The sequence below is a fragment of the Cervus elaphus genome, chromosome 18, assembly GCF_910594005.1.
Source record: "Cervus elaphus chromosome 18, mCerEla1.1, whole genome shotgun sequence".
In the NCBI taxonomy this organism is placed as follows: Eukaryota; Metazoa; Chordata; class Mammalia; order Artiodactyla; family Cervidae; genus Cervus; species Cervus elaphus.
The window spans coordinates 33,110,740-33,687,455 of record NC_057832.1 but is presented as its reverse complement, the minus strand read 5'-3'; the positions used below and the strand labels follow the sequence as shown (position 1 = coordinate 33,687,455).

Below are 576,716 nucleotides of genomic sequence, written 5' to 3'. Positions count from 1 at the left end.
CACAGAGCCGCCTAAGGCCACTTAGCTATCTCTTTGTCATTAAGAAAGTGTATCTGAGTTCTGATTCTTAAATTTGGCCTCAAATCTTTCACATAGTAGACTCTCTCTTGTCCAGCAATTTAACTTCACATCCAAAACCCCCTTTCTATGGGAGAAGGGATAGATTGGGAGTTTGGAACTGACATGTACACACTGCTATATTTAAAATAGATATCGTTGACAAAGGAGGCAAGGATATACAATGGAAAAAAGACAACCTCTTCAACAAGTGGTGCTGGGAAAACTGGTCAACCACTTGTAAAAGAATGAAACTAGAACACTTTCTAACACCATACACAAAAATAAACTCAAAATGGATTAAAGATCTAAATGTAAGACCAGAAACTATAAAACTCCAGAGGAGAACATAGGCAAAACACTCTCCAACATAAATCACAGCAGGATCCTCTATGACCCACGTCCCAGAATATTGGAAATAAAAGCAAAAATAAACAAATGGGATCTAATGAAACTTAAAAGCTTTTGCACAACAAAAGAAACTATAAGCAAGGTGAAAAGACAGCCCTCAGATTGGGAGAAAATAATAGCAAATGGAGCAACAGACAAAGGATTAATCTCAAAAATATACAAGCAACTCCTGCAGCTCAATTCCAGAAAAATAAATGACCCAATCAAAAAATGGGCCAAAGAACTAAACAGACATTTCTCCAAAGAAGACATACAGATGGCTAACAAACACATGAAAAGATGCTCAACATCACTCATTATCAGAGAAATGCAAATCAAAACCACAATGAGGTACCATTACACGCCACTCAGGATGGCTGCTATCCAAAAGTCTACAAGCAATACATGCTGGAGAGGGTGTGGAGAAAAGGGAACCCTCTTACACTGTTGGTGGGAATGCAAACTAGTACAGCCACTATGGAAAACAGTGTGGAGATTTCTTAAAAAACTGGAAATAGAACTGCCATATGACCCAGCAATCCCATTTCTGGGCATACACACTGAGGAAACCAGATCTGAAAGAGACATGTGCACCCCAGTGTTCATCGCAGCACTGTTTTCAATAGCCAGGACATGGAAGCAACCTAGATGCCCATCAGCAGATGAATGGATAAGGAAGCTGTGGTACATATACACCATGGAATATTACTCAGCTGTTAAAAAGAATTCATTTGAATCAGTTCTAATGAGATGGATGAAACTGGAGCCCCTTATACAGAGTGAAGTAAGCCAGAAAGATAAAGATCATTACAGCATACTAACACATATATATGGAATTTAGAAAGATGGTAATGATAACCCTATATGCAAAACAGAAAAAGAGACACAGATGTACAGAACAGACTTTTGGACTCTGTGGGAGAAGGCGAGGGTGGGATGTTTCAAAAGAACAGCATGTGTATTATCTATAGAGAAACAGATCACCAGCCTGGGTGGGATGCATGAGACAAGTGCTCGGGCCTGGTGCACTGGGAAGACCCAGAGGAATCGGGTGGAGAGGGAGGTGGGAGGGGGGATCGGGATGGGGAATACATGTAACTCCATGGCTGATTCATGTCAATGTATGGCAAAACCCACTGCAATGCTGTGAAGCAATTAGCCTCCAACTAATAAAAATAAATGAAAAAAATAAATAAATAAAATAAAATAGATAACCAACAAGGACCTACTGGATAACACAAAGAACTCCGCTCAATACTTTGTAATAACCTAAATGGGGAAAGAATTTGAAAAGGGATATATGTATATGGATAACTGAATCACTTTGCCATATACCTGCAACTAACACAACATTGCTAATCAAATGTGTCCCAATATAAAATAAAAATCCAAAATAAAAATTAAAAAAGAACTTCTTTTTTAAATAATTTTTTATTCCCTTTGTTTTCTTTATATGGATTTTTCATCCAAAGGGTTTCCAAGAAACTGTTTCATGCACTCTCTTCTACATTCCTGTTTTCAGTACCAGGCACAGCAAATTATTAGCAATTGAAACTCTGGCTCTTTGTCCAATCAGACTTCCAGGCCATTGGTCCCAGAGTATATACCCAGCAAAGTGTTCCCTGATTGCTGAGAGGAAAAGCTGGCCTAAAATATTCTTGTAAAAGTTTTACTGAGCTATATTTTACATATCATACAATTCATCCATTTGAAGTGTATATTTTAAAGATTATTAATATTACTGACTGGTGGAATCATCACCATGGATCATTTTTAGAACATTTTTATTCCTCCAATAAGATTGTTCTTATCTACTTATGGCTAATTCCTGTTCTCAGCTTTAAAGGCAACCATTGATTTATTTCTCTAAAAGTTGATATTTTCTGGATATTTCATATAAATAGAAGTAGACAATATATCCTCTCTTGTGCCTGGCTTCTGTCATTTGGCATAATATTTTAAAGTTCTTCATGTTACAGCAAACGTCAATTCTTTTTACTGCTGAATAGTATTTCATTGTATGGCTATGTCACATTCTGTTGATCCATCTACTCTGTCTATCCAGTTGACTGGCAGATTTTCAGTTTGGGGACATGATGAGTAATTTAACAATAAGCATGTTCCTATGTCCTTTTATACAGTTCATGAGGTTTTCACAGCAAGTAAACTTCGGTGGTTTGTGATTCCCTCCTCAAAAAAAGATCTTAACGAATTGGATTACTATGATGGTGTGGTCAGTCACCCAGAGCTAGACATTCTGGAGTGTGAAGTCAAGTGGGCCTTTGGAAGCACTGCTGTTAATAAAGCTAGTGGATGCAATGGAATTCCAGCAGAGCTATTCAAAACCCTAAAGGATGATGCCATCAAGGTGTTGCATTCAATATGTCAGCAAATCTGAAAGACGCAGCAGTGGCCATAAACTAGAAAAGGTCAATCCTCATCCCAAATCCCAAGAAGGGTAGTATTAAAGAATGTGCTAACCATCAGACAATTTCATTCATCTCTCATGCTAGTAAGGTCATGCTTAAAATCTTGTATGCTAGGCTTCAGCATTATGCAAACTAAGGACTTCCAGATGTCCAAGCTGGGTTTAGAAAAGAAAGAGGAACCAGAGATCAAATTGCTAACATTCACTGGATGATAGAGAAAGCTAGTGAATTCCAGAAGAACATCTACCTCTGCTTCACTGACTATGCTAAAGCCTTTGACTGTATGGATCATAACAAACTGTGGAAAGCTCTTAAAGAGATGGGAATACCAGACCAACTTACTTGTCTCCTGAGAAACCTGTATGAAGGTCAAGAAGCAACAGTTAAAACTCTGTATGGGACAACTAATTGGTTCAAAATTGAAAAAGGACTATGACAAGGCTGTTTGCTATCATCCTGTTTGGTTAACCTATATGCTGAGCATATCATAAGAAATGCTGGGCTGGATGAGTTACAGGCTGGAATCAAGACAGGCGGGAGAAACATCAACAAACTCAGATATGTGGATGATACCACTCTAATGAAAGAAAGCAAAGAGAAACTACAGAGCCTCTTGATGAGTGTGAAGGAGGAGAGTGAAAGAGCTGGCTTAAAACTAAATATTAAAAGAAAAAAAAAACTAAGATAATGGCATCTGGCTCTGTTACTTCATGGCAAACAGAAGGGGAAAAGGTAGTAGTGACAGATTTCCTCTTCACGGGCTCTAAAATCACTGTGGATGGTGAGTGTAGCCACGAAATCAGAAGATGATTGTTTCTTGGCAGGAATGCTATGATAAACCTAGACAGTGTGTTAAAAAGCAGAGACATTACTCTGCTGACAAAGGTCTTTATAGTCAAGACAAAGGTCCATATGGTCTTCCCAGTGGTCACGTACAGTTTTGAGAGCAGGACCTTTAAAGAAGGCAGAGAAAAGAAGCATTGATGCCTTCAAACTGCAGTGCTGGAAAAGACTCCTGAGAGTCCCCTGGACAGCAAGGAGATCAAACCAGTCAATCTTAAGGGAGATCAACCCTGAATACTCAATGGAAGGACTGATGCTGAAGCTGAATCTCCAGTATTTTAGTCATCTGATGTGAACAGCTGACTCACTGAAAAAGTCCCTGATGCTGGGAAAAATTGAGGGCAGAGGGAGAAGAGGGCATCAGAGGATGAGATGGCTGGATGGCATCACCAATGCAATGGACATGAACTTGGGCAAACTTCGGGAGATGGTGAGGGACAGGGAGGCCTGGTGTGCTGCAGTCCACGGGGTCACAAAGAATTGGACATGACTGGGTGAGTGAACAACAATGTTCCTGTGGGGATATATACGCTCAATTCTCTTGTGTAGATACTTTATGTTTAACTTTTTGAGAAATTGACAAACCATTGTCCAAAGTGGCTGTACAAATTTCATTCCCACCAGCATGTTTCTTCACATTCCCATCAACATTTGTTACTGTCGGTCTCATTTATTACAAGCATTCTGGGCGATATGAAATGACATCTTATTGTGGTTTTAAATTGCATTTCTGTGGACAGGGAGATGGGAGTAGGCCAACTTAAACATCAAAGACTCCAGTGTTTTTACTGAAATTTGGTAGTTTTTCTTGAATAACTCCTCTTCAGATTGTTGGAAGCCTTTGGTTAATCTTGAGAGTTCTAAAAGACTTGGTTTTGCTGATACTTGTTGTTTTTGTGGAGAACATTTACCAAACTTCTCACTTCACCACTCCATTAGTTCCACTCAAATCTAAAATGTTACTGCGATAAGTTTTAACTCTACAAAATTCATCTTTATTCAGGATTTCTTAATTCTCCCTCTATATTTTCTCTTTGTTACTTGACTTCTCAACATTTAAAATTTCCTCCATTAGAAATTTATTTTGATAGAAGCTAGCCAATTGTCTAACAACCACAAGATAAATAAATTTTCCCTTTTCTTTTTTGCATGGCTTTATTACTCTTTATCAGTTATGAGCTTTTTTCAAGTTTGTCCTTTTTTAAATGATACATTTATTTATACATTTTTTGAACATAGAAAAGTTAGAAGAAAATAACAGCCCATTGAAACACTGAAATGCCACTTAAATACTACCATCTATAATATATGTTACATTACTTATCTATTTCTCGATCTACTCATGTTTTCTGAAGTTTCACCTGTATGCAAGATCTACATGATCACACTGACCAACGAACGCACTGACATCTAATCATCATGTCAAAACCTCTCCAACCTTCCATTATTTGGAAAACACCATGATGATGATGGAACAGTAATAATAACATTTATACAGTGTCTATTATGTGCCAGCTTCTAAGTACTTATGCTCATTTAATTTTCATATCAACTCCATGAGGTAGTTACTACTATGATCCCCATTTTCCAGATGAAAAAACTGAGGCACAGAAGGGTTACATAATTTGCCAGTGATGATTAAGCTAGAAAGTAGAGCTGGGAATCCCAGTTCCAGAATCTTTTATTTTCAAATTTGGTTGCTCTGCTTGCTTTACATGAGTTAACTAAGGCACACAACGGATAAGAGCCGCTCAGCCGGTAACTGGTAAAGCTAATACTTTGATTCACTCAGACTCCACAGGTTGGCAGAGGGCAACTATTAGGGATCTAACATCCACATTCCTTCAGGTTTAAGATGGGAAGAGAGTTTGGGGAGGAAGAGATTCCCACTGTCTGGATTATGTAACACTTCAGTTATCTTCCAGAGATCCATTCTCTTCCTTCTTGCCTAGATGGGAGTGTGACAGATGGTTCCGATATATCTAGACAGAAGAAAATTGTTGGAGCAAGAAAAGGTTGAATTCCAAAACTGCTGCTAGAACAGTCCACTCCAGCAGCAATCTGTCTATAGCAATATCCCAGCTACAAGGGCAGAATCACTCCAACCCCAACAAAACTGAAAAGTGAAAGTTGCTCAGTCGTGTCTGACTCTTTGTGACTCCATGGACTGTAGCCTGCCAGGCTCCTCTGTCCGTGGAATTCTCCAAGCAAGAATACTGGAGTGGGTAGTTGTTCCCTTCTCCAGAGGATCTTCCCAACTCAGGGATAGAACCCAGGTCTCCCACATTATAGGTGGATTCTTTACCAGCTGAGGCCCAGGGAAGCTCAACAACACTCACATGAGTAGCCTATCCCTTCTCCAGGGGATCTTCCTGACCCAGGAATCAAACTGGGATCTCCTGCATTAAGGGTGGATTCTTTACTAGCTGAGCTACCAGGGAAGTTATAGCCAATCCACCTTACCAACCACCTGCTGGGACATTTGCACCCTTCTGTATAAACTGGCAGCCAAAGCTGACTGATGAGATACTCCAGAATCTAGATACATTGATGGCTCTTACATCCTGACAACTCTGGGCATACTGGCAAAACACACATCTACTGTGCCACATATATTGGCCAGTTCAGAAAAAGAGACCTCTCTAGAGTACCATCCCAGGCAGAAACCCCCTCTCCCTCTTCAGAACTCAGGATGGCTCCCAGCCATCCTACACAGGCAGCAAACAAAGCAGGGAACGGGTCAGTTGAGAGCTCTCCAAATTTTAGTAGACCATCTCCTTTTATCTTCTTTCATCTGCATGATATTTTTATGTTCATTTCCCCAGAATTTTTCTGGGCACGGGTTTCATGTGATTGCTCCAGCCAGTGAAGGAATTCCTGTTAGTTTTAAAATGTTAACACTGACAGGTGACAGTTAGGTAGTGACAGTTTATAAGAATTTTCTATGTTTCTAAGCATCTGCTTACTTTAACTATTGAAAGTAAACTTGGAATTTCTTCAACAGGTAATGTTAAACATATGTCACTGAGTTTGAACTTAATATAATGCAAGAAAGTATTTATAAAAATCACATGCACCTTGGAGTGTCACAGGGAAGTACTTTGGCGGGATCTGTTCATGCTTTGTGTAATATGTATTTAATCAGAGAACATTATATATTATTTTCTCAAGAGTTTTAAAACTGAACTTATTTCGTGGTGACTATGGAATAAATGTTTCATTATATTTACCATAAATACATATGACTAAATTAGATATGATTAACATCACTGATCTGCTAGAATATGTATTATATAACTTTGTTATAGTAGACATAAGTTGTTTTTTTTTCAACTCAGTTATAATAATATTTCATGGGACTTCAGAATCTGGTAGCAAATCTACCAGATGATTTGTGAACAATACAGATAAAGAAATTGTTTCTCTTGGTTCATCAACCATCCTGCCTATAAAAGGCCATACTGCCTGACACACACATCGACTTTGCACCCACATACAGGTTCAGTGATGTGATTCATATCCAGTAACAAGTTCAAATCAGTCTTTTAAGAAAGGATTCAGGCAATCTTTTCCTCCATCTTCTATAAAAACATTAAGTAGATCTTCCCAAGTACATCCTGTTCTAGAATAAATCATTCTCGTATATTTGTGTTCCCAAACCTTCCCCCAAAAGTATTTTCTCTCTTGTGTTATGCAACTGTTGAGAAGCCTATAAACTGTGTGCTGCTGCTGCTGCTGCTAAGTCGCTTCAGTCGTGTCCGACTCTGTGCGACCCCACAGACAGCAGCCCACCAGGCTCTCCCGTCCCTGGGATTCTCCAGGCAAGAACACTGGAGTGGGTTGCCATTTCCTTCTCCAATGCATGAAAATGAAAACTGAAAGGGAAGTTGCTCAGTCGTGTCTAACTCTTAGCGACCCCATGGACTGCAGCCTACCAGGCTCCTCCGTCCATGGGATTTTCCAGGCAAGAGTACTGGAGTGGGGTGCCACTGCCTTCTATAAACTGTGTATTCCCACCTAAACACATTTAAAGGAAAACCACTCTGTTCCGTAACTTTAATATGCAGATCTGAGATGCTCTCTCTATTAGAACAGCCTAGATAAAATCATTTACCTTACCTGTCTGGATTTTTGTCTTTAACACATCTAACAACTTTACACATTAATATCCCCATTTTATGAAATAGTTTTAAAGACTTTATCTGTTTTTTCTTTTTTTAGATTCAACAACCTTTTAAAAATGAAGTATAGTTGATTTACACAATTGTGTTAGTTTTAGGTGTACAGCAGTGATTCAGTTATACATATATATTTATATATACACACACACATATTTTTCAGATTATTTTCCATTATCAGTTATTTAAAAATTATGACTATAGCTCCCTGCACTACACAGCAGGTCCTCATTGCTTTATCTCTTACATGTGTAGCAGTTTACATATGTTAAGCATATACTACAAATTTATCCCTAGCCTCATCCCTTTCTCTTCGGTAGCCTTAAGTTTGCTTTCTACATGTTTGTTTCTGTTTTGTATATCAATTTATTTATATTATTTTTAGATTCGATATGTAAGTGATAATCATATAATTTTTTTATGACTTACTTAATATTCTCTATGTCTATAGTGCTACAAATGGCAGTATTTCATCCTTTTTGTGTAATATTCCATTATATGTACATATAATACATCTTATTTAGCCAAATGTCAGTTCATGGGCACTTGGGTTGCTTCCATATCTTGGCTATTGCAAACAGCGCTGTTATGAACACTGGGGTGCACAAGACTTTGTTATTTTAACTTGTTACAAATTTTTCAACCTGAAGCTTTGACTGATAAATTCATGATATAACAAAAACTATCTGGACATTTAATCATACTATCCCACACCCCAAAGAATCAATCATACTTATTAGTTGCAAGAAGTAAGTTATAATTTTAATGTCAATCTAAATAAATCTATGATATTATAAGAAATATCTATTTTTCAAAATACTATTTATTCTGAGAGCTCCCATGGGAAATTACTATATTAATAAGATTGTTTTTTGATATTTTGTCATTTTTAAAGTTATACATAACTTTGCTTTGTTATTCAATCCAAATCCTAGTACCATCTTGACACAGTCCTAAATAAATGCAAACCAACAAAAAACTAAATAACCTAACTCTAATCACACCTCTTTCAAGATGCTTATAAATGATGCCTCTTGCAATCCTATATTCTAAGAAACACAGACTCTGACAGTAAAATTCAATTACAACCTACCCTTGGCAGTATATAGTCTTCTCACAGAATGTCAAAATGGAAACCTTTCTGTTCCACACTGAGGTGAAATACTGCCTATATCAGACTGGCAAAGAAAACAAATATGAAAACTGTTTTACAAGCCCTAGTTAAATACTCACAAACATTTCAAGGATTAAGAAGCTAAGAAAGGGACTTCCCTGGTGGTCCTGCTCCACTGCAGGGGGCATGGGTTTGATCCCTACTCCGAGAACTAAGATTCTGCATGCCACTTGCCTTAGCCAAAACATAAATAAGTAAAAATTTTTTTAAAAAGAAGAAGCTAAGAGAAAATAACCTTTTTTTCCCCTGGATATAGTTGCTAAACTGCTATGGCATTTTTTTTTTTTTCCTTCCTTCCACTCAAAGTGTCAGAAAAGCGAGGATGGTATTCGATTCTTAACTGAATTCACTAAGAGGGGGGTTAATCTGACCATTTGGAGACCTTGATATATGTGCTCTGGAGTGAAGGAAGAGCCCTCAAGTGCTTGAGAAATATCAGAGGGTGGAGAGACAGAGGTGGAAGAAGTGAGGTAGCTATCACACACATCCCTGCAATAAAATGGGCTGTGCCCTATACCTAGGGTTGTGCCAAACAAGAAAGAGCTGGTGGCCAGTAATGGATTTAAAAAGGACCATCTGCAGGTTTGATACCACCCAACCAAATGAGTACACCTTCAGAAGGCTGAGAGAAGAATCCTGAGCTGAGGGCAAGGGACAAACTAAAAGATACACCACCTGAGTAACCAGAAGTGCAGCAGAACACTCCATAAGGTAAAGAGTTAAATGTTTGTTAAAACAAGATCATGACAGTACTAGGTATTTCCTTCCCCTCTTTTCTTCCAGCATCACTGGAGAGGGCAGAAATGTGGGTGCGCAAGCTGGCAGGCTGTAGGGGGAGGGGTTGGAGAGAAAGAAGCAATGACTTGGGAAAATGCAGAAACTGAAGGCTTATTTCTATTTTAACTAAAGACCCCACACTTGAACAGGTACAAGGGGAAGCAGAGAGAGGAGATCATTGATTCTAAGTGAAATGGGTTTGCCAGTTACATGAGTCTAGACATTTTAATTACCGAAATAAGACTAGACAAGACATGAGGGCTACCCTACATGTAACCGAAGACAGGAAATAACGAGCCCCACGGACAAGTTTGAACAGGCAAAGGGGAAATAGAATACAATTGTTTTCTGCTTGTACCATATGGAGACATTCCTTCTGTGTAAAGTTACAGGAAATTGCTAATGCTTAGCACTATCCAAAATCAGGGTCCATTTAACCATAAAATCCCTTCATGAACATAACCATTAACTTCAAGACACAGTTTAAGTCACACTTTCTAAAATATCAGTAGTAACTGTCCCAGTCTCAATGATGATCAATTCTTGAAACTCTTACAATTCAGATTTCCTCCACTTTCTACTTTGAATTTATTTATTTATTTTTATTTATTTTTTTTTTTTCCAGTGGGTTTTGTCATACATTGATATGAATCAGCCATGGATTTACATGTATTCCCAATCCCGATCCCCCCTCCCACCTCCCTCTCCACCCGATTCCTCTGGGTCTTCCCAGTGCACCAGGCCCGAGCACTTGTCTCATGCATCCCACCTGGGCTGGTGATCTGTTTCACCATAGATAGTATACATGCTGTTCTTTTGAAATATCCCACCCTCACATTCTCCCACAAAGTTCAAAAGTCTGTTCTGTATTTCTGTGTCTCTTTTTCTGTTTTGCATATAGGGTTATGGTTATCACCTTTCTAAATTCCATATATATGTGTTAGTATGCTGTAATGTTCTTTATCTTTCTGGCTTACTTCACTCTGTATAATGGGCTCCAGCTTCATCCATCTCATTAGGACTGGTTCAAATGAATTCTTTTTAATGGCTGAGTAATATTCCATGGTGTATATGTACCACAGCTTCCTTATCCATTCATCTGCTGATGGGCATCTAGGTTGCTTCCATGTCCTGGCTATTATAAACAGTGCTGCGATGAACATTGGGGTGCACGTGTCTCTTTCAATTCTGGTTTCCTCCGTGTGTATGCCCAGAAATGGGATTGCTGGGTCATATGGCAGTTCTATTTCCAGTTTTTTAAGAAATCTCCACACTGTTTTCCATAGTGGCTGTACTAGTTTGCATTCCCACCAACAGTGTAAGAGGGTTCCCTTTTCTCCACACCCTCTCCAGCATGTATTGCTTGTAGATAGGATAGCAGCCATCCTGAGTGGCGTGTAATGGTACCTCATTGTGGTTTTGATTTGCATTTCTCTGATAATGAGTGATGTTGAGCATCTTTTCATGTGTTTGTTAGCCATCTGTATGTCTTCTTTGGAGAAATGTCTGTTTAGTTCTTTGGCCCATTTTTTGATTGGGTCTTTTATTTTTCTGGAATTGAGCTGCAGGAGTTGCTTGTATATTTTTGAGATTAATCCTTTGTCTGTTTCTTCATTTGCTATTATTTTCTCCCAATCTGAGGGCTGTCTTTTCACCTTGCTTATAGTTTCCTTTGTAGTGCAAAAGCTTTTAAGTTTCATTAGGTCCCATTTGTTTAGTTTTGCTTTTATTTCCAATATTCTGGGAGGTGGGTCATAGAGGATCTTGCTGTGATTTATGTCGGAGAGTGTTTTGCCTACGTTCTCCTCTAGGAGTTTTATAGTTTCTGGTCTTACATTTAGATCTTTAATCCATTTTGAGTTTATTTTTGTGTATGGTGTTAGAAAGTGTTCTAGTTTCATTCTTTTACAAGTGGTTGACCAGTTTTCCCAGCACCACTTGTTAAAGAGGTTGTCTTTTTTCCATTGTATATCCTTGCCTCCTTTGTCAAAGATAAGGTGTCCATAGGTTCGTGGATTTATCTCTGGGCTTTCTATTCTGTTCCATTGATCTATATTTCTGTCTTTGTGCCAGTACCATACTGTCTTGATGACTGTGGCTTTGTAGTAGAGTCTGAAGTCAGGCAGGTTGATTCCTCCAGTTCCATTCTTCTTTCTCAAGATTATTTTGGCTATTCGAGGTTTTTTGTATTTCCATACAAATTGTGAAATTCTTTGGTCTAGTTCTGCGAAAAATACCGTTGGTAGCTTGATAGGGATTGCATTGAATCTATAGACTGCTTTGGGTAGAATAGCCATTTTGACAATATTGATTCTTCCAATCCATGAACACGGTATGTTTCTCCATCTGTTTGTGTCCTCTTTGATTTCTTTCATCAGTGTTTTATAGTTTTCTTTGTATAGGTCTTTTGTTTCTTTAGGTAGATATACTCCTAAGTATTTTATTCTTTTTGTTGCAATGGTGAATGGTATTGTTTCCTTAATTTCTCTTTCTGTTTTTTCATTGTTAGTATATAGGAATGCAAGGGATTTCTGTGTGTTAATTTTATATCCTGCAACTTTACTATATTCATTGATTAGCTCTAGTAATTTTCTGGTAGAGTCTTTAGGGTTTTCTATATAGAGGATCATGTCATCTGCAAACAGTGAGAGTTTTACTTCTTCTTTTCCTATCTGGATTCCTTTTACTTCTTTTTCTGCTCTGATTGCTGTGGCCAGAACTTCCAACACTATGTTGAATAGTAGTGGTGAGAGTGGGCACCCTTGTCTTGTTCCTGATTTCAGGGGAAATGCCTTCAATTTTTCACCATTGAGGGTGATGCTTGCTGTGGGTTTGTCATATATAGCTTTTATTATGTTGAGGTATGTTCCTTCTATTCCTGCTTTTTGGAGAGTTTTAATCATAAATGAGTGTTGAATTTTGTCAAAGGCTTTCTCTGCATCTATTGAGATAATCATATGGTTTTTATCTTTCAATTTGTTAATGTGGTGTATTACATTGATTGATTTGCGGATATTAAAGAATCCTTGCATTCCTGGGATAAAGCCCACTTGGTCATGGTGTATGATTTTTTTAATATGTTGTTGGATTCTGTTTGCTAGAATTTTGTTAAGGATTTTTGCATCTATGTTCATCAGTGATATTGGCCTGTAGTTTTCTTTTTTTGTGGCATCTTTGTCTGGTTTTGGAATTAGGGTGATGGTGGCCTCATAGAATGAGTTTGGAAGCTTACCTTCATCTGCAATTTTCTGGAAGAGTTTGAGTAAGATAGGTGTTAGCTCCTCTCTAAATTTTTGGTAGAATTCAGCTGTGAAGCCATCTGGTCCTGGGCTTTTGTTTGCTGGAAGATTTTTGATGACAGTTTCGATTTCCTTGCTTGTGATGGGTCTGTTAAGATCTTCTATTTCTTCCTGGTTCAGTTTTGGAAAGTTATACTTTTCTAAGAATTTGTCCATTTCATCCAAGTTGTCCATTTTATTGGCATAGAGCTGCTGGTAGTAGTCTCTTATGATCCTTTGTATTTCAGTGTTGTCTGTTGTGATCTCTCCATTTTCATTTCTAATTTTGTTAATTTGGTTCTTCTCTCTTTGTTTCTTAATGAGTCTTGCTAATGGTTTGTCAATTTTTTTTATTTTTTCAAAAAACCAGCTTTTAGCTTTGTTGATTTTTGCTATGGTCTCTTTAGTTTCTATTGCATTTATTTCTGCCTTAATTTTTAAGATTTCTTTCCTTCTGCTAACCCTGGGGTTCTTCATTTCTTCCTTCTCTAATTGCTTTAGGTGTAGAGTTAGGTTATTTATTTGGCTTTTTTCTTGTTTCTTGATGTAAGCCTGTAATGCTATGAACCTTCCCCTTAGCACTGCTTTTACAGTGTCCCATAGGTTTTGGGTTGTTGTGTTTTCATTTTCATTCATTTCTATACATATTTTGATTTCTTTTTTGATTTCTTCTATGATTTGTTGGTTATTCAGAAGCGTGTTATTTAGCCTCCAGGTGTTTGAATTTTTAACAATTTTTTTCCTGTAATTGAGATCTAATCTTACTGCACTGTGGTCAGAAAAGATGACTGGAATGATTTCAATTTTTTTGAATTTTCCAAGACTAGATTTATGGCCCAGGATGTGATCTATTCTGGAGAAGGTTCCGTGTGCACTTGAGAAAAAGGTGAAGTTGATTGTTTTGGGGTGAAATGTCCTATAGATATCAAATAGGTCTAGCTGGTCCATTGTGTCATTTAAGGTTTGCGTTTCCTTGTTAATTTTCTGTTTAGTTGATCTATCCATAGTTGTGAGTGGGGTATTAAAGTCTCCCACTATTATTGTGTTACTATTAATTTCCTCTTTCATACTCGTTAGCGTTTGCCGTACATATTGCGGTGCTCCTATGTTGGGTGCATATATATTTATAATTGTTATATCTTCTTCTTTGATTGATCCTTTGATCATTATGTAGTGTCCTTCTTTGTCTCTTTTCACATCCTTTATTTGAAAGTCTATTTTATCTGATATGAGTATTGCGACTCCTGCTTTCTTTTGGTCTCCGTTTGCATGAAATATTTTTTTCCAGCCCTTCACTTTTAGTCTGTATGTGTCTCTTGTTTTGAGGTGGGTCTCTTGTAGACAGCATATATAGGGGTCTTGTTTTTGTATCCATTCAGCCAATCTTTGTCTTTTGGTTGGGGCATTCAACCCATTTACATTTAGGGTAATTATTGATAGGTGTGGTCCCGTTGCCATTTACTTTGTTGTTTTGGGTTCACGTTTATACAACCTTTCTGTATTTCCTGTCTAGAGAAGATCCTTTAGCATTTGTTGAAGAGCTGGTTTGGTGGTGCTGAATTCTCTCAGCTTTTGCTTATCTGTAAAGCTTTTGAATTCTCCTTCATATCTGAATGAGATCCTTGCTGGATACAGTAATCTAGGTTGTAGGTTATTCTCTTTCATTACTTTCAGTACGTCCTGCCATTCCCTTCTGGCCTGGAGGGTTTCTATTGATAGATCAGCTGTTATCCTTATGGGAATCCCTTTGTGTGTTATTTGTTGTTTTTCCCTTGATGCTTTTAATATTTGTTCTTTGTGTTTGATCTTTGTTAATTTGATTAATATGTGTCTTGGGGTGTTTCGCCTTGGGTTTATCCTGTTTGGGACTCTCTGGGTTTCTTGGATTTGGGTGGCTATTTCCTTCCCCATTTTAGGGAACTTTTCAGCTATTATCTCCTCGAGTATTTTCTCATGGCCTTTCTTTTTGTCTTCTTCTTCTGGAACTCCTATGATTCGAATGTTGGGGCGTTTCACAGTGTCCCAGAGGTCCCTGAGGTTGTCCTCATTTCTTTTGATCCTTTTTTCTTTTTTCCTCTCTGCTTCATTTATTTCCACCATTTTATCTTCTACCTCACTTATCCTATCTTCTGCCTCCGTTATTCTACTCTTGGTTCCCTCCAAAGTGTTTTTGATCTCATTCATTGCATTATTCATTTTTAATTGACTCTTTTTTATTTCTTCTAGGTCTTTATTAAACAGTTCTTGAATCTTTTCAATCTTTGTTTCCAGGCTATTTATCTGTAACTCCATTTTGTTTTCAAGATTTTGGATCATTTTTATTATCATTATTCTAAATTCTTTTTCAGGTAGATTCCCTATCTCCTCCTCTTTTGTTTGACTTGGTGGGCATTTTTCATGTTCCTTTACCTGTTGGGTATTTCTTTGCCTTTTCATCTTGTTTAGATTGCTGTATCTGGAGTGGGCTTTCTGTATTCTGGAGGTCTGTGGTTCCTTTTTATTGTGGAGGATTTACCCAGTGGGTGGGGTTAGACGATTGGCTTGTCAAGATTTCCTGGTTAGGGGAGCTTGCGTCAGTGTTCTGGTGCGTGGAACTTGATTTCTTCTCTTTGGAGAGCAATGGAGTGCCCAGTAATGAGTTTTGAGATGGGTCTATGTGTTAGGTGTGTCCTTGGGCAGCCTGTATGTTGATGTTCAGGGCTATGTTCCTGCGTTGCTGGAGAATTTGCGTGGTATGTCTTGCTCTAAAACTTATTGGCTCTTGGGTGGTGGTTGGTTTCAGTGTAGGTATGGAGGCTTTTGGACAGTCACTTATTACTTAAAGTTCCATGTAGTCAGGAGTTTTCTGGTGTTCTCAGGTTTTGGGCTTAAGTCTCCTGCCTCTGGATTTCAGTTTTATTCTTCCTGTAGTCTCAGGACTTCTCCAACTATACAGCCCTGATAAGAAAACTTCTAGCTTAATGGCTAAAAGATTCTCCCCCGTTAGGGACACCCAGAGAGGTTCACAGAGTTACATGAAGAAGAGGAGAGGGAGGAGGGAGATAGAGATGAACAGGAAGAGAAAAAGGGGGACTCAAGAGGAGAGAGACAGATCTACGCAGCTGTCTGTTCCCAGAGTGTTCTCCGTAGCCCAGTCACCTACAAGGATTCACAGAATTGGATTGGGAAGAGAAGGGGAAAGGAGGAAATAGAGGTGTTCTGAGGTAGAAAACAGAGAGTCAAGATTGGGAGAGAATAATCTTCGGTTTAAAAATAGGGCTTCTCTTCTTCTTTTTTTTTTTGTAAGGTTATAGTGTATTGAAAATGAAAATTAAGGAGTAGTAGAGGAGTACTAGAGGACTTTAAAAGAAATAAGAGAAAAAGAAAAATAGAAAATAGAAGAGAAAAAGGAAAGAAAAAAAAGAAAGAAAAAGAAAAAAAAAAAGAAAAAAGAAAAAAAATTTTTTTTTCCCCCTAATTAAAAAATCTTAAAAGTCTGTGGAAATGAAAGTTAAGGAGTAATGGGGGAGTAATAGGGGATTTTAAAGGAAAATAAAAGAGAAGAAAGAAAAAAGAAAAAAAAGAAAAAAAGAAAAAAATTAAAAAAAAAAAAAGAGAGAAAAAAGTAAAATTATATCTAGGAGTTTCTCTGGAGCTGTTGCGGTCAGTGTGGGTTCGGCTCAGTTTCAAATAGCTCCTCATTCCAGCTTACGCTTCTCGATATCTACAGGCCCCTCCGGTGTAGTCAGCGTTTCCTAGAGGGATTTTAATCTGTTGCACCAGTCCCTTCTGAAGCGGTTCCCTTTGTTTATTTGGCTTCTGTTTGCCGGTCTCTTCAGAGCCTCATTTCCGCCCTGACACAGGTGGGCGGAGGTGGACTCTTATTCAGGTAGCTAGTTCCGTCACTCTGCGGGGCAGGGAGGGGCTTGCGCTGTGGGGACAGGCTTGCGCCGCGGGGATGGGCTGGGGCTGCCGGGAGGGGCTGACGCTGCTTTCTCCATCTGTGCTGCTCAGGCTCCCGGCTGTTCTATATGGAGCGCGCCCCGCGCTGCGCGAGGTTCCAGCCCTCGGGTGTTCCACAAAAGCGCGGAAGGAAAAGCTGCGCCTGCTCTCCGTGCCTTCCCCATCAGAGCGGTCCAGGCAGCCAGGGGCTTGGTGGGCGCACTCTACCCAGGTGTGGCGCGCCCCCTCCCTTCCACGGACCCAGACTCAGTTTCCACTGGCGCCAGTCGGGCGCGTGCGCCTTCCGCCCTCCGCGTCCCCAGCCCCAGTCCCCGCCCGCGCCGGTCGGGTGCCTGCGCCCTGTGTCTCGCCGCGACCTTCCCCTCCCCCCTGCCTCCTGCCTCCGGCGGGGCTGGGCCGGTCCGCAGCCTGCGAGCTCCTCTCTGGACCCTCTCGGTCTCTTTGTTCTGCGAACGGCCGGCAGTGTGTTCCGGCCGGTTAATTTACTCTCTCTCTTTTGGTCTCCCACAGTTCAAGTTGGCAACTCACAGAAGTTCCCTCCGATTGTCCTCAGGGCACTCGGGCCCAGACCCTACCCCAAGCAATGCCGCCTAAGAGCTCCCGGGACGGATCTCCGTCCTTAGCTCTTTTGTCTCACTTTTTATCTTTTATAGTTTGTCCTACCTCCTTTCGAAGACAATGGGCTGCTTTTCTGGGCGCCTGATGACCTCAGCTAGCAATCCGAAGTTGTTTTGCGAAGTTTGCTCTGCGTTCAGTTATTCTTTTGATGAATTTGTAGGAGAGAAAGTGGTCTCCCCGTCCTACTCCTCCGCCATCTTGGCTCCTCCCCCTCCTCTACTTTGAATTTAGTATGAAATACCTTGTGTTGATTTTTCTCACTACTTTAATATAGTTGGCTCACAGTATTTAGTGTTTAATATTTATCTATCAATCTATGGATCCATCATCACCATCAAGATGTTAAACTGATCCATCAATTCCAAGTGTTTTCCCATTGGCCTTTGTGTAATTCTTTCCTCTAGCCACTCTGCACCATTCCTGAGCTCTAGGAAATCACTAATCTAGTTTCTCTCACTAGGCTTCCCTGTCCATCACCAACTCCCAGAGCTTGCTCAAAATCAAGTCCATCAATTCAGTGATGTCATCCAATCATCTCATCCTCTGTCCTCCCTTTTTCCTCCCGCCTTCAGTCTTTCCCAGTGTTTGGGTCTTTTCCAATCAATGAGTCAGTTCTTTGCATCAGGTGGCCAAAGTATTGGAGCTTCCGCTTCAGCATCAGTCCTTCCAATGAATATTCAGGACTGATTTCCTTTAGGATGAACTGGTTGGATCTCCTTGCAGTCCAAGGGACTCTCAAGAGCCTTCTCCAATACCACAGTTCAAAAGCATCAATTCTTTGGCGCTCAGCTTTCTTTATAGTCCAACTCTCACATCCATACGTGACTACTGGAAAAACCATAGCTTTGACTATGTGGACCTTTGTTGGTAAAGTAATGTCTCTCCTTTTTAATGTGCTGTCTAGGTTGGTCACGGCATTTCTGCCAAGGAGCAAGTGTCTTTTAATTTCATGGCTGCAGTCACTATCTGCAGTGATTTTGGAGCCCCCCAAAATAGACTCTGTCACTGTTTCCCCATCTACTTGCCATGAAGTGATGGGACTGGATGTCATGATCTTAGTTTTTTGAATGTTGAGTTTCAGCTTCAGCATCCTTAAGAATATCCTTAAGGATACAGAAACCATGGGCGAAATTACCAATCAACATGAACTAATTGATATTTATGAAATTCTCCATTCAACAACAATAGATCACACATTTATTTCAAGTGCACACAGAATATTTCCCAAGAAAGGCTTTATTCAGGGCCGTAAAAGAAGTCTCAATTTAGAAGGTCTCAAATTATATGACGTATGTTCTCGTACCAAAATCGAATTAAATTAGTAACAGTAAAATACTAGGAAAGTCCCCAAATATTTGGAAACTATAAGACCAAATTTTAAATAATCCATAAGTCAAAGAATATATGAAAAAAGAAAGTATTTTGAACAGAAGAAAAATGAAAACACAACCTATCAAAAAGTCTGAGATGCAGCTGAAACGGCACTAAAAGACAAAATCACGGCACTACATATCTATGTTAAAAAAGAAAATTATCAAATCAGAAGTCTATTCTTCTATGGGTTTCCCAGGTGGCTTAGTGGTAAAAAATGCTACCATTGCAGGAGATGCAAGAGATGTGGGTTCAATTCCTGGATTGGGAAGATCCCCTGGAGGAGGAAGAAATGGCAACCAACCCCAGTATTCTTGTCTGAGAAATCCCATGGACAGAGGAGCCTGGTGGGCTACAGTGGGAGGGGGTCACAAAGACTGAGACACAATTGAGCATTTCTTCTATATTCAGAAATTATCAAATCTAACAAAGTTAACCACAATGAAAACAGAAGAAATAAACCAGTAATTGTGAAAAACAGAAATAAATGGAAATAGAAAAGTACAAAATAAATAAAAGTGAAAACTGCTTCTCTGAGAAGACCAATAAAACTGATAAAACTTCTAACCAGATTGATAAGTGAGAAGGTACAAATGACCAAATTTGAAATGAGAGGTGATTTTAAACGTACTGAAAGAATAAAGGAATATAATAAATTCTAAGACAAGAAATTTGACCATTTGCAAGAACTGAAAAACTTCCTTTAAAGACTCAAACCAATAAAGCTCATTCAGAAAGAAACAGGTCATCTGAATAGCCCTAAATGGAATCAAATTACTAGTTAAAAATCTTCCTATAACAAAAATCCCAGATCAAACAGCTTCACTGGAAAATTCTACCAAACATTTAAGGAGAATATAATATCAATTCTATAAAAAATTTTCAAGAAAATTGAAGGAACATTTCCCAATTCTATATGACCATAATGATCCTGACCCAAAACCAAGTAAAAATATTATAACAAAAGAAAGCTAGAGATGAATATCCTTTATGATCACAGATGTAAACATTTCTAAAAAAATTTTAGCAACTCAATCCAACAATATGTAAAAAAAAAAAAAAAAATACATCATGAGCAATATGGTTTATCCCAGGAGTGCCTGTGTAATTTCACTTGAAAATTAACCAATGTGATTCTCCCTGTTAATAGCTTTAAAAGGCAAAACCATGTGATCATCTGGACAGCTGCTGAAAAAAGTGTTTGACAAAATACACTATCAATTCCTGATAAAAACTCTCAGCAAACTAAGAACAGAAGTGAACTTCCAATGATAAGAAGACAATGAGTTGGTTTATTATTGGACTGGAAAGGCTCTTTATCTCACCAGACTGCCTGGGTGCTTGCTTTGTGACTTTAGGACCAGATAAAGGAAGCAGACTATATGATGTGCTGTTTAAAGTCTGAAACTCTTCTGATGATCTTCTCAGTCAGTTTCTTTACTGATGATTGCCACCAGCATATCCACGCTGACAAGCTTGCTTGACAGATTAAATGGCCAATGAAAGCTTCTCAGGGAACTCCCCTGGAGCCAACTATCCGTGCACACATCAGCCAATTCAAGCTGGGGACACAGCATGGTACACATGTGGTACATGCATAGGAAACAGAACTCCCTTGTGGAATTTTGCTCAGATAACGCTGCCTGCCTGCATTTTCTTTTTCATTCTGTACCTTATCCTTTGCCTCTAAACACAACCCTCAAACGTGTGTGCTCTGTGGAGTCTGGTGAATGTTTTCAAATGCAAATAATGATAAAAAGTCTTTGCAATCTGATAAATGACATCTATGAAAAACTACCAGCTTATACTTAATGGTGAAAGACAAAATATTTTCCTTTAAAGTTAGGAACAAAGCGAGATGGTTATAATTTTCATTATTACCAACATTATACTGGAGATTCTAGCTGATGCATTCAGATAGAAAAAAGAAATAAAAGGCAATCATCTGCATATAAAACCCTATAAAATTGACAAAAAAGCTATCAGAACTAGTGAATGAATTTACAAGATTGCAAGGATACAGGATCAATTTACAAAATTAATCATAGTTCTATTATGTTAGCAGTGAGTAACTGGAAACTAAAATTATGAAAATAATGTCATTTTAATAACATCAAATATAAGAAATATATATGTATAAAATTGACAGAAGAGATGTAAGGCCTATACACTGAAAATTACAAAACTTACCTAAGATAAAATGAAGACTAGAGTAAATGGAGAACTATCTTGAATCTGTAACTTGGATGACTCAATATTGCTAAGATATTAATTCTCTGCAAATGTATCTCTCTCTTTTTTTTTTTTTTGGTGGCACTGTGCAGCTTGTAGGACCTTAGTTCCCCAACCAAGGATTGAACCTGGGCCACTGCAGTGAAAACTCCCAGGTCCTAACCAATGGACCACCAAGGAGTTCCCACAGATTTATCTTTAGATTCAATTCAATCCCAGTCAAAATCTCAGTAGACTGTATTTTAGTAATCTACAATTTGTTTCCCAAATTTATGTGGAAATGCTAAACTTTTCCAAATACTAATACTTTTGTTTTTGCATTTCAAAAACAAAAAGGCAATCAAAGGACTAGGATAAAATATTTGTAAGACATGTATGTGAGAAAGAACTTGTGTCTCAAATACACAAAGAATTCCCCTAATTCAATAATTAGAAAATATTACAATTTAAAAATGGGTAAAATACTTTAAGACACTCTTACTTCTGGGTTAATTTTTTTGTGTGTGCGTAAGCATGGCTTAGCCTACATTTCTTTAGACTACCAGTACCAATCATCTTAACAAAGATGTTTTATATGCATCCAAATTTATAGAGAAGGATTTAAATGAAAATCTGCTGCCATAAAATTTGTATTTTTTTTCTTAGCATCTTTATGAAAGTTATAAATGGAATAAACTACTGTGAATATTCAAACTCCTGAACACAGCAGTTCAGCAATGCTCCAGCACTCTTCCTGTTCGATTCTGGTGCCTTTTTTGTTTGGTAGTCTAGACATAGCCTGTTTCTTAGACATGTTTATAAATGGATTGGAAAGGAGGTCTAAATAAAGGCATTACTGAAATACAAAGCGTCTTTTTGTTATACATTGTTGTTATTAAGAAAAGATTCCAAAAGAGGGCTTCTGGCAATGAGTCATGTATTCTGACAGATGTTTTCTACAGATGAGAGTTCAGCTCCACCTTTCCCAAAAATGTAAGTTTTAGAAGGAGAGGTCTGTCTTTTGGAGCCCTTGGGAAATAAGTTACAGTGTAGACTGCATTTCTTAAAACCACTCCTATCCTTGTTTGAAATCCAATGGCAAAGGTCTTTTCTCGTAAATAAATGATTTTGAAACTTTAAAACTTTCAACATACTTTGTTCCTTGATTCAAAACTACAGTCTTGCAAGAGAACTTGGAAAACAAAGGAATGGAGAAACTCTAGGAAAGCTAATTTTACCTCATGAATGTGAAATTAAGTGTGAAGACAGATTCCTTGAATCCTAAAATATGGAAGAAGCTTAAGAAAGCTTCCTGAAGAAGCTTAAGAAGTAGCTTACCTGATCCAATCTTCTCTCACAGATAAGGAAACCGAGGCCCAGAGTGAGTAGGAGAAAGGAGGCAGGAGTGGACACCAACAAGTCAAGATTCTACTTCTAGTTCGGTGTTCTTCCTATTATACCTTCTGGAATGACAGGAGGAAATAATCTCTGACAAAATAATTAAGACCACTTAGAGAGGTCAAATAAACTGTCCAAGGTCATATAGCTAGTAAGTGACAATGCTGGGACAAGACTAAATATCTGAGACTCCAAAGACCATGATTTATACCATACTACTATATTCTTTACGTAGTAATATATATTTGAGTTTCATGAAAGAAACTTGCTGGTTTGACTCACCATTGTACTCTTTCAGTTCAGTTCAGTCGCTCAGTCATGTCTGACTCTTTGCGACCCCATGAATGACAGCATGCCAGGCCTCCCTGTCCATCACAAACTCCCAGAGTTTACTCAAACTCACGCATATCAAGTCGGTGATGCCATCCAGCCATCTCATCCTCTGTCGTCCCCTTCTCCTCCTGCCCCCACTCCCTCCCAGCATCAGGGTCTTTTCCAATGAGTCAACTCTTCACATGAGGTAGCCAAAGTACTGGAGTTTCAGCTTCAGCATCAGTCCTTCCAATGAACACCCAGGACTGATCTCCTTTAGGATGGACTGGTTGGATCTCCTTGCAGTCCAAGGGACTCTCAAGAGTCTTCTCCAACACCACAGTTCAAAAGCATCAATTTTTCGGCGCTCAGCTTTCTTCACAGTCCAACTCTCACATCCATACATGACCACTGGAAAAACCATAGCCTTGACTAGACGGACCTTTGTTGACAAAGCAATGGCTCTGCTTTTTAATATGCTATCTAGGTTGGTCATAACTTTCCTTCCAAGGACTAAGCGTCTTTTAATTTCATGGCTGCAGTCACCATCTGCAGTGATTTTGGATATCATAAATGCACAAGAAATACTGGCTAAATCATTCATATTTATTTTTTAAATTCATTTATTCATTTTATTCATTTATTCAATACTGGATAAATCCACACATATTGATTGATTTTAATGTATATAGTGTTTAAACTGACTGCATACCAACTACATACTTAGGAGACAATGGACATTTGTGCTGGTTATAATTCTCTGAGAGCAAGAATTTCTCTCCTCTGAAATTCTCTTAGAGATGCCTTTTTCATAACCCAAGATCATCTGCAGTGGTGGAGGAAGTTTCCAGTTGATTTAGTCATAGGGAAAAAAATTACAGAAGAATGATATAGATGTCTACTGATATATGGGCATAAACATATATTCAATTCTACCACTGATTTCCTTTTCCTAGAGGAATTAAAAGCGATTGAGCTGAAAGAAAGGTGAGAAAATGAATGAAGGAAAGTTTCCCTAGTCTGATATCTTTATCTTGATTCCCACAGTAATCTGGGACTTGCTCTTTGAGTATCTCTCTCCAGATCCAGAAATGATAATTTCTCATCTTCTATTTCTCTTTCAAGGCCTCAGTCTTCATCTTTTAAAAACACATTCACTGAAATCTCATTGTTGCCTGTAAATCTAGCCCTAAATTGCCACTGTAATCGCTGTTATATTCATAATCAATATGAAGTCATAAACAATACTTTCCAAGGAAATAACATAGTAAATCTGTTTATATGTGGCTCTCACAAATATGCTAAAAACTGGCTGTGCCTTACAAATATAGCATATGAAGAACTGTATATACCACAGTACTTCTGGCAAGCATAATCTCAATTTTTTAATTCTTTGTAAATATTTCAATTACGTCTGCTAAGTAGTTTTAAAATTTCTTTTAACATACTGCCATAATTAAGAGCAGGCTGTACAAGGCTGATATATTTTACATGTTTTTAAAGAGCATGTGCATGTGTTTGAGTTTTTTATTGTTGTATGTCCATTCAGATAAATGAAGTCTATCTCTCCATGTAGTCCTTGCTTAATGCAAAATCCAAAAAAACTAGTGTTGTTACATTAATGCATTTTTAATCATTCTAGGTTTAAAATACAACGTTTTAAACCTTTTTTAAACTTTGTTTAAAATACAAAGTTTAAAATGCTGCACTCAAAAAGAAAAATGTATTTATCTTAATAAATTACACCAAGTAAAAATGCAAATAGCATGTTAATAAAGAGTAGCTCTTGCCTAAGATGTTTAGTAAAATCTGGGAGATAGAACTTAGTAAATAATTTCCAAAACAATTAAATTAGTAAAATTAGTAAAATTCAGTAAACAAGCAAATGAATAAAATAAATGAAGACGCAAATTAATGTCTCAGCAAACATAAAGAGATCCTCATCTTCATTACTTTAATTAAAATATTAGATTTTTTTTACACAACTACCTAACTAAATGAAAACATTGATAGCATTCAATGTTGGCAAGTCTGTGGTATAAGGGCACTCAAATATTTGGTGCACAAAGGAGTTTTAAAGCGTAGTCTGGGAATATGTATGTAATTTTTAAATTTGCCTACTCTTTGCCCCAATAGTTTAGCCTTTAAGAATCTAATCTTCAGTTATATTAGCCTAAGTAGCACACACACACACAATTCACACTCTTACACAGAACAATACTGGTTGCAAACATTACATGCAGTTTCAACATCAGTAAAATAACAACAACAAAAATACAGTACCTTCATTCAAGGAGTACTATAAAATGATTAAATGAAATGAGATATTGACTTGTAAGCTTACATATAATAATTAAGTGCATAAAAATGCCCAAACCTATATACATATCATGATTCTAGTTTTGTAAACAAAGAAACTAATTAATGAATATAATAAATGTATCAGAGAGCATGTGCAGATATGTATAAATGTGCAGAAATCAGAAAAGATTCATTTAGCAAATTCTGTAGTAGTTACATTTGGGAGACAGAATTGGTCAAGTCAAACATAAGAATGACTTTCACTGTGTAAGACAGAAAAGAATTTAAGGTTATTGGTGGTTTCCTTTTTTTGTGACTACAAGTTTAAAAAGAGGAAGGAAACACTGGTACACTGCCTACTAACCTATAGATTATAGCAACACATTATATCTGATCTGTTAATTAAATCAAAGAATTTTGCACCAATGGGAGAACAAAAGTATTTGGACTGTGACCCAAGTAGAATTAGCCCCACTAGAAATAGTTGCTTTCTGGAAACGAGATAGGTATCTATGATATTCAGGCTTATCTAGGAACAGTTACCAAGTTAATATAGTGGATGGTAAGCAAAATACAACATCATGAGATCTGGCATATGAGTCAGTAAGCAAGGATCCAACAATATATAAAGTCAGCACCAAAGAGCTACTGCTGGTTAGAAACTCCAACCACTGTATTGAGCTACAGATCTCCATAACCTTGGATCCTTGTGGGAAACAGAAAAGGATATCAGGGAATACAATAGGAGACTATCCAGCTATTGAAATATGGATCAAGGAGGAAAAATCACAGTCCCAAAGAACAAGACAAAGACCACAGTAAGACCAGCTAAAATACTGGAGTGAGATACTGAGCCCCACACTCAGGAGACTTGTCTAGAACAGAAGAGGAAAACAATTCACCTGAACAAAGAAAGATCTCACATCTTTGCTTGCAATTTGACTGAACAACCAGTAAAATTATTTTTCTTTCCCTCATAGAAAAGAATGGACACTTTCAAATTTTCCTATTGCTCCCCAGGGCACCATAATATTTTAGTCCACTAGACTCAAAATTTAAAATTGTCAATAACTCTTTTTCTCCTTTACCAACTTCCACAAACCTGGACAACCATAACCCAAGCCCATATCTTTGTTTTGTTCTAATGACTGAAATGGTCCTCTGACTTACCTTTTCTTTTCCTGATCAAGTTCCTGAGGCGTGTCAAGACAATCTTTTTTTTCAAATTAAATCTTACAAAGTCTCTATTCATTCCAAGAACACCAGCTGTAGCAAAATATTGTCTCTCAGACAGCCACACTCCCAGCCTCTCCCTTTCGAGACAGTTTGCTTTACCACTACCCTGGACAATGTTCCAACTCAAGAAACTGAGGAAAGTTTTCCTCCAAGTATAAAAGCAGAGTGGTTAAGATCACAGCCTCTTAAACAGACTGAGTTCCTTCAGAATTTGCATAACCACATTCCAGTGATATGACTTTAAACATAGGATTTAATCTAAGCTTAGTTTTGTGGTGTGCTGTGTTTAGTCGCTCCAACTCTTTGTGACCTCAGCTTTACTTAACCATAAAATAGGCATGATATTCATAAAACTTTTATTTAATAAAACTGCTGTTAGAATTCAACATTATCTTCCATATGAAGTTCTTTGTGGTTTTGGCTCAGAGCCTGGCATGTAATTAATAACTGTTATCATCACCATCATCACCACCATTCTTTCAAATGACAGCATTTTTTTCTTTTTTTTTTTATGCATTTCTTAGCAGTGTACCCACACAGCCTTTTTAAAGTATCAAAAAAAAATTTCTATCCATGGAAAAAAATATTATGATGTTTTATACAAGAAAGATCTTACTGATATGAAGTACCAGTAACTTTCAAAATGCCTTTCTCATTTTTCAAGTTCTCCTGCTTTTTCCTCCATCCACAAGCCTGTGGTTCATTCCACTCTGATCTTCTGGTGAAAAACCTTCCTTGAACATTTGTCAATCCAAACCTAATCTTTTTGTGCCAAAAGAAAATCAAAGTACAGATATTTACCTTCTTGAACTCATTATTTTCCTAATTAAGGGCAGTGTTACTTTAATGAACCAAAAGTAGCTGAGGTAAAAATGAATACGGGAATCTCCCGAATTAATTCGAAGGAAACATAGAAGGATTCCCAGCAGCCAAAAAGCCATCAGAAGTCCCAGGAGCGGCTCCAAAAGCTTCTGTTCATTAAGGCTGGCTCATTGAACAGAACATTTTTATTAAGAGCCAAGGATCCAGGAGGACCCTGCCACCGAGGCCTGTGCTTGATGACGTTCCAGAAGCAAGAATCCCAGCAGTCGGGGGTCTGTCCCTTCTCTGCAAGCCTATGAACAAGCCAGCCCTGCAGCTGGAGAGACAAGCGGGCCGTGTATGTGGGACACCTCTCCACCCTGTGGCGCCTAGCTCGTTTACCGTGCTCCGTGGAGTGTGAGAACCAGTAATTCTCCTCGTGGGCGCTGAAGGGGGACGGGGTACTGAACCACAGTACCTGTGGCTGCATGCGCTAGTCCCTCTGAGTGGGAAGAGGACGTGGGAGGAGGCAGCAGAGTTTCCGGTGCCGGCGACGGGCTGCGGGGCCGGCATGGTGGCTGGGAAGAAGAGAGGCTGTTTCAGCTCCGTTGAGGCTCTCTGGAGAGAAGAGACGATGAGAGACAGAGGCTGTGAGGAGGTGGCAAGTGAAAGCTGGCGGCGTTCGACCGGTAAGCAGGTATCCACTTGGGGGCCGCCTGGTGCTCGCCTACTAGCAGGCCCCGCACCGAGCAGGGGGACGTAGGGACGTAGAGACGCAAGATGGCGGCCCGGGCCCGGACGAGGGCGCTCAGGCGCAGAGGCACGAGGGCTGCTTGTGTGCCGTGTAGAGGCCTGGAGAGTGTGGAAGCTCGCGGTTGGGGTTGTGAGCTTGAGGTCGTCGGCCAGGGGGTGCGGGTCCCGGGAAGGCTCGGCAGGGGTGGGGTCCTAGTGCTCAGGCCGATGGGTGAGCATGCCAGTCCCCTTACGCTTCCCCTCTAGTCAAGGGAGAGTTAACACTGGGTGATTTTCTGTCACTCTTTAAGCCAAATATCCAATTCATTGTACATTTAATTTGGAACCACATTTTTTCTGTTTAATGACCAACCTGCACATTGGTGAAATTGGTCATTAGCCCACAGAATGTATATATAACCTTAAGGTTTCAGTGTCCAAAACCCTCCTCATATCTCTGACACCATTAGTATGAGTGATTGGAAGAGAAGCCGGCTGGTCACTAGCCAGTCAATAAAGTGAGTAGCCTTACACCAAATGTCTGTTCTTGTCCAGCCAGCAATGGCCAGAGGTGGGGGTTTCTCCAGGCCCACTGCTCAGTCGACAGATATTATGAGCTACAACAACTTCTCTGAAAAGGAGGCATAGAAAAGACAGGTGAATTGGCTGGTATGTTAGTTGCAGTTGGCTTTGCCTAAATCTCCACTAACACCAGAATTGATATCATCACTGGTTAGGTAGTCATAAGGCACTAGAGTGCTACTATCTCTCTATTTTGCCGCCTTAGTATAGCTCATTGTTCATTTTTCATTAATCTTCCATGTTAATACTGGGCTTCTCTTATGGCTCAAACGGTAAAGAATCTGCCTGCAGTGTGGGAGACCCAGGTTCAATCCCTGGGTTGGGAAGATCCCCTGGCGAAGGGAATGGCAACCTACTCCAGTATTCTTGCCTGGAGAATCCCATGGACTGAGGAGTCTGGAGAGCTGCCTAGGAGCAACATCTTTTTAAACATTTAACATTGCTGTAGGACTTATTCAGGTCACATATTCAATGCAAGGAGTTTAGGGGAATGGGAACTGAGTTTAAAAATATGTAGGAATTGAAAATAAATTAGGGGAAATGGTTCTTTGTTCTGTATTCAGACACTTCTACCACATGCCTCAACTTCCAGGAGAAACTGAGGGGCTTTCCAAAACTAAATCTGTAAAGGATTCCAGTATGTTCTTTCCACGACAAGATCAGACATTGATGGTAGGGAATCCAATGGTTCTTTATCTTCCCATTGGCCCCCATAGACATTACTGACCAGACACATTCCCAAACTGAAACACAAGGACAGAACAGTCTTTTCAAATGCATCATTCTTTCTGCATTTGAATAGTCGTTATATATTGGCATGCATCATCTCCTGCCCCCGGAAGTTGTGTGCAGAAATGTGCAAATCAAATAAAAGGTGAGGCCATTCTGGTATTCCACCTGGAAAAGTCAAGAATGGACTTGGCCAGGCCTAACCACACACTGGAATCAGATAGGAGTTTTGATAACCTATAATTGCCCAAGAGCCACCGCTGAACAATTTCATCACTATCTTTCATTATAGTGTTACCCACTGGTGTTTCTTTTTTTTTAATTACCCTGGTGATTCTCATGTGTAGTCAGGTTTGAGAAGATAGGCTAGCCCTTAGAGGAATAAAAATTATTGAGAACACATGGGAATCAGATTCTGGCCAGCTGACTGTACTTCTCCAAACTTAACAACAACCACCTCAACAAATCACTAGAGGAAGTCAGGAAAACTCAAGTATTCAAGAAACTGTGGAGAAGAGGGCTAAGTGGGCAGCCTAGTTATTTTATAAATAAGGCTGTCACTCAATCATAGCTGCCAAAGCTGTTCTCCACCTTAGGCATGAGGCAGAGATCACTAAATTCAGATTGTTCAGTTCAGTTCAGTTGCTCAGTTGTGTCTGACTCTTTGCAACCCCATGGACTGCAGCACACCAGGCTTCCCTGTCCATCACCAACTCCTGGAGCTTGCTCAAACTCATGTCCATTGAGTTGGTGATGCCATCCAATCATCTCATTTTCTGTCATCCCCTTCTCCTCATGGCTTCAGTCTTTCACAGAATCAGGGTCTTCTGCAAGAGTCAGCTCTTTGTATCAGGTGGCCAAAGTACATAGTTGGTTTAAATACAAAGCAGTTAAAAAACCTAATGTATTATTCTTACTGGCCTATTGTAGCTAAGATTTAGTTATAAACTAATGATATTGATACTTAGATTTTTCTGGTACTGCTATCAAGATATCAGAAGGGGAAGAACACTGCATGATGAATAATAATTGTCATCTGGTAAGTTATAATGCAGTTTTTCCTCAACAAGTTGTCTCAGGCAAGTCTCTAAATCAAGCTGTCTCTCAATTTCCTTGTTTCTAAAGTTATTCAGTTGATCTATTTGTTTATTCATTCATCCATTCATGTTTTCAGTAAACTGTTACTGGTTACCTCTAGCCAGGCCTTGTCCAGTTCTAAGATTACTAAATGGATTAGTATGTTTCTGCCTTTACAATCTTACAGACTCATGAAAACTACTTATGAAGTGGTTACAATACACTTTGAGTAAGTAACCTGGATAGATGAATAGAGAGTTGAAGAGATAAAAAAAATCTCATCAGTTCAGTTCAGTCGGTTAGTCATGTCTGACTCTTTGTGACCCCATGAACCGCAGCATGACAGGCCTTCCTGTCCATCACCAACTCCTGGAGTCCACCCAGACCCGTGTCCATCGAGTCAATGATGCCATCCATCTATCTCATCCTCTGTTATCCCCTTCTCCTCCTGCCGTCAATCTTTCCCAGCAGCAGGGTCTTTTCCAGTGAGTCAGCTCTTTGCATCAGGTGGACAAAGTATTGGAGTTTCAGCTTCAACATCAGTCTGTCCAATGAACACCCAGGACTGATCTCCTTTAGGATGGACTGGTTGGATCTCCTTGCAGTCCAAGGGACTCTCAAGAGTCTTCTCCAACACCACAGTTCAAAAGCATCAATTCTTTGGCACTCAGCCTTCTTTATAGCCCAACTCTCACATCCATACATGACCACTGGAAAAACCATAGCCTTGACTAGATGCACCTTTGTTGGCAAAGTAATGTCTCTGCTTTTTAATATGTTATCTAGGTTGGCCATAAGTTTCCTTCCAAGGAGAAAGCATCTTTTAATTTCATTGCTGCAATCACCATCTGCTGTGATTTTGGAACCCAGAAAAAGTCAGCCACTGTTTCCACTGTTTCCCCATCTATCTGCCATGAAGTGACGGGACTGGATGCCATGATCTTAGTTTTCTGAATGTTAAGCTTTAAGCCAACTTTTTCACTCTCATCTTTCACTTTCATCAAGAGGCTCTTTAGTTCTTCTTCACTTCCTGCCATAAGGTTGATGTCATCTGCATATCTGAGGTTATTGATTGTGAGGCTGCCAGGGTTAATACCATGACGGGCGGCCTGGACCTAAGTTTTAGCTTCCCCCGAAATGGTAAGATTCCCTACCCCCATCAGGTAACCTGGAGCCAGCCAATCAATATGCGCCCAGTAAGAACAAAGGGAGAGCTGAAAAGCCCGCGAAAGTCTGTACCGATAGAATTACTTTGCAAACATGTAACCAATCCGCTTAAGCCAGCTACTAACCGCTTTTGCATATCTTATAAATTTGTGTAACAAGCTTGAGCTCGGCGCTTTCTGACCCTGCACCACTGTGATGTTTGTGGCAGAAAGCCCTGGCTCGAGACAGTAATAAACTTCCCTTTTTGCGAGTTGCATTGTCTTGGAAGCCTTCTCTCTCTTCCCGCTCGGGGATTCGGACATCGGGCATAACATTGATATTTCTCCTGGCAATCTTGATTCCAGCTTGTGCTCTCTCCAGCCCAGCATTTCTAGGCGTGCTGTTTCAGTAGATAGAGGGCAGGGGATTCCAAGTGGTTAGGACTGCTCTTTCACAACCGAGAGCCAGGGTTTGATCCCTAGTAAAGGAATTACCCCTGGTGGCTTAGAGGTTAAAGCATTTGCCTGCAATGCGGGAGACCCAAGTTTGATCCCTGGGCCGGAAAGATCCCCTGGAGAAGGAAATGGCAACCCACTCTAGTAAGAATCCCATGGATGGAGGAGCCTGGTAGGCTCCAGTCCACGGGGTCCCAAAGAGTCAGACACGACTGAACGATGTCACTTTCAAGTTCACTTTTAGGGAATTACTATCCGTCAAGCCACACTGTGTGTAACCCTCCACCCAAAAAAGTAAATAGAATTAGTAAGCATTTAGTAGACTGCTATCCCTCACTAAAATATGAATATGTCCTAAATATATGATATTGGGGTTAGGAGAGAGTGACTGAGAGAGAAAATATATGGCCTCTAAAATAACTGGCATCAGTTCAGTGTGGCTGAATTTCAGATTCGAGATGGAGAAGTGAGGAGCTAAGTCTTAACCTGAGGAACTTCTGTTGAATACTAGTGTGTCTTTTTATGCAGCAGTGGTGGGATATGAAGAAGAGGTGGCAAGAATACACAGAACTATGTAAAAAAGATCTTAATGACACAGGTAAACCCAGTGGTATGATCATTCAGCTAGAGCCAGACATCTTGCAGTGTGAAGTCAAGTGGGCCTTAAGAAGCATCACTATGAACTAAGCTAGTGGAGGTGATGGAATTCCAGATGACCTATTTCAATTCCTAAGAGATGATGCTGTTGAAATGTTGTACCCAATATGCCAACAAATGTGGAAAACTCAGCAGTGGCCACAGGACTGGAAAGGTCAGTTTTCATTCCAATCCCAAAGAAAGGCAATCCCAAAGAATGTTCAAACAGCCACACAGTTGCACTCATCTCACATGCTAGCAAAGTAATGCTCAAAATTCTCCAAGCCAGGCTTCAACTATATGTAAACCGTGAACTTCCAGATGTTCAAGCTAGATTTAGAAAAGGCAGAGGAACCAGAAATTAAATTGCCAACATCCATACGATCATTGAAAAAGCAAGAGAGTTCCAGAAAAACATCTGGTTTATTGACTACACCAAAGCCTTTGTGTGGATCAAAACAAACTGTGGAAAATTCTTAAAGAGTTGGGAATACCAGACCACCTTACCTGCCTCCTGAGAAACATGTAGGCAGGTCAGGAAGCAACAGTTAGAACTGGACATGGAACAACAGACTGGTTCCAAATCGGGAAAGGAGTACATCAAGGCTATGTATTGTCACCCTGCTTATTTAACTTATATGTAGAATACAGTATTCTTGCCTGGAGAATCCTGTGGACGGAGGAGCCTGGTGGGCTACAGTCCATAGGGTCTCACAGAGTCGAACACGACTGAACCAACTTAGCATGCATGCATGCATGCGTTGGAGAAGGAAATGGCAACCCACTCCAGTGTTCTTGCCTGGAGAATCCCAGGGACGGGGGAGCCTGGTGGGCTACCGTCTATGGGCTCACACAGAGTCGGACACGACTGAAGCGACTTAGCAACAGCAGCAGCAGAATACATCATGCGATATTCCAGACTGGATAGAGCACAAACTGGAATCAAGATTGCCAAGAGAAATATAAATAACCTCAGATACACAGATGCTGCTGCTAAGTCACTTCAGTTGTGCCTGACTCTGTGCAACTCCATGGATGGCAGCCCACCAGGCTCCCCTGTCCCTGGGATTCTCCAGGCAAGAACACTGGAGTGGGTTGCCATTTCCTTCCCCAATGCACGCATGCATGCTAAGTCGCTTCAGTCATGTCCAACTCTGTGTGACCAGATGACACCACCCTTGTGGCAGAAAGTGAAGAAGAACTAAAGAGCCTCTTGATGAAAGTGAAAGAAAAGAGTGAAAAAGTTGGCTTAAAACTCAACATTCAGAAAACGAAGATCATGGCATCTGGTCCTATCACTTCATGGCAAATAGATGGGGAAACAATGGAAACAGTGAGAGACTTTATTTTTTGGAGTTCCGAAATCACTGCAGATGGTGACTGCAGTCATGAAATTAAAAGACACTTGCTCTTTTGAAGAAAAGCTATGACCAACCTAGACTGCATGTTAAAAAGCAGAGACTTTACTTTGCTGTCAAAGGTCTGTCTAGTTAAAGTTATGGTTTTTCTAGTAGCCGGGCATGGATGTGAGAGTTGGACTATAAAGAAAGCTGAGCACTGAAGAATTAATGCTTTTGAACTGTGGTGTTGGGGAAGACTCTTGAGAGTCCCATGGACTGCAAGGAGATCCAACCAGTCCATCCTAAATGAAATCAGTCCTGAATGTTCATTGGAAGAACTGATGCTGAAGCTGAAACTCCAATACCTTGGCAACCTGATGCGAAGGGCTGACTCATTGGAAAAGACCCTGATGCTGGGAAAGACTGAAGGTGGGAGGAGAAGGGGACGACAGAGGATGAGATGGTTGGATGGCATCACCGACTTGATAGACATGAGTTTGAGCAAGCTCTGGGAGTTGGTGATGGACAGGGAAGCCTGGCATGCTACAGTCCATGGGGTCTCAAAGAGTCAGAAACAACTGAGCAACTGAACTGAACATGTGGGATAATCACATTAAGAAGATCAGTGTGATAACTGTGGAAGGTTATCTTCAGGAAAACTGAAGAATGTGTGGTTGAAGTTAGGGACACAAGGAGTGAAGCAGTTGTTCAGAGGAGAAGTAATAATGCCCTGAACTAAGAGCTTTTCTGATAATAAAATTTTAATTTTGTGTTAGAATAAAAAAAAATGAACTCCTAACCTCCAAAGTAACACCTACAAAGTATATTTAATGGCATTTTCACAGTACAAATAATGTATACGTATATATTTAGAACTATGAGGCCAAGGTTTCATTATCTACTTCTAATTACCTGTTAATAAGATTATATTAATGTGAGAATGAATAAATCTATAGAGATGTTGGCCAATAGTACTGGGCTTGAAGATAGCACCAGATTTCTAAACAGCTCCGTACATCTTTACTTATCTCATCTCTATTGTAGCCCTGGGGATTATCAGAAAATAAGCATGTAACGTCAACTCTGTACTTAAACTGTAAGAATCAAACCCTTGGGAACTATCAAGTTATCAGTCTTTACTACTGAAAACATAACACGATTTAAGTAGAGCTACTTTAAATGGTTCAGATTACATTTAGGTAATATTTTGAATGAGATGAAGACAGAAAGATTTTCACCCAAACGAGTAGTTTAAATTGCCTACATTTGCGTCCCAGATTGTTTTTTGTGAAGTCAACCAAGTGTATAAAAAAGCTTCCTTTCCAAAAAGGAAAACGCCTTTATATTGCTGAGGTCTGGACAAGTGCTAAGTGAATATTCTTTCTTCCCAAAAGAAAACAATCAGAACATTATTTGTAGTCCTTTAAAATTCTTCATAAAGTTTTTAACAAAGTCAACCAGATAGAACTTTATGATCCAGCAAATGTTCTTTTCATTCATTTCATTTATAATACATAATGGAGATTATGTATGAAAGAAGAAATACTTTGAGGCAATAATGTGTACAACTTTGTACATTTATGCTTATAAGCAAACTGTCTTTTTGAATCTTTAGTATAGATTTAATTGCCAAAGCCAATTCAATTACCCATGGAAGCATTTGTGTTTCATCTTGGAAACTTGCTTACCCTTTAGCCTCACAGTTTGGACTGGTTCTCAGGGTTTACGTAGCCTCTTCTGCTTTTCTAATTGTGTAGTGAAAAGAGAGACTTGTTGGGCCCCAAAAGGACATTTATTTCAAAATGTTCAAATAATTTCCCTGCTTCTGTCAGAAAAGGAGGAGGAGAAAAGGAAGAGGAAGAAAGGGAGGGTAGGAAATGAGAATGAAGCCAATTGAATGTTAGTTTTGGAAAGAAAAGCCTATACCACATGCCCATGAGAGACTTTAATGTCTTTTAACTAAAGCAGTGTTCCAAGGCAAAATTTAGAATAGTGTGCCTCCCATTCTGCAGGCTCTAAACCAAATGGCTATATAAAAATATCTTGTGATAATACTTTAATGATTTAGTAATAAGTTTCATTTCAATTATTTTCAAGTACCACAAGAGAAAAATAAAGGCTAACCTTTAGGTCTTTACATGTAAAGCTCAAGTCTGTACTGGAATAAAAAAATTAGAATTTTTCTGTACCCTGGAATCCCATGAGAAGGCCCCATGAGAAGGCCAGCAATACAGAAAGATATAAAAGGTTTCTCTGCCATGACATACCATCACAGTTAGAAAGACATTGACAAAGTGTGAACACTATATTGTCCTAGAGAAAACACTGGCCCTGATTAAAATTAATTAAACTTTCCCATAGTAATTAGCTTAGGAAGCTGTGTTTTTGTGTGACCCATAAGTCTGGTGTGTAGTGATCCATAGACCGTATGACTACATACTTTTGGGTAACTAGAAACCACCTACATCATTTATTATGAGGCCATATAAAAAGTATAAAATGATGAGTTCAAAATAAAGTGTTTCATATTAGACATAGCTGTATATTACATAGTTTAAGAAAGTGAGTTATTTGTAGACAGAGGCCTTGTTTTACAATCTTTTCTTCCATTGCAGTTTGAACTGCAACTGGTAGATGGCGCTAACAGGGTGTGATTCGTTGCCTGGGGTGAAAAAGTTCTTGTCTTTCCTCAGAATTTCAAAAGCATGTTCCATATTTGCAATATCTGTTAAGGGATGGTTCTTCTGTGTTACACGTATCAAGAATCAGTTTTCCAAGTAATTCTCAGAAATGTCATTATTGTATTTTGTGCAGTGCTTTTGGTTGACTGTTGTTGAAGATAATTAGGATGTCTAAATCTGATGTTTCTGATAGACTTCCACTTCTCCAACACTTAGGCATATTTTCCAATTTTTCTTTTTTTACGGTTTTTTTCTTTTTCTTTTTGTATTCCCCCCCAACATCTGCATCCCAGTAGTGGATCATATAGGCCATAGAGGGTTTTTAGGAAATAAGGTCTTTATTTCTTGTCTGTAGCTATAGCTGTATCCTGTTCCAATTCAACTTTTTTATTCCATAACATCTAAACCTTTAAAATCATGTAGGGCCAAATAATTATAAATTATGTTGTACAATATTCATTTTTATCACCTTTCAGCCACATAACTGGTCTTGTTCATTTGTTTGACAGTTCAATGAAGAATTTTAAAATATAAGAGAAGGGATTATGAAGTTTGTAGGAAAAGCAAGTAATTTGGGGTGGGGGGAAGAAGAACAAAACAAGGAAATACACCTTTCAGGTCCAATTTCCTTAGCAGTAGAGTTTTAGAATCAGCCATTTTCATGGTTCAGTCAACACAAGTTCAAAACATCTGACCGCTGGAAAAATAGGGATTTTCCACATCTACATATTATGGGTTATTTCATAACAACAACAATAACAAAACATTCTTACAAGTTTATTTCCTAGATTTACTGTTACTAGAAATTAAAATGTAGTTATCTGAAGGAGATATTCACTGTTGTTTTATATTCTATATTTAAAATACATATTTTAAAGTAATGTACATATATAATAATTGGCAAAATGTCCTTGTTCAAAGGATTGCAAAGTTAACAGGACTCGCCTGTCACGTAAGGATGTCCATTTCCTAATAGTTACACTAAAAAAAATCCCATAAAGACCATCTTAAATATATAGTTTTTGGCATTCCATATTAAAAGCAGATAAGGAATTTTTTTCTTTCTTTTAAGTTTTGGCTTCAAAGATTTTGTTTTTTGGGGGGGGGTTGAATTTTAATAAAATTGAAGTATAGTTGATTTACAATGTTGTTTGTTTCAGGTATATAGCACAGTGATTTAGTTATATATATGGTGTATATATGTGTATGTGTATATATATATATGGTATATATATCCTTTTTCAGATGCTTTTCCCTTGTAGGTTATTATAAAATATTGAGTACAGATCCCTGTGCTATGCAGTAGGTCCTTGCTGGTTACCTATTTTATATAGATAAGGACTATTCTTCAAGATGACAACTTCTCTTTTCTCTGTGAGGATCACATAGTATTTAATATAGGCCATGTATAAATGGGGCACTCAAGAATCCTTCTAAATTTGGGACATTAAAATATATAATTTTAATATAACATTTTAACATTTTTTATTTTAAAAGTAGGGTTTAACATCTTTTAATTTTTTAATGTTAAAAATTCAATTCCAAGAGATCTCTAAGTATTTATTTTGTGCCAGAAATATGAAAATACAAAAAGGGACAATGCAAAAGTATTTTTATCATCTAAACTAAATAATGTTATTAAAATATTTTCATTCTTTCTATAGATTACCTTTATTTCCAACTTTAACCCAAATGCTCAAAATGTATTATTCCATGTATAGGTGCAACTTAGTTAAATATGTCATCCTTAACATCTGCTACATTGAAAGAAATGTTTTGCAGTGTGAAGTGCTTCATATTCACTCCTAAGAATCATATGAAAGCTAAAATTATGGAAAATACTTATGGAAAAGATAAATGGAAATATGTCACTGAATAAATAAAATTAAAAGGGAAAAATGCAGTCATTTAGAAACTGCAAGTAACTATCATTGTCAAGAAAAGAGCTTGTTATTACTATATGCATGTAGTTACAGTTAGGTTATAGCTAGATTGTTACTTTGAAAATCATAGGCTGGTATATGTTAAATACCTCCAATTTAGAAGATAGTTTTGTACATATGGTTTATTAAAATAAAAGGCTTTTATTTTCACCTAATTGATTCAAGAAAATCTTTTTTGTGATTCAGTGTATGAAACACAATATTAAAATATAAAAATTTTAAAATTTTATGAGAAATGCCAAAATGTCTTTGAAACAAACTTACATACTAAGATATTATATGTTCAGATATTCAAAATTGAAAATCCATACTGTTGGTTAGAATTGAACAAGAAGTAGAAATTCTCCTTAGTATTTCTAACTGCCTGACTCTATACCTTCAACTATATCAATATTGGTAGTACTGGTGGTTTAGTTGCTAAGTCGTGTCTGACTCTCGTGACCCTGTGACTATAGTCTGCCAAGCTCCTCTGTCCATGGGATTTCCCAGGCAAGATTACTGGAGTAGAATGTCCTTTCCTTCTCTAGTGGATCTTCCCAACCCAGGGGTCAAACCCACGTCTCCTGTATCGCAAATGGATTCTTTACCACTGAGCCACTAGGGAAGCCTGTTTTTCCTCATCCATTCATTCCTTCTTAAAATCAACTCAGTCTTTATGAGTGTCTTAACTTAAAATTTTGAGCATTACTTTACTAGTGTGTGATATGAGTGCAATTGTGCAGTAGTTTGAGCATTCTTTGGCATTGTCTTTCTTTGGGATTGGAATGAAAACTGACCTTTTCCAGGCCTGTGGCCACTGCTGAGTTTTCCACATTTGCTGGCATATTGAGTGCAGCACTTTCATAGCATTATCTTTCAAGATTTGAAATAGCTTAACTGGGATTCCATCACCTCCACTAGCTTAGTTCATAGTGATGCTTTTTAAGGCCCACTAGACTTCACATTCCAGGATGTCTGACTCTAGGTGTGTGATCACACCATCGTGATTATCTGGGTCGTGAAGATCTTTTTTGTACAGTTCTTCTGTTTATTCTTGCCACCTCTTCTCAATATCTTCTGCTTCTGTTAGGTCCATACCATTTCTGTCCTTTATCGAGCCCATCTTTGCATGAAATGTTCCCTTGGTATCTCTAATTTTCTTGAAGAGATCTCTAGTCTTTCCCATTCTGTTGTTTTCCTCTATTGCTTTGCATTGATCGCTGAGGAAGGCTTTCTTATCTCTCCTTGCTGTTCTTTGGAACTCTGCATTCAAATGGGAATCTTTGCTTTTCTCTTTTGCTTTTTGCTTCTCTTCTTTTCACAGCTATTTGTAAGACCTCCTCAGACAACCATTTTGCCTTTTTGCATTTCTTTTCCGTGGGGTTGGTCTTGATTCCTGTCTCCTGTACAATGTCACGAACCTCCATCCATAGTTCATCAGGCACTCTGTCTATCAGATCTAGTCCCTTAAATCTATTTCTCACTTCCATTGTATAGTCATAAGGGATTTGATTTAGGTCATACCTGAATGGTCTAGTGGTTTTCCTTACTTTCTTCAATTTAACTCTGAATTTGGCAATAAGGAGTTCATGATATGAGCCACAGTCAGCTCCCAGTCTTGTTTTTGCTGACTGTATAGAGCTTCTCCATCTTTGGCTGCAAAGAATATAATCAGTCTGATTTTGGTGTTGACCATCTGGTGATGTCCATGTGTAGAGTCTTCGCTTGTGTTGTTGGAAGAGGTTGTTTGCTATGACCAGTGCGTTCTCTTGGCAAAACTCTATTAGCCTTTGCCCTGCTTCATTCTGTACTCCAAGGCCAAATTTGCCTGTTACTCCAGGAGTTTCTTGACTTCCTACTTTTGCATTCCAGTCCCCTATAATGAAAAGGACATATTTTTTGGATGTTAGTTCTAAAAGGTCTTGTAGGTCTTCATAGAACCATTCAACTTCAGCTTCTTCAGCGTTACTGGTTGAGGCATAGGCTTAGATTACTGTGATATTGAATGGTTTGCCTTGGAAACGAACAGAGATCATTCTTGTCATTTTTGAGATTGCATCCAAGTACTGCATTTGGGACTCTTTTGTTGACCATGATAGCTACTCCATTTGTTCTAAGGGATTCCTGCCCACAGTAGTAGACATAATGGTTATCTGAGTTAAATTCACCCATTCCAGTCCATTTTAGTTTGCTGATTCCTAGAATGTCGACATTCACTCTTGCCATCTCCTGTTTGACCACTTCCAATTTGCCTTGATTCATGGACCTAACATTCCAGGTTCCTAGGCAATATTGCTCTTTACAGCATCGGACCTTGCTTCTATCACCAGTCACATCCACAACTGGGTATTTTTTTTGCTTTGGATCCATCCCTTCATTTTTTCTGGAGTTATTTCTCCACTGATCTCCAGTAGCATATTGGGCACCTACGGACCTGGGGAGATAAAATTGCCAACATCCGCTGGATCATCAAAAAAGCAAGAGAGTTCCAGAAAAACATCTATTCCTGCTTTATTGACTACGCCAAAGCCTTCGACTGTGTGGATCACAGTAAACTTGTGGAAGATTCTGAAAGAGATGGGAATACCAGACCACCTGACCTGCCTCTTGAGAAACCTATATGCAGGTCAGGAAGCAACAGTTAGAACTGGACATGGAACAACAGACTGGTTCCAAATAGGAAAAGGAGTACATCAAGGCTGTATATTGTCACCCTGCTTTTTTAACTTATATGCAGAGTACATCATGAGAAACGCTGGGCTGGAGGAAGCACAAGCTGGAATCAAGATTGCTGGGAGAAATATCAATAACCTCAGATATGCAGATGACACCACCCTTATGGCAGAAAGTGAAGAGGAACTAAAGAGCCTCTTGATGAAAGTGAAAGAGGAGAGTGAAAAAGTTGGCTTAAAGCTCAACATTCAGAAAACTAACATCATGGCATCTGGTCTCATCACTTCATGGGAAATAGATGGGAAAACAGTGGAAACAGTGTCAGACTTTATCTTTGGGGGCTCTAAAATCACTGCAGATGGTGACTGCAGCCATGAAATTAAAAGATGCTTACTCCTTGGAAGGAAACTTATGGCCAACCTAGATAGCATATTAAAAAGCAGAGACATTACTTTGCCAACAAAGGTCCATCTAGTCAAGGCTATGGTTTTTCCAGTGGTCATGTATGGATGTGAGAGTTGGGCTATAAAGAAGGCTGAGTGCCAAAGAATTGATGCTTTTGAACTGTGGTGTTGGAGAAGACTCTTGAGAGTCCCTTGGACTGCAAGGAGATACAACCAGTCCATCCTAAAGGAGATCAGTCCTGGGTGTTCATTGGAAGGACTGATGCTGAAGCTGAAACTCCAATACTTTGGCCACCTCATACGAAGAGTTGACTCACTGGAAAAGACCCTGATGCTGGGAGGGATTGGGGGCAGGAGGAGAAGGGGACGCCAGAGGATGAGATGGCTGGATGGCATCACTGACTGGATGGACATGAGTTTGAGTAAATTCCGGGAGTTGGTGATGGACAGGGAGGCCTGGCATACTGCGATTCATGGGGTCGCAAAGAGTTGGACACGACTGAGTGACTGAACTGAACTGAACTAACTTAAAATACATACTGATAAAAAATATTAAATAAGGTGATAGTAAATTCGTTGATACTATCCATGCATGCATGCTAAGTCTCCAGTCTTGTCCAACTCTTTGCAGCACCATGGACTGTAGCCCACTAGGCTCCTCTGTCCACAGGATTCCCAGGCAAGAATACTGGAGTGGGTTGCCATGCCCTTCTCCAGGGGATGTTCCCAACCCAGGGATCAAACTTCATCTCTTATGTCTCCTGCATTGGCAAACCAGTTCTTTACCACTAACACCACCTGGGAAGCCCCAGGTGATATTATCTGTGATGATATAGAGATTTTTAAATATCACGTAGTAGTTATTATAGGTATGAAATTGACTTTGTATGATTAGCAATAAAATGCCTCTTATTTCTCTGTACCTGAAACTGGACTTAAAAATATCCTAATTATTAATAAATGAAAGGTTCTCTAGATACTTTTACATGGAAGTTATGACATATATTAGGTATTAGATAAATACTAGATATAGTATAGATATCTATAACTATATACATTTGTCTGTATATAGAGAAAATGCATATCTAAGTGTGTTTATACATATACTCATATATAAAGATCTCTGTATATACATATACATGAAATTAAAAGATGCTTTATCCTTGGGAGAAAAGTTATGACCAACCTAGACAGCATATTAAAAAGCAGAGACATTACTTTGCCAACAAAGGTTCGTTTAGTCAAAGCTATGGTTTTTCCAGTAGTCATGTATGGATTTGAGAGTTGGACTATAAATAAAGCTGAGCATTGAAGAATTGGTGCCTTTGAACTGTGGTGTTGGAGAAGACCCTTGAGAGTCCCTCGGACTGCAAGGAGTTCCAACCAGTCCATCCTAAAGGGAATCAGTCCTGAATATTCATTGCAAGGACTGATGCTGAAGCTGAAACTCCAATCCTTTGGCCACCTGATGTGAAGAACTGACTCATTGGAAAAGACCCTGATGCTGGGAAAGACTGAAGGTGGGAGAATAAGGGGTTGACAGAGGATGAGATGGCTGGATGGCATCACCAACTCAATGGACATGAGTTTGAGTAAACTCCGGGAGTTGGTGATGGACAGGGAGGCCTGGCGTGCTGCTGTCCATGGGGTCGCAGAGTCGGACACAACTGAGCGACTGAACTCAACTGATACACATATCTATTTGTCTATATAGATAGGTAGAAAGACAGAGAGAAGAAGACAATCTTTCATTTCTTTTAAAAATTAGGGTATAAGTTGCCCATGTTTTGAAAGTAAAAAACCTTCCCCTACCTTACCCTAAGACATCTAACTGGAGAAATCATATTAAATCTCTAGTGGTGATTAAGTAATAAAACTTATTCTTTAACATCTTCAAGAAGAGGACAAAAGGAATAACTTCAGCATTCACAGTTTAATCCCACATAATTGCCGATTTAAGAAATTTATAATCCTTATATTCTAATTAGCTTGCAAATTTGAATACATCCTTATAGTGCTTAATGGATATTTGTTGAGCAAATGAATAAAAACCAATGCTGTCAATACTGGTTGCATTTCTAACCTGACCCACAGTATTTGTTTAGTCTATATATTGTACATAAAGAATAACTTTGTACCAAATCACACAAAATATTAAACATAAGGAGAATTCAGTCATAATCCTGTCCTGAGATGCCACGGTCATACCCCAGCCATGCAACTGAAATGTGTGTGTGTGTTAGTCATGTCCAACTCTTTGTGACCCCATGGACTGTAGCCCACCAGGCTCCTCTGTCCATGGAATTCTCCAGGCAAGAATTCTGGAGTGGGTTGCCATAGTTGCAATATTTTGTGTTTCATGAACCATTTGTCTGGGACAGGGGGTCTAGAAAGACCAAGGAAGTGGAAATCTGGCTTGGAAGGAAAGCTGTCTTAGGGGACTATATAAAAGGCTCTCCATTTATGTCTCCTTGTGATTCTTTTCCCTTTTTTACTGTTTGTCTTCCCCATTAACAATGTAGAGATATACAAACACAGAGGAATAATAGTTGTAAAATGTGCAGAAAACTTAAGATGAGATTCCTGTGGAGGATCTTGTGTACTCAGAGCCACTCAAATGGGAGTGAATCTGATCACTTCCTTACAGAGCTTGTAGCATCACCTCTGAAGGAAGAACCTCACAGTAAGCATCACCTCTGAAGTAGAATGACATCTGTATTCTCAGGAGGGGTGGAAAGCAAGGGTATGCTTTCCTCGCCATCATGCTCTTTTCACTGTCAATCCTGACATGTTAAATCCTGCCCTTACTCAGAATTGAGGTGAAGAAATGTAACCAGCCCAGAAATCAGATGAAGTGAGAAATGTGCCTAGCCCAGAATTTATATGAAGTAAGAAACATGTCAAGGGCTAAAGAGAAAACGATACAGTTATTGTAGTTAGTGTGTGTATGTTTGTGTAAGTGTATAGATGTTCTAGGCAACATCAGATTTTGAGGTGATGAAATAGAAAGCAATCAAGTATAATGGGGTAGAAAGATCTGGAAATCCCCTGGAATATCATTTCGGAAGGGGAAAAGATTTTCCAACTCCCAAGGCTGGAAGGAATACTCTTAATTCTTTATGACATTTAGATTTAAGGGACATATTTAAATTGGATTGATGCAAATTGAGAGTGTGTCTCTAATTTTAATTGTACATTTATTTCCTTAAAAATTGCATTCCTTTGTTTTCAGGCACATTAGGTCTTTTCCCAGTATGATCACAGTTTCAAAATAAGCTTCCAAAAATAACACAAAAATTATAACACAACATGTCATCATAACACGATGAATCTACGCATTGGCAGATCCATGATATAACAGTGGTCAAACATCATGACTTGAAAAATCAATGATTTTCCCCATGTGGCACATTTTAGTTTTACTTCTAAAAGTTTCTATTTCCATATTTACTTTTCCACACTTGCAACCCTAGCTTTGCCACCAAATTCCAAAGTGATTTTAGTGAAAAATTTGTCAAATTAATTCTTACAGTTAATCTCAGAAATATAGAATCCCTATATGCACTGAAAGTGTGAGATTTTTTTCCCCTGAAATTCCCCTGGAATTTAAGGAACACATATCCCATATTACCAACTCTTCAATCCATGCCGATTTATATCTAAGAAGTAACACCAGCCCATTCTTATTTTGAAATCATTGCAACCCAGATCTTTGTCAGTGTTGCAACAGTAGTAAATGAAAATTATTTTAAAAGTTATCACCATGTTACAGTGTAAATGAAAGGAATATTAAGATAGCATTATGTGGCTTCAAGTGGAAATTTTTTGCAGATCTACAGTCTTTTTGTTACCATAGTTAATACCATACACTCTGTGTGTGTGTGTGTGTGTGTGTATGTGTGTGTGTGTGTGTGTAGTAAAGGCTGATTCACTGCTTCAAATTTCTCTCATAGTACAATGGCTCCCCTAAGAGGGTTATAATATTCCATTGACCGGTTTGTGGATTCATTTGCTGTGAGTTATTTCTGGCCAGTGGAAAGCACGCAGTTAACTTTTGGGTATTTTTTAAGCAGACACTCTATGATTTTACCAGAGATTGTTTCTGTAGGAATAAATCTGTGTACTATTTGTCTAGTCAAAAACAGACCATGCTGACATGGAATCAGTGGGGGATTGCAAAATGGATCAGAAATTGAGAGGAAAGAGAAAGGGGAAATCTGCTTATTTTAATAACGTACCTAAGAGAGAAAACAAAATATGTTTTTATACCCCCCAAAAGAACAAGTTATTGAAATAGTGTGTGCATGGAGCTATATCCAAGAAAAACTTGATCGATTTAACTTCTTTACACACATATTTAACTCTTTTCTCTATATCACATAAGTTGTCAGTGATTTCTGTTCCCCTCATTTCTGGGCATTTTTCATCACTTTTAACACCATCTTGCTATACATGATTTAGGAAGAGGTGTAAATATGTAATTCTCAAAGTCTTGAAAAAAAATTTTTCTATTTACTTTATCATATACGTGAAAAAATAGCATGCATATGCACATACATACATACACCCACACACCACTGCTTTTGACTTTTCAACAATTGATTTTAACAGTGCACAATAAAAAGGATATTATTTGTCTGTTGAGGAAAAGACATTTGATATTTCACAATAACAGACAATGACTTTTAAAATCCCTTTAAGCCACACTTCTTTTTGTGGTAACTGTGCATTCATTTTCACTATTTGTTAAAGGATGAATAATTAACTTCTAAAGCAAGCTTCTACACTTAGAATATTTTTTAGCAGTAATGCTTGAGGTAGGTATATAGTGGTTGCCATATAAACTGTTGAAATTAGAGGTTGAATGAACATGTTAGATGTTTATCATCCTTGCTTTTCCTTTCTCCCATTATTTATATAAAACAATGATGTAGGTTTTTAAAATAGGAACTATACCAATCCTGTTTACAGACGGCATTTCTTTTGGCTTAGGTTTAACATTATGAATTAGGTTTGGCTTATGAATTAATCTAATAAATGATTTCTATTACTACCCAAGTGGATAGTGAAGTCACTGTTCACTGTTTCTTCAGGAAAATATAATTCTGTAAGATTTAATTTAAAATATAATAAGGAAATGTTTTCAATGTTCCTGCTGATTTCTGTAGAAGTATTACATATTTGTCTCATGCCTTTATAAGGGATTTTCATTTCATAAATGCTGTGCTTATAATTATTTATAATTTTGCCTTAATAGCTACTCCTAAAAGTTAACTTTACAATATATTTGTAAATAAATATAATTAAATATTAAATGATGTTATCACAAATACACAGATCACAATAAAAACATTAAAACCTTAGTACAGCTGAACATCCACATGCAGAAAAATGAATCTAGACATAGACCTTACCTGTTTTGCAAAAAATAGCTCAAAAGTGATTAGAGAACTAAATGTATAACATGTAAATTTATAAAATTCCTGGAAGATAACAGGAGAATATCTCGATGGCCTTGAATATGTTGATGACTTTTTAGTTTCAGTACCAAATGCATGATTCTGGAAACAAAGACTTCAGAAGTTGGACTTCATTATAATTTAAAGAAAAAAAAATCTTCTGCTCTGTGAATGAAAATGTCAAAAGAATATGATAAGACAAACTAAAAAAATATTTGCCAAAGACATATCTGATAAAATAGTGTGATCTGAAATATGCAAAGAACCCTTAAAACTCTCAGAAAGTAAACAAGCCAACTAAAAAAATAGGTCAGAAACCTGAGCCAACATCTCCCCAAAGAAGATACCACTAGTGCCACCTGGGAAATCCAAAGAAGCCTGCAGTTTTCCCAATGGCTCATCAGGTAAAGGAACCCACCTACAACGCAGGAGACACAGAAGATCCAGGTTCAGTCCCTAGGTCAAGAAGATGCCCTGGAGAAGGAAATGGCAACCCACTCCACTGTTCTTGCCTGGAAAATCCCATGGTCAGAGGAGCCTGGCAGGCTGTAGCCCAAAGGATTGCTAAGAGTCAGACACGACTGAGCAACTAAGCATGCATGCATAGCAGGCCCTAACATTTTCTATATAAAGAAGATGGCAAATAAGCATGTGAAAAGACCCTCCACATTATATCATTTGAAATTGAAAGTTAGAACAATGAGTTACAACTATATAACAAAATGGCAAAATCCAAATGCTGCCAACACCAAATACTGACAAGAATGTGAAGCAACCATTGCAAACTGGTATAGCCATTTTGGAAGACTAAACATAGTACCATATGATCCAACAATCACACTAGTTGGTATTTACTGAAATGGGTTGGAAAATTATGTCTACACAAAAACCTGCACACAAATGTTTATAGCAGTTTAATTTATAATTGCCAAAACTCAGAAGTAACCAACATGTCCTTCATTGATGAGTGGATACATAAACTGTGCTATGTCCAGACATTGGAATATTTTTCAGTGCCCAGAAGAAATGAGCTACCAAAACATGAAAAGACATGGAGGAAATTTAAATGCATATTAGGTGGAAGAAGCCAATCTGAAAAGATTATGTGCTCTATAACTTCAACTATATGACATTCTAGAAAGGACAGACTATGAAGACAGAAGAAAGATCAGTGGTTAATTGCCAGAGTTATGTGAAGGGAGGGATGGGCAGGCATAGCACAGAGGATAATTAGGAGAGTGAAACTATTCTAGTGATACTGTAATGGTGTACAGATGTCGTTACACATTTGTAAAAGCCCATACCATGTACAACACCAAGAATGAGTCCTAAGGTAAATTATGGACTTTGGGTGATAATGATGTGTCAATGTAGGTTCACCAGTTATGATAAATGTACCACTCTAGTGGGGCATGTAGATAGTGGGGGAAGCTCCAGGTGTGTGAAAGCAAGGGTTAAATGGGAGTTCTGTAATTTTCTGCTTAATTTTTCTGTGAACCTAAAAAAGTCCATTTAAAAAGCAAAATGAAACCTTAGTGGTATGTTTTCTTTAAGGAACTAAGTAAATTGAAATTATATCAGAAAATGAATGTAACTATAAATTAGCTTCCTTTCCAGGTCTCAAAGTACTTTAAGGACATCACCTCATAACTCTTTTGTCTTTGAAAGCCTCTCAGTACTTCACAGGAATTTTTATTAGTTATCAACATACAATTATTAAAGTAGATTTTAATGTTTAATTTCATTTTATAGATTTTTCATTTTATAGAATTTTATAAAAATTCATTTTATATAAACAAACAATTATCTGGTAGGACTAATTGCTGGTATGAGCAATGGTCAGGAAATGGATAAAAGAAATCTTAGAAATTCACAAAGTATCTGAATTTTTAATTTTATCCACTAATTTTAACCTTCTACTAAAATTATTTTCAGAGCTAATAACCAAGATATGGCCAATCCTATTTGACTCGTAATGCTTTCTTTCTTTGTCCCTTTTCATTTTGGAAACTGCTATTAATAATTAAGAACAAAAAAGCCCAAAAGTAGATAAGAAAATTGGCATAAAAGAAAATCAGTTAGTTTGGATTTCTCAAAACTAGGCAATTTACATGTAGCTGAAATTTACACAAATTTAAATGTTGAAAGTTTAGGCCTCGGAACTGTCTAGTACTGAGATATATGAGATGGATCTGATCTAAACGTGGTTAAGTCTACTTAGCTTTTCATAACAATTTTCCTTGCAGATATTGAATTTTAAAATTCACCATTTGATTTAGTTCCTTGTTATATTCGTTTGTTTTTACAGAAGGGGCATAGAGGGTTATTCAGCATATAAACCCTATGAAGCAACCAATTCTGTTTCGGCAACCTATAATCACTAATGCATCTGTATCTACTCATAGACTTCCAAATAGAATTCAGAATCTACGACTAATACTCATGGAAGTTGGACGGATGACTAGGAAAACCACATCTACTATGAGAAACAGGAACAACTTGTGTTCAGTATATTTCAGTTAAATTACTGTGCAAATATCCTAGTGGATTTATGAATGGACATTGCCAAAAGGTAACCCATAAATTAACCTGAGAATCTTCATTTAATGTGAGGAATCATTTTAACCCATAGGATGGAAAAATAATAATTTTTTCCTTCTTACTAATGATGAAGTTTATGATTGTAAAATTTATATTACTAATACCCAATATGTAATATTTTAGGAACCATTCCATTTGTAATTCTTTAAGAATCCTGTTGCTGAATGAGAAGGGAACTGTTACAACCACAATTTTCCTGCAGCTCTGCAATATGAATGGTCTTTTTCTAAGTGGCATTTCCATCACATGGATTGAATTTTAAACTATTTTTTCAATGGCCAATCAGACATTGTAAAATAGTTCTGCTACTGACTTGGTATGTGTTCAATGTCAAGTCACTTTTTTCCATTGACAGCTTGAGAAGATTGTGAAACCATTAAAAATTTTAAACTTGTGGCTCAAAGGGTTTTCTGCAGTTAGACTGCTTTTAATTTTCACATTCTATTTAGTGAACACCTGCTTTTGCTTGGATATTGAACCAAAGTAAGACTTATTAGAGGGTTTTTTTTTTTTTTTTGGTATATTTATTTTGGAGCTAAGATAAAAATAGAAACATATATATTAAGTATTTAAATAAAGAAAAGTGAAAGGGAACTATTTATAGTTAGTCTTTACATAGTCATATATACTTGTAAGACCTTATTTCTTAAAATTTTGCATTCAGTTACTTTTATTTATTTATTTTCCATTTATTTTTATTAGTTGGAGGCTAATTACTTTACAGTATTGTAGTGGGTTTTGTCATACATTGACATGAATCAGCCATGGATTTACATGTGTTCCCCATCCCGATCCCCTCTCCCGCCTCCCTCTCCATCCCATCCCTCTGGGTCTTCCCAGTGCACCAGCCCTGAGCACTTGTCTCATGCATCCAACCTGGGCTGGTGATCTGTTTCACCCTTGATAGCATACTTGTTTCAATGCTATTCTCTCAGAACATCTCACCCTTGCCTTCTCCCACAGAGTCTAAAAGTCTATTCTGTACGTCTGTGTCTCTTTTTCTGTTTTGCATATAGGGTTATCGTTACCATCTTTTTAAATTCCATATATATGCGTTAGTATACTGTATTGGTCTTTATCTTTCTGGCTTACTTCACTCTGTATAATGGGCTCCAGTTTCATCCATCTCATTAGGACTGATTCAAATGAATTCTTTTTAATGGCTGAGTAATATTCCATTGTGTATATGTACCACAGCTTCCTTATCCATTCGTCTGCTGATGGGCATCTAGGTTGCTTCCATGTCCTGGCTATTATATTATTTATTCAGTTACTTTTAGTAATGAGTATGATTGAAGGAAAGAATGATGTGTTGATGTCATTTGAGATTATTGGTTATTCTTGTGGAGTAATTTAAAAGGCAACTATCAGTGTACTCATTTCTGAGGACCCCTTTGCATTCTGTTTCCCTGCAGGCTGACACTGTAGTGCTTACTTGTGTACACCCACATCTCCAATAGAGTCCAGCACACAGTGGAAGGTTCAGCTAATCCCTGCTAAGTTGAATTGAAATGACTATCTTTAAAAACTCAGCCTTTTTTTCATCAACTGAGTACTGACTTTGTATCAGACACTTCTCAGGTGCTTGAGTTGCAAAGGTGAAAAACTAGTCCTATCTGCAAAAGCTCACAGCCAAGAAGAGAAAAACAAATTTGTAATAATAATCACAGAGGGCAAGTAATATGTTAGAGCAGGATTCTCAACCATAACTTCATATTAGAATCACTGAGAAGTTTTAAAATATTCCCCATGTCCAGGCTCCCTCCCAAACCAACTGAATCAGGATATTTGAGTATTTGAGCGTGGTCTCCAGCCATCACTATTTTGAAATTATCCTCCAGATAATCTCAATGTGCAGGAGATTGTGAAATACTGTGCTGAGGTAATCAAGATCATAAGAAAGGTGTTCTTAAGTCAGCCTGGTAGAATTAGGAAATGTATCCAGAAAAGTTGGGACTTGAGCTAACCTTTAAAGAATGCAAAAGTGGGAAAATGCCTAATGGGAAGGAAGAGCATAACATTTAGGAAACCTGAGGTAGTTTGTTGTGATGAGCATTTAGACTATGTATAGGCAAACTGGGACTATAGCATCTAAAAGTTAGATATGTTATATGAAGAGAATACATGATTGACTCTTTAATATTCATTATTCTCCAGATCGTGATATGTGAAGGCTAAGTTGCTTCAGTCATGTCCAGCTCTTTGTGACCCCATGGACTGTAGCCTGCCAGGCTCCTCTGTCAATGGGATTCTCCAGGCAAGAATACTGGAGTGGGTTGCCATACCCTCCTCCAGGGAATCTTCCCAACCCAGGGATCAAACTCTCTTCTCTTAAGTCAACAGCGTTGGCAGGCAGGTTCTTTACCACTAGTGCCACCTGGGAAGCCCAGATAGTGATACACCTATCAGTAATTTCAGTCTTTCTCTAATAATTGGCCTAGGAGTAATGGGTCTAAACAGGAAATCAAAGAAAAACTTCCTTGCTTCATGGAAAAGAGAAACATTTTTTCTCCAAGCAGGGTGAGACTTCTGTCCTATAGGTACCACTGGAATCTCTCTTGCAAACATGAAAAGAGTCAGATTGAGAATAATTAACTCACACAGGTAGAGCCAAAAAACCTGAGAAGCAGGGCTTGACTTCTGAGGTACTGCTAGCCCAGAGCCCACTCTTTCTCTAAACTCCACGTGATTTGAAATTCAAAATAGCCTTCTTGTTAAGCCACTTGGAGTCTAGCTTTCCAGCAGCAAACTCATTGTATCAGTCAATCAGAGCAAAAGATTTTTTATTTTGAAGACGAGAGGTATTGTGGCAATTTAGGAAGGGGATTTTAAAGAAGAAAATAACACTGTTCTACCTTAAAATGGGATCTTTCTATATGTCAGGCATTCTGTGTGTGCTTTATGTATGTATAAAAAAATCTTATAAACAAATCTGGGTTTTATTCTTCAGGCTATAAGTATGTAGGTTGGTTTGATGATGCCTATACTAGAGTCAAAAGAACATGGAAGTTATTTTACAAAACTGTGCAATAGAGATGATTATGGAAGAAAAGGACTATTTAGAAGACAGGATTTAAGACTGATAAGACTTGACAACTGGTAGAGTTTTATGGCTAAGAGAAATGGAAGATTCTAGAATAAACTATTTCTTAGAAATATTTGACTGTCTAAATGAGAAAGGCTTGAGATGAGTATGAAACACTGCCTGGTTGGTCCTGGTTTTCATCATGAACTTAACTTTGACAGAGCAAATACTATAGGAATAAAGTTATTCAAGTTTTCTAGTTACTCTGTGTATAAAATAAGGATCAACAATTCTAAATTGTAAATCAGAAGATTTCATGCAGCCAATAAAATGCATTGTATAAATCTCGTTGGAATTTCAAGGAGAGTAGACCCTGAAATTTTTCTGTTGAGTGTGTTTGGTAAATAGAAGTGGAATGCCTTTTACCTATTTTTACTTGTTATAAGTATGTGAACTCTGATAGAGAATCCAATTATATAGTTCATCTTAGATAAATTTTTATTTCAAAGGGTGTAAAAATATTGTGTATATTTTTCAATAACCTCAGTCTCCAACTTTTATTTCTCATGCAATTTTCATTTAAATAGGAATTCTCCCTCATAGGAACTTTCATTACCTTTAGTTAATGAAATACAGATAGCATTACTTCATTGGTATATTTCTTCTCATATAAGTTTTCATAGTTTTATATTCTATATCTTTATATTGCACATATATCACACAATTAAATATTTACTTTTATTTAGCATTACCAACACAGTGGAACTAGATGGTATTTTTGAAACCCAGCCCAAGACCTTGTATCTATCATGTTACTACACTTTTGAATTTAATACAGTTTGAGTAGTAGAGCTAAAATTGGTACATCTGGAAGAATGTGCCTAAAAGCCAAGTTTTTTAAAAAAATATTGCAAATTCTGTGTATTTCCATCTCTTCAAGAGCTGTTAATCAGGGACTTCAAATTTACTAAAATAACACTTGGAATATAATATTTCAATTAATTTTCAAGTTAAATTATACACTCAACACTAAGGCAGCTTATAAATCAAATCAGATATTTCAAAGAACTGTTAAAAAGGAGAAAGTATGCAAATGATGCTTATTGCATGCTTAATGCTTAAGGGGCAATAGGAGGTACAGAACAATGGCTGACAATTATTGAGCACTTACTCTCTGCCTGCCTGGTACTTTGTTTACCTGACGAAGAATACCTCATTAAATTCTCACTCCCATAATACTTCTGATACTTTTTCATTTTCCAGATGAAGACTCTGAGATGCAAAGCGATAAAATACCATGCCCAAGGTCATAGAACAGAATTTAGTAAAGCTAGGCTACAATTCTAGGGTCTTAAACCCTGGGCTCCCAAATGTATTAATCTGCTGCTTCTCATAGGAATTTATGGAGATAAGGTTAACTGAAACAACTATTGTGAAATACTTTCAGTCCCATAATATCTACAAAAGCTGGAAGTACTTAGAGAAAGTAGAAAATCAACAAAGACTTCATCATAAATACACAGATTGCAGTTTGAAAGTATTGGACATTAGCATAGTCCTTGTCTCCAAAAACTGCAAACTTGGGCAAAGTATTAACATTTCTGGTAAGCTGCTTGAGAATAAGTATGGCATATTTTGTTTTATTATGCCTTACTTCATTGTACTTTGCTGATACTGTTGTTTTCTACAAATTGAAGACTTGTGGCAACCCTGCATCAAGCAAGTCTGTTGGTGCCATTCTTTCAACAGCATTTTCTCACTTTGTGTCATTGTGTCACATTTTGGTAATTCTCATAATATTTCAAGCTTTTTCATCATTATTATATTGCTTATGGTGATCTGTCACCAATGATCTTTAATGTTGCTATTGTAATTGGGAGTGCCATGAACTATGACCAAATGACTACAAACTTAATAAGTATATGTGCCTGACTGCTTCACCAACTGGCTGTTCCCAGTCTTTCTCCTTCCCCCTTGGGCCTACATATTCCCTGAGACACAACAGTATTGAAATTAGGCCAACTAGTAACCCGAAAATGGCCTCTAAGTGTTCAAGTGAAAGGAAGAGTCATGTCTCTCGCATTAAGTCAAAAGCCAGAAATGATGAAGCTTAGTGAGGAAGATATGTCAAAAGTCATTATAGACTGACAGCTAGACCTCTTGCACCAAACAATTAGCCAGGTTGCAAATGCAAAGGGAAAGTCATTGAAAGAAATGAAGAGTGCTACTCCAATGAACACGTGAATGATGAAGAGAGTGAAACAGCCTTATTGCCTGTTTAGAGAAAGGTTTAGGCTTCTCTGGTGGTTCAGTGGTAGAGAATCTGCCTGCCAATGCATTAGAAGCGAGTTCAATCCCTAGGTTAGGAAGCTCCCCTGGAGTTGGATGGCTACCCACTCCAGTATTCTTTCTTGGGAAATCCTATGGACAGAGAAGCCTGGTGGTCTACAATCCATGGGGTCACAAAGAGTCGGATACGACTTAGCAACTAAACAACAAGAGAAAGTTTTAGTGGTCTGGATAGAAAATAAAACCAGCTAAAACATTCCCTTTAGGCAAAGCCTGATTCAGAGAAGGACTCTCTTCAGTTCTATGAGGGCAGAGAGTAAGCTTCAGAAGAAAAGTGTGAAGCTAGCAGAGGTTCATGAGGTTTAAGGAAAGAAGCCATCTCCATAATCCCAAAGTGCAAGGTGAAACAACACGTGCTGATTTGACGCTGCAGCAAATTAACCAGAAGATCTAACTAAGATAACTAATGAAGGTAGCTACACTAAACAACAGATTTTTCAATGTAGACTAAACAAACAGTCGTTTATTAGAAGACGATGCCCTCTGGGACTTCCATAGCTAGAGAGAAGTCAACACCTGACTCCAAAGTGTCAAACAATAAACTGACTTTCTTATTAGGGCCTAATGCAGTGGGTAACTTTTAAGTAGAAGCCAGTACACATTTACCATTCTGAAAGTCCTAGGACTCTTAAGGATTATGCTAAATCTACTCTCTCTGCCTGTGCTCTATAAATGGAACAACAAAACCTGGACGACAGGATATGTATTTACAACTTGGTTTACTAAATATTTATAAGCCCGCAGTTGAGACCTACTGCTCAGGGGAAAAAAAAAAATTCTTTCAAAATATAGTCAGTATTGTCAGTGTGCCTGGTCACCCAAGAGCTCTAATGGAGATATGTGATGAGATTAATGTTTTTATGCCTGCTAACAACATCCATTCTGCAGCCCATGGATCAATAAGTAATTTTGACTTTCATGTCTTATTATTTAAGTAATGCATTTTTTTTAAGGAATTTCATACATAATTCCTTTCCTCTGATGGATTCTGGCAGAGTAAATTGAAAACCTTCCAGAAAGCATTCACCATTCTAGATGTCATTAAGGCCATTCATGGTTCATGTGAATAGGTCAAAATGTCAACATTAACAGGAGTTTAAAAGAAGCTGATTCCAACCATCATGGATGACTTTGAGTTTAAGACTTCAGTGGAGGAAGTAACTGCAGAACTTGAATTAGAAGTGGAACCTAAAGATGTAACTGAATTTCTGTCTATATTCAATCTATCTGCTTTCAAAAACGTGCTTAACTTAAACCATATATAAAATATAATTTAGAAATATTGCTATTTTCCACTCTCCACTTTTATGGAATGCTTTCATTTGCCATATTAGATTGATTGGTATCCTTCCAAAATTCATGTCATACCTGGTACCTCAGAATATGATCTTATTTGAAAATAGGTTATTTACAGATATTATTAGTTAAAAGAGGTCATACTAGATTAGAGTGAGCTCTGAATCCAATATGACTGGTCTCCTTATAAGAAAAAAAGAGACACAGTGAACAAAGCCACGTAATTATGGAGGCTTGAGTGATGTATCTGCAACCAAAGACCATCAACGGTTGCTGGCTCCTGCCAGAAGGTACGAAGGAGCAACAAAGGATCCTTCCCTAGTGCTTTCAGAGGGCCCGTGACCTCTGATTTCAGTAGTAGATTTCAGACTACTAGTCTTCAGAACTCTGGGAGGATAAATTTCTGCTGTTTTATGTCATTTAATTTGTTGTAGTTTGTTATAACAGCCCTAGGAATGCATTTACACTAATATTTTTGCACTTTTAATATACATTTTGACACCAGTACATTTATACATACAGGGATCACTTTTCAAATCTTTCAAGATAGTTTTGAAAAGTACATGATCCTCACTTTCTATGCTTTTGAGACATAGGACTGTTAAAAACTGCAAAATTGTTTTTCATGAAATTTTGTCTCACTTTCTATGTACTGCAAAATATTTGCAAAATATTAAGACATTATTTTACTTTTCCTAAAAATGTATATTCTTGATCTCACAACTTAATCATTCCCTACTTTTAAGTAATTTTTAAAAGACTTCTTTACCGCAACCTAATTAGATACCTAATACTTGTAATTCTGAGATAATTTCCCAGAAGAAAATTAAATCTGTGTTAAATATCTTTTCCTACTTTTGGGGTAATTTCTGTAAGCATTTAAATTATTATCATTTACTTTATTGTTGATTGAAGTTGTAGATTAATATGTCTTTCAAGAAAGTGGTTTGTAGTTCAAAATAAAGTAAGAGAGAAAGTGACCTATATGTGCTATGCAAGAATTCAAAGATCCAAAATGTGTCTTCCTGTTTCCTCTAAGATAATATTGAGAAAATATGCTAGTTTAAGTTTAAGCAAACAGGAGAGTTGAACTTAAGTTTATTGAACTTAATGGTCAATTCTTGATCATTTCATACAGTGATGAAGTGTAAGTTAAGGTTGACAAAGCAAGTTATAAATTTGTGTGAAAGAATGAATCTTCAGAATTCTGACCTGAAGTCCAAAGTACTTTCTTCTGATACTGTCTAAAAATTGCATGTTTAACGCTTTCTGAGGTCCTAATGAGAGTTATTTAGTTGTCTTTCCTTACAAAGTTCTTATTGGTCAGAATGTTGATACTCATATTTTGACTACATTATTACATATTTTCGTGGTGGTTTAGTTGCTGAATCGTGTCCAGCTCTTTGCAAGCCCATGGACTGTAGCCTCTACCAGGCTCCTCTGTCCGTGGAATTCTTCAGGCAAGAATACTGGAGTGGGTTGCCATTTCCTCCTCCAGGACATCTTCCCCACCTAGGGACTGAATCCACATCTATTGGGCCTCCTGCATTGGCAGGCAGGTTCTTTATCACTAGGGCAACATGGGAAGCCCCATAAGCAGAATACTGTATATCAAATTTTAGCATCCTTAAGCAGTAAGGTTGAAAGAAAAATTTACATGGAAAAGGTAAACTAAGGCCTCCAAGCAATATTTCTTAATATTTATAAAGTTGTATTATTCTTTAATAAATATTCTTTAATATCAAAGTGTTAATTAATTAAAACTCCACAATCCCATCCCAAATTTAGAAAAGATACGACTTTTAAAATATATTTTACAAGTAGCATACTTCTATCTCTCTCTTCATTTAAATAAACTCCTTACTTGTAGTCACCCTCTCTGACTTCCAAGAAGCATTATTTTTTGCTTAATTTTGCCATTTCCAACTAATGCTCAATTACCCACTCAATCAATATTGACATGTAGTGAGTAATGACGACATAATCAGCTTCTTTCCTCCTACTTTAACATCTCAAAAATTGCTTCTTTGTGAGGGGGAAAAAAAAGGCACTGCCACTGCCTTTGCCTGTCTTATAGATAACTGCACTCTTTTCTTTTTTCTGAGTGATTTACAAATTTTTGAAAAATGCTGCATTCCCTTCTTTCCTTTGCATTCCAGATCCAGGGATATTCTGCAGAAACATTCACTGTGCTATTAACTGTATTCTTCTCTGAGTCTTTTCTCAAATATTATCTCCCACAGCAACTCTACTCTATTTGAAACTAGACATCACCCATTCATAAAATTCTTCTTTTCTCTTGGCTTTCCGAATATCTGCTGTGTTTGCTACAAACCTCTGTAATATTTCATCTGGTAAGCCTTCCATGTGGTTTTGAGTTCTTTTCTTTCTCTCTGTGAGACTATTAAGGCTGAATGGGTATTTTTGTATTGTAACCTCCTATACTGTCAAAAACTCATTCATCATCAGAGTATCAGTGATCACTTGGCAACTAAGCTTCACTTTTATACTTATCTTTAATGCATACTCCAGTTCATCTAATAAAGGGATCTATTCAGAAAGCAATAATCAGCTCAAATACCTTGTATTTAATATAAACCTCACCACCTTCCTCTCTAAATGGAATTCTTTTTTGATGTTTCTGATTCTGTCAACTACAACAACATTCTCCTAGTCCCAAAAGGATGGACACCATGACTATTAATAACTACTTTCTTGACCCTAAAAAGTAATCAGTTGACTATTCTTACTGATCTAACTTGCTGTCCAAACAACACATAAGCAAGCATTCCCTTAAATGGAATTTCAAACCTCTCTAAAATTTATGCTGTTTTATCTTCCTATAGAACCTTTGCATAGGCGTCTGTTCAGCAGTGTCCATCTCTTTGCAACCCCATGAACTGTAGTCCGCCAGGCTCCTCTGTCCATGGGATTATCTTGGCAAGAATACTGGGATGGGTTGCCATTTCCTCTTCCAGGGAATCTTGCCAATCCAGGGATCAAACTTGCATCTCCTGTGGCTCCTGCATTGACAGGCGATTTCTTTACCACTGAACCACTAGGGAAATCCATAGAACCTTTGCAGTTCTAATACATAAAGCCTTTTTTTTTTTTTTTTTTACATTCATAAACTATAGAAGAATATCTGTTTTTTATGTATTCTTGTGTTATTATTTAGCTTGCTCCCGTGTATGAATCTTGTCTTACTAAAAATACAACAAATTTCTTAGGACAGGAATCTGATTATACTTGTTAAATATTACCTTTCTGATGAGCACTTCTTTGGAGCTGTTTGGGCTTTTTTCATGTCTGGCTTAACTGAATTATTGAATTGCTAACAATTTTCTAGTAAAGCTAGAGAAGTGTTTAAAACAGAAGTGTTTTAGTTCAGAATGAGCAGTTATTTGCATATAACATATTTAAAATGAAAAGGAGATCAAATGGGAAAAGGTGAAGCAGAAGAAAAACATCTCTAACGTTTTATTTAACCCTAACTGATGGTCACTTATTTCAGTCCAGAATCAAAGCAACCAAATGTGGCAAATGTAAGGATCTTTGCATCCTTTAGTGCCTACTGAAGTAAGCACTAATTCCTGTTTTTAAATGATAGAAATTTATTTTTATTTCAAGTCAGAGCATGAGATGGCTGGATGGCATCACCAATGCAATAGACATGAACTTGGGCAAACTCTGGGATATGGTGAGAGACAGGGAGGCCTGGCGTGCTGCAGTCCACCAGGTTGCAAAGAATCAGACACAGCTGGGCAACTGAACAACAACAACATTTGTTGAGCTTTTATGTATTTGTATATTTTTTAATCTGTATTTTTCCACTATAGAATTAAACTATTAAAATTAAGTGGATGGTTTTCATTTTCACTAAACATAAGGGTAGACTGTATGGGCTTCCCAGGTGAATCAGTGGTAAAGAATCTGCCTTCCAATGCAGGAGACACTGGAGACATCAGTTCAATCCCTGGGTCAGGACAATCCCCTGGAGGAAAATATGGCAGTATTCTTACAAGGAAAATCTCGTGAAGAGAGAAGCCTGGCAGGCTACAGTCCATGGACTCCCAAAGAGTCAGACATGACTGAACGATTGAGCATAGCACAGTGATAGAATCCGCATGCTTTATAAGTACATCCTGTCTCAGTTAAATTAGTAATACTTGTCTTCGTAACATAGAAATGATTTTCTCTTTATTTTGATTATTCTTGCTTAATATTTACATGTTTTGATTAAAGGTGTAGTTTCCTTTTATAGCACATGGTTAATGTTATTTACTGGTTATATCATTGCCAAAGTCTATGATGCTAAGAAAACATTTGTAGCCATCTATAAAAAAAAAAAAAATGGGCTTCCCAGGTGGCACTAGTGGTAAAGAAAATGCCTGCCAATGCAGGAGACATAAGAGATACAGGTTTGATCCCTGGGTTGAGAAGATTCCCTGGAGGAGGGCATGGCAATCCACTCCAGTATCCTTGCGTGAAGAATCCCAAGGACATAGGAGCTTGGTGGACTGCAGTCCCTAGGGTCGCAAAGGGTCGGACAGGACTGACGCAGCTTAGCATGTGTTCATAAAAAACATAAACTTCTAAAAATGCTAGCGTCTTTTCCATCTAATCTGAATTTTGTAGCTCATTCTATGAATGTTCATATTAACATGCATAAAATAGAGGGGAAAATGTTTTTATTAAGAAACACTTTGAAAATCTTGGGTACATTCACATAAGCATGTATACACACGTACTTTTAAGAGTAGAAGTCTTGAAAAATGAGATTTTAAATTAGGTAATTAAATTAGATACACCTGTGAAAATACTGAGTGACTACATGACTATATATGTAACACATCAGTAAAAATCACTCTTTTCACTGTCGTTATTTTGATGACTAAATGTAACTTATAATGATAATATAAAAATAAAGGAAGAGAACTAAAATTTCATGACTGACTAATAAAGTCCAAATATTATACAAATCTTTCCTATGCTCAATCTTTTTTAATCCTAATACAAGTGATCTCTTTAGGAAGGACACTGAAGTTCAGAGGTTAACTTTCAAAGTCATTTGATAGTAAACAGTGGAGCAGACATTGAATTCTTGCTTTGTCTGATTCTGCAGCCCATGTAGAACACGCACTTAAATGTCACACTTGTTTAGGTTTTCAGTAAAGACTTATTATCTGATAGCAACATAATCTTAAGTTTTGAAAAATAAACAAATGGTGTATATTCATATTCTTGACACCTCATTTGGAAATGCTGAGTTGCTGGCAAATTTTATAGTGTAAATTTATTGCACTCACCTTTGGATCCAAGCCATATCTGACCTATTAAAAGTGAAATATATAGACTATTTTAGAGGCAAATATTCCCATCCTTGTGTCAGGTGTATTTTTAAAAATATGCCTATTACCTACAGCTGCAATTGTATAAAATATAATAAAATTTTTTATTAGAACAAAAAAAATAAAAAAGAAATATACTATGAGATTTATCAGATAAAAAATATAAAATGATGTTTTTCTCTAACACACTTTTAAACCAATGGAATCTTGAACTTCTTTTCTTCCTTAAAACTGCAATTTTTGCCATAAATTTCTTGGATTTTTCATTATTTTACAGCAAAATATACATAGAAATCGTGGGTCAAGCTCTCCCTTTTACATAGCAAAATTATTTTATGAGAAAATGGTTGCTTACATATGGTTTATTTTAGTATGAAGATATTCTTTTAAAGTATGATAATGTTGATGCTATAGTAGATGATATGACTTCAAAATGTATTTATCACCAATAGAAATTATTTGCTATTCATTTTCCCTAAAGGTAAATCATAATAGTATCTCGGTAGTATGTATTTTGCAAGAAGAATTTTATGAACAATTGCTTTTAGTTAGCATTTGTTAGACAAAAAAATCTGTAAAAATTTAAGAGGAAAATAAAAAAAAAAAATTTAAGAGGAAAATAAAATAATAGGATTTCTCACATATATTTTTATATGAATTAGGGCAGTCCATTTTTCTCAATCATCAGATTAGTGCTTTCAAGATTGTAAGTATGTGTTAACTGAAACCACTTAGAAATTATGAGTCACATTACAAATAGCCAAATTAACTCTGTAATTTAATCAAACAAAATAAGCACATTTTGCTTTGAATTTTTCTCCAACTGAAAAGCATACTCTTTAAAAATTAGCATTTTAGAGGTAAAATATGCAGTAATAGCATTAGGGAAGAAGACAGTTAGGCATGCTTAAATGCGAAATGCCGGGTTGGATGAAGCACAAACTGGAATCGAGATTGCCATGAGAAATCTCAATAACCTCAGATACGCAGATGACACCACCCTTATTGCAGAAAGTGAAGAACTAAAGAGCCTCTTGATGAAAGTAAAAGAGGAGAGTGAAAACATTGGCTTAAAACTCAACATTAAAAAATCAAAGATCATGGCATTTGGTCCCATCACTTCATGGCAAATAGGGGAAACAATGGAAACAGTGAGAGACTTTATTTTTTTGGGCTCCAGAATCACTGCAGATGGTGACTGCAGCCATGAAATTAAAAGACACTTGCTCCTTGGAAGAAAAGCTCTGACCAACCTAGTTCAGTTCAATTCAGTCACTCAGTCGTGTCTGACTCTTTGCGACCCCATGGACTGCAGCACGCCAGGCCTCCCTGTGACAACATATTAAAAAGCAGAGACATTGCTTTGCCAACAAAGGTCCATCTAGTCAAGGCTATGGTTTTCCCAGTAGTCATGTATGGATGTGAGAGTTTGGCTATAAAGAAAACTGAGCGCCAAAGAATTGATGCTTTTGAACTGTGGTGTTGGAGAAGACTCTTGAGAGTCCCTTGGACTGCAAGGAGATCCAACCAGTCCATCCTAAAGGAAATCAATCCTGAATATTCATTGGAAGGACTGATGCTAAAGCTGAAACTCCAATACTTTGGCTACCTGATGCGAAGAACTGACTCATTGGAAAAGCCCCTGATATTGGGAAAGATTGAGGGCTGGAGGAGAAGGGGACGACAGAGGATGGATGGTTGGATGGCATTGCTGACTTGTAAGCTCCGGGAGTTGGTGATGGACAGGGAAGCCTGGTGTGCTGCAGTCCATGGGCTGGCAAAGAATCAGACACGACTGAACTGAACTGATACCAATGGTAATTAAGCAATACGTTGCATTTGCTTCAGTAATATACTTTCATTATTCCAGATAAAATTCCTTTATACACACATCATATAGCTCATGTTGTTGTATATATGCCCTTGTAAATGAATTTGGCTTCCATGGCAATGGCACATGATATCACAGTTCTTCAGGGACCATGGTCACATTTAAGTCCTCAGCAAATCAAGTGCCAGCAGAGGAATCATGTTGCTTTGACTACCCTTTGTGGCCTGACTGGATGAAGCTCCCATGGGCTCTGGAGAGAATGTCATGATGAGTAATGAACATTTCAATTGATGTTTCTCATTTTTCCATCAGTACATTTAGGGCTAAAGAATGATATTGAAACAATTTTCTCACCAAAATATGTTATTTTCTTTATGTATGTTATATGTCAATAAAAATTTTTGCAAAATATAAAAGCGTGCTATCATTTGTAAAGGAATTTAACCTTAATCTAGCATTTGAGGATTCATATATTTGTTAATATCATGTATATTCATATTTATTCCTCCTCAGTTAAACAAACTATAACTAAAAATGAGATAGACCTCTTCAGATCTTTGCATGTATGAGTGCTTAGTCATGTCCAACTCTTTGAGACCCCACAGACCATATCCTGCCAGGCAACCCTGTCCATGGGATTTTCCAGATAAGAATACTGGAATAAATTGCCATTCTCTTCTCCAGGGGATCTTCTGGACCCAGGGATGAAACCCATGTCTCTTGCATTGGTGGGTGAATTTTTTATCACAGAGCCACCTAGTAAACCCCTATAATGAGAACTGAAAGTTGATAATAATCCAATAATAGCAAACATCAGTGCTGTTTTAAAATGTTGTGTTAGATTTGTTAACTATCTGGGATTTAAATTTTGTCACAGTCCATTAGCAAATTACAACTAATTTAACTTAAGACCTTATGGGTCATTCACAAGTCATCAATACCTTTTGTATTCTTCTTTAAACAAAGAGGATTAAACTAGATGAGTTCTAAATTCTCTTCCAGCCCTAATTTTTGTTGTTCATTTTACATTTCAAAGAAATGTAAACCATCAGAGTTTAAACCGGCATTAAATTTCCAGCCTGGCTTAAACACTGATGATGCCAAGGTTATTATTATTATTTTAATAATAAAGGTACCAGTAACAGTATCTAAGTCATATGCTAGAGATGGAGCAGGTAGGGAGAGGAAGAAGGAGAGGAAAAGGGAGAGAGGGAATGTTTCTTCACTGTACATGGATATTAAGCTGTGTTTTCCTGTGCCATACATTCACTATCAAGTGATGAACGAAAACGCCTTTGGTTACATGTTAGAAATTTGAATGTGCTGTTTTCACAGTTAGTTAAATAACATATTTCCCGAAATGATATCAGCTGGAGAACAGGCAGCAGTTTGAGCTCTACAGTGTGTTTGAAAATCTCAAGACACTGGAGCTCTGTGAACTTCTGCCTTAGCACTGTGGCAGTTCATGCATCTTAGACAATGGGAGGCGTCATGTGATATTCTGAACTTTTCCTCGTCATACCTTAACATGAGAACACCTTCTACTGTTCTGACCCCCACTAAAGATTAAACATTGCCATTGCCAAAAAAAGAAAAAAAAATTCCCTAACTCAATCTCTGTTTTCACACATTGGAGAAGAATCGGTTTCAAATTCACTATAACTTAAACCATTAAGGACTATATTTGTTCAAGACAACACCTTGGCTTATACTCCAGACAAGGCCATGCAGCCAGTGTGAACTCTCTGTCTTTGGTGTAATGCATTCCATATGCTTCACTGTGCTGTAGAGGAAGACAACTGAATCTTTTCACAGTTGAGTTGATTCAGATTAGTAGCTCTAAATTGGAGGTAAAACAGTTTTAGAGTGATGGATGCTATTTTGAAAGAGGAACAGTAGTTTCTAAGGAATGATATAGCAAAGATAATCATTGTATTTGACACAAGCTTCTAGCCAGTCAGTAATTATATAATTATTTCTATGCATTTCTTGAATAAAAAAGTTTATTCAAACCACAGAGACTTTTTCATCATCCCTGGTAGTCTAGTGGTTAGGATTCAGCACTCGCAAACCACAGAGACTTTTTCTACTTCATCAGACATCTTTTACTTGTACAGAAATAATAATGTTTTCTTGATTATAAAAGTGACATACCTTCATTACACAAAATTACTAAACAACTGAGAAACATCTGAAGAAATAATACAAATACCTACCAATCTCACCAACCAAAGATAACATTCATTAAACTGCTGTTGTTTTTTGAGTATACCTATTGATACCAAAGTAGGAAGTCAGATACCTGGAGTAACAGAAAGATTTGGCCATGGAGTACAAAATGAATCAGGGCAAAGGCTAACAGAGTTTTGCCAAGAAAATGCACTGGTTCATAGCAAACACCCTCTTACAACAACACAAGAGAAGAAACTACACATGGACATTACCAGATGGTCAATACCAAAATCAGATTGATTATATTCTTTGCAACCAAAGATGGAGAAACTCTATACAGTCAGCAAAAACAAGACCGGGAGCTGACTGTGGTTCAGATCATGAACTCCTTATTGCCAAATTTAGACTTAAATTGAAGAAAGTAGGGAAAACATCTAGACCATTCAGGTGTGACCTAAATCAAACCCCTTACAATTAAACAGTGGAAGTGACAAACAGATTCAAGGAATTAGATCTGATAGAGTGTCTGAAAAACTATGGACAGAGGTTCTTGACATTGTACAGGAAACAGTGATGAAGACAATCTCCAAGAAAAAGAAATGCCAAAAGGCAAAATGGTTGTCTGAGGAGGCCTTACAAATAGCTGAGAAACGAAATGAAAGGCAAAGGAGAAAAGGAAAGATATACCCATTTTAATGCAGAGTTTCAAAGAATAACAAGGAGAGATAGGAAAGACTTCCTAAGTGATGAATGCAAAGAAATAGAGGAAAACAACAGAATGGGAAAGACTATAGATTTCCAAGAAAATTAGAGATACCAAGGGAACATTTCATGCAAAGAGGTGCACAATAAAGGACAGAAATGGTATGGACCTAACAGAAGCAGAAGATATTAAGAAGAGGTGGCAAGAATACACATAAGAACTATACAAAATTATCTTCATGACCCAGATAACCATGATAGTGTGCTCACTCATCTAGAGCCAGACATCCTGGAATGTGAAGTCAAGTGGCCCTTAGGAAGCATCACTTAAGAACAAAGCTAGTGGAGGTGATGGAATTACAGTTGAGCTATTGAAGATCCTAAAAGATAATGCTGTGAAAGTGCTGCACTCAATATGCCAGCAAATGTGGAAAACTCAGCAGTGGCCACAGGACTGGAAAAGGTCAGTTTTCATTCCAATCCCAAAGAAAGGCAATGCCAAAGAATGTTAAAACTGCTGCACAGTTGCACTCATCTCACACACTAGCAATGTAATGCTCAAAATTCTCCAAGCCAGGCTTCAATAGACTTGAACCATGAACTTCCAGATGTTAAAGCTAGATTTAGAAAAGGCAGAGGAACCAGAGATCAAATTGCCAACCTCCATTGGATCATTGAAAAAGCAAGAGAATTCCAGAAAAATTTCTACTTCTGCTTTGTTGATTACACCAAAGCTTTTGACTGTGTAGAGCACAAGCTATGGAAAATTCTTTAAGAGATAGGAATACCAGACCACCTTACCTGCCTCCTGAGAAATCTGTATGCAGATCAAGAAGCAACAGTTAGAACTGGACATGGAACAACAGACTGGTTCCAAATTGGGAACGGAGTATGTCAAGGCTGTATATTGTCACCCTGCTTATTTAACCTATATGCAGAGTACAACATGCGAAATGCCGTGCTGGATGAAGCACAGCTGGAATTAAGATTGCCAGGAGAAATATCAATAACCTCAGATACGCAGATGACACCACCCTTATGGCAGAAAGCGAAGAAGAACAAAAGAGCCTCTTAATGAAAGTGAAAGAAGAGAGTGAAAAAGTTGGCTTAAAACTCAACATTAAAAAAACGAAGATCATGGCATCCGTTCCCATCACTTCATGGCAAATAGATGGGAAAACAATGGAAATAGTGACAGACTATTTTTTGGGGCTCCAAAAATCACTGCAGATGGTGACTGCCGCCATGAAATTAAAAAACACTTACTCCTTGGAAGGAAAGTTATGACCAACCTAGACAGCATATTAAAAAGCAGAGACATTACTGTGCCAATAAAGGTCCGTCTAGTCAAGGCTATGGTTTTTCCAGTGGTCATGTATGGAAATGAGAGTTGGGCTATAAAGAAAGCTGAGCACTGAAGAATTGAAGCTTTTGAACTGTGGTGTTGGAGAAGACTCTTGAGAGTCCCCTGGACTGCAAGGAGATCCAACCCGCCCATCCTGAAGGAAATCAGTCCTGAATATTCATTGGAAGGACTGATGCTGAAGCTGAAACTCCAATACTTTGGCCACCTGATGCGAAGAACTGACTCCTTGGAAAAATCCCTGATGCTGGGAAAGATTGAAGGCAGGAGAATGGGACGATGGAGGATGAGATGGTTGGATAGCATCACAAGACTCGATGGACATGAGTTTGAGCAAGCTCCAGGAGTTGATGTTGGACAGGGAAGCCTTGCGTGCTGCAGTCCATGGAGTCACAAAGAGTCGGACATGACTGAGCGACTGAACTGATGGCTGACTAAATGATATCATGTATATGTGAATTTATACATAGTGAGTGAAAGAAAATAATATACATAACAAATATATATAATATACAAAAATTGTTGTGATTGTTTTTGGATCATCTTTGTCATATGTTTGTAGCCTGCTCTTTTTCTTAGAATTATAACTGATTTTCTGTATTCTTTCCTGTTATTTTAGAACATGATTTTTAATCGTTGAGCTATAGTTTTCATAATGATTTAATATAAAGCATTTGATCAATTTTATTATTAGATATACATTTTTGATATAATGACTATCACTTCAGATAATTTCACACAAACTTTTTGATATATTTGATTATTTCCTTTGAAATTTTATCTGAAATTTTCAGATATATTTGTCTGAAATTTTTGAATCAAAAGTTAACATTTGATGCCGATTTTGTCTCGGTAATCTGTTTTAATTATACTCTTACCCGTAGTGTAGGAGTCATTATTTTACTAAATCCTTTGTCACAGTAACTTGTTTTTTAAACTTTCTCAATTTGGTAGGAGGAAAATAACATGTCCTTTAACCTGTATTTTGGTTACAAGTAGCTTGCAATATTTTCTATTTCTTGATCACATGTATTTTTTTTTTTTTGATAATTTAAAATTTTGTGTTATTTGCCCCCTTTTCAGTCTGGAAATCTGTTTTTCTGGCACTGAATTCTGTACGGATTAGATCCTTTTTGGATTCTCCTAAATAACATTGTGCTGTTCAGATCTTATGGAAGTATCCCTCATATAGCTTTTTTCTTCTAATTTTGACTCTCGATAAATATAGGGTTATTACTTTAAAATCTTCTTCACTAAAATACCTCTACAGTTGCAAAGTTTGACAATCTAATTTTATATATTTTTTTTTATAGAAAATATGAAGGACTGATTACTAGACACTTGAAGACAAAAATAGAAGAGAATAGTATGACTCAAATATTTACTCCAGGAGGATGCCTATCAAATACATCAGCAGATCGGGAAAACACAGGTATGGCATTTCAGAGGTCATCTTCCCAGGTGGATTGTATACATGAGAGAGATTAGTGGTTTTCAGATTGTGTACCTAGCTCCTTTCATTCTTTGTAGGTGCTACCCATAAACCTGTGGTAGGTCGGTAAGGAGAAGGCAGAACCATAGGCATGTGCTACCAGAGTCCGTTTATCTGAGTCCATCATGACTGCTCTGCTTCTCATTGTTCGCTTCAGATAGTTGGTTCTATAATGAATTTCTTTTGTTAAAAAAAAGATATTTAGGATTCTGAAACAACTGCTCTAGGAAGTTTTCCTTTCTTTGTGTTAAATTATTTTGTTATTATCAAGCTTGATTGTAAATCACCAGTAAACCTTTCTGGAACTACAAAGAGATTCAATTCAAAAATAATAGAAATTGTAGTCATATAATAAAACTAGGTTTGTTTAATATCTAATATAGCTATCTGACATTATTCAGGAATAGATAATATAGAGAGTCCTGATCATTATCTAAGTAATAATTAGCTTACTTTTAGTATACTTTATATACACTTAATATATAAATGAAGCATGTCATACATAAATGTTAAATCTTAAATTCTATAATGTTATTTGTTTGGGGGAGGATTTTGCTTCACTGTTAAAATCTCTTTATTTGGAGTTCAGGGGGTTGCATATTTCAACATATTTGGAGGTAGGATTTGTCCAATTGTTATTATTTCACTAAACATGTACTATTAAAGAGAAATTCATTACCTTTAAAGCAAAGTCTAGATGCAGTAAAATCTAAAATAAAATGTGCCAAGTACTACTATAAGTGTATTCCAAAGTACTATAATTAAGCAATGTTATATAGCTTCTTCCTTAGAACTTAATGGTTCTTTTGGCCATACTGATGAGTTTTTTGTCACTCACCCCAATTTCTAGGTTTTATATGCCAGGAGGTTTTTTAAAATCATATTTTGAAGCAAGTGAAAAGTCAAGTGAAATGCATGCAAACTAAATGTATGATCATTTATGTACAAAATGTTGAGAATAAAGTTACATTTTTTGTTAGTATATCATTTATTCATTCAACAAACATGCATGGAATCTTGTCCTAGGTCAAGATGTTTCAAGATATTAGAGTGTTAATTGAGGGGGAAATGGAATGAATGAATGTATATATATGTATATATATATGTGTGTGTGTGTGTGTGTGTGTGAATACTTTTAAAGATTTTTATAGGGACTTCTTTTTAGACAGAATAAGATCTCTAGGATAGACAATAATAAAAATTATCACTATGATAACAGTATCTTTCACTGATATAGTAGACTTAGTATTATTTAAGTCTAGACTTACATGGACTTGCTAGTTTGCCAACATGAAACTATAGAAATAAACATCTTTCTTTAAAAATGAGAAAACCTAGACACACGAAGTTAATTAACCTGACCACAATCAAAGTTCCAGTAAGTGACAAATATAAGACACAGCCCAGAACGTCATCTTCAAGTCTATGCAATGAACCATTACAGAATGGACAGAACTGATTGAAAATAAAACATAGTATCTGACAGGGAATGACTCTAATTCACATGTAGAGATTGGGGTCCCAGCACAAGTGCAGACACTTGAAGACAAATTCCGCCAAGAATTTGAACCACTCTCTCATTGAGTGTGGTGGACACAACTGTTGTTCTAATTCCCATGACAGTTAGGTGCACTTCTGCTCTGGAACAAAGAAACAGAGCAAGAACTATAAAAACCAGAACACAATTGAAGCTGGGCTGCTCATTTTTATCAGTTAATTTTCTTTGCAGTTAGAGTTGCAACAGTTATACTTTCCTGATTTGATAGCAACTACAGGGGTACGGAAGTCCAAAGATAAAGTGAAACTTACAGATCTAAGCGTTCTGCTGAGTATATTTATTGAGTACTTTGTGTCAGACACTGTACTTGAAAAACAGTACCATAAGATTACAGAAAGTCTCAAGCAATATACAGTTAGTGGTATGAATTAGGCCTGTAAGGAACAAATTTGAAGTCTACCAAAGCCTTATGTGGCAGAAACATTTACTGTTCACCAGTCCACCATGTGCGCCAGAATTTTTTCCAGGCCCCTTGCAGGTCTGTTAGGCTTTGTTCTGGCCTACAAGCTGTAAGTAAAAATGACACGTATCACCTTGCATCCAAGTATATAAGACCAGGTGTGTGACCCTCCACTTCCATCTTCCCCTGCTGTGGTGTTTTGTTTTGGAGGAACATGTTGAGATATCTAATTCATGGTGTCAGTATCTGCCTGGAGAGCCAACCATCTTGCATCAAAACTTGCAGGAATAACTAAACTTTTGCCCAGGGAATAAGATGTAGAGGTTAACTCACCATGATGGCATTGTCTAGCCCATCATCAATAATATACTTGGCTCTTTTTACTTTCCTGCAAAGGCTCTTTCTAAACAAACTCTTTCAAGCATATGAATAGTTAAGTCATGGCGATGCTCCTGATGCACAGAGGAATAATTGAATGTCTTCAAATAGGATGTTTTGCCACTCCAGGAATTTCCTGTGTTTCCTTGAGATCTTGTTCTGGAGATTTCCAGGTGTGGTACCACATTGTGAAGCTCCTAATCATGGGGTCAAGAGGATCAACTTACAGAGAGATTTCAGGTCTTACATCATTTTGACAGATATATGTATATTTATGTAATTTGGTACCTATTTGTGAGAGAGAGAATAAAAGAAAGAAAAAGTTAAATTACATTCTCTAGATCAGCACTGTCCAAGAGAAATCTTACTTAAGCCACATTTGTCATTTTAGATATTCTAGTAGCTATGTTAAAAAAGGAAAAAGAGAATTGATTATAATAATATACTTTATTTAGATCAGTATATCCAGCAAATAACATTTTAACATGTAATTTTGACATGTAATCAGTATGAAAGTTTATTCATTTCATGTGAAATCTTTGAAATCTGATGTGCATTTTATTTTATTTTTTTTACTAATACCTGAATCCATTTGACTTCGGTTTTATTTTTATTTTTATTTTTTTTCATTTATTTTTATTAGTTGGAGGCTAATTACTTCACAACATTGCAGTGGGTTTTGTCATACATTGACATGAATCAGCCATGGAGTTACATGTATTCCCCATCCCGATCCCCCCTCCCACTTTCCTCTCCACCCGATTCCTCTGGGTCTTCCCAGTGCATTTTAATATTGAAGCACATCTTTATTTAGACTAGACACATCTCAGATGCTCAATAACCACAGGAAGCTATATTTAACACTGCAGCTCTAGATTTAGCTTAAATTTATTCCATGTGTATTAAGCTTATGTTAGGCATTGTATTAGGCACACTCACAACACTGTTGAATTCATTCATTGTAGTATTCTTTCGAGTTAACAAATGAATGCACTGACAGAGTCAGAAAATGACAGAGTTAAGATTCAAACCCATTCTGCTTCCAGCTTTTGGAGATATGGCGATGCTCTTGGCAAGTATATTGCAATGGAGAGCTCCATGTCATCCAAGTAAGAAAAGTGAAGCCCCCCAATAAGGTAACAGCATTGGTGATGGAGAGAAGGGTGAAGTTAATGAGTATTAAAGAAGTATAGTCAGACTACTCTACCTGATGACTGATTGCATATAGACGGGTGAAAATGGAGGGGCCTGTCAAGCATGGGTTCCTGCTTCTGATTTGAGAAACTGGATTGGCAATGATCTGTTCAAAGATAGACTGATATGGGACTTGTTAACCTGAAGTTGAAATTTAGCAGTTATGATCACTGCAATTGCTACTACAATGCAAAGAACCTAACCCATTTTTTTTTTTTTGTTTTAGTCATGACTAGGTTATGTTGTTGTTATTTAGTCACTAAGTCATGTCTAGCTCTTTGTGATCCCATAGACTGCAGTATGCCAGATTTCCCTGTCCTTCACTGTCTCCCAGAGTTTGCTCAGATTCATGTCCACTGAGTCGGTGATGTTATTTAACCATCTCATCCTCTGCCATCCCCTTCTCCTTTTGCCTTCAATCTTTCTCAGCATCAGGGTCTTTTCCTATGAGTAGGCTCTTCACATCAGGTGGTCAAAGTATTGGAGCTTCAGCTTCAGCATCAGTCCTTCCAATGAATATTCAAGTTGATTTCCTTTAGGATTGACTGCTTTGATTCCTTGCAGTCGAAGGGTTAGATTTGGTTCTACTTGGTCACAAATGCCCCATGATAGTGATAGCTAACTATATAAGGAAAATAATATCTTCATAATAGAACTATTTACATGGATTGACAAATCTTTAGTATTATTACACAAAGAGGAACACCAACAGCTAATTCAACAACCTCAGATTTATAGCATGTAATGTTTACAAGTCTCTATGTGCTTCTTTATATAATTTTGAAAGATATTCATTCAACTTTGTCACCACACATGCAACAGTGGAGATTTTTGTGGAGTTTCATAGTTATGTGCTTATCTTCAAAACTGGAAGAATAATTCCAAGTGATGCCTCTTGGGGCTGAGCCATCTGCCTTGGCAGGGTCTATTGGATGATGTGTAGGCCATGTACTTTAGAAAATCTGATCTTAATAACCCAAAGCAACTCAGCTTTTTACTCTGATCAAATCACATCATTAACTGCATAATGCAGGATACAGGAGGTGACTAAGAACAAAACTTGGAGGAAACCAAGCATCTCATAAGCAACTGACAGGGACTACTGGCCCACAGATGGTAACTGTTTGGGAAAAAAAAAAGCAACAGTTATCCTAGGAAGTCAGAGTTGAGCTATATTTATTTCTCTATATTTACTATATCAGGGAAATCTTCATAAAGTTGTTTGCAGCAAATGGATGTGTTATTGTATTTGATAATGGGTCACATTTATTTAAATTGACTTTATCTTACTCTAACCTGCACATGGAATCCTCTTAAGTTACTGCAGAAATGCTGCTGCAGATTGCTACAGGTGCTCTAGATTAAAGACAAGAACTGTTCAAGTTTCCCACTGCTCACGCAGCCCACTTTCAAGATCGCTAGTAAGATTTACTGTATTTTATCAGAAAGTTTTCCAAGATTGTTTTGACTTTTTCAATCATGACCATTTTCCTGTCCATTATTACTCATGCCTTCAAGAATTAACCTTTAGAAATTTGACCAAAGCAATACCTGCAATTCTGAGGTTATAAGCCAAGGTTCATGCAAAATGAATTCCAAGCAGGGAGTATTATCTTGTATAGTTGCTCTGTGTTGAAGAGTTTTCAACTGGTACTTAACACACTCGTGCAGTATGCAAAAAGCTTTACTTTGACCACTGGTCTCCTTGCTGGTAAATCAACCGTTAGCTGATGGTAGAAGGAATTCTCCTAACCTGAGCCCTGGGGCTCAGAGATGATATTCCTTCTGAGTTGTAGTTTGTGCTTTATTCTACAGGGTTCCCTTGTACTTTGAAGTGCTTTAGGATGCAGTTAGCCCAATATTTTTTTTTGGCCCCCCTCAGTCACTAAAAGCCGTTGAAAGCCAACTTATGCCCTTCCAATATACTATTACCCCAACTTAGCAAAAATATCATTTTAAAAATAAATAGAATTTAGCAAACGATGGACTACAATGAGTTTCGGGTTACAGATTTGTAAGCTGTGAAGGCACCAATTATTCAGAACCTCAGACATTCAGTAGCTTGCACATTTCTAGGCATTGACTACATTGCTACCAACATTTCACATTATGCTTGTGCAATTACTTGAAACTCTTTCTCAAATGATATTTTGTTATTATCACTTTTGTCAAAACGTAATGTAAACCTTTCTGATTACTCATTTTTAAAATTCCAGTTAAATTAAAACATGCACCTGGGATCCTTTTACCACTATTGTAAGTGTATGTGGCTTATGAATTACAAACATAGCATTATTTTCTGTATATTTAAGCATATCTTATTTCTCCCTCTTTTCCCCTGCTAAATACTATCTCTGGTTTTTCCTTGACTTTGTCCTCCAATCATCCTTCTAATTTCTTAGGTCAACTAAGGCATAAGCAGATAGTCGTCATTTAGTCATTTTCATTCTTGTCTTGATCCATTTTCATATGTTCACTACATTGTATAAAAATACTCCAGGTTGTTTCTCAAAATCTTTTATGAATCTAAACTGAATCAAAGTACTAATATTAAACCCTTAAAAATATTTTGTTGTAAGACATCTTGTATTTGGCCTTCACTTTCCATTTTGTTTGGTAAGCAAAGAATTTTCCCTTTATTCATATAAACAAAAATGTTGATATCAAAGGCAGCTAGTCTTTCCCTGCCAAGTCTGAATTATATAAAATTGGAGTGTGCAGTTAAATATTTTAGGGAAGCTATACCAAAACAACTAAAACACAGAGTTTTTCAGTGATACAAATCATAAACCCAGGCTCACAATGAAAGTGATACTTTAAGAGTAAAACATGCTACAAATTGATGCATGAAAGATGAAAATACATAAGAATAACCTACCATGGCACCAAAATTATATTAGTCATGTTAAACTCTTCAGGTCGGAAAACCTGAAACAGAAAACTAAAGGTTTACCTAAAACTTGCCTCTTTAGTTTCGTTTGAATTTTTGTTCCCCAAGATTTATGAACTTGTTCTAAATTCAGTCCATTTAAAACTATAGCATTGCTTTTTATGACACAGGAGAAATAAATGGTTTATTTTCCTTAAAATGTGGATGGGTAGAGATTTAATGCTTATGAGTTTGATGGTATAGAATATATAATGTAATATATAGCATTTCATTATGGAACTGTCTTGCATTCCTGTGCCTCTACATCATGTAGTTAGGTATGTAAAGGAGGCAGTTTTCAACTATAAAAATCTAAGATGCATACTTTATCAATAAAAATAACGTACAACTTGATTGCAAATGAAAATGTAGGAATGGAATGTAATTATTCCTCATAGGCATCATTTTAAAGTAACTTTGTTGAATAATATTTGATTTAAGGTGGGCAAAAAGAAGTTTTTGAAACTTGAGAGGCAATCATTGTCCCCCCTGCAAATAAGATAATTAGAATGTCATGAAGTGTATATGGAAAGCAACTGGCATTAGGGAAGATTGCATATATTTTGAATTTTTACTCAAATCTTATAAATTTAATATTATCAGTCAATCTGTAGTCCATGCTACTTTTCAGCACATTTTTTACTATGTGATACTTGAAGAAAACCACCAATTTCTAAAAGAAATAATAAATCTAAATGTAGGAAGAGATAGAAAATAGAAAAACAAAATATATTGAATGTTATACTCTCAGAGTAATGAACAAGTACTCATATCTCCTAGTATATGTAGAAACATAACAGATTTTATTGTGAAGTCACTAATTACTGTTGTGTAAAAACAGTAACTTATTTTAAAAATCAGTAAAATATATAGAATCACTAAATAACATGCAGTAGCCAAACTATTCCTTAAATTTTATAGTGCATAATTCCTGGAGAAAGGCAGTTCTTAAGTTTTTAAAAAATGGAGTGCATCATAAATCACATAAATTACCATTGGGTACTTAGCATATTTTAAAAATTCTTTATTTCAAAAGAACCAATCCTTTATTTCTTGGAGAAATATAACAGAAATAATATTTATATTCTCAACAAAACTTTCAGGAGACAAATTCTGGTTTCAATGTAATTTTCCGTACTTAAATGCATATATCATGACTATATGTTACCAAGGTAATTTTATCCAGCAGGTAAAATCCAAAATGAAGTTTTGTAATATCTGTAGCTAAGGATCATTTTTAATTTAAGTTATTTTATTCCTACCATACTTCATGTCACAAACATACAAAAATGGCAACTCAAAAGAATCGTGAATCTCAAAATATAAAAATGAATTTTTCAGATTGCTCAAGTTCTTTCCCCTTATTCTTAATTTAAAAATATCTCTGCGTTTATTACTGAATACCATTTCACTTAGCAGAAGAAATAATAGATACACATTTATGAAATGTAAAGAGCATAGCACGTTTAAGATAATTTTGATCATGTTTCCTGCAAAAGATGAGCAGCTTACATTTTTCATATATTCAACCTCTTGTTGAACGTTTGGTATCAAAATCTTGCATAAAATATTAAACATTTTTCAGAGAAGTTCAAGTATATTGTAATTATAGGATAAATACTATACTGTACATAGTTTTAAATTAAAGCTATTGAAATTCTCTACTAAGTTTGGTGATTTTTACCATTTCCCCTATAAGTAGCCATTAGAGGTAAAAAACATCTTTCAATGTTGGTTTTTATAGATGTAGACACTGCTACAGCTATTATAGGAAATGCTGGGGATTTTTTGTGTTATTATTACATTTAAAAAAATTCTCTATGGCCTAAAAAATAAGTTAATATTTTTTGTTATTCTAAATGTTCTAAGAATGAAAATTTTGGGGAAAAAAGCTTTATGGAATAATTAACATATATTTAGAAATTCAGATAAAACAGACCAGTCATATTTGATTCTGGAATGCATCCAGACCTCCTTTTTCACTTTTTTTTCCCCTTTGAACCACACTTTTTCTCGTCCAAATAACATTTTCCTTATACTTTCTATTAGACATCAGGACTTCATGTTAACTGATAGATGTTTTGAGTCTTCAGTTAAAAAGACCTTTTCTGCTAAGGTTTCTTTTAATTGGGTGCCTTTCAAAGAGACTCCTCTCATTTCTAACCTTTTCTAATTTTTCTTTACCAGACTTTTAGTCCTGCACTCAGCTGACTGACTGAGGCATGTTGTGGAGAAATTTCTGGACATGTTGTTAACATCTGACACAGTGAGTGAGGAAAAAAACCCAGCACCGTCACAGGGCATGTTCAAGAAGTGGCAGCTCCTGGAGATGCAAACTTATGTGTGTTTGCTGATTGCTGTAGACACACTGGTTAAATTCAAATCCATTCATTTCTCAATTGTGTCTCTCCCTCTAAACCACTGTAATGCAAACCAAAAGGACCTTTATGGATGTTTTTTATTGATGTGTGCAGATCAAGTGTATCTTTAGTTAGTCCTGTCTGACATTTTCCACAATACCTTTAGTAGACAGTATTATATAAATATTTCTAGTGACTGGCTATGGAGGTGTTTGCCTAAATTTTTCTTGGATAAAGCCTTTAATGCTTTCACCCAGAATCCAGAGAGGAGCTACCCGAGTTTGGGAAGTTTAGTGTTGCTCTTTGTACTTTAACTTTTAATATCAGAGCACATATTGAAACCATAAACACAATGAAAATTCAAAAAATATTCCGACGATATTAGAATACATCCCCTCCTTTTTTATCCTTAAAGAGCCACGGGCGTGGGGAGTGGCAGGAAGAAACATTCTTAAGATCTAAGCCCTGGACGCCATCCTGCGAGCGCTTAAAACCCTTAGAAACGTGCAACGTGAAGAACACCCCCTTTCGAAGTCTAAAACAATATTAGATTCCCAAAACATATCGGCAAAGAAAGCCTTACCGTCAAACGCTTGCGGCAGGTTCCAGCTCAAACCCAGACTGAAAAGTTGAGCAGCTGGTGAACAAAAGTTTTAACCTTCTTTTTTTTTTTTTTAACGAAGTCTGCAAAACTAATTTCCCTCAAAATAGGGCTCAATTTCCGTTAAAGAAAGCAGTGCTAACAAATCTCAGAATTCCTGATCACTCCCACCCCATCTCACCTCTGAGCATTGGAAAACAATTCGAACTTTCACACGGATGTAAAGGTTTATTGCAAAGCCACTATTCTCCAGGATACTTGAAAGAAAAAGGAGATGGTCAGGCTGAAGCCCAAGGGACAGGGCTAGGGAAAAAGTTCTACCTTGGTGACATTTCTGAAAGATTAATCAATACATTTTCCTAATTCAAACCAGATGCCTGGCCCAGTTTGCTGTCCCCAATAATCCCATTAACAACTTCCAAGACCTGACCCCCGTCCTCTGGACACCTGAGACAATGAAAGTAAGACGGCGACGCTCCTGGTGGCACATTTGGGGTCCCGGGAGGGATAGGTGAGCGCCGATATTCTCCTGATGCGACAAGTCCCAGGCAGGGCTCAACTGTTCCCGCAGCTCATTATGCGCGGCCAGCGTGCGTGCCATGTGTAAACGACTTGGCCCCCAGCAGACAGTGTCGCCCTTCAAGCATGTGGCAGTATCAAAGCCCAGCCGTCGCTCGCATTAATTCACCGGCCGCAAGTTTTGTAAGTCATTTTCTAGGATGCAAAATTGTTACCAGGGAGATCCGAACTTTAAGGGATACCGAAGTGTAATATTTGTTTGGTAAATGGAACCGTGGCGGGGTGGGAGTGAAAGGGGTGAAATTGGCTGGTTGATTTTTTGAGCGGAAGAGAGAAGGATTTCTGGAGGGAAACGAGGTGACAGGGGCTGGCTCCTGAGGGAGAGGACTGGAAATGTACATGCAATATACACATCGCTTGTGACTAGGACGAAATCGCTTTAGAATACTCCTGATGCAGGAAAAGTTTTTCTGGGCGGACAAGTGGCTAGGAAATGGAGTGGGACCCGGAAATCGAGGGCGGTGTTGGGGAGGACATTTGAGGAAAGCAGGGGAAGAGACCCCACCTGGGACCGCAGGTGAGGATGCCAGAAGCAGAACATCTGCGACTGTCGCGGCCCCATGCTTTCTTCCACCCTACCAAGTCTGGTTCCTTGCGGCACAGAGGACGGCCCTTTCTTGCCCGTGGGGAGCTTTCCTGTATCCTCGAATCTGGCGTCTCAGCGCTCTAACAACCCACTCACAGACACCAGCTGTATAAAAAGCGAGAAGCGCCACTGAACCCATGACACGAGTTGATGAGAAGTTGGAAAAGCTTAATCTGATTGCGCGCCAAACTAGCTCAGATTCTTTTCCTTAATTCTACTGCTTTCGTGCTCCTCCACACTTAGGCACACCCTAAGCTTTCCTGCAGGTGACCGTGCCCAAGTGGCACTGACAAGACACGCTTCACGAGAGAAGTGAGCAGATGGGACACTGGGTGCGGGGTTGGAGCTGGCGGGCGCCACGGCACGCCCGGGCCGGCGGAGCGGGAAGGGTAGCCGCTGCCCGCCGGGGCTCGGGTTTAGGCGCCCGCCGCGCCGCTTGCAATCCCGGCTGTTGGCAGCGGCGGGCGGGCGTGGACGCGCTGCCCGCGTCCAGCCGGCGATAGGAAGTGGAACTGGGCGCGCACTGCGCGGACTGAGCGGCAGTTTTGGAGGGAGTTTGCATGTGGTCAGCACTGGGCTCCTAAGCCAGCCCCCAGCTCACATTACACTCTATTTATAACCTCTCAGAGCCGTTTCCCCCTGAAAGCAGTTCTCTGGGACCACCTTCTTTTGGCTTCAACCTCTCCTACTCTTGACATCTGAGTAGCTCAGAGGGAAGCTTCTCCAGGTCCGAGTGTTTATATGTAAAGGAGGCTGGCCGCTAGGGCTCAGGACCGGGATTATCCGAGCTCTGCAGAAACGCGGGCGGCTATTGCTTTGGGAGGGGGACAAGTCACAGGGTTTCCAGTGAAAAGTGACAGAGGGTGGTGGCGTTTGGAACCGTCGTGAAGTCTTCTGCCTGGAACCCGAGACTTGCATGCTATGGAACACCCGCTCTTTGGCTGCCTCCGCAGCCCCCACGCCACCGCGCAAGGCTTGCACCCGTTCTCCCAATCCTCTCTCGCCCTCCATGGAAGATCTGACCACATGTCCTACCCCGAGCTCTCCACGTCTTCCTCGTCTTGCATAATCGCGGGATACCCCAACGAGGAGGGCATGTTTGCCAGCCAGCATCACAGGGGGCACCACCACCATCACCATCACCATCACCACCACCACCAGCAGCAGCAGCACCAGGCTCTGCAGGCCAACTGGCACCTCCCGCAGATGTCCTCCCCGCCGAGCGCGGCTCGGCACAGCCTCTGCCTGCAGCCGGACTCGGGAGGGCCCCCGGAGCTGGGAAGCAGCCCGCCGGTCCTGTGCGCCAACTCCTCCAGCTTGGGCTCCAGCACCCCGACCGGGGCCGCGTGCCCGCCAGGGGACTACGGCCGCCAGGCGCTGTCACCCGCGGAGGCGGAGAAGAGAAGTGGCAGCAAGAGGAAAAGCGATAGCTCAGGTAAGGGCGCGCCGGGCACCGTGGGCGAAAGGGGGCGGAGAGATGACGGGGCAGAGTCTCCTGCTAGAGTGAGGCAGCGGGCGGTATGGGACAGGTCTTTTCCTCGCGGGCTCCTCGCCGCCAAATTCGGCGAGGCTGCTTTGGTCCTTTTATTTGCGGGCACGTGTTTCTCCGAGGGCAGCACAGCAGCCAACTGCGTTTAAGCTCTCCAAGATTCAAACTAGTTTACCAGAGGGTTGAGAAAAAAAGGACAAGTGACAAGTATGTGAAATCGATTGCGAAGCGTGACCTTCCATCTGAGCGATGGGGAGAGGAATGCGCCCTGGGATGCAGCGTCCGCTGGGCGTGCGTGCGGGTGCCTTTCCTTGACTTTTCCCGACTCTGAATGGCTCGATTTTTCCCATCGTTAACTGGATTTCCAAATTATTGCACAACATTTGGAACTTGCAGTGGAACTTGGCAGAGCACATGAGAAAAAGTTTTAGTTTTTTTTTTTTTTTTTTTAATTCTGATTTCAGAGTTCTTTAAATAGCACCCTATTCCAAATGGTAAAATTTGTCTTTCTTGGGGAAAAAGATATTGTCTAGGAATTCAGAGGATTTTAAGGAATGTGTCAGAGAATGGCAACTAAATATACGCTCAGACCCTTGACGAAAGACGATTCTTTATTGTAGTTGTATTCATGTAATGCTAACCAAAAAGAAAATCTGAGTTTCAAAATTGGAAAGTAAAATCCTCCTCCAGTTGAGTACTATCTGAAACAAGGACTGGGAAACTTAACTGCAACCGGGGTAGCGCTGCTACAAGTGGGTGTGCGTAGGAGGCGCTGATCTAAGCGAGGATATCTTGAACCTCGTAGCAAAAGGGGAATCTTAATCAAACGCGAATGCTTGAAGGCACGGGCAGCCAACTAAACTTCAGCAATCCAGAGAAACTAAAGCTTTGCAGTCAACTGTCAAAGCCCTTACTTATCTCTGTCCTAATGAAATTGTTAAAAGATGCTTTATAAGGAGGGTATGAGCTTTCTTCAGTAGCTACGAGGCAACCTGCGTCCCATCTTTTTGTAAGCTGTCGTTTATTTAATATAGTATTTACATATTTTCTTTCTTTGCGGCATTGGTTTTAAGAGCCCTGGAGGATGATTCCGGGTACTGATTTGAAAGACTGGATAATGTCTATCCTTTATAATAATTTAGATTAGATTTCACATGAATGACAGTGATTGAGCCGCATATTTCATGTTCTTTTGCAGCAATGGTATCAGTTATTCTTCACTGTGAGAACGGAATGGGGGAATGGGTTCTTCTATCTCAAACTTAGAATCTCACGTTTACATTCCAAGGTCAGGGTGAACTTCTAACGCCCCATCACAAAATAGTTTATATCCAAAAAGGTTGCCAGCAGTATCACTCATTTTTAATGGTTTTTACTAACCCTAAGTGAGACACTCTTTAGACAGAGTGAAAAAGTTAATTATAGCAAGAAGGCTTCCATCTACATTAGAAAACAAGTCATTTTTAGAATGCAGTCATCCTTTTATAGAATCGGCATTTGATATCAATGTAACTTTTCTGGGATAAGATCTGAGTGCAGGTTAGCCAGGGACACTTTTGCAATTTACCAGAGGCTCTTACTGTTCCTTTTACTTTCTGCAGTGAGAAACCTATATGACGGATTGTTTCATATGCTTCTTCAACTGAACAAACGCACCTAAGTTTCTTAGGACAAACTGTGTTTTCATATAGGCCTGTGTTATTTTGATCAAGGAGAAATCTGGAAAGTGAGATCTAAGAACTGACTCCCTTCAGTTATTTTAATAATGACTTTCTTAAGAAAATTGGTTATATTAATTAATAGTGCTACCGTCCTCTAGTGCAAAATAACCATATAACAGAATAAGTTTATTTTTTCATGTTGAAGTTGATAATTACAGTCCTGGAAAAACAAAAGTTTTCATCAGATACATAAAATATTAATAGATTCCATCTTGAATGGGAAATACAATTAATCATCACCAAGGGTAGAATCATTGGGGAGTTAGAATGAACTTTTTCTTCGATGGGATATTTTGAAAGAACTCTTCACCGTCTAAAAGGAAATATATTTTAAATTTCTTGTTGAATATATGTACAATCTTTGAAAATAAAGTTTAAATAGCCAAATTCACTATTTTAGATAACATTTGTTAGATTCTTTAAGTAAATTTAAATTCAAGGTATCATTTTTTATTGGAATGATGTTGTATTTGGTCTTTTATAATTTATGCTCACAGCTATTTCATTTCATATTATTATAAGGGCACCTTGATCTAGCAGAAGCTAAAGTAAAGTAGAAAGTCAATGTAATTCTGACATATTATTAACACATATATCTCTAATTGTTTACAGCACAGTTTTAATGTTTCAATATTTCCAAAAAAAAATGAATTAACATAATGTTGACACTCTTCAAATTTTAAAATTATATTTGACAAAACTCACACCACGCCTTACAGAGACCATTTTTATTTTGCCAGACTATGTATAATTAGTATATATTTCTAGTTGAGAGTAAATGTAGTGCATAAATCCAGGACAAAATCAGAACCAAAATTCTGTGTGCTTGCATCTCACAGATTGTATGTATATGTGTATGTGTGTATTGACTGTGTGAAATTCTAATGGAATTTTAAGCACTGGAAAATATTGAAAAACAACTCCAATTTTTGTGCATGATAATGATGCTGAAACTATAAAGTTAACATTTTTCAGTGTGCGTTTGTATGCGTTTCACCTCTCAAAAACACATGAACACACACATACACAAACTCAAAAAGCTTAAGGGTCTAGAAACAAATATTTATGGACTTTAGACTTCCACTGCACTTTATCAACAATTGAAAACAACAACTTTTAATAGAAAATCACACTATCTTTTATATATGTTAAGCATATTTGCAATTTTGAACCTGCTATGCTTTCCAGCATTATTATCAAAGCCAACATCTGCCACACCTTCAAAGGAAGTCTTAGAAATCAAAACTTTACAACTGTACTTAAAGCAATCTATACAAAACAGGTGATTCTGAAAAAAAGGTCTGTGAATTACTTCACTTCAGTTACCTTTGATTGTTCACCAAGCAACATAGTAATAAGTATAAACTGCCTACTCCCAGTTAGTAGATCAAAATAAATTAATCTTAGTTTTTAATGCAGGTAATATAAAGTATATGAGTATCTTCTGTTCAAATTTATTGAATGAATATAAGTGCATATTTTATAAAAAATCAAAATTATATCAAAAAGGAGTGATTTGGGGGGGTGTCAATTTTATGACTTTGAATCATATTAGATTCTCATAAAACTGTAAATATTTTATTATAGCTACAAGATCATAAAATATCTGTTGTCAAGTTATGTCTGTCTGGCTCTGCAGATTGATAGGCAAGTATTAGGATAATATGCTGGAAATTAAATACAGAGTAATATCTTACCTGCCCCACCTCTAGTATTATATTGTACTTTTTCTAGATATTTCTATCATGTTTTCTGAAAGAAAAGAAGTTACGTTATTATTCATTTCTGTGTGACTGGATCATGACTTTTCAGCATTTGCTTTAGAGTTTAAAATACAGTCTATTGGATGTGGATGGTTATAGGCCAGTATTTATATTGAACAAATTAAGTGCCTCAAATCTATGAAATTTAAAAAGTAACCATTTTCATTCTTTTTCTTGGAGTGGTAGATTAATTTTAGATGTGAACATTTAAAACGATGACCTGACATAAAAACAATTCTGAGTACCATTGACCTACATGAGTGTTTGCGAAATGATTACACTCAAAAGTCAAGAGCATTAATTCCTTCAGAATTAAGGTGCTTTATTGTGGAAAGTCAGCAATGATGGAAGGAAGAATGCAAATAAATACTGAAAATGTTTCCATTTCTCTGTAAATACCTTTATTTATAGTTATTTGAAAAGGAACAGCATCAAACATAATGCATGGCACTCCTAAAACTTTCATTTGAGTTAAAAACCCTCTATCAAACATTTTAAGTTTTAATCTTTGTTTACGGTAATCATCAATGGAAACCATTATGTTGGTACACTGTAAGCTGATCGCCACTAATAAACCAAAAAATTTATTTTAAGCATTACCTTGTTTGTCTGTGTTTCACAACATAGATCCTTCATCACAGCATTGGAATTTGTCACAATTTATTTATTGTAAGACCTAATTAATTTTAAACAAAAATAAGATAACAAAAGGGACAAGCCCTTACATCAGATTCAGAAAAATTTGGCAAAATATTACTATATTTAGTAAAAGAAATTACTTTTTTAAAAGTAAATAATCTATGGGTGAATTAATAACTGACTTCTGTTAAGAAAAAAAATCTCCACATGTAAACCTATTTATGTATTTGGCCTGGTAATGATGCCAGTTTTATTCATTTACTACATTTAAATATAAATATATATATATTGGGCAATTTCATTAATTTACTGGATTAAAAATGGCAGCCAGAAATGCACAGAAAATGTGATGGCCTTTTAGATTTTCATTTCAAATAAAAAAAAAATCTAATACAATAATATATTGTAGTTTTAGACCATGTTCACTTCAGTAATTTATTCTTAAAATTTCAGACCATATTTTTTTCCAAGAATTGCTATGATTATTACAAACATTTATGAGTGATAAATGATAAGGGTGAAAAATATTACAAAATAAAATACACACAGGAATTCCTTAACTAATATTTGTTGAGTTAATAGTGGTGGATGATTTATTTCTCATTTTCTTGTAATTTTGCCATATTGATTTTTATAGTAAAAATTTTGTGAGGAAAATATATTAGCACATGAAGTAAGACTATCAGGAGTAGAATTTTTCCCCCTTGATTATAATCATCAAATAAAAAGGATTAAGTATTGAGTAACCAGCTGAATTGCATATCCTGGATTATTGCATTGGTGACTGATTCCAATGGTTACATTAGAAAAAATGGTATAAAACACAAACCGAGACCAAAGCGCACAAAGTGGAAATTGTGTTAGACATTTTTATTTTTATTTAAACGGCAAAACACATTTTATTATTGCGGCTTCTCTTATGTGTCTTAGTCATTAATATGATTTACTTATCAATAATAAGCTTTTTGTAAAGGTTGTAAAGAAAATCAAACACTAACACTTTCTATTTTTGTTATGATACTTTTATGATTTTTTTTCTCAGAATAGTTGTATCAAACTGAAACCCTCGTGTAGAGATGAAGTGACACAATAATAAAGAAATACGAATTGCAACACTGCCTTATTCTCCACACTACTTCTAAATCATAGTCATCAGTGAAGTTCAAAATCCAATTGCAAAAAACCTTTTAGAATATTTTATTGCTCTGATGAAGTAAAACTTAAAATAGTAAAGGTCACTTTGGGTCTCAGACTTCAATTTGCATTACCTATGTAGAGGTAGAATTAATTTAAATTGGAGCCCCTTTTCTCTGATGATTTTCTACTTACATTATAGAAGGGTAAGGAATTTGTTTTCTCTTTAAGAAATTGTGTTAGGTAGTATTTTAGGATACAAATAATAAATAATATATCTATTAATAGATCTGTATAAAATTCAGATGCTGCTTTTTGTTCAGATGTTTCAGATGTTTTCATACTTTAGGGTAAATGTTTCTCTTTAAAATCTTTAAAAATATTTTTTTATTCAATTAACTAAAAATTACTTGGTAAAAATATACATTCATTTGGGATTAAATGGGTCAATTACTAATACTCCTGTATATTTGGAATTTGAAATATACAATTAAAATCCGCTTATTCATGAAAACCTTTTTATAATATCACATTTTCCACAGCAATGTAATGTTTCTGAATGTAATACATTATTGTCTGCAAATTTGATACTGTGTATTGGAATATTGATTTTGTAGGGCTCTGAAATTATTGTATGATATGTTTTTTGATCTCTTCCATGCACCTATGAATAAGAAAAATCAGGTAAAATATGTATTAATGTGTATACATTTTTGGAAGGGGTTTATATGAAGAAAACTCTTTCAAAAATAATTAAGTTGCTGTCTATCCTATATAGATTTTAAAATTAATGAATTGGAACGTCAGCTTATCTAATACTATAGTTATGGTACTTTCAAAGTTAGCATTTCCTTAAACATTTTTAATTCTAAAATATTTGTATTTTTTGGTGACTTAGTTCTTACAGCCTTGGAGTTTTTACTTTTACAGCAACTATAAGTTTAGTAGGTAATAACCCGTGGTAGTGAAAAACATTAGGGTTTTGTTTAAAGACTTAAATTCAGAAATCATTGCTCTTCTTAGAATCAATTCAATTAGAATATTTCAAATGGTTTTAAACATCCTAGTGTTGTTGTTGTTGTTTTTTGTATGTCTTCTTTCTAAGATGTTTTAGGTATGTTTCTTGAAGCTGGATAGACTATATTGGTTGAAATTGTAAATATAAGGTGTTTATTTTTTATAGTTTTTAGTCCCTACTATATTTTAGTAGAAAGGTTAATGGTATAAAAGACAGGGAAGATGCTGAACTTGGACATGGCAGCTACACTTAAGGCACACTTTAAAATAATCTATTTATATAAATGTATGTATATACACTAATAGAATCTCAAATTTAATTTCTTCATAACAGATCATCTGAACTAAAGTATCCACATTAAAGACTATAATATGATGTTAAATGTTGCAGTTACAAAATAAAATATTAAACGTGAAGCATATACGGCTATATGGAGAGTCCTAAAGACTGAAGCTGGTAATCAATGATAGTCATAAAATCAAATCTGCTAACTCCCCGCAGTTTTTCCTTTGTCTTTCTCTTCCTCTGGCTCTTTATTCTGCCTACATTTCAAGAGATTTCTGTAATGCTACAAGAAAAAAAAAAAATCCCAGTTATCTTACATGACTGTGGGCAAGAAAATGATTGAGATGAAGTCATCTCTCTCTCAGACTGTGTGGAAACCTAGTGGAGGGTCCAGCTTCGGTTGGTGGATGCCAGTAGAATTTTAAAGGCCGAGAATTTTGCTCTTTGAAAATACAGCTTTAATGCTTTGCCAGAAATGACACCCAAATAAAAACTTATTTTTGCAAATGATAGTTATTTGCAAGTGTACTGGCGAAATATATTCAGTGTCTGTAGAGGCGGCTTCTTACAACTTTCTAGACTGCATAGAAAACTTTTGGATTCTTAGCCTCCTGAAAAAGTAGCAAAGTATACTGAAGTGTATTCTTATTAGTTAAAAAAAAGTGTAAAATGGGCAGTGACTCTCATCAAAGAAATAATGAATACCAAGTAAATTTTACAAATGATTGATTTTATTGTGGTAGTGAGAATACGCAGTTCAGGAAAATAGAATTGTGCCATCAAAAACTTAGTGGGAGCTAAATTGATAAAAAGTAGCTTTGGTTTTTTAGGATGCCAGTAACTTATTGAATGGCTTTCACCTTTTAAGAACTCTGCAAAGAGAGATTTACTCCTAATTGGGTAGATTGACATTAAGAGATATCTATCTTCTTTAATATTTTTCAAAAATAAAATGAATTTTCAGGTATTTTTCTGCCTGACAATGAAAGTCTCCCCAACTACATGCTATGTTTACTTTGGACTTTTTTTTTCTCCTTATTTGTAGTATAAACGGGTGTGGATGTATTAAACTAGAGAGCATCTAGATGTAAATTGCTAAGAAAGACCAAAATGGCATGAAAACCAGCTGTTAGACACCTAAATTTAGGGGCTGCTGCTACATGCATTTCCAAGATTATGATCTTTTGAATGTCTACCTTCAAAACTCAAGGAATCCTGCATGCCTTTTCTTCCCCAACTATTCTTTGTTCCTAGAAGAAGAGCACCACTTTTTTTTCTTGGATACCCAAATGTTTGGAAAAATAAGAAGAAGGAGCAGCACTTTTTTGTTGTTGTTGCAGTTTTAGTCAGTAGTTGATAGATCACAAAGGATTTATCTAATTTCTTTGTCATCCTCTTAGGAAAATTGGTGGCACACTCATAGGGTTGATTGAAGAGAGCTTGATGCTGACTATCTGATGGTGGGCAGTGTGTTGGGAAGCAACAAGATGGATAATACCCAGGGTCTGCCCACAACTGGAAAATATTAGCACCTCTAGACATGATAGGGTGAAGAGAGAGAGCTTTTACACTGGAATCCTGTGAGAGCAGCAGAACAGAAGCCTTCCAGTAAAGTTGGGACCTCAGGTGGAAGTTTGCAGCCCATCTCAACTATCTTGCAATAGCCTCTCTTCATGCTTTCATCCCCTTTTGTTGCATCCCTTTGGCCAGGTGTATTCAGAAGATGGGGCTTCCCTGTTGGCTCAGTCAGTAAAGAATCTGCCTCCAGTGCAGGAGACATGGCTTTGATCCCTGGGTCAGGAAGACCTCCCGGAGAAGGGAATGGCAATTCTCTTCTAGGCAGTTCCAGTATTCCTGCCTGGGAGATTGCATGGACAGAGGAGCCTGGCAGGCTACAGTCAATGGGGTCACAAAAAGGCGGACACAACTGAGCAACTAAACCACCACCACAATCAGAAAATAGAGAAGCAGATCACTCAGGTCTTGGTGGATAAAATCCTTAGATGTCAACCTAAAGGAACGCAGAAGAGAAATATCAAGAGTTGTTTTGCCTTTGCCTCTTCCTAATTATGATTTAACTTCTCTGTAGTGTAGTTTCCTAAAAATTAAAGTGAGTCAATAAACATAAAGTACTTAAAACAGTGTCTGGCTCAGTAAGTATTGTTGTTTTTGTCTTCTGTCAATGTAGGTACAGTTCTGTTGTGGGTATTCACCATCAAAAAACAATCTGTCTTATGTTGCCTGTTTATTTGTGTTTTACTAGTGATATTGCTGTAGAAAATGTTACTGCCTAAAAGATTATTTTAAATAATCCACAACTATCCTTAGAATTGTACATCCATCACATGCCATTTTCCTGAAATGCAGAGTGAGTTTTAAACCAACCTTTATAAGAAACTCAAGTTGCCTTCACTTAATAACCCCTAAGATTCCCATTCTGTTGCCTTCTTTGTTTGTGTATCTCCTAACCTTTCTCAAATGTCTTCTACACTTCTCCATCAAACACTTGTTTTTAAGAGGACGGTACAAAGAGGTATTTAGTTAAGAGGGAACAGAACTTAAACCAAAAGGTTTTTTAAATATGATAATGAAATGTCAGGTGTCTGTTGCCATTGCTAGCTAGGAAGTTGGACTGACCATTTTTCTTCTGTGTTATAAAGTTCACTGCTGAGAGAATTTACATATTATAGCCCATTGTTATTTTGAGTGGTTCCATTTGGAGACCCTCATGAATGACAAATATGCAAATACTTAAAAAAAACAACTATTATATCTCACATTAAATACATAAGGACAGTTTTATAATGGTGGTAAGTTCTTTTTTCAAAGCAAATATTTATTTGTTTGTGAATTTACTTATATTTAATATATTGTTGAGAACTATTGCTTAGGTTGAGGCAATAGAGTGCAAAACTCACCCAAGTTGTAAGTTGTGGGGGATTAGCTAGTTTCACTCTATGCAGCTTACTCATCTCTCCTAGGCCTGCAGTTTAATGTAGGGAGATTCAGAAATATATTTCAGAGAGATTTTATATTATTATATATGATGGTCTGTGGCAGTTGCTTTTGAATAAATAGTGGAATCAGATACTGTATTAAAATTCTAAATGTCAAGAGCGAACTCTTTCAAAGTTCTTAGACTGATGGCAGTTTAATCCCTAAAATAAGAGTTTCAAAGGACTAGTGATTACTTCTAGATCATGGGAGGGCAGAGAGCAGGTACATGGAGAAGAACAAAACATTAAGTGTTCTGTAATACACAGAAGTGACAAGAAAGGGCTGGTTGCATCAGCTATTTCATTCCTCTTGGCTTTCCGGGTAGGCTTGATTTGTCAGTTTTCTTACTGACTTATAATCTATAATGCTTCAACAGATGATTAGAATTATCAAGACACTGGAAGAGACCCGACCCGAGCCACCACCCAGTTCAGTGAGTGGATTTTTTGATGAGAGAGTGCACCCAGAGAAGTGAAGTAATGTCCGTCAGTTCAGCCAAGTAGTGCCAGCTGAACTTCCATGTCCTGACTTCAGCCTAGTGCCCTTAAAAGGAAAATCTCCTATCCTATTTTGAAACCTTAAGTTTTTAGTTTTCCCAATAAAAGTAAATTACAGCACCATTTAAAATGTTGGCTACTGCTTTTGAGTTAATAAAAGTGAATTTGACAAAATGCTTTACCTGGATGTAAGCTACCTCTCTCTGAATCTGAATTTATCATTATCTTGGTCATTTTTCACTGTTTTATGAACATGAACACTGTTATACTTTTTTAGCTTCTTTCTTAGTTTTCTGATGGTGTAGTTCTTGCTGTGGGTTACCATTATCCCTGTATATTTTTGATACCTCATACAATGAACCATAGCATTTTAAAGTTTAATACGTGGTAATGTGCCGATGAACTTTGTTATATGATGTTTATAAGTAATAGGTATTTGTGTAAATGGAGTCATATTTTGGGTAGCCATTTGTGAACTGAAGAATCTGTTTCCGGTTTTAAGATGTTTAATGTGCTACTAATAGATTCTGTTTAGCTGGACTTTACCAATAATATATTTGCATTTTGTATTGAAAGTCATAAATAACTACAAGTAGACACCACACAACTTTCCCTTGTCTCAAGTCTTAAATCTAGCTCCATTTAAAAATAAGTATTGATCTTATTTTTTAATTGAATACAATCTTTTTGCCCAGAATATGCTAAGAAATGTTAATAACTGGCCATTTTTTGTCTTTGCTAAGCAGGCATACCTTCCCTGTTTCTCCTCTGGTTCTGCTGACACTCGTCTTCCCCACAATCTGTAAACACCAGACCCATCTGCTCCTCCCCCGTGCAGAGACCCGCATAACCTCTGGAACACTAACACTGACCTCTCATGGTAATTCCAGATCCTTAGTTCTTACTAGACCCTCAAAAACAAAATTAAACATAAAATACACAGTTGGTTCTTCCAAGAATTTTTTTTACCCTCCTTTGTCTACACACAATTCTATTTCCAAAATAAAAAAAATAATTACTCTTCTACCTAGTTTGATGATTTTCCACTCCTTTTCCAGCAGACTTAAATTCAAAACTCAGTCATGCTGCTTTTTCCTACACAGCTAAGCCCAAATCCATTCTATTGCTTACCATCCCATATTTTCTATTTTTTTTTTTTACTATTCCTACTTTGATGTGTCTTGCACTTAATTTTGTTTTCCCCCCAGGATTTCTGATGCAGCTCTCTCTTCTCAATATCTTTACTTCTGTTCATTCTTCCCTAATGAAATCCTTTATTCAACATATAATAATATTTGGACTTTGTCATTCTGCTTCTTGAAATTCTGCATTAAATTGAAAGTATTCTATACTTACAGTACGAATGTTTAATTATTGGCTTTGATGAGCATGCATGGAGTGGCTAATAGTCGTCAATGATACAACATTAGATTTTACTTACGCTGCTTCTTGTGTGCAGTTACATTTTGTTTAATATATATATCTAATATGTATTATATATTACATACAATTAAATGTATAACATAATCTCATACACATAATATATACATAATCGGATAGATACACTTAGATCTGTTTTCTTCTGTCAAAGTCATCATTCTTTTAGTCTTTGAAATATAGTGTGAAATGTTAGTTTAAGACTATCTTCTGATAATTCCTAATGTGAATACCTAAATACATATAGTCATAGTTTCGTTCAAGAATCTCTCCCACAAGATTTTCTGCACCTTCTATTTGTCAAAACATGCTAATATTACTTACCATCCAATGTGTGTTTTGTTTGCTTAGGATTTATGGATATATGTTAATTGGATTCCATCTACAGTCTCCCAACCCAGTCATTTAAGGCTTTATTGACCAGCTGGGCCAATTGGTCTGATACTGATTTTGCTTTTGTTTTTTTAAAACCAGTATTTCCTCAATAAGCTTGTTTATGTCTACCTCTTTTTAAAAGTTTATTATTTTGAGAAAATTGTATAATCACATATAGTTGTAAGAAATAATAAAGAAGGATCTGAGTGTGCTTTACTTAGTTTTCCCCAAAGTTAATATTATAATACAATAATATAACCAGACATTGATCTTGATAAAATTTGCTAATCTTACTCGGATTTCACTAGTTCTATTGTACTCCTGTGTATAAATATGCATGTGTGTGTATTTAATTCTGTACTGCTTGCCAGATTTATTTTTTATTTTGATCCTGTAGCCTATAACATCTTTTTCCTATATATGTTTATTATTTTCATTAAAATACAGCTTGTGACACCTTCCCAGGTCACTACTATTCTAAGTGAACCATTGCACTTCTCTTACCACATTAATGTCTGTACACTACATAACAACACAGTTAAATTTTGCCTCATGGTTCTCCTTGCTGTTGCTATTCCACATGTCTCTAGTCTGTGATTTGCAGTACATGTATTCCCAAAGAAAAAGCCTGCCCTCTTTTTCTTTTAATGTGGCATTTTGCATTAGGATAGGTGCACAGAAGTGCTTGGTAAATCCTATTTGTGGCATAGAAAATGCTTCACTAATATCGAATGAATTGTCTGTATCAGGGGTTTTCTGAAATTCTCAGTTCCAGGATTCTAGTAGTTGGCAAATTCAGAAGATTGTTGGCCAATCCATAAGGGAGTTGAATGAATACTGACCTTAAGTAATTATCTGTATTTGTTTCTGAATGATTTTTATGGATGCTTTCTAAAGTAAAATACCTTTGATGACATGGCATATATTTGCCGTTTGTGAATTGATCAGGCATAGAAACATGCTTTTGTTAGAAACTTTATAAATCATCAAAAATCGTCCACCTTTTAAGAGGTAAGATGCATTTATTTTTGATAATTCAGTGATTATTAAGCCAATTTCCTGTTAACTAATATATAAGAATGTTTCATTCCATTATTTGGGGGTAAGATGTGAGATTCTCTGAATATTCTGTGCAGCTATGCTATGAATTGTTGAGCTTTTGCACATTACATACAGCCAAGTAATCATAGTACTTAAAATATCTGTTTAACAAAGCCAAAAAATTAAATTGAAATTATCAAGCAACTGGGGAAAATATGGAGTTTTATTCCATATTGTAGTATTGAATAGTGGCACAGATAGTTGGTGATTTTGAAAAAGAAGATAGATTATTTTCTAATTTTTCAAGTAGACTGAATTTTAAAAAAGAAATGTAAGGTCCCTTTTCTGAGCACCCTGATATAGTGATGCTGATTCAATCCATGATGCCTCAGTCTGTGTCATTCTGCTTTGAGTAAAACTGGTTGACCAGATCACACAATGGTATGTGACTAGAGAGTTTGGCTCCAAGACACTGACAAGTGACCACATGTGAGGTGGCCTGGCTATTAAGGAAAAGAGCGGTGACAGAGGAGTGGGCAAGCTAAATAAAAATCCTCTCACTTGTTTTGAGTTTAGTCATGCATCACATGAACTGTCTCATGAAGGGAAAGTTTGCAACAAGACTACTTGGCCAAGTAAATTAGCATTTATTTCTATAGAAAAGTAAAATTAACCCACATTGCAAAATATTTCGATCTTTTTTTTTTTAAGAATCTATTATCCATGACTCTGACACTGATTCTATTTTAATAATTCCTTCAACTCATAAAGAAAAAGAACTCTCAGATTTTACATGCTTCTGAACCTTTTTGATAACTTGGTATCATAAGGTTAATTTAGGGCTTCCCAGGTGGCACAAGTGGTAAAGAATCCACCTGCCAATGCAGGAGATGTAAGAGACGGGTTTAATCCTCGGCTCGGGAAGACCCCCTGCAGGAGGGCTTGGCAACCCGCTCCAGTGTTCTTGCCTGGAGAATCCCGTGGACAGAGAAGCCTGGTGGGCTACAGTCCCTGGGGTCGCAAAGAGTTGGACATGACCAAAGCAACTTAGCACACACGCATGCATAAGGTTAATTTATTCAGACTAGTAACTCTCAGAATTGATGTTACATTGGAGTGGTCTGGAAATTCTCAAAAAATTCTAATACTTCATAGATTATGATTATGTTAATCTAGAGTAGATCTGGAATTAAAAAAATTTTATAATAGAAAATCATAATATAAAAGAGTAGACATGATAATATAATGAACACTCAGGTGCCCGTCATGTTCAATATATGTCAACACGTGGCACATCTTAACTCATTTATACCATTCCACTCCTCCCTTACCTCGTCCCAATTACTTTGAAACAAATCACAGGTAGCTTGTTATTTCATCTGAACATTGATACTTTTAAAAAGCTCTCAAGTGATTCTAAGGTATAGCCAAGAATGAGAACTACCAATAGAACATTCTTGTTTCTAGGTTGAAATTTTATGAGAGGCAGAGACTCTGTATTCTAAACCTTATCCTTTCCTTCACATGGAGAGCATTGTTAGACATGGTCGCTCAATAAAATATTACAAAATTACTAGAAATGCCCATTTGTATATCTGTGTTTATCACCAATAATCATATTACTCCCCTGTGCTGGGTAGTATGGTAGTACTAGCCATATAAGACTATTTAAACTTTGATTAATTAAAATTAATTAAAGTTAAAAACCAGTTCCTTTGTATCAGTAAACACATTCCAAATACTCACTAGCCATATGTGGACACTGGCTAATGTATTGAACAGTGCAGATATAGAACATTTTGATCTGTTAAAAAGTCTAATTGAACAGTGCACCTAGACAGCTTTACTACTCTGTTCAGCTACTGAAAGAGTAACCAATTCAGTTTTTCAGTGGTAAATTAAAATGAAGTAAATGAAGAATTAAAGAAGCAAATTACCACATATGATGAATGTAAATGTAAAAAATAATCGAATTTTGGAAGTGGGAAGACAAACAATGAAAGCATATTCAAAAATGTAAGGTCAACTAGGGAGATTCTTCAGAAGGCCTCTTGAGGAATAGGGAGGAGAACATTTTTCTGGGAAAGGGTGGGGAACATGCCAGGAATTAGGCTAGATTTTCCAGGGGGAAAGTATGAAAACTTAATAGAATCAGACAGTGGCAATTAATGACAAAGAGTTATTGACTTTCAAAGCCTCTCACAAGATCTGATCTTTTACAGTCCCTGGTATGAATTCCAGAATTTCAAGTCAGGTAGCTGACAAACTGCGTATTAAACAAGACTTGTAACTTTGGGGGAAGAAAATGAGGATAAAGTATTCAACTTGGTGTCTGAAAAGAGCAAATGCAAGGAAAAGTGAAGTATAGGGAGACTCACAGATGTCCTGTGAACCATCTGGGTCTGCTTGGCTGCAGCCATACATTACACAATGAAGCTGCCAACCGCAGAGTTCTGAATATGTGGAAAGCAGGACTGTTCATCAGTGAATTCATTTTCAACAGAGATTAACTGGTAACTAATTGATACTTGAACTGCTAGTGATCTGTGGGAGAAAAGGCAATATTAACACTACATATTAAGCCAAGATACCCACGGGGTACTTTCACGTTAGAATTTATGAGTTGAGAGTGTATGCTCATGTAGGAAAGTATAGAAAAACATTTAACAATTGTGTTCAGACCATCTTAGGAACGCAAAAAAAACAAACACACACATTACAGTGCCGGGCCAAGCATATGTAAGTGTCCAGGCAGCTCTCATTGTTTTTTGAGAGGTTTTGGAACAGAATCAGGCCAGACCAAATGTATTTTGTAATAAAGTTTTATTGGCAGTGTAGAAGACGAGTAAGGAAAACATTTTAGTAATTTTCAGTGAGTGAAATTTATGAGTTTGCTTTTATATTGACAATTTGCTCATAAGATGTTGGTGGTCATTGGTGTGTAAATGTGTGGATGTGGTAATCTCTATTACTAATAGTAATTTTTTTTCTTTTTTTACTTTTTTCCCCAGTTTGAAAAACAGTGTGCTTTTGCCATGGACACAGTAATGATGGGTTATATTTTTTATAAAAACCAGTTAGAATAAGTAGTCTGCATAGGCAAAGCATCTCTTTATTTTTTTTTTATAAAACATCTCTAATTAAAGTATGCTAGTTAAATGCAATAAGGTAGTTGAATGGATGTTAGTACACAGTAGAAATAGGTGACTTCCAAGTTGGATGGTTTTACCTTGAAAACTCAAGTTGTGAGAAAGTCAAACTAAACCAATAGAAAATTTAAATATGTTATTCAAAGTGGGTGGAATAAAGAGGTTCCACAATTTAACTGTGACCTAAAGAGGTGCGGAATGAGAGAGAGACTGCCTTATACAAGAGTCACAGGCAGAAAAAGGGACTTTCTTCACGGGGTGGCTGTGCCTCAGTCTGTGTCTCATATCTGTCTCAGGTCAGACATAAATACTTTCATATGTTCTCTACCCTTCTTATAAAACAAAATGCAAAAAATTCTCATTTTACCTTTTCTGATAGAATTACAATTCATTTTCGACTGCCTGTTAAGGAAGCTGTATTAGTATTTTAGATAAAGCTGAATTACTTAAAAAAAAAATGACTCAGAGGATGACTGAATAAATGGTATTGTTGTTGTTTAGTCACTAAGTCATGTCCTACTTTTTTGCCACTCCATGAACTGTAGCCTGCCGGGTTCCTCTGTCCATGGGATTCTCCAGGCAAGAATACTAGAGTGGGTTGCTATTTTCACTTCCAGGGAATCTTCCCGACCCAGGGATAGAACCTGGTTCTTCTGCATTAGCAGGCAGATTCTTTACTGCAGAGCCACCAGGGACCCCAAAAAGGTGAGATGCATCCCTGGGTGGGTTCAGACCACCAATCTTTCAGTTAACAGCTGAACATGATAACCGAGTGCACCACAGAGACACACAATAAGTGGTAATTATTATCAAATTATAGCCTATCCTCCCCCTGGTCCCAGAAATATACAGGACACACACAATGCCTTAGGTATTTCAGTAGCCTCATAATTCACAAACTCAGCCATAATTCGCTAAATGGGTACTCTGTGCTAGGAACTTAGTTCTGTGCTGTGGGTACACTCGGATGCATAGAGCACCTGGAGGTTTCTGGAAGGGTCCACAACATAGCATGGAAGGCAAAGATGGAAACAACCAGATGCAACAATATGATGGAAGAAATGATAGTGTAGCAAAGATGATGAAAATATTTGGAGAAGTCCAGGAAGGTTTCAGAAAATGTATGAACCGGCCTTGTTCCTCTCCCTTCTTCCTTCTCCCTTCTGAAGTTATGAGCACAAGAAAATCTATTAAACAATGACTTGGATCAAATCATCCTGGGAGAAAAATATGAATAATGAGTTGTGAAATGCAGAGCAGGTTTTGGAACCCTGGGATCATGCACAAAATCTGCCCCTAGGGCATTCTTAACCAAATCCTTAATTTTTATGATTCAAGGATTCCTTTGTTTTATGCACCAAGAGGTAGTAATTTATTATAGATAGCTGAATTTTATAATTCAAAAATTTTATTCCCAGGACATTGTTTGATAAAATCACAGTGAAAGGTAAAAGATTTTGCTAGCTGGCTAACTATATATTTGGGAGTATATTTGGCAGGATATTGATGTTACCTTGATAAGGCAAGAAAGGATTAAGTCCAGGGAGGACATTGTGGAGTACATTTTTAGGTAAGACTGTGATGCTGTTAGTTCTCCCATATTTCAAAGGCTCATTTTAGTAGAATATTGTGAACATGTGAAATGCCTTTTAGTCCTTCCTTGGCCTTCTTGGCATTTCTCTCCATCTTTATCTTGAAAGCTCATAAGACTTCCCTGCAGACCGTATTCAAGTAACTTCACAGAATGTTAGACTTGGAAGGGATTATAGAATTTATCAAAATCATCCTTTCAGTCTTCTTGTTGTTTGGTTTCTTAGTTGTGTCTGATTCTTTGTGACCCCATGGACTGCAGCACACCAGGCTTCCTTATCCTTCACCATCACTCAGAGTTTGTTCAGACTCATGTCCATTGAGTCAATGATGCCATCCAACCATCTCATCCTCTGTTGTCACCTTCTTCTGCCCTCAACCTTTCCCAGCATTGGGATCTTTTCCAAAGAGCCAGTTCTTTGCATCAGGTGGCCAAATTATTGCAGTTTCAGCATCAGTCCTTTCAATGAATATTTAGGCTTGATTTCCTTTAAGATTGACTGGTTTGATCTCCTTGCTGTCCAAGAGACTCTCCAAGGTCTCCTCCAGCACCACAGTTTGAAAGCATTGATTCTTCAGCCTTTGTTATGGTCTGACTCTCACATCCATACATGATGACTGGAAAAGCCAGAGTTTTGACTACAGACCTTTGTGAGCAAAGATGAGAAAATTGAGGCTCAGAAAGTGGCACCCCTAAAATAATGTATGCAGAGCTGGGGCTAACAACTTTCAACTTAGTAACTTTTTCTTATTGCTATAATCTTCCCCAGACTGGCAATATTATCATTTAATTACCACTGTCTATTTTTGTTTTGAATAAATACTATGTGTTAGTTAGCTGATTTCTTTTACTTGAATCTAGAAGGAATAGAATTTCCATCAATGGGATCCCAGTATCTGCCTTCCTTGACATTTATTTCCTGGTAAAATTGGTCATTCATGGAAGAGGAACAATTTGGGCCATTCTGAAGTTGATGCCTATTCTTCATATTTACCCTGAAAATTTAAACATTAATATATATTTTATCAATGGTTAATGTAAGAATTAAATCTATAGTGTTATTAATACTTGAATTGACTTCCTGATCTGGGTTTAAGGGTTTCCCAGTGTTTCAAGTACTCTTTCTCAGTTCCAGACATCTTATTTGAATTCTTCTATTTCATCACATTTTGCTTTAATATTCCTTTAGTTATCTTCCAAAACATATTCAGTGTTACCAATTCATCAGGGTGCTTTTTTTTCCTCTTAGTTTAGGGTAATATTAGCTTTCTTTGCTCATTTTCTTTTCTCTAAGTTATTCTGGAAATGTATGTGGAAGAAGTCATATCAGTTCACAAATTTGCCTATTATTGAATCACATGGGTTTGATTTGCCAAAATGTATGACATTGTCTTCAATATTCAGAGTGTACTTAGAAGAAAGCCTGAACTGTAAGAAAAGGATTTTTTGTGTGTGATGTCCACTTAACTAATAAATCTGTCATCACTGACTGGTCTCCATTTCCCCTGAAATAAACAAATCACTATTAAGTTCTTTGAAACAGAAGACTGCCAGGAAACACGAAAGTCACTTTTGCTTCATCCTCCAAGATAAAGTATTTAATAAGTGGAAATGAGATGCAACAGAAGGAGCCATGGGGTCTTCACACCTGCTAGAAAGTCCAGCAGGTCTCCACAGAGCAGGAATTCAAACAAACTTCAGACCTGATGTTCAGCAGAAGTGCAGAGATGAAGCCAAAAATAAACTCTGTAAGGCCCTTGAAAACTTCTTAAGTTGAAAGCCTGAATTGTGGAAACTTAGGAAATTAGAAGAGGAAAATCGAGGAATCTGGAGGCCCATGACCCTTAGCTAAATTAGCCCCATTGTTATTTTTTCTTTAGACTATTTCATTTTCTACTTTAAATCAAATGGCAATTGATCCTTGTGTAAGAATGTATATTAAAAAGGGTCTTGGTTAAAGAGTAAACATCAAGCATCCATCACTGAGGGCTTTTCTGTTTGCTTGCTTGCTTATTTAATTTCAGAGAAATCCAGACCTGTATTTTATTCTTGTTTATCGCAGTCAAAATAAATGGGTTTCTTTAAAGTAAATGCACATGTAGTCTAACAAGGAAGTCACTAGGAAAATATGAAATCAAATGAGAGGCAGAACAAAAGAAGCAAAATTTTAGAGCTCTGTAGAGAGACCAAAAAGTAAATAAAATACAAAGGAGATAAGAAAACCCAAGTGTATTTACAGATTAAATTTGAAAGGGTTCAGTTCAGTTCAGTTCAGTCGCTCAGTCGTGTCCGACTCTTTGCGACCCCATGAATCGCAGCATGCCAGGCCTCCCTGTCCATCACCAACTCCCGGAGTCTACTCAAACTCATGCCCATTGAGTCAGTGATGCCATCCAGCCATCTCATCCTCTGGCGTCCCCTTCTCCTCCTGCCCCCAATCCCTCTCAGCATCAGGGTCTTTTCCAGTGAGTCAACTCTTCGCATGAGGTGGCCAAAGTATTGGAGTTTCAGCTTCAGCATCAGTCCTTCCAATGAACACCCAGGACTGATCTCCTTTAGGATGAAATGGTTATACATTGCTATTTTCCTTATATTTTGTGTTCATTATTTATAATCAAGAAATTTGTTTGTCTCAGGAACAGCAAATTTCTCTCTTTTAAAAAACAGTATTTGTGTATTTGGCTGCATGGGGTCTTAGTTGTATCACGTGTATGTTTGCTGAGTGCTGCCAGGTCTTTGACTGCAGCAGGGGCTCTCTAGCTGTGGCACATGGGCTTAGTACTTAGGACGTGGACTCAGTCGCCCGCGGCATGTGGGATATTAGATCCCCAACTGGGGATCAAACCCTCGTCCTCTGCATGGCAAAGTGAATTCATAACCACTGGACCACCAGGGAAACCCCAGTAACAGCAAATTCCTCTTAACGTGTCATGTATATGTAGCTCTGTGAGCACAAATTGCTGTGGATGATATTTGTTTTTGCAATTATAATACTGAAAAAGAAAAAAAGAAGAAGCAAGACACACTTGATCCAGTTTACATTTTTTTGTTTGAACTAAAAACTTTATCTCAAGGTTGAGAAACCTCTTAACTGAGGTGATAGATAGGTAGATGCATACATATGTATAAATACATACATAGATTTCAAATAGATGATGTTGAAAGGACCAATAGTGTAACTGTGCATATCAAGACAGTGAGTTGTTTTGTGTGTGCCAATAGCCCAGTGACTGAAATTGTGCCATTGCTCAGGCTTCTCACTCTTCTCACTGCCTGCCTTCCACTAATCTGTGACTAATTTAAGGATGCCCACACTGTGTAATTATTTATAATGGCTCTGCCTCCAGAAAACTTGCACATTTATTTTACCTTTTAGAAATAAATTTAGTGCTATGCCAATCAGGTACTTTTAAGGTTACTGTAGAAATTTCTCTTGATTGACATCAAACAGATTTGGCCCCAAGATGAGAGTTCTTCTTTCATTTCATTGTTTTTAAAATTGAATCTTTCTACTTATCACCTTATTATCAATAAATTTAAAGTTACATTGGTTTTCAGAGAGTCCTGATACTTTTAAACAAAATACAGTTTCTAGCTATGAAAAAGTGCCATACCACTGTACTCTGTGCAACCTCAGTCATTGGGAATTGCAATAGGAAAGTTGATTTTCTATCCACAGGTTTAGCTTTGGTTACTTATAAATGTGGAGATGAACACTGTGTGAGTATGTCCAAGGCGTGAGTAATTTATATTTCTCAATTATTTGATAAGAAGGTATAGAGGCCTTTTATTCTAGGGCTTCTACTCCTGCAGTATTGATAATACCTTAGACTTTGACCTCCAGAAGGTGAAGAATTCAGCGTCTGTTAGGATATTACTTTCTAATTATGGGAATCATTGATTAGTTTAATGGAACTGTGTATTTTCATATGCAGGACATTAAATCATAAATCTCTTGGAGTCATTTCATTCTTTATAAATCTCAGGGTGAAATACAAATAAATTAGCAAAAATACTCAGTCCCTGCACTGTGTGGATAATAAAGAGGATGTGGAAAAATGTTGAAGGAATGGGGGCTTGCTCCAATTGTTCTAAGCCAAAAATATCAAAATTTGGCTTATAAGACTATGGAAACTAAAAGTCTGCTTATTCCTATAGGGAATTAATGCATTACTCAACCTTGAAAAATTATATTGCCTGGCAACTACAAAATATGTTTAATTTCCAATCCTATCTTTACTCCTTTATTTTGAATCCAGTATCATTCTCAAGTTCTATTCTGCTGACAGTTAAACTCTCATTGGAATATTGTACAGCTGATATTCTCCTCATGCTATAGGAACCATCTAATATATCCCCTTACCGATTATAGAGTTGATTCAAGATTTCTTTCCATATCTGCTTAATTGCTTTTAATTTAAGAAACTGGAGAACTGAAGAACACTAAAAGTCAAGCCTTTCCTTAAGGAACAAGTATTATGTATTAATATGGCACTCTTCCTTGAAAACCTCAAAGTTGCTAAATATAGAATTTTCTAAATAATAGTCTTTGGTTGACTTTATTTTTCCTTTTCAAAAATAATCCAAAAGGCAAATAGCAGTAGCGGTGTTGATTTTCCATTCCAGATTTACTTAGTCAACACCAAAAAAAAGACTACTGAAGTTTAGTGTGGAGGAGCAGTCATCCTATCCATTTTGATTCCAGGGTGTAAGGATTGTTTTGCCTAAAATAAATATGGAATGGTTAACTATGCAAAGTTCTAACTACAAGATTATTTGATTTTGCCTCATTGAATGTGACTCTTTCCATTGCATAATGCTATCTCGTATTATATGATTAAATATAATTATGGTGGTAGTAGCACCTATATCTGCTACCCCAGTCAGTCATCATCTGTTACTGTAAAATTTGTCAATTAGCTCAAGCAGATAGAGTGCTAATAATGCCAAAACCACAAGCTCAGATTTTGTGACATTAGCTTCTTTTAGAGAACAACTTTTGTGGCAATAGAGCACTGCCCTAATCATTGGCAGCCATATAATAAATGCATTCTGTGTTACACAGGGAACCATGTGTGTTTGCTCAGCCATAAATGGAAAACCCTTTTAAGGAAGCCACTTTGAAATGTTTGATCATATTTTTAGGATGATTGATTCATCTCCCTGAGTTGTTTAGTCGTTTGGTCATTTATAATGTGCATATTGAGTGCCTCCCATTGGCAAAGTGCTATACTTCTTAAAAAAGGGGGGGAGGGGCTTCCAAGGTGGCTCAGTGGTAAACAATCCGCCTGCCGGTGCAGGGGATTCAAGAGACAGGGGTTTGATCCTTGGATCAGGAAGATCCTCTGGAGAAGGAAATGGCAACCCAACCCAGTATTCTTGCCTGGGAAATCCTATGGACAGAGGAACCTGTTGGGCTACAGTCCATGGGGTCACAAAGAGTTGGATACAGCTGAGCAGTTGAGCACGTGGTTGATTTTAAAGGGAAAAGTCTAGAGCCCCAGGTCCCATATATATTATGTAGGTGCCTATTTGACCAAATCAGTTTAATGAATGTGTTAAGGTACTCATCAATTAAGAGTAAAAGTGAAATAATTTGAATATTCCTCTCTCAATTCATGCTAATAGCTTAGCTCCAAGATCTCAGCTAGAGATTATGAAAGTCTGATAAGGAAAGAAGATTAACCACTTACTAGTAGGAAAATCATTCCTGTATTAGTTAACAAAGGCTATCAATTTTACATTGTGAGCAACTGCTTATATTTTCCTTAACCTAATTTCTTAGTTTAAAAATGCTGTTTTTTTCACCTGTATCTAACAAGAATCCCTTTCCAGTTTATCCCAATATTTCCTTACTCATTTTTTACAGGCAAATATGAACACTGACTTAAATATTCTTCAGTGAGCACTGACAATGTATCAGGCATGGTGCTAGAACTTTAAAATAGGATTAGTTGTTTTCAAACCAGGCTCATTTTTGTCCTCAAGGAGTCAGTTGGCAATACAGAGAGAAAAATAGTTGTCACACTTGAAGGAAGGTGAAATGTTATTGGTATCTATTAGCAGCCAAGGATACTACTAAACCATCTCCCAATGCATAGGACAGTGCCCCCAGCAAAGAATTACCTGGTCCAAAGGTCACCAGTGCCTAAATTGAGAAATCCTTGGGGCAAAAGGGTAGGGCCAGAAGGATGAGGAGAATCTAAAGAATAAGGTCAGGTTCTTGCTCACAAGGCACAGGCACCTAATCCTGCCCTGATTACAACCCTCAAGTTAATATAATACACTTCCAGCCCACACTGTCTTGCCAATGTTTTTTCATCATCACTGCAGCAATCTCCATGTGCTAGGCTTCAGTCCCAGAAGAGCATTGCTTTCCGAAAGGAAGGGTATTCTGTGCTTCTTTTTGTTTGTAACCTTTGGCTCCTGCTGTTTTCTTTGTCTGAAATACTCTTATTTCTACATCTACAGAAATTCCACTCATTCTTTAGGACTCACCCTAGAAGTCACTTCCTCCTTCAAGTCATCCTTAACTCAGCCTAGAAGCAGTATTTACTCCCTTCCTCTCAATAGTCTCGTATCTTATTGTGCACCCTTTATTTTTGAATGAATTATTTGCATTAAAATTATGTATTAACCCATATCCCTAACCTTAATGGCAGAGATGGAGCCATGAGCTCCAAGTGTACAGCATAGTGTCTGACACAGAGCTTCTAAGTATTTGATAAAAGAATAAAATAAATACCTGAATCAACTGTAGAAAGAGAATGCAGGACCTAAACTGCACGAAACTTTTAAAAATAAATAAGCTTGATTCGCTTTACTCTGAATTAAAAATTCTGAGCTAGACATTATTCATCCTTTGACAGCTAACAGACGTAAGTATGAAATCTGTATTCCACGCAGGAGAATAAGAGCTCCTTTCCTTTTCTCCTACTGCTAATCCCTATACTTGAAAATAAACACATGGAAATTGCTGGCAGAAAAGACGCAATGTTACGGTTTCTATACCACTCACAATTTAAAATAACATTGCATACATAGTTTCTAAATAAGTTTATAGATTAAATTTGGGGGCTTCTTTCCAGAAAGATATACTGGATGTACTTTTGTCAATTCATTCCATTAAGTACAGCTGAAAATACAGGACTCTAGATAAAAACAAACCTAAGAAGATTCTGAAAGGTAGAGAAAGGAAGGCAGAATGGCAAGAGACTTTGACACCAAGAAATGAGATGGTAGTCAGGTCCCTGAGTTGGCATTTGCCTTCTATGTCCCAGGTATGTAGTTGAAGAGGACAGCAATCTCAAAACACCAGCAAACGCAAACGAAAAAAAAGCTCTGACAAAAGTCTGTTGTTTCTGGGCAAAGGTCCATAAAAGAGGTAACCTCCCTGAGCAAAATATTTCAGTACAGCAACTGCTGTACTCAAGCGGAATAACTTTTGCTCTGTGAAAGCCGCTATTAAAAGGGTGGGCACTTAAAGAGGAGGTATTGATGAATTTCACCTAGTTGGATAAATCTACAGAGAATGATGGTGAATGAAACAGTCAATCCCAAAGGTTATATGTTGTATTATTTCATTTATATAATATACTTGAAAGGCACATTTATAGAAATAGAGCAGATTTGTTGTTTAGTCACTAAGTCATGTCCACCTCTTTGCAATCCCGTGGATTACAGCTCACAAGGCTTCCCTGCCTTTCACCATCTCCTGGAGCTTGCTCAAACCCATATTCATTGAGTTAGTGATGCCGTCTAGCCATCTCCTCCTCTGTCTCCGCTTTCTCCTCCTGCCATCAGTCTTTCTCCTCATCAGGGTCTTTTTCAATAAGTCAGCTCTTTGCAGCAGGTGGCCAGATTTGTGTTTGCTAGAAATAAAGAGGGGATGGAGCCAGAGAGCATTGGGTGTGGCTGCAAAAGAGTAATACGCGAGACGGAAATATTCTGAATCTTGATTGTTTCGGTGCCAACATCCTCATTGTGATTCTGTGCTCTACTTTTGCAAGATTACCATTTGGTAAAACTGGGTAAAGAGTACGTGGAATTTCCTAGTGTTATTTACGCCTGACTGTGAATCAGTAATCTCAAAATTTTTAAGTTAATTTAATAAAACACTACAATGGCTTAGGAGTTTTTCAGGATATCTTATTATATTAAACAATATGTTTATTTAACTTTTTATACAGGCCATGATACAGTTTATACTCACAGTATATATTTTCTTTTCTAAAGAGGAGTTGTCAGTGCTGCCTTCCAAATAGGAGCTACTTCTTTTGGCTGAGAATAGTTCTGCTTACATGACTGGTGTTTACAAAAGATGTCACAACATAAGTTCCATGCTTTTATGCCACATACATTTTGTTGGAAATATTGTAAATTACTTAGTGAGAGTATTTGGGGAACATGAGTAATTCCATAGGAGTTTACAATGAATGGCAAGGTTCTAAAGAGCCATCCTAAGAATACCCTGTTACAACTAGTTTCACCTACCATAGTTTCTTTTAAGCAGTTATAAAGAAAAAAAAAAAGCATAACTGCATTTGAAAACAAATTTTCAGAAAAAGTCAAAAGAAAATGAATCAATTGCTGAGATGCCTCTATATTCAAAGTGAAAGCCCAATATCCTATCATCATACTTCATAGTAAATGCATGCATACATGCACACTTAGTCACTCAGTCATGTCTGACTCTTTGCAACCCTTTGCACTGTAGCCCTCCAGGCTTCTGTCCATGGGATTTCCCAGGCAAGGATACTGGAGTGGGTTGCCATTTCCACCTCCAGAGGATCTATCTTCCTGATCCAGGGATTGAAACATCACACTATTAAACATAGTATTTTGCAACCTGTTTAGGTCCCTTGTTGGCAGAATCTAAGACTGAAAACCTGCTGAGTTTATCAGTGGATGGATTCTAGATCATTCCTTCTTCCCAAGATATGCTTGGTAATGTCTAGTGGCCTTATGTTGGGGCAGCAAAATTACCTAGTAATCATGTCAGTTTATTAATAATGTGGTCCTCTGTAATTGAAAACCTTGAGAATTTTGAAACTGTTTGGCTTTGGAGATTTATATGTGAAAGGAGGTTTACGTCATTAAATGTTGCTCATCTGGTTTTTTTTTTCCTCCTTATTTTGCATTTCTTTCAATAGGACCTCCTTTGATATGGGTTCAAAATGGAGTGTTTGGACATGATTGTCTCGTACAATGGCTAAATGCACAGAATCTGGAGGAAGAATCATCAGGATTAAACCCTAGCTTTGGCCTTGTTGGCCATGTGACCTTGCATGTGTTATTGGAGCTCTCTGTGCCTCAGTTTCTTTGTTCTTGAAAAGAAGGATTAATTAAATCAATAAATGTAGGTGCTTAGAATATAGCCTGGTACTTAATAAGCACAACTTAAGGGTAGCCATTACTGTTATATCAACATCAAGAATGTGTAAAATTACATTATATTCTTAAAGAATTTCTCTTTTTTAGTGATTAGAAATGGTATTGTATTGGAATTTTACCAGAGACGATAACTTACCATCTTTGATCACCAAATTCATGCTAAAATTAATTGATCGGTTTTTGTTCAGTGTCTACCACACACTACCATTAATGGTGGTGTATTAAATCATCCCTGGTTTTAATTGCTCTGAACAGGAGCATGAAGATTTTCATAGATGTGGGCTCAATCCCTGGGTCAGGAAGGTCCCCTGGAGGAGGAAACAGCAATCCACTCCAGTATCCTTGCCTGGAAAATCCTATGGACAGAGGAACCTGGTGGGCTATAGTTCATATGGTTGCAAAGCATCAGACATGACTGAGCGCACATGCATACACACAAAGAGGATGTGCATGTCATATTTCATTCATAAATACCAAAATTAGGCATTCAAAACAAATCTTTTACTCCCATTGTTTTAAAACCGTTAATGGCTTTCATTAAGGGAAAACACTCAGCATGAAAATTAAAGTCTCTCACAGGCCCTGGCCTCAAATCCCCTCTTTCCTCACATACTCATTTCTGGCACTTTGAGGTAGTTGGTGTTCCTGGCACATTCAACGTCCTCCTTCTAGGTCCTTTGTCCACTCTGATCTTAATGAAATGCTCGGTTTCTCTTTAGGCAAACTCCTCCATTTCCAAATTTGGCTCACCTCTGCCTCCTATGGGTTCCCTCTTAACTAACATCAAACAGACTGAATGCTTCTCTTCTCTTTTCAAACCACTGTGGAAATACCTATGCCCTACCCCCTTCACTGTATTGTCTTATTTTTTTCAGAATGATTGATTTTATATTTCAAAGTTTATAACTGCAAGAAAGTACAAAGAAGAGTATATTGGCATCCATGTTGGTTTGTTTTTTTTTTCTCTCCCTCTCTCTCTTCACCCTGTGCGACCCAGCCCTCCCCAATGCTGTGAGCTCCTCAGGGGCAGGGAGAATTTTTACTCATCTTAGTGTCCTCTACTGTGCCCAGCATAATTACTGGCACATAGGAAGCATTCAGCAAACGTCTTATGAATAATTGCATCCACAAGAGATGGAACTAGTTTAAAATGTTCTTGGGATAGAGTACTGAGATCAGTATAATTTGAACATATGATGTATAATTTGAACATATGATCCCTACCTTGACAAAACAGGAACATAGTTTATAGGCAGAGTAAAAGCAAATTCAGATACTTATCCAGTGTGTTAGGCTAATTGATTGTTGTGGTAATCAGTATGAAATGCCAAACCTGACTCAGGTGTTATTTGCCTTCTCAGAGGAAAATTACACAAAGCATGTGACTAGTGGGTTGTGTGGGATGAAGAAAAAACCGAATCACAGTCCTTTAAGGGTTTTGAACCCGGAATTGAGAAAACTGGTGTGTCACTGACAGGTTAGAAAAGATAGCTAGTTTAGTTTTGAAGAACTTAACAGGAAATTTGTTGACTCATGCGTGCTTGCTAAGTCGCTTCAGTTGTGTCTCTTTGCAACCCTGTGGACGGTAGCCCGCCAGACTCCTCTGTCCATGGGATTCTGTAGGCAAGAACACTGGAGTGGGTTGCCATGCCCTCCTCCAGAGGATCTTCCCAACCCACGGGTCGAACCCAAGTGGATTCTTTACTGTCCTAGCTGCCAGGGAAGCCCACAATCTCTATGGTGTTGTCTCAATGTGAGGAGCCTTTTCTTTTACCTTTCCACCACATAGCAGGCTCTCTGCTGAACTAAAGCCCTGCCCTGGGTTCCAGATGGTTCGGCAGCTGCATTGGTGTCCTGCTCTACCCGTCCTTGTCCTGTGAGCCCATGAGCTCGGCACCTGTGCTTCTGCTGTTTCCCCCCTTCTTTCCCACTGTGATAGAAATTTTGTTGTTGTTGTTTCTTTCAAAAACACATTACTTACTCAGCCTGTCATTCAAGGTACCCCATGTCCTCAACCTATTTTCTGAGGGTGATTTTGTCATCTAGTCCACATGTACTGTGTCCTCTGGGTACTTCCTATAGTTTGTACTCACTAGTCAGTTTCCAACCTTACTTTTGACTCAATTTTCCTGGTACCCGGAAAGGTGTCTTCTGCCATCTCCCACTGTAGAAGCCCTGCTGTATTTTAAAATACTAGCATGAATGTAATCTGTTCATGAAACTTGCATGATTCTTCAATTTCATGTGATTTTTTTTTCTTCTTTGATTGACCATGGGTATTTGTATATCTGTTCTGGCACTAAGCCTGTTCTTTGATGTTTTGAATTGTTTTTAAATTTTTAAAAATATCCCTTTTCTTAATATCTTCACCCAACACACACACACACACACACACCACACCCACACACACACACACACACCCCCCCCAAGTGACTGATTCATTTTGAGTGTCTGATTTTGGTATTTATCAATGAAATATGACATATACTTCCTCTATGTGTGCATGTGTGTGCTTAGCTGCTCAGTAACTTAATGAAGTTACATATTACTTACCAGGTAGTACATCTTCAATAAATATTGTTTGAGTGGAATTTATATGGTAATTGACAGCTTGAAGATGGAGAACTGTTAAGATATGAAAATTCACAATGGAAGATAGCAGATTAAGCATAGCCCTTTGGAGAATTCTTCATTTTGGGAGGAGACAATAAGGGGAACAGAGATGAAGAAGCCCAGACAGGGTGACTTGCTTTGGTTACTGAGGGAGTTGTCGGAGGGCCTCTCTAGAACCCAGGTCAGCTGAGGCTTAGCTAGAGAACAACTCGATTTCACGTAAATCAGCTCTTATTAATCATTCCCAGAGTGAGACATTTCTGCTCCTATTTTATAGTTGTCCTAGCAAGTGGGTGCCAGAGGAAAAGGGAATTCCCTGCGTAACTGGACTGCAGTCTCAAACCTCTTCACTTCCTTTGGATGATTAATTACGTTGCAAGCTTCTTAACAAAGGACCCTTGATTCAGATCCCGAAGCACTGGGGTATTAAGGCTACAGCACTTTCTTAGCATCCTAGTTCAGTTAAATTTTTCTCAAAGCTGGTTCCTATTTCTGGCAGTAACTCTTCAGTTCTGGAACTTTAGTTACAGCCAAAATAAACTATTGTCTCAGGTCTGTATTTTTCCTGAAGCACCATGGCATTTTTATGGAATGTGGAGACAGTTTTATGTATGACTTTAATGGTAACAATAAAGGACACAGATCCCCTTCTCTGGCCCGATATCCTTCCTGCTCTAGTACAGCCGTGATTACACAGCCTCCAAAAGAGGGCCATCTTAAACCTTCCAAAGGAAATCTGTCATTTATTTTCTGTGATCTTCACTTTCTTAGTTTTATTTTTTTCCTCACAGAAGCATCAAATTATTTTTTCTTTTTATGTGTAGTTGGTTACATTTTTAAAGAAAAGAAAGAAATCCCCTACTACATTGTATGGTTCATAATTGTCTTGTTATTTAATTAAATAATGCTATTTAAGTCAACTTTTAAAGAAGCTGTACTTTGTAAACATTTATTATTCATGCTGCTAATGATAATTCAGAGAAGAAAATATTACATTAAGTCTTGAAGGCTTTTTAGATATGAAAGACAAAGCTTGCCTAGTCTTGATATTTTTTCCAAATATGTATTAACTTAATTAAAAAACACATGTCATAGGGATGGATTTGAATCCTTTGGGAATATCTCTAGCATGATAGGATCAACATGTTAACATTCAACATTTCCAAGGCCATATTTTCCCACTTCAATGAATGGATAAAGGAAATTCTTCTGAGATTATTATGTTTCCATTATTTGAGTTTGTCTTGTGAACCCTCCAAAACATGATTTGTAAATTGAGGAATTTAAAACTAAAAGAAAGTTCTGAAGTCAAGCCTTTGAAAGAAGATGAGCTAATGCAGGCATACTAATCCTCGAAAAAGTGATTGTTCTTTTCAGCTAACTAAAATTTAAAAGTCTTCTTGTTTTGTTAATGGTCATCTTTTAAAATGAGAAATTACGTTCTAGCCATTTCAGGAAAATAGCAATAATAAACTTTCCATGGTTTGTAGTTCTTATTAGCTATTAAAAGCAATTATAATGTTTAAATCTTGTAGAGTTGCCACTAGAATATAATGACTGTTCACAGCAGCTTTAGTTTCATGTTCCATAAAATTGAGCTTCCTGTCTTTACATTTTAGAAGCTAGATCATGATCCTTGAGCTTTTGCTATGTTAATGCATACAATTGCTGAGGAAAGGAAATAGTGTAACATGAGAAGACAAAGAAATTGAACCATCAAAGTAGACTTTTCCATAATAAGCAGAATCTTGGTGCTTGTTGAACTTAGTGATAGCATTTACTAAAACATATCTTTGAGCCATATGTCTGGAAATGTCTTACCACTTTAATGTGGAAAGCACAGAGACCTCAGCAAGATACTGTTATGATGAGTTCATGAGGCAAATCTGAATTATTGGTAAAAATGAGCAATGAAACTATTCTTCCAAAACTCATTTCATGTATATTCAAGTTATCACAGGTTTCAGGAAATTGTATGATGATTTATTTTTTCTCAACAGAAACCTTAATTCACATTTTTGGAGCATAAACACCATCAGAAAAGACCTTACTTAAGCTAATAAAAACTTTCTTCTTTGTTGAACTATTGTAATACCTAAAATAAGAACTTTTTCGATTAGTCTTATTTATGAAAATTAGACAGTTTTAGCTTTAGCTAGTGTTTGTTTCCAGAGAAGGCAATGGCACCCCACTCCAGTACTCTTGCCTGGAAAATCCCCATGGACAGAGGAGCCTGGTAGGCTGCAGCCTATGGGGTTGCGAAGAGTCAGACATGACTGAGCAACTTCACTTTCACTTTTCACTTGTATGCTTTGGAGAAGGAGATGGCAACCCACTCCAGTGTTACTCCAGTGTTCTTGCCTGGAGAATCCCAGGGATGGGGTCGCGCAGAGTCGGACACGCTTAGCAGTAGCAGTAGCAGTGTTTGTTTCACATAATAAATATATTTGTTACATTTGTTTCTTGGTTGTGTATACCTGTCTATATAAATACAGAGAATGTGTAGTTAATACTGCATGTAAGTTGTATTTAGTGTGGCAAATACATTTTGAGATATACACATCATATTCAGTACAGTTCCTTGAAGATAATGAGCTATTAATAAAGAGAAAACATGTATTAAAATCAATTGTTATCCTAGAAAGGAAGACCAATACAGAGTCAATAAAACATTTACTGATGTTTTACTAAAAGCCACTAATATGAATATTAGGGCTTCCCAGGTGGCACAGTGGTAAAGAATCTGCCAGTGCAGGAGACAGAAGAGATGTAGGTTGGATCCCTGAGTGGGGAAGATCCCCTGGAAGAGGAAACGGCAACCAACTCGGTATTCTTGCTTGGAAAATTCCATGGATGGAGGAGCCTGGCCAGCTACAGTCCAGGGGGGGGTCTCAAAGAGTCGAACATGACTGAGCAGACAGACAGACAGACAATCTGGTTGTTAATTTTAGGTCAGTGTGATTTATTTAAGAGAAAAATGCTAGTGCTTTTCTCAAATTGGTGTTTAAATGTAATTATGAATTATGGAGCGTTCTCTTTTCATTAGAAAAAACTTAGGTTCCATGGAGTATTTTCTTTTAATAAGTCATTGCTTTATAGCTAATTAAGCACACTAGGAGCTCTGTTTGTAATATAATGAGCAATTAAATTATAATCACTTGAGTACAGTATTTCTAACAGCCTAGATCTTTCGTATCATGGGTTTTACTTGACATACTTCAAACTCAAGTGGAAAACTTCTCTGTGTTGCAAAGATAGTCTCTTCTTCAGTTGAGAAATAGTGTATTCCAGAGTTGATGGAAAGAAATGTATAGGTATTTGAATGAGACAATAATAGAAAATTACTATCACTTTTAGTGTCTAGGGAGGAAAAAATACAATTATATTGTAAAAATATATTTTCAAAGTGCTATAGAAATTTTCTCCCAGGTAGAACGTTCTATTTATTTATGGGGATGTTTATAAAGTACTTTCATGTATATTATCTCATGTGTTCATTTAATAAATCTATGAGGCTGGCAGTAAATTGAAAATAAAAGGATTACAACTATTAAGTAACTGAACAGGGTTTCTTTCACACCACTGAGGTTTTCACATCAAATGTACTGCCATTTCCATTTCCAAAGCTATTGCCAGAAAACTTGGTGTTTCAGTGTAGATTAATTGACATTTATTGTGTGGCTACTTACATGGAGCTTAATCATAAGCACATTCTTTTTAATTTCCAGTATTTTGTTAAAAAGCAGTCATGATGGAATGAGTGTAATTTGATGTTGTAATTAAATATAAACTGAAAAATAGGAAAAATTTCCCTTAGTACTGCCGCAAGTACATACTCATAAGCACACACTTAATATATGTGAAACAAAATGCACATGACACAAAAATACACATACCTATTTCTCAGAATACTGCAAAGCTTATATATTTTCCTTCTGTTTGCTATTTGTAAGACAATTCTTTCTAGAAACTAAGTACACTGTATGGTTTACGTACATTTTCTGCTACTTAAAAATAGCATGATAACCAAGAAAGTAGTTAAGAAAAATTTTTTTCTTTCTTTCTTGACAGTCCTGACAGTTTAGGTACTCTGTTGCCTTCCATACAATTGTTTATATTTTTCTTTAAGTCACAAGTTGCTTAAGTAATTTCAATGTGGAAATATCTTCAAGAGAAAATACCAATATCCATCTTAAAATGAAACTATTATTGCAATGGCGGGAAATTTGGAGGTTTTTTAGTTTCCAGCACTTTTAGTTGTCTGTGCTTTTAGTTTCCATTACTCAGATGTTGAAGGTGGTCTTTTTCTTCTTGACATCTTTCATTCTATGCTTTAGATTTGGCACAGCTATTATTTCATTTAAACAACAAAACACCCAGATGTGATGGTCATTGCTGCATACCTCAATAATCTATGATTAGCAACAGCTCAGTGTGTCTTGCACAGGATGAAAAATTTATAGCAACTTCTAGCTCTTTCTCTGTCACAGTGACGTGAGCATAGCCTTTGTGATATATCTGGTTTGATGAAATGTCAGATCAACATAGCCAGAAGGATTATGTTCGATTAGGCTAATCTATTCTTAGCCTATTCTCATTCTAAAAATAGATTAGCCTAGTCTTTCTTTTCTAGAAGGTTCTAACTGTAGATAGTTACCCATGCTCTTATGATAGTTTCTAAATACCAGAATCTAGCTTTATGGAATAGTAAGGTGTGAAAACAGTGTACTAGAGAGCCAGTTAGTGGTAGCTCTAGAAAGGTAATGTTAGGTTTTCAGGAAGTTTGAGAGCTAGTTGACATCACCCTATGGTGAGAATATTTACAACATGAAAGTGGCAAATTGGATAAAATTCATTTGCAGTCATTCAAAAAGAGGATTCAAATATTGCATAAGTAATTGAAAATTTAAAAATCTAGACACTATATATCTGCCAAAATTTGCATATGTGGCCAATGATGACTAAATAAAACAAAATAATTTAAGTATCTAGAGTATAAATATATATGCGTGCACACACACACAAACATATATACAATTTTTGGGGGGCTTTGAAAATAAAAGACAATGGCATTTAATTACACTCAGGAAAAATGTATGCTTTAATTTTGACTACAGTTTTTAGTAGCAAAACTGTAAAAAAAAAGTATGAAAGAAATAAAATCATACAGACTTGCAAAACTCATTTATTTTTAAAAAGGAAACATAATTAAACCTTGTTGATTGGCCAAAGAAATTATGAGCACAGCTGGGTCTTTTAAAATGTGTGCTGGTTGAAAGAGGTAGAAAATATAATTACCTCCTTTTGAAATCAATATCATTTTTAAAAAACAAATCAAGATGTATTTAACTAAAAGCTAGGTGGGAAGTGACAGCTAAGTGATTCAAATAAAAGTAAAAGACTAATAAATGTGATTTAGTAAAAATTTCAGTTAAATCTTACTCATGATACATTTTAAGTTTAATAATGTTATTAATAATAGGTGTATATTATTGGATTCATAATACATCTCAGATATACACACTGTAAATTTGCTCATTTTCCTCTATACAGCAATCATATGTGAATTCTGTAAATGGGGACTCTGAATTTCAAAAGGCTTAAGACCACACAGGTTGTAAGTAGCTATAGTGGATTTCTAACTCAGATTGGCTGGCTTCAAAGCTCCTGCTACTTTCTCTCAGTCATTCTTCCTTTCTAAATATATAAAACTTGTAAATAATATGTAAAGCTGTAAAATGTATGTAGCTTTAATTATAACCACAGTTCTGTTTAATCAATGCAAAAATTTTTTTTTTAATCTTTTTATTAGTTGGAGGCTAATAATCAATGCAAAAATTTTTTAATGTATACTATTAAGACTTTTTTCCACTGATTGAAAATTATTGCAAGAAAGCAAAGGATACACTTTACATGTGTGTGGGTGTTAGAAAATTACATTTTAGGAGTAAATTTTATACTCCTCTTGTACAACACAGGTGTTGACCCACAAGTGTTAAGTACAATAAACATATTTATACTTCAAGCCCCTTTCCCTCCACATAGTAGGAGAATACTGAATGCTATTTAATACCTAACTTTCATTTAAAAAATTATGAGCTCTGCTCTGTGACATGTGAAAAAATTATTAAATTCTGAGTTTTGACAGAATGCCTTAACTCTATGTAAAATTACAAGCCGTGAATTGTCTGCAGGACCCAGATGAAAGCTTTATTTTGTCACAGACTTTACTTTATATCATTTATATGCTATCTTGGTAGACATTCAAAATAAGTGTAGAAGATTTTTCAAATCTAATATAAAAAGTAATTATGATCATTTTTATTTTTCAGACTTCAGTGAAGAGTGAATTTCCTAGTGAAATTCATAACTGTGTTACCTTCAAGTTAGTCTCGAAAATATTCTGAATACATAAACAATAATTGCATTTAAGTTCTTAAGTTTCTATATAAATGTAATTTCATTTAAGATTTCTAAAAAGTATTTTGGGGCTTCCCCAGTGGCTCAACTGGTAAAAAATCTGCCTGTAATGTAGGAAACACAGGAGACGCAAGTTTGATCCCTGTGTCAGGAAGATCCCCTGAACGGGGAAATGGCAACCCACTCCAGTATTTCTTGCTGGAAGAATCCCATGGACAGAGGATCCTGGCAGGCTACAGTCCAAAGGGTCACAAAGAATCAGGTGAGACTAAGCTCACATGCACATACACAAAGTAAAATTTTAGAAGCTTCTTATATAGTTAGCAGTTCTTGAGGCTTGACAAAATGTTTTATGCCACATGTGGGAATAAAGGAAGGCTTCATGGGTAGATGTTTATCACAAGTTAATATACAAATATACATATGTGTCTTTCTAAAATTGCTCCCCCCCTTGAAATGGACAAATAATAATATTATCCAGTTATTTCTCATAAGTTGCTCTAAACAAAAGCACAGGTTATGCCTCCCAAAATATCAAATTTTGACAGCAAACATCAAACTGCCATGATAGTATACCCAAATGATTACTTTTAATTACCTGTGGGCTTATCTTAAGCAGCTTTCATCCCCAACTTGATTGTAATCTGCCTTAGGATAAGCACTACGTCATATTGTTCTATGTCCTAGTACATTACATAATGAACTATTCATGTTTGTGTCTAATAAACCACATTCTCAGCATATAGTATTTGGCTATGGATGCCTGATTCAGAGATGGATTATAGCATAAATTGGTATGCAAATGGCACTTTATTATTGAGCCTCAGAGTTCAACAAGATTATTAATTTCTGTCTTTCTTTTTTTTTTTTTTTTTTACTTCCTGGACTTTCTGTTCATCTTGGGGTAAACCTGAAACTGTTCTAAAACATATGAATTAAAAGTATATGTTTTCCCTGATTTTAAGTTTAGCATTTACTAATTTAAGGATATGAATTATATTTTTGAAAAAGAATGCATTGTTTTGAAACACATACAGTCTATGCATAATATAGTAACCATTAATAAACTATAAAACAAAATGCTTTAAAAAGTGCCACTGCAGTCATGACTTCTAATTCTAAGCTTTTTTAGATTGTTAATTTCTAATACTCCTTTCTCCACAAACCAGCAGATCCCAGAGCTGACCATCATTCCTACCTTCTTTTGTCCAAAAAGGGTAACTCTATAGTCAGTGTCTCTGATGTCAATCTCTTCCTTCATCTCTCAGAATAACATTTATATAGTAAATGGACTCTCATCTTTTTTTCTTATTCATTGCAGCTATTCTGGTTTCACTGGTCTCTGTCAGCAACCAGCTTTGTGTACATATTCTTTATTGCATAACCCAGTAGTTCTTAATATGTTACCATCAGATATTCTTTAAATTATTTCATCTTTTTGGTTAGAGCTCATGTTTCAGATTTTTTTCAAAGTAAATTTCACCACAGGTTTTCCCAGCTCAAAATACATATTAGGTAGTAAATACTAGTAATAATTTCTATTAGCTATTCCCTATTAGAGCTCACGTTCCCTATTAGTGGGTGAACAATCTAACGCTTGGTGAATTCTGCTTCACAATGATAGGAAGAGTTATGGGGAGAAAGATGATGATATATGACTTGTATACATTGGGAACCATCAGCAGCACTTCTTTGTCTTTTTAATATTATTATGCTCAAACATACTTGCATCAGAATTTTTCATCATATTTTGGAAAATTATTAAATCACAAGTTGATTTAATCATAGAGCACTGATTTTATTTTATATTTTATTTTTTTTAGAAAGCAAGTGCTACTCTAGTGTAAACAGAATTCTGCCTGTTGAGAATATATAAGTAATGTTCCTTGAATGTAAGTCCTAAATTCATAGCCTTCTCCCAATTGTGAAAATTCCTTTATGAAAGCAGTCACAAATTGACTTAATACAGATTGGTCACCCTGAGATGGTTTTCCTTCTTGCCAAGACAGCTGCAGTAGAGAAACAGATCAGAAAGCATTGAACTCTACCAGCCACAATCAAAAGGAAACCAACTGCTGCCTGGGGCCTGGGCTAGAATCCTGAGTTGATTGGGATTTTCCAATCTTTGTTATTTGATTACTGTTATCTATTACTTAATATTTTATATCTATTTTTTATACTTGGAAATTAAAGCAAGATCAATTTATAAGTCATTTGCTATTAATATTCCCATATAATTATTTCTACAATTACTATTGTGGTTAAAAAATACCTATGTGATTTACTTCTCAAACTCTCTATATGAAGAAAGTTGTGAGTAGACAATATAATGGGTTCATAATGTTGTTCAGTAAACACTTATGATCTTATTTTTTAACCCATTTAAGAATGTTAGTTAAGGGAACCCTCTTACACTGTTGGTGGGAATGCAAACTAGTACAGCCACTATGGAGAACAGTGTGGAGATTTCCTTAAAAAACTGGAAATAGAACTGCCATATGACCCAGCAATCCCACTCCTGGGCATACGCACCAAGGAAACCAGATCTGAAAGAGACACGTGCACCCCAATGTTCATCGCAGCACTGTTTATAACAGCCAGGACATGGAAGCAACCTAGATGCCCATCAGCAGATGAATGGATAAGGAAGCTGTGGTACATATACACAATGGAATATTACTCAGCCATTAAAAATAATTCATTTGAATCAGTTCTAATGAGATGGATGAAGCTGGAGCCCATTATACAGAGTGAAGTAAGCCAGAAAGAGAAACACCAATACAGTATACTAATGCATATATATGGAATTTAGAAAGATGGTAATGATAACCCTATATGCAAGACAGAAAAAGAGACACAGATGTACAGAACAGACTTTTGGACTCTGTGGGAGAAGGCGAGGGTGGGATGATCTGAGAGAACAGCATTGAAACATGTATATTATCAAGTGTGAAACAGATCGCCAGTCCAGGTTGGATGCATGAGACAAGTGCTCGGGGCTGGTGCACTGGGATGACCCAGAGGGATGGGATGGGGAGGGAAGTGGTAGGGGGGTTCAGGAAGGGGACATATGTAAATCCATGGCTGATTCATGTCAATGTATGGCAAAAACCACTACAATATTGTAAAGTAATTAGCCTCCAACTAATAAAAATAATTGGGGAAAAAAAAAGAATATTAGTTAAACATTTTATGTACTCAGATATCAAGGCAGAATATGACTCTTCTTTACCTAAAACTATATACCTGGCTACTAGGATTCTTTGCAGGAGAAGAAGCACACACAGTTATACACACACAGACACACACACACAATTTGACTCCAGTTTTTAACCTTCAGAGGAGACAAAAATTCATACAGTGATCCCACTGGGCCTTGTGAAGTGTCACCTCAACAGTTTCATTGGAAATATCACAATTAAACCTGCAGCTTTATTTGTAGACTAGCCAAAAATAATACACAGATCCCTTTAAAGATTTGTCCATTTTGCAATGTAAAATAAAACTCTGCTAGTTACTGTGTAAAATCTAAACTTCTAGGTTTTAGGTAGACTTTTGTTTCTAGAACTAAATTTTCATATGCCTGAAAAAAAATGTCTAACTCCTAATTCTATCGAATCTATCATGTTCAGTTGCTGAGGTCCTTAGAGCCCAGTCCCCACTAATAATCGCTAGAGCTTGCAGTTGATTACTGAGTGCCCAGAGTATGCAGTTACCGTGCTAAATGATTTACTTAATTTAATCCTGTTCACTTTAATTCTGTGTTAAATATGAGGAAAAGGCAAGTTCATGGTTGAATAAGCAGACAAATGGCAGAAACTGTGCTCTTAACATCTGCTCATTTGGCATCTTGGGTCATAAATATTCTGTGTCGTTTTCACACCCATATCTGTGCTAAGTGGACTCAGTGGCTCAGTCTTGTCTGACTCTTTGTGACTCTGTAGACTGTAGCCCACCAGGCTTCTCTGTCCATGGGGTCCTCCCGGCAAGAATACTGGAGTGCCTTGTCCTCCTCCAGGGGATCTTCCTGACCCTGGGATCGAACCCGTGTCTCTTACATCTCCTACACTGGCAGGCAGAGACTTTACCACTAGTGCCACCTGGGAAGGGGTAGCTATATTTAACATCACAATTAAATAATGATGTTTCTTGAATCCTTGTTCTTGTGAAGAGGCCATGCGATAGCTAAGGATATTTAGGGATCTGGAAGAATGTTTTCATGTATCTTTCTATAGCTGAATGACACTTGAGCCCTAAAAACATCACCTAATAGTATGTGAACTCTGATGCGCATGTTTAGTCATTCTGAGTCTCTTTATTTCTCTTCCATAACTACAGCAAGTGGAACTAGATGATTTTTGGGATTCTAAGTTCTAAAATTCATGTGTTTTAAATCAAAGTTTATTAATTAAGCCAACTTCATTAATGATGTAAATTTACTAAAATAATGAATTTATCATAGCTCTTATGTGCTTTAATGTATCATTGAAACATGGCATTGAGAAAAACGCTCCCTGAGCAGTCTAGTCATTGGCTGGGAGGAGATAAGCCTTGGCTGTGGTATAAAGGTGGTGTTGTTTATACGTAAGGCATTGACAGTACGTTCTGATTCAAGTTGGTCATTCTTAGAGAGAGTTGCATAACTTGCATTTATTAATGTGTTGTCTCACAGATACGGAGAACATATTGGTGTTTGCCAGAGGGAAGTTATAGGCCTGGGGGCCATGGAATGGGTGAAGGAGATCAACAAGTACAAACTTCTGGTTATAAAATAAATAAGTCCTGGGGCTATAAAATATAGCATGGGAATAAAGTCAATAATATTGTATTAAAATTGTGTGGTTACAGAAAATAACTAGAATTATTGTAGGAATCATTCCACTACATATATATATATATATATATATATATATATATATATATATATATATGTAAATGTTGAATCACTATGTTGTATATCTGAAACTGCTATAATATTATAAGTCTATTTTCCTCAGTAAAAATAAATGTAATAAAAATAAAGTAAAATAGATATCTCAGCAATAACTCATTTCAATTACCTACTTTTTGTGCCTGTCAATATATGAATCCAGTTTTACCTTACAGCTTCTTCTAAATGGAGTCCCTTTGTTTTTAAGTAATGAGATGTGAACAGTTGATTTTATTTTAAATTCACTACCTTGCCTTTTAAAATTATTTATTTACTGTGTAGCCCTTTCTGATCGTAAGGTGCCAATCAAATGGTTCTTCCTTCATGACATAAATACAGAGTGAAATATCGAAGAACTAATAAATTTTGATGACATTAATATCATGATTGATATTGTACAATTCCAAATATATTTAATAAAGACACTATTTTTGCTAAAAATTTAAAAAGAATCCAGACACACTAAATGGAAATATAATGCAACTTATCTTGAGTCAAATTTAGCATAAATTTAGTTCTCACACCAAATTCAAGAGCTTTCCAGGTGGTGCTAGTGGTAAAGAACCCACTTGCAAATGCAAGAGACACAAGAGACATCGGTTCAATACCCCCTGGAGGAGGCCATGGCAACCCGCTCCAGTATTCTTGTCTGGAGAATTCCAGGGATAGAGGAGCCTGGCGGGCTACAGTCCGTGAGGTCGCAAAGAGTCAGACACAACTGAAGTGACTTAGCATGTACCAAATTCAGGTGTTTAACACAAAAACAGAATCAGCACATGTCTTCAGGGTAAATGTAACTATCTCCAATTTTGCTATACACTTCTAGGCTTAGGAACTCATTACAGAAGCCCAGAATTGATTTTGTGCCTCTAGCTACATCCCAGAACAAGGGAGTGCAACAGAATCTGGCTTTTGCACCTACTTGGATTGTACTTGATAGCAATGGCTTTCACAAGAATCAACATTGCACCTCCAATGGGAGTAGGAAGCCTTAGGGAAGAGTTTTTGACATCAGCTTTCCATTATATTTTCCCCCATCTTATTAGTTTAAAAGTGCACCGCTCCTCTGGGATCCCATGAGATGGTCTTGTTTCTTACTTACAATGCTTACCACGTTCTGCCACTATTTATTTCCCCTGAAAGGGAAAGTGAAAGTTGCTCAGTTGTAGCAACTGAGCCAGACTCCTCTGTCCATGGACTTCTCCAGGCAAGAATACTGGAGTGGGTAGCCGTTCCCTTCTCCAGGGGATCTTCCCAACCCAGGGATGGAACCCAAGTTTGCCACACTGCAGGCGGATTCTTTACTGTCTGAGTTAACAGGGAAACCCTTATTTCCCCTGCTAGAATATAAATGTTTGATGTCAACTATTATTCTCATTTATTTAGTAATTGGGGGTGAGCAATTAAAATGGCATTTACATTTACCTTTTAATACACATGGAAGCAATAGTCAAGGGCATGAAGCAGATGCAAACCTCCAGATCCACTCCCCATTCACCTCCTATTCAGCTCTTATGTCCACAAATGACTTAAGAGTTACATGGTGTTACTGTGCCCCTGAGAGGATGAGAAAGGAAAGAAACACTTTTCAGAAATCAGGAATCTAGGTAACTTGACAGTGGCCAGAAGAATTGTGACGTCTTTAATTTACATCTGTCAATGGGGCAAAAAGCCCTGAGATCCCTCTCTATATCAGACAGCACCGTGCAGTTTTTGCAATGAGGGCCTAGAAAATTCAGCACCAATTCTGCTAGCAGCTTGATAAATCCCTCGGACATACAACAACAGAACTTCCATGAAGTTTATTTTACATTACAAGAGACAAGCCTATATACACTTCTAAGAGTGTAAGGGCTTGCACTTAATGCTGTTGTTCCAAGCCCTTTTTTGGCAATTCACTGTATATTTTTTGGCAAGTGACTTTAATATATTTTTATAGCAGTAACTCATAAATTATTGAGCTTTTTATTTATCTTCATGTCTGCTTTGCGCCTCTGGATTCTAGACTCTAGGTAATTTAACAGTAAGATGCTTGCCTTAACTCATCTTCATATTCCCAATGCTAAGTACCTAATTTTGAGTCTCTTCTGGATCTTTGATTTTCATGCTGAAATCATGGATTGTGATTTCCATGATAACCCTAAGGGGTCTTCATCTGTTATAAAAATTTGAATGACCTTCAGCTTAAAAAAAAGAGAAAGTGCCACTAAATATTGCTTTATATTAACTAATTTTTCAAAGCACACATCTATCACGTAATTGATGGCAGATGAAGACAAGTAATATTAAGTCTAATTTATTTCTATAATGCCATGATTATACACATTCAGATAAAAAATTACCAAATCAGTGTTAGGGTTTTAAAATTTAAAACCCAAGAGGTTAAATGGTATACCAAGTGAAGGAACAGATTGCATATAGTTCATAATTCCCACCCTCAGCACCACTGACATTTTGGACTGGATAATTCTTACTATATTTATATACAGGGAAATATGAACCCATTCAAGATAAATGGGTGGTGATGACTGTCCTGGGCATTGTAAGATGTTTAGCAGCATCCCTGACTTCTACTCACTAGATGCTATAGCAAGCCCCAGCTCCACTTTAGTGTTGTCAGATACTGCACAGGACTCCCAGTTCAATTTAAAATCCAGATAAACAATGAATAGCATTTTAGTTTAAGTATACCCCAAGTATTGCATGGGACCAAAAGAAGTAAAAACTGTCACTATTTCAGATGACCTGATACTTTATATAGAAAACCCCCAAGGACTCCACCAAAGTACTGTTGGAACTAACAAATAAATTCAGTGAAGTTGCAGGACACAAAATTAATATACAAAACATATGTTGCATTTCTAAGTTAATTTTTGTGGGAGTATAGTTACTTTACAATGTTGTGTTAGTTCCTGCTCTATGGCAATGTGAATCAGCTATACATATATCGCCTCTTTTTTAGACTTCCTTCTCATTTAGGTTGGGCTTCCCCAGTGGCTCAGCAATAAAGAATCCGCCTACAATGCGGGAGCCGCAGGAGACATGGGTTAGATCGCTGGGCCAGGAAGGTCCCCTGGAGAAGGGCACAACAACCCACTCCAGTAGTCTTGCCTGGAGAATCCCATGAACAGGGGAGCCTGATGGGCTCCGGTCCCTGAGGTCGCCAAGACTCAGACTCGACTCAAGCGACTTAGCACAGCGTGGCACTCGTTTAGGCTACCGCAGAGCAGTGATATGTACTAGTGACAAGTTACCAGAAAGAGAACTCCAGGAGACAGTCTAATTTACAGTCGTATCAAGAAGAACAAAACATTTAAGAATAAATTTAGTCAAAGAGGTAAAAGACCTGTACTTGAAAAATGTTTAAGATATTGATGAGGGAAATTGAAGAAAACACAAATAAATGAAAAGGCATTCTGTGTTCATGGATTAGAAGAAGTAAGACTGTTCAAATGCCCATATCCAATTTAAATTGGCTAGAATTCCTTTAGCTGCTGTCATCTTAAAATTATAGGAAGAAGGAAGCAAAGAGAAGGACTTAGTTGTAGGATCTGCCAGTTTATCCTAGGAGTGCAATGCAATGCCAAGGTAAGATTATTACCTACTGTGAGAAGCCATCTACCTATAAGGTATGGATGACTTTAGAGACCCAAATAACCTATTTTTAAGGAAATTCTGAGATATTTGTTTTCATATTATTTATATCCATATTCATAGCAAGTTATTAAATAGGTAACAATTTAAGAATTATTCTGTGGTATTACCAGTCTCTCTTTTTCTCTCATTCTAAAATGTAATCAAAAAGTGTATAGATTTTATAAAGTATCTCAGGTCTTCATATTCTTTCCCTTTACGTAATTACGTCATGTGATTTTGCATGATTGTGTAATGTTACTAATAGTAATACTTGCTTATGTGGGTAGCTACTGCTGAATATTGACATGGTCATATATACTGAATTTTGATTATTCTCACTTTCAGAATTAGTTGCAAAAAACATGCCCAAATGTATTGGAAAAAAGTCAAATCTGTAAACTAAAATTTACTCTGATATAATAGTAACTAGTCTATTTCATAAAACTTTCAGCTATACATGGTTAATCTTTCAATATCTCCCAGCAAGTAAGAGCCTAAATGCCTTTAAGAGAAATAAATAAGATGTTCTTTATAAATTATCTGTTCAAAACATACAATTGGCAACACAAATATTATAAAAATAAATATATCTTCTGTTTCATAATGTGAGATTTATCTGACTTATTTCATTCCTGAAAACATAACTAGACAATCCCATGAATAATCAAGGAAGCAATGAGCAGGGAGATTGGATGATGAAAGAGTACATCCACCAGTTGATAATCACTGGTCCAGCCCATAGGATGACTTTTGCATGTTAAATACAACTATTACTATTATCAATACTAAACTCTTATTAAAATTATAAATTTCTTCTTTTTTTTTTTTAAATCTTTGATAATTAGGCTTGGTAAAGAGCCACCTACAATGTAGGAGACTTGGGTTTGATCCCTGGGTTGGGAAGATCCCCTGGAGAAGGGAAACGCTACCCACTCCAATATTCTGGCCAGGAGAATTCCTTGGACTATACACAGTTCATGGGGTTATAAAGAGTCTGACATGACTGAGTGACTTTCACTTTCACTTCTTTATAAGTAAAGAGAAACTGTTATAATGGCTACAGATTTTTCATATCAATGCTGTAAGAAATAGTGGATAGTTTCAATGCTAATTTCTATTCTAGATTTGGCACAGTAATTTTCAACCCCCCCCCTTTTCTTTTCACTTACACACCTCAATGTATAAGAGACACATTCATTAGTAATAGAAGCTTAGTATGGCTGTGGTTCTCAGATCTGGAGAGTGGATCAGCTAGAGGATTAAAAAACCCCTGGGGAAGATCGTTTACTCTGAAAAAAAAAAAACCCAGGAAAGTTTGAAATGCCCACTCATTAAAAATCTTGAGTAGCAAGTTGGATAAGTTTCTCATACGACAGGCGATTTCCCGTTTAAATGTGAAAATTACTAGCATCAATAGGATTATTCTATAAAGTTCCTACCTGTATCCACAATTCCTATATCTCTGTAAATATAATCATTAGCTTCCAATATCTGCTATTTGTGGAGCTTTGTTAATAGCAGAGCATCTGTCATTTTGAATAGCCTACAAAACATTAACACAAAAAGTTGCAAAGAACTAAAATTGACTGTGGCTTAGCATTCATTCTTTCTTCAGAATATGAAATAAGTATTCATTTTAGCCTGAGTTATAAGAGCATTCCTTTACATTTTGATATTTTTACAGACATTGGTAAATTATGTTCTTCATTTAGACGAGTTAATAAGTTTATTCAGGGTAGCCAAAAATATATTCAATCAGACTTTATTATTTCTCTTTTGCTAAGAGGTATTCTGTGCCACTAGTGAACAGACCAAGCCCTTACATTACTTGTCTTCCATAAAACATTATTATCTTTTGGCATCCTCTTGCACTAGGGGAAATAAAAAGTCACATGTGGAGAAGTTCTAAATGCTAGACAGAAATGATCCTTGGAGGGCAATTTTTATCCTCCACGGAAGTATTGCAGACTTCTTCCATTAGCATAGTCCCAGGGAGCAAAAGGTTAGGGAACTGGGACTGCCAGCTCTACCTGAACACATAAGTCAACATTTCCTCCAAGCGACGAGGGAGTGTGAGAGTGCATTAAAGTATCTGAGACGAGAAATAACAATTGTAATATTTTACATTGCAACGTACTGTACAGATGGTGACATTTTGTTTGTGGCTGTAGGGAAGAAAGGAAGGCAGTTTCCAGACTCCCCTCCCTCAACACCTACCATTTGGCATAGGATATGGGAGGCTGAAGAAAACGGAGGGAGTTTTGCCTCGGTTGAAACAGCTGCGAAACAGATGGAAGCTAATGTGCCATTTGCCAAAAGCCTCGTCCAAGGCTCCCACCCATTTTCCACCAAAGAAGAGTTAAGTCAGGTGAAGGTAGAAGGAGCTTAAGGGTCAGCAAATGATGGACTTTGGAAAGTGCAGGCAAGAAAAGTCCAAAAACATATTTGAAATCCAAGATTATAGAAGTCCAGAAATGCAATCCCAAGGAGCATGTTTTTAATAGGAAGGAAAAAGTGGGAGCATCATGGGTGGAAACCACAACAGAATCATAGATCCAAGGGTGTAAGTGCCCACAGAATTAATTGACATTGGTGCTATTCTACTTTAATTGCACTGACAGTTTCTTTTAGGTAATGAAGTCAAGATGCACATACCCACTCTTTGTCATGTTAATCACAATATAATTATTCCTGGGTGATCATTGTAAATGTAACTGTGCACAATTCACATGGTTTTAGTCATTGGATTTCACTTTGTGAGCTACTTAGGTTTGGAATTCAGGCGGTTGGTTAAGTTGCTTTTGGATATAAATGTTGAATTATAGCCAGACTTTTGTTCAAATTCAATCACTGGATGTATAAACCATCTTCTTGTATATTTCTAGTTTCAGGGGGCATGCATATAGATAGATACACTGCATGTAACCCTTCTTCCAAGTACTGGCCCAAGTTTTGTATGTTTATGTGTGTCTGTGGTATTTTTGAAGTACTGTTGGATACTGAGGAAGTTAAAAGAAATTGGTTTCAAAAATAAACACCACTTAATAGGCTTTCCTCAATGTGAGTTTGTTCATTCATGCTTATATAAGGGAATGTGTTAACCATGAATCATTCAAATTGAATTGCTCATGAGAAAAAATGCTCTGGCTTTGCTGTCAGTTTTGACTTAATATTACTGAAGGGAGTAAAGCATTGTCCCCTCATAAAGAATAATTAGCCACAGATTTCAAACTGAATGTGGCTCCAAATTGGCGAAAATACTTTTGATTCACGTGAGAACATGCATCCTTGTGAGAGGGACCTATCTGAATATTCTGGGCTATGATTGAGTTTGCCTCTGCCAGAACAGCCCTTGGAAAAGTTAAGGGGAAAAAAAAGAAAGCAATCATCGGAAAGTTTTGTTCACACGTTACCAGAATAGCAAAATGCACCGAAGATGTGGAAGTTTGCAAATCTGTAGCTAAGAGTGGATAATGGACAGCAGCCTCCACTTAGAGCCAGGTAAATTGGCATTGTGTAAACACAGCCGAACTGAGAGTTCGCACATCATGTAATAAGTAACTCATCCGGTCCCAGTGGCTTTCAGTAAAACAGTCAGACTGTGTCTGACATATCGCAAACCACTTTTCACACCGGATAAAGCCTGCCTGCCCTGCTAAGGTAGGGAGCCAGTCAACACGGGGTTATGTGACAAGCCCGGAAATGCGATCTATGAGTCTAAAGAATTTCCGACAGCGCCACCGTACCGTTCAGTGAAACACGCCCATGATCCCTCAGAGAAAAAGTAACGGCCCTGCATGCCAAAATTTTGATGTGAACCTATTGCCACTGCTGCTTACTTGTGTGTGTGTGTGTGTGTGTGTGTGTGTGTGTGTGTTAGTCGGTCAGTCATATCAGACTCTTTGCGACCCCATGGACTGTAGCCTGCCAGACTCCTCTGTCCATGGAATTTTCCAGGCAAGAACACTGGAGTAGGTTGCCATTTCCTTCTCCAGGGGATCTTTCCGACCCAGGGCTGCTACTTAGACCTAGAAAACTTTGCATTTGGCCTGCTTTGATTCTGGTAAGAATCAAATCGAAACTGTTTAGTTTTGGGCACCTTGTCTAGTGGATTTCCATTTTGCAGGCCCCTCTTAACTTCAGTTAGACTTCCCTCAGCCAGACAGGAAAAGAGCACTAAAAAAACCCAACATCTTTGCACATAGCATATTTAAATATCATTAGATGAAGAAACAAAGATTGCTTTAAAAGACCCTTCATAAAGCTGTTCAGTTCAGTTCATCTCAATCACTCAGTCCTGTCCCATTCTTTGCGACCCCATGGACTGCAGCATGCGAGGCCTCCCTGTCCATCACCAGCTCTCGGAGACATGAATTTCAAACTCATATCCATTGAGTCGGTGATGCCATCCAACCATCTCATCCTCTGTCATCCCCTTCTCTTGCTTTCAATCTTTCCCGGCATCAGGATTTTTTCCAGTGAGTCAGTTCTTCGCATTAGGTGGCCAAAATATTATAGTTTCAGCTTCAGCATCAGTCCTTCCAATGAATATTCAGGACTGATTTCCTTTAGGAAATCGTAAAGCTGTACCTTACTACATTTGTCAGTTTAAAAATAAATGTCCCTCTTTAGGTAATCTGATGGTAATCTGATTGATCCATTATTTTTTCTATATCATTTATCTCATTTGGCTTCATAGAAGAGTTCATTGTATCACTATGTGATTAAGGCATTACTATTTATATGTAGATGCTCAAAAATAACTAGAAAACTGAATTTTCGAGAGTATACAAACATGCTAGTTTATCTTGATTATGTTTATATTTCACTGAGGATAAATTTGACGTGAATTATTAGAGCTGGTATGATTATATATTACTTGGTATATGTAGAATTTTTTTCACTATAGATATGCATGAATATTAAGAATGTCTTCTAACCTACATCTCAGGGATATTATATGGACAAGTAAGATTTGCTTTTGTTGTTTAGTCACTTGGTCATGTTCAGCTCTTTTATAACCCCATGAATTGAAGCCTGCCGGGCTTTTCTGACCATGGGGTTTCCCATGCAAGAATACCGCAATGGGTTGCTCCTTCTCCAGGGGATCTTTCTGACCCAGGGATTGAACCCCCATCTTCTGCATTGCAGGAAGATTCTTTACTGCTGAGCCACAGGGGAAGCCTGATTAAAAAAATAGTCTATGTTAATTATATTTTGAACTCTTAGAAGAAAAAATGCCATGATATACTGTATAGGACATTATAAAATGTTGTGTTTGGCTAGCTATGTTAGATGTTATGCATCTTATGTTTATCTCATGCATAGTGAAAAGTCATTTAAAATTCTGTTCATATTTTGAGTTAAATGAGCAAAATTTTATTTATAGATTCCACGCTGCCCTAAGAATTATGCAAGAATAAACAGAGCATTGTTATTGCCTTTAAGGAGACTGCACTTAAATAAAAATTAAAAAGGCAATAAATTCACACACACACACACTCATACACACACACTTAAGTACACACTTAAGTATACACACTTATGTATGTTTAGTCCAAGCTTGAACTGACTTTTGTGGTCTAGTTGCTAAATATTTGAATTTCTCAAATAATCACATACTGAGTCACCACTATTTTTAGGATCCCTCTGTTCAATTAAACTTAGAACTCAAGAATTTATGTTGAAAAACTTATTAGAAGAAATCTTGTATGTGAATAGTTTTAGATAAAAACTTGTTTACTAGAAAGTCTTTGTTTTTTCTTGTTATTAATATTATAATAGCATATTAAGTGAAAGTGTTAGTCACTCAGTCATGTCTGACTCTTTGTGACTCCATTGACCGGGGCCTGCCAGGCTCCTCTGTCCTTGGAATTCTCTAGGCAAGTATTGGAGTGGTTTGTCATTCCCTTCTCCAGTGGATCTTCCCAACCTAGGGACTGAACCAGTGTTTTCTGCATTGAAGGCAGATTCTTTACCATCTATGCCACCAGGGAAGCATATTAAGAACAGTTAAGTGTTTTTGTTTATACTGATATTCCAAGAGAAGAAAACTAGACACAGCCCCAATTAGGCTGTGAGTCACCTCAGGGCACATTGGAAAAAAATGCAATTTATCTCACCCTGTCGAGATAAATCTTACTGTCTTTGGTTTCTCTCTGTTTTTACTGTGTCTAATAGAGTACCTGGAAAAGTAGTTATTCAGTAAATGTTTCTGTTATAAATGAAATGATTGAATGTGTTTGAATGAATGAACTAAATCTAATTCTCTTACTTTTCTTTCCCCTAGACTCCCAGGAAGGAAATTACAAGTCAGAAGTCAACAGCAAACCGAGAAAGGAAAGGACAGCTTTTACCAAAGAGCAAATCAGAGAACTTGAAGCAGAATTTGCCCATCATAATTATCTGACCAGACTGAGGCGATATGAGATAGCAGTGAATCTGGATCTCACTGAAAGACAGGTAATGTTGGACATTGTTATTATGTATTTTTAATTGCTTTGGGTCAACAATCTTCTCTCACCATTTTAAAAATATCTAGATCAGTTCAGTTCAGTTGCTGAGTCGTGTAAGACTCTTCTGGACCCCATGGACTGCAGCACGCTAGGCCTCCCTGTTCATTACCAGCTCCTGGAGTTTACTCAAACTCATGTCCATCCAGTCAGTGATGCCATTCAACCATCCCATCCTCTGTCACCCCCTTTTCCTCCTGCCTTCAGTCTTTCCCAACTTCAGGGTCTTTTCAAATGGGTCAGTTCTTCGCATCAGGTGGCCAAAGTATTGGAATGTCAGCTTCAGCCTCAGTCCTTCCAATGAGTATTCAGGACTGTTTTCCTTTAGGATTGAATAGTTTGATCTCCTTGCAGTCCAAGGGACTCTCAAGAGTCTTCTCCAACTGCTGCTGCTGCTAAGTCGCTTCAGTTGTGTCTGACTCTTAGCGACCCCATGGACTGCAGCCCACCAGGCTCCTCCATCCATGGGATTTTCCAGGCAAGAGTACTGGAGTGGGGTGCAATTGCCTTCTCTGATCTTCTCCAATACCACAGTTCAAAAGCAGCAGTTCTTCCTTACTCAGCTTTCTTTATGGTCCAACTCTAACATCCGTACATGAGTACTGGAAAAACCATACCTTTGACTATGCAGACCTTTGTTGGCAAAGTAATGTCTCTAGGTTGGTCATAGCTTTTCTTCCAAGGAGCAAGCATCTTTTAATTCTATGGCTGCAGTCACCATCTGCAGTGATTTTGGAGCCCAAGAAGATAAAGTCTCTCACTGTCTCCATTGTTTCCCCATCCATTTGTCATGAAGCGATGGGACCGGATACCATGACCTTTGATTTTTGAATGTTGAGTTTTAAGTCCGCTTTTTCACTCTCCCCTTTGACTTTCATCAAGAGGTTCTTTAGTTCCTTTTCGTTTTCTGCCATAAGGGTGGTGTCATCTGCATATCTGAGGTTTTGATATTTCTCCTGGCCATCTTGATTCCAGCTTGTGCTTCATCCAGCCCAGCATTTCTCATGATGTACCCTGCATAGAAGTTAAATAAGCAAGGTAATGATATACAGTCTTGATGTACTCCTTTCCCGTCTTGGAGCCAGTCTGTTGTTCCATGCCCAGTTCTTACTGTTGCTTCTTGACCTGCATACAAATTTCTCAGGAGGCAGGGTCTGGTAGTCCCATCTCTTGAAGAATTTTCCAGGTTGTTGTGATCCATACAGACAAAGGCTTTGGTTTAGTCAATAAAGCAGAAGTGGATGTTTTTCTGGAATTTGATCTAATGGGTGCTGGCAATTTGATAGATCTGGTTCCTCTGCCTTTTCTAAATCCATTTTGAACATCTGGAAGTTCTTGGTTCATGTACTGTTGAAGCCTAGCTTGGAGAATTTTGAGCATTAGTTTGGTAGCGTGTGAGATGAATGCAATTGTGTAGTAGTTTGAACATTCTTTGGCATTGCCTTTCTTTGGGATTGAAATGAAAACTGACCTTTCCCAGGCCTGTGGTCACTGCTGAGTTTTCCAAACTTGCTGGCATATTGATTATAGCACTTTAAGAGCATCATCTTTTAGGATTTGAAATAGCTCAGCTGAAATTCCATCACCTCGACTAGCTTTGTTCATAGTGATGCTTCCTAAGGCCCACTTCACTTCCATTCTAGAATGTCTGGCTCTAGGTGAGTGATCACACCATGGTGTAGTTATCATGATCTGTAATTCTAGATATCTAGATCTGTGATTCTCAAATATCATTGGGAAGACCAATTTTCTCTTTCATGATGAAGTTTTTGCCGAGCATAATGATATAATTAAGGAAGAATAAAATAAAGTGAAGTGAAGTCGCTCAGTCGTGTATGACTCTTTGTGATCCCATGTCCATGGGATTCTCCAGGCAAGAATATTTGAGTGGGTTGCCATTTCCTTCTCCAGAGGATCTTCCCAACACAGGGATCGTACCCAGGCCTCCCGCACTGCAGGCAGCACCACCAGGGACTCCCTGAAGAATAAAAATAGTCATATTTTAAAGAAAACTGTTTATTCAGTTTATGGAATCATCGTTTGTTTTGTGATTGTATCTTTCTTATATTTTTTGTTTTTAAAGTATTATTTCTTTTATATAATGATGGCATATGGAGAGGACTTTTGTTTGTTTTTTATATTCACTTATTTTTAATTGATAATTGCTGAACAATATTGATTTGATTTCTGTCATACATCGCCATAAATTAACTGTAGGTGTAGATAAGTCCCCTCCCTTTTTAACCTCCCTTCCACCTCCCACCCCATCCCACACTCTCGGTTGTTACAGAGCCCCAGTTTGTGTTTCCTGCGTCCTACAGCAAATTCCCATTGGCTATTTATTTACATATGTCAGTGTATATGCTTCCATTTTACTCTCTCCATTCATCTTGTTTGTTTATTTTTAAAATCTCCTTATTTTACCTAATAGAAATTTGGGAACCCCATGTTAGTTTCCTCTGTTGCTCAGGATAGGGTTTATGTCACAGTAATACATTAACCCTTATATCTGAATGACATAAGAATAAAGTTCATTGTTTGTTCACTCTCCATCCTAACTTTGCAAGTCCAGTATTCCAAATAATCACTCAGGACCCAGTCTGACCTTCTGGCATCCTGACATGTGGTGTCCTTGGCAAGAGGTAAGAAAAAGCTGAAGGTTCATGCATTGACCTTTAAATGTTTTCACCTGGAAATGACCCATGTCACTTCCATTTACACTCTAATGTCTGAAAATATTCAATGGTACTACTTAAATTTAAGGGAGCTGAGACATGGTAGGCACAAGGGCACATAGATCATTGGTAAATATCTACCCAACAGCTCAGAATGTTTTTGAAATTGTATTTGTCTCAGGAATTAAAAATTCAGGTACCCACTCATTTAGAGAAACTTTGAAATGATTAGCAATCTGTGAATACCAGTTAATAAGACATAAATAATATTTTAATTAATTACATTTTAGATCCTTTCTTGGATGTTATTTGAATGGCAAATGATTTGCTCTAATAGTGTTCCCTGAGCACTCTTTTATATATAGGTTCTGATTTTCCCTAGAAGAATCTAGCCTACTGATGGTTAATAGTTGCTAATCTTTAGAAAAACATTCCTGAAAGGCAAACGCAAACATCTTTATGGACAGTGCAGTTATGATTGGCACTCTTAGGAGCAGAGTCTCATTTCCTCTTTCCCTGTGTGCACCTCCTCCAGGGATCCCATTGGAACCAAAGAAATATCAACAGGGTGTGGACAAATGAATACTATCTTAGGCGAGCGAGTTATTTTGTCCAACTTCTTAAATCATTTGCTTTCCTTCTGTTAATTTCTATATTTCAGCTTTTAGTAGGATCATTCTGGGTAGTGAAAATATACAGAGGAACACTTTTATGTGGTTCTATTTATTGGCAGTTTATATTTTATTAAATATTATGACTAGTACCTAAGTTATGGAGCACAACATTTTCCTTCCCTTGAACTTCACATACAAAGTTCTCTCCATAAGTGTACAACATTTGGCATGATGGAAAGCAGGATCCAAAATCTACATCATCAGACATCTGTTTTTTTTCTCTCTTTTTTTTTTTTAAACTGGGAACAGAAAAAATATGATGGAGGGATGGAATTACACATTAATGTTTTTGTAAAGAGAATGTGAATTCTAGGAAATGTAACTGTATTTAAAATGATACATAAGGGAAATAAGAAACTAAAGTTTGCTTGTAGTATACAGAAATGTGGGATGTATAACTATGCTCTTAATCAAGAGAAAAGTCAAAATCTGTGCTTTCTTTGCTGGAGATGTCCTATGGTTCCCTGTCATTATCTGATCATAGAGTAGAGGTTTCACTTTTGGCCAAGAAAAATTTCTTTTTAGGAGCAATTCTGTAAATTTTGTTTGGAAATTTTGAAGGCATTTTGAGTATTTCTTCTTTCTTCCTGACTTGCCATTCTTGGGAAAGAATTATAAGCAATTATATGAAAAATTATATTATATGTATATGTACAAACACACTATATACACGGGACTTCCATGGTGACTCAGATGCTAAAGAATCAGCCTGCAATGCAGGAAACCCAGGTTCGATCCCTGTGTGGGGAATATCCCCTGAATATAGGAATGGCTGCCCATTCCAGCATTCTTGCCTGGAGAATTCCATGAACAGAGGAGCCTGGTGGACTACAGTTCATGGGAGTCTCAGAGAGTCGAACATGACTGAATGACTAAAACCTTCACTTCACTTTTCATACTATACACACACACATGCCCAATTTTAATCTTTGTATTTTTTGAGTCCCTTTAAAATTTTGTATCACTTAGGCTTTGCTATGTAACAAACCTCTTGAAAGTCTTAATGGCTTTAAATAATAACCAGCACTTAATTTGCTCAAAGTTTTGAGGATCAAAAATTTTTATCTGAGCTCACTTGGACAGTTCTACTTCTGGCCTTACCTAGAGCCCTGCAACTCTAGGCAGCTGGTGGGTGACTAAGAACTTGTTCTCGGCAGCCTCACCTGGGACAGCTTGTCTCTGTCTCTGTTGCGTGTGTGATTTCATCTTCTATTAGGCTCCCTGACATTCTTCAAATAGTGGTAGAAGTATGCCCAGGAGTATTTAGAGAAAAAAACCTCAGTGTGCGTGGGTGTTCAAAGCCTCTGCTCGCATCATGTTTCCTAATGTCGCATTGTCTAAAGCGAATCATATGACCAGGCTCCGTACCAGAACACCACCTACATGAGTGGATACACGGAAAGAAGGCAAACATTTTTGGAGGTCATTAGGGAAACAATCCAACTATAGCCTCATAAAGGGAAAAATAACAACAACAAAAGTAAATCCTGAGATATTAGGTTTTCAGATTGTTGCAAATTTGGTATTGTTCAGAAGTTTTTTATCCTATAAATCTCTATTAATAGTTTGTCAAGTTAATAAAAGATATAATGGATATATGTGGAATCTAAATTCCAAATCAACATTGTGTCTTTAGTTTTTGTTACTAAGAAAAATTGAATTGTTATGAGAAAAATTCGGAAGAAAAACCCTGGATTTGCCAGGTGGAATTGTGTATTCTTAGGCAAGTAACAATCTCCCCAAGGCATAAAATGGAAATTAAAACTACCTTCTCTTTCTTTTACTCAGGTGTAAATGTCATAATGAATGTGAAAGAACTTTTAGCATAAACTATAAAACAAATCTATTACTCAGAGGGGGAAAACTTCTTTGCTATGAAAGGCATAGTGAGTTAATTCTTTTGTAATACAAATACCTCTCATCCCAGAGAGGTATTTTCAGTTAATTTTCTCATGGTGGGGCTTTTAAAATTATAAACATAGAGTAATCAATCAAAGCCTTTTCATTCATCTTCTTTTAATTGAGATACAGTTATTCCATTTCTTTGATTTTGCATTAATGCCATTCATACTTATCTATGTAATCTATGTCTTGATTTAAAATATTAAATAGCATCCCTTTTATAGGGTTTCTACCTATAAAATATTCTAATTATAGATTTGCAATTTTTAAATTCAATTTTACTGAAAGATTTATTTTTTCCATACTTTAAAATAACATGGGATTTATTAAAGTAACTTAAATATATACACCAAAGAATATTATATCTACTCCCATATTGTTCTACTCCCTATTAAACTTTAATAGGATGTTAAATCTCCTAAAATATTTTTTTCTCGATTTTTAAAAAGCCTTTCAAGATTCAAATACAGAGAAAGAACAGATATGTTCTATATAATGTAAAGGGGAAAAGCAACAAATATTGAATCATTTCCACTAGTAGCAAAACTATTTCACAGAAATAACTTTCTCCTAAATGAAACTTAATTTATAAACAGAAGCAGTTTTAAATGTACTTTTATTTAGAAAACTTACATAGTTGCCTATAAAATATGTATATGTATACTTTGCCGGTCCGTCTAGTCAAGGCTATGGTTTTTCCAGTGGTCATGTATGGATGTGAGAGTTGGACTGTAAGGAAAGCTGAACGCCGAAGAATTGATGCTTTTGAACTGTGGTGTTGGAGAAGACTCTTGAGAGTCCCTTGGACTGCAAGGAGATCCAACCAGTCCATCCTGAAGGAGATCAGTCCTGGGTGTTCATTGGAAGGACTGATGCTGAAGCTGAAACTCCAATACTTTGGCCACCTGATGCAAAGAGTTGACTCATTGGAAAAGACCCTGATGCTGGGAGGGATTGGGGGCAGGAGGAGAAGGGGATGACAGAGGATGAGATGGCTGGATGGCATCACCGACTCGATGGACATGAGTTTGAGTAAACTCCGGGAGTTGGTGATGGACAGGGAGGCCTGGCGTGCTGCAATTCATGGGGTCGCAAAGAGCTGGACATGACTGAGCGACTGAACTGAACTGAACTGATATGTTATTTGTAAATACTGCTCCTTTGTTTATATCACCCAATCAATATCAGTTCAGTCATTCAGTGGTGTCTGACTCTTTGCAACCCCACGCACTACAGCTTGCCAGGCTTCCCTGTCCATCACCAACTCCCGGAGCTTGCTCAAACTCATGTCCCAATCAATTTACCTGCCACATATTCTACAATGGGCTATCCATGTGATTGTAAATATTTGAAATAATGATTAGATTTCCTTTTAGAAAAAAATAATATATGCTAAATCCTTAAATATCACTCAGAACTCAAATTTTCAATTCTGGAGGAACAGCTCTGAAATCTCCAAAAAATTGGACTTTTATGTTTGTGTCTCCCACATGACAATGCCTGTAGAGTAGGGGACAGCTGTTATTCCTGTGGATTCCATCTGGCCAAAGAGGAAGAAGAAGGGTAAAGAGAAAAGAGGCCTATCCTGCAAAGTAATTCCGTATTAGCACGTAGGTATTAAAGAAAATTTTTTATGTTCAATAAAAGTGGAGACACTGGGACAAAGTTAAGCTTTAAATATTTTAATTATGTACTTAGTCACTCAGTTGTATCTGACTCTTTGCGACCCTATGGATTGTAGCCTGTCAGACTCCACTGTCCATGGGGATTCTCCAGGCAAGAATACTGGAGTGGGTTTCCATGCCCTCCTCCAGGGGATCTTCCCAATCCAGGGATTGAACCCAGGTCTCCTGCATTGCAGGTGGATTCTTTTAATGTCTGAGCCACCAGGAAAGCCCAACCCTGTTTTGTGTAACAGTTACCACTGTAGTAACAATCCAGCTTCTAATTCATACCTTCACGTGTACAACATATTGTTCCATACTGTTCTCAATCAACAGCTAATAATCCTTAATTGGCAGGGTCACTTGGAATACTTTGAAGAGTCAGTCAGTCTAAAGACCCTCCTGTCCCAAGGTATTTTTAAGTTTGACAAGCTTATTCTGGCTTTTTCATCCATCCAGACACACTTGGAAAAAACTCATGCCAAAGTTTTAATATCTCACAGTGGGATGAAGAGGGAAGGCTGTTGCATAAAACTATAGGAATGTCAAAAAATGGACATATTTATAGAGTCAAGACCGCCAGATATAGAAAGAATGAGAGCTCCTTCCATGTCACAAAATCATTTTACAAAGCTAATCAAAGGTGCGATGTTGCAGATTTGTAAGCTAACTGATTGGAATAAACAGACTGAATTCATGATTCCACTGCCAAGATAAATGGAAAAATCCCACCTAGCTGGCTCACATTCCGTTAGTGGAAATGAGAGGGATTATGTTTTGTTTGTTACTCACAAATCATTAAATGGCTCATTGCCAAGTGTTTTCCAAATAGACATCATTTTTTTGGATGACTATGAAGGAGAATTTTTCCTGGGCCAAGTAAATAGTGGTTTTGTCTTTTACTCAGCATTTTACACAACCCTTCTCCTTTGTAGGTTAATTTCTATACATTTATATGAGTACTTTTCGTTACTTAGCTAATTAAGTTATGTCTGCAAGATCAGACACATTGTCTATTCAAGGTAACCTTGTGTAGTCAGTGATTTTAAATATTTTCTCATATCTTCAGTTTTTAGCAGTCATCTAGAGTAACAGTTAGATGTTTCTTTTGCTTACACCATGGTATGACTGCTATTTTGAGAGATTAAGTATGATTGGGCTCTGACCAGAAAAACGGGGGGAGAGAATAGGTGGAATATAAAATAAGCTTTAAGTTTGGGACTTTCCTCAATAAGGAAATAATTAATTTATATTTAATCAGCAAATCAACAGTATTTTGAAACATATCATGTGTTGCAACACAGATCATCATTTAAAGTGTAATGTTAAAGAAAAACATCTTCTGCTGTGAAAGATTACTCCTTTTTCACATTATCTTTGCAGTCATATAATTTTTTTTTCATATAGTGTATGGTAAAGTCTTACTAAGAAGTTCCTGAAAATTTTGAGGAGCCGATTCAACTTTTGTGTTGGTATGTTCAACTTTAAAGAGATGTTCTGTTATCTCAATATGTATATACAGCATTATATATGTTCCATGACATCTATAAAAGAATAAACACAAGTCTAATAAAGGACAATTTCTAGGGAATTTGGCTATACGAGACTTTCTACAAGTCAATCTCCCTATTTCTTTGACTCTTCATGAAAACCTCAGAAATATAGTCAATTTAGGATGGATTTTAACTTCATTTCTCTGTAACACTTATAATTTTTATGCGAGAGTTTTTTTCAATTTTTAAAATTTTTCCAGTTATTGAAATTACTGAATACTTTTGTGTCAGTATATATTCTTATGACAGTAGCAATTGCCATTACAAGTTCTTAGAATAATTTTGGAGACAGCCCCTAAATTTGATAAAAGTGCAGTGAGGGCTCACATATATTCTGATATTAAACTTGCTAGTCAAGAAATAATCAGAGTATTTAATTAGATTGAATCTTAATAATTGCTAGTGTTCTACTGTTCTTATAAGAATGATGAGTTTCTGTGTTTCAATCAAATATTTATATTTGATAAATTTCATAAAATTAGACAGTGTCTAGGGAAGAGGTCATTTCTTAAAATAGTATGCACTGGTTGTGATGATATGTTGCTATTGTTAAACCTTAAGCCGGAGATTAGACAAGATGTTGAGAACAAAGGCCGTCATTCTAGTTGATCTTAGTAGTTTAAACCAGGTAAGTACCAGCAGTAGAATTTGGAATACACAAATTCCATGTATTCAAGAACTGCTGTTTAGGAAATTTTTAACGCAGTAATGGAGTAAAGTGCCTAACTTAGTTCTGATATTTCCACTCAGATTTGCTGAAGTCTTTTTTGTTCATGATCTACTGAGGTGGCAGGATTTCACTTAAAATAACTAGAAGATATATCCATTTTTTTAATCTTGTGTAGAAATAGGATTAGGAGTAGTGAAATTTCACTGTAAATTATTATTCATAAATAGGTCATTTGAGTTGAATTCCATCATGTTTGACAGAAAGAGTTATAATTGTTAGCATTTAGTACTGCTGCGGCATTTCTAAAGGGTCAAAATAAAAGTAATCAGTCCTCTAAGAATTTTGCTCATCGTGTGAATTATTACTCTGGCTGCATTTTGGGAAAGGAGAATGTAATACATACAATTGGCTTGTAATAGTACCCATGGCATTACTGTTTATTATGGAAAATTTCATTTGTTTCCTAAAAAAGAGTTTATTTCTTGTTCAACATGTTATTTGCCCATGGCTACCAATGGCTAATGTGTATTGATTCAGTTTGTCCAAAGACATGTGAAATAGTAAATGTTTTATGACTACATTAGTGAGCCTGGTTCTCAGGCATTCTAAGGACAAAAAAAAAAAAAAGAGGCTATGAAACTGAAAATTATAGAGGCCAGGAAGTGATTTCCTGGTCATAAACATTGTTCTAAAATAGAGGAGAAAGGTGAGAGGCAGTCCTCTATGCAGGAATTCAGTCTTAAGTCATGGAATATGTCCTAACCCCCTCCACCCCCCAGTCCCACCCCCCGCCCAAAACACACACACACACGCTTGCACACTACCTCCCAACCCCATGTTGCACTGCTGTAGAAACTGGTGGCTCCCATGAACTTTTTGGAAACAGCCAAGGGATTCCTTCTCTTAATCAGACATAAATCTATTCAGGCAGGAAGAGTAAGGAAGCTTTCTTTTCCCCCATTTTTCATCCCTACCTTAGAGAGCAATCTGAGCTCTAATTCTTCAGTTCATCTCCTGACTTTGCCACTGAATTACTTGGATATATCTTACTAGAGTCTGTTTACATTAGGTTTACTAGATCAGCTGCCATGAGCAATTTAATCACACAGGTGTGATGAAATTTCCAAATTGTATTTATACAATTACTCCTTTGCATGCTTTCACATGTTAAAGATGTGGATAAATATTTGTTAGACAGTGTCTACAGTATTTCAAGTGTTCATATACAAATAGAAACAGTTGGAATATTAAATCTACAAATTCCAGATGTTTAGAGACATCTAGATATGTCACTGAAATATTTATTTTCATCCAGATGTTATGTGTTATGATTGTTTCTTCAAAAGACAGACATTTATGGTATTCTATAAATATGGGTTATAGCATCACGTAGATTCTACTTTCTATCAACATTTTGCCTCAGGCCATTTTAGGAAATTGTATGACAGTCCAGATACATATTTCATGTGTGTTCTCCTGATGTATTGTGAACCCTCAAATGAACTTATACATAGAAGGCCATATGTGAATGACTAAATAAAGAGATAAAATGAATGTTTAACAAAACCAAGAATGATTCTCACTTACATTATTTTTATTAAAGAGAAAAATTAGATTTCTAGATTCTGAAATACATCATTTAAGCAAATTAGTGACAATAATTAAGATTCTCTGAGCTGCTTGCTTTACTAATATGTGAATAAATGTTTTTATATTTATTTATACAGTAGTTTGATCATCCAGGAAATGTGAATACAAAATACTTTGTTAACTAAGGGATAAAAAGTGAGATTTCATAATAATCAGATATTCTGAAAAGTAAGGTTTATAACTGAGCACCTTAAATGTTTACAACTAATATTATAAGCTATTATTTCATTTGTTATTTTTTATTATGAAGATTTTGTTGAAAAAATATTATCTTCATGCAGTCATTAAGAGTCTACAAGTCTAGTTCATATTGCTTTGATTTCATGAAAAATAGTATTTCTTCATTACTCAGATTCTTGTGGGAGAAATTTTTATCTGGGTTGTTCATCATCAGTTCAGTTCAGTTCAGTTTGGTTGCTCATACGTGTCCAACTCTTTGTGACCCCATGAATCGCAGCACACCAGGCCTCCCTGTCCATCACCAACTCCTGGAGTTTACTCAAACCCATGTCCATTGAGGTGGTGATGCCATCCAACCATTTCATCCTCTATCATCCCCTTTTCCTCCTGCCTTCAATCCCTCCCAGCATCAGGGTCTTCTCCAATGAGTCAACTCTTCGCATGAGGTGGCCAAAGTACTGGAGTTTCAGCTTCAGCATCAGTCCACGTATTATGCAACAAAATATGCTTTATATGGAATCTTGCCTTAGAACCAAACTTTAAAAAAGGAAATAATAAAAAATTAACCAGCATTTCCAGAGAAATTGCAGATAGGGATAAATTGACTTTAAGTCCAAATAAAGCAATAAATGTTTGCAAAATTTATATATCATTCTCCAAGATGGGCAGATTTGTTTTATTTATATGCAAAATATTTGATGATACAGTGTCCCAGCTCCTAAGGTACTACTCTAGGTTACTAGGATGAAAAAAGCAGAGGCACACAGGATGCCAGTAGCAATAACATCATGAGATTCCCAGAGGAAGGAAATCATTTTCTGTAATTGTGTGGCAACAAAGCAGTGTGGGACATTGAATGTAGGGGTAGAGTTCATGCCATCTTATGGACCACTGGGGGAGTCTCTTATTAGGGAGTTAGCAATGACACTAACTACAACTGCAAGCAATTTAAGGATATTCTGTAAAAGATGAAACTGATCTCTATGCATCTCAGTATATGCCAAAGGCCTCACATACAGTCAGTAAACTGCCCTTGAGGGCTGGCATTATTTCTTATTTATTTGTATGCATTCCTTGGTCTAACCCCTCTTACCTATTACTAAGCATGCAGTAATACTGAGTGTATGAATGAGTGAATAGAGATTCCAAGTCACAAAGAAAGAATGAGATTAGTTTAACTGTACTTAGTTTATAAATACAGATTTTTGTATGAAACAAACTTGTAAACTTTAATCAAAATAATTTTCTTATTTTAAAAATTGTCAAAGCATTTGAATGATTATTCTTTAGCGGTCTTACAAAAGTATTTTTTCAATCCAGCCAACAAAGCTGGATTATTACGTGATAACAAATTAAACTATAAAGCTTCTTTATTTCTAAAACCATGGTGTTATTATTCTAATGGCAATAATGACATAATTTGAAATTACTTTTATAGATTTGTTTTTAGTACTGTGATGGTTGTGGAAAAATGTATGCTTTCTCCCCAGATCTTCCTCTCCTTATTTTAGTTTGTCCCAATATTTCATAGTATACTTGAAAATACATCTGGACACACTGACTATTGAATTTCTGTACTTTTTCTTCACAATTTATAAGGTATACTCATCATTGCACGTATTGCTGTTTTGTTCCATTACTAAATTCATGGAGTTCCCATATGAAATATGTAGCCTGATCCCTTGAGAAAATACGTAAAGGTGTTAGAATGATTAGATTTATTATATAATCATCAAATGCTTTCACCTACAGGTATATATCTATAAACACATTTATGTATGGATGTGTGTGTGTGCTCAGTCAGTCTTGTTCAACTCTTTTGTGACCCCATGGATTGTAGCCCACCAGGCTCCTCTATACATGGGACTCTCCAGGCAAAAGTACTGGAGTGGATAGCCATTTCCTCCTCCAGGGGATCTTCCAATCCAGAGATTGAACCCATGATTCTTGCATCTCTCACACTGGCAGAATTCTTTACCACTGAGCCACTTGGGAAGCCCATTATGATTGGTTACATAACTACTATTGAAGCTACTAATAAAGTCTTTTGTTAGTCTGTTTAAGAAAATGAAATGGCAAAATTTCACATGGTAGAGACAGGAAACAACACAAAATAGCCTATACTGTTTCTAAAATCCATACCATCTTCTTACATTTTTCTTATGTAGAATTGCACATAACAGGCTTTATACTGGTATTACAGAATTACTGCATCCCTTCTCCTAAAAAAGGAAATAAGTGTAGATTTAACAAAATCTATTCCTCCCATTTTCTGCCAAGATTATTTTGGCTTGATGTTTCACTCTTCAGTGACAATGATGATGATGTGTTTCTTCCATCTGGATTTGTCCATGGAGAAAATGTCTCTATGGAGAATCTTGAAAGGCTCATTATTCCAACAGTACAAATATGAAAATTGAGGCAGAGAGAAGTATAATTTTCTCAAATTCACGCAGAAGTGAAGCCAGAAGTAGCGCCCAATTCATGTGGAAAAGATCTAATGAAACATGCAATGTCAAGCTTACAGTGGTAATTAAATTGAGTAGTATAATTACCTAAATTACAGTACAGGAAGATAGTGTCATATTTACAAACCGAATTATATTGAGTAGGAGAATTACCTGAATGATACTAATCATATGGATGGCATTCACATACTTTATATGCTTTACTTTTCTAACCTGAAGGCTTAAAAAGTATGAGTTTGAAACATAACAGGAACAAAACAATAAAATCAATTTGAAGCCAAACCAACCCCAGGTTTAAATTCTGGCACCACATTTACCTATCTTTGTGTTCTTAGGCAAGTCGTTTAACCTTTAAGTCTCAACATCCTCATCTATAAAAATTCGTGTGTGGAAAATGCATATGTAGCACCTATCGGTATAGTTGCTTAGCCCTAAGTAAATATGTGATTAAAAATCACAACTTATCCTTTGGTTATTAAGTAACAATAATACAAGAATACCAATCCACTAGTTTTTAATCAATCTATTTTAGTACAAATTGTGACTTTCTACATTTTCTTATTTTTTTATAATTAAGTGGATTAATAGATAGCATATTAAAAAGCAGAGACATTACTTTGCCAACAAAGGTCTGTCTAGTCAAGGCTATGGTTTTTCCAGTGGTCATGTATGGATGTGAGAGTTGGACTGTGAAGAAAGCTGAGTGCCGAAGAATTGATGCTTTTGAACTATGGTGTTGGAGAAGACTCTTGAGAGTCCCTTGGACTGCAAGGAGATCCAACCAGTCCATCCTAAAGGAGATCAGTCCTGGGTGTTCATTGGAAGGACTGATGCTGAAGCTGAAACTCCAATACTTTGGCCACCTCATGAGAAGAGTTGACTCATTGGAAAAGACCCTGATGCTGGGAGGGATTGAGGGCAGGAGGAGAAGGGGACGACAGAAGATGAGATGGCTGGATGGCATCACCGACTCGATGGACATGGGTTTGTGTGAACTCCGGGAGTTGGTGATGGACAGGGAGGCCTGGCGTGCTGCGGTCCATGGGGTCTCAAAGAGTCGGACACGACTGAGAGACTGAACTGAACTGAACTGAATGTATAATACAAGATTTCAATTATAGTCTGATAGAACAATGAAAATGCATAGTTGAGAAATGACATAGTTTAAAGATTTTTTTTTATGCCAGCAGCTGAGAAAACTGTACTGATTTTGATGGAGTATTGTGATTTATTGTGATTTGAAGACCACTGAAATAAATACATCTTTAGAAATATAGTATCTTCTCTTTAGCTTCTCTTAGTACTTTGAATTTACAGAAATTGAGATTGTTTATAAAATGAAAATGGAAAATATTCAAAATATTCCTGAAGTAGAATAAAACATAACTATCTGTGTCAAATATGAAGACTTCCTATGTAATTATAACAATTAAGATGATGTTTTTGTCAAAAGGAGAGAACAACTGAGTGCATCAATAAAGCTATGCATGCATGGAAACTTGACATATGACAGAATTGAAAACAATAATTTCTGGGAAAAGGGTGGACTATTTGTTAAATGGTCTTGGAACAACTTATTACACAACTGGAATAAAGTAAATTTAGAAATTTTCTTTGCAGTATATACTAAAATCAGTAGTCTGAGTTAAGCACTTACTTCGATTTGAGATGCAAACCTTAAAACTTTTCAAAAGAAGACATAGAAGAGTATCTTAATGGTCACAGAAGAAAAGTTTTTAATGAAGACATGAAAAAGATAGTCATAACAGAAACAATTGATAAATTTGAATATAATAAATTTTAGAATTTCTGATCATCAAAAGATATCCAAAAGATATCAAAAGATACCCAAGGAAAGGAAAAGCACACACTATAAACTGATAGATTGTAATAACAGCCATATAACCCCAAAGCATTAAATTAGCATCTGGAACATATTTTATGAGTCCATAAGGAATGCAACTGAACAACAAAATAAGCAATGAAATTAAATCAAAAAACATTCACTGCAACCCAAAGATATGGAGGCATTTCACAAAAGAAGAGATACAAATGGATCATAAACACTTAAAGATGCTTTACTTTATTAGTAATCAGGAAACGGAAAATTAGAACATGGTGAGATAACATTTATGGTCATTATATTGGAAAAAAACTACTTATAAATCCAAATAATGACACTAAGATGTGGATCAATAAGAACTCTTACACTCTGGACTCTGAAAATTGATGAAACTTTAGAAAGTAATTTTTCTATATTATCACGTTAAATTCAATGTTCATACACCCTGTGGCCCACTGATGGCAACTCCTGGATGTATACTCAGAGAAGTTCTATCATACGTTTATCACAGCACAACTGCAAGAATATTTATAACAGCATCAATTATAAAAGAAAAAACAAAATCGTTCAAGAGTCTGAACAGGGGAATGGGTGGGTACACAGTGATATATTCACAGAGTGGAATCATACACAATCATAAAAAGAGAATGCCATGCCTTGAATCAACATGGATTAGAAACCTAGAGTTAATGGTATGTATAGAATAGATAAACCACGAGGTCCTACTGTATAGCACAGGGAACTATATTCAACATCATGTGATAAACTATAATGGAAAAGAATATTGAAAAGAATGTGTAAGTGAGTCACTTTGCTATATAGCAGTAAAAACACAACATTGTAAAACAGCTGTACTTCAATAAAGAAAGAGAAACCAAATAAAATGGGACAATATTAAAAAAAAGAAAAAACCATGGCTTATAGTTAAAAGCATTCCATTTTGATAAACCTAAAAGACAAGAAGAATTAAACAGTAATTTTTAGGGTCCACGTGGTGAAAAAAGCTGTTGTCTCTGATTATTTGTTTCAAATACAGGCTTGTGCTCAGCGTGCTCAGTTCTGTCAGACTGTTTACAGCCCTTTTCACTTTTGCCCACCAGGCTCCTCTGTTCCTGGGATTTCCCAGTCAGGGATACTGGAGTGGGTTGCCATTTCCTCCTCCAGGGGATCTTGCTGACCCAGGGATCAAACCCACATTTCTGTGTCTCCTGCATTGCAGGCAGATTCTATACCCACTGAGCCATCAAGGAAGCCCAAATAAAGGCTTAGGGATGATAAACACAAAATTCAGGCTTGTGGTAACTTTGAGTGGTGTAGGGAGAGAAATGCAATGTAAAAGGAACACTTAGCTTACTTAGCTTAATAAGAATATACAAAGATGAGAAGTGCAATAGGAAAGGAACTAATTTCCTCCTAAACAAGAAAATGAAATGATGCCATTATTATGGTTATGGCCATGGATGGTCATTTACTGCATACGTACAATTTTTGTTTTATTATGTGCATGCGTGCTAAATCACTTCTGTCATGTAATAGGTAACTTCAATTAAGATTTTAGAAGGAAAATATATTTCTACAAAGCTGATGTGATTAACATAATATACAAACTCAGTACTAGCATTTAACAAGTATTAGTGAAAATTTTGGATGGCAAGGAGATCAAACCAGTCAATCCTAAAGGAATTCAACCCTGAATATTCATTGGCAGGACGGATGCTGAAGCTGAAACTCTAATACTTTGGCCACCTCATGCAAAGAACTGACTCATTGGAAAAAGACCCTGATGCTGGGCACGATTGAGGGCAGGAGGAGAAGGGGGCAACAGAGGATGAGATGGTTGGGTGGCATCACTGACTCAATGGACATGAGTTTGAGCAAACTTTGGGAGACGTTGAAGGACAAGGAAGCCTGGTGTGCTGCAGTCCATGGGGGTCACAGAGTCAAACAGGACTGAGCGACTGAACAACAATACCAGGGAACATTTTTGATCTTGTTTTGAGGAAATCGGAATCACACATTTGTAATGTAAAATCAAAGTATTAAGGGCAGAGAAAAAGCATAGTTCAAAAGAAGATGGACTCACTCTGAGGTAAAATGGCCAAATAAAGCTCTGTGAGTGCAGCAGTGGACTGCGGGGGCACAGAATGACCTTCCAGACGGAGCTTCATCAGTAGCTCCCTGAGTATATTTTAGGTTGGTCCAGAAATTGATTGCAGGGGGAGGGGGCAAAGTGGGTGTTGTTTGACCAAGACAGTTACTGAATGGTCGTTCTAATTCACAGAAACTTTATAAACTAAATACCTTTGAACAAGCTAAAATGATACAGTACTTTCCCACCTATTTTTTTACATGGTGTGTCCTAAAATGGGCTTCCCAGGTGGGCTAGTGGTAAAGAACCTGCCTGCCAGTGCAGGAGATGTCAATAACGGGGCTTTGATCCCTGAGTCGGGAAGATCTCCTGGGGGAGGAAATGGCAACACCCTCCAGTATTCTTGCCTGGGGGATCCCATGGACAGAGGAGCTTGCAAGGCTACGGTCCTTTGGGTCACACAGAGTTGGACACGACTGAAGCAACTTTGTTATTGTTCAGTCGCCCCGTCGTGTCTGACTCTTTGCGACCCCATAGACTTCAGCTCGCCAGGCTTCCCTGTCCTTCACCATCTCCCGGAGCTTCCTTCACCATCTCCCGGAGCTTGCTCAAACTCATGTCAATTGAATCAGTGATGCCATCCAACCATCTGGTCCTCTGTTGTCCCCTCCTCCTCCTGCCTTCAATCTTTCCCAGCATCAGGGTCTTTTGAAGCGACTTAGCACATGTCATAAAATACAAAATACAGGACTTGGTACCTTCTGAATGTTTTAAAATTATTATGAACATGGGCCCTGATTAAATTCAATGGTGACTTATTTTCATATTCATTCTTTCACAGTGTATTTGTAAAAGCTTTTGCAAAGCCATTTTTTTTTTCATTGATGACCAGAATGAAAGAAAAAAATTTGTCCATTTCACTTTCTTTCTTTCTTTCACTTGTTCCCTTTCTTTGTTAAAGGTGAAAGTGTGGTTCCAGAACAGGCGAATGAAGTGGAAGAGAGTAAAGGGAGGACAGCAAGGCGCTGCCGCTCGAGAAAAGGAACTGGTGAATGTGAAAAAGGGAACACTCCTCCCTTCAGAGCTCTCGGGAATCGGTGCCGCCACCCTCCAGCAAACAGGGGACTCGCTAGCAAACGAAGACAGCCACGACAGTGACCACAGCTCTGAGCATGCACACTTATGATATAGACAGAGGGGATCAGCTATATTCTCAGGAAAGAGATGTTGTGATGGCAAGCCTTACTCAACCATCGTTTACACAGAGAGAGGACTATGACCTTGATTTTTAATATTATTAAATTCAGGCATCCCGAGTCTGTTTTTGATGATTTATAGAGGGTTTACACTAAGTGCCGCTTATGAAAGATTGCTTCCACAGAGAAGATGGAGGTGAACTTGCTTTGAATATTCCAGAGGTGTTGGTCGTGTGTATGACAGTGAGCAGCCTTTGTGTTTGCTTTTGCTTGCACTGAAAATTAAATTGCTATCAAGAGCAAACTATGAAGCATTTGTATTGAAGGTGCCTCCAGAGTGAAGATGCAGAAGATGAATTGGCTTTGAACATTGCAGATGTCCGAGGTCATGTGTGTGACAGTGGGCAGGTATTTGCTCTCGCTTGCACTGACAATTACATTACTATTCAAGAATAAACCATGAAACATTTTTATCCCGAACAGCCACAGTGCCTGAAATCATTCTTAAGTGGGTTAAAAAAAATGTATTTTAACTCTGTATATATTACCCTTAAGTCATTTTCCTGTCTTCACTACGTTTAGCAATGCATTCATATTAGCTGATGAAAATAGCCACTCACGATGACAAACAGAACCAGCTTCTTGTATTTTTATATATTTTGTCATCCCAGAAACAATCAGCACGTGCTTACTTGTGTTCAAGTAGAGAAAAATACATTAGAGTCTGATAGGGAATATTCTTGTACCACAGACAAAACAAATCTTATGTTGCATTTTCTATCAACTGCTGCTAATACATTATTATAAAACTTACCTAGCTCCTCAATTCTTCCTATCTATAGCTTGGAAAAAACAATTTAGGATCATAGGCAAATCAGTTACTTGCAAAAAGAGCTTTTGTATGACAAACATTGTCTGATTTTATTTCTATAAAACGTTAGCTGTTGTGAATATGATTTAATTAACAAGAAAAAGGGTTTCCCCCCGATTGGCGATGGTAATAGACAACTTGCAAAACAAAATTGATTTCTCAAGTTGGTAGAAGGTAAAATTCTGAATGTCTTCAAATTAAGTTCAGTTAAAACATATTTTTTTCATATATGATGTATTCATGCAGAACAAAAAAGTTTGTATTTTGTAAAAAAAATGTTAAATAAATGATCCTTTGTAAATAATTTTGGTCTTCCTACTGTGATTTCCTATATGTTTACAAGCTTTAATGTAAATACTTAAGAAACTCCCCAATTCGTGTGTACTTGTGTAAAAGCAGATGATCATAATTAGTGAATCATCTACATTTTTATTTCTGAAATTTTTTATTATGAAAAAATCATTGTGTAATAAAAAAGCATCTGAGAATAGGCATATGGTAAGCCATTTCCCTGAATTGAAGAATATGCCAAATAGATTTCATTGTGTTTTATGAAATAAAAGGAGAAAAGTAATATTATTCACCAAAATGAGAGAAACCAGTCATACATTTCTAAGCTTATATATAATAGTCATGTTTCATCCAATGATTGTTTTTACACAAACATATCCAGAGTTTTTCATGTGAAAATAAGCTCCATAAGCTAATCCGAATTCTCAGCCCTAGAGGAAATTACCAATATAAGAAGTCCAGGACTATACTGAGTTAATGTGCTTGGTATCATGCAGATTGTGCATACATTGGATACATACATCCTACTTAATAACTTTATGGCACTGTTCTTCATGTGTCCCATATTTTAACCACAAATATATGGAAATATCCAGCAGTTCCTCCTACCCCTTGATTAATTAGAAATAAAAATAAAGAACACTAATCTGTAGAAATTTCCCAAAACCTTATTATTTGATTTCATTTGCTTTAGAAATGTGAGACTGATAAAAAATAGATTTGGTTGATTTTAATTTGCTTAGTCTAGTATGATATATACAGAGCATTCAAGAAATAAAATGGCTTGATTGTTTATATCACATTTTTCCCTTTGCATAATAAATTTTATCATAGCAGTTAACAATATTTCTAAATTAACTGGAGAGGGCAGGGCTCAGATTAATATCTTCCAGGCAGAAAACAGCCACTCTTCTATCAATTACTTAATGAGTACACATTACATTTGTACCGATGACATCTACTTGGGGGGACTGACTTTCTTTTTGTAGGATTTAAATTCAAAGCATCTTGACAAATTGGAGAACTGGAAAGATAAAAATTAAATTGAGTTTTATAGGGACAAAGTGGAGAATAATTCATTTCAGCAGGAAAATAATTTCCAGAAATAAGAGGAAAGTACAGCTTAGGAGTAGCTAAAAGGAGAGTTAAGGACTATGGCCAAATAGAAATTACAATTTAGCATGATAAATGAAGTAGGAAAAAGTAATTCTGCGTTGATATGACATTTAGGAAATGTGAAGCATTTGTATTGTGGGCCATGCCTTTATTAGAGAGTTGTGAGCTGTTCTACAATGATGTAATGAAATTTGACTACAGAGAACATTAAGAATCACCAGGCAGGATAGGCCTCTGGCTGACCAAAAGGGGGCATCATTTTTATTCACAGTGTATTAAAATGATCCACCATATAAGATGCTTGAACACTTTAGCAAAATAACGACACACTGATAGGTAAGCAAGCAAGCTAGATTAATTTTAATTAGAAAAACTCACAGTCTTTTTAGAATATTTTTTGTATTATCTTAAAAGAGGCACCAGTTTGCCAGACAATAACTCAACATCCTTCTAGAATTAAAATCCTATAAGGGAACTTAAGACATTCTCACATAGTATCAGGTTTAATTTATTCCAGAAATGACAGAATTTAAAAGAACTTTACTTGTTTTGATTCTCCACTAGGATCCTGGCTTTCCATGGTATCTTTCCACATAATGCCCTTTCCATATAATTCTGTGTCAAACTTTGTATCACCGTAGGAATTTATAATAGCATGAAAGTACCTTTCTCTGAAAATAGTATGGAGTCATGGTTAGAGTGATTTTTCCCACAGGATTTAGAGGGACGAACACTACAAAGCTTTTCCAAAACCTGATACACACATTTTTACCTCATTATTAATATGATCCCAATTACTTCCTACTTCCCATATTCACCTATGGTTGTTAGCCTATATGTTCCTCTTCAGAGGCTTGAGAACCAAGCTTGCCTTTTTTTTTAAACAAACTAAACTCACTTAAAATAACCCCAACCACAGTTTTAATATACTCCTGAAGGACATTACATAAAGTAAGTGTGGAAATGACTTGTGAAATGTTCAGTTCGACAACAGACCACCACAGGTCAGACTGATGAAATGAAATGGTGCTTAATTGTGACCACACTCTTATCTGGTAGCCTCATGAAGACTCTAGCAGAATCCTTACTTGTTAGCCTGATTACTAAAATGTATTAGTGACATGAAATTGTGCAGGCTTCTTTAACTGGATTTAGGCTTACTTAGCAATGTTTAAATCATCTGTAGATGTTTCCTGAAGAGAAATGCTGTGCATGTGTTCTCAGAATATACATAGGTAGCAGAAACTTTTTATTTATATTACACAAATTTTAAAAGTATTTATCAGTAAAAATGTATATTTTGAGTAATAGTTGAAACATAGCATACATGCTGCTCTGTAAACAGTTTGGTTTGGTTTTAATAATATAAGCATATTTAATACCTAAATAGTATTCCCTTAAGTGGATGCAGTATGCAATATTTAATAAATCCCTTATAGTGAATATTTACTCCTTCCCCCCAAGTATTCCCTACATAATATTGAAATGAACTACTTTTTACATTCCTCTTTGCAAAATCTAATTTTTCCCTTTAAGTGATTTTATAGGAAGTAGGTTATTTGGGACAAGGAAGTGTGCTCGCTGTTACAAATTTTTGTACAGATTGCTGATTTCCCACTTAAAAATATCCACTTACATACCTACTACACTTATTCTACTGTATTTATGATGATAATAACCACCATAGTTCTTATTACTTTTAAGCTGAAGGAAAAGCATGTTTTAATTTGCTTTTAATTTCTAATAATGTTGAACATCTTATTGTGTTTATTGACAATTATATTTTCAAAATCATTGCTTGGATCCTTAGTACTTTTTAATTGGCCTGTTTGTTTTTCTGATGAATTGATAAGGTTTCACATATTAAATGTATTAATTTTGTCATATTTTACATGCCTATAAAATTATGAAATGAAAAATTCTCAATTTTACTATTTCAGTTGCAAAAACAGTAATTAGTATAAGAAAAAAAGCTTCATTTCTTATAAAAAACAATAGACCAAATGAATGTATATTTTATTATATTCACAGTCAATGAAAGTGAAAGTGAAGTCACTCAGTGGTGTCCGACTCTTTGCAATCCCATGGACTGTAGCCTACCAGGCTCCTCCGTCCATGGGATTTTCCAGGCAAGAGTACTGAAATGGGTTGCCATTTTCTTCTGCAGAGGTTCTTTCCGACGCAGGGATTGAACCCAGGTCTCCTACACTGTAGGCAGACACTTTACTGCCTGAACCCCCAGGGAAGTCAAAATTTTCACCTTTATTAAAAATTAAACATTTTAAATTAAAAATTAAACAAACATTTTAATTGAAAACTAAACATTAAAATTTTAATTTAAAATTTTCAACTAAAAATTAAAATTCAGCCAAGTTTTCACCTTTATTAAAGCATCATTCTAAATACAAAATATTTTCACTGTTCCATGTAACAAGAGACCATGCATATGATATCTTGATATTAACAAATGTAATAATTATTAAAAATTTTTAGACTTCTGGTTTAAGGAAAATAGTAGTAACAAAAACTAATCTCAACATTTCCATTAAAAAATTTTCTCCCTCTACTGGCAGTAGTATGCTCATGAAAATATACAATAAACACGTTTTTCTCTCTTAAAAAATAGGAAAATTTAACTCTACATAATGACATGTATTTTCTAATAAGAAATACTTTACAAATGAAAGTTCTTCTAGAAGCTACCAGTCATGTCTTCTAAGCAAGTCACATAGCCACTGATAAAACACTGGATAATACAATTGCAAAGATAGAGAAATACCTTTAAAAAGTATGAATGCAGTAAACTTTCCTTGATTGCAATGAAAACAGGGAGGAGAGGGGAATGTGAATTGAGCCCTTAAGAGGAAGAAACAGTTATTTTAAGAAAAACTTTTTCTTGATCTTTAATTATTTTTTTAAAAAAGCAGTCACAACTGACTTCCAGATATATTAAAGAGCCTGTGTGATTGCCAACATTATTTATGAAATTACTGGTGATAATTAATTGTTATTTTTAATAAATAAAATTATTTATTAAAATTTTTCTAGTGCTTGCAAGGCATTACAGAAGTTGCTATGAGAGCCAAATAGAAATCATTTCTCATTCCTCATTATGTTTTTTTTCTAAAGCATATTAAACCTAATGACAAAATTTAAATTATTAAAGAATACCCTTATGGAACAACCTATGTACCAATCTGATACTGTATAATTGATAAGCCAAGGAACTTATTCAAAATTATTTTGCCTTAAATTTTCTTTATTTTTCCCCAAGGTTTCTTAGTCGATATTTGTGATATTAGTGATATTCAATTCACTCAGTCAACAAATATGTGTATACTAATTACATGTAGTGCTCTGCTCCATCATCATTATATATATTGTTATTGATTTCTGTTCATATATTCCTTCATCTTAAAGCACATTTGAAATGACTGTGTATTTAACACTTCTATATATTTACTCAGTCCACACTCTATATACTTAACTTCAGTTGGTTAATGCAGAAACCCATTTATATCCCTTGAGTGCTGGGTAAGGACAGTCAAGGTGTCTTTAAGAAAGGAAGCACTTGACAAGGGCTGGCTGACATCTATTATTCATCATTTCTATGTATTTTACTATCATTATGGGCTTTCTAGGTGCCCCCGTGGCAAAGAACCCACCTACCAATGCAAGAGATGCTGGTTTGATCCCTGGGTCAAGCAAATCCAAATCCCCTGGAGAAGGAAATGGCAACCCACTCCAGTATTCGTGCCTGGACAGAGGAGCCTGGTGGGCTACAGTCCATGGAATCAGAAAGAGCTGGACATGACCAAGCACATGCACAACAACTATATTTCTGCCAACAGATTTTTCAAGTACTGTAGCAAAACCAATAATGAACATGACCATTAATGCTCCATATATTGAAATTTACTTTGATCATTTTATTCTGCTTCTTAGAAAATATAATTTTTTAAAAAATTTGTTAGACCGTTACATGGAACTTTATTAGAGCACACACAAAATTTGTCCCTTGTACTTCTGAGGGTAGCTAGTTTCCTTTGTCATTCTTTCCAACGAATAATCAAATTATAAAAAATAATTTAAAAGTGACTTTTAAAGATATTCAAACGAATTTTGGTGACCATATTTAAAGTTAAATAAAGTTTACTCACAATTAAAAAAAAATCATTTCACTAATAAATTTCCTATGGAATAGTTACTCTTTTCCAAACAGCATTTGAAGTTACAGGTGTTTCTCTGGGCAGAAAGAAGAATGCAGTGGTCCTACACTGAAGTCAATTACAAACTATTTAGGGAAATTAAACACATGAGAATAGTTGTCCTCCTCATTTGTATTCTTTTGCTATATTCAATTCTCCACACTGCAATCCCTTTAAAATGCAAATAAGATTAATAAGTGGCTCATGGTGACTCTTGCAAATATAAAATTTCAAGTGAAAGCTGCAGTCCATAATGAAACCTTTGCAGATGTTTTAAAAAGGCAAATCAGATCATGTGCCCCTTTTGCATACAATACCAAAACCTCTACCTGGGCTCCAGACAGTCAAATCTGACTACAAACTGGTGACTTGTCTGCCAATACTTTTTCTGCAGGGCCTCAGCTCCAAGCACTTTTGGCTTCCTGCCTACCCTTGACCACGTTGAGTTCATGCTTCTCCCACTCAGGCCTGCATTCCCTAATCCCTCGGCCTGGAATGCTCTGACCACATAAGTCTTGGACTTACTCTCTCACTTCCTTTAGACCTCCACTTCCTTATATAGGCAATCCCTGATCTTAAATAAAATGGCACCACCCATCACATTCTACCCCTTTAAATAGTATTATTTTTTTCTTTATTTTAAAAATATGTATTTATTTATCTGGTTGTGATGGATAGTAGTTGCATCACACGGGCTCTTCCTTGCAACAGGCCAGTTCTTTAGTTCCGGCATGTGAACTCTTAGTTGTAGCATGTGGCTAGCATCTAGCTCCTTGACCAGGGAGCAAACCCGGGCCCTCTGCATTGGGCGTGCACAGTTTTAGCCATTGGACCACCAGGGAAGTCCCCATGTTTGGTTTGGTTTGTTTGTTTTTCGGCTGTTAGGTAAATATCTACTGACTTTTTACCCTCATTGATTACAGGCTTCCTGAGAGCAAGGACTGTTTTTTGGATTCATTACTCTGTCTCCAGCACCTTGAACTGTCCTTGGAAGCCCCGCCACCAGCCCATACCCTGAATCCATGTGAATTAGAAAGGGCACTCCTGCCTCAAATTATTAGAATGTCAACACCTGTGACCAGTGTTCATTGTGAAACTGCTTGGTAACTGTGAAGTCAGTGACATCCTCAGGTGGCAGGCAGCCTGGGAGCATGGTTTGCTCCGTTATATAAACATCGCCCCTGAGCTGACAAGGTTGTTACTGAACTAGTTTCCTCTGCCCTACACGCGACAAGCCAAACGCTGAGAAACCAAGGTTTACAACCGAGAAAGAGTTTATGCACAAGGCAGTCAAACAAGGAAACAGAAAACAAGAGTTAGCTCTGCTTCCCCAAAGCCAAGAGGGTTGGAATGTTTATGGAGTGAGCAGGGATGAGCAGGGTGGTCCTAGATGTGGGGAAAGGTGATTCATGCAGAAAGAGGTGAGGTCGTCTGCGCAGGCGCATTGGGTTACTTGCCTCTGCACATTCTAAATGGAGGTGCCCAGAAGGATCTGAGGGTGGAGTTTTCTAGTCCTCTGCCTTCTAAAGGCCGTTCATGAGACACCACTCAGGTCCATTTTTAGGGTCAGCGGTCCCAACTGGTCTAAGCCAGTTCGCAGTGGAGAAGAGCTGACTCCGAGTTCCTACAGAACAGCTGGGCTACATGAAGCTGAGCAGGTAGGCAATTAAAGAGAGGAAAAGAGAAAGGAAAAATAGCTAACACCAGCTCCTTAAAAGCAGAGGGGTTTTTACGGGCTATTGCTCTATCTGTTGCTCTGCAGGACAAGCTCAAGAATTCCTGTTAACCATCAGCTTCTGTTAAATCTGTGGGGCAGGGTTCAGTTGTAGCAAGAATATTGGTTGAATTAATTCTTGAGTGAAATGACATGATGTCTATTCAAAGATATACCTGTAGATCTAAATTTGTTTAAAATGTCGCTCGGGAACATTTTCTTACTGGGCAGTCTGTGGGTGTCATAATTCAAAACAAAAATTTAGTTATAGTCTTTGAAATTGTACTAAAAATATATGAAGTTGGATGGGAAAAAAACTAGAAAGAAAAGTTAAGGAGAATAGGCTTTAACAGATGTTCATTTGGAGAGAAAAGGGAAAATTTTCCTTTTGCTCAGATGCCTGTCTTGAAATTCTCACAATTTTTTTGCAGACATTTTGGCTGGTTTCCAAACATACATCATTGCTTGTCTGGTATGAGGAATGCCATCTGTGCTCTATGGAAATCCTTTTTTAAAAATGGGCTGCTAATTATACTCCAGGCAGGTGCTGTTAAAGTGAAATCAGGTGTCAAGCTTACAATTGTCTAAAATGACTATGCTATGTTGAAAAAGAATGGCAAAGCATATTGTAAAATGGAATTTAAGCAGAACATGTAAGTGTTCCATTTTTGGGGTGTTGCAAAGGTCAGATTGCAGAGCAAAGCTGTAAAACTTTCAAATTACTTCCACCATCAACAATGGCATAAAGCTTTAATTTAAATAAATGATATAGACTACATCAAAGTTATACATTTCCTCACTGAAACACCTCCCAATTATATTTTTTTATGAAAAGTATATGAAGGAGGAACAGTGAGCTGAAGAGTATGACTACCAATTCCAAAGTAAATACATTTTGGAAAATTAGTTGAAATTAAAATTTTATGGTAATTAAATGGAACTCATTATATTATCAGACTAAATAGACTCAGTGGCATGTTTTAGGCCCCTGCAGGGCAAAATAACCAATTTATTTTTCTTAAATATATTAATTAAATAGAATTATTATAGGCTTTCACAGTTAAGACTACAGATTTACAATGACATACTCATTTGATACTGTGCTAGTTCATATAAAGCAAGATAGAAAAACATCTTAAATTTTGAAGTTTGGGTATAAATGTATCTAATACAAAAAAAAGTCATCACCATTATAAGAATCTAACTTTGTCATTGCTTATGATGTGTGATCTAGTTCCCATTTGTAATATAGTTAGTACATTATATCATTTAATCCTGATAGCAACCCTGTTAGAGTCCAGTGTTGTCCTAGGCTACAGATGAGATCACTGAAGCTTAGCCAGTTAAAGCATCTTGCCTAAACCCACATGCCACTAAGTGGGGTTTATAGTCAAATCTGTTGACCCCCAAAGCTTGTGCTTTGACCACTCCAAAAATAGCCTCTTCCTACAGGACATAGCAACTAAACAACAACAACAAAACAGATATACTAAGTAGAAGGATTTCCCTAATCAGATCAACTAATTGCAGAGGAAATGTCACCTGTACAGCAAAATATTGAAATTTACATACCAAAAGATCTCAGGTGAAATTCCAGCCACAGTCATTATAGCCACATCAAATAGAGATATAAACAGAAAGTTTAGAAGGCACGAATCTTTACCAGGAATCTAGTGGGTCTCTTAAGAGCCTAGAGACTTAAAGCAGGAAGCTTCCTATATATATGCAATTCCAGTTAGCTAAGTTATCTTGTTTTGTTACTGAGTCGAAGCTCCAAGGGCTTCCCCGGTGGATCAGAGATAAAGAATCAGCCTGTAATGCAGGAGATGCAGATTCGACCCTTGGTCAGGAATATCCCCTGGAGGAGGCATGGCAAATCACTCCAGTATTCTTGCCTGGAATATCCCATGGACAGAGGAGCCTGGCAGGCTACAGTCCATGGGGTCCCAAAGAGTCCGACAGGACTGAAGCAACTTAGTATGCATGCATCAAGCTCAAATTGCTCACCACAGGACAGGCTGCTAAATACAGAGACAAGTTGTTTGGATGAAGAATAGCAACTTGAGGACTTCCCAGGTGGTGCTAGTGGTAAAAGAACCCACCTGCCAATGCAGGAGACATAAGAGATGTGGGTTCCATCCCTGGGTTGGGAAGATCCCCTGGAGTAGGAAATGGCAACCCACTCCAGTATTCTTGCCTGGAAAATCTCATGGATAGTGGAGCTTGGCGGATTACAGTCCATGAGGCTGCAAAGAGTCGGACACAACTGAAGCAACTTAGCATGTGGTGTTGGCGAACACTCTTGAGAGTCCCTTGGACTTCAAGGAGATCCAACCAGTCCATCCTAAAATAAATCAGTCCGGAATGTTCATTGGAAAGATTGATGCTGAAGCTGAAACTCCAATACTTTGGCCACCTGATGTGAAGAACTGACTCATTTGAAAAGACCCTGATGCTGGGAAAGATTGAAGGCAGGAGGAGAAGGGGATGACAGAGGATGAGATGGTTGGATGGCCTTACTGACTCAATGGGCATGAGTTTGAGTAAACTCCAGGAGTTGGTGATGGACAGGGAGGCCTGGCGTGCTGCAGTCCATGGGGTTGCAAAGCGTTGGACATGACTGAGCGACTGAACTGAACTGAACTGATCAAAGCTTTATTCAGAAAGTCAGCAGACAAGATGGTAGATTAGTCCCAAAGAAGCATCTTACCCAAGTTAACAGTTCAGGCTTCTTTTATACTGAATGGAGAGACGAGTGGCTGGTCGTTGCAGGCTTCTTGGTGTAGGAATCATTTGTTATGGTGGCTGTCCATGAGGGTCTGGTCACAACAACAATGTTTCTATAAACCTGAAATGAGACAAGTATTATGTTCTGTTCTGGGGATTCTCATAAAGCTCAATGCCCTGGGAATAGGCTATCACGTACATCTTAGGCAGCGGTCTTCTAGAGGCACAGACCACCATAAATGAGTACAGGCCACAGAGACAAGAGTTGGAGCTGAAGGAATAGATCCAATATGGAGTTGGATTTGTTTTTCTCTATTACAGTTTCTCAAGTGGGGCTAGTGGTAAAGAGGCCTGCCAGTGCAAGAGACTTAAGAGATGTGAGTTTGAACCCTGGGTTGGGAAGATCTCCTGAGGAGGGTATGGCAGCCCACTTCAGTATTCTTGCCTGGAGAAGACAGAGAAGCCGGGCAGGTTATGGTCCATAGGGTCACAAAGAGTTGGACATAACTGAAGCGACTCAGCATCCTACAGTGGATTATAATTATCAAATAAGACTTGGAAAGTTGTTACTGCCAGATGCTGGGCTGTGCATAGAATTAGAGGCTTACATGCCACAGGAGAATCCAGAAAAACAATGAAAAGTGATTTGGATCTGCTAAAAGATAAACCAAGGTGCATTAAAACTTTTAAAGAGTTTATTGGAGCAAAATGTGATTCAGTTGGGCAGGGTCAAATCAGAAGTGATTGGGAACACTCTGATGACAGAAGCTTAGGGAGAGACTTACATAGGAAATGTTTGGAAGGAAAGTAAGAAAATTATTGAAAATTATAGCTTACAGCCTAATTGGCTGTTTGGGATTGGTTGTCCTTACCATTTTAATTTCATTCCCTTGAGGCATTTATAGGCTTAGATTTTGGTGTGCCTACATCACTCGCCATTGCTTTAGAGCTACCTCAATGCTAATTACCTTTACATAATAAATCTCTGTATTATAGCAGGATTAAGTTCATTAATATGTGTCAAAAACAGGACAATAGGCCCCAAATTGAGCTTTGCATATGCTAAATCCCATGTCAACACAAGACTTTTAAAATTTATTTTTAATTGGAGGATAATTGCTTTACAGTATTGTGTGGGTTTCTGCCATACATCAACATGAATCAGCCATAGGTATACATATGTCCCCTCCCTCCTGAACTTCCCTCCCACTTCCCACCCCATCCTACCCCTCTAGATGGTCAAAGAGCACTGGATTTGAGCTCCCTGTGTCATATAGCAAATTCCCTCTGGCTATCTGTTTTACATATGGTAGTGTATATGTTTCAGTGCTACTCTCTCAAATCATTCCACCTTCTCCCACCCCTAATGTGTCCACAAGTCTGTTCTCTTTGTCTGTATCTCTATTCCTGCCCTGTAGATAGGTTCATCAATACCATCTTTCTAGATTCCATATATATGCATTAATATAGGATACTTGTTTTTTCTTTCTGACTTACTTCACTCTATATAATAGGCTCTAGATTGATCTGCCTCATTAGAAATGACTCAAATGTGTTCCTTTTAATATCTAAGTAATATTCCATTGTATATATGTACCTATATATATATATTTGCTTCTTTATCCATTATTCTGCCAGTGGACATCTAGGTTATTTCCTTGTTCTAGCTATTGTAAATAGTGCTGTGATTAACACGGGGGCACAGGTGTCTTTTTCAGTTATGGTGTCATCAGGGTATATTAGGATTCCTTTGTAGTTCAGTGGGTAAAGAATCTGCCTGCAATGGAGGAGACCCAGGTTCAATTCCTGGGTGGGAAAGACCCCTGGAAAAGGAAATGGAAACCCACTCCAATATTCTTGCCTGGAGAATCCCATGGACAGAGGAGCCTGGCGGGCTACAGTCCATGGGGTTGCAGGAGTTGGACACGACTTAGTGACTAAACCAACCAGAGTATATGTTCAGTAGCGGGAGTGCTGAGTCATATGGTAGTTTTATTCCTAGTCTTTTAGGGAATCTCCATACTGTCTTCCATAGTGGCTATATCAACTTGTATTCCCACCAACAGTGCGAAAGGAATCCCTTTTCTCCACACCCTCTTCAGCATTTATTGTTTGTATATTTTTGACGATGACCATTCTGATCAGTGTGGGGTGATACCTAACTATAGTTTTGATTTGAAGTTATCTAATGATGAGTGATGTTGAGCCTCTTCTCATGTGTTTATTAGTCATCTGTTTGTCTTCTTTGGAGAAATATCTGTTTAGGTCTTCTGCCCACTTTTTGATTGGGTTGTTTGTTTTTCTGATATTGAGCTGCATGAACTGCTTTATATTTTGGAGATTAACTTTTTTGTCAGTTGGTTCACTTGCTATTATTTTCTCCTATTCTGAGGGTTATCTTTTCAGTATGTTTATAGTTTCCTTTGCTGTGCAAAAGTTTTTAAGTTTAATTAGGTCCCATTTGTTTATTTTTGTTTTTATTTCAGTTACCCTAGGAGGTGGGTCATAGAGGATCTTGCTGTGATTCATTTCAAAGAATGTTCTGCCATGTTCAAACCAAGACTTAACTATAATTTTTGCTTTCCAAGAAATAGAATTGTCAGTCAATCAGGAAGCACCTGATCTGCACTTCTTAGGTAAACAGTTAATTCATCATATGTCTTTGCCATCCCCTTACAGAAAGTAACTTTGTGATAATCGACCCACTTCTTTGTCAATATAACTCCTTTGTTCCTGCTTCTTTCTGCCTAGAAAAGTCTTTCATTTGGCACAAGTCTTCAGAACTTGGATTGGAATTCATTTTTTGTTAAAATAAATGCTTAAGTTTAATATGCCTCAGTTTATCTTTTAAGAGCCCTTGTGTCAGAAGAGGGAACTGAAAGAGACCGCCAGTGGCCCCAGGAGCAAAGAGGAGCAGGTGACGGCGCCTGTCAAGTCCCTTGGGTTTGCTGTTTTCTCTCTGCCTCTGGCGGTGGTGGATAAGCCCCTCTCTGAACGTAACACTGCAGCTTTTACATCATGAGCTTTCAGACTTTATCTGAGCATTTCTGAGTCTAGGGTAGGACTGCGTCTGATGGAGCCAGTGTGAGGTCTCAGGTAAAATTTTGCTTTAAAGCCAAACAAGTAAGTTAACTTTACCAAAGAGCATCTTGAATTAGAGCAGCCACAGCAGAAAACTATTTACCAGGTGCTCCAGAGAAAAAGGCGTGTGTGTGCACGGACATGTTCAGTCACTAAGTCCTGCCTGACTCTACAGCCCCATGGATTGTAGCCCGCCCGGCTCCTCTGTCCATGGGACTTTCCAGGCAAGAATACTGGAGTGGGTTACCATTTCTTACTTCAGGGAATCTTCCCAGCTCAGGGATGACACCCACATCTCCTGCATTGGCAGGTGGATTCTTTACAGCTAAGCCACCTGGAAGCCCAGAGAAAAGGGGGCTGTGGCCAAACATTCACCATATAGGATAGAGGGAAATGATTTTTTTCCTCCTCAACCGTTTCTGGTGAACAGGAAGAGGCTTTCTGGGACACCCTACTTGTTCCAGAGCCTGTAGACAAGATAATGGGAAAACACAGAAGATGGCAGAGGGTAAGAATTATTATCAAAGCTCTCCCAGATCTCTACTCCTGTTGCCTGGCTGAGAGAGGAAGGCAGAATTTTACATTGCCCTTTTATTTCATGTTGGCCAGAAAAAACATTCGTAAAATTGGGTCTCTGAATTGTGACTTGTCAATTGCTTTCAAGTACTCTTCAGTTATTGACCTTTCCTCTCCAGGGACAGCTGTTGCATCCCGTTTGGCTTCTTGGTCTGTGTCCTAAGAATTTGACTTTTTGCCCAACTGGGGCATGCAGGCTTTTGTGTCTTCAGGCACCTTAACTGTCAGGTTGAAGGCCCCCCAAAAATGGCTGAACAGAAATTTGGATTTCACTCCATTTGTGGCTAGGGTCCTACCAACTGTTGGCAACTTTCAGGGAAATTGTCTAAGTCTTTCTTTGGTTTTTTGGGGGAGCGACTCTGCATCTCAGGGAGCTCCCTCATGGCTCAGATGGTAAAGAATCTGCCTACAGTGCAGGAGACCTGGGTTCGATCTCTGGGTTGGGACCATCCCCTGGAAAAGTGAAGGGCTACCCACTCCAGTATTCTTGCCTGGAGAATCTCATGGACAGAGGAGCCTGGTGTGCTACAGTCCATCGGGTTGCAAAGTGTTGGACACAACTGAGTGACTAATACTTTTCACTTCACTGGATCATAGGAAAGTAGTATGTTCTTCACTTTCTTTGGAGATGCTTCTTACATCCATGGGATTGTTCAGTGCTGCCAGGAATATTTACCATTCTCAGATGAAACTTGATAAGTTTTTCTAAAAGATGCTTTTTTTTAATAGCTCTATAGTCAGAAGTTGGTGTGATTGAAAGATGATATTCAGAGCCCAATAGGAATGTTTTTTTAGGTCTTCTTCCCTAAGCTAAGATTCTGAGACTTTTGTGGAAGGATGTACTTAAACATTCCAAAAATACATAGTTCTAAATCTAGAACATAGAAAGTTTTTATTTATATCTTAGTTGAAGGTCTTCTCCTTGATATAAAGAAGCAATGGAAGGTAATGTAGTTGGATGGCTGGGTCGGTCTCTTGATGTAATTCAGGTTGCAACCCAATTGTTTGAGGGATTAGAAACAAATGAGAAAAGAGGAGAAATGCAGCTCTAGAAACAATTCAAAGTCCACCCATCCTTTTGACCAGGCCCTAAACCTCCTTCTGGTATGGACCTAACAGAAGCAGAAGATATTAAGAAGAGGTGGCAAGAATACACAGAAAAACTATACAAAAAAGATCTTCACAACCCAGATAATCATGATGGTGTGATCACTCACCTAGAGCCGGATGTCCTGGAATGTGAAGTCAAGTGGGTCTTAGAAAGCATCACTACGAACAAAGCTAGTGGAGGTGATGGAATTCCAGTTGAGCTATTTCAAATCCTAAAAGATGATGCTGTGAAAGTGCTGCACTCAATATGCCAGCACATTTGGAAAACTCAGCAGTGGCCACAGGACTGGAAAAGGTCAGTTTTTATTCCAATCCCAAAGAAAGGCAATGCCAAAGAATGCTCAAACTACTGCACAATTGCACTCATCTCACACACTAGTAAAGTAATGCTCATAATTCTGCAAGCCAGGCTTCAACAGTACATAAACCATGAGCTTCCACATGGTCAAGCTGGATTTAGAAAAAGCAGAGGAACCAGAAATCAAATAGCCAACATCCGCTGGATCATCGGAAAAGCAAGAGAGTTCCAAAAAAACATCTACTTCTGCTTTATTGACTGCGCCAAAGCTTTTGACTGTGTGGATCACAACAAACTGGAAAATTCTGAAAGAGATGGGAATACCAGACCACCTGACCTGCCTCCTGAAAAATCTGTGTGCAGGTCAGGAAGCAACAGTTAGAGCTGGACATGGGACAACAGACTGGTTCCAAATCGGGAAAGGAGTATGTCAAGGCTGTCTATTGTCACCCTGCTTATTTAACTTATATGCAGAGTACATCATGAGAAACGCTGGGCTTGAAGAAGCACAAGCTGGAATCAAGATTGCTGGGAGAAATATCAATAACCTCAGATATGCAGATGACACCAGCCTTATGGCAGAAAGTGAAGAGGAACTAAAGAGCCTCTTGATGAAAGTGAAAGAGGAGAGTGAAAAACTTGACTTACAGCACAACATTCAGAAAACTAAGATCATGGCATCCGGTCTCATCACTTCATGGCAAATATATGGGGAAACAGTGAAAACAGTGACTGACTTTATATTTTTGGGCTCCAAAATCACTGCAGATGGTGATTGCAGCCATGAAATTAAAAGATGCTTACTCCTTGGAAGGAAAGTTATGACCAACCTAGACAGCATATTAAAAAGCAGAGACATTATTTTGCCAACAAAGGTCCGACTAGTCAAGGCTATGGTTTTTCCAGTAGTCATGTATGGATGTGAGAGTTGAACTATAAAGAAAGCTGAGCATGGAAGAATTGATGCTTTTGAACTGCAGTGTTGGACAAGACTCTTGAAAGTCCCTTGGACTTTCAGCTGAAGCTGAAACTCCAATACTTTGGCCACCTGATGCGAAGAACTGACTCACTTGAAAAGACCCTGATGCTGGGAAAGATTGAACGCAGGAGGAGAAGGGGATGACAGAGGATGAGATGGTTGGATGGCATCATTAACTCAGTGGACATGAGTTTGAGCAAGCTTGGGGAGTTGGTGATGGACAGGGAAGCCTGGAGCGCTGCAGTCCATGGGGTCGCAAAGAGTTGGACACGACTGAGTGACTGAGTTGAACTGAACTTAAACTGACTGGCCAAAGGATTGGAGTTTCAGCTTCAGCATCAGTGCTTCCAATGAATATTCAGGACTGATTTCCTTTAGGATGGACTGGTTGGATCTCCTTGCAGTCCAAGGGACTCTCAAGAGTCTTCTCCAACACCACAGTTCAAAAGCATCAATTTTTTGGTGCTCAGCTTTCTTTATAGTCCAACTCTCACATCCATACATGACTACTGGAAAAACCATAGCTTTGACTAGATGGACCCTTGTTGGAAAAATAATATCTCTGCTTTTTAATATGCTGTCTAGGTTGGTCATAACTTTTCTTCCAAGGAGCAAGCCTCTTTCAATTTCATGGCTGCAGTCACCCTCTGCAGTGATTTTGGAGCCCTAGAAAATAAAGTCTGTCACTGTTTCCACTGTTTTCCGATTTGAATTTTGCTATTAATTCATATTATCTATTTTTGCTCATTGATAAAAGTTTGTAAAAAAAAATTTTTTTTTTCTAGAGGTTTAGATCAGATAGATAGAATACCCCAGGTCCTTTTTTTATTGGCCCGAGTCCTTTTCATTGCCAGTGGATTAAACCAGGCTTCCATCTGAGTAAACAACTCAGGAGCATCCCTGCCTATGACATTACAGCAAGCAGTTGCAGGGAATACTTTGAGTAATCATAGACATTTAATGTCTTGGAGTAACTTTATATGAGCTCTGCCATAGGGAACTCTCTGAGAGGAGGGCATGAGTATGAGCTGAAATCTAAGCAGATGAACTGATATCCTGGATCAGTTGTTATTGATTGGCTCTTATCCTCTTTCACCACTTTTCTGAAAATAGATATAATTCAAATTTTAAAAATTGCCCAAATCAACTATTTGATTTTTTCTATCAAAACAAAGGGGTAAACTTTCCCTCTCATGAAATGCTTTGTAACCCTCTTATTCATTCTTCATGTGTATCCAATATAGACATTCTTTTTAGATCTCTGTTACTCTTTCTTTACTGAAATAAAATGTTTATATGTTTATATTGAATGCAATAATTTCATATTTTACTTTTAATAATGTTTCTAAATGGATTAATCAAGATTCATTGGTTGTTTCCTTATAAGGCCCAGAACTGATTTACAAACCACTTTTCTCAATGGAAAGAAGTAAAAGTCCTTGGAAAGGGAGTTTTATGTGAAATATGCTGACAGGGAAAGAAAGAGAGAAAGAAACTAACAGAATTTAGTGTGTTCAGATAAATACAAATTAGATGAAAATTTGCAAACAACTGAAAATGTGAATCATCTTTTAGTTATACACAGTTTTATACTATAATTAAAATTTTGTGTATAACCCAGAATTGATACAAGAATGTCTTTTGTAAAGTTGCAGACTGAAGAGAATATCTTTCCAGCATATACTGATATTTTAGTAGCATCAGGTTCTCAGCTGATTGAAGAAGACTACACTGAGATAAAAGGTTTTAAAAATTGACTAAGTTTATGAATTCTATTTCAAATGTGTGAAGTAATACTTTCATTTCATTTTCATAAGTTGACTTTTCTTTTGTGCTCTTAGCAGTTCATTACCAACATGACAATCTGTACTTCGAAGATTTTCACCACAATGCTATTTCAGTTGAACTTTTAACAGGTGGCATTCACATCATGTATATTCAGGCTGCCCAGTGACGGGAAATGCAAAGAGTTAGGTCCAGACGCATAAAAAATATTGTTTTCCTAGATACTTTTCCTGTAACAGGACACATCTCCACCTGGAATAAATCCACAGATATTTAAAAGCGTAGTAAATCGCCATCCAAACTTACTAGCTCTTTAATTTCCTAAACCTACTTCTGTATTATGTCATACTCAATTGATACCACTACCATCCTCCTAGATGGTCAAATTGTAATCCTGAATCAAAATTGCCTCTTCCTTCTGATTCCTTCCCTGCCCTCAAACTCAGTGTGATGGTCGATAGTTCAGTTAACTTTACCTTACAGCCAACCCTTTCACTCCATTTTTGCACTCATCACCTTGACCAAGACATTCATTAGAGACACAGATGATTTTACCTTCCTCCAAAAGGGATTCATTCAGGTTTGCTTCTGGCATTCTTTTGGGTAGGAGCATGTAACTTTACTCAATTATGAATGAAGTATTTTTTTAGCTGAATTTCTCTGTTTGAGCTGGTCTGTTTCTCCTTTTCAAAATTGATTATTTTTATATGAATATAGCTGCTTTACAATGTTGTGTTACCTTCTGCAGTACAGCAAACGGAATCAGTTAGATGTCTGTGTTTATGGATATGTATACATATATATATATATATATATATATATATATATATATATATATATACATCCTTTCTATTTTGGATTTCCTTTCCATTTAGTTCACCACAGAACATTGAGTAGAGCTCCCTGTGCTATACAGTAGGTTCTCATTAGTTATATATTTTTATACATAGTATGACTGGTGTATATCAGTCAATCCCAATCTCCCACTTCTTCCTATCTTCTCCTTTCCACTCTTGTTATCCATATTTTATTCTGTATGTCTTCTCCATTTCTCCTTTGTAAATAAGGTCATCTATATCAGTTTTCTAGATTCTACATGTATGCGTTCATATACAATACTTGTTTTTCTCTTTCTGACTTACTTGACTCTGTCTGATAGTCTCTAGGTCCATCCAGGTCTCTGCAAATGGAGGCTGGTTTATTTCTAATTCATCCTTATCCTAGGTTGTTTGAGCCTCTCTTCATTTTTGGAAACTGAACCATAACTTTTGTCCCACATGCTACAGCCACTGTGAGTCCCATCAAATTATTGAAAATTCTGCTGGGATTCTATGTCAGTTATTTCTTTAAACTATTTAGCCTCAGGGCTGATGCTTAGAGTCAGCAAAATGGTTTAATGCAGAAACAGTGCTAAGTGTCAGAGTCACTAAAGTTCACTTCCTTTCTCCCCAGGACAAGGCCTTTTCAAATCCTGCTTGGATCATTCCCTAATGTCTTTAAACAGTGATGCTCAAAAAAAAAAAAATTTTTCTTGAGGTGAGGTTCACATAACATAAAATAACCCTTTCAAAGATGATCAATCCAGCGGCATTTAGTACTTTCACAATGCTGTGCAGCTACTATTTCTGTCTACTTCCAGAATATATTATCACCCTAAAAGAAAACCCCATAACCATTAAGCACTTGCTTCCTGTTAATCCCCTCATGTGGCCTTCCCTGGTGGCTTAGAAGGTGAGGCGTCTGCCTGCAATGCAGGAGACCCAGGTTCAACCTGAAACAACTTGATATCCATGTACAATTTTTAAAAATTAATCTAGGCATAGACCTATACCGTTCATAAAGATTAACTCAAAATAAGTCATAGGCCTAAATATAAAATACAAAACTATAAAATTTATAGAAGATAAGCTCAAAGAATATCTGTTTGATGTTGGGTTTGGCAATAACTTTTTTTTTTCATTTGTTTTTATTAGTTGGAGGCTAATTACTTTACAATATTGTAGTGGTTTTTTGCCATACATTGACATGAATCAGCTGTGGATTTACATGTATTCCCCATCCTGGGCAATAACTTTTTAAATGGAACACCAAAAATGTACTCCATTAAAGAGAAATGTGATATGTCGGTATTTTTAAAATTATAAACTTTTGCACTGTGAAAGACACTTTTAAAACAGAAAATACAAGTCAAAGCCTGGGAGAAAATATTTGCAAAACACATACTTGATAAAGACTTTTTTTCTGTTAATGATTGTTATCCAAAACATACAAAGAAATCATAAAATTTAACAACAAGAAAGCAAGCATCTGAATTTTTTAAAAAATGGGTAAAATATATTAAAAGACTCTTGACAAGATAGACAGATGACAAATAAAAATATAAAAAAATGTTCAGCATCATAAATCATTGTTGTTGTTGTTCAGTTGCTAAGTCCTGTCTGATTCTTTGCAACCCCATGGACTGTAACACACCCAACTTCCTTGTCCTTCAAGTCTCCTGAAGTTTCCTCAAATTCATGTGCATTGAATCGGTGATGCCGTTCAACCATCTCCTCCTCTGCCGGCCCCTTCTCCTCCTGCCCTCAATGTTTCCCTGCATCAGGGTCTTTTTCAATGAGTCAGCTCTTGCATCAGGTGGCCAAAGTATTGGAGCTTCAGCTTCAACATCAGTCCTTCTAATGAATATTCAGGGTTGATTTCCTTTAGGATTGACTGGTCTCCTTGCAGTCCAAGGGACTTTCAAGAGTCTTCTCCAGTGCCATAAGTCATTAGGAAATTTAAAAGTAAAATAATGAGATGGTATCAATATTTCTACCATTAGACTTAGAATATACATATTAGATTTTTAAAAAGGGAATACCAAATTTTGGCAAGAGGGCAGAACGACAGAAGTTGTCATTTATTGCTGGTGAGAATGCAAAAGTATAACCATTTTGAAAGAGAGTTTGGTAATTTCTTATGAGGACAGTGTTACCATATGATCCAAATACAAACTCCTTAGTATGTACCCAACTGACATGAAATTTTAAGTCTACATAAAAACCTACACATAAATGTTTATGGCAGCTTTATTCACAGGTACCAAAAGTTAGAGGTTAAAGAGGTTACTTTGATAGGTTAATGGATAAACCAAGGGTTGTATATCCATACAATAAAATATTATTCAATGATAAGAATAAGTGAACTATGAAGTCCTAAAAAGATACAAAGGAAGCTTAAATTCATATTGGTGAGTTGATCTGAAAGGCTATATAATGTATGATTACAAACGTATGACATTCTAAAAAAGGCAAAACAATAGCAAAGTGATCAGTGGTTGTCAAAAGGAGTGTGTCTCCAGACACATATTCCCAATTAGCACATTTTATTCCCTTTGTATTCTCACCCAAATATCAACTTTCTATTGTCAATATCCGTTTGATCATTGAAAAACCAAGAGGATACCAGAAAAACGTCTACTTCTGCTTTATTGACTATGCCAAAGCCTTTGACTTTGTTGTGTGGATCACAGCAAACTGTGGAAAATTCTTAAAGAGATGGGAATACCAGACCACCTGACCTGCCTCCTAAGAAATCTGTATACAGGTCAAGAAGCAACAGTTAGAACTGGACATGGAAAAACAGACTGGTTCCAAATCAGGAAAGGAGTACGTCAAGGCTGTATACTGTCACCCTGCTTATTTAACTTATATGCAGAGTACATCATGAGAAATGCTGAGCTGGATGAAGCACAAGCTGGAATCAAGATTGCTGGAAGAAATATCAATAACCTCAGATATGCAGATGACACCAGCCTTATGGCAGAAAGCGAAGAAGAACTAAAGAGCCTCTTGATTAAAGTAAAAGAGGAGAGTGAAAAAGTTGGCTTAAAGCTCAACATCAGGAAACTTAGATCATGGTATCCGGTCCCATCACTTCATGGCAAATAGATGGGGGAACAGTGAGAAACTTTATTTTTTTGGGCTCCAAAATCACTGCAGTTGGTGACTGCAGTCATGAAATTAAAAGACGCTTGCTCCTTGGAAGAAAAGCTATGACCAACCTAGACAGCATATTAAAAAGCAGAGACATTACTTTGCCAACAAAGGTCCATCTAGTCAAAGCTATGCTTTTTCCAGTAGTTATTTATGGATGTGAGAGTTGGACTATAAAGAAAGCTGAGCACCAAAAAAATTGATGCTTTTGAACTGTGGTGTTGGAGAAGACTCTTGAGAATCTCTTGGACTGCAAGGACATCCAACCAGTCCATCCTAAAGGATATCAGTCCTGAATATTCATTGGAAGGACTGATGCTGAAGCTGAAACTCTAATACTTTGGCCACCTAATGCGAAGAACTGACTCACTGGAAAAGACCCTGATGGGGGAAAGATTGAAGGCAGGAGGAGAAGGGGATGGCAGAGGATGAGATGGTTGGATGGCATCACCAACTCAATGGACATGAGTTTGAGCAAGCTTGAGGAGTTGGTGATGGACAGGGAAGCCTGGAGCGCTGCAGTCCATGGGGTCGCAAAGAGTCGGACACAACTGAGTGACTGAACTGAACTGATTCATCTCCCACCTTCTCACTCTTTTCAATTTCTTTAGCTCTTATTGACTTTACTATGCACTTTCCTTTAAGTCATCTTTTTATATCCTGTTTCCACAACCGTTGCAAGTTCTTGTCAGTATGAAGGGAGCTTACTGTCCCCAGCTCAGATAACGGCCGTAGTTTATACATTGAGGCGTGGTGTGCCCCGCACTGAATAGTAACCTGCAGTCAGAGAAAGTCCATGAGACAAAATACCACAGAAGAGCTTTCTCTTCTGAAGGCACGGTGCCATGTTTTGATGTTTATTTATTCAAGAATACTTACTGAAAATCTTATTTTTTGTAAGAACCTGGATCAGGCTCTAGAATACCAACAATGAAGAAAACACTTCAGCATTTTTATTAATTATTTTTCTAGGCATATTGAATTTGCCTTCTAAACCTTCTAGAGCCTATTCCTTTTAAAGAAAAATTGTCCATCTTATTCTAAATAAGTATTTGCAAACTTACAGAGAAAAATTCTAGTACTCAAAGCAGCAAGGAAACTCTTTAAGGGAAAAGAACTGTTTAAACTAGAGCCATATGCATCCTTTTCTATGTGACCATATTATGCCAAGGAGACAAGCCTTTAACTCTGCTTTATACATTAGCACAATGGAGTTTTTCCAGGCAGGCCAGGGTTTATGCCAAATTTGCCTCAGTGAAATCTATGGAGCAGGCCTTCCTATTTTAAGAACTCATAAGCCTTGAAAATAGAAATCATCCACGTATCTCCATTTTCAGAGTTCATAATGTCAGTATTTCTTTCAGCTTCCTCTAACTTGCTTTGAAATAGGTTTGCATTTTTGTGGTGATTCTTAAAAATTAGTAAGTTCTGTAAAAGTCAGAAAGTCATACTCTGTTGGATCTCAGTTCATCCAAAGTTTCTTGGGATATTTATATTTTTATATCAACAAGAAACCTGTTATGTAATACTTGTTTGCAGCAAGAGTTATTAAAAGCATGCTCTTCAGATTTTTGTTGAAAATTAGAAATGAGTTCACTTGAAATTTTTTTCATATCAGTATCTGTACTCTGGTAATTTAATAAGGGTTACAAAAAATTTAGAATGAATTCACTGGCACCCTTATTAATTATATGGGATGATTAAATGTCTTCACAAAGATGGTAATAGCAACCTCTGCTAATAATTACTAGAACCATAATTATGTCAAAAGTTTTACTTCCTTTTGAAGCTGTATTTATGTTAAGCATTCTCCAGCAATACATAATTAGGGAGAAAAAGAAGAAAAATAACCCAAACTCGCATCCACTCACCCATGTACAGTAAAGCCAATCTATTAACACTGGATTATAGTGAATGAAAGTACATAATTAATTATAGAGTATCAAGCAAGGAAAATGCGCAGCTCATGCTCAGGAGACCCAGACTGTTTGGTGGCTTTAGGAAAGTAGTTTTAAAGACAGTATGATGGAGAAGGCTGCAGGGTATGTGATCAGCTTGTGCTCAACTCTTGGATTGGCATTATGGTGACGTTTCAAGCATCATCAACTTTGTAGTTACAGCTGGGGTAGGATATAGTGTGTCTCTGGGCTAGACACTGCTGTTTGTCAAGGGGAGTAAAATTCAAGCTCTGTTCCCACCCAGAGACTCCAAGGACAAATCTAGTGGCAAACACTGGGCTCCCCTAAAGCAGAGATAAGGTGCCCACTCCTGAGGTCAAGGAATTCTTCCCTGTGTACACATGTGCAGGAAGGCTTCTTGGGGGTTGAATAGCAAAATGTGTACATGCACCCATTGGCCTCTGCAGTGGGATCCATCTTAGAAAAAATTTGTGCATGCATCTTGGAGAGGGTCCATGGACTAGTCAGGTGTGAAGAAAGAAACAATTGGTTAAAGGTAAACAAAGACCCAAGAGGACTATCCTATGTAAGTGATTTATATCACTTTTTTACTGCCCTCCTTCTCACTTAGGACACTTGCGTTCCTCTCCAGATGTGTATTTCTGCCTAGCTTCTGACTTAACTGCACTTCTCCTCATTAGAGAGGATGCCCATACCTTTTCTGTCTCTGGAGGTGTTTATCTGCCTTGCATCTGTCGTAAATAAACAACCTCTTTTTCTGTGTGCGCTCCCATACATCTCTAATAACAAGCTTTGCACCTATTTTACAGTTTTTGCCTCCTTGAAACATTCTTGCTTTCAAATGAGGGAAAGAACCAGGGCCACTTTGCTTCTAGACTCTAGCCTCTGGCGGTCTGGTAGCTAGGATCCCTGGGTTTTCATCCAGGCTACCCATGTTCAATCCCTATGCAGGGAACTAAGATATCTCTTCAGGCCTGCTCACTGCTCTCCCTCTGAGATCTTGTGGTCAGTAGTTTTCATCTGGTGAGGATCTGCCTCCTGTAACAGCTACTTAGGAATGTTTGCCAGGTCTTTATCTATATCTTTCGGGAAACCAGTAGTTGGATGATTCTACTGTGTGATGGATTGATAGTCTAAATTGTTACCAGTTTCACAGCCCAAGGGCTATTCTCTTGATTCTACATCTTCACATTTCTTAAGCATTAACTCATGAGTTCTGCCACTAACTCATTAACTCTTGAGTCAGCCAGTCAGAATGTTGCAGGAGAGGCCTGAGAGACTAAAGTAAAAACCTCTTACCTTCAAGGACAGGGCCACAGGGGCTTGTACATGGTTTCAATACCTCCCTTTTCTTTGATATTCCTCAATCTTGAGGGGATTGGGTTTAGGGAAAGAAAAGAAGGTGAAGTTTTGGATAGGGTTAACCATAAACTCAGAAGAGGTACTGGGTTTTAGTGGCATGCGGTTTCAATATCATAAGGATGGGAAAAGACCAAAAATGCAAAATTGGAAGTAGCATTCCTATTGATGCATATCTTTTATGAATCATTATAAACTTGAAAAATCATGAGTTGAATCCTCGTTAAGTTGGGGACCATCTGTGTTCATTATTACAAAGGCTGTGAGGCAATTTCGGTTGTGACAAATATGTTCATTATCTTGATTATGGTGATGATTCCATGGATGTATACATACATATGTGAATAATGGACTTTAACTATGTACAGTTTGTTGTATGTCAATTATACCTTGAAAAAGCTGTTTGAAAATACTTTGATCCAGGTTGCACTTGGAATGACTCTTTTACCCTTGCATGATTTTGGAAGAAGATGCAGTGATAATTTGGAAAACAACTGTCACTGAATTATGCTGTGAAGCTAATGATGACCTATACAAATTTTCCAAGATGATATTTTTCATTCAAAAGCTAGACGTTTTGTCGAACTGGCAGACTTAACTTCAGTTTCTTGAAAATATCTCTAAGTCCTAAAATCAGAACAACCATAGTTGGTTGTTCTTTTATGTCAAAATGACTTCCATGAAAAAAGTGGAGAGTGAAGCTCACAACTCAATCATGAAAGTGCTTTTTCTTAAGATTTCCATTGTTCTTTATAATGCAGGGGTGGGGCTTGAAGAGCACTCCCATCCTGTCACACAGAATATTAAAAAGATACGCACTCAGGGTTGAGGTTTAATGAAATTAACAATTATAATGGCATCAGCAAGGACATATTTATTATTACTTTTATAATTTATTGATTTATTTTTTGCTTTACTGGATCTTCATTGCTTTGCACAGGCTTTCTCTGGTCGCAGCGAGTGGGGGCTACTCTGCATTGCGGTGCACGGGCTTCTCACTGAGGTGGCTTCTCTTGTTGCAGAGCACAGGCCCGAGGCTTCAGGCTTCGTTAGCTGCAGCCCACGGGCTCAGTAGTTGTAGGTCCGGGTCCTAGAGTGAACTGGCCTCAGTAGTTGTGGCACACAGGCTCCGGAGTCGCTGCTGCGGGTCCTAGAGCGTGAGCTCAGTAGCTGTGGCTCACTGGCTTAGTCGCTCCTAGGCATGTGGGATCTTCCCAGGCCAGGAATCCAGTGTCACCTGCGTTGGCAGGCGGATTCTTACCCACTGCGCCACCAGGGAAGTCCAAGGACGTGTTTAAACGTCACTCTTTCTTTGTTTCTGCTTTGCCCTGCCAGTGTGCAGTGGTGAGGAGTACACCGATTCCTAGTATAGTTTGTTGTCAGCAGTTTCGCCCACCTGTTGCTTTTGCATGCAGTGAAAAAGGCAAATACTGTCTTAGTGTCAGTAGAAAAACAGTTTGACTTGTAAGCCCCTGAAAGAGTCTTGAGGAGCCACAGGGTGTTGCAGACCATACTTTGAGAACCGTTGGAAATGGTAACATAATTGCAAGAGAGAAAAAAATGTTGAAATATTGTAAAGGCAAGTAGAAGGAAACAAGGCAATTAAAAACACCTGGGAAAAAGTCTAAACAAGTAAATTCTGTTCCAAATGTAAAGCAAACTAAAATGTGGCACGACTTTTAGACAGTTCAGGGAGTGTCTTAAACATGATTGCTGTTAATATTTTCATTGCATCTTTCATGGTTTGTGACATTGGAACATATGAAAAAGAAATATAGTCCTTGTCTATGGCCAGTAGTGAAAAATATTTACATAGTCATGTAATTCAAATCTTGTTTATTTATTTTCAACCTTAAAGTGGACAAACCGTGTAAGACTTGCTTAGGCTTGCAAAACAAATTCATGTGTTGTGACTGACTGGAGAAGGAAATGGCAACCCACTCCAGTGTTCTTGCCTGGAGAACGCCAGGGACAGAAGAGCCTGGTGGGCTACAGTCCATGGGGTCACACACAGTCGGACACGACTAAGTGACTTAGCAGCAGCAGCAGCCGTGAGAAAGAAGAGTTCACCAAGGATGGGGTGTGGATGTGGAAGGCAGGAAAGGTGGAAGAAAGAGCAAGGCTGCTAAAAAAAGAAAAAAAAGGAAGCAAAAGATACCATTGGACATTGGATTGAACATGGAACTCAGATTTAAGTAAAGTATTTAAAGTTACAATTGTAACAGCAGTATAAATAATCCTACAAATAATGATATTTAAAGAATAAGAGGGAGAGAAGTGTGATGTCATGAATTTTAGCAAAATCTTCAGTTTGCAAGACTAGGTGGCCACTGACCACCTTGTGGAAACTGAAAAATTGACTCTGGAGTAGAAGTGTCATGGAAATAGCTTCTGGCAGAATTTAAAGGACAAATAATAGAATTCTGTTTCTAGGGAACAGAACTGACGTAAGGAGGGAGAATGACGCTTTTCAACATTGCATCTTCTGTAGTTTTTTAAAAATAAAATCAGGTATTGAAATACATATTGTATTGAATATATAGCATATGTATTATGCTAATTATAAAAATTATATTTTAATTTAAATCTTTATATATGTTATACTATAAATTATAGAAAATAATTCTAGAATTATATAATTAATAACATAGATCTGATAGACAGAGTGCCTGATGAACTATGGATGGAGGTTTGTGACATTGTACAGGAGACAGGGATCAAGATCATCCCCATGGAAAAGAAATGCAAAAAGGCAAAATGGTTGTCTGAGGAGGCCTTACAAATAGCTGTGAAAAGAAGAGAAGTGAAAAGCAAAGGAGAAAGGGAAAGATATTCCCATTTGAATGCAGAGTTCCAAAGAATAGCAAGGAGAGATAAGAAAGACTTCCTCAGCGATCAATGCAAAGAAATAGAGGAAAACAACAGAATGGGAAAGACTAGAGATCTTTTCAAGAAAATTAGAGATATCAAGGGAACATTTCATGTAAAGATGAGTTTGATAAAGGACAGAAATGGTATGGACCTAACAGAAGCAGAAGATATTAAGAAGAGGTGGCAAGAATACACAGAAGAACTGTACAAAAAAGATCTTCATGACCCAGATAATCACAATGATGTGATCATTCATCTAGAGCCAGATATCCTGGAATGTGAAGTCAAGTGGGCCTAGAAAGCATCACTACAAAGAAAGCTAGTGGAGGCGATGGAATTCCAGTTGAGCTATTTCAAATCCTGAAAGATGATGCTGTGAAAGTGTTGCACTCAATATGCCAGCAAATTTGGAAAACTCAGCAGTGGCCACAGGCCTGGAAAAGGTCAGTTTTCATTCCAATCCCAAAGAAAGGCAATGCCAAAGAATGCTCAAACTACCACACAATTGCACTCATCTCACACGCTAGTAAAGTAATGCTCAAAATTCTCCAAGCCAGGCTTCAACAATACATGAACCGCGAACTTCCAGATGTTCAAGCTGGTTTTAGAAAAGGCAGAGGAACTGGAGATCAAATTGCCAACATCCGCTAGATCATCGAAAAAGCAAGAGAGTTCCAGAAAAACATCTATTTCTGCTTTATTGATTATGCCAAAGCCTTTGACTGTGTGGATCACAATAAACTGTGGAAAATTCTTAAAGAGAAGGTAATACCAGGCCACCTGACCTGCCTCTTGAGAAACCTGTATACAGGTCAGGAAGCAACAGTTAGAACCGGACATGGAACAACAGACTGGTTCCAAATTGGGAAAAAGAGTACGTCAAGGCTGTATACTGTCACCCTGCTTATTTAACTTATATGCAGAGTACATCATGAGAAACGCTGAGCTGGAAGAAGCCCAGGCTGGAATCAAGATTGCCGGGAGAAATATCAATAACCTCAGATATGCAGATGACACCAGCCTTATGGCAGAAAGTGAAGAGGAACTAAAGAGCCTCTTGATGAAAGTGAAAGAGGAGAGTGAAAAAGTTGGCTTAAAGCTTAAAATTCAGAAAACTAAGATCATGGCATCTGGTCCCATCACTTCATGGCAAATAGATGGGGAAACAGTGGAAACAGTGGCTGACTATTTTTCTGGGCTCCAAAATCACTGCAGATGGTGATTGCAGCCATGAAATTAAAAGATGCTTACTCCTTGGAAGGAAAGTTATGACCAACCTATATAGCATATTAAAAAGCAGAGATATTACTTTGCCAACAAAGGTCCGTCTAGCCAAGGATATGGTTTTTCCCGTGGTCATGTGTGGATGTGAGAGTTGGACTGTGAAAAAACTGAGCACCAAAAAATTGATGCTCTTGAACTGTGGTGTTGGAGAAGACTCTTGAGAGTCCCTTGGACTGCAGGGAGATGCAACCAGTCCATCCTAAAGGAGATCAGTCCTGGGTGTTCATTGGAAGGACTGTAGCTGAACCTGAAACTCCAATACTTTGGCCACCTGATGTGAAGAGTTGACTCATTGGAAAAGACCCTGATGCTGGGAGGGATTGGGGGCAGGAGGAGAAGGGGATGACAGAGGATAAGATGGTTGGATAGCATCACCGACTCGATGGACATGAGTTTGAGTAAACTCTGGGAGTTGGTGATGGACAGGGAGGCCTGGCGTGCTGCAATTCATGGGGTCGCAGAGAGTTGGACATGACTGACTGACTGAACTGAACTGAACTTAACATAAATAAACAACTATTTTATCTTACGTAAGTTGTGGTTTAACTCATATGCACTGCTCTCATGGTAATGAGTCTTTAAATTTGATCCCCTTGAGTTTTTAGACTTTGTTTATTCTTTATAGTCTAATGTTTAGTACAAGGTCTGGCTTATGCTAGGTAAATGTATAGCTAAGTAAATGTATAGCTGCCATGCTATTGTGATATCCTTTAAATAATTTTATCTGATACAACTTCACTTTTCTCCACCTATTCTAGTGTAAATAAAATTACAGTCTGGTGGTAAGTGCCCTTTTTCAAGAAAGGGAAGGAAGGAAATTAATGCTTGTTGCATGCCTACTCAAATCATTGGATTTGATCTTTATGGTAATCTTATGCATTAATTATGATAATAAGACCATTTATTCATCCTGCATGCCCTGCTTGTAGGTGCAGCGTGCTCAGTCATGTCTGACTCCACGACCCCATGGACTGTAACCCGCCAGGCTCCTCCGTCCATGGGATTTCCCAGGCAAGAATACTGGAGTGGGTTGTCGTTTCCTCCTCTCGGGGATCTTCCTGACCCAGGGATTGAAACTGCATCTCCTGTCTCCTGCGTTGGCAAGCAATTCTTTATCCCCAGCCACTTGGGGGCCCCTGCTTATAGAGTGCCAGGCAAGTGGAAGAGCCTCAGTGAAGAGTCATTGAAGAAATAAGTACCATTGAAATAAAATGATTTTAGTTGAGAAATAGAGGCAGCGAAGCATCAGAAAGTCTAAGCAGCTTTTTCAGAGTTGCATTAGCATCGCTAAATGGTTTGAAATGTACACCTGGGCAAGCCCAGAGCCTGGGAATTCGTGTCATGCTCTGGTGTGGCCCTGGGAAACAGCCTGTCAACTCTGTGCGACAGCTCAGCATTATGCCTTTTGTTTTCTAAATGAGTGTGCTTCTATTTGCTTTCAAGGAAAGGTCTTTATGTCTGGCCCTTGAACAGTCTTCCAGAATAATAACGGCAATGTTTGTTTCATCTCTGATTGACTACTGGCCGATTCTCCACAACTCTTTCTTGGAGGATGCTACAGCTCTGCAAAAGGCATGCTATGGACGCCAAGGGCCCAAGTGAAAATGAAAGTCGCTCAGTTGTGTCTGACTCTTTGTGACCCCGTGGACTATACAGTTCATGGAATTCTCTAAGCCAGAATACTGAAGTGGGTAGCCATTCTCTTCTCCAGGGTGTCTTCCCAACCCAGGGATCGAACCCAGGTCTCCCACACTGTATGCAGATCTTTTACCAGCTGAACTACCAGGGAAACCCAATACTGTAGTGGGTAGTCTATCGTTTCTCCAGCAGATCTTCCTCACCCAGGAATGGAACCAGGGTCTCCTGCATTGCAGGCAGATTCTTTACCAGCTGAGCCACATGGGAAGCCCATCTGAGGGCCCAATTTTCCCCTAAAAAAGCTGGCAGGAAATTGATACCAGGGATGGTAGCTGTTATGTTTCACATTCTTACAACCTCCAGGAATCTGGCTGCCTGAATTTTATCATGTAGCCTGTTAGGGAGTAAGATTCAACCAGGCCTTGATTTAATATCGCCTTTGAAGCTTCCCCAAGCAACCTGGCTCAGTCACGAAGGTCTAACCCACGCATATTCCATTTTCTGGTAGATATGTCAGTGCCACATATATAAAATTTTAAGTATAATGCACACATCCCTAACCTATAGGTGCTGGCCAAAATGCAGCTTTTGATTAGGCATTCTCTGTACTGAGTCCATGCTACACTTGGTAGCCAGACTAATAATAAATGTCCTATAAATCTCTAAAAATAGACCACTGCCAATTTTGATAGTCTGCAAATAGTTGGAAAAACAGTATGAGTCACTTTTTCTCTTTTTTTGTTAGCTTATTTAATATTCCGAGATAAGGTTAAATGACAAAAGTAAATTGCATTGGCTCAGTTCTGAATAGGATTGCAGATCTAATAAGTGGCTGCTTACTTCACGTTGTTCTGTCTGTAGCTTTTCCCCAACTTGCTCTTCATAAGTTGTGTTTAGTTGAGGTCCAGGGTTCAGAAACTCAAGCAGGAAGCATCTGGGAATTCTCTGCTTTGAAGTGTGCGTGGGTTAGAAATAACCTGGAAAAGTGGGAACACCGCTTGCTTTCCAGGTGGGCTACATTTCTGATGCCACTCAAGTTTGATGGATTTCATTACATCTTCTAGATATTTCCATAACTAAATGGTTTTAATGTGAGGCTTTAATGTGAGGTTTTAATTCTGAAGTTAGTAGGTGGAGAAATTCCAGGTGTTTTTTTTTTTTTTTTTACTTTTTAATTTGTACTGCTTTTTAAATTATGGCTGTTGTTGGAATCAGGCATCAATATTTCAGTTCTCACCTCCCAGGAGGGTCAACATGACTATATTCTACCTCCTTTCTGTCGCCCCCTTTCCAGTTCTTCCTGCTAAGGCACTGAGAACATTGTATCCTAAGGGTGGGCTCCTGTGGTTGTCAGTAACAACACTGCAAGCTCCTCAAAGTTAGGTTCCTTATCTTTGCACCTTTCATTCCTGGAGGTTGTAAGAATGTGAAACATAGTAGCTAAACATAAAATTAATTTTTAAGTTTTATTAATAAACAAAATTAATATCACTGGTATTAATTTTGTGATGGGCACAAAAAAGTTGTATTTACCTTCATCATAGTTCTCTTCTACTTTGGTTGCTTTTGAAATTATAAATATGACCTTGAATAATTTAAGTACTCTTTTGGACCCCCAGTTTTCTCATTTGTAAAATGGGATAAAAATGTAGACGTCAGAAGTTAAGGATTAAACAGTGTAATACAATATTAGTTCAACCTTAGTCATGTGAGTATCAAATTTGAAAACTCTCCCAGCCCAGTCGTTTATTAAATGCTTCTATTTTGATCCTTATTTTTATTTTTCAAATTTATATATTTTTAATTGGAGGACAATTGCTTTGCAATATTGTGTTGGTTTCTGTCATGTATCATCATGAATCAGTCATCAGTATACGTATGTCCCCTCCCTGGTGACCCTCCCACCTCCCACCCCATCCCACCCCTCTGGGTTGTCACAGAGCACCAGGTTGAGCTTCCTGTGTCCTCCAGCATATCAGATGTCTTTCAATTAATTGCACTTAAAAATGATACAACTAGGGCTTCCCTGGTGGCTCAGTGGTGAAGACTTGCCTCCTAATATAGGAGACATGGGTTTGATCCCTGGTCTGGGAAGATTCCACATGCTTCAGAGCAACCAAGCTTGTGCCCCACAACTTTTGAGCTGTGTTCTAGCGCTCAGGAGCTGCAGTTACTGAGCCCACGTGCCACAACTACTGAAGCTCACATCCCCTGTGCTCTGCAACAAGAGAAGCCACTGCAATGAGAAGCCCATGTACCACAATGAAGAGCAGCCCCTACCTGCTGCAACTAGAGAAAAGCCCAGGCAGGAATAGAGACCAACACAGCCAAAAATAAATAAATAAAATGAAATTATTTTTAAAAATACAACTATTTAAAGAAGAAACTTTATACCATAAACATGACTGCATACTCAGGAATACTTTCCATAGATGACAGTCTTAGAAAAACAATGAAATTAAACATAATTACATATTTAACGTATACAAATAAATATGAATAATAAAATTTTAATTTATAAAATGCTTTATAACCGAAGAAAGTTCTTGAATGAATAAAGAGAACTCTTAAAAATTACTTGGTGATGAACTCAGCATTGAACGCCATGATGCTGTCTAAGACAACGATGAGATTCTTTATCTTTAAGACATTTCAGTGTTCTTTCTTTTGATATCAGTTAGCATAGGAATACCAAATGATATGTGTGCAACAGGAATAACTATTGTATCACTACTTGGGTTGTCATTTAAAATTTTAATAGAGGTGGGCAACCTTACTGTCTGTACAGGAGAGGTGCAAATATTTGTCAGTTTATCTCAAGATATGTTGAATTATCAAAGAGACACTACACATCTGAAGATTCTTTCAGGAATATTCAGTGTTTCCTAGGTAAAATGTTAAGTATGTAAGCTAGCAAATATGACTTTCTTATAAAACTGCTAAGAAAAGCTGATAATGTTTTTCAAGGAATATTACAAATAAATTTAACAACAAAAAAAATTTAACCTGGCAGAGGATTTAAACAAAACTGTCAAACATTTATCTTGAAAGAATATTGAAAGAGATAATGATAACACAAGACAAAGACTAGCCCAAATAATGTTTTAAAGGATTTTTAAAAAGGAAAGGCTCTTATTGCTGCCTAGTTGTAGGACACTCTGCTGCAGGTTGGAGCTAGCATGGAGCTGGAACTTGCCAGGTGTGCTCCTTTTGCTGTTGGGCTTAGAGGCCTCTGCCTAACGCGGGCATGATCTAGGCTCTTAACCTACTACCCAAGCCATGGATGCACACATAGGGCGTTGTACAGTCCTAGAGATAGGCATGTACAAATCAGGTCATAGTATAATAATAATACCTCTGAGGTTGGAAAATCCTGGGAAGTTGTGTGCCTCAAACATTGTCTTTCTGTTTCTGCTTCTCTCTGTCTCTCCTTCTTTCTGTCTCTCTCCCTGCCTCCCAGTCTCTCTATTGCTGTCCCTGTTTAGGTTCTGATTGAAAAGCTGGCATACCGAACTCTGTGGTTGACAACGGACATCTATCTGGCTAGTGCCAGGAGAAGTAGAACTGACACAACCTGGAGGTAGAATGGATGTGAGATTGGGAGGGCTCAGAATGTATCTGTAGAGAAACACCTATACTTAAAAAGTGGCAACCTTCACAGAGATAGCATACAGGAAAGATAAAGCAGCCTTGACAATAGTGGTATGAGGGGAGCGTGGGGCAAAACAATGCTGAGCTCAATATCAACATCTTAATTTCTAAATATGTCTCTAGTATCAAAGTAGGGGTGTCCAGGAGTCAGTGTGCACTCAAAGAAGACTAGTTGAAGAAGGAGGCATGTTTACACTATTTGTGAAGGATGAGAAGGATCCAATGATTCTAAGAGGCTGGGAAAAGTATTCCAGGTTGAGGCAAAAATAAGCTCAGGGAGGCTGAGTTGTGTTTGAAATCCTGACATATGGACCACAAGGAGTAAACTGAAGGGGATGAGACCCAGGGAGGTTATTGCTGGGATCTGTTCACGTTCTACCCTCAAATCTAGGTAGGGTGGGCATGGGGATGTGTGCTCATTGTGTTCTAAAAGCAAGGAAATGGTATAAAAAATTTTAAGGTGGGAAAAGAATTGCTACGATTAGCATGCTAGATTTTTCTACTTGCTGTGTGAGCAGTGGATTCAAAGCTTGCTGGGGAGAAATGGAAAGAGTCAGAATCAGAGCAGTGGTATTCCATTTTTATTGCAATTTATACTATATTATACATTATTTCGTGGTACTGAAACTAGAGTGACATTCTTAACCATATGTCATAGAGAATGATAAGAACTGGATTTATGTTTGTGATGAATTGCTTCAACTCTGTTTCATAAAAGAAGGTTCCTAGCTCCTCTCATCAGCGTGCAGCAATTCCTGTGACGGATATTTAGGTAAAGGACTTTGTCTGATCTGCTGTTATTATGAGAAACACACTTTTGTATGTAGTGTAGAACACTAAAGTTGCCTTTTTACTTATTTTCAGAAATATACATCTTTTATCATGATTTTTGCCTCAAATCAGGGGGCATTAATTACTATTACCAAAGATGGGTGGCCATTCTTTCCCTGCAAGAGTAACAGGCCTAAAGACACCCTAAGTAAGACAGCAGTTCCCAAACCATACACTGTCATACACATTCCTAGATGTGTTTGAAAGTGTTAGATTAACAGTCATTTTCTAGGGAATTACAACTGAGAAACTGCAAGTTGAACAAATTAAAATAATTTTTTTTGTTGCTGGTTTTGTTGGAAGTTTTAAAATATTTACTACATTCAAAATTAACCTTTAAGTGGTACATATATATAATACTTTGTTTCTCAAACTTAATTCCGCCCCCCCAAAAAAAAGCCTTCTCTTTGCAGAGACTCTCCTGAGCTATTTCAAGAAATACTCTTGAGATCTTCCACATTCTCTTATTCTGTATTGTGCATTTGGATTAATTCCAACATTGACTGAAAATCAATCCTATAAGGAACGAGTTACATGCATTCTGACTCTGATACGAGTGCAGAACTTTGAGTTGCTCTTCTGGCACTGACTACTGTTAAAATAACAATGAGATGTATTAGCTTGATGGGATTTTAAAGAAATAACTTCTGAAATACTATTTGTTTTTTATGCTCTGAACTCAAGTGCATGCCATAAATTTCTTTAAAGATCATGTTCTACCTGATCTTTGCCTTCTAAGTCGTGGAAAGGACTTTGGCCAAAAGTAATAAAATCTGATCCAAGAAAATAAAGAGGTTGATCTAAGTTTCATACGGTGCCATATTAATACAAAAGGATTCAAAGACTCTTGTGCATGCATGCTAAGTTGCTTCAGTTGTGTTCCAATCTTTGTGACAAGCCTGCCAGACTTCTCTGTCCATGAAATTCTCCAGGCAGAAATACTGGGGTGGGTTGCCATTCCCTTTTCCAGGGGATCTTCCTGACCCAGGGATTGACCCATGTTTCTTATGTCTACCTGCATTGGCAGGCAGGTTCTTTACCATCTGAGCCACCAGTGATACCCTCAAAGACTCTTAGAGACAATATTGAAAATTTGGCAACATACAGCTATAGTCTGAAAAAAAAAAACATTCTCCAAATATATAGGAATAAAATAGGAATGAAGATAATAAACTTTGCATTAGGACAACTTACATAGTCTACACAAATTATGCAGCCATACAGATCCAAGAAAGAGAATGAAAAATAAAAATAATCCTGGATATACCAAGTGCTATAAAGCATGCAGAGTGACTGGAACTCTCATAATGGTGAGAATGCTAAACAGTGCAGACACTTGGGAAAACAGTTTGGCAGTTTCTTACTATTAAAGTATATGCTTACTAATAGTTAATATAGGAGTAAGATATACCTTTTTGATTACTTCCATAATGAGATTATTCATATGCCAATTATAATATTTTAAGTTTTCTGTATTAGAAATAAAATAAGTTTATTGCACAAATAAAAGAAATCTACTGGGCATGATTTTCAAATAAAAATGAACATTGTTCATGCATATGAACATGGTTGAAGAATCTGTATATGGAAATCATTCTTACGTTTGGTTTGTAACTGTTCTATTCTTGCCAATGCTTTTTTTTTCTATTCATAACTAATTCTCCTATTTTGAGCTTTGAACTGCAGATGTATACATCCAGTTGCTACAACTATCTCCACTGAGGTATCTATAGCCATCTCATATCACATATAAAGCCAAATCCCCTACTTTGTCTATTGTAGTCAATAGCCACTCCATTCTTGCTGTTGTTCACTCACTGTCACGTTGGACTTTTTGACACTCTATGGGCTGAAGCACACCAGGCTTCACTGTCCTTCACTATCTCCTGGAGTTTGCTCAGACTCATGTCCATTGAGTCAATGATGCCATCCAATCATCTCATCGCCTCTTGTCCCCCTCTCCTCTTGCCCTCAATCTTTCTCAGCATCAGGGTCTTTTCCAATGAGTCTGCTCTTCATATCAGGTAGCTAAAGTATTGGAGTTTCAGCTTCAGCATCAGTCCTTCCAGTGAATATTCAGGGTTGATTTCCTTTGGGATTGACTGGTTTGATCTTCTTGTAGTCCAGGGAACTCTCAAGAGCCTTCTCCAGCACCGCAATTTGGAAGCCTCAGTTCTTCGGCACTCAGCCTTCTTTCATCTGCTTAAACCAAATTTTTGAAACTATGCCTCTTCCTTTATCCAGTCTGTTAGTAAACCTTGTTAGTTTTATCATCAAAATGTATCCAGAATCTTTCCACTCCTCACTTCTTCCACTGAAGCCTTCCTAGTGGAAGTCACCCATGTGTACTGCCTATGCAGGATCAGTCACTTCTGAACACTCCCTTGCTTTCACTCTCGTCCTCTAAAGTCTATCCTTCACATAGAAACCAGATTGATGGTTTTAGAATACCTATTTTAGATTATGTGATTCTTCTGATCAAAACCCTCCAATGCTAGTTTGCTATATTAGGCCACCATTAACCTCAAATAATAGCAAATGAAACATGAAGCACATTATAAGCATAAATCTTCCTTACATAATGCTCTGACTGATGAATAGTTCTCCTCTCAGTAGTGACTCGAAGAGTAAGACATCTTCCATTTTGAGACTTTGTCATTCATCATGTAACTTCTAAATTTTAAAAAGATGAACCTAGATTTATACATAGTGTGAACTCATCTGTGTAAAATAATGTCCCTGAAAAATACCTTAAACATAAAATATATGTTAAAATATTGACAAGGCCATAAACTGATTGTTGGGATTATATTCGTTTACTTTTTTTCTCATGTTCTGCCATTTTCTATATTTCCACAGCAAACATATATTGTTTTTATAATCTTAGAAAAATGAACTTTTAAAGATGGTGATATTAGAGCAGGTTTCCAGTCTAATTCCCAGAAATTTCACTCAACTGACTAAAAAGGAGGATGTATGAAGAGGTGTTACAAATGATGACACCTCCAAATTCATATGTTGAAATCTTCCCTCCTCCCCAATATGACTGTATTTAGAGATGGGGTCTTTCCATCAGTAACTATGATTAAATTATGTCTTATGGGTGGAACCCTGATCTGATAGGCCTGGTGGCTTTACAAAAATAGGCAACAAGTATATGTGTACACAAAGGAAAGGTCATATGAGGGTGAAAAGACATCAGTCAAAAGCCAAAGAGAGAGGCATGGGAAGATACCAAACTTGCCAACACTTGGATCTTGGACTTCCAGCCTCCAGAACTGTGAGAAAATAAATTGAGTTTTAAGTCAGCATGTCTATGACATTTTGTTAAGACAGTTTTAGCAAGTTAATATAGGAGACAAAGGACTTCATGAGTTCTGGAGTAAATGGCAAGCTAAATATCCCCTTATTCAGAGGGATAAAATTGTGGTAGCACCAAGAAAAAAAAATGAGGGTCACCTTTCTTGCAGCCACCTTGAAGCTCAACTGTATGTGTGATTCTTAATGCTTAATAGAAAGAAGACTACACAATGAACTACTTCTTCAAGCCAGGTTTGCAAAAGCAGAGTTTGATCCCTCCACAGCAGTGGGTGAATACTGTAATCTGCATGTGGTTAGGACCGGTGGTGGGAACTATGGCTAAGATTGACTCCGTTGAGTTGGAGTCATTTTGGCTTTTGTTGCCAAAAGACAGCAGAGAAGTATGCTATCATCCAGGGTGGAGGGGAGTATAGAATTTCTTACAAAGGAGAAAGCCCAAAGGCTGAGAACCTGTTCCATAAAAAAATTCTCATTTTCCCTAGTTGTCCTAAAACCAAAGGACAAGATTACTTGAGTGGAAGCGAAGCCCGCCATAATGGGCCATGGACCCTCCAGTCTCAAGAAAGAGAAATTACAAGGAGAATATCTTAAATGATCTTTTTGTATGAGTAAAATAGGTCAAAGAGAAGATTCAAGATGAGGAAAGCTGGCTAACACTACAGCAGTTCCAACTGGCTGAAAAAACAGGCAGAGACTGGACGAGACTGGTCATGTTCAGAGCTCCTCTTCCACCCCCTCAGGTTGAATTGATAAGATAAAACTAAACTCCAGAGTGACAGTAGATCTGAAGATATAGTCGTTCACGTGTGTGTGTCTCTGTGTGTGTGTGTGTCTGTGTGTGTGTCTGTGTGTGTGTCTGTGTGTGTGTGTCTGTGTGTCTCTGTGTGTGTTTGTGTGTGTGTGTGTCTGTGTCTCTGTGTGTGTGTGTATGAGTCTGTGTGTGTCTGCGTGTGTCTGTTAGTGTGTGTCTGTGTTTATCTGTTAGTGTGTGTGTCTCTGTGTGTGTTTGTGTGTGTCTGTGTGTCTGTCTGTGTATCTCTGTGTGTGTGTGTATGTGTCTGTGTGTGTCTGTGTGTCTGTGTCTGAGTCTGTGTCTGTGTGTGTGTTTGCGGGGGCGGGGGGGGGGGTGGAGGGGCAAGCCCCAAAAGGACCTATATGGATTCAAGGATAAATAAATTGAGGTTGAGGCCAGGGAATGAGATAGACAAAAGTTGATGGATGGCATCTGTTTAAGCATCCTGAGTATTACCAGCCCCAGGAAATAAAGAAGAATTTTAGACAGCACTGTTTTATGCACTTGAAGAAGTTAAATAGGAAATAAATTTGAAGAAAAAAGAGATTATATGATAAGAAGTAGAAGTACTAAGAGAGTTGAGGAAAGGACTTAAGAAAACAAATAATGTTATTGTAGAATTTAGAGTAGAACCAGAAGGAAAAAAGAAACAGTGAAGAAAAATAAACCTAAAGCATAAGCTTGAGCAAATCAGAGAGCATCAGAAAATAGATGAAAATGGTCAGAAACAATATATGAATGTGAAAGACAAATGGGATCTGCAAAGCAGGTGAATCACATTTGTGAAGAAGTGTAAAAATAGAAATGGAGCGCAGAAATAATAGACAACAATATAATAACAGAAAATTTCCTTAAAGGAAAGGAAGATTAGAATCTCAGGTTTAAGGAGGCTTGCCATTTTAAAATATTCCAACCAAAGAAACAACACACCAAAATGATTTGATTTCAAGGGCATATAAATATTCTATGAGCATCCAAGAAGCAGAAATAACTAGGGGGAAAAAGTTGCACTCAAACTTCACATTAATCTGAAATGTTCAATACTAAAAGAAAATACAGAACTACATGTAGAAACTCTCCAATCTTCTTCTCTTGCAGTGAGCACCTAGGAATTATTTTTTACATGATTTATAATTTCAAGAATATTGAGACTAAGTACAACATGCATAAGAGGTTATGACGAAGAAAACATTTTATAATTACTAAAAAGTGTTAGGTTATAAATTTATTGTGTTAGTTATAAATGTATTGCTTCTTGTCTCCAAATTGATACCACACTGCCTGATCTGTGAAAATGAATCTGAGCCCTTATATAGTGGTCCTGTACTGTCCAACATGATGTTAGGCTTTGCTGCGGGGAGGCCCTGGACCATTATTTTGAAGGAAAGTGCCTTCTACTCACTTGGCAATGTCCCACATCACTGGTTTGGGAGAGGGGGATTCTCCAGTGTCCAATTCCTGCAATGCTTGGCAACCAGCAGCTTTACTCCCTCAGGAGGTTTTCTAGGGAAGTGCCTTGGTGAAATACTCCTGGTAAAGAGCTTTCTTCATCATCCTAGAGGGCAGATTTGTGGTTTGAAACCTTGGAAGCTTCCTGGATGAAATCTGAAACTGTCGCCTATACATGGAGGGCAAGAGGAGACTAAAGCGAGAGGCCATTCCAGATTGGGAGGTGGCAGGTTTAACAGGCAAGAAAACTTTCATACAAGGCTTGTTTTCAGCAGCCACAGAGCTAGTGGCTCTCTGCACCCATATGCCAGGGTCTTTTAAAGTTTTTAAGAGGTCTTTAATTGGTTCAGTCATTAGTCAGTCCAGATGTACCAACAACACATTGCTCTCTCAAAACTGTGTCCTTGAAAATGACTCTGGCTTTGGGAAGAGTGGGCAGAAGTTATATATATCCCAAGGACAGGGAAGGGGGTGAGGAGATCCCGATTGCCTCCAACTCGGTCCAAGCTAGTGAATCACTCTGCAGCCCCATCTTTGCACACAATTTCCAGCAAGTCCCTTAGTCCAGCCCTAGAGGTAGTGGCTGCTCCTGTCATCTGCTCCTCCTATAATCTTTAGAGCTCCTTCAAATTTTATTGGTCACTCCATCACTACTCCAGTTCCCCCTTATAGCTGACAATTATTTATATTATACTTTCCCTGCACAAGTTACTGTAATTTCTCTTTGTTGAATGGCCATTATCAATGGACAATATCATGAGAAGTCCCTAATCCGTTTTTAAAATGACTTTATTTATTTATTTTGGCTGTACTAAGTCTTAGTTGCGGCATGCAGAATCTTTAGTCGTGGCATGAGAAATCTTTAGTTGTAGAATGAGAACTCTTAGTTGCAGCATGTGGGATCTAGTTTTCTGATGAGGGATTGAACCTGGCCACCTCTGCAATGAGAATACAGAGTCTTAGCCACTGGGCAACCGGAGAAGTCCTTTAAATGACTTTTTTTTTTTTTCCTTCACAGAAAGTTTCTGATGTCTTGTTGTACTGAGTTAGTTGCAAGTGGCAAATGTGGGCACAAAAGAGCAGCAGGTTTTCATGCCTTGCATTCTCATGAGACATTTGTTACTCATATCAGGCTCTTCCCAACCATTTTCACTTTAACTGGATTAAAGAAGGGACTGCCAGCAAGGCCCCATTGACTAGGAAGTTCTGACCAAAATATTTGGACAGAAAGGCACCTGGAAATATCTTGCACTTCCTCTTTTTGGTTCAGGTAAAGTGTTAGCATCCTTTGTACTACATGCTTTTGCTCTACCTAACAGATTTGCAGTGAAAGTGCCTACTTCTGTTGAATTTTGAGAGGGGACCAGTTTTTGAATTAGAGATTTATATTTAGCTATGTTATTCCTCACATATATAGGTAAGAAAATATATTTAGTAAAACAAACAATCATATGTGTAAACTTCAGGAAAAAAAGAAAGATAACTTTCGAATCTAAGCCAGTACAAAAAATAAGAATGGAGAAAATAAGGTACAAAGATTGGCAGTGAGCATTGCTGCTGCTAAGTCACTTCAGTCGTGTCCGACTCTGCGACCCCATCCCTTGGATTCTCCAGTCAAGAACACTTTGGAGTGGGTTGCCATTTCCTTCTCCAATGCATAGAAGTGAAAAGTGAAAGTGAAGTCGCTGGCAGTGAGCATTGGCATCATTTAAATAGCGAGCTAAGTTCAAATGATTGTAGTAGATAGGTTCACTTGTTCCAGGCAAGCTGACTGAGTTCCTGTGATGTAAGCGCTTCCGAGTCAGTCATGACTGCAGTGAGGTTCCAGTTAAAATACTGATAGAATTACGTCAGGTTTTGTTTTAATAGGGTCACAAGAGCAAATGTGGAAAAAGTCATTTTAAATTTCTGAAAAACAAAATTCATAAACGAGCAATTGTTCTACAGGTTACCAGAATTTATTATGATAATGCAATAATTAAGAGAGCTGGGTACCAGTGTGAGAATAGATACATTAGTGGAACTGAGTGGAGAGCCTGGAAAGAGTCCTGCTAAGTAGACAAATATATGAAAAATATTGACTCTAATTCTTGGTATTGGAAGAACTGGGATCCACCAAAGGTGGTTAGGGAGGATATAACATGAAATAACAACTTCATGACATATACAAAACCAAATTCCAGTTAACTAAAGGAATAGCACTTAAAATGTAAATGATCATTTTTATAGAATTCTAGTAAAAAAAAAAATTATGAGCAAGACCCAAAAGCAGAGGTAATAAAATAAAAGATAATAATAGCACAGAGAAAGTTGCAATTGCTATTTGACAGCATAGTTATAGCAAAGTTAAAATAAACATAAAAACTGAAAGAACATTTGCCACATATGTGAGAGACATATATACATATATAGAATAGAAGACATAGCCTATAAATCAATACAGAAAGACAATATAATAAAATCATGTGCAACATACATTAAAAAATAAAGCACACACAAAGGAAAACAAATGGCTAATAAATGTATTGAAAAGATTTTCCAAGTTCCTGGGGAAATGCAAATTAAAACAAGATGTCATTTTTCACCAATCAATTGGCTGAAAACTGTAAAAGATTGATAGTAGCCAGTGTTAGCAAGAGGGAAATGCAATTTTGGCAGTGAATCTGGCAGTGGCTAGCAAGATATAAATTTTATAAAGCCTTCAACAATGTAATTCCACTGCTAGAAATCTATCTAATTCAAAAATGTGCACAAATGTTCAAGGTATTTATACTGTGATGTTCGTTGTTGCGTTAAATTTATTGGCCTAACTGCAAGACTACACTTAACTGCAGGACAATGGAGAAACAGTTAAGTTACGACAGTATGCGTGGCCTTGGTTGACTTTTTTCTTAGATCCAGTCTTCCCCTTCTCCTTCTCGGCTTTGCTCTCCAGAGCCTGCTCCTGCAGACTTCTTTTCCTAGGATCCTTCCTCACCTGGCTTTGGGCTCCTTTAGATTGAGGGGAAGTACTTCTGAAAGGCTGGTTTGCAGGAAGAACTGAGGAACCACAGGACATAGTTTTGTTCCCTCTCTGCTCTTACTTGACAGGCCCATCATGGTGCTTTTTCCCTGGGTGACCACAGTCCCCAAACTCTATTCACCTGACCTCCTCTTTTTGTGCCTGTGGTTTAAGGGTGCTGGTGGTTTCCTGGGCTTCCCTGGTGGTTCAGTCAGTAGAGAATCTACCCGCAATGTGGGAAACCTGGGTTCAATCCCTGGAGTGGGAAGATCCCCTGGAGAAGGGCTCAGAGGAGTGGTTTCCTATTGATATTAATCTTTAGATTCTCTTTATTTCCATTTGGCTTTTTTTACTTTTTTCATTATCTCTGTAATTAATTCTTTACATTAAAATTCTCTACTTTAAATGCTTTAAATTATTTTGATTGCCTAGTTAAAAAGAAAAAAAGCTGTATCAACATATACTGAGTGGAAGAATGTTCCTGATAAGTTGCTGACTCCAAGAAGGATAGTTACTGTATCATTTTTTTTAATTTAAAAATACTTTACCTATACCTTTGTTTAGTATGATCAGTTTAAAAAAAAAACAATGTGTATGTTTAAATGTTAAATGATAATAATGGTGATAATAATTAACCTTTGTAGGGAAAAATAGGTATGACAAAATGCCCACCAGGATAAGTTGTTAGTGTGAAGTAGAAGGGAGGCATGTATATGAATCTTTTGAGGGGAAGGGCTGCACCTACTTTTGACTTTATTCATTTATTTTTAAAAGTCTTTTCACTTTATATACCTAAATGCTTGGATTTTTCCCATGATGCATAACATTTGTAATTTCAAAACATTTTTAGAGCAGGTAATAAAGCATTGTGTCTAATAAGATCACTTTTATTAAATATACATCTCTGTATGTATTCATTTGTAATGGGAATCCCCCTGAAAGTACAGTCAGTTCTGCAGTATTTTGAAAGTGTGAATTTGCTCCAAAAGGATTAATATATTATGGAATAATTTGAACATGCCTTCTATGTGTGTGGATGTGATTTTGTCAGGGAGAGTTCCAGGTGAATGCTAAAGGTACTACCTAACTGAACCAAAAGGCTTGTTGCTGTTGTTGAATTGCTAAATGTGTCCGGCTCTGCGACCCCATGGACTGGAGCACGCCAGACTTCCCTGTCCTTCACTATCTCCTGGAGTTGGCGCAAACTCATATCCTTTGAATTGGTGATACCATCCAGAGATTTCATCTTCTGTCATCTCCTCCTCCTGGCCTCAATGTTTCCCAACATCAGGGTCTTTTCCAATGAGTTGGCTCTTTGCATCATGTGCCGAAGTATTGGAGTTTCAGCTTCGGCATCAGGCCTTCCAGTGCCTTCTGATGAATATTTAGGGCTGGTTCCTTTAGGATTGACTGGATTGATCTCCTTGCTGTCCAAGGGACTTGCAAGAGTTTTCTCCAGCACCATCATTCAAAAGTATCAGTTCTTCGGCACTGGTCTTCTTCATGGTCTAAATATCACATCCATACATGAGTACTGAAAAAAACATCATAGCTTTGACTATATGGACCTTTGTCATCAAAGTGATGTCTTTGCTTTTTAATATGCTGTCTACATTTGTTATAGCTTTCCTTCCAAAGAGCAAGTGTCCTTTCATTTCATGACTATAGTCATGGCCCACAGTGATTATGGGGCCTAAGAAATTAAAATCTGTCACTGTTTCCAACTTTTTCCCTACCTGTTTGCCATGAAGTGATGGGACTGGATGCCATGATCTTAGTTTTTTGAATGTTGAGTTTTAAGACAGCTTTTTCACTCTCCTCTTTCACCCTAATCAAGAGGCTCTTTAGTTCCTCTTCACTGTCTGCCATTAGAATGGTATTATCTGCATATCTGAGGTTATTGATGTTTTTCCTAGCTTGATTCAAGCTTGTGATTCATCCAGCATGACATTTTACATTATATTCTCTGCATATAAGTTAAATAAACAGGGTGACAAAACACAGCTTTGACATACTTCTTTCCCAACTTTGAATCAGTCTGTTGTTCAATGTAAGGTTATAACTATTGCTTCTTGACCTGCCTACAGGTTTCTCAGGAGACAGGTAAGGTAGTTTGGTACTCCCATCTCTTTAAGAATATTCCACAGTTTGTTGTGATCCACACAGTCAAAGGCTTTTAGCGTAGTCAATGAAGTAGATGTTTTTCTGGAATTCCCTTGCTTTTTCTATATTCCAGTGGATGCTGGCAATTTGATCCCTGGTTCCTCTGCTTTTTATAAATCCAGCTTGAACATCTGGGAGTTCTTGGTTCATGTAGTTTTGAAGCCTGACTTGGAGAATTTTGAGCATTACCTTGCAAGCATGTGAAATGAGCACAGTTATCTGGTAGTTTGAACATTCTTTGGTGTTGCCCTTCTTTGGGATTGGAATGAAAATTGATCTTTTCTAGTCCTGTGGCTACTGCTGAGTTTTCCAAATCTGCTGACATATTGAGTGCGGCAATTTCACAGCATCATCTTTTAGAATTTTAAATAGCTCAGCTGGAATTCTGTCACCTCCACTAGCTTTGTTTGTAGTAATGCTTCATAAGAAATGTAAGAAACGTTACTTGACTTCACACTCCACTCCAGGATGTCTGGTTCTAGGTGGGTGACTACACCATCATGGTTATCCAGGTCAGTAAGATCTTTTTGGTATAGTTCTAATGTGTATTCTTGCCACAGATATCAAGGGAACATTTCATGCAAAGATGGGCATGGTAAAGGACAGAAATCGCAAGGCCCTAACAGAGGCAGAAGAGATTAAAAAGAGGTGGCAAGAAGACGAAGAAGAACAGAAAAGCTTAGGGAGACACAAAATGCACACACATGCATGTGCCTTAAACATCTGCCACTGTCCACAAGTCTTGACTCAGCGTTGTGAGCCATCGTATCCAGATCTCTGGTTTTACAGCTTGCCATGTGGTTTCAGGTAAGCCTCCTTCATGCTCCATAGGACAATGGACAAGTCTTCCAAGACTAGCTTCCACAAACAATGGTCAGGTCAGGTCTTTTTCCAAGATGAAATACCATATTTATTGTAGTTTTATGCATTTCTTCACCATACAACATGTGCCAGCTACAACTGGCACTTGCCATCTTCCTCTGTAAGGATTAAATCGTGTGCTGCTGCAGCTGGTGATTTTCAACAGCACTTGAAAGGAATTCAAGGTGGAGAGCAGAAATGAGGCACTCTGTGCTCTGGGAAAACTGGCAGAACAGGTCTTCAGATAGTTAGATATTTTTAGAAGCCCAATTCTTGTATCTCCTCATACTAGAAAAACACTAAACTCCTTGGTTATATCTGCTCCTTGTGACTAGCAGTGAGTTTCTCGAAAGTAGCAGAAACTTTCTGCAAAAAATATATGTGTGATTGCACGTAGTCGCCCTCATCAAAATCACATATATACTGACCTTTCCCCCTGCCTCTTTGGATAAATTTCTTAGAGCTATCTGAAATGCCGTGTCCCTGGCTATTGTCCTCATTTTGCCCCAAATAAAATTTAACTTGCAGCTTTCATGTTGTATATTTTAAGTCAATACATACATGTATAAAAGTGAGCTACCATTTTTATTAGGTTCTGATTTTTTTTCTCCTTTTTGACCATTAAGAAGTTTTTGAGTATTGCATTCTAATCCCATTTTTCTCATTAGCCCCATGGTTTTTTATTGTACATACTTGCATAGTACATTGATTTTTAGTAATAAGCATGTCATATGATAGTGGAACTAATTATACATATATAAAAATGTTAATAGTGTCTCTGGGTAGCAATTTATTTATTGCTTATCTATAGTGTCTGCTTATTTCTCTGAGGACAGTCATGTGTTAATCACCTAATTACATCTACATAAACATTTTTGAAAGATGAGGTGGGAGTCAAAGGATGACTGTAGCTATTATAGGTGAAGGACTGATTTGGAAAGCTGTATTTACTCATTGGTGATGCAACCTGTTAAGTGCCTTTTAGCCTACATACGAGGCAGAAACAAATCATGCTCCTCCTGGGAAACAGAGAGAATGTCTTTCAGCAGCACCTTCACTGCTGCTTCAATCCAAATCCACATTAGCACTAAGAAGAATACATGCCCTTAAATTGGTTTTCAAATATTCAGATGTGAACATGATACAGATGCAGGAATACATAGGCAAGTAAGATCTAGTTGGTGCTTAGTGGCTTTTGAGGTTAGTCTTATTACCTGAGATCAGAGCATCTTGTCTTTCAGAAAATGTGACATTGTCAGGAGACTACAAACCTGAGCCCAATGTGAATTTCCAAAGGGAGAGAAAAACAGGTATAGTATTTTCCTCATGTGATTTGCATCTTGAATTTCCACCTACTTTTTCAGAGTGAACTTTCACTTGCCATCACTTTGCTCCTTCTCCTCTCCAAGGAGGTGTCACCTGGGTGTTTTGTTTGTTTCTCTTTTTGTTTTAGTGATAAATGACTCCACCTGCAGCTAAACTCCATTGTTTATCTGTGATCTGGGCAGGAGCCCTTCCTCCTCTTCCCCTCCGGAACGTGCGTGGCGTCAGGGTCAGTGCCCTCTGACCTCTGACCTCGCTCCTGATTGATCCTTGTCTTTTCCTGTCTCGTCACAGAGTCTGCACACAGACGCTGCTGTTGGCTCTGCTCTGCGGGGCTCTGTTCCTCGCGGTCTCTCTCTGACAGAAGGCTCGGTCTGTGCGGCACAGCTCGTTCTGTGTTCAGCCTCTGGCTTCAACGGCTGAAGCACAAATACTCTCCAGCTGGGAGTCAGACAAGGGCAGAGATGAAGAACCCAGAAGCCCAACAGGATGTTTCGGTTTCCCAGCGGATTCGCATGATGTTTTATGTGATGAAGCCCAGTGAAACGTCATTCCAAACCCTGGAAGAGGTGCCTGATTATGTACGGAAGGTGAGGCTCTCTGGGAAGAGGCTGCTCTTGCTTTTCTCTTAATAAGAAGTAACTGAAACACAGTGTGGGGTTTCATTCATGTCCATTTTTCAAATTCTAATAAAAATAGTTTCCAAAAAAAAAGCATGGGGGAAAAGTAGAATTTCCACTTGAATTTCCGTACAATATCCCTAACCATCTCTTCCTGTTAAATTTCTCTTCCCTGAAAGGTCACTCCAGAATGTGATAAAACTTTAAAAAGTTTTCCTGGACACAGTGGCATTACAAATTTAGCTGTTAGAAGCTCAGTATCCAATGGTTATGTGGTATCAGTAAACTTTGTAACAATTTTGTTTCTAAAGGAAAACTTGTCTACCACCTCCCAGGAAATGATTTCCTGTTTTGTTTTGTTGTTGTTGTTTTAAGCAGGGTGGTTCTGCAGAATGGACACACAGCTGAGAGTTCAACCCTGATTTCCTAAGTTTGAACTTGTAAAACAAGTTTTCTTTGCAACTCTTAAGTGTTCAGAGGCACTTTCCACTTCTGGTTACTGGCTATGATTGAAAGTGGAAATATCCAGAATTAGAACTTGAATACTGAAGTTCCCCACCCTGTCAGAGTTGTTCCTAAAACACTTACTAGTTCAGACCATAAATAGAAAAGAAAATGACATCAGAAAATATGTTCTTAGGCTTTGGGTTTAGAAAATTTCAGTACTCATGATCAACTTTCAAATAAGAGAATCCCATAATTTTTTCAGGATTTGATATTACTCCTTTCTGATTTTTAAAGGAAAGAATGTGGTACTCACATCTTTATAAATCATTATTATTTTATATTATGACACCACAACTAGCCTGATATTTGTCATCAATTATAGATGATAAATTTTTTTCTATAAGAAAAAATTGAATGAATAAAACTTGAATGATGTCCAAAATGTTTAAAATGATCTCATTCTCTGAAATATTCAGAAGCAAAATTTTTTGTTTTTACAGTTTCAATGTTTTTCAAAATTTTATTAGAGTATAATTGATTTACAGTGTTGATTAGTTTCTACTGTACCACAAAGTGTGTCAGTTATACATATATATATCCATTCTTTTAAAGATTCTTTTCCCATGTAGGTCTTACACAATACTGAAAAGAATTCTCCATATGCTATACAGTAGGTCCTTATTAGCTATATATTTTATATATAGTAGTGTGTATTCCTACAATTTCAATTTTGTGATTCCTGTCATTCTAATATGAAAAAATAAAATCATGCACATCTTTAAGGAAAGTGATTGAAAGTGTACCTTACCTTTGTAGTGTATTAATAGATTTCTGATTATTGCACTTATTTTAAAATGTATTTTTTAGACCTTGAAACATGTCCTGCCTAATTTTTTTAATTTTCTTGGCAGAATTATTGTGGTTACATCTATGGTTATATTTCTTTCTTTTTAAAATATATTTATTTATTTTGGCTGTGCTGGGTTTTCATTGCACGGGCTTTTCTCTCGTTGCAAGTAGGGGCTACTCTCTAGTTGTGGTGTGAAGGCTTCTCATTGTAGTGACTTCTGTTGCTGGGGAGTACAGGTTATAGGCCACCTCATGCGAGGAGTTGACTCATTGGAAAAGACCCTGATGCTGGGAGGGATTGGGGGCAGGAGGAGAAGGGGACAACAGAGGATGAGATGGCTGGATGGCATCACCGACTTGATGGGCATGAGTCTGAGTAGACTCCGAGAGTTGGTGATGGACAGGGAGACCTGGGGTGCTGTGATTCATGGGGTCACAAAGAGTCGGACACAACTGAGCGACCGAACTGAACTGAACAGGTTATAGGGCACATGGGCTTCAGTAGCTGTGGCAGTTGGGCTTAATAGTTGCAACTTCCAGGCTCTTGAACACAGGCTCAATAGTTGTGGCACACAGGCTTAGTTGCTCTGCAGCATGTGGAAACTTCCTGGACCAGGGATTGAACCCATGTCTCCCACATTGGCAGGTGGATTCTCCACCACTGAGCCGCCAGGGAAGCCTCCATGGTTGCATTTCGTGTCCAAATAGGATGATAGAATTGGAGCACCTTATTAGCATGTGTCTGAAATAAACAGATTTCTTTGCCTGTCGGGAGGAAATGATCACCAAGGATAGGTTCATACCTTTTCTGCTATGAACTGTCACTCTGGGCTTCCCACTTTGGGAATGACTAATCAGAAAACTTGGAAGAATTTCATACCAAGCACAATAGCATCTCTCTTCTGCAATTTCCTTTCCAGGCAACTCCATTTTTCATTTCCTTGATGCTGCTTGAGCTGGTTGTCAGCTGGATTCGCAAAGGGAAGCCACCAGGCGGTTTGGATGATGCCTTAACATCTGTGTCAGCCGGCATTGTGTCTCGGCTTCCGAGGTGAGTTAGCTGGTTAGCTGCAGTGAGTGAATAAACTTAAATTCTCCAGGTAAGATGAAGAAGAAACCCATTGTATGGGGAATTGGTCTATTTTTACACACATCCCCAAAGACCTCAGTTACTGTCATTGTTTAAATGTCCGATATTTTGTTCATCATGGATGTTTTACATCTGTTACTGGAAATACTGCTCTAAGTATTATTTATTGTGATTACTGAACTTATTGGTGCCTCCTGAAATTTTGTTCCCAAGGCAATTGCTTCAATTGTTTTAGCCTAGTCCTAGGCCTGAGTTTCAGAGAAGGCACTGGCGACCCACTCTAGTACTCTTGCCTGGGAAATCCCATGGATGGAGGAGCCTGGTAGGCTGCAGTCCATGGGGTCGCTAAGAATCAGACACGACTGAGCGACTCCACTTTCACTTTTCACTTTCATGCATTGGAGAAGGAAATGGCAACCCACTCCGGTGTTCGTGCCTGGAGAATCCCAGGGACAGCAGAGCCTGGTGGGCTGCCGTCTATGGGGTCTCACAGAGTCAGACACGACTGACGCGACTTAGCAGCAGTAGCAGCAGCAGGCCTGAATTTTGTCTTAGTTATCTACTGGGAAATTCATGTTGCCTCAGGCAAATTCACCTGCAGTAGCAATCTCCCTAATCAATGTCACACAAAGCTCTAGATTACTACAGTGGTCTCCTAAGTGGTAACTCTGTCTCTAGTCCTATTTTCCACTCCAGCATTCTTGCCTGGAGAATCCCAGGGACGGCGGAGCCTGGTGGGCTGCCGTCTATGGGGTCACACAGAGTCGGACATCACTGAAGCGACTTAGCAGCAGCAGCAACGGCAGTCCTATTTCATTTGCAGCCAAATATTTCCATGACGTGAATCTGGTGGAAACTCCCTCATAGGTTCCTTATGGCCGGAGGATAGTTTCTTCCCTAATCTATGGAGGCCTTTGTCTATCCAGCCTGCCTTCTGGTCCCTTGATTCTTCTTCCCCCTTTGCAATAGCCATTTGCTCCTTGTTTGCCATCACCCAGATGTCTCAAGTGGTCGTCCAAGTGGCCAGCTCCCATTCATTTCTTCAGTCTAAATACATACTTCTCATGAAGAGTCATACTCTTCAGCAAGTCTTGTCTGTTTTCCATCCCTACTTTAGGCATCACTTCACTATGGGTTGAAATCACTGTGGAGTATTGTTCCTACACCGTAATAGAATCGTCACATGGTATTAAGCTCACCTGTTTGCCCCCCAGCCCTTCCTGATAGGTTGCATGTAACTCGAGAAAAAGAGGTGTTCTTTCTTCATAGTTTGAACTCCTATGCCTATCATGATGTACAAAATAACTGCATGTGTGTGTGTGTGTGTTTTAATGGAGTATGGTTTACAGTGCTACGTTAACTTCTGCTGTACAGTGAAGTGAATCAGCTATATGTATACAGATAGCTCCTCACTCTTGAGCCTCCCTCACCCCATCCCACCACTCTAGGTCGTCACGGAGCACAACGCTGAGCTCCCTGTTCTAGGCAGCAGGCTCCCACTGGCTGTCTGCTTTACAGATGTTACCGTGTATATGTCGGGCTTAATCTCCCAGTTCATCCCACCCTCCCTTCCCTCCCATGTCTACATGTCCATTCTCTATGCCTGTGTCTCTATGACTGTGCCCTGGAACTAGGTTTATCGGTACCATTTTTCTAGATTCCATTCATGTGTTAATATATGATATTTGTTTTTCTCTTTCTGACTGACTTCACTCTGTATGATAGACTCTAGGTATAGGAATGAAATCGGGTCCTTTGTAGAGATATGGCAGAATTTACTTTAAATCTCACATTCTTATAGTGTTATGTTGATGGTGAAGTCTGAGGATGAAGGGACTGAACAATGCATACTGGAGTGGGTTGGCATTTCCTCATCCTCCAGGGGATCTTCCCAACCCAGGGATTGAACCCAAGTCTCTTGCGTCTCCAGCATTAGTGTGCTCACTCAGTTGTGTCTGACTCTTTGAGACCTCATGGACTGTAACCCACTAGTCTTCTCTGTTCATGGAATTCTCCCAACAAGAATCCTGGGATTGCTGTTTCCTTTTCCAGGGGATTTTCCTGGCCCAGGGATTGAACCCTTGTCTCCTGCGTCTCCTGCGTCGGCAGGCAGATTCTTTACCACCGCACCGCCTGGGGACCCCAGAATAATGAATGCTGTACTACTTTTTAGAAAAAATAAATTGTAATGTGTTTAGAGGAGGTACCAGTGAATGGAGGGCTCTTCAGTGATGAGAGTTTTCCCAAGAGGAGAGGGTGAGGGAAGATCCCCTTGGAAGTCTATGCCTTGTATTACTGGTGAATGTTCTCATTCACTTTTACTGTTTTAAAAGCTTCACTTCTGACCAGTGCTCACTGCTTTGGAATGTTTGCATGAACCGCCCAGTGGGAAACCAAGGTGGATTTTTTAAAAATAAAATAAGAACTTAAAGATAGCTGAGAAAAGGTAAAATCATTTCCTATAATTGCATAAAATTATTTAGATAGAAAGTAAACCTAAAGGTAAAATTTATTTCATAAATGCTACCATGAAAAAGATAGGTTAATAGTTATAAAATAATGGTAATGATAATCAGAATAGTGATTCTCTGAAAAGCTACTCATATGGTTGCATACTGCTGTCAGAATCAGAGAATAATATCTCAAATTATTTTTAATTTCCAGAATACTCTAATTAGGAATTTACAATTATACATAATTTCCTTTATTTCATGCCTCCCTTAAACAGAAGTGAACAAAAAATATATTCAGCATGCTCAAGGGACAAGTATATTTGACTATTGAAAAATACTAGGTTATAATAATGGTTTATTCTGAGAAACTTGAGTGTATAGTTTTATGGAAATGGAACAATTGATGAATTGTCAAAATAACCTGATAACTGAGAAGTACCCTGCAGGAACAATTATGAATCACATATTTTGTTGAGCTGGAATGAATTTATAAAAACTCAGGGAGGCATCAAGTCGGATGAATGCTTCAGTATTTCTTTTACTGTTTTAAGTTGGACTTTGGTCACAAGTGAGATTAGATTGTTCTCTTATTATGTTGTAACAACTAGAAATGTAAACTGTATCCTCAGCACTCTATTTCTCTTCAACACAGTGATTAAAAGAAAAGGTACAGAATTCTAACAAGATACCCAAGGAGTAATATTTCTGCTAAAAAAGAAACCCCCAAATATAAGGGAAGTGGGGAGAGAGAAAGAGAAAATAAAACAAACTAGTCCTTCAGGGATAAGCCTGCAGTTCTTTTTCTTCACATCCCACTACTCATAACACTCCTTAAGCTAACACAAGCTGTGAACTCTGGTGCCCTTTGAAAGAAAGGGAAAAGGTTGTGAACTTGAATTTGGAGCCTATTTTTTATAGTTGTATTTTGAATGAGAACAGCACCTTACTTCTTTTTTGATCGCAGTTTTAAATTATGAAATGTGGATAACTTTGTACATTTTACAAATAATTTTATCTTTCACAGGCTTTTGTCTGTAAGATCTCAGCAAAGCAAATTATCTGGAAATGAATTTTCCCAATGTTTTAATTTATTTTTTTGCTATCACAAAAATTCCCAGACATAAGCAGAGAAGGAAAGCTGATCCTTAGGATCCACTCTTCGCAATCCTCTTTCAGCACAAGATGAGAAGGGGGATTTGACTGAAATTCTTAGAACAATATTTCAGTTGAAACCACAGCATCAAGGGGAATCCTTGTGCAAATCGTTAACAGCTGAAGGTTAGATTATCACGACATTGATCATACCCTCTCCGAGGGACTAATTTCATTTTCTACACCAGCAACAGGGGCTTGCCATGTCCTTAAAATACATAATTGCAAGAAAAATGGTAATATACTATTTGTTAATCCCTTTGTGAGGAATTATAGTTTGGATAGTAATTCCAAATAGGCATGTGGCCTCTGACAAAAAATAGTTGGGGAAATCAAAGTGAAACCCTGAACATATTTTTCCACTTTGCCATTCATGTAATGGAAATGCTGTGTGCAGACTTTGAGGAAAAACAATGTTTATTTGAGGATCTCAGTTTCATTATAACATAAAAGTCAAAGTAGCTTAAAGATCAGTAGCATACTTACCATATTGATGGAAAAGATCTATGTGTATCTTTCAAATCTTTATGTAAGGAAAATTATTCAACAGAGACAACATTGTATCTTGTTTACAAGCCTGTCAGACAGACCACAATGTGTAATAAATGTCCATCTGTCCTAAGAACCAGATTCTGGGCAGGCTTGCATCTGTTTTCCTCTTCTAGAATCCCGTAGGCAGACTTCTTAGTAAGAATCTAGTTCTGAAGTTATAGACAAGCATGTATATTTATTGTAATTAAATGCAGTTATCATCTGCAGATAATATGCCTTTCTATTGGTTAATTGCATATATGACTATACAAAATAAACTGAAATATTGACTAAATCAATTTTTAAAAATGTAGCTAAAGCTTGTGAAATATCCTGCTACTGACTGAAATGCTAACGAGTGAAAAATAATCACATCTTTTTTTTTTTTTTTGCTTGCTTGTTGAAGCAGAACTCAATTTCCAATCCTTCATTAGAAAACTGGGACTTCAATTTGTTACTTCCTTCCAATGTTTCTGCTTCCATAAATTGCATCCTCCCCAGAGAAATTTTATTCCTGATATAAATATCTACAGTATGTTTGTTTTTAATGGGTTCATTTATTCTGTTGAAACAGCAGATTATAAATCAAATTGCAATAGTTGGAGGTATAATTTAAGTAGGTAAATTTTCAAATGAGTTGGGACACTCCACTTTTAACACATATGAGTCACTGCCAATTTTTACAATAGGACTAGGTCTGCGATATTGCGCCAAATGTATCTACAGTTTCATTGGCCATGGCTGCCATGGCATTTTCCACTCCTGCCAAGAAAGTTTCAATTCATCAAAAAAAAAAATAATAATAAATAAAAAGCAAAACTTAAAAGGAAATTAAACTTCTTTGAGATTCTTTTGACTCCTTGAGGTAGGACTAGAGAATAGTCCTCTAGAATACCTCTAGAATACCTCTAGAGAATAAAGGAAAATTGTGTACTGCATTTTTATACTAGACTTTAGTAGCAGAGTTGATACTGTTTTCGGCAACATCAGACTTCTAACAAATGAGTGTCTGCCATTTGGGGTGATGAAATTTAGTAAACATTTATTCGTTGTCCTAAATAAGAGATACATTCATTTATGTAATATTAATAATGGTATTTTATTGTGAATATTAATATGATCATATTAACTGAGAAAATTATGAAAAGAACGTCCCACACAAACAAAATACATTTTAAAAACCTGCTGGTATGTTAGTTATTTTTGCTAGAGAGAATGCCTCATGTCCTCTTAACTTTTACCTTAGAAACCTAACAATAGACTTTGTTTTTCTTAATGGTGTAACTTCAGAGATTGCTCTTACACTGTCCTTCCTGAATGAATGAAGATTCCTTGTGATTATTAAGTCTGTGTTTGTTTTCTTATTCAATAGAGTTATTGAATTACTTGAAGTAATTTACTTCTTGCAAAGTAAAAAATGTAGCACATTTAGTTCTTTCAAATCCACTGCATTGTGTTTACAGAAGTCTCTGGTTTTGTGGTTGTTTTAAAAAGAAATTATGTTAAATGATTGATTTGTAAATGTCATTTCACAGTAGGAAATAGCAGTACAAATGTTGTCTGCCTGCAGAAGGTAAAGCTTATGTTCTGTATTTTGTTATTACTGAGCAAAAATCAGTATTCCACTAGATGGAGCAAAAGTGGCAGTAGCTTTACAGACAGACAGTACAAGTTCCTGGGCCAGGTGTAAGAAATTTTGAAATAAATAAATAATTTAATTTCTTGGAAAAAATCAATATATATATACATATATATTTCAAATATGTATTTATTTACTTATAACTTCCTGAAACTTGTAAGGGTATTTTGTGATCTCACTTAAATATTGGTTTATTTTCCAGTTTATGACGAGATTGTTAGAAATAAAGATGCCTGATTTATTTTGTTTTCAATTTTGTATAATTTGGCCAAATTAAACAGTACACATTGCCCTAATGATAGTTATGAAATAGCACAAGTTGGCAGATGTCTGTGAACACTGGGTACATAATTCTACTGAATCTGAAAGTTGCTTTGAAATTTTTTCAGTTTGCAGTGAGAGCATTACATCAAATTTCAGTTGCTTGATTAATGATTAGAGCATGCGAGTATTTGAGAGCTAGGTAATTTTAGGATCCATTCTGCCTAATGCTCTCATATCTGAATTTAAATAGTGAGAAGGTAAACAATCTCTCCAGTATTACCTTTCTCTACCTTTGATGATGGGAATATTCAAACTAGGATCATTTTGATAACAAATTAGCTTTGTAATTCTCAATCCCCAAATGATATTTATTCTCACTTATTGATTATTGGAAAATCTCAACATAATAAATTATATTTTTAGAAGTTCAGCATCAGTACTGGAATAGTATTTTGATATCTTACCAGATTTTATAGTCACTAAACTTTGACAGGATAGAGTTTTTTATTGAGGTACAGTTGATTTATAATATGTTAATTATTGCTGCATAGCAAGGTGATTCAGTAATATATCTATATGTATAATTATATATATTCAATTATATATATATAATTTTTAAAAAAATATTCTCTTCCATTATAGTCTATCATGGGATATTGAATATAGTTCTCTGTGCTATATAGTAGGACCTTGTTGCCATCCATTCTTTATATAAAAGCTTGGGCTTTCCTGGTGGCTCAGTGGTAAAGAATCTGCCTGCCAATGCAGGAGGCGTAGATTTGATCCCTGGTCCAGGAAGATTCCCTGAAGAAGGAAGTGTCAACCCACTCCAGTATTTTTGCCTGGGAAATCTCATGGACAGAGGGACCTAGTAAACCACAGTCCATGTGGTTGCAGAGTTGGACACGACTTAGTGACTGATCAGCAAGAATACAAAAGCTTCTATCTGCTAACCCCAACCTTCCACTCCATCTCTCCCCCAACCCCCTGCCCCTTGGCAACCACCAGACTGACTGGACAGATTTCTACTGTGAACAGAAAATGTTAAATAAAACACATTAAAAATTAGCTATCTTTCATTTGCCAACAGATATGCCTCAGGCCTAAGAGAAATAGCTATTTGGGAAGAATCTATAAAAAATACAGGACAATGGGAGGGAAGCCTCTAGGTGTACAAGCTATTGATGAGCGGTCTAATGCCTCCTTCTGTATAGATCGTGTTCTTGCTCTTGCACTCAGACTTCATGAAAAAGGGATCTAGCATTTGGTTATCCAAAGCCCCTGTGCTACCTCATTTCCATCTCTGTATAATAAAGTAAGCTCACTACATATGCAAATTGCATATGTCTCTTCCCTCAGAATAGGGGTTAGAATTGTTTGAATTCCAGAGTGCAAAGTCATAAGCAGGGGAGAATGGCGGAATTGGGAAGAGAAAGAGGAAAAGGTTTAGCTTTACAATTCTGGGTCCAGTGGGAATATTTTTGAAAATGTAGGTGCTATTTCCTGCAATCAAGAGCTTTGCAGGGCTTGATAATCATTTCCCAGCTGTATCCCTTGCTGAATTGTTTCTAGTTGTGGGCACTCCATGGCCGTTTTTTCCCATTTATGATGGAAGAGGATCATATCCATCTTGCTGATAGAGAGCTGGGGATTTAATTCCCACAGCCTCTCCTCTCTTCCTCTTCACCTTGAAAAAGTTTAGCTTTGTGCTAGGGTGTGAAAAAAAAAAAAAGAAAAAGTCTTGGCTGTAGTATGTCAGGCATATTTCAGCTCGATTTGTGTCAACCCTAATAAGTAAGTTGACAGAATAATAAATTGAGTGCCTGCTCAAGACCTGGCACCTGTACAGGAAATAAAGAAACATTTCAATTGCAGGCAGGTTCTTTTTGTTTTACAAATGGAAGTTTTCCAGGGATCCCCCGTTTCTTTTATTGAAATCTTGGTATCTGAAAGCCTATTTCAACTGTCACTGGAAAACTTGACAAGAAAGACAGCAACTTTGAAAAGAGATACTGAACTGGTGGGACACTGATGAGGCAGTGGCTGTATTTGTCCTCTTCACTGATGTGTCTTCCCTTTTTTGTGCTGTGCCTGACACCCAGTAGATTCTTGATGCAAATTCATTGAAAGATTGAATGAATTCATGAGTTGACCTGCTTTGACACTGTGTACTAAAACAAACATCAAAAGACGGCAGATCATTTCAACTTTCCGTTGCATTTTCTAAGTCTTAATTTTTTTCTTTGTGGATCAGTCTTTTGTATTTAGGGTTATCAGCTGGGACAGTTTTGCTCCCAGGAGACAGGTGGACAGTTTGTTGTCACAACAGAAGTGGAGGACTGCGCTGCTGGTATGCAGTCAGTAGAGGCTGGGGATGGTGCTAACTCTCCTATATTGCACAGTACCGACCCCCACAACAAAGAATTATCTGGCCCCAGAGGCAACAGTGTCAAACTTTAGAATCTCTGAAAAACTTAAGTTAGACCATTTAAAATTCATATTATTCACCATTTTTTTACCTAGAACTTGAATTTTATTTGGCCAGTCCTCTACCGCTGAGTCCTAAGGAGCAACGTTAAGTTTCGTTAATTTGGGTAATTGTTTTCACAAGACAGACCCCTACAACTGAGAATTATCTTGTCCGAATGTCAGTAATGAATGACACTGTTCAGAAGTCATAGTCTAGATATGAGTTACCAACCAAGCTAACTTACTTTACAATAAAATTTGTTCTATGCACCCTGCTACCACAATCATTGTTCAGATGGTTAAGAGTCTGCCTGCAATGGAGGAGACCATGGGTTCAATCCCTGGATTGGGCAGATCCACTGGAGAATGGAATGGTGGCCCACTCCAGTATTCTTGCCTGCAGAATTTCATGGACAGAGGAGCCTGGAGGGCTACAGTCCATGGGGTCACAAAAAGTTGGACACAATGAGCGACTAACATTTCACCCTGATCAATAACCTGAATGGCAAACTGGAAGACACATTTCAAATTTCAAGTTCTTGAATTCCTCAGAGTCCCAGAACAGGCTGAGAGCCCCTGGCCCATTGTCTGTCCTGTCCCATGAGTGACTTCACATACCTATGTGTGGACACCCAGATTGCTCATCCCATCTTTGTCTACATGTCCAGAAAAGCCACTTATATCTACCTTGTCATGTTGAAGACTTTTCCACACCCACAGGTGGGCCCTCTGGAGGTCTGGACCAGGAAAGAGACTCAAGCAGGTCCTGAAAGCAGGTTGAAGGCCACCTGTCAGGGGGTTCTGGAGTGTCCAGGGCTTGGACTGAGTTGTGACAGGAGTGCTGGGTAGGCAGCCCACTTGGGTCAAGGACTCACACTTAAGGACAAAATGGCTCTTTCCAATCATATAATTGTTGGAGGAGGTCACGGAGAGGATGTGACGCCAGTTGACCGATAAGCTGAACCTTTGTTACCCTTCCCCTCTCTTCTACACTCTCCCCTGTCTGTGGAATGTAAGCTCCACCCACAATCCCATGCTATTAGCAGCTGTTTCAAGGAGGAATCCTTGGGAGAGTAAGGTGTTGTTGAGGCCATCTCGACTGAATAAGTGAATGAACCCAGTGAGGACCTTTCTGGAAACTCTTAAGAGTCTGGAGGGAGAGTATGGAGATTTGTGTCCTGTAGCCACCAGACAAACCAGCTCTGTGAGTTCTTTTGTTTATAAAAACTGCCACATCCCAATCTAGTGTTCTGTCTCATTCTTTAGTCTCTTCTTACTCTCCCTGTGTGACCACCAATTTATAAACTGAGAATAATCTTAAATTGAAAATTGAGTTTTAAGAGCTGATGATGCATAATCCTTTTCGAAAGTATAGGCGTTTGTCATTTCTATTGGTTATTTGTATTAGTGCCATTGGGAAGAGGCCTAGTGTTTTGTGTTACTGATTAAATAATAATTTGAAGAATTCAAAATATGGGGCTATTTTAAAAAAAATCACAGTTTTATCGATAAATCACAGTTAAAATCATATCATAATTGAAGTCAAAAGTAGATTAAAAGTAAATACCTGGGTTTCCAGCAAACCCAGTAACATGCTAATTCATAGAGGCTCACTGTGTAAAGGGAAACATTAGTAAAAGAATGAATATAAAGAGAAAACTAAAGATCTGCTTCTTTGAGTTTTATTTAAAATTAGTATATTTAAGAACTTCCTCAGTTCATGGTTTATAAAGAAATCTTTATTAGGTAGTATCATCCATTTTATATATGAATGATAAATATAAGTGAAATAGTTCAGTCTTATCTATCAAAGTGATAAAAGGAATGATTAGCTTGAGTCTGATCTTAAATTTGCTCATAGAAAACTTAAAAGGAAAAATACTCCGCTTTATAAAATTGAAGTACACTATGTATGTTTTTGAAAGTTCTTGAAATAGCATTTGCAGAAGCTTGGTAGAATAGGTAGTAAGAGATACTTTATATGGGTTTTAAAAACAATTGTTTACTTCTAGGGAAAATATTGATCTATAGTTTGCTATTACAAGAAATATTGGAATGCTGTGAGGATCCAGTTTGAGATGCTAAGAAAAATGTCTAAAAAGCTTTAAGTGCGCGCGCGCGCGCGCGCGTGTGTGTGTGTGTGTGTGTGTGTGTGTGTGTGTGTGTGTGTGTGTGTGTGTGTGTGTGTGTGTGTGTGTGTGTGTGAAAGAGGAAGGAGAGATTAGAGAGGAAGAGAGGATGGAGTTAGGCAGAAGCAACTTAAACTTTTTGGATTAACACATGTTAAATTAGTAGGCATTTTGCAGTCCTCTTTAAAAACATGCTGCTTATAATTTTTTACTTTTTACATTTCCTTTAAAAAGCACCCTTCTTGTGTTCTTTATTAAGATTTAGAAATGACAATCACAGCAAATAGTCATAGTTTTGTCGTATTTAAGTTATGTGGGTTCTGAGAAAAGTATTTTTAAGAGACACATAAAAAGAATGTCCTGCTAAGTTCCATGAAATAGAGAAATAGTTGGCATCCATGATGCCTGTGAAACGAAAGGAAACATGATATGAATCACTTGGATACCAAGGGAACTGAGCCTCTTCAAAAGCATGATAGAACAGTAAGAAACCAAGAAGAAGAGGGGAAGGATTTTATTTTTACGTGTGAACAAAGTCACTTCTGTATATAATCTAAAGTGTTTTAGCATAAGTTAACCTCTAAAATATAGTATAATCATTACTGATAGATTTTATCTTTCCAGGTTGTTTTGCAGGAGCATTGAGCTGACTAGTTATGTTTATATCTGGGAGAACTACAGACTCATTAGTTTGCCTTGGGATTCTCCATGGACTTGGTATTTAACTTTCTTAGGAGTTGACTTTGGTTACTACTGGTTTCATCGTATGGCTCATGGTAAGTTCTAAACCAAGGCTTGATTGCTACTGAACTTATGTTAAACTGTGTTTGCCACGTAGTTGGTATTCAGTAAATATTTACTGAATGAATGACTAAATGAATAACTTAATTTATTTACAGTATATAAAGATTAACAATGAAAATTTACTTTGCATTTTAAACAGAAACAATCTGAAGTCATTGTTGAAAAAATGTGAAATTACTAGAGGTACATATTTCACACTTCTTGTAGCTAATATATTTTTGTTAAACCCTTTAGAAAGTCCTGGCTGTTGCATCACTTCACATCCCAATTATCTAGGGTCATTCAGAAGAGCTTTGTAACAGCGTGGAATCCTAGGTAACGTGCTGTCATGTAAGCTTGATTCAAGTTCTTGGCTGTATTGCCATGTTACAAATGAAAATGCAATCAGCTAAGGCACTAGCCATCATGCACTTGAGTGTGACCACAGCTTTGCACAATTTCTCATCTGGTATAAAACCTTCATATTGTACCGGTTCACTAAGTTAGCTTGTGAGGATTCTTGGCTGCACTTTCCGAAGAAATGTTTTGTTATGGAAAGGAAAATGGAGGAGCAAGGAGCTGTCTAAATCTCTTGGACTAAGCCGGGGTTGAAGAATGATTGTAGAGGTAAGGTGAGCTAGTGGTCTGTAAGGAGGAAGGAGGCATGCAAAAGTATTTCTGCAAGGAAATGGAGCAAAGTGCTAATTTGGGGAAACTACTGAGGAATTGAACTCAGGATTTCAGTGGGTAGTTGGGTTGAGTGGGTGGGGAGGAAGGAAGGAAGAGGAAGAAACCTGGAATAATAATACAAAATAGACGGGGGATGGAAAGAAGAGCCCTGGAGATCAGAGTGAATAACTGAGCTATGTGTGTGGGAGTATGTGTGATCAAATGTTCTTGCCAAGCAAGGATGAAGGAAATAGGAGTAGAGCAGACAGCATTAGGCTAAAGGCAGCTAAACTTTAAGCACGGTGTTATTTTGTTAAGCACTTTAAAGGTGACATTTAATGACACTGTAAAGAGTGTTAATTCAGTAAAACAATTTGAAGTGAACGGATAAACTAGAAAAAGTTTTTTGTTTTCTGTGTGATAACCTTTGCCTTTGAAAATAATAGATCATCTCCTGACATCATTTCCTTGTATATAAATGAAAGAGGATACTCGGGTGGAGAGGGAGGTGGGAGGGGGGATCGGGATTGGGAATACATGTAAATCCATGGCTGATTCATATCAATGTATGACAAAACCCACTGGAAAAAAAAATAAATAAATTAAAAAAAAAAAAAAAGAATAAAATAGGGTCTATGCAGTAAACTTTGTATTTCATTTCAAAACAGTAGTTTTCTCCCTGAAGCAAACCCATTGGCAATTTCCCTCACTTTCTGTTGTAGCAAATGGGTAATGCAGAAAGCATTTACATTGTATTAGTTAATTTCAGGAACTTTCTAATATCACACTGTCCTGCACAGATGTGTTTGTTTGGAAAATCTGCAAATTCGCTTAATCTTTGAAAGTCCATTATAACAGAAAACAAAGAACCAACAAAATATAACCAAATATAAAATGTTTAAAAATATGTTGATTGTAAGTGTTCTCAGGGAAGAGCAATAAAGTAAAATAATATGTTAAAAAAGTGGAATCAAAGTTGTTTGCTTCCCATTGGAAAATTTTGAATCAAATCCAGTAAAGGCAGCCATTAAAAAAATCTGAAACCTTCTGGAAAAACACTCACCACTTTCAGGCCATGAAGCTTAATCTTAAGTTCAAAGACTTTTGACTTGTGATGGAAAGCTAGTTGGAAAAAAAATAAACTGTGTAGTTAAATGTGTCAAATTTCAATGTAACAATCAATTTTTACATTTTATATGGTAATGCAAAATATTAAAATGGGGTTTTAGAAATCTAGACATCCAGAGTGACAAGAAAAACCAATAATATCAAATTTTTTGAGTCTATTGGATTACTGAGCGATTAATTGGTTAAATTTATTCAGCTGAAAAGTTGAACACAGTTCTAAAGTCTAAATATTGTCTTAAAATATTTTTTAAGACCCTGCCTTCTCTACTTAATGTGTTACTTTCCCTTCACTGTTTGCAATAAAGTGATATAAAAAAAGTATACTCCACATTTGCTAAATGTTAAATGCTATGACTTTTGAAGAAACAGTCTACTATGTATTTAAAATTTTGTTTTTGCATGCATTTAAATCACTTCTTTAATAACCTGCGTTATTGCTAGGTGGCGGATGTTGTTGCTGTTTTCCTAGTTTGTTTTGCATACATGTAGAATTTTCTTACGTTAAAGAGACAGTTTCCTTCACTAGTAGCTCAGCTGGTAAAGAATCCACCTACAATGCAGGAGACCCTGATTTGATTCCTAAGTCGGGAAGATCCTCTGGAGAAGGGATAGGCTACCCACTCCAGTATTATTGGGCTTCCCTGGTGGCTCAGATGATAAAGAATCTGCCTGCAATGGGACAGACCTGGGTTTGATCCCGGGGTTGGGAAAATCCCCTGGAGAAGGGAACAGGCTACCCACTGCAGTATTCTTGCCTATAGAATTCCATGGACCGGGAGCCTGACAGGCTACAGTCCATGTGGTTGCAAGGAATTGGACAGTGAATGAGTGACTTTCACTTTTTGTATTTGTAGAAAAGTTTAGAAAATCTTGAATTCCATCTCTGTCTCTATGAAAAATGGCAGAGGATTATTTGAGGCTATATGTATTCTTTATATGTCATTCCCTTTTCCCCTGGAAAAAATGAGAAAGAAATTGATAAATTATCAATTTGCACAGAAACAAGAGTAACGCAGTAATTATCCTACAGTGCTTTGACTACTTTAGAAAGATGGAATGATAACATTAAGTAGGTCTCAAAGTAACTTCTTGCATGCTTAGTCTCCATTACAAAAAGCTGCATTATTTTTTTTGTACTTCCTATTAGTTGTACTAAACATGTAATAAGAAAAAGAGTAAAGATTTTTAAGGGAACTTTTAAAATATAAATGATTATTTCTTGAGGGGCATCCAGAATGAGTTTTCCAGGGTGCTGGTAATAGACTTGTCTTGAGTGTGATAATAGACTTGTAGTTATATGAGTGTATATACTTGTGAAAATTTATCAGTTTGTACATTTAAAGTTTATATACTTTATCTCTGGGCTTCCCTGATAGCTCAGTTGGTAAAGAATCTGCCTGGAATGCAGGTGACCTTTGTTCGATTCCTGGGTTGGGAAGATCCCCTGGAGAAGGGAAAGTTATGCACTTCAGTATTCTGGCCTGGAGAATTCCATGGATTGTGTAGACTGTATAGATAATAGACTTATAGTTTTATATGTATGTATATACTTGCAAAAATTTATTAATTTGTACATTTAAAGTTCATGCACTTTATCTATACCTCAATAAAATGTTAAGCTAGTAAATAATGCCATCAATGTACTTTCTGCTGAATAGTCAGAATGATACAATGAGTAACCAAATTTAAAAATAGGAACCAAGAAGTTATCATCTGTGACGGTAAGCATAAACATGTGACCTTACACAGATTTGACTGCATCAGTTTCCGTAACTAAAGATGGTGCAAGTACCAGCTTGCCAGTCATTCATTGTATTGCCTCTCTTCCCCACATTCTTCTTTGCTATTTCTTGTCTTATCAGAGGTGGGCCTGAGAGATGGTCCTCTTTTGCGAGTGACTTGCTGTTAGGTTCTGCCAATTCAAAGGTCTGGTAGGACACAGCAAAGGCAGAGCAGGAGGAAGGGACTTTGTTTCCGTTTTCTGAAGTGCTGTTTTCTATCAGGCCTTAACAGATTAATATGTGGGGAACCTGTTAGTGCTCATCTCGTGGTTAACATGTAGCCTACAGCATCTGATGGACCCTTCGCCCTCTAGGTGGCCAGTGGACTGTGTGTGTCCCACACCCTCTGGGGTCTACACACTCTCGCAACCTCTCTGTTCCCAGTAGAGTTCCTATGGGCGCACAACCTGTACAGAGATGCAGACTCTTAGGCTTGGTGTTGGTCATGGTAAGGGGCTCTTTGAAACTTGTAAGTACTTGCCTCATTCACTGTCCTTAAGATCTATGGGTAATATTTGTGTTCTACAGATTCTACTTCTGTACTGCTGACCTATACCTTGTTTAACTCTTTTAGTTAACTACCTTTTTACTAGTTAATAATTCACTGTATTAGCTTTACTTATTACAATGATTGTATGGTTTTTGTTTCCTGATTGGGCCCTGACTGATGCAGTGAGCCTTCCCATAATTTATATAGGGTTATAAATTAGAGTTCAGCTGGCCATAACCTTTACTATTTCCTTTTGAGGCATTGATCATACATTTAGACTGTAACACTTGAGCCCAGTTCTGAAATACAAGACATTGACATGTAAAATTGTTATAAAAAGAAAACTATACAATTTCTTCAAATTCTTGTACTCAACAAGTAATCTGCTTTTACTTTTACTCAACAAGTAAACTACTTAATTCATTTTCTATTTATTTATTCCTTTATCTAAAAAAGGTGAGTGTTCATAATTTTTGTATAATTAAGCTTTTATTCCCACAAGTTTATTGTCACTCAGTGAGCATTTGTATAAGATTAATTAAACTTTTCATTTCTAATTGAATTTTAAGGGGGTTAAATTTAGATAATTCTAATTTTCATTACTGTTTAAACAAAGAATAAACAGATATATTGATCAGAATTTTTCTTTTTTTTTTTGGCTGGAGATAGTGCCAGAAATGTAGTCTATATTGAAAAATTGGTTACTTAAGCATTCTTGTCTTTCTATTTTTTTAGCACCCAGTATTTTTGTAACTCTTTGCCACATATTATGCCTCACTTAAAGAAAATGTGGCTGTATTTTTATTGAATCACTGAGGTGAAGTCCACTCTGTATTTGCCTTGTTTATTGCTATTCCTCTCGCTTTTCCCCCAATGATTTCTCACCTTCTCTCAGCTCTTGGAGGAGTCATCCTTCAGAGTATGTATAAAGGAAGCCTTGGAATTCCCATCACCATGCCTATGACCTCCAATTTCTCATCATTACTTTCTGATAAGGAGCCTGACACCTATGCCAATCATTTCCTCTGAGCTTCCCTGGTGTCTCAGGCAGTAAAGAATCTGCCTGCAATGTGGAAGACCCAGGCTCAGTCCCTGGGTGGGGAAGATCCCTTGGCGAAGGGAATGGCAGCCCAGTCCAGTATTCTTGCCTGGAGAATTTCATGGACAGAGGAGCCTGGTGAGTTCCATGGGATTGCAAAGAGTCTGACACGACTAGACGACTAACACTTTCACACTTTCATTTCCATGACAGGGGCTATCTTATGACTAATATTAAACATTTATCCGCAGGAGCACTTCCAATGTGTATGCACTGAAATATTATCGTTATTTCCCCTCAGAGAGCACCATTTGAAGGAAATTTCCCCTAGAAATAACTTACTTTTATCACTGACAGCTGCAGTCACCCTTAAAGCCACAGTTTAAATTTCCTTTGTTGTTTTTATATTCTGTACGCAGATAATGTATGAAAAGCACACTTGATACAAAGAATCTAGCCATGATCAGAGGGTTGAAAGTAAAGATCCTTTCAAATAGAGAATTCATGCACTTGCTAATAGAGGATACAACTTTCAGATATCTTAGTCATCCTATTTCTTAACATTAATAACTAAAATATAGATATATTTCTGGGAATAGTTGGAAATATTTGAGGATGACTTTAGTAATATTTTATGGAATTAATAAAGCTCTGAAATGAGTATTCAAAATGAAACTAAAAGACAGATAAAGATTAATTTATCATTATTGTCTGATGTGACTGACTCTACTTAAGACAGATAATATGCTAATTTTCTTTTACTGCTGGACCTATACACTTGCCTATTACATAGCAGAGCAATGGAATTTGAGTAGAGAAGTTTAGCTGTGTAACTCTGTATGTGCAACTATGTACTATCCACATGACCTTGAGATTAACCTCTCTGAGACAGACTTTATTTCCTTCCTATATTCCCCAGACTGTACACTTCATACCCATGACTATTGATTTGAAACTGTAAGTTTGTACCTTTTAGTCCTCCTCACCTATTTCTTTGGCACTGATTCTTAAATTTCCAAATCTCTGAATATGGTGATTAACCTTTTGCAAAGTATTTGCATAAAAACCAAATGGAATCCTGTTAAAAATTCATATTCCTGAAATGATGAGGCCAGTAATAGTATCAGTATTAATAACTAAAATTTAATTATTATTGAAAGCCATTGGAAAAGCAACCAATGTAATGGTAGAAAAGCATAGATTCTAGAGCCAAAATATTGGAAGATTCAATATTCTCCAGATATCAATTCTTTCCAATTTGTCTCATAGATTCTATTCATCCCTTATCAAAATCTTGCAAGTTATTTTGTGGATATTGACAAATTAATTCTAAAGTTTATGTGGAGAGGCAAAAAGACAGCCTAATACAGAATGTTGAAGAAGAAAACAATAGCTGACAAAACATTGGAGGAGAACAAACTTGGAAGATTAATGCCACCCAACTTTAAGACTTATGAAGCTATTAAGCTACAGTGGTCAAGACCCTGTAGTATTGTCAAAAGACAGACAAATATAGATCAGTGGAACAGATTAGAGAACCTCAAATAGATTGGCATAATTGTGGTTGGCAAAAAAGAGCAAAGACAATTCAATTAAACTAAGAAGTCTTTTCAACAAATAGTGCTGAAACAACAGGACATTTACATGTAAGAACTGAACCTAGACACAGATTTTACAACCCTTCACAAAAGTTAATCAGTCTTAAACATAAAACTCTTTGAAGATAACATGGGAGTAAGTGTATAAGTAGGATTTTGGGTGTTGAGTTAACTTTTTAGGTACAACATCAAAGGCATGATCCATTAAAAAATTGATAAACTGGACTTCATTAAAATTAAAAACTTCTGCTCTATGAGAGACAATGTCAGGAGGATGAGAAGACAAGCCAGATGGGAGAAAGTATTTGCAAAAGACACATCTGATAATAGACTATTATCCAAAATATACAAAATACTATTAGAGACTCTGTGGAACTGGACTGCCTGGGTTCAGACTTTGGCTCTACAACTTATGGTGTAATATTGAGCAGGTTATGCCTCCTCTTATTTATCCTTATTTGTAAGATACAACTAACAATAGTGTAACCCATGTAAGATCGTTGTGTGGTGTAAATGAATCACAGTTGAGAAATGCTAAGGGCAGAGACTGATACATAACAAGTGAAAAACTAAATATAAACTCATGTTGTCTGGTCTCTCTTTTTATGTAACATGTTATATATAATAGTATCCTGAAAACTGTCATGTTTCCCTTAAATGACAGTTAATACATGGTCATTGTTAAAATATTTATCTTTTTCACAATGCATAATGAAGCTTGCTTATTGTCATACAGAGTCATTTTTTCTTATTGTTATCTGGAGTTAATAGTAATACTTCATGGAGGTTCTTATGAAAATGTGCTATATATTTGTAAGCCATATGTACAAAATATATAACATACACTGTGTATATGCATGCTAAGCTGCTTCAGTGGTGTCCAACTCTTTGCCACCCAATGGACTGTAGCCCGCCAGGCTCCTCTGTCCATGAGGATTCTCCAGGCAAGAATACTGGAGAGGGTTGCCATGTCCTCCTCCAGGGATCTTCCCAACCCAGGGATCAAACCCCCGTCTCTTAGGTCTCTGCATTGGCAGGCAGATTCTTTACCAATAGCGCCACCTGGGAAACCCATAACATACACTAGCACTAGAGAATTCTAGTTATATCAAATAGGTCATGTGGATTTTGATTTATTAATGTTAAAAAATTACCTCTGTATTTAATAATATGTATATATTGGAAAATGAACATTTCAGGCCTAGGTCGGATATATAGACAATAGGGAACACTGCAAGACAGTGTTTTAGGCTTCCAGTGATACAGATATGATATTAACAATCTTTCCCTAAATGAATTGTTGTCAACTATAATAATGAAATTAGTGTCCTTTTCTTTTAAAATTGTTTTTTTCCTCAAGTTAATATTAGGTAATTTGAAATTTTTTTGATAGATCAAACTTATCTATATTCCCTTTTACTTTAAACATCACTGTTTTTACCTTGCTCTTTTGGAAGAAACAAAATCTACTAGAATTTGAATTTACTATTTAGATTTTAAAGTTGCTTTTGCTGCCTTCTCAGCTTAATTAAATTATAATTTATTAAAAGATTTTTCCAGCTTAGAAACTGAAATCTCTTTTTCCAGGACCTAGAAAATGACTTGAAAAAAAAAAAAAACAACTCTAAAACAGACTTGTTCTTCTCTTACACCAATAGGTAATTTGATTTTGTCCTTTTTCTTACAGTTTGATGGCTTCTGTTTCTTAGGATGCTTTCTGAAATGTAATTTTGTGTTACAGGCATTTCAAAAGTATGTGTATAAATTTTTTTCCTCTCCAAATTCACACACTTCTTGATAATGCAAAAAGCCCCACGGCAGTAGGGTTTTGCAGTATGTAGCTTGTGCTGCATCATTTTTTAAGACAAATGTGTAGTGCAGCTCTGTGCCTTGGAGCTGTTTGAAGCATTGAAGGGCACACGTTCTCTCGTGTAAAGTGCTTATACCGTGAGTTAAACAAACAGTACAGGCAAGCCCCAGAAAAATGCACCAGATGTCCAGGTGGTAGTCAAATCAACAAAAAATGTATCTCACTTCATTGTATTAGATTTATTTAGCAGTGTTCTCTTTTTCTTTAGAAAATTTGAAATACAGTGTGAGAATAAGTCATTATGCAGAATTTTAAAACCTCCACCATAATAATAATATTGCTTAGGAAATAAACTGACTCAGAGTTAAACAACAGAGTGAACTACAAATAACGCATAAAACCAAATGAGTCAGAAGTAGAAAATAAAGAAAGAAAATGAGTTTGAGCAGAAGATATTTAGTGCAGGCAGCTATGTATAAATCATGTTTATAACAGTAATTTATCATTTAAAAATTTACTAAAAAGAAGCAATGCAAGCAATAATATAAAAAAAAACAAAACTGGATAATGTTTAATAGGCACCCAAGTTAACATCCTGTGCTCAGTCGCTCAGTCATGTCTGACTCTTTGTGACCCCATGGACTGTAGCCTGCCAGGCTCCTCTGTCCATGGGACTTTTGAGGCAAGGGTACTGGAGTGGGTTGCCATGCTCTCCTCCAGGGGATCTTCCTGACCTGGGGATCAAACCCGCATCTCCTGCCTCTCCTGCCTTGGCAGGTGGATTCTTTACCATTGAGCCGCCAGGGAAGCCCAAGTTATCATCATAGCTTAGTTTTTTTGACTAGATAAAGATCAGTGGGAAACTGGAATATGAAGAGGGATAGATATAATTAGTCATGTCAGGAAAAGAAGTTGATTCATGTTTTATGAAAATGGAGATGGATATGAGTATTGCATTGTAAAGAAATAAGTAACCACAACATAATATGAACTATGTGGAATGAGAATATATACTTCTTTAGATCTTAACTACCCACCATTTTTTTAGTGACTCTATATGCATAGTTTGGCATATACACAGATCAATAACTTCAACAGGGAGAACTAAAAGGTATCACTCTGAGTTGTTTTACCATAAGTTTGTGAGTAAAGGATAAGCACTGAACTTCACTAAAATTTAAATATAATTAGGATATTCTGCAGGTGACAAGAAGTCTTCTTGCCATTTTCAAATGCTGTGGGACTCCAGAGTCTGAACCTTCTGCACTTGTAGGTATAGTACACAAAAATAATCAGTGAATATATTGAATATATTAAGGCCAAGTAAGCATCAGAACATCTCATCCTATTAGGTATTGAAAACCTGTCACTTTATGATATAATACTAATACTGTGTAAAATTTACTGAGTTCTTTTTCATTGTTTCCATTGCTTCATATACATTTTCATATTTAATTAGAACAGCAAGGTGATGAGTTCTATCATAGTACTTATATGAAAGAGGAAACTGAACCAATATTGTTTAAGTAACTTGCCCAACTCTCAGTGTTGACATGGCACAGCCTGGATATTTTGACTGAAGTCATTGATCAGAGTCTCTTAGGTTTGTCATTACTTTGAGCTCTTAATAAAATTATTTATTAAATTATTTTTTAAATTTATTTTTAGTTGGAGGATAACTGCTTTACAACGTTGTGTTGGTTTCTGCCGACAGCAATGTGAATTGGTCAAAATATGCACGTGTCCCCTGCCTCTTGAACCTCCACCCCCAACCTCGTCCCACCCCAGGGTTGTCACGGAGCACCGGGTTGAGCTCCCTGTGCCTATACAGCAGCTTCCCACTGGCTCTCTTTTTAAAATTAATTTTAGTTAAATAAGACATGTACTAATAGCATCATCTGTCCAATAATCTACTTTGTTGTTGGTGTATTTAAACTCCTCAGTTATATTGGTAGGAAAGAAAATCTACGACCTTGGTTGTTGAAGTGTCAAAAAATTTATAGAAAATGAGAAGTAACCTTCAATAGAATACAGCAGGGCTCACCTTCTTTCTGTCCTTACGCAGTTAGTATTTCACTCATTGTGTTGTCCTGTCAAGTCTTGAGTACATTGTTATCTGACTGATCAAGCTGTGATGTTTTTTTTGTGGGTTCGTGTTAGAATCACCTTAGAGGCTTAAAAAAACATATTGATAGCTAGGCTAGAAACGAAATCGCTTAAATTAGAATCTCTGCGGGAGGGCCTTAGGCTTAGTTGTGTTTGTTGTCAATGTTGTTTTAAGCAGCCCAGTTATTTTAATGTGTAGCCTAAATTGATTAACATTGATTACTCGTTGAAGATTTTGACAGATGGGACAAGCAACATGCTAGCTCTTTTAAAGATTAATTAACGATTATATATATTTAAATAAAGTTGTGTGTGTATAATTGAACAATTTTCATATATGTTGAAATATAACTCTACCCCCAGATACTTCAACAATTATTCATTGTAAGAATATTGACATTTATTCTCCCTAAGAAACTATGAAGCAATTATATTATATAGTGAAAGTGAAATCACTCAGTTGTGTCCGACTCTTTGTGACCCTGTGGACTATAGCGTACCAAGCTCCTCCGTCCGTGAGATTCTCCAGGCAAGAATACTGGAGTGGGTTGCCATTTCCTTCTCAAGGGGATCTTCCAGACCCAGGGATCGAACCCAGGTCTCCCGCATTGTAGGCAGATGCTTTTACCGTCTGAGCCACCAGGGAAGTATGATCCATTTTTAATTCTAATTATGCTGAGGATGTATTTTATTAAATTCTTAATTAGATCAAATCAATACTTACTAAATAGGTTTCTTTGTCTAATTTGTACCTCTTAAAGTAGAGTTTGGGCTTCCCTGATAGCCCAGTTGGTAAAGAATCTGCCTGCGATGCAGGAGATCCCGGTTCGATTCCTGGATCAGGAAGATCCACTGGAGAAGGGATAGGCTACCCACTCCAGTATTCTTGGGCTTCCCTTGTGGCTTAGCTGGTAAAGAATCCGCCTGCAATGTGGGAGACCTGGGTTCAATCCCTGGGTTGTGAAGATCCCCTGGAGAAGGAAAAGGCTACCCATTCTAGTATTCTGGCCTGGAGAATTCCATGGACTGTATAAGTCCACGGGGTCACAAAGAGTTGGACACAACTGAGCGACTTTCACTTTCAAAATAAAGTTGTCACTCCATATCATGCAAGAGTTTATAAAAACTTTTATTGAAAATAGTTGATTTACAATGTTGTGTTAGTATCAGGTATATAGCAAAGTGAATCAGTTATACATATTTCCACTCTTTTTTTATGTTTTTGCATTTTTTTCCCATTTTATTAGTTGGAGGCTAATTAGTTTACAATATTGTAGTGGTTTTTGCCATACATTGACATGAATCAGCCATGGATTTACATGTGTTCCCCATCCTGATCCCCCCTCCCACCTCCCTCCCCATCCCATCCCCCTGGGTCTTCCCAGTGCACCAGCCCTGAGCACTTGTCTCATGCATTCAACCTGTTCCCATATAGGCCATTATAGAGTATTCAGTAGAGTTTCCTGTGCCATACAGTAGGTCCTTGTTAGTTATGTATTTTAAATATAGTAGTATATATATCTCTGGAGTAAGAAATGGCAACCTACTCCAGTATTCTTGCCTGGAGAAACCCATGGACAGAGGAGCCTGGGAAGCTACATTCCATGGGTTCTCAAAAGAGCTGGACACGGCTGAGTGACTAAACAACAACAATGTATATGTAAATCCCAATCTCCCAGTTTATCAACCCTTTTTTACCCTTGGTAACCAAAAATTGGTTTTGTACATCTGTGACTCTCTTTCTTTTTTTATAGATAAGTTCATTTGTACCCTTTTTTCAGTTTCTACTTATGAGCGATATCATATTAAAACTCCATTTTTATTTTTTTTAATTTTTTTTTAAACTCCATTTTTAAATGCAATTTTTATCTGAAATGTCCAGGTCAGTTGTCTTGTAAAATGGTCCACATTCTAGATATATCTATTTTCTTCCAGTGTTGCTTAACTTTACCATCTGTCCTGAGTAATCTGATGGATGTTAGCTCTGGACTCTAGATTGATTAGAGCCAGGGTAAGTATTTGTGGCAAGAATAGTTCATAAATGACATTAGGTGCTTCAGATCAGATGCCTGTAAAACAAGTTGCCACAGACCATTAGGTATGATTCTGAAAGATTATGATTGCTTTAGTCAAAACACATAAAGTTATACCTTTTCCTTTGTAGTTAGTAAGAAATCAATACATAAATGCATATCTGTAATTGTTTCATATAGCTGTGTGTGAAATAAACATGTGACAAATTTCTAGAAAAATTGTTGCATAGCCACTTTGATTCAGTAAACTGAGGAAAACAGATTTTCCTATTGACATTTGAGAATTTAATCAGTTTTCAAAAATTAGCGTTGTTTTAAAAGCAATTAGCAGTTAATCTATACTTTGACACATCAGTTCACTTCAGTCAGTCAGTCATGTCTGACTCTTTGTGACCCCATGGACTGCAACAGGTCAGGCTTCCCTGCCCATCACCAACTTCAGGAGCTTGCTCAAACTCATGTCCATCAAGTTGGTGATGCCATCCAACCTCTGTCACCCCCTTCTACTCCTGCCTTCAATCTTTCCCAGCATCAGAGTTTTTTCCAGTGAGTCAGTTCTTCACATCAGGCGGCCAAATTTTTGGATCTTCAGCTTCAGCATTAGTCCTTCTGATGAATCTTCAAGACTGATTTCCTTTAGGATAGACTTTTTTGATCTCTTCTTAGTCCAAGGGACTCTCAAGAGCCTTCTCTAACACCACAGTTCAAAAGCATCAATTCTTTGGCGCTGAGCTTCCTTTATTGTCCAACTCTCACATCCATATATGACTACTGGAAAAACCATAGCTTTGACATATGGATCTTTCGTGTTCCCAATAAACCTGTCATATAATGATTTCAGGTTTCACTTTTAAGAATTGTTTGGGTCAGTTATCATTATGAGGGTTTTATTATGATTTTTTAAAAAAATCTATTACTTGCCCTACAATCATTAGTCTGCAGTTGTTTGTCTCTAGTAGTGGACAGATCTAGAACACATATATATACATATATATATACACACACACACACATATATATGTACATATGCATGCTATGCTGTTCTTAGTCACCTGTGTAGACAGTCAGCATCTGTTCTTTCAGATAAAGGCTTCGTTTTTTTACTATTTGGAAGCAAATGGAGCATCTGCCCTCATCCTCCTATATTCCTTTCTCCAGAGCCAGAAAGAATTCAGATTGCTTATTTTTATACTTATCTGATATCCTGGGGAAAAAGGTAAAGGAGAGTTTATAAAACCTCGACAGAAAAAGGATGTAACTCTTTCAGTTCTCCCAACGGCTGAATCTCGGCTGAAATAACTGACAGTTTTTGGACATACAGAAGGAAATGATGAGTTAGGCTAAATGTCCAGATGTGTGTTCAAAAGATGTATAAGGTTACATCTTAAAAGACAAGAAATGCAATACCTGTATTTTTAGAGAGGAAGCTATAAATAGTAAACACGTAGCTTCTGTTAACTGTAGTCCAACCCTTAAAGATCTTAAAGTAACAAATACTTTTCATCTCTACACTATTTAGCAGTGCTTAAAAAAGTCCTTATATAAGTAAAACCAGATCAAAAAAGATCATAGATTGAATTAAATGAGGAATTAGAATATGATGCTTCTTGTTTTATTATCTTTAATATGTGGTTGTACATTTTTGATGAATTTGTTTTTACTGTAAAATAGAAGTAGGGGGATTCCTTCGTGGCTCAGTCGTAAAGAACCCACCTGCCAATGCTATTGATGTGGGTTCGATCCCTGGGCCTAGCAGATCTCCTGGAGAAGGATGGCAACCCATTCCAGTATCCTTGCCTGGGAAATCCCATGGATAGAGGACCCTGCAGTACATGGTGTCACAAAAGGGTCAGACACAACTTAGTGACTAAACAACAACCAAAATTAAAGCAGATTCCTTTTTTATTCTTTTCTCATCTATACCTACAGATTTCTTGCGCTTCTTTCTTAGACAATACTAAATATCTTCACAAACAGTTGGCAGAATATTCTGAGTTACTTAAGGCTAGGGCAAACTGTTAAAGACAAGTAACAAAATTACTCCATTGCTTCTAAATCCTACAGAGCAATGTCATTCTTCAGTGGTATATTTAATTCTCCTATGAACTTGCATGAATAATATCTTAAAAGATATGGTATAAAAAATGGAGTATTTTCTACATGAGAAAGCTATTGTTCACATGTACGATAGGGACTTCCCAGGTGGCTCAGTGGTAAAGAATCGGCCTGCCAGTGCAGCAGACAACAAGAGATGCGGGTTCGATCTCTGGGTTGGAAAGAGAGATGCTGGAAGGAGGAAATGGCAACCCACTCCAGGATTCTTGCCTGGAGAAATCCATGGACAGAGGAGCCTGGCAGGCTACATTCCATGCAGTTGCAAAGAGTCAGACACGACTGAGCATGCACACGCTAGGATAGGTACTGCCCTCATTCAAATATTCATTTATACACAACAAAATATTATTGTTGCTCTACATGGTTACTGTGCATCACGTGCTTCTTAGAAGCCAAAAGGACATCCATGGGAATGACAGCAAAGCACATCTGAATTTGAAATTTTAAAGGGCTCTGGGATTTGAGGCTGATACTTCTTTGGCTGAGCTCCAACCTGCACCTAGGGAGAAGAAAGAAGCAATTTGGGTTCCTTGTGTCCCTAAATTGCATGTTGTTTTGGACAGAACAATGACATCCAAAGTGAAACTTTGATAACTTGCTTAGATAATAGGAAGTTGATTGGAAATGAAATAGGCAACTTTCAATAAAGGGAAATGTGTCAGTGAAAAGTCACTAGAGACTTGGACTAGGGTGAAACCTTGTAGTCATCTCAGAGCAAAAGCAGACAGATAGTGACTCCTCATGTCAGAAAAGAAATTTAAAAAGTCACAGCACTTCCTTTTCATCCTTTGTAAATGCATCCAAGGGAGGAGCTACTTTCTCTGAGGTTTAACCTCCTCCTGCATGGTCTGCTGGTGGGAGGAAGAGGAGAGGGGGAAACTACAGAAAGAGGAGTCAAACTCTGGAGAAGGTGTTCCAGCATCACAGTTCATCAGTGCCTTCCCTTTCCAAACCAGCCTCCCAGCCCCAACGGAGATTTCACCTCCCCCGTTCCCTTACTTGTGTTTGAGTGCAGAGGTGAGGGCAGGGAGTGAGCAAGCTGCCCACATGTGGACCTGTCTCTGGGAAAGCACCCACACTGTAATCAACACCTCCAAACACTGTAAGGGAGAGATGTTGGATGGAAGGGTTAATTTAGTTATTCGCATGAAATATACCATCAAAACCATTTCTTTTCTTTCCTCAATGACATTAAGTAACAATGCAAGTGACAGTTTTTTTTTTTATCAAGATGTAAAAGCATTTTTCATATGCTTTTACATTTCATATGCATTTACATTTCTTATGCTTTTCATTCTTAAAAGAATGTCTCTTTTAAGACATTCATTAATGTCCTTTCTTAGTTTTCAGATGCCCTTCATTTTCAGACAGACAGTTTCATGCAGAGGATAAGAGGAGAGGTTATTTATGTATTTATTTTTTAATTGAAGTATAATTGATATACAATGTTGTGTTAGATTCTGGTATACAGTTAAGTGATTCAGTTATACACATGTATGCGTTTATACCTATATTCCTTTTCATGTTCCTTCCTATTATAGTTTTGTATAAAATACTGAATATAGTTCCCTGTGGTATACTGTAGTACCTTGTTTATCTTTCTTATATGTGGTAGTTTGTGTCTGCTAATCCAAAACTCCTATTTTTTCCCTTCACCTCCCTTTCCCTTTTGGTAATCATAATTTGCTTTCTATATCTGTGAGTCTGTTTTGTAAATAAGTTCATTTGTATCATTTTTTAGATTTCTATCTTTTCATGTGAAGAGGCTTTTAAAATCAGATTGGCATGATTTCAAATCCTAACTCCATCATCTATTAATTACTATGACCTGGTACACATTACTCAATTTTTCTGAGTCTCTGTTGTTTGTAAAATAGGCATTAATATTATATACCTCTCAAAATGTTTTGAGGCTAAATGAAATAATTATGTGCTTGATATCTTGCACACACAGTGTATGTGTGTGTATATATGTGTATATACACACTAAGTATGTGATCATTATTCTAGGAATTCCAGAATTCCAGACTGTAAGAGATGGTGCTAATTGATTGTTTTGCTTTGTCTCACTCATAGCATACAATCTCAGAATCTTTTTCTTAGCAGAGTGCTCTAAACAACTAGTTCTAAGGATGAAACTTACATTCCATCGCTTTATGGGAAAGGAATATGAGATGGTCAGAGCAGGGATCTTGTCTTACTTGTTTTTAAAATTTCAACATCAAATACTTACAAATGCCTTCTGAATTAATATTCTAGATGAGTACTATTCATTGTACTACTCTGCATTTACACTTTATCTTTTTTTAAAAAGTTAAAATAATGCCTTCCCTTATGTCTTTTAGTCTTGAATTGTTTGGCTTAAGAGATTATTTAAACCAAATAATACACACATTTTAAAAATAATTTAAAGGAATGTGATTTTCATGTTAATGGTAATGAAAAAAGTGAATATATTTTTACTTCTGATCCTCTAGTCACAAGAAACAGAGTTAGTAGAATTTAGTGAGCCATAAATTCATGCGTTCCATTTTGGACATGTTTAAGTTCAGGTATTTGTTAGACTTTCAAATGGAAATACCAAGGTGGATGTTTTATGTAAGACTAGTGTTCAGGGAAGATGTCTAGGCTGGAAATATATATTTGTTCTTCAACTATACCTGTGTGTATTATATATATGTACATATACATTTTTCAATTATTTATATATATATATATACTGCTGCTGCTGAGTTGCTTCAGTCATGTCTGACTCTTTGCGAACCATTGGATTGTAGCCCTTCAGGCTCCTCTGTCCATAGAATTTCCCAGGCAAGAATACTGGAGTGACTTGCCATTTTCTTCTCCAGGGGATCTTCCCAACCTAGGGATCAAACCCATGTCTCTTATGTCTCTTGCATTGGCAGGAAGGTTCTTTACCACTAGCGCCACCTGGGAAGCCCCTATATGTATGTGTGTGTGTGTGTATACACACAGACACACACAGACACACACAGACACACACACACACACACAGGTCATGATGAACTGTATCAAGTACTGCTGAGAGAGTCCTGATTTAGGAAAAGTAGGGCAGGTGGCTGGGACTAACTTCCTCTCTGAGGGCAACTAAAACTGCTGGATGAAGTATAAAATCTATCTTAACAGATTTCAGAGACGTGTCCAAATAATAAGGAATCAGCAGGTCACATATTAAAGATAGCGAGGACACCAAAATTAAGGTAGCACTCCAGGGACTTCCCTGGTGGTTCAGTGGTTAAGAATCTCCCTTCCAACATAGGGAACACAAGTTTGATCCCTGATCAGGGAGCTAAGATCCCACATGCCCCAGGACAACAAAGCCCATGCACCTCAACCACTGAGCCCGTAAGCTCTAGAGCCCATGCTCTACAATGAAAGATCCAGCATGCTACAAGGAAGATCCTGCCTGCCGCAATCAAGACCCTGGTGCAGCCAAATACGTAAAGAAATACTTACAAAGCACTCCAATCTACTTTTATTATGTGGACTTCTGTTAGCTTTCTTTCCCAGAAAACAGCTGTTAAAATGAGTGGTAATGTTTGTTGTCTTTGGGAAAAAGGGGATAGAGGCTCCAAAGGTGGGGAATCTTATCAGTTAAGCTGAGACCTCAAAAGCTAAGAACTGAACAGACATAAACCCACTCCTTCACTTACACTCCCACTAGAATGTGGGGGAAATTGTCTTGTTGCTGGGGAGAGGAAATAAAGATAAAAACAAAACTGATTCCTGAGAGTTTGTAAATCAAACACCAGTCCAAATGTAATTATAGTCAAAATGTACACTGCCAGACTTAACACAAGACATTTCAGGCCCTTACTTAAAGTGGTCCTCCAGGTACCTGACAAGTAAAGCAAAAAGCAAACTCCTCTGGAAAAATAATGATGCTTATTTATGCCTCAGTTATTTTTTCAGCCTTTCAACAGCAATGACCGGCACATATCACAGAAACTCAGGCACACAAGGAAACAGGCAATTATATTTGACAATCAGCAAAAACAACAGACAACTGATACTCACTTGCAGAGATTTTAGACACCAATTGTATCAGATGCTGATTCTAGCAAATACATTTGTGTTTAAAGAGATTTTTAAAAATCTTGCAAATAGAAAGATATATTAGGAAAGCAATTTTAAATGGCCTTGCAAATTTGCAAAAATAAATAGAATTTGTAAAAATGAAAAGTAAAATTTGAAATGAAATACTATGTACTCAGGTTTGATAATAGATGTATAAAGCAGAAGAGAATATTTTTCTATAGTAGATCAAAAGAAACTACAAAGAATGTAGCCCAGAGAAAAAAAAGGGGTGGGGGGCGAAAACTGGAAGAAAGGGTATAAAAAAGAGAACAGAATGACGTCTTATGTATGCTGAAGTGAACCGTTTCTCTAGAACTTCATAGATCGTGGAGCTAATCCTAGCATTACTCTAAAAGTTCTCTAGAATAAACGACAATTTTATTGAAATGGAGAAAGCCTTAGAAAATATTGTCTGAGGACACTGTCTTGTAAAAGAGTGACCTCAAATAATTGATCTTATTAAAGGTGTAGACAGGATTCTCATTTACGTATTTCTCTGTTGAAAAACGTATCAAACTTCATTGTGTGTGAATTATTATTTTTTTAAAGAATATATATTTATTTATTTTTGGCTGTGTTGGGTGTTAGTTTGGGCACCACAGGCTTCTCTAGATGTGCTGTGGGGGCTTAGTTGCTTGGACCTCAGTGCCCCCACCAGGGATTGAACCTGTGTCCACTGCATTGGAAGGCAGATTCTTAACCACTGGATCACCAGGGAAGTCCCCATCATGGGTGAATTATAATGAGATAAATCAATGTTATCTGCTGAAGTTATTTTTAAAACCAATACAAGAGATTGTTGTTGCTATTGTTTAGTTACTAAGTCATGTCCGACTTTTTGTGACGCCATGGACTCCATCATGCCAGGCTTTCCTGTCCTTCACCATCTCCCAGAGTCTGCTCAAATACAAATAATTTCAAAGAGATTAATTGAGATTAGTAATTTCAAAAATCAAATGTTATGTGATTCTGAGTGTGCAACATTTAGATGAAATGATGGATACCGCACCAAATGAGTTCTATGTAGCTTATTTAAATTATTTTGTTCATTTTCTCAATCAGTAATTAACTCTTTGCCCTTAAGTAAACTACTTACTGTTTCAAAACCTCCCTCCCCTAACAAAAAGTTGGAAATAATAAAGCTGTTCCCTGGTGGCTCAGGTGGTAAAGCGTCTGCCTACAATGCCAGAGACCCAGGTTCAATCCCTAGGTCAGGAAGATCTCCTGGAGAAGGAAATGTCAACCCACTCCAGTATTCTTGCCTGTAAAATCCCATGGATGGAGGAGCCTGGTAGGCTACAGTCCATGGGGTCACAAAGAGTTGGACACGACTGAGCGACTTCACTCACCTTTTGAATAGATTGCCTTGAGACTTATTGAGGTGATTTGTGTTAGATTGCTAAGGGCTCCCCAATTCTAAGTAGTGGTTATAAGCAGAACTTCTGTAGCTCCCACAGAAACAAGATTGCTAGGTCAGTTTTTAGCATGATTGATTGTTTCTTTATGTTATTCATGCCTATTCCTTAAGAGAAGCTGAATTATCTAGAAGGTATTTCCTACATCTAATTGCGTTTACCTGAATGGAATGTATTAAGGTATATCACTATATTAAATTTTCATAGATTATTATTTACGTGACATAAAAAACAGAAATATGCCAAAAATATGGCTGCATTTCATTTGTTCTCTTATTATAAAAACATGCTTTTCCACACTCGGTCAAGGTTAGTGTGGGTGAGGGGTAAAGAGGGAAAAGAATCTGTTGTTGAGTTTGATGTGCACAACTGTGTCCTGTGTTGACATTCTTGTTGGTGGGCTTTCCTTGGCGTTCGTGTCTCTTCACTTGTGGAGCCTGTTGAGTTCAGTCTTGTTGTCATGGGCTTTATCTCTTCATCCATATTTAGTTCTCCACATATGTTTATCACTCATTTCCTAGTGGGGTATGTAAGCAAGACAAAAGAGGATTTTTATTGCATGGAGCAGCTGCCCCAAACAAATGCATTTCAATAGTTCCACTGTTTATAAAAATAAACAAATAAATAAACCACTATAGTCTTTAATCTTCCTAAGCAAAAAGGAGGTTGCTCTACAGATGGCAGCCTGCATCTTTGATTCATCACAGCTGATTGTAAATTAGTGCTTTTACTACTTCCCGGACAATGCAAGGATCACAGAATCCTTCCATTAATCCTTCTCCTATCTTTGGATCAATTTTTGTCAGGTATATTAATTTATATATATTTCAACTTCACAAAACATCTATTGTCTCACACAGTGAGTATTCATTTATATTTGCTCACTTATTTGACTTTTCCAAGGACTTTGTTTCTTTCCTATATTAGTGTGTGTACTCATCTGAATAATTTTTCTTCCTGCAAACCCATTTTATAGTGCTAATTTTATATAACACCGGGGTTTCCCGGTGGCTCAGACAGTAAAGAATCCGCCTGCAATGTGGGAGACCTGGATTCCATCCCTGGGTTGGGAAGAGCCCCTGGAGAAGGGAGCAGCAACCCAGTCCAGTATTCTTGCCTGGAGAATTCCATGGACAGAGGAGCCTAGCAGACTATATAGTCCATGGGGTCACAAAGAGTTGGACACATGCTCACTTTTATATACCACAGATCTCTAGGTAATGACGTCTCCTAACTTATGTTTGTTGGAAAGAGTCTTTATTTCATTTCCATTTTAATTTTTAATATGGTGAATTTTTAACACAGACAAAAATAGTCACCGAAGAACTGTACAAAAAAGATCTTCACAACCCAGATAATCACAATGGTGTGATCACTCACCTAGAGCCAGACATCCTGGAATGTGAAGTCAGGTGGGCCTTAGAAAGCATCATTACGAACAAAGCTAGTGGATGTGATGATATTCCAGTTGAGCTATTTCAAATCCTGAAAGATGATGCTGTGAAAGTGTTGCACTCAATATGCCAGCAAATTTGGAAAACTCAGCAGTGGCCACAGGACTGGAAAAGGTCAGTTTTCATTCCAACCCCTAAGAAAGGCAATGCCAAAGAATGCTCAAACTGCTGCACAATTGCACTCATCTCTCACTCTAGTAGAGTAATGCTCAAAATTCTCCAAGCCAGGCTTCAGCAATACGTGAACTGAGAACTTCCAGATATTCAAGCTGGTTTTAGAAAAGGCAGAGGAACCAGAGATCAAATTGTCAATATCCGCTGGATCATAAAAAAGCAAGACAGTTCCAGAAAAACATCAATTTCTGCTTTATTGACTATGCCAAAGCCTTTGACTGTGTGGATCACAATAAATTGTGGAAAATTCTGAAAGTGATGGGAATACCAGACCACCTGACCTGCCTCTTGAGAAACCTGTATACAGGTCAGGAAGCAACAGTTAGAACTGGACATGGGACAACAGACTGGTTCCAAATAGGAAAAGGAATACTTCAAGGCTGTATATTGTCACCCTGATTATTTAACTTACATGCAGAGCACATCATGAGAAACGCTGGGCTGGAAGAAGCACAAGCTGGAATCAAGATTGCCAGGAGAAATATCAGTAACCTCAGATATGCAGATGACACCACCCTTATGGCAGAAAGTGAAGAGGAACTAAAAAGCCTCTTGATGAAAGTAAAAGAGGAGAGTGAAAAAGTTGGCTTAAAGCTTAACATTGAGAAAATTAAGATCATGGCATCTGGTCCCATCACTTCATGGGAAATAGATGGGGAGACAGTGGAAACAGTGTCAGACTTTATTTTTTGGGGCTCCAAAATCACTGCAGATGGTGATTGCAGCCATGAAATTAAAAGACGCTTACTCCTTGGAAGGAAAGCTAGGACCAACCTATATAGCATATTAAAAAGCAGAGATATTACTTTGCCAACAAAGGTCCGTCTGGTTAAGGCTATGGTTTTTCCAGTGGTCATGTATGGATGTGAGAGTTAGACTGTGAAGAAAGCTGAGTGCCGAAAAATTGATGCTTTTGAACTATGGTGTTGGAGAAGACTCTTGAGAGTCCCTTGGACTGCAAGGAGATCCAACCAGTCCATCCTGAAGGAGATCAGTCCTGGGTGTTCATTGGAAGGACTGATGCTGAAACTGAAACTCCAATACTTTGGCCACCTCATGCGAAGAGTTGTCTCATTGGAAAAGACCCTGATGCCGGGAAGGATTGGGGGCAGGAGGAGAAGGGGACGCCAGAGGATGAGATGGCTGGATGGCATCACCGACTCGATGGGCATGAGTTTGAGTAAACACCGGGAGTTTGTGATGGACAGGGAGGCCTGGTGTGCTGTGATTCATGGGGTCGCAAAGAGTCGGACACGACTGAGCGGCTGAACTGAACTGATCCATCATCCACTCAACAGCCATCACCCATGACTGATCCTACTGCTTTCACATCCACATTCATCCAAATTTGGATGGAACAAGACTTGAACACTGCATTTGTGCATTTATTTGACCTGTTAATGATTTAGTTTACTATCTGGAGAATAAGCCATTTTTCCTATTTTTATATATTTACCTGACCAATGTCATGTATACAAATGGTTAAAAAAGAATTGCTTCATGTCATGTGCTATCCATTCAGTGTTCGAATTTCTCACTGTTTCATGAATGTCAACATTTTGCAGCTTAGTTTTTTCATAAGGAGGGCAATAAACTCCTTTATTGCAATAGTTGCTTAATTTGTTAAATCTCTTTTAATTATAAATTTCACTTCCATTTTCTTTTTTTTCCCTTGTAATTTATTTGTTGAAAGAATAGTACCTTTTCCCTGCATATGTACACCTATTTGGGTTTTGTAGATTGTAGTGTAGCTTGACATACTGTCTTCTGTGATTCCTGTGAATTATTGGTAGGATCTGGGTAAGATTCAAGTTTGATTTGTGAGGAAAAGATCACCTTATAAATGGCATTTTCTTTTGTCAAGAGGAGCATACTGTTTTGTTTTCTCTCTTTTCATAAGATTAATACTGAGATTCTTGCAACTGACCCTTTTATCAATGTCTCTCCATTCATTATGGTTTTCTGAAGTTTGTTCTTCAGTAGATTCCTCTGGGAACAATATTTCTTGACTTTTTGTATGTTGATAACAGCTTGTCCTTGGCTTTCCTACTTGGAAGCCAGTTTAGCTGCATATAAAATTTTTGGCTCCCATTTTCTTTCCTTGAGTATCTTAAATATGCTATTCCTTTCTCATTTCCTTTTTTAAAAATAAAAAATTATTTTTAATAAACTTGACAGAAATTTGATTTCCTTTCCTTCTTTGGTGACCAAATCTAATCTCTAGTATATGAGACCAAGATCCTTTTACTCATCTTATGGGAGTTTAGTTTTCCTTAACTTTAAGAGGAAGGGTGTGCTACTATAGATCTTGAAACCTCATAGCACTAGCGCTCTCTCTTTTGTTATTTTTCTGAAATTTCAATATATATATATTTCATACATATTACATATGTTTTTATTCTATATGTACTACACATATATAGACAATAGCACCTCATGCTTTCTGAGATCTGTCTATTTACTCCCCTTTCTTAGTTGAATTTCCCATTTCTGATGCTCTGTACCAGTTTCTACACCTTCAGTAGTATTAAAGTTAATATGCAGACATATTAACATATTTCACATACAATATTCATGCCAAATATTATTTGAGAAACTTGTCTTTATTTTTTGTTTTTGTTCCACAAGCAACATTACAGGAGGAAATAGTGAACTCAGGTTCAGAACAAAAGCAGGCAGAAACACAGTACACTGGAGTTATCTTTCAATACCCAGGGAGTAATGCAGATGGCTAGAATGCACACATGTGGCCGTGGAGCACAGCAGGGTCATAAAAATGCTGTCCTACAGGGCAAGCGTGGCTCTGGTTCCGAGCACAGACTCTGGAATCTGACTCCCGGCATTTGAATCTCAGCTCTACCATTTAAAATCTGTGCAACTTAGACCAGTTTATTAACTTCATTTTGTCTCAGTTTCCTCATTTATAAAAAGAAAGTAATAGTAATTAACCACCATATGTCATTTATATGTAGTCCCTGGCATATACTAAATACTCGATTACTAAAACTTCACTGGTTCATCTTTAGAGGCTTGGAGAAAAATTCAAGTTACTGAGCTCCAAGTGTGTTTCCATGTAAATTTACTAATTTGACTTTACTTGAATTGAATTAAAATCAAACAAATCATCATTCAAGTGAAAATGCGTGTTCCTTCTAAGTAGCTTTGATCTTTATAATATTAAAATTGTGTTTTCCTGACCTTTTCTAAATTTGCCATTGTGGTAGTTGAGATGTTGGCAACTTGCCAAGTATGTAGGTGGACACTTCATTTTAAAATACTGAATTTTATATCATGCTGAAGCTATTAAGCTTTAAAAATCATCAGACTACTCATCTGATAGTCATTTTTTGTTTTCCTTTTCTTCTTTAAAAACAGAAAGTCTATTTGAACTTCTTAGACTTACTCTGTTATTATTAATTTAAAGAAGGAAAATATTTCCAAAATTCTAAAGAGATAGGAATTAAACAAAATGTTTTAAAGTTTCAACTGCATAGAGATTTAATATCAATTAATTTTTAAAGAAGTATTAATTTTTATTATGTTCATATCAACTTCTCTTTGTCTTGAGGAATAAAAATTCAAGACTTCTTACAACTCTGTAACACATAGATACCCTATGTTTGTTTTATTTCAGTAACACAAGAAACTAATTAGAAAGTAGAACGTCATAGTCCTTGCTGTCACTTGGATTATGTGGAAATACCTACCTCCTTGGTTGAAGTGGCAGAGAGTAATTTTAGCTGTAGACTTGAGTTAGCACAGATATCTATAAATTCTGTTAAACTATTGACTGTCTTTCAACCAGACAGACACTTGTTAGCTTTATATTACCATCTATGAATACTAGGTCTGTGCCTCACTCTAGCTTGATTGTATGGTCCATCATCTATACTGTTCATAAATCCTGATAATCTTGAGAGGAACCGAAGGAAAAACAAACACCCTTTTCTCCTGTTATTTTAAATAGACACTGTCTCTCTTATTTTAAGTAGAATGAAAATATTTCATTCATTTGTATTTTCATTGTTATGTAGTAAAGGTAGAAATTTAGCAATAGGAAATTTGGCTGAAGCATGAATAAACCCAGAGCTATAGGTCTGTACCTATTGGAGATCATACTTGGCTAACTGGATTAATGCCTCTTATAAGAATCATCATATTAGCATTGACATTATAAAATTGAAGACTTAGGGCACATAATAATCCTAGAAAAACACATCAGAGATGGAGAAATGTGTACTAATAATACTAAAAACAATAATTTTTTTAAAAAAAAGAGATTAATATTGAACTGAGTGTGTTTTATTTGTTGAGGAATATTAGAAAATAATTGAATCTCCAGTTCCTGGTTGGGGATATTTTTTTCTGGAACCTGTGACAGGATGTTTTCTCTTTAATCTTTAAAAAATTTTTTTTCATTTTAACTAGAAAGGAAAAATCTTTCTTGCCAGATTTTTTTTTTTTAACCCTGTATGAGTAATAAGCTTGTATCCAAGAATGTAGTTGTTAGAAAGTACAGTTATCTACTTAAAACTTACGGAAACACTTAATTTCTAAGGCAGCATTAACTCAGGCTGAATTATGGAGCAATTCCTCCGGAAGTTCATGTCAGAAGAATGTTATTGCCAAATAAATCCACTGTGATCAATTGAGCGACAGTGAATAGGAAAAGCACTTAAAATAATTGGACACTCAGGGGTACCTTTCCAAAGTCTGTTGTGACATGTTAGCTGTGTCACTCCCATTAAAACCAGTGGGGGTTTTGAGGTTGAAATTCATCTTTACAGATTAAAGCCTTCCTTCTTAACACATGGTGCTGTAGAAACCATCAGAGAAGCCCAGGCTGGGAACATATCAAACGTTCTTTGGAAAGTAGTGGTACTAAATTTTTCCCCCCTCACATTTATCATTATAAACTTTCTAGTTGTAAATTTTGATTCATTCAGTTGAAGATAGAAGGAGAAGATAGGATGTTTACAATAGAATCCATGCATTAAAAGCATGTGTTTTGCAACTGATGTGCTAGGTCAGAAAAACATTGTTGCCTTTTAAAATATTTCCTTATATTCCATCAAAAAATGTCTTCTGAGAGCTCTCCACTTCCTCCACTGGTATTCAGATAGATGTCTACATTTCTTCTGGAAGAACTGGAGGGCTTTTACATAAATTGAGTGGGATTGCCCAATTTATGATTGCTTTGGGGATAACTGAAGAAGAAAGAATGAGTTTTAAAACTACACAGAGGCATCTTCTGAAAAATAGAAGCTTATTTTACTTATTACATAAATGTAATATTTTTTATTAATGTTTTGAAATGGGGGGCAAGAAATAGAATTTACTTCCTATCATTGCTTTTAGAGAAATGTTTTGTAATATTGTCAGAAAATACTAATCAATGTTTATATTTCTTCCATACCATGGTTCATGTTGTACAAGTCAAAAAACCTTTTATTGTAATTTTAAGTCTATTTCAATGATACTCAAATATAATATTTGAGTGATACCATTCTGGAAAAATACATTAATTGTTCAATCAATAAATACTAGATAGAAGAGGCAAAATTGATGCCAACTCACTGCTCTGTCATTTAGCAATTGGATGCAAAAGGATGATTTATTTAACTTCTTTTATCCTAGTATATTTATCTGTACAATTGTGATAATAAAAAGCCTCCTTATCTAGATGATTGGGAGCAGTAAGGTTTTAAACACTGGCAATTTGTTTGATGATAACCTCTGTCCCAGATTAGCAAACATGCCTTCCACACTGTCTCAAAGAACAGAATGAATAAAGAGAATAACTGGATGACTTAGAAGTTATGGGCCAATTTGAATCTGATTTGTCTTTCTTTTCTGAATCACTGCCTCAATTCCAAAAATGCCTCCAATGATGTTGGCTTAGGGCAGTGGTGCGGACAGGTAAAGGAAGGCGTGTGAGGGAAGATGTGTATGTTATCATCCTGTGTGCCTCAATTTAAACCTCTGTTCCTAGCACAGTCAGAAATCCAATACCATGACAGAATTGTCGCTTGAACACAGACCTTCAGTCATCAAATTCCATATTCTTGCTTTTACCACACTTATATTGTCTTGCCCGCTAGAGACTAAGTGAAATAAGTCTCATTTAACTCTCCACTTTTTTGTTTCTACTTAACATATACTAACCTCAGGCATTATTTTTCATCTTAGTAGCCAACCTGAAGTCTCCCTTTCTGCAGTTTATCCTTTATTCCTTAGAATGATTTGTCCTGGCATTTCCTAGGGTGGCCCTTACAGAATCCAGGAGGAGAGATGAGAGGCAACTACGTGAGGAGGCAACACAGGATGCAAACATTAGCCAGGCCCTTGAAACCATCAGTGCCTCTCTGGAGGACTGACCCTGGGAGCTGAGGACCACTGCTTTGATAATTGTAAGAGGCCCATTGTTTATTGTAAGTCGTCTCCCTCTCTGAGGTGACGGCCGAGGTCTGTATAATTATAAATTACTTCCTGGCAGCCAGTCTCTGACACTCCCGCAGACTGCCAGGAGGTGTGTGGGCAGGGGGCTGGGCAGGGCTGGGTAGTGGAAGAATGCTGAGAAATGAGAGAGGAGCGGGGCAGGGCTGCATACAGTTGATCTCCTCTGATCTGAAAAGGTGTGAGGGATCAGGGAATTTTGGAAAGTTAAAAAAAAAAAAAAAAGAAATTTGAGTCATGTACGAATAATTGCAGAATGTCAGTTCTAGAGCACTCAAGGTATATCATTTGACATAAAAGCCTCATTTGGAAGGTGAGAAGATGCATGACCAGAGAGGATAAATGGATTAATCTGTTGTCCAAAATCTGAGATTTGTGCTTAGGTTTGTGAACTGGGAGACTGGAAGAACCTTTCTGCCTCCAAGTTGTTCTTTTTGTTTATACTTGCTGAGTAGTTTTGGTCAAATTTATTTTAAAGGCACAATGAAAAAAAAAATAAAGGCACAGTGAGGTTGCAATATTAACTATAGAATTAATTTAACAACTCTGATAGGAAAGCTCCTGGAAATCAGTTAGATTCCTCTGCAGTTCATTTTGGTATTTTCCCTTGGGATTATTTACTCTTGGATTATTACATGTTAATGGACTCTTCTTTTCCAGAGATTTTCTGTCCTTCTTTTATGTTTTCCACTTTTTTGTTCAATTACACTCACCTTCCTATCAAACTTAAAATTACTGTCTTGAGTCTATTCTTCATTTTAAAAACTCATATGCTGCTGGTACTCTTTCCCTCCTGTCATCACAGGTCCATCACTTAATGCTCTTGTCATTGTGTTCCCCTTTATTTCATCTCCTTCCTCTGTTGAATGCGGTAGTGAAGTTCTTGTGTACTGATGTGATTTGACCTAAAACCAGTCATTACACTGATCGAGTCATTTAGTCACATGTGTGTGTGTGACTCTCAATGGTGTGAGACTCTCTGGGACCCCATGAACTGTATCCCTCCAGTCTCCTCCGTCCATGGGATTTCCCAGGTGAGAATACCGGACTGGGTTGCCATTTCCTACTCCACAGCATCTTCCCCACCCATGGATCAAGTTAGCGTCTCCTGCATCTCCTGCACCGGCAGACAGATTCTTTACCACTGTGCTACCTGGGGAGCCTTTAGTCACATACTTTATTATTATTCTTTAAATTTTTATGGAAATTTCAAATGTATGCAAAAGCAGGAAAAATAGTACAATAAACACTAAGGTATTCCTTATCCAGTTACAAAGCTATTGGCATGCAGCCTTCTTATTTCATCCATCACAAATACATACATTTTTGCCTGAAATATAAAAATAACCCAAAACAATATATTTAACCTATGAATATTTCAGTTTACCCTATAACAACACTTTCGTTTTAAAGAATAACAATGCCATTATCATATGGCATAATTTTTCATAATTCTGTAAACAGCATCTAGTGAACAGTTTGTGTTTGTTTTTAAAAACTTATTATTTAAATTAGAATCTAAATAAGGTGGCTCAGCTAGTAAAGAATCTGCCTGCCAATGCAGGAAACACAGAGAAGATCAAACAGTGCATTGACATCAAATGTTTACCATCTGAGCCACCAAGGGAAGCCAAAGATTGTTATAGCTATCTATCCTTTTGCTTGCCAATTTTTTTTTATAAAAAGCGTGTGTCATCTTGTTTTCCAAGATTTCCCCACGTTTAATTCTCTTGATACCATTTAACCTTTATTTTCTTTCACTCTAATATTTCATGAAACCCATAATTAGATCTAGATAATTGATTAGATTTAAGTTGAAGGTGAAAAGGACAAAGATATTTCCAAGGTGGTGATACATACACTTAGGTTAACATATCACCTCTAGTTTCAAGTTGATCTATCCATTATGAAGATCCGTATCAGCTATAACACTCTGACAGGACTTTTTTTTTTCTTTCTTAGGACTTTCTTAACTCAGGATCTCATCAAGACTTGTTAAATGGAAATTATCTAAGTATATTATTCCTCCTGCATTGGATGATTCCAAAGAAAAGTTTCCCCTTACTATATATTTAGTTAGTTAACCAGCTAGTTACTTAGTTCAAGAAAGGCCAGTTAAACGCTTTTTTTTCCTGTTAAATTTCATATTCATGAATTCACAGACTAGCAAAGATGATCCATGAGTGTAGCTATCTTTTGGAATATGATAACAAAATTCTGCCTTTATGAGCTTTCAAAAATGTATCTGCTGTTTTAAATCTAAGAGAGACATCACTTGTGTTCATACTGGAGTACCTCTATGACCTTTTAATATGACCTTAATAGTTTTTGATAACCTTTTGCTTTCAGGCAAGATAAGCTGACCTAGGTTCATTGTGTAGATTTTATGACCCACATCTGGAGATGGTTATTTTTCCAAAGAGTTTTCATTTCATTTAAGGTGGAGAGTAGATAGAGTTTGCACTTCAGGTGCTGTGATGTTTGTTTCTAGGAGATTGTCACTACTTAGAGGCCATTTTAATAAGCAGAGCTATGAAATACTTTTCTTTCTTTAAAAAAAGAAATACAGTAAATTAGAAAGAGTTTTTGGAGTTTCTTTACACTACACTTGAAACTTTCCTGTAAGGTTAGTATAATACCAAAATAAAAAGTAACACAGGAACATGTGAATTTATACTAATATTTGCAAATAAAAATAAATATTGTAAGGTTTTGCTTCTTGAAATTAAAAAATCTTTTTCACTTAAAATTTTTGTTTCCTAGTATAAGTAATGTAATTATTTTTCTACTGTATCCTACTCTCTTTAAAAACCAGGTGACTTAATGCAGTTTTAGATTACTTTATGGTTTCTATTATCCTTTGAATATAACTCATTAGGGATAAATGCTTAAAATATTCTGTTTAAAATCACTTGAAAAAAAAAAAGAAAAAAATAATAAAATCACTTGAAATAGTGTTTGTTTGGTATTCCACTGACAGGGTATTCAGTTAAGCCCACTTATTAATCATTTTCAATTTCTAAACTTTGTTTTTTAAATTTTTAATCTTGTTTCTTAAGTAGATAAAACATTTGTATCCAAAGTCAAAACTATAGCATACCTTCAGAAAAAATTTGCTAGTTCTATCCTTTCCTATTTGCTTAAATATTTTTTTTTACTAATTATTATTTCAAAATTCAAATGCTTCTTTTTAGAGAGAGAGAAATTTGTATATGTATGTATACACGCACACACACACACAGGCACACACAATATATGGGGGTGGTGGTTTAGTCACTAAGTCATGTGTAACTCTTATGACCCCGTGGACTGTAGCTCACAAGGCTCCTCTGTCCATGGGATTTCCCAGGAAACAATACTGGAGTGGGTTGCCGTTTCCTTCTCCAGGGGATCCTCCCAGCATAGGGATCAAACCCAGGTCTCCTGTATTGCAGGTGGTTTCTTACTGTTGAGTCACTGGGGAAGTCTATATGTATATAGTGATAATGAAGTCACTGTTATGTCCACCTCTTTAAAATCCCATGGACTGTAGCCTACCAGGCTCCTCCGTCCATGGAATTTTCCAGACAAGAAGACTGGAGTGGGTTGTCATTTCCTTCTCCATATATGTGTGTGTGTGTGTGTGTGTGTGTGTGTGTGTGTGTATGCACACATAATTGTATTCTCTATTCTTGCTTCACAAAAATTGCTTGATTATGGTTAAGTATAACTTTGTACATTGCTTACATTGCTTTTTCACTTAGTAATATATGTTGAGATCATTTTGAAAAAGCTCAAGGAAACCTGCCTTGTTCAATTACAGTTGCATAATACATTGCAGGATGTATCATAGTTTATTCAGGCTGCTCACTGTTGTTGGTTATTTGGATTATCTCAGTCTTTGGCAGCAGTAAATAGCTTTGTCTATATATTCTTTATTATTTCTTGGCAGTGTATCTCTAACATAGGTTTTCTAAAAGGAGACCACAAAGCGAAAATGAATATGCAGTAACTATCAAGTTATTGCAAAATTCCCTTCCAGTGGCATTGATCCATTTTGTATACACATCAGTCTTGCCAGTTTCCTCATAGCCTCTCCAAAATGAATATATTGTCCAACTGCTAAATATGGGTCAATTTGATAGGTGTAAATAGTATCTCAGAGTAATTTTAATGGCATTGAAATGCATTTGGAGCACATATGATTGATAGAATAAGTGGTCATGAGTATTATGAGTTTTCATGTACATGTGCCTCCCAATAAACCCTTTTGGAGGTAAGCATTTGCTTCAAAACTCTGTTCAGTTCTGTGCAAGGCAGAGGCCACACATGAGGGGAGGGTGTGGGGTAAACAATGTTATAGATAGATGCTGCAGTGGAATGAAAGCATCATCAGCATTGTTCTCAGGCTTACCACCAGAGAGGATGAAAGGTCCGTGTGTACTTCGCTGAAGTATTTATTTATTACTTCCTGATGGTCACTTAATAGTGATCTTCTCCGAAAAGATCTGAGAACCATGATTTAAAACTTTAAGCGTTACATTAAGAACAAAAATAGGTGAACACTTACGAGTCTTTGAATCTTCATATTTTCTTCTCTAAACACTCATGAGTCATGCAAGTTCAAATGTTCTTTGAGGATGACATGACTTATATATCAGACATAGATTTTCTTTTCATACTTAGGTATCAAATAAAATGTTCATACATTTTAGAAACTGCTGCAAAAGAGTTTGAAGTTTATAAACACTGCTGGGAGAATATACAATAAATGTCTTCAGAAAGTACATTTCTCACTGTTCCTCATTTATATTCTAAAATCACAGTGAAACAAGAACCAGACACCCTTTATATGTTTGTGCCTCTGATTAAGTTAGACACTTGTGGTAAATCAGACCGTATTTTGTAAGTGAAGGAATAGGAAGCCAAATTGCTATTTGGGCTGGAGACTTTCTAGAGAAAGAAAAAATAAGCACATTGTTTTGATTTGGTCAATGCATCAGTAAGTTTAATTTTCCAATTGACTAGAGAGATGCTGTAATACCTTATACAAACATGATTTGTAACCTTCTAACCTCTTTTATTCTGAGCACACAAAATTAAACTATTTTTCATCTGTAACAAACTGCAGAAACATAAGCATGGAAAAGTCATTCTTTGCTTCCTCTATGTGTATAAGTGACTAAAAATTATAAATAAGAATAATGTGTCCCAAAAAGGCATTTTTCAGCTTTCTGATGCAAAAATTGGAATTATGCTCAAAACCATTATAAGTTACCCTTTTGTGTTAATATGCAAAGTCAATGATAACTATCACATTTTTCCCCAGGAAAAACTTTTACAAGGTGTTATATCCACTTACTTTTTGAGTGCTAAAAAATCTTAACTATTTTTTTTTCTTAACACTATTTTTCTGGACAGCTTGTGTTGTTTATTTTTGTTGTTGTTGTTGTTGTTTTTCTGTAATAGTAGATATACGTAACATTTAGACAGCCAGATTAATAGTCTGTATAAATTTGGGGACACATTAAGTTTAATCAGTGTCATCTAATTCACGGGGGGGAAATGATCTAACTTTCCATTTATACTAAGTATGTAGAGAGACAGCCTACACAGTATAATTTGACTTCTTGCTATTGAATATTTTCCCCATTAAGCATGATGTGATTCCCCCAAAGCGTATAGTTCCAAATATATTTCTTTTGCTTAAGGCATTGCTCTCTAAACAAGCTGCTTATCAAAATCTCTTAGTAAGGTTTCTAAAAATTTCATTTCTCAAGTCCCACTAAACCACTTTAAGAATCTTAGACAAAACCTAATGCTTTTTTTTTAAATGTTGATGTTTATAGGCTTTCAGTTTGGGGAACCACTGAGTTAAGGAACTGTAATCTTTATGCTCCTCTGTCAAATTGCATTTGCCCTGTGAGTGGAAACAGACTGTACTGGGATTCACAAGTCAGGCAAGTCCCAGCAGTGTTAATATCGGTGGGGCAAAGACACTTTTATTGCAATTCTCCTGGCTCCTCTGTATTTCTAGAGATGTCCTGTCTCTTTATGTTTTTTCCCCTTATCAAGACATGGTTTTAAAGAAGAATCTAATGATCATATTCAGAGTTGTGTTTTAGAGTTGATTCCTCTGAATGTGTGTGCACCCCCACTATTTGGAATTACCAAAGGAGTGGAGATCAAACGATTAAAAAAGGAGATACTTTTTATAGCTTTCCTTTCATGAGATATGATAATTATTTCACTTTTCAAAACCAACTCCTTGCTAAAATTTATACCTGCAATTATAGTGCCCTTTACAATTTGAAACACTTTCTTGACTGTTTTTTATTTGATGTTTAAAAACAAACCCATGTTAAATAAGATGCTTTTATTGTAGAAATGAAGACTCAAAGAGGTAATGTTGCCTGGAGACAATACAAATAAGTGATTATGATCTGAGGTTTTCTGGAGCCTGACGGGTCATGTCCAAATTTTGCCTACATCATGGATCTTTGAGCAAAGTATTTTACTGCTATGACTCACCTCTTCTCATCTACAAAATAGTAAAAATAGGGTTGTTGTGGTGATTAATGTATTAAAACGATTTTAATGAACACCTCAGAGCTCAAAAATAAAAATCAAAAATCAAAATAAATGGGGCAACTAGGGTGAATATTCCAGTTCTCTGACTTACAGTTCATTGCTCTTTCCTTTCAAGTTGCTTGTTGTCAGATCTGTTTCAGATGTTACAGCTAGCAGCGAGTTGGGCAAGAATGCAGTACAGTGTAGATTAGTTTTGAGAATAGTGAAATAAGTTCAAGGCTAGAGACACTGTGAGGGACAGCAGGCCTAAATGAGGTACCAATAAATTTTGGGATAACTGGGAACATGATCTATAATTAACAAAATAGTTAATGACTGTGAATAAATGAATATTGCACAAGGGTTGAGGCAACTCAGATGGGACTTGTAATTTCATTAAGTTCCTAAACTACTAGTTTTTAAGTAGGACTTTGAAAACATATATTTAATATTTTATTATGCATATTTCAATCATGTAGAAAGGTTGAAAGAATTGCCAGTGAACACCCATATAACCTTAATCGGAAAAGGAGTATATCAAGGCTGTAAATTGTCACCCTGCTTATTTAACTTATATGCAGAGTACATCATGAGAAATGCTGGACTAGATGAATCACAAGATGGAATCAAGATTGCTGGGAGAAATACCAATAACCTTAGATATGCAGATGACACCACCCTTATGGCAGAAAGCAAAGAAGAACTAAAGAGCTGCTTGATGAAGGTGAAAGAGGAGAGTGCAAAAGTTGATGTAAAACTAAACATTCAGAAAACTAAGATCATGGCATCTGGTCCCATCACTTCATGGCAAATAGAAGGGGAAACAATGGAAACAGTGACAGATTTTATTTTGGGGGGCTGCAAAGTCATGGCAGATGGTGACTGCAGCCATGAAATTTAAAGACACTTGCTCCTTGGAAAAAAAGTTATGACCAACCTAGAAAGCTTATTTAAAAGCAGGGACATTACTTTGCCAACAAAGGTCCATCTAGTCAAAGCTTTGGTTTTTCCAGTAGTCATGTATGGATGTGAGAGTTGGACTGTAAAGAAAGTTGAGTGCTGAAGAATTGATGCTTTTGAACTGTGGTGTTGGAGAAGACTCTTGCGAGTCCTTTTGACACCTAGGAGATCCAACCAGTGCATCCTAAAGGAAATCAATCCTGAATATTCATTGGAAGGACAGATGCTGAAGCTGAAACTCCAATACTTTGGCAACCTGATGTGAAGAACTGACTCATGTGAAAAGACCCTGATGCTGGGAAAGTTTGAAGACGGGAGGAGAAGGGGATGACAGAGGATGAGATGGTTGGATGGCATCATTGACTCAATGGACATGAGTTTGAGCAAACTTCAGCAGCTGAACTGACTGACTGAACTGACCTAGATCCTACAATTGCCTTTTGTTATATTTGCTTTATCTCATATCTTCCTGTTTGTCCAACCATCTCACAGTAATTGCACTAGGTTCAGTTCAGTTCAGTCTCTCAGTCGTGTCCGACTCTTTGCTACCCCATGAATCGCAGCATGCCAGGCCTCCCTGTCCATCACCAACTCCCGGAGTCTACTCAGACTCATGTCTGTCGAGTTGGTGATGCCATCCAGCCATCTCATTCTCTGTCATCCACTTCTCCTCTGGCCCCCAATCCCTCCCAGCATCAGGGTCTTTTCCAATGAGTCAACTCTTCGCATGAGGTGGCGCTAGGTTAGGTATTAGCATTTCCACTGGATCCTCCAGCCCTGATTCCTACAAGCCAGGAAGAGAGTGTCAGGTGACATCAGAACACAGAGTTACTCTGCAAGAGAGGGACTTTGATCTTAGGGAACCAAGTGTTTTATAAGAGACAGTAAACATACTTCCCCTTTGCTAAAGAGAATCTCTATCTGAAATGTAGTGATTTGTTATTCATTGCCTGTGTCATTACCCTCTAAAGATGGGAGTCTGCTCCCATGGGAGTTGGAGTCTTACCACTTATCTTAAGGATAAGTGTGATGATATTTGCATGTAGCCCAGGTTGTGTGAGACAGTATTCAACAATATTGCTTCTTTAATGTGTTTAGATGTGTTTTGTAGATGTTAAGAGCTCAATTTTGGTATTCTCCCAAAATTCATATGTTGAAGCTCTAACCTCTCATATGCTAGTATTTGGAGGTAGAGCCTTTGGGAGAAAATTAAGTTTATTTTAGGTCATGAGAGTAGGAACTTTATTATGGGACTGGAGCCATGTAAAGAGGAAGCAGCCCATGTGCTGGAGCCTAGGAAAGGTGGTTGAGCACACAGTGGTGAGGCAGCTGGCTACCTGCCAGGAGGAGGGCTCTCACCAAGAACCAAATCTGCCAGCACCTTGACCTGGAACTTCCCAGACTCTAGAACTCTGAGAAATATCTCATTTATCAAGATTCCAGTCTATGGTATTTTGGTATAGCAGCCTGAGCGGCCCTAGACAATAGATGTGCTAAAAAATAGAGGTATAGGAAGCTCTGGGCTATAGGAATTTAAAATCAAAACCACTTTTCCCCTTTAGTTACTGTGTAAGACTTACAAAATCCCTCCTCTGTTAAAGAAAAAAAATGGTGTATGAGCTAATTTGGTAAGACTACTTGGGCATCAAGTAATTCTAAGCAAACAGTATTTTGATGACATAAGGATAAATGAATCAGAAACATATGGACGAAATGATCTTTGAAATACTTTCGAGCATAAACTTGAAGGGGAAGGGGCAGTGTTTGGAAGAATGCCAAATCCTATGGGGCACTCAAGTTAGCTTGAGAAGAAGAGGGGGAGTTTTACAGCTTAGAGGAGCAACCAGAGCCTTCTGTGTCCTGGAATTTAAGGTTCCAGAAACCTAAAAATTTGAAGCATGGGGCAAAATGCTATAAAAATAAAGTGTGTACTAGCAAAGGGCATCAATGCATCAATAGTGGGGGATTTTATTTTTGATTATGAGAGTGTGTTTGCCAAAGTTTCACTTACTAAGGTAAACAAAAGAAAAAGTCATACTTCAGATTCTACTGCTGTGCTAAAATTTCTGAAGTCCTAGAAGCGTTGAATGGAAGGCAACATTATTTAGAATTTATTTATAATTAGTGACAGCTGCCTCTACATCCAATTTATAAATATTGGTCAATAGAGTCACAAGAGGGAAGTGGTTGTGCATCAGTATTATAGTATTTTTAAGATATTGTATTTAGTCTGGTAGGTTGTGACTATATTTATAAGCTCCTATAAAATGGAACTCTCGATTCAAGATCTTTTACATCTTAGGTGAGGCTATTCATGCATTTGGTGGTGACGCTAGTGGTAAAGTCTCTGCCTGCCAATGCAGGAGACACAAGAGATCCTGGTTCTATCCCTGAGTTGGGAAGATCCCCTGGAGTAGGAAAAGGCAACCCGTTCCAATTCTTGCCTGGAAAATCGCATGGACAGAGGAGCCTGCTGGGCTCCAGTCCGTGGAGTCACAAGGAGTCAGACACAACTGAGCAAACATTCAGTGGTGTTTGTACGGTGGCCTCCTACACTGCCGCTGCTATACTACTATGCCTTTGGTATTTTCTGTAAACTAGCTACTTTCTTGTATAGCTGTCAAGACTGTTGAGGAAGAAAGCCACATTTTCTCTGCTCAGACCTCCAGTCCCAATGAGCATGCTTTGTCCATCTGGGGCTTGGTCCAGAAGCACCTTTGCTAGATGGGCTGTGAACAGCTTCACTGGAGCCTGACTGAGAGTGGTCACTACAGCTGTTTCAGCTGGTTCGTGATAATTAGTATAAACATACGCCAACATCATTTCATGTATTTATTCTATAATTGCCCGTTTTCATTTCAGTCATTAAACAGATTTAGAGAGCATTAATTTTAAATGAAGTAATTGTTTTAATTGTAGCATGAATATAATCAACCATAATGCTCTCGATCTGATACTAAGTTCAGTTTTCTCATGTGCTTCCGCCTGTGAATAGCTGTGCTCAAATACCCTGAATTCCTTACGTTTTAATTTTGATGAGCCTTTGCTTTCAAAAAACCTGATGGAGCAGTGCCTCAGGAGAGGCCTTTTCTCTTTGCTTTAAGAAAGTAATCAGGACGCATTTACTTGGTCCCAGCTATGAGTAATGGACTCTGCCAGATTCTGAAGGTATGTGTGCTGTGGGATTCAGTCATTGAACTTAAGAGCCTTAATTTAGTGTTAAGGAGGAAATAAGAAACATGCATTACAAGTATCTGTAAAATCATGTCCCGATTTTGATCTTTGTACAGGGATTATGTAAGTAAATATACTGGTTTAGGAAATATACGTGGAAAGATTTAGGGGTAAAGAAACATGAGGCCTCCAAGTTACTAATAAATGGTCAGAAAACAATCTATAGCATGTATGTGTATTGTGCCCATGCACAGAAGAGAGAGAGAAAAGGAGAGGATAATAAAACAAACGAGGCAAGTGCAAAAAATTGATGAGTATGGGTAATGATTATATGGACTTCCTTGTACCTTGTTTGTAATTTTTAACTAAGGTTAAGATTTTATAGAAGCAAGAATAAATAAAGCTCTGATATAAACCTTTGCTAGAGCAATTCAGCATGCCTAACATGTTTATATATGAAGTTTAAAAGAAAATTTCTACTCAGACATCTATACTAAGGAAATAATTGGAAAGTTGTTACGCAGCATTGGTTACAGTACCTAACACTTGAGAAACATCCTAATTATCTCATAATAAGAGAAGAAAGTGATGAAGTCAGAAATGGCAAGTTTCATTTGTAAAAGGCCAAAGATCGGGCAGAAAAACAAAACACAAAACCAAACCCAAAGCAGGACTGGACGATAAAGGTTTAAAAGGACCAGAATTAAGGGAGGATTTTGGAAGCTGTCTTCCTCCCTTCCTTGCTCCTTTCCTTCCTTCTTCTATTAATTCAATATGTATTTATTTCATGCCTACTAGATCCCAAGCACTTTACTGATATTGGGAAAACAATGAACTAGGTAAAGAAGTTCCTTCCCTTTATTGAACCAATGATCCAGTAAAATAATAACAAAAGGAGAAGATGATTAAGTCTTTAATGTTATAAAAAATTTAAGTAAGAAAAAACATAAAGAATGTCAGAAGTAGTTGTGTTCAAACCCATTCAGGGAGCTTTGGGAGTAAAATGGAATGGATATTCTTTAATGTAAGTGCATTTGGATTATTTGAATTTTTACTATGTGAACATATTCCATTTTTGTTAAAAGAAAAATAGCTTAGTTTATCACAAGATCAACATCCACTACTTTGTGAGAGAGTTGAATATAATACAGTTACTTTCTCCATTTTACAAAGTTATTCCTTTTCCTTAATAGAGGAACCTGAAGAAGCCATTTACTAAGAAATTTAGACTCATTCTGAACTTCTAAACAGAAGTTCCCAAAGTTCTTGGCTTAAGATGATGTTAGTGTCTCAGTTACTTTTTCATCGCATCCCTAGGCTAAGAGAAATAGCCAGCCATTCTGTTTATTAGGCAGTTAGGTCAAATCAACTTAAACGTATTTATGTCCTAACAACTTAGTAGCTGTTTGAAAAAGTAAGATATATGAATTGAAGACATTTATTTCATTCTTAAACAACCACAATTACTTCCTAATGGGATACGTGTGTCTATTGGGCACTGCACAGCTTCTCAGATCTGGGAATCAGATTGTACACCAATGCTCTCATTTCCTATTCTATATTGCATTAGGCATGGTACTTGTGTTTTATGAAAATCCCACTTCACGAAGACAGGATGTCTTAGAAAGAAATGTAGTGCAATGTAACGTTGGAACTATGAATGCTTTGAGTTGGCGTAGCCATGTGTTCCAGGAAACAAACTCACTCAGAAGGACAATACAGATAGTGGAGTGCAGTTTATTACACCGGCGGGCCCAAGGCAGAGTCTCCTCTTAGCCAAGGACCCAGACCAGTTTTTGTGAAAACCTCATATACCCTAAGTGTACGTGCCCAACCCCACCTCCGCAAATTCCCTGAAACTAGTCTGAACAAAGGAAAAGAAAGATACAACCAAAGTTAACCTGTGAATCATATGCCTTAAGCCTAGGTAGTTAACAGTGGATATTATCAATAGGCCTGTGGTCATACCCCAATAAGCATAATAGAAGGTATGATTCTATTCAGTTACACAGATAATTAGGGTATCCTTTTAGGCGAGGGAGGGTCTAGGTACGAGCCCTGAGGCTCTTCCTTCCGGGGGTCTGGTTTTCCGGTTGGTATGTTGTTTCCATAGATACTGGGCATATAGCTCAAAGTCCACTGTCCGGCCCAAGATGGAGTCCTGCTTTCAAGATGGAGCCTGTTCTGTCTGTTTCCTCCTTCAGAGTTATTAATTTGTATGGTATCAGACAGACATTAAGTATAGCTGTGAGGGGCCTGGGTTACCTAAGGAATAATTTGGAAACTGTAATTCTGGATGATTCCATTTCTGGCCTTCACAGAACTTTTGTAGCTCTATAGAAAATCAGAACATTTCCATTGCTAGTGAGTGAATAATGATCATCATCATCATAATAATAATTATTATTACTTGTATCAGGCCTCAAAAGGACCTGCTACAAGCGTCCATAAGTAGCATTTATCTATCTTGTTAGCTCAGTAGAAGAACAGTTTTATCTCTAGAGAGGAGCCAGACTAACAACCCTGGTGTGGAGCAGAGTGTAAAAAGGACTAGTCTTTGACAGTCGAGTTCTTGCTGTATATTTCGCCTCACAGTCATTCACTTCACAGAGATTCAGTTTCCCCAAATGATAAACACATCTAGCTCTGTTTACCATCCTGGAATGAATATCAAATAAAATGTTTTCTTTGAAAGCACTTTAGAATGCAGGAGATGCTTCAGAATATGATGTTTTATTTTTATTTATTTTTATGAATTTGTATTGGAGTTTAGTTGCTTTAGTGTGTTGTGTTAGTTTTTATTTTACCACAAAGTGAAGTATGATGTTTTAGGACCATCACTGTCAGTGTTGCCACCATGCAAGGTCTTAGTGACTAGATTGTTTGTTCTGAACTGTAGTGCAAATATTCATAGCTTTGGCTAACTAGAGTAATTGGCATGAAGCCAGGACAACATCTCTGCTTCCCCCAACCAGCTGAAAGATAATAGACTTGAAAAATCCCTGGTGATCCAGTGGTTAGGACTGTGCTTTCACTGCCAAGGGTCTGGGTTCAATATTTGGTTGAAGAACCAAGATCCCACAAGCTACATGGCATACCCCCACCCCCACCCCACCACTGCCCCCCAAAAAGATGATATATTTTATTTAGTCTTTCTAAGATTCAGAAAATGACCATTTAATTCCTCTCTTAAGAATTACATTTCTTATTCACTCCAAGTATTAAAAAAATCACCGAGAAAGAAGTCTTCTTTTGTCTCCATCTTCTAGATTTCCTGTGGTGTGCTCTTCAGTTCTTACAAATACAGAAGTGTGACTTTTGCATCAATGAATGAATGCCTTGTCTTTAAAACATGTCATAAGGGAATCCATTTGCCTCTGAGATGTCATCCTAGACTGTGCTGTTTAAATGTAGCCTTGAGTCATGGTACTTCATTTTTTGTTACTAGTGTGATGAAGTGAAATAAATAAGTTAATATTGTTCAGCTCTTTAGAACATTATATATAGTGCTCACTTTGTGGTATGACACATAATAAGGATTATATTTAAGTGTTTAATAGCAGACATGGGTGAATTTACTTATTTTCAGTCTCATAACTAATGGAGAGCAAATAGAATAAATACCAGTGAGACCACTTCAGCAAGTGATGTTAAGGTCACTGTGGGATTGAAGCTGTTCCTAGCACTGTTTATCTCATAATACCCACATTAGTTTATTTTTCTATTTCATACACATGACATTGAAAAATTATTACTTGCTCATGTTTGTCTCCCTAGTTATACCAAGAGATTCTGGTTAATAGGGACTTTTTCTCCATTATTTCTGTGTATTCCAGGGCCTGGACATAGAGTTGTTCTTTGATTCATCTTTGTTGATTAACACACTGAGAAATAAAAGACATAGTAAGTACATGTAATCCTACCTACCATAAGACTGAGCAGATTAGAGTTCTCAGTTTTCAGATGGGACGCTGAACCATCAGGATTCTCCTTTATGCCTCCTCCTGGCATAAAATCCTGTTGGTAGGTGACATTCTTACCAAAGTATTGAGTCCTGAACTAAGCTAGCATTAATAACTCCTTTCATCAATTATAGGTGTTTACTTAACTGTCTTCAAGCATCTTATAAATTTTGAGTTTTAATTATAAGACTTTTTAAGTCTTGAGTTTCTGATGAGCTCAGTCTGGGGCAGACAACCGTATTCCATTCCCCTCTCCCTAATTTATTTCGTGTAAGAAATGGTGGGATTCTTTTTTATTTTCATGTATTGGTTTCCTTCTTTACTTGATTTAAATTCCGTATGCTCCCTGCATTTAGAGTTGTCTATTACTAAAATGTTCCTTGCAGATTGTTCAGTTTATGGTGCACAATATTAGTTTTTCATTGGTAATTGCACTGCAGATTATTATATGAAAAAAGATCCATTCTTTTCTTGAGGCATAAAACCAAGTTCCTGTCTGTGTTGCGGATGTTAAAAATCCCAAGACACTTAGGGAAGAAGAGTGGGAGTATTAACTCTAGAAAAAAACCTTTGGCCAAATACCCATGAAAAGCCTCTCTCATCATAACACAGGGGATTAAGATTGTTAAGAACGATCTTTCTGAGAGAACTACTTTATGCAATTATAATAAAATATTGAGCATTTCTTTGGATTTTATGCACATTCCTTTCCAAGAGGAAATCCCAAAACATTTTGTAAAATCTCACAAATTTATACTACCAGCAAGTAAAAGGAATGATTTAAATAAATTATCAACATTTCAGAAACAATAATTTAGTTGATCCATAAAATATCCCAAGTACTAAATTGCTAAAAGTGAGTTTTGCTCCTCTAAAAGTATGTAATGTTTACAACTCAGGAGACTATTTTTATATAAATCTAATATTTTAAAATGGCTTAGGGAAGCCTTCTAAAGGTAGAACAAAGATTACATTGAAATAACTTGTTGATAAATACCCTCAAATTAGACATCTTTTAATTCTGAGTGCCACGTGCATGGAGTAGCAGCAGTTCTAAAAGTGATTTTAAAAAAATATATTTTAGCTTTCTTCCAGTTAGTTTTCTGTAGTATTTTAAATTGTCACCATTGTAACTGAGGTCATTTACTCATAATTATACTGAAGTAGGTTTGCTTTCTTTGTTGCAAATTCTTCTTCCTAAAAATCACGATCTTCACCTCAAACTGCAAACCCTATCAGCCTTTTGAAGTGGACACACACTCTGAACTATTCATTACCTTAGATGACATTGGGCTGACAAACCACAGGAGTCAGGGCTACTGTGCCCAGCAGAATTGATGACCGTGCTCATTGCAACCAGGGGCTTTGAGTGTACACTGGTTGTTAAGATAAACACAAAATGTTGGTGCCAAGAGAATCGGCCCAACAGAGCTGTAGATGGATGTTATTATTTTTACGAAGAAGGCCTCTGGTGATAAAACAGGGTTGACCCCGTTAGTGGGAGCTCCATAAATCTTTCCTGGCTGAAGGTTCCTGGCCGTGCAGGTTGGAGGGCGGACAAAAGAACCGAAAGATCCAGGATGTACTGTACATGTGAGGATTGCCTATGGGACTCTGCAATAATATAACAATAGCCAAGACTGAAAGGCCCAGCTTCAGTTCCTGCCTGCTTTCAACTGCTTCTAATAACAGTTTTAATTTCAGGTTCTTCTTTTTCTTCTGCATTAAGGAAAATTCTTAAAGTTAGACCATTTTTATTGTCATTTGGAGTTTTCTTTCCCTGATGAAAGGCTTCCTAAAATTCTACACAAACTTATAATAAATATTGATTATTTTTTGTTATATTATGGACATTGTGAAAGTAATGTTTCTCACTTATTTATGTTGAACATGATCAAGAGCTTTTCCTGAATTCAAAGACAATCATGACAAACTACATACTTCACCTTTTTTATAGTAGTGGTCACAGTTTGAAGACACAGTATATAATTTGTTGAAATCTCTATATTTTATCAATTATTACAAATGAAAGCAAGGATAAACTGATAATGTTACATTGTAACTATTTCCCAAACCCTTTTATTTGATTAGAAATCTTTAGTTTTAATAAACCAACTTACCGTACAGTTTATCAAATATTGTCATTTGTTTCCATCCATTTTAAAATATATTATTACTAGCACAAATTATATTTCTGTTATTATTTACAGATAGTGTAAGGGTCACAGCAGAAGGTGTTTTTATATACCTGTAGCTGGGCATGCAGAGAAGGCAATGGCACCCCACTCCAGTACTCTTGCCTGGAAAATCCCATGGATGGAGGAGCCTGGTAGGCTGCAGTCCATGGGGTCACAAAGAGTCGCACACAACTGAGCGACTTCAGTTTCACTTTTCACTTTCATGCATTGGAGAAGGAAATGGCAACCCACTCCAGTGTTCTCGCCTGGAGAACTCCAGGGATGGGGGAGCCTAGTGGGCTGACGTCTATGGGGTCGCACAGAGTCGGACACGACTGAAGTGACTTAGCAGCAGTTGGGTATGAGAAAGTTAAGATGTAATATTTCCTGCTGGCAGTTTAAACTATCCCAGAAATAGTTTGTGGAAATCCAAATTCAAATATTTTTAAATATTTATTATGTACCTACTAAGGTGCTTTGCAGTTTAGATGAAGTACGTGATGTGATTCTTAATGATATTCTAAGGTTAGATCCAAGCCCAGTAATTTCCCATGCTTTGCTAAACAGGTTTATGTTATATAATAATGTCAAGAATGGGCTTGTTTAAAATTTGTTGAGTCTGGTTGCTTAAAATCATTTTCAGACATTACCAAAATATATTATTGTGAAGATGGAGAGTATGACAAACGTCAGGATCCCTTTTAGTATGTTTCCCTGCAAAACAAAATGAAAACAAAACAAAAGCCCTCCTCTTTTGTACTAGATATCTGGCTATATGTACCTGTTGGGAATGATCAACGAGTCAAACTATTAAACAAATAATTTGCCTGGGAAACTACAATTCCAAAGAGCATCTTTAATAATCTAGGCTAAATGGATTCACTAGGAGTATGATATTCAAAAACCACTTTCTACCTTTTGTTAAGCTGAAGCTGAAGTTGAATAGCCTTTGGAAGTTGGGGTAAATGTGTTCCACATTTCAATAAACTTAGGGGCTTTATGCCTTGTTCCCTGTGTATGGGCCAGTAATAAAATGCCACTTCCTTCCCTTGTTAGAAACAGAGCTTCATTCTAAGCAGATCTTGGGGGAAATTATAAGTATATCATCAAGGGAAGAAACCACTGATGACTGAGCATTTTAATTCTTGCTCTTTACTTTTTTTCTTTTTTAAGAGTTTTAATTTGTTAGGTCATTATCCTCAGAAGCTAATGTACTATTTTGTGTCTGTTTTAATCACATTGTAAGTGAAAAATATATTTTAACTGGAATTGACTTCCCAAGAATTTATAAAATGTTTTCAAATATTTTTAAAACCTCTGAATATAGTTTTAATTGGAAAGCTATGCCTATTTTATATACTTTTTCCCTTCAAATATCTGACAATACTTGGTAAAAATAATTTAAATGTAAAATAAAAGTTGTGGTTATGAAATATATTTAAATAGAATAGTAAATTTTCTCATTGTTTTTCATAGTATTTCAGGAGAGAACTAATTCTTATGTGTTGGGAAATTTGTATTTTTAAAATATATTTTTAAAAGTAATTGTATATCTAAGTAAATTGCCCAAAGAAGATGCCATAGAAGCAGAACCACTGTCCAGTTGATCAAATACCAAACTTATTATGAAAGTAAATATATACTTTTCAATTCTAAAAATTTAAGTACATTATTCAATTTAATATATTCACTTACCATTGAATTAAATTTGTCAGCACAGGAGATCATAAAATGCTCTTGTCAAAAGCTTGTATGATCATATATGGCTTTTGACTTATCTGTGTTCCATTCCATGGCTAGTCTCTTAACTCCTCTTATAATTTCATTGTCAATAATTCTGTTGTGTTTCATATTTATATTTTTCCATTTTTATTATTTTTTACAATCATTTTCAAGTCTTAACCAAATTGGAGCATAAATACACTTTATTTAAATTCTTTATTAAAAAACTTTAATCTACTATTATTTTAACTGTAATAGATTAGAGTAAATTTTAGAGCAGTTACTAATAAAGTAATTCCATGTTCTTTTCATTAATTCTTAACTTTTCTTAATGTATTTAGGCTGAATGAGATTTAACAGATCTTCCACAGAGGATGGGAGGGATGGAGGAAGTACCTGGTGGTTGTCAAGAAAACAGGGCAGCAAAGAAAGACACTCTTGTCAGTGGTTCTTTGTTTTTGTCTTACTTGCATATATTTTTTTAAAGCAGAATGTAGAGCAAGCAAATTACTTCATGAAAAATGATTTTGTCCACTTTTTTCCCCCAGTGAGTAAGACATTTTCCCTATGAAGGACATGTTTTAATCAAAATCATCTTGATTTTTTGAGATAAGATATAAATAAAAAAAATACTATATTTTTTTCCAAAAATCTAAAATGAGCATTGTTCATTTTATTTGCCATGACAATAAAATCACTATTAACATGCAGGGTGTATTTATACTTGGGTTCTTATAATGTAGTTAAATTTTTCTTAAATTAGTTACAGCACAATTTCTTTTTAACTGCCACATATTGTCAGCCTCTATTTTCCTTTTCACAAACTCAACTTGGTTTTTTTCTCTTACGTGTTTATTTAGAATGGTTTACAAAAATTCAAGAATCATTTGCATGTTTTGCTGCGTCAAGCAGAATCTCCATGTGTTCATATTTAGTAGATGTTGTCATATTTTCAAACTTTTATAGTTCAATTCCTGAGAAAGTGTTTTTCATAAACCCAGGATCACAGGATGAAACTGTACATAGGCCACGTCACTTTCTAGAAACAACATTCTGCCTCCTAAATCCAAATTGCATTCCTGAGTGTCTGAAGACCATGTGTTGAGGTGTTCCTAGAGATCACTGAGGTGGGGCGATGGAGTCTAGACACTGAACCAGCAGTTTTACAGTCCACGCTTGCAAACATTGAATAGCAACACTTCTGTACCTATGAAAGGTGACATATGTTCTCTGCAAATGATACAGCAAGAAGCAAATACATGGATTGCATGGTACAGTGGGAAAAACAGTTGTGTTGCAGTAATACTATTCTGAATATTAAATTTATAAGTCCTTTTGATAAGCATTTTTTTAACCCTACAAAACAGAGAAATTGCAAAAATGTAGTTAAGTAAAATTGAATTCCTCTTAAGACTACCCCCAAAAATTTCTCTGTACCAAACCAATAACCTTGGAATATTTCATTCCTTAGAGCCACAAATAAACCCTACACACACACACACCCACACAAAGAGAGGTTGATACAAGGAGATGAAACATGCTTCACTGAGAATGTAGCCTTGTTTGTAAATTAAAAAAAAAAAATTACTCTTCCTTGATGATAAGAACTGTGAGAAGGACTTACACTGTTGGTAGGAGTATAAATTGCTGTGGCCACTATGGAAAACAGTATGGAGGTGCCTTAAAAAACTAAAAACAGAGTTGACGTGTGATCTAGCCATCTCATTCCTGGGCATATATCCAGAGAAAAACTCTAATTTGAAAATATACATGCACCCCTAAGTTCATAGGAGCACTATTTAAAATAGGCAAGGCAACCTAAAGGTCCATTGACAAATGAATGGAGAAGATGTGGTATCTGTGTGTGGATGAAAGTGAAAGTGTTAGTTGCTAAGTCATGTCTGACTCTTCGGAATCCCATGGATTACAGCCTGCCGGGCTCCTCTGTCTATGGGATTCTCCAGGCAGATATACTGGAGTGGGTCGCTATTCACTTCTCCAGGGGATCTTCCTGACCCAGGGATGGAACCCTGCTCTCTTGCATTGCAGGCAGATTCTTTACTGTCTAAGCCACCATGGAAACCTGTGTGTGGACATATATGGATTACTACTCAGCCATAAAAAAAAAAAAAGAATGAAATGATGCAACATGGATGGACCTGGAGATTATCATGCCAAGTGAAGTAAGTCATATAGAGAAAGACAAATATCATGATATCACTTATACATGGGATCTAAAATGTGATACAGATAAGCTTATTTATGAAACAGAAACAGACTCACAGACAGAAAACATACTTGTGGTTACCAAAGAAGAAAGGGGAGAGAGAAGGGATAACATAAGAGTTTGGGATTAGCAGATATGTACTACTATATATAAAATAGAGGTCCTACTGAATAACCCAGGAAATTATATTCACTGTCCTGTAATAAACCATAATGGTAAATAATATGAAAAAGAATATGCATATGTATGTATTTACTGTACACCAGAAACTAAAGCAATGTTACAATCATCTATACCTCAATAAAAAAAAAAAAATAGAAGGAGTAACACAATCCTGGTAGTGATCCAGAGGGTACCTTGTGAGGAGTATGAAGCCTATAATTTGTCATCTCAGTTTTCTTCCAAGGCTGTCATCAATCTCCATCAGACTCCAACTTTTCCCATACCTCCCATTAAAGTGGGAGAAATATCTGTGTTGTTCTTTAAGAAGTGAGCTACAATGTGCATTTGTTAACACTGAACAGGGTTCCCTGGTCACCACAGCACAAACCACCCCAGACACCCCCGCTGAGCATGAGAAAATTGATGAAGCCTGCTAAAAGCTCCTGACCACAGATAAAGGTCATTGTATACAGACCTATCTCTCACCCTCTTCACCCTTTGGTCGCCGTAATAACTCACTGCTGTGGGGAGATCTGATCTGGCTGTCCCTACAAGCACTGAGGAGCAAGAGGAAGACTTGGGATGAGAACAGGAATACTACACAGATGTGCCGGAGGCCTGATCCCCAGCATCCCCAAGCCTCCGCCTACTCTTTTTTTTGTACCCCCTTCTGTGGGTCTGATCAGTTTTCACTTAAACATAGTAAAAAGCTTAGTAAACAAAAATGTATGGGTTTCTTGGGTTTGTTTTTATCCTCTGAACTGACATTGTTGGCCATGAGTCTTGATCTCTCTCTTTTTGTCTCTTTAAAATCTTCTCACGTTTTCCCATACTTAAAGCATCATCTTCTGATCACCATCTTTCTTGTCTCTCTCTGTACTCATATCACTTTGTCCTATAAATTCTCTCATTTACTTCTGTAGCTTCTGGCATCTAGTACTTCTCATCCACCTCATACACATTTCATTCACGTGTAAACCTAGCTGAATAGAAATCATAAGACCTATTAAACAAGTTGGTCCTCAGTAATGTTTTTAAGTATGTGATATTACCTTTCTTCTCCATCTCATATTTTAGTTTTTTTTTTTTCCATCTATTTGTGTAGATTTTGCCGTATTATTTTCCTTTTTTACAATTTTACTTTTAGAATTTGGTACAGAAGAAATGCTACCACAAAATAAAAATGGGAAGTATTCTTGCTTTTTGTAGTATATAGAGTTCTAGTGTTTAAATTTGGCACTATTTCATCCTTACTGATTGATAGAATTCATTCATGAAAACATCTGGGGCTGGATATTTAGTTTGGGGCAGTTTCTAACTGTAGATTTAATTTCCTTAGGAAATATACAACTCTAAGATGTTCTAATTATTGTTTTCTTTCCCATAGATTTTTTCTTCTAGGTATTTGTTCAGTTTATCTAAACTTGCAGTGAAACTATTTATAATGTCATCTTATTGACATTGTTTTGAAAACTGTAGGCTTCAGAATATCTTCTTTTTCTTTCCTATGTAGGTAATGTGTGCCTTCCTTATAATTTTCTTGATCAATCTTACTTCTGGCATACCACTTTTTCAATTTTTTTCATAGGAATATCTGTTGGTTTAATTTAATCTCTTCTGCATGTTTATGTTTCCTTTATTTCTGCTCTTCCTGTCATTATTTTCTTCTTTTTCCTCTCAGCTTAAAAAATATGTTGCAGTGAAACTATTTATAATGTCATCCTATTGACATTGTTTTGAAAACTGTACACTTCAGAATATCTTCTTTTTATTTCCTATGTAGGTAATGTATGCCTTCCTTATAATTTTCTTGATCAATCTTACTTCTGGTATACCACTTTTTCAAATTTTTTCATAGGAATATCTGTTGGTTTAATTTAATCTCTTCTGTATGTTTATGTTTCCTTTATTTCTGTCTTCCTGTCATTATTTTCTTCTTTTTCTTCTCAGCTTAATTTTATTTTTTTAACTTTTTAATGTAAATATTTATAATCATTGATTTTTAACCTTTTTTGTGCACTAAAACTATAAATTATACTCAAAACACAGCTTTATATTTATCTCACAATGTATGATTTATGTTTTTATTATCATTCAGTTTGTTGTGACTTCTTGCATCACTGTGTTACTTATAAGTGTATTGCTTAATTTCCAGTTGGTAGTTTTCTAGTTAGATTTTTCTTACTGATTTCTAGATTAATTGCTGTGTTCAGAGAACATGCTCTGTACTATGTCAGTCTTTTGAAAATTATTTAACTTGGTTATGGTCCAGCAGTTAGCCCCCAAATTACAACAGGAGTTCTCGAAAAGAATTGAATTCTGTAGTAGTGGATCCTAAATGATAAAATGCACAAAGTTGATCTAATTTCTGTATCCTTACTAAGATTTTTTTTTTGTCTACTTGTCTTATCAGTTATTGAAAGGTATGTTAAATATCCAAGTCTGAATACAGATTGATTTCATCTTTTATTTCTGTCATTTTCTTTCTTTTGTTTTTTTTTTTTTTTTGATTGGTCTGGTAAAGTGTTTTTGTTTTATAAATTGGAGCATAGTTGCTTTACATTGTTGTTTCAGTTGTTTTCTGTACAACAAAGTGAATCAGCTATATGTGTGTATACATCCCTCCCTCTTGAGCTTCCCTCCCACCCCACCGAGTCCCAGCCCTCAAGATCACCACAGAGTACTGATCTGAGCTCCCTGAGCTAAATACAACAGCTTCCCATTAGCTATCTGTTTTACACATGGTAATTTATATATGTCACTGCTACTCTGTCAGTGAAAGCTGTCCTATTAGGTATATACAGTTAAGACAGTTATAGTTTCTTTATGGATTGATCTTCTTTTCATTATGAAATATTCCTCTCTATTGTTAGACATGCTTTACGACTTTCTAGCATCAAGGAAACGATCTCGCTCTTCTTCGCGTTAGGCTTTGCTCTCTTTGGCAGCAGTTCAAGGACTTGGTGGTAACTCCCAACACTTATGTCACTCTCAAAGTGTTCTCAAGCTCCTTTCCTACTGACTTTTCCACAGCACTTTTCCAGGCCTTCCCATTATTAGAAATGGATAGGATCTCTGCAATAAAATATTTTGTACTCAGAACCGTCATATTTTCTCCCCTATTTCCTTTTCCTTTTATACGCCAATATTTCCCTCTAAAGCAGTGAAGAGAAACTATTAAAATCTAGAAGTAATTTTCCTTCGAGTCCAGTCTTGTGATGATGTCACAATATATATTATTGCTATCTCTGCTTCCATGTCTCTGTGACACCTGAGAGCCTTTGGCTGGGAGGATTTATTAATGAATAATTCAATAATTCTGTCATCATGACCAACACACTTAGTTCTCACTTTAACCTTAGGTGGGACTTGATTGAGGCTTCAAACAATTACCAGCACCTTCTTGTGGCAATAGCAGGTGACTTTTATAATATATATATATATACACATTATATATATGTAATAGTAAAGACTCAGAAAAATATGGATTGTAAGATTCAAACAATAAACTTTTCTTATGAAATGGAAAATAAAATTTTCCATCTAAAAGTGTTTTATAGTGTGATCCTAATGAATCAACTAATTTGAAGAAGTGTTTGAATTAGTATGGAACCAGGAGAATTCCAGCCAAATAAGGGCAACTAATTTTAATCTGATCTTACCCTGCTTGTAATATCTGGTTATTAATTTGCGACTTAGTGATAAGAAACGGTATGATTCTTTATTCTATGCAATGATATGATTTTCTCCGTATCTGTAACTCTCCTTTACCCACCATGACAGTAGCTACATGCTAAAGGCTACCCAATTCCCATTCCTACTCCATCCCCCACTACAAACTTTAGGAAGGTATCTTCAACTGACAAAGCTATTTTTCTCTCAGAATTTTAAACTAAAGATGCCTGATCAGAGCTTCTCTGTGCTCATAAACCTGTACTTTCTTCCACATGACTTAAGCACTCGTACTTTAATCTGGAAAAAAGAACTTTCCTTTACTCCATGCATGAGCAATTTACAATCACTTTCTAATTATTACGCGAGACTAACATCTCCATCTCAGAAATAACTACTGATGCAATCATTTTTGTATCTGTTTTCTTTTAAGCTCACTATCTTCTCAGGCTATGGTAACTGCTTCTGATGTGGTCACCTTGCTCTCTTCTCTTCTCTTTTCTACTTACCTTGTCAAGGAGCCAGAGTAATTTTCCTAAATAAACCTGTTCAAGTCACTTTTTGCTTAAAGTCATCTACTGACCCTTGGCTGTTGAAAGTTTCTATCAAGGACAACTTCTTCGTAATCTGGGTCCTTCTTACAATTCCAGCCCTTTTACTAACTTCTTATCACTACTCCTACCATCTACTTTTTGCAGCCATCTATTTATATTCCTGTCCTCTTTATAGGGAGGAAATGCCCAGGCACAAGGTAAGCCCTCAGTGCAGATGGACTGCAGGAATGCAAGATGCCTAACAGGAAAGGTCAATTTTCATTTGAATGACTCCCACATAATTATGTCCGCCAGTGTTCCAACCTAAACCACCGTCCATCACTTCTTTGTTTTCATCCTGTGGTAGCCCATGAAAAAACAAAAAAAGGTAACCTTTTTCTGTTTTGAGCCGTGCGTATTCTGTGGAGCTACTTAGTAACCTAAAACTGTAGCTATGGACTGCAGTAGAAAGAACATGGGCTCAGGAGTCCAGGGCTTCTGGTTCCAGTCCTATGAATTTAAGCAAATCACCTAATGTCCCAGCGACTCATTTTCTTCTAGGTCTTTCTCGGGCCTTTCCAGCTTTAGAAATCTATGGATTCACGCTGAGCCTCACATCACCCATGTTTGTATTAGGTTCATTCTGTTTTTTGGGGTTCTGATTCTGTGCTCTGATTGGCTTCTTCCTTTTCCTGATCTTTCCTCATTTCACTTTTGTCATTTTAAACTCTGGCAGCACAAACATAAAAGGGCCTCTTATTTTAGATTGCCCCCTAGTTTCCATATCAATTAAAGGTTTTTTAATGGCTGTCATTTCTGCAGAGCAAATGGTTGTGTAAAACAGCGCATCTTTGCTTTGTCTCTATGGATATGTATATCGATTCTAATGAAAACTGAATGAGCAATTGTGTGTCTAACTTCCTCAGTCTCAGAGCTGCATTGCTCACAGGCACACTGTTATTAGCTCATTTGTCTGACATCATAGGATGTAAAGTTATTGCACAAAGTTACGTTTCCAGTACTTAGCCCAGATGTGGAACCACATGATGGATTTAAGGTCTCGGGCCCTAACTTTCAGATAAAGTTGGTTATCTGGGGTATATATTTTTCAAAAACCGAATCATTAACTCACAAATGAAAGAGGAGGTCTTGATTAAGTCAAAAGAATGACTTGAGATTTGAACTGATCCGAAGAGTCTTGTCTTTAATGTAAGTAACAGACTCTCTGGCTGGCCCAGGAGTGAGAACAGGAACACGATCAGCGTTGACAACATATGCCATGGCTAGTGTCTGAGGTTCCCATCGTTCTGTGTGGTGTCCTGTTCAGTTCAGCAAATTCCAGAGGATTTTGCACCCCATTGACTGTACTAGTGACAAGATCTGATGTCTGTCAGCAGACAGGAAAGTCACAGCCTGTTGTGAGCATGTGTTGGACTCACTCTTCTGGTTTTTGTAGAGTGTGTTGGCTGGTTTGCTTCAGTGATCACTTTACAGTCTGCTGCACGCTGAGTCTGGAAAGGAGAAAAACAGTGAAACTTTCTCCTTGTGCTTCAGTATATCCTCAAGGATACTTGAGAGAAGTGGTCCCTCCTCTTAGAGAAGGACCCTTGGAGATGACCAAACCATACCTTCTCATTTCATAGAGAAGGAATTAAAGGGCTGGAGGGATTAAGTGACATGCTTTAGGTCATATATCAAATTAGGGAATGCATTAGGTATATGAATTCAATTTCTCCTAACTTAGAGTTCAGGATTTTCCACTTGTCTATGCTTATTTTCCAATTAAGGTTAGAGCTGTATTTAATTCATACGTATGATTAAACTATCCCTACAAACAGGCTTTATTTTTCCCATGAGTGGATGGTAGCTGGTAAAAGATGGAGCATTTCTCTGGAGGTTATATGTCTCTTTAATACATATGGGGGAAGGGTTCAAGGGTTCACCATCTTATATTTTGGGATTTCCTCCAAAATATAAAAAAGTGGTTTCGAGGTGACTCACGTTCAACAGAAGACCAGCACAGAAGTCTGTCTCAAATTTGGCTAGGAATCAGAATCTGTGATTATGTATTTATTCATCTGCTATGTTTTTATTTACTTGTATTTTCATATAGATTCTCAAGAGTCATGAAGGAGCAGCAGAATGATAACCTCTGTTATTAGGGAATCTTGAATCTGTATAAGATCAAGATATCTATACTGGTTTAATGTTCTGAGGTGATTCTGACTTGCAGTCAGTTTTTGGATTCACAGCCTTTGTGGAAGGAGGACTCAGCTGTTTGTGGTTTCCTGCTGTAGCTTAAGCCGCTATAACGCCATGCAGCTATGTGCTACAACTGGAAATGTTTAGGTCACGTAACACCTTTCAGTAAAGTTTGGAAAGTTTGTTCCACATTGACAAGTCCATACATTTAGACAATAATGCCTTCCTGGTCTTTTCATAAAATATTATTTTCTCTATAATATGCTGCTAAATAGCCGTCAGGAATAGACATGTGTATTTTAGGACAGAATTATGCCTGAGAAGTATAGAATACCTCTTTTTCTCTACTGGTCTTCTTACCCTAACCTGAGGGGCAGTGACATCACTTGGAACAGTTGTAACGTTTTTAAATGGGTGCGTAGAAGGCAATTTCAAACTTTGAATAATACCACACAGAAATTCCGGGGCAACAAAGCTTTAGGTTATCACCTATAAAAGTTGTCTTTATGGATTATTCATGATGATTCCTACATTTTGTCAAAGTTTCAAGTGTGAAGTCCAAGTTAAAATTATAGCTTTCAAAGCAGAGACAGGGAAGGAGTGAGCTGACGTGTGCATTATTTTAAAAATGGAATGACTGTGGGAGAATGTTGACATTTAGGTAAATAACTTAAAATTGCTTGCTAAGTATACTGGCCTTTTTACTCTGTTAGACTTTTGACTTAAAAATCTGAAATTGACTTAATCTTTCTACTGCTTTCATGTATGAAAAAACCAGTTTCATAGCAGTGATTCTGAAGAAGAGACATAAAATTAAAAAAGAAAGGAAACATCATTTTTGAGGGTCTAGTATCAAGGTAATACTATTTCTTGTGATAGTTAATGCTAAGAAATTTGGAGTCCATTAAGGAAAAAAAGTTATTTTACTGACTCACTGGGAACTGGTCATACTTCATTGGCATTTTAGATACCAGCCACCTAAAATATTAGGTGGCCTCCAAGAATTGCCTATTTTTTCCATTCAAAGTCTATAAATTATGAAACTTTATATTCTACTGGCAAATAGACAGTGTTTTCTCATTTCCCTGCCCTAACTTCTTACTCATTTACATTCACCGTGCACTGCTTTGCTGAATTTAGTTAAATCATGGTATATGATGGTAGGATTATACAAGAAGATGGAGTGAATGTGTATGTAGCACATTTTTTGACACAAACCTATGCTATTTTCATCTGCCTGCAATGCAGGAGGCCCCGGTTTGGTCCCTGGATTGGGAAGATCCATTGGAGAAGGGAATGGCAACCCTCTCCAGTATTCTTGTCTTGAGAATTCCATGGACAAGGAGCCTGGCAGGCTACAGTCCATAGAGTCACACAGAGTTGGACTCGAATGAGCGATTAACACTCTGCTATTTTCTATGGGGAAAATTCTATAATCCAATTTAGTTACTTGTTTCAGTTGCATCCAGTTAACTGCAGCCAAGTGATCCTTTCTTGTTTATGTATTGCTCTAGGTTGTTTTCTTCTTCATTGCTTTATTTCAAAGTTTCATTCATTCTCTTAATCTGAGATTCTCAACTTTACCTAACTCATAAAGCTGTTTGAAGAATTTGTCATTTAAAAAAAGCACATTCTAGAATGGATAGTTAAGGACAGACATACTTTTGTTGTATATACATAATTTGTTTAGCACAAACTGATATGATTGAATGAAAAATAAAACACTCTTAGATGACTGAGGCCTTTGTGTATGTACACCCTCAGGTTAATGAAGAAGTAGTCTTGAGACTCAGAATTTGGGGTTCAGATCCCAGCCCATTTATTAAGTTACTTGAGGGTCTCTGTTTCCATTTCCTCATGAATAACATTGGGAGGATGATAATAATAAAGTTGGTTTTGAACAGCTATTGTAAGAATTAAATTATGTGACATGTAAAGTCCTTCAAATAATTCAAACCTTCACCCATTTTGTTTTACATGTATTTTGCAATATTTGGAAATGGGTGTCAAATATTTTAAAGTCCAGCAGGCATAGACTTCTCAACAGTTTTCAAAGGCTCTTTGGTTCTTCAGCATTTCATTCTCCTCTCAGAGAACACAAACCTAGGACCTAGTCAGAAATAACTCTTTATAAGAAAAGAAAAACAAAAAAGATTAAAACCACTACCACCACAAACCCAGATTCATAACTTTTCTCCCAGTTTTTGAAAAGAATCCAATTGGAAGGAGAAAGTTGTAGAGTAAATAATATACTTAAAAAATTTTTTTTAAATTTATTTATTGGCTGCGTTGGGTCTTCGTTGCTGCATGGGTTTTTCTCGAGTTGTGGCGTGCGGGCATCTCTTTATGGTGGTTTCTCTTGTTGTGGAGCAGGGGCTCTCTGCACAGAGTTCAGTAGCTGTGGAGCATGGACTCAGGAATTGCAGCTTCCAGGCTCCAGGTGCTGGCCCTCTAGTTGTGACACACAGGTTTTAGTTGCTCCACAGCATGTGGGAATCTTCCTGGATCAGGGATAGAATCCACATCTCCTGCCTCGATAGGTGGATTCTTTACTACTGAGCCACAAGGAAAGCCGTAAATAATACACTTTATGCCCCTAGAAAGATGAAGATGAAACAACAATATCCTTTCTTCATGTCCTGCCCTCCATGGATCTTCTTGTCAAATAACCACACATTGGGGCATGAAGAAGCATTCCAGGGAAAGACTGTCTTCAGAGACTGAATTTTTCATGAGTGTTATAGTTTACTGCTTTCAGTAAAAAGTCAAGAGTGATACAATTCGTGTGTGGATTAATGTACTCTCATAGAAATCTTCGTAATGTGAGACCCTGTTTTGGAAAACTGTTACCTTGGTTTCCACAGTTCCTTCTTAATATCCTCTGCTTATTCAAACAGCAGTGATTCTTAGTAATTGAGGTCATCTTCTAGCCCTTTAGGATTAAAAACAAACCAGAAGTGAAATTAGATTTCTACTTTGTACATATTTATATCAGTAAGCTTCCTCTTAAAGTAACACTTCTATGGCTTGCCTAGAAATTTTGCCTCAGTCCAATTTGAACCAGATTCAACATCTCACTTGCTTTGCTTATTAAACTCCAATTCATTGCTGATGCTCTACCAAGTGATGATTTGTAAGCATTTCTATCCCAGGGTTTGAAAATCAGGGCTCACAGAAATGAATTTTTGTTTGTTTTTTTTTAGATCTCATATGGAAAATACAACCATTTATATTTACAGCTCGGTTAAATCCTCTTTAAGTCCTGCCTCTCAAATCATTTTCCTTCTTTCTTTTTTAGCCTACAATCGTGTCTAGCTGAGTTACAACATTAGAGATTCTAAATGAGGCGGAGAAACATTATTTGATTTATATTTAATACACTTAAAAGGACTTCCTTGGTGGCTCAGACAGTAAAGTGTCTGCCTGCAATGTGCCTTGGTTCGATCACTGGGTGAAGAAGATCCTCTGGAGAAGGAAATGGCAACCCACTCCAGTATTCTCTGGAAAATCCTAGGGACGGAGGAGTGTGGTAGGCTACAGTCCATGGGGTCGCAAAGAGTTGGACATGACTGAACAACTTCGCTTTCACTTTCACACTTAAATTCCTTCTTAGCAAGTTCATTTGTAGATTTATAGATCTTAATATATTCCACTGAGGAAAGTTAGGTTTGCCTCTGCTAGTGAAATATGTGATAAACATGTAGAGAGTTCAGTTAATAGTTTGGAACTGTAAAAGTAGGACGCCAGATCTCCTATTGTTTGGTTTCCTACTCAGGTTTGTTCTAAATGGGCATTCATACATTACTTTTAGGTCTACTTTTAATCACATTACACATGCTCAGTTATCTTATAAAATAATTCATTCACATAGAAAGATGGAATATTTTGGTTTCATAATGTATGTTTACAATGTACACCAATAGTGATTGGCACAACCTACACGTCAACATCACCATGACAAAATTCCTTTAAATATTGTCAAGATATATGAGCATATTAAAGTTATTAAACATAAAACAAGTACATTTTCACAATAAAAATATTTTATAATTGTGACATCAGGTTCTTCCTGTGATTTTACGACAGGACTGTGTGACAATTTTCAAGTCAGTACTTCATTTCACTTTCTTATGTGTAAAATTGAAGGTCTGGGTGACATCTAAAGTCTGGTCTCAATTCTAAAACATTATGATTCTATGGTGTTTCAGCATGCTAAAGATATTCCAGCTTTAGTTCTGTACTGTCATTTCATAGAAGGGGAATGGGTTAAAATAATTTTCTACGTGCATACATCTGAGTGGTCCAGAGCACCGTATAGAAGGTGCTGTGAAGGTTAGAGGTTTGAATCATCATAGTCCTTAACTTCAAAGACTTGAGAGCATATTGCAAGATGCTAAAATTCAATACGTCTTTCAAAAACTTTTCATCAACATCTGTGGGCTCAAGCATTTTGAATAGATAGGTCATTCAGAATCAGGCTCATCTTTATTGTTAGAATTCTTTTTTTTTTGGTACTTTATTTTTTTTATTGAAGTAAAATTGATATACAATCCTGTGTTTCAGATGTACAGCAAAGTGATTCAGTGATACAGATTCTTTTTCAGACTGTTTTCCCTTTTAGGTTATTACACAATATTGAGTATATGTTCCTTGTGCTTATGGATGTTGTTGGTTATCTCTTTTATATATGGTAGTGTGTATATGTTATGGATAAGGGAATGGCTACCCACTCCAGTATTCTTGCCTGAAAATCTCATGGACAGTGGAGCCTGGCGGGCTACAGTCCATCTCTCTGCACCTTTCCCCTTTGGTAGCCATAAGTAAGTCTATTTCTGTTTTGTGTATAAATTCACTTCTATCATTTTTTAAAAAAATACAAAATTCCTTGTTTGGATGTTCTAGCCTCTGTGCAGCTGAATCACCCCGCTAATCAGTCTATACTTACATGACTTCCAAAAGTGCAAACTGAACTGCTGCTTTTCCTCCTCAGAGATTTGCTGTCCCATTTGTTTTTAAGCTTTTTGAAAGAAAAGAAAAAATTTTTGGCTTTGCATAAGAGCTGTGCCTTGTGGAAGTTTTGGAAATTTAAAATTGCAGTCAAGATCCCAACTTGCAGGTGAAACATTATCTGGTCATCTTGTCATTCGTGCTGACAGTGTTGGCTGGGGTTGAAGTTAAGAAAAATGCTGGAATGAACCTGGAAACAGTCATATGTGCCTCATCCATCACCTCATTAATCACAAAGTTAACATTGTCTCTGAAACAATGCTGCTATAGTGTGGAGGTAATCCTCATTTATAGGTAAGCTACTAAACAACTTTCAAGAGTGAAGATTCCCCTTCATGCCCTGCCAAGTATGGCTGAGACATTACAGTCGTGACATTATTCATTGATAATTAAAGCAGAAAGGAGTATCCTGGGCCATGATCTCATTTTTATACAGAATAGAATAGGCTCATAAGAGGTTCCATGTAGACCCATAATTATTATCTCATTTTTTTTGGGTACTATTAGTATCACAGTTTATGGCTAGAAATGTGATGAAGTCAGAGAATATTAAGTTTAAAGTCCTGTACTTCAGTGTATTACCTCTGTCCACTAATGGCCATGGTATTTAATATCTCATCTCCAGCTTGCAAAGTTGTGAGATCATACCAGTGTGCAATATCAATACGAAGAATTATAAAGGAAATGGAGAAATGATAATGATGACAATTGGGTATGATTCTGATTTATGTGCACACTAGTCTAGAGGTATAAATAAGCCACTTAGGGAAATGTGTTCATCTGAATGTGTTGGAGTTGCAATATATCACAAAATCCAGAGGGCAGATATATCCCCACAAGCACTTAATTTTTACTCAGAGGCAGCTGTTTGTCCCTGAAGGACCTGGTTATTCTTTTAAAATATATACAGTTTGAGTCTAAGATTATGAATATATTTAGTTATTCATAAAAATATATGCATGCCATATGTAAGAAAAAGAAATGTTACCTATTCATTCACTCCCTCAAAAAAAAGAATACATTTGAAATAAATATTTGTATGTATGAGTATTCTAAAAAGCTCTGTATGTATATAAGATTAAGTATTTATGTTCTTTTAGTTTCTGTCCTTGGGAATTAAAACTTCAAAAGTAATAACAGTGAAAAAATAGCAAAGATTTTTAAGTGATCTTAGGTTACTCAAAGTTTAGTTTTGGTGTTACATAGGTTTGAGAGGAGCAGTTTCACTTAGGTCACATTATAGTATTCTAAACTATTCCCACCTTTAATATAATAAGACTTCAAATTGATATTCTAATTTGTTAAAGTCAATCTGCTGGCATCCTAATTATGGATACCTGAAGCTGTAAGATTAGAGAAACAGATAGAGTCTATTATTTCTTACTTTGGAAGCTTTATAAGCCCCTGTAATAGGTAAAACTTTTTAATGTGTTGAAAAAACTGAAGTCATGCTAATATGACTGTTTTGACTATGAATGTTATATCTCTTCACTTTCAAATTTCTTGCAATATGCTTCTCAAAGCTGTCCCATCTAGTTTCCCTTTCCAACACTCTACCGGAGTCTTCCTATAAAAGTTCAAAGAGATCTCCTAATGATTAAATTACATGCCGTATATCCCTTATTTTATTTGATCTCTTTCCATACTCCCCCCTCTTTCCAGCGTGTCTGCCTTCTATTTCATGACACTTCTGAGTCTCCTACATCTTCACTACTCTTTCTAGTCATTCCCCATTCCTTTTGTTGTTGTTAATAGAAACCTTAAACATTGTTTCCATTGAGTTTTTGTTATTTGGTCCATTTACCATTAAGTCAGCTATTCCTGAAGATCTTCCATTGTATTGATTTTCTCTAGATGCCTTTCCAAGTGTGCTAAACATTACAGTTATCCAAATCCTCATGCGACCCCTCTCTCCTGAGATCTAGATTTCTATTATCAACTGTATATCCAAGACATTATTTCTTTGATATCCTCTAGCCACTTCAAAATTTAAGTGTGACAAGATGAAACCTTATTCTGTCCAGACTCTCCTTGGGTATTTTATCTCTCTATAAACTATCTTGCCATGTGAAAGCCATCTCACAGGTTAAGGTGTTGCCTCTTTAATTCTCTTTCATATTCAGCCAGTCACAAAATCCTGTCAATTAACTACAAGAACTTCTTGAGTCTCCCCATCTCTTTTCATTCTTAGGGTCCTAGTTCAGGCTCTGTCTCTTCCCATAATTCATGAGGAGCTAAGTTGACCATTCAAGGTTACACAGTCAGTAACTGCCTCAGCCAGTGGCTGAATTTCAGTGAGTTCTCTAACTCCTTGCTCTTTAGTCAGATCATGAGTGGTACAATCCATTCATTCATTTTGTTAAAACTGGTTTTATAGATGTTGTAGTTATTATTGCCTTTACATGACCTTTTACTTGATTACAAATCTGTGTTGGATGGGGATGGATAGAATATTAACTGACTTTCCTCAGTTATATACATGAAGATAATGTGATATCAAATGTTTTATTTCATCAGAAGTTTCATCTCCATAACTTTTGACCAGAGGAATAAACTATACATTCATAATGAGATTTTTAAAACAGCTGTCAAATAGACAAAAGTTGTAAGATATTAAAATATTTAAAAAATGAGTTCTAAAAGTTCTCATTTCCAAAATGAGAAGTAGATAAAAGATGCAAGAAAACATTATTTTGCATAACAATGAGAGTCCTATTCCTACCAAGGCTACTTTCCAAGAGTAAAGAGAAGCTGTGGAGAGTGTTCAAAACTTCCCTCATGATTTTATACTGTGGTAATTTTTCAAGCCAACCAAGTTATTATGTCCTTACTTTGTAACATACAAAGAAAACAACTCATAAATTCCCATTTGAAACGTTGACTCCCTAACCATGTTCTGAGTATACATTTACACAAATTGAGAAGAAAAGGGAAACAGAAGTTAGCCTTTAAGGCAAATAGAATTTTAGTTTACTCAGTTATTGTTGTGATATTTAATTGATATAAAAATATTGAATATAGCAAGAAAGTCATTATTTTAGCAAATTTTCTCAGTTTGCAGTGATAGTATTGAGTTTTAGAGGAAAAACTGAATATTAAGGTCACTCATCTCTACCTTCTTTACTCCAATCCACAAACTTGTGTAAGCTTCAGGCATTATTTGAAAAGCAAGTCAAATATAAACTCTTGCTAATAAGAATTAATATTAGCAAATACATAAGTAAGTACACTCACATATGCATATTATTAATAATATATATAAATTTATAGTGTCTATATATATGATATATAAATATATACTGTGATATTGTGTTTTATAATAAGAAATATATATATTTGGTCTTTGCTCCTGTTTAGGGGATTTCCAGTCCCACCCCCAGAACTTCCAGAAGAGAAGGGACTGGAGACTGACTTCAGTTGTTATTACATACCTACAACATTCCTTAAATACCCTTGTAATGAAGCCTCTGTTAATAAGATGACATTGATGTTACAGTCAAGTCAACCAGTATATAATTCTGAAAATGCAGATAAATCACAGTGTTTTATTTGGTGAGATGAGATTTCTTTCCTCATAATATTAAGGAATCCAAAATTATAATATTTGCAAAATATTTTGAATATTTGCAGAATGCTTGCTTGATAATATACAGCTAGTATATTTTAATACATGCAAATCAGTTCATAGCATTTTAATTCAAACATGAATTTGGATGTAATATTTTATAGGTTTGTGTAAACTTTATAGACTTCATGTTTAGCATATATGATATTGTTGGCATTTTGCTGAAGTTAAAATCTTGATAAAAATTGTGAATACATGAATCAGATTAAATTGCATGAGAGGAGTGTGTGTACTTAAATGCTGTATAAATGCATCATAATTAAAAATAAATTGTATATGGAAAAAGAAACTAAAAGGAGAGAGTTCAGAGAGCTTCTGTGTTGCTGATACTGAGGAGGTTTGGGGAGAAATGGTGAGAGGGCACAGACGTTCTGTCTTCTTTCCTTATGCCTTGGCCTGTGCGTCTCTTCCATTTGGCTGTTTCTGAGGTGCATCCTTTTATAACATCCTTTTGCTGATTTAGTCAGTAAAATGTTTTTCCAAGTTCTTTTGAGCTACTTTAGCAAATTAATTAAACCTGAGGAGAGAGGTGTGGGAAACTCTGATGTACAGCCAGTTTGCCATGAGTACGGCTAACACCTTGAACATGTGGCTGGGGTCTGAAGTCCAAGGAGAGGATCATGAGAACTTCCAATCTGTAGCTGGTGGGTCAGAAACACAGGCACCTACCTCAGCCTGCCACTGTAGTCTGAAGTGGGACGGGGCAGTCTTGTGGGGCTGAACCCTGCTTTAACCTGTGGACTCTGGTGCCATTCCCTGGATGGATGGTGTTAGAATTGAGTTGGCTTTTCAGACACCCTGCTGGTGACCACGGAGAAGGCAATGGCACCCCACTCCAGTACTCTTGCCTGGAGAATCCCATGGACGGAGGAGCCTGGTAGGCTGCAGTCCATGGGGTAGCTAAGAGTCAGACATGACTGAGCGACTTCACTTTCACTTTTCACTTTCATGCATTGGCGAAGGAAATGGCAACCCACTCCAGTGTTCTTGCCTGGAGAATCCCAGGGACGGGGGAGCCTGTTGGGCTGCCATCTATGGAGTCACACAGAGTCGGACACGACTGACGTGACTTAGCAGCAGCAGCAGCTGGTGACCAAGAATTTCCCAGTGTGTGTGAAAAGCCCCCGCCCCTCACATAGGATGCAATTGAGCCCAGTAACCCACAATACATATAAATATATATAAATATAAAAATATATTTATTTATATATTATATATATAAATATATATCTTCAGGTATAATCTGAGTCTATACCTCTGAGACATGATCTTATCAAGTATAGAAAAAATATCACACACATACATACACACACACATATATATATACTTGTATGTAAATTATATGTATGTATATACAATTTGTGTACATAAGCACATACACACTTGTATGTATACATGAATATTTAATGCATATGTATAATTATTACCTATTTTTAGTACCCGCACACACATATATATTATACACATACATATTATTATACAATTCACAGGACTACACGTTTTTTCTTGCAGTGAAATCGTTAAGCAACATAGGAAATTTCAAACATAATGATCTTGCCTTTGAATGTTCAGAAAAAATGATTCTTGTACTTGTAGAAAATATATCCTTGGCATAGACACCTTGGTACCAATGTCTGTTATTGTCATAATTCAGGGCAAAGATGAAAGCAAAAATAAAAGCAACCTTTGCATTGTGTGTGTTGCCACACTTTTAAGAATAATGACAGTGGATGTAATGGTTGTAATGATATTGTTGCCTTCACCATTTTGAATTAGCAATTTAGAGCAAGTATCTAAATTCATTATCTTCTTGATGGGTTATCCCACAAACATATGAGAATTGAATAAATTGCTTACCTTCATTCAGAAGCGGGTAGGAAGGCTGTTTGTGAACAGATCTGTTAGAACAGCTTGTTAAGTGAGGTAGAGGAAGAGTTACAAATGAGAAACAGATTATTAGGTTTGCTGAGGTCAAAGGAGAAGCTGAGTTTGTGTGGGAGGTGGCAGGGGCCTCACAGGGGTCAGGAATGGGACAAATGCCTCACCTGGCATCTCAGGACTGTACTATAGTGGACAATGAGCATCTTCATAGAGCATGAACATATAAAACCACCCCTCTAAATCTAAGATATTCATCTCCAGTTATATTTCCTTAGAATTATAGAATTATGAAATGACTTAGTGAATTTTGATATAGATTTATTTAACAAATCCCATAACAGCCTCAGAAATAATATCTAAAAACTACAGATACTTGTTATTTAATATGGTGCAAATACCCTGTGTAAAATTCTGGATTTTCTATTTGCCTGCAAGAGCCATTATAGACTCAGTGTTGGGGTGTAAATATTTTCAGGAATCCTGCTATTATTAAATTTCCATGCACTGTTGTGAAGTTTTACTCCTTTTGTAAATATTTAAATACTTTTGATTCTGTTTCTTTATTGTTTGTTTTTTTGGTAATGGGAGAACACCACAGTGTCTTCAATTAAAACAAGCTTCATTAAGAAACACCTAAGTCCAAATAAGTAAAAATAGTGTAAGCATTTACATTGTCAGGACAAATATTGTAGCTACCATTCCTTTCTCATGAATTAAGCCTGATGTGTCTGGCCAAGTTTTCCTCCAACAGAATCCCCTTGCTCTTCTTAGGCCTTTACGTTCCCTCGTTGTCCCCTTTTCCTGCTCAATATATTTCACGTGTCTACACGAAATCTGGGGAGCCATAGTAAATTCAACACATCTATTAGGCAAGTAAGGATACAACATTTCATTGTTGTCTGGAACATGCTTTCCCTGTAAAATGCCTAGAGACTATTACACTGAAAAAGATTTACATTCTTCCACTCTTTGTTCTATGTTTTTAAATTTAACAGTACTGTGAAACTGTATGATCCATATTTGAGAATGTTATTGCAAAAACATTTGAGAATCAACAGGTCCACACTAGCAAATATGGTTTTATATCTCTACTTTGTACTTATCATGCGAAGTCATTACTAATCATTCTCCTCCTTTCTGTTTTTCTGGTTAAGCTTATGTGTTACTGTAACATAGTGAAAAACGGTATAGTGCCTATGAAGTATGGGATTTAGACCCAGCATTTACTTGAAATTGACTTGACTACTTATCAAAGTCTTTAAAATGAGAGTGCTTAAAACTGCTTGAAATGCTTTACAAATATTAACTTATTTAATTCTATAGCAATAATATGAGAAAGATATGATTAGATCCTTAAATAGATGAATGAATTGCATCACAGAGAATTCAGTCACACAGTTCACAAATAGCAGAGCAGTTATTCAAACGCAGGTAGTTTTGTTCTAAAGTCTAGATTCTTAAATTGTTCTATGCTGCCTCTCCATTTACACAACCTTGGGCAATTCCCTTAAACTTTCTCAACCTTTCTTCATCTATGAAATAGGACTGCTAAGGATACCTGATTCAGAGATTTGCGAAAATTAGATGTGATAAAGGCCATGAAATGCTTAGAGCAGCACATGGTATGTAGTGTTAGGTTTTGTTATTTTGGATGTTGTTTTCCCTACTGACCTTCTTGAATTTCTTTAGAAGCACTGTGCTCCTACCCTCAGCAGAGCTTTGCACCGGCAAGCTGCAGTTCTCCCTGTGTCTCCCTCTGACCCTCCTGACCTTCATCTCCAGTGAGCCTATACACTGAGAAGACCTGCACAAATGTGCCTTCCTTGGGGAAGCCTTTCATGACCCTTACATGGGGTGAACACTCCCCTCCCCTTAGCTTTGGTTTCCTGGGAAAAAGAGCCCGAGGCAAAGGCGTATGTTTTTTCCATTTGGCTGGACACTTTCTTGGGAAGTACAATCCCAGGGAAGCAGGAGTGAGGAAAATGAAAGCCAGGCATTAAAGGGGAGAGATAGTAAATGCAAGGGAGAACATTACTCAGATGGCCAGCTTCTTGGCAAGCCGATTGCTCCTTCACCTATTGCATCTTCCGAGAGTCCCAATTAGCCCCCTGAGTGGCCCATCAGGGCTAGGAAGGGACAATAATTATTTCTGCTGGCTCTTGTTTCCATTACTCAAAGGTGGTCCATGAGGTTTTAAGGCCTTTATATATTTCTGTGCGTACCTGGGTGCCACACAGATCTACCGTGGTTCTTGCTTCAAAGGCAACATCAGATACACAAGGTGAAAGGTTAGAGGTTCTTTGCAAAGCCTAGACTTAAGACACACGTCCACGTGCACCATCACATGAAGACAGCAACAGCCACCACTGCAGGCCATCTGGGTGTGTAGGGGGCCTCTAGGTGGCTGCAGCACCAGCAGTTGGCCTCATGGTTTCAGAAAGAGCACAGGTAGGATATTTGGGGTTATGAAGCAGGTCAAGCACACAAAATTAGTAGAAGAAATGCAGAACTCAGACCAGTATGCTCTGTTAGACACATTTATAAATGCAGGTCTCTTTTCTTTTATAGCATTCTTCATAGTTTGCAATAACATATTTATTTGTAAGTTCATTTACTTTAATTCTTTTTTTTCTTTCTAGACTGAAAGAATCCTTAAAGATAGGAAGGCTGCATAAGGTTCTGATCATCTAGATTGAATCCTGGCTCCACTAATTGCTAACTCTGTATGTTCATGAAAATTCCCACATTTCTCTGTGCTCCATTTCTGCACTAATCAGGGTAAAGATAGAACCACTATGAATATTAAAGGAGAAAGTGTGTGTTAGTTGCTCAGTCATGTTCAACTCTTTGTGACCCCACAGACTGTAGCGTGTGAGGCTTCTCTGTCCGTGGAATTCTCCAGGCGAGAATACTGGAGTGGATTGCAATTTCCTTCTCCAGGGGATCTTCCTGACCCAGGGATCGAACCCAGGTCTCCTGCGTTGCAGGCGGGTTCTTTACCCTCTGAGCCACCAGGGAGGCCCATTAAAGGAGAGGCATTCAGTTCATATTAGCTATTGTCATTGTCATCACCACCATCATTCTCTTTGTTCCTGTAGCAGTTAGCACTTTGCTGCCTGCAGACCAGGCTCTGGAGTAATAAAGCATGGGATCCGGGAGGACTGGGGTTTTGGTCTTCTCTGTTCCTTTTTGGAACTCCAACTGATAAAATAAGAGAGAATTTAAAATGTACTAGGTATTTTAAGAAGAATGTTCAGAATGGTTAGATAAATGAGTCAATCAACCCCAATATGTTTGTTCTATTTGTGGTCTGGAAGGTGAACCGTACACTGATTTAGAAGAGGCTTTACAACAGTGGAGAAGGAAATGGCAACCCACTCCAGCACTTTTGCCTGGATAATCCCACGGACAGAGGGCCCTGGCAGTTTACAGTTCATGGAGCCGCAAAGAGTCAGACATGACTGAGTGACTTCACTTTCACTTACAACAGTGCAGAATAGTTTTTACAGTAATAAACTATTTGTTGTACTTGTCTTGGGTGACCTTAAGGACACAGCTTTAAGTAAAGAAAGATAGATAATAGCAGCAGTGTAGATTAACTCCTAAACATATGAGACTATTTCCTGTACTAAAATTGATGCTTTAGGGCAAATTGTAAAGCTTAGGGTTATGGAGCTTCCTCCTTTGGATTAATAAAGTAAAAATAACTTCTGTTCTTTTGGAATAGAAGTTCACATAAATTGAAGCATGTATTTTCCAATATATGCCATTATATATATATGCCATTATAAAGTCCATTTACTGTTGTCTCATTTACCCCTAAGCCATGCAGTAAATTTTTGAGATTAACCATTGTGCCTTTTATTGATTATGACTTCTCCACCAGCGTTTAAATCATGATCAGAGGTTTACATTTAACAAATAGATTCCATTTTTCTATCATGCTGTGGCATCTCGGAGCCAGTGATGTGTCAAGTCATCATTGACTTTTGGTCTGTGCTTGCAAATTGTGCTTCTTATCAAAGTTGTCTCAGTTTATGTTCTTAATTACAAAATATCAAGTCGTTATTTTCTGTTCAAGAGTTATTGTCCTGAGGTCAGCAAGTTATATTATTGCTTCTTTTTAATTATACGTGGTGCTTCCTTTATAAGAAAACAAAAGCCTTTGCTTATTATTACAATATAATGTGTGATGCTTATAATTGCTGTCTTGTGTACAGGTGACACCATCATGTGATATTCTGAAACAACCACAAACCTCACCCTGGATCTTTCTAGGCTTATTTGGCTGAATGCTTTTATATTAGAAGACATTCTTCTTAGGTTAATGAACTAACTATTTTGAGACTTTATTGGCCCGTGTCTTTCATGAGTTGTGAAGAAAGTATAATCATAAAGAAACTACCAGAGGAATTAAGTAATTCATGAACATGGGTATGACTTGTCTGTTTAAAAAAGCCTTATGAGAAATCTTTTATTGTCAGAGGTACCATGTAGCACTGGAAATTACTTTTGCCTAAAAAGATTAGTTAAAGTCTATGTTTTAAGTCGTAGAATTTTTTTAATATGTAAAAGATAGTCAACAGTCAAGGGCTTTGTTTGTTTGTGGCAAGTGACCAAGTAGCTCTGACTAAAATTACATGTTTTTATGGAGGGAGGAGCTAAAAAATCTGGTAAATTTCTGGTCCCATTCAATCCCGTCAGTGTTAGTTACTCAGTTGTGTCTGACTCTGCAACCCCATGGGCTGTGGCCTGCCCGGCTCCTCTGTCCATGGAATTCTCCAGGCAAGAATACTGAAGTGGGTTGCCATTCCTTTCTCCAGGAGATCTTCCCAATCCAGGAATCAAACCCAGGGTCTCCTGCATTGCAGGCAGATTCTTTATCATCTGAGCCACCAGTGAAACCCTAATTCCACCAGAATAGCACATAGAAAAGAACTCTAGTGAGTGTGCATTTATCTAAGTTTTGCTTGGGTAATTTATGAAGAAGACTTTCATTAAGTGACCACAGTTCTATCTTATCTTCTTCAAGTCAACAAGTAGAATGGTTAAGGAATCCCCTTGACTATTAATGGAGCATATTATTACAAGACATTGGTTAAAGTATTTCTCATGGCTCAATATACCAAATTATATTCTAAATTTCAGTCAGCCTGATGAAATACTCTGAGGATGTTTTTCCAATTTTGTTTTATAAAGCTTCATCAAGTCTAGATGAAAATAATCAAATATAACTTAGAGGCTTTTATTTTTATAGTCACGAATACTTGAAATGATTATTGTAGTCCTTTATCTGAATGCTCAAATTATAATTTCTTTACACTGAGACAAACCTAATTATTCTTGTTTGTCTTAAATTTTTCCTTACCTGTTTATTTTACTCTCCATCTGGAATTCCCACCTTCCCTTTCTACCTGATAAAAACTCTAGTAGAAGTTTATTGCATTGTCCAGTTTTCACAGATAGAGGCATTGACTTAGGCAGCCCATTGAAAATATACCCATGTAAACTTTTTAAAAATGAGAAGGGATCCTATCTAATTTTTTTCCTTGGATCTCTAGTATTGAATCTATCACGTGTTTAAGAAATGATTGTTTTTCTCTTGAAAGTAAACAGAAATAAACTATTATTACAGAATCGTAAGGACAACCCTATTTATTATCATTATTGTTATTTGCGTGTATGTGTTTCCAGTAGAAGTAGGTATAGAAGTTTGTTGGTAGAGGAAACACTGGTCTTTCTCTTCAGGCAACTATTTTAAAATAAATACAGTTCAATTTACTGGATTACAGTAGGAAAGGGAGAGAAGCAATGTTAAGTAAGATGATGTATTTTGCCAACAGTGAACAATTTTTGGGGTGTTCTCACTGCTTCCAGTATGCTTCCTTGTTAAGGTCTTTGTCCATTGCCTCTGCTTACTAACAGCAACAACAACAAAATGCCTTTACTTATAATTCTTTACACTCACTCTTTTTTAAAATTTTATCCACTCTGTACTGATTAATTGTTATATCACCAATATACATATCAATCTTTTATCTGCTGATTGAAATGTGAAAGAGAGTAGAATACACTTCCTATTTATAATTTATCCCAGTTATCTAATTCATAATAATCTTACAATCCATGTATTTCCATCCAGTTAATTTATTCACACTTTATAGTAAAACTCTTTGATAGGAGATCTCTACAGGGAATCTGACAGCCTGTCATCCTATAACACAATTTATCCTGCCAGCTTCCCCAACCCTCTAGGAAATTTGGTTCCATGAATCTTAGAAGACAGGACTGACTATGCTTTATATGATAATTCATTTTTTCTCTCCCTATATTACATGGATTCGTTTATAAATCATTATTATCCTACCACTGTGGATCAGACATGTGACATGTTTATATAGGACATTTTGGCCAATCACATGATAGAGCTTAGCATGTCCTTGGTCCTGTGATAGAGTTCTGTAAAGAAAAATTTATAACTTTTGCAGTTAGTGAATCAGAAATGTAGACAGATTTTGATAGAGTTAATGTGGACCTAGGGTTCCTACATGTCACGCAATTTGAATGACTGATTTAGCTATACCTGTTAAGTTTTTAGTGCTCAGTAGTAAAGGTTCATCATTTTGCTACAGGAAATGTGCTTTTATTTTTTTTACATTTTTCCTTAGTATATTTTAGCTCATAGTTGTGTATTTGAAATAGTAGGATTCTGCCAGTGATTGCACAGTTCAGAAAGAAAAACTTCCATGACATTAGTAGAATTGATTTTCCAGCAGACTAATAAGTAATCTCAGTGACTCACATTTGATGGAACAATTATATAAGGACATTTAATTTTTACAGGCTTGAAACCTTCCATCTTTTTTAGAATATCAAATAAATTAGGATAGAATAATTTTACTTTACAAAAATTTTCTAATACATCAATTTCAACTGATATTTATCAAGATCATATGGTATGTTAAGCATTATCTGGAGTACTGGGAATATGTGCAATGAAATTAGCTTTCTGATATTCTCTAAAACTTATCTTAATTTAAAATTGTAGGTTGATATAGGTGATAAAATGGGCCTATGTTATTCCACATATTTTACATCTTGTGTTTGTTTGAGAAAATTTTTTACCTTTTCAATGTAAGATTCTTCTGGGTCCAACTTAATATCATTCAACCTTAAGCTTTTGGACCTGTGGTCATTTGCAGAACTAATATGAATTATTTGAAACATTTGTGTTGCATAAATAGAGAAAAGGTCTTCTTTCATTTACTTCAGTGTTTGTAATATTTGTCTATCATGACATTGAATCCCTGGTCCCTTTTGCCAAATATAACCACAAAATAGTATTCTTATTTCACTAGGAGTCCTGGGAATTTGCACACACTTCTTCGAGTAAATACATGTGTAAATATGTGTGCTTCTCAGCCCCCCAAAGACCCTGGTTTTCCTTTCTTGGCAAGGGAAATGAATTCTACAATCCTGAATCATTTACTGAGTATGCTTGCCTTCTGATCTCCCAGGGGTCTGATCAACAAAGTGCCAAAAGACATGCTCATTCTAGAGAGACCAGCAGCCCAGGTCTCTCTGCAGGAGGATTTGATGAATGTAAATGAAAACCCCTACTGCTCAGAAATAGACAAGTTGAAACTCTGGTAAAATAGGTCCTTGGTGGTTATGCTAATATCTAAGTAGATCACCATGTCCTATAGTTTTTTCACTCATGCTCTTTATGCATGACCTTAAGTATAACCCATTATGGTTGCTATTATTTAGAGGTGGTGAAGATGAAGTTATAACACTGAGAGGAAATATGAATGATGCTGTTTTTCCACAGCCATTATTTAACATGTGTTTTTTGAAAATAGGGTGATCAAATTATTTTTATATACACGGGATTTAATATGGGATATTTATAAATAAATGGTTTACATTTATTTACTCATTTATTTATGATTACATGGGATATTTATAATTATTTTAAAGAAATGCTGTGCCAATCTCAAAAGCATACAGCGTTATAATAATGAGACAGTTAACAGGTGGGTAGAAATTTCTAACTACTTGGAAGCAATGACTTCTTGTTGGATGACCCAACTAGAGAAGTCTCCTCATCTCTGGACACTTATACAACTTTCATTTCCTTTGTTCAATAGCAGGCCCCACTGAAGCAGGGACTAACTCTTTCTCCTTCAACATTGGCTGTATTATACACTACGCCCACAATAAATGTCTGTTGCATGAATTACTAGAACTTTATGATTATAATTCAGTGAAGGAATCACCCACTAATGTATCACAGCCTTTATGTTGTTAATAATAAAAAAAACCTCAGTTTAATTTCCAATTCAGAAGTTATAAATTACTTCCTTTTATTTCATATTTTACCTTAAATGCTGCTTAATAGAATTTATTTTTGTCCCCGCTTTTTCTGATCAGCTGTTTATAAAAGTTCCCAATTATGTATGTTTGCTACTTTTTTACTACTGTCATATTTTGAAATCATGTCAGTGTGAGTCAAAAATCTTATTTCTAAATGGTAGATAGCCTAGGTCCATATTTAATTTCTCAGTTTGTGCTGAAGAGCTTATTAAATTAATATTATTTCTTTCCAGCTATCATTTAATAGTCATATGCATTTGTATTATAGTAAGTATAATTGAACACAACCCTATTTAATTTCGATCCCTGGGTTGTAAAGATCCCCTGAGGAAGCAAATGGTGACCCACTACAGTATTCTTCCCGGGAGGGTTTTATGGACAGAGGAGCTTGGTGGGCTACAGTCCATAGAGTTGCAAACAGTTGAACTTGACTGAGCGACTATCACTTTCACTTTCTTTATATTTAAAAGAGATAAAATATTTTCTAAAATGATAATGAATGTACTTTCCTGAGGCTCATAATAAAGAATGCATTACTGAAACGTGTGGTTATTGATATTGTATCTATGAAAACATTGAAAAATGGGGACTTGTATCTAAGGTTTGACAAACAGGTTTCATTACAAAAAATGTGAAATTGGATAAATAGCCACTTTGAAACCTCATGTATCTATTGTATTATGTTTACTGTTGTACTCCCAGGACTGCAAAGTACCCTAGTAATCTTGCTATATTCATGTTAAGCACTCATTAGGTATTTGAACAAATAAAATTTAATCAAGGAATGAATAAAACAATGAATGACAATTCTAATAAATGTTCATCACAATATAGCTAAAAATTCCATATTGATTATGCCCTATAAAACATACTACCCTTCTGATAGAATCTATTAACATGAAGGGGAATACCTATATCTGAAGCAATAATTGTTACACTTTGCCTGGTCAAATAGCTTGATGTATGGATATCTTGCTTTTCTTATTCTTATTCTTCTCTCTCAGTTTAAACTGAGTGAAAATTTATGCTTCTTAAAATACACGCTTTGTTTAAAACCATCGTAAAATTCTATGAACACAAGTTATTCATGGTTTGGGCAGTATTTCTTTATTTTTTCTTTTTTTAATGACTGAAAATCATGTCTTTTTCAAAGAAAGATCAAACTTAAATTTTATCCATCCTTTAAAAGTTGAAAATGAATTATTTTAAGAGTCAGAAGAGTTCATTCCAGGACCTTTCATGATATCTATGCCTCCCTGGGGAGAGGGTAGGAAATGAGAGCATTCTGAACATGACCACTCCCCCCTCCCTCTCAGCATCCTGAGGCCTTGCACAAGGGCCTCTGTCATCCGAGAACTCCCTCGAACCCCTGCCCACAAGCACCTTTCTCACTGCACCACTTACATTGTTTCTACACACATGACTCCTGCTAAACTAACTTTATTGATTGATTCATTACAAAACAGAAACAAAAATTTTTAAGCCCAAACAACCCCTTGGATGATTTTATTTGTTTTGGCTTAATGAAGGCAATCAAACTGATGAAACAAGTGTGTGTATATGGGCACAGCTTAAAGTGCTAGAGCTGATTTTTTTTTTTAATCTTTAAACTTTATGATATAGGTTTAAAATAGGACATTTATGTATGAGCAGTGTTGCAGATGATCAAATGCCTTTACAGCGGTTCAGTATGTGTTAGATTGTACTGTGTAAAATGCTGATATTCACCTGCTTCTTGACCTGAAAAAAATGGTAATTATGTGTGCTTCAATCTGACATATAATGGAAAATAACTCTCTAATGTAGGCTGACATTTTGTAAAGTCCTGAGTCATGTTAAGCTAATTAAGACAAGGAAGAACTTGTCACAGGGGTGGGAGAGGGGATTGTCCTCTTTGGATTTGGGAGCAGAAGTTCAAGGTTCCACACTTGATTCTATTATTTAGTGGTTGTGTAGCCTTAGGCAACTCACTAAACTCTTTTCATCTTCCATTGTTTCTTTGATAAAGAAGATATATTAATAACACCCTCAACAGTTGTTGCAAGGATTAAAAGGGGCAATGAATGTGAAAGTATTTTACAAACCATAGAGAGTGATAAAATCCAAGATAAGACGCAGTCTTCTGTTTAATCCCGTCTAGGAAAAATACAATGAATAATGAGAAAAGCAAGAAAACTTTTTCTTATATAATAACTGATTCCTATCATAAAATGAAAAAACTGTAAAATATTATACTTGTTGCTTTATAAGACAGACATCCCATGTGCATTTTTGAGCTATGATATCTGCCAGTAAAATTCCCAGGCTAGGCCATTCCTTTCCTATGAAAGCAAGTCACACCACTCCCAAGCTTCATGCAAACTGTCAGTACCATCTAAAAATACTCCTGCACATTATGAATTAATGCTTTCCACTTTGACATTACAATATCGTTTTTATATAGTCTCTCAGCACTTCTTTCCAAGCATGATTTAATTAATGCTCATTTTCGGTACAAGACAAAAATCTTTGCAACTATTTTTTCTTGTTTTTCTTTGGAACTGTGAGAGGAGACTGCTGGCTGTTGAAGGAGGGACAGGATGTCTTTTTTGGGCTGTAGTTGTGCTTGGCTTGATCCACAGAAGGAGAGACGGTGTTCTTAGGTGCCAATATTTGGTTAAGAGCTAACAGCAGAAAAATAGCTACTTTGGTAATTCAAGCGATGCTTTTTGTAGGCAAGTGAGAGAATAAATAGAAATAGTCCTATGAGTTATATGACCTTTCTATTTTTTTTTTTTTTTTACTTTCTTGTTCTTAATATTTTAATGTAAATTTGCCTCAGTTTACTTCATGATGGGCTTCCAAGGTGGCTCAGTGGTAAAAAATCTGTCAGTGCAGGAGATACTGGAGACTCAGAGGCTCAGGTTTGATCTGTGGGTCAGGAAGATCCCCTGGAGAAGGAATGGCAACCCACTCCAGTATTCTTCCCTGGGCAATCCCATGAGCAGAGGAGTCCGGCGGGCTACAATCCATAGGGTTGCAAAGAGTTGAACATGACTGAAGCGACTTACAATGCATGCACACACATAGTAGTTTAAAGTACAAAATCATGGGTAACACTCCCACTTAAATGTGGTTGATTGACTACTTGCATTCATCTCTGTTCCTTTGAAAAGCTTCATGAAAATTACAATAAGAGATACACAAAGAAAGGCATAAACCTCAAGAGCGTCAAGCAACAAGTGGAATGCACTGCAACAAAATCTTGAAAGCTGAAAGTTGATGGACAAAGGTTAAACTAATTAGCAGAATCAAGAGGGCTGAAACCCAAACTTACTGATTATAAAGCTAAGAATAAAGATGATCTGCACGAGAAAATCCTAGAAAGTCTCAAAAAGTGGATCAGTAGGTGTATCTGAAAAGGATATATAGTTGAGTTGAAAACTAGAGGATAAGTTGATTTTCCTTATCAGCATTAGTGATCCCCAGGTCCCCAGAACAGCTGGGCAAACTTTATTTTTTTATTTAGGAAAAGACATGAAACTTACTTTTTGATTGGAGTGAAATAGAAGGTCCTTGCACTTGGGAATAGCAGACAGAGCTGAAGGTACAATAACTAAACTGAACACAGGAAAACTGAGGAAATCTTTCCCTACTGGCTTCAAAAATATCTGGAAAATTCTTCATGTCCACAACAGGGGAATTTCTCCCTGACTCGTGGATATTTACTGTCAGAGAAATATAAATAAAAAATAAAACAGCAATAGCTACAAAAGAAAATTGAGAGAAATAAAGACAGTACAAGGAGCAAAAGCAATAGTTCTTAAATCCTATTATAATTAAATTGTGATTATGTCTTTAGAGAAGAGTAAACACTGTATTTATGAAATAAGAATAGAATGCTAAATAAAAGGATATGCAAGAACAAAAGTGAATTCTTGCAAATTATCTATATGAGAACAGAGATAAAATACTCAAAACAAGGACTGAGACATAAATTTGAGAAAGTCTTCTGGAGAGAAAAAAAAAAAAAAAAGAAAGTAAAACTAGAATTAATTTTTTAAAAAAATTAGAGAAGTCGTACAGGAGGTATAAGCTTGTGTAATAAATCTTTTTAAATCTAAGAGTTTATAAAGCAGTTTTAAGTTCATAGAAAAATTGAGAGAAAGGTTCATACAGAAAATTTCAATATACTCACTTGCCCCCATACATGGTAGCCGCTGCATTACCAATATCGCCCACAACATAGTACATTTGTTACAATTGATGAATCCACACTGATGCATCATAATGAGCCAAAGTCCATAGTTAACATTGTAGTTTACTTTAGTGTATTTACTTTAGTGTTTACTCTAGTGTATTCTACGGATTTGGACAGATGTACAATGACATGTATCTATCGTTTTGGTAATGCAGTGTATGTTCATTGTCTTAATAATCCTCTGAGCTTTACCTATTCACCCCGCTCACCACTCCAACCATTGGCACCACTGATCTTTTTAATTTTTTTACTCTCTCTGTAGTTTTCCCTTTTCCAGAAAGTCATATAAGTGAAATCATATATTATGTGGCTTTTTTAGATTGGCTTATTTCACTTACTAATATGCATATTTAAAGTTCCTACAAATGTTTTTGTGGCTTTCTAGATCATTTCTTTTTAGGGTTGCATAATATTCTGTTTGTTTGGGTGCACTACTGTTTATTCATTCACCTACTGAAAGACATTTTGGTTGTACCAAATTTTCACAAGTATGAATGAAGCTGCCATGAACATCTGTGTATATGTTTCTGTGTACATATGTTTTCAACTCCTCTGAGTAAATACCAAGTTGTGCAGTTGCTGGATTATATGGTAAGTGTATGTTTTGTAAGAAACCACCTAACTGTCTTCTAAAGTAGTGACACCATTTTGCATTCCCACTAGCAATAATGAAAGTTCCTATTGTTCCACATCCTTATCAGAGTTAGATGTTGTCAGTGTTCCAAATTATGACTCTTCTAATAGGTGTATAGTGACATCTCATTGTTTGAATTTGCTTTTCCCTAAGAAAATATAAAATGAAGAACCTTTTCATATGCTGGTTATCTATATTTATTCTTTGGTGAGGAGTCTGTTCAGGCCTTTGGTCAATTTTTTAATCAGAGTGTTTGTTTTCTTATTATGAAGTTTTAAAAGTTCTTTCTAAATTTTGGATATGAGTCCTTATCAGTTTTGTCTTTTGGAAGTATTTTCTCTCATTCTGGCTTGTCTTCTCATCCTCTCACATCTTTTACAGATCAGTTTTTAATTTTAACGAAGCCCATCTCATCAGTTCTTAAAAGTTATTGTAATACCAAACATCACCTAGATTTTCTACTATGTTATCTTCTAGGAGTTTTAGAGTTTTGTATTTTACATGTATGTCTGTGATGTGTTTTGAATTAATGTTTATGAAGGACTGTAGGTTCTAGTTTGTTTGTTTGTTTTTTTGGTATATTCAGTTCAGTTCAGTTCAATCGTTCAGTCATGTCCGACTGCAACCCCATGGACTGCAGCATGCCAGGCCTCCCTGTCCATCACCAACTCCCGGAGTCCACCCAAACCCATGCCCATTGAGTTGGTGATGCCATCCAACCATCTCATCCTCTGGCGTCCCCTTCTCCTTCCGCCTTCAATCTTTCCCAGCATCAGGGTCTTTTCCAATGAGTCAGCTCTTCGCATCAGCTGGCCAAAGTATTGGAGTTTCAGCTTCAACATCAGTCCTTCCAATGAACACTCAGGACTGATGTCCTTTAGAATGGACTGGTTGGATCTCCTTGCAGTCCAAGGGACTCTCAAGAGTCTTCACCAACACCACAGTTTAAAAGCATCATTTCTTTGGCACTCAACTTTCTTTATAATCCAACTCTCACATCCATACATGACCACTGGAAAAACCATAGCCTTGACTAGATGGACCTTTGTTGGCAAAGTAATGTCTCTGCTTTTTAATGAAGATGCTGTCTAGGTTGGTTATAACTTTCCTACCAAGGAGTAAGCGTCTTTTAATTTCATGGCTGCAATCACCATCTGCAGTGATTTTGGAGCCCCAAAAAATAAAGTCTGTCACTGTTTCCACTGTTTTTGGTATATAGATGTCCAGTATTCTAGCACTATTTGTTGAAAACACCATCTTTCTTTCATTGTATTTCCTCTGCTCCTTGGTCAGAGATTAATTGGCTGTATTTATGTGAGTTGTTTCTGGGTTCTCTATTCTGCTCAATTCATTGACCTGTCTATTCTTTCCCTAGTGTCATGCTGTCTTTAATACTGTAGTTTATCATAAGTCTTGAAATCAGGTACCGCCAGTTATTCGATGCTTTAATGATGTGTTGGCTATTCTGGGTCATTTGCTTCTCTGCAAAACTTTAGAATCAATGTGTCAATATCCATGGTATAACTTGCTAAAAGTTTTATGGGGATTGTATTTGAATCTATAAATCAATTTGAAAAGGACTGACATCTTGATCATATTGAGTCTTTCTATTCATGAACATGGAATGTCCCTCCATTTATTTAGTTCTTGAATTTTATTCAGTAGAGTCAGTGTTCCTTCTATAGGTCTTACACATAATTTATGAGATTTATACATAAGTATTTCATTTCTGAGGGTGCTAATGGAAATGGTATCATGTCTTTATTTTTTGTTTTGTTTTTGTTTTAAGCCACCAAGTTTATTTTATTTTAGTTTTTATTGGAATATAGTTGATTTAAAATGTTATTGCAGTTTCTGCTGTGAAGTAAATCAGTTATACATATACATATATCCACACTTCTAGAAATTCTTTTCCTATATTGGTCATTACAGGTATTGAGAAGAGTAACCTGTGCTATGCAGTACATCCTTATTAGTTATTTACTTTAAATATAGTAAATATACGTCAATCCCAGTCTCCCAATTTATCCCTCTCCCCTACTTCCCCCATCCGATAGTCATAGGTTTGTTGTCTACATCTGTGTGTATCTTTAATTTCAACTTCCACTTGTTTATTGTCAATATATTTAAAAGCAATTAACTTTTGTATCTTAACCTTCTTTCTTGTAACTTGCTGTGATCTCTTATTATTTCCAGGAACTATTAATCAATTATTTGGGATTTTTCACCCATGCAATCACATCTTGTGTGAACAAATTTTTTAATATCTTTCTTCCCAATCAGTGTACCATTTATTTCCATTTATTACCATGAATGGGTGTTGGATTCTAACAAATGCTTTTTCTGCATCTATTGATATGATTATGTGATTTTTTTCTCTTTTAGCCTATTGATATTATAGGTTACATTATTTTTTGAATATTTAACCACAGTTGCATACCTAGGATAAATCCAACTTGATTGTGATATATTATTTTTTATATGCTGTTGGATTCAATTTGCTAATATTTTGAGGATTTCACAGCTTTGTTAATGACAGACATCAGTCTGTAGTTTTTTCCTGTATTGACTTTGTGTGGTTTTGGTTAATCAACTTTTTTTTTCCTTCAAAAAGAAAGAGAAAATGGAAAAAAACTTATTATCAAAGAAATAAAAATTTTTTTGAGGCCTAAGGGATGACAGTTATGAAATTTAGCATGTTCCAATTAAACAAATGAAAATAACAGTCACACTTAAATACTTCATGAAATTTCAAAAAATTAGGGACAAAAATATACAATAACATCTTCCAGAAAGGTGAACAAATCCAGTCAGATATCCAGTGGTGATGGGATAAAAGCGGCCTATTTCTCACCAGCATCCAGATGCTAGGGGACAGTATATCAGTATATCAAAGTATATCAAGGTATATCAAATTATGAAGGAAAATCATTCCCAACCTGAAATCATATACCTAAGCAAATGGTCAGTCATGTATGTGACTAGAATAAAAGTATATTCAGATGTGCCTGATATCAAAAAACTTACCTCCTGTGGATTAGAAGAGGTATTTATCAAGAGAAGAGAATAATTAAAGAAAGAGGAAAAAGAAGTGGCATTTAGGAAATAGGAAATCAAATGAAAGAGACATTAAAGAAAACTCCTAATTTACTGTCTTCGAACAAATACTCTGAAGCCAACCGAATAGTCAATCTAGATTGAGAAACTGATTACCCAAAGTCTCCACAAACTATATACAAAAAGAAAAAGAACAAGGAACTTTTATAATCTACCTGATACATTGCTTTTGAATATATTATCAGATCTAATCCCTTGAATCTATTTGCCATTCCACTGTATAATTGTACCGGTTTGATTTAGGTCATACCTGAATGGTCTAGATCAAATCCGTATGATTATACAGTGAAAGTGAAAAATAGATTCAAGGGATTAGATCTGATAGATAGAGTGCCTGAAGAACCATGGGTGGTGGTTTGTAACACTGTAGAGGAGGCAGTGATCAAAACCATCCCCAAGAGGAAGAAATGCAAAACAGGAAAATGGATGTCTGAGGAGGCCTTACAAATAGCTGAGAAAAGAAGAGAAGCGAAAGGCAAAGGAGAAAAGGAAAGATATACCCATCTGAATGCAGAGTTCCAAAGAATAGCAAGGAGAGATAAGAAAGCCTTCCTAAGTGATCAGTGCAAAGAAATAAAGGAAAACAATAGAATGGGAAAGAATGTTCAAACTACCACACAATTGCACTCATTTCATGTGCTAGTAACGTTATGCTCAAAATCCTTCAAGCTAGGCTTCAGTAGTACATGAACTGAGAACATCCAAATGTACAAGCTGGGTTGTGGCTGCCCGGTGCAGGAGTGGCCAAGAAGAGATACCTCATGTCCAAGGTCAGGAGTGGTGGCTATGAGGAGATACCCCATGTCTGAGGTAAGAGAAACCCAAGTAAGACGGTAGGTGCTGAGAGAGGGCATCAGAGGGCAGACACAGTGAAACCACAATCACAGAAAACTAACCAATCTGATCACAGGACCAAAGCCTTGTCTAACTTAGTGAAACTAAGTCATGCCGTGTGGGACCACCCAAGACGGCCGGGTCATGGTGGAGAGGTCTGACAGAATGTGGTCCACTGGAGAAGGGAGTGGCAAACCACTTCAGTATTCTTGCCTTGACAACCCCATGGACAGTATGAAAAGGCAAAAAGAGGATACTGAAAGATGAATTCCCCAGGTTGGCAGGTGCCCAATATGCTACTGGAGATCAGTGGAGAAATAACCCCGGAAAGAATGAAGGGATGGAGCCAAAGCAAAAACAACACGCAGTTGTGGATGTGACTGGTGATAGAAGCAAGGTCCGATGCTGTAGAGAGCAATATTGCATAGGAACCTGGAATGTTAGGTCCATGAATTAAGGCAAATTGGAAGTGGTCAGACAGGAGATGGCAAGAGTGAACGTCGACATTCTGGGAATGAACAAACTAAAATGGACTGCAATGGGTGAATTTAACTTAGATGACCATTATATCTACTACTGTGGGCAGGAATCCCCTAGAAGAAATGGAGTAGCCATCATAGTCAACAAGAGAGTCTGAAATGCAGTACTTGGATGCAATCTTGGAAACGACAGAATGATCTCTATTTGTTTCCAAGGAAAACCATTCAATATCATGGTAATCCAAGTCTATGCCCTGACCAGTAATGTTGAAGAAGCTTGAACGGTTTTATGAAGACTTACAAGACCTTTTAGAACTAACACCCCAAAAAGATATCCTTTTCATTATAGGGGACTGGAATGCAAAAGTAGGAAGTCAAGAAACACCTGGAGTAACAGGGAAATTTGGCCTTATGAAGCAGGACAAAGGCTAATAGAGTTTTGCCAAGAGAACTCATTGGTCATAGAAAACTCCCTCTTCCAACAACCCAAGAGAAGACCCTACACATGGACATCAACAGGTGGTCAACACCAAAATCAGATTGATTATATTCTTTGCAGACAAAGATAGAGAAGCTCTATACAGTCAGCAAAAACAAGACTGGGAACTAACTGTGGCTAAGATCATGAACTCCTTATTGCCAAATTCAGACTTAAATTGAAGAAAGTGGGGAAAACCACTAGACCATTCAGGCATGTCCCTTATTATTATACAGTGGAAGTGAGAAATAGATTTAAGGGACTACATCTGATAGACAGAGTGCCTGATGAACTATGGATGGAGGTTCATGACACTGTACATGAGACAAGGATGAAGACCATCCCCAAGAAAAAGAAATGAAAAAAGAAGAATGGTTGTCGGAGGAGGCCTTACAAATAGCTGTGAAAAGAAGAGAAGCAAAAGGCAAAGGAGAAAAGGAAAGATATACCCATTTGAATGCAGAGTTCCAAAGAATAGCCAGGAGAGATAAGAAAGCCTTACTCAGTGATCAATGCAAAGAAATAGAGGAAAACAACAGAATGGGAAAGACTAGAGATCTCTTCAAGAAAATTAGAGATACCAAGGGAATGTTTCATGCAAAGATGGGCTCAAATAAAGGACATAAATGGTATGGATCTAACAGAAGCAGTAGATATTAAGAAGAGGTGGCAAGAGTACACAGAAGAACTGTACAAAAAAGATCTTCATGACTCAGATAATCACAATGGTGTGATCACTCACCTAGAACCAGACATCCTGGAATGTGAAGTCTAGTGGGCCTTAGAAAGCATCACTACGAACAAAGCCAGTGGAGGTGATGATATTCCAGTTGAGCTACTTCAAATCCTAAAAGATGATGCTGTGAAAGTGTTGTGCTCAATATGCCAGCAAATTTGGAAAACTCAGCAGTGGCCACAGGACTGGAAAAGGTCAGTTTTCATTCCAATCCCAAAGAAAGGCAGTGCCAAAGAATGTTCAAAATACTGCACAATTGCACTCATCTCACACTCTAGTAAAGTAATGCTCAAAATTCTCCAGGCCAGGCTTCAACAGACGTGAACCATGAACTTCCAGATGTTCAAGCTGGTTTTAGAAAGGCAGAGGAACCAGAGATCAAATTGCCAACATCCACTGGATCATTGAAAAAGCTAGAGAATTCAAGAAAAACATCTGTTTCTGCTTTATTGACTATGCAAAAACCTTTGACTGTGTGGATCACAATAAACTGTTGAAAATTCTGAAAGAGATGGGAATACCAGACTACCTGACCTGCCTCTTGAGAAACCTGTATGCAGGTCAGGAAGCAACAGTTAGAACTGAACATGGAACAACAGACTGGTTCCAAATCAGGAAAGGAGTACATCAAGGCTGTATATTGTCACCCTGCCTATTTAACTTAAATGCAGAGTACATCATGAGAAATGCTGGGCTAAAAGAAGCACAAGCTGGAATCAAGATTGCTGGGAGAAATATCAATAACTTCAGATGTGCAGATGACACCAGCCTTATGGCAGAAAGTGAAGAAGAACTAAAGAGCCTCCTGATGAAAGTGAAAGAGGAGAGTGAAAAAGTTGGCTTAAAGCTCAATATTCAGAAAAGTAAGATCATGGCATCTGGTCCCATCACTGCATGGTGAACAGATGGGGAAACAGTGGAAATACTGTCAGACTTTATTTTTCTGGACTCCAAAATCACTGCAGCTGGTGATTGCAGCCATGAAATTAAAAGACACTTACTCCTTGGAAGGAAAGTTATGACCAACCTAGACAGCATATTGAAAAGCAGAGACATTACTTTGCCAACAAAGGTCCATCTAGACAAGGCTATGGTTTTTCCAGTGGTGATGTATGGATGTGAGAGTTGGACTATAAAGAAAGCTGAGCACAGAAGAATTGACACTTTTGAACTGTGGTGTTGGAGAAGACTCTTGAGAGTCCCTTGGACTGCAAGGAGATCCAACCAGTCCATCCTAAAGGAGATCAGTCCTGGGTGTTCATTGGAAGGACTAATGCTTAAGTTGAAACTCCAGTACTTTGGTCACCTGATGCGAAGAACTGACTCATTTGAAAGGACCCTGATGTTGGGAAAGATTGAGGGTAGGAGGAGAAGGGAACAACAGAGGATGAGATGGTTGGATGGCATCACCGACTCAATGGACATGAGTTTGGGTAAACTCCAGGAGTTGGTGATGAACAGGGAGGCGTGCTGCTGTTCATGGGGTCACAAGAGTCGGACACGACTGAGCGACTGAACTGAGCTGAACTGAACTGAATGATCTAGTGGTTTTCCCTACTTTCTTCAACTTAAGTCTGAATTTTGCAATAAGGAGTTCATTATCTGAGCCGCAGTCAGCTCCAGGTCTTATTTTTGCTGACTGTATAGAGCTTCTCCATGTTCAGCTGAAAAAATATAATCAATCTCATTTTGGTATTGACCATCTGCCAATGTCTATGTGCAGATTTGTCTCTTGTGTTGTTTGAAGAGGTTTTTTGCTATGATCAATGTGTTCTCTTGGCAAAACTCAGTTAGCTTTTACCCTGCTTCATTTTGTTCTCCAAGCTAGACTTGCCTGTTACTCCAGGTATCTCTTGACTTCCTACTTTTGCATTCCAGTCCACTATGATTAAAAGGACATCATTTAGTGGTGGTAGTTCTAGAAGATCTTGTAGGTGTTAATAAAACTGTGCAACCTCAGCTTCTTTGGCATTAGTGGTTGGGACTTAGACTTGGATTACTCTGATAATGCAAAGAAATAGAGGAAAACAATAGAATGGGAAAGACTATAGATCTCTTCAAGAAAATTAGAAATGCCAAGGGAACATTTCATGTAAAGATGGGCACAATAAATGAGTAAAACAGTATGGAACTAACAGAAGCAGAAGATATTAAGAAGAGGTGGCAAGAATACACAGAAGAACTACACAAAAAAGATCTTCATGATGCAGAAAACCATGAAGGTGTGAACACTCACGTAGAGGCAGACATCCTGGAGTGCAAAGTCAAGTGGGCCATAGGAAACTTCACTATGAACAAAGCTAGTGGAGGTGAGGATATTCCAGCTGAGTTACTGCAAATCCTGAAAGATGATGCTGTGAAAGTGCTGCACTCAATATGCCAGCAAATTTGGAAAACTCAGTAGAAGCTACAGGACTGAAAGAGGTCAGTTTTCATTCCAGTCCAAAAAGGCAATGCCAAAGAATGTTCAAGCTACCACACAATTGCACTCATCTCACAGGCTAGCAAAGTAACGTGCAAATTACCCAAGTTAAGCTTCAACAGTACGTGAACCATGAACTTCCAGATGTGCAAGCTGGATTTAGAAAAGGCAGAGGAACCAGAGATCAAATTGGCAACATCCTCTGAATCATAGAAAAAGCAAGGGAATTCCAGAAAAACATCAGCTTGTTTCATTGACTACTCTGCAGCCTTTGTATGGATCACAGCAAACTGTGGAAAATTCTTCAAGAGATGGGAATAGCAGATCACTTTACCTGGCTCCAGAGAAACCTCAATGCAGGTCAAGAAGCAACAGTTAGAACCAGACATGAACAATGAACTGATTCCAAATTGGGAAACTAGTACATCAAGGCTGTGTATTGTTACTTTACTTATTTAATGTAAATGCAGAGTACATCATGAGAAATGCTGGATTGGATAAAGAACAAACTGGAATCAAGATTGATGGGATAAATATCAATAACCTCTGATATGCAGATGACACCACTCATTGCAGAAAGCAAAGAGGAACTAAAAAACCTCTTGATGAAAGTGGAAGAGGAGAGTGAAAAAGCTGGCTTAAAACTCGACATTCAAAAAACTAAGATCACGGCTTCCAGTCCCGTAACTTCATGGCAAATAGATGGGGAAACAGTGGAAATAGTGACAGACTTTATTTTCTTGGGCTCCAAAATTCACTGCAGATATTGACTGCAGCCATGAAATTAAAAGACGCTTGCTCCTTGCAAGAAAAGCTATGACCAACCTAGACAACATATTAAAAAGCAGAGACATTAGTTTACCAACAAAGGTCCATCTAGTCAAAGCTATGGTTTTTCAGTAGTCATGTATGCATGTGAGTTGGACAATAAAGAAAGCTGAACACTGAATAATTGATGCTTTTGAACTGTGGTGTTGGAGAAGACTCTTGAGAGTCCTTTGGACTGCAAGGAGATCCAACCAGTCCATCCTAAAGGAAATCAGTCCTGAATATTCATTGGAAGGACTGATGTTGAAGCTGAAACTCCAATACTTTGGCTACCTGATGCAAAGAATTGACTCATTTGAAAGGACCCTGATGCTGGGAAAGATTGAAGGCGGGAGGAGAAGGGGATGACAGGTGGATGTCATCACTGACTCGATGGACCTGAGTTTGCACAAGCTTCAGGAGCTGGTGATGGACAGGGAAGCCTGGTGTGCTGCAGTCCATGGGGTCACAAAGTGTCAGACACCACTGTGTGACTGAACTGAACTTGAACGTCCTTTGGCATTGCCCTTCTTTGGGATTGAAATGAAAATGTAACATTTCCAATGTGTGCTTGCTGCTGAGTTTTCTAAATTTGCTGACATATTGAGTGCAGCACTTTCACAGCATCATCTTTTAGGATTTGAAGCAGCTCATCTGGAATTCCATCACCTTCACTGGCTTTGTTCATAGTAATGCTTTCTAAGGCCCACTTGACTTCACACTCCAGGATATCTGTCTTTAGATGAGTGACCTCACCATCATGGTTATGTGGGTCATTAAGAACTTTTTAATTTAGTTCTGTTTATTCTTGCTTCCTCTTCTTAATCTCTTCTTTTTCTGTTAGTTCCTTGCCATTTTTGTCCTTTATTGTGCCTATCTTTGCATGGACTGTTCCGTTGGTATCTACAGTTTTCTTAAAGAGTTCTCTGGTCTTATCTACTCTGCTGTTTTCCTCTATTTCTTTGCATTGATCACTTAGGATGGCTTTGTAATCTCTCCTTGCTATTCTCTGGAACTCTTCATTCAGTTGGGAATATCTTTCCCTTTCTCCTTTGCCTTTTGCTTCTCTTTTCTCAGTATTTGGCAGGCCTCTTCAGACAACCATTTGTCTTCTTGCATTTCTTTTCTTGGGGATGGTTTTGGTTACCACCTCCTATACAATCTTATGAACTTCTGTCCATAAGATCTTCAGGCACTCTGTCTACCAGATCTAGTCCATTGAATCTTTTCATCACCTCCACTGTATAATCATAAGGGATTTGATTTAGGTTATCTCTGAATGGCCCAGTCGTTTTCCCTACTTTCTTCAACTTGAGCTTGCATTTTGCAATAAGGAACTGATGGTTTTAGCCACAGTCAGTTCCAGGTCTTTTGTTTACATAGTAATAAATATTATTGAAAACTTTTTTCTTTATTTTAGTTCAAATTTTATTTTTGCCCCTTCCAAAGTATTGCATAAAACAATTTACTTGTCAGTATTTCATGTTTTGATTCCTAAATCTATTTCTTCAAGATAAGTTAAAAATTTTTCTGATGGGTTCAGTTCAGTTCAGTTGCTCAGTCGTGTCCAGCTCTTTGCGAGCCCATGAATCACAGCACACCAGGCCTCCCTGTCCATCACAAACTCCCGGAGTTTACTCAAACTCATGCCCTTTGAGTCGGTGATGCCATCCAGCCATCTCATCCTCTGTCGTCCCCTTCTCCTCCTGTCCCTATTCCCTCCGAGATTCAGGGTCTTTTCCAAAGAGTCACTCTTCGCATGAGGTGGCCAAAGTATTGGAGTTTCAGCTTCAGCATCAGTCCTTCCAATGAACACCCAGGACTGATCTCCTTCAGGATGGACTGGTTGGATCTCCTTGCAGTCCAAGGGACTCTCAAGAATCTTCTCCAACACCACAGTTCAAAAGCATCAATTTTTTGGTGCTCAGCTTTCCTCACAGTCCAACTCTCACATCCATACATGACCACTGGAAAAAGCATAGCCTTGATCAGATGAACCTTTGTTAGCAAAGTAGTGTCTCTGCTTTTTAATATGCTACCTAGGTTGGTCCTAACTTTCCTTCCAAGGAGTAAGCATCTTTTAATTTCATGGCTGCAATCACCATCTGCAGTGATTTTGGAGCCCTCGAAAATAAAGTCTGACACTGTTTCCACTGTCTCCCCGTCTATTTCCCATGAGGTAATGGGACCAGATGCCATGATCTTAGTTTTCTGAATGTTGCGCTTTAAGCCAACTTTTTCACTCTCCTCTTTCACTTTCATCAAGAGGCTTTTTAGTTCCTCTTCACTTTCTGCCATAAGGCTGGTGTCATCTGCATATCTGAGGTTATTGATATTTCTCCCAGCAATCTTGATTCCAGCTTGTGCTTCTTCCCAGTGTTTCTCATGACGTACTCTGCATATAAGTTAAACAAGCAGGGTGACAATATACAGCCTTGAAGTACTCCTTTCCTGATTTGGAACCAGTCTGTTGTTCCATGTCCAGTTCTAACTGTTGCTTCCTGACCTGCATACAGGTTTCTCAAGAGGCAGGTCAGGTGGTCTGGTATTCCCATCTCCTTCAGAATTTTCCACAGTTTATTGTGATCCACACAGTCGAAGGCTTTGGCATAGCCAATAAAGCAGAAATAGATGTTTTTCTGGAACTCTCTTGCTTTTTTATGATCCAGTGGATGTTGGTCATTTGATGTCTTGTTCCTCTGCCTTTTCTAAAACCAGCTTGAACATCTGGAAGTTCTCAGTTCATGTATTGCTGAAGCCTGGCTTGGAGAATTTTGAGCATTACCTTACTATCGTGTGAGATGAGTGCAATTGTGTGGTAGTTTGAGCATTCTTTGGGATTGCCCTTCTTAGAGATTGGAATGAAAACTGACCTTTCCCAGTCCTGTGGCCACTGCTGAGTTTTCCAAATTTGCTGGCATATTGAGTGCAGCACTTTCACAGCAGCATCTTTCAGGATTTGAAATAGCTCAACTGGAATTCCATCATATCCACTAGCTTTGTTCATAGTGATGCTTCCTAAGGCCCAGTTGACTTCACATTCCAGGATGTCTGGCTCTAGGTGAGTGATCACAGCATTGTGTTTATCTGGATAATGAAGATCTTTTTTGTACAGTTCTTCTGTGTATTCTTGCCACCTCTTCTTAATATCTTTTGCTTCTGCTAGGTCCATACCATTTCTGTCCTTTATTGAGCCCATTTTTGCATGAAGTGTTCCCTTGAAATGAAAATGAAGCATGAAAATGTTCTCTAATTTTCTGGAAGAGATCTCTAGTCTTTCCCATTCTGTTGTTTTCCTCTATTTCTTTGCACTGATCGCTGAGAAAGGTTTTCTTATCTCTCCTGGCTATTCTTTGGAACTCTGCAATCAAATGGGAATATCTTTCCTTTTTTCCTTTGCTTTTCGCTTCTCTTCATTTCACAGCTATTTGTAAGGCCTCTCAGACATTGTATTAGAGCAATGAATTGGCTAGCAGCAGGCCTTTCAGTAAAACCAAAGAGAGTAGCACATGCTCATGTGCATTTAATTGCTAGGATCATATTTTATTGCTAAAAAGGTATAGCATCCAATAGCTTTATGCATTGATAATAATATCAGACACTTTGCATTAGTGTGTGCGTGTGTGTGTGTGTGCGCAATTGTGAATATACTACCCAAGCTGAGTAATCTCATTTATGTTAACATGTCATTGTTTTGTCACTTAGTCGTGTCCGACTCTTGGTGACCCCATGGACTGTGGCCCACCAGGCTCCTCTGTCCTTGAAGATTTCCATGCAAGAATACTGGAATAGGTTGCCATTTCCTTCTCCTGCGGATCTTCTCATCCAGGGATCAAACCGTGTATCCTGCGGGCCTCCTGCATTGCAGGCAGATTCTTTACCACTGAGCCACGGAGCAAGCCCTATTTATGTAAATATTCATTCTGAAATCTGTCGAGGGACTTGTTCCTTCCGAAAAGATACAAGAATTGTTTAATAAAGACCTAGAAGAAATAAAAAAGAGTCAATTAAAAATGAATAATGCAATGAATGAGATCAAAAACACTTTGGAGGGAACCAAGAGTAGAATAACGGAGGCAGAAGATAGGATAAGTGAGATAGAAGATAAAATGGTGGAAATAAATGAAGCAGAGAGGAAAAAAGAAAAAAGGATCAAAAGAAATGAGGACAACCTCAGGGACCTCTGGGACAATGTGAAACGCCCCAACATTCGAATCATAGGAGTTCCAGAAGAAGAAGACAAAAAGAAAGGCCATGAGAAAATACTCGAGGAGATAATAGCTGAAAACTTCCCTAAAATGGGGAAGGAAATAGCCACCCAAGTCCAAGAAACCCAGAGAGTTCCAAACAGGATAAACCCAAGGCGAAACACCCCAAGACACATATTAATCAAACTAACAAAGATCAAACACAAAGAACAAATATTAAAAGCAGCAAGGGAAAAACAACAAATAACACACAAAGGGATTCCCATAAGGATAACAGCTGATCTATCAATAGAAACCCTCCAGGCCAGAAGGGAATGGCAGGACGTCCTGAAAGTAATGAAAGAGAATAACCTACAACCTAGATTACCGTATCCAGCAAGGATCTCATTCAGATATGAAGGAGAACTCAAAAGCTTTACAGATAAGCAAAAGCTGAGAGAATTCAGCACTACCAAACCAGCTCTTCAACAAATGCTAAAGGATCTTCTCTAGACAGGAAATGCAGAAAGGTTGTATAAACGTGAACCCAAAACAACAAAGTAAATGGCAACGGGACCACACCTATCAATAATTACCTTAAATGTAAATGGGTTGAATGCCCCAACCAAAAGACAAAGATTGGCTGAATGGATACAAAAACAAGACCCCTATATATGCTGTCTACAAGAGACCCACCTCAAAACAAGAGACACATACAGACTGAAAGTGAAGGGCTGGAAAAAAATATTTCATGCAAACGGAGACCAAAAGAAAGCAGGAGTCGCAATACTCATATCAGATAAAATAGACTTTCAAATAAAAGCTGTGAAAAGAGACAAAGAAGGACACTACATAATGATCAAAGGATCAATCAAAGAAGAAGATATAACAATTATAAATATATATGCACCCAACATAGGAGCACCGCAATATGTACGGCAAACACTAACGAGTATGAAAGAGGAAATTAATAGTAACACAATAATAGTGGGAGACTTTAATACCCCACTCACAACTATGGATAGATCAACTACACAGAAAATTAACAAGGAAACACAAACTTTAAATGACACAATGGACCAGCTAGACCTAATTGATATCTATAGGACATTTCACCCCAAAACAATCAACTTCACCTTTTTCTCAAGTGCACACGGAACCTTCTCCAGAATAGATCACATCCTGGGCCATAAATCTGGTCTTGGAAAATTCAAAAAAATTGAAATCATTCCAGTCATCTTTTCTGACCACAGTGCAGTAAGATTAGATCTCAATTACAGGAAAAAAATTGTTAAAAATTCAAACACATGGAGGCTAAATAACACACTTCTGAATAACCAACAAATCATAGAAGAAATCAAAAAAGAAATCAAAATATGTATAGAAATGAATGAAAATGAAAACACAACAACCCAAAACCTATGGGACACTGTAAAAGCAGTGCTAAGGGGAAAGTTCATAGCATTACAGGCTTACATCAAGAAACAAGAAAAAAGCCAAATAAATAACCTAACTCTACACCTAAAGCAATTAGAGAAGGAAGAAATGAAGAACCCCAGGGTTAGCAGAAGGAAAGAAATCTTAAAAATCAGGGCAGAAATAAATGCAAAAGAAACTAAAGAGATCATAGGAAAAATCAACAAAGCTAAAAGCTGGTTTTTTGAAAAAATAAACAAAATTGACAAACCATTAGCAAGACTCATTAAGAAGCAAAGAGAGAAGAACCAAATTAACAAAATTAGAAATGAAAATGGAGAGATCACAACAGACAACACTGAAATACAAAGGATCATAAGAGACTACTACCAGCAGCTCTATGCCAATAAAATGGACAACTTGGATGAAATGGACAAATTCTTAGAAAAGTATAACTTTCCAAAACTGAACCAGGAAGAAATAGAAGATCTTAACAGACCCATCACAGGCAAGGAAATCGAAAGTGTAATCAAAAATCTTCCAGCAAACAAAAGCCCAGGACCAGATGGCTTCACAGCTGAATTCTACCAAAAATTTAGAGAAGAGCTAACACCTACCTTACTCAAACTCTTCCAGAAAATTGCAGAAGAAGGTAAACTTCCAAACTCATTCTATGAGGCCACCATCACCCTAATTCCAAAACCAGACAAAGATGCCACAAAAAAAGAAAACTACAGGCCAATATCACTGATGAACATAGATGCAAAAATCCTTAACAAAATTCTAGCAAACAGAATCCAACAACATATTAAAAAAATCATACACCACGACCAAGTGGGCTTTATCCCAGGAATGCAAGGATTCTTCAATATCCGCAAATCAATCAACGTAATACACCACATTAACAAATTGAAAGATAAAAACCATATGATTATCTCAATAGATGCAGAGAAAGCCTTTGACAAAATTCAACACTCATTTATGATTAAAACTCTCCAAAAAGCAGGAATAGAAGGAACATACCTCAACATTATAAAAGCCATATATGACAAACCCACAGCAAGCATCACCCTCAATGGTGAAAAATTGAAAGCATTCCCCCTGAAATCAGGAACAAGACAAGGGTGCCCACTGTCACCACTACTGTTCAACATAGTGTTGGAAGTTTTGGCCACAGCAATCAGAGCAGAAAAAGAAGTAAAAGGAATCCAGATAGGAAAAGAAGAAGTGAAACTCTCACTGTTTGCAGATGACATGATCCTCTACATAGAAAACCCTAAAGACTCTACCAGAAAATTACTAGAACTAATCAATGAATATAGTAAAGTTGCAGGATATAAAATTAACACACAGAAATCCCTTGCATTCCTATATACTAACAATGAAAAAACAGAAAGAGAAATTAAGGAAACAATACCATTCACCATTGCAACAAAAAGAATAAAATACTTAGGAGTATATCTACCTAAATAAACAAAAGACCTATACATAGAAAACTATAAAACACTGATGAAAGAAATCAAAGAGGACACAAACAGATGGAGAAACATACCGTGTTCATGGATTGGAAGAATCAATATTGTCAAAATGGCTATTCTACCCAAAGCAATCTATAGATTCAATGCAATCCCTATCAAGCTACCAACGGTATTTTTCACAGAACTAGACCAAAGAATTTCACAATTTGTATGGAAATACAAAAAACCTCGAATAGCCAAAGTAATCTTGAGAAAGAAGAATGGAACTGGAGGAATCAACCTGCCTGACTTCAGACTCTACTACAAAGCCACAGTCATCAAGACAGTATGGTACTGGCACAAAGACAGAAATATAGATCAATGGAACAGAACAGAAAGCCCAGAGATAAATCCACGAACCTATGGACACCTTATCTTTGACAAAGGAGGCAAGGATATACAATGGAAAAAAGACAACCTCTTTAACAAGTGGTGCTGGGAAAACTGGTCAACCACTTGTAAAAGAATGAAACTAGAACACTTTCTAACACCATACACAAAAATAAACTCAAAATGGATTAAAGATCTAAATGTAAGACCAGAAACTATAAAACTCCTAGAGGAGAACATAGGCAAAACACTCTCTGACATAAATCACAGCAAGATCCTCTATGACCCACCTCCCAGAATATTGGAAATAAAAGCAAAACTAAACAAATGGGATCTAATGAAACTTAAAAGCTTTTGCACTACAAAGGAAACTATAAGTAAGGTGAAAAGACAGCCGTCAGATTGGGAGAAAATAATAGCAAATGAAGAAACAGACAAAGGATTAATCTCAAAAATATACAAGCAACTCCTGAAGCTCAATTCCAGAAAAATAAATGACCCAATCAAAAAATGGGCCAAAGAACTAAACAGACATTTCTCCAAAGAAGACATACAGATGGCTAACAAACACATGAAAAGGTGCTCAACATCACTCATTATTAGAGAAATGCAAATCAAAACCACAATGAGGTACCATTACACGCCAGTCAGGATGGCTGCTATCCAAAAGACTACAAGCAATAAATGCTGGAGAGGGTGTGGAGAAAAGGGAACCCTCTTACACTGTTGGTGGGAATGCAAACTAGTACAGCCACTATGCAAAACAGTGTGGAGATTTCTTAAAAAACTGGAATTAGAACTGCCATATGACCCAGCAATCCCACTTTTGGGCATACACACTGAGGAAACCAGATCTGAAAGAGACACGTGCACCCCAATGTTCATTGCAGCACTGTTTATAATAGCCAGGACATGGAAGCAACCTAGATGCCCATCAGCAGATGAATGGATAAGGAAGCTGTGGTACATATACACCATGGAATATTACTCAGCTGTCAAAAAGAATTCATTTGAATCAGTCCTAATGAGATGGATGAAACTGGAGCCCATTATACAGAGTGAAGTAAGCCAGAAAGATAAAGAACATTACAGCATACTAACACATATATATGGAATTTAGAAAGATGGTAATGATAACCCTATATGCAAAACAGAAAAAGAGACACAGAAATACAGAACAGACTTTTGAACTCTGTGGGAGAATGTGAGGGTGGGATGTTTCAAAAGAACAGCATGTATACTATCTATGGTGAAACAGATCACCAGCCCAGGTGGGATGCATGAGACAAGTGCTCGGGCCTGGTGCACTGGGAAGACCCAGAGGAGTCGGGTGAAGAGGGAGGTGGGAGGGGGGATCGGGATGGGGAATAAGTGTAAATCTATGGCTGATTCATATCAATGTATGACAAAACCCACTGAAATGTAAAAATAAAAAAAAGCAAAAAAAAAAAAAAAAAAAGTAAATACACTTAAATAGATATTTTTGTTGATGTATACTAGCACAAATATTCTGAGGAAAAAAGATATTTTCAGTAAATTTAGTGAACTGAAATAGAAATTTAAAAGATTTAGCTGTTCCAATAGAAATCATTTATGATATTTTACTAAAACTTCACTTTTAAAGAAAATTAAATTGGAGAAAAAGTTGAGCAGAAATTCATTTACGTGTCTATGTCTTAAAACTTTTTATTGTAAAATTTGAGAAAAGGGGCTTTTAAGATGTGATGAAGTGTTAAGTGATCCTTCTTTATTTAAAACAGGAGATGTTTGAATTCCATTTTTCCTTTCCCTAAATGGAACGTTATGAAATTGTTTATGTTTTGTATTCTTCACTTTGAACGTTAGTAATAGTTCCTAAAAATACACATAAAGTGATTTTTTAAAGTACTAAACCAAGTAGTTCTTTACCTTTGTTAAACCAAGTAATACTTTTTAAAAGTAAAAAAAAAATAAATAAACAGAATTGATCTCAATGTCAGTGTTTTGAGTTTGTTTTAAAGGAAGGCATACTATAACAAAAGACCTTCACGGATGGTTCGGGGGTAAAGAATCTGCCTGCAATGCAGGAGATAGAGGAGATGTGGGTATGATCCCTGGGTTCAGAAGAATCCCTGGAGAATGAAATGGCAAACCACTCCAGTATTTCTTGTCTGAAAAATCCCATGGACAGAAGAGCCTGATGGGCTACAGTCCACAGGGTCACAAAGAGTTGGACAAGGCTGAGTGACTAAGTGCATACTATAACAATTATTTTGCATTCTGTATATTTTAAATGAAAGTTAGTCTCTTAGTATGCTAAACTTCAGTCTTCTAGAAATGATTAACATTCAGGCCGAACTTTGACTCTAACCTTTTCTGAGGATATAACCTAAGTAATCAAGTCTCAGCTATGTCTTTCCCTAATCCTCATTATGTGTAGTGCTTACAGAACTAATCTGGCCCCAGTGGTTTCAGTTTACACTTTTATAACATTTACTTTTTCATATGAAAGTCTTTATCTTCTCTTTCTGTCTAAACAACGAACTTTTAAAAGTAGACACTATGCATCGCTCACGTATGTTTTATCTCCTGCAGAGCGGTAGTCAGGTACGTACATTAGCACTCAGGAAAAAGTGTGGTCCCTGGGGCCGGATAGGCTTGGATTCAGACTCTGGCTCTGCATCTTTCTAGCTGAGACCTTGAAAAGTTGTTTCCTCAATTTCCTCTTCAAAACAGCAGGAAAATAAGAGTTAACTCACTGTTAAGTATCTGCCTAGAACTATATACATTTTCACTCTTCAGTGTATGTTTCATTTCTCTTTCAGACTGCCTTCACCTTGGCTCACAATTACTTGTAAGAATCATTTTTGTCTTTACTACCCCCCCCCCTTTTATGATTGCTTTTTGGTGTCTCTAATTCAAAAGCAATATTAAAATTTTTTTAATACTTATATTTGATATAGTTTTGGCAGTGACCTATGCAAAAGCTAAAAGAAACAAACAAAAACCAATCTAAACTATTAGAGAAATTACTCATGGCTGTTAAAATTAAGCTGAGTTTTCCTCCTTAATAATTTTTGCTTGTGAAAAACTGGATGTCAATTTCATTGGATGGTTCAAAGAACTAGGTAATTTGATTAAAGCATGGAAATAGACCAACATGGTAGGTGAGGTCCCCATGTAGTTAGCTGTTTTCACTAGATTTGGTAATTTTGACTAAGCCAATTTTAACTAAGGTAATTTTGACTGAGGCAATCAAGTGAATAACTCATTTCTATCAATCAGAATCCAACTCATCTATTCAGAAGAAAAGTTCCTATTCTATTTCTGCTTGATATTGTAAAGGTAGGCATATTGTTCTTCATGAAAAACAATACTTTCACTCACTCATTGAGATGAGAACATTGCAGACTTTAAATTGAATGACTTTGCCACCATCACACAGCTTCTCAACATACTGCTTCCAGAATAGCACTTTTTTTTTTCTGCCAGTAGGGAGCTCAATGTGTCTCAAACACCTGCTTCATGTCATCTTATATAAATTCTTTTCATTTTACTTACAGAGCAAGGGGTTCCCTCCTATTGCTTGACTCTCCATAGGGGTGGAGGTATAACTGGAACATGTTATACTGTGGAAATTACTTCTAAAAAGCACTCTGACAATTGCTATTATTAACACAATTGATCACTAAACTCTTACGTATGGAAGAAAAGGGTCAAGGCATCCTTAAATAGATCCAGATTCTCCCAGGTTACCCTGAGGATGATATTTTGGTGAAAAGTTTAATGACGGAGGAAATTTTGAATCTCTTTTAGCATTGGCTAGATAAACAGCATCGGTCCCTTTCAGCTAACATGGTCATTTATTCCCTTCAGTTCCGCTATTTGGTTCCTCAGGCTCCAATCACCAAGTTTTGAGCACTGGGGTAAAGGTTTCACTGGCATCACTTATTACCATTAAAACACTTCCCTTCTGAACATTGGCTGCCAAAGTATGTGGTATCCTGTGGAGCAAGAGGGTGAGGACATAGGTTGCAGTGAGGCTGAACAGTTTGCACTTCCTAGCAGTGACACCAAACATCAATCTTTCCAAAAGACAACCAAGAACCTATGAAAATAAGAACTCTAAAAAGAACAAACGAGGCATTATCCAACCAAAAAAAAAAAAAAAACCACCGAAGCATTTTCCTAATAAGTTTCCCCAAGATGAAAATGCTCTGAAATGACTTAGGTCATCATGATGGATATTTAAAGAAACAAATAAAAAACAATCTCTACTTTATAAGGTAGATATTTATGAGGTTTAAATTATTTATGGCATAGTGTTTGAGAGTCATTTAATTGCCTCTCAATGTATGAGTATGTTTCATGCTTTACATGTGCATATCAGCTGGCCTTAGAAAGCTAATTCTGTCACAGTTAATCTGTTTTGCATGGTCTGTGGCATCAAACGTGACATCATTATAGGAAATCACATTATGCAACACCAGGGATTTTTGGTCATTGGACAAGGTTTCAGACAGGTTGATCACAAGGAAAGAGGAAACTACTAGGTGAAATGTGTTCATATCATTGTTTTGACCTACACAGATTTGTTTTATTACTGTTAATAGATTTGTGGCTGCTAAATTCACACTGCACTGCAAAGCTCAGGGATCAAAATGCAAGTTATTGTGGACTCCTGAGTGTTAGATTGTGCTGAGAAGTGTTCAGTGTATGCCTCACACCTGGATAATATTTTGCTTTGTGATTTTTTGTTGTTGTTATTTAGTCACTAAGTTGTGTCTGACTCCTTGTGACCTTCTGGACTGTAGCCCACCAGGCTCCTCTGCCCATGGGATTTCTCAGGCAAGAACACTGGAGTGAGTCACCATTTCCTTCTCCAGGTGATCTTCTGGACCCAGGGATAGAACCCGCCTCTCCTGCACTGGCAGGCAGATCCTTTATAGCTGAGTCACCACTGGCAGCCTATTTCATTGATCTTCATTGCTTGCAAAATAACTCTAAAAATAACAATTCTGGATACTGATGACATTATAAAACGTTTTCAACAACTCATTTTCAAAATTATATTGAAATATCGATACAGTGGTCCTCCTAGGAAAGAGTATTTTTTCAGTAAAAAATCTGGCACTCTGTCTTTGATGGGGTAACTTTAAGTTCAGTTCACAGAATAGCCACTCATATTTGGAATGGCAGAAGAGAGAGATAAGGGGATGCAGCAAATCCCTAACTTTCTTTGGATGTTATGAGTAAGTGGGGGTTACATAGCAACAGAACTATGGGGATAGCCTTTTGTGTGTTGACAGTTTCTTTGTTTTCCATTTGGGGATTTAAGAATTTTTAGAGAACTTTGTGTAGACTTAATTTTTTTTTTTTTTTTTTGTGGTGGTAGAGAAGACTTTATTTTTTTTTTTTTTGAAGGTTTTTTTTTTTTTTTTTTCCCAGTGGGTTTTGTCATACATTGATATGAATCAGCCATGGATTTACATGTATTTTTGATTTTTTTTTTTTTTTTAATGTTCGAGGCTTGTGAAAAATAATACTGAAGTACTGTATCACATTCATATTCTTCCAACCTAAGCATATCAAATTATATATATTCAAGTAAAAGTAAGGTAAGCTTAATTGTTAGCAGGTGAGATAACTGTAGTCATGACTTCTTGCAAATTGTTAAAGAAATTTATAAACAGCATCAGGGGCACAGGCTCCAAGTTTGATGTTCTAACTTGAGGACTAGAGGGAAAGTAGCACACAATTTAATAATATTTAAGATACCTTGAGGAATTAGAGGAAATTTTTCTTTAGTGTAAAAGCTATCTCATTATTTCAGTGTGCAGGTGGGTGTGCTCAGACTGACTCTTTGTAACACTATGGACTGTAGCCTGCTAGGCTCCTCTGTCCATGGGATTTTCCAGGCAAGAATACTGGAGTGGGTTGTTGTGCCGTCCTCCAGGGGATCTTCCTGACCCAGGGATCGAATCTGCATCTCATGTCTACTGCCTTGGCAGGGGGGATTCTTTACCCCTAGTGCCACCTGGGAAGCTCATTATTTTAGAGTTTGTGTCAAATAGTTTTTGAGTTTCTTCACATACTGTTCCTTATTGATATTTCCTAAAATATCAATTCTTTGAGGAAAACATCTCATAATTTTTTACTGACTTTCACAAATAATGCTGTTTTTCCATGTTGCCTTTGCCACTCTACTTTTCTCTTTATACTTTCTCTTATATATGGTTGTTCCTATTAGTAATAAAACCAACTTTTAGGCCTGTTTGCTACAGTGTTTTAGAAGACAATATCACAAGCTAATATAAAGTCATTTATTAAAAAAAAAATCATTTAGCAATTCTGGGTTTTTTTCCTGATTATGTACTAAGCAGTGCCTAAATATCAAAAGAGGGGTCAGAACGATATAAAAAGCACTGAGATCTAGTTCTGCTTTGAGACCTTCCCTGGCTGTCATCTCCCTTGCCTGGGTGGCCAAGATGATAGTAATCCCATTGAGAAAGAAGGATGACAGGGGACAGAAAATAAGACCATAACAGAAGCTCAGGGTACAATATGTGTAGAATTTCCTAAAAGGAATTCAGACCCAGAGTCAATGGAAACCTGTAGACTGAAGTATTTGGGAGCCGTCAACTTTTGGTTAAGTGATTATCGAAGTCATTTCACACCATGAAAAACAGTGAGAATGAGGAGCAAAAAAAACAAGAGTTGGTCCCAAACGAATCAGGGAGGAAGTCAGGGAATTACACCTGAATGAATAAAGAGAAAACTGGGAGCAAGGGGGGCGGGGGTGGTGGTTACTGAAGCCAAAGGAAAAGATTTTCAAGACAGAAGCAGTGTTTCAGAAAGCAACTGTTTCAAAAAGTTCAAATAAGATGACATCTAGAATGAGATCTTTAGTTTTGGCAAGAAAAAAAGGACCAATTATGATTTTGGAGAGAACTAAGTGATATTGACAATGAGTTTAAGAATGAATTCGAGGTAAATAAGTGAATAAATTACTCTTTTAAGACATTTGAGATAAAAACAAATTAAGGAAAGGAAGGTTAATGGTTCACGTTTTACAAAGTGGAATGTTTAGATATGACTGAAATTAGAGAGATGAAATCAGTATGAAGGAAAAAGAAAAATTGTAAAAGCATTGATTTCACTAGTGAAAATACATGTATTTCACAGATAAAATCAATAGTTATTTATTTGGTCATTGATTATTCAAATGAAACAGTTTTATTTGGTAAGCATAAGTTTAATCAAGAAAGTATATTAGTGATCTACTATGCAAAGTTAATAGTAGGTGCTGTGAAAAATACAAAATGGACAAATTAATCCCTCTAATTAAGAAGCTTATGGGACTTCCCACATAGTCCAGTGGCTAAGACTCGAGCTCCTAATTCACAGGACCCAGGTTTGATCCCTGGTCAGGGAACTAGATCCCACTTGCTACAACTAAGAGTTCACATGCCTCACTAAAGATCCTGCCTGCCACAACTAGACCCAGCATGGCCAAATAAATACATACTTTTTAAAAAGAAACTCATAAAATAAGGGAGGAAAATAACATAGTATTTGTGGTATTAGAGGCCTAGGAGTAATAAAGATTGTGTAATAATTGTAGCTGGAAAGACCAAGTATGATTGCTCAGAGAAAATGACATTTTTTGAAAAATGGAGAATATTTTGACAGGTCACAGAGATACAGGTGACCAGGAAAGTGTTCAGGGTGTTCAAGGTGCCCAGAAAATGGAGGATACATGGGAAAAAAAAATGAAGATATGCATTTCTTTTTTGTTTTAATGTACTGTTCATGTGTCACAAACTGTTCCTCTTCTGATTCTACTTCAGTCATTTAAAAATGTGAAAACTATTTTAGCTTGTTGGCTGTACGGAACAGATGGTGGGCTGGACTTTGGCCTGTGATGTCAGTTTGCTAACCTTCACTAGACTGTGAGTGATATAAGGGCAGTTTCTTACACATAGATAGCGCACAGTGATTATTTACTGACTGTACTGAGGCAATGAGGCCTTCGCCTAGGACAGCAGATATGTGTTAGGAAAGGAAAGAATCAGGTAACTTGATGGATTGATTGAAGCCAATTGTGAAATCTTAGTGAGGGTTGGGGAGAGGAAAAGGAAGTGATCAAAGGTATAATTGTCATATTACAAGATCAGAAACAGAAAAAGGAAGCATGGGCAGAAAATGATGAATTAATTTAACAAATAACATTTGAAGGTCATATAGCAATGGAGTCATGCTTAGAGACTTAAAGGGTAGAATATGAGGTTACTTCTATTAGAGTAATGGAAGCTATGTTCCTGCATAACCACTTCCATTTTTCAATGGTCAAAGAATATTCCATGAGACCTCTTCCTCCAGTAGTAGTGAGACTTATAGTTATTGATAGCCTCCTTTCAAAATCAGATATATATTCAGATTTCAGACATACATTTACTTTGCAGGTAAGAGATGAAAGGGCAAAGTAACTCAACAGAGTAGCAAAGAACATTCAGTTCTATGAGTTGTCAACAAGCAATAATAACATAGTGAGGAGCAACAGTTCCCAAACATGTAGAACAAAAATCTATCAGATGCATATAGGTTTCTCAAAGACCAGTGACCATGCTAATCTATCTGAAAATGAAACCAAAGGATAGACTGACCTGTTCCAACTGGGACATCTAATCCTGATTCACTCTGGCACCTTCCGATGGACACCATCACATTTCTTGCAAATTCAGTAATCTTGCAAGCTTCTTACTCATTTGCAATGAAGCAGTAAAAATTAGTTTCAGAACACAAAGGCAAAACAGTAAGACCTATAGAAAGCCCTTATTATTGGCAAAGAGATCCGGGTAGGTTTTTGTTGCCATTGACAAGGATAATCCCCATCCACTCATAAGGCTTAGAGAGGGAGAATAAAGACACTTTGCAGGCACTTTCTAACTGTGGTTTTAGTGCCATTTTTTTTTTCCTGGCTTTCCTGTCTTTTCCTGACAATCCCTGGTTGTTTTGCTTTCCCGTTCACTTCCTTAACATTGCTCTCCTTTCAAACTTTGGAGGTTAATGTGTTCTTGGATTCTGTGGCTTGTGGAGATAAATTATAGAAGTCATTATTCCAAACATAATACAGCACAAGTTCATTGTGTCTCACCACAGGCGAGCACGCTGCACAGAAGGAGTGTTGTAGGAGTGCTTGCCAATCATAGCTAAATCTATTGACATAAAGACAGTTCTCCCATGGTTTCTTCCTTTGGATTGTGCTACTTTAGGTCATTATGAATGCCAAATGGATGTCATTAAATCCTCTGGGTGATTTCTTGATTTTTATTCTATGCAAAGCATGTGGATTCCTTTTTAATCTGGGTATATGGTAAATCCCATGATGAAATGACTAACAGTCCCAAAACCTAAAGCCATGATGCTACTGTTTCTGCTGCTAGTCAACATCCACATGCACTAGAATTTGGTTTCATTCAGTAGATAAGTGGCCTTTGTGAGACATAATAACTGTCAGCTTCATAATTCTTTTAAAATGTAATACTGATAACTTTGATTTCAAAGGATTTTTATCTAATTCTGCCAACTTTTGGAGAGAAGGATAATTTTTCTGTATGAGTGTGTATGCGTGTGTTAGTTGCTCAGTTGTGTCCAACTCTTGCAACCCCATGGACTGTAGCCCACCAGTCCTCCTCTGCCCTCCTCTGTCCATGGGCTTCTCCAGGCAAGAATACTGGAGTAAATTGCCATGCCCTCCCCCAGGGGATCTTCCCAACCCAGGGATCGAACCCAGGTCTCCCACATGGCAGGCAGTTTCTTCCCCAGCTGAGCCACAAGGGGAGTCCTCACTTTTCTATAAACACAGCTAATTTTCAACAGTTGAAAGGTATGGGAATCTCCTTTAACCCCAAATCTCTCTTTGCTCATCTGTTATATTCTTAGAGATACCAGTTTTCAAGCCGTTTAGTACTTTAGTACAATAATACTTTTTTCCTATGAGTGGGGAAGAGCTCCTTCCAAGTATCACCAGAGATGGAATGAGGATCTTCTAGCAGATCACTTGGCCCATGGCCTAGAGCTATTAGCCCATGGCCTAATATCAACAGAAAGAATATTTAGACTTGGCAAATCTCAGCGCACAAAATGACTAGGAGCAGAGGGATGTACATGGAGAATGATGAAGCTTACAGAAGCTTTCTTTTTTTTAGCACAAACAGATTTATTTACTAACCAAAGAGATGACCCTAATTACACCAGCACTTTGAAATAGTTTAATTGTTTGTGATAAAGATAACTGAATTCAATAATGAAAAAAAAAAGAGGTATGGAGATTTGTTCATTGAACTGAGCTTGTTCATCCTTGCAACTAATTTCTGTGCAAAATGATGATGGAATTTTTACTCTACTTTTTCATAGACCCAAGTACAGGTAACATTGTCCATGATGCATACCACCACTAATTTCCCGTCTTCCAGTTTTCTTGTTATTGTGCTCTCCTTTCCATCCCATTCCTGATGTTGAACCAATGCGCCATCTGTAAAGTTGTAGATAGTGTGAGTCTTTCTGACATCAGCTGTGGTCTCTTCAAACTTCTCTCCCAGTTTACAGGAAAACTGTATTGTTTTCAAAGTGCTCTCAGTTTTTATGTTGAGGAAGTGTGTGCATGACAGGAGATGGCAAGAGTGAACATTGACATTTTAGGAATCAGTGAACTAAAATGAACTGGAGTGGGTGAATTTAACTCAGATGACCATAATATCTACTACTGTGGGCAAGAATTTCTTAGAAGAAATGGAGTAGCCCTAATAATCAACAAAAGAGTCTGGAATACAGTTCTTAGGTGCAGTCTCTAAAAGGACAGAATGATCTCTGTTTGTTTCCAAGGCAAACCATTCAACAACACAGTAATCCAAGTCTATGCCTCAACAACAGAGTAATCCAAGCCTATGCATCAGCTGAAGAAACTGAAGTTGAATGGTTCTCTAAAGACCTACAAGACCTTCGAGAACTAACACCTAAAAAAGATGTCCTTATCATTATAGGGGACTGAAATGCAACAGTAGGAAGTTAAGAGATACATGGAGTAACATGCAAATTTGGCCTTGGAGTACAAAATTAAGCAGGTCAAAGGCAAACAGAGTTTTGCCAAGAGAACACACTGGTCATAGCAAACACCCTTTCCCAACAACACAGAGAAGACTCTACACATGGACGTCACCAGATGGTCGATACCGAAATCAGATTGATTATATTGTTTGTAGCCAAAGATGGAAAAGCTCTATACAGTCAGCAAAAACAAGACTGGAGGCTGACTGTGACTCAGATCATGAACTCCTTATTGCCAAATTCAGTCTTAAATTGAAGAAAGTAGGGAAAACCACTAGACCATTCAGCTATGATTTGAATCAAATCCTTTACAATTATTCAGTGGAAGTGACAAATAGATTCAAGGATCAGATCTGATAGACAGGGTGCCTGGAGAACTATGGATGGAGCTTTGTGACATTGCACAGGAGTCTGTGATCAAGACCATCCCCAAGAAAAAGAAATGAGAAAAGGCAAAATGGCTGTCTAAGGAGGCCTTACAAATCACTGAGAAAAGAAGAGAAGTAAAAGGCAAAAGAGAAAAGGAAAGATATATCCATTTGAATGCAGAGTTCCAAAGAATAGCAAGGAGAGATAAGAAGCCTTCCTCAGTGATCAATGCAAAGAAATAGAGGAAAACAACAGAATGGGAAAAACTAGAGATCTCTTCAAGAAAATTAGAGATACCAAGGGAATAATTCATGCAAAGATGGGCACGATAAAGGACAGAAAATGTATAGACCTAACAGAAGAAGATGATATTAGGAAGAGATGTCAAGAATACACAGAAAACTATACAAAACAGATCTTCGTGACCCAAATAACCACAAGGGTATGATCACTCACCTAGAGCCAGATATCCTGGAATGTGAAGTCAAGTGGGCCTGAGGAAGCATCACTAAGAACAAAGCTAGTGGAGGTGATGAAATTCCAGTTAACTATCGCGAATCCTAAAAGATGATGCTGTGAAAGTGCTGCACTCAATATGTCAGCAGATTTGGAAAACACAACAGTGGCCACAGGACTGGAAAAGGTGAGTTTTCATTCCAATCCCAGAGAAAGGCAATCCCAAAGAATGTTCAAACTACCACACAATTGCACTCATCTCACATGCTAGCAAAATAATGCTCAAAATTCTCCTAGCCAGGCTTCAGCAATACGTGAAGTGTGAACGTCTAGATGTTCAAGTTGGTTTTAGAAAAGGCAGAGGAACCAGAGATCAAATTGCCAACATCTGTTGGATCATCAAAAAAGCAAGAGAGTTTCCAGAAAAACATCTGCTTCTTCTTTATTGACTATGCCAAAGCTTTTATCTGTGTGGATCACAATAAACTGTGGAAAATTTTGAAAGAAATGGGAATACCAGATCACCTTACCTGCTTCCTGAGAAATCTGTATGCAAGTCAAGAAGCAAAAGTTAGGACTTCACATGAAACAACAGACTGGTTCCAAATCGGAAAAGGACTACATCAAGGCTGTGTATTGTCACCCTGCTTATTTAACTTATATGCAGAATACATCATATGAAATGCCGAGCTGGATGAAGCACAAGCTGGAATCAAAGATTGCTCGGAGAAATATCAATAACCTCAGATACACAGATGACACCACCCTTATGGCAGAAAGCGAAGAAGAACTAAAGAGCCTCTTGATGAAAGTGAAAGAAGAAAAGTCAACTTAAAACTCAACATTCGGAAAACTAAGATCATGGCATCTTGTCCCATCACTTCATGGCAAATAGATGGGGAAACAATGGAAACAGTGACAGACTTTATTTTCTTGGGCTCCAAAATCACTGCAAATAGTGACTGCAGCCATGAAATTAAAAGATGCTTGCTCCTTGGAAGAAGAGCTATGACCAACCTAGACAGCATATTAAAAAGCAGAGACATTACTTTGTCCACAAAGGTCTGTTTAGTCAAGGCTGTGGTTTTTCCATTAGTCATGTATGGAAATGTGAGAGTTGGACTATATAGTCATGTGAGAGTTGGACTATAAAGTAAGTTTGAGCCCTGAAGAATTGATGCTTTTGAACTGTGGTGTTGGAGAAGACTCTTGAGAGTCTCTTGGACTGCAGGGAGATCCAGCCAGTCCATCCTAAAGGAAATCAGTCCTAAGTATTCATTGGAAGGATTGATACTGAAGCTGAAACTCCAATACTTTGGCCACCTGATGCGAAGAACTGACTCATTGGAAAAGACCCTGGTGCTGGGAGAGATTGAAGGCAGGAGGAGAAGGAGATGGTTGGATGGCATCACCGACTCGATGGACATGAGTTTGAGCAAGGTCCAAGTGTTGGTTGTGAACAGGGAAGCCTGGCATGCTGCAGTCCATGGGATTACAAAGAGTTGAACACGACTGAGCAACTGAACTGAATATCACTCTCTATTCGTTGAATGAATTTGCAGTATTATCAATTTTTTGATCAAGTTGATTTGCTACTATGGGAAGTGAATGAAAGTGTGATGGTAAAATTGATGACATCACCATCAGTTCCTTGAGTAAAGAATAGAAAAATAAATGAGGATCTATTCATTGTTATTCATCAGCTTACATTTCCCATTTAGACTTCAGTTTGATAGTTTGAGTCTGTTAGTATTATCTTGATTACTTAGTTAACTTAATTTTTTGAAATCACTTATCAATCATGTTTATCTGTTGGGAAGAGATAGGACAAATTTTGAAAGGTTCACTTATACTCAGTATTTTCAGATTCAAAGTGACAGTTGTTATCATTCAAAAACTGATAAGTTCAGTGCTTTATAGTGTTAGATTTTCTGTAAAAAGCAATAGGCAGTTGTGCTAATTCTAGATGCCTAGCACCATCATTCAATCATGTGTTTTGAGCTCTGTTTGTCCTTTACTTCCTGGACATCAGCAAATATGTGTCAATTGGGACCCACAGAATACTTGGCCCCACTCACCTCCATTTCTGAAGGAGAAAGAAAAGTCCAAGATGGGGGTGAATGCCCCAGATAAATCACTGTTGAGAGAGAGAAAATTTTAAAAAGCTTTCTTTTCCTCCAATGTAAATTTTTCCCTTCTTCTTTTCAATTTCATTTTTATTAGTTATAAAATAAAGAATTTGAACTAAGTAACTTTATAAGGCCCCTTGTAGTTCAGTTCTCATGTTCCATGTTTGGCTATGCTAAATGTTCCATAAAGTGTTACTAACATGACTTTCTTGGTGCTAAACATCACTAACATATTACAAATAGGCCTCACATTTTTTCCTTTATAACTTGAAGGTTTTTCACATTATGAGTGAAGGCAACATCATCACCCCCAGGGTGCCCCAAAACTTCCTGGCCTGTCACTGCTAAAGATTAAATAGTTATCATACAGCTGTGACCATTCCTTGTAGACCTGTGTTTATGGCTCAGATTAACATAGAAAATTATTTCTGTCCACTTTATAGGTGACAAGATATCAGATAGGCAACTTATTTAGATATACTTTAGATGTGTAATGCATATAGAATCTGTTAGCCTCTGGATTACAAGTTTACTCTGTTTGCAAATTTCTCATCATTCTGATAAGTTTCTTCAAAGTAATTTCTGTTCTTACATATACTAAAAGTATCTTTTAATAAAACTCTCAAGTATATAAATTGGGTTTTATCAAAATTAAAACACAATGTTCTTCATAAGACACTTCATAAGGAGAAAATGTTTGTGTACAGTATATATAAAGAATCTCAAAACTCAATAATAAAAAAGCAACCCAATTAAATTCAAGGCACTAATATTGAATAGACCAAAAAGACATGTCAATGGCAAAAATGCACATGGAGAAGTAACTATTGTCATTTGCCACTGCAGCAGTGTAGATTAAAATTTCAATGTGATAATGATATACACTTATTAGAATATTATCAAATATAAATAAAAATAAAATTAATAGTGTCAGGTGCCGTAAAAAATGTGGAGGACCTTTAACTCTCATTTACTGCTGTGATAATACAAAAAGGCATGGTCACTTTGGAAAATGATTTGTTTTTTTGACAACCTAATGTAAACATTCCATACAGTTCAGTAATCTCACTCTTCAGTATGTATCAAAGTAAAATGAAAATATGTCCACCTAAAAAATGTGCTAGAAAATTTATAGATGCTTCATTTGTAATTTCCAAGTACTAGAAACACTTGAAATTTTCAACTACTAAGTGGGTCAAAACAAAACAAAAACTCTGGCATGTCATTCAAATGGAATGCTACTCAGCAAGAAGTGGGAACAAACTACTGAAAAACACAGCAAAATGGAGGAGTCTGTGATACATTATGCTAAGTGCAAGAAACCAAACTCAAAGGCCTAATACACAATAATTCACTTATATGACATCCTTAAAAAAGCAAAACAAGAGAAAAAAAGGGCTTTCCTGGTGACTCAGTGGTAAGGTATCCTCCTGCCAATACAGGTGTCACAGGTTCAATCCCTGTGTTGGAAAGATTCCCTGGAGGAGGAAATGGCAACTCACTCCAGTGTTCTTGCCTGAAGAATCCCATGGACAGAGGAGCCTGGCAGGCTACAGCCAACGGGGTTGCAAAAGAGTTCAACCTGACTTAGCTAAACACCAACAACACGTGTAAGACACCATATCAGTGGATGCTAGAGACAGAGTGTAAGATCAAGGGGAACTGATCACTGTATTAATGGTCCATTGCTTTGTAATATATCCATGGCTTCTCTTGCAACTTCTGTGCGTCAGAAATCAGCAGGCAGCTTAGATGAATACTTCTGGTCCCCAGTCTTTCATGAGGTTGCAATTAAGCAGTAAGCTAGTTCCTGGCTGCAGTGTTATCTGAAGACTCAAATTGGAGAGGATCTGCTTCTAAAGTCACATACATGGTGTTTGGCAAGATTCAATTTCTTGTGGAATTTGGGTTGAGGAGCTTAGTTCCTTGCTAGCTGGTTAACCTGAGGCCTTTCCTAGTTCCCTGTCGTATGTACTTCTCCAAAAGGCAGCTTGCAACATGGCAGCCAACTTTCCTCAGACAGAGCGTGTGAATATGTAAGAGCACCCAAAATGTCAGCCTCAGTCTTTTTATCACCTGATATAAGAAATGACATCCGGTCGCCTTTGCCAAAAGTATATTTAGCAGAAAAGCATTAGTCACTCAGTTGTGTCTGAACTTTTGGACCCCTCAGTTGTGTCAAACTCTCTGAGACCCCATGAACCCACCAGGGTCCTCTGTCCATGGAATTTGCCAGACAAGAATACTAGAGTGGGTAGCCATTCCATTCTCCAGGGGATCTTCCTGACCCAGGGATCAAATCTGGGTCTTCTGCATTGCAGGCAAATTCTTTACCACTGAGCCACCAGGAAAGCCCTACATTTACTGAAAGGAAGTCAGATCCAACCACCTTCAAGGGAAGAATTTATACAGGGAGTTCAATACCAGTAGACAGGAATCATTGGGGACCGCCTTAGAGACTGCCTCCCATAGGAAGCCCTCTGGATCCCATGGATTCTTATTTCATACCCAAAACACATTAAACTCTCCCAAGTTCCCTGGGAATCTTATCCTCTGAATCTGGGAGCCATGTTATAGTTAGCCTGCCAGACACAAAATAGAAGAGAGAACTTTGGGGTGATCATAACTATTCCATATCTTTCGGGAAAATAAAAACTGTTCCGTATCTTGATATTGACAGTGATTGCACAGTTGTATTTGTTTGGTAAAAATTTATAGAACTCAATATCAAAAAGGATATATTTCATTGTAAGTAAGTTGGACTTTAATAAAAAAGAAACAAGATAGCAAACTCAAGAATATAACATACATACACACATATATTACATTAAATTTGGCCAAATTGAATGAATAGTTAATGTATAAATAAAATATATGTAAAGAAATCTATATTTTGGCAATGGAAAGTATTAATAGCATTATTATTTCTAATATTGAAAAACTATAATAATATACCATAAGTTTTATCATCAGTAATTTTCTTATAGAAAAATAAAATTATTATTGATGACAACTTATATGAATTTTTACTGAAAATTTATTGTGATCATATCAGTTTTCTCTTTAACATTTGTTTTTCTTCCTTAGAGAAGACAACTCATCAATTCAAATATTAGGGAAGATGAACATATTTGTAAATGTACTGTTAAATGTATCTTATTTACCAAAGTACTATTGGAACAATTTTCTAAAAATGTATTTTTAAAGCCACCTTTGAAAATAATTTACTTCCTGTATTTCTTGTTTTCCCCAATTCTGAAAAGTAACAGAGGTGAGGCAGTGGGATCCAGTTACTGTAACCTGTTTATACAGCTGTACTTCATTGAATGAAGGCTTGTGTTACACACAGTTTTTGATAGGAAGTCAATGCTTTTAAAACAACTATAGAGACAGGTCTTTAACCTCCACCCTGGTGGATTCTTTGTTCCACCATTTAGCTTCTGTGGAGGTTATAAGAAGGTAGTTCCAATATATATTATTGCCATCTAATCACATCATCTACTTAGCTCATCCTCTTATGAACTTGAAGCATGGATATATTATGATGAATTTTTTACACAAATTCTGAAAGGTCCAATGAAATAGTTTTGATTCATAGTGAAGTTTCTTTGTGATACATTCTGAAATGTTCAATAATGAGTATGTTCTAAAGAGAAAATGGTGTTTAGATGACTTCAAATGTTGAATCTGTAAGAAGCTTTAAAAGATTTAGTATGTTCATTAGATTTATTATCTCTTAATAATATTCCATACAACATCTGAAGATTTTGAGTGTCATGGAATTCTTTGTACCTCTCTTATTCATAGTTATGTAGGCTAATCAATAAGCCACAGATTTAGGTTCTAGGTTATTTCAGGGATTATGCCTGGGAAGTTTGAGGTCATTATGGTGAAGTATTTCTTATTTGTGTAAGAACAGTTTCCTTCATTACTTGTGTGTAGAAACACAGGGTCATTATTAGGAATGATTAAAAAAGTATGGACCAATTAGAATCTAAGTTAGATATAAACTGATGTCTTGTGAAAATACTTGCCTCACTTGAAAATATATGACTTGAATAGAAATGACTTCTGATAAGCCTATCTATTCAGAGTCCTGTTCATAATTTCATTCTCACAGAATTAAATCTTTCTTATATTTCATTTGTTTACCAAAACTCTTTTTGCACATTTTGTTTGGTAACTCCCTATATAGATTGTGGTTTCCCTGATAGCTCAGTTGGTAAAGAATCCGCCTGCAATGCAGGAGACCCCAGTTCAATCCCTGGGTTGGGAAGATCCCCTGGAGAAGGGAAAGGGTACCCACTCCAGTATTCTGGCCTGGAGAATTCCATGGACTGTATAGTCTGTGGGGTCTCAAAGAGACAACTGAGCCACTTTCACTTTGTATAGATTGCTCACAGAGCTTTCATTTCCTAAATGAAAGCTTTTTCTTGGCTAAGAAAAGTCCACCAAGATTGACTCTATTTATGCCTATCTCTCTGTGTATCCATGTGTTTCACTAAAACTCTAACAAATTATTCTGCCATGTGCCATGTATTTTAACGTGTGTGTGTGTCCATGCTAAGTCTTATCCAACTCTTTGTGACCCTGTGGACCATAGCCCACCAGGGTCCTCTGTCCGTGGGATTCTCCAGGCAAGAATACTCGAGTGGGTTCCCATGCCACCCCCCAGGGGATATTCCCAACCTAGGAATCTAACCCTAGGTCTGTAGAGGTTATAAGAAGTTGAAGAGGTTATAAGAAGAAAACATATTATTACGCATCTCTATGTCTCCTGCATTAGCAGATGGGTTCTTTATAACCCTGACTATATGGCAATTGCAAAGACCAATAACTCAGTATTTTCACTGTTAGGTTCACTGTTCAGTTCCCATGTATCCAAACCTTTTTTTTTTTTTTTTTTAAATTTTCAATGTATACTGACAGGGGTGACTGTCATATCATATGGTTAATTCTATCTTCTATATTTGTAGCAAAGGACAAAATTTACTTAGCTAAGAACATACGTTCTTCTAATAATATAGACTATATGGAATTTTGATATGTAATTTTGGTAGAAAATGAAATAATGAGGGCAGAATGAAAAATATGGGCTTGTTTTTTAAATTCCACACAATTAGATGGTCATTAGAGAAGTATATTGCTACAGAAAAGACAAACAACTATCTTTTGGATTTATATAAATTTCAAGACAGTATGAAGGCAATTTGAATAATGCTTAATGCATTGGTGAGATATGGGAAGAAATATATGTAACTATTAGTTATTAATATATATACTATAAATAAAACTGAAACATTAAATCTTAGGGCCAAATATTATTTTCCATTGTATCTTATTCCAGTATTTTGAAATTTATTAAAAAGCCATTGGAGAGAATATGGTATAATATTTCATTTTTAAATTTATACACTATTTCTCCCATCAGAGTATTCTTCTTTAATTAGAAATATGTTACCACATGCTGAAAAATCATCACAGTGCAGTGACTGTTTTGTTCAAACATTACAAGTTAGCTTTTATGATCTGTTATATTGTAATATGTTAGCAAAGTGTAAATTTTGGAAGCCATTTCAGTTTGCTGGAGGCATTTAATTATATCGTATACACTATACATATTTATTGTCTATGTTTCAGTTTTATTTATAATTTATTTCCTCTCTGCTTCCAAAAGTGATTCAAGGCAGCTTATTTTAATTATAATTATATTGACCTGCTTTTTCCAGAGATGTTCCAGATTTTTCTTTCTCATTCAGCAGAGCAGCATACACAACTGAAAATGGAAGTTGCCTTGTTCTTATTCTCATGGCTCATTTCAAATTATGTGTTTTGCAGAGGTTAACATTATGTGGGCTGGTCACCAAACGCACCACAGTTCTGAAGGCTATAACTTATCCACAGCACTGAGACAATCCGTCCTCCAAATTTACACTTCCTGGGTAAGTTTACAAAACTGAATTCATGTGATAATATAATTTCATTCAGTCACAGCTGTTCCTATTTCTTCTTCTGAGTAAACGAATGGAAAGTGTTTTGCTAAAATACTTCTTTCTCCTCCATAAGGCCAGAGACTGAAGTGTTTCCTTCTCCTCTGTGAAGCCAGACACATAAGAAACAAGTGGTGTTGTCCAAAGGTACTCTTTTATTTGACAGCCCAAAACTCACTCCGAGGTGTATGGGAAGGTGAGAAAGTGTCTGGCTAATCCTTATTTACTGACAGCTGAAGCTGGAGAAGCTCTATGCAGTCAGCAAAAACAAGACTTGGAGCTGATTATGGCTCAGATTATGGCAAAATTCAGAATTAAATTGAAGAAAGTAGGGAAAACCACTAGGCCATTCAGGTATGACCTAAATCAAATCCCTCTTGATTATACAGTAGAGGTGATGAATAGATTCAAGGGTTTAGATCTGGTAGACAGAATGCCTGAAAAACTATGGAAGAGGTTCATAATGTTGTACATGAGTCAGTGACCAAAACCATTCCATAGAAAAAGAAATGCAAGAAAACAAAATGGTTGTTTGAGGAGGCTTTACATATAGCTGAGGAAAGAAGAGAAGCAAAAGTAAGGGAGAAAAGGAAAGATATACCCAACTGAATGCAGAGTTACAGAGAACATCAAGGGGAGATAAGAAGGCCTTTTTAACTGAACAATGCAAAGAAATAGAGGAAAACAGTAGAATGGGAAAGACTAGAGATTTCAACAAGAAAAATGGAGATATCAAGGGGACATTTCATGCAAGGATGGGCACAATAAGGGACAGAAATGGTAAAGAACTAACAGAAGCAGAAGAGATTAAGAATAGGTGGCAAGAATACACAGAAGAAATATACCAAAAAGGTCTTAATGACCAGGATAACTGTGATGGTGTGGTCACTTATCTAGAGCCAGACACCCTGGAGTGTGAAGTCAAGTGGACTTTAGAAAGCATCATTATGAACAAAGTTAGTGGAGGTGATGGAATTCCAGCTGAGCTATTTCAAATCCTCAAGGATGATGCTGTGAGAGTGCTGCCCTCAATATGCCAGCAAATTTGGAAAACTCAGCAGTGGCCACAGGACTGGAATAGGTCAGTTTTCATTCCCATCCCAAAGAAGGGAAATGCCAAAGAATGTTCAAACTATGGTACAATTGTGCTCATTTCACACGCTAGTGAAGTTATGCTCAAATTCCTTCAAGCTAGGCTTTCAGCTGTATGTGAACCAAGAACTTCCAGATGTTCAAGCTCAGTTTAGAAAAGGCAGAGGAGCCAGAGATCAAATTGCCAACATTCACTGAATCATAGAGAAAGCAAGGGAATTCCAGAAAAAACATCTGCTTCTCCTTCACTGATTATGTGAAAGCCTTTGATTGTGTGAATCACAACAATTAGTGGGAACTTCTTAAGGAGATGGGAATACCAGACCACTCTACCTGTCCCCTGAGAAACCTGTATGCAGGTCAAGAAGTAACAGTTAGACTCTTGCATGAAACACCTGACTGGTTTAAAATTTGGAAAGGATTATGACAAGGTTGTATATTGTCTTCCTGTTTTTTTAACTTGTATGCAGAGTACATCTGGCAAAATGCTGGGCTGGATGAATTGCAAGCTGGAATCAAGATTGCTAGGAGAAATATCAACAACCTCAGATACACAGATGATACCACTCTAATGGCAGAAAATGAAGAGGAACTAAAGAGCCTCTTGATGAGAGTAAAGGACAAGAGTGAAAAAGCTGGCTTAAAACTCAACATTCAAAAAACTAAGATCATAGCATCCTGTCCCATCACTTCACGAGAAATAGATGGGGCAAAAGTGGAAGTAATGAGAGATTTTCTTTTCTTGGGCTCCAGAATCACTGTGGACAATGACTGCAGCCATGAAATTAAAAGATGCTTGCTCTTTGTAAGGAAGGCTATGACAAACCTAGCCAGCATATTAAAAAGAAAGACATCACTTTACCAACAAAGTCCATATACTCAAAGCTATGGTTTTTCCAGCATGTATGGATGTGAGAGTTGGATCATAAAGAAGGCTGAGCACCATAGAACTGATTCTTTTGAACTGTGATGCTGGAGAAGACTCTTGAGTGTCCCTTAGACTGCAAGAAGATCAAATCAGTTAATCCTAAAGGAAATCAATATTGGAAGGACTGATGCTGAAGCTGAAACTCCCAATATTTTGGCCACCTGATGTGAATAGCCAGCTCATTGGAAAAGACTCTGATGCTGGGAAAGATTGAGAGCAGGAGAAGAAGGGGGCAACAGAGGATGAGAAGACTGAATGGAATCACCGACTCAATGGACATGAGTTTGAGCAAGCTCCAGGAGTTGGTGATGGATAAGGAAGCTTGGTGTGCTGCAGTCCATGGGGTCACAGGGAGTCTTACGTGATTTAGCAACTGAACAAGAAGAACAAGGAGCATGATATATTGACAGTGTATCTCGATTCAAACATATGAAAAGATTTCATTAGAAACTTTTAAAAACAGTTGTTTAAAAAATCAATTCCTAATTCTGCATGCTGAAGTAAAATCCAACTAAATCTTTTGCTTTTTATTTGCATATTAGAGCAGTTAGTATAATGCTCAACAGAAAGTATGGCTCCAAAATATTTTAAAACAAGGAAATGACAAAACTAATGTATGTCAGAAATTGCTTCTAGTTCTAAGGTTCTTTTGAGTCACTGGACAAACCTGATCTACCTGCTGTCAGACATCATCTGTAATTCTCTCTTTAACTCTTGCGTTAATAGCTGTCTAAAATACTGCTACTAAAATGCACCTTGAGCTAGAATGTCAAAATTATCAGCGTACAAAGATATTCGTCAATAGCTTTTACTAACTATAAATTATAATTATCTAATATTTGAATAGTTCTCAATAGCTTGCATGATAGATACCATTTATTGAATATTTTCTATGTGCCAGGCAATCCTCTAAGACCTCTTTATATATTAATTTGTTTGTTCTTTCTGGCACAGGTGCTATTAAACTCTCATTTCAAAATTATAGCTTACTCCACAGTTCAGTCACAAAACTGGTAAAGAGTGGAGTAGAATTTGGACTCATTCACCCTGGCTGCAACGATCTTAACCTCTACACTGAATCCTCTTCTGTGTGCCTGTGTATTGCCTTTCACTTTTGTCATCTCCTTTGATCCTCGCAAATAAGCCCCATGCTATACTAGATCAAGTATTAACTATTATGAAGACCTTTAGATCAATGAGGTTAATTACACAGCTAGTAGGTGACAAAGCCCCATATTTGTAATCAGATGCCTCACACAGTCCGTAGAAAGATACACTGGCATATGTTCTGACTCAGACAGATGCATAGGCCATACAAATGGATAAGCCAATGATGGCACTAATACGTGTGCTGAAATGGATATTCAAAGAAATCAACCCCCTCCTCCCCACACCAGTGCACCTATGTTATAGCCTATAATTTCTTAAGCCTGTTGTAACCCAGTACCACAAACTGGGTGATTTAGAACAGCAGAATTGTACTGTCCCACCATTCTGGAGGCCAGAAGTTTGAAACCAGTGTTGGCAGGGTCAGCTCCTTAGGGGAGAGGCTGTTCCAGTCCTTTCTCCTAGGTTCCCCAATCTTGGGGAAATCATGGGGGTCCAATTTCACATGGGGGTCTCCCTGCATCTGTGTTCAAATTTCTCATTTTTTAATAAGGATACTAGTCATACTCGATTAGGAGCCCACCCCACTCCATTATGAGGACCTCTTAGCTAATCACATCTGCAATGATCCTATTTCCAAATAAGGTCACATTCTGAGGTATTTAGGGAATAAGATTTCAACACATGGACTTTAGAGAGAAATGATTCCATCTATAACACAGCTCTAAGCAATATAGATGGAAAAGATAGATAGGTAATTCCCCTCTCGTATCTTCTATAGCTTGTCCTGGAACTCTGGATAGTTAAATGTAGAAGAAAATACTCCATCTTACACAGTTCCACATACCTCAAGAGTTGTTCAGGGCTTCAGTGAATGGAGGGAAGGACAGGCCTTTGACTAGGGAGGGAATAGTGTCCACCCTCCCTTCTTAGGGAATAGCTGCATTAATGCAAACTTCTATTAACCTGTACAAAATAGGCTGAATATATGACTGATTAAAATAATAACCTCAAAGATATTTATTCTCTCCCGAGGCATATATTACTATTTACATAATGATAACTCAAACCTCCAGTATTTGCATTTTGGAGGAGAAAGTCTCCAAGAAATGATGTAGCTATGTTGGAAGTTGCTCCAGGGAAACATGTTGTTAGTGAGTTAACTACCAGAGCAATTGTCAGAGGAAAAATTTTATCTGAGCATCATAGATTTCAAAAGTAGAAGAAAACTGGGAGATTTATATTTATATCATCTATTTAAATATATTATGTTTAAACATATTACATACGTTTAAATAATCTATTTTTTTATAGCCTCAAAATAAATCTCAGGGGAGCCCACTGTATCATACAATATTGAACACTGTCATTTGGAATTTGAGTCCAGGCATCTGACTCCCATCTTTATCCTAGTTAAGCTTGTGCCCTTTCCCCTATTAAGCCAAAACATCCAAAAATACAAATTAGTGGAAATCTAAGTGAAATGTAGTTCAGTTCAGAGGCTCAGTCATGTCCGACTCTTTGCGAACCCATGAACCACAGCATGCCAGGCCTCCCTGTCCATCACCAACTCCTGGAGTCTGCCCAAACCCATGTCCATTGAGTCGGTGATACCATCCAACCATCTCATCCTCTGGCGTCCCCTTCTCCCTCTGCCCTCAATCTTTTCCAGCATCAGTGTCCTTTCAAATGAGTCAGCTGTTCGCATCAGGTGGCCAAAGTACTGGAGTTTCAGCTTCAAAATCAGGCCTACCAATGAACACCCAGGACTGATCTCCTTTAGGATGGACTGGTTGGATCTCCTTGCAGTCCAAGGGACTCTCAAGAGTCTTCTCTTACACCACAGTTCAAAAGCATCAATTCTTCTGTGCTCAGCTTTCTTTATAGTCCAACTCTCACATCCATACATGACTACAGGAAAAACCAGAGCCTTGACTAGACGGACCTTTGTTGGCGAAGTAATGTCTCTGCTTTTCAATATGCTGTCTAGGTTGGTCATAACTTTCCTTCCAAGGAGTAAGTGTCTTTTAATTTCATGGCTGCAGTCACCATCAGCAGTGATTTTGGAGCCCAGAAAAATAAAGTCAGCCACTGTTTCCACTGTCTCCCCATCTATTTGCCATGAAGTGATGGGACCGGATGCCATGATCTTACTTTTCTGAATATTGAGCTTTAAGCCAACTTTTTCACTCTCCTCTTTCACTTTCATCAAGAGGCTCTTTAGGTCTTCTTCACTTTCTGCCATAAGGATGTCATCTGCTTATCTGAGGTTATTGATCTTTCTCCCAGCAATCTTGATTCCAGCTTGTGCTTCCTCCAGCCCAGCGTTTCTCATGATGTACTCTGTATATAAGTTAAATAAGCAGGGTGACAATATACAGCCTTGATGTACTCTTTTCCCAATTTGGAACCAGTCTGTTGTTCCATGTCCAGTTCTACCTGTTGCTTCCGGACCTGTATACAGGTTTCTCAGGAGGCAGGTCAGGTGGTCTGGTATTCCCATCTCTTTCACAATTTTCAACAGTTTATTGTGATCCACACAGTCAAAGGCTTTGGCATGGTCATTAAAGCAGAGATAGATGTTTTTCTGGAACTCTCTTGCTTTTTCGATGATCCATCGGATGTTGGCAATTTGATGTCTTGTTCCTCTGTCTTTTCTAAAACCAGCTTGAACATCTGGAAGTTCATGGTTCACATATTGCTGAAGCCTGGCTTGGAGAATTTTAAGCATTACTTTATTAGCATGTGAGATGGGTGCAATTGTGCGGTAGTTTCAGCATTCTTTGGCATTGCCTTTCTTTGGGATTGGAACAAAACTGACCTTTTCCAGTCCTGTGGCCATTGCTGAGTTTTCCAAATTTGCTGGCATATTGAGTGCAGCACTTTCACAGCATCATCTTTCAGATTTTGAAATAGCTCAACTGGAATTCCATCACCTACACTAGCTTTGTTCGTAGTGATGATTCCTAAGGTCCATTTGATTTCACATTCCAGGATGTCTGGCTCTAGGTGTATGATCACACCATCATGATTATCTGGCTCGTGAAGATCTTTTTTGTACAGTGAAATGTAGGTTCACACTTATTTATTGCCCAACTATATTCCATTTAAAACATCATATCACTTTGCCACAGACACAGAAAATATGCTGAATAAATACACTAGCATTGGGAATACACCACAAGCTGGTAATCTGGGGTGGAGATGGGGAGGAAGAAAAGATGTGCAGTATGAGAAATGAAAGGAAGGAATTGTAAATCAGCCTGGATTCTTGTTAATATTTGTAGGTGTATTTGAAGATAACTTAGATGGTCTGTGATGGTTGTTACTCTATGATAGGTCTTTCTACACTTTAAAATTAAAAGACTTGTCACTTCTCTTCATTTTCTTTAAGTCTTTTGTGGGATTATCTTCACTGACACAGCTACATAAGGCATATAATTTGGTAGTTACTAAGGTAACAAGGTATTTTAGAGCAAATAATAAACTGATTTGTGAAATGAAAGGCAAGATTAAGCTCAGAGTCTTTTCTTTCATATTACTATGAATATTAGGGTGGTAGGCCTGTCATTTAAAGTAGTTTAAGATGAGAATTGAAAATTCACTAATTTATAACATACTTTTTGCATTTTTAAAACCCAGTTTTGGCTAATTTAACATTACTCATCCCCAAAGAGCTACAATTAGTGGAGTAACTTTCCCTCCCTCAAATTATTGATTCATTTTTTACTGAAGTATAAAACAATATAATATGTTACAGGTATACAAAATAGTGAATCACAATTGTAAAAGTTATACTTAATTTATAGTTGCTGTAAAATATCGGCTGTATTTCCTGTATTGTAGAATATATCTGTGTAGTTTATTTTGTACATTATAGTTTATACCTCTTAATCCCATATCTGTGTATTGCCCCTTCTGGGAGTGCAGTTTAAGTGAGGCTTATTTATTATGTAATTAAATATATGGTTTTACTTGCTATTCAGTCTTTTATTATATATCTTAACATAATGCCTTAAATATGATAGTCTCTTCACTTTGCAAATAGTAAAATGTGTCTAGACTCGTGAATATTGTGTAAAATATACTAGGGTCAGGATTAACATCTCATTTTATTCTCATGTTATAAATAAAATAATCTGAAAGCTACACTTTATATTCAAAACTTGGCTTTAGAAGTGCTCAAAAAATAAAAGAATGGGATCAGTCCTGGGATACAGTAGCCAACTTGATGGCGCTCCCAATGGCCATAATGCAGAACAATTAATATGTAACATAGTGTGAAGTTATAATCCAAAGTATAAAATAAATACATTTGAAATCAGTCTACACTGACATGTGAAAGTGAAGGTGACTGTTTCTCAGTTGTATCTGACTTTTTGTGACCCCATGGACTGAAGCCCACCAGGCTCCTCTGTTCATGAGATTTTCCAGGCAAGAATACTGGAGTGGGTTGCCATGCTCTCCTCCAGGGGATCTTCCCAACTCAGGATCAGACCTGGGTCTCCTGCTGCATTGTAGGCAGATTCTTTACTATCTGAGCCACCAGGGAAGCCCCTATTTTTCAAATACACTTGAAATCAGTCCATACTGACATAGATCAATGATTGAATACATAAATAAATAGGAGCAAACAAACAAAATGAAATACCCTAAAGAGTTTGAAATGATATCTGTAGATAATCCCCCTTCCAGAATACTGGGATTAATGCCCAATTTACCCCTTTTACCCTTGAACTTCACTGTATTTATATATTTATTTTCATGCCGTGGTGTGCAGCATGTGGGGTCTTAGTTCCACAACCAGGGATGGGAACTGTCCCCGCTGCAGTGGGAGTACAGAGTGTTAATCACTGGACTACCTGGGAAGTCTCTGGGCTCTACTTTAAAAATTCCTTTACTAAGAAAAGACTATGGAAAGGGGACAGAATTTGGGTTGGGAATTTAACTTTACAGTAGAGAAACTTGGCAGTCAATCAATCAAAGATCAAAGTTAACATCAGCAGTGACATCTTGGTAGAAAGTACCATTTGATAAGATGTGATAAAAAAAATATATGCTGGGGATAGTATGTACCCGATGACAAGATACATGGGAATGAGTATTTACCCCCATGGTCTCTGTCACCAAAACCTATAATCCCAGTCTAACCATAAGAAAAGACATGTGTCAATCTCAAATTGAATGACATTGTACAAAAATACCTAGCCAATATTTGAAAGTGTTATGAAGCACAAAGAATGTCTGAGAAACAATCAGAGATCAGAGGAGGCTATAAGATAAAAACTAAATGTAAAGTTTTATCTTAGATGGATTCTAAAGTAGAAAAACCACATTAGTGGGGAGAAACAGAACTAGTGAAGCTTAAATAAGGTGTGGAGTTTAGGTAGAAGTAATGAACCGCTGTCAGTTCCTTAATTTTTTTGATTCAGTTTAGTAATATATTAACAATAGAGAGATTGGGGTGAGAATGTGTGGCAACTTTCTATCTTTGCAACCCTTTTGCAAGTATAAAACTATTATAAAACAAATAGTTTACAAAAAGATAGAACTGCATTTCCATACCTATAATTTGAAACTCAGAGCCACGATAGATCATATACTGACTCAAGAAAAAAGCAACTTACACCTAGTCATTACCAATAGACATTGATTCCTAGGACCCCCTAGAATATCATGAAGAGCACTGATTCAGCCATGCTGTTTTATTTTATTTTATTTTAATTAGAGATTAATTACTTTACAATATTGTGGTGGTTTTTGCCATACATTCACATGAATCAGCCATAGGTGTACATGTGTTCCCTATCCTGACCCTCCCTCCCACCTCCCTCCCAATCCCATCCCTCAAGGTCATCTCAGTACACTAGCCCTGAGCACCCTGCCTCATGCATTGAACCTGGACTGGTGATCTATTTCACATATGATAATATACATGTTTCAATGCTATTCTCTCAAATCATCCCACCCTTGCCTTCTCCCACAGAATCCAACAGTCTGTTCTTTACATCTGTGTCTCTTTTGCTGTCTTGCATAGAGGGTCATTGTTACCATCTTTCTAAATTCCATATATATGCATTAATATACTATATTGGTGTTTTTCTGACTTACTTCACTCTGTATAATAGGCTCCAGTTTCATCCACCTCAGTAGAACTGATTCAAATGCATTCTTTTTAATAGCTGAGTAATATTCCATTGTGTATATGTACCACAGCTTTCTTATCCATTTGTCTGCCGATGGACATCTAGGTTGCTTCCATGTCCTGGCTATTGTAAATGGTGCTGTGATGAACAATGGGGTACACGTGTCTCTTTCAATTCTGGTTTCCTCAGTGTGTGTGCCCAGCAGTGGGATTGCTGGGTCATATGGCAGTTCTATTTCCAGTATTTTAAGGAATCTCCACACTGTTCTCTATAGTGGCTGTACTAGTTTGCATTCCCACCAACAGTGTAAGAGGGCTCCTTTCTCTCTGCACCCCCTCCAGCACTTATTGTTTGTAGAATTTTTGGTAGTAGCCATTCTGACTGGGATGAGATGGTACCTCATTGTGGTTTTGATTTGCATTTCTCTGATAATGAGTGATGTTGAGTGTCTTTTCATGTGTTTGTTAGCCATGTGTATGTCTTCTTTGGAGAAATGCCTGTTTGGTTCTTTGGCCCATTTTTTGATTGGGTCGCATATTTTTCTGGAATTGAGCTGCAGGAATTGCTTGTATATTTTAGAGATTAATTCTTTGTCAGTTGCTTCATTTGCTATTATTTTCTCCCATTCTGAAGGCTGTCTTTTCACCTTGCTTATAGTTTCCTTCATTGTGCAAAAGCTTTTAAGTTTAATTAGGTCCCATTTGTTTATTTTTGCTTTTATTTCCATTACTCTAGGAGATGGATCGTAGAGAATCCTGCTATGATTTATGTCAGAGAGTGTTTTGTCTATGTTTTCCTCTAGGAGTTTTATAGTTTCTGGTCTTATGTTTAGATCTTTAATCCATTTTGAGTTTATTTTTGTGTATGGTGTTAGAAAGTGTACTAGTTTCACTCTTCTACAAGTGATTGACCAGTTTTCCCAGCACCACTTGTTAAAGAGGTTGTCTTTTCTCCATTGTATATTCTTTCCTCCTTTGTCAACGATAAGGTGTCCATAGTTGCGTGGATTTATCTCTGGGCTTTCTGTTTTGTTCCATTGATTTATGTTTCTGTCTTTGTGCCAGGACCATACTGTCTTGATGACTGTTGCTTGATGTTGCATAGCCTCAAGTTAGGCAGGTTGATTCCTCCAGTTCCATTCTTCTTCCTCAAGATTGCTTTTGCTATTCGAGGTTTTTTGTAATTCCATAAAAATTGTGAAATTATTTGTTCTAATTTTCTGAAGAATACCATTGGTAGCTTGATAGGGATTGCATTGACTCTATAGATTGCTTTGGGTAGTATACTCATTTTCACCATATTTATTCTTCCAATCCATGAACATGGTATATTTCTCCATCTATTTGTGTCCTCTTTGATTTCTTTCATCAGTGTTTTATAGTTTTCTATATATAGGTCTTTTGTTTATTTAGGTAGATTTATTCCTAAGTATTTTATTCTTTTCATTGCAATGGTGAATGGAATTGTTTCCTTAATTTCTCTTTCTGTTTTCTCATTGCTAGTGTATAGGAATGCAAGGGATTTCTGTGTGTTAATTTTATATCCTGCAACTTTACTGTGTTCATTGATTAGCTCTAGTAATTTTCTGGTGGAGTCTTTAGGGTTTTCTATGTGGAGGATCATGTCATCTGCAAATAGTGAGATTTTTACTTCTTCTTTTCCAGTCTGGATTCCTTTCATTTATTTTTCTGCTCTGATTGCTGTGGCCAACACTTCCAAAACTATGTTGAATAGTAGTGGTGAGAGTGGCACCCTTGTCTTGTTCCTGACTTTAGGGGAAATGCTTTCAATTTTTCACCATTGAGGATGTTTGCTGTGGGTTTATCAGATGTGGCTTTTATTATGTTGAGGTATGTTCCTTCTATGCCTGCTTTCTGGAGAGTTTTCATCATACATGGATGTTGAATTTTGTCAAAGGCTTTCTCTGCATCTATTGAGATAATCATATGTTTTTTATCTTTCAATTTGTTAATGTGGTGTATCACATTGTTTGATTTGTGAATATTGAAGAATCTTTGCATACCAGGGATAAAGCCCACTTGGTCATGATGTATGATCTTTTTAATATGTTGTTGGATTTTGTTTGCTAGAAATTTGTTGAGGATTTTTGCATTTGTGTTCCTCAGTGATATTGGCCTGTAGTTTTCTTTTTTTGTGGCATCTTTGTCTGGTTTTGGTATTAGGGTGATGGTGGCCTCATAGAATGAGTTTGGAAGTTTACCTTCTTCTGCAATTTTCTGTAAGAGTTTGAGTAGGATAGGTGTTAGCTCTTCTCTAAATTTTTGGTAGAATTCAGCTATGAAGCCATCTGGTCCTGGGCTTTTGTTTGTGGGAAGATTTCTGATTACAGTTTCAATTTCTGTGCTTGTGATGGGTCTGTTAAGATTTTCTATTTCTTCCTGGTTCATTTTTTGAAAGTTATAGTTTTCTAAGAATTTGTCCATTTCTTCCTAGTTGTCTGTTTTATTGGCATATAGTTGACGATAGTAGTCCCTTATGATCCTTTGTATTTCTGCATTGTCATGATTTCTACATTTTCATTTCTAATTTTGTTGATTCAATTCTTCTCCCTTTGTTTCTTGATGAGTCTGGCTAATGGTTTGTCTATTTTATTTATCTTCTCAAAGAACCAGCTTTTCATTCTGTTGACTTTTTTCTATGGTCTCTTTTGTTTCTTTTGCATTTATTTCTGCCCTAATTTTTAAGATTTCTTTCCTTCTACTCACCCTGGGGTTCTTCACTTCTTCCTTTTCTAGTTGCTTTAGGTGTGGGGTTAGGTTATTTATTTGATTTTTCTCCTGTTTCTTGAGGTAGGCTTGTATTGCTATGAACCTTCCCCTTAGCACTGCTTTTACCAAATCCCATAGGTTTGAGGTTGCTGTGTTTTCATTTTCATTCCTTTCTATGCATATTTTGATTTCTTTTTTGATTTCTTCTGTGATTTGTTGGTATTCAGAAGTGTGTTGTTTAGCCTCCATATGTTTGTATTTTTAATAGTTTTTCTGCTGTAGTTGACATCTAATCTTACTGCATTGTGATCAGAAAAGATGCTTGAGATGATATCAATGTTTTTGAATTTACCAAGGCTAGATTTATGGCCCAGGATGTGATCTGTCCTGGAGAAGGTTCCATGTGCATTTGAGAAAAAGGTGAAATTCATTGTTTTAGGGTGAAGTGTCCTATAGATATCAATTAGGTCTAACTAGTCCATTGTATCATTTAAAGTTTGTATTTCCTTGCTAATTTTCTATTTAGTTGATCTATCCATAGGTGTGAGTGTGGTATTAAAGTCTCCCACTATTATTGTGTTACTGTTAATTTCCCCTTTCATATATGTTAGCATTTGTCTTACGTTTTGCAGTGCTCCTATGTTGGGTGCATATATGTTTATAATTGTTATATCTTCTTCTTGGATTGATCCTTTGATCATTATGTAGTGTCCTTCCTTGTCTCTTTTCACAGCCTTTATTTCAAAGTCTATTTTATCTGATATGACTATTGCTATGCTTGCTCTCCATTTGTGTGAAATATCTTTTCCCAGCCCTTCACTTTCAGTCTGTATGTGCCCCTTGTTTTGAGGTGGGTCTCTTGTAGACAGCATATATAGGGGTCTTGTTTTTGTATCCATTCAGCCAGCCTTTGTCTTTTGATTGGCACATTCAACCCATTTACATTTAAGGTAATTATTGATAAGTATGATCCTGTTGCCATTTACTTTGTTGTTTTGGGTTTGAGTTTATAAACCTTTTCTGTGTTTCCTGTCTAGAAAAGATCCTTTAGCATTTGTTGAAGAGCCGGTTTGGCGGTGTTGAATTCTCTCAGTTTTTCTTGTCTGTAAAGCTTTTGAATTCTCCTTCATATTTGAATGAGACCCTTGCTGGGTACAATAATCTGGGTTGTAGGTTTTTCTCTTTAATCACTTTAAGTATGCCCTGCCATTCCCTTCTGGCTTGAAGAGTTTCTATTGAAAGATCAGCTGTTATCCTTATGGGGATCCCCTTGGGGGTTATTTGTTGTTTTTCCCTTGCTGCTTTTAATATTTATTCTTTGTGTTTGATCTTTGTTAATTTGATTAATATGTGTCTTGGGGTGTTTTGCCTTGGGTTTATCCTGGTTGGGACTCTCTGGGTTTCTTGGACTTGGGTGACTATTTCCTTCCCCATCTTAGGGAAGTTTTCAACTATTACCTCCTCAAGTATTTTCTCATGGCCTTTCTGTCTTCTTCTTCTGGGACCCCTATGATTCAAATGTTGGGGCATTTAACATTGTCCCAGAGGTCTTTGAGGTTGTCTTCCATGCTATTTTAAATTAGCTGTTATTCTAAAATAACCAGGCTTCCCAGGTGGCTCAGTGGTAAAGAACCTGCAAGCCAATGCAGGAGACCTAAGAGAAACGGGTTTGATCCCTGGGTCAAGAAGGTCACCTGGAGGAAGGCATGGCAACCCACACTGCAGTATTCCTGCCTAGAGAATCCCATGGACAGAGGAACCTGGTGGGCTACAGTCTACAGGGTGGATAAGAGTCAGATACCACTGAAGTTACTTCTCATGTGCTGGCGCTAAAGTAACCATGTTTCCATTCTTAATCCCTCAATCCATCACTCACTGTTACCTTTCCAATAGGCCTGCTCAGAACAAGCAAAACTCCTTTATAGCTGTTAGAAAGGAACATCATAGAGTCCTTATCACAGGCAGAGCTGGTCTAAACCTGATCCAGCCTGCTTTTCTGATCTCATCTTCGTATTTCCCCCATTGTCACTCCATGTCCAGCTGAACAATTAGTTTTCAATTCTCTAAACCTATTGTGACATAATGCCCTGGTATTTTATTGAACATGCATGTATCTCTGCCTAGAAAGTTATTTCTGCTTTACCTTTGATTATTATCTCCTTCAAGATCCAATTCCTTTCTTTTTTTTTTTTTTTTTCTTTTTTTTCCCTCTGTCCATGGGATTCTCCAGGCAAGAATACTGGAGCCAATTCCTTTCTACATAGCTTTCCCCAAGTTGCTTTTCTTTTTGTCCTGTATGCTTGTGCTTAGTCGTTCAGTTGTGTCCGACCCTTTGCGACCCCATGGACTTTAGCTCGCCAGGCTCCTCTACCCATGGAATTCTCCAGGCAAGAATACTGGAGTGGGTTAGCCATGCTCACCTCCAGGGGATCTTCCCATCCCAGGGATCGAACCCAGTTCTCCCGCATTGCAGGCAGATGCTTTACCATCTCTTTACCACCCGAGTAGGTTGCCTGTCCCTTCTCCAGGGAAGCTTCCTGGCCCAGGAATCTAACCAAGGTCTCCTGCATTGCAGGCAGATTCTTTACCAACTCCAAGATCTCCTGCATTGCAGGCAGATTCTTTACCAACTGAGCTAACAGCCTTGTATATCTCTATTTTAAATACTTATCATTTGCATTGTTGACTTTCACACCAGCACATATACTTTAAAGGAAATTAATCTACTTCTATTTTTTCACTTTTATTATGCTAGCATATATAAAGTACCCAATGCAGTCAGTTCTTAATAAATGCACATAACATGAATGAAGGAAATGAAAGTTTTATAGTTGTCTAAATGAAAAGACCATAGTGTGAAATAATTTAAGCCTGTCATTCATTTAAATGTTTGTGTTCTAAGAGATAGATTCTCAAAAACTTAGTACAGGGTAAGTAAGTTATTTATTTTTGGAATAAAAGATATTTTAACATATTTATGTAACATATGAAGCTATTGAATGGGAAGTAGTAAGCTATCCACATTTCAATGAGCTGAGTATTTCTTTTAAAAGCTTAGTAAAAATAGTAACACTTAATTTAAATGACTGGGTTATATAATTTCTTTTTAGGTTCTGTAGTATCTCTCAGAACTACTTGTTTTTAGATTAATATTATCAATATTATAAGAATTAGTTAAATATGTTTAGAGCACATTAAAAAAATCTAAAAAGAAGTAAATTTTAACCAGCATCCAAGGAAAGACATAGAGTTTTAACATCAATTTGTGAAAACCATTGTAAGTTAGAGAATAAGCTAATGTATGATATTATTTTTAAGCATAGTAATTTCAAAATAAATATTAATTTCATTTAGAAAACAGAAGAGAACAATTCACTAAGAAGAAAGAGGTCTGGATCCCAGCCTAAGATAAATTCCTAGCTAGATTTGCCACTCTGAACCAATTAAGTAATGTTTGAATCTCAGTGATTTTGTACATGAAATTAGGCAATTAATATTTGTTCTGCCTTCTCATATTGTTATTTGAGGATCACCTTAAATAATGAGTGTGTACATTCTTTGAACTATATCAAGTATGATTCACGCGTATAATATTGTTTTTATATTACACATAAAACTGCAGAGAAACTTTTGACAAAATCTCAGATCTTTTTATTACAATGTACTCCCTGCCAAACTACATAAGCAAAGACTATTTTTCAATATGGGGGGAGTTGGAGTTCTATAAAGATAAATGTGAACAAATAGACACAAGAAACTAACAACTTTGATGTAATGCAGTCAAATTCACTGGGGATAAAATTCTCATAACTCTTATGTCATGGAAGGAAAGCATGCCTTGAGCCCCCCATGAAGTGAAAAAACAAAACCTCTCTCAAGACCTTGCCTCAGAACTCCATGGTCCTCCGTCACTACCTTCAGCCTCCACTCAGAGACAGCTACTAAAGCAAAGTTTGTGTCCAGACGTTAAATAAATGAAGCCCTCTGCCAGTTTGTGTCATGACCTGTTTCAGATCCTTGAGTATAGCAGAGATCAGCAAAATGGAACTATTTTGCTGTTTACTGACTTGCTTTGAAATTGGGTAAGAATAAAGTTTTCCCTTGATGTATGATGCTTTTCTTTACAATAGTCATTTGTAGTCCTTATAATGAAGGAGAAATAAGGGGGTCATAGTGAGGCGTACATGTGTGCTCGGTTGCTCAGTTATGTCTGACTCTTTTTAATGCCATGGAGGGCAGGCTTCTCTGTCCATGGAATTTCCCAGGCAAGAATACTGGAGTGGGGTGTCAGTTCTTCTCCAGGGGAACTTCCTGGCCAGGTCTCCTGCATTGCAAGCAGATTCCTTATAGTCTGAGCTGCCAGGGAAGCCTCTATCATAGTGAGGTACTCTACATAAAATTGCATCAACTTATTGGCACTTTAGAAAAACAGGTACAAGTGGCTAAAATATTCAATTCCCTTTACACGTTGTTATTTTGAGAAGTGCATCCACTTTTTTTTTTTTTTTGCATATACACTTTTGACTGGTAGAAGTCTTCATGGTGGCAGAGTTTGGGGATATGAAGAGAAGTAAGATATGAACTTCTATTCTTAAGGTGATTTTTTTTTCTTTGAAGGATTAAAGTAACCCTACAACCGTGGTAATACAAGTTGTTGAGACTGTAGAAAGTTTTATCTGCTCTGAGAACCATGGAGGGTCAAGGGAAGCATGGCAGAACAGTAGAGGCTTGAGCCCAATCTGTAAGAAGAATAAAGATTTTGTCATGAATATGGTTTTAAGTGGAACATTATGTGAAAGGACAATGTCCATGAAAGCACAGAATTTGGGGGGCCTCCCAGGTGGCACTAATGGTAAAAAACCCACCTGCCAATACAGGAGACATAAGAGACTGGGGTTCAATCCCGGGGTTGGGAAAATCCCCTGGAGGAGGACATGGCAACCCACTCCAGTATTCTTGCCTAGAAAACCCCCATGGACAGAGGAGCCTGCTGGGCTACAGTCCGTGGGGTTGCTGAGAGTCAAACACAACTGAAGTGACTTAGCATATAAATGATAAATTTAGGGGATGGCAAATTTAGGGGATATGTGTACAACATATGGTACGTACATATGCGTACAATATATGTTATGCATATTATTTTCTTAGAACTGCCCTAACAAAGAAGCCAAAGCTCTGTAATTTGGAACAACTGAAATGCATTGTTTCATAGTTCTGGAGGCTAGAAATTGAAAATCAAAATATCAGCAAGGTTGTTTCCTTCTGGTGGTTTGCTGGCAGCTTTTGGTATTCTTTGGATGGTAGATGTTTTCACTCTGATCTCTGCCTTCCTCTTTACATGGAATTCTTCCTCTGTTCATGTCCATGTCCAAATCTCCCTTTGTAAGAGACATAACTCAACCCTTCACAGCATGATTATGGTGAGAATATAGGATGTATAAAAAGATGGAATGAGGAAAGGGGGAAATGGCTAAGAGCACAGAAATGAGAAAAGAAAGGTGGGCCTAGATATCTTAAAGCTAAAGATTTTTTTCCTTTTAGTTTTTATTAATTAATTAATTTTAACTGGAGGATAATTACTTTGCATTATTGTGATGGGTTTTGCCATACATACACCAATATGAATTGGCCATAGGTATACACCCCCATCCTGAACTTCCCCCGCACTGCCCTCCCCACACCATCCCTCCAGGTTGTCACAGAGCTCTGGTTTTGGGTGCCCTGCTTCAGACATCAAACTTGCACTAGTTATCTATTTTACATGTGGTAATGTATATGTTTCAGTGCTATTCTCTCAAAGCATCCCACCCTCTGTTTCTCCCGCTGAGTGCAAAAGTCTGTTATTTACATCTGTGTCTCCTTTGCTGCACTGCATATGGGATCATCAGCACCATATTTCTAGATTATATATATACGTGTAAATACACGGTATTTGTCTTTCTCTTTCTGACTTACTTCACTTGACTCAGTTTTAATGAGGCAGATGAATCTAGAGCCTATTATACAGAATGAAGTAAGTCAGAAAGATAAAGACTTTCTAAGTAGAAACACTTGGAAAATTGTTAAAGAGACTGTGGAAAAATCTTAAAGAGATGGGAATACCAGACCACCTGACCTGCCTCTTGAGAAACCTGTATGCAGATCAGGAAGCAACAGTTAGAACTGGACAGGGAACAACAGACTGGTTCCAAATTGGGAAAGGAGCACATCAAGGCTATATATTGTCACCCTGCTTATATAACTTTAATGCAGAGTACATCATGAGAAATGCTGGGCTGGATGAAACACAAGCTGGAATCAAGATTGCCGGGAGAAATATCAATAACTTCAGGTATGCAGATGACACCAGCCTTATGGCAGAAAGTGAAGAAGAATTAAAGAGCCTCTTGATGAAAGTGAAGAAGGAGAGTGAAAAAGTTGGCTTAAAGCTGAACATTCAGAAAACTAAGATCATGGCGTCTGGTCCCATCACTTCATGGGAAATAGATGGAGAAACTGACATTTATTTTGGGGAGGCTCCAAAATCACTGCATATAGTGACTGCAGCCATGAAATTAAGACTCCTACTCCTTGAAAGAAAAGTTATGACCAACCTAGATAGCATAATAAAAAGCAGAGACATTACTTTACCAACAAAGGTCCATTTAGTCAAAGCTATGATTTTTCCAGTAATCATGTGTGGATATGAGAGTTGGACTATAAAGAAAGCTGAGTGCCAAGAATTGATGCTTTTGAACTGTGGTGTTGGAGAAGACTCTTGAGAGTCCCTTAGACTACAGGGATATCCAACAGTCCATCCTAAAGGAAATCAGTCCTGCATATTCATTGGAAGGACTGATGCGGAAGCTGAAACTCTAATACTTTGGCCACCTGATGTGAAGAACTGACTCATTTGAAAAGACCCTGATGCTGGGAAAGATTGAAGGCAGAAGGAGAAGGGAACAACAGAGGATGAGATGGTTGGATGGCATTACAGGCTCAATGGACATGAGTTTGAGTAAACTCTGGGAGTTGGTGATGGACAGTGAGGCCTGCCATGCTGCAGTCCATGGGGTTTCAAAGAGTTGGACATGACTGAGCGAATAAACTGACCTGAACTGAAGTACAAACACAAGCACATACTATCAGCATATGCTTCCTACTATGTCTAATCTAGGATGCTTAATTCCAAGGACTCTGGCAAGGACTTCAAAGGCTTTCCTAATGGCTCAGATGGTAAAGAACTTGCCTGCAATGCAGGAGACTTAGCTTCAATCCCTGGGTCAGGAAGATCCCCTGGGGAAGGGAATGGCAACCCACTCCAGTATTCTTACCTGGAGAGTGCCATCGACTGAGGAACCTGATTGTCTATGGTCCATGGAGTCACAAAGCGTTGGACACGGTTTAGTGACTAACACCTACACCCTGGCAAGCACAGGCTACCTTGTTCTGTTACATCTGCCTGTAGGTCCCCTAGCCTTGCTTGAATGTTGTCACCCTATATCACCCCTATTCTCAGCTTGTCAAGCTCCATGAAGTCCTCCAGTCCCAGCTGGGAGCTTGGTGTCCCTCCATGAATGGCTTCCAAATGCAGATGAGCTGTCAGTGATGTTTGCCAAGATATAAACATGAGCTTTCCCCTGCTTGGGAGAAGCCTTTCTAGAATTCTGCAGTCTTCTCAAGATCTCGTCTCTACTGTTGCCTCTTTTTTTTTTTTTTTTTCAGCCAATATATGAATTTAAAACTTTACAGAGAATTGAGAGTTTTTCTGGTTTTCCCTCTTTTTTCTTCTGCTCAGATATTTTCATTAAGATTTGTGAATTCACGAGTACATATACATTTTAATCTACAATTTTGTAGAAAATGTTCACCTTTCTTCAAGAGATCTAACCCTTAGATAGAGCTTCTCTTGTGGTTCAGTGGTAAAGAATCCATCTGCCAATGCAGGAGATGTGGGTTTGATCCCTTGGTCAGAAGGATCCCCTGGTAAAGGAAATGGCAACCCTCTCTAGTATTCTTGCCTGGGAAATCCCATAGACAGAGGAGCCTGGTGGGCTACAGTCCATGGGGTCACAAAAAATGTCAGACACAACTTAGCAACTAAAAGAACAATGACAACTGTCCTTAGGTTGGTGACATTGCTTCTACTTTGTTCCTCTCTTGAACTTTGTCTTATCAACAACTCTTGGCATTTATTCTTCTTCCTCTCAACTGACTCTTTCTGAATATACCATAAATATACTCACGTTTCTCACATTGAAACATACACACACACACACAGCTCTGCATACACACACACACCTATGCATACATACATACCTATACACACACACACACACCTATGCATACACATGCACCATACATACACACACACCTACACACACACACCCCTCTATACATACACACACCTATATACACACACACACACACCTATACACACACACCATACACACATGTACACAATCTCCTCCCTCATCCATATCTTATATTCAAGAGATACTTCTAGGTCTTTTCTCTTGTTCTCAGAGAAAAAGAGAAGTAAATCAAACCTACCTCTATTTCATCACTCTCTCTGAATGGTTCTTAAACCTACTGAGGTTTGGACTGTAGGCCTACTGATCCACTGATCCATGGCTGCAAATCCAAGGTAATTTTTTAGTTTAATTGATATTTGTAGGACATATTTGCTTATTCAACAGCTCTCTTTGAATATTCCTCAAGCTCTTCAACACAATATCCCCTAGGTTGAAATTTATAAATCTAGTCTTCCTCCTGTACAGCATCTTGATAAAATATCATTCTTCACACAAGCCAGAAATCTGGGTGTCTTCTGATTCTCCTCTGTTTCTCTCATCTCCTATGTTTAAACAATTAGCAAATCCATAGATCTCTTGCATGTATTCTGCTTCTCCATCCGTATAGCTACTGCTGTGGTTGAATGTGTATGATTTTTCACAGGGTTATAGAAATAGGATTACATGCCATTTTACAATTTCTTACAAGCTTAAAAAACCACGTACATTAACTACTCTCTCCTGGTCTAGGATTAATTCAGTCTCCTTATAATAACATTAAAAGACTCCCTTTCTGGTTTAACCAGTATCTGTTGCTGTTGCTGGTTGTTCATTAGCTAAGTTGAGTCTGACTGTTTGGACCCCAAGGACTACAGCACTCCACACTCCCCTGTCCTTCACTATCTCCCAGAATTTGCTCAGATTCATGTCCATTTGGTCAGTGATGCTTTCTAACCATCTACTTGTCTGCTTCCCCTTTTTGCTCTTGACCTCAATCTTTCCCAGCATCAGGTTCTTTTCCAATGAGTTGGCTTTTCACATCTGGTGGCCAGAATATTGGAGCTTCAGCCTCAGCATCAGTCCTTCCAGTGAATATTCAGGGTTGCTATCCTTTAAGAGTGTCTGGTCTGATCTCCTTGCTGTCCAAGGGACTCTCAAGAGTCTTTTCCAGCACCACAATTTGAAAGCATCACTTCTTGGCCACTCGGCTTTCTTTATGGCCCAACTCTCACATCCATACATGACTACTGGAAAAACCATCATTTTGACTATATGCACCTTTGCTGGCAAAGTGATATCTCTGCTTTGTAATACTCTGTCAAGGTTTGTCATAACTATCCTTAAAAGGAACAAGTGTCATTTAATTTCATGACTGCAGTCACCATCCACAATGATTTTGGAGTCAAAGAAAATAAAATCTGTTACTGCTTCCATTTTTTCCCCTTCAATTTGCCATGAAGCAATGGCACTGGATGCCATGATCTTAGTTTTTGAATGTTGAGTTTAAGCCAGCATTTTCACTCTACTCTTTCACCCTCATCAAAAGGCTCTTTGCTTTCTGCCAAAAGCTCTTTGCTTTCTGCCAAAAGGGTGATGTATTCTGCATATCTGAGGTTGTTGATATTTCACCCAGCAATCTTGATTCCAGCATGTGATTCATCCAGCCTGGCATTCTGCACAGTGTACTCTTCATAGAAGTTCATAAACAGGGTGACAATATATAGCCTTATACTACTCCTTTCCCAGTTTTGAATCAGTGTGTGGTTCTATGTCTGATTCTAACTGTTGCTTCTAGACCTGCATATGGGTTTCTCAGAAAACAGGTCAGGTGGCCTGGTATTCCTATTTCTTTAAGAATTTTCCACAGTTTGTTGTGATGCACAGAGTCAAAGGCTTTAGCATAGTCACTGAAGCAAAATAGATGTTTTTCTGGAATCTCCTTGCCTTTTCTATGATTCAGCTAATGTTGGCAATTTGACCTCTTGTTCCTCTGCCTTTTCTAAACCCACCTTGTACATCCAGAATTTCTCGGTTCATATACTGCTGAAGCCGAGCTTGAAGAATTTTGAGCATAACCTTACTAGCATGTGAAATGAGTGCAACTGTATGGTAGTTTGAACATTCTTCGACATTGCCTTTTTTTGGATTGGAATGAAAATTGACCTTTTACAGCCCTGTGCCCGCTGCTGAGTTTTCCAAATTTGCTGGTATGCTGAGTGCAGTACTTTAATAGCATCATCTTTTAGAATTTGAAATAGCACAGCTGGATTTCCGTTATCTCCACTAGCTTTGCTGGTAGTAATTCTTCATAAGACCCACTTGACTTCACACTCCAAGATGTCTGGTTCTAGTTGAGTGACCACACCATTGTGGCTATCCCAATTATTAAGACCTTCCTTGTATGGTATCTCTATCTATTATTGCCACCTCTTGATAACCTCTTCTGATTCTAAGTCCTTTTTTTAATCCTTTATCATGCCCATCCTTGCTTGAAATATTCACTTGAACTCGGCAATTTTCTTGGAGAGATCTCTTAGTCATTTCCATTCTATTGTTTTCCTCTATTTCTTTGCATTGTTCATTTAAGAAGGCCTTCTTATCTCTCCTTGCTCTTCTGTGGAACTCTGCATTCAATTGGGTATATCTTTCCCTTTCTCCCTTTGCTTTTGTTTCTCTTCTTTCCTCAGCTATTTAAAAATCCTCCTCATACAATCCCACTGCCTTCTTGCATTTCCTTTTCTTTGGGATGGTTTTGGTCACTGCCTCCTATATTATGTAACTTCATCCATAGTTCTTCAGGCGCTCTGTACCAGATCGAAGCCCTTGAATCTATTCATCACCTCCACTGAATAGTCATTAAGGGATTTGATTTAGGTCATACCTGAATGGTCTAATGGTTTTCCATAGTTTCTTTAACTTAAAGTTCAATTTTGCAATAAGGAGCTGATGGTCTGAGTCACAGTCAGCTCCAGGTCTTTTTTTTCCCCTGACTGTATAGTTTCTTTTCTTCAATTGCAAACAATATAATCAATCTGGTTTTGGTACTGACTATCTGGTTATGTCCAAGTGTAGAGTCATCTCCTGTGTTGTTGGAAAAGGATGTTTGCTATGATCAGTGTGTTCTCCTCACAGAACTCTGTTATCCTTTCACTTCAGTTGAGTTCAGTTGCTCAGTCGTGTCCAATTTTTGCAACCCCGTGGACTGCAGGGCACCAGTCTTCCCTGTCCATCACCAGCTCCTGGAGCTTGCTCAAACTCATGCCCATCAACTAAGTGATGCCATCCAGTCATCTCATCTCATATAGATTGTTTCTTTAGAAATCACACGTTTCCCCATGCACACAAGCTCACACTTTATTGTAGTCCTATCGAGGGAGTTCACAGAATCCTTGAGACTCCATGGTTCCATCCAGTCTCTTGCTGCATTCTCCCAACAACTTCAGCAATGCCAGAATACTGATGGTCCCCCCTCAGGGCCATGTTGTTTCTTCCTCATGATGTTCCTCACATCACCTCTGCCTGCCCCATTTGCTTGATGAACAGAATAAAACCCACTCATCTCACCACTACCGTAAGGTCACCCCAAGACTTATTCTCATTTTCTCCTCACATTTACAGATTTGTGTCATTTATTTCCTTTATAACCCCATTATATATGGTATTCATAAAAGGATAAGAAAAATAACCCAGGCTGCTTTTGAACTATGGTGTTGGAGAAGACTCTTGAGAGTCCCTTGGACTGCAAGGAGATCCAACCAGTCCATCCTAAAGGAGATCAGTCCTGGGTGTTCATTGGAAGGACTGATGCTGAAGCTGAAACTCCAATACTTTGGCCACCTCACGCGAAGAGTTGACTCATTGGAAAAGACCCTGATGCTGGGAGGGATTGGGGGCAGGAGGAGAAGGGGACGACAGAGAATGAGATGGCTGGATGGCATCACTGACTCGATGGACATGAGTTTGAGTAAACTCCGGGAGTTTGTGATGGATAGGGAGGCCTGGCATGCTGCGATTCATGGGGTCGCAAAGAGTCGGACATGACTGAGCGACTGAACTGACTGACTGAGACTTCCCTGGTGGTTCAGATGGAACAGAATCTGCCTTCAATGCAGGAGACCCATGTTCGATCCCTGGATGGGAAGATGCCCTGGAGAAGGGAATGGCTACTCACTCCAGTTTTGTAGCTTGGAGAACTCCATTGATAGAGGAGCCTGGTGGGCTATGGGCCATGGGGTTGTGAAGAGCTGGACATGGTTGAGCAACTTTCATTTTCACTTTCAATAGTGTAATTTAAGGCTAAAGAGTCTTGGAGTCCAAATAACATGGGTTTGAATGCATGGCTGAAATGGATATATTTGGAAAACAATGTCATATCATCTGGCCTAGGTACTGAGAGTTTAAGTTTGAGGAAGAATAAATTTCTTCTGACAAATTAGTACCATCGGAAGCTTTATGATGAAAGTGGCATTTAAACTGATTTTAAAAACTGTATAGAATTTGGAAATAGAATAGATAAGAAGCATTCTCAGAACTGGATGTCATTTACTAAGCTGTTTTCAGTTTTATAAATTGGAACTTAAATGTATCATTAGTCTCTTTTTATAGTATTATATTAATCACAAGAAATTAATTTTAATATGATTCATGTGATTTACTCCCTGACATATATTTTTCTTATTGGAAACTTCATTTTTTGGAATTCAGTCTGAGTTCATTTCTCTAATTGTCAGTTCATCATTATATTTACTGATTTGTAGGATTTGAGGCATTGTTTCATCAGTTTTTTAATTGAAGTATAGTTGATTTATAATGTATCTGGTATATAGCATAGTGATTCAGTTAAATATATGTTCAGTTAAATATATTGTTGTTGTTCAGTTGCTCAGTCATGTCTGACTCTTTGTGACCCAATAGACTGCAGCATGTCAGGCTTCCCTGTCCTTCACCATCTCCTGGAGCTTGCTCAAACTCATGTCCATAGAGTCCAGCCATCCAACCAGCTTGTCCCTTGTCATCACCTTCTTCTCCTGCCTTCAGTTTTTTGCAGCATCAGGGTCTTTTCTAATGAGTCAGCTGTTTGCATCTGGTGACCTAAGTATTGGTACTTCCAGTTCAACATCAGTCCTTCCAATGAATATTCAGGATTGGTTTCCTTTAGGATGGACTGGTTTGATCTCCTTGCAGTCCACAGGACTCTGAAGAGTCTTCTCCAACACCACGGTTCAAATGCATCCCTTCTTCAGCACTCAGCCTTCTTTATGGTCCAACTCTCATATCCATACATGACTACTTGAAAAACCATAGCTTTGACTATATGGACTTTTGTTGGCCAAGTAATGTCACTACTTTTTAATATGCTGTTTAGGTTTGTCATAGCTTTTCTTCAAAGGAGCAAGCATCTTTTAATTTGGATAAAATGATTCAGTTACATATATATATGTATAAATATATGAATGCATTTATAAAATATATTAATGTTTATAAAATACATTTATAAATATATGAAAAATGTATTCATGTTCTTCCCTATTATAGGTTATTGTAAGATATAACCTATCTTATAGGGAACTGAACTATAAGTTCCTGTGCTAATAGTAGATCCTTGTTGTTTATCTAGTTTTTACTTCCCTGTGCTTTAGTAGATCCTTGTTGTTTATTTAGTTTATGCATAGTAATATGTATCTGTTAATCCCAAATTTCTAATTTATCCCAACCCCCTCCTTTCTTTCCCCTTGGGTGCTTGTGCTAAGTCCTTTCAGTCGTGTCTGACTCTGTGCGACCCTACGGACCATAGCCTACCAGGCTCCTCTGTCCATGGGATTCTCTAGGCAAGAGTACTGGAGTGGGTTGCCATGCCCTCCTCCAGGATCTTCCCGACCCAGGGATTAAAACCGCCGCTCTTATGTTTCCTGCATTGACAGACAGATTCTTCACCTCTAGCACCACCTGGGAAACCCTCTTTCTCCTTGGATATCCATAAATTTGCTTTCTATGCCTTGGGGTCTATTTCTGTTTTGTAAATATATTTATTTTTATCATAGTTTAATTTCACATATAAGTGATATCATATGATACTTGTCTTTCTCTGACTTACTTCCCTTAGCATTATATTGTCTAGATCCATGCATGTTGAAGCCACTGGCATTATTTCCTTATTTTTGAGTGGCTGAGTAATATTCCATTGTATGTATGTACCATATCTTCTTTATCCATTCATCTGTCACTGGACATTTAGGTTGCTTCTGTATCCTTACTATTGAAAAGAGTGCTGCTGTGAACATTGAGGTGCATGTATTTTTTCAAATTAGAGTTTTCCTTATATATGTTGCCAGGAGTGGGATTGCAGGATTGCATGGTAACTCTATTTTTAGTGTTTTAAGGAACCTCCATACTGTTCTTCATAGTGACTGCACCAATTAATACCCACCAAGAGTAATTCTCCACATCCTTTCCAGCATTTATTATTTTTACAGTTTTTTTGTTGTTGTTTATGATGGCCATTCTGACTGGTGTGAGGTAGTACCACACTGTATTTTTCACTTGTGTTTCTGTAATAATTAGCAATGTTGTGCCTATTTACCATATGTGCATCTTCTTTGGAGAAAGCTCTGTTTCTGCTTTTTTTTTTTTATTGGATTGTTTGCTTTTTGATATTAGGATGTATTAGCTGTTTGTATATTTTTGAAATTAAGTCCTTGTCAGTTGCACTCTTTGCAAATATTTTCTCCCATTCCATATGTTGTGTTTTTGTTTATGGTTTCCTTTGTTCTGTGAAAGCTTTTTATATTTAATTAGGTCCCATTTGTTTATTTTTACTTTTGTTTCCATTGCTTTAGGAGATGGATCCAAAAAAAAAAAAAAGATTGCTACAATTTATGTCAAAGAGTGTTCTGTGTTTTACTCTAGGTATTTTATCATATCCCATCCTACATTTAGGTTCTTAATCCATTTTGAGATTATTTTTGTATATGGTATTGGAAAATGTTCTGATTTTATTCCTTTATGTATAGCTGTCCAATTTTCCCAGAACCACTTATTGGAGAGACAGTGTTTTCTCCATTATATATTCTGTCTTCCTTTGTCATAGATTGATGGACCATGAATGCATGGGTTTATTTCTGGACTTTCTATCCTTTTCCATTGCTGTATGTGTCTAGCTTTGTGTCAGTACCATACTGTTTTGAGTATTATAGTTTCATAGTATTGTCTGAAGTCAAGGAACATTATTCTTCCAGTTTCATTCTTCTTTCTCAAGCTTGTTTTGGCTATTTTGGGTCTTTTGTGTTTCCATGCAAATTTATTTATTTATTTTTTCTCTTGGTTCCAGTTCTGAGAAAAATACCATTGGTAATTTGATAGAGATTGCAATGAATCTGCACACTGCCTTGAATAATATGTTCATTTTAGAATATTGATTCTTCCAATTCAAGAGCATGGTTCAACAAATACATGCTTAGGAAATCTAATCTTATGGAAAATTCCTTAAGGAAGTGTTCTTTGGATTCACAGACTTGTGGTTTGTACTAGCACAATAAAGACGCTGAGAAGTCCTATGGTAAAGAAACTTCACTTGCCTAACTCATCTCTTCACAATTTTTCTGGTTACAGAACACACTTTCCCATAATAACTGTTGTTATCTCAAAGGACTATTTTTTCACACTTTGAGGAATCATAATGAACTTTAAATGTACATCTTGAATGCACTGATTTTCCAAATAGAACTATTGAGTAAGCATCCCAGATAAGCTTGTTCTACATTTTTATTTACATCTCAGGCTTTCTAAAATATTCCTTATTTAAAAAAAATAGTTAAATTATAGGTCATGCATATTTTTCAAATATTTTTATTAACCTATTGTAAGAGAACTATTTTAATATATTACTATAATCAAATAAAAATACTAGAGATCTTTTGGAACTAAAAAGATGGCTAGATTTCAAATGGTCTTCTCCTTCACCATTCATTTGAACTGGAAACTGGAGCCTAGAGAAGTTTAAGAAATTTGTAAATATTGCAGAGTGATTCTGTAGTGGAATGAAGGCTTAAAAGCGAATGTCTTGAATAAGAGCCCAGTGTTCTTTTGTTGCTCACTAATCTAATCCGATGCTTAATAATAAATTTATAAATAATGAAACTGATCCTGTTGTGATGACAGTTAAGATTTTTCATGACTTAAAGTTTGAAACAAAAACTAGAAGAGTTTACATAAATGTCTGATTTCAAATATATCATCATTACTAAACATTGTTGAAATAATATTTGGTATAATTGAGAACAAAAGCTTTAAAATGATTCAGAAATAAAATTACAATATTCTGAAAACATATCTTTTTAAAATATCTCATCTTTTAGAAATATTAACTTTATGAATCCTAAAATGTAAGTGGAAGTCAGCTTCTTTTTCTTCCTATTTGGTTGTTTAGTTTTTCATTTAACAAAATGTTTTCTCACAACATGAATCCACTCTTGGGGATCAAAGTCATTGGGAGAACACAGCAGATTGTGCTTGTTAGTTGATTCTAACCAGTTCTGTGGTTTAAGCACAAGTTGTTTTTCCAAGGCGGAGGCATTTCCGTCTGTTAGGAAATAGGGACCTTCAAAACTTTTTCCACGATGGCACAATATCATAGCTCTTTCCTTAATAACTTTGAAAACATCAAGAGATATTGTAAACCACAAAAAAAGAAAAAAAAATAATTAAAGGGAAAACATATTCTATCCTCTTCTCATATGAAGTTACTTTCTTTTATTATAATTCCATTTTATTACTCAGAATGTCATAATGATACAGTGTTTAGGAGCTGTCAAGATATAAGGGAACATGCTCCTACATTTCCTTTTCTTAAAGAAAGTCTTTTTGTATATATTAAAAAACCTCTTTACTTCTAGGAAATGCACCCAACCTTTTCAAAATTAAGGAAATAATCTACTGTGTATGCTATTTTAGCCAGACAATATTAAATGTGAAGCAGAAGTCCAGTGGAATTAGCTCCAGCATGTCTATAACTTTATCATTATGTGGAAAATTAATGTTGCAAAGTCAAACATGACAATAAAATATACAGAATAAGATGTATTTGCTAAAGAATAAGGCATATTCACTGAAGTATAGACTCAGAATGTTGAACCATTAGTAATAGTATATGTTAGGTTGACAAATCCTATGTACAAATGTACAATGTTTTAATCTTTCAGATATTCTACTCTCCCCTGGCCCTCTTCATACCACCTTCAGTATATGCTGTTCATCTTCAGTTCAATCTCCTCTACCAGTTTTGGATCCATACAGAGGTAATTTTTTTTTTTTTATGTTTTCTACCTAAATAGCCTAAAGCAATGTCCTGGAAATCCACTAGCAACTGATTTATTGTGTAAGAAAAATCTTTGTCTGCCTTCTTTAAGGAGAAACATCTGTTCATTTTTATTCCTTTTTACTGAATATATATTGCAAAGTTTATAAGAACCAATGAGGCCAGTTGGTCTCAATTAAATAAAACAATTTTTTGAACTATTAAGTACCAAAACATTTTAATACTGTATTTAATACAATATCTTCCTGTATTACACTTTATTAAACATTGTTCACCAAAGATGTTGAAATTCATTTCAATTTAGAGATATAAATTTATCTCTATATATATAAGTATATTTTTGTGAATACTTTGTTTATATATGTAATATATTAGTATAATAATTCATATTTGTATTATAACTTATTGTTATATAATAAGCAATGTTTAATTATATAAGATATATAATAGTTATACATTTATATATATATGTATTTATCAGTTGGTAGACACTGCTTGAAAACTCCTTGTGAAGCTTAATGTTAAAGAAGTTATCAAAATATGTTTTGATTGGAAATCTTGCTCTAATTTTAGAGTTTAGGTTTTACTTAAAGAGTATTCAGTATATTAAGTTTTTTTTCCTGCAGAAAAAGTGGACAAGTATAATTTCTTGGGTCCTCTGTGGTATTTCAAATTGTCAGACTTGAATGTTTGCAGATAGATCATTAAATAGCTGATTGTTTTATGAACTATCGTACTGATCTGGTTGTTAAATACCCAAAATCACAGACCCAGAAAAATTCTTACTTATACACATGAGAACCCTTTCAAGCATTTGGTATTTATCGGAAGCCTTTTGAAGTCCTAGAGGAAGCATGTTGACAGGTGTTGCAACTGGTTGAACAATACCACAAATCACAGCTGCAGTAGATGCCAAAACTTGATACAACAAAGTGCATTATTTCATTAATCTGCAGTATTTCATGCTACTGATTTACTTGGAATAAAGAGACTGTTACCATAACTTTGGACATATGTGGCATTATTTGAAGATCTGTCATGAAATAGTATTGCATTTTATGGTAGTTGACATACATCAAACAGTCAATACTACAACCATCTGAAAGAGTGGTTGAGGCCAATTCTGACTCCAGAGGTCAAAGACCAAATTTGTTTAAATCAGTGGAGGGAAACTTTCCGATGATTTACACAGAAGGGTTAAAGGAGAATTACATTTTTATAGCAGCTCTGCTCCAGGTCATGCCATCTGTTGGGTGTAGTGTTAGTCTGGATACAGAACAATGGTGCCTGAGCAACTTCCGCCTTTTTCCATAGCCATCCGAAAAGTCCATGAGCCAGGGCTTGAGTTCCATCCTAGGAAGAAAGTGGAGAGTGGAGGAAAGTCAGCAGTCAGACATTTAGGCTCAGAAGTTTCATGTGGCTTCACTTCTAGCTTGAAAGCAGTGTATTAGAGCCTCTCACTTGGGTTGTACTTTGTACTTTTCCAAGTACTGTATCATGTACAGTCACTTCAGTTGAGCTGCAAAGAAGTAAGAACCTACCTTCTGAAATTAAAGTTCCTGGAATTTTAAATTATACATTAGCTGTGAGTACATTTCTAAGATTTTTTGCAGCTGTGTACTTACTTACATTGATTATTATAGACATCATACTATAGTTTTTACTAATAACAAGACCACTCAGGAAGTAGAGCCAAGAGATTCATAGCAGTGGCTGGTTCTAGAGAGTGATATAGAGAATTGATGCAGAGAACTGTATCAAGTGATACGGAAAACTGGAGGGGGAAGACAACCTTTTTAAAAGAAAAAAAATGATCATGCTTTTGCCCTACTTTTTAAAGATGAATACATATTAGATTAAGAAACAAAAGCTGAAAACAATGGGCTTTAGCCTAGATAAATACCCACTTCATGAATTTAAAGTATGTTAGCCCCTTTAGGCCACTTTGGCACTGTTTAACTTCAGACATAATCCTTGGGGCTCCATTCACAGAAGCAATATATGAGCTATAGATATGGCCATGTTGACGAAAGAGCTCTGTCCATACCTGGATGGAGGGTTGATTCCTTACAGTTATTTTACTTCTGCTGACAACCATAAAATCAGTTCTTAAACGGAGGGGAATGTGGCCTTAAGGAAGGATTGATTTTCTAGAAGTGAAGAGAAGTTTATTCCTTTTAATCAGATAGGATAAGAGGAAGGAAAAAAACAAACTAACATGTTTTTGAAAAAGTGTAAATGAGAGATAAAGTAGGTCATATAGAGTTTATAATGAGTTTAAAGAGTTTATAATGAAATTTTTTGCTTAGTTTTGAGTTATTTCAGTGAAAACAATAGCATCTATCTCCTTCCTTTTTTGGTGAAAAGTTACAAAATATTTTGCTTCAAAGTATACACTGCTGCTTAATTTTTATGACTACGTTTTTGTTTATTGTTCATTCATCTAGTGTCTGCAATATATAGTTTTACACTTTTTTGTGTGGGTTTTCTACATGTAATTAGAAAAAACAATACTTAATACATGTTTTAAACTTAGTAACTGTAGAATATTGGAATTATTTTTTAAGATATTAGACTCCCTATTGGCTCAAATAGTAAAGAATCTGCTTGTAATATGGGAGATCCGGATTTGATCCCTAGGTTGGAAATATCCCCTGGAGAAGAAAATGGCAACCACTCCAGTATTCTTGCTTGGAGAATTCCAAGGACAGAGGAGCCTGGTGGGCTACAGTCCATGGAGTCACAAAAAGTCAGACCCTGAGCGACTAAGTCTCAGATGATAAGTGTTAACTGATTTAGACAACACAGTAATAGTAGTAACTTTATTGTGCATTTGATTTCACTTAAATATGGGTTATCATATTGTTTATATACATACCAGGTGAGGTTGAGCAAAGAAATAGAAAAAATAATTATTTGATATTAAAGATTTGAACCATATGATTTGATGATTTTATAGTGCTGAACTGAAGATTCTATACAGAACATTCTTTTCAGTTATAAATATGAGTGATCTCTTCATGTACTAATATGGATGGATCTCCAAATACACCAAGTTACACAACAGAGTCTAATATATACTATTAATTATATGCTAAAAAACAACTCTTTTTGTATGCTAAAAAACAACTCTGTTTTACATGTTCACATGTATCTAAAATGCCTCTAGAAATATACTTGGGTATCGACTATTTTCCCAGGAGAGGGATATTTGGGATGGCTGGGAGATAGGATAAAAATGAAATGTTAACCTTAGTTATTCCCATTCTAATGTGGATAAAGAGTTATCATTTTGTGATAATACTTCCCCAGTAACTAATGATCTTTAGCAGTATTATATGTATTTATTGGACACTGATACATTAAAGCAGTGTCCACTAAATATATGTATGACTGTTCAGACTCTTTTTGTTTGCCTAATTGACTTGTTGAAATTTGTTGTAGATTCTAGATATAAATCGTTAAGTATATGTATTTTAAATATATTCCTTTTTATTCCCTCAGCATGCCTTTTTATTTTCTTGATGACTTTTCATTAAAATAAATATTAAATTTTGAAGATTAATTTATCATTAAAACTTTAGTTATTTAGTTTAGTCACATTTTCTAAGAAATATTTGCTTTCATAAACTCTGAGAGAAATTATACTAGGATTACTTTCAGAAAATTTTGAGTTTGAATTTTATGTAACACTGGAATAAATTTTTGTGAATAGTATTTGGTAAGGGTCAAAATTTATTATTTCTACACACATATCCACTTACTCCAGTATTATTTATTGTGGAAACTTTCTTTTATCCATTGGATTATCTGAGTCCTATGTTGAAAGGAAATTGACCATATATGTGGTTAGATCCAATTTTAAACTTCTTTTTCATTGGTTTATTTGTCTCCTCTTGTACGAATCGCTTACTTTATTGATTACTATATCTTCATAGGAAGAATTGTTTATACGAGTTTAAACTAATTTGTTTTAAGATTCTCTGGGATGTTTTTGGGGCTTCCCAGGTGGCCCAGTGGTAAAGAATCTGCATGCCAATGCAGGAGACATGGTTTAATCCCTGGGTTGGGAAGACACCCTGGAACAGGAAATGGCAACCCACTCCAGTATTCTTGCCTGGGAAATCTCATGGACAATGGATCCTGGCAGGCTACTGTCCATGGGGCTGCCAGAGTTAGACATGACTTAGCAAATAAACGACAACAACAAGGAACGTTTTCTATGTATGACTTATGGTCTTTTATTTCTTTCTTTCCTGTGTTTATGTTATTTATTTTCCTTGCCTTATTGGTTAGAGTTTACAGACAGTATATTTTAAATCAAATTTTTGGGAAAAAAATCTGTATGTTATTTCCTTAAATATTATATCTATATCTCTTTTTACTGTCCTCTCTTGGGACTCCAAATACATGTTTATTAGACTATTCGATATTGATTCATAAATTAGTAGTACTCCATAACTTTTAACATTTCACTTTACAAAATCTATATTGTATCATTTTGATTAATTTGTCTTCAAGTTCACTTACCGTTTTATTCGCTCTCACCAATCCATTTTTTCCTAAGCCCACTCAGTGGATTTCTCACATCAGACATTATGCTTTAAGCTTTAGAATTTTTATTTCTCTGCCAAAATTGTCACCTATTATGACTCTCTCTCCCTCTAATTCTTAATTGTACTAATTGCATTTAAATTCAGTTTCTGCAAATTAAATAATTTTATTCTTTTTTATGGGTGGGTAGCATTCCACTATGTACATGTACCACATCTTTATCCACTGAAGTGTCCATGGACATTTGCGTTGTTTCCATGTTTTGTTTGTTGTGACTCATCACTGCAACCTTGAACTGCTTACCTTTCTCTGCTTCAGTTTCTTCATATGTAAAGTAAAAATAATAAAAATACATAGCATTGTTGTGAGGATTATGAAAGCTAGTTTATGTTATAATCTGTTTATTAGAACAGGTGGCATTAAAAGTACTAATATTTTTTTTCAGTGCATTTATTATTTTTATTTCTATTTTTATACTCTAGATATCTGTTTTATTATGTGTCACTTACTATTTATTCCTAGCCATCATTATGGTCATTTGTCTATATTTTAGGACATAATTTTGATATATACTTCATTTAATATGAATTACTAATAAGAATAAATGCAGTTGGATTTTAGACTTGAATAATTAATTAATGCACAAATTTACTTTAGGAAAAAAATTCATTCTTAACTATAAGAGTGTGAGATCATTATTATGAGTGCATTGTTCAGGTTTACTAAATAAACTTTTTTGTGTGATTTAGAAACTAATCAATATACAAAATTATTAAATTTGCCCCGTTTATTGTATCTTTTTAAATATCTTAATTTTTATATACCACAGACATTCACTGAGTGCCTACTACATTCCTAGCCTTGTGTATAATAGCAAAACACCAAAATAGGGTTAAAGACTGGAATGATGAAGTGCAATATTCTGGAAGAAGGAAAATTATCTGAGCTTGAAAGTTCTGAAAGAAAAAAAAGTAAGACAAGTTTAGGAGGATAAACAGTTACAGTCATCCCAGACCAATAATTTTCCATTACTGATGGCTGTTATTGCTAAGATACCACAAGGAAAATATGAGGAGATGATGTTTCTGTTTGATTACTTACTTCATTTTGTGTATCATATACATATATAGCACTCCCTTTTTTTAGCATTTTATTAAATTATTGTATAATTCAATTTATTTTTCATTTTAAAATTAATTTTGTTATTTTATTAAATTATAAAAATATATAAAATATTAAATTTTAAGCATCTTAACAAATACTATCTCGTTAAATCTTCATAACAACTCTATGAATTAGGTAATACTATTTTCTCCAATTAAATATACTAAGTAACTTACTCTGGGTCACATAATTAGTAAATGTCAAAGTTCAGCTTTTTACCAAGTAGTCAGGATGCAGATTCCTTGTTCTCATTCAACACGCTATACAGCTTCTCTATAGATGGTTCATTTCTCATCTTAATGTAATAAAATAGCCACCATATATTAAGCATCCAGTATGTGCCAAACAAAAATTTTTCATTTAATTCCCATAAAATAATTTGAGTCACCAAAGGCATTATTAAACTTTTACAGTTTGTAAAGAATGGATATTCGTTCAGTTAGGGGGCTTTATTTTAAGGGGACATGGAGAAGTACGTGCAGCAGGAAACCATACCAGAGATTTAACAGATAATTTTAGAAAACTGGAATTTTCATATTCACCAACTCTGAGCAAACAGCATCACTTTAAAGCTAATAATATTGAGACTCCATGGTTTATATAAGGTTATATAGCTGGCTCATTGGAAAAGACCCTGATGCTGGGAGGGATTGGGGGCAGGAGGAGAAGGGGATGCCAAAGGATGAAATGGCTGGATGGCATCACCGACTCGATGGACATGTGTTTGAGTAAACTCTGGGATTTGGTGATGGACAGGGAGGCCTGGCGTGCTGTGATTCATGGGGTCGCAAAGAGTCGGGCACGACTGAGCGGCTGAACTGAACTGAGCTGGCTCAGAACTAATGTTATGCCAGTACTCACATATCACACTTCTTCTTCAAACAGAATTTGCATTCGTTTATGTCTCAGCCTACCATGGCTGATAACAACAGAGTTCATAAAGAACCAGTATGGTACAGTGAAAAGATCAATGCTATTGATTACTTAGGGGTTTCCCAGGTGCCTCAGTGGTAAAGAATCTGCCTGCAATGCAGGAGACACAGGTTCAATCCCTGGGTTAGGAAGATCCCCCAGAGTAGGGAACAGCAACCCACTGCAGTATTGCCTGGAGAATCCCCTTGGACAGGGGAGCCTGGCGGGCTATAGTCCATGGAGTTAGAGTCAGACATAACCTAGCAACTGAACAACAACAGCAATTGGTTAAGACAGAATTCAGTTGTAATCTTGCCTGTAACAAACTGCTGTGTGACCTTTATACATATCTACTTGTCCCTCCTGAAATTTAATCTATTCTCAGAGGCTACATCTGCTGGAAGTTTTCTGGTGATGTTCTGTTGCTTGCATGTGACTTGCATGCCAAGTCGCTTCAGTTGTGTCTGACTCTTTGCAAACCCATCGAGTGTAGCCTGCCAGGCTTCTCTGTCCATGGGCTTCTCCAGGCAAGAATACTGGAGTGGGTTGCCATGCCCTCCTCCAGGGAATCTTCCTGACCCAGGGATCGAACCATGTCTCCTGCATTCACAAGCGGGTTCTTGATCAGTAGTGCCACCTGGGAAGCCCCACTGCTTGCTGAGTAAAGCTAAATTTCTTGCATTTCATGTTTCTCATGCACTGCTGCACCTATGTAGCCCACATCATGTGTCAGTCACTATGCTAAGTATTTCACAAGATGTATTTATTTGATTATGCAATGTTTTTTTAATGCAACCCTATTGTCTCTATTCAGAATGAGGAAATTGAGCTATATCCAGATAAAGAAACTAGTATTGTTGCAGCTGTTAGTAGCTGATGTGTGATTCAAATCCTGGCAAACAATTATCTGTTTTTTCCTCCTTTGAAATCTTGTATCATTGAGTTCACATCTCTCAGTGATGTCCCAGTTTGTCTGGTGTATCCCCAGTATATATCTTTGTTTCTGACATAGTTGTTACTAGCACACCCTTTTGCTCTCTTGAAGTGTTCATGGTATACTTGCTGGGTTTTTCTCCTAACCAGCTCTTTTATCTCTCTTTTCATTTTCATTTTTATCTGCCTCACCTGAGTTTATACCCTTATCATCTGTTGCATAGATGGTTACAACAAAATTGTTTTTTTTTTCCTTTATTCATACAGATTCCTTTCTCTCCTGTATACTTGAATATTTAGAACCCAAATAATAGCAGGACACAGCCAACATTAACAACAGACATTTACATGATAAATGGCTCTCGACTGCCTCCAAGATAGAATCAAACACCTTAAATACATCTACAGGTTTCAGCGACCATGGAATATGACCCTACTTACCTCTCCAATCCCGTCCCATTAGTCAGCCGGATCAGCTGAATACACGGCTTTGTGCTCCCTAACCACATCAAACACACTTTTTCCCTCTGTACTTGCACAGGCTCTCTCTTTGCCGTTTTCCAAACATTCTCTATGATGCAGCTCAATTACCAGTTATTCTGAAATGTCTCTTTTTCACCTCTTAATGTTAAGTGCACTTTTCTTGACAGTACCCCTGTGTTGGTTTTTATTTTAAAATCCATTTCCATATTGACAGTTAATGATTAAGAGCATGGGCTCTGTTGGGTGGCATAAATGAGATGACATCAGTTCCTGCACATAGGAAGCATTCAATTAATAATGGTGGTTTAATTCTTATACCACTGTATTGTATTTATTGCTTAGTTCTCTTTCTCCAATTATTGTCTGAGTTCTTTGATGGCAGCAAATGTCCCTAATCTCTTGTGTGAACATCTGTTTACATGTATATGTTCATATATTATATAAATATATACATATAAAACTGAATAAAAATAAGTAACAGTACTTAAATAAACAGCTAGTTGTAACACGGATAATAATTATTAGTGTTAGATATTAGTAAATATATGGTGTGTACATATTTGTATTTATAGGTATAATATACTTATTCTATATCTCCGCTAATAGAATGTGAATTTTTGAGGGTAGTGATTCCTTGTCTTTTGGAATTTTAAGGAATTTGGGAGAAGAAGTAGGTTATATTTCAAAATATATGCTTTTGAAAAATATTTACTTTAACAAAAATCATGCTATTTTTCTATCTACTGCTTATTCCAATAGTACCTTATATAATAAACCTTTTGTTCTTGAAATAAGTTGAGACATTTCTCAGCACTTGTGTTCTCCTTACTCACTTACTCTGTTTAAATTCTTGTTGAACTTCTGGTTCCAAATCTCTTTTCTTCTCTCAGCATTCTTTCTTCTCAGAATTTAATTTACTTCACCATTTTTAGGTTCTCTGTAAGTAATTGCATGCTTAGTCTAGAGCTCTAGTACAAACTTCCTTATGGGTTTCAGATCAATGTTTCTAATGTTTGATATAACTTATTGATAGGAATATTTAACACCACTCTGAGTCAACAGGCCTAAAACACGTTTCATTGCAGCTCCTCCCACCTCGGATCATCTGTGCTTCTTTGCTTCCATTGCTCCTTGAAGACAATGTCAAGATGAAATCTCGGTGTCACCCTTGACTCCTTGATCTCTCTTGTAGCCAATCTTTAAGTTTTATGCATGTCCTTTTTAGAAAGAATCTTTTGTTCTGTTCTAGTTACCTTTTAAGATAACTCACCCCCATCCTGCTTATTCATGTATGTATTAATAGTGTTTTTCCACATGTATTGGATATATAAATCTCTTTGAAGTTCGTATATTTAAAAACATTTCTTAATTACCTATTCTAGGGTCAAAGAGTGATTCCAATTTTCTGACCTGATTTGGTACCCCTTATTATTAACATTTTGAGAATCACAGCCTCCTTCCAGAAACTTTTGGATTCTGGTGAATCTTTCCCAAAGGAAAAACTTGGTGAAATTTTAAGAATTTTATTGAATTTCCTGAAGATTGTCATTAGACTATTTAAAAATTCACAGATCATCAGTTTAAAAATGTCTGTTTAGAGCTGAAATTGGAGGCCTTCAGACACAAGAAATGAGATAGGACTCTATAACCAGAATTGAAGAGGAAGACATTTCAGGTGAAAGGAAGTAATAAAACTTAATGGCTAAGAATATAGGTTTTATCGTCAAAGAGAAGTCTATCCTCTGTTAGAGGTTTAAACAACTTCTTCACTAATATGTTCCCAGAATCTAAAAGTATCTGCTTAATAGTAGTTCTATATCCTTTGTTGAAGGGGTGGGTATGGATATTTAGTAAAGTTATTTAAAATCTTTGACCTTGTTTCCAAATCTGTTAAGTGAAAGTAGACTTATCTATCCTATTGGAATGTTATTAGGATTAATGAAATAGCATGTGTTAAGTACATAGTCTGGAAAATAATGTGTTTTCAATGAATGGCAATTATGAAAGAGTGAAAAAATACTAAACTATTGGAATTGGTGAGACAGAGACAGAGCTAATAGAAGCTAGTATAACTGTTGTGCATCACCCACATGCATCAGAATTATTTGTGCTTATTTAAGATGTGGAATAATGGTCCCCTTCTAAGAACTCCAGAGTTCAAATCTTTGGAGAGTCAGTGTAGGAAAACTTCATTTTGAACAAGACCTTTAGATATTAGATTGAACATTGATGTGATGAAGTTTGAGCATAAGGACTGTAGGAACTGACAGTAAACTTCTTGAAGACAAGGACAATATTTTATTCCTCTTTGTTTTCCCATTGTCTCATGAAGGCACGTAACACTTAGGGCCAGGTACAAGATTGGTAATCACTGATATTTGTCAATTAATGAATGTCAAAGTGACACTGAAATTGGGAATATGATCATGGCAGTCACAATGTATTGAGTCTTAGAATGAGTGAAACATTTACCTAACCTCTCAGTTTATCAGTTATTTTCTTTTAACATAGGGTTACTACTACTAATAATAATAATTACATGGTTTCTTTTCTCACTGAGTGCCCAAATTGTAAGTATAAAATGATGTTACACGAGAATGAAGTTTTATGTAGTTGTGCATATGAATATTTTTCATTTTCCCCATGTCAATTTAATTGGAGTTGTTTAAAAAAAAGGTCACTTGGAACCCACTTCCCTTTGAAGGAACACTTTCAGCAGCTCCTTACATTCATTTTTTTTTTACGGAAAAGTTAAAAGTCATAATCAAAATGTAAACTGAGATGAATTAAAATAGAATGCTAACTTGTCCATCTCTTGTCCTCTTGTTTGAGAAATAATACAATCATAAGCGATCAGAATCAGCCTTTAAGCTAATTTATTATAAATATGGTCCTTTAAAACCATTGTTTATTGTATAAACATAGCCTAGTCTCATTCTTCTTAAAACTAAGCTTTTAACTCTTTAACCCTACAGTATGGATTCATCAAAAAATTTACTCCCTATGAAGCTCTTTATGATCCCAACAGTCCTAATTCCTCCAGATTGTTTTATTTCCAAACTTAAATATTTTTTTTTCACTCCTTAGTGTGGAAATTCGGCTACCTCCATATTACATGCTTACTGAAGTAGAAAACTGCCTAATCAGATAGGAAAACATTTGGCTGTGAATAAATCAGCATTTGTCGAGGATTTCAAAGTGTGAAGTTAGGCAGACAAGCATAGATCCTAAGAGCTCTGCTTTCTCTTGCTTCCCTGTAGAGAAATCAGAGGCTAATATGACCTCCACTGCCATCTGTCTAAATACTTGAATGTGTTGTCTTGAATTAACACAACAGATCTACTGGAGGGTGTAATCAAGATTTTATTTTTACATTTCACCACCAGGTGCTCTACAATATAAATTTATCCATTAATATTCAGATTGATTAAGTTTTCCTAAGGAAAACAATGGGTGTTTAAAGATCAACTAATTCAGAACAAGAAGTAAAATTATTTTAATATGTTGACTTGTAGTGTTTATGTGTTTTATCCTTTTTTCTATGAGGAGTTGCTATAGATTTTCTTGAGAGTGGATAACATATTACTATATATATATATATATATATATATGCAATAATAAAATCTAACACTGTCACTTATACTTCCTCTAAATCAATAGTTAATTTACCTGCTACTAAATTTTATTAATTTCTATTTTTTTGGTGACCTTTTAAAAGATCTTAACATGGTACTTTCTATAAAATACGTACTCAGTAAATGTCTATTGAATAAGTGAAACCCACATAGGTTATTTTAATTTCCATATAATCAGATGAAGTTCATGAACAAGGGAGAATTCTCACTACAGTGTTTTCCAGCAACAAGCAATGGGACTATTTGCAAAGCTGAACTAAGGGAAACTAAATAAAAGCATAAATCTTTACTAAAGGTGATTTTCAGCTTGAGACCTGGAAAAGGAACTTAATCTACTGTTTATTAAATAATATTTGTGCCAATTATTCATTCAAATTGATTATAAGCTCAAATGTAATATCTGTATTGGGCATTGCAATTGAAGACAAACAAAAAGACTGATTTTTTTTCTCATCCTTCCCCCCAAAACTCAAAATCTTATGAGAAAGATAGCTTTTTGGAAAAATTTTATTTCTGAAATAACTGTACATTTCCATTGAAGAAATGGACTGTAAATAAGCTTCCTATGGGAAGTACCTGTAATATGCTTCCTGTGGGAAGTACTTTGTTTCTTTTTGCTTCTGAAACCTAGCAAACTTCATAGAAATGCAGTAAAAGTTTACAGAATGAATGGAATTGCCGACAAGAGACTTCTTGCTCTGATTATTTGTAAGTAGCTTTTAATAATAGACTTCAATAGTAACCTATAAATGCAGATTTTAATCTGCTGAAACAGATTATTTCCAACACTAATACAAAACACTTATCAGTGGTTTGGTAACTAAAATTGTTGATTGACATTTGACTTTGGATTTAATGATTAGTGCATATAATAAATATCCTTAATAGGAATAAATCTATGTATATGCATTAATAATTTTACCCTTTGCATTTGTAAACTGTAAGTTGGACTAATATACTGGAATATATTATTGGAATGTCATAGAAATATTTATAACCAATTGCTTTTCAGAAAGATATGGGTAAGCCTATAGTTAATTGTAAAGATCTTTCCAAATAAGAGATTGACCACATTCTTTTATACATAAACACCCATGGGTAGCTGAAAGAAAAAAGGATAAAGTGAAAAATAGAGAGGGGAAGAAAGGAAGAAAGAATGAAAGATAATTGGATAGAAAAAAGGCAAATAATCATAGTATAACTATTCATCTCCTTAATTTAATTTGGATTTGCACTGAATCTTGCCACTAATTAACCTGAAAGGTTTTGACATTTTTAGACTGTACTTCATGTGTGTATTTCTCAGTTAAATAAATATAACGTGACAATAATTTTTATATCAGATGATAAATGTATTAGAAGCTGGCTTAGTTTTTCCCTTAAATACTGATGCAGTAAAACCCAGAGGCCCGCAGTGGCGTGGGTCCCTCTGGAACATCAATCATGTATGATGCTGTAAGGAGAAGTCTTGACGAGTTAAACTCAATGTCGTCACTCTAACTGACGCTCATCTGAATGCAGGTATTTTTCTACTGTGGAGATTTTGTTTCACTTCACCCTCAACCCAGTTGCTCCTTAGCATTTATCATATTGTTAACACATTCATTTTTATAATGAGAATTCTGTAAAGCACATGCTTTTTTAGGACACATTTTCCCTATTATAATTTTTTCCTCTCAGGCAGGAAGCATGGATATTTGTCAGCATCTCTTATTTGGAAAGAACTTTACAAATAACTATAAACTCATGCCTTCTTCCTAAAAAGTAAGTTGTTAAAACTATATCTATTTATCTTTTAATAATATGTTTCAGCATTTTAGTGCCAGTTTGCAGATAGAAAAACTGCAGGGTAATTATGTAATATGATATTCTCATATTCTAAAACTGGAAAAAAAATAGAATTAAGAGTTTTAAAAATTAGATTTAGAAAGTTCTCTTCCCTAACCTCAAAAGTCAGAGTGAGCTGAGAGGAGGAAATTTTCTAAGCAATATGGGCAAATGAAATACTTTTCTCTTGAATTAATTTCTTTTGTTGAAAGGAAGTCTTGTCATCCAACTTGAGCAACCATTAATTATTTCTGTATGTTTAATTATAAAAATCTAACCAAGATTTCAGAATCAGAAGAATCAGTGAAATTAAGAAATGTATAAAATGGACTTATTTTTATAAGAAATAATTTCAGACAAGACACTAATTTTGAACATTTATTTTAATGCTTTTAGAGTTCAAGTCTAAGTGAGTTTTCTATTTCAACTGGAGATACATTTTTCATGTAATGTACAGTAATGAGAGAGACTTCTGAGAAGTATATCATGGAAAGAATTAATTGCAGCCAGTTCATAGTAGACAGTTAAATATTTAATTTACCACACGTACTAGTTTGCTTAGCTTATCAGTTTCCAAAGCAAAATTATTTCAGGTCGGTAACCCACATACTTTGGAAATTTCATCACTCTTTTAGGCCTCTAAGTTATTCAGCTTACTCAGAGTGCAACTGGAGGGTGGATGGGACAGCGTAGGAGGTATTATGAGAATTCTCAAAAAATTTCAAAGCACTTGATGACAAGGAAACTGCATTTTCTGTTTCTGATTCTTTTCATTAAAACTGAAGTCCAAACAAACCTGTTCTAAGAGAGTATAAAGATAATTCAAGAAAGTCACCTGCCAATGGTTACCATGATCCAACCATCCTATCATCTAACCTCTGTGATTTTGTATTTCTTTTTGTTGTTGTTTTTAGCCCCTTTATTTTAGTTAGTTATTTATCTTAATTTTTGACCTCACTAGGATGAACATTATGTTTGGACTCACTTCCCTGGCTCTAATCTCTGAGGACACTTTAGACTCATTTTTTGCCTCCACCCTTGGGAGTGATTACCAGGCTCATTCCTTAATGTACCTCTACCCCTCTGACCTCCCAATTAGAAGGCGGAAATTATATAGAGCTTCCATTCTGAACTACACAAGGCTGGAGCTCAGCAAGACACACCCATGATTTAGAGGTTCTCAGCCTTAAACTATTGACATTTTGGACCAGATAACTTTTATTTTGGGGGACTGTGCCCTCTGGGATGTTTAGCAGCACTGAAACCCATTGCGTGTGTGTGTGTGTGTGTGTGTGCGTGCTCAGTCATATCTGACTCTTTGGGACTCCATGGACTGTAGCCTACCAGACTTCTCTGTCCATGGGATTCTCCAGTCAAGAATCCTGGAGTGTGTTGCCATTTCCTCCTCCATGGGATCTTCCCAAACAAGGGATTGAACCTGAGTCTCTCGTGTCTCCTGCATTGGCAGATGGGTTCTTTACCACTGCGCCAGCTGCAAAGCCCATAAAGTGCACTAATCATTAGATACACTACTACTTTCCCCAGTTGAGACAGCCAATGACCACCCCCTTTTAAGAAGAATCATCCCCACCTAAGAGAAGCAGTGTGGAGGCAGATTTATCTCCCCAGCACATCCTGCTGATCAATCACGATGTGCGAGGCACTACTGTTATGTACTGTGAAAAACTTCGAGAAGGGAGAGTTCCAGTTTCTGTCTTCACGGAACTTCTGGAATATATAAGAAATGAATACAAATAACTAGAACATAGGACAACCTGACATAAAAAGTAGTGATCTCTTGATGTGTATTCAGAAAGAGGAAAACGAAATTCCCTTTGTAAAAATCAAAAAGAATGCTTGGAAAATTTAGGTAGGTCTTGGAGGTAAAGATTTTCCTGCTGGCTCAGACAGTAAAAAATCTACCTGCAATGCAGGAGACCCGGATTCAATCCCTGGGTCTACAGAGATCCCTGGGTCCATGGGGTCTCACAGAGTTGGACATAACTGAGTGACTAACACATTGGAGGTAGAACAGGAATGCAGTGGAATAGAATGGAACATGAAGGTGTTGAGGAAGAATTGTGAACAGCTTTGAACTCCAGATGTTTGGACTTTAGTTTATTATGAACATACTTTCATTTGAATTTGTTTTATTTTTGATGAAGGGAAATGACATGAGGAAACTCATGGTTCCTGTTCTCATACATTTTGACTCTTTTCTACATCCACCATAAATTGTGGGGAGAAAAATGAGGAGTTTGTGACCAGCTCAACAAATCCAGTCCAGAGTACTTCTGCTGGGTAAATGTTGATCAATAGAATGGATGCATCTTATACTTACAAAATCGTTACTTTTATTATTTATTCATTTTTAATAGTTTATTATTAAACAAGTAAAACAACTTAAGAAATAATCTTTTTGGAAAACACAGATTTCAAGAAATAGGCAGAAAAATATTAAAGTTACTCTCTTTGAAGATTGGATGGGAAATTAGCACCCAAGTTTTAATAATATAGAAACTAAAAGCACAATATAAATAAGAAAGGCAAGGGATATAATCTAAAGCTGTCTGTTTATGACATTGATTCTTAACCTCTGGGGACTAAAGGATCCCTTTGAGTATCCTATGAAAGTGATAGTTTCCCCAAGAAAAATACCAATAGTCACATACTCATAAAATCTGCTAAGACACTTCAGGGTGTTCTTGGCCTTCTGAAGCCAATAAATGGCCTTTCTAGGCACCCATGGCCTTCGGGTTATAAAAAACCCTGACAGAAAACTACAGCTACAAAACACAGACCATTGTTTCAGAGATCTAAGAAACTCTAGAAGTGTCTAAAATAACCATAAGCACAATTTAGAAACTGAAATTCCTGGGGTCTTTATAAATACCTGGATTTCATTTTGAAATGTAGTCAGAAAGCATTTAGTTAGCATTTCCCATTAAAGTTCTAAAAATGTAGATTACTTTTATTTGATGGAAAAAGTGCTATATCTTTTAAAAGCAACATGAGAGAGCTATAGAAGGATTAGAGTTGAAACTGAGAAGACTTTAGGGCTTCTTCCAAGATATTTAAACTTGGACTAGTAATTTAGCTTCCCTGAGTTTCAGTTTTATGCTTTATTATAATACAGTCTTGTACTATCTTAAAGTCCTTTATATGTTCTAAAATTTCATAATTTAAATTAACTCATCTAAGTCTAAAAAGACAAGATAAATAAATAACTTCTAAAAAAATGAGAATAGCTCCAATTATTTTCACAGTAGCATATTTTCAGGAAGTGATTCAAAGCTGGACATAGTTGAATTGCTAAACGACTGAATTTGCAAAAGTGGGAGATAATTAGGTTGTTACACTCAGTACAAATTAATTATTAATGACTTCTCCATGACTTTGAATCAGAAGGGTTTTTCTTCAGGAGAGGTTCTGACTGGGCTGTCTGAATGATGAATCATCTCCCACACTGAGGTGGTCTTCCCCAGCTCCAAGGTACTCATAGGAACTACCAGGAAATTTGACTGTGGTTGCCTGTGTTGTACTTGGCATTTTACTTTAAAAAAAAAAAAATCTCACTTTCAGTATTGATATCACCATGCGTTAGCCTGCAGAAGCAAAGGATTTTCTTTGAGGAAAAGTGCTTGACTTTAAAAAAAAACAATGCCCTCAGCCAAGGCTCCCATCATCTGAATTCACTCACCATTTGTGTGGCTTTAAATGTGGCTGCACACACACCAGGACCAGGGATCAGAAATGCATCTGGGTAGCAGAAGCCGGTTAGCGTGGCCTCCTCCACCCCCTTTTGTTGTCTGTTTTTGTAACATATGTTAGCCACCAAAGAGACAAACAAGGATAAATGCTTTTCTCCTTTCCCATCTGGTTCTCTGCCAGAGATACAGGGCCTGTGCAAAGTATCAGATTTCAATGTCCTGACTGCTGAGAAATCCCACTTTTTTGTTCTCTATCCATCACCATTCTTCTTCTCAACAAATATTTTTCCATCAAGTACAAAGCAATGGAGTCCAATAAAATCCAGGGTTGTTTCCACTAACTCCCCTCCCAATTCCTGGTGATTAATAATGCATTTGTAGGATAATATTTTTGCACCTTATTTCATAGAACTGTGGTCTGATATAAGGGCTACATATCCACAATATTTTGAATTCCTGAAACTAAAAATTACAGTTTTTCATATATAAATGAGTTCTGGTCTATGAATCAACCAAAAAGTCTGTTGTTTGGACCTCATAATACATTTCTTATGGATATAACTTTGAAAATGACACTAGAACTATAGATTAGAAAAGAGAGACAAGAAGAGAGAGAGGAGCCTAAATCAACACCCTACACAATATTACACATCCTTTGCATTGCAAACATTTGTATCCTTTGCATGTCTGTTCCGTAATGGAAACCAAGAAGCCCTTAGAAGCTGGTCAGCAGGGTACAGGGCAAGGACTGTTTCTTTCAGGTGTGTAAACAGTGAGTCTCATGAGGAGATGCTGGTTGCACCTGCCACATGGAGAATTGTGGCATCCTTATGAGGCAATGCTGCTGTTTCTTCTACATTAGGAACTTTCAGAACCCCAACAAGCTGAGGACTGCGTATCCGCTGCAGCTGTCCATGTTTGCAATTGTAAATTGGATGTTTCAATGTCAGAGGTTGCCAAAATGTGATTAAACTCTGCTACATAAAGAGTTATAATCTAGATGTTTGTTTGGAACTGTAGGGATCTATTAATATTTTCAACTGGCTAAATGAGCATGACTGTATAATACCAGAGTAGTAATTTCTTTTATTAAAATTTTTCAAGCATTCAGAAAACTAGACAGAATAGTACAGTGAATGTTCATAGCTCTATCACTTCAATTTAAAAATCGTTATGATATCTTATAATAACCTGTAGTGGAAAAGAATCTGAAAAAGAATAGATATGTCTACCTGAATCACTTTGCTGTTCATCTGAAACTAACACAACATTGTGAATCAACTTATTTCAATAAAAACATAATGATTTTGATTGATTTTCATTAGTTATTTTTTACTTTTAATTGCCAAATATAATGCAGCAAAACCTAGATTTCATGTCATGTGTACTTTAGTTATACAACTCAGAAAACAACTACATTTTCTTATGCAATGACAGTGACATTATAACTCCTAATAAAAGTATTTTTATTATGTTATACCATATTTATAATCAATTTTCTCTCATTGCCTATAAAATATCTTTTATATTTGGTTTGTTATCTAAACAGGTTCCCCACAATATGTTTGGGTGTTATGTATCTTAAATATCTTTGTGTTTGGAGCAGTCCCATTCCCTATTTTTTTCATGTACCATTGACTTGTTGCCAAATTTATGCCAGTGTCATGATTGTCAGTGAGGTTTTTTCCCTTTAGGCAGTATTTAACAGGTTGCTTTATTCCTTATATTAACATATCCTTTAAATGGATTTTAACTTTGGAGGTGAGCTCTTAAAATATCATTAAAATGTACTAATTTTGTAATATGTAGATTCTAACAAATCATTTAGATTATGATTAAAGAAAAATAAAAGATTGTTATCTCCCATCATTGATGGAAGAAAGAATAATGTGATCAAGATTAAAAGAGTTCCCACATTGTTTAATATTAATCATATATCATAACAAATGTCTTATATATGGCCTGCTCTTTTTAATGCTACTTGTCTGGTTTCTACATTTCTTGAAGATTCTGGCACAAGGGATTCTTACTGAGAAATGTTGGGAGAGAACATTAGAGAATTCTAGACCAAATTTTAAAGGGTCTCTAATACCAAAAAAAGGGCCCCTTTACATATTTGACTTTGAAATATGCCTCAAAAATGGACTGCAAAATGGGGCATTTACAGTCAGAGAACATTTAGGCATCTACTTGAATAAGCAAGGACCAATGCTACTGCAATAGTAAGTTGCTACATGACTGATTATTGGGTGACTCCAACTCCAGAAAATAAATGTAATACTTGGTTTTCTTTCCCCGAGTTAGGCTCTGTTATTATAAATCAACAAAGAATAGTTGATAGGTGAATAACATAAAATGACACAAAACCTGAAAGAATTATGCCTTGGCAACAGTGGCATCCAAACACAGTAACATTTATAACCCTCAGAGCCCTGTTATGTAGTTACTAAAGTGAAAGTGTTAGCCCTCAGTCATGTCCCACTCTTTGTGACCCCACGGACTGTAGCCTACTAGGCTCCTCTGCACATGAAATTCTCCAGCCAAGAATATCAGGGTGGGTTGCCATTTCCTTCTCCTGAAGATCTTCCCAACCCAGGGATCAAACCTGGCTCTCCTGCATTGCAGACAGATTCTTTATTGTCTAAGCCACCAGGGAAGCCAGATACCATTATTATTCCCATTTTAAAGGTAAGGAAACTGAGTTACAAAAACTTTAAGTAATTTCCCCAGTACCACATAATGATAAACAGAGGATTCAAGAACTAAACTGAGGCAATTAAGCTCTTAACCTCACTACTATGCTATATTGTCTTTTAGATATATGATGAGCTTATTGCTATCTTTATATAAACATCAGAAGATAGAGAAATTTTTTCTGACTCTGAAAATTGCAACATTTTATAACCATGTGGAATTTTAATGTCAGTACTTAAATATTACATATAATTTAATAATAACTGTGTTCCTTTTCTTTTATAAAGGTCATCGAGAACCTTGGTCCTTTGGAACTGATTCTTAATACTCCTAGCCATCATAGGGTTCATCATGGTGAGGAAATTTGATCTTTTCTTCTTCATTTCTTAAAAAAATGATATTATTTTGTATTGTTTCATCACAATTACCCAACCTAGTCACCACACATTTTACAAATAGGCATTTGCTGCTTCTTTTGTAGCTGGACAAACCTCATCTTCAAAGCAAGGATTGGAGGGAAAAAAACAAAAAAAAACAACCAAAAAACCTTTCCATGTCTGGCTTTTAGATTTTCCTTTTTCCTTAGATCTCTTCAGATGTAGTGGGAAAGAGTTCACCAGACGATGGAGTACACACTTTATAGAATCTGATGTTGTCAGTGAAAAGATATTTTTAGGAATATCATTGTTTCAAAAGTATAACTTCCTTTTTTAAAAAAAAAACTTAATATTTTGTCTCACAGGCAGAAACCGTTATTGCATAGACAAAAATTTTGCTGGAACTCTTATTATATGGGATAGAATTTTTGGTAAGTAAAAAGTATAAGGATTTAAAAAATTAAATTAACTCCTTAATTCACAGAAAGTCAAAGATCATATCATTATTGTTTATCTTCCAGGGACATTTGAAGCAGAAAATGAAAAAGTTGTATATGGTCTAACACATCCCATTAATACATTTGAACCTTTCAAGGTGCAGGTAATGGTATTGATTTTATTCTTTCTGAATTGATTATATCTTTTTATAAATTTTATATTTGAAAGAAAATTTAGTTGCTGAAAGGTAAAAGTACATTAATTACATTGACCTGAAAAAAAATTTACTTTAGCTGTAAAAGAATTTGAAAATAATTCTGGCACTCCAATACTTGAATCAAATTGGGCCAAATAAATTTGAAAACAGTTCATTGAAACAATTTTTAAAGATTCGTATCAATGTATGACAAAAAAAATAAATAAATAAATAAAAATTAAAAAAAAGTTAATATTATTTTAAGCATTTTAATCGTAATGTTTATTAAAGTCTACAAAATAGAAAAAAAAAAAGATGTCTGTTATGTAGAATTAAAAGATATATTTCTTTAGCAACATACCTCTCAGAATAGACCTGAAATATATTCGTGTATTCAGAAGGAGTGGTAGTAAAATGTATAATTAAGGCTGATCCCAGAGTAAGAAAATTATTTGCTTCAAGGCTACATGACTCTGGTTAGAAATTCAAGGTGAGGCCTTTGCCCTCTTCTTCTTGGACTGAGGTGTCAGGAGCTATTATGGGTGGGTTAGGTCTGCACATTACCTCACCTGTTAAGACTCTTTGCCCTGGACCAGTTTTCTGTCAGACATGTGGTATTGGTTGTTCGCTGGTCTCAATGGTTGGCACTAGAGAGATGAGGAATGTCTGTGAACCTCGGATCCGTCAGCGGCAGACCACCGCAAACACTCCCCAGGGTCAGGACTAGTAAATGAGAAAAAGATAAGAATACTTGAAAAACTGAAGAGGTCAGTCAATGACAGCTCTGTCCAGGGGACTGGATATACAGCATTCAGAAAGGGAGAAAGTGCAAGTTCATGTTGGGTCTGCTTTACAAACCTACTTCCTCAAAGTTTTTAAAGAAAGTTAAAGTAAGAAAATTGACATTTATTGGGCTTTGACTATATGCAGGGCATTGCTAACTGCACAAATGTTTAACCATTGTTAAAACTTACTAAGGTTTATCTTCTATTCAGATCAGTTCAGTCGCTCAGTTGTGTCTGACTCTTTGCGACCCCATGGACTGCAGCATGCCAGGCCTCCCTGTCCATCACCAACTCCTGGAGTTTACACAAACTCATGTCCATTGAGTCAGTGATGCCACCCAACCATCTCATCTTCTGTCATTCCCTTCTCTTCCCACCTTCAATCTTCCCCAGCATCGGGGTCTTTTCCAATGAGTCATTTCTTCGCATCAGGAGGCCCAAGTATTGGAGTTTCAGCTTCAGCATCACTCCTTGCAATGAACACCCAGGACTGATCTCCTTTAGGATGGACTGGTTGTACCTTCTTGCAGTCCAAGGGACTCTCAAGAGTCTTCTCCAACACCACAATTCAAAAGCATCAATTCTTCGGTGCTCAGCTTTCTTTATAGTCCAACTCACATCCATACATGACTACTGGAAAAACCACAGCCTTGACTAGATGGACCTTTGTTGGCAATGTCTCTATTTTTTAATATGCTGTCTAAGTTGGTCATAACCTTCCTTCCAAGGAGTAAGCATCTTTTAATTTCATGGCAGCAGTCAACATCTGCAGTGATTTTGGAACTCCCCCAAAATAAAATCTGTCACTGTTTCTATGTTTCCCCATCTATTTGCCATGAAGTGATGGGACCAGATGCCATGATCTAAGTTTTCTGAATGTTAAGCTTTAAGCCAACTTTTTCACTCTCCTCCTTCACTTTCATCAAGAGGCTCTTTAATTCTTCTTCACTTTCTGCCATAAGGCTGGTGTCATCTGCATATCTGAGGTTATTGATATTTTTCCCAGCAATCTTGATTCCAACTTGTGCTTCATCCAGCCCAGTGTTTCTAATGATGTACTCTGCATATAAGTTAAATAAGCAGGGTGACAATATATAGCCTTGACATACTCCTTTTCCTATTTGGAACCAGTCTGTTGTTCCCTGTCCAGTTCTAACTGTTCCTTCCTAACCTGCATACTGATTTCTCAAGAGTCAGGTCAGCTGGTCTGGTATTCCCATCTCTTTCATATCTTCTGCTATCTTTCATATCTTCTGTTAGCCTCAGTTTTTTTTTTTTTTTGGTGGATAAAACTGAGATTCCCAGGATTCAAATAATTCCTCCAACTATTCACAGTTTGTCAGATTCAAGCCTAAAAGTAGAGTGGACTGAAGTCCCAGTCCCAAACTTGATCAGCTGAATTTTATGCAAAAGGCTGTCATAAATTTACTTCACTTTTCAAAAAAAAAGGCATTTTTATGTCACCATTCAGAAGAGAAAAGTTGATTATTTCTCTTCTTTCTTCTCAACTAATGGTAATTTTTTCCTCTCTCACTTTCTCACTCTTAGGTGCTACTAAGAATGTGATAGATTTTTTTTTTTTCCAGGAAGATGTTAGCAAATATTTCCAGGTACTTTCTTAATATTTCTAGGTACTTTCTTTATAGAACTGAAGTCACGTTTCAAGATAATACACTTAAAGACACTTCTTCATTGGGTATGGTCTTGTCTTCATAATGTAGAGATTAAAAAGGAAATACAGCTTAGTCTCTGTCCACTAGGAGAGAGCCTTTCAAACCTAATGTGCATATGAGTCATGGGAAGATCTGATTAAAGGATGGGTTCAGTAGGTCGAATTCCATCCAAGACTCTGTGTTTCTAACAAGCTGCCAAGAGATGCAAACACTGCTGGTTCATGGTGATCCTTTAACTAGCAAGGCTTGGGGAGTGTACACGTGGAGGAAAAGGGGCTCTTATTTGAGATACAATAAGAGGTTGAAAACTGCATGGCGTGAGCTGCACAAGGAATTGGACGATTAGGTTTTGAAGACACAATACTCAGACAATCACAGGTCTTTATGAGCTGCTGCTGAATCTGTGTTCAATAATCCAGACTTCTGCCCTCAAATAAAATTTCCTTCAGCATAATAATTGTCAGAACTGTGTTTAAGGTTTAGTCTTCTCATACTCCCTTATATTGTCAGAAATATCAAATCAGGAAATTGTAATAATTAGGAGTCCCTCAACTTACAAAATTGCATATCTACTTTCATTTGTATCCCTCTATATTTAGCTAAATTTCTTGCCTTTCCAGCAGAGGATTCAAAATCAACTTAGAATGGCCCCTGTTAGATAGAGAGGGCTTTTTTTTCCTTCTTTATTTTTAAGCGTAGACCATTCATTTTGCTTTCCTTTGGGGTCCAGGTATTTCAGGCCATTGGCAAAGAAATAAGTAAATAAGTGAGAAAGTGCTCTTTATTTAAAAACATTACCATATATTTCTCATGGCTTGTGTCTGGAATGATAGTAATACACTTGCAGTCAGTTTTTAAAATAACAAAACAGGTAAGTGTATTAATATGTGTCATGCTGTTAATTTTCTGTATTATTATTATTTTTATTACAAAGCCTCAGCTAAATCCTACATTGTTCCTTAATTGCTTTAGAGTCCTTACTGTAATATTTCAAGTAATTTTAAAAGCCATTTTTATAATGTTAGCAGTTTAAATTCTGTAAGAGATCATGAAAGTACACATGAGACCACTAAGTCTGATAGAACCAAAACGTCTCTCTGCATTAATTTATCACTACACTGATAATAGAACTCATTTTTAGAGTCTATAGCTGATGCCCAATATCTAGGACTATTTTTAATTCTATGATGCATTATTATAACATGTGTGGCATATATAGCTAATTATCCTAATAGCCAATATTTAATGAGTACTTGTGCATACTTTAACTTTATACCTATCAATGTGTGTTACTTAAAGAATGTAAATTGCTGTTATAAGCCTCAAGGTAAACTTTTGACTCAGTAAACTTTTTTCTTATTACAGAATATGAAAAATACTTATAAATCTACCCTCAGAAATGGTGCTGAAATTTTTTTCTTAATGTGATATGTTTACCTGTAATTCAATATGGTAAATAAAATTCTTTTAAAAGTATATAGCAGATACACATATTCATATGATTCTAGTTCAACTTTAACAACTGTTTAGCAAGTCTAGAAAAGATGTCGTTCAACATGGCTTATTCAGTGCGCAGGCTGCTGGTTAATACCATTGGTAGTAAAGTCTCTGAACTCATTTTTTTATTCTTTGATGATTTTTCTAAACTATTCCCATATTTAAAAATTTCAAACTTTGTGGAGTTTTAGAAATATTTATAAGAATACATTTAAGCATAAAGGTATATAGAATGCATAGAATAAATTTCAATTTATAACACAATTGCATATTAATCATCATTAGCAAATTATATATAACTATATATTAAAGAATAATATATAAATTGCATTATACAATAAGATAAAACACATGACTTAATGTATGTAACCTTTTTGTTGTGGGTTTTCCTTATTTCAAATGAATTATATTTTTATTCTTCTAGTTCCATCATTTAGTTAACATATGGACTACATTCTGGGCCATGCCTGGGTTCTTCAATAAGTTTTCTGTCATATTTAAAGGACCAGGATGGGGTCCAGGTAAACCAAGACTTGGACTGATTGAAGAAATCCCAGAGGTAAATAGTGTTCATGAATTTGATGATGGCAAAGATTAATTTCCTATTGTCAGGTCTTCAGCCAGCCTGTAATTCATGCTGACTTCATGCAAATCTGAAAAAAGATGTTTCCTGAGGCAGATGCAGTCACACAATGTGTAACTTAATGAGTGGACACCACCTAGGGGCCAATAAGAGGGGTGCGGTCTCTCAGACTGATGCTGCCTCCTCCTAGGGAGCATGGTTTGGGGCAGAGCACCAGAGACTGGTTTTCTTGGCTCAAACCCACAGCCAAGAGCCTTTGTGTAGTGCAGAAACCACACAGACACTTGTGGGTCCCTCACAGAACCTAGAATGTGAGAGATGGAGGGAGCCTTTTGGATGATTCTGTCCAGTCTTCATTTGTCCATGAAAAACTGAGATCTACAGAATTGAGGATCTGAAGCCACACCAAAATGATGTGGTTATTGGATTCGACCACAACTTTATTCATTCCATAGTGTAGTGGTAGCAGTAAATGCAGAAATCCATTAAAAATAAAACATTAAGCAAAGTGGAGATGTAAAACATAGAAATCCAAATGAAAAATTCAGTTTCAATATGGAATTCCTCTGATGAAAATGAAAAAGGAACTTATTTCCAATCATTTAGCATATATATTGTGATTGCTTATCAAGATAACTTTCATTAATAGTAATACAAAAACAATAAGCCACTCTTGATTTCAGAGATAATTATGAGTATAAAAATTAGCCAGTATTTCAAGGAAATGAAGTCATATGTTTTATTTGAATATGTTATTTTTTAAAAATCTCAATTTAAATAAGGATTTTTTCTCTTGCAGTTATGAAAGCTGCTGTGTTGGAATTTCCCAGACACCTGGTTACGTTCACAGCTAGTTATAGAACAGCATTCTAAACTGATAGAGGTGAAAATAGTTTGCTTACTTCAGCTCCAGAGAGTCTAGTCAGCTATGGTTCATTTATTATTTTCCTTTTTTTCAATAGATAATTCTAAGTGAATATTTTAAAGTCATATCGATGCCTAAATCTGCATTATAAGGATAGGATTATAGTGTTTCTGGGAAACTGTAGTCTGGGAAAGTTGTTTTCAATAAGACAGTGTTTCTCTTTGCAGCAAGATTATCTCCACTACCCCAAATCACCTTCCATTTTCTCTTTTGCTATACTTTGACATATAATCATGGACATATTTTAATATTTCATTTAACATGTTCATTTTGTTTATGTTAATCATCAGTATCAATTCTTACATTGCTCTATATAAAGCAGACAAGATCAAACTCATAATGTTTCTGAAATGAGAAACAAGTCTCCTAATTTTTATATTTTTTCTATATGAAGTAATAAACATAAATCGTTTCAAGGATTAAAAAAAAAAGCAAAATCTTTCATTTCTTTTTTTATATCTCCTCTTCACTTAGTGTGAATTTCAATGAGAGAGATAATGGAGCACTATCATGGAAAAGTTTTTTTCTATCTTCCTAGGTCGAGGGGAAAGAAGTTCCTTTCACATCATCGGCATCTCAGCTATTGAAGATATATGTACTGGTACAGTTTACTCTGATACTGGCATTTTATGAAGAGACCTTTGCAGATAAATCTGTAAGTAGTGCTAATTTTAAATAGAGTGTGAAAAAATTATCTGTCACTCTGAAAATGATAATAAGCTCTCTTTTCTCCCTGCGCTCTATTCTTTTCTGTAGTTTTTTGAATTTTGGCAATATCTCACATTTAAACAGGTAAACAAATTCATCTACAATCAATTTAATTAATTGAGCCAATTATAAGTTAATTATATCCAAAATATTTCTGTATAAAGTGTCCATCAAATAGTAAATTATTAATCTAAATGGCAAGTAGGAAGTGATTTGCCAGAAATAAATTCTTCAACAATTATAAGGAAAGTATTTCAGAAGTTAGAATCAAGTATTTTGGGGAAAGTGGACTTTACATCAATTTCAACATGCTTATCTTCAGTTAGAGAATACCCTGATAACTTGAATTTAGGGGATTTGCAACATATGGTGAGGTTTATTTATTGTGTTCTTTCTAAATATTCAAAATACTCAGTTTGTCTTACTCAAGCACAAGAGCACTGGACCAGGATTTAGAATCTGGATTCTGATTTAGGCATTACTACCTGGGGAATAGTTTTTTGGCCACATAAGAATACCCTCACTGCCTACATCTTGAAGAAAATAAGAATAGCATAATGTGTATAACAACGCCCTGTAAACTATAAAAAGATAAAAACAGAAGTATTTTAAAGTATTTGTTTTGTATCATAGATGTATTCACATTATGTTTTTTTCCAAAAAATACTTAAAATAGTTCAAAGAAATACATAAATTATAATAAAGTAACTAGGTTGGAGAACTCCCCCGTGACTCAGAGGTAAAGAATCTGCCTGTAATGCAGAAGACACAGGAGACACAGGTTCGATCCCTGGGTGGGGAAGATCCCCTGGAGGAGGGCATGGCAACCCACTCCAGTATTCTTGCCTGGAGAGTCCCATGGACAGAGGAGCCTGGTGGGCTACAGTCCATGGGGCCCCAAAGAGTCGGTACGACCGAAGTGGCTGAGCACGCATACACAGCTAGGTAGGAAATAGGTGAAATAGAAAGTAGAATGACGGGAGAATGGAAAATCGGTGTCTTTGACTTTGTCACCAAGTAAATACATACCTCATAAAAGAACCTCACTGAGTCAAGAATGTTGAGGACTCAATGAGGACTCATTCATAGCTCTGTGTGAATAACAGTTAGCTAGGCTGTAAAGAAATAAGGAAAAGGGTGTTTCCATTTTCAGCCAGGTGGATTAGATACACTGACATCTTTTTAAGGTGTATCGAACACCTAAAATTGCTGGCAAAATGTAATTTTTAAGAAAACTCTTTACACTACATAGATGAGTTGGCAAAAAAAATTGAGGTACTCCTTAGATGCTGAAAATGTTGAGAAAATTCAGGTTCAGTGAGGTGCTATTTCTGACCTGCCAGCTGCCCAGGCCCTGAATAGTCACTGTTGGTCAGTTCCTTAAGGGACCCGAAACAAAGCTGAGAGTCTACATGGGTAGAAAGTCAGTTATAGAATTTCAAGTAAAACAACTGAAAGCAAAAGAAATACTCTTAGTGAACGGATGGAGAGGAGGATGAGGAAAAGAAACATAAAACAGAAACTTGCCCTTACTGAACTTGGCTTTGAGTAGGCAAAAAAAAAGTCTTCCCTGTGATTTTTTAGCTACAAACCATCTCTCACTCAAATATGCATGCAGGATTTACACTAATCATTAGTTTATAAACCTAAACTAAATACATAGTTTGGTGTCAGGTGAGGACTCATGTTTAAAAGTCTCATGTTCAAATCATGCTTAGAGCAGCCCTCTCAAACACAAGTCTCAGCATAGTCCCCAAGTAATAGCTCAGTGATAATAAACATAGAGATAAAAAGCACAGAAACACACTAGGAGAAAGCCACCATGACAAAGCACTTAGCAGAAATAACAAAGGAGTTAATAGATTTTGAAAATAAAATCAATTAAAACATGAATTAAGTAAATTTAATGTTTGAAGAAGCAAAGTTGAAATTAAAAAGAAATTAGAAATTATGGAAAATCAAGACAATGATGAAGCACATTTAGAAATAATCAAATTAAACTTCTAGAACACAAAAATAGAGTGGACATGAGGAGGTCAGCGACTTCATTGACAGTTTGCTGCTGCTGCTGCTCCTAAGTCACTTCAGTTGTGTCCGACTCTTTGTGACCCGGTGGACGATAGCTCACCGGGTTCCTCTGTTCATGGGATTATCCAGGCAAGAATACTGGAGTAGATCGCCAAGCCCTCTTCCAGGGAATCTTCCCAGCCCAGGGATCAAACCCATGTCCTCCCGCACTGCAGGTAGATATTTTACCTTCTGAGCTACCAGGGAAGTCCAAAACTACTGAAGTGAGTAACCTTCTCCAGGGGATCTTCCCAACCCAGGAATCAAACCAGGGTCTCCTGCATTGCAGGTGGCTTCTTTACCAGCTGAGCTACTAGGGAAACCCCACTCTACCATAACGCTACCTGAAGACTATTAAAAGAGAATTAGTGCATTAAAAGAGCAAAAATATATATATCTATGATACAGTGCTAACAGACAATGATATAAAAAAAACTAATAGAAATTACCTTTAGACATAAAAATTAGTGTGAAAAAGTCTAAGAAAATGTAAAAATCAAGAAAATGCATATGAATACAAATGGGATTAGCGGGCAGTGAATTCAGGCAAGATTTATCACCTTTTTCAAAGATTATTGACAGATATCAGTCTATCCATGAAAGCTCCATAGTAGAAGTTGATAAATAAGATACGCAGAAAAATTAGTCTAGTATAAGGTTATGTTAAAATAACTTTAATATATAAAGGCTTCCCTGGTGGCTCAGATGGTAAAGAATCTGCCTGCAATGCAGGAGACCTGGGTTCGATCCCTGAGTTGCAAAGATCCCCTGAAGGATGGTATGGAAACCCACTCCAGTATTCTTGCCTGGAGAATTCCAGACAGAGGAGCCTGGCAAGCTACAGTCCACAGGGTCGCAAAGAGTCTGTTCTAAGGAACAGAATATCCAATTAAATGCAGCTTAAATGAAACTGAAAATTCAGAGGCCAGTATTTCGAGGATTGATTAGTTTAGCAGTTCAAAGATTCAGAGTTTCCAAAAGGCTTCTCTACAGTTCTCTGGACTTTCATCATCACAATTACAGCAATTCTGGGCATCCTGTCCTGACAGTGACACCAAAAGCAGCAAGTCATTTCTTAGAAATTTCTTTTAAGAAAGAGAGGGGAAAGATTCCAGAGTATTTCTCAGCACATGTCCTTTCATGTCTCTTTGTTCAGGACGAATTCATATGCCCACACTGAAACAATAACTAACACCAGGTCATGAATTAACCATGAATATATCATATGAATAAATCATATTAAATCATATCATAATTCAATCCCTGGGGATAAAGGGTTCACTTTCCTGCCGAGCATATCCCTTCTTTTTACCTGGATAAGATCAGCAGAGTATTAATATAGTAGAAATGGGGGATATTTTCTGGTTGGACAAATAACTGTATGTCACAGTGTATCTTGCTAAATAAAATAGATTTACAGAAAGTTACTACAGACACTATTGGATAACCTTGAAGAAAGCCATTTTAATTTTAAACATTATTTAAAGACTTTAATGATCTATGTATGTTTGTGTGTTTTTTGCATTTAAAATTAATAACCCAATATTGCTATACATAGTGACTCTAATTTTGGACAATAGACAAGTTCACTTGTGCTCTCACTCCATGTATAACTTAATAAAAAAAAAAGCTGCAGAAAAGACTTCCCTGATTTTAGCAGAAAACAATGATTTCATTTCCAGTTTCCATTCTATGAACTTAAAAGGAGAAATAGGATACAGTGTGACCAGAAATGCTTTGGAAATATCATGATAGGAAATATACGGGTTTACTCTTTGCTGGGTCATATATGTGCTACACTAATGAAACCATTCCACGTTGTAGCAAGTTCATTTGTCTTTAGCTGCAAAAGAAACAAAATTTGAAGCCAACAATTTCTTTCAGGAGCAAAGGTTTCTTAAAAGCAGCATGGATTACATTACTCTTAGCAATGCGTGTGTTGATGTCAAACTAACATAATGGTTAGACTTATTAATTGCTTCACCTAGGGCCTCATAATCGTGTCTTCAATATTACATAATTATCCCATCACTGATTACTTTGTTATTTTAACTTGTTCTCCTACGTTATGATTAAAATATATGTGCATTAATGGAGGTTGGATAATTGAGTAACACCAGAAAAAAAGCTGCATCATCTATATCTAAATATCTACCTAACTTTTGATATACTGATCAATACTGAGTACAGTTGGCATTATTGAATTTTTAGACTAAATATAGTCTCAAAATAAATTAACCTAATTCACAGAAATAAAAATGAAGATTTACCCATTTTGACTTTGCAAGAGAGGCCTTAATATTAAGTTCACCAAAAGAATTTGACTGTGTAGGCATGAGTGAGTGCTACTTGGGTTAAAATGTAGCCAGACAGGGTGTACATTACAATATGTAACTCATAGCATGGTTTTCGCAAGATTTTTCCACTGTCGTAACAATCTATATGAGAAACTGATGTAGATATGTCGACAAAGAGAAATATCAAGTGATGAAATCCTTTTCAGATTGAAATTAAAGTTGGAGACAGCTTCATCCTTGACACAAATTAATTTTGAAAAGTGCATTTGCTTATTTCCCACACATGTTTTCCTTTGCTAAAAACATGCTGTGCAACTAGCGGGAAAAAAACTTTGCTTATTTGCAAAATTCTGTAGTGCCTTTGTAGTCTCAGGGATGTTTAAAAGCATCTGAAGACGTTAAAATCCAACAGAAATATTTTTTTTCCAGGTTGACTGTAGCCAATAATCACACAGAAAAGTTGTGGCTGACTTGTAATAGCAGACCCTGCTGTAGTCGGACAGCCTTTTCTGTTTACGCATATACCAGAGTAGATAAACACTTACTTGTTTAATGTACGCAAATTCTGCATAAATAACTCTGAGAGTCAAAAAAGCAATTTGATGGCCGCCAGAAAGATGTAAAAAGGCACATTCCTTTCTCACTGAAATTTGCAATGCATACATTTAAATAGATATTGTTTAGTTTAGTGATATGACCCACAGTCTTTCATGTTGATTTTACTTTAGTAATGCTTGGGAAATCAATTCCTAAGCTGCCAGGGTTCACTGCATGGGGTGATGTCATGAATAAGGGTTTGAAATGGAAATATGGATGCACTAGCATGCTTCCAAAGTAAAACTTTAAAGGCAATGCTATCCTTTTCAATAATAGACTCAAAACAGTTTGAATATTTAATAAGGTTGTATAATAGAATATGGGCTTCCCGGTGGCTCAGATGGTAAATAATCTGTCTGCAGTGCAGGAGACCCAGGTTCATTCCCTGGATTGGGAAGATCCCTTGAAGAAGGAAATGGCTACTTACTCCAGTATTCTTGCCTGGAGAATCCCATGGACAGAGGAGCCTGGTGGGCTACAGTCCATGAGTTGCAAAGAGTTGGACAGGACTGAGCAACTAACACTTTCACATAATAGAATGTATAGTAAAGTTGGTGCAGATATGTCTAACACAGATTATTTAGTGATACATTTCAAGTTAATGAGGCATTTGAGATTATTCATATAAGTCTGGAAACAGGATTTTATAGTCTTCAATTCCCCTGGATGCTGTACTCTGTAAAACATTATGGGCAGTAAACTTTTGCAGCAGTGCTTTCATATTGACAGGTTTTAACAGATCTTTAGGAAAAAAAATCAATATATCTAGTTGTACTTTCATAACAGAGAGTGTCACTTGCTCAAATTAGATCTAATTTAGGACCTACGTGAAACGTCTCAAGTCAATATTCAGTGCATACTGTTTTCCTCCAGTGCAGCCCACTGGGATTGAATTTAATTTCCTAAAGTTTTTAGGTGGTAACTGAAGTAATATGAAAAAAGAAATGTAGGCTAAATTGAGTATCAATTATAATTTAAAGCCATGAAATGAATGTAATAAATGTGTATTAGTAAAGGGAGGCTATTAACCAAAGCTACCTGTCTAATAAGCATAGATTTCAGGAACTTAGAAAAGTGATTCCTGTGAATGCCAATGAAAAATATAGTTTTGTCCATTGTATTGAAATATGATAAAGTGGGAAATTGAAAGTTTAAAATGCCTTTTGCATCAAATAATGGAATATTAACTGAAATTAAATACATCTTCATACTATTAGTACTGTCTTAAAGTTTGATCAGTTATCAGGCAACTCCTTTAAAAGCTTTCATATAATAAACACCCTGTACCATAAACTGCTTATAATTTGAATTCATATCTCATTTTGATTTATTAAAACTATGTAAAAATTAGACACTTTAATTCAGTGTTGGAAACTCAAAATCTCAGTGCACAGATTTTGAGGGTCTTATTTACTAAAAGTCATCCTCTTGAAAAGACGGGCTACCCAGGTGGCGCAATGGTAAAGAATTTGCCTGGGATGCAAGAGAAGTGGGTTGATCCCTGGGTCGGGGAGATCCCCTGGCAGATGGTATGGAAATCTGCTCCAGTATTCTTGCCTGAGAAATCCCATGGATGCTGAGGCCTGGCAGGCTACAGTCTATGGGGTTGCAACCAATTGGACACAACTGAGTGACTGAGCATCCTGAAAGGAAGTTTGCTTCTCTGAGACTGTCTTTTAAAACCTTTGTTATCTTTTATATTTTGGGAAAGATCTAAAAGGTGTATAGCCAATATTTCTATTTATTTCTTAGTGAAAAAATAAAAGTATCCTATCAAGAGTATAGAAAAAGTTGGCATACTGAGTTTAGTGCAATCTTAAAACAAATACTGATAACTTAGAAAGATTCCAGTGACCTCTGGAATAGTTGTAGTGAACATCCAAAAATGATAATGATAATATCAATGTGAATGTCTTCCTAAGCAAATGTCATAGGACCTTTCATTGCTAAGTTTGCTCAGCCTTGGACTAACTGCTATTCGATACTGAGGTAAGACCCTTTCATGTTCTCTACCCACTTCCCAGTGAATCATGAGCTGGTTCATTCTGCTGGTGGCCACTTGTACTAGAGCTGGCCCTGCTGTGAGCCCTGGGCATTGTGAACTCTAGTTCTCTTCTAGCCTTTGATAGTCTCCCCATATATGCATGAGCTGATGTATGAGACCGGGTGGGCACCCTCTGCAGATGAAGAGAGTTCTGTTTATGCAGCTCTCTCCTCTTTGGTCCTATCTACCAAACAGTCCCTCATGGCTCAGGCGGTAAAGAATCTGCCTGCTGTGCAGTAGACACAGTTTCAGTAGGGATCAGGAAGATTCCCTGGGGAGGAGAATGGCTACCCATTCAAGTTCTCTTGCCTGTAAAGTCCTATAGACAGAGGAGCCTGGCAGGCTGCAGTCCATAGGGTTGCAAAGAGTCAGACATGATTGAGCAACTAACTTTTTCTTCTAAACAATAGCCTCTTTGGGCTTCTCCAAAACCCCAGCTCTCTTTCCCCAAATCAGGAAGTCTGCCAGACCCCTCTGAGTTCCCTCTGTGCTGCAGCCTAGAAGCTCTCTCAAGGTAGTAGCCTGGGGCAATAGTAGGGGTTCATGCCTTTTGTATCCCATTTCCCTGGAATCGCTAGTCTTTGTTGCCTAATATCCAGGGTCTTGAAAATGATTGCCTTGTTGATATATTGTTTATTTTGTTTTCAAGTGGAAGGGAAAATCGATCCTTGTTTCTCTGTTGAGTTCAGTGCACATTCATTTTTTCTTAACAGAGTAGAATCATAACTTAAAATATAATTGAAACTAATTATTCAAGGTATGTTACTTAAATTTTTTAAAATAAAATTTTTGCTTTTACTTCTTACATGTTTTTGTAGAAAGTCATTAACTCCATATAAATTAATAGCTTCTTAAGTGTGTATTTGTTATACATTTTAGGCAATGTATTTTCACCTTTGATATATATTTATTTTGCTTGCTTCTAGTTTGAAATTATAGAAAATGTTCATTCTAATCGAATATCTTTATGTATACTTCAGTAGTAACCAAAAGTTCTGAAAATGTAGAAGAAAAAAATATAGTCAATATTGACTTTTTAAAAAGAAAACAGGATTTTATTTTGATATAGATTGTTTAGATTCACGTAGAATTACAAATTGCCTTATGACATCGCCTTGAGTTCTGCTCCTGTATCTAAGTTGTAATTCTGGGAAGCATCTTCAAGCCTTCAGGTTTCAGCTCAGGGTATCTAAAAGGATGATGGTGAGATGGTTGAATGGCATCACCAGCTCAATGGGCATGAGTCTAAGCAAACTACGGGAGATAGTGAAGGATGGGGAGGGAAGCCAGGCATGTTGCAGCCCATGGGGTCGCAAAGAGTCAGACATGATTTAGTGACTGAACAACAACAACTTCAGTCTAAAAGAAGCCATTAGAGTCATGGGGATGATGAGGTCGTGGAGCAGGTATGCCTCCAACCAAATTTTCTGCCTTCACATCAGAGGTTATGGACGTTTAACTATTAGGGAATTTTTTACCTTATTTTTACAGATGTTTGTGAAAATGAGCACTCTGAATCAAAATAATGATTTTAGTAGACTTTTTCAGACACCTTACAGTGAAACTCCTAAAAATATACCACTGTGATATAATAATATGAAGACATTTTCATCTCTAAATCCTTAGAATTATGAAAAATTTTATCAAATTATCTTTGATGATAAACTTCAAAAAAAAGAATTTACATAAGAGATTACTATTATTTGAGGACATAGTGTATAGATCTGTTATCTCCCTTTGTGAGGTTTGTTGTGTGGGAAAATATAAAAGGTCATTGTGTTGGTCACCAGAATTTTTTTTTCCATGAACAAGTAAGAGGGTGATATCTCCATTCAAGAAGAAAACAGCTTTCTTCCTTATATACCTATGGGCAAGGAAGGACTCTCACACTTTCATTAATTGTTAAAGCAACAAGCATATGATTTATGCATTCCTATGCAGTTAATGCTGCCTTATGAGTATTTTTTTCTCATCTACTTAAAGTAGCAGGGAAGTAGTGTTCTTCAGGCATAAATGCTTGGATGGTGATTCCTATACCAGCAAACCTAAGGAAATAAGAGCTACCAAACTGCTTGGGATTTGAAAGATAATTTTAAAGGAGAAAAATTAATTCCTTGCTTCATAAGCTTTTTATAGTTATGGACATCCTCATTTTTGTGATAAATACTTATATTCAATGCTTAATTTACAACAATTCCATTTTAGCACTTGAGAGTGATATTCTACATGAAAGATATACTAGCAGTAAATGGTGTGAAATGGTGGGAAGCCCAATGAAAAATGAAATTGTACTGTTATAAAAAAATTAACAAGCTTCATGTCATTTCACCTCTTGTTTAAAACACAGGAGGCTAAGTATTTACAGTGATCAAAGTCTATAAATTCTATTCTGTTTTTTTGCTCTAGTGTAGCCAGACTATTGTCCAACCAGCAGGCATTGAAGGAGTATGGTTTCTGGGGCAGGGATTCTGACTTTCCTGCTCACTCTCGTAAACTCCTGTTTACCACACTGTCTAGCAAAGGCTCAATACATATTCATACAATGAATTTGTAGAAATCAGAGAATGTCTCCTGCATTGGCAGGTGGGTTCTTTACCACTGGTACCACCTGGCAAGCCCAACAAAAGATATTATATGGAAAAACGTAAAAGTTCCATAGAAAAATGGACTCTTTAAGGAAACATGTGCTCCATATTGAATTCCTTTTTTGAGGAATCTATTTCCTTTAAACTGAGTTTCAGGATGGTTTTGTTCTTTATGAAATTAAATATAGAAATATTAAAGCAGTCAATGTTTTAAATATTTAACACAAGTATTTAGTATATTACTATTAAATCGTTAATTAAAAAGCTGAATTTTTTAATTTTAAAGAACTAATACATTTATATTAAATTAAATATTTAATGTTTTAATATTAAACTACTTATTAAGCCAGTTAGAATTATATTAAAGGTATGAGTAATAAACACATATGTAAAATATTCAATCATTTGGTCACTCAACAAACATAGATGCTATATGGAAAACACAACAGAATAAAGTTATAGATAATAAAGTTTACATAGGGTGAACAAGGATATGTGATAGTTACCTCAATGAAATAAGGGATAAACCTTAAGGATCACTGGAGGAAGTCATTTTAAGCCTAAGAAACTGTAGAAGAAATAGATTTGAGTGGGAAGTTCATCATATTCAAGAGCAGAATTTCTGATATAGCTTAAGAGTGAAAGACAGAAAGTGTCCAGGGATGATACAATAACAGTGGGTATATTGTATAGAGGCCAGAGTAAAGCCTGAGCTTTATTCAGAGTGAGATTTGAAGCTCATGGGGGATTTCGAATGTAAGAATGGTATAGCATGACTTGTGTTTTTGAAGAGATAACTCTGGCTACATACTCAGCGTGGGAAGCCAGGATAGGTGGACACACAACTTAGAATTAGAGAGGCCAGTCAGGAGGGTGTTTTAATTGTGTGTGTGAGCAAATGAAAAGCTGGAGGTGCCAGCCCTCAAACGAAGAGAAGCAGGGAGAGTGTGGTATGGAAGAGGAACTCAAATACAGGGCTGTAATCAGGCTAAATTTCAGGTACTTAGTAGCCAATAGAGGCTTGACAAGGCAGGCAAATAGTCATATTAAGTTGGTTTTCACACCATCACCATTAGCTAGGATGCAATTTGCAGAGAGAGGAGTTCTTTATCATTTTTTGGCTCAGGGATCATAAATTCCCTTACCAAAACAAAAAATATATTTTGCCCTGTCTCTTAATTTCCTGTGATATTTGGAAGAGCTAATTAACCTTTAATTTGTGCTTCCTTATCATACTGTAATTAATTAAGATTAGCTTGAGTGCTATTTGGAAAATTGGTAAAGCCTAAATATAATAGCATTGATAATTATTATGACCATTTGTTGACTTCTTACTTTATGCCAAGCACTCTTCTAAGTATTTTATTACAGTCTTTGCCAAACTCATATTTTATTTGAGATGTACTGAACGCATAACACAGCTTAGAAATGCTGAAAAATTTGATCATGTTTACATGGCTAATAGGTTCAAATAATTTCAAACCCTGCATTCTTTTAGAGCATTTAAAATCATGCTACAGGTTTGAGGCACAAATCATTTCTCCCTCCCATATGAATTTTTTCCTAAAAGATCAAAAAGAAGCAGTAATGATATGCTAAGTCGCTTCAGTCGTGTCTGACTCTTTGCAACCCTATGAATGGTAGCCTGCCAGGTTCCTCTGTCCATGGGATTTTCCAAGCAATTTTCTTCTCCTATATATATATTATATAGATACTATATATATAGTATATTATATATATATATAGTATATTATAGTATATATATAGTATATAATATATATATTATATATATATTTATGTGTGTGTGTGTGTGTGCGTGTGTGTGTGTATTATTGTTTAATCACTAAGTTGTGTCCAACTCTTAAGACCCCATGGACTGTAGCTCACCAGGTTCTTCTATCCATGGAATTTCCCAGCAAGAATACTGGAGTGGGTTGCTACTTCCTTCTTCAATAATGGTAATAAGAAGCATGTTTTTAGAAACAAAATATTTCCCTTAAGTCAACATTCCCTGGTTGCTCAGTGGTAAAGAATCTGCCTGCAATGCAGGAGACTCAGGAGACATGGGTTTGATTCCTGGGTCAGGAAGATCCCCGAGAGGAGGAAATAGCAACACCCTCCAGTATTGTTGTCTGAAAAATCCCATGGGCAGAGGAACCTGGTGGGCTACAGTCCATGGGATCGCAAAGAATCAGACACAACTGAGCACACACATACACAATCTGTTCTCTGCTCAAGCACACCTCATTACTTCTACCATGAGGAAAATATTTTGTTTGTTTTGCTTTACTGTCCCAGAGAAGCCACTGCTGAGTTTCACACACCTAAATAGCATTTTTCTGCTCTCCAAATCTCCATTTAAACATTGTGGAATTCCCCGAATTCTCCATCCTGTATCTGATATCCAGCACTGTCTCCACTTTCCTAAGCATCCTGACACTTTTTATTCAGATCTTTGACTACTCAATAATAGTCCTGTACTGAACTATGGCTCTGGAGGGTTAAATTCCCTTGGCAATTCTGGATGACATACTAGGCATATGGAAAGTGACTTGGGAAGTGTTAGAAATTGCCCATAAGAGACGGGGCTGATTCAGAAGATGATATGGAACAGAGATACTGGGTGTGAGCAGCAGTGGCAATTGGTACCTTTTGTTTCTAACTTTGGACAGATGCTGCTTAGTTGTAAAAGTGTATATTAGTTAATAATGACTTGACGTTACCTCTAGTTAGGAAAAAGAAAACTGAGAGAGTGTTTGATCACTCTATTAACCAATGTAGTGCAACCTTTGGTGTTCTTGTGAACCATCAATCCCATCAGTGAGTAGGGAAGCCGTCCAGTGGCTGGCTGTGTATCCAACTCCTTGATTTTATTCATCTACTGTCAATCTGAAGCAGTAACCACCTGGCCCTCACACGAGTAACTTCAGTATAGACCTCTGCTTCCAATCCCTTTAAGTGTGTTGCTCATATGGATTCTACCACCGTCACACTTTGGGGTCAGTTAGGTCTATTTTGAATTTCAGAGATATCGTTTATTTCTGTGTGACGGAAAAGTTACTTAATCTTTTGAGTTTCATTTCATTTGCTTTCTCATAGTCAAAGCTTATAGAATACCTATTCTGCAAGTTTGTTGGGGACATAAAAAGAATTAATGTATGGAAGCTGTAAAACAGTAGATGCTCAATAAACGTAACTGTTAAATTTTTACATGTAAGCAAAACATATAATTAATTTGTAATTATGACAGAGAGATATGTTGTTTTTGTTACTAACTCAAAAAAGGACTTTTGACTTATAGGTAGGAATATATAGGTTTCATCAAAGTGTGAGTGGATATGTATAATCTCTTTCATGTACATGTTCACACTAATAAACACATTCTTCTTTAAATATTTTCTTGATTAAAGGCAGCTTTGGGTTTGAAACAACAAAGACTTGGCTGATATTAAAAATAACCATTTACAGGTGGTATTTATTCATAAAAGGTAAGTGATTTCTCCATACGTGGGGATACAGGTGTTTCAAAGAATTATGAAAGTCAAAACTCTAAAGAATTATTAGCAAGAACACTTTAAGCAAAGTATCATTAGAATTGTCTAATTCATTCTCCAAGTGCCCAGGAAGATAACTAAATGATATTAGGAAAACCAAAATATTCCTTGTATATTCAACCTTTTTGAAAAATGTCAGTAACAAATGATGCAACATAAAATAAAATTGGGGCTGCTGTTCCTGCCAGCTTTAAATTCTAATGCTCATTTGGCTGACCCACCCAAAGAATCCATTGGTTTCTTTGTTTGTTTGACAGGTACTATCTCAGGTCAGTCTCCTTCTGAGGGTTTGTTTCATTATCCTGACCTTGACCTCCATTGGATTTCTTTTGGATCAAAGGTAAAAAGTGAAATTCTTTCATCTTATGTAACTTTGTAATGTGATTTTAAAAATATCTGTGAAATTTTGAAATTCAGCAAACGTTGATTGGGAATACATGTAAATCCATGGCTGATTCATATCAATGTATGACAAAACCCACTGGAAAAAAAATAATTAAAAAAAAAAAAAAAAAAAGAGTAAAGCTGAAGCTGCGATTTCACACTTTCATTTTAAATGCAACAGAGTAGTGGTTTGTCTGATTTTACATCAAGGGATCATTTTAAATCTAAGCCCTTTAGATGAAATTTAGGTTTGTCAAATATATTAAGAAAACCCATAAAATAAAATGATTAATTTGGCAAAACATAGAGTATAACTCTGAGTACTTAATAAAATATAAAAATGATTTGAGTATTTTCCTTTGCTATTGAATAGTTCACAGTATATGCCTAAATGTATGTACAGTTGTTTCTCGGTATCCATTGGAGATTGGGTCCAGAACCTAGCCCCTCATACCAAAATCTGCAGATGCTCAAGTCCCTTATATAAAATAATGTGTATATATATGCACAGAACCTATGCACAGGCTCCCATAAATTTAAATCATCTCTAGATCACATATAATACCTAACACAATGTATACTGTATTATAAATGCAATATAAATGCTACATAAATAGTTGCTGGCAGTGGCAAATCTAAGTTTTGTGTTTTGAAACTTTCTGAAAATTTTTAAAAAATATTTTTTCATCTTAGATTGGTTGAATCTGAGATGCAAAACCCACGATTATGGAGGGCCACCAGTGTATTTAAAGTTTTATGTTCTTTACCCTCATACAGTACAGTATAAAAAAATGTTTTTATTTTTATCATTTATTTTGTTTGGCTTTTCATCCCTACTTTTCTATACTAGAGATAAAATACATACTGAGCCACAAAAAAGAAAAATAGAAAAACTGAGTCAGAAGGCAATCTGAAATAACCCAGATCCAAAGCATCAGGATCATATATTAAGGATCACAATTCTATTGTTAGTATATACATACTAAAATGATCAATCAGCCAATAGCAACAGTACAACAGTATACTGTTCTTTAATGAAGACTTTTTTATTTTCATGGATACAAATAAATAAGCTGAATAGCAGGCTATTGATTTTACTGCAATATATCCTAAGGTATGTTATGGTATATGTTTATATAAATGTCTCCACTGCCTTTGGCCTTATTTAGGAACTCATGCTGGATATAGGTATGTCATTGTGGAAAGGAAGTGAAATGTGGAAAATTTTCCTTTGAAACTGAGAACTAGTTAGATATGTTTGTTATTTAACGCTGGGCTGGAAACTGTCAGTGGAGAAATGAAAGAGAAAGAAAGAAAAGGCATAAAGATTTGAAAGGAATTAATAAAACATTTAGAAAATTAATTTATATTAATCTAGAAATCTGAGTAGTGAATTAATTAGAAAATCCAAGGAATCTATAGGGAATTTATTCAAATGGATGAATTTAGGAAAAGTTTTAAATAAATTATCAACTATATTTTTATATACTAGAAAATATAAAAAATTTATGCAAAAGATCAAATATATCAAATACCAAGAAAAAAAAGTCCAAAAAAAGGAGTAGTATGTCTCTAAACTGTACATAAAACTACTGAATATTATGAAAAATAAAGAATTAAAAAATGGAGAGATACTATATTAATAGATTGGAGTACTCAATTTTGTGAAGATTACAATCACAGCAGTTGGTTTACATACTCAGTGCAATATGAATTAAAATTATAAAAAGTTTCTTCTCTGTGGAATTTGACAGACTCTTTCTAAAATATATATATATATGGAAATGCAAAGGCCTAATAATAGCCAACACAGTCTTGAGATTTTTTTTAATGGCAGGAGCTGAGCTACTGGCTATCAAGATATATTATAAATCTATAGTAATTAAACATGTTTTATTGGCATAAAGATTAGAACAGAGAATCTAGAAACAGATCTACGCATATGTAAAGACTTGATTTCTGACAAAGTCATCCCTGCAGAGCTATGGGAAAAGGAAAAGGCTGTCTTTTCAATACATGGTCTTAGAAAAATTAGATCTCCACATAGGAATAAGAAAAATAAACTTTACAAATAATTCACTCCATTAAAATTAATTCTGGTTTCAGGGGATTATAGAGTTTAAAGTGAGAGGAAAGTCAGTACAGATTCCAGCATATAGCATAGTAATATATGTCTATAACCTTGAAGTAGGTAAAAATAATAAATGGTCCACAACAATCCATAATATAGATAAAATTGGTGAATTAGGTTATAATAATATTATGAAAGTCAGTTCTTCAAAAATAAAATCTTAATAAGACAGTAAAAAAAATAAAATTTTGAGGTAGGAAAAGCTATTTGCAATTTTTTATAAACTTCAAAGATCTTATGTCAAAAATGTCTAAAATTAAAAGAATTGACAATACAAGTTGTGAAATGCTTACACTCTGAAGAAGGTGGTTTATATTGGGATACCTAATTTGAAGAATGTTTTGAGTATTTCATTAAATTTGGCTGTCCAATCCCAGGTGTATACTAACCAATACACCCAAAGGCATATAAAAGAATGTTCAGAAAGCATTGTTCTTAATAAACAAATGTGGCCAACAATCTAAATGTCCTTCCCGAGGTGAATGGATGCGTGAATATTGGTCTATTCACACAACAGAATACTATGCACAAGTGAAGAATGAGCTGCTGCTATATGCAGAAATGTAGATGTATCTCACTAACAACACTGAAAGATATTAGATACAAAAAAAGTGCACGTGATATAATCCCATTTACAAAAAAATAGAAAAAAAGATAAAAGTAGAAAATAGTTTTTAGGAATTTATGCTAACTCAATAAAAATGTAAATAAAGAGGTAGGAGATGGTATGAGCACCGTAAATGATAAACAACAGGTAGTGAGTGATTCTTTCTGCAACAGACGGAGGGTGGGACACTGAAGAGGTGAGATGTGCCTAGGGCTGCTAATGTTGAGTGGTGTTGTATGGCTGTTTATTTGTTGAAAGTCATTGAGCTGTATATTTCTGTTTTGTGTGTTTCTTCCTATGTATGTTCTAATTCACAATATAAAAGGCCATAGAACACAAATAATAAAAATGAATTGTTTTAAAATAGAAATTAAAAAAATAATAATAAAATAAAATAGAAATTTTATTTTCTGTTTTATCATTGAAAATTACCCAAATATCAATCTAAAAAGTTTACAGTGATGATACAAAATTATTTTACAAAGGGAAAGATTTCTTAACTTTTTGTACATACACAAAAATCATACTACTGTATTCTAAATTAACCAAATAAAATATAGCTATATTATAATGATATTAGTTCAATAATATTTTGTTAGAAAATGTACATCATAAAAATACCATTTGTCCTTTATGAAAATATTTAATTATACAGTAAGTGTTGGTTGAATTCATTGTGAAGTTTATTTGAATCCGATAAAGCAGCTGTTCACTACTGCTATTACAAGGCAATTTACAAATGCCTATATGTGACCTTCAACTATGTTTTAAATACACATACATACTTTATATATGTCAGAATTTGAGTTTCAAGAATTCTGTATTATAAAGAAAACATTCATCACAAAATTATTGACCAAAATCTATATTCATGCTACCTATAATATCAGATTTAGCAACATATTATCATAGTCCCAATATTTCACTATTCAAGCATTCATTATTTTAGAGTAGTTAACTATATCAGCCCTCCTAAGAAGTCATTTATTAAATGAATGAAGTATTAATATATTGGGTGAGTGAGGGGAGTCTAGTCTCTAAACCCTAGAAATTTAGTTGTCTAATATTTTATTTATTAGTTGAATATGTTTCACCCCAATTCATCAATGCTCAAACTAAGTTTGGTCAATTGATCAATAATAGATTTTCTTTAAAAAGATGCATTTTGTGTCTTAGTTTAATGCCTGTTTACAAACAGCTTCAGAGGTACATGCTCCTCAAATATATTAAAATACTAGGTGTTTCTTGAAAATGAAAACAAGTTATTAATTATTAAAATAATCGGTGAATTATAAATAATTCATAATTAATTATGAAAATAAATGCGTTAATAAACCAACCCATTTTATTATATAACAGACAATAAAGAACATTCAAAGGTAACGCATGTAAATGACATTTTATTTCAGACCTAAGGCAGCTGTTCTGGAAACGTTCCGTTGCTTGGTGTTCCTAGTGCTCTGCAGAGCAGGTCATCTGAAGCCTTGCATCTCTTCTTGGTCATTTGCTTTTGAGGTAAGACGTTTGCTTTAGATAGCTACAGCAGGGTTAACAATTGGTTGCATATTTAGCTCATCCATTCAGCAATGTTTTTGTCTATTTATTCTGTGAATAGTACATGTGGGAGATTTTTCCCCATTCGTTTACAGTACTTATTTGTGTTCCCTTGCGCTAGTTTATATTGTTGAGTCTCAATTTTTGTTTTCTAAGTTTGGATTGATATCATTAGCCTTCATAAAACAGTTGGACAAATTGCATCGCATGATGTTTAGAAAGAAATTAGGCTATATAATTTTTTCTCAGCAAGTAGTAAAAGTGGTTTTTACAAAGAAGTTCTTGGCAGAGATTGTGCCATTTGAGACTTTTCTTTTTTAGGCTTTTAAGTGAAAATTGGGATTAAGATATTTTGTCCAAAAAAAAAGAGACATTTTGTCAAGTACCTGCAAGTTAATAATTCTTTAGAAATCAAATCATTAATGTCACTGAGATCTTTCTACAACTGAAAATATGTTTAATTTGACCTTGTGTTGTTAGGATTAATACTTATCTTCTAAGAACTACATAGAAACTTTGAATACATATTTATGACTTAGATGTCTGTTTAAAATGTTATTTTTATCACTAATGCTTTAATGGACAAGATTTTAGTCTTTTAAATTTAGGGTTATATCATTTAACTTTGGTACTAAGAAACCTGCCAACATTCCTGGAATGTGCATTGTGTAACCTTATTTAAGCATGAAACATAAATGCTAACATTTTCTCCAATGTTAGTGGAAAAATTGAAGTAGACACTTTCATAACAGAGTAACAGTTATAAGTTGGGACTGACTGTTTGGAAGAGAAATCAGTGCTATCTGTCAAATTGCAAATACTCTTACTCTTTCATCCAACACTTCTCTCCTAGGAATTTATGCTACACAAATGATATATTCATATGTGTGTTAATTAATGTATATAGAATATTAATCATTTGTAATGGAATGCTGAAAACAGTCATTAACAATCATTAATGTCCTATTAAACCATTAATAGGAAACTGCTTAAAAATTATGGTTAACATAGTGAAGAAGAATATGCATTTAGCAGTGGAAACAGGGAAGTCTTTAATACCAGTATGAAGCATTTATTAAAAATACATATATATTTGAGGTTGCTCCATCATATGTATGGCCTTCCCTAGTGGCTCAGCAGTAAAAAAATCTGTCTGCAGTGCAAGAGATGTGGGTTTGATCCCTGGGTCAGGAAGATCCAAGAAAGTGGCAACCCACTCCAGTATTCTTGCCTGGGAAATCCCATGGACAGAGGAGCCTGGAGGGCTACAGTCCATGGGGTCACAAAGAATTGGACATGACTTAGCAACTAAACAACAATAACAACAGGGGTGTGTCTGTGTGTGTGTGTGTGTGTGTGTGTAAATATATATATATAAAATGGGGAGAGAGAGAAGAAAGAAGGAGAGAATAAAACATGATACAGGAGAGTCTGTGAAGTATGTGAAGTGTGCTACCATACAAAGCACATTGTATAAAAATGAGGAAGGGGAGTAATATGCATATGAATATTTTTGTATGTTTGCAAATATTTCCAGAAATATAATCAAGATTCTAATACATGGTTGCCTGTGGGAACGTGAACTGTGTGCCTCAAAGAAAGGACTAGAGGAAAGATTATTCATTAAGTTAATATTTTTGGTACCTTAAACTTTCTGAACCATGTAAATATATTTCTATTTCTAAAAATATCTGAATTTAAAATGATGAAGCATTAAATATTAGACTCAGTATATTGGATATCATCTAGTCTATGTATTCAAATAGGTATTAAATAAAGTTTATACATCTACATATATTTTGTTTCTTGAGGTTACAACCCAAAATTGTTTCACATACTATAGATGGGAAGATAATTCTAATTGTAGGGAGGAAACAGAGTAATTCTGCTTAATACACCTACTCTTGGGTATATTGTGATAGTTTATCTTACATGCTCCAAAACAATGAGAGAATGTAGGTTCTTAAGTTATCCATGCTGTAAATGTGAAAATATATGATTACAAAACACAGGTTTTTGATGGTGGGATGGTGAAGGGCAGTGTAATGGATCCAACTTCTGAGTGGGATGAAATCTAGGGTTGGAATGCTATCTCTTTACTTAAGTTAGTCAGTAGGTGAAAGTGAATGTTAAGACTTGTGCCACATTGTCTAAATTTCATTCCTGGCTCAGGTACTTACTGGCTGTGTGTCCTTGGGCAGTTATTTGGTCACTTAAAGATTCTTAGCCTTAACTTCCTCATCTGTAAAGGGAGAAACTAATAATCTCTATCAAATAGGGTTTTGAGAATTAAACGTGACAACCTATGTAAGAGATTTAGTACAGTGCTTAACACATAGTACGTGCTTAATAAATGTTCAGCTCAGTTCAGTTCAGTCACTCAGTCGTGTCTGACTCTTTGCCATCCCATGGACTGCAGCATGCCAGCCTTCCCTGTCCATCACCAACTCCCGGAGCTTGCTCAAATTCATGTCCATTGTGTCAGTGATGCCATCCAACCATCTCATTCTCTGTAGTCCCCTTATCCTCCTGCCCTCATTCTTTCCCAGCATCAGGGTCTTTTCCAATGAGTCAGTTCTTCGCATCAGGCCAAAATTGGAGTTTCAGCTTCAGCATCAGTCCTTCCAATGAATATTCAGGACTGATTTCCTTTAGGATGGACTGTTTGGATCTCCTTGCAGTCCAAGGGACTCTCAAGAGTCTTCTCCAACGCCATAGTTCAAAAGCATCAATCCTTCAGCACTCAGCTTTCTTTATAGTCCAACTCTCATATCCATACATGGCTGCTGGAAAAACCATAGCTTTGACTAGATGGACCTTTGCTGGCAAAGTAACATCTCTGCTTTTTAACATGCTAATGTTAGGTGCTATTATTATTATTTTATATGAACTTAAGGATCCCTTGAAATAATTCTTTGGTGTGTCACAAGATCCAAAATCAAGTTTGGGAACAACTGACATAGGGGTTGGGAAGGAACAACAATGTTGACCATAAAGTTATGGTTGTGAATTCTTAGCTTGATACTCAGTTTGTTGGACATTGGATTTTGTGCCTCAGATCATTTACCTGTAAGATAGGTTTAATGAGAACTAATGTGCATGGAACTTATACTATGTTCTAAACGGCATATTTGCATTATTCCATTTAGTCCTCATATCAAACTCATGATGTGGTAACTACTATTTATTTTTATAATGGCAGATGGAGTAACAGGTTGACTCACTGTTTGAATTCACCTAGATTGTATGCAAGGAAGTCAGGATACAACGCAGACAGTCTGGCACCACAGCTCTTGATCACTGAGCAATGCTTTCTTCTGTGTATTGATAGCAGTACTCAGCTACCTGAAGGGGTTTAGATGAAATTTCAGATGCAATGTAGCAAAAGTACCTTGAAAACTGTGGAGAGCTAAAAGGTCTTATTGATATAACTGCAAAGTGTTTTGAAAAAACTCATAGTGTGAAAAAGTTGCCTCTGAATTATCTTTGGTTTATGATTCAAGGAAGGGAGGACCATGGCAAAATATTTCCAGAAAGGCACACACCTGGCCACTTCTTCAAGAGCAGGTATTGCCTGTGATTTGCCACTAAAACATGTCCTTAAAGTGGTGTAATAATGATATCTACACCATGTGGCTTGGTGGAAAAATTGAGTGACACAAAGAACATAGGAAGCACTTGATACATTTTAGTTATCATTTTTCATATTACTATTATTATCGTTATAAAAAGTATTTGCACTACTGGTATCATCATTAAAATATGCATGTAACCACTGAATTTCCAAGATTAAACCTGAATAAGTCTTCTGTGACTAGAGGTCAATAAATAGATGGTAAAGACTGGACAAGTATTTTATTATCAACATTTTTTACCTGGGGAGCCTTTTTAAAGTTCAAAAAATTAAAAATTAAAAGCAGTTAGCAATTCTCATTTCTTAACTGTGAATTTCAAATTTGTGTTTTCCTCACACTTTTATATCTTACAAATTTATGTAAATCTTTGCCATTTATCAGAATTTTACTAAACCAGTTCTTTCCACCTACAAGCTGTACAATAACCTAATGAATGGCCTCAGTGACTCCATTCAGTATAAACTAGGAATGAGTGACAGGAGTAATTATCCTACAAGGACACAATGTTCTCATCAATTTTCCTTAAATCTATCACTAGAATAACTGACATTGAAGTAATTAATCCTCTCTTTCTTTGATAAATCAATGTCGTATATGTTGGCAACATCAGTTAGTAGCCCTATGACTTCTGTATTTGTCTCAACGACTGGTGGCAGGTTGTTATATTGCTTTATTATGTAAGCCACATTTCATAGGTGTGCATGACAACAGTTCTATACTAAACAGGCATACTGCCGGTCACACTTACAGCTGAAAACTCCTATACACAAGCATACACAGACTGGAAACTTGACCTTAAATTATTTTTCACTTAGATTGCAAAAGAGCTCTTAGGTAATTACAAGTCAGAAATACAAAGTAAAATTTGAATCTGATCCTGTGACTTCCTTTGGAAGTTTTTGTCCTCTTTAGCTTGGATCCAGAGAACATCAAGTAAGGGTGCGGTTCTCTCGGTATTTATAAAAATTTACTGCTATACCAGTACACAGTTGTCTATCTAGTTTGTGCAACAATGAGTCTGTGCCCTTGACCATTTCTCTCTGGATAGATCAATCGGTATCTTGACTGACTCACATAATTTTTTCTTCAAAACTTGCTGTTTTGTGGATAAGAAATTTGACAGGAAAGCAATCCCTTCATTCTTTTCTTCACTCATTTCTCACTCACATAAGCACTCACATTTTTCTTTTCTGTTGACTCTGGTATAATTTGTTCTGCAATCACCTGTGAATTTGTGATAAATTTTATCAGTAGGCTTAAAGGTGTTTAACCTTATAGACACTTAAAGAGAAGATAGCAAGGTGAAAGATGAGTAGATATTTTGATAAGTATATAGGTATATAAGATAATGAGAAATACTTGTTTGCATATATTTTAATACTATGTATTTTGTTTCATGTAACTTTTTATTTAATTGAGGAGATAGTTGAGAATACTGGGGGAAAAAAAAACATTGACTTTGAAGTCACACAAATCTAAGTGCCATCTCCAGCTCTGCCAATTGGTTTTATGACCTTGAGTGATTATCTAAAATAACCACACCTTAGTTCCCTCCATGAAAAAGGAGAATAAAAAACATGAAAGTTGGTTTTTATATTCAAAGGAGTAATAAGATAGTCTGTAAAACCTACCATAATATCTGGCATATAAGTAATAATTGTATCAACTTATCTATATCATATACACATACAAACTACATACACACATTTAAAATAATATTTTGAGGATTAGGTCATTAAAATTAATGAAAACATGAACCTGAGAATATCTGCTTATTAGTTGATTCCAAAAGAACATGCAATGTCTGTAAATTTAGATCTCAAAAAAATTTTAAATCTGATTTACCTTTTTTGTTGAAATCATTAAGATGGAAGCATATCACTTTAAAAATGTCAGTGGCTCAGTCATGTCTGACTCTTTGCAACCCCATGGACTGTAGCCTTGTTCATGGAATTCTCCAGGCAAGAATATTGGAATGGGTAGCCATTCTCTTCTCCAGAGGATCTTTACGACCCAGGGATAGAACCTGGAGCAGATTCTTTACTGTCTGAGCCGCCAGGGAAGCCCCATCATTTTTAAATGGTAAACAAACTTCTCTCTGCTGCAGATGCACACAAGAGGTGGGTAGGATTTGAACAAGCAGAGGGGAAGGTGGAGAGCACTTGACTCAAGGGAGATTACAAGGGAAGGTCTGGAAGTGGGGGTGACCATGAGCAGTCTGAGTGGTGAGATGATCCTAGTGACAAAAGCCCAGATAAATAAATCCTTGCAGAGGACAGAACCAACTTGCCTAATGCTCTAAGTGACAAAAAGAAACATTTATTCAATACTCACTGATTGCCTGGGCTGGCAAAAGCACAGAAAAAGCCTCCTCTTTATGGAGCTTGATTTTAATAAGTGTGGTGTTAATTTTAGATTTCTGGAAAAACTTACCACAAACTTAATCACTTAATACTAAATACATTCACTATCTAACAGTTTCCATAGATCGGGAGGTCAGGCTCTGTTTAAACTTCATACTCATCTCTCTGCTCTGGGTCTCAGAACGCTGCATAGCAGGTGTCGGCTAGATTGTATTTTCATCTTGAGATTTAACTATGGAAAAATACACTTCCAGCTCTCTCAGCTTGTTGACAGAATTCACTGCTTTGCACTCATATGACTTAGGGCCTCACTTTCTGGGGCTTTTGACTGGAGGCTGCCCTGAGGTCCCCAAGGCCAGCTGTGGGTCCTGGCCGTGTGGGCTTCCTCCACATGACGGCCTACTTCATCAGACTCCAAGGAGAAACTCTCCCTTCAGGGAAGGCTCAGACCTTCTTGTAAAGGCTTTCATCTGTTACAACCAGGCTCATCCAGGATCAGTTAAGTTCAGTGGCTCAGTCACGTCCGACTCTTTGCGACCCGATGGACACAGCATGCCAGCCTTCCCTGTCCCAGAGCTTACTCAAACTCATGTCCATTGCATAGGTGATGCTATCCAACCATCTCATCCTCTGTTGTAACCTTCTCCTCCCGCCTTCAATCTTTCCCAGCATCAGGATCTTTTCCAATGAGTCGGTTGTTTGCATGAGGTGGCCAAAGGATTAGAGTTTCAGCTTCAGCATCAGTCCTTCCAATGAATACTCAGGACTGATTTCCTTTAGGATGGACTGGTTGGATCTCCTTGCAGTCCAAGGGACTTTTGAGAATCTTCTCCAGAAACACAGTTCAAAAGCATCAATTTTTCAGTGCTCAGCTTTCTTTATAATCCAACTCTCATATCCATACGTGACTACTGGAAAAACCATAACTTTGACTAGATGGACCTTTGTTGGTAAAGTAATGTCTCTGCTTTTTAATATGCTGTCTAGGTTGGTCACAGCTTTTCTTTTAAGGAGCAAGTGTCTTTTAATTTTATGGCTGCAGTCACCATCTACAGTGATTTTGGAGTCCAAAAAAATATTTCCACTACTTTCCTTCTTGCTTGCTGAATTCCAGGCATGTGCAGTGCTCTAGGAATGTGCTCACTCTACCCTGTCTTGAAACTTTGCTCTTGATTTTGCCTTTACCTGTTCTTTCCCAGGAATCCAGCTCCCCTTTCCCCTCATATTAGTTCTGAACTGAAACACCACCAGCCTTCCTTGGGCACCATTTTTGTTGTTATTTTCTAATTTTGCCTCCTCTGCTCCTGATTTGTTTTTCACTTTAATATTTATCATTATCTAATATATATATATATGTATGTTTTATAAATATATATATTTATAAAATTCAGCAAGCAAGAATGAGAGTAGTGGAATATATCTACTTAAATATATAAATGTGTATAATATTAACACACACATATACAAATATATATATGTTTGTCTGAGTTATTGTCTGTACCTTCTCTGTGACATACAGAACCTTGCGTGGCCCCATGATTCTCCCCACTGCTGTTTATGACCTGTCAACCTGTATACTCCCTTCCCCCAGCATGTAGGTGAGACTTGTGCATGCTTCTGGCCAATAGAATATGGTCAAGACTCTTTAACACCTATTTATTGATTAAGTAACTATTGAGTGGACACTGACATTCCCTACTTGATAGCTGTTACTCACCAAAATGGAGGAGAGCAAGTTGCTGGAATTTTCACCTGACATAGAATTCTGAATTTTGAGTGACTTCAAATGACAAGACATGGGTAGTCAGAAGTCCCTTGTTATCCAAATAGCTGATTAAAATACATGCATCAGAAAGTGAAGAGAGGCTTAGCAGTTCTTAGTATCACATTTCATCAGTCTTCCTTTCTTTAAAGTAGCATTCAACTTTCTTTGGTGTTTGAGTTATCTATTTCTATATATAAAAAAGAACCCAAAACTTAATGGCTTAAAATAATGAAGATTTATTATTTCTCACAGTTCTGTGGTATTTCCACTGCTGCTTTAATGTAGACTTATTCATCAGATTATAGTCAGCTTAGGGGTCAACTGTGCTGGACATACACAGAGTCACATAAGGGGGCTCCATTTTGGCTGTTAGTGGGAACACCTTTATTTTCACTCCATGAGACCTCTCACTTAGACCAGGTTTTTAACGTGGCAGTTTCAGGATCATGACAATGGAATCTGCCACACTTCTTGGAGCCCAGGATCTGAAACTCATAAAGTGTCATTCCTGCCATATTCCATGGGTCAAAGAACATCACCAGGCCAGTCACTGTTCAAGGAGTGGAAAAATAGACTCCATCTCTTGATTAGAAGAATAGTCAATTATAAAAGAGTATGCAGGGATTTATGGCCATTGTCCAGTCTACCACACATGGATTTTATATTATATACATTTATCTCACAATGATGATTACTATATCACAGGACATAGACATGTTTGTCTGAAGACATCTTAGTTGCTTTTTTCAGCTATACACCTGGCTTCATAATGAATGTACGGAATAAACTGCACCCAACTTTTAATCATGAAATACATGCTAGTCTACCATAAACTTACTTATGGATTTAAGGGGAAAAATAACACACATACATACACACACACACTGACTTATGAACATTCATAGTATACCGTTTTGACTAATCTATTTTAATATTATTCAAGCCTCAAATATTTTATCAACTATACAGAGTTTGCATTTATGAATTATAGCTCTATGTTTTAAATAATACTTTCTTCATATCAGTTCATAACTTTTTCCATTATATAGTATTTATTATGCACTAAATCATATAAAGTTGCTTTTAAAACAATAGAATTAAAGCCACCCACCTTAAAACTAAATGTTACAATACCAGTGAGGTGTCATTAACACTGTGACCTGCTACCTGGGTGATCCTGCTACATTTCACTCTCCCACACATACCGCCATTGTTCTCCACTGTGTTTTTGCATTGCCATGCTTTTTTCCTAAATAAACTCCAATTTTTTCATATATTCTTAAATTTATCACTAAACAATATTTAATTTATTTAAAAACTTCTTGAGTATAATACAATGATACCATATTGTACATAGTTTCCTGCAAGTTCTTTTGATTTACTGAATATCTCCTTTGTAAAATGTATCCTTTTAGTTGCATGTGGTTGTAGATTATATACATTTTATATGACTATATCCAGTATCCATTCTCCAGTGATTGCTTCCAGCTTTTACAATGCTACAGTGAAAATCCATGTACACATCTAGTGAACATGAAATATATATAGTTTCTCTAGGGTTATACAGCTGGATATGGAATTGCTGGATTATAGGAAATGTAGCCTGATTTCATTCTTAAGAGAATGCAAATTTGTTTTCCAAAGTGATTTTAAAATTTACCACTGAGAGAGTATACATTCCCTCTCCAAAACTGAAATTGTCAGATATCTTAATTTTTGTTCATTTTGGAGATTAAATGATTTCTCATTATGTTCCTAATTACTATTCTTTTGCTTATTACTGAGGATGGCCATTATTCCATCTTTATTGGTTATTTACATTTTCTTTTCCAGTGATATGCACTTGTATATCATTACCCATTTCCCTCTTCAGTTGTTATTTAGTTCTTCTGCTTTTAAGAACTTGTATGTAGGATACCATTCCTTCATCACATTTGTTAAAAAGTGTTCCTTAGCTTGTAGTTTGTCTCTCTGCCCCTGTATTGAACTCAGATGGATTTTATTTCCATAGAGTGAAAGTGAAAGTGAAGTCGTTCAAGTCGTGTCCAATTCTTTGTGACCCTGTGGACTGTAGTCTGCCAGACCCCTCCATCTATGGGATTTCTCAGGCAGGAATACTGGAATTGGTTGCCCATATAATTGTATACTACAAATCATTCATTATTACTAATTCAGATAAATATATACTTTTCCCCATACATAGTGCTAAATATATCCAGCTACAGTTCTTGCTGTAAGTACTAGCCTAAGTCTATGTGAATCTTATCTATAATTATGAAAAAATATAAAAACTAACATATAATGTGAACTTTAATTCCACAATCATGACTTCTTTATCAATGTTTATTGCCTAGTCAGCAAATTTGGAAAACTCAGCAGTGGCCACAGGACTGGAAAAGGTCAGTTTTCATTCCAATCCCTAAGAAAGGCAATCCCAAAGAATGCTCAAACTACCACACAGTTTCACTCATCTCACACGCTAGTAAAGAAATACTCAAAATTCTCCAAGCCAGGCTTCAGCAATATGTGAACCATGAACTTCCAGATGTTCAAGCTGGTTTTAAAAAAGGCAGAGGAACCAGAGATCAAATTGCCAACATACGCTGGATCATCGAAAAAGCAAGAGAGTTCCAAAAAAACATCTATTTCTGCTTTATTGACTATGCCAAAGCCTTCGATTGTGTGGATCACAATACACTGTGGAAAATTCTGAAAGAGATGGGAATACCAGACCACCTGACCTGCCTCTTGAGAAACCTGTATGCAGGTCAGGAAGCAACAGTTAGAACTGGACATGGGACAACAGACTGGTTCCAAATAGGGAAAGGAGTACGTCAAGGCTGTATATTGTCACCCTGCTTATTTAACTTATATGCAGGGTACATCATGAGAAACGCTAGGCTGGAAGAAGCACAAGCTGGAATCAAGATTGCCAGGAGAAATATCAATAACCTCAGATATACAGATGACACCAGCCTTATGGCAGAAAGTGAAGAAGAACTAAAGAGCCTCCTGATGTAAGTGAAAGCGGAGAGTGAAAAAGTTGGCTTAAAGCTTAAAATTCAGAAAACTAAGATCATGGCATCCAGTCCCATCACTTCATGGCAAATAGATGGGGAAACAGTGGAAACAGAGGCTGACTTTATTTTTTGGGCTCCAAAATCATTGTGGATGGTGATTGCAGTCATGCAATTAAAAGGTGCTTGCTCCCTGGAAGGAAAGTTATGACCAACCTAGACAGCATATTAAAAAGCAGAGACATTACTTTGCCAACAAAAGTCCATCTAGTCAAGGCTATGGTTTTTCCAGTAGTCATGTGTGGATGTGAGAATTGTACTATAAAGAAAGCTGAGCGCCGAAGAATTGATTCTTTTGAACTGTGGTGTTGGAGAAGACTCTTGAAAGTCCCTTGGACTGCAAGGAGATCCAACCAGTGCATCCTAAAGGAGATCAGTCCTGGGTGTTCATTGGAAGGACTGATGCTGAAGCTGAAACTCCAATACTTTGGCCACCTGATGTGGAGAGCTGACTCACTTGTAAAGGCCCTGATGCTGGGAAACATTGAGGGCAGGAGGAGAAGGGGATGACAGAGGATGAGATGGTTGGATGGCATCACCAACACAATGGACGTGGGTTTGGGTGGACTCTGGGAGTTGGTGATGGACAGGAAGGCCTGGTGTGCTGTGGTTCATGGGGTCGCAAATCATTGGACACAACTAAGTGACTGAACTGAACTGACTGAAGTTTTAAATACATCTATCAGAATTTCTTGTATCCTATTTTAGGAGAGAGTACTCAAACTTAAATTTAATTCAAAATCTTTACATCATAGCAAAACTGCTAAAATGTACTGGAATGCTTCTGTATCTATGATGCTATGTTACAGAGAATAGGCGGCTTCTATTAAACAACCCAGTTATTAGGCATTACTTTCTGTTCAGTAGCTATTTATCCTTGAGCTTCCCTGGTAGCTTATTCAGTAAAGAATCTGCCTGCGGTGCAGGAGACCCGGGTTCGATCCCTGGGTCAGGAAGATCCCCAGGAGAAGGAAATGGCAACACACTCAAGTATACTTGCCTGGAAAATCCTGTGGACAGAGTAGCCTGGAGGGCTATAGTCCATGGGGTTCCAAGAGTTGGACACAACTTAGTGACTAAACCACTACTAGCTATTTATCCAGAAGGTGAATGTAAGCCGCTTCACCAACCAGATCACAGTTCCAGAAAGTAAAACCTTGCGTACTCTGTGAAATAAGAAATTTGAAAACTACTTATATGTGACATATAAGAGAATATATTTTATAGGACATAAGAGAGTTTTATTTTGAGGAAAATATGCAATAGCCACAGAATAGAATACAGTAAACACACATTGATATTATTAGCAAATTTCCTTTAGATTTTTTAATGTGTTCATACAATAAACTTTGACTGTGTGGATCACAACAAACTGGAAAATTCTTCAAGAGATGGGAATACCAGACCACCTGACCTGCCTCCTGAGAAATCTGTATGCAGGCCAGGAAGGAACAGTTAGAACTGGACAGGGAACAGCAGACTGGTTCAAAATCGGGAAAGGAGTACGTCAAGGCTGTATATTGTCACCCTGCTTATTTAACTTATATGCAGAGTACATCATGAGAAACGCTGGGCTGGAGGAAGCACAAGCTGGAATCAAGATTGCCAGGAGAAATAGCAATAATGTCAGACATGCAGTTGGATGACACCACCCTTATGGCAGAAAGCAAAGAGCTAAAGAGCCTCTTGATGAAAGTGAAAGAGGAGAGTGAAAAAGTTGGCTTAAAGCTTAAAATTCAGAAAACTAAGATCATGGCATCCAGTCCCATCACTTCATGGCAAATAGATGGGGAAGCAATGAAAACAGTGACAGACTTTATTTTTGGGGGGCTCTAAAGTCATTACAGGTGATGACTGCAGCCATGAAATTAAAAGATGCTTGCTCCTTGGAAGAAAAGCTATGACCAACCTAGACAGCATATTAAAATTAGAGACATTACTTTGCCAACCAAGGTCTGTCAAGTCAAACCTATGGTTTTTCCAGTAGTCATGTATGGATAAGAGAGTTGGACTATAAAGAAAGCTGAGCGCCAAAAAATTGATGATTTTGAACTGTGGTGTTGGAGAAGACTCTTGAGAGTCCCTTGGACTGCAAGGAGATCCAACCAGTCCATCCTAAAGGAGATCAGTTCTGAATATTCATTGGAAGGACTGATGCTGAAGCTGAAACTCCAGTCCTTTGGCCACCTGATGCAAACAACCGACTCATTGGAAAAGACCCTGATGCTGGGAAAGATTGAAGGTGGGAGGAGAAAGGGATGACAGAGGATGAGATGGTTGGATGGCATCACCAACTCAATGGACATGAGTTTGAGTAAGCCCCTGGAGTTGGTGATGGACAGGAAGGCCTGGCATGCTGCAGTCCATGGGGTCGCAAAGAGTCGGACACGACTGACTGACTGAACTGAACTGATAATAAACCTTTCCATTCTTCTGTCTTCACCTCTAATTCAGATTAAGTATTACTGCCACTTTCTTTTGACATGTTTTTATTCTTTCATTTTCCCTTATATTCCTTGTATATTTAGCATCTAAAGATATGCATATTTCAAGGAATATTATCACACACAAATAGCAAATATTCTGCTCCAGATCCTATGCAGAGAGCTTTATGTGTGAAACTGCATTCACAGTGCATATGTATCTCTAATGTCCATTCATTTACAGTTCTATCAGAGTACTTAAAAAATAATTAATGCATTGAATGCAGAGCAGGCTAAGTAGCAAGTGAAAATAAACTGATTAGGATGTGTTTTATATATATATATATATATATATATATATATATATATATATATATAAACACCTTTAAAAAAAGATGTTCTGTGTTTTTTCTAGAAATAATTTCTTTTTCTTTCTACAAAATACTTAGTAAACAAAATAATATTAAAATATGCTACTGTTCTTTTGTTTTATGATAGGAGGAAGAGACATTTGACACTGGATTGTAGATGAGCACACTAAAATTCCTGAAATTTACTGCCCCTTGTGTGGGATTTCAAAATAAATTTTGAATCTACATATGAGAAAATGTTAATCTATAAGAGTTTTCTATCTATCATCTTATTCTATAAAGATGCTTAAAAATTAAGAGGTATAAATATATCTTATATTTTACCCACCCATCCCTTTTCTCTTAGGCTTTTATTTAAGAAGTATAAGCATGGACATCTAACAAGTATGGTTGCTTTTGCAAATACTATAGCTTCAAGGACATTTTCACCATCAAGCACTTTTTACCCATCTTTTAATATTATGTATATTATGAAGAACACTATTAATAATTTTATGTATTTCTGTTAACTTATACTCAAATCATCAGAGCATACATTCTTTAAGGAGAATTTTACCTAAGAATATATTGAGTTTTTTAGAAAATGTATTTTAAAGTGCATTTCTCTCTGTATCGTTTTCGTTTGTTTACTTGGTCTTCATTTTCTTTCTGCTTAACTTTTCTTGTTTGAAAATAAGAGTGCCCAAAATAGATTAACCACAAGAGCAAATATGTTGAATTTTTTTCAGTATCACAAACTTTGGAATACTGAGTGACTTCTAAAATGGATATCATCTCTCTTAATTATATTGCTTAGATAAAAACAGAAGTTTAGGAGTGTTAGAAGTCTAGCGCTCTGCATCGCCCCTCCCTCGTTCAGTGGAACCAGCTTCTGTCCTGGTGAGTCACATAACTCTACATTTTTCATGGCTATCCTTTTACCTGCCTTATTTGTGGGCGTAACCTACCAATGTCAGCATAGTGAATTACGAGCAGCAGCTTAAGGTAAACATCATTTACTCATAAGAAATTATTTCCACATCACCTTGGTTTTTGACTTGGCATTAAGAAAAAAGAAAAAAAAAAAGAAATCCCGTCCCTTTTTATAATCACCTGTCATACATTTGAAATAACAAAGAGCCTCGAATTCTGCCTTCTCTAGCCTGAGTGTGCCATGCGCTGTGCTGTGATTTATGACCTGAGCATCCGACACCCTCCATGCACTAACAAGATTGCCCACTGCGTTTGAAATATACCGCCCCCCCCCCCCATGAAAGCAAACAGCCTTGTGGTATAAAGCCTTGTCTGCATGCAAGGAATTAAACACATACAAGTTCTAATTTTTAGTCTTTCTTTTGGCGTTGCCTTTAAGAATGGCTAAAATAAGATCCGTAGGTGAACAGGATTTCATATACTAGATGAGGGCTCTAAGGGGAATCCTGACCCCAAGAAAAAGGTGCAGGGAAATTTGGCAGAATGTCAACATGGTTTCCACTAGTACATGACAGGGACTCATTATGGGCTTGCTGTTGCCTGTGAGCTGGTTTCACTACCATCAACTAAGAGGCCAGAATGCCTGGTTCCAGATGCTCTTGCCAATTGACCGTAAAATTGCTATGCATTTCTGGCCAAAACTGAGATTTTAAAAACTCCCCTCCCCCCTCCCCTCAACACCCTAACCCCCAATTCCCTCTAAAAAGCTGCTCATTATTCTTCCTTTGCCCCCTGATCTCAGCAAAAGAAATACTTCTGGAATCAATTAGAAATGTCTGCCCTTGATGAGGTTTGCACGTGAGTTTGGAGTTGTGAGGCTTTGATAGTGGCAGCCAACAGCTGCAGTTTCAGGTGGTAAAATCTAAGAAGGAATTTTCCAGGGTTTATTTACCATCATAAAAATTTTAAAAATAGGCAAGACACGTTAGGAGACCGACTCCTATGCCTTTGAAAGTGAAGTTAAATTTGGATCTTATATTTGTTTTACCCACAATGAGCAAGATGGAGCTCCGATTGGGGGTATCTTTTTCATTCCTTTAATAGATTGTGCCAAATGATTTTAAATTCTGGAGATGGGGATCTCCTTTCTGAAGGTAATAGTAAAAGAACATCTGTTATTTCTTCTGTCATATTAATTGTTTGACAAGTAAAGATAGTTGAGGTTAATGGAAATCAGAACCCACATTCTGAGTATAAGGTGAATTGGTGTAATACATTTGCCTACTCTTTTTCTCTCTAGCTATATGTGTATATAAATTATTTAATTAAAAAAAACTGCAATAAGAACTTTTTCCTTTGTAAATATAGTTATTTGGTAAGTTTTTCTTAGTTCTTATTTGATAAGATACTATCAGCTTCTTTTTTTTATTTATGTGTTCAACTAAAACACATCAGCTATATGAGCATGAAAATGAGATGATGTTTCTAAAACCAAACTAAAAGGCATAGGAACACAGGTATCCAGACTGTCACCTGGCACAGTCCTTTTCTTTCCTTGAGTACATGACATGCTTCCTGGAAGCCTGCTTTTGTTTCTCCCGCTGGCTAAAAAGCAGAAACAATTTCAGGCACTAAAATTTTCAATCATGCCTTTAAGAAATGCTATCAAACTTTTGTTTTCCTCTATGGTGGTGGTGGTGGTGATAGTTTAGTTACTAGGTTGTGTCTGCCTCTTTGCGACCCCATGGACTGTAGCCCTCCCGGCTCCTCTGTCCATGGGATTTCCCAGGCAAGAATAGTGTTATGGGTTGCCATTTCATTTTCCTCAGAGAATCACCATTAAATACAGAATTTTAGTTCCCAGAACAACCTAGTCTATAGTTAAATGAAACTGTAAGCACCTGTTATTTCCTCTTAATGTAATGTGGTTTCTATTTATATAATGATGGTGGGGTTTGAGAAGGAATTTTATGTCTATTTCTCTGATAGTATCTTCATATTTAAAGGCAATAGAGATAAGTTTAAATTTAAATTTTTATGAGAACTCTCTCCACATGTGTAGACATCTGCCTACCAACCATTCTGGTTTCTAGGTTGAAATATATTAGTTAGTAGAACTAAATGAATAAATGACTGAATTATCAAGTGTACCTAAAATATCATACAATTTTATTATACTTGTAGAATAACTTTAGTTTTTCAGTAGGCTGAAAAACAGTTACATAGAATACCTAATGTCACATGTATGACACAATGTAATGAAGGTAAAAAAGATACATATATTTTGCCTAATAGTTTCCTGGGTAAATTAGCATATCAACAACAACAATAACAAAAAGAAACAAGGCTGAACAACTTAATTACCATCTTTCAAAAACAATGCCTCATTCCTTCTCAACATCCTCCATATGCTCTTCATGTTATTGGTAAGCCAAACTTCCTTTTATTGAGCAAAATAAAATAAAACAAAAACCCTATATGTAGTCTTTAACAACGTTCTAAAAGTTACTTCCCTGTGATCAACTTGTTACAGAAAGGAAAAGGTGACTAATTTATTCCTTTTCTCTGAGATGAAATGTCCCATGCACCACCTTTTTCTAAATATGTTCAAATCTAAAAGCAAAATCCAGCTATTTGGTAGTTAACCCATTGACAGTTGAAACATTCTCTTCAAGGAGGAAGAAAACTTTCAAATAGGAGGCTTCCTTGAAGGGATCAGATAAGACTGCAAACCTGGTAATAACCGTTTGGACATGCAATCTCAGAAAAGCACTGTAGCTGATGGAGGATTATCACCTGACACCCTTGCTTATGATTCCTAAGTTTGCTTTCTCAGTGGTATTCTCTTTATGCTTACATAAAGGATCCAGAAATCAGCTGATACAGATTAAAAACTATATGAATTTTCAAGAGTTTACACTGTATTTCACACTATTTCTTCCAAAATTAAGTACTTAATTAGGCATGTAAGGAATTTGATCTAGGTGCAGCATAGGAGGGTACTCTGTTTTAAACTGTGTTTGGTTATGACAGTGTCTGACACTGGCTCAGCCTGGCTTTGTACAAGCATTTAAAATACTGTGATGAGATGGAGAAAAAATGGCATCAGATTCCAGACTCATGGCTGTTATGAATTAACAAGGTGAGCAAAGTCCATTAGTTCTTAGTTTCACTATCTCTAAAGTCAAGGGAATGAAGTCCATTTCTAAAGTTACTTCAATGTTAAAGGTTTCAAACTGTGTACTTTAAAAAGAAAAGCAGATAAAATAGATGCTATTGTTTTACATTCATAAGATTAATTCACTAATAAGAATGGGATTCTGAGGAATCTTTGGGAAGCGAAGAACTGAGTTTATGAGATTTTTCTGTGCATGATATGTGAGAACATAAGAGATAGGGCAGAGAAAATAATAATCTGAATTGTGCTTTGTGAGAATTTAACTGCACCTACATATAATCACGACTGTGCCCTTTTCAACCTACAAAATCACTCCAAATGAATGCCCATTCAAAATAGATTTCAAAAGTTTGCTTGTTGTAAATCCATTTCCCAGACAAGGTACCTTACTGATGAAGATAGAGCTCGGAAGGTTTCCAAGCCACTAGAAACGGATCAAGTCATTGGATTGTAACCTGTAACAAATTTGTGAATGGGAGAACACTGGTTATTGAAATGCTAAAATCAGTACCAATGATATAAACTTACAAGTCTTTAGGGCTCTCTGAGAAAGGCTGAGTCAAAAAACTGATAATAATTGTGCATAGAGAGTGTTACCAACATTCAGCAAAATTCTTATTGTCATTGTGCCTAGAGAAAAAGCAACCAGAGTAATATATTCCTTCCATTTTGTTCTCCTAAAGTGTTAATTATAATTCACTGAGGTGTCACTCACAGAAAAAAGTCTCAAGGTGAGGCACACGAGTGGTTTACAATAAGCACATGGAAGTGTTTAATCAAAATACATTAGGTAGACAATTTAGAAAAACTTTGTTTGCTCTTCCATTATTTTGTTAGTGATGTATGTAAATCGCAGTGCAAAAAAATTTTCCTCAGCTTGCTGAATACTCTTCAGATGATTGCTGAAGGCTATGGATAATTTTTCATTAGATTTACATTACTTTAAAACCAACAAGAAAACTAAGATCATGGCATCTCATTCCATCACTTCATGGCAAATAGATGGGGAAGCAATGGAGACAGTGACAGAATTTATTGTTGGAGGCTCCAGAATCACTACAGGTGGTGACCGCAACCATGAAATTAAAAGACACTGGCTCCTTGGAAGAAATGCTATGACCAACCTAGATAGCATATTAAAAAGCAGAGACATTACTTTGCCAACAAAGGTCCATCTAGTCAAAGCTATGGTTTTTCCAGTAGTCATGTATGGATATGAGAGTTGGACTATAAATAAAGCTGAGCGCCGAAGAATTAATGCTTTTGAACTGTGGCCTTGGAGAAGATTCTTGAGAGTCCCTTGGACTGCAAGGAGATCCAACCAGTCCATCCTAAAGGAAATCAGTCCTGAATATTCATTGGAAGGAATGATGTTGAAGCTGAAACTCCAATGTTTGGCTACCTGATGTGAAGGGCTGACTCATTTTAAAAGACCTTTATTCTGGGGAAGATTGAAGATAGGAGGAGAAGGGGATGATGGAGGATGAGATGGTTGAGTGGCATCACCAACTCGATGAACATGAATTTGAGCAAGCTCTGGGAGTTGGTGATGGACAGGGAAGCCTGGCATGCTGCAGTCCATGGGATCACGAAGAGTTAGACACAACTGTGTAACTGAACCGAGCTGAACCAACAAATAAAATGGTAGACTGATTTCAGTCTACAATGGTACTTTTAGCTCAGTCTTATTTCATTATTCCAGAGGAAAATCTTCATATGAAGATCAGGGCAATTCTTTCCTTATGTTTAACTCCAGTAATAATGGCCCTGAAAAAGTATGTTATCTGGCTACAAATACATAAATGTTACAAAGTAGCAAATGAAAGGGACTCTAGCCAAAGCTATAGTAAATTAATACATGTTTGAGAATACCTGTTCACAGAGTATTAACACATGGAGTTACAATTAACTCTATGTCACAATTAACCATAGAGTATATTCCAGATATAAATATGACACCACCAAAGACACTAATACAACCTCAATAACTGACCCTAAAGAAATGGAGATCTATGAACTGTGAAAGAATTTAGAACAATCTTTTAAAGGAAGTTTAGTGAACTACAAGAAACCACAGAAACTAAACAAAGCTATCAAAACAATGTGTGATCAAAATGAGAAGTTTGACCAGGAAGTAGCAACCATCAAAACAAAACAAAACAAAACAAAGCAACAGAAAAACTAGAGTTGAAAATTACTAAACCTGAACTGAAGAATTCAATAGAGGTTTTCAAGTTAGATGTGACCACACAGAAGAAAGATTCAGCTACCTAGAGGACAAGATAGTTGAAATTATGCAGTCAGAGGGTCAAAAAAAGAAAAAGTGAAGAAAGCCTGCTATGAGAATGGGAATTATGGGATGCAATGCACATATATGATATTTGCATTATGGGCATTCCAGAAGGAGAAGACAAAGATAAAGAGATAGAAAGAAGACTTAAAGCAACCGTGGCTGTAAACTACCCAAACATAGTGAGAGAAATGGACATACAGATCCATGGGGTCCAAAGGCTCCAAATAGGTTGAACCCATGTGAAGAAGAGAAGTGAAGTGTTGGCCGCTCAGTCATGTCCAACTCTTTGCAACACCATGGACTGTAGACCACCAGGCTCCTCTGTTTGTGGAATTCTCTAGGCAAGAATACTGAAGTGGGTTACCACTCCCTTCTTCAGAAGATCTTCCCTATCTAAGGACCAAACCTGGATCTGACCACCAGGGAATTCCCATATAGGGCTAGTTAAATTGTCAAAAGTCAAGATGGAAAAAAATAACTTTAAGAGCAGCAAGAGAAGAGAAAAGTTATATACAAGTTAACCCCCCTAAGAATATCAGGGAGTTTCTCAATAGAAACTGTTCTAGTCAGGTGGGAATGGTATGATCTATTCAAAATATTGAAAGAAAATGACTGTCAACTGAGAATTCTGTAAGAATAGTAAAACTATTCTTCAGAAACAAAGAAGGGATAAAGGTTTTCAAACAAAAAAAGCTAAGCTAACAAAATCACAAGACCTGCCTTACAAGGAATGCTAAAGAGAATTATTTAAGTGGAATTAAAATGATGGTAATTAACAACATAAAAATATAATAGGGTACCACAAATCTCACTGCTAATGGTAAATATATAGTCACAGTTAGATTTTATAATATAATACTGATGCATAACTCACAATTTCAGTTTAGTTAAAAAAAAAACATGTAAAAATAACCATGACTACAATAATCTATTTTAGTTTTACAACATAAAGATATGTAAGTTTTAACAACAATATCCTAAACCATGAGGGGAAGAGAAGTGAAAATGTAAAGTTTAGAAATTTTATTGAAGTTAATTGTTATCAATTCAAAATAGGCTGTTAAAATTGTAAGATATTTCATCTAAGCCTTATAGTAATCAGAAATGAAAATCCTATAGCAGTTACACAAAAGTACAGACTATAAAGAAGCTAAACAAACTGATATCAGAAATATCAAAATACAAAACAGACAGCAGGATATGAAACAAGGGACATTAGATCTATAAAATAATCAGAAAACAGTTAACAAAATGGCAATAGTAAGTCCTTATCTGTCAATAATTACATGTATATGTAAATGGATTAAGTTCCCTGACCAAAAGTTATATAGTTCAATGGATAAAAACACAAATTCAATAATGACATGCCTACAAGAGAATCACTGTAGCCTTAAACACATTTCAATCAATGCTTACCAAAATAAAAGCAGATATAGCCATACTTATATCAGACAAAATATATTTTAAACTAAAAACAATAAAAAGAGACAAAGAAGGTCACTATGTAAGGATAAGGAGGCCAATCCTTCAAGAAAATATAGCATTGATAAATATATATGTACCCAATAGTAGAGCACCTAAATATGTAAAGCAAAATCTAATATAATTGAAGGGAGAAGTAAACAGTAATACAATTATAGTTGGGAACTTTAATTCCCACTCTCAACAATGAATAGATTATGTAGACAGAGAATCAACAAGGAAACAGTGATCTGAACAACACTATAGATTAAAAGAACCTAAGAAAGCATACACAAAACAGACAGTAAAGAATTCAAGAAAATTCCTGGGTACAAAATTAATGTACAAAAATCAGTAGTATTTCTATACACTAAGAACAAAATTTCTGAAGAAGAAATTAGAAAATTGATCTCATTTATAAAATGATAAAAAACAAAATACTTAGGAATAAATTTAACTAAAGAGATGAAATTTCTATGCTGAAAACTGAAGAATATTAAAAGGAATTGAAGAAGACATAAATAAGTGGAAAGGTATCCATGTTCATGGATTGAAATTATTAATGTTATTAACTTTGCAATACTACCATAAGTCTTCTACAGATATAATGCAATCCCTTTCTAGATTCCAATGGCATATTTTGAAGAGGTAGAAAAAATAGACCTAAAATTCATATCTAACCACAAAACAAAAACCCAAATAGCGAAAGAAATTCCAGGAGAGAACAAAGCAGGTGATATCATACTTCCTGATATGCTATAAAGCTATAGTCATCAAAACTCTATGGTATGGTATGGTATGGCAAATAGACCAGATGAACAGTATTAAGAGCCCAGAAATAATCTCCAGTATATACAATCAATTAATATTTGATAAGGGAGATAAGAATACTCAAAGGAGAGAGAACAATCTCTTCAATGAATGGTGCTGAAATAATTGGATATTCACATATAAAAGAATGAAACCAGAGTTATACCTTATGCTGCTTACTAAAATTAATTTGAAATAGATTAAAAACTTAAATGTATGACACCATAAAACTCATAGAAGAAAACAGGAATAAAGCTCCTTGATATGGGTTTTCATAATGATTTTTTTGGATATGATAGAAACAACAAAATCAAAATTAAATAAGTGGGACTACATCCAACTAAAAAGTTTCTGCACAGCAAAGGAAATCATCAAAAAAGTAAAAAGACAACCTATGGAATGGGGAAGGTATTTCCAGACTGTATATCTGATAAGGGACTAATAGCTAAAATATATGAACTCATACAACTCAATAGAAACCCTTCCAAATATCCCTATTAATAGACAAAATATGTGAATAGTTATGTTAAATAAGTACTAGGGATTTAATGTACAGGATGATGACTATAGCCAGCACTGCTGTATGACATATAGAAAACTTGTTAAGAAAGTAAATCCTAAGAGTTCTTGTTATAAGAAGCTATTTTCATTTTTTTCTTTCTTTTCTTTTTATTTTATCTATATGAAAGATATGGGTTTCCCAGGTGACTCAGTGGTAAGAATTCTTGCCAATGCAAGAAACCTGAGTTTGATCTCTGGGTCAGGATAATACCGTGAAGAAGAAAATGTCAACCCACTCCGGTATTATTGCGTGGGAAACCCCATGGACAGAGGAGCTTAGTGGGCCACAGTCCATGGGGAGGCAAAAGAGTCTAATGCAACTTAGTGGCTAAACAACAAAAACAATATGAAAAGATGGATGTTAGCTAAATCTAATGTGGTAATTGTTGTTCAGTTGCTAAGTCATGTCTGACTGTTTGTGACCCCTTGGACTGCAGCACACCAGGCTTCCCTGTCCTTCACTCTCTCACAGAGTTCGCTCAAACTCATGTCCATTGAGTTGATGATGCCATCCAACCATCTCATCCTCTATTGCCTCCTTCTCCTCCTGCCCTTAATCTTTCCCAGCACTGGATCTTTTCCAAGGAGTCAGCACTTCACTTCAGGTGGTGAAAATATTGGAGCTTCAGCTTCAGCATCAGTCCTTCCAATGAAAGTTCACAGATGATTTCCTTTAGGATTGTCTGGTTTGATGCCCTTACTGGCCAAGGGATTCTCAAGAGTCTTCTCTATCACCACAACTCAAAAGCATCATTCTTTGACACTCAGCTTTCTTTATAATCCAACTCTCACATCCATACATGACTACTGGAAAAACCATAGCTTTGACTATATGGACCTTTGTGGGCAAAGTGATGTCTCTGCTTTTTAGTATACTGTCTAGGTTTGTCTTGGATTTGCTTCAAAGGAACAAGAGTCTTTTATTAAACGACTGCAGTCAACATAAGCAGTTACTTGGGAGACCAAGAAAATAAAATTGGTCAGTCAGTGTTTCCACTTTTTCCTCTGCTATTTGCCATGAATTTATGGGAATGGATGCCATGATCTTTGTTTTTTGAATGTTGATTTTTAAGCCTGCTTTTTCACTCTCTTCTTTCACCCTCATCAAGAGGCTGTTTAGTTCCTCTTTGCTTTCTGCCATTAGAGTGGCATCATCTGCATATCTGAGGTTATTGATATTTCTAACAGCATTATTGATTCCAGCATGTGATTCATCCAGTCCAGTATTTTACATAATGTTCTCTGCATAGAAGTTAAATAAGTAGGGTGAAAATATACAGCCTTGATGTACCCCTTTCTCAATTTTAAACCAGTCCATTGCTCCTTGTCTGGTTCTAACTGTCGCTTCTTGACCTGCATACAGGTTTCTCAGGAGACAGGTAAGGTGGTCTGATATTCCCATCTCTTTAAGAATTTTCCACAGTTTCTTGTTGTCCACGTAGTCAAAGGCTTTGGTGAACTCAATGAAGCAGAAGAGGTTTTTTCTGGAATTCTCCTGATTTTTCTTTTTCTTTTTTTGGAATTCTCATGCTTTTTCAACATCCGATAGATGTTGGCAACTTGATCTCTGGTTCCTCTGCCTTTTCTGAATCCAGCTTGTATATCTGGACCTTCTTGGTTCATATACTGCTGAAGCCTAGCTTGAAGGATTTTGAGCATTACCTTGCTAGCATGTGTTTGTATGGTAGTTTGAACATTTTTTGGCATTGCCCATATTTGGAATTGGAAAAAAAAATTGATCTTTCCCAGTCCTATGGCCACTGCTGACTTTTCCAAATTTGCTGGCATATTGAGTGCAGCACTTTAACAGTGTCATCTTTTAAGATTTTTAATAGCTCAACCGGAATTCTACCATCTCCACTAGCTTTGTTCTTGGTAATAATTCCTAAGGCCCACTTGACTTCATACTCTAGGATATCTGGTTCTAGTTGAGTAACCACACCATCACGGTTATCTATGTCATTAAGATTTTTTTGTATAGTTTTTCTATGTATTCTTGCCACCTCTTCTTAATCTCTCCTGCTTCTGTTAGGTCTTTGCCGTTTCTTTCCTTTATTGTGCCCATTTTTCAATGAAATATTCCCTTGATATCTTCAATTTTCTTGAAGAGATCTCTAGTCTTTCCCATTCTATTGTTTTCCTCTATTTCTTTGCATTGTTCATGTAAGAAGGTTTTCTTGTCTCTCCTTGCTATTCTCTGGAGTTCTGCATTCAGTTGAGTATATCTTTCCCTTTCTCTTTGCCTTTTGCTTCTCTTCTTTTCTTAGCTATTTGTAAGGCCTCCTCAGCCAACCACTTTGCCTTCTTGAATTTCTTTTTCTTGGTAAGGTTTTGATCACTGCCTCCTGTACAATGTTATGAACCTCCATTCATAGTTCTTCTGGCACTATATCAGAGCTAATCCCTTGAATCTATTTGTCATTTCCATTGTATAATCATAAGGGATTTGACTTAGGTCATACTAAATGGCCTAGTGGTTTTCCCTAATATCTTCAATTTAAGTCTGAATTGGGCAATAAGAAGTGCATGATCTGAGCCACAGTCAGCTCCCAGTCTTGTTTTTGCTGACTGTATAGAGCTTTTCCATTTTCAGCTGCAAAGAATATAATCAATCAGATTTTGGTATTGATCATCTGGCGAAGACGATGGGTAATTACTTCATAGTACATGTAAATTAAACTATCATGCTGTATGCCTTAAACCTACTCAGTGATATATATCACTTATTTTTATAAATATTTATTTTATAAAACTGTAAAGGTTTTTGATATTTTACCAACACTTAAAATCAGGACACTTTTAAGAACCCAGATTAATAATTTCTCTTGAAAAATTTGATGATCTGTCAACACTGAACTGGCATAACCATTGAACATCAATGAGTTAAAGCCAAAGAATGGTTCTGAGCCCATGAATGTGCCTCTATGCAGGGTTTTGATTCTTTCAGATCATAAACGTCAAGAAGGACAGGCAAATAGAATTTACAGACAGCATGTGAGTACTTGTAATTTGTGCTATGGGAAAAAATGAGTAGTTTACCTTTTATAGATTAAAGGACGATATTTCAACTTTGAGGCAAACATAAATGAAGGGATAAACCACTATTGTCAGCTTTCATCATTTGAGCTATTTTAGAATTGGAAGAAACTGAATTATCCTTTTTGGCACTTTAGAGATGTGCCCTACATCTAAGAGATTCAGTGTCTTGTCCAGAGTTACATGGTTAGCGTGGAGCCCAGACAAAGATCTAAGTCTTTTGGTATTTGTATTATTTATGGTTTGTATGTGCATAAAATTTGTCAGGAGGTACATACACACACACACACACACACACACACACACAGTAACCTTAGAATGCTCTGGGGAGAGGAATTGCATGGCAGAAGAACAGATGTGGATGGGAACTTTTCAAAGAATCTTTAAAGTATGATTCATGTGAATGTGCTACCTATTTTTATGACCTTATTGATACACCAAAGAGTAATTTTTTCCATGAGTGTATAGGAAATAAATATAATACACTAAAGCTTATAAATTTAGATATATAAAGCAGTTATTTATAAATTCAAACAAATGGATCTAATTTAAAAAATAACAAGTTGTACTTCAATTTAGACAGCTTTGCTTTTTTCTTATAATCAACACTGAAATCACATTTTTTCAGTCATGTGTTGAATATACTCATTTGTCTGATTTTAACCCTTGAATAATTTTTAAAGATTAACATCTTGACTAAAATCAAATTGTTGAATTTTTTTGAGTATAACTTTAAAAAATTGCTTTATGTTTTACTTCTATATTTGTGATTTAGAAAAATGAGGGAGCTTGAAATGTAAGGAAGGTATAACAAAACAATATTCCTCTTATTATTTAGGTGTTATGCAAGAAAGCATAGTTAAAGTAAATTATCCCCATAACTGTCAAATAAAAATTGCTTGATGAGGTAATATTAACAAATGTCATGCTTTACCATTGAATCCTAAGCCCAGAACTCTTGAAACACTTTGTAATGTTTAAATGTGGGAAATAGGTGTTATGAAGAAATGAATATACAAAGCCCAAGTTGTTTACTAAATAAAGTACTTGAGACCTAAACCAAATAATGCAGTTACTTGTTTCCCAATGGGATTTGAGTGATTACATCTGTCTTGGCAAGAGTGGATTGGTTTATCTTAATGTAAAGTCCATGTAATGCTTATATTACATTGTTTACATTGCTGATTGAAACCTAATATACAATATATGCAGTTTGAGATGCCTGTTTCCAGTTTAAAGGGTATAGTTTTTATAGGACAAAGAATACTATCAATGGGCTTTGAAATGTACCTGAATATAACACATCTTTTTTAATTACCTCTACCAAGAAAGAAGAGTATTTTTCTTACTATTAACAATAAAATCTATTTAAATGATCCTCTCTTTGAATTATAAGGAAAATGGTTAGTTATACTGAACAATAATGTTAGCACTTTTATTAAGAATTAATATTTTATTATTAAAGCACTGATGTTTCATTCAGCTTACTTGGATTTTAATATATCCATCAATCACATAGTCATGAAATATGAAGTACCAACTTTGCACTGGGATTTTTATCATAGAGGTTAGGAACAGAGAGTGGGAATGCACAAAGTTTGATTTGGGTTCTGGCTTTGATATTAATATTTATAAACTGTATGAATGTTAGGAAGTTTTCAAGCTTCCTAGGGATAAGGATAGAATTTTTGCAATAATTAAATCCAATATTGGATGTAAAGCCCTTAAACAGTAGTTTTGCTGCATGGTACATATTTAACGAGTACTAACTTATCTTGTTATTGATGATGAAAACAACAAGGACATCACCAGAATCAGGTACTGAGACTGATACTAAGAGAAATGGCAGATGAGACCTTATCCCAGTCTTTAAGAATGTGGAGGAGATGATCGAATAAACTCGTAATTGGAGTAGGGTTTGATAAATGCTCTGTTAAAGTTATACACCATGTGCTCTGAGAGAAAAAAGAAGAAAAACAAATAATCCAGTGGTGGTGTGGGATGAGATTTCCTGAGGTGATGATGTGTATCTTGGGCATGAGTAGCAACTTACCAACTGAAGAGTTACGAGGGGGGACATGTCAAGCAGACCGAAAGGCTGGGGCCAAGGCCAGTAGGTGAGAAAATGCCTGTCATGTTGGAGAATTGACAGTAGTTCTTGACGGCTATAGTGGAGTGAGAGTGGAAGAACCCAAGAGATAGTATTAGAAAAATGAAAAGGACAATAGTAGGAAAAGAAGTATAGAGTACATGATAGGACCTTGGGCTTTTGTCCTCAGGACACTATTACCTATACCACTGAAGAATTTGCTTAGATTCATATTTTAATATGATCACTGAAAAGATTCTGTAAAGAAGGAATTGGTAGGGAACAAGTAAGAGACAAGAAGTATATCTGGGACTAATTGCAGTAATTCTGGTGAGATATGACAGTGACTTGAACTAGGATTGGAATACCCTGATAGCTCAGCTGGTAAAGAATCCGCCTACAATGCAGGAGACCTCTGTTCGATCCCTGGGTGAGAAAGATCCCCTGGAGAAGGGATAGGCTACCCACTCCAGTATTCTTGGGCTTCCCTGTGGCTCAGCTGGTAAAGAATCCACCTGCAATGCGGGAGACCTGGGTTCATTCCTTGGGTTGGGAGGATCCCCTGGAGAAGAAAATGACTGCCCACTCCAGTATTGTTGTGTGGAGAATTCCGTGGCAGGGGTGTCTGGCAGGCTACAGTCCATGGGATAAAAAAGAGTTGGACACAACTGAGCAACTAAGATTTCGCAGTTTAGATATATCAGTGATGAAAAATATGTGCTGTTTTTAAAATGAATAACCAAGAAATTCATGATTAACTCTTAAGCTTAGAATTGTATATTTTTATTCTTATCAGCCCTAGTGATTACCAAATTTTCTTTTTAATTCCCTAGTCTATAAGAGGAAAATGATAGCCAGCATCTTCCAGTGATTTTATGGATAGTCCAAGGAAAAATGTTATTTTATAAATCTTGATTCACATATGTGCAGGAGAGAATACAAATTTCACGTTTTAAGTCATGTTTAAAGACATACTACCAGAGGGAAAATTTTGTCCACTATTTCAGTACTGTGGTAAATGGATCTCTCTCTCACCTTTCCATGATTCAGAATCATTTTTGAAAGGCCAACACTAATATCATAGACAGGTTTGCAGCAATTTTGTGGTCAATATTACAGCAAAATGTAAGTGGAAACTATAAAGCTCATGTCATTTTCAAACATATACAAATACCAAAACAACAGTAGTGAGGTGACGTAAGGGAATTGGTAAGGCATTGTGTATATGATAGTTTTGTGTGTGTTACTTTCATAATTTGATCCTTTGAGTTATATTTCTTTTCCTTGGTAGTAACCAGTCCTGAAAGATTATAAGATATCTTAAATGCCAAAAAGTGAACCTGGACCTGCTAGAAATTCTGTTAGTGCTTTCCCTGACTCCATTTATTTAAAAATCTTATAAACCAAATATTCTAGGCTCTTTGCCTTACTTGTCATATCACCAGGAACACAATTCCCCAACCTCTAGGATCTAATGCCTAATAATCTCAGGTGGAGCTAATGTAATAACGATAGAAATGAAGCGCACAATAAGGAAATGTGTTTGAATCATCCCAAAATCATTCCCCAACCCAGTCCGTAGGGCTTCCCTGATGGCTCAGCTGGTAAAGAATCTGCCTTCAGTGCAGGAGACCTGGATTCGATCCCTGGGTTTGGAAGATCCCCTAGAGAAGGGAATGGCTACCCACTCCAGTATTCTGACCTGGAGAATTCCATGGACTGTATATCCATGGGGTCTTAAAGAGTCGGACATGACTGAGCAACTTTCACTTTCACTTTCACCCCAGTTCATGGAAAAATGTCTTCCATGAAACCCATGCCTGGTGCCGAAAAGATTGGGGACCACTGACTTAGAGGTATGCTGGTGACTTAGAGATGTTTAATTTAGGAAATGAGTTAAATATTTGATACAACATTGCCTATAGTTATTGTAATTTGCTATTTAAAGTTTATGTATGAAATAATGGTGAATGAACCAGTAGAATCTTCAAGTGCTCATTGACAGAAAGGCAATTTTATATCGAATATATTAAAAGAAAAAGGTATAAAAGATAGTAATAAATAGAATTGATCATTTTACAGTGGAGAGTTGTGAAATACACCATATACTATTATGTTAATACACTATTGCAAGGCGTTCCTTGGACTGTAACATATCAAATATAATTTAGGTATTAATAAATTGCTGTAGGAAAATATAAGATTTCTGAAAGATTTTCATGTGTGTAATTATTATTAGGTACCATCTCAGAGTCCAGAAAAGCAAAACATGCATTCAAGTGAAAGCCACTGATGTTTACCAAGTGTCTATTCCATTCTAAGTATGCATTTTCATTTACTCATAGCATCATTTGGGCTTCCTTGATGACTCAGATGGTAAAGAATCCGCCTGCAATGCAGGAGACCGGAGTCCGATCCCTGAGTTGGGAAGATCCCCTGGAGAAGGGAATGGGTACCCACCATCATATTTTTGCCTGGAGACTTCCAAGTACAGAGGAGATTGGCAGGCTACAGTCCTTGGGGTTGCAAAGAATCTGACACGACGGAGTGACTAACAGTTTCAACACTTGAACAGCATCATTTAGTATATATTATTATCCATACTTTTCAGATAAGGAATTTGAGACCCAGAAAGTTAGTTAATTTTGTCCAAGGCCATATGAGTACAAGTTATATTGGTAGAATTCAAACCTTTTTGCTATCTGTGTGTTTGCTATTATACTATATTCCCATGTAATATTATATTATTCTGTCTCCCAAAGAATAATAATGACTGTGTTGATGAGGATATTTATATGTATATGATAAGTCCTTTATAAATATATACATTAATGAAATAAGATATTTTTTTAAAGATCTGATCAGGACAGTAAGCTCAAATCCTTTGACTTCCTAAAAATATTCCTATTCTGAGAACTTTTATTGATGAATCTGCCTGAAACCTTGGGAGGTCATGATATGAACTCTGGTCTAACTAATGGCAGAAGTGATGGGGAATGATGGAAGTTGTTGGTAGTGGGAGGTTATCAGTAAAGTCATTAACACTGGATTTTAAAAACAAGTTAACTCTCCTTAGGTGGGAAAGACTTTGGAAGACGTTCATGAATTTACTTCAATTTGATTTTGGAGAAACAACCTTGACCTTTCCCTCTTTCCTTTTGCTCAGATTTCCACAGCAATGCCCCACTGTGAGTTTTATTCCTGGCCTACTAGCCCTTCCTTTCCAGCTGCAAGAACTGACTTTTTTCTGACCATATTTTTTCTTGGAGTCTCAGGCTCAGTTTGCTAATTTTTACTATGTGTTATCTACTTGCAACCCAGGGCAATTTACCCTATTCTTGTAGATTTCAATGCCTTCTAAAAGCTATCGATGTTAAATTTTTGGTACTGCTTCCTGGTTTCTCCATTGAATTTCAGATATATATTTAATTGCCTACTCTGTATCTAAGTGGAGAAGCGTAAGTTTGGAAATAATAGGAGTTGTCTAAGCTGGAGATACAAATTTAGGACATAGCTATTTAAAGATCCATGGGAACTGATGAGTTGGAGAGGCAAGTTAGGTTTCTTATATTATTCTAACTACAAAAATGCAGACATAAAGCAATCTCAGTGCTCATATTACTTTATTTGAATACATGTAAATCTAATTAAGCTATATATTGATTATTCCCAACCGAAACAAATGTTTGGTTTGTTTTAGAACCACCAGTTAGCATTCTAACCAATTTGTACATGAGAGAAGAGATAAAATTACAAGTTGGTATTGCCAGTTCTTCATTTCTGTATGAAGCTGAAATTCAACTTCTTATGCCAAACATTGATCTGTGTTAAGATCTAACAAATGCAGATACTTGCAGGCAATGTGATTTGGTGAAGGTGATTCATTCTGTACACTACATTTTTATTTTATTTATGTATTTTGCAGTCTTTAAAATATTTATTTGACTGCACCAGGTTTTAGTTGCAGCATGCAAGATCTTTGATCTTCATTGCAGCATGTGGGATCTTTAGTTGTAGCATGCAGTCTCTTTTTTTAAGTTGCAAGATTGGAACTCTTTAAGTTGTGGCATGTGGAAGCTAGTCCCTGGACTGGGGATTGAACCTGGGTCCTCTGTTATGGGAAATTGGAGTCTTAGCCACTGGACCACCAGAGAAGTCCCTACACTACATTTTAAATGAAAGATTCAGAGTAGGTGCTCATGAACTCTACCCTTTTTTGAAATATACTTTCATTCATCCCTTTATATGTTCACTCATTTATAAGCCACAAAATACATTTATGTTAGTTTACTTTTTAGGGTGCATAAAAAGTATGGTTTCTGAGCAGAGACTGCAGTGAGGGGGGGAGGAGGCCTGTGGAGGTACACCCATGGAAGTTTTACAGGTGCGTCTCCATCTGCCTCCTTAGCGCAGGAGGCAATGCGTCAGTCTCATGAAAGTGAAAGTCTCTCAGTTGTGTCCAACTCTTTGTGACTCCAGGGACTATAAAGTCCATGGAATTCTCCAGGCCAGAATACTGGAGTGGGTTGCCTTTCCCTTCTCCAGGGGATCTTCCCAATCCAGGGATCAAACCCAGGTCTCCTTCATTGCATGTGGATTCTTTGCCAACCAAGCTATCTGTCAGGTGCTGACCTTCAAAGCAGATAAAGATAATCAGAGTTGTACAGCCAGCAAACGTGAAAGCAGAGATACAGCAGCAAAATATTTGTGTAATGATAATTCAAATGATTAAGGTGAAATTATATTGCTTTTATGTACAGTTACCAATATACTAACTTTTAAATATTTGCCTATCAAGTAAGTATGTGAAATTTTACCTTTTTTGGGGAGTGATGAAAACATTTTGAAAATTGACAGGGGTGGTGTTTACCCAACCCTGCACTAAAGTTCTCCGAATTGTACACCTCAAAGTGATTCATTTTATGTTATGTGAATTTGTCTTCAATTAAAAAAAGAAAAATAATGTCATGAAGAGGAAAAAAAATGAAATCAATGTTTCAAAATGTCTCTAGATCATAGAAAAAGCAAAAATAAAATCCCCCCGATTATGTACAGAAAAGTGTTTCTAAAGTACTTGCGAAACAGTCCTCTTCACCAGAGATAAAATTTTCAGAACATATTCCCTCTCGCATCCTAAGGCTGAAGGCTAAATGTATTAGTCGCTTCAGTCATGTACGACTCTTTGTGACCCCATGGCCTGTAGCCCACCAAGCTCTTCTGTCCATGGGATTTTCCAGGCAAGAATACTGGAGTGGGTAGCCATTCCCTTCTCCAGGGAATCTTCTTAATTAAAACCCCAGATCCTCTATTATGTCTGCCTGGGAGCCTTTAATCGCTTTCTCAGTTAATTGCTGGAGCTAAGAATTCACTGGAGAGTGGCTTCCTTGTGCTGCTCAAAGTTGGGAAGGTGGAGCCCAGGTGCTTTAATTTATCTGCCCGTGGTCAAAAGGGCCAGCAATCTGGTAAATGTCAAAAACAGCTGACACAACGCAGCCAGTCACTGCACTCAGAGACAGGTGGACGAAAGACTGCTAAAGAGATTTCACCCCTGAGAGCTACGGCGGCCGGCGGCGGCAGTGACTGCATTTTGTGAACATGTTGCTAGCAAGCTTTAAGATGTGCAGGGTGAGCAGGTGGGTTGCACCTGACCCTCCATGTCCCCTGGCAGAATTACAGAGAGCTCTTCTCTGGGGAGAAGCTGCCTGTCTTGCAGGTAAGGGTGGATTTGATCAGTCTTTCCATCTGTCCCCTTTTCCAAAATCCTTTGCTCAGTGCGGAAGATCTCTGACATGTAGAGGTGTGAGCAGTGGGGAGGATGTCACTGTGCCCCCTTTAGCTTGGTGAGTGGGGGGACACACTCTTGTTTAATGGGTAATGGCTCCTCTCATTGCCCGTCTCCCCCACCTTATTTTTTCTTTCCTTTAAATATTCGCCTATATTTTGGTTTTTCTCAATAGACAATCACATCTGTAAACAGTAAGATTTTTGTTTTAGCCCCAACTCCCAATTCCTCACAACTTTTGCTCTCACATATTGGTTAGAACTGCCATTTTATTGTTTAGCCACTCAGTCCTATCTGACTCTATGTGACCCCATGGACCGTAGCCTACCGGGAAGTCCATGGGATTCCCCAGGTAAGAAGGAATGGGTTTCCATTTCCTTCTCCACTGTCTCCCCTTTTTAATTTGTCCTATCCTCCTGCCAGAATGACTGAGAATGTAAATTCTATATAATTAGAAAATATGTTCTGTTACTGGAATGTGACTTTTGGCTTAAGGTCTTCCCTCTTGTATACTTCTGCCTTTAATATTCAGTACTGTTTATGGGTTTCGAATGAAAGAAAACACAGAGACAGTGGGTGTACTCGACTCCAACTTTATTTTTTTTTTTTGGATCATAGACTTTCTTTTTTTTTTAAATTAATTTATTTTTTATTAGTTGGAGGCTAATTACTTCACAACATTTCAGTGGGTTTTGTCATACATTGATATGAATCAGCCATAGAGTTACACGTATTCCCCATCCCGATCCCCCCTCCCACCTCCCTCTCCACCTGATTCCTCGACTCCAACTTTAGAAAGCCCATGGTTGCCCTTTGCTCTTGTCTCCTGAAGAGCGTTTGCTCCTTATCTCACAGACTCAGAGCTGGGACATTTTGCTGCCACGATGAAAGGACCCAGTTACTTTCTCTGAAAGAAACTTGATGGCATATGACATTGTGATATACACGGATACATATGTTTTGCCCCCAGGGAGGGCACTGGAATGTTTGACAGTCCTCCACATGTTTTCAGATGTTGAAGTTCATGAACTCCAAAGGACCAGGTGTCAAAATGGTTTTGTTTATGTGGTTTCAGAAAATTACAGTCTAAATGCAAATACAGTCTAGGCCATCCTGATTTGCCGAAGTATGTGTGGGGCTTACTAAGAAATTACTTAATAAATGTAAATACTACAACTTAGAACTTGGTGATAAGTCTAAATTGGAAGCACGTCATAGTTTAGTTTCCCTGTGACTTTCTCAATGTGTATCAAAACACGCAAAGTAGTCAGATTCCAAATACTTGAAGATGAATATAACAGCCCAGATCCTAGAATCTAAAGAATGTGATTAATATGGCATGCACTGAAATGACAAATTTCCCCCAAAGAGCAGATAGTTTCATAGAATATCTTTTATTCAACAGCGATCCTTAAACATGAATCAGTAAGATTAATTCTGGGATTCAAGATGAAGAATAACAAGAGGGGATGCTGAAAGTTAATGGTGGATATTTTTTTCCATATTGAGTCAACCAATTTTATAGGAAAGAACAGTAGCCGCCAAATTTAAAGAAAACAAAAAACCCCAAAATAGTATGGTTGCTTTGATTCAATTGGCACTGAGGTTTTCTAAATAAAGGAAAGAGCTGGGTGGACATATATTTGCGGTGAGAGCATAGTTTTGGGGTTTTTTTGTTGTTGTTCTTTTGGTAGGTGTGATGGATTTCTTTTGCTATCACAATTTGTGATGTGAATTGAATGTGGCAGAAGTGATGGCCCAGACAAGTATTTGATGTATATGTATTTGTGTTTATGTGTGAATAGGCGTTATTTACTTTTCATGTGAATGCAAGGATTTAAATAGTAAGGAGTAAAGGAGTAGTTCATTTTGCCTCACAAAGCACTTCGCTTTGAGATTAGTATATATTTTTCCAGGGCCCCAGTTCTCTCATGTATTTTAGAGCAGATCTGCTTATGATAATACATAAATATTTTCTCATGATAGTGATTTAAGATGCTAAAGTCTTTAAGAATTAGTCATGTAAGTATATATGAAATTCCTACACTAGGTTTAATGCAACCTATTTAAAGTAATATGAAGACTACTGTTAAGTTTTGGTGAGAAATCTGAATATTCTAGTGGCTACTGCATTAAAACTGAAGACAGGTAATGTGCAGAGTGTAGACCGCTACTGTATTATCTAAGTTATGGATGTGAAAGTTAAAGTATATTTATCTACACATGCTACAATAAATCTTAACAGTAACTGGTATGCAGAGAACATTTGAAAGGTAGTCCTGGCCAGACACAAGTCATTTGGCAGTGGCCTTGCCTAGTATATATTTTCAGGCCTGTCTGCACAAAGATGCTGGCACGTTAACCATGATTTCTATTCCAGGTGATGGATTTCTATCCAAGTAAGTGAGTGACTAAATATTTTCCGGTGGAATCTAGGCACCATAAAATCGCTGAAGCCAAATAAAAAAGTTGTCGACCTTTCTAAAAAGTAATTATAATAGCTTTGCGTACCACTGTGACAGAAGAAATATTTCCACTTAGATCACCAAACGATGGTATGAGTTGAACCTAATTAGAAAAAAAAAAGGTTATACAAGTATACTGCTAATATTTCTTTTTACCAACACTAATGAATGTCTTACTGAATTATTATGAATTTCCAAAAACTCCCTACTCATTAGCAACAACTGAATACATTGATTCCACATCCAACTCTATCAAACAAAAGAAATCCAGTCTGAACCCACTGAAAACCCATGCCATCATCACTTCATCTGATTTATTCTACACAGCACCCGTTGAGAAACTGAACACTTTACATTAGTTTATTTGTGTTACCCTAAGCAATTAGAGATGAATATGCCTTCCCAAGCCCAAGCGATACAAATGCGAGGGTCCTTTTGTGGCAGGCTGTTTAAATTTACAACATAAAGCTAGCATTTCCATCTCCAATAAAATCCAAACAGACATTTAATTTTGGTGCATGACATTTCTGACTAAAATAGAGCCAGAAAAGTCTAGGACAGCTCTTATTGTTCATGAATCTGAACAAATTGGGGATCTGTGAATTTATAGCCAGGTTTTTCTCTACTATTGTTTAAAATAGCACACATGGAAAACACACCATGGGTGTGTTGTAATTCAGCTTTAATGATGTAACACTTGGTTTCAGTCAATTGTTAGAGGGCTGCAAGTGACATTGGTTTTGTGCTTCAGACGTTGCATGTGACTTAGCAATTATAGTAAGGCTTTCAGTAATGGCTGTTGGCGGGATATCTGCAAGTGAAGTCATAGCAATTTTGAAAGAGAAAGCTAGTAAAAATACACCTGCTCGTAGTGGAAAGTGAGCCTTTAATATCTCTGCTTTGAAGTTGGGTGAAGCCTTTGGTATTAGCTAACAGATATTATGATGTAGGAATAATCCGCTGCCCCAGGGGAGAGCAAAGTTGAAGTTACAACAGATTGCTATTTTCTAATCACCTACTTTTCAATCAGTCTCATATCACCAAAGGAGGATAGAATGCAGTGATTTTTTTTTTCTGAAAAACCCAAGCTACTGTTTGAAAGAAAATAACTGTACTTGTCAATGTATAAGCTAGCACATACATGTTCCTTAAACTAGTCAATAAGGGTGTAAACACATTTTAATGTGTGTGTTTTTGTTGTCAGAAACTTAATGGGAAATTTTACATTCCCATATATTGCTTCAAGATGATGTTCCAGGTTTCAGATTTGCTTTGTGAGATTTTCTTCTTTTCCTTGGCCACTTTTAAAACAGTTTATTTATTCATAGCTCTTTACATAAAAAAAAAGAGAGAAAATAAAGGTGCTTATGAAACTTCCCTTTATATTACTTGGAGCATTACCGCTCCCAGGAATCTTCTTTGTGCTGTGGGAAATTAATTCTCTCTGTTGTTCACGTGCTTATTTCCGTTGCACTTACTTGGGCTTACTTATCATCGATAGTAAAAAACTTTCATGGGACATTTAAAATATTGAGTCCATAGTAAATGCTGATTTATTGAGATCACTGGAGGAAGAGATATTTAAGGAATAAATACAGTTGCAATTTGGAATTTCTGCCCAAAAAATAACTATTAAGTGACATACTAGAATTACTTTAACCACTTTTCCTGATACTTAACTGCTATAATGTTTTTTAACTATTGATTGTGACGTCTAGATTAGTGTAAAATAATTTGCCTGATCAGTATACTTTAAATATGGATGGTTTTCTGTAGTCATTATCTTTACAAGCGAATGTTAGAACCTTGGCAGTAACTTTGTTTTTTCTTCTCTTTTTTTCAATTCAGTAGTGCATCTCAACAGAGAGTATCAAGTAACGCAAAGGGTATACATTAGCACTTGTCAGGGCCACATCAACATGCTAAACACACGGAAACTTACTACCAAGTTCAAAGAGAGAATATGTGCTCTAAAGCCCTTGTTAATGTGGTAAAAGAATCATCATCAAGGTGTTTTGTTGAAAGGAAGTTACATTTTATTTCTCATTTATGAAATGGACTTTGATGTTCCTTTAAGCCAGAGGGATCTTTTCCCCAATTCATTCACTGTATCAGCTAAATGCTCTCTCATTAGAGAATATTGCAGAAAAGGTCTTTTTTGAGAGGAAGGAGTAGAGTTGTTTTCTCTATAGGATTTCGGTGTGTAATCTGCATTTAACTTTGAAAGTGGATTGTTGTTGAGTCTTGACACCTGCTGGGATAAGTATCCATTTCAGGCTACAAAGTGGTGCTCTGAAATAAATATCAGCAAGCTTGTTAAATTTTGTCAGCTGTGTCGTCACATTAGTACAAGATATTATGGTAAAATATAAATTCAATTTTCTGGTTTTATGTTTGGGCTCTAAGTTTTTCCTTCTAGTATGCATCAAGAATTTCTATTGATTCCAGAGATATTGCCAAAGAGATTCCAAGGGAAAAAGAATACAGACTAATGTTTCATATGCCCAGAAAGCATCATGTAATTTAGACCATAATGTGAGACACTGATATCATTCTGTAATATCAGAATCAAGATGTGAAATATAGTTTTAACTATCATTATGTATCAAAAAACTAAAATGTTTTCATTTTGGTAATGAATATAAATATAAGTCATTTTGATAAGCTATTTTATTTTGAATAATAATAATAATTATTTACTAAGCCTCTACTAAGTACTAGGCACTCTCTTGGGACCTTGGCTTCATTATGTTCATCTAATTTTGTATTAATTATTCTTGGAATTATACAGAATGGCTTTGTTTCATATTTTGACATGCCCAGAGTCACACAACTAGTGAGTGGAAAAATCAGGATACCAGGTTAGAACGAGTCAGAAGCTGGAGCTAAAGCAGGCAAAAAAAAAAATAAGTTGAAATTTCAGAAAGAGGATATAACGAGAGAATACATTAGAGAAAAATGTAAGTGAAGTACACCAAATCCAGTCCCTAAAGACGTGACTTATTGAGAGTTCCTAATGAAATAGATCTTGACCTCAGCAGTGCTTTTGACAGTCTAAATCCATTCAATTTCTCATATATTGTTGACTTTCTATGATTAAACCACAGCCAGGCACAGAGTAAACTGCTAGTGATAGACAGGGGAGTCCTTATAGGGAGGAAGATATCAGTGTCCAGTGAAGGCATGTATTAATATCACATTACCTACTGCAACAGATAAGCTCCGAGAATCAGCAGATTACCACAGCAGAAGACCATTTTTTGCTCTTGAAAAGACTGATGATAGTTTTTTGTTTGGTGCATAGTCTTCTATGTGGTCTTTTAGGATTCCAGGCTCCTTACATCTTATGGTTTCACTTCCCTCTATTCTGAAGGAAGAATGCAAGGAAAGGAGAAGATTGTCCACAAGAGGGCTTTGGGCCATGGCGGAGGCAGCTCATGTGACCTGTGCTCCCATTTCATTGGCAGGACTTAGTCACATGACCATTCTTAACAGGGGGCTGAAAACACAAGCTTGCCTAACAAGAGACAATATGTTTTAGTGAGTGCTTAGTCTTAACTGTAAGTTGCAGAAATCCATGTGGTAGCACAGCCTGTCCTGAGACATGACCTCTCTCTTTTTTTCTTTCTCTGTTTTTAAGCACCATCCCCTCGAAACACAAAATTATAATAGCACCTATCACAATCTTTCAAAGTGCCTACTGGGTGTTGGTCCTATATTAACCTCCTGGTTTATGTTCCTTCATTTCATCCTCATAAATTCCATATGATATGCCACTCATGTTATTTTAGTCACATAGCAAGTTATCCTAAACCTTATTGGCTTAACAATAATACATGTATTCTCACCACTCCTGTTGGTCAGGAATTCAGGAAAGGAATAGCTGGGCAGCACTTATGTAGACTCTATCTCTCCTGCAGTAGCAGTCATATGTTGGGTGAAGTTGAAGTTATCTAAAGGCTTGATTAGGACCAGAGATCTCACTTCCAAGGCTCAATAGATGAAACTGGTCATGGACTTTGTAACTCAGTTTCTCCTTGTCAAACTCATCTTGTTTGTCTAAAGGTTTTTAAAATGTCACTTCTGGGTTGCCCAGAGTGAACAATCTAAGAGGTTAAAGGAGAAGCTGTAATATATTTTATGACCTAATTTAGAAGTTACACAATATAGAAATTACACCATAAATGAGTGTCAAAATTATTTGTCTTATGTACAGATTGTATTACAGAGTCACCAATTTCTTTTAGTATTGAAATTAACAGAAGAGGAGGGGTTAGGTGAGGCTTATTGTTAGGGTTGATATTCAACAGGTACCAAAACTCCCTTTCTGAAACCAGGACCATTGCTCCTATTGTTTTCTCCTTCCTCAAAATAAAGTTAACTTTTATCAGTGGTTCTAAGTGAAACACAATTAAGCTGTGAGCCTAAGGTTCTGTTTTCTTAGACTATTTGTAAGTAGGTTGGCAGATGGATGTTTTAGTTTTATAGCACTGTTAAATAATACAGTTCATCACTGTGATTACAGTAAAAAGAATGTGATGTTTAAAAATTAATAGACTCAAAAACAGTTGAGAAGTTCTATAATTTGTCATTAAATTTAATGTAGCAAAAAAATGGTGCTATGTAATTCCATATATGAGTGATATTCCCTCTCCACCAGTTCATAAACCACTTAAGCACAAGATATACATCCTGTTTTATTTTCAGTCTCTGACATTAACTACAAGGTTCATACTCTGTTACCTTTAGTGAGTTGCATCTTCACTCTCTACCAAACTCAGCTAGAATACATTCATGGAAATGAATCCCCCTTATGCTTCTGCAACAGATAACATCCTAACTGCCAGAGGTGGATTTGAATCCAAAGCTGCCACTTCCTATCCGTAATCACTCTTCCCTTTTCTGTAAAATGGGGAGGTGAGGACACTGGGTTTGAGAGGATTAATAGGATAATGAAGAGAACATATCTAAAACAGATAAAGTGTGCACATACGTGCTAAGTCACTTCAGTCGTGTACAACTTTTTGTGACCCCATGGACTGTAGCCCGCCAGGCTCTTCTGTCCATGGGATTCTCCCGGCAAGAATACTGGAGTTGGGTTGCCATGCCCTCCTCCAGGGGATCTTCCCGACCTAGAGGTCGATCCTGTGTGTCCTGCAACTCCTGCATTGCAGGCGGATCTTTACCACTGAGCCACCTGGGAAGACCCCAAAACAGATAATAGTGATGACTCTAGTGTCAATAAATGGTAACTATATAAAAATGGTATCAGCTAGTTGCTAGATTATTCTTCTTTGAAAGTAAACATATATTTGTTTTGTCATATTCATTTCAGAAAGAAATATTTTTCCATTAAACACATATTCATTGTTTATCTGGCCCCAGGCTGGTTGATTATAGTCAATGTCTCATCATACTTTTTAGGAACTTCTGGTTAGCTGTGGAAGTTTTCTACCTGTGCACTATCACACTTTAACTGGAAGTCCTCATCACCTTTCTTCTTATATTTCTGAAATTTTTAATAACTTGTTCTTATTAGATGTAATTTAATTCATTGAAAAAAATTTTAGTGGGCATACTATGTGCCAGGAATTTCCTTAAGTTCTAAAGATATGTAAAAAACAATACAAACAAAAAATCAATGCCCTCAAGGGGCTTCCATTTTAGTAGGTAAATAAAGACTATAGAAATAGTGTAATAAAATATATAGTGTGTTACATAGTGATATGAGGAATAGCAAAACAAGAGAAGTAAAATGGGAACTGGGGGAAAAAGGATAGCAAGAGATGAAGTGTCCCAGAAAAGTCTCAGCAAATACCTGAAGGAGGTACAGATACAAACCATACAATTACTTTAGGAAACAGGAATCCAGGCAGAGAGAAAAGGATGATTCTAAGCCCTGTTATAGGAGAATGATTGGTGTAATCAAAGAAGAGCTAGGAGAGCAATGTGATGAAAAGGACTGGTGGAAGAAGAGAGAAGTAGGAGATGCATCAAAGAAGTAACATGGGAACAGAGTTCATCAGGACTTGTTGACTAGTATAAGGGATACATGGCGAACCATTGGACATTTTTGAGCAGAAGAGCAGTGTGATGTATGACTTAACCTCTCAAAGGGGAGGATCTGTGTGTGCTCACTTAATGTCCAACTCTTTGTGACCCCGTGGACTGTAGCCCACCAGGCTCCTTTGTCCATGGGATTCTCCAGGCAAGAATACTGGAGTGGGTTGCCATTTTTTTCTTCAGGCGATCTTCGTGACCCAGGGATCAAACTAACATCTCTAGTGCCTCCTGAGGAACAAATCACTTTAAAACTTAGCTTTAAAAGGAATATTGATTGTCTATTTTGAAATAAAAACATGGCAAATTTCCTTTGCCTGTCTAAAATCCTCAGAGACTGTAGATATCAGGTATGGTATAGTAAGATCCTTTTTGATTAGCTTCTCCAACGCCAGATTTTTCTTTCAATTGCTATCCTGGTGTCTTCCTCTTGGAAGGAAAGCAGTTTTCATAGTTTAGCCTGAGTACAGGATACTCATGTGGGAAATAGGAAATGTCTCCTTCCCTTGCTCTTCAATGTCAGTTCTCTCTTCTTAATTTGCCTAAATTTTTAATAGCTTGAGAAATCAGCTGATCGTTGTCTTGTGGAAGCCTCTTGTCTCTCACTTTTACTTCCAAACTATTCACTACACATACCCCAAAGGTAGATATCCTTCCTGTAGTCTCCCACTGTAACTTATATTTCCTCTATCACTGTACTATAGTTGTCTCTTTTCTAATCTTTTTTTTCCCATTGAACTCCTAAGTTTCATAACTGAGGTGCATTAATTGATACTCAGCCTCCTTAACTCAATGGTTGACACATTGTAGGTCATGAACAAATGATCTTTCCTTGTGAGCAAGTGAGGCTCCAGGAAGAAGCCCGGGGCTCAGTCTACTTATCCCCACACTTGCTCCTTTTCTTTCTGGAATCCAGGTTTAGGTCCTCTTCTGAGTGGCTGATATAGTCTCCGTATCCCATGGTGCTATCTCCTCCAACACTGGTTTCCCCTTCTTCTCTGAACCCCTGCCTCAGGCATTTTTCACTTTTAGTATCCTTTCTTATAATTGCTGATATAAAGCAGAAAGCATCATTTAGTTGATCTTTGTCAGGAAAGTCAAAAAACATTTTTCCATACGTAGTAAGTTGAGAACAGAGCTGAGTTGCTATGAGAGTTCTCGGCTGTTAACTAGACTTACTCTTAAGCTAAGAGATTCATTCCTGTACAAGGGTTTCATAACACAACAGGAGGTTCAGTACATTGCCTCAGCAAAATTACAAATACTAAATATAAACATTGTGAACTTTCTGGATTGATCAAAAAGAAATAGTTTACATGGAGACAGCAAAAGCCAATTTTATTCTCTGGAAAGTTGCAAACTTCCTGGCAGTTCACAAAATTTTTCCTATGTTAGTCCTGGGACTACAGTTTTTGAATCTGTTCCAAAGTAATACCTGGCAGTCTGACAAGCTGAATTATTGAAGGCAGGATGCACCCAAACTCTTTCTTTTTTCTTCTTCTTCACCTTACCTTTTGCACATAGAAACCCTTCTTCTGTGATTATCCTACTTCCCAGAGGCCTAAAACACAATCCACAACAAATGGACGATGTCCCTTTGTCTCAAGTAGGCTATTTGCATTTTTGAAGTTGATATCCATTCTAAAGAGGTGATCCTAGAATTTTGTCATCTCCTCACAAGAGAGAAAGCCGCTTCTTTAAGTAAAATCTTTGTAACCACATGTAAGAGATATTATATGACCAAGATCAAGAACAAATGTTTCATGTGATCAATGGGTTCAGAGAAAAAAAGAAGAAAAATGGAGTTAGAATAACATTTAAAGTATTGTTGGTAGCTCTAGAGACGCCTTTGCAGAATAAATAGAATATTGAGAGGCAGGCACACAGAGGTCTGTGGATTTTGTGTGTTGGAGAATCTATATTCAGGAAAAGGGACTCTAAAGAGACAAAGTAATGTCAAATTTGACTTAATTTACATTTTGCCTAGATGCTACAGTCTAAAAACACCCATTTCCTCTTCCCCCCATTCATATTAAACTGCTCTTTTGTCAGGTTCTAAGTGATCAAATACAGCCAAATGCAAACTTGGTGAGAATTTTGCCATATAGATGCCTGGGCTCCATCTAGTGGCAGAAGGTAACTAAGTTTTTACCATTTTCCCAAAGAGCCTTAAAAAAATTATTTAATAGAGTTTGCATTTTGTGTTTACATTTTTTTTCTAAGGAACAGTAATATCCAAGTTAAACACTTGTTTTCACCATTTTAATTTGTACAACTTCTCATGAGACTAGTTTCTTTCTTCTGCTTTATAAAATTTAACCTACAGTAAATATTCATTCTTGTAAGTTTTTATTCTTTTGGTTCTTTATTTTGTCATTAAAGAGGGCAGACACTAATTGTCATTAAATTATCTTATGGTTCAGAAATGATAAAGCTTATAAACAAAAACAATGAACTAGTAAAACAATGAAAGAATCAAAGAAAGGATTGGATGAAAATCTAAGCTGACTAGTTGAAAGTGATATGGGAACTGAAGTAAACTGAATTGAACTCTATTTTCAATGTAAGCATTTTACTTCTTAACATGATATTTGTTTTAGTGTTTTGAGTTGTTATTTTTTCTATTTTAGCAATTTTTTCCTAAATATATTTCAAAGTCCTGATGAATTAAAGTACTGTCATTTGCTTGTGTGTCCGTGCACATGGTTGTGTGTGTGTGTGTGTGTTGTGAGATAGTTTACTCTCTATTATATCAGTTCAGCTATGAACTTTGTAAAGGAAGTTAAAGTATTTTATAAGCTTTTTATAGCAAATTTTAATCTGAGATGCCTTTATACCTCACTTATTAAACTATTACAAATAAAATTGTTAAATTTTATATATAAATATCAACTGTATACTTGTTAATATTTATAATTATGTATATCTGAAAGTACACTGATATGTTAGATGAAATTGATTATTTACTTCTAAAACCTTCACAATAAAAGTGTCATTTCTAATTTAAAATGCATTTTGGTTTGGATGTAAAATTCAGACATCTCTGCACAAGACCAACTGTATCAGTCTAGTCCATATTTCTCAAGAGTGATTTTTTTTTTTTAAATGAAGGAGCTTCATCTTCTAAGAGCAGTTTTATGTTCACAGCAAAATTAAGAAGTATAGAGATTTCCCACATACCTTCTGCCTTCACACATGCATAGCATCCCTATTATCAACATTCCCAGCAGAGTGATCCATTTGTTACAGTTGATGACCCCATGTTGACACATCAAAATCACCTCAAGTTCATAGTTTACATCCAGTCTTCATGTGGCTTCCCTGGTGGCTCAGATGGTAAAAATCTGCCTGCAATGCAGGAGACCCAGGTTCAATCCCTGGGTCAGGAAAATCCCCTGGAGGAAGAAAATGACAACCCACTCTAGTATTCTTGCCTGGAGAATCCCATGGACAGAGGAGCCTGGCAGTCTACAATCCATGGGATCACAAAGAGTCAGACACAACTGAGCAACTAATACTTTCACTTTTCACTTGATGTTGTACATTCTAGAAGTTTTGGCACAGGTCATGTATCCATCATTATAGTACCATCCTGAGTATCTTCACTACTTGAAATATTCCCTGTGCCAGATTTATCCATCCCTTCCTCCCTAATCCTTGGCAACCGCTGTACTTTGTACCGTCTCTATTATTTTCCCTTTTCTAGATGTTTCTTTTGGAAACATTATTGCCCAAGTTGTGGCTTTGCTTATATTCTCATTGCCTTGATATTGACTTTCCCAGAGCAGAAGGCCAAGCTTAGTGCCAAGTTACTGCTGCAAGGTGATAAGCATAATTGTTTGATAGAAGCCTTGGCCTAAATTAGTCTTCCCCCCCACCAAAAAAAAAGAAAATCCTTACTTCCTCTATGAATTTGGGACATGGGGAGAAAGATGAAAGTAAATATAATTTGAAGTTTTCCCATCAATCTACTCTAAATGCTTGTGCCTAGCACTCAATGTCTTGGTGATATTTTCTCTCGTGTAAATAACCACTTTCCCCATTTTTTTTCAAAGATCGATTCCATTTTAATCAAGTCTTCTCAAAGTGTAAAAACAATCCATGTTCATTCTTTCTTTATGCCTTTATCAATAAATATTCACTTTCAGGCTGTTGTCTGTGGTTAAATGAACTTAAAGATAGTAAAAAAAAGTTTTTGAAAACATCTCATGTCTGTTTTGAAATAATTACCATTTTAAAATAAATATAACATCATGAAGCTTCCCTAGTGGCTTGCTCAGCAGTAAAAATCTACCTGCAGTGCAGGAGACACAGGTTTGATCCCTGGGTCAGGAAGATCCCCTGGAGAAAGGAAATGGCAACCCACTCCAGTATTCTTGCCTGGAAAATCCCAATCCATGGGGTTACAAAAGAGTCATATGTGACTGGATGACTAAACACAAACAACAAATAGAATCATAAGAGTACATCATAACAGAACATCATAAAAGTTCAGTAGCATAGGCCTATCCTGAATGATCTGTGAATATCTAAGTTATTTTTTATCTAAATATTATAAAAGATTGGAAGTGTTTCAATATCCTACCCAAATATTTCAGTATTTCTGTAGCATGAAATCAGAGGTATATTGATTGTTTAAAGAAAGAAACCATGAAGAAAAATAAATATTTTAAAATAAAACTGGGAAGATCAGTATAATCAAATAACATCCCTCCTACCATCTCCATCTTAAGTATTTATATTGTATACACTGTATATTTCCTTTCAATTTTTCTCTTAACCCCTTAAAAGGAAGATATTGGGATTTTTCTTATGAGGGTTGTTTTTTCCCAGTCTGTTTTCCTCTAATTCTTTTATGCTGTTTGTTTAGTCACTCATTCATGTCTGATTTTTGCGACCCCGTGGACTGTAGCCCTCCAGGCTCCTCTGTCCATCGGATTTCCCAGGCAAGAATACTGGAGTAGGTAGCCATTTCCTCCTCCGGGGGATCTTCCTGACCCAAGTCTCCTGCATTGCTGGCAGATTCTTTACCACTCAGCCACCAGAGAAGCCCCGGTTTTTTCATATTGAATAATTAAAAAGAAGATAATACAAATATATAAACAAAAACTTGGTCAGAATTAAGTTGCTTCTTTTTTTTCAGCCAAAGATTTTTTCCAGCTTTATTGTGATATAGTTTACATATAACATTGGGTAACTTTAAGATGTACAGCATATATATGAAATGATCACCATTAGGTAATAATTAGGTTAGTTAGCACATCCATTACTTCACAGAGTTATCTTTTTCATAGTAAGAAATTTTAAGATCGACTCTCTTAATAATGTTCAAGTATACAATACAATGCTGTTAACTGTAGTCATCATACTGTATGTTAGAGCCCCAGAATTTATTTATCTTTTGTCTGAAAGTGTATATCTTTAACCTCCTTCACTTCTTCTCCCCCACCCCCACCCATGTGGCAACCACCTATCTGCTCTGCTTTTATGAGTTCATTTTTTTTAGATTCCACATATAAGTGCAATCATACAGTATTTGTCTTTCTCTGTCTGACTTATTTCACTTACCATAATGCTCCCAATATCCTTTCAGAAGTAATTTGCTCCTGACTTGGAACATTTTCTCAAGGTAAATTGCCTGTATCTCTTTGTGGAGTTAATTTAATAACTTTGTCCTGCTCTTAACTGTGCTTTGAAAAGCAAGATTATTCTTTACTAATACATTTGCTTATTGTCTTTTTATATTGGAAATTTAAAAGAATTATTATTCCAAAGATGGCACTGTTCTTGAAGTATGAATTATTTAGTTAAGCATTAGATATGCTCAATTGCTGTTTTTTTTTGTAACACAAGTTGATTTTCAAAGTTGTGTATATATAGCCTACTATTTTCTTTATACAGAAAAAAGTTAATATATTTAACTCAGAACTTACCAGTCTTGATAACTTGTGCTTTTATTCTATTCACCCTTTATTGGTCTATCTTGATTGATATGACAAATATCTGCCTATTTTCCATTAAGATTCATAAAGTGTGTTTGATATTTCAATTGATATTTGATAACGTGTGATTTGGTATCTCATGTTTCTTCCTAATTCTGTATTTCTATGTTACAAGGAAATTAAGCTTCCTGTAGTAATTCGATTTTTTTTAAAAAGGTCTAAGTTATTTTGTTCAGTTTATTTCCATTTTCAGTAACTTTTTTACTCTAGAAAACACTGTAGGAAAAAGTTATATACTAATTTTCCATTGTCATAGCCCAAAATTTTCAGTTCTGAAGAGAGGGTCTGGTATGAAAGTTTAAAGTAGAGAAAAAATAGCCAGCTTAGCATCCTATGGGGAATAATAACCAATCTACCGATATTTTTGGAATCTCCCTGAGTTCAAGTTAAAGACAAAAAAAGTACTGAAACAAAATCTCGGGTCTTATTTGTCTTTTTTTCTACTGAAGATGGTTTTTATTGAGTAGATATCCTCTAAATATAGCAGTGATGTATGTCTTTTAGAAATATATTTATCTTACACTGTTAAATGCAAAACTTTAAGTAAGTTGTCTTATCGACAAATGCAAACTGTAGAGACAAAAGTCCTTGCTTTATATCATGCCATTATCTTCTGTCCCCGCACTCTCCAGAGCTCTATTCTTAGTTAATTTTGGACATACCTATTCTTGCTTGGAGGTGATGATGTTTGCATAAACATTTGTCAACAACGGATTATCCCCATTGCCACATACCCCTTTTGGAAACTTAGTGCCTTATGACTTTGGAATCTGGTATATTTTAGAGCTTTTGAAATGTACATGTACCGTTTATTACGGAACACTCCAAGGGGGTCTGTGGCAGCACCCTTTAGTCCAGCAATCAATATTTTTTTGTAACAAGCAATATTTTTTGTAGCAAATTTTTGTCTAAATGAAAAATATAAACAGTCTCCTGTCAATTCTAGTTAAATTCTATGGCAAAAGTAAATAGATAAATAAGAAATACACACATTCACCAGATACAAGAGTTGGATTTCAGAGCTTTTGAATTTCAGAAAAAAGAACTGTATATTGTACAAAGAATCTTCCCTGGAGGAATCTCCATCTCTCTTTCTGCCAGAATAGGGATTTGAATGAAATGGAATGAGTGGATCTGGAGTGAGAATTTCCTAGCAGAGCTATTTCGGACAATTTGCCATAACATTTAGCTTCACATTAAAAAATGTAAGTCATACAACATTTAAACTTTGTGTCCTTAAAGACTAACAAAATTTGCTCTACAACCCAAATGTAACATATATTTGACAATGATGTTAAACGCAGTCATTTTTCTTAATTTGATTTCTTTGATCAGAAAGTGAAAGCTTGTGTTTTTGTTGCTGTTCTAATTTGGAGATTGTTTTTTCAAGTTCATTTATATCAATTCACTTAATAGGACACATATAACACTGTGTGACATCTATCATCTCATTTAATAATGGTTGTTAGTTCATTTCCCAGTAAAGACAAAGAAAACAAGAATGTTGAGCTACTTAGAAAACCTAACCATTTAGGAAATAAATTAGCTCTAAGTTTATATTTAATGTTCCTTTTTATTATTTTCAACTTATAAAAATGCAATGTGAACATTTTAATATGTAAATGGAGAGTTGAGTGATTTAAAATCCTTTTTACAAACTTAACTATAATTCACCTAGAATATTTAAAAGCAAAATCTATAGTCAATTGTAGTCAAATTCTCTAGTTAGAGAAGGCTTGGGAAAGAATCAAGATGTTAGTATTTTCTCCTAGAGAGGTGACAATGTTATAGCTTCTATGGCTACTTTGAAGGTTTTGTCTTTGGTTTTCTGCAGTTTCATTAAGGTACATCTGGTTTTAGATTTCTTTTTATTTATTTGCTTAGGATTCTTGGGGTTTCTTAAAATTATGTATTGATGTCTTTCATCAATTGGAAAAATTTTACCTTTAATCCCTTTAAATTCTGCTTCTGATGCATTCTGTCTGCCTCCTCATCCTGAAACTCCAGTTAAACATATTTTAAACTTCATTATTGTATCCTTTTACACTGCCTACTATCTCATCATCTCACCCCACTCCTGTCCTCTACCTCCTGAATTTTACTCTGGATTGACTTTTTTAGGTTTATACTCTACTTCATTTGATTGTGCTTTGCATGTGTCTGACTTGCTCCAGAACAAAAACCACTGAATTACTCCATTTTTCGGTTCTATATCTAGCTAGTTCTTTTTCAAATTTTTTATGTAACTTAACCATTTTCATGCACAAAACTGAAGCTTGGCATGTGTCTTTTCATGTGTGCTCACTTGCTAAGCTGTGTCCGACTCTTTGCGACCACATGGACTGTAGCCTGCCAGCCTCTTCTTCCATGGAATTTCCTGGGCAAGAATACTGGAGCGGGATGCCATTTTCTCCTCCAGGGGATTTTCCCTTCCCAGGATTGAACCCACATTTCCTGCATCTCCTGCATTGACAGGCAGATTCTTTACCACTGAGCCATGTGGGAAACCCACGGGTGGCATGCTGCTGCTGCTAAGTCACTTCAGTTGTGTCCGACTCTGTGCGACCCCACAGACAGCAGCCCACCAGGTTCCCCCGTCCCTGGGATTCTCCAGGCAAGAACACTGGAGTGGGTTGCCATTTCCTTCTCCAGTGCATGAAAGTGAAAAGTGAAAGTGAAGTCACATATATCTCCTTAAAAACCTTAAAGATATGTATCTATAATCTATGTCAAATAATACCAATATTTTTGAGCACCTAAGATTCTATTCTGTTGCCTTTCATTTCTTTTGCTTCTCACTCACAGAGTCTTCTCTCTTGTATTTCTGGTGATTCCTGAGTGTGTGATAGATATTAAATTTTACAGTTTAACCTATAGAGACTAATTTGAGTCCTAGGAAAATCCACCAAAGAGGATCTTAAATTACCATTATCAGTCTCTAACAATCCAGATACCTTAATTCAACCTTGAGGCATGGTATTTTCTGTATACCTGTCTCAAAACCAAGTTTCAGAGTATGCAAAACATGGCTTACTTGGTTTACACTCTCAGTCTTAGGATGTATCCTTTTCATCCTCAGTCCAGTTTCAGAGTTGATTTAGCAGGGTCACTCCTTTGGGAGACTTTAGACTGATTTTTCCCTCCATCCTCTTCCAGTTGATAACTTCTATGGGAGCAAGACAATCCTGAATGTTGGACTCATTTTCCTGGATTTACACTTACTCCCATTTATTGATCTAATAATACTACAAAATCATTCTTTAATTTCCCCCAACATATTTTTTAAAACAATTTTGTCTCACTTTTTAAATTTCTTCAATGGAAAAGTGATTACCAGGATTGCCATTCTTCAAAGAGGAAATTCCATGAAAAGGCTTCAACAATCAATTTTGAATAGAATAGAAATGATTAGTAGGAATTTAGATCAGGGCAAGGCTAGTAGAGGAAAGGGGGGATTAAGAAAAAGACCCACTGAAACATTTTGGTAATAACAAGTGGTGGAAGGAGGAATAAAAGATCATGGAAGTCAAAGGGAGAGAGTTTCAAGAATAGACAATGATTAACACTGTAAGATGACCAAATAGGACAAATACTGAGAAAAGGGTAATTGAATTTGGTAATTAGGAAAGCATTAGAGAATTTAATGTGAACACCTTCAGGAAGACTAACTTTATAGTTTTTCTGAATTACTAGTTAGGTAAAAATCATATTTATCAATTTCTTTAAGAAGCTGGGTAAAGGCAAGAAAAGAAAAAGTATTTTGAAGCAATGTAGAACATAATTCTAGTCTATATATTTTAAAACACTTTATGTTAAATTCTATCGATACCATGATTAAACTGGAATTAAATTTCTTCGTGAACAGATTCTGTGGATGATGCTTATCAAACCGATCCTAAAATTAACCTGACAAGGCATATAAGAGAAATTTCTATTCAGGCTGGAACAATGATAGTTTTGGATTTCCCATTTTTTCTTAATTTCATAATATTCAATTTCTGTGAACTCGTCTAAGGCAAACATCTCTACCTGTCTGAAAATATGGATTAGGAGCTCAAGAGCAGCAGGTATTTTTTATCTTTAAATGGATCCATTTTTAAATCATACCATTTTGAGAGATGCAGTATATCCAAAACTCTGTCTTAAACAGCAAAAACCTGAACTTGACTGCCATGTGTTAGAATAAAACTCACATTATGGACAATTCTGAGACTTTTTAATCTCTTATTTGTATATAACAAAAGGGAAACCTTGCTGAATCCCTTCCCAAGGAAATTATTATATGGTGCTATCCATCGAATAATATCTTTGTCTTATTGGGTAGCATATTCTCTTCTCCTGCTTAGTATACCAGATGCTTGTATCAAATCCTTCTGACTTTGTATTTGGAAATTCGTAAATGAATGAAAGTCTTCTGAAATATTTTACTTTGCTATTTGTTGTTGTGGTTTAGTTGCTCAGTTGTGTCTGACACTTTTGCAACCCCATGGACTGCAGCCCTCCAGGCTCCTCTGTTCATGGGATCTCCCAGGCAAGAATATTGGAGTGGGTTACTGTGCCCTCCTCCAGGGGTTCTTACCAACTCTGGGATGGAACCCGCGTCTCCTGCATTGGCAGGCAAGTTCTTTACCACTGAGCCACCAGGGAAGCCCTTGCTTTACTTTTAGTGGCTTTAGTAATAATGTGTTTATGTTCACTCCAATCAAGTTCATCTTCAAGAGGATTTACCAGATTTTTTCAATGGTGAGGAAGTTTGATGAACCAGTAGGTTGGGAAATTTCTTTTATTAGGAGATGATATTGAACCTAATAATTTGAGTGGAATTTGAACCTTCTGCCTATTCCCACTGCTGATTTAATAAAGAAAACTGGCTTATTCATATTGATTTATTCTAGTCTGCATTTATTTTATGTCCCAATCCTAAATACAAGCTTCTAGTTTCATCTAGACATCTGCCAGTGGTTGGATTGCAGTTGGTTAAATAAGCTTTTACAATGTCCTAGGATTACAGAATTGACTGCTTTTCAGGGTCATAAATTTATATCTTACATATGTTAGGTATAGTGTATATCTACAGTTCTAGTCAAAAATAATCTTGAAGGACAAAGATTAAGTTAATATTGATCCTCAATATAGTGGAATATTTCTCTGATTTATGTTAAATAATGACAGAATTCACTAAAATGAAAGTCAAAGTTACTCTTTAAGGGTCAGTCACAAGGAAGATTCACTTGACTGATTGGGGGGAAAACAGAGCTGTAAATTGAAAGTCTTTTTAAAGTACTTATAGCTTAATAACAATACCACATGTGAATTTACTTGATGTATTTCTTTTTTCCTATGTCCATCCTGCCAGTTATAGAGAATAAAAAACTGAACGTTCTCTTTATGTGAAGGCAATTTGGTTTTACTGCCGTGAAATTGGAATGGCATTGGCAGACAGCGAATTATGCTATCTACATACTGCCTACATTAAAAAAAAATAATTTAAGTGACAGTTAATAAACCATTAAAGTAGACTGATTTATTAAGTTACACAGAAATTTACTTTGAAATTTTTTCTTGGATTTTTTTTTATTGCTGAAAATTATATTGCTAACAAAGTTAAAGAGTAAACATTTAGCCTATTAATGACTAATTTGTCATACAGCAAAAAACATGTTTACTAAATTGAGATACCCTTTGCCTAGGGATCTGACTAATGAAAAAGGTTTTTGGATATTTTTTGGGAAAGGTAGCATTCTCATGGTTAGTCTTTATCCCTGCCCTCCCCACTCTGCCACCAGGCAACCACAAAAGAATAAATCTTGGGCCTGAAACAGTTCTGTACCTAGAGATAAAGTGCCCACACAGCCTACGCAGAGTTTATCACCTGAAATAGTAATATCTTGCTCTATTTCAGGCTCAACTAGCACTCCTTTGTTATGCCTAAGTATATGTGTCAATGTTCGATAGGCTTCAGTATTTTAGACTCCATGGAGGAGAAGAGGTCTTCCTATTGCATCAAAAGAGGGGTGCTAGGTTAATTACTTTGTTTCCACTTCCAAGAGGACCCACCAGCCATGTAGGAATTGATGCCTCTATTGGTGCAGATCTTGCTCTGATTCTTCCCTGTTAAAGCATTACTTGACTGTGTTGAATTCTCCTTGGCAACTCCTATACTAAGATGCATTGGGCAGAAGTGTTTGGACCTCTCTTCTGGTAGCTGGCATTGTGATATCTTTTCTATCCTCCATCGTGTTGGAATCTTCCCCTGGCATCTGTAGCTGGTACATGGTGTTCTAATCAACAGTATTGCTTTTAATAATCTCTCTCAAAATTAGTGCTTCTTGGAACATCATTTAGAAATCATTTCTCAAAGATAATTGAAATTTCAGATATTAGAGAGGTCTTGTGTTTATTGACATTGTAGCACAAAAGTAAAGAATCTGCCTGCAATGAAGGAGACACAGGTTTCATCCCTGGGTCCAGAAGATCCCCTGGAGAAGGAAATAACAACCAGCTTCTCTTCCTGCCTTCAGTCTTGCACAGCATCGGGGTCTTTCCCAATGAGTCAGTTCTTTGCAACTGGTGGCCAAAGTATTGGAGTTTCAGCTTCCCGTCAGTCCTTCAATGAATATTCAGGGCTGATTTCCTTTAGGATTCACTGGTTTGCTCTCCTTGCAGTCCAGGGGATTCTCAAGAGTCATCTCCAACACCACAGTTCAAAAACATCAATTCTTTGGTGCTCAGCTTTCTTTATGGTCCAGTGTTCTTTCTTGGGAAGTCTCATGGATAGAGAAGCCTATCAGGCTACAGTCCATGGGGTCACAAGAGTTGGAAACGACTTAGCAACTAAACCACCATCACCCACCACAAACTGCTAAGGTATTGTGAAGTTGCCCTACAATTAAGAAAATTATGAAAAATGCTATGATGGTCTTTTTTACTCTATTTATGAATACAAAAAGAACATTGTTTCTTATGGTCCTCTTGAGGAAGTTAACTGGTTCGGTTCAGTTCAGTAGCTCAGTCGTGTCCGACTCTTTATGACCCCATAAACTGCAGCATGCCAGATTTCCCTGTCCATCACCAACTCCTGAAGTGTGCTCAAACTCATGTCTGTTGCTGATGCTGTCCAACTATATCATCCTCTGTCGTCCCCTTCTCCTGCCTTCAATCTTTCCCAGCATCAGGGTCTTTTCCAATGAGTCAGTTCTTCATATCAGGTGGCCAAAGTATTGGAGTTTCAGCTTCAGCATCAGTCCTTCAATGAATATTCGGGACTGATTTCCTTTAGGATGGACTGGTTGGATCTCCTTGCAGTCCAAGGGACTCTCAAGAGTCTTCTCCAACACCACAGTTCAAAAGCATCAATTCTTTAGTATTCAGCTTTCTTTATAGTCCAACTCTCACATCCACACACGACTACTGGAAAAACCATAGCTTTGACTAGACGGACCTTTGTTGGAAAAATAATGTTGCTGCTTTTTAATATGCTGTCTAGGTTGGTCATAGCTTTTCTTCCAAGGAGCAACCGTCTTTAAACTTCATGGCTGGAGTCACCATCTGCAGTGATTTTGGGGCCCCCCAAAATAAAGTCTCTTACTGTTTCCATTATTTCCCCATCTATTTGCCATGAAGTGATGGGGCTGGGTGCCATAATATTAGTTTTCTGAATGTTGAGTTTTAAGCCAACTTTTTCACTCTCCTCTTTCACTTTCATCAAGAGGCTCTTTAGTTCTTCTTCACTTTCTACCATAAAGGTGGTATCATTTGCATATCTGAGGTTATTGATATTTCTCCTGGCAATCTTGATTCCAACTTGGGATTCATCCAGCCTGGCATTTCAAATGATGTACACTGTATATAAGTTAAATAAGCAGCATGACAATATACAGCCTTGACATACTCCTTTCCCGATTTGAAACCAGGCTGTTGTTGCATGTCCAATTCTACTGTTGCTTCCTGACGTGCATACAGATTTCTCAGGAGGCAGGTAAGGTGGTCTGGTATTCCTGTATATTAAGAATTATCCAGTTTGTTGTGGTTCACACAAAGTCTTTGGCATGGTCAATAAAGCAGAAGCAGATTTTTTTTTTTTTTTTTGGAACTCTCTTGCTTTTTTGATGATCCAACGGATGTTGACAATTTGATCTCTGATTCCTCTGCCTTTTCTAAATCCAGCTTGAACAATTGGAATTTCACAGTTCTTGTACTGTTGAAGCCTGGCTTGGAGAATTTTGAGCATTACTTTGCTAGCATGTGAGATGAGTGCAATGGTGCAATAGTTTGAACATTTTGGGCATTGCCTTTCTTTGGGACTGGAATGAAAACTGACCTTTACCAGTACTGTGGCCACTGCTGAGCTTTCCAAATTTGCTGGCATATTGAAAGCAGCACTTTCACAGCATCATCATTAGGATTTGAAATAACTCAGCTGGAATTCTATCACCTCCACTAGCTTTGTTCGTAGTTATGCTTCCTAAGGCCCACTTGACTTCACATTCCAGGATATCTGGCTCTACATGGGTGATGACACCATCGTGGTTATCTGGGTCATAAAGATCTTGTTTGTTTAGATCTTCTGTGTATTCTTGCCACCTCTTCTTAATATCTTCTGCTTCTGTTAGGTCCATACCGTTTCTGTCCTTTATTGTGCCCATCTTTGTATGAAATATTCCCTTGGTATCTCTAATTTTCTTGAAGAGATCTCTAGTCTTTCCCATTCTGTTGTTATTCTCTATTTCTTTGCACTGATCACTGAGGAAGGCTTTCTTATCTCTCCTTGCTATTCTTTGGAACTCTGCATTCAGATGGGTATATCTTTCCTTTTCTCCTTTGCCTTTAGCTTCTATTCTTTTCTCAGCTATTTGTAAGGCCTCCTCAGACAACCATTTTACCTTTTTGCATTTCTTTTTCTTGGGGGTGGTCTTGATCACTGCCTCCTTACAATGTCATGAACCTCCATTCAAAGTTCTTCATGGACTCTGTCTCTCAGATCTAATCCCTGGAATCTATTTGTCACTGCCACTTTATAATCGTAAGGGATTTGATTTACATCATACCTGAAATGACTAGTCTTTTTCCCTACTTTCTTCAATTTCAGTCTGAATTTGGCAATAAGGAGTTCATGGTCTGAGCCACAGTCAGCTCCCAGTTTTGTTTTTGCTGACTGTATAGAGCTTCTTCATCTGTGGCTACACAAAATGTAATCAATCTGATTTCAGTATTGACCATCTGGTGATGTCCATGTGTGGAGTCTTCTCTTGTGTTGTTGGAAGAGAGTGTTTGCTATGACCAGTGCGTTCTCTTGGCAAAACTCTGTTAGACCTTGTCCTGCTTCATTTTGTACACAAGGCCAAATTTGCCTGTTACTCCAGGGATCTCTTGACTTCCTACTTTTGCATTCCAGTCACTTATAATGAAAAGGACATCTTTTGGGGGTGCTAGTTCTAGAAGGTCTTATAGATCTTCATAGAACTGTTCAGCTTCTTCAGCATTACTGGTTGGGTCATAGACTTGGATTACTGTGATATTGAATGGGTTGCCTTGGAAGTGAACAGAGATCATTCTGTCATTTTTGAGATTGCATGCAAGTTTACTGGTATAGTTGTATAATCTTGACAAACTCATTTATATCTGTCTTATATATATTGATGTCTGTGAATTTTGTAACTAGGTTTTATTTTTCTACTTGTGTTGATTGCTGAATAGCTCAGAGTCAAATATGGAGCAAATATCTACATAAGTTTGGCTTTTCTCTCCACTTGTTCTTCGTTCATAGTTTAAGTGTTTTGCTTCATGTGTGTTATCTTTTGTTGCAGTAACAGATGACCACAATTTAATGGTGTAATACAACTAAGATTTATTATTTCACAGCTCTGTGTGTCAGAAGTTTGGGCTGGCTCAGCTCTTTCCTCTTGGAACTCCAAGTTTCAAACAGCAAAATCAAGGTATCAGTCTGCTGGGTTCATATCAGGAAGCTCGAGGAAAAATTTACTCGAAGTTCATTTAGGTTGTTGGTGGAACCCAGAGTCTCTTGGTTGTAGGACTGACATTCCCATCTTTTTGCTATCTATCCACTAGGTTATTTGCTATCTATCCACTAGGTTATTTGCTATCTATCCACTGTTGTTATTGCCTAGAGACCTCCCTCAAACCTCTACATTAAGACCTCTGCATCTCAGAGACAGCAGTGACATACTAAATCCTTCTCTAGCTTGAAATCTCTGATTTCCTCTTCTGCTACATAGTTTTTCTTCTCTTCTGCCTCTAACCAGAGAAATTTCACTGCTTTTAAGGACTCAGGTGATTAGATTGGGTCTTTCTGGATAATTCAGGATGATTTTCCTATCTTAAGGTTTATAATTAAATAATATCTGCAGAGTCCCTTTTGCCCTGAAAGGCAATGTACTCACAGTCCCAGAGATTAGCGTATGGACATTTTTTTTTTTGGTGGAGTAGGGGTCATTACCCAACATATTGCAGTATATTTTATGGATATTTGTGTGCTATTTTTTGATATAATAAATAACATCTTAAGAATAAACCAAGGCAAGATAGATACATGTATATATAGAGCTGAGTCCCTTTGCTCTCCACCTGAAAGTATCACAACATTATTAATCAGCTATACCTCAATATAAAAATAAAAGATTAAAAAAAAGAAAAAAACAGTAAAAATAATTAAATTATATTCCAATGAACTGGGTGAAAAGCCCTCAGATTAATCTAAATATGAGAGAACTTTCATTAAATATTTGAAGGATAAAATTTAATTTATAGTATCATGTTGCTATTTTAATTTTTAATTGTAGATTTAGGTATATAAAATCAGCATTTACAAACTTTAAGCATGCATATTTTACCAGGTTTTTTTTTTTTTTTTTGCCTATTTTCCTAAGTTACTGAACAGAATAAATGTCTGTCTGTGAATTATATGACTATATTACTATGACATTACTTTTTTTTTAATTTTTCTTTTTTATGTTTGAGTTCAGGAAACAGTTGCTTTATTGAACTAAATTTTGTGTCTGTCAGAACCTTAAATCCTTTCACTCTCCAAAATACAAGCATATCTATTAGTAAAAATTTCCCATTCTTTTCAGGAAACCTAGCTGTTAGGATGTGGGTTTTTTGAAACTTTTACTGACAAAACTAAGATAAATCTGGATACAGTTGCTTAGTAGTTTTGGATATTTAAATATTGTGTAAACTCCCTATTTTGTTTCCTTATTTATAAATTTGTTTAATAGTAGTTACCTCATAGGACTGAGGTGGTAACTGTGAAATGCTTAGCAATATGTGTGCAATACAATGAACAGAAAATCAGTGAAGGAGGATTTATTTTTATTAAAACTATTATTACATGGGATCAGTGAGAAACATGCCTTTATTGCCATGAAAAAAACCAAATTCCTAAAAGAACTTTCTCTGTTCACCTAAAACTTGTTTTCATTTTTAACCCCATAAGACGTTGATCATAATTTTTTACATAGTGAGTGTTCATATAGCATTCCCACACATTAACCATCTCCTCTGTATTTTTTCTGCATCTCTGACCTACCTCTATTGCTTTTCTTCTGATAAATTTCGAAAGAATTTCCTACAGGGACTGTTGGCTGGCAGTGGACTCTCCAAGTTTTTATTTGTCTGAAAATATTTTAATCAACAGCTCCATTCTTGAAAGATCTCTCCTACCTTTCCCCCCAAGTACAGAATTCTAGGTTGGCAGTTATTTACCTTCAGTATACTAAAGATATATTTGGATGTCTTAGGACTTCCGTGACTGTTCTTGAGAGATCAGTTCTCATCCAAACTGTCAGTTATTTGAAGGCAACTTGCCTTTATTCTTCCCTGCCATAGAAACTTTAAACAGTTTGTATTTTACAGTTTTAATATGATATATCATAAAAATATTAAAATACATCTATCTGGGCTTCCCAGGTAGCGCAGTGGTAAAGAATCTACCTGCCAAGGCAAGAGATTTAGGAGACTTGGGTTCGACCCCTGGGTCAGGAAGATCCCCTGGAGGAGGAAATGGCAACCCACTCCAGTATCCTTGCCAGGAAAATCCCATGGACAGAGTTGCTTGGCGGTTGCAGTCTATGGGGAAGCAAAGAGTCAGACACGACTGAATATGTGTGCATGATATGTCTAAGCTTGGCTTTCTTTTTATTTATTATGCTTTGCATTCATCGACTTCATGAAACTAAGAAATTGTGTTTTATATCAGTGCTAGGAAAGATGGTGCTAGTGATAAAGAATCCTCCTGTCAATGCAAGAGACACAAGAGATGAGGTTTCAATCCCTGGGTCAAGAAGATCACCTGGGTCAGTATTCTTACCTAAAAAATCCCATAGACAGAGGGCCTATCAGGCTACAGTCCATGGGGTGTCAAAGAGTTGGATACAGTTGAGCAACTGAACACATAGAAAATCTCCAACCTCTATCCCTTCAACTCCAACACTGCCTATACTCAACTCTCCCTCCCTTTCTTTTTGGAATTCTGATTAAACTTATGTTAGACCTTCTCACAGTTTTCCACATCTTTTAACTTCTCTCTCAAAAAAAATAAATTATCTACTTTTTCTCCCAGTACTACATTTAGATAAAAGGTTCTTAACAGTTTACATACCGTTTCTCCATGTGTATCTAATTTGATTTTATAATTTGATATTAAATCCATCTGCTGAGCTTAAAAATTCTACTTATTGTATATTTTATTATCAGGAATTCTGTTTTCTTAAAATGTATTATTGTATAGTTTATTTCCTGCAAATATTTACAAATGTATCCTTTATTTTTTTCAATATAGCAAAAGGAGATATTCTTTTAGAATATCTGTCTGGTAATTTCAACAGGTCTGTTTCAACTTTCTCTTATTTGTGTTTATTTCCACTTAGGATGCTTTGTTTTCTTGCAAACTTGATTGCTTTTCATATATTTTGGTCACCACTTTTAAATATAAATATGTGTGTGTATATATATATAGTGATACATTAAGGCCTAAAATGAGTGATTTCCTCCAGAGAGAATTTGTGTCTGCTTTGATTATATGGTAGTTAGTCTGTCTAGGTCTGGAGTTTCAACCACACAAGTTTTTTGGTCCCCTAATATATACATGGAGAAGGAAATGGCAACCCACTCCAGTGCTCTTGCTTGGAAAATCCCATGGATGGAGGTGCCTAGTAGGCTACAGTCCATAGGGTCACAAAGAGTTGGACACGACTGAGCGACTTCACTACTTCACTACTAATATATACATACTTTGCTGCCTATCTGAGCACAGGTTGGCTTGTGATTTGCACCTTCTCGAAAGAGAAGGAGAAAAAACCTTTTCCTCTCACCTCTGCTCAGGGCCTAAGCAATTTTCTTTTCTGGTGTCTTGGTAGAAAGGTAGATGGGGTCACTTGGTTTTTTTGTTAGATTCCTCACCTTGCATGGTTCTTGGGTTTTCATTTATTTCCCTTTCACCCAAATGAGGATGTCAAAAAACAGTCATGTTTCATAGGTAACAGATGCTTCAGCCCCAAATTCTTGAATTTGAGGTTCTCTACTTCTTTCATTCGCTCTTCAATACTTAAAAAAATTATTGGGCAAGAATACTGGAGTGGGTAGCCTTTCGTTTCTCCAGGGGATCTTCCCGACACAAGGATTGAACCCAGGTCCCCTATATTGTAGGCAGATTCTTTACCATCTGAACCACCAAGGAATAAAAAAATTACATATATATATGTGTGTGTGTGTATATATATATATAAAAGAGAGAGAGAGAGAGAGTGCATGATTGCTTTTAGTGGCAGGGCTGTTGAACTCTGTATTGTAGGCAGGATAATAGTTCCCTAGATATGACCATGTCCTAATTTCCAGAACCTATGAATTATTGTTGTTATTGTTCAGTCACTAAGTTGTGTCTGACTCTTTGCTACCCCATGGACCACAGCATGCCAGGCTCCTCTGTCCTCTACTGTCTCCCGGAGTTTGCTCACATTCGGTCCATTGAGTCAGTGATGCTATCTAATCATCCTATCCTCTGCTACCCTCTTCTCCTATTGCCTTCAGTCTTTCCCGGAGTGAGGGTCTTTCCCAAAGAGTTGGCTCTTTGCCTCAGGTGACTAAATTATTGGTACTTCAGCTTCAGCATCAGTCCTTCCAGTGGACATTCAGGGTTGATTTCCTTTAGGACTGACTAATTTGTTGTCCTAGCTGTCCAAGGGACAGCTCTCACATCCATACTTAACTACTGGAAAAACCATATCTTTGACTCTACGGACCTTTGTTGGAAAAGTGATGTCTCTGCTTTTTAATATGCTGTGTAGGTATATCATAGCTTTCCTTCTGAGGTAGCAAGTCCTTTAATTTCATGAAACTATGAATACACTAATCTATATGCTATGGCAAGGAGAAATTGAGGTTGCACATGGAATTAATATTGTTGATCATTTGCCATTACAATGGGGACATTAGCCTGAGTTCTCTGGGTGGGCCCAGTGTAATCACAAGGGCTTTATAAAGTGAAAGGAGGCAGGGGAGTCTGAGTGAGGTGATGTGAGAAGCACTCAACTGGTTGTTACTGGCTTTGAAGATGGAAGAGGGCCTTGAGCCAAAGAATGTGGGCAGCTTCTAGAAGCTGGAAAAAGCAAGGAAACGGATTCTCCCTTAGAGCCTCCAGAGAGGAAAGCAGCCCAGCCAACATATTTGATTTTAGAACAGCAAGACCCAGTTCAGACCTCTGACCTCCATAACTGTAAGATCATTAATTTGTGTTATTTTAAACAACTAAATTTGTGCTAATTTATAACAACAGTAATAGAAAAATAATATCCTCTATCTTCCCAGAAAAAGAAGCTCTCAATTTTTTTTATAAACAGTGTAAATATTAAAAATAACAAGGGTACTATCTCCATATTCCTGGTTACTTTACACATGAATTAATTAAAGCAATATTATAGTGAAATAGCATGATACTAAGGAAAATAAAGGCATTTTGTCTATGCCAATTTGTTATAATATTAGTGATTGATGCTCCCTACCTTAAATCCCTATTGGTTTGAGGCTGAAAGACAAAAATATTTCAAATGGTTACCAAATATGCTTATTTCTGGCAAAGTGATAGAAACTGAAATTTTAACTGGGTCCCTTCCTCCAAAATTATAGCTAAGAATGGAATGGAAATTTTTGCTAAAAATATTATCTTGATTTTCTAGCAAATAAAAACCTAAATAACCACAGCTTTGACCACTTACTTCCTATGTATTTTTGTGAGAGGTTTTACATTTGTTTAAATAACATTGTTGAATCAAATTATTCTTTAAATTAAAACCAAACTCCATCTATTTAAAGTGTGCCAAGTTACTCAGTGTTCCTGCTATGTGTCTGCTCACAGCAGCTGCTAATCCTAAAAGAACTGGCACCGAGCATGTGAGGGCCTTGAAGGCAGGATCCTATGACCAGTCATGATGAGCAAAGATTTCCTTCCAGACAGCATATGATATATATGTTTCATCATAAAATTTATATGAAGTTGAAGGAATGCAGATTTATTTAGCATTAATTTGGAAACCTGCAAAAGTGGGATTGGGAGAATTAAACCTCATTACTGATCCTGGAGTCAAGTATACTTTTCAGTGTGTGACAATGGTTATTAAATATAGGGAAGGCTGTTTAGTGAATAGAATGATGATCATTTACTGAGGGGCCTCAGGCAAGTCAGTGAGTCCTTCTTGGTCTTCTTCATATTATCTCTAAAATGGTAAAGAATGAAAGTAATAACTAAGGTCCCTCTCTCTTTAACATTCTATTTTAGAGAGGCTACATACACACAAACCTATATAGCCATGTATATGCTCACAGAATATTATCATAACTTATAGTAATGAAAAGACCCTCCTCTAACATTTTGAATATGATTCTTTTTAAATTCAGTAGAAACAGTACCTGATTTAAATTGGCTACATGAGATCTTATGCGGGGAAGGAGGAGCTGTGAAAAGAAAGTACCTCTCATTGTGGCTGGGACAATGCCCCGTAAAGTTGTCTTTGTTCCCAGCAATCCATAAAGTTTTAGAACTCTGATATTGTTGAAGATCATCACTATTACAGAGATGTTAAGAGAGTATCAAGTATTTCCCCTCTGCTGATCATCTTTTACTAGTACCTACTCCAAAATTTGGAGATGTTCTCCTATGGAAAAAATGTTGGCTCTTCTCATCTTGCTGAGCTGTCAAACAGTTCAGGGAGGAGGATGATAATTCTTTATAATGTGTGCCTGCAGTTGCAATTAACGTGTTCCCCCTAAGGATTTTTAGCAGGGCTTGCCTTTCTAGAATAGACTGTGTCTTTTCTATCCTGAGTACTTGACAAATAACTGCTTGAAGGGAATGCTGCTGATGGACTGTTTTGCTGGATGTGGCTATTGCAGCCCGTGACTCCAGCCCAGTATCTGGGATAATGGAATGCATAGTAAAGCTGCTTAATATTAAGAAATGGTAAGCTTTTAAGTTGTGAATTTAAGCCAGTCACTCTCTGTGACCAACTGCAAGACAGTGATTTTTGAAACTGAATTAAAATTGGGTTAAATGCAGATTTTACGAAACACTGACTGAAGGACTTTGGGTAAATTACTTAAATAATGTGAAACTTTGTTTCTTTATCTGCAAAATGTGTATAGAAAGCATTGCCTGCTTTTAAGAGTTATGTGAAATCCTTTATAAATGATAAAGCATATCATGTTCTTATATTTATGTGATGTAATAATATGATTATCAACAGATACAGGAATATCAAAGAGCTTTGCTTAGCTAAGAAGTATTTTTGTGATTTTGTTTAGCATTTTGAGTTATGATTTAGAATATATTGTGTTATAAAAAGCTCTGGTGAAAATGAATTTAAAGATATCAACTTTATCCTTAAGAAGTTTATGGTACATTGATACATATAAATGAAGAAACCATTATGCAGGGTGAAGAACTCTAGGATTTAGGGTGATATTAAGAGGATGCTGCAGGATTGGAATAGAAGGTATGTTCAGTCTTGACTGGAGAAGGAAATGGCAACCCACTCCAGTATTCTTGCCTGGAAAATCCCGTGGACAGAGGAGCCTGGTAGGCTACAGTCCATGGGGTTGCAAAGAGTCAGACACAACCGAGCAACTTCACTTCCTTCCTTCCTTCCTTCCTTCCTTCCAGTCTTGACTAGTAGTTCAGAAAAGACTTCTCAAATGAGGTAAACTTGGTCAAAGGCTTACAGAAGAAAAATGAGGATAAATTGAGCAGAAGAAGTGAAAGAGAACACATTTTTAAATAGGAAGAAAGCATGTGCAAAGTTATGCAATTTTTGTATATTCAGGGAGTAACGCATTTTTTAAATTAATTAATTAATTTTAATTGTGGGATAATTACTTTACAATATTGTGATGGTTTTTGTAATACATGAGTATGAATCTGCCATCAGCATGTGTGTCTCCCCTCCATCCTGAATCCCCCTCCTACCTCTCCCCCCACTCCTTCCCTCCAGGCTGTCACGGAGCACCGACTTTGGGTGCCCCGTGTCATATATCAAACTCACACTGGTTATCTGTTTTACACATGATAATGTATGTGTTTCAATGCTACTCTCTCACATCACCCCACCCTCTGCTTCTCCCACTGAGTCCAAAAGTCTGCTCTTTATGTCTGTGTCTGCTTTGCTGCCTTGCATGTAGTATCCTTGGTACCATCTTTCTAGATTCCATGTATATGTGTTAATATACAATATTTGTCTTTCTCTTTCTGACTTACTTCCCTCTGTATAATAGGCTCTCGGTTCATCCACCTCATTAGAACTGACTCAAATGTGTTCCTTTTTGTAGCTGAGTAATACTCCGTTGTGACTATGTACCACAACTTCCTTATCCACTCATCTGCCGATGGATATCTAGGTTGCTTCCATGTCCTAGCTGTTGAAGTGGTGGGTATGTATGTGAGGAGCAAATGGGATATGATGAGTTGAGGACATACATAACACAATAAGCAGAATTTATCCTACTCTGTAAGTAACAAGAAGAAATGAAATTTAATTGGAGAAGTGACATGAATGGACTTGCTCTTTTGGAAGATTGTTCTGGTATCTTGTGGGTGATGGATGGAGAGCAGGAGGGAAGCAGTGAGCAAAGGGGCAACCAAGGCTGGAGGCTTGGGGTCTTGTGGGGAAATTCTAGATATTTAGAAGGCAGGAATTAAAGTAGGCTGAAGCATTAGGCATTGGGAATAAATAGTATTGACTAGAGACAGCTTTAAAAGAGAGTCTCTCTGGCTTGTTTACTAACTAGTCAGAAGTGGGGGATATATGAGAAGTCTTGCATAGCCTCTTGAATTTTAGAAGTGGTAAGTTCTTACTGTCACTGAGATAGGGACCTGGGAAAATGCAAAGATTTGAAGGGAAAAATACTGAGTTTACTTGTTGGCATGTTTATACTGAGGTACCTATGAGATACCTGAATCACAGTTTCAAGTCTGAAACTCAAGAAAATACGTCAGGCCTGGAGGTATAGATTTAGGTGTCAATTTGAAGGTGGTAATTGCAACCAGCTGCATAGAAGCAAGCACCTTGGGAAATGTTTTATTGTCCCTCAGTTTGATGCAATTACATGATTAGATAATTACAATGTCTCCTTCTTGTAGGCATCATAAGAAAAAAAAAGTCTAATATAAATTAGTGATTTTAAAACATCCACATTAGTTTTCAAAACAAGTAAATTAAAGTCATATCACATTAGATTTTAAATTGTTTTGTTCAACTAAAAAAACAGTCTTAGAAACTGTCGCTATCACTTTTAGATTTTCGATTATATCTATAAGCAAAAGTGTATACCTGTTTTATTTTTTTAGCATATGATAAAATGGGTGATTCAGTTTTCTCCAAATAAATGGGTTCAGTTTGAAGACAAGTCATGTCAGAGAAGAATTCCTAAATTTTAGGATCCCAAAGCAATCCATTGTGATGGAATATAAATTGTGTCTTTATTCTTCACAAAGTTACTAGAGTTAGGGGACCAGACTAGACATTTAGGTAGTGTAATATATGTATCTCGTCATCATTACTGCTTGGTTTGTCTTATTAGCAATTAATGAAAGAAGTGTGTAATTACAAACTGAAAATTATTATATTTTTCTTTTGAAGTCACTTTATCATTGTTTCATGTTTGAATAAGTTTAAATGTAGACATTTATATAGCTTTTTAATGTCAAAACTCCCCCAAATTTGATGCGCTTTAGTGCCTTTTATTTCTCATAATTGTAACTTGTACATTTAGAAATGGTGAACTATTTTCATTATCTTTGTTATGGTGATTATAACTTATCTTAATAATATTTTACACATCAAATTTATGACATGTATTTCCACTAGCTCTTTTCTAATGTGGCATTGTTGTAGTTTGGGAACATACTTCTCTGCCTAGAAGAATTAATATGATCTAAAATAGTAGGTGAAAATTTAAATTGTGCTAATTCTAAACATTAAGATCTAACCATTAGAAGCATTAACAATCCCTAACAGTGTCATAAATCATTTTAACTTTTTAGCAAGGTAACAAAAATTGCTATATTTTGTAATGCTTTTTTTACACAGTCATATTCTGTTATAAGTAAATTTGGGCTCTTGGCCAAGGAGAATTTTGGAGAACTTGTAAGTTTGAGAGACTGTCTCACAGCTGGAAAGCACCCCAAAGTGAACTGATTGGAACAGAATATGTTTTCCATTATCCAGCTCTCTACCAAACTATTTCTTGTAGCTTGAAAATAATAAAGATTTTGTAAGCCCCAAGAGGTCTTTTTTGATCCATGAATGAAGTTACGCTGGATTCGTATAACTAAAATTTGACTTCCTTTCGGCCATTGAAATTCAAAACCCTCCATTTATTAGTATGGAATAAGAAAATCCTTCCCTGTCAAAACTTTGTATTTTAATGAAGTCAATGTCAGTGCATATCAACAGATTTTTGTTCCATTTAAGATGAGTATAATATGATGTAAAAGAAAATGTAGAATGAGTAATGGAAGTAAGTTAATTAAAACAATATTAAGGGATGAATTCAAATAGCTTTCTGAATATTTTTAACAACTTGGTTTCATCAAAAGTTACAGTTTTTTCTTCTACTTTTCACAAAGATTATTTTATTATGAATTTCTAAAAAAAAAAGATATTTGCAGATTTTTGATTGTTGCTTTAAAATTTTTGTTACTCAGAATTTTAAGGTGAAAAAAAAAATCTTTAAAAAAAGATGACTTGTTCTTACAGCCCATCCATGTATCCATAGTGCCACGATGGGGTTTTATACATGTATAACACATATTAGACATTTTTAGTATTTTTTAATAGAGGAAATCAAGTGTAATTCATAGAATCTTCTATATGATTTCTCTAGAACTACAGTCACCATTTTACAATAGTACAGTGGAAAAATTAAGTTATTATATATAACTAAGGTATGCCAGTAAATTAACATATCTAAAGTAAAATTCAGATCACCATTTCAAATTTTAAATCACATATATATATATATATATATATATATATATATATATATATATATCTCCAGATCATATATATGGGAATGTAGTTTTGAAGCAATTTTCCTGAGAATAAAATTGGGAATTATTATTAAGAATTATTTACTGTAACAGTCTGAGTCAAAGGAAATAACTATAAAATCACAAGGTTTAAAAAGTGGCACAATCACCCATCTTGCCAGGTGAAAAGAAATTGATGCAACATGTTGAACTTTGATCATTCATGTTTCACCAGTGAACCCAAACACACAGAAAATACTTTACTTCAATTTACTTCAATAAGTGTCAATCCCCATTGGGGGAGATATCAAAGAGAGTTAGGGATATGGAAGAATAGAAAAAAAAAATCTGCAGATAATCCTCAAATCTGGATTTAGACAATATGTTTTACTTCCTGTCCTATCAAATTGCTTTTTCTAAACCAGAGTTGCTAACAGAATTGCCTTCTCCTTGCCCCTGGCTGCCCTCTCGTGGAGAAACAGCAGGAGCATAAGGATAAAAAGGAATGGGAAAGAATGTGGCAGAACATCCATGATGAGATGATGAATAATTACTTAAGATAGGTGTAACCACGTGCCACTAGACAGTAACATCTAGTAAAAATGTGTATGTTTCAAAGCAATTCCCAGCTTTTAATATTGCATTTTGTTTGCACTACTGAATGTCAGCTGGCTCGCTCTGCCTCAAGATCTCAGGAGGGAATCCCAGAGGAAAAGGGAAAGAGAGAGGAAATTGTTATCCAGTGTGCTTCCCAGGGTTTAGCTAAATCGCTGGCCAGAGTTGACTTATTAAATGTTGGTGCTTTGTGTAAGTGAAAGAGGAACAGTGCCTCATATTTCCACAAGAATATTTGGGGGGATGGGAGAAGACATCTCACTTCTTAGTTCTGTTTGAATAACTTGATTCATAGTTTCATCTCAGTTCCTGCAGGCAGCATCCTAAAAAGTGAAAATTTCTGTTTCTTTGGATTCACTGGACTATTAAAAATCATGGCCCAGTAAAGTTTCAGTCATGGGCTTTTGAAATAGATAAACAGAATCTTTCACTTACAAGTAGTATCTGAATAAGTAAGATTTTTTAAATGAAATAATTGGGGGAAAAACCAATCCTTCTATTGTAAAATCTCCCCGATATTTACAAACACTGAATCACCACTGTTTAATTGAGAAGTCAAGATTGTTTGGCTGTCCTTATACCAGTAGATTTCATATTGTACGCGGTGTTTCTGTCCTGGTTTGGCCGTATGCCTCAGTCCAGCACTTCGCTTCCACAGCTGTTCACTGGGTGCATTCTTACTTAAATAAATGGGACTCAGTGGAAAAGTCCTCAAGGGGATTGAGGGAGTAGAGAGGGCTGGAGAAGAGAAAGGGATGAAAGAAACTTTAAAAGATGAAACAAATATCAGGAGTTTATGTAAGTCAAGCCATTTAAGTTTTCTTTAGTATATATTGTGGGGATTTTTTAGCTACTTTGAGCAAAGAGCCCACTTGTTTTACAGAATAAAAAAAATTCTGAGGATAGTATTGTTAAGCCTTGGATACGGGTGTTGGCTTGGTATTGTTATTTGTGAAAGGACTGAAAGGTGAACGAACCTGTATTTATGTTTTAGACTTGGGACTCTGGGAGTTCATAGAAAATAGTGTTAGATATTTTGAGCTATTAGGGACATGCCCATGACCTTGTTCCCTTCCAGGTAAAAGATCACTATTTTCATGTCAAGCAGAAGACATTGTCAGAGAAAGAATAGATTCCCACAATTAAACAAAGAACAAAAAGAAGCTCTGTGTGTGTGTGTGTGTGCCTATTTCTTTGAGTATTGGAAGTGCCTTATACACATATTTCTTTTATCTTTTTACCTCATATTTTTAAAAGATGGATCTGACTTTAGTATTCCATTTTTTCCATAGCTTGCATCAAGTTCCCCACGCTCCACTTCTTTCTTCTGCTTTTCAGCACCTTCCTACCCTTCACATTCTTTTACGGCAGAGCACAACTCTCTTGCTTTTTTTTTTTCTAACAAGAAACACACATTGAAGGGAGGCAGCCGAGGTCATCCTCCTGCTCGCGTCACAGGTCAGGCAAGATCACTTACATTTTTGAGGGGGTCACTTCTTCTCACTGGGTGGGATATGACCTTTTTCCTTTTCACAGAAAAGAAACCACCCCAGATGTTCACCACCCCTTCTTTTTAAATTTTTTTTCCAGCCTCTTCCTCGTTTGCTGCCAAACACACACTTAGGCGTCATTCATCTTGCTACTAATCTAGCGCAATGTTGAGAAAAGATTGATCTTTATTTCTATCTAATGTATTTTAAATACAAAAAGAAAATACAAAACAAACAAAAACCCCAACTGATATTTAGAATATGCTGTAGGTCACAGATACTCTTTTTTTTTTTTTTTTAAACTGGAATGTCCAATTCTGAAAGCGCGTACATTATCCAGCCGTTTCTCTGCGTTGGTGTTGTGGCCTTAATACCACCTGTGGACTGCACTTTTCATATAACCATCTGCATTGTGAGCTGTCTTCTGAGAAGTAGCTCTAAGAATGTACTACTTCTGTTCTTCCCATGAGGTTTGTTCTTCCAGTTTCTTCATTGAATATCCCCGATGTCTGTCTTTTGAGGTCCTTCAAATGTTCTCTTCTCATACAATCGAGGTTGCCAGATGTTTTGCACTGATTAGAAACATATCGATAATTCTCCTGTTTTAATCTTTCATAAGAATAGTCAAGAAGGAATGTATATGGGCCGAAAAAATTATTCCTGTCAATAACAATTTCATGGCTTGAAGCCTGTCTTCATTATGAAGCTCAACCCTAGTTGATTGATTCTTTTGACATATATTAATTGAAAACATAGTATTTACATGGCAGATACTGCTTCAGATTCTGAAGGTACAGCAGTGATCAAAACAAAACAAAAAAAGCTTCTTTTCATGGAGCTTACAATCTATGAAAAATAGACTCTAATTCAAACAAGCCAATATATTGGAAAATAAGTATCTGTTCTGTAACTACTGCTGAACTGAAAGCCCTATACCAGTCAACTTGATTTATGTGTTTTTTATTCTTATTTCCAGTGATTTTAATTTTAAAATAACTTTTACATTTTCCATCTCTTTTACATTCCTGTTTGTTTTTATTAAGTTCTGAAGTTGGAACAAAATAATACATTTTAAAATGAGGAAATCTTGCAAAAATACCCACCACCTTTTGTCACCATACTGATTTTATTAGGGAATATTAATACTCTATAAAAAATCCATAACCAGCATGACTTTCAAAAAAATTCATTGTTTCATTTTTTTGGGAGGTTAGAAGAACAATTCTGTAATTTAAAATCATATTTCTCTTGAGATGAAATATTTCTTTCCAAAGAAAGTTTTTTCATTTGAGAGATGAAAAATATTTGTGGAGACAAAGCTAACAGCTTATCTTAAAGGGACATTCTAAAACTTTACCCTTAAAACAATATAATGATAAGTAGCGAATAATTCACTCAATCAAAAGGATCATTTATTAATGTTTTAATTGTGAATTATTTTGAAAAATGATGGAGAAAACAGAGTAAGTTTTGAAGTACCCACAGAGTTATCAAATCTCATTTTGCCCCACCTGCTTAATATTTTTAGGTAAATAAAATATTGCATGAAATGTTGAGAAGCTCTCTCTGTATCCTCTTCTTTAATATAATTTTCCTCCTTTCAGGACTAGAATTCAGGGAGTCCTACATTCTGACTTCCATGGGTTCTTTTGTCTTCTTGCACCACTTTTTCCATAATAAAACTCTTAAAAATTTATATTTTACAATTGTGTTCATAGTAAAATGAATATAATCTAGGATGGATTCATTGTTATATATTAAATGTTATTACATTCATTTTTACTGACTTAAAAACATTGACATTAAAATGTTTGTTTGAGCCCCTAAAAGTAGCCTGGGCCCTTGGCATTGTGGCTCTTATACCTAGTGCATAAGTCTGTCCTTATTTCATTTCTGTGTTTTGCTTGTATATTCATCTGTAAAGGTTAATTCCAAAAATAGAAGTTGAGTTGATTTACAGTCTTATGTTAGTTTTTTGCTACAGCAAAGTGCATCAGTTACATGCATACATCTATTCCCTGTTTGTTGCCACAGAGTGTGGAGAGCTGCTCCCTGTGGTATACAAGAGGCTCTCATCAGTTATCTATTTTATATGCAACAGTGTGTATATGTCCATCCCAGCCTCCCATTTCACCCCACCTCCTCTTTTCCCCCTCGGTGTGCATACACTTGTTCTCTACATTTGTGTCTCTATCTCTGCTTTGCAGATAGGCTCATTTGTACGATTTTCCTAGATTCCACACAGATGCATCAATATATGATATTTGCTTTCCTCTTTCTGACTTACTTCACTCTGTATGTGGGCTGGTCGCTAAGTCATGTCCAACTCTTGTGACCCCATGGACCGTAGCCTGCCTGGCTCCTCTGTCCACGGGATTCTCCAGGCAAGAATACTGGAGTGGGTTACCATTTCCTTCTCCAGGGGATCTTCCTGACCCAGGTATAGAACCTGGGTCTCCTGCATTGCAGACAGATTCTTTACCCACTGAGCTACGAGGGAAGTCACTCTGTATAGCAAAGTCTAAATCTATCCATGTCTCTGCAAATGACACGATTTCGTTCCTTTTTATGACTGAGTCATAATATTCCATTATTATATCCACTACATCCTCTTTATCCATTTCTTTGTTGATGGACATTTAGGTTGCTTCAATGTCCTGGCTATTAGTACTGCTATGAACATTGCAGTACATATGTCTTTTTGAATTATGGTTTTCTCAGGGTATATGCCCAATAGTGGGATTACTGGGTCATACAATAGTTGTATTTGATGTTTCTAAGGAACCTCCATACTTTTCTCCATAACAGTTCTATTAACTTACTTTCCTACCAACAGTGTAAAAGTCTTTCCCTTCCCCAACATCCTCTCCAGCAATTATTGCTTGTAGAATTTTTGATGGCCATTCTGACTGGTGTGAAGTGATACCTCATTGTACTTTTGATTTGCATTTCTCTAATAATTAGTGGTGTTGAGAGAAAGATAAATTCTTCAATTGCCAGTTATTGGGTTGCTTTTAGATCATGTTATGGGAATTACTTAATTTTGGTTGTCCTACTCTGGCATTAAAAAAAAAAAGTGATCTGCCTTTACTTAGTGGTTACATTCACTGTCTGCATTCAAATTATCATCAATGACACTTTTAATGTCACCCACAAATACATACAATCACTAAAATAATGTAAATATGGGAAAGACTTCTTAAATATACAATAGCTTCTGGGAACATAAGAATTTGTTTTCCTGTGTTCTGCAGTGGAAAATTTCTCTTTGTGTGTGTTTAAATCAGAGGAGAGATTCAACTGACTGCTTAGTGTAACTTGGAATATACTACAAACTTACACTTAAACGTTGGCATGTTTAGAAATTAATCTCTGGGAAAAAATGTGCATTTTGCCATGGAGAGAGTAGAGTGTCTGCCGCTGTTTGGCATTACAGTTCAGTGCCATAATTTGTGTCATTTTTTTTGGACAAGCACTATTACAGAATGTCATCCACACCTTTAAGATTTGCTAATTTCCTCCAGGAGTTTTGCTCTTTCTCATGCCAGTTAGTGGTAGAAAAATAGCTTCTTCCATTCATCAGATGAGGTCATGTTCTGTTCCTCTTCAATCTGAAGGCACTGTGAGTGTTATATTTAAATGATACCAGCAAGAAAAAATAAGTTGTTTTTTCTGAAGATAATTTCTGTGCTTTTACTCCCTAAGGATTTTAGAATAACTGTACAAAACTATTTTCTTGACAATTTAAAATTTTTCTTCACTTCCAATAATAATGAACAATAGCTGTATCAGCCACTGTTTTATGTCATTGGAAATGTCAATAGTAAGTAAAGTCGCTCAGTCGTGTCCGACTCTTTGTGACCCCATGGACTGTAGCCTACCAGGCTCCTCTGTCCATGGGATTTTCCAGGCAAGAGTACTGGAGTGGGTTGCCATTTCCTTCTCCAGGAGATCTTCCCGACCAAGGGATCAAACCCGGGTCTCCGCCATTGCAGACAGACGCTTTACCGTCTGAGCCACCAGGGAAGCCCTGGAAATGTCAGTACCACTGTGATAAATTAATCCTGTCATGTAGCTGCTATGCCTGGGAATACACCATGCATGCACCATATCCAAATCTGGTTAAGCTATTGAACTGTCAATCTAGGTGCCAATCTAGTGTCCATGAAAGACACTCACCAGTTTTACTATCATGAACTCTAAACAAGTGTACCAATTTGTTAGCAACTAAAAGTGCCCAGAATTTCCTCACTGTGCTTTTATTTTTTCCTTTCTATTTGACATTGCTTCTGCCGTTACCTCTTGGATATCTCTATGTTCAAATCCTATCTCTCCAACCGTCAATTCAAATGCTACAAATTTCTTAAAATCTTCCTCATTTCCTACTCAGTTACCTACACCTCTCTTTCCCCCATTCCTCTCTATGAGGATGGAGTATTTGTCAGTGTTTATCAGTGTTTATTTAATAATATTCACAGCTTTCTTCCTCATGGCATGGTTTATCCATATTTTCTGGACATATTCTTATCTGTAAGCTAGGGCAAAGGATATCTTGAATTTATACTTCTAATCCATAAAATTCTGAGTGTAATATTAGCCCTTAGTAGATGCTTACATTAGAAATAGGTATCAGCTATTATTAGTCCTAGATTAGGTATTGAGATACATATTTGAGAAATACACTCTACTTATTCTCTCAAAAAGCTCCATCTATTTGAAGACATCAAGAAAAATAAATTATGGACAAGTACTTTTTAAAATAATATCATGAACAGGGAGCATAGAACAAAGAGAAAAAGAAGTGATATTCTCCAAACCACGTACTTTTCTTTCATCAGAACAATACTACGCATATCATATGGTATGATTTTATATAAATCTGATAACTAAAGCTTAGTGAGATTAACTTGCTCAACATAAATAACTCATAAGTAAAAGGAACAGGTTTTGAATTTCAGGTCTGGTTAATCTTAAAAAGAAACACGGGAAGAAGAACCTAACAATTTGGGGAGACGATGAGAAAATGGCTAGAGATCAATTACAAGAGGAGGAGGTAACACTTGACTTGAGCCTTGGCAGATGAATAGAAATAGCAGTGTAGGGAGGCCTGGAGGACAATGACAAAAGCAGACATGAGGTGTGAAATATCATGGGAAGTCAAGGGAAATGAAAATAGTTCAATCTGAGTGAGACAAAAGTGATGAAGTTTAAGTGGACGAGAATAAAGTCATAGTGGATGTGAACCCGAAGACATTTGCATTTCAGCTCAATAGTGATGAAGAGTTTCAAGCCCAAAATTAAAATGTTAGTGTTGCTCTACTAGATGGCTGGCAAGTATAACATTTAAGAGGCCATAGAGGATAAACTAGTGGTTACCAGTGGGGAGCGGGATGGGGGAGGGGCAGGACAAGGGTAGGGAATTGAGACCCCAAAAAACTACTATGTATGAAATAAGCGAAAAGGATATATTTTACAGCACAGAGAAATATAACCATTGTTTTGTAATAACTTTATTTTTTTTTCATTTATTTTTATTAGTTGAAGGCTAATTACTTTACAATATTGTAGTGGTTTTTGTCATACACTGACATGAATTAGCCATGGATTTACATGTATTCCCCATCCTGATCCCCCCTCCCACCTCCCTCTCTACCCGATCCCTCTGGGTCTTCCCAGTGTACCAGGTCCGAGCACTTGTCTCATGCATCCAACCTGGGCTGGTGATCTGTTTCACCCTAGATAATATACATGTTTCGATGCTGTTCTCTTGAAACATCCCACCTTCGCCTTCTCCTACAGAGTCCAAAAGTCTGTTCTGTACATCTGTGTCTCTTTTTCTGTTTTGCATATAGGGTTATCATTACCATCTTTCTAAATTCCATATATATGTGTTAGTATACTGTAATGGTGTTTATCTTTCTGGCTTACTTCACTCTGTATAATGGGCTCCAGTTTCATCCATCTCATTAGAACTGATTCAAATGAATTCTTTTTAATGGCTGAGTAATATTCCATGACTTTAAATGAAGTATACTTTATAAAATATTGAATTGCTATGTTATATATCTGAAATTATTATAATATTGTAAATCAACGCTACTTCCATTAAAAAAGTAGTAACATACTTTAATTCTCATTAGAAAAAAGAGGCGATAGCTTGAAATAAGTGGCAACGATAACAGAAAAATGTAAAAGAGACAGGAGTTAACTAGAAGATAGAATTTATCAGATGTTAAATGACTAGAGTAGTGTGAAGGAAAATCATTACAGGGGAAAATTAAAGCCAGGGGGCTAGCTTGTTTAAAAAGCCAGAGACATTACTTTGCCAGTGAAGATCCATCTAGTCAAAGCTACGGTTTTTCTAGTAGTCATGTATAGATGTGAGAGTCGGACTATAAAGAAAGCTGAGCACCGAAGAATTGATGCTTTTGAACTGTGGTGTTGGAGAAGACGCTTGAGAGTCCCTTGGACTGCAAGGAGATCCAACCAGTCCATCCTAAAGGAGATCAGTCCTGAATATTCATTGGAAGGACTGATGCTGAAGCTGAAACTCCAATACTTTGGCCTCCTGATGTGAAGAACTGACTCATTTGAAAAGACCCTGATGCTGGGAAAGATTGAAGGTGGGAGAAGGGGGCAACAGAGGATGAGATGGTTGGATGGCCTCACTGACTCAATGGACATGAGTTTGAGTAAACTCTGGGAGTTGATGATGGACAGGAAGGCCTGGCATGCTGCAGTCCATGGGGTCGCAGAGTCAGACACGACTGAGCAACTGAACTGAACTGGGCTAGCTTGTTAAAAAGTGTTTGTTGAACTTACTAAATATCCTTAATGTATTTTATTGGAGAAGGAAATGGCAACTCACTTCATTATTCTTACCTGGGAAATCCCACGGACAGAGGAGCCTGGCGGGCTATGGTCCATGGGGTCACAAAGAGTCAGACAAAACTTAGCAACTAAATAAACAAACAACAGTGTATATTATGTTAATCATATCATATATGGAATATTAATTAGCTTATTCTTTGCCAAAATAATTCTTGTATGTAGCAGGTCTCTGTTTCTTAGCTTTAAACAGTATTCTTTAGAAGCTCACAGGATATGAATCTTTATGCTGTTTTTATGGATTTACCCAAATATTCCATATCAAATGTACTTGGATGTTTTCTTGACTTGTCTTGAGCTAAGCTAAGTCCTTTGGAAAAGAGTCATATTTAAAAATGGACTAAAATATTTGCTTTCAACATTGAATTTAGCACCTCCCCTAAGAATAAATATTTAACCAATTGGAAAAGCCTTCCTTGTCATTTGAATTTCATGTTAATTCAATGTCTAGCATTTATTCTTGGTGGAAAATTTATTCTCTGTGGAAAATTCTTAAAGAGAAAGGAATACCAGACCACACTACCTGCCTTCTGAGGAATCTATTTGCAGGTCAAGAAGCAACTTTTAGAACCAGACATGGAACAATGGACTGGTTACAAATTGGGAAAGGAATACATCAAGGCTGTATATTGTCACCCTGCTTATTTAACTTCTATGCAGAGTACATCATGAGAGATGCTGGGCTGGATGAAGAACAAGCTCAAATTAAGATTGCCAGGAGAAATATCAATAACCTCAGATATGGAGATGACACCACCCTTATGGCTGAAAGCAAAGAAGAACTAAAGAGTCTCTTGAGGAAGGTGAAAGAGGAGAGTGAAAAAGCTGGCTTAAAACTCGACATTCAAAAAGCTAAAATCATGATGTCGGCTCCCATCACTTCATGGCAAATAGATGGGGAAACAATGGCAACAGTGACACACTTTATTTTCTTGGTCTCTAAAATCACTGCAGATGGTGACTGTGGCCATAAAATTAAAAGACACTTGCTCCTTTGAAGAAAAGCTATGACAAACCTAGATAGCATATTAAAAAGCAGAGACATTACTCTGCTGACAAATGTCCATATAGTCAAAAGTATGTTTTCCTAGTAGTCGTGTATGGATGTGAGAGTTGGACTATGAAGAAGGCTGAGTGTAGAAGAATTGATGCTTTCTAACTGTGGTGTTAGAGAAGACTTTTGAGAGTCCCTTGGACTGTAAGGAGATCAAACAAGTCAATCCTAAAGGAAATCAGTCTTGAATATTCATTGGAAGGACTGATGCTGAAGCTGAAACTCCAATACTTTGGCCACCTGATGTGAAGAACTGACTCATTGGAAAAGACCCTGATGCTGGGAAAGATTGAAGGAAGGAGGAGAAGGGGACAACAGAGGATGAGATGGTTGGATGGCATCATGGACTCAATGGATATGAGTCTGAGCAAGCTCTGGGAGATGGTGAAGGACAGGGAGGCCTGGCTTGCTGCAATCCATGGGGTCACAGAGAGTTGGACATGATTGAGTGACTGAACAACAATCATTTATTCTTTATACAAAACTCACACACTCATGTTTTCCTACTTTCCTGTCAACTCATTAAATGCATATAATTCTCTCTTCATACTTGAAAAGATTTCATGGAAATATTCCTGCAGTAAATACTTTCATAATTGTCTGAAAATCTTGTACATTCTCACATGATAAGATCAATGTTGCCCAGGGAGGAGAATATGCTGGTTAGATATTTCTCTTTTGCACATTTATATGTCTTAGCCTCAAGTCCTTGGCCAAAAGCAACACTAGCTTGCCTGTGATTCACTCTGTAGTAAATCAGGAAAGAGGTGAACCTTTTCTTTCAAAATCTGCATGTTTTGGCAAGCTTTCATGAGTCATTAGATGCTGAAAATTTACCACACTGTACAATTATAGCTCCATGTCTATTAAGATATTTGACTTGAAAAAAGTCCATTTAAAACTGTATTCCATAATGCCAATAACTACAATAGTAAAATGTAGCACTGCCTAGGATTTATATACTCTATTCCTTTAGAAGTATTAAAAGTATTTTCCGTTTTCACTGCTCCACATTCTTCACAGCCCTGCGTCAGTGTGGTTGGTTTTGATGGTATATTCCAGGGATTTCATGCCCATGTTACCTTGAACACTGGAATTAGAAATGCTAACAAGGAAAGCTGTCACACACCCTGGACAGTGTATTAAAAAGCAGAGACATCATTTTGCCATAAAAGTGTGTATAGTCAAAGCTATGGTTTTTCCAGTAGTCATATATGGATGTGAGTCAGGCCATAAAGAAGGCTGAGTGCAGAAGAATTGATGCTTTTGAATTGTGGGACCGGAGAAGATTCTGAGAGTCCGTTGGACTGCAAGGAGATCAAACGAGTCAATCCTAAAGAAAATCAACACTGAATGTTCATTGGAAGGATTGATGCTGAAACTGAAGCTCCAATACTTTGGCCACCTAATGCAAAGAGCTGACTCATTTAAAAAGACCCTGATGCTGGAAAGATTAAGGGCAGGAGGAGAAGGGGGCAACAGAGGATGAGATGGTTAGATAGCATCACCAACTCAATGGGCATGAGTTTGAGCAAGCTCCAGGAGATACTGAAGGACAGGGAAGCCTGGTGTGCTACAGTTCTTGGGGTTGCAAATAGTTAGATATGACATAGCAACTGAACAACAAAACAATAACAGCAAAAGCTGACTAGTGTTAGGTTAGAATGGGATTTGCTTTCTGTTAGTTTAGTATTTACTGAGCAAGTACTTTCCTCTGTGATACGTTGTGTATGTGTGTCTGAGAGACAGAGATAGACATGGCTTGGCAGTGTGAGAACATAAGACATAGGTATCTAAAGTATAAGATAGCCTGTAAACTCAATGCTGTATGCAGGATCTAAACATAGTTGAGAAACAGTGAAGGGAGAGGTTTTTTCCATCTAAGAGATCTTAGGAAGTCTGTGGTAATGTGGAAAAATGGGGGGAAAAAACCACAAAACCCTAGTTTTGGCTTCTTTTAGGCGCAAGGACAAATCTCAGTTCAGCTAATTTTGTAGTCGTGTTGCTGTGGCAAGTTATTTGGCCCTCCTGACTCTGGTTTCCTAATTTGGAAAAGAGAAATAAAACTACTCTGTGGTTTGGGGTGGAGAGGGACTAATACCGAATTAATATTGTTAAAATACTTTTACTAGTAATCTCTCAATTACAGTCCTTTTATGATGTTTTTTCACTGCTGTTGTTACTATGCTTATTATTACTAATTGTTCATAGTTAATTTTACTATTGAATAAGGGGAATTTAAGACATGACTTGAGACATGAGGAACAGTTTAAAAAGAAGGTGGAAATGGGATGGCTGTTTCACTCGGGTATGATGGGTACTGTGAGCAGGGTCAAGAGGCTGGGACAGTGTGAGCTATATAAAAGTGTATGTTAGTAGAGAGTGATCCTCTGATATTAACTAAATTAACTGGGCACAATATAGAATACCTTCTCTATTAGTTGAGAGATTAAATTTGATCATTGTGTGGTCTCATTCACTATAAAATTTTTTAATTCTGGGTAAAAATATTATCATCTTAAATCAGTTTATTTCTATGTATTTTTTCATGAAATATTTTTATTCCATTCATAAATGTTTGTATATAAGAAAGACAAATTAAGAAAATTTTATATACAGTATAATACTCTGATATTCTTCAATTAACATTGTATTGCTTATATTTTCAGAACTCAACACCATACTATTTAATGATCACAAAAATATGCATATAATGATGCCATAAAGTTATGAGTAAATAGCCCCTATTTATGGAATGTGGACTTCCAAATTTTCTTCCAAATTTTGATTGTTATACATTAAACTGTGCTGAGTATGCAGTTCCTAAGAGCTGTTTTTATAGGTTTTACTATTTCTTCCAAATAACTTTCCAGAATTGGAATTTCTGTATGAAGTCTTATGAACATTTTTAAGAATAATGATAAATATAGCACTGTACTTTATAAAAGCATTATAAGATTATACATTTCTATGAAAGGTGGACACTCACTGACCTCTGTGTTTCCACATCTGTGCATTATTATTTTATTGTATTATTATTGACATACAGTATTAGTTTTAGGTGTACAAAAAAAAAGATTCAATGCTTTTTACGCATTGCAAAATGATGACTGTAGTAAGTCTAGTTACCACCTGTCACCATACGGTTATTACAATGTGATTGACAACATGCCCTATGTTGTACATTATGTCCCCTTGATTTATTTATTTTATACTTGAAAGTTTGTGCTTTTTAATCTTCTTGACCTATTTTTCATGTTTCCCCACCCTCCTCCCCTCTAACAACCACCGGTTTGTTTTCTGAATCTATGAGTCTGGTTTCTGTTTTGTTTTGTTCTATAGATCCCACTTAGAAGTTAAATTACACGGTATTTGTCTTTCTCTGACTTACATTACTTGGCAAAATAAAGGTTCATTCATGTTGTCATAAATGGCAACATTTGATTCATTTTTGTGTTTTAGAGTTAGGAATATCTCCTGTTTGTAGGTGTATTATATATACTATATATATTATACCACATCATTTTTATCCATCTATCTGTCAAAAGAAACAGGTTGCTTCTGTACCTTAGTTATTGTAAGTAACACTTCAATGAACATGGGGTGCAAATGTATTTTTTAAGTAGTGTTTTTGGTTCTTTTGGATAAATCCCAGGTGTAGAATTGCTAGATTGTATGGAGTTCTATTTTTAATTTTGAGGAACCTCTGACAGTTTTACATACTGACAGCACCATTCCCACCAGCAATGCAAGCTGACCTTTTCTCCGTATTCTCACCAACACATGTCATTTCTTGTCTTTTTGATAATAGCCATTCTGACAAATGTGAGGTGGTATATCTTATTGTCATTTTGATTCACATTTTCCTGATGGTTAATGTTATTAAGCATCTTGCATGTGCCTCTTTGCCATCTGTTATGTCTTTCAAAAAATGTCTGTTCAGGTCCTCTGCTAATTTTTTGATTGGGTTGCTTGTTTTTTTTTTTATTGAGTCATATGAGTAATTTTATATATTTTGGATATCAACCATTTTCAGATAAATCTCTACAAATATCTTCTCCCATTCAGTAAGTTGCCTTTTGTTTTGTTAATGGTTTCCTTTGCCATGCAAAACCGTTTTAGCTGACTTAATCACATTTGTTTATTTTTGCTTTTGTTGCCTTTGTTTGAAGAGATAGATTCCCCCCCAAATATTTCCAGGACTGGTGTCAAAGAGCAGAGCATATTGCCTGTGTTTTCTTCTGGAACTTTACAGTTTCAGGTCTGACATTTAAATCTTTAATCCATCTTGAAGATCTTTTATATTGATATATTTGGTCCAGTTTTATCCTTCTGCATGTAGTCATCCTATTTTCCCAGCATCTTTTATTAAAGAGATTCTTTTCCTCAGTGTATATTTTTGCCTCCTTTATCATACATTACTTGATGGTAGAAATATTGGTTTATTTATGTATTATTTTAATTCAAAGTTTTTGTGTTAAAAGTGAGGATTAAATTTTACACCGTCTTGTCATTCTCTAACCATATTTTTGTGAGTTGGAGGCTATAGGCTCCTTCCCATCCCCACGTCTCCTATCATTCCTCCCTAAATTGCTCTCCATGGCAATCACTGCCAATAATGTCCCACTTAGTCATCTTTTTAGTGTCTCTCCTTCCTGAATAAGGGCAACGCTTTTTGCCTATATTTATGGTGCTGTTTCTTCATATTTAAAACAGTGCTTGTCATATCACATGTACTTTGCTGTTATTGTTTGGTCACTCAGTTGTGTCCAACTCTTTGTGACCCCCTTGGACTATTCTAGAATACTAGAGTAGGTCACCATTTTCTTCTCCATGGGATCTTCCCAACCAAGTAATGGAATCCACCTCTTCTATATTGCAGGTATATTTTACCACTGAGCCACCAGGGAAGCCCTATAGCAAGTGCTTAGTAAATATTTAAGTGAATAAGTGGACATTTATACTACTTTTATTTTGGTCAGGTTTTTAGTATGTTTTCTAAATATTAATGAGGATTGTATACAAGTCTTTTATTTATTAACATATTATGCTCTGAAAATATTTTCCTAGTTTGACATATATACTAGAAAAATATATGTCTAATTAATAAATACATTTTTATGACAGTACAGACATAAATATTACCAATATTTATGTCAGTATATATGTTTTAGGAGTATAAAAGAAATAAAGACTGGAATGGTAATTACCAGAGATTGGAGAGTAGAGGAAATGGGGAAATATTGGTCAAAGTTTTCACACTTACAGTTTTAAGATGAGTAAGTTCTGAGAATCTTATGTACAGCATGGTGATTTTAGGTTGATAATAGTGTACCCTTTACTTGAAGCTTGCTGTATGCTTAGTCATTCAGTCGTGTCCGACTCTCTGCAACCCCATGGACTGTAGCCCTCCAGGCTCCTCTGTCCATGGGATTTTTCAGGCAAGAATACTGGAGTGGGTTGTCATTTCCTTCTCCAGGGGATCTTCCTGAGCCCGGGATCAAATCCACTTCTCCTAAGTCTCCTCCTTGGCAGGCACATTCTTTACCCCCAGCACCACCTGGGAAGCCCCTGAAGGTTTCTAAGAAAACAGATCTTAAATGTTCTTACCACACACACACACACACACACACACACAAAGACAGTAGATATGTGATGTGATGGAGGTGTTAGCTAACACTAGATGTAATCATTTTGCAATATATAAATGTGTCAAATCAACAAGTTGTATACCTTAAACTAACACAATATGCATGCATGCTAAGTGGCTTCAGTCATGTCCAACTCTTTGCCACCCTGTGGACTATATGCAGCCCACCAGAGTCCTCTGTCTGTGGGACTCTCCAGGCAAGAAAACTGGAGTGGATTTCCATTTCCTTCTCCAGAGGATCTTCCTGATTCAGGGATTGAACCCACATCTCATGCCTCCTGCATTGACAGGCAGGTTCTTTAACACTAGGGTCACATGGGAAGACATGATGTTATGCATCAATTATATCTTAATAAAGATGGGAAAATAGATATTTTAAACTTGTTGAGCATCTGTTCATCTTTTCTCTTGCAGTTATAATTATGTCCATAGCTTTCAAGATCAGAATTTTTTTCTATTATTTTTGAGGTTGTAAAAAGTAATTCAGTTCTATTAGATTTTAATTTATGATGGTTTCTTCTATTATTTAATATTATCATTTTATTTAGGTATTAAGTTTATTATATGGGCTTAAAATTATGGTTTCATAATCATTGTTGTACTAGTTTTTGAACGAATATCTTGACTTTCTATTTTTATGTTTTTTATCATATATTGAATTACTATATGCAGCCTATAAATTATTTTCCATTTGTCATGTTTTGTTGATCATAATGAAACTTTAGTTACACTTTAGTTTAATTTGATAAAAGTTCAAACAACTTCCAGTGATGTTTAGTGGTATTTTAAGCCTCTGAACAAATATGAAACTATTCAACACCTTTAAGATAATCAGCTTTTACATCCCCCCACTATATATTTTTTAAATTATACACATTTTTGAAGGAAATATTTTTAATATCGCTTTATGTATATAGCAGATTATCTTCATATATATAGCACTTTTTTATTAGTGTTATCCCCATGTAATTTATACTTTTGTTATTGAAAATGAAATTTTGTTATATTTTGATATTATTGATGTATTAAAATATTAGTTCACATTTATATTGCAACTGGATATTTATTTGCAATATTACTAATTCTAATTGTTTATTACTTTGGGATTATGGGACTTGATAATTTACTTTTTTGCTTTTCTGTTTTTATTTTTGTTTCATTGTAATTAAAATATTACAGGTATATCTGTATTACAGCATGATGTAATATGCTAGCATGTTATGACCAAGCTGTTGTGGATTTATACTATATGCTCTAATAATATAAGAAAAAATAACTCTTAAATGTTATGTCTGTTTCTCTATGATTAAACGCCAGCTTGGTTACACAGTTAATTGTGTGCTGGTGATTTGGTACATAGTTTGAAAAATATGCTTTATTTTCTTGAATCTGTTCAAGATTTTAGACTTGAACTATTTGCTTGTTATTAAATACAAATGCTTGAAACTAAGATACCTATTCACTAATACATTTTAATCAGTATTAAGCAACTAACTCTCCTTTTTAAAACATTTCTACTTAGACTTATGATATTTTTTTGCCTGATATATCCCTCAGCTCCACCATTTCTCCTGTGTACTAATAACTGCTTATCTTTGCAGTACTTGAAATTTTATTATGTGATTTTAGTTAATACCACTATTCCTTAAGAGATATTGCATCTTCATGCATTCTGAATGTTTTAGTCATTACAAAACAGTTTACCAAGTATAAGTTCTAAGAGTCTGGAAATATTTGAAATTGAAGTTAATGAGGGAGACATTATTTTTAAACAAAGAAAATGACTAGAGTATTAGTTTAATGTTCACTGGAATAAAAGGCTGAGCATAGCTTAAACATGTACACAATGCAGGAATTCAGGCATAGTTTATATGACTTCTCACCAGTCAATAGCGGTCTTTCTGTGAACAGCTAAGCATGGGTTTTAATCATTGGCTTGAGGAGCCAGACTGCAAGCTGTGATGTACCACTCCTTTGTAACGAGTACCTTGGGTTTGTGGTTTTGTTTTTAATTTTTATAGCTTGGAGAAATCATGGGATAATCCACACTTTATTAGGATTATATAGAAATCATTTGGGGACAGTTGCCTCTTTCTCTTTAATTCCTCTACCAACATTTTAAACTTTACCTGAGCTGCCCTGGTTAGCTAGGTATACTCTGAAACCTTTCTGCATTGTCAGAAAAATGACCTATAGTTATTGGTCTCTCCTTTTTCTTACTTAGCTTTTCATTGTAAAAATCATCAAGCTTTGAAGTGGGTAAAACTTGCCCAGCCTAAGTTGCATTAACTAAGTCAAGGCCAGGTATACCAGTGGTCAGAGACTGAAAGGAAGATGGATCTTAAATGAAGATGACAATAGGTCTCACTTCTCTTTGAGGAACCTTTACTATAAACCTAGTCATAGAATCAATGTCATTATTTGTTAGGTAGGAAGTAAATAGGCTTCCCTGGTGCCTCAGACAGTAAAGAATCTGCTTGCAATGCACGAGACCAAGGTTCAATCCCTGGGTTGGGAAGGTTCCCTGGAGAAGGGAGTGGCAACCCACCCCAGTATTATTGCCTGGAGAATTCCATGAACAGAGGAGCCTTGCAGGCTACAGTCCATGGGGTCACAATGAGTCAGACACAACTGAGCAGCTAAAACACTAGGTCACCAGGGAGCCCTGAGCAGAGTTCCTGTGCTATATAGTAGGATCTCATTAATTATCTATGTTATACATAGTATCAGTAGTATATACTTATCAATCCCTCTCTCCCAATTTCTCTTTGGTATTGATACTTTTGTTCTTTCCATCTGTGTCTCTAATTCTGCTTTGTAAATACGATCGTTTATACCATTTTTTTTTAGATTCCACATATATACATTAATAAATGGTATTTGTTTTTCTCTTTCTGACTTACTTCAGCCTGTGTGACAGCATCTAGGTCCATCCACGTCTCGACAAATGACCCAATTTCAGCCTTTTTATGGCTGAGTAATACTCCATTATATATTTGTATCACAACTTCCTTATCCATTCCCCTGTTGATGGACATTTAGGTTTCTCTGTGTCTTGGCTATTGTAAATAGTGCTGCAGTGAACACTGGGGTGCAAGTGTCCTTTTGAATTATGGTTTTCTTGGGTCATATGCCTAGTAGTGGGCTTACTGGGTCACATGAGAGATATTCCATATTCCTGGGTAGGCAGAATCAATATTTTGAAAATGACTGTACTAACAAATTCAATCTACAGATTCAATGTGATCCCTATCAAATTACCAATGGCATTTTTCACAGAACTAAATCAAAAAACTTCACAATTCATGTTGAAACACAGAAGACCCCAAATAGCCAAAGCAGTCTTGAGAAAGAAGAATGGAGCTGGAGGAATCAACCTTCCTGACTTCAGATTATACTACAAAGCTACAATCATCAAGACAGTATGGTACTGGCACAAAAGCAGAAATATAGACCAATGGAACCAGATAGAAAGCCCAGAAATAAACCCACTCACCTATGGGTACCTTATTTTTGACAAAGGAGGCAAGAATATACAATGGGGCAAAGACAGCCTCTTCAATAAATGGTGCTGGGCTGTTTATAATAGCCAGGACATGGAAGCAACCTAGATGCCCATCAGCAGATGAATGGATAAGGAAGCTGTGGTACATATACACCATGGAATATTACTCAGCTGTCAAAAAGAATTCATTTGAATCAGTCCTAATGAGATGGATGAAACTGGAGCCCATTATACAGAGTGAAGTAAGCCAGAAAGATAAAGAACATTACAGCATACTAACACATATATATGGAATTTAGAAAGATGGTAATGATAACCCTATATGCAAAACAGAAAAAGAGACACAGAAATACAGAACAGACTTTTGAACTCTGTGGGAGAATGTGAGGGTGGGATGTTTCAAAAGAACAGCATGTATACTATCTATGGTGAAACAGATCACCAGCCCAGGTGGGATGCATGAGACAAGTGCTCGGGCCTGGTGCACTGGGAAGACCCAGAGGAGTCGGGTGAAGAGGGAGGTGGGAGGGGGGATCGGGATGGGGAATAAGTGTAAATCTATGGCTGATTCATATCAATGTATGACAAAACCCACTGAAATGTTGTGAAGTAATTAGCCTCCAACTAATAAAAAAATTAAAAAAAAAAAAAAAAATAAATGGTGCTGGGAAAACTGGACAGCTACATGTGAAGAATGAAATTAGAACACTTTCTAACACCATACACGAAGATAAACTCAAAATGGATTAAAGACCTAAATGTAAGACCGGAAACTATAAAACTCTTAGAGGAAAACATAGGCAGAACACTCGATGACATAAATCAGAACAAGATTCTCTATGACCCGCCTCTTAGAGTAATGGGTATAAAAACAAAAGTAAACAAGTGGGACCTGATTAAACTTAAAAGCTTTTTCACAGCAAAGGAAACTGTAAACAAGGTGAAAAGACAATCCTCAGAACAGTAGAAAGTAATAGGAAATGAAACAACTGACAAAGGATTAATTTCCAAATTCAGCTCATACAACTCGATACCAGAAAAACGAACAACCTAATCAAAAAGTGGGAAAAAGACCTAAACAAACATTTCTTCAAAGAAGACATATAGATGGCTAACAGACACATGAAAAGATCCTCAACATTGCTCATTGTTAGAGAAATGAAAATCAAAACTGCAATGAGATATCACCTCACACTGGCAGAATGGCCATCATCCAAAAGTCTACAAACAATAAATGCTGGAGAGGATGTAAAGAAAAGGGAATGCTCTTGCACTGTTGGTGGGAATGTAAATTGATACAGCCACTATGGAAGACAGTATGGTGATTCCTTAAAAAACTAGGAATAAACCATCATATGACCTAGCAATCCCAGTCCTAGGCATATGCCCTGAGGAAACCAAAAGTGAAAAAGTCACATGAACCCCATTGTTCATTGCAGCACCATTTACAATAGCTAGAACATGGAAGCAACCCAGATGTCCATCGACAGATGAATGGATAAAGAAGTTGTGGTACGTATACATAATGGAATATTACTCAGCCTTAGAAAACTAATGCATTTGAGTCAGTTCTAATGAGGTGGATGAACCTAGAGCCTATTATACAGAGTGAAATAAGTCAAAAAGAGAAAGATAAATATTGTATACTAACAAATATATATGGAATCTAGAAAGATGGTACCAAAGAATTTATTTGCAGGGCAGCAGTGGAGAAACAGACATAGAGAACAGACTTATGGACATGGAGACAGGGGAGGAGAAGGTGAGATGTATGGAGAGAATAACATGGAAACTTACATTACCATATGTAAAGTAGATAGCCAATGGGAATTTGCTGTATGTCTCAGGGAACTCAAACAGGGGCTCTGTATCAACCTAGAGGGGTGGGATGGGGAGGGAGGTTCAAGAGGGAGGGAACACATGTATACCTACGGCTGACTCATGTTGATGTTTGACAGAAAACAACAAAATTCTGTAAAGCAATTATCCTTCAATTAAAAAACAAACACATTTTTTAAAAAGCAAAAAAAATCCTTGACTCTTCATTGTCTATGAGAGATAATCCAAAGACATCTGAAAGGCATTTAACCACTTATTTACATCTCCTTTATTTATTTATATAAATTTATTTACATCTACCTTAAAATCTCAACATGTGGCCATGTTCATACTTCTCACACTGTTGCCACAATCTACATCCCAAGTCCTTTTTCCCTAATTAAAGCCCCATGCTTCCTCCACTGCCTCTGTATAAATGTTTATTTTTTTTTCTTCTTCATTCAGTGAACTCCTGCTTTCTATCTATTGCTCCCCTTTAGGGTAGCATACATTCTGAGGTTTTCTTAGGTGCTCATAGGCCTGCAGCTTCTCTGATACTTTCACATAATGCCTTTATTAGGTGTTTATGTGACTGTCTTCTGCTGGACTCTGTCTTTTGAAGGGAGGGACTTTGTATTAAAATTATTTATATCTACTTCACTGTGTAGCCCTACCATGGTTCTTATTACTTAAAGAGCTGTTCAGTGGATTTTTTTTTAAAGTGAAAAAGTCAACTTTAAAGAAAAGATTATAATATTTTTCATGGTTTATAAAAAGAGCTTCTTTTTCATTAATATATAGGCAAGCAATGAGAATATTTTATATATTTTTGAAAAAATTCCATGTTACAGAGATTGAGTCATATTTAAGAGGTCTCTAAATACGCAAAATTTGAAAAGTAATAGATCAGACAAAAGCATCTGTATTGTACAGATTTCCATGTTTCTGGAATATATAATCAGTGATGAAAGTATTAAAGATTTCCTTTTGGGTATAATAAATAATAATTGTCAAAGTTTTTGTTTGGTCTACATTTTTCTATACTTATGTATAAGCTTCTTCTGTACTTATATATAAGCTTCTATACTTCAGTTCAGTTCAGTCGCTCAGTCGTGTCCGACTCTTTGCGACCCCATGAATCGCAGCACGCCAGGCCTCCCTGTCCTTCACCAACTCCCGGAGTTTACTCAAACTCATGCCCATCGAGTCGGTGATGCCATCCAGCCATCTCATCCTCTGTCATCCCCTTCTCCTCCTGCCACTAATCCTTCCAAGCATCAGGGTCTATACTTATATATAAGCTTATTTGAAGTTATATTGAACTCCAAATATTTTAATTTTAAACAAGATAAACTAAAAATTCAAATACCTTAAGAAGTATAACATGCACCATCTAAGGACCTGACAAATTTGTAAATATCTGACTTGCACATCTGTGGTACTCTAAGTACTAGAGGAATTTCTGGGATCCAGAAAATTCATAAAGCTTGCTTTTTTTGTGGGTGAGAATGAGTGAAATTCATCTCAGTAAAAAGAGCTAAATTGGGTTAAACAGCCTCCATTGTGTGTCCTAGTGGATGATTTCCTAGCTCTTCTTTCTTAATAAAAAATTGGGGGAAAGTAAGTTAAAATTATAGATTCCTAGACCAGTCATCCAGAAATTACGAATTGAAATATCTAGTATGGGCATCAAAAATCTCTGTCTTAACCATCATTCAAACAATTATTTAAATCATCACAGAAGTTTTGGAAATACTGGCATAAGTAAAATTTAAATGGTTTTTGTTTGGTTTTCTTTAAATGATCTGGTAACAGAATGTGAGTATGCTGACTTTCCTTGGTTCTAGGTACATTCACAGTCAGCATCTTTGCTGTAGAGATCTTTGCCTCAGCATTTTTGTCCCAAACATTTACTCAGGACTAATTGGGCTTCCCTGGTGGCTCAGAGGTTAAAGCGTCTGCCTGTAATATGGGAGACCTGGGTTTGATCCCTGGGTTGGGAAGATCCCCTGGAGAAGGAAATGGCAACCCACTCCAGTATTCTTGCCTGGAGAATCCCATGGATGGAGGAGCCTCGTGGGCTACAGTCCACGGGGTCGCAAAGTGTCGGAAGCCTCTGAGCGACTTCACTTTCCTTTCACTTTCAATTGGCCATCAGGCAGTTTTGCCATAAAGATAAAACAGTGAAATAAAAGATGAGACAGTGAAGAAGACATAAGGAAACACAAGAAATAAATAAAAAAATTAATAAGACTTTATAGTGAAACAAAGTATTTGAATACATTTAAAATATTATAATTCATGACAATACTATACAAACAACAGATTTTATTTAGAGGCTTGTGCCTAAGCCTTTGTCTTCCAAGTCTTTTGTTCATGGTATTTTACACATTGTTTTGGTTTTTCTGGCTTCTTGTTTCAACTTTTCTTTTAGCACCACACTGTCACTAAAATTTCTTTCTTCATTACAAGATGTATCAGTTTCCAGACATTAGGAGGCATATTTGTAACTGAACTTCGTGTTGCTTTGTAAAGACCTCTGTACATCTGTTTGCTCCTGGCATGTTGTCTCATGTCCTGTGATTAATGCTTCATAGTTCTGTGGAAAATGTGGGTTCAACTCTGTGCCTTCAACATCTTTGACCTCTTTCTCCTCAAATGTAGCATTTCAAAAAAAAAAAAAATCATCAGGCAAATCATTATCATCCGTTTCACTCAAAAAATGAGTGACATCAATAATGTCACTGACTGAATGCAATGCTCACACATTTCAACTAGTTGATACCCTGCTATCAACCAGTTATTTTTTTACCTTTCACTGGCAAAATTGCCTTATGGCCAATGAGTTATTTTTTGCTCTTGGTCTCTTTCTCCTCCAATGTCGTGTGCTTAAAAATAAGGAACCAACTCTTGGAGCAAGTCATTGTCATCTGTCAGCTTGGTAAAGCCATCAGTATTGTCACTAACTGGAGGGAGTGCTAATATATTTCAACCAGTTAAAACCAAACTGTCAAATCAAAAACTGTCCCAACCTATTATTTTATCTTTCATGAGCAAAATTGCATTATGGCCAGTTAGTTATGGGTTGAAACTATTTGCAGCAAAAATGCTTGCAGCAAAGATGCTTATTCTGAAAACACTGAACATAATAACCTAATAGAGAGAATTCACCTTATTTACATGCAAATTCATGATATGAATCAGTTTTCTAGTGGCTTGATTCCTCCATATAACCACGCGTAAGCCCAACTTCTCCTTATATTCAGGTTGCTGCTGCTGCTGCTGCTAAATCACTTCAGTCGTTTCCGACTCTATGCGACCCATAGACGGCAGCCCACCAGGCTCCACCGTCCCTGGGATTCTCCAGGCAAGAGTACTGGAGTGGGTTGCCATTGCCTTCTCCAATGCATGAAAGTGAAAAGTGAAAGTGAAGTCGCTCAGTCGTGTTCCCTACTCTTTGCAACCCCATGGACTGCAGCCTACCAGGCTCCTCCATCCATGGGATTCTCCAGGCAAGAGTACTGGGGTGGGGTGCCATTGCCTTCTCCAATGCATGAAAGTGAAAAGTGAAAGTGAAGTCGCTCAGTCGTGTTCCCTACTCTTTGCAACCCCATGGACCGCAGCCTACCAGGCTCCTCCATCCATGGGATTCTCCAGGCAAGAGTACTGGGGTGGGGTGCCATTGCCTTCTCCGTATATTCAGGTTAGGCAACACCTAGAACAACGAAAACCACATGAGGGACATTGAATTTAGTCTTGTCAGAAGATAATAATGAATGCATTTTATTATTGTCTCTTAGGTTTTGAGCAGTCCTACAGAAAGAAAACTTCATGGATTTTATTTAACCCAAGAGTTCCCTATGTTAATACATTTCAGAAACTTTTTCTCAGCTCCTTCATCCTCAACAACTATTAATGTTCTATGCAAACAGTGCTTTAGAAAACAAATTTTGGAAAATGCTTGAATAAATAATACTGTTGTGTGTGATGGCACAACAGACACTTAAAGTATGTCAAAAAGAGAAGGTGTATAGATTTCTAATGAAGGAATACCCATTTATTCACCTTTTATTTTAGTAAAGTTTAGCATAGATCATTTTCTCTATTTTAGCAGATCAGTAAATTGAGGCATAATACTTACTTTCCTTTCTTTGAATTACTTTTTAAGCACACATATATCCCAAGGAAGTCAGTAGAAGCTAGTAGCAAATTTTTCATAGATATACTCATGAAGCAATATATATTCTTGAAGAAATATTATAAGGTCTCAGTGGAGTCTATATATCAAATGCTTTGGTAAATTTCTTTTTCAGAGAGTATGTACTCTTGGTGAACCATGAAGCATATATTATCCAAATAATGACTAAACCAAAGTTATTATAGTAAAACTCTATACTTATTCGATATATTTTGGATTTTTTGTCTATAACTATATATGATTAAATATTATTCTTCAAATGTGACTACTATGTTTTTTAAAAAATAAGAATCTTAATGGTAGAGACAACTGTAAGTTTTTACACTGGATAACAAATGATAATTCATCATTTAATCCTATAAAAGAATACAGCCAACATTCTTAAAAAATCTGCTTTATGCAACTAGTTGGAAGTTTTAAAAAACCTGCAGTTTCTTTTTTGGTATAATGCAAAGCAAGGAACCAGAAAGTTTTTAATGATTTGAATTCTGAATTAGTACAGTAAATTAGTTTGTATATAGACATAGAAGTTTAAAAGACAGTTTTGTTTTTTTTTGGTAAATAAGAAGGAAGAAGCAGCTCTTCCATTACTCTTAACATTCAACAATAGGAAAAGAAAATATAAAGAATGAATAAAAAATGTTTCAAATTTAGCCAGAAGTGTCAGGTAACAGAGCATCAACACACTTAGCAGACCTCTAACTACCAGAGTTTTGGATAAGCTCCCAGCTTTAGAAGTTGGATGAAACTGGTATGATATTTGCCAAAATTGATGGAAGCTCCAAGAATGTTTTTTTTAAAAAAAGCCTTTTGTTTATAAAGATGGAAATGTTCCTTCTTCTCCATACATAGTTCTCCTTTTTCTCCGGGGTGATTTAATTCCTAAAATCTGTTACTATAGCACATTTAATAACTGATTTTGCAGTATTGTAAACACAGTGATAAACTAAAAAACAAAACTGTGCATCAGAATCTTTATGAAAGCATAAGAAAATTTCGGATAAAGTTGAAAGTAGATTTTCTATTCCCCAATGTATATCTACTCTAATATCCTTGCCTGGAGAATCCTATGGACAGAGGAGCCTGGCTGGCTACAGTTCATAGGGTCACACAGAGTTGGACATGACCGAAGCAACTTAGCACGCATGTCTAAATTTCTAGTAAGTAAATGCGTATACAGATTTGGGTGTAAAACCTCTGCCTTTCCTAATGTATATCATTGTTCTTCATCCCTTCTTAAGGGAAATTTTAAAAGAAAATAAGATATAATTTATAGTTTTCATTCAGATTTATTATATTAAAAGCTACTGTTGGGGAGAAATGCCTCATGATAAGCTGTGTCCATAAACACAACTCCAATTTACCATATAAGCTTGACTGAGCAGAATTTTAGCTTAAATTTGTATATTTTACATTTTTAGATTAGGGAAACATAGTTCAAAGTTTAGAAAGAATTATATTTAAAGACTAGTACAATATTTCTGGACCTCAAATCATAATAATTTAATCAAAATTCATTTTTTTCAAAATTATTATTTGAAATGGTAATAAACATTCTAGATTAATTAAATGTCATTCAAGATTCTCCTAGCATCTAGAAAATATTGTGTATATAACTGGTGATTGAAAATGTGAAATAATTAAAAGTGTAGAAATTATGAGAAATACCTTTTTTAATAGAAAACTTATCTGGTAATGCATTCCAAATAATCAGATTTAACATAGATAAAATTATTTTACCTGTGTTCAAATGCACCTAAAATATTCATTGATGCCAATATATTTTGTGAAATATTTTAAAAAGTTCTGATGCCTACATATAAGTATTTTTACTTCACTCTGTATAATAGGCTCCAGTTTCATCCACCTCATTAGAACTGATTCAAATGCATTCTTTTTAATGACTGAGTAATATTCCATTGTATATATATACCACAGCTTTTCTTATCCATTCATCTGCTGATGGACATCTAGGTTGCTTCCATGTCCTGGCTATTATAAACAGTGCTGCGATGAACATTGGTGAAGTAAGCCAGAAAGAAAAACACCAATACAGTATACTAATGCATATATATGGAATTTAGAAAGATGGTAATGATAACCCTATATGCGAGACAGCAAAAGAGACACAGATGTACAGAACAGACTTTTAGACTCTGTGGGAGAAGGCGAGGGTGGGATGATTTGAGAGAAAGGATTGAAACATGTATATTATCATATGTGAAACAGATCACCAGTCCAGGTTGGATGCATGAGACAAGTGCTCGGGGCTGGTGCACTGGGAAGACCCAGAGGGCTGGGATGGGAAGAGAGGTGGGACGGAGTTCAGGATGGGGGACACATGTACACCCATGGCTGATTCTTGTCAATGTATGGCAAAACCACTACAATATTGTAAAGTAACTAGCCTCCAATTAAAATAAATAAATTTTTTTAAAATAAAAAAAAAGTATTTTTAGATATGTGCATATTGGTAAGTTCTGAGTATTTTAGATCAAACTGATATAATTCACTTTTAAAATAGTCTATATGACCTCAGCATTGCACTTATAAATGTTCCCACCTATTCAAAAATTGACTACAATCTGTCATGACACAGGATAGGGAAAATAATCTATCTGTGTCAGGTATAGGAACAAATCATGAGTTGTCTTCAGAGCCAAGTAGAAGACTTCAGAGTTAACATCGTATATACCTGAACAGGGCAAATGACTTGATGAAAATACAACTCTGTCTGATGAAATATGGGTGGCAGGGAATATAGTAGAAATATAAAATATGGGACAAATAGTAATAGAAGTACTAAGGTATAGTTGACTGAGTTACATTGTTCCAATGTTTTGATACTTATTATAATTATTGCCCATGGGTCTATATTTTGAAAAGCTTATTTTAAACAACTATATTTATCAAGTAATCCATTTATATATATTTTTAATCATTTGATAACTAAACCCTGAGTAAGTATAATTCCAGGCCCCTTTAAAACCAAACAAATATATAAACAAAAATAACACCTGATAACTGTATCATTTTATGGAAAACACACGTAACATTTCCATTAAGCTTTTGGAAATATTGATAATTGCCAGTGGATACTCATTCAAATCCTCAAAGACCCTAAAAAGGAATTTTGGCTTCATGTTGGTAATCACATGTATAGAGGGGAGGGCAAAAATGACAGTGAGAGATTAAGTAAAGTTTGATTTTTGAAACAATTGATCTTGAGAAATAGAACAAAGATAAAAAATAAAATATTAGTTTTCTTAAAATTTAAAAGATAATCTGGAAGCAAATATATGTATAAGCACTATATGTATAAGGCAACTGAGACTTTCTGTGATTATAATGATTTTGTTTTCTCAACATTATATCAATAATTTCTAATAAAAATAGACAACTTAAAAAAAGGAAACTAATGGGGCTTCTGTTGTCAAACAGTGATCCAGAGATAAGTATTTCTCTAGGTATGATCATATCAATGCTTCTATTAAGGAAAAAAATCCTTCTTTATTCTCATGTACCTATGTATGATACCCATAATAAATGTGCAATAAATGTTTGATTATGGTTTTGTGATGAATAATATAGACATTTAATTTAGGGTGAATTTTAACATATTGATTATCTCTAGTACATATTATTGCCTCTGGCATTATCTCAGAGTTGTTCATTATATTTTTTAGGACTGGAAATATTTATAGTATCTTGGAATACAATGTTACCATTTTTGTCTGAGGTATGATGAAATTATGACCTCCATTGTGATACAAGTTTTTGCCTTCAGTTAGTTAATCACTGCCTTTGGATATTGTCAATTTTTGTTTCTCAGCATGTGTGCACCCATTTTTTTTCCATTTATTTTTATTAGTTGGAGGCTAATTACTTCACAACATTGCAGTGGGTTTTGTCATACATTGACATGAATTAGCCGTGGAGTTACATGCATTCCCCGTCCCGATCCCCCCTCCCAACCTCCCTCTCCACCCGATTCCTCTGGGTCTTCCCAGTGCACCCATTTTTATCCTCCAATTTCTACCAATTGAGATAGATAAATTGGAAGCTGTATGCTCTCCTTGGTGAGCCTATAGCACAATAATGAGTCACTAAAAAAAGGTGGGTGTGGAAAAATGTGAACTGTTGTTCTGAACTGTATAACCCAATTCGTCCCTGAATAACTGTCTTGACCATAAGTAAAATATTGAATGAAACAAATATGGATTGGTTTAAATGAAATCACTGTTGGGACATCCCAAAATAATAATCCGGATGTCTTTTTAGCTTTAAAAGTTATTATGATTTAAGAAATTCACTTTCTTTCATGAATGTTTAAAAATACTTTGAGTTTATTTTCTAAGTCTTTTTCAGTGAACAGGTCCAACTATCTTTAGCTTAATGTATAAAACACATTTTGGTGTATCAATGTATCTCACTATAATTATCTGTAGTGTATTTTTCCATGAAACAAAAGAGAAATGAGTTTTATAATAATGGTTTTTTCTAAGTAAAATAATGAGGACTGGCTACACAAGAAACAGTGCCAATTTTTTGCAAATGTTTTTAACTAAATCTCAAGAGATTTCTCTTTAATGAGAAACAAACTCCCACCTACTAAAATTCTCCGAAACAAAGTAAGCACCTCTAATGGAATGATTTTATCCAAGAGGTCAAAGAAAGAACATTTTCCATTTTCTCTAAATTTTCTCTTCCATAAATAATAGTTTTAGCAAAAGTGAAAATATTTATTGTCTAGTTATGTCAATGTTTTAGACATCAGATTGTGCCCTCCTTGAACTTTTCAAATGGTTACAATTTCAACCCATCTCAAATCTTATCTGGTTTGAGATTATTGATTGTAATGAACCCTTTATTTTTGTTTCTCTAGATATTTTAATGCCATTTGTATATATTTTGTTATACTGTTAAAGTACATATATTTTCCTAATTTTTAAGACTGTTTATCACAGGTGAGAAAACATATGAAAGAAGAATATAGAAAGCATTTTATTTGTAGTATTTATGTTAGTGAGAAGAATAATTTTATGAAGTAAGGCTCCCCATATTTAAAATGAATCTCTCTCTTAGATGTCTCTAAGACATTTTTTTATGCAGCTGTGAGCTACTGGGAAAGAATCTGAAGACAACACTGAACAGAGGACAAATAGAAATAGAATTAGCAATAGGCCACATGGGTAGAGAAATGAATCACAGTCCAAAAGGAAAAGACTTTTTACGATAAAAATTTAATATGAGAGAGTACAAGGAAAGAGGCTTCCACAATAATAGTCCCTTTGAAGTTAATTAAAATTACTTTTTAAGTGAAGATAGGAAAAATAATCATTTTATTAAAATATTTATTTGAAGATCTGCCTTATTGCATTAAATACTAATTAATACTATAGAAAAGGCTCAATGATGAATTAATCTAAGGTACCAAATAAAATTTAAGGTATTTTTTGGCTGGGGCTATCCATTTTTTTGTTTTGTTTTGTTTTATTACAAAGTATTCAAGATAGAGTGTATGCCAATTATTTTACTTTGAAGAAATTCTTTTTTTTTTTTTTTTGCCAGTTCTGACTGATTTGTGATATGTGATGAAAGGAGTTAAATATCAATTGATCTTTTCTAAAATTATCATTTGAAAATGTATTAAAAAGAAAATGGATAATTATCTATCTTTTAAAAAGGTTGTTTTTAGCTATTATTATTTAAAGATGCATACATATAGTTAATCAGTACAACTCTAAAATATGTGTTGCTTTCTTCTATTTTCTGATATTTCAAAGCTCCATTTAGTTTATTTTTTAGCCATTGATACTCTGTTTCGTGTTCATTCTTTTCTGCATAGAAATAACCTGCATGGCAATAAATCATTTCATTATTTCATTCACAAATAACCTCTGCATTTTCTTGGTGCTTATCATGAAGACTACAGGAATTTCCAGAAAGTATTCCTGTTAAATCCATCATGATCTCACTTTTGCTTAAAAAAAAAGTAAGTAAAGATTGCAGAAGGTATACCAGTTGGACATAGGAATTTTGTAACATACCTAAAACATCAGTAAAAAAGTTAGCATTTTTAACTGCAGATGATGAATCAGTAGACAGTGCTAGTTTTAGGTCATTTGATCCTTTAAAAAAAGAGAGAGAAAAAAAGGGATTTTTTTGTTTGCTTGTTTTGTTTTTTATTAGTTGGAGTCTGATTGCTTTACAATATTGTAGTGGTTTTTGCCATACATTGACATGAATCAGCCATGAAAAAAAGTTTAAAGAAAAATATTGGGTTGGTCAAAAAAATTTTTTTGTAACATCTAATGAAAAAACCCAAACAAACTTTTTGGCCAACCCAATAGTATTCACACCCTCTAATTGGAAAAATTACCTTTGATCTCACATAATCTATTCCTACTTCAAAAATTCATTTCAGATTGTGTGCCTCAAAATTAGAAGCCGTAAGAAAGTAGAAACACATCAATTACTAACTGAAGATGATAAGATAACTTTTGTAGAATTGCAACCTAAAATAACACCTTGCTACTAGACATTTACATGGACAGTGTGCACCACGCTGTTATAGGATGGCACGGTGATCAGGAATGTCATATGTTTAATGAGGAATGGAGACTCATGTGCTTTTGCTTTATTATTCTGAGTTTTCATATTACGCTAAACAGATCACTTAAAATACAGCTTTGGTAAACTACAAAGAAAAGCTTTATAAAATAAATCGTTTTAGGATATGTGATTGGGTGTGGTACTGAACAGCAACTTTACATTTTAGCATAAATTGTTAAATGGCTGGTAATCTCCACTGTGCGTACCGGTTTCACACAGACATTTTAAAAAGTAGGGTGAAAGCATATGATTTCGCTTTAGGTGGAGCAGCCATTCAAACTTTTCTGCACTGTCTTTCCCTCTTTCCACCCCTGCTCCAGCCAGGCAGGCTTTTAATCACCAATTGCCATTCATATTTCTATAATGTCTCAAATGCACAGTGTTTCAAGTGAATTATGTTTATAAGTAAAATGTCACATCCTTTGGAGCAACTCTTCTTGTTACTTTACATTTTCTAAGAAGTTGTGTGCCATAAGAAGATTGTACTTATTTTAATCAGAGGGAAAATTGTTAAAAAGCATTTTGTGACTTAAGTAGAAAGAGATGTTCTTTGTATTTTACACTCAAGAGAATTGAAATTCAGTTAAACTTCTTTTCTGAGGCTTAAATGTACATGCAATCATAGTAAGAAATATTGCTTTGTTATAAGATGAGCATAGCGGAATAGATATTTCAATAAGATAAACCCAAATTTTGTTTTATAATGATAGCATTAAACAATGATAAGATTTCCATAGCAAGTACCCAGCTCCTACTTTAATACTTGAATTATATAGAAATCTTCCTGAGATAGGAGTCCTGTGTATTGTATGACACACATTCCATATTTGTTCATCTGGTTTCTGTAAATAGCGTATTGGAAACATTTTCGCTTCTTTTGAGTTCATGGATTATCTTGCATATTGTGCTTTAAATATTTTTTTTAAAGTACGATTCATACTAAAACTAAACCAAAAAACTACGTTAAAAAGTTAAGGTAATTGCTTTTATCATTCTTATCTAAAAAGTATAGAATCTTGTAGAAACACAAATGTAAGATCCTCATGGAGAATTGTCCCTCTTTATTTAAAGACTTGCTAGAAGAACATATGGATCATCTCTCTGCTGTTTCTCTTGTATCTTGATGATAATTTCTTGGGTAGTTAATCAGTTTTTACTTTTCCAATATAATCTAAGAATGTATTGAATTACTTGACGGACCTTTTCTGTGAATATAGGCCTACTTTCGCAACAAATTGAGACCTGTACTCCTCTATATTTCTCCATACTACTTATGTGTTTGTAAATAAGTTGGAAATTTGAATAATGGCTTTTCTTTTTCTGATATTTCTCTTTTTATTATTTTTTGAAATGTCTTTAATTTCAGGGAATTCCTGCTCTTTTTAAATTAATACTCACGTGTACTTCACCACTCTTTCCTGCATTCAACCATCGGTTATTGAGCATCTGTCACTTATTAGGCATAGTACTCAAGACTGAATTTAGAAGAATAAACTTGATAGACGTGGTCCCTGCCCATGAAATTGAGAGTTTGCTATGAGTGGTAATGTGAATGAAGATGTAAATATTGTTCTGGAAGGGCCTAGGAGGGACACTAGTGTACACTGGATTGATTATGGGAAAACTTGCTAGAGGAAATTGTATTAAAAGCTAAGAAATGAAGCGGGTCTTAGCTAATGATATGGATGATAAGGACTATGGAAGTAGAGAGGTTCAGAGAATATTTTGGGAGGAAGAAAGAACCTGGTATTTGAAGATTCTAAGGCAAAATAAACATGGCTAGAGTTTTCAAGAACTTAAAAGTAGCTCAACGTGCCCAGTGTAGAAGGGGCGCAGGAACTGAAGTTGGAGGTATAAGCAATTGTCAGATTATGCTGGGCTGTTTACACTGTAGGGTTTGGACTTTATCCAGAGGCATCTAAAGCCATTAAGTTAAAGAAAAGTTCCCCACAATCATAGTTACTGTATGAAAATATTGCTCTTTTGTGCCTTGGAAAATGGGCTGGTGGGTTCAGGCGACCTTCTTTTCCATCCATTCTCTTTCCTATTTTTCCAGATGATTATTACATATCATCGAGTTTCTACTTGAACTGTTAGTAGCTATTCTCTGTCATCATTCCTCGCTGATTGTCTTACTTCCTGTTTAACTGACAAAATGGAAGCAGTAATGAAAGAATGTTGGTAAACTTCTACCTACCAGCATTGATATCTCCATCTTATACCACCTCTCCTATTCCAACGCATGTACTTTCTTTATTCCTACCCAGGATTTTGCTTTTCAGCCAACCTTATCCTTTCTCATCTACATAAATGATAATTCCAGCAGTTCTTCTTTCAGTTACACGTTGTCCATTACCCTGTGCTATTTCTCTTATCTCAAAACAACTGTAGTAACAAACTCATCTTTGTTCTTTATCCCATTAGCTACTACCTATTCATCAAATTTAATCTCACTGCTCTTCTGAGTCTGTGTTTATGAAGTTTATAAATAACTTCTACTGAACCCAATGGTTCTCAATTTGTTTGATCTCTCAGCATCATGTGACATAGTCAATTATGTCTTCTTCCTGAAAACATTCTCTATACTTGGCTCTCCAAATGCTATTTGTACCTTGGTTTGCCTTCTGACTTATTGGTCCCCCTTTTCTCAGTCTCTGTGGCTGGTTCCATCTTTTCCTAAACCCGCTTGGAGTGCTCCAGCACTCAATCTGTGACTCTCTCCTCTCTCTACATTCAGCCCCCTAGTAAGCTTATTCAGCCTCACAGTTGTAAATATCTAAATCTATCCACAGGCTATGACTCCCCTTTGAATTAATGATACAATACTGCTACAATACTCCCAGATGGATGTTTAATAGACCTTAACATGTCATGTTCCTTAAGCTTGCATATCCAGAGCTTCTAATAGTCACCATGCTCTTACTGAAAAAGAAAACAAAGTAAAAACAAAAATACAAAATACCTACTCACTCTTAGTTTTCTCTGTCTCATATATTTCCGCCCAAACCTCTGTAGTCATCCATGAGTCTTCTTTTTCTTACACTCCACATCCAGTTCATCTGGAATTCCTGTTGACTGTAGCTTCAGAACATAACCAGAATCAACCACTTCTCACCACTTATACTATCACTCACTCTGATCCAAGTCGCCATCACCTCTCACCTATATTATTGTAATACCCTCCTAACTGGTCTCTTTTATTGCTATTTTGATCTCCTACAGCCTATTCTCAGCACACCAGTCAGTATGAAGCTATTAAAATGTTAACTCATAACATGCTACTTTGTTCAGACCCTCTAATTAATGTGTCTCTATTTCACTCAAAATCTCAATCTCAGAGGAGTTACTATGGCTTATAAATTCTGACATAAATTTCTCTTTCTCCTTTTACTCTCTCCTTTGCTCATTAAACTTCACATGTACTTACTTCTAAAACATTCTGCCACTTGAGGATTTTTTGCTTTCTATTCCCTCTGCTTCCCAGGTGGCTCACGGGTAAAGAATTCGCCTGCCAATGCAGGAGACACAGGAGAATCAGGAGACGCGGTTTGATCCCTCAGTCAGGAAGATCCCCTGGAAGAGAGCATGGCAACACACTCCAGTATCCTTGTCTGGAGAATTCCATGGAGAGAGGAGCCTGGTGGGCTACAGTCCGTAGGGGTCAAAGCGTCAGACACCGCTGAGGCACTTAACAGCACCAAATGCTCTTCCCCTTGAGAAGTACATGACTGTTTGAGCACCTTGTTGATATGAAGTCCATTGTGGTATTAGTTATTGATTGATTGAACATAGTACCCCAAATTGAGCAGCTTCAAATAGCAGTCACTTACTTTCTCACATTTTCTCTGAGGCAGGAGTCCAGTCATGGCTTAGCTGTATCCTCTGCACAGCTACAATCAAACTGCCAACACCAAAGTCACATCTGAGGCTTCATTATGTATCTTGATTTTTCTATCTGTGTCGCTGCTCACATGGTTGTTGGCAAAATTCAGTTATTCACGGGCTGTTGGAGTGAGAGATTCAGATTCTTGGCTGTCGTCTGCCCTCAGCTCCTTTGTGGATAGGCCTTCCCAACATGGCCGCTTTCTTCCTCAAAGCTAACAATGGAATGGTATTATAATCATTTGTGATGTGATCCCCGAATTGATATTCTGCCACTTTGAGCATATTCCAGTTATTATAAATAAATCACAGGCTCCACCCACAGTCAAGGAGACAAGATATCACAATTGTAAGACTACCAGAAGGTAGAGATCCTGTGGTCCCACTTTAAAGTATATCCATCGTACTTTTAAAAAAAAAATTCCATTTTCTCTTATATATAGGTCTTTAAGGGACAAGGAAGATGGTTTTCAAGTCTACATTGGAAAACCTAAATCGCACTAATATTATAATCATCCTCTCCTAAAAAAATACTTGAGTGAATATTTGAATGGAAAAATGGTAGTTAATATTTAGCTTTTAGAATATAAAAACATCTCAGAGAAACTGTGATGCCAGTGTTTGTGTATTTGAGGTAATATTTGTAAAATTAGTAACTCTCACAGTGATGGGAATTACTGCTTTTTTTGACTGTCCATCATACTTTACCATATTCAAGATTGTAACCACCTTGAACTTGTAACTTCTGAAGAACTTCTTACCCTCTTCAAGTTTTTTGTTTTTTGTTTTTTTTGCTCAATAATACTTAACAGCTTCTGACATACTATATAATTTAGGCTTTCATTGTGATTATTGTTGAGTTAACAAAACTCTTTACCACATAGCTTCCATCAAACTCTTGACTCTGTTTTCCTGAAAAGACTTAAATATGATGTCCATATATTATGAAGCATTATTGCTAATTATTACCCCTGATTGGTAAATCCCATCAGACTTGGAGAAAATAAGAATGAACTACAGATCCATAATAAGGACATTATATTTTAAGTTTTTCTGAATGTCTGGAGTCTTGTAAGTAGGCTGTCCCTTCAAGGGACCCTGAAGTTTACACTCATGGAATTGTTAAAGACACACTAACAGGTGTGAGGCATGGAGATCTGAGGCAGAGTGGTGTGGGTGGGATGTTCCTGCACCTGCCCCAGGGTGGTTTAGTCACCAAGTCATGTCTGATTCTTGCAACCCCATAGACTGTTGCCCGCCAGGCTCCTCTGTCCATGGGATTTCTCAGGCAAGAATACTGGAGTGGGTTGCCATTTCTTTCCCCAGGGGATCTTCCTGACCCAGCAATGAAACCCACGTCTCCTGTAGGCTGTCTCCTGCATCGCAGGCAGATTCTTTACCAACTGAGCCACCAGGGAAACCCGCCCCGTGGGGACCTCATATCCTTATACCTCCGCTGTCTCCTGTGTGGCTGCTGCAAGGACCCCACTGGGAGCGATGCCTGACACTGGCTTCAGCAAGCAGCAGTTCCTGCCCTACATTGTGCTGTGTAGACCGAATAGGCCTTTGATTCTCGATGCTTAGTAGAGACTAAAAAGTTCCCCTGATAGGCTTCATAATTATTCTCTCCCTCCCTTTCTAGTGTATTATCTCCACAAGGGCAAGGACTTTTGACTGTTTCGTTTTCCAGGCACTCTGGTGACACCACTCCCTCTCTTATGTCCCCTTGAGCTCAGGTTGTATGACTGCCTTTGTGCATTGACTCATTCTCCCCCCCATTTGGTTTCACAGCTCTTTCATCACAGATATAACACATTTCTTGCATGAAATATCCTCTGTTTTAATTACCTAGAATAATTTTTATTTTCCTTGATGGTACTTGATTGGCACAAACCCAAAGTCTCCGATTAAGCTCAAAATTCCAACATTCTTTGAGAGAAGATCTAATTGGCTTATATTGGTCAATTAGAATTGACCCCCCTTGAATTTGTCATCTATGGACAAAGAAACAAGGCCATGTAGTATGGGACTGACTGACGGGAACATCAAAGGACTTTCTCAAAGAAACAGACAGGCATATTGAGCTGCACTGGGATGCATAATGTTCTTATTGAGCTGTCAAATAACATATTCAAACAAAACATGCTTGGATCAGAAGCACATAGATGTATGTATGAGCAAACTTTGGTTCAGAAACAATTCTTGCTGGCTTAGACATTCACACATAAATTCTTCATTTCCTCATTGGACTGTGCTTTGTCTGTTTGACCCTTCAATAAAATTCAGAGGTGAAACTTTTCAAACGTTTTCAAGTGATAGCTCAGGAGTTTCTTCAACATCAGATTTATATACTCAAATCAATTCAGGCACATAAGGCTGTAGGTGTGGGATTCAATTTCCTTTTAGATTCATTTCCGTCTGAGACTTCCCCTTACTGGAATATATTATCAAAGCATCAGACAGTCTGAATGATGCTTGAACACTACCAGATTATGGTGCTACCTATTACAGAATAAACAGATCATTTTTATATCTAGTAAATGCTTCACACATGCAGAATAACTTTTCTTTAATATTCTGAACCTTAATTTTTCAAGTGATGCCTTAAGAAGAAAATCTAGCCATTCCTTGAGTGTCTGAGGATTATTTCTGTAATACTGGGAATATCCTACTAAATACTTTTTGAAAACCAACTTGGTCATTAATAAAAGTTAGTGAATTTTGATGGTTTACAATAGATCTTCACAGGCATTGTTTCCCAGATCATCTAGAAAAGCCTAGTTTAGCCATAGAATATGAATATTTGATTTTAGTTAATAATCATTTTTTAAAATGTAATAACTCATTTGCTATTATTTTCTCCCAATCTGAGGGCTGTCTTTTCACCTTACTTATAGTTTCCTTTGTAGTGCAAAAGCTTTTAAGTTTCATTAGGTCCCATTTGTTTAGTTTTGCTTTTATTTCCAATATTCTGGGAGGTGGGTCATAGAGGATCTTGCTGTGATTTATGTCAGTGTTTTGCCTATGTTCTCCTCTAGGAGTTTTATAGTTTCTGGTCTTACATTTAGATCTTTAATCCATTTTGAGTTTATTTTTGTGTATTTTGTTAGAAAGTGTTCTAGTTTCATTCTTTTACAAGTGGTTGACCAGTTTTCCCAGCACCACTTGTTAAAGAGGTTGTCTTTTTTCCATTGTATATCCTTGCCTCCTTTGTCAAAGATAAGGTGTCCATAAGTTCGTGGATTTATCTCTGGGCTTTCTATTCTGTTCCATTGATCTATATTTCTGTCTTTGTGCCAGTACCATACTGTCTTGATGACTGTGGCTTTGTAGTACAGTCTGAAGTCAGGCAGGTTGATTCCTCCAGTTCCATTCTTCTTTCTCAAGATTACTTTGGCTATTCGAGGTTTTTTGTATTTCCATACAAATTGTGAAATTCTTTGTTCTAGTTCTGTGAAAAATACCGTTGGTAGCTTGATAGGGATTGCATTGAATCTATAGATTGCTTTGGGTAGAATAGCCATTTTGAAGAAACAGACAAAGGATTAATCTCAAAAATATACAAGCAACTCCTGCAGCTCAATTCCAGAAAAATAAATGACCCAATCAAAAAATGGGCCAAAGAACTAAACAGACATTTCTCCAAAGAAGACATACAGATGGCTAACAAACACATGAAAAGATGCTCAACATCACTCATTATTAAAGAAATGCAAATCAAAACCACAATGAGGTACCATTACACGCCAGTCAGGATGGCTGCTATCCAAAAGTCTACAAGCAATAAATGCTGGAGAGGGTGTGGAGAAAAGGGAACCCTCTTACACTGTTGGTGGGAATGCAAACTAGTACAGCCGCTATGCAAAACAGTGTGGAGATTTCTTAAAAAACTGGAAATAGAACTGCCATATGACCCAGCAATCCCACTTCTGGGCATACACACTGAGGAAACCAGATCTGAAAGAGACACGTGCACCCCAATGTTCATCGCAGCACTGTTTATAATAGCCAGGACATGGAAGCAACCTAGATTCCCATCAGCAGATGAATGGATAAGGAAGCTGTGGTACATATACACCATGGAATATTACTCGGCCATTAAAAAGAATTCATTTGAATCAGTCCTAATGAGATGGATGAAACTGGAGCCCATTATACAGAGTGAAGTAAGCCAGAAAGATAAAGAACATTACAGCATACTAACACATATATATGGAATTTAGAAAGATGGTAACGACAACCCTATATGCAAAACAGAAAAAGAGACACAGAAATACAGAACAGACTTTTGAACTCTGTGGGAGAAGGTGAGGGTGGGATGTTTAGAAAAAACAGCATGTATATTATCTATGGTGAAACAGATCACCAGCCCAGGTGGGATGCATGAGACAAGTGCTCGGGCCTGGTGCACTGGGAAGACCCAGAGGAATCGGGTGGAGAGGGAGGTGGGAGGGGGGATCGGGATGGGGAATACGTGTAAATCTATGGCTGATTCATATCAATGTATGACAAAACCCACTGAAATGTTGTGAAGTAATTAGCCTCCAACTAATAAAAAAAAAATATATATATATATATATATATATACAGTTCTTGTTACAAGCTAAAATGTAATAACTCAGCACAATTATGTTACATATTTGAAGACTTGAACCACAGTTACTAAAAGACTGAGCATAAATCTGTGAGTAGAATGCAGCCATCTGTCTCTTAGCCTGCAATAAATACCTAAAGATGCAAACTTGTGAAAAGGTTGTTTATTAAAAGACATCATAATTCAGAATTTAAAACACCTTTTGGACATTTCCCTAAGAGAAAATGTTATATATGTCTAAAATTTTCGAGCTAAATTTTAGAAATCATTAAACTTATGAGAGTAGGTCATGATTCTTTCCTAATTTCACATCTAGGGAAAGAGTTTTGAGTGAGGGCATTTCTAACCCATTACTCAGGTGTGAGTGTGGCTCTAGGAAATTTTGTGAGGTAGACATATCTTAGTTTTTGCATCTTATCACCTGCTTTCTGTTTTCCTCTTCATATCTCTATAAATAGCTCTTCTAAATGTCCATGGCCTTCCTAGTAACCTAACCCTGACTTTATCACATTTTCTGGGGTCTGCCCTTATCTGACAATGGCTTTTCATGGTAAATTGTGTCATGCTTCAAAATTGCTTTTTTATTTTTTTAATTAAGTTTTATCCTGATTAAAACTATCATTTCTTCAGCACAGCAGACATGGGGCTGGTAGGAAAACCATGACAAATTAGAATATTGCACACTTGAAAAAACTAAATATTTTTGCATTTTTCTCTAGGTAGTCTAATCTTAAGGAGATCTTTATTCACATATTTCCCAACTTTATACATGCTTTAGTTACTATTATTCCTCTTCTATACCCTCCCCCTAGAATAGAACATGCTCTCTGTTCTTACTTCTTTACTCCTAAATCCACTGTACTTTGAATTTGTACTTATACTTTTTTACTGATATCTCTCTATTAAGATCATCAATTCATGAATTCTGTTGCCATTAATTTAGCTCTCTACATGACTATTCTGACTTTTTCTCACAAGAAAATGCTAACTCTTTTTTGAAAAAAATCCCTTTTCTCTTGGTTTCTGTGACACGTAATGCTCTTAATTCTCTGGACAATCCTTCATAGTCTTGAAAGGTTCTCAGTGTCTCCAATGTTACTTAAATGCTGGAAGAAAAAAAAAAATGCCTCATTGATACTCACTTGCTTAGTTGAGTTTTTCACTGCAAGTACAGAAAGTTGTATTCCCTTGTTGTTAAAGGGCTGAGAGTCTAGTGAGGAAATCAGACAATAAAACAAGACATTGTAAGACAACCTGGTGATTGTCATTATAGGAATGGGATTATCCAGTTGTCTCCTCCGTTATAATTTTGTAAAGCCTCTGTACTACACTCAAGACTCCTGAGATAGTAGAACAACAGTCTCACAACAGTTACCTACTTAGTTCAACGTCACTCCTTGCTACTGCCCCAAATTCAGTCTGTTTTGTGGACCGGAAATAGCCCCAAGATAATATGAGTCCTATGTGTCACCAGTCTTGAATTCAGTGTCCACAATGAGTGTTGTTAGTTGCTTACAGCACTTACCACCACTGAACCTGATACAGGAGAAGCTACAAAATCTCTGCATTTAGACGGAGGAACTAAGGACTCACAAGGCAGCCCCTGTCTGCTCCAACAGCCTAGTGGGAATGGAAATTTTTCTTAGCACAGCTATTTCCAATTAGTAGAAGTTTGCCTTCAAGATGAAACCCTCTGCCCTCCCCATTCTAGCTAGCCTATTCTGAAATGCTCCCTTTTTGTGTATTTCCACTCTCCTTGGGACCATCATTCCCTAAATGCCTTTTCTGTGTTCTGTGTGGTTCTCATTCTATCCCAACTTTTGAAGGCAAGAGAAATTTTGTCCATATAATCCTCGGAAGAAAAGATTCCTTCCTTGACTAGAATCTGAACTGAGAAGGGGGAGAAGAAAACTACGTGTTGTGCTAGATTGTGGACTTTATGACTCAAATTTTGACATGTTTAAGCTCCCCGTGGCAGCTAATGGTTTTCCTGTCTACTCTTGCATGGGCTGCATTTGTACACAGGATTTCTTGTTTGGAACATTCTTTTTACTCCTTGCCTTTGCTAATCCATTCCTTCTTTTTAAGAGTTCGGACTTCTACTTTCACTAGGAAGCTTTCTTGAGCTCCCTGTTCCCGCAATCCATTTTCTGGTGAAGATGGGAATTCATCCTCTAACCACTTCATGGAGTCTTCTATCAAAACACTTTCTGAGTTGTCATTTATACTTTGACTTTTACCACTGACCTCAATTTTGTATTTCTTATTGCTCGTGTCTGGCATATTTGGCATGCCTGATTTTTATAAAATGAAATAATGAATAATTAAATATTTAACTGATAGTATATAACATAATAAAGTAAAAACATTTGGTCATGTTGGGGCAAATATTTTATTAGTTTTCATTACACACAATTTTCCTTTACTTAATGTATACAGTATATTCCATTATCATTAGAACTCTGAAAATGTGACTGTATCTGTGTATGTTGAGGGTAATTAGAAAATGGCTTTGATGGTGAATGGTAATGGTAGAATAGCTATTGGTATGTATAAAAAGTTTTATATATCTATATACATGCACTCAAGTGTGTATGTACATGTATGTATGTGTGTCTCTCCAAGTTATCATATTGTAATAAAAGGTAACTACAACTATTATAATTTGGAGATTACCATTGTTTTACTATCTTTCACTTTTCAACATTTGAGATTTTAATGAATTTTAAAGAAAAATATTTTCCATTTTAATTAATTAAAGGTTATGGATAGGAAGATATTCTATCTAAACATTGTAATGCTATTTATAAAACTGAATCATATATATATGAAAAATTTTGGTAATGGTAATTTCTCTTTTGATATGGTAAATATGAGGACATTTCACAAAGTAATGGGACACTCAAACTCTGGAGTTAGATTAGGTTCAAACCCCATGACCAAAAATAAATTCATTTATCTCCCTTTCATCATCTTTGAAATAGAAATCATAATGGTTCCTGCCTCGTCATTTTGCTGTAGTGACCAATTCAGTTCAGTTCAGTCGCTCAGTTGTGTCCAACTCTTTGCCACCCCATGGACTGCAGCACACCAAGCCTCCCTGTCCATCACCAACTCCCAGAGTTTACTCAAACTCATGTCCATCAAGTCGATGATGCTATCCAACCATCTTGTCCTCTGTTGTCCCCATCTTCTCCCACCTTCAATCTTTCCAAGCACCAGGACCTTTTCAAATGAGTCAGTTCTTTGCATCAGGTCGCCAAAGGATTGGAGTTTCAACTTCAGCATCAGTCCTTCCAGTGAACTCCCAGGACTGATCTCCTTTAGGATGGACTGGTTGGATCTCCTTGCAGTCCAAGAGACTCTCAAGAGTCTTCTCCAACACCACAGTTCAAAAGCATCAATTCTTCAGCACTCAGCTTTCTTCACAGTCCAACTCTCACATCCATACATGACTACTGGAAAAACCATAGCCTTGACTAGATGGACCTTTGTTGACAAAGTAATGTCTCTGCTTTTTAATGTGCTGTCTAGGTTGGTCATAGCTTTTCTTCCAAGGAGTAAGCGTCTCTTAATTTCATGGCTGCAATCACCATCTGCAGTGATTTTAGAGCCCCCAGAAATAAAGTCTTCACTGTTTCTACTGTTTAACCATCTATTTGCCATGAAGTGATGGGACCAGATGCCATGATCTTAGTTTTCTGAATGTTAAGCTTTAAGCCAACTTTTTCACTCTCCTCTTTCACTTTCATCAAGAGGCTTTTTAGTTCCTCTTCACTCTCTGCCATAAGGGTGGTATCATCTGCATATCTGAGGTTATTGATATTTCTCCCAGCAATCTTGATTCCAGCTTGTGCTTCATCCAGCCTGGCATTTCACATGATGTAGTGACCTACTAGATGATTCATATTAAGGCTTCAGTATGGTGCTTGAACATATTGCTGAATAAACATTAGTGACTTGTGTTGGTGGAATAAAAATGTAATTCAGAGTGCTCTCCCACATTGCAAGCAGATGCTTTACCATCTGAGCCTCCAGGGAAGCCCGCATATATTTACTACCTTCTCTGGTAGCTCAGAAATAATAATGCATTGATTTCTTTCCCCTAACATCTCTTAGACACTACTGTTTTGCAGTGTAAAATTTTCCAAGTTTTTCATGCCAAATCTTTTATTTTTCAATTCTATTCAATATGCAAAATAAGAATAAGGGAACATTTTGAAACAACCTTCACTTATTTTATTAACTCTGAATATCTGTCTTTAGATAAAGAAAAACAAATTCATCCAAGTTATAAGCTCAAGCTTCCATACTAAAAATTCCAAACTGTATTTAATTTATTTAAATACAAACACTTTTAAAAATATTTTCATTTTTATGCCACTCTGGCAAAAATAATACTTGTTTATTGTAAGAATTTTTTAAAAATTGAAAAGTTTAAAAAAAATCACCTGTATTTCCACCAATCACATGAAGCAGCCGCAGACACTAGTATCCAAAACCTTTCACTATTTTATGTATTTGCACATACAGATTTGTAAACATACTCTTTTAATAAACAAATACATTTTTATGACCTGTCTTTTCAACTTGAAAATGTAGTGAGAACATAGGTACATATAATTATTTGCATTATTTAAAGAAGGTGCCTAGCATTTATTTGTATTGATAAACTATAATTTATCTGTTTCTCCACTATTGAGCATTTTTAATCATTTATCAATTTCCTTAGTATAACCCGTGCTGTGAGATCGATGTCCTGACAAACAAAATTCTTCATATAGTCACAATGATTTCCTTAAGCCATATTCATAACAATAGAATGATTTTAGGTCAAGGTATATATGCCTTTTATATGCTCTTAAAACACTTAGCTAAATTGCCTTCTGAGATGGTTATTTCCATTTGTATTTGCAACTAGCAAATGAATTCTTTTCCTTGTAAATTTCATCAGAAACACATTATAAATCATATTTTAATTTGCATCTCTTTAATTACTAGTGAGATTTCCATTTTTTTTTTAATGTAAATTTTCTCATGATGAAGAATGAGGTTGAGTCAGGACCAAAGAATCTGGAGCAAAACTGAGAATTGTATCACAGACATCGAAGGGATAGAGTTTCAAGAAAGGTGTTTATAGAAATTGCATAAGATAAGGACTGCAAGATGCCCAGATGGCATTGGTCGCATGTCCAGGAGAGGGTGAGAGGAGGGGTAGGAAAAAGATTCCTATTTTTGCGTTAAGGCAGGGAATGAGAAGACAGAAAGGACAACAGTGACTACGGAATACACTTTTCAGAAGCTTAGGTTTAGAAGGCGGGCAAAAGTGGGGGAAAGGACCAAGGGGAAGAAGAGCAAAAATGGAAGTTTAGAGTCTTAAGTCTGTTTAAAGGTGGAATAGAAGATGAAAAACTCTAGATTAAAAAGAAAAACAATGAGGTATTTGATATGCAAGTAGATATACAATGAAGGAGTTGGATGTTGAGTTCAGAGCATTGGGAACAATCCACCAGCTGGAGATCTCTTTATCATGGAAAGTAAGAAGAGATAAGGTAATAAAAATATATAATATGTAAAAATATGATGAGAAAAATTTGAGAAATCTTTGCTTGATAGCTTCTGTTGGAAAACAATGCAGCATTAATTTGCAGAGAGTGAATAAACTTCAAAGTCAGCATCTATTAACTGACATTTTTTTTAATCTGCTAAGGAATATAAGAAACAAGTTTCTATTAGTGAGCTTTCCCCCAAAAAGTCACCATGTAAAACGTATTTTAGGCGGTTTTAATTAACAGCAGGTGGCGTTTACTACCACAGGAGCAAATTTATTCATTTGTTCAACAAATTCCTACTGAGTACCAAATGCAGCATATTTGGTTTGGAAATGCTTATCTATTTTAACCACTGGAAGCTATTTTGTAAAACCAGCATCCTTAGAGAGCTATTGCTGGAATATGTAATCATTTTGGCATAAAACTTAATCTCTAAAAATACAGTTTGAATTACTGCATGATTTCTTTATCTTTAGTAAGTGAGGGTTTGTGATGAAACAGATGAGACATTTAATCAGCTTTTAAAAAAATGCTTTCAATGATGTATTCTAGGAAAAGGCCTCTATTTTTTATGGTAAGACATCTCTTAATCACACTGGACAGTTTCATTGTATCTGCAATAAAGGAAATGAACAATGGAAACATTTATGTAGTGTCTGATTGTCTAGGGATGATGAGCTATAAGATGCAGACCTATTATTTAATGCTTTGGGGATTCCCTTCTCTTCCTCCATCATTCCTTTGAGCTCTGGTTTCTGTACTAATCCTAGGGAGAAAACACAAGAATTTATGTTATTTCTGGATTGGAAAATTAGACTTGTACTTAACAGTTAAAAGATATTCTTAATTAACTAAAAATAGAGGTGGTTAAATTGTCATGAGTAATCATTGTGGCATTTTCCTCCTTTTCAGTAGAGAAAATGGTCCATAACTCTGGGCACTCTGGACATATCTATGAAACCCTTCCAATTTATAAGTTTGTGATTCTAGGTTTTGAATATTTATGGTGCGCCATACCTCTGTGATGGTGATTTATTTTTACTGAGCCTCATGGGCTGCAAACTGTCTTGCCAAGTTGGGGGAGGATCAGAAGAGAAAAGGAAGGCTGAATGCTATTTTGTTCCCTGTTGAGCTAATTAGGAATCTAGGGCTTATGTAGAAACCTGCAAATCTCAGAGTCACTCTCAGTCAATTAGTCTAGCTCAGGCTCTAATTTAGACTGTATTTAGTTTTTCCTGAGGTCAAAGGGAAAAGAGAAGTATAGTCTTAAGTCCTAGATATTAAAGAGAAAAAGGGAAAAAAAAGTTAGGCAGTGATGACATTGGAAATCTGGTAAAGTGGGAGATCAGTTGAGAGGGAAGACATCTTTAATGCAGTAAAGTAAAAGGAAATGAAGGATTTGTAATGGAATGTGTCATATTATATACAATAACTTGATCAATTAAAGTGTTAGGATATTCTGATCTGAACGTTAGGATATTCTGGGGTATTTTGATCATCTGCTATTGACATTGTTACCCTTATAATCCATAGACTAACCTTTATTTTACATTATCTAGATTCTCAAATTTCTTTTTTATAGTCTAACAGTGGTATGTTTTATTATTTTTAAGATCAGTTCAGTTTAGTCATTCAGTCATGTGCAACTCTTTTCAACCCCATGGACTGCAGCATTTCAGGCTTCTCTCTCTGTCCATCACCAACTCCCCACGCTTGCTCAAACTCATGTCCATCAAGTCGGTGATGCCATTCAACTATCTCATTCTCTGTCAGCCCCTTCTCCTCCTGCCTTCAATCTTTCCCAGCATCAAGGTCTTTTCCAATGAATCAGTTCTTCACATCAGGTGGCCAAAGTACTGGACCTTCAGCTTCAGCATCCATCCTTCCAATGAATATTCAGGACTGAATTTCCTTTAGTCTGGACTGGTTGGATCTCCTTGCAGTTTAAGGGACTATCAAGAGTCTTCTCCAACACCACAGTTCAAAAGCATCAATTCTTCAAAGCTCAACTATTTTCAGGATAGTCAAAAGTCATTGTATTTTTCTCTCTTAAAGAATTAGTCAATACTGTATTGTCTTTGATTAAGATGGGAAAGAAGTTCTGGTCTCATCATCAACACATTAATGATGTAAACTAGCACTTCTATAGATTGGGAAGATTTGCTCTCTTTGTGTTAATTTTCATTAGTTTTATTTCAGAATATACCCTCAGGGGGCAAATTGAGGGGCATGCATTACCCGTAATATATGCAATGCATACACTACACAAAATCAGGTAAGGGATATAAAAGATGAATAGTGTATGGCCCCTGTTCTAGGGGAACTTAACAAAAACATAAGGGAGAGAATGTTCATAAATAGGGATGCAAGGTGTCTTTTCTTATATTTGAATACATCTTTGAAGAAATAATCCAAAAAATCAAGTTGTTAGATAGAGGTCCATGTTGAGAGTATTTATTCCCTCTCAGTATGGATATCACTTGTATATCCATATTTCTTTATGCAAACATGTTTCTCTGCATATGTTTGTTTCTTATACACATAATTTACCATATACACATCATTTACCCCTTGTGCAAGGTTTTCTAAGAATTGTGAGCAAGACACATAAGGAAAGGACAAAAGATGAAAATAACTTATAGCTAAGAAGAACTGAGGGATGTTTCAAGACTGCATCCCGAGTGGCTCAGACGATAAAGAATCTGCCTGCAATGCAGGAGACCCTGGTTTGATCCCTGGGTTGGGAAGATCCCCTGGAGAAGGGAATGACAACCCATTCCAATATTCTTGCCTGGAGAATTACATGGACAGAGGAGCATGGCAGGCTACGGAGCATGGCAGGCTACACTCCATGGGGTCATAAAGAGTTGGACATGACTGAGCAACTAATGCTTCACTTCAAGGATGAGGTTTTGTTTGATTTACATCCTAAAATATAGTAATTCAGGGAAAGCACATTCTATAAGGAAGAATATGAAAAGCCCAGAGACAGGAAGTAGAAGCTCAGGGAATGATTAGAAAATATGAAATTGAGCTATAAATAGAACAATGGGAGAAATTAGATAAAAGGTTTAGGGGGAATTATGGGCATTTTTGTCTATGGTAGCCTCAAAATTTTTCATCCTTTGGGAAAAATATACTGATTTTGTATTTCTGGAGTTGGTGGATTTCTGGGTTTAGATGACTGCTAAAATTGCCTTTGACCAAACAACTCAATGGTTTTTATGTTACTACTTAAAATATTTAAAAATCCAATCGAAGGCTTAATTGGCATATGTTTTGATCACTTTGTAGCTTCTCTCTTTGAGACTCTCTAGCATGATCACTACAAACTCTTCTCAGCTTTGTGTCAACTGATGCTGATACTATCCATAACTATGGGTCATGGGCCAACAGTAAAAAAAGAGATTCTTCCAAGTCCCCACAGAGAATAAAATGGATCTGGATTGATTTAACTTTTTGCTCTATCTTCTGGGGAAAACTCTAATTCATAGGATTTCTGTGTAACAAGGGTCCATCAATTTTAACCAGATGCACTTTTGGGTCTCCAGATGATATCACAATAATAGGGTAGTCTAGAAAATAATGATGCTGTAGCTTCTTGGGAGAACAAAGAATGTTTACCACCCAACTCTAAAAAAGATACTTTGCTTACATTTAATTTGAAGATTACTTTCCTGATGGTTTGGATTTAGTGAGTAGGATTGTAAAAGCAGTCCCTTGAGATCTGACCATTCTGTGTGTATTAACACTAAGGAGTTCCTTTTTCATTTAAATTTATAAAGTATTACAAAATTATAAATATCATGACAGAATGGGCCTTAAAAGTAATATAAGAAATTCCTTTGAGCTATTCCCATATTCTGTCCCAAACTCTCTGTCCAAACAACAATGATTGTTTTCTGACTTAAAATTTTTCTCCATCTTAAATTAGTGAATCTGGTAAAATACTGTAGTAGCATCTATTATCTACATTTAATGTTACTTACCTTATTTCTATAATTCAATAATTTAAAGCACTTTATTTTTTAAATGTAATTAAGATACTATAATTTTCAGGTAATATAGCTTCTGTTCATTTATTTCACATATTTATTTTATATTGTACATATTTTAGCTTATCATGTTTCTTTTCCTAGAGTGTTTTTTTTTTTAACCATACACTGGGGATGGTGGTAATTATGTAAATACTTAGGTCCTTCTCTAATATAATTTCAGTTTGTTGATTAATCATATAAATTCTTTACTCCTTTTATATGATGCAGTTTTTAAATCAGTTGTTCATTGATCAATTTAATTCTCTGTCCTGGTCTCTGGAACTAATGTGTGTCCAATATGAGGGACTGGATTTTCATAATCACAAGTTAGCAGCCCAGCCTCATTGGTCTTTGGCTTCTTTGCTCCAGCATCCAGTCTTAAGACTGTTGATATTATTTATTACTAAATGATAATTTATTCCAAACATTTTGATTTAAAAATATATTTGACTTGATCTGATTTCATTCCTATAAACTTCCTATCATGTAAACTACTGGTCTATCAACAGAAAGAGAATTTGAATCTAGTTGTCTCTACCTAAAGAAAAAGAAAATCCAAAATCCCACCTGGTAATGAGGTTGTGAATCAACCAAGATAACTTATTTATCAACTTGTTCACAAAGTCTCACTTCTAATCCAAAGCTGAGTTTTCCAACCCAAAACTGTCATTTCACATGACCTTTGTCCAATTCCAAATAGTTGTCTGCCTTTACAGACTTACTTTATTTTTTTTTTATTTTTTTTTTTATTCTAGTGAAACCCATTTCAGGCTTCTGACCGTCCAGAACCATAAGATTATGAGTTCGTGTTGTTTTTTTTTTTTTCAAGGAAGAATATTTATTTTTTGTTTTTGTTTTTTTAATTAATTAATTTATTTATTTTTTCAGTGGGTTTTGTCATACATTGACACGAACCAGCAATAGATTTACACGTATTCCCCATCTCGATCCCCCCTCCCACCTCCCGCTCCACCCGATTCCTCTGGGTCTTCCCAGTGCACCAGGCCCGAGCACTTGTCTCATGCATCCCACCTGGGCTGGTGACCTGTTTCACCATAGATAATATACATGCTGTTCTTTCGCAACATCCCACCCTCATCTTCTCCCACAGAGTTCAAAAGTCTGTTCTGTATTTCTGTGTCTCTTTTTCTGTTTTGCATATAGGGTTGTCGTTACCATCTTTCTAAATTCCATATATATGTGTTAGTATGCTGTAATGTTCTTTATCTTTCTGGCTTACTTCACTCTGTATAATGGGCTCCAGTTTCATCCATCTCATTAGAACTGGTTCAAATGAATTCTTTTTAATGGCTGAGTAATATTCCATGGTGTATATGTACCACAGCTTCCTTATCCATTCATCTGCTGATGGGCATCTAGGTTGCTTCCATGTCCTGGCTATTATAAACAGTGCTGCGATGAACATTGGGGTGCACGTGTCTCTTTCAGATCTGGTTTCCTCAGTGTGTATGCCCAGAAGTGGGATTGCTGGGTCATATGGCAGTTCTAATTCCAGTTTTTTAAGAAATCTCCACACTGTTTTGCATAGCGGCTGTACTAGTTTGCATTCCCACCAACAGTGTAAGAGGGTTCCCTTTTCTCCACACCCTCTCCAGCATTTATTGCTTGTAGACTTTTGGATAGCAGCCATCCTGACTGGCGTGTAATGGTACCTCATTGTGGTTTTGATTTGCATTTCTCTGATAATGAGTGATGTTGAGCATCTTTTCATGTGTTTGTTAGCCATCTGTATGTCTTCTTTGAAGAAATGTCTGTTTAGTTCTTTGGCCCATTTTTTGATTGGGTCATTTATTTTTCTGGAATTGAGCTGCAGGAGTTGCTTGTATATTTTTGAGATTAATCCTTTGTCTGTTTCTTCATTTGCTATTATTTTCTCCCAATCTGAGGGCTGTCTTTTCACCTTACTTATAGTTTCCTTTGTTGTGCAAAAGCTTTTAAGTTTCATTAGGTCCCATTTGTTTAGTTTTGCTTTTATTTCCAATATTCTGGGAGGTGGGTCATAGAGGATCTTGCTGTGGTTTATGTCAGAGAGTGTTTTGCCTATGTTCTCCTCTAGGAGTTTTATAGTTTCTGGTCTTACATTTAGATCTTTAATCCATTTTGAGTTTATTTTTGTGTATGGTGTTAGAAAGTGTTCTAGTTTCATTCTTTTACAAGTGGTTGACCAGTTTTCCCAGCACCACTTGTTAAAGAGGTTGTCTTTTTTCCATTGTATATCCTTGCCTCCTTTGTCAAAGATAAGGTGTCCATAAGTTCGTGGATTTATCTCTGGGCTTTCTATTCTGTTCCATTGATCTATATTTCTGTCTTTGTGCCAGTACCACACTGTCTTGATGACTGTGGCTTTGTAGTATAGTCTGAAGTCAGGCAGGTTGATTCCTCCAGTTCCATTCTTCTTTCTCAAGATTACTTTGGCTATTCGAGGTTTTTTGTATTTCCATACAAATTGTGAAATTCTTTGTTCTAGTTCTGTGAAAAATACCGTTGGTAGCTTGATAGGGATTGCATTGAATCTATAGATTGCTTTGGGTAGAATAGCCATTTTGACAATATTGATTCTTCCAATCCATGAACACGGTATGTTTCTCCATCTGTTTGTGTCCTCTTTGATTTCTTTCATCAGTGTTTTATAGTTTTCTATGTATAGGTCTTTTGTTTCTTTAGGTAGATATATTCCTAAGTATTTTATTCTTTTTGTTGCAATGGTGAATGGTATTGTTTCCTTAATTTCTCTTTCTGTTTTTTCATTGTTAGTATATAGGAATGCAAGGGATTTCTGTGGTTAATTTTATATCCTGCAACTTTACTATATTCATTGATTAGCTCTAGTAATTTTCTGGTAGAGTCTTTAGGGTTTTCTATGTAGAGGATCATGTCATCTGCAAACAGTGAGAGTTTCACTTCTTCTTTTCCTATCTGGATTCCTTTTACTTCTTTTTCTGCTCTGATTGCTGTGGCCAAAACCTCCAACACTATGTTGAATGGTAGTGGTGAGAGTGGGCACCCTTGTCTTGTTCCTGATTTCAGGGGAAATGCTTTCAATTTTTCACCATTGAGGGTGATACTTGCTGTGGGTTTGTCGTATATAGCTTTTATTATGTTGAGGTATGTTCCTTCTATTCCTGCTTTCTGGAGAGTTTTAATCATGAATGGGTGTTGAATTTTGTCAAAGGCTTTCTCTGCATCTATTGAGATAATTATATGGTTTTTATCTTTCAATTTGTTAATGTGGTGTATTACATTGATTGATTTGCGGATATTAAAGAATCCTCGCATTCCTGGGATAAAGCCCACTTGGTCGTGGTGTATGATTTTTTTAATATGTTGTTGGATTCTGTTTGCTAGAATTTTGTTAAGGATTTTTGCATCTATGTTCATCAGTGATATTGGCCTGTAGTTTTCTTTTTTTGTGGCATCTTTGTCAGGTTTTGGAATTAGGGTGATGGTGGCCTCATAGAATGAGTTTGGAAGTTTACCTTCCTCTGCAATTTTCTGGAAGAGTTTGAGTAAGATAGGTGTTAGCTCTTCTCTAAATTTTTGGTAGAATTCAGCTGTGAAGCCATCTGGTCCTGGGCTTTTGTTTGCTGGAAGATTTTTGATTACAGTTTCAATTTCCTTGCTTGTGATGGGTCTCTTAAGATCTTCTATTTCTTCCTGGTTCAGTTTTGGAAGGTTATACTTTTCTAAGAATTTGTCCATTTCTTCCAAGTTGTCCATTTTATTGGCATAGAGCTGCTGGTAGTAGTCTCTTATGATCCTTTGTATTTCAGTGTTGTCTGTTGTGATCTCTCCATTTTCATTTCTAATTTTGTTAATTTGGTTCTTCTCTCTTTGCTTCTTAATGAGTCTTGCTAATGGTTTGTCAATTTTGTTTATTTTTTCAAAAAACCAGCTTTTAGCTTTGTTGATTTTTGCTATGGTCTCTTTAGTTTCTTTTGCATTTATTTCTGCCCTAATTTTTAAGATTTCTTTCCTTCTGCTAACCCTGGGGTTCTTCATTTCTTCCTTCTCTAATTGCTTTAGGTGTAGAGTTAGGTTATTTATTTGGCTTTTTTCTTGTTTCTTGATGTGAGCCTGTAATGCTATGAACCTTCCCCTTAGCACTGCTTTTACAGTGTCCCATAGGTTTTGGGTTGTTGTGTTTTCATTTTCATTCATTTCTATGCATATTTTGATTTCTTTTTTGATTTCTTCTATGATTTGTTGGTAATTCAGAAGCATGTTATTTAGCCTCCATATGTTTGAATTTTTAACAATTTTTTTCCTGTAATTGAGATCTAATCTTACTGCACTGTGGTCAGAAAAGATGACTGGAATGATTTCAATTTTTTTGAATTTTCCAAGACCAGATTTATGGCCCAGGATGTGATCTATTCTGGAGAAGGTTCTGTGTGCACTTGAGAAAAAGGTGAAGTTGATTGTTTTGGGGTGAAATGTCCTATAGATATCAAATAGGTCTAGCTGGTCCATTGTGTCATTCAAGGTTTGTGTTTCCTTGTTAATTTTCTGTTTAGTTGATCTATCCATAGTTGTGAGTGGGGTATTAAAGTCTCCCACTATTATTATTGTGTTAGTATTGATTTCCTCTTTCATACTCGTTAGCGTTTGCCGTACATATTGCGGTGCTCCTATGTTGGGTGCATATATATTTATAATTGTTATATCTTCTTCTTGCATTAATCCTTTGATCATTATGTAGTGTCCTTCTTTGTCTCTTTTCACATCCTTTATTTGAAAGTCTATTTTATCTGATATGAGTATTGCGACTCCTGCTTTCTTTTGGTCTCCGTTTGCGTGAAATATTTTTTCCAGCCCTTCACTTTTAGTCTGTATGTGTCTCTTGTTTTGAGGTGGGTTTCTTGTAGACAGCATATATAGGGGTCTTGTTTTTGTATCCATTCAGCCAATCTTTGTCTTTTGGTTGGGGCATTCAACCCATTTACATTTAAGGTAATTATTGATAGGTGTGGTCCCTTTGCCATTTACTTTGTTGTTTTGGGTTCACGTTTATACAACCTTTCTGCATTTCCTATCTAGAGAAGATCCTTTAGCATTTGTTGAAGAGCTGGTTTGGTGGTGCTGAATTCTCTCAGCTTTTGCTTGTACAGACTTACTTTAAAATCACCTCACCCAGGCCAAACAACATCAAACCTATTCATAACCTCCTCTGATTTCCCTTGCCTGTGACACTCCTAAGATTCTTTTGTTTCTCTTAGGTGGCAGTACCCCTCCCTGAAAGAAAAAAGATTATTGCAAGGGAAAATGTTAGTTGCAAAATGTATGGATAAGAAAATACACATTTGAAAAACAGCCTGTACTAACATGTCCTAAACTAAACTCTAAGGTTGGCTTTTAAGGCTAAAAGCCATTGAGGTCGATAAACAGTTATATTAAATTCAGGAAGTTGTTCAAAATATGTTAATTTGCAGACACATCTACGTAGAATTAAATCACAGCAACTTAAATTATTTATAAAACACACTGATTAAGTTATCATTTATCCTGATTGCTTTATTAACATAAATGTTGCTTTAAAAAGCATATTAAAGCATCAACCTAAAAAAGTTAATTTATTCAACAGGCATACTGCTTTCAAACAAAAACACAAATTGCTATAGTAGTCTTTAAGAGATATTAAGAACCCAAAGTATATACTCCCACACCCAGCTTAGACAGCAAGACCAAATTGCCAGGCCTCCATACAGCCTAGCATGTACATTCGGGTGACTTTACTATTCCGTTGTCTTCTTTAGCATGACTTTAGCCCATGAAAATTGCTTGATATTTCATAGAGGTCCAGACTGATCTGTCTTTCACAGAAAACATCGACAGTTTGTGCCCTCAATTCTTTAAATCTTTTGCCTCAGATTGCCTCAAGTTTTTAGTTTGTTGTTTCCAGCAATCTTAGACTGTTGTGTCTGGATCTTCGGCCAATCCTAATCAAGTCACTCCTTTTTAAGACCTGCCTTAACCCTAGCTTTCATTTGGTGTTCTGACCTTTGATTCTGTCTACAGCTCTGGAAGTGTTTTACCCTGCAAGGCAATAAGCAGCCCACTCTACGTTGTCTTATGAACAGGTGGTATTGGGGATATTTGGGGAGTTGGTCTTCCACAGGCTAAGGGCACAGACCTAGAACAGATTTTGCAAACTCAAATCTCACTTCTGCTACTCACTATCTGTGTGACCTTGGGCTAACCTGTGTGACCTGTGTGACTTGGGTTAACCCTAGTTAACCTCTCTGTGCCCCAGTTTCTTTGTAAAGTGGGATATAGTAAGACCTATTCCATAAAGTCATTGTATTGATTGATACATATGAAAACAACTTTAAATAGTACCTGACATGTAGTAATAGAGGTATGTGTCATTAACTTATTAATATTAAGATTTTGTTCTACTTCAATTAGTATAATTAAAAGTATTAGTATTATGAAATACCTTAGGACATTTAAAATATTTTTATTTTCAAAATAATTACACCTATAATTTTCCATGACCACTAATTGTATTTTATGGTATATTTTATTTATGATAATAGAATGAAAAATTGGAAATTTTTAAAAACAAATTGTATAATTTTCATTTTCTCAAACTGTGAAATGCATACATTTGAATTTCCTTTATTTTTCAGACATTCATTTTAATATATAATCTTTTTCTGTTATGTTTTAAACTTTAGAATAATTTTATTAACAACCTAAAAATTATGAATAATTTAAAATACAATTTGCTTTAAATATATATGTGTGTGCCTGCATACATGTGTGTATATGGGTGTGTGTATTGTAGAAGAGAAATAACTTAATACTTGTTAAAAATGGCAAGAAAGTCTTTATTTAAGAATATTGTAATAGAGCTCAAGACTCCTGAGATACTGGAGTGAAACTGAACTCACTTCCCCTAAAACCAAACTTGAGAGGGTTTGTAAATGCTGGGGTGAGTTTAAGGAAAATCACCTGAGGATGTCTGTGGGAGGCTGGGCACTGTAATAAGACCATCTGTGTTTGATAATTGTCACTTACTGAAGTTAGGCTGCTACCTTCCCATAGACACTGAAGATCGGCTCTTGTCTTGTTGATTACATTTCGGAACAATGGCTTCCAGGTCCCTGAGAAAGACGTGTCTGGGGAGGAAGACTGGTGAAAGGCTGAGACTATCATCTCAAAGGCACAGAGAAATGATTTACAATTCCAAGTTTTCTAAACTAATACTTTAAAAAGAAAGAGATGAGGGACCTGGAGTCTAGATGAATACTGTCAAAAGTCTGATGGGCCTGAGGGAATCTTCAGTGGCTCAGCTGGTAAAGAATCCACCTGCATTGTGGGAGATTTGGGTTGGGAAGATTCCCTGCAGAAGGGAACGGCTACCCACTCCAGTATTCTGGCCTGGAGAATTCCATGGATTGCAAAGTCCATGGGGTCACAAAGAGTTGAACACAACTGAGTGACTTTCACTTTAGGTTCTCTTGGTCAATCTATATGTATATAACTATTATTTAAAGGATAATGTTGGATATTTTACATCTGCAAGAGGAGCTCTTATCTTCACCGACCTCTTACAGAAGCATATCTTTTAGTTTCCTTGACATTTTATATCCCACATCCTGAAACAGACTTGAAATTCCAAAGTTTTGTGTGGTCAGATTTTAAATGTAAATTGTCCTATAGGCCAGGGGGAAAAAACTCTGTATCTAACTTAAGTATGCTATGTAGACATTGTCACAGAATTGTAGACAAGATCTTAAATCCCAAGTAGACCTATTACTTCTCACAGATGAAAAGAACATGAGGGACACAAAGCATAAGGCTGTCTGCATGAGCTTCTTTTTTTCCTTAATGTTTCTTTCATCTTTTCTGGTGAAAATGTCTGAAAACTCTGACATAAGCATGACCCTCCCAAGAAGAAAAGAACAGACATCGGTAGAAAGAGTTTCTCCACCCACATGTTCTGGAGCTCAGCTGCTGCTTCTGGAAGCTACTTCCCCTTGTTTTCTCTCCATTGTCTGCTGTGAATATGTGCAGAGACAGAGCTTCATAGCAAAATAATCTTTCAGGAAGCTCCAAGGCAAATTAGAGGTTGGTTACACAATGGTTATAGAAGAAAAGCATTCAGTAGCTCTTTCTTTGCCTTCGTCATGAAGAGCTCTTCACTTTTTGTACTGGATTTGAATATTTTCTATTTCTTAGATAGCTGTTTCTTGTTTCTTAGTTGTTTAGGTTTTAGATGATGGTTGCACTTGTCATGACCTTCAGTCTGTTTTCATGTAATTACAGTGTTTAGAAAGTTTTTAAGAGAATTTTGATTTTGGAATAAAAAGTACTATGAAAATCTATGGTGTATAAAAAAGCCCCAGACCAACTTTTTGCCACTAACCAGTAATTAGACTCTAACTTTTAAATTAGGACAACTTCTAATAGGTAAAAGGAGGGCAGCATGCCCAAATCTCTTGGTTTTAAAGTTATGTATTTATAATTCACATCTTAGTTGATTGTCTTTCACTTTATTGCACTGGCCAATAATATCATCTATGACTTTAAGCTTTTGAGTTACACACTTTAGTTCTGGATCCAGTTATTGTTTCTATACGTAACCTCTTATGTCTAAGTCAAAGCAGTGATCTTAACACAGTATTTTCACATCTAATATCTAATATAAATATTTCAAGACAGAGATCCTTATCTTCTCTTGCTGTAGTTACCTATCAAAAGTTGTCTCCTGATGTGCTATATTTTGTTAATTAATATGACTGCCCTCTAAATTTGTGAAAAATACAATAACATCTTGTACAATAACAACCTACCTCACATAGATTTTTCCTCAAAATCCTTCAGAAAAATTGTCTTCAAATAAGGAATCCTTTCTGAATCTCTACTGATTATACACTGGTAATATTTTAAAACTGTGTAACTTATTTTCCTTATAGCTTACTTTCCTTTTACTTGCTCGTCTTACTCAAGACACAGAAAACAGTATCTTATTTCCTTTATTTAATATTTCTTCATGATGTTTGAAACACTGTTTTAAAGTTGTTCCTCAGATTGCCCACCTACTAATGTTTCTAGGAATCCTCTCCTACAAGATATCAAAGTGCAGAGAAGAAAAAATTACTTTTGGTGTGGAATTTCTTCTCCAGTCTCCAGTCTCCCAATTTTTCCTTTAAAAATCATGTCAATTTTGCGGTCTGGAACACAATATTGCCTTGTTTACCAGCTTGTTTTTAAAAAGCAATGTTTTAAATTACTTCCCCAAATGAATTACTTCCTTCTTCTATCCAAAGAGAATAAAATTGACTAAACATCACCAGTATGGTTTCTAGGCATTTAATCTGCGTATTCCCAAGATTCTGTGGCTCTTGGAGGCGATAGTGACCTCAATCTCTTTTTCTTCTTTAGGATCTGTTTTCCAAAACAAGACTTAATTAATGTCTGGGAAAACCAAGGACAAAATAAAGCCAAAACATGACAACTTATTTCTACACTAACAGGAACCAGCATACTGAAAGGATTGTAGCAGTTGCCTGTGAGCCGAGTCAGGTTTGAAGGATCTCTTTACTTACGATTGTTATTCTTCAGTCAGTAAGTTGTGACCCCATGATCTGAGCATGCCAGGCTTCCCTGTCCTTCACTATCTCCCAGAGTTTGCTCAAACACATGTCTGTTGAGTTGATGCCATCCAATCATCTCATCTTCTGTCACCCTCTCCTTTTCCTGCCCTCAATCTTTCCCAGCATCAGGATCTTTTTTAGTGATAATTTAATCCCCAGTGCTTAGATGAGGAAAACCTGCTAAGCTCAACCTTCATGGTAGTTACTTTACTTGTTATGATGAAGAGTTAAATTTTATTTTAGTTAATTGGCACTCCATTTAAAGCACAATTAATCATTAGAGTATTTGCATTCTCGGTATTTTACAAAATTCTAGGGATGAAAACGCAAACAAAACAAGGAAGCTCTTTGTCTATAGGAAGCTAAAGGGCAATAGGAATGAAAATGCAGAGATAGCTTCAGTACAGTAAGAACTTCGTTTGGGCACAGACACTATTATAGGCAGTGAGATGTTATGAGAAATATTGAATAAAGGACTCAATGGCCTGAGGAAGTCTCAGAGGAGGATCTCTTTGAGCAGCAATTTGCAGAATGTGTAGGAAGAAAGAAGAGTCATCCCAAGCATAGGAAACTTGTAACAAATAGGACGATATGCAATATGCTCAAAGACTGGTATGTAGCTCAGCAAAACTAAACTACAGGGTAAGAATAGGGGATGGGAAGACATATGTCTAAAAAGAGGACAGGGGCCAGACCTTAGGAAATGTTACATTGTAAACAGGGGTCTGTAGTCTGCCTTTTATTTTAGTGGTGCCCACAAGCTAAGAATGGTTCCTATATGTTTAAATAGTAGAAAGTCAAAAGAAGACTATTTCATGCCACATAAATTATATGGAATTCAGGTGTCAGTGTACATAAATAAAGTTTTATTGGAATATAGCCTCTCCCTTCTGTTTACAGATTGTCTGAGTCTGCTTTGGCACTAGGATGGTAGAAGTGAATGGTTGTGACAGAGACCCTATGGCCTGCAAAACCTAAAATATTTACTGTGTTTCCTTCCAGAAAAATTTTGCTGACTTTTACTGTAGACCAAAGACTTTAAGAGTTTATGCTGTAAAAAAAAAAAAAAGAACAGCCACGGGCGGGTTTTAAGGAAGAAAGTGTCTCACCAAGTAATGTTTTGTAAACTCTTGGGTGGCATATTTTGAAAATAGTTTCAGTGCAAGTGAGATTAGTGTCCAAATGAATGAAGGCATCATGAACAGATAAGCAAGTCAAGACATATTTGGTCCTGCTGTGATGGGCAAGTGAAACAGATATTAGTATATGACACTAACCTTGGGAGAGATAGACATTCACAGAGAATAAAGCATCATCTTGCAGAGATGGCAAGATACCAACTAAGTCTCCTTTGAGATAGGAAATTATGAGCCTTACATTGGAAGAGTCACATTATTTGGTAAACATAAATTCATTTGTGGTCCCAAAAGTAAATGGATGGAAAGAACTATTTTTAATCCCTATCCAAAGTTGTTGTAAATCATTGAGTTTCAGGAGAAGATTTATTTTGATGTTCCTTTCTTTAATGTGTTTTATAATTTGGAAAAAATCCTTATTGTTGATGAGATGTTTTCAGTTCAGTTCAGTTCAGTCACTCAGTCGTGTCCGACTCTCCGCGACCCCATGAATCGCAGCATGTCAGGCCTCCCTGTCCATCACAAATTCCCGGAGTTCACTCAGACTCATGCCCATCGAGTTGGTGATGCCATCCAGCCATCTCATCCTCTGAGGTCCCCTTCTCCTCCTGCCCCCAATCCCTCCCAGCATCAGGGACTTTTCCAAGGAGTCAACTCTTCGCATGAGGTGGCCAAAGTATTGGAGTTTCAGCCTCAGCATCAGTCCTTCCAATGAACACCCAGGACTGATCTCCTTTAGGATGGACTGGTTGGATCTCCTTGCAGTCCAAGGGCTGTCAAGAGTCTTCTCCAACACCACAGTTCAAAAGCATCAATTTTTCAGTGCTCAGCTTTCTTCACAGTCCAACTCTCACATCCATACATGACCACTGGAAAAACCATAGCCTTGACTAGATGGACCTTTGTTGACAAAGTAATGTCTCTGCTTTATAATATGCTATCTAGGTTGGTCATAACTTTCCTTCCAAGGAGTAAGCATCTTTTAATTTCATGGCTGCAATCACCATCTAAAGTGATTTTGGAGCCCCCAAAAATAAAGTCTGACACTGTTTCCACTGTTTCCCCATCTATTTCCCATGAGATGATGGGACCAGATGCCATAATCTTAGTTTTCTGAATGTTGAGCTTTAAGCCAACTTTTTCACTCTCCTCTTTCACTTTCATCAAGAGGCTTTTTAGTTCCTCTTCACTTTCTGTCATAAGGGTGGTGTCATCTGCATATCTGATGTTATTGATATTTCTCTCAGCAATCTTGATTCCAGCTTGTGCTTCTTCCAGCCCAGCGTTTCTCATGATGTACTCTGCATATAAGTTAAATAAGCAGGATGACAATATACAGCCTTGACGTACTCCTTTTCCTATTTGGAACCAGTCTGTTGGTCCTTGTTCAGTTCTAACTGTTGCTTCCTGACCTGCATACAGGTTTCTCAAGAGGCAGGTCAGGTGGTCTGGTATTCCCATCTCTTTCAGAATTTTCCACAGGTTATTGTGATCCACACAGTCGAAGGCTTAGTGTAGTCAATAAAGCGGAAATAGATGTTTTTCTGGAACTCTCTTGCTTTTTTGATGATCCAGCAGATGTTGGAAATTTGATATCTGGTTCCTCTGCCTTTTCTAAAACCAGCTTGAACATCTGGAAGTTCATGGTTCATGTGTTGCTGAAGCCTGACTTGGAGAATTTTGCGCATTACTAGCGTGTGAGATGAGTGCAATTGTGTGGTAGTTTGAGCATTCTTTGGGATTGCCTTTCTTAGGGATTGGAATGAAAATGGACCTTTTCCAGTCCTGTGGCCACTGCTGAGTTTTCCAAATTTGCTGGCGTATTGAGTGCAGCACTTTCACAGCATCATCTTTCAGGATTTGAAATAGCTCAACTGGAATTCCATCACATCCACTAGCTTTGTTTGTAGTGATGCTTTCTAAGGCCCACCTGACTTCACATTCCAGGACATCTGGCTCTAGGTGAGTGATCACACCATTGTGATTATCTGGGTCATAAAGATCTTTTTTGTACAGTTCTTCTGTGTATTCTTGCCACCTCTTAATGTCTTCTGCTTCTGCTAGGTCCATACCATTTCTGTCCTTTATCGAACCCATCTTTGTATGAAGTGTTCCCTTGATATCTCTAATTTTCTTGAAGAGATCTCTAGTCTTTCCCATTCTGTTGTTTTCCTCTATTTCTCTGCATTGATTGCTGAAGAAGGCTTTCTTATCTCTCCTGGCTATTCTTTGAGATGTTTTTAGGACATGCCAAGCCTCACCCCACAAACTTTGATGGTTGGCGTGAGGGTTACTTGCTGGTTTCTTCCAGATTCATTCCTTGCCTTTTCCTGCTCTGGTCTAGATTGAGGGGGCTGAGCCCCATCGAGTCCATTGCTAGGCTCCTTAGCCTCTCTTCCACCTAGTTCTGGCTGTTGTCAAAACTCGGCCTCTATTCACCTATGCCGACTAGAAACAATTTTGGGTGAAGTGAAAAGAAGTAGCTTTTATTGCTTTGCCAGGCAAAGGGGGCCACAGTGGGCTAATGCCTGAAGTGGGCTAATCCCATGTGATCCACACTGGAGCGGGTAGTGAGGAGTTTTATAGTGTTCAAGGAGCAGTGTGTGATCAGCTCATGGACAATTCTTGGATGGGTTTGCCTCAAGGTGAATTTTCAATCATCACCAGCCTTATGGGTTGCATTCTTGTGTTTTCATCTGGTGGGGGGGGGGGTGCAGGGGGCTGCTTCCTGTGAAAACAACTTAGGAATGTGTATCAGGCCTTTATCTATACAGATGAAGTTCAGTGACTTTGCTGTGTGGCAGAATTATGGTCTAAATTGTTACCAGTTCTTTAGCCCAACAGCTATTCTTTGTTTCTGCATCTTCACATTTCCCAGTCATTAACTCTTGAGTCAGCATTTTACTTCAGAAGACAAGGACGCAGGGGCTTGTACACAGCTTCATGGGCCCTGTAGGGGAGCAGTGGGAAACTGATAGTTGGGAAGGTGGCAGAATTCAGAGTTCTGCCTGCTCTGGCGCCGTCTTCAGCAGTGGCTGTGTCTCTTTGGCGGTTGCAGCTTTTCCAGCTGTTGAAATCTTATGACCTTGTCTCCCAGACTCTGGTAGCTCCCTTGGTCCCTCCAGCCTAGGTTGCTAAGTCTTCTTGCTGTGGCTAACCTATTGCTGTTATTACTCTCTAAATCACCCCACAATTTCCTTTGGCTTTTTTGTTCATGCTGTCACTTTATCATTGTCTGCTTCTTTCATTCCTTTATTTTCAATTGTGGTAAAATTTTCACAACAGAAAGTTGATTGATTTGACCATTTCTAATTCTGCAATTCAGTGTGTTTTAAGTCAACATTTCAGGTGTATGGTTCAGTGGCACTGGGTATACTCACCATGTTATATGTCTATTCCCACTCTTTCCAAACTTTTCCATCATCCAAAACAAAAATGCTGTAAGTCTGAAGCAATGATTGCCTAATCCCCTCTCCCCAGCCTCTGGTGTTCTGTTCTCTGCCATCACTTTTATCACTGGTTTTCCATATTTGATTTCCGTATTTCCTTCCCTCATAGCTCAGTCAGTAAAGAATCTGCCTGCAATACAGGAGACCCAGGTTTGATCCCTGGGGCAGGAAGATCCCCTGGAGAAGGAAATGGCAACACACTCCAGTATTCTTGCCTGGAGAATCTCATGGACAGAGGAACCTGGCAGGCTACAGTCTATGCGGTCACAAGAGTCAGACACAACTGAATGACTAAACCACCACCACCATCATGCTCCCTGGAGTGAGCTGTGTTTTCTTGACTGGACTTTGCCTGTTACACATTATGAGTCCTAGGGTTTCCCTACACCTAGATAGATAGACGAGTACACACAATTCAGACTGTGGTTAGCATTTTTGATGGACTTGTTTTTCCCCACACCTTTTAATACACTTGTCATAAAACTTTTTCATGACGTTTTAAAACAATAATAATAATAATAATAATATGCTCATGTAAAAATCTATAGATTTGGAGTTTCTGAATCCCCTTTCTCTTTTTCTGATGTCTTCAGTTTTTCTCTTTGTATTCTTGGGATTTTTTTTTTTTTGAGAGTTGATAATGAATCAAAAAATAGTAAGTGATTATTATTTTAGAACAACAGTGTGACATTAGGAGAGAAAGCATGATATAAAATTCCACCTATGCCACAATTTGATATTTTATAATCTCTACATCCTCTTTGAAATGTTATGTTCATTTCTCTTGGAGCTCTTCTGTCCTGTTCCTTTTCTCTTTTTTTAATATGAAGATTTTTTTTTTTTGATGTGCACTATTTTTTTAAAGCCTTTATTGCATTTGTTACAATTTTATGTAACAAATGGTACATTAAAATATAACAATTTTATGCTTTGATTTTTTTTTTGCTTCCTGTTTTATGTTTTGATCCTTATAGTTTATTCTTTGTTTTATGTTTTGATTTTTTGGCTGTGAGGCATGTGGGATCTTAGTTCCCTGACCAGGGATGGAACCTGCACCCCCTGTGTTGGAAGGAAAGTCTTAACCACTGGACTACCAGGGAAGCCCCTCCTCCTTCTTAAAAGACAGAATTCAACTGAGTAAATTGGAAGATCTTATAGGTTTAATTTAATTATTCATGAATTGGGTAGTATCCGATATAACAAATGGAGAAGGAAATGGCAACCCACTCCAGTATTCTTGCCTGGAGAATCCCAGGGATGGAGGAGCCTGGTGGGCTGCTGTCTATGGGGTCTCACAAAGTCGGACACGACTGAAGTGACTTAGCAGCAGCAGCAGCCATCTAACACATAGGAGTTCCCTCTGAGGAGCTGTACAAAATGGGTTTTTATAGGCAGAGAGTGGCAGGAACAAGGAAGCGGTGGACTTCTCTTCTTTCTTAGGTGTTGGAAGGGATCTATCAGGCAAATTCACTGGTGCTGGGCAGGAGACTCATTAACATTATGTTGGGGGGGTGGTTGGGGATGTTGAAACTGTTATTTGGTTACTCCGATTTTTTGGTGATGTGGACTTAGGTAAGTGATGCCATTTTGAGCCTCTCGTCTCTTTTGAATGCATCCTAAGTTTTTTCCTCCTAGTCACTATCACTGGTACTACCTACTTAAAATGATAGGTTACATCAGATGGGATTTTTATGTTTCTTTTCTTTTTTGTGTGTGTGGTTTGCACATTTAAAGTTAGATCTTGATGTAATTATTGTGTTTTTGTAGAGTACTGAAGTGTTGGATTTTAATTAGGGCAATTTTGTTAGCCTAAACTTCCTTTGATTCAGGTTCTACCAATTGGCTGATTTTTTTTTTTTTTAATCTCTGCTTCGTAGTACAGATTCTTCAAATTGTGTAGCACAGACATTTTAAGTTCTAAAGGCAGAAATCCTCTCTCCATAAAATATTTTGATGTTAATTAACTGAATACTTTGAGCTCTTCCCCAATCCTGTTGTCAGCCAAGTTAGCAAGAGTGCAAGACACATTTTTATGCCTCACACATTCTGACATGCTGATGCATGATTAAGGCTGTTTGGTTTATGAAAAGAAAGGACTGGAACTAGGACAGCCCAGGGGAGATGGAGGGAAGGACAAGGAGACAGTGGGGGAAAGAGAGGGTGGGATGAAATGAGAGAGTAGCCCTGACCTTTGTACACTTCCTCGTCTAAAGTAGGTGGGTAGTGGGAAGCTGCTTTGTAGCACAGGGAGCCCAGCCTGGGGCTCTCTGACGACCTAGAAGGGTCAGGCGGGGATGGGTGGGAGGGACCTCAAGAGGGAGGGGACGTATAGATACATACAGTGGATTCCTGTTGTACAGCAGAAAACAACACAACATTGGAAAGCAATTATTCTCCTTTAAAAATAAATTTTTAAAAAGTGAATGTTAAATCTTGCGTTTACCAAATTTGTGACCTTGTGCAAGTCACTTAGCTTCACAAATCCTATTTCCCCATGTGCATGTGGATACTCCACATTTCCATATCCCGTGCCTGGTAAGGAGCAGATGTTAGCAGCCAGATTGTTGGACTAGCATCGGACAAAGTCAGCAAAGGAGTAATGGTAAGAAGCAAATGCTTTGCATTGAAGAGGTCAGCTTGATAGTTTAGGAAAAGAGAAGAAAACATTCAGCAGATGTGAGGATGAAATTTTAAAAATCACTCTGGAGATTTTTGTGAGAGAGATAGAGAACAGATACACTTATATGACAAATATGCCTTTGGAAGAAAAGATGGTGACAATGATTTTGAGCTTTTTATTTTCTGTGCATAATCCCCCTTTGATATTTTTCGAAGAGTTTGCAATGAATTATAAACTACCTCTCCGTTCCTTTTGATTGTCAGATTGGTGTTACATTGGCTGTGACACTGTGTTATGTCTGGGCCACAAAGTTGAGCAGCTTTTTAACCAGTTACACATGAAAAGAGGTGCAGAAGAAAGAGAAGAAGTAGGTGTTGAATATCACATTATTTCATGTTACCCTCACACAACCCAGCAAGATGGTTATATTATCCCCATAGATAATTCACTAATGCCTAGGAGAGCTAGGAGCCTAACCCAGGTCTGACTGGCTCCACTAGGTTTTGCTTTGCAAAATGAAATATGTATATCAACTGATTGAGGTCACATTATGTAGAGCTATTGAATAAACACGAATATGTAATTTCTTAAAGGGCATGATGTTTAACATGTGAGTTTTCTCTTAAAATATAATCACATCATAAAATACAAGGCACATTTTGCATTATGTTAAATATAAAGTAGAACTTCAAGGAAAGCTCATGAAGGGTGAGAGATGACCATGTGATCGATGCCTTCTGATGAGGTGGAGAGTGGGGGAGACCAAGCAGGTACAGATTGGCTCACACTGCTGGGGAAGTGAGAGATGATTGCAGAAGCATCCATCACTGCGTCTTATTGACAGGTTTTGATTGTAAAACAAAAATCATAAAAATGTCTTAGAAGCTGAGCAAGTTTTTCAGTGTAACAGGAGGTGCGTGCCTGCTAAGTTGCTTCTGTCATGTCCAACTCTTTGCAACCTAGTGGACTGTAGTCTGCCAGGCTCCATCTGTCCATTGGATTCTCCAGGCAGGAATACTGGAGTGGTCTGCCATGCCGTCCTCTAGAGGATCTTCCCTACCCAGGGATCAAACCAGCGTCTCTTACATCTCCTGCATTAGCAGGGGGATTCTTTACTAGCACCACATAGGAAGCCCAAACAGAAGGTAGCAGTGATCTATCTATTCCTGTTCTCCTGTAACCTCTGTGTGCCCTACTGTAACCATCAAACTAATATATTCAGGAACTAATGAGAAATTAATTTGTATTTTGTGATGCTCTGAAAAGCCTCTTCTGATGATGCTTTAAGTTATAAATGAGTGAATTTTGTGCATTCTTATTGTCTGGGGCAGACCTGCGAGAGAGAGTGCTGAGCTGCCAGGCGTCAGAATTGCGGATTAAGCCTCTAAAACCACAATGGTAGGAGCAGTCCACAACCAGAGCAGGCGCAGGCTCCCCGTGCCGCAGTCTCCTCGAGCAGGTGGAGGGCCAAGTGGATCAGCACAGACATGGAGGTTGGGGCGTGGATCATGGCTCAGTGCTGACAGAGCCCCCATTAAAATGCTCTGGCAGTTTTATGACATCCTGGGTTGGAGAGAGAGCAAGGGGAAAGGGCTCCACGGGGAAAAAAATCCAGGGTTCTGAGTCAGTAGGGAATATTGTTAGTTGCCCTGACATTTCCCAACCAGGAAGTCTCAGCAGAGTCATCTAAAGAAGACCTCTGCCCAAGACCTGGGGTAAAGAAAGCTGGGAATGAAGTTGCCTGGGCCTCTGAACGTCAGTATGTGAAAGAGTTTGTCCCACCTGGGCTGGGGGTGGGGAGGGAAGGGGAGGAGAAAGGCTGAGTCCCGGACTGCAACTCCCCCAACACCTGCACCGAGGCTGGTTGTGGAGGGCAGCTTTCACACCAGAGGGGTGCCAGGTAAAGCCTTTGGAAAGGCCTGCAGTAAAGCCGAGAAAATTACATGCCGGTTCTTAGGTAGAAGCTGGACTCCCCAGTCATCTTCATTGGTGAGCTTTTTTGACCTTTAAAATTTTCCGACTAGTAAAGAAACTTGTAACTAACTATAAGGGGGGAAGTGTAAGAAACTTGGTATATTTTTGCAAGGAAAAACAAAACAAAAACAAAACCGCTCTTCTTTAACTGCTACTGCCTTTTTTTTTTTTTTTCTCCTTTCCTGAAACAAAATTCTCAGTTTCTGCAGTCAGCCCATCAGCCACTGGTTCTACGGCTGTTCTTTTTCTTCCCCTCTCTTCCTCCTCCTCCCCCTGCTTCTCTACCTCTGTTTTGTTGAGTTTTAATGGGGAAAGTAACCATCTTAGAAAATCTGATTTAAATTTTTGTATGTGCCTATGTGTAGACACCTGCTGTATTAAAATGAGAAATTCATGCAAATGGTACACGTTATATTAATTTGTTTCATGAACTAAAAATGGGACATAGGGTTTGTTTTTAGTGATTGTTACAGCTTGCAAACCTATTATTGGGGGCACGATCTTAACATATCAAGTGACTATTTCAAATCCCCTTTTCAGGATAACATCTACCTTGTTTTGGATGTTACAGTAGTGAACATTTTCACAGAAATGTGGGCTTTGGGGTTTGCTTTGCAAGAGGCTTCCCTAGTGGCTCAGACAGTAAAGAATATGCCCACAATGTGGGAGACCTTGGTTTGATCCCTGGGTTGGGAAGACCCCCTGGAGAAGAGCCTGGCAACCCACTCCAATATTCTTACCTGGAGAATCCCCATAGACAGAGGAGCCTGGCCAGCTACAGTCCATGGGGTCGCAAAGAGTTGGACACAACTGAGCGACTAACACTTTCACTTCGCAAGACACAAAATGTCCTGGTTCAAATCATGAATATTTTATATATTCAATTTTTCATTTTTCCATAGCCATTGTCATTTCTTGCATTTTTGTTCTTATTTTAGGATAGATTCCTTTTGATTTGACCTTGGCCTAAGTGAAACTTTTGTGAAATTGGAAAAATTCTCATCTTTCTTTTGTGCTACACCCACCTTTCAGAAGAATGTTTGTCTTTTCTTCTTCCCTTCCCTTTATTTTTGGAAGGAGAGGGGGAATGTGTAGATGAAGAGAAGTTTCTAGTACAAAGGAGTAGTCAGTAGTAAGACTACTAGACTACTCTGTTGGAGCTAGCCTTTCTTTGTTTTTCAATTCCAGCTACTAAAGTTCCCCTCTCATTTTATATATACCATCTACACGAGTATCGACACCCACCATGTGAAGGAATTTTCTGGATTGAATGTGTGCCATGTTTGCATGCAGTATTTCTGGTTGTAAACATGATAAAATTATCAATGAAACGCCCTAATTTGATCCTCAAGTGAAGAGATGTTATCCAGTGAATCATATGTGTTTGTAGGAGGCAGCACTGCAGCTAAAGAGCAGGAATGGGACCCAGATGTTTTCTGAAAAGTTGGTCGCAATGAAGGCAAGGAGCATTACCTAAAGTGGAGGCGGCCATATGGAAGTGAAGGTTGGAAACATCCCATTACAAGTCATATATCACTGAGTTGACAGCAAAGGTTTCAGCTTGTTTTTATTTAAATCATGAAAGCAGCTGCTCAGCTGTCTAGCTGTATTAAATTTAACCCCCTTTCCTGGCAATTGAATTCAGTAATTTATGCAATTTTGATTGGCCCACTGCATAAATATCATTTGGAGAGCTTTCACTTAGTTTTGTCCCTAAAATTCACATCCAGATTCATGATTGGCTAATTTTTCTCCTGAATGAAAATGCTTGCAGATAATGCACCTGGCTGAGTCTATTAAGGCGAATCACAGAGGAATACTGTAATTTCAGCTTTGGCAGATAATTGCTATGGCAAAACAAAGGAATGCCAGATAGTTGGTTTTTTTTTTATAAATGATCATTTGTATCTCTTGGTATCTTTTACTTATTTTCCTTTAGTTATTGTCTTTCCTTCTTCTTGTCTCTTAATGACATGCTCTTTCACTTCTCTGTCCTACATGCATTTCTAATAAGTCGTTCTGCCTAACTCTTCATATCTCGACTTGGGTCTCTTGGCTCCTTTAGTTGACCCTTTCACAACCCCCTTCCAGCCTTTTTTCCTCAGTCTTTCCTCCCCTCTTCTACAATGTGCCTCTCTTTCCTCAACCTCCCTTTAAACCCCTTTCCAGTTTTATATCCTGCAGAAAGTGAAGTCGCTCAGTCGTGTCCGACTCTTTGCAACCCCATGGACTGTAGCCTACTAGGCTCCTCCCTCCATGGGATTCTCCAGGCAAGAGTACTGGAGTGGGGTGCCATTTCCTTCTCCAGGGGATCTTCCCAACTCAGGGATTGAACCCGGGTCTCCTGCATTCCAGGCAGACGCTTTAACCTCTGAGCCACCAGGGAAGCCCGTATCCTGCAGAGTTGGTTTTAAATACCATTCCTTGAGCTCTATGGAGTTTTGAGATATTTCCTGCCTGTTATGAAGCGTTTTTTGTCAACATTTGGAGCACCTTCAACTCATGTTTTGGCCAAATGTGCCTCAAGCTACCTGCTAATTTAAGATATATTTTATCACTTGCCCACCAAAGTAGAGACTTGTAGTATCGCCTGTTGGAAAAGTATAGACTTTAATTTCCTGTGGGAAGAAACACAAGTTTTATTTAAAACAATAGGAAAAATGGGTAAAAATAGAAGTAAGATAGTTCTAAGGAAATAGATGAAGATAAGGCAGTGTTTTCACATTCCATTGGATTTTTTCAGGTAATCACTTGGGTGTGCATGCTAAGTCGCTTAAGCCATATCCGACTCTTAGCGACCCTATGGACTGTAGCCTGCCAGGCTCCTCTGTCATGAGATTCTCCAGGCAAAAATAGTGGAGTGGGTTGCTATGCCCTCCTCCAGGGGATCTTCCCAACCCAGGGATCGAGCCAGCTTTTAACATCTCCTGCATTGGCAGGTGGGTTCTTTACCCCTAGCACCACCTGTAAAGTTTTGTAATTAAATATCCTTACCTTTCTTCTGCTAGATAATTTGTTGGAGATAGTATGAAAAAGTCATTTCTAGTTTTATTCTTTTTTTTTATTTTATAACGATGTCTTCTGCTGCATTATTTTTCATGGATATGAAACTCTTCGGAAGGTGACTCTGATAATGAGTTATATCTGTGAGATGAGGATCCAATGTTTTTGCCCTAAAAATAGTTTGAGAGTAATTTAGTGTGCAGTTAGGTGCCAAAATGATTTGCTGTGGGTCAGTGAGCAAGCTGACATTATCCTGGGCTATTTTCTCCAGGGCTAATAATAAAGTGAATGGCCTATGCAGAGAGAATTTTTCATTTCTCAAAAGCCATCTCTACCTAAACAGAAATTTTGGCCCTATATTTCCATTTTGTAAAAGTGTAGCATGTACATACTACTATATTTAAAATAAAGAACCAATAAGGACCTACTGTTACAGCACAGAAAATTCTACTAATAACTACTTTGTAATAAACTAGGGCTTCCCTGATAGCTCAGTTGGTAAAGAATCCACCTGCAATGCAGAAGACCCCTGTTTGATTCCAGGGTCAGGAAGATCCCCTGGAGAAGGGAAAGGGCTTCAGTACTCGGACTTCCCTGGCGGCTCAGTTGGTAAAGGATCCTCCTGCAATGCAGGAGACCTGGGTTCAATCCCTGGGTTGCAAAGATCCCCTGGAGAAGAGAAAGGCAACCCACTCCATGGAGAATTCCATGGACTGTACAGTCCATGGGGTCACAAAGAGTCAGACATGACTGAGCAACTTTCACTTTCACTTTGTAATAACAAAAATAGCTTGAAAAGAATTTGAAACAGGGTAGATGTGTTTGTATAACTGAATCATTTTGCTCTGCACCTGAAACTAACACAACATTGTCAATCAACTACACTCTAATGTAAAATAAAATGCTGCTGCGGCTGATCAGTGGCTCAATTGTGTCTGATTCTTTGCAACCCCATGGACTGCAGCCCGCCAGGTTCTTCTATCCATGGGATTTCTCAGGCAAGAATACTGGGGTGGGTTGCTATTTCCTTCTTCAGGGGATCTTGCTGACCCAGGGATCAAATCTGGGTCTCTTGTGTCTCCTGCATTGGCAGGCTAATTGTTTACTCCTGAGCCACTGGGGAGCCCCATAAAATAATACGTGTGTGTGTGTGTGTAAAAGGTAAAAAAAAATGTCGTATGGCTCAGTGAGCTACATAAAATGGACTAGAACATCAAGGATTATTTGTTAACAAACTTGTAGAAGACTTATAGAAGATTGGTGTGATTAACTGTTTATCCACTGTTTTCTCATTAGAAATCAACTGAGAATATCCTTTTCAGAACTGGTGTCAGAAGATAATTGCCATCTCACAGCATAATTGACTCTTCTAAGGTCATATCTGACAATGGCCAAACAATATATTATAGAATCCCTATAAACAAAGCATAGACTATTTTGGGTATTTTTAGTGCAGATCACCTCCTTGACTGCCAGTCTGACTGTAGATCTGGATCTAGGCCAGTGATATTTGAAGTAAAGACTGCATTATCAGATGTTATGAACAGGTAACATTGAGCTCAAAGTTCTGCTCTTTGGATATTGTCCAGACCCAGATTTGATAAGATTTTAGCCCATAAAACCTGATGTGAGAAGGGCTGGTTTTTATTAGGGCAGAGGATGAACAAGACAGAGGCAAATAAAGCCGGGACAAACTTGGGTCACATTTACACATGTGAAATATGCAATGAGAAAAGGTGTATCACAATAGGGACTGACTTTTCATTCATTCATCAAATATTTATTGAGAAAGTACTATGACTTCAGACAGTGGGCTATGTGCCTAGATACCCATGCAGGAGGAGAACTGTAGAAAAAAAACTGTAAAGAAAAAGGCAAATTGCTCAGAGTGAATATTATAATTGGTATTAATCAGTTTAATCAAAACTCAAATATTTTAGAAGATGCATTAAAATATTTACTATGTCTGTGCTAGTCTTTCCTTAACATTTCATAAACCAAGATATATTTATTTACTCATATGAATAATAAATGATCTTACGAATGAATATGTTGATTTTTTACTGGGAGCTAGTATGAGTAACAGTTCTAATAAATGCTAAATAACCTCAGCAACTATCCTTAAAAAAAAGGCTCAACAAAAACCGTTAGGTTGCCTTTTCCATCATTCAGATTTAGCATATATATTTTTTATAATATTCCTATTTTTAATATTTCTACATGTGTATATTTTTACTAAACAAAAATTAAATGTTTACAAACCTCCAATATTACTAGATATGTAATATGAAGCAAAATAATTTTTAGGACTTTTGAAGACATAATTGAACCCTGCTTCTAATACCGCTAAATTTGCTGACTACTTTGAACCTATTCATGACCCAACCACTGTGTCATATTGCCTAGGAACAGTCCTATCTAATCACTTAAAGTTAGACTAGGAAAGCAGTGCTCAACCAAACAGTATAAGAGAAATTTCAAGTATAGAGTTCTAGGGGAATTGGGTGATGAGGAAGGGATGTAAGATAGAGGGCAAAGATCTGGTGTAGCACAGCTTCCTTATCCATTCATCTGCTGATGGGCATCTAGGTTGCTTCCATGTCCTGGCTATTATAAACAGTGCTGCGATGAACATTGGGGTGCACGTGTCTCTTTCAGATCTGGCTTCCTCAGTGTGTATGCCCAGAAGTGGGATTGCTGGGTCATATGGCAGAGGAATCGGGTGGAGAGGGAGGTGGGCAGGGGGATCGGGATGGGGAATACGTGTAACTCTATGGCTGATTCATATCAATGTATGACAAAACCCACTGAAAAAATAAATAAATAAAGGGAAAAAAAAAAAAAGATCTGGTGTATAGTTCCAAAGAACAATGTGGCTCTATGAAATCCTTTTCTCTTTTACTATACTCCTATTCTAGAACTCCTTGGAAGCCTGGAGATAGGAAGGAACATCATACCTCCTTAAAAACTGTGGCTCTCTGACTTAGGTCCCTTTCATTCTAATTAGCCATATGTATTAATCCTGACACATGTCAGTGAAAATAAAGGTTATATTTCAAAGGTCCATCCAAAGAATACCTTAAATAGTAGTTATTTTTCAATGACGGTATGACTTCTTCAGCCAGGGTTGCTTAGAGTAGGGGTCCCCAAACCCTGAGCCATGGACTTGCACCATGGAAGTATTGCTTCCATGAAACTAGTTCTTGAGGCCAAAAAGGTTGGGGACTGCTAACTTAGAGCACATATTTTTAGCACATTTCCCTATAAAGCTGCTGATAAAAAGTTTGTTTATTTGCATATTCATAATTTACTTGTCAGGATCCAGCTAGTAGCGCAGACCTCTGTAGTTCAATCCCCATAGCATTGTTCCTTTGTAGGTAACTGCAGTCTTCATTATAATAAGTTTTAAATAGGGAAGGGCAGGTATTTGAAAAGATATAGAGAAAAAATAAGTAAAAACTACACATTGTCTAGACTCTTGGAAAAGGCCTTTTTCAGGTATCAGATTCTTATTCTAGGGAAGCTATTTTACAACTCTATAAATTATAGATAACTCATAGCAAGGTAAAATAGCTGTTTTTGTAGACATGTAAATTCTGTCCTGTCTAGCTCGCTCTTTCACATGACAAAAATCAATTTGAGATCCCATTGCACATTCATTTTAATATTTTGTAAATGTGCCTGTTTTTCATATTCTTTTTTGACCCAGTTATAAGATCTGCCTGGTTTCCTCATTGAGTTCAACCCCTAACAAGTGCTCATTTGTATATCTAGATGACATTCACTTTATTTTTTCCTGAAAATTATCTTTTTAAAAGAAAATAGTCATTTCTATTTGAAAATATGATGGGGAATTTCAGTATAATGATATCAGTGCAATAACTTCATCAAATTTTTGTCTGCTGATTTTGTCTTGGGTATCAGGCAATAGCATTTCTAGTAACATTTAGTATCAGTACTAAATTGAATAGGTATAATGATCAGATTACCACTCCAGTATTCTTGCCTGGAAAATCCCATGGACAGAGGAGCCTGGTGGGTTACAGTCTGTGGCATTCCAAGAGTTGGGCATGACTTAGCAACTAAACAACAGTGATCAAATTAGAAATACCAATTGCTGTGCCGTTTTGAATTTTCTTCATATTTTTTAGGCTTAGAAGAAATTAAATTTCAATAATTTCTTTAAAATTTGATCACTCATTTAAAGTTTGCAAAGTTATTAGATGCCAACTTCTATGCTTCTCCTATGCCCATAAGATCTTTAAGTGGTGTTGGTGATTAAATGAGGTATAAAACTTAACTAAATAAAATGCTTGATTTTCTGAGTATGTCTGGGATTTACATGAATCCATGTACATGCATACATACACACATGCATATTTGGAGACATTTGAAGAAATATGAATGCATATTGTAATTATTTTATCAGTTTAAATTCTTTGCATGTGGCGATAATTTTGTAATTATGTAGAACAAAGTCCTTGTTTCTAGGAAACACATACTAAAGTATATAGGTGTAAGATTTCTTGCTATTACAATTTCAAATGGTAAAAAAGTGTTTAGAAAGAGAGAGGGGGATAGACAGGAGAGAAAGCATATATGGCCAAGTGTAAGTAGAGGTAAAAATATAGAGATGCCTGTGGTATATTGTTGCCATTTTTGTAGGTTTAAATTTTCATTATTAAGAAGATGTGGAAATTATTATTCATTTAAACAATTAAAGGATAAGTTGATAGATGTAGCAATTTGCTCTGTAACCAAATATCCAAGTAGGGTTGTTAAAACTACTGAACATTTCTAATCATTAGTCAAATAAGTTGAAGGGGGCTTACACAGAAAAAGGCTCTGACTTTAAGGGACTATTTGGGTGAATGTTAAAAATCACCAAATTTCCATTCATTCATATACTCTCTGTCTGTTTCTCTCTCATACACACACACATTTTCTTTTTTTTTCCTCTGTTTTATTTTTAAAATATTTTTAGCCTTTGTCTAAGTTTGCTATCTGATTTCCAGAATCAAATTTGAGGCTACATTTCAGAGATCTGTAAGCTAGTTAGTTAAATTGATCACCAAATTGTGAGTAACCTCACCAAAACTACTGTTATCAGATACTGCTCAGAATAGTTGTATTCATAACAGAAATACTATTCATTCCAAAATGCTTTAATAGAGTGAATGAAGCATAGCAAAGTAGACCAATTTGAAGCTTATATCTTGCCTTCTCCTCCAAAGATAGCATTTTATACCAAAATATTTCAAAGAACAATGATGGGGAAGATTAGAGATTTTATTCTCCAAATGCAATATCTAATCATAAAATCATTATTTAAGTTTTTTACTTCTTCTTTGTAAATTTTGAGATAATTTGAAGGTAAAGAAGGTCTTGCTATATGAACACTGAGAGTTTTTGACTTTTAAATTGATAGAAATTGTTATGAAATTGATAAACTGCTTAACATGTGTCTAGCAATAAATGGGTAATTGATAGATATTGGAAGAGAGATAAAACTGTGTTCCTTATGTAGAATTTTTCTCCAGGAGAGTAAGTGGGTGTTCCTTGAAGGAAGCAAATTTTAAATTTAATTTTATGAGTGGCATGTTTAGCATTCAACCACACAATAGTTTTTTTTCAAAAGAGCTCCCATGTGTTTATTCTCTTTAAAAGGAATTCTACAGTTTATTTCCATTATGTCTGCAAACAAAAGCAAAGTAGTATATCCAGCTCATCAGAAAGATGAAAAAATATCAGACTTGACTGCTGAGAAATCACGACTCTGTATTTGATTTTTCAGGGGGAAAGAGAATTATGCATATGGTTGCCACTATTTGCCCTTTGTCTCAGTGAGGGAAATAAAGAATTCAAAGAAAAAAGCCAGGAGCAATTTTTTAAAAAATCATGTCATTTTTCCCCACTCTCTTTCTGTGATTATGATGTAGGTAGAGTTAGTTCATGAAAGTCACCTCTGCAGAAGTCAGCATTATCAGCCAGTTTCCAGAGTTTTGATAGATGACTTTAAAAAGCTGAGCTCTGGCTCCAGGAACTGACAGATGGACTTTAATTCCAAAAGGGTTGGAATAGATTCATGGAAATCACCCTGTAACTCTGATCCGGCACACATGTCCTCAATATCCAGAAGCCAGATAGGGGCCAAATGATTCTTCTACATTTTCTATTGGCCCAGTACCAAAGAGGCACACTGATTCAGAAAAATTTAAAATAAGTTTATCCAATTTGCCTCTCTCTCTTTCTAATCTTTGAGGGATGTAAAAGGAAACTGAATTGTGAAAAATTCTAATATCTTGATTTTGTTTTTCCTCTTCTACCAAATTTAATGAATACTTTCATGGTTTTCATTGTTTTATAAAATTTATGAATATCATTAACAAAAATAGCATCAGTATAAGCCTACTGATCACTTTGGAAACCTACTTTATTGAAAATTAGATTAATTGTATTTATTTTAAGGGACATGTGTTAAGAGCCATATATGATGAAGTTAATAATAATAATAATCAGATGCATTGAAATCAATTAATAATGAGTTCTAGACTTGGTTTTTACAATCAGTTCTAGAACTTAAATAGTTTTAAAATGAGGTTAATTTTCTACAGAAATAGTTGCAAATTCACACTTAATGTAACATTTCTAGACTGATGTGCTTAGTTGCTCAGTCATGTCCAACACTTTGCAACCCCACAGACTAGCCACCAGGTTCCTCTGTCCATGGGGATTCTCCAGGCAAGAATACTAGAGTGGGTTGCCATGCCTTCCTCCAGGGGATCTTCCCAACCCAGGGATGGAACCCCAGGTCTCTGGCATCGCAGGCAGATTGTTTACTGATTGAGCCACCAGGGAAGCCCTTCCAGATGGATACAATATATTATTTATTACATAGATTGTATTGTATTACATGTAAAGACTAACTTTGGTATGCTTAAAATAGTACATCAAGTGCTTTAGAGGGAAACAGATTGAATTGGATCTTTTTTCTGGGTTGCTGCATAAGATGTTCCGTAGCCATCTCTGCAGGCAATATGTAGTAAAAGCAGTAAAAGAAACAAAAGTGGAAAATCTAGAGGTTTAGAGGAGTTGAGTGAGATTATGGAAGATTCCATGAAGGAAGTAACATTGAAGCACATCTTGAAGAATGGGTGAGATTTAGAGAAATGGGGTTGGAAGAGAAGAGAATTAGAAGAGAGTATGAGGAGAGCAGGACAATAGGAAAGATCCAGGGTATATTTAGGAAGTAAGTAATAAACTGTCTGGTTTTTCTGAAAATATGCCAAGGGATTATCAGGAGAGTATAAAAATATTTTCTTATGTATTGATTCCTTGGGGAACTCATTCACTCTCATAGTTAAATCCCCTATAATCCTTTACATCCATATTTTATCTCTCTATCCCCACAGCCAAAACTATTCTAGTTCTGGCCACTGTCATCATCAGCTTATGGAGACAGCATCCTAACAGGGCTCTCCCACAATGTGCCAGCCATTACCCTCCACACCACAGCCGGGTGCTGCAGAAGAAAGAGAATCCTATTACTTCATGATGAAAGTCCCTCAGTTGCCTTCCCTGTCTTAGGCAAACCTTACCTCTCTCTACACTTTTCCTGCACTTTGAGGGTTAGACCTCCCTGAATATCTCTGAATTCTTTCAGGGAGTGGTCTTTTTTTCTCCCTGGATTCATGTCTCTGGACCCCCAGTTTTCCCTTCTTTTTCCCACTGGCAAACTCCCCTTTATCTCTGATGTTTAAAGAGCATTTTGTTTAATCGTGCCATCACTCCTTTATAAAGAGTTAGTTGAGGAAGTAATATGTTCCAGGCACTTCCTTCTTTCAAGACACGCCTTGATCTCCCGGACTGTGTTTTGTGGCCCCAATACACACAGCATCCTCTATTGTCATTGTCTGTGCAGTGATCTGTATTAACTAGTCCCATACAAATCTCATATGAGTAGAAATAGCCTGATGAAGGTTGATGAATATTGCATTGATAACCCATGCATGAATGTAATCAAACTTGAGCAAAAGTTAATAAACCTATATCAGTCTTTCTTGTACTACACATGATTCTACCAGATTTTCCTGATTTGAATGATCTCCTACTCAATTTATCTCATGTACCTCATACTTTTGTAATGGTATTCTCCTACAAAGTCATCCAATGAGTTATCTATTCTTCAGTATGGTTTTGAAAAGCCCCCATAGAAAGACTTCTTTTTCAAATTTCTTTCACTCTCAAATAAGTTCAAAGAGAGTCAGGCTAGCTCCCTCTCCAGCAAGGATGACCATGGACCCCTCGTTTCAATTGTGTTACTTCTCTTTCTCTCCACCCCAAGTCCAGTCCACTGCTCAGGCCCAGGGGAACATCATTTCTACTTTGAACTTATCCTGAACATTTATGGGTCTCATTAGCTTCCTCTTTTTAATTAAAAAATACTTGTAAGCTATAATTTTTCAGAAATATGGGGAAAAAATCCTTGATTTAACACTAACCAAACTTAGAATGAAAATTTTTATAGTTATCAACTATAGTCACTATGTTACACATTAGATCCTCAAATCTTATTCATCTTATACCTGTAAGTTTGTACCCTTTCACTAACATCTCCTTGTTCATTCATTTTCTAACCCATCTCCTACTGGCAACCACATTTCTATTCTATTTTTCTTTCAGTTCAACTTCCTTTCTTTTTTCTTGGGTTTCACATGTAAGTGATATCATGCAATATTGGTCTTTCCATGTCTGACATTTCAATTAGCATAATACCTTCAGGATGTATCCATACATGTTGTCACAAGTAGTAGGATTTTCTCAAATTTTTGGCTGAATAATTTATCATATTTTCTTTGTCCATTCTTCTGTCAGTGAGCATTTAGATTATTTCCATATCTTGGCTATTGCGAGGCTTCAGTGAACAGGAGTGCAGATATCTTTCTGAAATAATTAGTTAATTTCCTTTGATATGATGTATTACTGGAAGTGGAATTGTTGGATCATGTTGTTTTATCTTATTTCTCTATCACGTTAGTTCTAGTACCTATATTGCATGCATTACGTTCCTAGATAGGTACTAGGAATGTTATGCATGCCCTATAGATGTGTATTAGTCTGTTGATCCTAGAACTTCCAACTCTGCCATGCAATAAGTAACTCTTAGTTTTTTGTTTTATATAAAAAGAACATAAACAATATTATGGGCTTCTCTGGTGGCTCAGTGGTAAAGTATCTGCCTGCAATGTAGGAGCTTGCAGGAGACATGGGTTCGATCCCTGGGTCAGAAAGATCTCCTGGAGAAGGAAATGGCAACCCACTGCAGTATTCTTGCCTGGAGAATCCCAGGGACAGGGGAGCCTGGCAGGCTACAGTCTATGGGGTCACAAAGAGTTGGACACAGCTGAGTGACTGAGCAGCAGAAAACAATAGTATACTTGATTTCATCTGACGTATTCTTAATCCAATGTGCAGTTTGATCAAGTGGTATTTTTTGTGTTAGACTAACTTTTTACAATTAAAAATTTTATATTTTATTTCATTTTATTCCTATTTATATGTAATACATATAAAATTTTACTCAGAAGGTTTGGCTTATTCCTTTACCATAAAAATATAATTGCTATGGTATGAAAATCAAGACTGCTGGAATTTAGTATTACTCAGAAGTAGATCTGTACATTTGTGGCTACACTTGAAAAAAAGAAATGAGAAGAAGAGGAAAAGAATAAAAGAAAAAGAAATCCATTAAAATCATAGCCATGGAGAAAGTTTAGTTTTCTAACTCCCCTTTAAAATTTCCCTATGAGAACAGGCAACCCCTTCATAGACTTGAACATAGATGGGGTATGAGCACAGAGCCATGAATTCTCTGGTTGCTATTTGGCCTGAAGGTTTGCTGGAAGCATCACTGTCCTAGTTAGACTGTTTTCCAGCCTCTAAATGTACTAGAGCATGATTGTATTATGTGTTGACCCTGATTTATGTTGAAAACCCAGAAACATTTTTTCCAGAAGAACTGCTTTGTGTATGTGTGAGTCTTTGAGGCCTGGCCCCATCTGAGAGTTGACTGGCTCACCTCCGTGTACTGTTCATTTATTCAGATGGTTGGACTCAAAAGGAGGAATCTTTAAATATCCAGTGGTATTTTAGTGAAATAAATACTGTGAAGCAGATATGGGTTGTTTAAAATGTATCACTATGATGTAATATGTCAATGCTCAATTAGACGTTTGCATGCACCTTAAAAAAAAATCCCGTCTCCAGAGAAAAACTGATTGTCATATAAGGCCGTGTTTCAATTAAACCCACATCCCAAGCATTCTGAGTTCCAAATTCCTGAAACCCTCAAGTTAATGTCTTCCATGTTGTGGGGTTAATTTACATAAAGTTCTGGAGCTCCTGCTGCACTGTTTCAAATCTTGGTAGCTTTGATATTCTCCACAGTTCTATACACAAATATTATAAGCTAGTTTTCACAGAGACAAGTTATGATTATCGGCAAGAATTAGTTTCATACAGTGATCTCTTACCATATTGTATCAGAACACTACCCAGGCCCCCTTATTTCTGAACTTTGTTTTGCAGCCCCTATAAAACACATCTGTTCCACTGTGTGTTTTGAAAATTAAATGTACTAATATCATTCTGACTGACCCGGCCACCAAACTCATGTGGGAGAAATCCAGTCCACAACCCAAGCTGTGTTGAGACTTCAGGTCCTCTGGGAGCTTGTAGCTCAACTTCACCACAGCAAAGAAAAAAAAGAGAAAAAAGAAAAAAAGGAAAAAGAAAGAAAAGTAACATTTCTGAATATATGTGTTTTCTACTGATAACAGCATAGAAAAACTGAGTCAATTATAATGCACTTCCATCGATATCCATCCTGGTGCAGTTCTCAAGGGTCATGATAAGTCATCTCATCATGAGCTTCTGTGAAGTTTCTCTCTATAATTCCAGCTTTATAACAAGGGAAATCCCTATGCTAAATACCCTGTGATAGACTGATTTAATGTAGAAGAACATAATTAGGTAAAGAAAAAGATAATATTCCAACCTAAAATTAGTTAGCTCATAACAGAGAGTGGATACATGTCACACTGTAACAGAATTTGAATTGGATTTATTCATGTGAATGTTTGAAATAAAACTTCTGCCTTCATAGGTCTTAAATGATCGCTGCTATCAAAGATGCAGTTAGAAATAGCAGTGTTATCTAGCCTCCATATGTTTGAATTTTTAACAATTTTTTTCCTGTAATTGAGATCTAATCTTACTGCACTGTGGTCAGAAAAGATGACTGGAATGATTTCAATTTTTTTGAATTTACCAAGACTAGATTTATGGCCCAGGATGTGATCTATTCTGGAGAAGGTTCTGTGTGCACTTGAGAAAAAGGTGAAGTTGATTGTTTTGGGGTAACATGTCCTATAGATATCAATTATGTCTAGCTGGCCCATTGTGTCATTTAAAGTTTGTGTTTCCTTGTTAATTTTCTGTTTAGTTGATCTATCCATAGAACGCTAAAAGTTGAGGGCAAGTAAAGTGTTAGTTGCTCAGGTCATGTACAGATTCTTGTGACTGTAGCCCACCAGGCTCCTCTGTCCATGGGATACTCCAGGCAAGGATACCAGAGTGGGTTTTCATTTTCTTCTCCAGGAGAGCTTCCTAACCCAGGGATCAAACCCAGGTCTCTTGCATTGCCGGCAGACTATTTACTATCTAAGCCACCAGTTAAAACATCATTTTAAAACAAAATTTTTTATTCCAAAGAAGTCAAGCTGAATATTCCCCTGCATATTAAGGTAAAGATGAGTAACATCATATGTACATGTGTGCTGCTCTCAGAATTTGGAATTTAATGCTAAATCCTAGATGAACTCCGATATATTTAATCCTCACAAAAGTAAACACATTCATCGAATATGTATTACTACAGTAGTAGAGATTCAATGTTAAAAAGGAATAAACTTTACAGATAACCAGAAAACAATTTAGAGCTTATTATCCATTTCCTTCCTTCCTTTTTCCTTCCCTCCCTCTTGTCTTTTCTTTTCTTTTCTTTTCTTTTTTTCCTGCTAAGTTTTCCACTTAATCAAACGGCAAGATTGGTTTAGATTATCAGACATCTACATACTTTCCTTTGATTACTCTCTTCAGTAGCACAAGGGTTCTCAAACTTGAGTGCGTGAAGGAATTACCATAAAGGGTTTGTGTACATAACACCATGTGTATTATACTATATGGGTTATTTCAGGGAATTCCTAGGGTAATTTTAAACTCTGTACAACTTTTGTTGCATGTGCTAACTTCAGAAGCTAACCAAAGAGGTTCCACTTGCCTTTACTTATTTATGAAAATTATTAACACATTTCCCCAGAATCCAGAAAATATACCTTTTGGCATAATTATAAACACATTTATAGCTACAAAGATGCTTTCTGAAAACTCATACTGTACTAGGGTATATTTATTCCTTTATTCAATATCTTATATTGGTTATAAATTTCCCCCAGAATTTTTATAATATTGGTGTCTTTTTTTCTTTTCTTTCTTATTGGAGGATAATTGCTTTACAATATTGTGTTGGTCTCTGCCATACGTCAACATGAATTAGTCACAGGTATACATATGTCGCCTCCCTCCTGAGCCTCCCTCCCATCTCCCACCCCATCCCGTCCCTCTAGGTTGTCAGAGCTCTGGGTTTGGTTCCCTGTGTCACACAGCAAATTTCCACTTGCTATATGTTTCACATATGGTAATGTATATGTTTCCATGCTACTCTCTCAATTTGTCCCACTCTCTCCTTCCCCGTCCACAAGTCTGTTCTCTATGTCTATTTCTCCATTGCTGCCCTGCAGATATGTTCAACAGTAACATCTTTCTAGATTCCATCAGTTCAGTTCAGTTCAGTTCAGTCACTCAGTCGTGTCTGACTCTTTGTGACCCCATGAATCACAGCACGCCAGGCCTCCCTGTCCATCACCAACTCCCAGAGTTTACTCAAACTCATGTCCATAGAGTCGGTGATGCCATCCAGCCATCTCATCCCCTTCTCCTCCTGCCCCCAATCCCTCCCAGCATCAGGGTCTTTTCCAATGAGTCAACTCTTCGCATGAGGTGGCCAAAGTATTGGAGTTTCAGCTTCAGCATCAGTCCTTCCAATGAACACCCAGGACTGATCTCCTTTAGGATGGACTGGTTGGATCTCCTTGCAGATTCCATATGCATGTGTTAATACACAATATTTGTCTTTCTGTCTTACTTCACTCTGTATAATAAACTATAGGTACATCCACCTCATTCGGACTGACATAAATGCGTTCTTTCTTATAGCTGAGTAATATTCCATTGTTTGTATGTACCACAATTTCTGTATCCATTCATCTGTTTTAATGAATTCAAGTAATAATCTCTCTTCCCCCATCCCTTCTCATCTTTCTTTCTCACTTGAGAAACAATTGACCCTAAATTAAGGGCTAGGTAAAAATTAAAATTTTGAAAGCTTCATTTAGTAAAATGACCTAGAGAATACATTAATGGTGAAACTTCATTTTTTCCCCCACCTCAGCTTTCCTGAAATATGATTGTTATTTCTTGGACTATATACACAAACAGGCAAAGTATTTACCTCTGAAATTACTGTTGTCCTTAAAATTCATCATTTACCAATAACTATCAAAATTGTCCAGTACTTGTTTTTATTTCAGTATATGCCTCTGCAAATTTTCTAGGAATCACTGCTGCGGCTACTTCTCTGTACCTTTTTGATGATGTCCACTAAGTTATTTTTCCAAAGATGAATATAGCAGGTCTTAACTTTCTAAATTGCAGGCATCAGAGTGCCAGAAAGTCAGCTTATGTCCAGGAAGAAGCTTAGGGATCTTGATATTTAGAAATGCACGATTTGGGAATCATGTTTCCCATCCTTTGCCAGTCTCTTCACATATTCCACATGTGTAAAGAATGATTTTTTAAAAGTTTTTTTTTCCCCTGTCATTTCTGCTGTTATTTCAATTACCTTACTGTGGCAGTAATTAGGGCAAGATGAAGAAATACTGTGTTCTTTTTATTGCAAATTTAATTATTTGGGGGAACTATTCTGTGAACTTTCTACCATTATAATATTGTCTTGACCAATTCTATTATTTTTCAGACAATAGAACTAAGAATAGACTTTAGAGATTTTCTATTTTTATTCTTTCATTGAACAGAAAAAGAAACTAAAGAAACAGATATCCTGAGAAAATAAAATGACTCAACCATTTTATGACAGAAAGGACAAGAACCCAAGTTTCAAGGCTCTCAGGCCTGTGTTTTTCCCAAGTTATCAAACTTTGCTACGTTGAAGGCTCTTTATCCTTATGATAGGAGTTTTTTAAGGTGAATGGATAAGAAGATCTATTGGAATGAAAGAAGTAAAACTTATAATTTCTATTTATAGTTGTTTTAGCCTATCTTTCTTTGAAAAGAAATTTTGTTTTTATATGTCTTAGAATACACAGATAATGATTTAAGTAAAAAATTGTAAAGGTAAATATAATGAGGGGGAATAACTGTTATGATGTATTTTCAAATAAAGTTTGGAAAAACTAATCCGCCTGCAGTGCAGGAGATGCAGGATCAGTCCCTGGGTCAGGAAGACCCCCTAGAGGAGAAAACAGTAACCCATTCCAGTAGTCTTGCCTGGAATATTCCATGGACAGAGGAGCCTTGCCAGGGTGTCGCAAAGAGTCAGACACAGCTGAGCAGCAGCAGAAACATCAATAGTGATGATAACAAATCAATAATATCAACTAAACTATTGACATTTGTTGAAGCATTTCACATATGAAACTTGTAAATAATGTTATATTAACATTAATTTAATTACTCCAGTAACTCTGAAAGATTATCCATGCTCTTCAGGTGAAGCTACTTAGGCATACCAGCATTAAAAAACTTGTCCAGTGAGTGAATTAACATTAACTCTGTGGTTGACCTCGCTTTAGTAAATCATTTTTATTTTATATTTAACTTCAATATTGTGAAGAAAATTTGACCTGAAGATTTATAAATAACATACATATATATACACACACACATCATATATATATATATATATGCTCAGTCACTCAGTTGTGTCCAACTCTTTGTGACCCTGCAGACTGTAGTCTACCAGGCTCCTCTGTCCATGGGATTTTCCATGCAAGAACACTGGAGTGGGTTAACATTTTCTCCTCCAGGGATATGGATATATATACACATACATACACCAGTCTTTAATAAGTATGTTCATGAAAAACTATGAAGTTCTAAGTTCTATGAATTCAGGGCCTATACTGCTCACCAGTGAGTTCTGGCATAAAACAAGAGTGTGATAAATATTTGTGAACTGTATAGTACACAGTGGGGACAGATTCCATGTAATTTTTTTATATGTACATTCACCTTTGAACTAGGACTCATGCTACTATTTCTTATGGATGCCACACCTAGCACTAAATAAATAATCTTTTAACATTTCTCAAAAATATGTATTCTAAGAAATGCCACCATTATGGAATTACTTATTTATTGTAGAATTTTCAGAAAAACATTTTCCATTATATTACCCAGGATCCCTCTGGGTAGCATCTATATAAAAAACCAACTATTTTGACACAGTTTTAGCTATGCAAAGGAAATTTAATGGAACATGAGGGATCAAAACAGTAGTTTGGCAGTAGGTGTGGGATGGAGAATCATTAAAAATTATTACTTTTTCCATACTTTTGTTTTAAATAAAGAATTAAGGACACTTTAGGACATTAAAATATATAGTTCAGAAGGTTGGTGTTATGAAAATTCATTAGGAACATCGAACTCCCATACTCTTACAGGATGAGAAACATAATGGAAATACTCTAGACAATGATCAATCTATAATTGTACTTACCCACTGAAATCCTACTCTACTTGCAGTTATTATATGCAAGTTTTAAAAGCATTGTTTTAACTATGACCATCAGTGACACAGAGCTGGCATTTATAAAATCTCTAATGTTCCAAATTCTGCCTATAATTTTTATCTCTTTATCTTTCACTCTGTTTTCATTTTTAATTTATTGAATCTTTTTAGCACAAAAGTTAACACACTTCAGTCATCTTGTATCTTTATATAGCTTTAAAATCTAGAGAAAATGAGTCAATATTCACCATAATCTTATGAAAATTAGGGACACTATTCCTCCCATTTTATAGAGGCAGAAACTGAAATTCTAAGTAACCTCTGGAGTAAAATTAATTTGTGTTGAGTTGAGACAACCCTATCTTCTTATTCTTTTTCCAGAGTTCTGGTTTGACTAAGGTCACTTTATGTCCCAAGTTAATTCCAATGTGTATGTGGTTTATCACTCTTAGCCTCCACTCATTCATCCCTGATATTCAGATTTCCTGTCAGTAGCTTTGTTTTTGGATTTACAAGTGGTCACTTTGTCCAAAAATTTTTTTCTAGAACAATTTGAAAAACATTCCCTCTGTTGTTTTTATTCTGTAACATTTGTTCTTTGAAAGAGTCGAATTTAAAATCCATGTCAAAGAATATATAGTGCATCTTGGAGGTAAGAAAATTATGGCTAGACCAATAGATATATTGAAGAGAGTTGGCCTAGCCAAACATTCATTTTTGTGAATTAATGAGGTAAGAATAAATGAGTAATGTGTAAGGTAAAAAAATTAAATGCAATTCTGTTCTTTGGAACAGGGATATCACTTTGTTGTACCAGAAATTGAGCAGTCATGTAGAAATATAGATAACTGAAACTCCAATTCACTTCTTACATTGTTCATATAGATTCTTGATCTAATATTTCAAATACAGAAAACATTAAAAAATAATAAGCCTGTATGTGTATGTGAACTATAGGCATGAGTGAGTTATTTAAACCTTTCAGTTTTCAACTGTCATATCCAAGAAGTAGATTTATATTTATACTTTTTAAGCCAGGAAAACTCATCTTAAATTAAAATGTAAATCAACATCTTCTCTTGGTCTTTGGACCTGATATTAAAATAAAGAGAACCCTAGGTGATAATGCAACATCTGATTGTTTTTTGCCCAGAGTTGTGGGAAAAACTAAGAAATCAAGTGAATTGAGTGCACATTTTGACCTTGCTGTTTCATAAAGAAACATTGACCAACCCCGTAATGTGGAAATTTCACATCTTTCCAATTCTCTCGTATAATTTGAACTCTTTCCCAGCAGCTCATGTTATCATGTTTCCTTTAATAATCCTTGCTTTCATAATTAAAGCCATTATTAGTATTATCCTCATCATCAGCATTGCTGTTGTCATTATCACTATTTGGAGCAGAGAAGATGCAGGGTTTTTGTTCAGGCTCACACCATTTTTATTATAGCTTAAAAGCTAGAAAATATGCTCTTTGAATGCTTGTCGTGTTTATGTAATCAGCTCCTACATTGCCAAGGCTTATTGAAAACAGCTGGGTGCCTGCTGCCTGCCTCACCCTTTGTTGGAACTGTTGCCAGAACAGGTAGTCAGAAATGGAAAGTAAGGAAAAATTCAGGCATCTGGGTGTCTCTCAGGAAAGCAGCTGTGGCTTCCTTAGGAAGCAGTCATTGTTTCCCATCAGCCAAGACTCTGTATCCCCTTGGGTCCAGTTTTGGCATGGCTGGCCTAGGAGGATGCGGTTTATGACTTAGGACTTACGCGAGAAAGCATTTGGGCAGTCCCATCTCTGGCAGAACATTGAGAGAAACTCCCCCAAGCTGCAAGCCATATGTGAGCTGTTGGCCTTCTATTTAGCCTACTCTGGGAAGTTCCCATTTACTGAGGCTCTAATCGTTCCTTTGACACAAGCAAAAACAATACAAAAGGATCTTTGCAAAACATATCCTTCCAAGATATACTGTCCTGTTTTTAAAACCAGACAGCACTATTATTTCTATAAACATGGCATTTCCCACCAACCCCCCACCTCCCCACAAATGAACTCATTTCTTTAAGAGACTTGTTTGGTTTCCTAGATAGAAGGCAAGTACAAAGAGCTTTTCTTTTTTTTAACAGTAGGGTCAAAGTCCTGGATGAGCAGTGTTGAATGATATTCTGCAGGCGCAAATATATTCTCTTCCAGATACAAATTTTTGTACATCAAGTTTTAAAAGTTATTTATGTGTTGATTTATGTCAGAGAAATGCCAGGAGCACTGCTACGCAGGATATACTGAGAATCAATGTGCTATTGTGGTAGGATTATATAGCAAGGAATTCTCATTTACCAGGAAAATGGCATTTTGATGGATTAGGACTATATGATTTTCTTGATAGTTTTTGTTGAAGCAAAGCTCTGATTTTAACATGTAAATACTTTTCATTTTAGTAGTCAGAAAGGGCACTAGAAAGGTGTGGTACTTTGAATTTTAGATAAAATATCATGTTTTTTTTAGCATTACGAGAGTCCTGTTAGGACACTTAAGGACCATGATTAATCCAGCAACATTTTATTCAAGAATCTTCAGTTTCAAAACATACTAGGTATGAGGCAAACAAGTTTATGCCAATGTGAGGCATATTTGGGAAAACTGAAGTTTTATTTCTAGTTGTAACTAGACTTATTTGCAGAAATATAAAAGTAAAAATTATAATAGTAATTTTTAAATTCATTGGATTATACTTTTTAAAAAAGTGAAGTCATAGCACACATTACAAGGAATCAGGTTATTTTTAATGGTTTACCCATTGCTAATTTTAATACATAAAAATGTCTCAGTGCAGAGTTAAACTAGGTAATGTTCATTGAGTTCCTTTATTTTTCCTACTCTTGTTTTATTCTCAACTTTTTAGAAACCAAAACAGACTATCCTTAACATTTTTCATTGCCCTGATTTTTTCCCTTCTCACATTCATAAAAAATTTAAAAAAATGTGAAGCTCCATAATAAGTGTAAGAGGAAGGTTATGAGTGTAAAACGACTCTATCCACAAAATATATCTTTCCTAAGATGTTTTCCCAAAAGAATGGTCATCATTCATCTGAATATTCATTCTCCAAGTGATACCTGTTCTGTTATTAATTTGACTTTATTATAACCCTGTCTTCATGTCTCCATATTGTTTACCATAGTTCAAGAAAATTTTATAAAATTTCATCATTATCATTAAGAACTTGGACCATTAGAAAAATATAAAGTGAGGCTTCTGTTTTGACAAGGCAAGTATTCTGATCATACTTTGAGTATAAGTCATGTCTTATCAACTTTGGTTGTCTAATTTTCCTCTATGTGTTACTTGTGGTAAGTTGGGTATTTCTTTGTACCTGTCCTTTTGAAAAACTTTAACAAAAAAACTAATCTGGAAAAAACTGAGAAGAGGGAAGCCTGGATATTGAGAGTATATGTATTAAAATATTTAGAAAATTTAGAGAAAATATTTAGGAAATCAATGTAAGTTGAAGATGCATCATTGCATATAAGGAAAGATAAGAATGTAGTAAATAATCAAAGAAAGTGAAAGTGTTAGTCACTCAGTCATGTCCAGTTCTTTGTGACCCCATGGACAGGCAGCTGGCCAGGCTCCTCTGTCCATGGAATTCTCCAAGCTAGAATACTGGAGTGGGTAGCTATTCACTTCTGCAGGGGATCTTCCTGACCCATGGATCAAACCTGGATCTCCTGCATTGTAGGCAGATTCTTTACCATCTGAGCCACCAGGGACTTAAAAATCCATGTTACTAGATGGCCGGACTCATAGAGTAATGGTTGGTAATGCTGGAAATATTTAAAATAATATATCTATATAGACACTTTATTCATAACTTTGAATTCAGAGAGGAAAAAGTCCACAGATGTTTTTGGGAAATGCAGCATCTATTTTCACTTTATGCTAATTATGGTTTATTCAGCTTCCACCAGATGGTTTTGTATACACGGTAGCTAGTTCATGCCAACTGTCTTCCAGTATATTCTCTGCATTATAGGTAGGTTTTAGAGACCTCTAAGTGATCTCTAATCTTCTTACTAATATTATGGCTTTCAAATGTCATTGTGATATCTCCAAGGTGGTCTGAGTAAACAATAGGATATTCTATAGGAATATCCTGCTGAAAAGGAGAAACAAGTTCTTGAGCAATTTAGATTTTAAGAAGTGAATAAATTATTGTACACAATAGGAGTTAGTTATCTCTGGGGAACTGAAGAAATGGTTGCAATAAAGATTCTGCATTTGTTGTCTAAATTACTTAGTACTTTTTTGGTCATGAATCTTTGCCCCCCACTGAGTAGAAAAATAATAAAATACCTGATTTTTCTGGTGTTGGAGTTCAGCTGAATTATTTTAAAACTTTGTTTATTTTGTGTTTGTTTTCTTTTTAAAAACATGATTGTGGTATGTTTAGTGTATTCTCTTGTTTAAACATTAATTTCAGAAAATATTTAATGTTTGAGGAAAACATATATTCTTTTCAAATAAGCCACTGTTAGTACATGGACATTCACATGAACTTTCTTTTCATATTGTTATTCCTTAATTAATAACATTAATATATACTTTTAAGCAAATGTAAAATTATACTGTTTGATTTAGTGTCTAAATAGTAATGAATCTTTATAAGACTTCATATTAAATGTAGCTGTGATTATACTTTCCCTTATATAGAGTACAGAAGTAAAAACAGAACACAAGACTTCCAAGTAAAAGGTGCAGTGTCTAGAAATATTTCTCTTAAAGCCTTTTGTTTGTCTCCATATGACTCAGTATAGCCTATGTATGAACAAAATACTGAACAATATATTTGAATGTTTTCATTTCAGAAGGACCTTCAATACATGTGGCTTCACTTTCGATTCTAGTTCTGTTTGTGTTTATTTCTTCTCTTGCATTCATAGGAAATAGAAATATTTTGTATCCATTCAGGTCTGATTTTAAATCCCTATCTATATAGTAGACAGTAGTCATCTTTAAAAAATACATATTGTTCAAAAGTATACTTAACAAAGAATTGGTTTTATTTTTCTTCACATGAGTCAGTAAAACTTCTGTATGTTTAATGTGTTTCCCTTAAAAGAAATTGCTGCTGTTATGGTTGTTCCCCTTGTGTTAAATAGCCAGGTAACTTGTATCTTATGGACTTCATCAATATCAGAGAAAGAATTTTTAAATAAAAATATACTCTTCACTCTATAGGGTGTGATTTGTTAGTGATACTAAATAGGCACATTCATTCCAGAAGAATTTTAGGAAATCAACATGGAGGTCTAAATTTGGCTGAAAATGTACACAGTGAAGTACAATCATACTTTGAAGATATTACAGATTTGGTTCCAGAACACCATAGTAAAGGAATACTGCACTGAGTTACACAAATTTTCTGGTTTCCCACTGCATATAAGTTATGTTTACAGTATACTATAGTTTCTTAGGTGTATAATTCAATCATGTCTTTAAAAATTTTATATACCTTAATTAAAAATGCTTTATTGCTAAAAATGCTAACCATAACCTAAACCTTTAGTGAGTTATAGTAGTACCATCAAAGACCAAATATCACCAAAACAAATACAATAATAATAAGTGTGAAATTTGTGAGAATTACCAAAATGTGATACAGAGATAGGAAGTGAACAATTGTTGTTGGAAAAAAATAGCACCTATAAACTTGCTCCATGCAGATTTGACACAGATTATACTGTACTGATTTCAGACCATACTACAAAGCTACAGGCATCGAAGCAGTATGGTACTAGCACACAAACAGGCATATAGATTATGGGTTAATCTAGACCCATTAATTATATATAGCCAAACATATATGACCCAAACAGACATTTAGATCAATGGAACAAGACAGAAAACCCAGAAATAAACCCAGACATTTCTGGTCAATTAATCTATGATAAAAGATGCAAGAATATACAATGGAGAAAAGACTATCTCTGCAAAAAGTGGTGCTGGGAAAATTGGGCAGTTACATGTAAGATAATGAAATTAGAACATTCTTTTATACCCTATATAAAAATAAACTCAAAATGTATTAAAGACCTAAATGTAAGACTGGATACTATAAAACTACTAGAGAATAACATAGGCGGTACACTCTTTGACATAAATTGCAGTAGTATTTTTGGGAGGATTCATCCCCTAGAGTAATAGAAACAAAAACAAAAGTAAACAAATGGGACCTAATTAAACTTAAAGCTTTTGCACAGTAAATTTAGTCTATAAACAGAACAAAGAGATGGCATATGGAGTGAGAGAAAATATTTACAAACAATGCTACTGATAAGGGATTGATTTCAAAAATATAGAAACAGCTCATATAGCTAATGCCAAAAAAACAAACAACCCAAACAAAAATGGACAGAAGGCCTAAACAGACATTTTTCCAAAGAAGGCAAACAGATAGACAACAAGCACATGAAAAGATGCTCAACATCCCTAATTATTAGAAAAATACAAATCAAAACTAAAATGAGGTATCACTTCACACCAGTGAGAATGGCCATCATTAAAATATCTACAAATAAATGTTGGAGAGGGTGTGGATAAAAAGGAACCCTTCTTCACTGTTGGGCTTCCCTGATGGCTCAGTCAGTAAAGAATCTGCCTAAGATTCTTTGATTCCTGGATTGGGAAGATTTCCTGGAGAAGGGAATGGCAACCCACTTCAGTATTCTTGCCTAAAGAATTCCATGGACAGAGGAGATTGGTAGGCTACAGTCCATGTGATTGCAAAGCATTGGAAATGACTGGGCAACTAATAATTTCCTTTTATACACAGTTGGTGAGAATGTAAATTGGTGCAGCCACTATGAAGAACATTATGGAGGTTCCTTTACAAAACTAAAAATAGTATTACCATATGATCCTGCAATCCCACTCTTGGGTGTATATCTAGAGAAAACCATAATTCAAAAACATGCCAATTTTCAGGAGCACTGTTTACAGTATCCAAGATAGAGAAGCAACCTAAATTTCCATCGACAGATTAATGCATAAGGAAGATGAGGTACATATATACAATAGAATATTATTGTTGTTCAGTCGCCCATTTGTGTCCAACTCTTTGTGACTCCATGGACTGCAGCAAGCCAGGCCTCCCTGTCCCTCACCATCTTCAAAAGTTTGCCCAAGTTCATGTCCATTGCATCTGTGATGCCATCCAGCCATCCCATCCTCTGACACCTCTTCTCCTACGTTCAATCTTTCCCAGCATCAGGGATCTTTCCAATGAGTCAGCTGTTCGCATCAGGTGACCAAAGTTTTGGAGCTTCAGCTTCATCATCAGTCCCTCCAATGAATATTCAGGGCTGATTTCCCTTAAGATTGACTGGTTTGATCTCCTTGCTGTCCAAGGGACTTTGAAGAGTCTTCTCCAATACCACAGTTTGAAGGCAATAGAATATTACTCTGCATAAAAAAGTGAGATCATACTATTTGCAGCAACATGGATGAACCTAAAGAGTACCTTATTAAGTGAAGTAAGACAAATATTATTATATGATATCATTTATCTGTGGAATCTAAAAATAAAACACAAATAAACTTATTTATGAAACAGAAATAGACTCACAGACATAGAAAAAAATATATGGTTACCAAAGAGGATAAAGGGGGAGGGATGAGAGAGAAATTAGGAGTTTAAGATTAACATATATACACTACTAAATATAAAATAGATAACCAACAATGACCAACTATATAGCACAGGGAACTATACCAGGTATCTTGTAATAACCTATAATGGAAAAGAATCTGAAAAAGAAGATATATATATGTGTATAACTGAATCACTTTGCTGTATACCTGAAATTAGAACAACATTGTAAATTAACTGTATTTCAATTTTTAAACGTTAAAAAAAATTAGATGCTGGATTTGCTCCATTTTTAACAAGGTCTCTATCTAACAGGGAGGAGCAGCACAATGACATGTCAGTTCCCACTGACATTTTATTATAGATTAATGGCTCAGATTAGCCACCTGCCAGATGATGAACTTTTGGGAAAGGGGTGGAGAAAATGTGGAGAGCATCTGTACAGGCCAAAGATCAAGCATCAGAGTCCAGGGATCTGGGAAGTCAAGGAAATAGCCTGAAGACAAGGGCCACTAATGATGTGTTACATGGGGAGGGCTTGACACCAAGAGTGAACTTCCTCTGTTTCATATTTTGAATCCAGCTGTTAAAATCATGGGACCTGCCCAGACCTAGAGTAAAATAAGTGTTCACTGAGTTTGTTTATGTATCCGGAAACATCATATCTAGAGATTAGGGAAGAATATTGTTAAAAAAAAAAATGCTATGGTTGTCATTTACTCTTACACTAGCCTAAGTAGTGATTCTCCTGCCTTCATTGTACAAATAGTTGATTGAGAAATATTTTAATGAATATTTTATCTTGAATGACACCTTTAACCTGATCAAATATAGAGAACTAAAAGGAACAGCCTAATACAGAAATTGAGAGAAAGGTTGGATGAGGGAAAATTTTAAATGAAATGACTGTAGTAATCAAGTGATCATACTGAGTCCATGTTAAGTAATTTTCCATGTTAAAATTATATATGAAATACATGTTTAGATCTATTATATATATAAATACATTGAAAAATATAAAAGCAAATCAGTGTTTTCTTACTTAACTATTTTCTAATAAAGCAGGTTGTCTAGTTCAGTCATGGATATTTTGAGAAGGACCTATTCATTGTGTTTACTTTCTATGATCCTGTGCCAATTTGGATTTCATTATATATAAAAAAAAACCCTACTTTATGCATGAAATATTGATTGTGAAGAGGTCTTAGAAATCCAGTAGTTACTGGCCAAATATATAGGTGATTACAAAAAGAGAAAATGAATTCATTATTGATGTACACATTCACTGAACTAATTTTCCAGGATGTGTAGTTTGATTTTCTGGAGTTCATTAAGTAAACAAAAAATATCATGCCAGTTCCGATATTTAATATTTCATGATTAATATTCTTATATTTAATATTTACTCTTTGGTAAAACACATAAATTATGAGTTCCCATTGCTCACCAACAAACTGTTTGCTAATTCTCCAAGTTTGCCATGAAAATAAAGCATTATAATCTAATAAAGGCACCTAAGACAGTGCCCAGCATAAGCAAGGGTCTCATTGCACATTAATCTTAAATGTGAATCTGATCCCTTTCTTCATTAGCTTTTCTTCTCCATCTATTTGGAGGGGTAACACATAGGGGCCTGAAAAAAAAATAGGAAAGCAAAAACAGAAAATAAAACCACAAACTGTGCAACATTGCATTTTTTTGGTAAGAAGCTCAGTTGTATCCAACTCTTTGTGACCCCTTGGACTGTAGCCTGCCAGGCTCCTCTGCCCATGGAATTCTCCAGGCAAGAATACTGGAGTGAGTTGGCATTCCCTTCTCCAGGAGATCTTCCCAACCCAGGGATCGAACCCAGGTCTCCCTCATTACAAGCAGATTCTTTACCATCTGAGCCACCAGGAAAGCCCTAAAAGGACTTTGGTTAATTGGAAAAGACAAGATCCCTGTGTTTCAGTTAGGACAGCTCCTTAAGAAAGTAGGACTGGAATTATAGTTTCAAAAGTAGAAAGATATAGTTGAGAGGTAGTGAATTAACAGCAAAGGCGTGTACTAAATTATAATCTTTTTCATTCTCTTGTTAGATCAAAAGTTCTTAATGTTCAGAGATCCAAGATGAAAGTACAGATCATCTATCTGGTAGGGAGTAGGGACTAGAAGAATTATGACAGACACAAAATTGTACATACAGTTTTACAGATTTCACTGAAATCATACTCCCTAGACTTCAACCAATGAAATAATCCGTGTGACCCTAGGCACTAGATTCAAAACCAATGAAAACTTTTACTGCCAAATATATTTCAGATCCCAGTGCCTTGCCCAGCACAAGTTGCTCAATTAATATTGTGTACCTAAATTAAACTATTTACACTGATATCATAGATTTATCATCTCTGTTCCATTTGAAGGCTGTCTTCTCGGCTATCCCTCTGTCAGCACTGACCCATATTCGTATATAAATGTAATTCACTGTGCAGTCTACTACCTTTCACAAATACTTCCTTTTCTTGATATTTCTTTACTTGGTACCACCTTGAGAAATCCCATGAGGTCATTTTACTTGAATCACAGTCAAAAGAAACAAAATAAAAACCAGCCTTTAAATAAACTGCATTTGATTTCTGAGGCAACTCCAGAATGTTAATGTTATTCTTAACGCCTGCCTCAATATAACTTTTTATTTTATTCTTGCTACATTTTTTTATACTGTTGATGTTATAGGCTGGAAGTAACACATGGATTTGAATAAAACTATCACATTAGTTAATATGAAGGATAATGGTTCTGCAAGAAAAAGAAGGTTCATATGAAACTGAACGACCTATAATCTAATTATCCATCTAATCTAAATATCCAGGTTTAAGCAGCTCTTGTTGTTATTTTCATATCCAGGCTTTAATAGCAAAATCACAGCAGTTCAAGGTATTTTCTGTGACTGCATGATTGGACTCAGCTAACGGCCTTGGCTTCATTTTAGTCTGTAACCCCAACCATTCCCCATGCCTTCATCTTTTTACTTAAACATGTTTCTTTGTATGCATTTTACTGGATCTTTCTGTAATAGTGATCATTTAGGGAAGAGGCACAGGGTCATATTTTAATCTTTTGAAGAAGTTTACACAATAAAAGAAAATATTGAGAAACTTTCACAGCTATCCACATGTCCCCAACTGTTTAAACATTTTTCATCATCACTCTAATAACACCTAAAATGGGGATCGTGAAAGTAATCATATAGCTTAATTTAATGCATAGATAAAGGGAAAGGTTGACTTTGGAAACCTCCGAGGTGTAAGGACTATGACTAGTGCCTAGATGTTACCTCAAGAAGAGTCAAAGAACTGTGTGTTTGGGTCATTATGGCATTTAGATGACACACAGTGAGAAATTCTGCAACCTGTGAATTCTTACTGAGGATGGCTGAATTATTCTTGCTAGGATTATAAGAACTCGACAATTTTATTTGGCTAAATTTTGATGATTTATTGGGAATGTGTGGTGTCACTTGAAAGCAAAAGGAATAAACTCAGTGAACTCTGATGGCTGCTTATCGTGATTCAGCAATTTCTTAAATTTTAAAGAGAATTTTGCAGTTACAGTTTTATATATGGTAAGATCAAGAGACTAAAAAGTTAAGTCAGCAGTCTTTAGAATTTAATTCATGTTGGGTGAAGTTCATGATATGGTAGGCCACATTGCCTCAGAGAGGAATGACTTCTTAATAACATTTTTATTTCTCCTTTTCCAAAGGCTTCTTAAACTATATAAATAATGAGGTTGTTTAGTACAATACAAACAACATGCAGTACGTTGCATGTTGCAAATGCCAGAAGACAGTTCTGTTTCATTCACTAATTTTATAGCCTCATCCCTAGAAATGACCCAGAACTGTAAGGGTATTTTTTTTAAGCCACAGAAACAAAACTTTTTAACCCTACTCTTCATATAATATGTTTTGAGCTGGATTGGCTAAATTCTATCACTGAACAACTGCTAGCTTCAATCTGAATAATTTAATTGCTTAAATTATGTGTATTCACTTTCCCCTAGAAAAGTATTTCTAACTCAGTTGAACTGAAGTGTTGAATCCATTTTAATTGTTCTTCCTCTCTGTGTTTTATTTCTTCAGATTTTTTTTTCCATCTGCATTGCTTTCTGGGGAGTAAGGAGTGTGAAGCAACTTGTCTCAGACCCTTGGAGATAACCTACGTTTGTACCCAATTCTCTTGTTTTAATCATTTGTCCATAATTGTAATATGTTACTACTGTCTATGGAAATATAATTGTCTTATATAATGATTGTATGAACAGTTTTTCTAATGAAAGGTAGATAACATCTATATACTCTTGCTTCCTTTTCACATTTATCATTCTCTATTAAAATTAAAGTCAGCTGCAGTTACTTTATTGCTAGGATGGAAAGAAAATGATGTCAAATAGAATGACATTATGTACACTGATAACATCTAAGCCAATGAGTATGAGAAGAAGTAATAAAACTTCAAAACAGCTGAAAGAATGAAGATTTTATTTTCATTGGTTTGACAATTTTTCACTTGCTCTCTGCTAAAATTGTGCTTGGAAACATATTTGTTGTCATAAAGATGTATTACATGAGTTGTCTGCCTAAGGCTAGGTTTACCTTTGAAAGCCATATAACGTAAGGAGTAACATTACACAAAATGACATCACCGACATGAAAATGAAATCACCGACATGAAAATGAAGAGGATTTGTCAGAATTCATTTATTCAACAGATTATTTGTGATGCATATGTATAATATGTTTGGTCAATTTAATCTGGCAGATTGAGGGGTGTGGAGTATTTCTGCATTATTTTAAATTGTCTCACAATCATATTAATAAGACTCTCTAAATAAAATTGCCCCAGGTGCAGTTCTGTGTACAGCCCCATTCTGTGTACATTTTTCATGGGAATTGTAAAAATTTGCCATGTGTTTCGTTAGGAGGTAACTGACAGAGATAAACAGGAAATGGTTCAAACTTTCCTTCTTCTAGTATTTCTTAGATTTTTTTGTTGTTGTTTAATTTTTTTTTTCTATATTGAAGGATAATATCTTTACAAAGTTGTATGGGTTTCTATGCAAATCAGCAATGCAAATCAGCTCTGAGTATGTATATACCCCTTCCCTCTTGAAACTCCCTCCCACATTCCTCATCCCACCCCTTTAGGTCCTTAGAGATCACCAGGCTGGGCTCCCTATGTTATGTAGCAGCCCCCCACCAGCTATCTATCTTATACATGATAGTGTATATATGTTGATGCTACTCTTTTAATTTATCCCACCCTCTCCTTCTCCTGCTGTGTCCACAGTCCATTCTCTACATCTGAGTCTCTATTCCTGCCCTGCAAACATGTTCATCAGTACTGTTTTTCTGATTCCATATGTATGCATTAATATGTGATATTTGTTTTTCTCTTTATGACTTATTTCACTCTGTATAACAGGTTCTAGGTTCATCCACCTCAGCTCAGCTGACTCACATTCATTCCTTTTTATGGCTGAGTAATATTCCATTGTCTAAAGGTACCACACCTTCTTTATCCATTCATCTGTCAGTGGACATCTACTTTGCTTCCATGTCCTAACTATTTTCTATGAATATTGGCATACATGTGTCTTTTTGAATTATGGTTTTCTCAGGGTTCACGCACAGTAGTGGGATTGCTGGGCCATATGGTAATTTTATTCCTAGTTTTTAAAGGAATTTCATACCACTCTCCATAGTGGCTGTAACACTTTAAATTCCCACCAACAGTGTAAGAGAGTTCCCTTTTCTTTGCATCCTATCCAGCATTTATTTTTATAGATTCTTTGATGATGATCATTTTGACTGATGTGAGGTGATACCTCATTATAGCTTTGGCTTGCATTTCTCTGATAGTAAGCAGTGTTGAGAATCTTTTCTTGTGTTCCTTGGCTATCTGTATGTCTTCTCTGGGCTTCCCTGGTGGCTCAGTGGTAAAGAATCTGCCTGCCAATGCAGGAGATGTGGGTTCAATCCCTTGGTCATGAAGATCCCCTGGAGAAGAAAATGGCAACCCACTCCTGGAGTTTTGCCTGGGAAGTCTCACGGGCAGAGTAGCCTGGCGGGCTACAGTCCATGAGGTCAGAAAAGAGTTGGACATGACTTAGAGACCAAATAACAATGTCTTCTTTGGAGAAATGTCTATTCAGGTCTTCTGCCCATTTATTTCTTAGATTTAAAGTCACAGTTTAAGTTACCAAACTTATAAGCACTAAAACAGTTAATACTGTCCTTCACTGAGCTTTGCCTCTGTTCATTGCTGGTTTAAAGAGACTGATCAGTTGGCTGACTTATTTTTAATATGTTTTTTTAAGTTTTGAACAGAAAAGTTGTGGAAGTAGTAAAAAGAGTCAAACTGCAGGTGTCTGTGCATATTCATGAAGCACATTTTTTTTTTAACTGGACAAACAGAGGAAGGTTAAATTTTGCATGATGGAAAAATTAACAAGTTATATCTCAAGCATCAGAAGTAGGGACTTGGCTTTGCTTCATTCATCGTTTTTTTACTTCTTAATTTAACACAGAGTTAGAGCAGATACTTGAACCCGTAACAAATATTAGGCCCTATCCTTGTCCCTTACCAACAGTTCTTACTGGAATTTGTGTATTTAGAGTCCAATTAAAGCAAGGAGTCATCTGCTGGCTTGAAACTGCTAATTTCATAGCACAAAAGCTCTGAATACCCATATTCTACATCCTAAAGACTCTTCACTCTGTAAGTTACAGCCTTCAAGAACAGCAAAGAAAAGAGAGCTTTCACAAATCATTAAGTAGGTTTTTAATGTGGTAGGACAGTCGGTGGTTTCCGCATGAATCATGTATAAATATGTATATATACCTGAATATATATGAATTTATAGGGTGGCCTAGGATATAAAGAGCAGTTAATGGAAATAAAGAATTCAAAATTGATAAAAGTTATTTTTATGGTGAAGTTTAGTTTTCTTTGAGTGAACTCAAATTTACCAATTTCTTCTCTCTTAGTTATTCTCACTATGATTAAAAATGATTTTTTTAAAAGATGCAAACATTTTCCAAGCTAGGAATTTTCAGGCCTTTGAAAGTAGAAGTCATTCCCAGACAGGTCGTGTTCCCAAGGTCTGTGCGTTAACCAGAGCACTTTTTTCTTCATTTTCCACCTTGTTAATTTTCCAATCTAGTTTTCTCTTGTTGAGCACTAGTACATGATGAGAGATCATGTAACTATTATTAATATTATAAATTAATCTTGAGTGATGCCATGTAATTTATGCTTACTCTTGACTAGAAGCACTTTGCCTCTCTCTCTTCTTTTTTTCAAGAGAAAAGCAATAAAAATAGGACTCAGCAATTACTCAGCACTTGTACTGGAGAAATGCCAACTGACTTTGAAATAATCATGAGTATTCTCAGGTTCGCTAATCTACCAAAAGGAAGAGGTAGAGAGAGGAAAGATACATCGGTTTATTGAGTAATACTGTTTTTTTTTTCTCTCTATTGTCCTGGTAATTAAGTGCTGTTGAGACTATTT

The 576,716-nt window shown here is 36.7% G+C and overlaps 2 protein-coding genes and 1 long non-coding RNA gene across 5 annotated transcripts; all 3 read left to right on the top strand.

The window, feature by feature from the left end:
* Positions 1–80,253: 80,253 nt before the first annotated feature.
* Positions 80,254–152,298, top strand: MEOX2 (mesenchyme homeobox 2). Its single transcript, XM_043872269.1, has 3 exons — positions 80,254–81,354; positions 132,337–132,509; positions 150,889–152,298. The coding sequence occupies exons 1-3, from the start codon at positions 80,841–80,843 to the stop codon at positions 151,111–151,113; spliced, it is 912 nt and encodes a 303-aa protein (XP_043728204.1). The 5' UTR covers positions 80,254–80,840; the 3' UTR covers positions 151,114–152,298.
* A 48,280-nt stretch (positions 152,299–200,578) lies between these two features.
* AGMO (alkylglycerol monooxygenase) lies at positions 200,579–574,154 on the top strand. 3 transcript variants are annotated; one of them, XM_043872920.1, is made up of 13 exons: positions 200,579–200,907; positions 203,154–203,284; positions 214,585–214,736; positions 330,415–330,518; positions 360,039–360,134; positions 380,354–380,420; positions 380,809–380,874; positions 380,965–381,044; positions 385,457–385,591; positions 387,079–387,195; positions 400,650–400,732; positions 404,924–405,029; positions 573,284–574,154. In XM_043872920.1, the coding sequence occupies exons 1-13, from the start codon at positions 200,782–200,784 to the stop codon at positions 573,356–573,358; spliced, it is 1,338 nt and encodes a 445-aa protein (XP_043728855.1). In that variant the 5' UTR covers positions 200,579–200,781; the 3' UTR covers positions 573,359–574,154. The 3 variants fall into 3 exon arrangements, with proteins under 3 accessions (XP_043728855.1, XP_043728856.1, XP_043728858.1); XM_043872921.1 differs by lacking the exon at positions 573,284–574,154 and adding an exon at positions 418,830–418,935; XM_043872923.1 differs by lacking the exon at positions 385,457–385,591.
* On the top strand, positions 218,714–236,386 carry LOC122674520. The gene is made up of 3 exons (XR_006334985.1): positions 218,714–218,769; positions 223,036–223,106; positions 236,330–236,386. It is a non-coding gene; the product is annotated as an uncharacterized LOC122674520 (long non-coding RNA).
* Positions 574,155–576,716: the final 2,562 nt, after the last annotated feature.

Bases quoted from the DNA above. Each gene is read 5' to 3' on its own strand.
- MEOX2 (XM_043872269.1), top strand. From the start codon at position 80,841: ATGGAACACCCGCTCTTTGGCTGCCTCCGCAGCCCCCACGCCACCGCG. The intron at 81,355-132,336 runs GTAAGGGCGCGC...TCTTTCCCCTAG, and splicing joins GAGGAAAAGCGATAGCTCAG to ACTCCCAGGAAGGAAATTAC. The intron at 132,510-150,888 runs GTAATGTTGGAC...TCTTTGTTAAAG, and splicing joins TGGATCTCACTGAAAGACAG to GTGAAAGTGTGGTTCCAGAA.
- AGMO (XM_043872920.1), top strand. From the start codon at position 200,782: ATGAAGAACCCAGAAGCCCAACAGGATGTTTCGGTTTCCCAGCGGATT. The intron at 360,135-380,353 runs GTAATTTTTTTT...TCTTTTATAAAG, and splicing joins AGTTTTGGATCCATACAGAG to GTCATCGAGAACCTTGGTCC. The intron at 405,030-573,283 runs GTAAGACGTTTG...TTATTTCTTCAG, and splicing joins CTTGGTCATTTGCTTTTGAG to ATTTTTTTTTCCATCTGCAT.